We start from the raw sequence: 490,517 nt of genomic DNA, 5'->3' as shown, positions 1-490,517 counted from the left end.
TGGCTGTTGGCTTGTCATATATAGCCTTTATTGTTTTGAGGTATGTTCCTTCTATGCCTAAGTTGTTGAGGGTTTTATCATGAAGGGATGTTGAATTTTATCATATGCTTCCTCTGCATCAATTGAGATGATCATATGGTCTTTGCACTTCAGTCTGTTGATGTGATGTATCACTTTTATTGATTTGGTTATGCTGAACCAACCTTGCATCCCTGGGATAAAACCCACTTGACCATTGTGATTTTGTGAGAATATATATTTGGTCTTCATCCCCCTCTTCTGACACACAACTCCTAAAATCCTTAAAATCTCCAAAGTGGTAAGAGTCTTTTTATCTGCTGATGATGGCTGGCAGATCCTGGACAGCCTCAGGATGGGTACTGGTCACAGGAAAGACCAAGGCAGAACTTTCAGTTTCACGCCCCCCTCCAACCTCCAGGGAGGGGAGAGAGACTGAAGGTTAAATTGATCAGCACCGGCCAACAATTTTTAACCATCATACCTATGTAATGAAACCTCCATAAAAACCCAAGAAGCCTGAGTTTGGGGAGCTTCCAGATAGCTGAGCAAGTGGAGGTTCCTGGGGTATGCCTGGGGAGGGCATGGAAACTCCATTCCCCTTCCCCATACCTTGACCTATGCATCTCTTCATCGGCATCCTTTGTAACATACATTATTTATTTATTTATTTAAAAAGATGACCGGTAAGGGGATCTTAACCCTTGACTTGGTGTTGGCAGCACCACGCTCAGCCAGTGAGCGAACCGGCCATCCGTATATGGGATCCGAACCCGGGGCCTTGGTGTTATCAGCACCGCACTCTCCCAAGTGAGCCACGGGCCAGCCCTGTAACATCCATTATAATAAACTGGTACATGTAAGACACTGAATTCTGTGAGCTACTCAAGAAAACTAATCAAACTCAAAGAGGGGGTTGGGGGAACCCTGATTTATAGCTGGTTGGTCAGAAGTTGCAGAGGCCTGGACTTGTGACTGGTATCTAAAGTGGGGGCAGTCTTGAGGACTGAGCCCTCAACCTGTGAGATCTGACACTATCTCCAGGTAAATAGGGCCAGAATTGAATTGGAGGACACCTAGCTGGTGCCCACTGCAGAACTTCTTGCTTGCTTGTGGGGACAAGTTCCCATACATTTAGCCAGAGAAGTCGGCCTTCTGTGCTGATAATTGTGCTGTGAGAACAGAGGAAAGACAGTGTGTCTCTTTATTTCTCCTTTGTTCCTGAAGGATAGTTTTTCTCATTCAGTTTTGTTTTTCCCAAACCAATATGATCATGGTGAATGACCTTTTTAATATGTGGATGGATTTGGTTTGCTTGTATTTTTTGTTGAGGATTTTTGCATCAATGTTCATCAAGGATATTGGCCTATAGTTTTCTTTTTTTGTTGTGTCCTTGTCTGGTTTTAGTATTAATGCTGGCTTCATAGAATGAGTTTGGAAAAGTTCCCTCCTGTTTAATTTTTCAGAAGAGTCTGAGAAGAATTGATATTAATTCTTTTAAAAAATGTTTGGTAGAATTTGGCAGTGAAGCCATCTGGTCCTGGGTTTTTCTTCAGTGGAAGACTTTTAATTACAGATTCAATCTTGTTACTCGTAATTGGTCTGTTTAAGTTTTCTATTTCTTCTTGGTTCAATCTTGGTAGATTGTATGTATCCAAGAATTTATCAATTTCCTCTAGGTTTTCCAATTTGTTGTCATATTGTTGTTCATAATAATCTCTAATGATCCTTTGTGTTTCTGTAGTTTCCTGTATGATGTCTCTTTTCTCATTTCTGATTTTATTTATTTAAGTCTTTTCTTTTTTTCTCTTGGTTAGTCTAGCTAATGGCTTAATTTTATTTATCTTCTAAAAAAACAACATTTTGTTTTGTTGATCTCTTATGTATGTGTATTTTTGGTCTCAATTTCATTTATTTCTGCTCTGATCTTTATTATTTCCTTCTTTCTGCTAATTTTGGGTTTGGTTTGTTACTGCTCTTTTAGTTTCTTAAGATGCATAGTTAGGTTGTTTATTTGAAGTCTTTCTACGTTTTTGATGTAAGCACTTATTACTATAAACTTCCCTCTTAGTACTGCTTTGCCTGTATTCCATGGGTTTTGATTTGTTGTGTTTCTGTTTTCATTTGTTTCAAAGATTTAAAAAATTTTCTTCTTAATTTCTTCTTTAACCTATTGGTCATTCAGGAGCATGTTATTTAGTCTCCATGTATTTATACAGTTTTGAGAGTTTATCTTGCTGTTGATTTCTAGTTTAATTTTATTGTGGTCAGAGAAGATACTTGATATGATTTCAGTTTTTAAAAATTTGTTGAGACTTGTTTTGTAGCTTAATATATAGTCAATCCTGGAGAATTTCCATGTGCTGATGAGAAGAATGTGTATTCTGAAGCTGTTGGATGAAATGTCCTGTAAACATCTGTAAGGTTCATTGGGTCTATAGTGCAGTTGAAATCCAATGTTTCTTTGTTGATTTTTTGTCTAGATGATGTGTCCAATGATGAGAGTGGGGTGTGAAGTCCCAAACAATTATTGTATTGGGAATCTACCTCTGTCTTTAGACTGAATATTTGTTTTATATATCTGGGTTCTCCAATGTTGGGTGCATATATATTTGCAATTATTATATCCTCTTGCTGAATTGACCCCTGTAACATTATATAATGGCCTTCTTTGTCTCTTTTTACAGTGTTTGATGTAAAGTCTGTTTTATCTAAGCATAACTACTCCTGCTTCCTTTTGGTTTCCATTTGCATTGAGTATGTTTTTCCATCCCTTCACTTTCAGTCTATATGTGTCTTTACAGGTAATAATGAGTTTCTTGAAGACCACATATAGTTGTATCTTTTTTTTTTTAATCTGTTCAGTCAGTCTATATCTCATAATTGGGGAATTTAGTCCATTTACATTCATGTTTATTATTGATAGGTAAGGACTTACTCCTGCCATTTTCTTGATAGTTTTCTGGTTGTTTTGTAAATATTTTGTTCCTTTTTTCCTCTCATTGTTTATCACTGCAGTTTGGTATTTTTCTGTTGTGATAAGGTTTGATTTATTTTTCTTTCCCCTTTGTGTACCTACTTTACAAATTAATTTTACCCTTTTATGTTTTTGTTTTTGATGGTGGTTATCTTCCTTTTGCTTCCAGATATAGGACTCTCTTGAGCATTTCTTATAAGGTCAGGCTAGTGGTGATGAATTCCTTCAGTTTTTTGCTTGTCTGTGAAAAACTTTATTTCTCCTTCATTCCCGAAGGATAGTTTTTCTGGATATTATATTCTTGGTTGGCAATTTTTTTCTTTCAGCACCTTGGATATATCATGCCATTGTCTCCTGACCTTTAAGGTTTCTGCTGAGAAATATTTTCTTGGTCTTACGGAGATTCCCTTATATGTGACCTTATGCTTTTCTCTTGTTGAGTTTAGAATTCTCTCTTTGTCTATGACTAATGACATTTGGACTATAATATACCTTGGAGAGGACTTTTTGGGGTTGAATCTATTTGGAGACCTTTGTGTTTTTTGGATATGTATGTCCATATCTCTCCCAAGACTTGTTAAGTTTTCAGCTATTATTTTATTAAATAGGTTTTTGGTGTCTCTTTCCTTGGGAATGCCCATAATTTGAATATTTGTCCACTTAATGGGGTCTCATAGTTCCTGTAGGCTTTCTTCACTTTTTGAAAATTTTTATTTCTTTTTTCTCTCTGATTGGATTATTTCAAATGACCTATCTTCGAGTTCAGAGATTCTTCTGTTTGCTCTAGTCTGCTGTTGAAGCTCTCTATTTATTCTTTACTTTATTCATTGAATTCTTCAGCTGCAGAATCTGGTTCTTTTTTTATGGTATCTCTTTGTTAAATTTCTCATTCATATCATGAATTGTTTTTCTGACTTCATTGAATCATCTATCTATATGCTTTTGCATCTCATTGAGTTTTCTTAAGATTATTATTTTGAATTCCTTATCTAGCAGTTTATTGATTTCCTTTTCTTTCGGTCTGTCACTAGCATGTTATATTCCTTTGGTGGTGTTATATTTCCTTGCTTTTTTCATTTTTCTTGTGTCCTTGTATTGATGTCTGGTGAAACAATGACCTCTTCCAAACTTTACAGAATGGCTTTTATAGACAATCTTTCACCTGTAGTGCAGTTTTAGTGTGCTGGTTGAAAAGGGTGTGGTGATTCTGTCTCCATGTACATGCAGTACTTTAGCAGGTTCTTCAGTTGTGGTCAATGTTGCCACTAATTGTGGGTGCCTCAGTTTCCTAGGCTATAGAAGTTTGTGGCAGTGGGGTGGCAGCATAGGTTGTTAAGGTCTTCAGTGGCAAGGGCTTTTAGGGTCCTCCTATTCTCGTTTTTCCTACAATGGGGCCAATTTGTCAAGGAGATTCCTTTTGGTGTTGGGTCTGACCTGATCTACAAGGAGCTGAAGTGGTGCTGGATTCCAGGTGCAGGTGCTCAGAGCAGCTGTGGAGCTGGGATCCTTTGGTATGTCTCACAGACCTATTGTGGCACCTAGGACTTGGGGTGCAGGTTTAGTCTTTGTAGCAGGTTTGGCTATTGATTGCCCAGGTTGTATTGATTGGTCAGGTTGTAGCTGTGACTCTGACTCTGGGCGTGTGGAATACAGCCCTGGTCCAACTCTGGGGGATATGGGGTATTCTGGAGGTTTGGGCCTAGGGAACAGAGTATGGTTGCAATTTGGGAATCTGGTTATATTTTCTGACTGACCTGATTAATCTGCAGTAATCTCATACCATGTACTTCATAAGCCACCTGCCTACCTAAAGATTAGCTGCTCTCGAGTGGAGCATCTTCCCCTGTGCTGGTCAGTTGTATCCAGGGTGATAAGTCACATGCTATTGAACGTGGCTCCTAATGGTAAAGACTGGTCTTTCTCAGGAGAAGATTGGGCATATGGCAGGCAGGCAGGCAGAGAGTCATTGACTTCATCTCTCTATATCAGCTCTCCCATGCTCTACTGTTTAGTGTGCTTTAACCCTGTGGCCTGCATCTACTTCTGTGACTTAACAAATTATGGAGCAGAGGTGTATATGTCTGAGTTAGTGTGTACTATGCATGTACGTCTGCACATAGTTTTAGATTATACAAATAGTTGCCATATGGAGTTGCTTGAAATATTTCCAGCTGACATCAAACTGCCTACTTATAGTTTCTGAATGGGATTGTTTCTCTGAGACTGAAAGTGTTTTTAGTTCTCTTGCCAAGTCTGCAGTAACAGGAAGACATTCAGAACACAGGACACACGGACATGTTGGCAAATCCATGAGATGGTTCCCATGTCAAGTGAGCTATAGGACTGGTTCATGAGAATCAGACCATTCATAGTTCTGTGACTGTGACAGAGAATTTGGTGCTCACCAAATAACACATAAATATCTCATGCCCCTCCCTCCCCGCTACATTTTCCAGCCTCTCTTGCAGTTAATTTGGAGCATGTGACTAATTATGTCCAAGGGGCTGCGACAGGAAGTGATGCATATTCTCCACATTTTCTCTTCCTGGAAGGTAGGAGTTGAGTTAGCAGAAGCCATAAGATAGAAGCAGACTGGATCCCTGAGTCATCATTTGGAATTGTGCTGCCCTGGGGAGCCTCCTAATCTTTCGTGAGTGGGAAATAAACCTCTGTGGGTTTATTTTACCTCTTCGGTGTTTGTCTGTTACCATAGCATAGCCTAGAGTCACTCTGAATAGTACAGTCACGAACCAGCAGTGTGACCTTGGGCAAGTAACATAGTGTCTTCTGTCCTCATGTTCCTCTTCTGAAACATAAGAGAGTTGCTCTGGATAAACTCAAAGGACACCTTCATGATTCCTAATTGACTGTGTCCTGTTGGCTTTTCCTGAGAGAGGTTTCTGTCTGTTTCTTTCCATTTTTACTGCCACTGAGGTATATAGTTTCTCACTTGAGCCATTCCAAAAGCCTCCTAATTGGCACCATGTCTCCAGGATCATGCATTTCAGTCTTCCCACTTCCTCTGTATAGATTATGTCAACTTCTTCCTCAGAATCCTTCAGTGACTATCCAGTGTCTGCTGAACAAAGTCCATGTGATGTCAGATATAATCTGTGGTTGGGTATCTGTGCAGAGTTCTCTCTCCCCCACTCTACTGTGGGCTTCCTGAGACCCAGTACCATGTCTGACTCAGTTTATAGCTTCCCACACAGCTAATGCCTATTGAAGTAGAAAGACAAATATCTCAAGACTAGGAATGAAGCCCTAATAAAATGATAGAAACCACCAAATGAATTGCAATAATGAAGTTTGCCAGTAGCATGCCTCCTGGCAACATGTACAATATGTGTGCTAAAATGCAGAATATATGTGTTGAAGTCCGCATCTAAGGTTGACCGAAGACTATCTGAAAGGTATTGTGTAATAAGGGAGGTGAAAGCGTTAGAAAGATGTAAAATATAAAGCAAGACCCTTTCCCTGGGGGTGGGGGAGGGGATATGTGCAGGAAGCAGTCTGCTTCGAACAGCAAGGGAGTTTTTAAAGTGGCTTCCTGGGGATAGCAGAAAAAGGAAAGTGGTTATTTGGTCTGCCCCTAGTGCAGCCCTCCTTCACAAGAAGTGCTATGACTTAGACCCCACTGGCTTTACTCCTAGTGCCAAGGGAGGCTCTTCTGGGCCCAAAACACAGGCAGAGGAGAAAAAAGGTGGGATCAGAAAAGAGGAAGGAAAGACAGAAGGAAAGTCAGTGAAGAAGAAAACGAGAATAAAGGAAGTTCATTACTAGAGAATCTAACATTTATGTTCTACTTCCTAGTACAAACAGCATTTGCACAAGAATCCTGTAAGGTGGTTATTAATATTTTTGTTCTGCTGATGAAAAATAAAGAATAAAAGAGCTCAAGGGACTTGCCCAAGGTCACAATACAGCTTTCTAACTCAAGAACTTGTTCTTAGTCAGTTTTCTGTCACATATAACAGAATACCTGAAACTGGGTAATTTTTAAAGAAATGAAATTTATTTCTTACAGATCTGGAGGCTGGGACGTCCACAGTTGAAGATGCACATCTTCTGAGGGTCTTCTTACTGGTAGGGACTCTGCAGAGTCCTGAGGGGGCACAGGCCATCACATGGTGAGAGGGCAAGAGTGTGCTAGTGTGCTAGCTCAGGTCTCTCTTCCTCTTCTTATAAAGCCACCAGTTCTACTCCCGTGATAACCCATTAATCCATTAATCCATGAGTGGATTAATTCATTCATGAGGGCAGAGCCCTCACAATCCAATCAACTCCCAAAGGCCCCACCTCTCAACACTGCCACATTGGGGATTAATCTTCAACATGAGTTTTGGAAATGACATCCAAACATTCAAACCATAGCAACTTTGTACTGTGTTCTTGCACCAGTAGTTTTTCCACCAAGAGAATGTGCCTCAACTCCTGTACCATGGGTTCCCTCTCCCAGTATCAACCTATGTCAACATTGAACCCCCAAAATATGTATAATCAATTATGATTCAATAAAAAAAAAAACTGCAACAAGCAACAACACACTAGCAAGAATGGAGAATCTGATTTCCAGAGTTGCCACATTATAATATTAAAAATATCCAGTTTTCAACAAAAATTACAAGACATGAAAAGAAACAAGAAGGTATTGCTCATACACGGGAGAAAAAAGCAATCAATAGAAACTGTCCCTGAGGAAGCACAGATGCTGAACTTACTAGACAAAGACTTTAAATCAGCTATTTAAAATAAGTTCAGAGAACTAAAGTAAACCATGTCCAAAGAACTAATAGAAGCCATCTGAATGATGTCTCGCCAAATAGAAAATATCAATAAAGAGACAGAAATGATGAAAGGAACCAAGTAGAAAACCTGAAGTTGAGAAGTCCAATAACTGAAGTGCAAAATTTACCAGAGGAATTCAACAGCAAATTTGAGCAGGCAGAAAAAAATATCAATGAATTTGAGGATAAGTCAATTGAGATTATCAGTCTGAGGAACAGAAAGAAAAAAGAATGAAGATGTATGAAGAGAGCATAAGAGACCTCTGGACTCCCAGAAGGAGAGGAAAGAGAAAAAGGAGCAGAAAATATTTAAAGAAATAATGGCTGAAAACTTTACAAATTTAATTAAAAATATTAATCTACACATCCAAAAAATCAACAAAATCTAAGTAGGATAAGTTCAAAGAAATTCACACTAAGACACATTATAATCAAACTGTTCTAAGACAAAGACAAAGACAATCTTGAAAACAAAAAGACAGAAGTGACTTATCTGTACAGTGGATTCTCAGTAATATTAACAACTGATTTCTCATCATAAAGTATAGAGGCCAAAAGGCAGTGGGATAACATTCAAAATGCTGGTAGGAAAAAAAAAACCTGTCAACCAAGAATTGTATATTCAACAAAACTGTTCTTCAAAAATGAAGTAGGAAAAAAAGGAGAAATTAAGACATTTCTAGATAAAAGCTGAAAGAGTTTATTTATTTATTTATTATTTTTTAATTTTTTAAAAAGATGACCGGTAAGGGGATCTTAACCCTTGGCTTGGTGTTGTCAGCACCACGCTCAGCCAGTGAGTGAACCGGCCATCCCTATATAGGATCCGAACCCGTGGCCTTGGTGTTATCAGCACCACACTCTCCCGAGTGAGCCACGGGCCGGCCCTTGAAAGAGTTTATTACTAGTAGACCTGCCCTACAGGAAATACTAAAGGAGATCCTTCAGACTGAACTGACATTAGACAGTAATTTGAATCCACGTGAAGAAATAAAGAATACTATTAAAGGTAACTCTATAGATAAATATAAAAGGCAATATAAATGTATTTTTTGTAACCATTTATGTTTTCTTATTTAAAAGATAACCACATAATGCATGTATTAGTCCATTTCTGCTGCTTATAAAAAATATATATGGAACTGGGTATGGTATTAAGAAAACAAAATTTATTGCTTACAGTTTCTGAGGCTTGGAAGTCCTAAGTCCATCTGGTGGTGGTGACAGTGACCCAGGGGTCTCACATTGCAAGATGGTGGAAGGAGAGAGAGCAGAGAGAGAGCAAGAGAGAGACTCTTTGTGCTCTTCTTTTAAAGCCCTCGTAAAACCACACCCATGACCACCCTTTTTAATCCATTCACTATGGCATGGTCCTATAATCTAATCACCTCTTCAAGGCCTCACCTTTCAATTACCATAATAAGATTTCCCACCCTCTTAACAGTCACAGTGGGGGCCAACTTTCTAATGCATATAACTTGGAGAACACAATTCAAGCTTCAGTGAGTTTTGGGGGGACATAATTCAATCCACTACAATGCAATAATTATAAATCTGCATTGATGGGCACATAATGTAGTAAGATGTACTCTGTATAACAATAATAGCACAAAGAAGAGAATAGGGAACCAGAGCTATACAGGAGCAAAATTTTTATATAATATTGAAATTAAGTTGGCATTAATCTCAACTAGACTGTTATGAGGTTAGATTAATGTTAATTGTAAATCCCAGGACAATAACTAAGAAATTAACTAAGAAATATATTAAAATACACACATAATTCTCTCTCTGTCTCTTTCTTTCTCCCTCCCCCTACCCCTTACTCTTACCCTCACCCTCTCCCTCCCCATACACACAAACACGCACACACACAAACACACAGATAGATAAGGGAACTTAACTAGCACACTAGAAAATATCTATTCAACACATACAAAAGAAGGCAGTAATGGAAAAATAGAGGAACAAAAAAGACATGAGACATGTCAAATACAAAGAGTAAAATAGCAGATGTAAGTCCTCCCTATGAGTAGTTACATTAAATGTAAATGAAGTAAACATTCCAATGAAAGGACAGAAATTGCCATTTTTTAAAATGATTCCCCTATATGCTATCTATAAAAGTAACTTTAGATTCAAAGACACAAATAGATTGAAAGTAAAAGGATGGAAAACTATATTTCATGTGAACAATAATCCAAAGAGAGCTGGAGTGGTCATATTAACATCAGACAAAGTAGACTTTAAGACAAAAATTGTTATAAGAGACAAAGAAGGACATTATATAAAAATGAAAAGTTAAACCCATAAAGAAGATATAATAATTATAAATATATGTCCCTAACAACAGAACTCCAAAATACATGAAAGAAATATTGACCATATTGGAAAGAAAAATAGTTCCGTGATAATAATTAGACACTTCAATACCTCCTTTCATAAATGAATTAATAACGAGAGAGATTAGTAAGAAAATGGAAAACTTTCACATATATTTAACACTATAATCAAATAGACCTAACTGACATATAGAACACTCTACCCAAGAAAAGAAGAATACAGTCTTCTCAAGTGCACATAAAATATTCTCCAGGATAGACCATATGTTAGGCCATAAAACAAGTCTCAATAAATTTTAAAAGATTGAAATCATACAAAGTATCTTCTCCAACCACAATGGAATGAAACTAGAAAAGAATAGTTGAAAGAAATTTGAAAAATTCACAATTATATGGAAATAAAACCACACACACAATGAAATCACAAGGAAAATTAATAAATACTTTGAGATGAACAAAGAAGAAAATATAACAAAGCTTATGGGATGCAGCAAAAGCAGTTCTCAGAGGGCAGTTTATAGTTGGGAAGACATACATTAAAGAAGAAGAATGATCTCAAATTAATAATGTAAACTTCTACTTTAAGAAACTAGAAAAAGAAGAGCAAACTAAAACAAAAGCTGTGGAATATACTATAAAGCATATGTTCTTCACAGGGCCTGGTTTTCCAAAGCCTTGCAGTTTCAAAAAAGACCTTGCAGAGGACTGAAAATTTCCCTCAGGCTAAAAGTCTCTGTTGCAAGATAAGGATTGTGGCACAGCAGTTTGCTGGCTCAAAGACAGACTAGTTACTGATTGTTATGTAAAGATATTGAGAAATTGCTATAGGAAGGAATGTTTGCTAAGATCAAACTGTTGTTGATAGGACCACTTAATTGTCTACTGGAATGTCATCTGGCTTGTTTCACTGAAAGTTACCAGCCTATACTGTTAAACTATAACCCCACCTTTGTCTCTTCCTGTAACTTCCTGGTCTGGAAAATAAGGCAGGAAGAGAACCCCAATTCGGCCTTAATTTCCCAAATAGAAGGGTTGGCTCTCGCTTGAGCATTCCCAAGGGAAGTTAACCTCTTTGGGACCTCTCACTGCTCAGTAGAGATGGGCTTTGAGTAATCCTTTGCATCTCCATCACCCAGGGGATGTGGGGTGACAAATCCATGGGGGGCGAAGCAACGCAAAGCAACAGAAAGCAACAGAGGGAAGGAAATATTAAATATTAGAGGTGACTTAACTGGAATAGAGAATACAAAAACAATAGAGAAAATTAACAAAACCAAAATTTCATTCTTTGAAAAGATTAAGAAAACTGACAAACATTTATCTAGACTGACGAAGAAAAAAAAGAGAGAAGACTCAAATTACTAAATCAGAAATTAAAGCAGGGACAGTACTACTGACATAACAGAAATATAAAAAGGATTATAAGAGAATACTATCAACAATAGTATGCCAACAAATTAGATAACTTAGAAGAAATGTAAAAAGTCCAAGAAGCACAAAAACTACCTAAACTGACTCACGAGGAAAGAGAAGACCTAGATAGACCTATAATGAGAGGGAATCAGTAATTACAAAACTTCCAGCAAAGAAAATCAAACTTGATTCAGCAAACTGAATCAAGCAGCATATTGAGAGGATTATATATATATATATATATTATATGTAGTGACATGCAATTCAATGCTGGTTCAACATATGAAAATCAATCAACATAATATATCATATTAATAAAGGACAAAACCCACACATGATCACTTCAACACACATAGAAAAGCATTTGAGAATATCCAACACCGTTTCATGCTAAAAATACTCTATAGAACTAGAAATAGAAACTTTAATCTGATAAGAGCATCTACAAAAATCCCACGGCTAACATCATAGATAATAGTCAAAGACTGAAAATGTTCCCCCTAAGATCGGGAACAAGACAAAAATATCTGCTCTTGCCATTTTTTTTTTTCTTTTTCTTTCTTTCTTTTTTTTTTGGTGATCGGCCATTCAGGAATCCAAATCTTTGACCTCGGTGTTATGACACCACACTCTAACCAACTGAGCTAACCAGCCAGTCCTTTCTCTTGTCATTTTTGTCCAACATTGTACTAGAAGTTCTAGCCAGGGAATTAGGCAAGAAAAAGAAAGAAAAGGCCTGCAGATTAGAAAGGAAGAAGTAAAGCTATTCTTATTTGCAGATGATCTTCTATATATAAGATGACATGATCTTATATATAAAAAATTCTAAAGAGAGTACAAAAAAACTTAGAGCAATTAAATGAGTTCAGCCATGTTGCAGGATACAATATCAATATGCAAAAATCAGTGGTATTTCTATAAGCTAGTAATGAATAATGTGAAAATGAAATTTTAGATTCCACTTACAATAGCTTTAAAAAGAATACTTAGAAATAAATTTAACAAAAGAAATTCAAGACTTGTAAATTGAAAACTACAAACCATCATTGAAAGAAATTAAAGATCTAAATAAATGGGAAGATATCCTACATTCGTGGATTAGAAGATTTAATATTGTTAAATATTAAAATGGCAATTTAATGTTAAATGGCAATACTCCTCAAATTGATCTACAGATTTAATGCAATCCCTATCAAAATTCCAGCTGCCTTTTTTGCAGAAATGGACGAACTGATCCTGAAGTTTATATGGTATTGCAAGGGACCCCAAATAGCCAAAACAATCCTGAAAAGGAAAAAAAAAGTCAGAGGACTCACACTCCCTGATTTTAACTTAATACAAAGCCACAGTAATCAAAGTGTGGTACTAGCATAAGGATAAACATATAAATCAATGGAATAGAATTGAGAGTCCAGAAATAATCTCACACATCTAAGGTCACTTGATTTTTGACAAGGTGTCAAGACCATTTAATGGAGAAAGAATAGTCTCTTCAACAAATGATTTGGGGACAACTGGATAGCTATATGCAAAAGAATGAAGTTGGATCCTCTAATAGTTTGCTAGGGTTGCTGTAACAAATACCACAGACTGGGAGGTTTAAACAACATAAATATATATTTTCACAGTTTTGGAGGGTAGAAGTCAGAGATCAAAGTATTGTCAGGATTGTTTCTTCTGAGGCCCCTCCTCTTAGTTGTAGATGGCTGTCTTTGCCCTCTGTTTTCACATGGTCTTTTCTCTGTGTGTGTCTGTGTCCTAATTTCCTCTTCTTACAAGAAAGCCAGCCATTATAGGTCCACCTTAATGACCTCATCTAATGTCAATTGCCTCTTTATAAGCCCTATCTCCAAATACATTCACAGTCTGAGATACTGGACGTTAGAACTTGAACATATGAATTGGGGGACGGACGTGGGGAGAACTCACCATATTAAAAAAACCTCAAAGTGGATCAAAGACCTAAATGTTAGAACTAAAACTGTAAAATTCTTAGGAGGAAACATAGGAATAAATCTTTGTGACCTTGGATTAGGCATTGATTTCTTTTTTTTTTTTTTTTTTTTTGTCTTTTTCGTGACCGGCACTCAGCCAGTGAGTGCACCGGCCATCCCTATATAGGATCCGAACCCGCGGCTAAAATATGACACCAAAACAAAGCAACAAAAGAAAAAAATAGATAAACTGAACTTCACCAAAATTAAATTTTGTGCATCAAAGGACAATACCAAGAAAGTAAAAAGACAGCCTGCAGAATGAAAATAAATAGTTTAAGTCATATATGGTATGTATTAAGTAAGGGTCCTATATCCAGAATATATGAGGGTACTTCAAAAAGTTCGTGGAAAAATTGAGTCAAAAGATAATACAAATCTTTCCACGAACTTTTTGAAGACCCTTCATGTAAAGAATTCCTACAACTCAACAACAAAAAGATAACACGTTAAAAAATGGGTAAAGGACTTTCTTTTAATTCCCCTTTTTTCAACTTGAAAGATAGTTGATTCTACATATCTGTGGGGTACAGAGATGAATAGCAATACCTGTGTGCAATATGTGATGCCCAAATCAGGATGATTAGTATATTCAACCTTACACATTGTAATCATTTTTTGTGGCCCTTTAAAAAAATGGGTAAAGTGGGCCGGCCCCGTGGCTCACTTGGGAGAGTGGGGCGCTGGTAGCGCCAAGGCCGCAGTTTCGGATCCTATATAGGGATGGCCAGTGCGCTCACTAGCTGAGCGTGGTGCAGATGATACCAAGCCGAGGGTTGCGATCCCCTTACCGGTCAACAACAACAACAACAACAGAAAAAAAACAATGGGTAAAGGACTTGAGTAGACATTTCTCCAAAGAAGATAAACAAATGGACAATAGGCACATGAAAAGATACTCAGCATCAATTGTCATAAAAGAAATGCAAATCTAAATTGCAATGAACTACCACTTCACTCCTACTAAGATGTGTATGCTATATAAAAATAAACTGAAAAAAACACAAGTGTTGGCCAGGATGTGGAGAAATTAGAACCCTAATATATTGCTGTTAGAAATGAGAAATGCTGCATCCACTATGAAAAACAGCTTGACAGTTCCTCAAAAAGTAAAACAGCATTACATATGACTCAGCAATTCCACTTCTAGAAATATACCAAAGAGAACTGAAGATATACATCCATACAAACTTGTACATTGATGTTTATGGCAGCAATATGTGTAATATTCCAAAACAAAGTGGAGACAACACAAATGTCCATCAATGGATGAATGGATATTATTCAACTATTAAAAGGAATGAAGTACTAATACACACTATAACATGGATGAACCTGAAAACATACTAAAGGAAAGGAGCCAGACACAAAAGGCAACATAACAGATGATTTAATTTATATGAAATGTCCAGAGTAGGCAAACACATAAACACACAGGTAAGATTAGTGTTTGCCAGGGGCTGGGAGCAGGGGAAAATGTGGAGTGACTTCTAATGAATAAGGGGCTTCCTTTTGCAGTAACGAAAATATCTGGAATTAGTGGTGATGGTTGCAGAACATTGTGAATATTATAAAAATCACTGTATTGTACACTGAAATGATTAAAATGGTGAATTTTATGTTATGTGTATTTATTTGATCTCAGCAAAATCAAAGTCATGTTAATATTATGTACCTTCTGACATGATGCACTGAGAAGGGTACTTCCTCTGTGGTATTCTTCCCAATATGCATAACTTCAATTTAATCATGAGAAAATGTCATACAAACCGAAACTGGAGGATATCCTACAAAATATTTAACAAATACTCCTGAAAAGTATCAAGATTGTGAAAGACAAGGAAAGACCCAGAAACTGTCACAAACTGAAGGAGACTGAGGAGACATGATGATTAAATACAACATGGTATCCTGGATTGAATCCTGGAAGAGAAAAAGGACCTTAATGGAAAAACTAGTGAAATTTCAATGAAGTCTATAGTTAGTTGATGTTATTGTACTATAGCTAATTACTTAGTTTTGGTAAATGTATTTTCACATTAGGGGAAGTTGAATGAAAGGTACAGGTACTATCTTGGCAACTATTCTGTAAATCTAAATTATTTCAAAATAATTTAAAAAACAACAACAACAAAAAACATGCTGAAAGCCAGAAATTAAGTGTCACAGGAGACTAATTGGGTAGAGCTTTAAAGTTGCCTGTCACTGGGCCGGCCCGTGGCTCACTCGGGAGAGTGCGGTGCTGATAACACCAAGGCCCCGGGTTCGGATCCCATATACGGATGGCCGGTTTGCTCACTGGCTGAGCGTGGTGCTGACAACACCAAGTCAAGGGTTAAGATCCCCTTACCACCGGTCATCTTTAAAAAAATAAAAAAATAAATAAATAATAAAGTTGCCTGTCACTTCTGTAAGTGGAGGGAAGTCCACTCGGAACAGATTTGAGTCCAATGTTGAGACAACTGAGCCCCTCAACCTATTCTTCTTTATATCAATATAAAGGAAGGAGGCAACCACTGATGTAGGGCAGGGTTATAAAATGGAATCCTTTTTGCAGCCTGATAATGACACAAAAGGGTAAAGGGTAGAGAAATTTGGGCAAAATAAAAGCCATGGAGTCTCCTGTAGAGATAAGGATTAAGACTCTAATCACTTCACTTTTGGCAGTCCCTATTTTCAGAACTTCTCTGTTGGATTGAGATGGTCTTGAATAAGGTTCATTGGAAGGAAAGCAGGCCAAGAGAACTCACCGAGAGAGGGAGTTAAGCTTGGTGACATGTGGGGGGGGGGTGAGAAGGGGCAGGGATTTCTGATGCAACACGTGCTGAGGCTGGAAGCCTTCTGACCTGGCCATCACCACCCAACCCCAGGATCAATGGCCAAGCATATGAAGGTGACCTTGGGAGCCTGGCTTAGAGCATCACAGGGATTCAGAGCAGTAGGGTGCCTGCAGCAGGGGGAAGGATTGTACTGGGCTGTGCAGCCACGTAAGTGGCCCTGACAGGGGCAGCAGCTCCCCTAAACATGTTCTCTGATGAGTGGAAATGTGCCTTTGGTTCTCTGTCCTTGAAATGATGTTGGAAGTAGGGTCTGGAGGGGCCCGGTAGTCAGCCTCAACCCACCCCATCTTCTTACCAGGTTCTTGACTCCACCACAGGAAAGAATTCAAGAGCAGAGTCACAGTAGGAAATGAGAACAGGCTTAATATAGTGAATAAGAGATACAGATTTCACAGAGAGAGTGTGGCCTATCTCCAGAAACTGAGCAGGGCCCATGCCAAGTTTATACAAAAGTGAGCAATATGCACTTTTAAGTTAGTGCAGAGTGCAAGCTAAAAGTAAGTTTCATACAAAGTGAAGTATACACACCTCCACCAGCGAAGTGCAGGTTGGCCCCCAGAAAGTGAGCAGCAACAACCCTGCCTTCTGCTGGGATTCAGCTTTTACAGTTTTGCTATCTAATGAATATTCAATAAAGGGGTGGTTTCCAGTTATGTAACATAGTCTTGCACATGCTCAGTTGGTCCCCTTTTGGAGCATGTGCATTGATCAAATCCTGTCACATGCACCAGGCATATTCAAGAATATTCTGTGCTCTCTAGCACCTCTAGTGGAAGGTCATTCAGAGAATAAACTCCACCTTACTGAGCATGCCTGGCTCCCGGGGTTCTATAACTCTTCTCTACTGAGCATGCCCAGCCACTGGATTTGCATAAGCCAGCCCCTTGCTGTCTCATTTTCCCTTTATTGGTGCAGAAAATAGGTCTAACTGACAACAGTAGCTTTCTTCTAGGGGAAGGCCCACAGAAGGAGCCTGAAACCTTCAGGAGTGGCTTGAAACCCAGAGGTGTGTCCTGAAACCCAAGACCAGGGAAATTGAGCACCTCCTATCTAAGAAACAGTTGGAAACAAAACTGGCCTCTTTGGGTTCAGTAAACACCAGGCATGTTGGACAACTCAAGGGGAGGAGGGAAGGATATTGGACTTTCTGCTACTCTGGCCTGTGGGTGGTCAAGCTGGTTTTATTTTGACAAGTAGAGGAGATGTGACCTTATATGTGCTGGAGGCTGATGATTCAGGTGGTTTCAGGTTGTTCTGGTCACTAAATTAAAGCCAGGCTTCTGAGAAACCACTGTTTCACATCTTCTGTCATTTCCTTTCCAGTTTTTTTGGAGACCAGAACTAGGATGGAGAAAAACAGGAACCCTAAAGTGAATAGAAAGGGGCCTTATCCTTCAGAAGAACCATCTCTGTGGTCCCCTGTGTATCCTAGGTTTTTGGTAATTCTCGCCGTGCCCCCTTCCCACCCACCATGGATGTGAGATTTTCTCATCACTTGAGACAATTTACTTCCCAACCTTTCCTTCCTTGTTGCTGCTTCTCATACCCCAGAGGTGGACCAAATGAATGCTCAGTGTTCTGCAATGAATGCTTAGTGATTCATAGTTTCTATTGCTCAAATAAATTCATTTAAGAAATTAATTAGAATGAATCATTCCTGCTCTAGGAGCTTGTGATTAATGACTTGCTGCTTTTAAAGGGTTTCTGGACACGCAGTTAGTGTCAGGGCCTAATTCAAAGGCTTTTTTTTTTTTTTTTTCTTCCTGTTTCTTCATATGAGAACAATATATTTTTTTTTCTCTCTCTCTCTCTCAAAGATAGGTTCAAAATAAAGGGAGATTATAGCTACTCCTTCAGAAATTCACCCAGAATTAGGGCTCTGTGATAATTAGAGAACCTAATTTAATCACTGAACTTCCATCCAGCCTTATGAAAAGAACAAAGGTATATTTTTCCCCCCAATTTTTTTGGCTGTAATTCTGTGCATTGCTAGGCCTAGGGCTCACACCCCTCAAGCCCATTGTAAAGACTGAGTCACAAACCCTTCACACACAGGTCCATGAGCTAGGTAATAGGAAAAGATCCTGGGAGCCATGGGTAAAAAATTAATAGGCTTTATTCAGAGCTAGGAGCAGCTGCCCTAGTGGCTTCCCAGAGCATCTTGAGAAGTGCTGTGTATCAGAGCCGTTAGTCCTTGCAGGGAAAATATTGGAAAATGGTCAGGGCCCCTCAGATGTTCAGAATCTTGCCAAGCATTTGATGTAAATATGCACGTATTCCCAGGTGTTCCTTGGTTATTGTCTAATGTAATTGCATATGAGCGCCCAGGTGTCCTGGGTTACTGGACTTGAGTATAAAGGACGAATGGCTCTGATCCACAGTGGCCAACCCTTGCCCCGGGGATGCCCCCGGGGGGGCCACGGGGAGGCCGCTACTGCTGCTGGAGGCTGTTGCTGCAAGCTGTTGCTGCAAGTGCCCCTGGGGTGCCCCAAGAAGGCAGCCACCGCTGCTGCCACTGGATCTGCCGTACACTGCTGCCGTTGCTGAGGAAGGTGAGGACTAAGCTTATGTCAGCTGCCAATCGCTCCTGGGATCTTTCCCAATTATCTAACGTGGACCTGTGTGTGAGGGGTCTGGTGACCCAGCCTGGCATGTGAAGGGTCTGGTGACCCAGTCTGTACAATGGGTTTAGAAGGGTGTGAGCCCTAGCCCTGATGATACAAATGGAAACTTACTATAACTAAAATAATGAAACATTTTGGCGTAGCAATGGCCCTAACCTGACACCAGGAAATTACATCAAGGAACCATAATTTGGAGAAAACTACACACCAATCAAGTACTGGTTGTGAGTTCTATAGAGGTTAAAAAAGGGGTGGAGGAGATCCTGGCTGCCTGTGGTCCAGGGATACCTTTTGGAGGAGGCGGGATTTGAGTGGGTCTGAAGGAGACTTAGGGTTTGGATGAGCCACCTGTTAAGTGGAACATCATGAGCAAAAGCGGTAAGAGAAAGTTAAGACCACAGAGAAAAGACCGGCTCTTCTGGAGCCTTGGGCTGGGCCTGGTGAGTGTCTTCAAGTGGGAAGGAAAAACCCCCTCCCAGCGGGGAACTTTGGGTTTTCCTTGGGTTTGCAGCTTGTCCCCGGTTTTACCCAAGCTGTCCTGGGGAGCACCCGAGTGGCCCCAGATGCTGCAAGTTTCGGGTCTACCACCAGGGGGCAGTATGGCCCAGCAGCTTGGAACTTCCGCGGATCAGTTAAGAACTTGGTTTCTGAGTCCCTATTGTGTGCGGAAAGCTGAGCCAGCAGCTTAAAAACCAGCACCGAAAGTTTATCTATCCACCAATCTAACATTTGTGGAGCTCTTTGTATAAAGGTTGCAAAGTATTTTTCCCTCAATGATCTCATCTTTTTACCTAGACCCCGAAAATCTGTTTGCTCCCCGCTCAATAGCCAGTAAACTAAAGACAGGAGTGGGTGTAAGGAAAGGGGCCTTTAATCAGGAAGCTGGTGGCCTGGGGAAGTGGTGGGCTTATGTCTCCACAGACCATCTCCTTCTCTCACAGGTTTGCCAAAGGGTTTTACAGGGGGCTGTGGTGGAAAGCTGATTCATGGTGATGAAGCTGGGAGGTGCAGACGTGCTTGAGTGTTTCAGGAATCGTCAAGGAACTTCCCAGCTGGGAGCTGACCTGTGTCATACTTTGTTCTCCATAGGTTCAGTTCCTGTCACTCTCAAATAAGATCAGGTTAGTAAGCTAGTAAAGAATGGCCATCTGCGTTAATAATTTTTCTCTAATTATTTGGGTACAATGTGAGAGCAAGAGTCATTGTGTTCTGGCAATTAGCTACAGACTATGTGGTTTGGGTTACAGGAGAGAACAAGTATTTAACTTCAAAGGTTTAACAAAATGGAGTCACCTCTGTTCGGGCTGTTATAACACCACAACCCTGTGTGATCTCTATGTATTAGTATCTCTATGTATTAGTATCATCTCCCTCAGGAACCAATGTTGGGAATTTTAAATGAATTATTCAGATTAGTGTAGACTGTGGGGAAATCTGAACTTGAACACAGCATCATAATCTTCATCCTGTACCCTCCACTACAATAAGGAAATGGGAGCATAAAAAGATTTTGCATCATAATAAGAGTTATACTGTTAATTATTAAAAACCAATGGCAGACTTTCAGTTGGAGAAAATGAAAAAAGTTCTGGAGATGGATGTTTGTGATGGCACAACAATGTGAATGTACTTAATGCCACCGAACTGCACACTTAAAAATGGTTAAAACGGTAAATTTTATGTTATGTATATGTTACCACAATTTAAAAAAATGGCAACTGCTACATAATGTTTATCGATAACAGTAGTTAATGTTATATTAGTAGCTGCCTCTTTAAAGCACTTATGATCTTATTATATCTTTAATTCTCACAATCACCAGGCCACCAGTTGAGGTAGGTACAGTTATTATTCCCATTTAACAAATAATTTTATCACTTGGTCTGTCTTGACTCTTCTCTCTGCCTCCCACTGACCCCCAACCCTGGCATAGACTGTGATCTGTGCCTAACTGGTCCTTGGTTAACCAGCGCTGTGAACTGTGATAAAATGGAAAGACCATGGGCTCTGGAGTAGACTGACCTGGAGCTGATACAGGCTCTGCTGCCTTACCAGCTGAATGTTCTTGGGCAAGTTACTTAATCTCTCTGAGCCTCGATATTTTCATGTGTGAAATGTAGACAATAACAGTACTTACTTCATAGGGCTATTGTAATGAGCAAATAAAATAATGTATGAATGTAAAATGCTTAGCATAGCGTCTGGCACATAGTAAGCACTTAAAAATGTTGGCTGTTCTTATTACTTGCACACAGTAGGATGCTCAGAAAATAAGAAATAAGTGGGTGGATAAGTCCTGAGGGTACCTGAAACAGCTGCTGGCCCTCCTGCGGGTGGGGTGTTGGAAGAAAGACTTTCTCCTCACCCAGCAGAGAGTTTTCAGCTCCAGTCAGCTTAGTTCATGTAATGAAAGGACTAGTAAGGTTCTTTGAGTCCAACTGCATCATTTTACAGAAGAAGAGGTGGAGGGCCGGCCTGTGGCTCACTTGGGAGAGTGGTGGTGCTGATAACACCAAGGCTGCAAGTTCGGATCCCTATATAGGGATGACTGGTTAGCTCACTTGGGAGAGCGTGGTGCTGACAACATGTCAAGGGTTAAGATCTCCTTACCGATCATTTTTTTTTTTAAAAAAAAAGAAGAATAGGTGGAAGCCCAAGAAAGGGAGTAGTTTTATACAAGGTCAGCCAGGAAGTTATCCTGAGAAGCAGTCTATTGTGCTGAGAGCCCCTCCCCAGGAGTCAAGCTTGGGTGGTAATGTGAGCCTCACTTTAGCCAACTCCAGGGCCCCTCCCGGAAAAATGGCAGTTATCATCAAGTTCACTCCAGCCTCAGGTCAGTTCTGAGAGGTGCTCACCTCTGCTTTTTTTCCTGCAGGAGTAGCCAGGAGGATCATGAAACTGGGAGGTCAGCAGTTTATCCAAGCCTCCAGGGCAGGGGGTAAGGGGCGTGGGAATGGGAGAGGCCCTGGGCACTCTGCCACAGCTGCACCTTTGGTTAATATTTATTCTTTCTCCTTCTGCCTGGAAAGCCAGCAACAGTGTGTGAGAGGCTGGTTCCTGTGAGAGATGACTTAGCACAGAATGACTAACACAGAATGACAAGGCCGTGTCCCCTGTCTGGTTTCGCACAGGGTGTTGTGTGGGCCACTGTGGCTGTTACAAAGACTACACTATTTGTCAGCTCAGGGGGGATTTTGTCTCCTAGAAGTCTGGGGATGTCCTGGCAGCCCCTAGCTCATGAGTAGATAGTAGCATCAGGGTCCTTGTTGTGGTTTGATCTCTGAATAATGCACTTTCCCTTGAAGAGACCTGTCATGTCTTGCCTGTATGCAGCCACCTTCCTTCTCACCAGGCTCTCATTAATGCTACCTCCAGACTGGGCTTTCAAAAACAGATTTCAACAGGGTACTCCCAGAGAATGCCTCACTCCAGAGAGGGCTCACTCCCAGAGAGAGCCTATAAATTGAGCTAATTCCTGGGCTCCATACCTCCTGAATCACCTGCTGGTGGGACCTGGGCATCTGCATTTTAATAATACCATTTGGCTAATTCTTGTGCAAACTGCAGTTTAAGAACAACTGCTCTGCCAAACCAAATTGTTAGGTTTCCCAGCTGTGGCTGGGCAGTCACACCTCAATGCCCTTTCTCACTAATGTTGTTTCTCTTGCTAGAATGGCCTTCCTATACTTTGCAACCTAGTGCAATCTGTTCCTCCTTTAAGGTTCTTCTCACATGTCAGCTTTTCTGTGCTGCTTCCCCCAAATCTAGGTTCCTTAGTGTTCACACGATCCCATTGCGCTTCCTACCTATTTCTGCTATAGTATTTTCCTATTGTGTTAGAGTTGGTTATTTGGCTCCTTCACTCATTTGTGAATTCTGTAAAGACCACGGATGTTTCATTTTTTTAATTCCCAGGGCCTAGCAAAGTACCTGGCAGGAATTTAATGCATGTTTGCTGAATGAATGAATGAATAAAGACCAGGTCCCAGTCTAACTCAGAAAAGGAGATTAAACTCATCATGTAGCTGATGGCCATATTTATCATGCAGGCTCCTGCTTCACAGTTTGAGTCTGTAACTTGGTTTAGATGTTTGGTTTTCTCTTGAGGAAGCTATGCGTTTACATTTTGGCGAGAGATATTTAGGTTAGCTATGACTTAGGACTGAGAAATATTTCTTAAAATGCCAAAGTGTGTTTGTGTGGGAGGCCAAGGAACTGCTTTCTCTTGATCTCTTTGAAAGTAGAACCTACCAGACTTTTTCTCCACCCCAGACCTGTTCCTGAGGATCATCCATTTCTTGACGTTCTAACCCTAATGACATACATGCCAGCTCAGTCAGGTATACCCTGGACCTTGTCGTGACTGCTGCGGCTCAGGAATGCCAACATACTGGTCTCTGCCCAGCACTTCCTTGCTTACTTCCCCCACTCCCGGCTCACTCACTCTCTGACATTATGGCTCCCTGGATCTCTTTTCTAAAGCCCAGCCCGTGAGTGGCCTCCTTTCCTCTTCCCTCTTCCCTCTTCCTGAGGCCAGTCCCTCACCTAGGTGCTGGACTCCATTCTTCCCAATCCTGCAGCACTCTGCACCATCATCGTCACCTCCCTTCCCTTCATCTTCATTCTCTCTCTTCTGGCTCTTTCTCTACCATACATAAACACAGCCAAGTTTCTCTCACCTCAGAAAGGTACTTCTCTCTAGCTATGAGCCAATCTTGCAAGTTCCCTTCACAGCATAGCTCGTCAAAGGAGTAGGTCCTGTGTGCTACACCCTCATTCTCAACCCCATTTCTGTCACCACCATTCCAGTAGTTCCTCCCAAGGTCACAGCAACCTCCTAATTGCAAAATCCAGCGAGTAGTTTTCAGTTGCTATTTTGCTTGCTCTTTGTGTGGCATTTGACATTAGGACCCTTCTTCTTGAATCTCTGTTCTTGGTTTGCAAAGCACTCTATTATCTTTATGGGGTCCTCTTCCATTTCCCAAGTGACAGTAGTCCATACTTTTCCTTGTTTAGTCCTTTTTATCTTTTATTTGCTCTCTCTGCTATAGCTCGTATAATCTAATGCTTAGGACTTAGTATGCCAGACATTTGACATCTCTGAGCTTTAGTAAAATGGGGGTTGTTTTGAAAAATACAACTTATGCATATAAAGGGCCCAGCAAAGTGCCTGGTGTGATGTACAGGATCACTGAATGATAGTACTTTGTAGTAGTATTGTTAATAATAAAATAATGTTTTTATCTCTAGCCTATAGGTTTATATCTCTCTTAATAGTTTAAAAAACAATAATTATGGTGAATTTTAAACAGTTCCTAAAGTAGACAGAATTGTGTAATGAATCTCCATGTACCTATGACCCAGCCCAACAACCAGTAACCCATAGCCAATCTTGCCCCATTCATCTCTGTCCTCTGTAAAAGATTCAAACTTTAAAAAAAACCCAACAAACCACAATACTATTATTGTTCTTTAAAAAACTCAATCTTTTGAGATCCAGATTTGTATATCTGATTCCTATGAGGTATTGCAACCTTGATGTTTCCCAGGCACTTCAAACTCAACCTGTCCAAAGCTGAACTCACCACCTTCTCAGAAACCTGTTCCTCCTCCCTGCCTTGTGGTCCCTGTGGTGGTGACGAACACCACTGGTCACCAGTCCCTCAAGTCAGAACCTTGGCAATAGCCTTTGGCTCCTCATTCTTCTTCACACCCCATCTACCCAGTCACCTAAAAATCTCTAGTATCTCCCCCTGCCTCTATCTAGCATTCTCAGGTTTTTATCAGGTCTTAGCCTCTGGGCATTAGCTTTCTAACTGTTCTCTTCATTGAGTCTTTCACCCCTCTAATCTGTTAATGCTATTGCCAATTATTTTTTTCCAATAATCTTTTTTTTATTCTGGTAAAATATACATAACTACAATTTACCATTATAACCATTTGTGAGTGCACAGTACATTGGCATTAAGTACATTTACATTGTCGTGTGACTGTCACCACCTTCCATCTCCAGATCTTTTTTATCTTCCCCAGCTAAAATTCTATACCCGTTAAACAGTAACTCTCCATTCCTCCTCCTCCATGGCCTGGCAGTCACCATCTACTTTCTGTTTCTATGAATTTGACTGCTCTAGGTGCCTCATGTAAGCGGAATCATACAGTATTTGTCCTTTTGTGACTGGCTTATTTCATGTAGCATGTCCTCAAGGGTCAACAGTGTTGTAGCAGGTGTCAGAATATCCTTCCTTTTTAAGGCTGAATAGTATTGCAGTCTATGTATATATTGTGTATATGTATATATAGATACACATACATACGTATACAGTATATATTACATCTTGTTTATCCACTCATCTGTTGATGGGCACTTGAGTTACTTGTACATTTTGGCTATTATGAATAATGCTGCTATGAATATGAGTGTACATATATTTCTCCAAGACCCTGCTTTCAGTTCTTACCCAAAAGTGGAATTGCTGGATTACATAATTCTTTTTTTTTTTTGGGCAGCTGGCCGGTATGAGATTATATAATTCTATTTTTTTTTTTTTTTGACCGGTAAGGGGATTGCAACCCGTGGCTTAGTGTCATCTGCACCACGCTCAGCCAGTGAGCACACCGGCCATCCCTATATAGGATCTAAACCCGCGACCTCGGCACTATCGGCACCGCACTCTCCTGAGTGAGCCACGGGGCCGACCCTATAATTCTGTTTTTAATTCTTTGAGGAATCACTCACTATACACAGTGGCTTGCACCATTTTACATTCCCACCAGCAATGCACAAGGGTTCCAATTTTTCCACATCATCATCAACACTCATTATTTTCTGTTTTGATTTGTTTGTTTTTTACACAGCCATTGTGCTGGGGTGTGATGTGGTATTTAATTGTGGTTTTGATTTGCATTTCCCTAATGCCTACTGATGCTGAACATCTTTTCATGTGCTTATTGTGCATTTGTATATCTTCTTTGGAGAAATGTCTATTCAAGTCTTTTGCCCATGTTTTAATTGGGTTGCTTGTTTTTTTGTTGTAGGGGCTCACTCTTTATTCTGGATATGAACTCCTTGTCAAGTGTATTACTTAAAAATATTTTCTCCTATTCTGTGAGTTGCCTTTTCATTCTATTGATAGTGTGCTTTGATGCACAAAAGTTTTTAATTTTGCTGTAGTTCAATTTATCTATTTTCTTTCATTGCCTGTGCTTTTGGTGTCATATCCTCCAATAATCTTTTAAATACACACATGTATATAGCTGATCCTTTCAGTATCCAGTTTATACCTTCCGTGGTTCCCTCTTTCAGACTCCTTAGCCTTAATCATATGGTCTCCAGACTTCAATCTCACCCCTGGCTAACAGCTCCACTCAAATGTACCTACCAAGTCACTTGCTGTGCCCACTTCCTCTCCCTTCTTATTTTCAGTAAATAAACTTACAATCATGCTTTAAGATGTCTCTCAAGTACCTCTCTTCTGGGAAGGCTTCTTTGACTTTTCCCAGAGTGAGGTGCCTTCCTTGGTCTTCCATTGGAACCTTTGTTTAATTCTTCTATAACACTTTATACAGACTGTGTGTTTTTATTTCTGTTTTTTGGTGGCCGGCCAGTGCAAACCCTTGACTTTGGTGTTGTAACACTGCACATTCTAACTACTGAGCCCTCTGGCCAGCCCCAGACTGTGTTTTAATTGTTGGCTCATCTGCTTCCTATCCTCCCTCTAGACCCCTAATTTCTTACAGGGGCAGGGGAAAGGGGGTGCTATCTCTATCTTGTCATCTGCATACTGCTCAAACTTGGTTGAACAGCTGAGCTTGGATCTCTGCCACTATTCAGTTGCTTTGAACTGGAACAAACTAGTTAAACTCCCTAGGCCTCAGTTTTCTCATAGGATTATTTTGAAGATTAATTGAGATTATGTTTGTAAAGTGCTTAGTGTTTACTCTGGCCCAGAATAAATGCTCAACAACAATTAGCTGTTATTATCATTAGCTTGTTGAACTGAAGTCTCAAACTTTAATCAGCTGTGACACTTTGGACAAGATTCTTAAACTCCCAAGTTAAACTCTCAAGGCCTCAGTTTTTCCTTCTGTAAAATGAGGTATTTGACCTACATCATCAATAGCAGTGGTTCTCAAACTAGGCTGCACAATGTAATCACCTGAGGAGCTTTAAAAATGCTAATGTCTGGGTCCCTCCCCGAAAGATTTGGATTTAATTGGTATGAGGTACAGACTGGGCATGGATATTTTTTAAAATCTCCCCTGGTGATTCTAATGTTCAGCCAGAATAAAAAACCACTGATCTGAAGTTTCTTTCTAATCTCACACACTAGAAAGTTGAGCTTCCAGGATTCCCTGGAGGGGGGAATGGAATATCTCCAGGCATAGTTCTGAGATCACCCTTTGTTAGTTAGCAGGAAGCATTATTGCACAGACTCACTAAGCTGGAATTCCAAGAGTATTTGTGGATTCCTGAGTGTTTAAATTTAGCAGCTTACTTCATCCAGGGGACCAAGGCTCTGAGAAAGAGAGAAAAGTGTCTCTTCCATGCCTGGCTGCTGTAACCCAAGGCCTAGGAGTCTAAATGCCCTGGAATGTTGTTGTACTACGGGAGTTCCAGTCCAGCTAAGGAAAGGGTGGAGGGAAGTGTCCTTGGTATAGACTTAGTGGGGCCACTTGAGGCCCTGACTAGAAGGGGGCGTGGGCTGAGAGTTACAAATATTTTTTATCACTGTACAAATGCAGAGCAGGTATTACTGCCTCTATTTTGTTGATAAGAAAATCAAGTCTCTGAATGGTTAAGGGCCTTACCAAAAATTACAGTGGGTTTGCAAAGGTCAACATGAAAGCCCATATATCCTGACTCCCTGTCCTGGGCAGAAAAACTCTGCACATCCAGGTAGCTCAGAGTCCTTCTTGGCTTCTTGGACTTAGAGCCAAGGTTCTAAATGGCCCCATCAAATGCTACAGGGAACAACTAAAATACCTCCTTCCAATTCTCTATGGTTTATCTACCTCTGAGCACAGTAGCAATTTCTGGGATTATTAGCAAATACCTCAGTTTGCAAAGTTTGGGGCACTCAGTACCAACTTGGAGGCACTGTCATTCAGGGAGGTGTTTTTATAATGCCCAGTGTGTCCAGGAACATTCAGAAGAGCCTCATAGAGCAGTGTTGGTCAAATGCTGTGTCACAGACCAGGAGTTGGCCCTTGGCCAAGATGAAATGGAAAAAAATAGAAAAGAGAAGTGATTTTTCACTAAGTTAAATTTAATTTAAAACCCTGTCTTTTATTTGAGATTATGTCCATCCTATTTTTTTGGTGTTAAAATTTCCTTTCATGAAATAGTAATGATAGTAGATGGTAATTAATTTTGATGTCCTGAATGGCACAGTTAAAAATGGCCACACTATGTAAACTGCTCTTGAAATGTTACTGATCCAAGGAATCCCAAGTCTGGTCACACTCACCATTTTGGAAGGCCTGAAGTAAGGCCTATGATTCCAGAATCCTCAGGTTGTAGAAGGTCACAGGGAGAGCCTCGTCTTGAGAGCAGTCATAAAATATTGAATGGTAAAAGAATAAAAATGCCTGGAGTTGGGCTCTGCCACCCATAAGTTCATGTAGCAAGAAAAGAGCCATTGTCACTTTGATTTTATTGAACAAACGTTTACTATTATCTTTACCTCCGTTTTAAAGATGAGGAAACTAAGACAGGATGGTATTAAGAAACTTGCCCAAGGTCACAGCTAGTGAGCAGCAGAGCCAGGAGTTGAAGCCAGGGGGTTTGGCGCTGAAATCCACGCTCTTAATCCCTGTCCTGGACTGCCTGGTTAGAAGCAATTTAAGACTTTTGTGGCATGTAATGATCCATTTTCAGTCTCTGATTCCACAGACAGAAAGTGCCTGTGGACTAGGCTGCCTAATCTGTGTTGAACTGCTGTCAATGACCCCTCTTTGAGCCCTTTCCACAACACCACTGGGAAAATCATAGCGGGTGGATGGCCCTTTGACAGAGTTTCAAAAGACAACAGCAGCAAAAGCAATGAACTTTGAATAAGGTTAGCAAGTCCTTGTAGCTTGGAACCTGAGAGGTCCTCTAGAGCCTAGGCTGGTCCTTTTCAAAAACATTTTTTAAAGCAATCAAACCTTTTTAAAAAATATAGACCTATGTGCAGTTAATTGTATGCCTATACATACATGTAACCTATATATAACACATGCAGCATATATTTACACATACATATACACACATACACCTATGCGGAACCCCTCCATAAAACAGATTAAAGTGAAGGTGTTGTGTTGAAGCAGAAGTGGGGATCCAGTTAGCCTTACTCTCATCCCTCATGCAGTATTGACTCACCTATCTGGGACCCTAGAGCTTTGAGGAACGCAGTTTGAAAACCATTGCTCCAGGCCAGATTTACCTGAATCATGTCCTACAAAATATTAGTTTCATAAGATACTTTGCAGAAAAAAAAATTTTCATGGGCAAATACATTTGGAAAACCCTGGATGTGCTAACTTCATTTTGAGATTTACAATTACTTGTAGTATGATGAAGGTTCTGAGAAATCCTGGATGGTAGGGAAACCACTCTTAATCCACAGTTTTTTAAAAAGATAGGTGAATTGTGTGTTATACCCATATGATAAAATACTACAGAGCAATGAAAATAAATGATTGCTACATATAGAAACATCTTACAAATATAATATTAAGTGAAAGAAGCCAGACACAAGGCACGCATATTGTATGAGTCCATTTATATAAAGTTTGAAAACAGGCAAAACACACATCTCTGTAATTGGAAGTCAGAGTAGTGATTATTCACGGGGAGGTGAAGTAGTGCTTGGGAGGGAGCGTGAGGTGAGTTTTGAAGCGTCTGGTTGTATTATATATCTTGATTTGGGTGGCAGCTACATGGGTTTATTTACTTTGTGAAAATGAATTGTGCATTTTCTGTATATATGCATGTGTATATGTTATCCCTCCTTTAAAAAAGAAAGAAAAAAATAAGAAAGGAAAGCAAAACAGCAACATTGAAGGGGCCAGAAAAATGTACATGAGTTTGACTCATCAAGATTTAATCTAAGTCTCTCTTTTTCTATCTTGCAGGTTTTCTGAACCAGGTTATCTGGACTAGAGGCAAGGCTCCTGGAAGATTCATAGAATGAAATGAAGGGTTTGCCTTGGACCATCACTAGAGAAAGGGGAGGATGCACTGAGCAGAGAGGCCCTCATTTGTTTGACCCTCTAGTCTGTTTGTGGTCTTCTCTCCTAATCCCCTGCGTATTAGTTTCCTATTGCTGCTGTAACAAATTTGCACAAACGTAGTGGGTTAAAACAACACAGATTCATTATCTTTCATGGAGGTCAGAAGTCTGAAATGAGTTTCAATGGGCTGAAATCACTTCCATTGTCGTTTTGGGTTTTTCTTTTACAACTGGCTTGTAAGGGGATCTGAACCCTTGACCTTGGTGTTACCAGCACCACACTCTCCCAAGTGAATTAACTGGCCAACCCTCAATGGGCTAATATCAGTGTTGTCAGGGCTATGTTCCTTCTGGACACTCTGAGAATTAGTTTTCTTGCCCTTTCCAGCTTCTGGAGGCTGCCTACATTCCTTGGCTCGTGGTCCCCTCCCATCTTCACAGCTAGCAACAGCCAGTCAGACCTCTCACATTGCATCACTCTGCCATTGACTCTTCTTTCTCTTTCTTCCCCATTTAAGGATCCTTGTGATTGGATTCACCTAGAAAATTCAGGGTATTCGTATACTTAATTTGATCTGCTACCTTAATTCTCCTTTGCCATGTAGCTGTGACATAGTCAGAGGTTCTGGGTATTAGGCATTATTCTGTTTACCACACCTGCTAAGGAATTAGATGCAGATCCTAGTACTTAACCTATTCCCTCTTTTATTAGCATGGACTTTCTTTCAAATGGCTAGTATCTGACTGAAGAATTAGTTGGGGTGGGGGAGAAAGAAACAACAATCACAATAATTCCTTGAACTCTCAAAAGGAGACAGGGCAACTGAGGACACCAGAGGTGGGAGAGTTGGAGGGTTGTTAGGGAGAAATTGGTAAAGGGCCACAAAAAATGTTTACATTTTGTAATGATAAAAAAATTTTTGAAAAAAGAATTAGTTGAAAAGAACTCTTCAGTTTGGTGAAAGTAAAACTAATAAACTCAACTACATGCCCACTCAAATGAGAGGTTTATTTACATTTAACCCAAGAGGACACTTGTTAACAGGAATGCCATAGGTGTCAGGGAGGACCCCAGCTTGTGGTGGGCTTGGAAAACTTTCTGAGCCTCAGGGACTGCACCCTGTTCATGTCCCTGAAATACAGTCATTGAGGGCTAGCATCCAACAACTGAATTGGAGCCATAAAAGGGAATCAAGAGACCAGCTCTGAGGGTGAGGGAACGTAGGGATTTATAATCCCTGACCCTGCAATCATGAGTCAGTTTTTTTGGGTCAATTATACAGTTTTGGCAGTACTCAGAAGATTATTGTTCAAAATGGCCCTTTGGGCTAGTAAACAAGGCAGAGACCCACGAAATCAGCTGTTGCCTGGGCAGCAGGCAACAGGGGGTGAATCACATTGGCTGCTACTATGGCAACATTTATTGCTGTCACAAGCAGGCATGAGGTAGATAGCTAACATTGTCAGAGAACACATGGATCACCTGCATCAGAATTACTTGGGAGTTTAAATTTCGAATTCCCAGAACACATGGCCAGAGATTCATAATTGGCAGGAATGTGATAGGGTCTGGAATCTGCCTTTTAGAAAACTCCCCAGGCAACCCTTATGCGTAGTAAAGTTTGAGAACCTGGTAAAATTTGATTGAAGGAAACTGCATCCCTGTTACAAATCCCTAAATAAACCCCCTCTGTTGAGAAAACATAGGAAAATGATCAGGGCCCCTCAGATGTTCAGAATCTTGCTGATCATTTGATACATATAAATATGCACGTGTGCCCAGGTGTTCCTTGGTTATATTGTCTAATGTAATTGTGCATGTGTACCCAGGTGTCCTGGGTTATGGACTTAAGTATAAAGGATGAGTGGCTCTGATCCACATGGCTCTCTGCCCCTGGGATGCCCCCCGGGGGTGGGGGCACGGGTATGCCACTACTGTTGCTGGAGGCTGTTGCTGCCAGTGTTCCCAGAACCCTCCGAGAAGCCACCACCGCTGCTGCTGGAGGCTGCTGCTGCTGCTGACTGAGCTCATGTTGTCTGCCGACAGCTCCCAGGACCTTTCCCAATTACTTGGCATGGACCTGCGTGTGAGGGGTCTGGTGACCCAGTCTATACAACGGATTTGAAAGGTCTGAGCCCTAGCCCTGACGATACAAATAGAAACTTAGTATAACTAAGGAAACATTTTAGCTTTAGTTATGATTTGCCTTACTTGACTACTGGGACAACTGGCATATTTATGTAGCTTTACACCCTCTCACATCGTTGATCTGAGAACTGGAGCCACTTTCTTGCTTACAAAGGCCCAACCTTAGAAAAACAAAGTGGATGTGCTGTCCCAGGAATTTATCATGATAGACATTCAAGTTTTGCAACTGCTGAGTGTTTAAATAGACCTTTCAAGATTTCTGCAAGCATGGAACTTTTTTTTCTAAGGAACATCTACAAACATCTCACAGAGCTGTCATACCAAAATATACTTTGGGACTCCCAAAGTAAATTTCCCAATTGGAAAATGCTGCTCAAGATCATTGTGTAGACCTAGGGTGGGATCCAAGAAGAGGTCAGCATGAATCAGGACTGGAGAGGGTGGCTAAGATGCAGGACTAAGTTCCTGATACCACCGAGATAACTCTCTCTTTCTCTGGATATAAGAATACCATAAAGAATACAGGCTTCCTGGTGTTTCTTAGAATCACAGCTGTTATGAGCCACTATTGCTAATGGGAGTTTTATCCTTATCCCTCACATGGGTTAAGAACCAGTAGATTAGTGGATTGTGACATTCAAAGTGTTTTTATATTTCTCTAATACTACTTGGAACTCAAGGTCTAGGCAGATTCTGGTTTGCTAGTTGTAGTGAGTGAGTGTGTGTGTGGGGGGTCACTGACTAGTAAGGGGACCTGAACCCTTGACCTTGGTGTTATCAGCACCATGCTCTAACCAAGTGAGCTAACCAGCCAGTCCCTGTAGTGGATACTCTTGATTGCCTCCCTAGCATTCATTCCCTACACCTTCTCCCTGTCAAAAATCCCAGTTTTGCTCAGGTATCCTCTCCATTCCCAACGCCAGGGACAATATCTGATTGATTAGTGTTTGATCCTTCCTTGAATTACTTTTTGGTCCAAGAGATCTTCATGTGTCCTAATTCATCCCAATTAAGGGAAGGATTTAACGTCTGTGGTGGAGAAGTGTCTCTGTCTTTTGTTGACATGAGCAACGAAACTTGAAGCCATCCTATAAGCAAGAGGAGAGCATGTTTTAGGATGAAGCAAACCCCGAGGGCTGCAGGTCAGAATGACAGGAACTTGGTCCTTAATGGCAATGTTGATTACTGATCATTTACCACAGAGTCTACCATACCTCTCAACTTCCTTATTGTTTAAGGCTGTTTTAACTGGGTTTCCTGTTACTTGTAACCAAAAGTTTCCTAATTTCCATGGTCACGGGTTTGCTTGGCACTCTCTGGTTTATGCAATTTATATGTAAAATACACAAAAGTAAAAAACAGAAAAAATTGTGGCTTGTGGACTAAGAAAATCGATGGTCTGTGGGATAAAACTTGTTTATATAAAACAAACATAGGAGAAGACACAGTTTGCTTGTTGTGAGTGAGTTGTGTCTTCCTCCTGTGTTGTTATGTCTTTCAGTTCACACAAGTGTCCACATCCAGAAAACAAATTCATTAAATCTGCTTTTACTTGCGTATCTTGTCTCAAAAATAATTATATGTTTGTTTAGTTTCCTGTTACCATAGAAAATTGCTTACTGATGTGGAATGCCAACATGGGGAAATTAAATCAATTAGAAAGTGCTTTCACTGACTAATGGTAGAAAGCCTACACTTACCCATATTTATCAAACAATTGGCTTTCTGGCTAGGCACGGAAATGCTCTTTCTCATTCGGACATTAGTATGCCTTAGATGTTAGTTCTAGTATGGGTGCTGCAGAACCCAAATGTGTGAAATGCACAAGAGGGCTGAACTACTCTGGAGGAGGGCTGCTGGTTCTGGTTGCACAGTGAAGAGGGCTTCCATTTTAAGTCCAACAACTTATCACTTATTTAGATGGATATTCAGAGACTAAGGTTGGAATGGTTGGTGAGATACCAGATCTACCTGGAAACACATTGTCCTAGTGTCTTGCTCAGGTTTCTGCTCCAAGAAATGGCTGACAGCTTCACAGGGTAGAGACAGAAACGTAGAAATGAGAGCCTCGGTTTGCTTCCTTTTTTTGTTGTTTTAATAACTTATTAACATTTACAGAATCTTAAAAGGCATTGAAATAAAATGTCATAATCTCACCACACATTCATTTAATTATTTAAAAATATATGTGGGGTCCCCAGTGTGCCAGACCCTGGGCTAAGTGCTGTATCCCTCTCAGTGGACAAGACAGACACTGGCCCTGCCCTCCAGGAGCTTACAGCTGATATTAAAAAGATAGATATTAGAGGGCAGACATTAAAGACATATCACACAAATACTTATTTCATTTGAACCATGGTAAGTTAGGGAAGGAAAGGGAAGGTAAAGGGCAACATCAAAGAAAATAATGGGTGGGGGGGAATTAGAAGAAGGCCTGTCTGAGTAACATTTGAATTAAGGCCTTAAGGATGAATAGGCTTTAGAAAGGTGAAAAGGGCTTTTCAGGCAGACAAACAGTATATGCAGGGACAAGGAGACTGGGGTTTTCTAGGACCTGAAAAATGGCAATTTGGAAGGAGCCAGGTGATCATGGGGGGGGAAATGGTCTTATTTATGTATTTGATTCTTCTTTTTGAAAGATAAAAATAATTTTTTACTATAATAAAATACAACAAAAATTTTCCATTTTAACCTACAATCCAGTGGCATTAATTACATTCACAATGTTCTGCAACCTTCACCACTGTCTTTTTCTAAAATGTTTTCATCACCCCAAACAGAATACAGGCTTCTGTTGTTTCTGAGAATCACTGCTGTTATGAGCTACCATTAAGCAATAATTTCCCATTCCTCTCTTTCCTCAGCCCCTGGTAACCTCTAATCTACTTTCTGTCTCTATGAATTTGCCTTTTCTAGCTATTTCATATAAGTGGAGTCACACAACATCTGTCTTTTTGTGTCTGGCTTATTTCACTTAGCATAAGGTTTTCAATGTTCATCCAAGTTGTAACATGTATCAAAACATCATTCCTTTTTATGAAACAAGTTGTAGCACATATCAGAACTTCATTCCTTTTCATGGCTGAATGAATATTCCATTGTACACACGAGTATATATCATGTTATGTTTATCCATTCATGTGTTGATGGACACTTGGGTTGTTTCCATCTTTTGGCTGCTGTGAATAATGCTGGTATGAACACTTGTATGTAGGTATCTGTTTGAGTCCGTGTTTTCAGTTCTTTTAGGTATCTACCTAGGAGCAGAATTGCTGGGTCATATAGTAATTGTATGTTTAACTTTTTGAGGAACTGTCAATCTGTTTTCCACAGTGGCTTGCACCATTTTACATTCTTTCCAGCAATGCATGAGTTTGAATTTCTCCACATCCTTGCTGCCTTGGGTTGAATGTCCCCCCAAAACCTAACTCCCCCTGTAACTGTTGAGGGTGGGAAATCCTATTATGGTAATTGAAGAGTGGGTCCTTGAAGAGGTGATCAGAGTGTAGGACCATGCTGAAGTGAATAGATTAATAATGGTGGTCAGGGATGTGATTCTGAAGGCTTTAAAAGGAGAGCACGTGAGAATTTCTCTCTCTCTCTCTACTCCACTATTTTCTGCCACGTGAGACCTCTGCATTGCTATAAAGCCACCACCAAAGATGCTCTCACCAGATGTGTTACCTGGACTTTGGACTTTCCAGCCTCTGAAACTGTAAGCAATAAATTTGGTTTTCTTACAAATTACCCAGTTCCAGATATTTTGTTATAGGCAACAGAAACAGACTAATACACTTGTCAACACTTTTTAAAAAAATTATGATAGGCATGGGTGTAAAGTATTTGATTCTGACTCTTCTATCTCCTCAAGAATCCATCTCTCCTGAAACTCAGAAGCTCATGTCATTAATCTGGCATGGGACTTATAATGACCTGCCTTCATGTTTTAGCCAAGTGTCTGATTTCCTAAATTGATGTTCAGCAACTCTGGTACAAGATGTCTGACACCTGGTAGGTGTTCAATAAATAAATTATGATAAAGGCTTGTCTCTCTCACAGTTTAAACACCCAGTGGAAGTTTCCAACAGGCACCTAAGAGATCTTTGCTTGATTGAAATGGATTAATTTTCATGACTGTGTGAGGCAATTGGTTGGTTGGTTACATTTAAATTGCGATTCTGATCCCTACCACTCCTCTGCTTTACACCCTTCAGTTACAGTCCATTGGACTTAAGGCAGGGCTCCAGATCACTAACATGGTCTACAGTGCCTTGCCGCCCTCCAGGACCATTTTTTGCAACTTTCTCTTTTTCTCTCTAGGCTTCTAATCATTTCACAGATGAACAAGGCTCATCCCTAATTTAGGGCCTTTGTACCTACTGCTCCTTCTTTCATGAATTCTCCACTTCTTCAAACAAGTCACCTCTCACTTTTTTGCCTAAGTTCCACTCATCCTTCTGGTCTCAGCTGAGATGTCATTTCCTCAGAGGAATGTTTTCTGACCCTCTCCCTGCCCCAACTCTAGCCCCATTTTGTTCTCCCTTATAGCATCTTTTACTTCTCCTGCATAGCACTTAACAAAATTGTAGTAAAATAATGTTTTGTTTATTTAAAGTTTATCTTCCAAATAGTCAGCACCCTCCATGAGGGCAGAAACTCATGTCAGTATTGGTCAGTGTTAGGCACATAGTAAGCACTCGATGACTATTTTTGAAGAGAGCTTCTGCTAAGAAGCAGAAAAAGTGATAAGTGACCTGTGAATGCTGCTCACATTCTGGGTGACTCAGAGTTTATGGTATTCTGGTGAAAACAGGGTTGATGAGATGGATAGGACAACTATGTGGGTGCTTGTGCAGGAAGTTTGTTGAGAGGCCATCCAAGGCCACATTGAAGTGGCCTCTTTCTCCAAACAGTGCCCAGGCCCTACAGCTAATATCAAGTTAGAGACCCCAAGCAAACCCCTCATGGTTACTCAGCCTCCCCAGCCCTCTGTTGAAGGTTGTTTAATAAGTTGGCATGGCTTGTCTTATCCTTCAAAGTCACAAGGCTAAATGTCCTGTCCTTTTGCATTTAAGAGAATTATTTTTTGGTTAGAAAAGCAATACATGATTACCTTTTTATTTTGAAATAACTTTAGATTTACAGAAGAGTTGCAATGGTAGTATAGAAAGTTTCAGCATCCCCTTCCCCAGCCTCTCCTAATGTTTTTTGTTTGTTTGTTTGTTTGTTTTGTCTTTTTCGTGACCGGCACTCAGCCAGTGAGTGCACCAGCCATTCCTATATAGGATCCGAACCCACGGCAGGAGCGTCGCTGCACTCCCAGCGCCGCACTCTCCCAAGTGCGCCACGGGCTCGGCCCTCGTAATCTTAACAGCTTACATAACCCATAGTTCAATGATCAAAAATAAGAAATTAACATTGGTACCATACTATTAACTAAACTTTAGACTTTATTCCAACTGCGCCAGTTTTTCTACTAACATCCTTTTTCTGTTCCAAGATCATATCCGGGATACCACATTGCATTTAGTTGTCAGGTCTCCTTAGTCTCCTGTCTTTACAGAGAATAGGAGAACCTATGACAGTTTCTCAGTCTGTCTGTGGCTTTCATGACCTTGATAATTTTGAAGAGTACAGATTGAGTATTTCATAGAATATTCCTCAATTTGGGTGCTTTTTCATGATTAGACTGAAGTTTTGCATTTGGGGGAAGAATTTTGTTTCAACATCAATACTGTATATGTCATTCTGCATATGCTGTCTTCATTCAAATACATGACTTTGAGATATATCTGTGTTGATACATATGGATCAAGGTCACTTTTAAATTCTGTACAGAATTCCATTATGTGAATATTCTAGGCTTTATTTAGTCATTTCCCTGTTGGTGGGCATTTAGGCTGATTCCAAATTGTCTTTATTATAAGCAATATCCTAGTGATTATTCTTGCATGTATCTTCAAATGTACATAGAGTTATGGTAGACAACTAGAATTGGCATTGCTGAGACATAGACTTAATAGACGTTGTTCAATTGCCCTCAGAAGTGGCTGTGCCAGTTTACTTTCTTTCATATTGTGAAGCTTGAAAATTGTTTCCCAGTCTCAGTTTTATTTTCCATTTCTGATTACTAGTGAGGTTGGGCACCTTTTTCTGTGTTTATTGGCAGCTTGTATTTCCTTTTCTGTGAACTGGCTATTTTTATTCTTTGCCCAACTGTCTTTTTGTGTGTGTGTGTGTGGCTGGTTGGTACCAGGATCTGGGATCTGAACCTATGACCTCAGTGTTATAAGGCTGTGCTCTAACCAACTGAGCTAACCAATTTTTTTTTTGATTGATTTGTTGAGTCCTTTATAGTTCCAGATGCAAATCTTTTGTCTGTTTTATATATTGCAAATGTTTTCTCCCAGTCTGTTGTTTGTCTTTTAACTTTGTTTCCACCTTTTTCAAGTTATTCCATTGCTCTGATTTTCTAAATTATTTTTTTCTGATTTTTTTTGAAACAAAGTTCTTGATTATAAAAGTAATACAAACAAGGTAGGAAATTAATGGAAAAGTATAAAGAAGAAAAGAAGCCATACCAAGTCTTACAACTGAGAAAACCACTGTTTACATACTCAATTATATATTTCCTTATAGTCTTTTGTGTGTGCACACATTTTTTTTTTGCACAGTTGAGATCACACTGCATGTATGTGCATTTGTGTGTATTTGTTATTCACTCAATACCATAGTCTTTAAACACATGGCCTTTTTCCAGATACACTTGGTTTAAAGGTGGTGTTAAGCTAACTTCCAAGTCCCATAGCTTTTTCCCACATATCCTGAAAAATCTAGTAGGTGAGAGTTCCCAAGGCCTATCCTCAGCTGACCTGAACTGATGTTGGCTCAAAAACACAGGGGGTGGGGTAGAAATGCTGGAGCAGAGCACTTATTAAAGGCTTGGTGGTTTTAAGTGCTTGGTGGTTTTAGTTGAATGCAAGCTTAATGTGAGTCCATAGTGTGGGTGTCAAGAACTTTATTGCATGAGTGCAAGGCAATAAGTCCCACAGGGAGGAAGCTGTGGTCCTGCTTTTCTCTGATGATACCACAAACATTTGGTTCAGTCTTGGGTAACATATTCTAAAGGAGTCACAATCAAATGACCAGGTGCATGAGGAGAATGAGAAGGACATAGACCCTTGAAACCAGGGCAAAGGAGAAACAGTGGAAGGGATGGGAGGTACTGATCTCGGATAAGATGCGATAGGAGCCTTTAAGTATCTGAAAAGTTCAAGGTTCCAGAGATTAGATCTGTTTGTTCTCTGAGGCTCCAAGGGCTGGAATTTGGGCCCTGTGAGTGGAACTTCAGAAACACTTTCTAACTGGTCAGAGCTCCCTGGACCGGGGAATGCAGTGCTCTGGAAATAGTGGGCTTTCTGGCTTGGAGGAGTCTTTTTGCCTACGCGAGTTGTTGATGGCGGGGTGTGGATATAACAACATACACTTATTGAGTGCTTTCTATGTGCCAGGGCTGTGCTGAAAGCCTTACCCATATAATTTTACTTCATCTTGTCAACACCCTTTGATGGAGATACTACTGTCATCTATCCCTGTATTATAGATGAGGGAACTGGGTATAGTGAGATCAGGCACCTTTCCCAAGGTCAGTTTGTAACAGGTGGAACTGGGATTCGAACAGGATCGGACAGAGGTAGCCCGAGGCTCTGCTGAGGGGCTAGGCAGAATGCCAAAGGATGGAGACCTAAAGGAGATGGAAGAGTTGTCAACATGCGTCACCCTACAGCTCAGCAATAACCGGTGTTCTGTCGTTTGAAGATCCTCAGACCCGCTTGAGGGACAGAGGCACCGACAGTAACAGCCGCTCGCGTCCCGCAGCGCGGCCAGGGAGCGTCGCCGCCGACGACTTCTGCGGCGGAGTCCGGGGACGGAACAGCGCGCCGGTCCCTGGCCGGGCGCGAGCTGGGGGCGGTGCCCGGGCGGCGGGGGCGGACAAGGCGCGCGCAGAGGCGGCTGCGGCAGTTGCGCGCTGGGATTGCTGCCGTGCGGAGGGGCCGGTGAGTGCGGTGAGGCCCGCGGGCGGAGAAAGAGCGGGTGGGCGAGTGAGCTAGGAAGGCTGCGCGGACGAGCGCGCCACCTCGGGGCAGGAGCTGCTGCCTATCCCTGGCCCCCAGCCGCGGTGCCCCTGCGGCCCCTCCGGCCGAGCCCCTAAACCCCGCACCCGTGGACTCCGCTTCATCTCACGTCCCCACCCTCTTGTCGCCCCCGCGCCTCCAGTGCCTCACAGCATATTCCTCCGCGCCGCAGCGACGCCCCCGGCCCACGTCACGCTCGCGCCATTGTTTGCCGGCTGTCGGCTCGCTCCGGACCCCGCCTGGTCGCCGGAGCACAGGGCTTCTTCGCCTCCGAGCCCACCTCGCCGCGCTCCGTTCCACCCTTTCCTCCCGCCTGGGGCAGCCCCCGTCCCGCCTCAGGCAGACACCCCTTTGCTCAGTTCCGCTTCTCCTCTCCGGCCGACTCCGGGCTTCTCCCGCTGCCCCTCTTCATAGACAGGCCCCCTGCGCCCTCTCGCTCGACCCCCGAGGAACCTGCCGGCTCCTGGTAGGGTGCAAGCTTGGCTGGCCGCGTTTTAGCGGGACCACGAGAAACCGCCCGCTGGGTAGCACACACGCCGGTTTTGTCGTGCGCGGCACTTCCTGGAAAGGTCACGTCGAATTGCAAGCGGCCACAAAAAGAGGGCTTGTTCTCCCAGGCGGTGCCCAGTCAGGGGATCAGCCGTCTGGTGGCGGTCTATTTTCCTTTTCCCGGGGCCCGGAAGCCGGTGAGAGCGAGATGCAGACCCGAGGCCTGAACCCTTAGCTGTAAGAATAACGTTTGGGGTTTTGACTCTGGCAGGCCAGAGCTATCAAAGCAGTAGGCAGAGCCTGGTGTTTGACTTACTGTTTTCTCATGCTTTCAGTCTTAGATCCGTTATGTTTGAGGATTGTGCTCTAAAGTATAGTGCTCCGAAATGACCGGTCACCATTATGGGAGTCTGTGCGCACACCTGGCTGCAGACAGGTTCTTCATGATTGAACTGTGCTTGTTTCGTAATGTCCGTAGACTATTAATTTTGCCTCTTAAGGCAGCGGATGCAAACTCTGCTGACTGTAATGTGAAGGGGAGAATATTGAAACAGTGCCATTTACTATGAAAACTTAATGTTATTGAGCATAGGACAGACTAGGTCTTTTAAATATTTACTAGGGCACTTTTCAATAATGGTTTGAATTTATCCAGGTGAAGGCATTCAGGCCTGGAAAGGTTAAATTCAAGAAGCTGGTTAGTAATTAAAATCAAAACTCCATACGCTGGATTGATAGTAGCAAAAATAGACTTTATTTCTTAAGTGCATTTCCATTGCAATATAAACCTATATATTTCAGCAGTGTAGGTTGTTGCATTACTCTCGTTAACCTAAAAGTTAGGTTTTATAATTTAGTAACCAACTAATGTGTAAAATAAGGGGGCTGAAGCAGATGTTAGCTGCAAGGTTCCATTCAGTTCTAAAATTTGGTGCCATCGTATGAAAATTTACAGTAAGCTACAAGTTTCCAGAAGTTTGTTATTGTAGGAAGATTTATATAGATATTTACTTATAGTACCTGCCAGCGTTACTAGAAGACATCAGGTCTTCCTAAAGAAAGCCAAATTACAGTGGAATGTTAAGAGAAGAGGTGTTCACTAATGTGTCTGTAGGCTGTTTTTACTGTTTCAGGGGAAAGAAAGGAGTACTTAAAACATGATGTTTAAAAAAAGTATTGTTTAACTCTTTTACCAAAAAGCTTAATTCAGTAAAATAGAAAAAAAAAAAAAAAAGGGAAAAGCCCCCAACTTTATCATTTTATAAATATGCTCTTTTAAAATTCTTATGTAGACATGGCTTTCTATCTAGTTATAATTGCTGTGTACATATTATTTTGAATTTTGCCTTTACCCACATTTCGGGATGTCCATGTATGTAGAGTTCATCTACTTTTCATTTGTAGATGTTCTGTAACATGCCTTTATGTCCAGTAGGCAAAATTACTGAGAGCCTGGCATACAGGCTCACAATGAATGAATGTAATATTTTGAGCTTTTTAGACAGCATCTAGTAACACAAAATGTTAAATATCACAAAGCATATGTTAAGTGACACATGAGCAGTAAAGGCAGTCAGTACTTTCTTTCCCCAGTAAAGCCAGGAGACAGTATTGCATATGTGTAAGGGCCTGGATTTTGTAGTCTGGGTTTGAGACCTACTTGGCTTGCCACTTACCATCATGCAACCATCATGCAGCCTTGGAAAACTTAACATTAGAGAGCCTCACTCAGTTTCTCTAACCTTGAAAAAGGGAAAAATAGAACAAATTTCACAGGGTTGTGTGGATTAAATGGAGTAGTTCCATTGAATGGATACTGGCACACATTAAGTTCTCTATAAATGTTAGATATTATTTATTTTTTGAATTTTGCAGTGACTTGGAAAAGTGTTAGGTATTATTATTTTTTTTGGTTCAGAATGGAGAGATAATACCGTAAGTTGGTGGGATCAGGGAAACCAGAGAAAGTGACACTTGAGAGTAGGGAGAAATGCTAAAGTGGATATGTTGGTGGTATAATGAATAGGTTGCTCTCACTAAAGCAAAAGGTTTTATAGAGCAATAGTATGAGAAAAAGCTGGGAAGAGAAATTCTGATAAGCTGCTTATAAGATATGCAGATAGAGCAGAATGAATGAAGTAACATAACTCTTTTCTATAAGTAGTTGGTGTTTTTTGTTTGGTTTGGTTTTTTAAGTTTAGACTGAAAAAGTTATTTGCTTTAAGGAAGTTGATAAGCATTGATAAGCAAATTGTTATGGAGTGCTAAGGACTTTGACTGAGTACATCTTATATGACTTTTTACAGATTTAAATTTGATTGCATTTTATGACTGGTTGCCAAAGTTTGCTGTTTGTGGAAAACAACCTTAGCAGCAAAACAATAAAAATAGCAAAATTGCCAGCAGGGCAGCAAAACTACCTTTTTTTTAGGCTGAGTATGGAATCAGAAAGGCTAAACTGATTTGGAGAGTGATGAACTATTTCTTATCTTTTGTGTGTCTGTCTTGGTTGGAAAGCATTATTAAGAGTGTGTGAGGAAAGAGCCTGCTTGTCAGGGTCTGCTTGGAAAGAGAAGACTGAAATCTGGTAACTGAAATTTAATGGCTTAGAAAAAATTAGTAAGCTTGTTAGGTATTAGCATGTTTCCAATTCAAATATCCAGTGGAATATGTATTTTTAAAAGCTCCTTGGTTCAGTGTAATGGGGTTTCTTTAATGTTTTAATTTAAATTTATCTTAAAATATTATTAAATACTTCAAACGTAGAAAATAACCATCACTTAATATATGTACTGCCCACCCTTTTTATCAAATCTGAACAGTTAAGACTGTCATATTTACTTTAAGAAAATTTGTTTAAGGGCCGGCCCCGTGGCTCACTTGGGAGAGAGTGGTGCTGGTGGCGCCGAGGCCGCGGGTTCGGATCCTATATAGGGATGGCTGGTGTGCTCACTGGCTGAGCGTGGTGCAGACCACACTGTGTTAAGGGTTTTGATCCCCTTACCGGTCAAAAAAAAAGAAAAAAGAAAATTTGTTTAAGCCATTTTCTAATTGTGTGGTCTTTCTTCATAAACATTACAGATAAAATTGAAGCTGGTATGAATCCTTGCTGATTCTATTCCCCTCTCTTCCTGTCCCACTGTCATGGATGAAGTAATTATCATTACTATTATATTTTTATACTTTTACCAATTTGCATATATCATAAAAGTGCATACACTCTTGTTTAATATACATATGGTTCTGCAATTTTCATTTTTGTTTAGCATTGTTTTTGATGTATATCCATTTTGATGTATCTTTAGTTCATTCATTTTAGTTGCTCTATTATATTCCATTATAAACCACAGTTTGTTTATGGATATTTAGGTGTTTCTGACTTTTGCTATTATTAACGTTCTTGGCTGTATTGTCCTGTTTACATGTGTGAGAGAGAATTGTAAATCTAGGGAATTCTTAGGTTGTAGGGTATGAGCATCTTTAACCTTATTAGATAATGTCAAATTACTTCCCAAAATAATAAATACAAAATACCTATCAACAGTTTGAGGGGGCCTGCATTTTGCCATATCCTTACAAACTTGATATTGTCAGACATTTAAATTTTTGACAGTATGGTGGGTTATTTTGATTTGCTTTTCCCTGATTTTGTGAGGTTGAGCTTCTTTACATCCATTTCTTTCGCATTTAGTTTTCCTTTTCTGTAAATTGCCTATTTATATACTTTATTTTTCTGTTGGCTTGTTTGCATTTTCATCATTGGTTTGTAGCTCTTTTTATCTATACTTTATATTAATCCTCTCTCAGTTATGGTGTTGCAAATACCTCCTTAAGTGTGTGGTTTCTCATTACTTTTTGTTCAACAGTTGTACATTTTTATTCCAACTTTTTATTTGAAAAATTTCAATCCTACAGAAAAGTGCAATGATATTTCAATGAATACACATACCTTTCACCTGGATTCACCAGTTGTTCACATTTTGCCACATTACTTTATCTTTTATATGTACATTTTTTTCCTAGAGCCATTTAAAAGTAAATTGTAGGCATCATGACACTTCACCCTTCAAAAGTTCTGTTTGAATATCCTAAGAACAGGGATGTCCCACACAGCTACAGTACAATTATCTCACTTAACATGGCTGCAACATTACTAGTACTCAGTTTCTCAATTGTCCCGGTTATGACCTTTATAAGCTTTTCTCCACCTCCAGCCCATCCAGGATCTACTCAAGGATCATGAATTGCATTTAGTTGCCATGTCTCTTTAGTTATTTTTAATCTAAAACAGTTCCCCAGTGTTTTGTTTTCTTAATATTGATATATTTTAAGAGTCCAGGCCAGTAGTTTTGTAGAATGTTCCTCAATTTGGATTTGTCTGTTTCCTTGTGTTTAGATTCAGATTAAATGTTTTTGGCAGGAATAAGTTTTAAATTTTAATACGGTCAAATTCGTTATCTTTTATGGTTGTTTTTTTTTTTTTTTTTTGTCTTTTATGCAAGAAAGCCTTCCGTACCTTGATCTCTCTCATAAGGTTGTTCATCTCTATATTCTTCTAAAAGTTGTATGGTTTTGCTTTTCACATTTAGGTTTATATATAATATTTATTTTTTCTGCTTAGTCTATCTTTAATATGATGGTCAGTTAGAATTGTGTTACACACTTTTTCTACCATCATGTTTATCATAAAATTACACTCTAAATTCATAAGGACAGGACAGCTTTATGCTCTAGCTTTGGGGCCAGAGCATTGTAGAAAGTGAAAATTTTGAATTATTAGTTTTAGTCTAAATGTTTTACACTAGAGATTTCTATTATTCTACACTATTTCGTCTGATTTGCCTTTAAAGATGAGTTTTACTCTTACTTGACAATTCTTGAAAAACATTTGGCAAACTTTTTTTTAACCAGTCATGTTAGAATCTAGTTAGGTATTTTTTGTGTATCTCTGTCTAGTTTGTTTTAGAGCTGCTAAGTAAACCAGCTTGAATTGTGTGTAGGTTGAAATAACTGAAATGGTCTGTATCAAAATTGTAAGAATTTTAAATTATATTGATAAGAATTTAATCAGTATCATCCTGTAAATAAGACCAAGCTTTAACTTGGGAGAGTAAACATTGGAATCTTTCACAAATCAGAAATCAGAAAATGCTACTGCTACTTTTTTTAGCTTCAAATTATTGGTTTACTTTTTTTTTGATGGCTGGCCAATGTGGGGACCTGAACCCATGACCTTGGTGTTATTAAGGCTGTGCTCTAACCAGCTGAGCGAACCAGCCAGCTGACCTTGGTGTTAAACCACCAAGCTCTAACAACTGAACAACTGGCCAGCCCCTGTTGGTTTACTTTTGAAGTAGGTTTGATGAAATCGTTCTTGAAATAATTCTATCTGGATCTAAGTGCTTTCAGGACAAAAAAGAAACCTATAGATAGTAGATTAGGTTTAGGATACTTAAACTGACATGGAAAAAAAATGTGTGAAATTGTTACAGACTTTGGCACCTAATGGGCACTCCAAGTTTTGACTCTGAAAGTAGAAACCTATTACACATTCCTCAATACGTGAAGTACTATGTTGTGCAGAGACCTCAAATATTAAAACATTGTGGGCTCTAGCATTATAATTTCTTAAGCACTTTCTTTGTGTTAGCAGCTGTTCTTAGCACCTTACTAATTAGCAGCTTACTAATGCATTGGATCCTTGTTCCAACTCTGCCCATTTTGGAGTAGAAGAAACTGAAGTGATTATATAATTTGCTTAGTCATAGAGCTAGTTGGTGCTGGAGCCAGGTTTTGAACACAGGCAGTGTGGCTCCAGAATCTGCACTCTTAACCACAGTATAATTCTGTAACGTCAGTGAAATTATATATTTAGCTTCTCTATCCTGTTTCTTTCTTTGTAAAATAAGGATAATAATACCTCACTGATGGGGTTGTTGCGAGAAGTCAATTAATTAAAATATGTGTAGTGCTTGGAATCATACATGAAAAATAGTGAGCACACAATAAATGTTACTTTTAATGTTACTATTATTAAGGCATTGAACTCATGTATATATCTGAATTTTTAACAAATGAGTGGACTAAACCTTAAATGTGAGTTTACATACAAAGAGGTATACTATGGTGATTATTTCTGCATTTCTGGTTTTTTCTTTTTATTATTTTTTAAGAGGGAAGATAAGAACTAAAACAAAGTAATTGAATGGTGAGCAAGAGCTCATTGGTAAGACAATAAGTTCTTTCTGAAATAAAGCAGAATTTTTTACCTGCTTTGGAAAAAAAAGAAATATTCAGGAATCATTACTAAAATTGCGAAGTGTTATATATTGGCCAAATGTAAAAATTGTTCAGCTTTCTTTGAATCTTTAGGCTTTTGAAAGACTTTGGTTAATTTTAGCAATGTTTTGAAGAAACAGCCTAATCTTTTAAGACGTTATCTTTACATGCTTTCTTGTTCTTTTGTGTCAATACCATTTTATTGTTGAAGGTCTGGTATTATTCAAAACATTCAGTTAGGGGCAACCTTAATGTGCTGATGTAGGAAAAATATTTAGCACTTGTGTGATATGGAAGAGTAGTAGCAATAGAATGCTGAGAATATAACAAAATTTAGGTCTTTTTAGTATATTTTCAGAACTTTGGGAACAGATGAAATAAATTTGTATTTTCCAGTTAGTTTCAGACTACAGATAGGAGCATGTTGTTACTTGGAGAAGAAAAACAAGTTGTTAAGACAATAGGGTACTGCATTTCTCCCTTGACAAGGTCTGTTCTCATCTTAGTTATTTTTCATCAGAGAACAAGGAACCTTTTGTTCCAAGGCCTGATGATGAAACATTAGCAAAATATTATTACATTAATTAAGCCAAGAATCTTATGCATTTGTGAACCAAGAATAAGATTTCAAAAAGATTCATTTAGAGCATTAAAAGCAACTTGTGCAATAATCTTGTGTTTTCAGGCTTATACAGTAATTAGCTTCTGAAAAGCACAGGGCTCCAAGTGTGGAGGTTTAGTGGTTCATTTATTTCTATGTATCAAGTCTACGTACAAGTGCTGGGTATAGAAGAGCAAATAAAAGTCTCACCCTCATGAATCTTACATTTTAGAGAGAGTGACTGACAGAATGCAAACTCAAATATATTGTGTCTGGAAGTGTTATGTGCGAAAAAGAAGGATAAAGCAGGGTAAGAGGGTAGTGAGAGATGTGTGTGGGTAGGTAAGTGCAATTTTATTAGTTGGAATTTGTTAGCCATCTGTATAACTTTGGTGTGTAAACTAGGAGTATTGGCCTTTGACAGGAATGTGTAGTGCAACTTGGGATGAATAATTTAAAGATCTCTGAATGAAAATAATGAAATGAAAAATGAACACAAAACTGTTGTTCGTCATCAAATATTTAAAAGATAAGAGGTAATGAAACATTTAACACAATTTAAACACAGCACAGTTTTAAGGAGCCTTCCTTTTCTGGAAAAATTGATGTTCATTTTAAAATATTTTATATATATAGTTCCTCCCATGTATTACTTTTGTGATTAGAAGGAGCAAAGGTTACAAAAATACTTTAAAGACTATAGATTATTTCAGAGTGTGCTGTTCTTTGAGTTATAGGTGACACTATTAACTACAGATACAAGAAGGTTTTCAGTATTGGTAGATGAATTAAACTTGCATCTGACTTCCCTTGTTTTTAAGGGAATGTGTAAGTAAGTTGATTTGTGGACATGTTACGGAGAGGCCCTTAACCACAATATATTGATAAAACTGACTAACCAGTATACTTTCTTGGTTTTACTTGCTCATCTGTCAAGGATTAGGATTATCAAGGGCTATGTTTAAAATGTGCTTACTTTGTATAATATGAGGCATACAAATGGAGGATATAGTGTTAACTTTTCTTTTTCCACAAAGTTAACTACTTTCATATATGTAATTTGCAGTGAAAGTGGTTGTATTTATAAAGACCAAAATAAATTTCAGGCTGGTAAGAAAATCTAAAGAAATTATTCAAAATTATCCTTTCTTAAATAGAAAATTAACCATTTTCATTCTAAGAACACTGCTTTGAAACAGAATGAAAATGGTTAATTTTAAAACTTATAAATTCCAAGTTTTATATTTCAAATACAAAATAAAAAATTCCAGTGAAATAGTAAAACACTGAGTGTTTATACTGTTATCATTACCTGGTTTTCTATATTGACGCACTTATTCCATTGAAAAATGAATATCTGATTCAACTGCTGTGTATTAAACACTTTGCCTGATTGTTAAATGCTCCTCACTTCTTTCCAAGTGAATTACTGACTTGAAACAGACATTTAAAATGGCTTTGTAAAAGAGTCTTTGCCAAGGTATACCTGGCAGCATGACATAAATTCTGGCTGCTGCTTACATAATTTCACCAATTTGGGCATGAAGAATATTATTGTAGTACATCTTGGAGTTTTATTAACATTATGTTATGAGTAAGTATGAGAGGGACAAAATTTTCTCTGTCGTTTAGAAATAGTGGTTTTACCATGTGTGACCATCAACATTTTATTGGTACACTTTTTTGGGGAAAAGAATATTCACTGCAGATTGCTAACTGGATTTGCCCTGCTGTTTCAGTTACTCTTTGCTTCCTGTTTTGAGCAGTTGCCTGCAGCGGTTGGAGCAGCTGGTTTCCTTTCTTTGGGGGAGGGTGATGGTAGTGGTGAAGGGAACTTTTATGTTTTGCCTATGAAACATTTTTAAAGTGTGAAAGTACAATATTTTAAACGCTTGAGTGTTCATTTCATTTGTTACTCTTCAGGTGCAGCAACTTTGCTGGGTGGATATTTTATACTGAAACAATTATTCTATTCTGTAGATATTATTCTATTCTGTATGACAGGAATGAAATTTCCAGCTTTTTAATTCAGTATTGCTCTACCCTACTGAAAAAACTATTGTTAAGCCTGATGCTGTGAATGGGTGACAAATGAAATGTTTACCTACCTATTGGAACTTTTTTTTTTTTTGGCCAGATGATAAAGAATCATCATCTTTAATGTTATTGTTACTACGAAATATAGTTAAACATTAGATAAACTGACTTGATGAAGTTCTGTGGAGAGTTCAAAAGTCTGTCCTAGTAATACTAAGTAAGGGTAGATAAGATTGTGGGAGAACTGTTGTATTAGTCCATTTCTGTTGCTTGTAACATAAATACCTGAAATTGGGTAATTTGTAAGGAAACAAAATTTATTGCTTAAAGTTTCAGAGGCTGGGAAGTCCAAAGTCCAGGGTATGAATCTGGTGAGGGTGTCTTTGGTGGTGGCTTCAACAACACAGAACATCACATTGCAAGATGGCAGAAGCAGAGAGAGACTGATCTCTTCAGTCAATCTCCTTTTAAAACCACCAGAACTGCTCCCATTATTTCCTAGAATGGATCAATCCATTGATGAGGGTACAGTCCTCACAATCCAATCACTTCTTCAAGGCCCCTCCTTTCAATTACCATAATAGGATTTCCCCCGCTCTTAACAGTCACAGTGGGGATCAAGCTTCTAATACATAAAACTTGGGGGACAAAATTCAGTCCGTAGCAACTGTCATGTGATGAATTCTTGAAGATGATTTTATAAAATCTCATTCCTTTACCTCCATGTAATTGTATAGACTTCATGGCAGATTGTATCCCTTATTACTGATGTCATGGTTACTTAAGCATTTACATTTGCAATTGTAGTTGAATAAAGTTTTGTGACCTTTGCTGAGTCTCTGTAACTTGACTTTTTAAAATAAAATGCATTTTGTTTAGTCTGTGAGTGAACCCAAGAAAATGCTTTGAATTATTCGTGCGAATAATTTGAAGAAAATAATAAAGAATAGAAATATGTGGGGGAAGACTTTCCTTAGTTTAATTACTACCTCTAATTTGTAAGGAAAGAGAAAGGTGTATCTGACTTAAACGTTTTATTGAGGTATAATTGACAGGCAGTAAACTGCACATATTTAAAGTGTATAATAAGTTTTGACATAAGTATACACTCATGAAACCATCACCATAATTAAGATAATGAATATCCGCCCCCCTGAAGTTTCCTTAGGCTCCTTTGTAATACCTCCTCCCCTCCCTGCCTCACCCATTCACCCTAGGCAACCACTGATCTACTTTCTGTCACTATAGATTAGTGTGCATTTTCTAGAATTTTATATAAATGGAATTGTATAGTATGCACTCTTTTTTGTCTTTCTTTAACTCAGTATAATTCTTTTGAGTTTTTTTCATGTTGTTTTGTGTACGAACAGTTAATTCGTTTTTATTGTGTAGTGGTAGTCCATTGTACAGATATACCACAATTTGTTTATCCATTCACCTTTGATAGATATTTGGGTTGTTTTCAGTTTCTGACCGTTAAAAAGCTGTTATGAACATTTGTGTACAAGTCTTTATATGGATATATGCTTTAATTTCTCTTGGATAATTACTTAGGAGTAGAAAGGCTGGGACATATGGTAGGTATATGTTTAACTTTTAAAGAAATGGCTGTTTTCCAAGGTGCTTGTGCCATTTTTTTATTCTCACCAGCAGTGCATCAGAATTTTACTTCTACATTCTCAACAACATTTGACATTGTCAGTCTTTTTAATTTTAAACCTTCCAGTACATATGTAGTGGTATCTCATTGTGGTTGTTATTTGCATTTCACTAATGGTAAATGATGTTGAGCATCATTTCATGTGCTTCTTACTTATATATTTTTTGATGATGTTTCTGTACAGATCTTTTGCCTGTATTTTAACTTGTTTGTTTGTCATCTTATTATTGCATAACGAGAGCTCTTTATATATTCTGGATACAAGTTCTTTTATAAGATGTATTCTTTTATAAGATTTACAAATATTTTCTCCCAGACTATAGCTTTTTTCTCCCTAGAAGAGAGGAAACATTTTAATGGAAACAGTATGTAAATACAATTTAGTTTAAGTTTTTTTTAGTTCTCAGCCGTGAAGAGGGACCTGTATAACAAGATAAGTATGTAAACGATTGCAGAAACAGTGTTTAAACCTCCGTAAAAATATTTTAAGTATTTTATATCACTCATATACATATAAACCAAAACATACAAAACATTAACAAGACTGTACATGCCAAACTTGTGGTAAGTTGGTTTATTGTTTGTTTTATATATCACTCTCTCACTTTACTCAGGTCTCTGAGCAAATATTACCTCCTCCATGAGGCCTTCCATGGTTTCCTATCTACAATGTGATTATTGTTATTCTTTACTTCCATACCTTATTTATTTGTCTTATACTATATACCTCTTAACACTACCTGATATGATATTATATATTTGGCTATTGTCTGACTCCTCTAAAATGTAACCTCAGTGAAGCTGGAAATTTGTCTCTTTTGTTGTAGCTTGTCTTTATTTTCTTAACAGTGTCTTTTGAAGAGCAAACATTTTTTGAATTTTTGACGAAATCTGAAGTATCAACTTTTTTCTTTTATTGATTGTGCTTTTGGTGTCAGATTAGACAATTTTGACTAACCCAAAGCTCACAAAGATTTTCTCCTATGTGTTCTAGAAGTTTTATAGCTTTAGATTTTACATTAGGTCTAGATCCATTTTTAATTAAATTTTGTGTATAGTGAGAGATGTGGATTAAGTTCATTTTTCTATATATGGAGAACTAGTTGTACCAGCACTATTGATTGAAAAGGTTATCTTTTCTCCACTGAATCACCTTTGCACTTTTGTCAATAGAATATATATGCTTATGCTTGTCTTTGGATTCTCTGTTCTCTTCCATTGATCTATGTGTCTTTACACCAATTCTACAGTGTCTTGATTATGTAGCTTTTTTTTTTTTTTTAATTCTGTAGCTTTATAATAAATTTTGAAGTCAGGTATGTTATGTTTTCCAAATTTATTCTTTTTGTACGTTGTTTTAGTTCTGCGTCTTTTGCATTCTTGTATGAATTTTAGAATAATTTCATTAATTTCTACAAAAATGCCTGTTGGAATTTTGATTAGGATTGCAATGAATTTAGGATAATTGGCATCTTAACAATGTTAAGTCTTAGCAATCCATGAGCATAGCATATTTCTCCATTGCTGCCTTTAATTTTATTCAGTAAGACTTTGTAATTTTCATTGAACAGCTTGTGTACGACTTTTGTCAGATTTATCCCTAAATATTCATATTTCTGATGCTATTGCAAGTGGCATTTAAAATTTTTAAATTTTTGGTTGTTTCTTGCACCAGTAGTGTATATTGGAAGTATAATTTTTGTGTATTGATCTTGTGTCTGATAGCCTTGCTAAACTCAATTAGTTCTAATAGAGTTTTGTAGGTTCTGTCTGATTTTCTACATAGATGCTAAGGTCGTACAAATAAAGTTTTACTTTTTCTTTCCAATCTGGATGCCTTTTATTTCTTTCTCTTGCTGATAGTACTGATTAGAAGAATAGAACCTCCAATACAGTGTTGAATAGAAGCAGTGAGAGCATATATCTCTGTCTTGATCCTGATCTTAGGGGGAAAATATTCAGTCTTTCACCTTTAGTGTCATGTCTGCTTTAGCATTTTGGTGGATGCTCTTTATCAGGCTAACTTTCATTCCTAGTTTGGTGAGAGCATTTATTGGGTTTTGTCCCATGGGGATTGAACCCTGGACGTTGGTGTTATCAGCACCACGCTCTAACCAACTGAGCTAACAGGCCAACCCTGGGATTTTGTCTTATACTTGTTCTTTGTCTATTGAGATGATCATATAGTTTTTCTTTTTTTTTTTTTTGTCGTTTTTTCGTGACCGGCACTCAGCCAGTGAGTGCACCGGTCATTCCTATATAGGATCCGAACCCGCGGCGAGAGTGTCGGCGCGCTCCCAGCGCAGCACTCTACCGAGTGCGCCACGGGCTCGGCCCATATAGTTTTTCTTTGATGTCTTCTCTGATCTTTATTATTTCCTTTCTCTGCTTATTTTGGGTGTCATTTGCTCTTCTCTTTGTTTTTTAAGGTCATTGATTTGAAGCCTTTCTGTTTTGCTCATATAGGTCTTTAGTACTGTAATGTCTTTCTAAATACTGCTTTATCTGCATCCTACAGATTTTGTATGTAAGATTGTTTTCTATGAATAGAGATTACTTTATTTCTTTTCCAATTTGGATGCCTTTTATTTTTTTTTCTTGTATAATTGCTTTGGCTAGAACTTCCAGGACAATGTTAATAGCAGTAGTGAAAGTGGACATCTTTATCCTTTTCCTGACCTTAGGGGGAAAGCTTTTAAGTTGTTCACCATTGAGTTATAATGTTAGCTGTGAATTTTTCATAAGTGGCCTTTTATCTTATTGAGGAAGTTCTCTTCTGTTTTTCTGAATTTTTTTTTTTTAACATCATGAAAGGGCGTTGGAATTAGTCAGATGCCTTTTCTGCATCAGTTGTGATGATTATGTGACATTTTTCCTTTATTCTGTTAATGAGATGTATTACAGCGATTGCTTTTTATATGTTGAACCACCCTTGCATTCCTGGGATAAACCCTAGTTGGTCACGATGTATAATCATCTTAGTGTGCTGCTGGATTTGGTTTACTGGTACTTGGTTGAGGATTTTCGCATGTATATTCAGAAGGGATATTAGTCTCTAATTTTATTGTCTCTTTCTTTGGCTTTGGTATCAGGGTAATAATGCTGGCCCCATAGAATGAGTTAGGAAGTGTTCCTCCTCTTCTGTTTTATGGAAGAGTTTGAGAAGTATTGGTGTTAATTCTTATTTGTTTAGAAGAATTCACCATTGAAGCCATCTGGTCTTGAACTTTTCTTTGTTTGGAGGTTTTTGATTACTGATTCAATGTTTGCTTCTTACAGGTCTTTTGAGATTTTGTGTTTCTTCTTGACTCATTTTAGGTAATTTGTTTCTAGGTATTTGTACATTTCATCTAGATTATCTAATTTATTGGCATACAGTTCATACTATTGTCTTATAATTCTTTTAAATTTTGTATGGTCTGTAATAATGTCCCTGCTTTCATCTGATTCTAGTTATTTGCATCTTATCTTTTTTTCCTAGTTAGTCTAGCTAAAGATTTGTCTCTTTTTCTGGTTAGTCTAGCTAAAGATTTGTAAGTCTAGCTAAAGATGTATCAAAGAACCAACTTTTAGTTTAATCGATTCTCTATTTTCTATTTTTTATTGTTTCCTTCTTTCTGCTGGCTTTGGGTTCAGTTTTCTCATCTTTTTCTAGTTCTTCAAGGTATAAAGTTAGGTTATTGATTTAAGGTGTTTCTTCTTTTTAAATGTATTTAGAGCTATAAATTTCTCTCTGAGCACTGCCTTTGCTGCATCCCATAAGTTTGGGTGTGTTTTGTTTTTGTTTTCACTTGTCTTTATTTTCTAGTTTCCCTTGTGATTTCTTCTTTGACCCATTGGTTGTTTAAGAGTATATTGTTTAATTTCCACATTCATAAATTTTATAGTTTTCCTTCTCTTATTGATTCCTAGCTTCATCCCATTGTAGTCAGAGAAGATACTTTGTATGTTTTTTGTTGTTGTTATTTACATTTATTGAGAATTATTTTGTAGTAGAACATATGGTTTGTTGTAGGTAATGCGCACTTGAGAAGAATGTGTATTCTTTTGTTGGATGGAGCATTGTATGATAAGTCTGTTAGATCTAGTTGGTTTATAGTGCTGTTTAGATCTTTGGATCTAAAGTGAGTCTCTGAGACTGGTGGGGTTAGCTCAGTTGGTTAGAGTGTGGTGCAGATAACATCAAGGTCCAGGGTTTGATCCCCATAACATCCAGCTGCAAAGATAAATAAATAAATAAAATAAAAACAAAGTGAGTTTCTTGTAGATGGTATATAGTTGGATCATATTTTAAAAACTCCATTCTGTCAACCTCTGCCTTTTGATGGAAGGGTTTAATCAGTTTACATTTAATGTAATTAGTGATAAAGAACGGCTTGCTTTTTCCATTTTGTATGACTTACACCTTTTGTCCCTTATTTCCTCCATTACTGTCTTTTGTGTTTTTTTAAGTGAACTGTTTTGATTTCCTTCTCATCTATAAATTTTGATGTGTTGTGTGTTGAATTTGATCCAATAATTTCTAATTTCTCCCTCGATTTCTTCTTTGAGACATGGTTATATATAAGTGTTTATTTAATTTTCAGGTATTTGGGAATTTTCTAGATATCTTCATTATTTATTACTAATTTAATTTAACCTTGGACAGGAATGTACTTTGTAAGACTAGATTCCTTCGGATTTATTCAGACTTTTTTGTGGCCCAGAATATGATCTCTTTGGTAAATGTTTCATGTACACTTGAAAACAATGTATATTTTGTAGTTCTCTAAATATCAATTGTCAAGCTGGCTGACAGTGTTAGTCAAGTCTTCTCTATCCTTAACTGACAATCTATCTACTTGTTCCATCAGTTATTGAGATTGTCAAGATCTCCAGCTGTAATTGTGGACTTTTTTTTCCCCTTGCAGTTCTGTCAGTTTTTGCTTCATGTATTTTGAAACTCTGTTATTAGGTACATAAACATTTAGGATTATTATGCCCTCTTGATAAAAGTTGACCTGTTTAATATTACAAAATTGGCATCTTTATCTCTGGTAATGTTCTTTGACCTGAAATATACTTTTTTACTATTAATATAACCACTCTGGCTTCTTTTTGATTAGCATTGGCATGTTGTATCTTTTTCTATCCTTTTACTTTTAATCTGTTTTGTCTCTGTAGTTAAAGTGGGTTTCTTGTAGGCACATATGGTTGGGTCTTGCTTTTTAAAAATCCAGTCTCTGATAATCTCAAGCCTTTTTATTATAGTGTTTAGATATTTTAAATTTAATGTTGTTATTTATATAGTTGAGTAAAATTCTACCACCTTGCTATTTTTTTCTTGTTTGTCCCATCTGCTCTTTCTTTCCTTTTTCTTTCTTTCTTTCTTTCTTTTTTTTTTTTTGTCTTTTTATCTCTTCTTTTGGGTTTTTTTTTTTTTTTTTTTTTGTGACCGCGCTCAGCCAGTGAGCGAATCGGCCATCCCTATATAGGATCCAAACCCGCGGCGGGAGCGCTGCTGCACTCCCAGCGCTGCACTCTCCCGAGTAAGCCACGGGGTCGGCCCTTCTTTTGGGTTTTTTAACTTCCATTTTGTTTCCTTTATTGTCTTATTAGCTATAACTTGTTTGTATTATTTTAATATTTGCTTTTAGGGTGTATGGTATTCCTCTTTAACCTGCCATAGTCTGCCTTCAAGTAATATTGTACTGCTTTATGTATACTATAAGAATCTGACAAGAGTATACTTCCGTTTTTTCCCCTACTCACCTTTGAGCTGTTTTTAACATGCATTATGTTCTAAAACTCATAATACACTTATTGGTTTTGCTTTAAACAGTTATATTTGAGAGAGATTTAATAGTAAAAAAAAAAAAAAAAAGAGTCTTTTATATTTATCCATTCCTTTGTGTAGATTGATTTCCACTTGGTATCATTTTCCTCTACTGCCATTAAAATTTCTTGTAGCCTGCTGGTGATGAATTCTTTCAGCTTTGTATGTCTGAAAAAGTATTTCATCTTTGTTTCTGAGAGATTTTTTGCTGGATAAAGAATTCTAGGTTGACACACTCTTTTCTTTGAGTACTTTAAAGGTGTTTCTCCATTTTCCTCTGGCTTGTGTTGTTTCCGATGAAAACCCTGCTTTTTTCCTCTCTTTGTAGTATATCTTCCTTGCTGGCTGCTTTAAAAATTTTCTCTTTATCATTGTTTTTAAGGAATTTGATTTTGATGTGCCTTTGTGTAGTTTTCTTCATGTTTCTTGTACTTTGGATTTGCTGACTTCTTTGATTTGTGGTTTTATAATTTTCATTGAATTTAGAAAATTTTCACTCACTATTTAAAAATTTTTTTTTCTGTCTTCCCCTTTTCCTTTATGGACTCCAATAACATGTATGTCACACAACTCACTGATGTTCTGTTAGTTTTTTGGGTTTTTTAAAAATCTTTTCCTATTTTACTTTGGCTAGTGTCTATTGTTATGTCTTCAAGTTCACTAATCTTTTCTTTATGTCTAATCTGCTATTCTATCCAGTGTGTTTTTCATCTCAGATGTTGTAGTTGTCATTTCTAGACATCTGATTTGGGTCTCATTTTTATCTTTCAAGCTTACATTTAACATTTTCAGTCTTCTATTTTTTGAACATAAGAAATATGTTCAATTATGAATTATGTAATGAATGATAGTAGTATTTGGATTATGTTTTGTATATTGAATTATGTTCAATTATAATAACTTCTAATGTCTTTGAGTACTAATTCTATCATTTGTGTCCTTTATTGGTTTGTTTCAGTTGATTTCTTTTCTTATTGTGGGTCCTGTTTTTCTGCTTTTTTGAATACTGCTATTTTTTTCTCATCAAACTTCATTTTAATGGGTCTCAAAACTCTGTGACAGATTTTTATTCATTTCCATTAAAAAGTACTGATTTAAAAAACTAATAACTTAAAACTGCCACATACAGAAACAAAATGGTCCACAAAATATTCTTATTTCTTTCTGAAGGTTTTATGATGCATTGTTATCATTAACCATTCCTTTACTATTAAACTTAAATGGCCAATTGAGATAAACAGTTCTGAGACCTATCTTCCACCACTGATTAAGACTGGGGTGGCAGGTATTAGAGATAATATTCATTTAGCCTTCTGAACTTTTTGGGCAGACTTGGTGACCTTGCCAGCTCCAGCAGCCTTCTTGTCCACTGCTTTGATGACACCCACAGCAACTGCCTCATATTATGAATAGTAAAATGACTCGGAGGAGGATAGTCAGAGAAGCTCTCAACATACACGGTCTTGCCAGAATACTGCTAATTTTTGGTTGGATGCTAGACATTTTAAATTTTGTCTTGTAGTGTGCTGGATATTTTTGTATTTGTATAAATATTCTTGAGCTTTGTTTTTTTTGACATGGTTAAGTTACTTGGAAATAATTTGATCCTTTCAGGTCTTGCTTTTAACCTTTGTTAGGCCGGACCAAAGCAGTATTTAGATAATTTGCCCTACTGTGAAGACAAAACCTTTCCAAGTACTCTACCTAATGCTGCATAGATGATGAGCTTTTCTATTCTGGCTGATTGGGGCGGAAACCATTACCTACCTGTGTGAGCTTCAGGTATTGTTCCCTCTAATTCTTTTGGCTGGTTCTTTTTAAGGCCTCAGGTGGTTTCCTCACCTACATGTGCTAGTCAATACACAGATGAAGATTTGAGTGTTCACCCTCTGCAGATCTTAATTTCTAAAAAACAGATGTAGGAGGTAGGCTTTTGTGAATACTGTTTGATTTTAAAATTGGAATGTACCTAAGGCCTTAACAGTAAACAAATTTTATTTCCCATGCTTTACCATGTGGATATTAATTGCGGTAGATAGAACTCCAGGTGAAGTCTTTTTTATTATAACAGCTCTTCTGATTTTTCTTAATTTATCACAGTTTACCAATTTCATCTTTGGTTTTTGTTTAAACTTACGTATATATGATCTGGGTTGGAAAAAAAATTGACATTCAATTGTAATTCTCTACTTTCAAAATCTCTCCATTTTTTGAATCCACAAAATGGTCCAGATTTGCCCCATGAGTTTTTTTTTTTTTTTAATGGAAAAAACCCCACAAGAAGACAAAAAGCCAATCCTTATAGTAGGTCTAGATTTAGTTGTTATAGTCTAGTAAATAACTTCTCCCCAAGTTACTTTTATACTTTAATAAGATTTTAACTAAAGTTTATTGCAAGTACCAGTATTTTTGTTCTATAAACAGTGTTGGAAAACTTTATTACTTCACAAACATTATAAATCTAAGTACAGATTATATATCCTTTTTCTGAAATGCTTGTGATCAGAAGTGTTTTGGATTTTAGATTTTTTTTTTTATTTTGAGTATTTGCATTTACATAATAAGATATCTTGGGTATGGGACCCAAGTCTAAACATGAAATTCATTTATGTTTCATAAAAACCTTATACACATAGACTGAACCAATTTTATACAATGTTTTAAATAATTTTGTTCGTGATACAAAAGAATTGAAAACTGATTTTCCTTCAAGTACACTGTACATGCATGTTCAGTAGCAGCATTATTCACAATAGCTAAAAGGTGGAAATAGCCCAAATGTCCATCATGTACATACAATGGAATATTAATTATTCAGCCATTAAAAGGAATGAAGTATATGATACATGGTACAATGTGGATGAACCTCGAGAACATTATGTTAAGTGAAAGAAGCCTTATATGCACAAAGGCACATATTTTATGATTCCGTTTATGTGATATATCCAGAATAGTTAAATTTATAGAGACAGAACCCAGATTGGTCGTTGCCAGGGACTGGGGGTATGCAGTAGCAGGGAGAAACTGCTTAATGGATAGGAGTTTTACTTTGGAGTGATGAAAATATTTTGAAACTATAAGTTGGTAGTCACACAATGTTATGAATGTACTAAATGCTGCTGACTTGTTCACTTTAAAGTGTTTAATTTGTTTATGTGAATTTCACCTCAGTAAATTATTTAAAAATAGCTACAAAGGTGGTTTTTTTAAAAATTGACTTAATTTCATAAGTGCTGTTATTAGCATTTTCAAAATGGGAAATAAGTTCCAAAATGGGAAATTTGTGATGTTTTCACAAATATTGGTATTTAATAAAATATTTATAAACTTTTTAACTCTAAAGGGATATTTTTCATCCTTATTTAAAACTATTTACAGATGAAAACTTCAAAAAGACAAGTGAAACCTAAGAATAGCCTACTGTCAAAGTACTTGAAACAGACACCCAGCTGCCCACCTCTTTTTAGATGTTTATCCTAATGAGAAGAAATGTTTTAGTTTATTTCTTCTAGTCCATAATCTTTAATACCAGCTGAAAAATAATTTATTACAGAAAAATATAAAAGCATGAAATAAGAAATCAAGCATTTTTTACTTATATCTGTGGCACCATTGACTGAGCTTGGTATGTTGATCAGAATTAAAAAGCTGATTAGTTGACACATTTTGAAAACATGTATTAACTTAAAATTATGTATTTTCATGAACCTGTGATTTCAGTCCTTTTTCTAGAATCTAGGTTAATATTAGTAATTATTGGCAGTCATGCTTAATTATTTAGAAGTATATGTGATCTTTCCAGATAAGAAATTGCCATATGAGATTATTTTCCTAAATTTACATAGTATAGAAGTATCAGTATATTTACCATATTCAGTATGTTTTAATAGGTAATTAGGCAGTTTGCAAGCTAGAGTTTTTCTAATATTTAAAAAAATCAGTTATTAGTATGTAGATGCCAATATTAAGCTACTAAATTGCTGATTTTCTTTTCAGCATACAATTAAAATAAAATGACAACTTCCTGGAGTGATCGGTTACAGAATGCAGCCGATATGCCTGCTAACATGGATAAGCAAGCCCTGAAAAAGTATCGTCGAGAAGCCTATCATCGGTAAGTATTTTGTCTGTTTAATCCTTGATATATCTCTATGAAGCGAGTGCTTATTATCTTCATTTTTCAGGTGATGAAATTAATTATAGAGAAGTTAAGTAGTTTACCCCAGATGATATAGCAGTTCGTGGTTCACATCCAACTTAGAGTACAAACTTTTACTTACTAGTACACCATACTGCTTCTTGGATCTACTAATAAAAGTCCTTAAGAAAGGAAATTCTCTAGCTGCTAAAAAAAAAAAAAAAAAAATGGCACCTGGTTAATAATGAAATTCTTAATTGACAGTTACCACAAACTGATTGTAATTTTTAAACAGATTTTTAAAAGTTGTATCTCTTGGCTCCTGTGTGTTAAATATAATGGGGGTAACTCTGGGAACTAGCAAAGTTTTCTTCTTTAGATTTAGGACTTTAATATTTTCTTTAAATCGTTTTTCCTTTAAAAGTTTAAATTGTGTTTTCTTTTTGTTTACCTCTTTTTATAGATTCAGTTAAATGTCTGCTTTTTCCTAAATCTTAAGTAATTAAGATACTTGGAAGTAGGTAACACATTTAGGAATCATTTATTTTTAGGCAGAAATTAGAAGTTTACACTTTTAGTGAATTTATAGGATAGAAAGATCTGGGCCCTACTAGAACCATCTCTGCCCTCCACCCCAAGAAAGCCATGAATAAGTAGAGATGCTGGAATATTGACAGTGCTAAAGTTGTATGGGAACTCTAGGAAGTCTAAAACAACTCCTAATCACTTAGCTGTTTCTAGGCTAGAAGAAAGAGGAAATAAATATTACTTTTAAAATCTTATTTGATAAATGGTTAACTTGTTTATGCAGGAAAGTTTTTGTAAGTAGACAAAAAAATAATTCTGGTTTCACTCTTCTCTATGTAGGAAAGCTAGGCTAGAATTCTGCTGCATTTTATTGTTTCAGTAAATATTAATGTTTTGAAGAAAATAATTATTTGGTATTGATTATTTTGAAAGTTAATTATTTTATCATTAGTTACTTTTAAAAGTAGGCTGATGATATTTGCTTTATGTGCTGTGGTCACTATGTGGCATTTCTAGGTTTTAGGCTACTGTTATAATTTTTAAAACCTGAAAAAGTGAAAACATTTTGGTTTCTTGTCAAGATTCAAAATCACAGTGGGTACTAATGATACTCTTCTGTGTGTGAGAAATATTGTTAGATATGGCATGTTAAAGCATAAAAACAGCATTTACGCGTGTGTATATAAATGTAACATATGCATTTGGAAGAGATTATGCTATGTAGAGGCATTCTGTACTTTCCAGTTATTCACTTAATCTTTATGCTATAGAATGTACATTTGCTTAGGATATAACATTTTTAGCAGTGGAAACAAGGGCTAGAATTATGGAATGAGAAGTGAGATCACCTAGTAAACATCAAGTTTCTAGTAAACATCACCTATTAGACATTCTAATTGTATTTAATATGTCAGATCCTGAATGTACTTCTGACTCATTTGGTATGGCATTTCCTGGAAGATTTTAGATGGGCTCATCGCTTCGTATTCTTCCAATAGTAGGGTATAATCTGAAACAATAGAAAAAGTGTCTTCAAGGGTTTGAATTTTTAAATCACTGAAATAATTTTTTTAATATTAAAAAATTGGGGTTTTGGCCTCTTGCAAATATTTGCTTTTAAAAAATATATTTTTTTAATTCAAAATATTTTAACATTTACTTGTACATATTTGTAGGGTACAGTATGTTGTTTCAATACATGCATATACTGCACAGTAATTCACTTAGAGTAGATAGCATAGTTTTGTACCCATTAGTCCACCATTTTTCCTCCTCCCCCTCCTCATATATATTTATGGTGTACAACATGATGTTTTAAAATATGTATATATTGTGGAATGGCTAAATCAAGCAAATTAACATGTATAATCTCATATGCTTATCATTTTTTTGTGATGTGAACACTTAAAATCTAATCTCCTAGCAATTTTCAGGTATACAGTACATTATTATTAGATTTAGTCACTATGTTATACAATAGATCTCTTGAACTTATTCTTCCTGTCTAACAATATTTGCTTTTGTTAATTAAAAATTTTAAATAGATCTTTTAAAATAAATTTATTTTAGTTTTCTAATTAAGTCAATTTGTAGAATATACTTTTTTCCAGGGCATTTTATTAAAACATTTATTTGAGTTGGTAATTTAGCGTTGGTTAAATGAAGCAGACTATAATGATCATTATCATAAACTATACATTGTATGTGCTGCTTTAGAATTTCCTTTTAGGGGCTGGCCTGTGGCTCACTTGGGAGAGCGTGGTGCTGACAACACCAAGTCAAGGGTTAAGATCCCCTTACTGATCATCTTTAAAAAAAAAAAAAAAAAAATTCATTTTAGGAGAATCTAAATATTCTTAGTTAGGTAAATAAACACTTAATTTCGAGCTTTTTTCTTGCTTATTATTGGTCTTCTAAATTTCAATGTGGAAATGATGGACATATGTCATTATTAAGAAACTGGCCTTCAGAATGTATGACTGTATTTCCTCCTCCATTTCCTTATTATGGTTGTTCAATTTTCCGGGCTGCAAATAATCATCAGGCCAAACCCTTCATTAGAATATGTTTTGCTATATACTCAGAAGGTAGGCTGAACAGCTCAGATGTTACAGTTGACCTGAAGAAGGCAGGTTAGAAAATCATCTCTTAAATAGTTCTTGTTTAACACTTTTAGTGATTAATACAGATCAGAATTTGTATTTACCAAGTTCAAGAATGGAACCAGTAGATTTTTCATCTGCTGTCCACATTGACCATGCCCAGGATGCTGAGGAAGTCAGGTATTTGGTTTTACCCTTTTAAAGGTCTGATGATTACAGTACAGCAGCATTTCTGTGAGACAGTGAATTGGCTTTTTCTTTATGAATTCAGCAGTGACTTTTATGATGTTGCACTGAAATTAGATAAGTAATTAGGCTTTTGAATTTTTGGTTAAACAGTTCTTTGGCTTATTGTAAAAGACATTGCAATCATTTTCTCTTTAAAGTTTTAAAAAGACATTTGTGTATTTATCTGAAAAAAAATTTTTAATTGAAATTTGGGCCTCCAAAGCCATACCAGTCTTAAACTGGTTGAGTAATATTTCCTTCTCAAATCAAAGTAAATTTATTATATATGTTTAAGGAGTAAAAAGGAATTTGTGTACATATGTAAAATAATTTTGAAGTTTCTGTAGCTTGTCACACTAGTAGATTTAGAAGTATTTATGATTATTTTTTTTACCTTCAAACTGAAAGCAGATATTATATATGTATACAGAGACTGCCAGGTTGATAAATTTTAATTTCTTTCTCTCTTAACCACTTATAGCTATCACATGAATGTCATTCAGCTTTTTAATTGCCATCAATCAAGCTGAATAAGCTGTCATTTTAGTATGAATTCAAATATTCAAATGGATAAATTTTTAAAAAGTCAATAGCTATTTTATAAGTTGAAAATCACATGGTAAATATAGGTGCTCAAGAATGCTAAGGAGCCATGATCCTTAAATAATATACAGATGGGATATATCATGTCAGAATAAGAAAATTGATGTAGAATATCAGAACTTTTTTGTTAGTATGAGTACTTCAAAAAGTTCATGGAAAAATAGACTTGAAAGATAATACTAATTTTTCCGTGAACTGTTTGAAGTACCCTCATATATCATCCTAATGCTTTGATTAGTGTTTCACATTCCTGAGGACAGATGAGGATTCAGGGACTGGTAAGATTTTTTTTAGCTTATTTATTTCCCCCAAGACATTCTGCATATGGAATACTATTCAGCAGTAAAAAGAAGTGAACTATTGATATGCACAACAACTTCGATATACCCTCAAGAAAAGTATGCTGAGTTAATAAAACCAATCTGAAAAGGTTATACACTATATGATTCCATTTCTATAACGTTTTTGAAATGACAAAATTAATAGAGGTTGAGAACGTATTAGTGGTTGCCAAGGGTTAGGGATTAGGATGGGTGGAGGGAGGTGGGTGGTGTTATAAAATGGTAGCACAGGGAATTCTTGTGATGGAACTCTTTCATCTCTAGTGGTGGTTACGTCAATCTACATGTGCACGTGCACACACACGAGTGCATGTAAAACTGGTGAAGTCCAAATAAGGTTGGTGAATTGTATCCATGTCAGTTTCCTGGTGTGATATTGTGCTATATTTATGCAAGATGTTCCCACTGGGGGAAACTGGGTAAAAGGTACATGGGATCTCTCTTTATTATTTCTTGCTATGTATGTGAATCTGCAGTTATCTCAAAATTAAAAAGGTTAGTTAAAATTTTCTTGGGCTGGCCAGCTAGCTTGATTGGTTAGAGCGTGGTGTTATAACACCAAGGTCACAGGTTCTGATCCCCATACTGGCCAGATGGCAAAATGGAAAACCAATTCTCAGTGACATACCTTTTCTTACATTACATGTATTTCTTGACTGTCCTAGATGCTAGTTGCTCTTTTTAATGAGCAGTGATACTACTTTATGGGGTACAAATTCTCTAAACTTTATTGTTCAAAAGAAGGTATTGAATCCTAAAACATTTTCCCTTTGTTTCTCTGCCACAATTCCCCTCTGTGCTTCTTCCACAAACAATATATGTAAAAGTAAAATGAAAAAGAAAGGTGGTAGTGTTGGTGGCATGGAAGAGAAAGAATAAAAGAGAGCAGATCTTAGATTTAATGAAATCCTATAGTAAGAAATTCATGTTGAGGAAATATTATTTATATTTAGATGGCCTATTTCACTTTAATGGACTCTTTTGGTCCCTGCAGTTGTGAAGGACAGATTAGTGGGTTCTAGGAGTTGGTAGAGGAGGGAAGTTGACTACAAAAGAATAGCAGCCAAGAGTTTTTTTGGGGTGACAGAACTGTTTTGATTCAAATTGTGATTACATGGATCTATAAATGTGTTAAAATGTATACAAGTGTATACTCAAAAAGGTCAATATTACAGTGTTTTAATTTTGAAAAAATAAGAGTAATGATGCTATAAACATTCTTGAACATGTCTTTTTGTGGATATATGCACTCATTTCTCTTAGTTTCTACCTTGGAATGGAATTGCTTGGCCATAGAATAAGCATATATTTGGTTTTAGTAGATATTGCAGAGTAGCTTTCCCAAGCAGTTGCTCTGATTTACAGTTTTACTTAGAGTATATGAGAGCAGTGTCACCAGCACTTTTATATTAATCTTTTTAATTGTATGTTTAATTTAGAAGTTGTTCTGGTGCATGTATAGTTGTATCTCCTTTTGGTTTTAATTTGTATTGATGAATAATTTGATTGAACACCTCTTCATGTATTAACTAGCCGTTTGGAGATCTTCTTTTGTGACTTGCCTATTCAAGTTGTTTGCCAATTGTGTTCTTTCTTTCTTTTTCTTATTGATTTGTGGAAGTTCTTCATATGTGTGTATTTAAAAAAAAAAAACAAAAACAAACAGCCTTATTGAGGTATAATTCACATAATATAAAATAGAAGTATATGATTCAGTGGTTTTTAGTATATTGACAAAGTTAAGCAACCATCACTACATCTAATTCCAGAATATTTTCATCACCCCCGAAAGAAACCCACTGGTAGTCACTGCCCATTCCCTTCTATTCTCAGCCCCCAGAAACCATCATTTTACTTTCTGTATGGAATTGCCTATTCTGGACATTTCATATAAATGGAATCATACAATTTGTGGCCTTCTGTGTCTGGCTTCTTTCACTTAGTGTAATGTTTTCAAGGTTTATCTGTGTGGTAGCATGTCTCAGTCTTTTTTTATTTTTAAGATGTAATTTTTTATTGTTTTAAGCAACTAAATTTTGGGGCAATTTAGAGAGGTGGAGTACAGCCATACGATAAACTTAAAACACATGGCATTGGCTTTGAGATTGAACTATGGGGTGGAGGCATAAAGAGCAGTAGGGAGACTCTTAATGGAGGCTGAAAAAGCAATGAGGAAATTAGCAATGGAGGCTGGAGGAAAAGCACCCAGTCACTTTGCTCATTTTTATTGCCAAATAATATTCCATTGTATGGCTATACCACACTTTATTTCTGTAATGGACATTTGGTTGTTTCTAATTTTTGGCTATTATGAATAATACTGCCTTGAACATTTGTACACAAGTTTTTGCATGGGCATCTTTATATACCTTGTAGACATGAGTTATTTGTCAGGTGTATTTGTGATTATCTTCTTCCACATTCTTGTTGCTTTTCACTCTCAATAATCTTTTTAGGAACAGATGTTGTTAATTATAAAATTCACTCTTGTAAAGTCTACAACTCATGGTTTTTGGTATATTCACAAGATTGGGCAACATCTTTACTGTTTAATTCTGGAACATTTTCATCAACCCAGAAAGGAACCCATCACCCACTAGGAATAACTCTCTATGAGGGTACTTCAAAAAGTTCATGGAAAGATTTGTATTATTTTTCAATTCCATTTTTTACGTGAACTTTTTGAAGTACTCTTGTATATCCTCCCTCCAGCCCTTGGCAACCACTAATCAACTTTCTGTGGAATTGCCTATTCTGGACATTTCATATAAATGGAATTATACAATATGTGGCCTTTTGTGTTCTGACTTCTTTCACTTAGCGTAATGTTTTCAAGGTTAATCCATGTTGTATGGATATATCGTATTTTGTTTTTCTATTCATTTGTTGCTTAACGTTTGGGTTGTTTTCACTTTTTGACCATTATGGTTTTGTGCAGACAAATTTCTTTTGGGTATATATCTAGGAGTGGAATTTGCTGGGTTGTATGGTAACTGTATGTTTATCTTATTGAAGAATTGCCAAACTGTTTTCCAATGTGGATGCATCATTTTACATGCCCTCCAGCGATGTGTGGAGGGTTTCAATTTCTGTACATTCTCACCACACTTGTTTTTGTCTGTCTTTTGGATTATAGCCATCCAAGTGTGTGTGAAGTGATCCCATTGTGGCTTTGATTTGCGTTACCCTTATGACTGGATGATGTTGAGCATATTTTCATGTTCTTATTGGCCATTTATGTACCTTCTTTTAGGAAATGTGTCTATTTACATCTTTTGCCCATTTCTTAATTGGGTTGTTTGTCTTTTGATTGTTGAGTTGTAAAAATGTTTTATATATTCTGGATACTAGACTTTTATCAAATATAAGATTTTCACATTTTTTTCTTCCATTCTGTGAGTTGACTTTTCACTTTCTTGATAGTGTCCTTTGAACACAAATGTTTTTTAATGTTGATGAAATCCAGTTTAAGTTTTCTTTTGTTGCTTGTGCTTTTGGTGTCATACCTAAGAAACTGTTGCTTAATCCAAAGTTACAAGAATTTACACCCATATTTTCCTCTGAGAATTTTATAGTTTTAGGTCTTACATTTAGGGTTTTGATCCATTTTTAGTTACTTTTTGTGTATGATACAAGATAGGGGTCCAAATTCATTTTTTTGGCGTGTGAATATCCAGTTGTCCCAGCACCATTTATTGAAAAGAATATTCTTTTTGTATTGAATGGTCTTGGCACCCTTGTCCAGATCATTTGACCATACATGTATGGGTTTATTTCAGGACTGTCAATTGTATTCCTTTGATCTATTTGTCTGTACTTACTTCAATACCACATAGTCTTGATTACTGCAGTTTTGTAGTAAGTTTTGAAATTGTGATATGAGTCCTCCACCTTCATTCTTTTTCAGAATCGTTTTGGCTATTCTGAAGTATTCTATATTCATTTGAATTTTAGGATCAGCTTGTCAATTTCTATTAAAAAAAGCCATCTGGCATTTTGTTAGGGATTACATTGAATCAATATACATCAGTTTGAGGAGTATTGCCATCTTAACACTATTAAGTCTTCTGATCCATGAATATGGAATGTCTTCCCATTTATTTAGATCTTCTTTAATCTTTTTTAACAGTATTTTGTAGTGTTCAGTATACAGGTCTTGCACTTCTTTTGTTAAATCTATTCCCAGGTATTTTATTATTTCTGATGCTATAGTAAATGAAATTGTTTTCTTAATTTTGTTTTTGGATTGTTCACTGCTAGTTCATGGAAATACAACTGGTTTTTGCATATTAATCTTGTATCCTGCAACTTTGCTGAACTTGTTTGTTAGCTTTAATGGTGTTGTGCATGTGTATATTTTTTAGGGTTTTGTATATATTAGATCATGATATCTACACGTAGGGATAGTTCTTGTTTTACAATTTGGAGTCCTTTCATTTCTTTTTCTGGCCTAATTTCTTTGGCTAGAATTTCCAGTACAGTGTTGAATAGAACTGATGGGAATGGACATCTTTTTCTTACACTTGACCTTAGGAGAAAAGCTTTCAGTCTTTCATCACAAGTATGTTAGCTGTGGGTTTTTCATAGCTGCACTTTGTCAGGTTTAGGAAGTTCGTTTCTATTCCTAGTTTGTTGAAGGTTTTTATCAGGAAAGGGTTTTTGTCAAATGCTTTTTTTGTGTCTGTTGAAATGATCATGTGGTTTTTGTCCTTTTAACATGGTGTATTATGTTAATTGGTTTTTGTATGTTGAACCAGCCTTTCATTGCTGGGATGAATCCCACTTAGTTATTGTGTATAATCTTTTTGCTCGGATTTGGTTTATTAGTAGTTTGAGGAATTTTGCATCTATATTCATAACTGATATTGTTCTATATTTTTCTTTTCTTATGATATCTTGCCTGGTTTTGGTATCAAAGTGTAATACTGGCTTCATAGAATGATTTGAAAGTGTTTTCTCTTCTATTTTTTTGGAAGAGTTTGAGGATTGGTATTAATTTTTCTTTAAACACTTCTTTAAACATTCAACAGTGAAGCTATCAGTTCTCAGATATTCTTTGTTTGAAGTTTTTTGATTACTGACTCGATCTCTTTACTTATAGGTTTCTACAGATTTTTTTATTTCTTTTTGAGTCAGTGTTGGTAGTTTCTGTGTTTCTAAGTATTTGCTCATTTCATCTCAGTTACCTAATATGTTGGCATATAATTGTTTATATGTGGTAGTATTCCCTTATATCTATTTTTATTTCTGTAAGGTCAGTAGTAGTGTCTCTGCTTTCAATCTTGATTAGTACAGTAATTTGAGTCATCTCTCTCCCTCTCGTTTTTTTTTTTTTTTTTTTTGGTCAGTCTAGCTAAATATTTGAATTTTGTTGATGTTTTGAAAGAACCAACTTTTGGTTTTATTGATTTTTTTTCCCCCTCTCCAGTGTTTTTCTATTTTGTGTTTTGTTTATCTCTCTTCTAATCTATATTATTTTCTTCCATCTTGCCTTGAGCTTAATTTTTGCTTTTTTTTTTAAGTTTCTTAGGTGGAAGGTTAGAGTGTTGATTTGAGATTTTTTAAAAAAATATGCATTTACATCTATAAATTTCCTTCTAATCACTGCTTTTGCTGCATCCCACTGGTTTTAATATGCTGTGTTTTTGTTTTCATTCAGCTCTTAAGTATTTTCAAATTTCCCTTGTGATTTCTTTTTGACCCACTGTTTATTTAGGACTGTGTTGTTTAATTTCCACATATTTGTGAATGTCCCAATTCCCTTCTGTTATTGATTTGTACTCTCATTCCATTGTGATTGGAGAACATATTTTGTATGATTTCTTTTAAATTCATTGAGGTTTGGTTTACGGACTACCATATAATTTATCTTGGATAATTTTCTGTGTGCTCTTGACAAGAATGTATATTCTATTGATGTTGAGTGGAGTATTCTAGAGATGTCTTTACCTTTATTTTTGAAGGGTATTTTCACTGGATACATCTTCTTATCCATATTTTAGAAGTCATGAGTTCACACTATTACTTCCAATTCTAGTCCACATTGAGAACACTGGCTCCCAACATCATCAATATATTTACTCATTTGCTCAATCTAATAACACATCTGAAATAATTTCAAAATTGATCTGCCCATGTACTAACAAACAAACCTAAAAAAAAAGTTCAGCATTTGTTTGCTACTCTTTCACTCTCTTACTCTACCCTGCCTTTAAAGACTAAAGGTATACAGTAAAGTACTGTGTTTTTTAGTTACTTGGATTAGTTCTTTCTTGCCTATTTCTCTACAGTGTGGTAGGGTATTTGTATGAAGTGTCATTAAGTTCATTTGTTTGTTTGCTTTCAGTTAAGTGGTTTTTTTCTTTTCATTCTTACTGACTTATTTTTTATTTTTTATTATTTACCATGTACTGTTAATACCATTGACATTTAACAACATTATTATAATAATACATCTTATATTATAATCTATAATATTATTATATATAGCAGTAATATGCTTTCAAAAGTGAAAACTTTAGAGTGCAGCCTTATCACACCAAGGTCATGGGTTCAGATCCCCATACCACCCAGCCGCCAAAAAAATAAAGTCAGAACTATGCAAAAGGCATATCAGAAGTGTCATTTTCACCCATAGTTTTCCCAAAGTTGGTAGGTGATAAACTTTGGATTTTTAAAGATTTATCCTGCTTGGGATTCATTGGAATTCTTGATTCTGTGCTTGTCTTTAATCAGTTTTTTAAAATTCTGACATCTATTTTAGTTTTTATTTTTTCTTGCAGCTGGGCAGTACAAGAACCCTGGACCTTGGTGTTATCAGCACCATGCTCTAAGCAGTTCAGCTAACTGCCCAGCTCTCAGTCATTATCTTTTCATATATTGTCTCTGCCTTATTCTCCTTCTACTTTCCTTCTGAATTCTACAAAACATGTGTTAGACTTTGTCACTGTGTCCTCTCTTCTCTTATGCTTTGTTTTGTATTTTTCATCCTTTTTTTTCTCTCCATGTAACATTCTGGAAGCTTTTTCCTTACCTACCTATTATTTCACTAATTCTCTTTTCATTTGGGTCTCATCTCTTAAATCTAATCATTGCATTTTTAATTTTGGTCTTTATAATTTTTCTGTTTTAGACTTTCATTTTCAAATATTTTTTCAAATCTTCTATGTCACTTTTTATAGTTTCCAGTTATATATTAAACATTTAAATCCTAATGTACTTTGGTCTAAGAGCCAAAGACCTGAATCATATTCCTGATGCTATTTCCAAACACCTCCTTTTCAAAGCTTTTTGAAAGAGGACTTTATTTTATTACATTTATTAGGAAATTAAAGCATTTCTGAACATGACTACCATTGATCCAAGAAGTGGAGAGTAATACAGTCATCAAGCCTAACTTTTAATCTCATATTTAAACACATTCTCTCTCTCTCTCTCTCTCTCTCTCTCTCTCTCTCTCTCTCTCTCTCTCTCTCTCTCTGTCACACACACGCGCGCGCCCTATATGAATCTCCTAATCATTTTCATTTTTAGATTCTGGCCTTTTCTTTTCATTCCTGATAATATCCTCCTAGTCCAGGCTCTTGTCATCACTGTCCTGGATTACTGCAGTAGCCCCCATTAGGTCTCCCTGCCTTGTCCTCTTCAAATTCATTTTTTATTTTGTATTTTTTAAGTTTATTTAAAAAAATTTTTTTTATTTTAACATTTAGTTCTGTATATTTGTGGGGTACATTGTGTTGTTTCATACAGTTTCACTTAGGGTAGATGGCATAGTTTTGTACCCATCAGTTCACCACTTCTACTCCCCCCTCCACCAAATTCATTTTTAAAATTATCATCCTGCTTAAAGCCTTTAGTGGTATTACATCAAGCATGCCACAGATAAATTCTAAATCCCCAAAGACTTTCTAAGACTCATCCTTTCTTTTCCATTTTCATGTTTCTCAGACTCCGTATTCCATCAGGTCTGAACTGCATCTTGTTTTTTTCCCCCCTCTCCTACGCATCATGGTGTTTATGCCACTCTGCTTTTTGTTCATGGTTCCTCTTCTGTTGTAACGTTCTCCACCCCTTCTTTTCCTCTTATCCTGATTAATATCTGCTAATAATTTTAGAATGGTGGTTAAGAGCCTGGGCCTAGAATTAATGTTTTGGATTATTCCATTTCATTTCTTTGGAACCACAGTATTTATCATAAACTTTTGTTTTATCACCTATGAAAGTGGAATAATTTCTACCTCATAGAGTTATTGCAAGGATTAAATGAGATAATAAATATATAGAGAGCTTTAGCACAGTGTCAGTTTTTTAAAAAAACCAAACACCTCATCCTGTCTTTCAGTTAGACTCAGCCAGGAGTACAAAGATGCACTTCTCTATTGTGCATATCTCTAGTTCTACAATTACACACTGCTTTATAACTGTTTTTGGACACAGGCCTCTTCTAGTAGACTTTGAGCTTCTTACAATCAAAGTTTGCAAGTTCGCCATGTCTATCTTTTATTATTGGTAGCTGGCATATAGACTTTTTATTAATATTTATAATTAATAAAATTAATGTTTTAATAATTTTATATTGATTATTAATTATTTTATATTAATAATATAAATATTTGTTGAATGTATACATGGAGTTTGAAAGAGCTAATTATCTTCAGACAATTCCTTATCTTTTGCACAGGAAGCTTCTATAAGTTCAAGGGAGAATTTTTGTTTTCCTTTCTCTTTGCCAGTAGTAAAGTCTTAAAATAGTAATTAAATTTATTTCTGCCACACTGAGCTGTGATGCCACAAGCTGAAAATCCAGGGAATCCATGGGAAGCTGGCACCCTCAAGGATTAGATCATTTTTCCATATTCAGTTTGCATTCTTTTATTTATGGAATTTGGTTTGAGGATAGTCGATGGAAGGTCCTTTATATTCATGTAAAATTTCAGATTTGGATTTTTAAAAAAGCATTTCCCAAGAGATGTATTGGCAAAGTAATGCCTGACAATTCAGTGGCTTTTCCTGTTTCCCCACCCCCAAGTTACAATAGTTCTTTGAGTGTTTACATATGACAGACAACAACCCTACCAGATGTTATCTTTCCTCTCTAAATTAAAAATCTCAGATTTGGATTAAGTAATTTATTCAAGATTCAAAGCCAGAAAGTGGAGGAGCTGGGATTTAAACTTAGTTGTTCCAGTGCCCGTTCTCTTCCCATTACACCATACTACTTTTCTTAATAAACTGAAAATAATTTTATCTTGAACTTATAGTATTTGATAGTGCTTTAAATTACTTGGTGACTATTTAGACATTTAGTATCTAATAGAAACCTTTATGGTAAGATATTTAGATAATTAAAGAGATAAAGTGTTTTTTTTTAATTCAAGTATTATTTCTTTAAGATATGTATATTTTATTTTTACTTTGAATCACCACTAGGAGGACTAATTTGCCATCTCAGTGTTCTTAGACTTTAGGAGACATTTCTTCCCGTGTTGCATAATCCCTATGCTTTATATTTGTCAGGAGGCAGTAATGTTGTAGACGTTTTTCTTTCAAACCTTAACTTGCTTTGAGATTTGGAATTAACCTTTAGAATGTTCTGGATTTGTCCCTCATATGCCAAAGATCTGTAAATATCTTTTCACATGAGCTGGAATTTTCAGGCAATTGAGTGAAATATTTGTGAACACAGATGTTTTCCTTAAAAACAATTAATGAAATTAGAAAAAAAGAACTGTGTGGAAATACTTTAAGTTCCTCCTGAAATATGATCAGCACATAAATATTTCTTTTTCTTGTAGTTCACATTGTTCATTTTCTAAGGGAAGAAATAACTAAACTCATAATTAGAACATAAAATTATTTATTCTGTCCCCCCCAGTGAACTAAAAATGATTTGACTAGGGATTCTGTGAAACTCACATCGTTTGTGTGCTGTTGGAGGGAGGGCCTCATTAGGGGGTAAATTTGCTTTTTCCGTGTCTGCCAGTAAGGATTCCTGTCTCTTACAGAAACTTACCATTTGGATGTCTCCTTCCTTTACCAGCCAGTCTTAAACAGTTCAGGCCATTAGTTATTTTTCCTGGTCTCCAATTTTTCCTCTTTTCTTAGTTTTTAAGTATTTAAAGCTGAGAATATTGGTAACTGAGATATTGCCTAGTTAGGGTTCGGCATTGTGCCCGAATTTGTTGGGCCTCTCAGGGCCTGAGTTCTCTGTGCTTTAACAAATGAGCTACAGTTCTCAAGAGATCAGTGAAGCTTGTTTGTTGACCCTGTATTCTCATCCAGAGGAAGTAGATCTTTGAGAATGTCTAAGGAAGGGTAAGTTTATTATTCTTTCTTTCTTTTCTCAGCGAAGAGGTGTCATCTGAGTGAATTGAGAGATTAATAAGCAGTGCTGCCAGTCTGCGAGTGGAGGTAGAGGCAGAGATTGAAATTCAGCTCAAAGCTTATAGTGTTTCATGTGCGATCTGCTGTTGCTGTTTTGAAAGAGCATTGACGATGGGTAATCTTAATAGGAATTTAGTAAGATATAGTACAGTACCCTGTTTTTTACTTTGTGGTAAACTCATTTTGTTTTTCGGTACAATATGTTTATGAAGATTGGAAGCAAACAGTGGTGTTTTACCAAAGAATTGAGTGAAGTTTAAAAATTCAAAGGCTTTTTTAAACAAATAGTGCCTTTGTAAAATGGTGTGAAAGATGAAGTGAAAAGCAGCCTATGATCTTGTTTCTTTTTGGGCAGTGTAGGCAAAAAATAATTTAGGGTAGAATTCCCTATTCTTCTTTGTTTTACAATATAAAATAGTTTTGTGTTAGGTTTTTATTGTTTTTCTATTATTTTCTTTTATGCTTCAGAAACTGAATTATTATGAATTCTCTTTTTGTGACTACTATAATAGGTGACAAATTAATGACTGCATTTTGTTGATTGTTTGATTTCTAGCCTTCAAGCATAAGTATATCTGGTTAATTTTGGAGAGACATTCCCTATGATTAAATAGAACATAGATCTCTCAAAAAATTCTTTAAAAATACAGTAGAATTTTAATTTTGATGTTCTGGAAGCTATTTTTTTTTTTTCCTGCTTCCTTTGTTCTATAGCAAAATTTGAAGTGATTCTAGAACCTTGCATTTTCACTTATTTTAATCTAATCAAGTATTGATTATGAGCAAAATAAAATTGTCTCACTTTATTGCTATTCTTAAACCTCATTATTGAATAAAGAGACTAACCAGAGGTGTAATTCTGTATTATTTTCAGACCTCTCATGACATCACGAGAATTTTTCTTTCTTTTTTTTTTTTTTTTAAGATGACCAGTAAGGGGATCTTAATCCTTGAGTTGGTGTTGTCAGCACCATGCTCACCCATAGAGCCAACCGGCCATCCCTATATGGGATCCAAACCCGTGGCCTTGGTGTTATTAGCACCGCACTCTCCCGAGTGAGCCACAGGCTGGTCCGTCATGAGAATTTTGAGGTTTCTTCTGAATGTGAAAATTTAGAAAGGATTGCCTCTTTAGGTTTGTAAGTTTTCTTTTCTTCTGGCACTGGCTACAAATTGGCAGTTGTTAAGCAATTTTCATGATAGGGATTATCACAGATGCTGGAGTATTTGTCAGTCTTGCACACATGGTTGTTTATAAAGTTAATTTGTAGATTTAAGTTGAACTATATTTCTAGATGCAGTTAAAATTCCTGGGAAATCAGTACTGATTTTTCCCCTGTGGTAAGGAATATGTTAGAATTGGTTAGAAAGAGGAAGTTAGAGGGACCTGTATAAGTCAAGGGACACCATAAAGGCTGAGACAGTCTTTTAGGTTTATCTCTAGGGGTCCCTGGGGCAATTCCTGTATTGTCTGCATAGATAATGAGTAAGTGATTTGAAGTACATGGATTATATAAGAGAAATCAATTAGCTTTTATTCTCTGTGCTATCTTTAGAAATAAGTGGATAAATTTTGCGCTTTGGGATGAAAAGAATTCTTATAGTCACCGTTTTTGTATGTGTGATATTTTGACATTTAGTACAGGCTGTTATTTTATATCTATGAAATATTTCTCCAATAGTAATAGGAGAGTATTGTTATTAGATTTAAATCATCAAAAATTATACTTGAGCCTTAATGTAAACCAATTGTAATTGAGACAGTGTGGTATTAGTGTAAGAACAGACATATAGATCATGGAACTGAATAAGGAGTTTGTAGACCCACACATGTATCGGCAATTGATTTTCAACAATGAGGCCAAGGTAATTCAATGGTGAAAGGTTAGTGTTTTTAACCAGTGTGGTAGAACAACTGAATATTCATATAGAAAAATATGAACCCTGATCTTTACCTCAACCCTACATAAAAATGACACAAGGTGGAGCATAAATCAAACATAATCTTTGTGCCCTTGAATTAGATAAATATTTCTTAGATAAAATACATAAAAACATTACGGATAAAATTGATGAATTGGACTTTATCAAAATTAAAAAAAAGAAAATCCTCTGCTTTTTGAAAGACATCATTAAGCAAACCAAAAGGCAAGCCACACTAGGAGAAAATATTCTCAATACATTTTTATCTGATAAAGGACTAGTATCCAACATACATGAAGAACTCTTGTAACACAATAATAAACCAACCCCATTTACAATAAAAGATATGGCAAATAAGCACTTGAAAAGATGCTCTGCATCATTAGTCATTAGGGAAATACAAATTAAAACCACAATGAGACACACATGCTTAAGTGGCTAAAATGAAAAACACTGACAATATGGAGTAACTGTAACTCTCATGCATTGCTGATGAATGCAGAATAGGAAAGAGTTTTGACAGTATCTTTTTAAGTTACACATACATTTACCATATGACCTAGTAATTCCACTTTTAGATATTTACCCGAGAGAAATAAAATGTCCACACAGATTTGTATATGACTGTTCATAGCATTATTTATAATAGTCAAAAACAAAACATACACACCAGAAAGAAAAAAGACAAAAAATATAACTCTTAGCAATGGATCACCAAGAAAAAAAAAAAGAAGAAAAACTGGAAACAACCCAAATGTTCATTAACTGAATAGATAAACAAATTGTGCTATATCCATACAATGGAATACTCAGGAATAAGAGAACTAATAATGATACTTTAACAACATGGATGGATCTCAGAAGTATTATGCTAAATAAAAGAAGCCAGACACACAACTACATAATTGATTCCATTTATGTGAAAACTATAGTGATAGAAAGCACAGACAGCTTGGGGCCAGGGTTTAGGTAGGGTAGGTGCAAAAGGACATGAAGGAATTTTGGGGGTTGAAGGAAGTATTCTGCATCTTGATTGTGGTAGTTGTTACATGAGTGTATACAATTGTCAAAACTCACCAAATTTTACACTTAAAATGGGTAAAGTTTATTTTAAGTAAATTATACTTCAGTAAAGTTGGTGGGGGAATGAGACTTGAGAAACACCTTAACTTGCTGATTTAAAATTTTGTAAATAAAAAAAGTTGTTGGTTATTCATATTCAAGGGAATATCTTTGGGAAAATACAGGTGCTCCTAGGATGTGTAATGCAGGAAAAAATGTACTCTCCTTCTAGTGTCATGATTGAACTTGTTCTCTAGAGTCGTTAGAATGCTTTCTATTTTTAGAGCTGTTGTCTTGTAGGTAAGAGGCCAAAATGAATTTTGTTATTTGTTTTTATTTTAAGTTCTAGATTTTGAACTTTCATTAATGGCACTTGAAATTTTGCTACATTTAAAAAATTAGCTTCTATATACCAGTCTTCCAAAAATTGGAGAGAAAAAGTAAAAAACAATTTAGAGGAAAATGGGAAAAAAGGGATTGGAAAAACCTGTATTTAATTATACTGAGGTTTTTACAATAGTGGATTTATTTACAGAAGTACATACTGATATTGTCTTTGGTTTCTCCCTTAATTTGTGTTTTTTCTATTTGTTAGTCCTTTCTTTTATTCCCCACCATCCTGCTCCCATTACCACAGTTCTTCATTTGAGAATGCAGGTGAAGGGAGTTTTAATGTCTCCTCTTTAAACATTTTTGATGAATCTCTTTAACATATGCTTTGAAATCTTTGGTGGAAAGATAGTATATACATTGTCATCAGCACTTTTAGTATTTTATCACTTTTAAGATAAACATTATTTTTGCATCTAAATATCTCTGAAGTTGAGTTGTATGTAGCAATATACCACCCAGAATTCAAGTTGAGTTCTTCCAGAAAAGATTTGCTTTTCTTTCAGTTATCTGGGGCCAGTGTCAACCATCCTGCTGTGTAAATTCAGACCACAATCTACAAGACTTGTTTAAATTCTCAGATGGAGGTTCTTCCCTCCCCCCAGACTCAGTGTCAAGGCTGAGATCTACAAATTTCTTTGTGATCTTCTTCTGCATTGCAGATATATTTCTCCTTTATCCTCATATTATGGGTATAGCCCTTTGATATCCTAGCTTTATGTGGGATTTCCTACCATGCTGACTTTTTCTTGGACATTATTTTCCACCTTCTTACCAGGATAAGTTTTACAATTGATGCTATATTAAATCATCATCTTACATTTTGTTCTATGTATGTCTTCATACTGACTTTTCTCTAGAAAATTTTTTAGTTATTTTTTTAGTTTATTATTTTAAAAATTTTATCGTTATACAACATAAACATTTTTTGTGGCCCTTTAGCAATTTCTTCCTATCCTTCTCTCCTCCTTCCCCTTTCCCACCCCTGGTGGCCTCAGTTCCATTCTCTCCTTTGGAAAGTTCAAGGAGTTACTGTAATTGTTTTATCTTTTTTATTTATTTTATTTTTTCAGCTCCCACTTATGAGTGAGGACATGTGGTATTTCTCATTCTGTACCTGGCTTATTTCACTTAACATAATTTTCTCTAAGTTCATCCATGTTGCTGCAAATGGCAGCATTTCATTCCTTTTTATGGTAGAGTAGTATTCCGTTGTGTATATATACCACATTTCCCTTATCCAGTTGTACATCAACAGTCATTTAGGCTGGTTCCAACTCTTAAGTATTGTAAACAGAACCGCAGTAAACATGGGAGTGCACGTATCCCTTTGACATAATGATTTCCATTACTTTGGGTATATACCTAGCAGCAGGATTGCCTGAATCGTATGGCTGTTCTTTCTGTAGTTGTTTGAGGAACTCCATACTGTTCTCCATAATGGCTGCACTAATTTACAGTCCCACCAACATTGTAGGGAGGGTTCCCCTTTATCCACATCCTCACCAGCATTTGTCATTCTCTTTTTGAACATGGCCAGTACAATTGGCATGAGATGATAGCTCAGTGTTTTGATTTGCATTTCCCTGATGCTTAGTGATATTGAGCATTTTTTCATGTGTCTGTTGGCCATTTGTATATCTTCCTTTGAGAAATGCCCATTCAGCTCCTTTGCCCATTTTTTAATCAGATTACTTGTTTTTTTTACTGTTGTTTGAGTTCCTTGTATATTCTGGATATTAATCCCTTGTCGAATGCATAATTTGTGAATATTTCCTCCCATTTCTTAGGTTATCTTTTTGCTCTGTTAACTGTTTCTTTTGCTGTGCATAAGCTTTTTACTTTGATATAATCCCATTTGTTTATTTTTTCTTTTGTTGCCTGTGCTTTTGGGGTCTTGTTCTTAAAGTCGTTGCCCAGTCCTGCTTCCTGAAGTGATTCCCCCTATCTTATCTTTTAGTAGTTTTATAGTTTTGGGTCTTATATATAAGTCTTTAATCCATTTTAAATTGATTTTGGTATATGGCGAGAGGTATGGGTTAGTTTCATTCTTCTCTATATGGATATCCAGTTTTCCCAGCACCACATATTGAAGAGTCAGTCCTTTCTCCAATATATACTCCTGTTGCCCTTGTCAAATATTAGTTGACTGTAAGTATGCAGGTGCATGTTGATTTTGTATCCTGCAGCTTTACTGAAATCGTTTATCAGCTCTAAGAGTTTTTTGGTAGAATCTTTAGGTTTTCCTATGTAGGATCATGTCATCTGCAAGCAGGGACAGTTTGACTTTGTCTTTTCCAATGCGTATGCGCTTTATTTCTTTGTCTTGACTGATTGTTCTGGCTAGTACTTCCAATACTATGTTAAATAGGATTGGTGAGAGTGGGCATTCTTGTCTTGTTCCTCCTGTACTTAAGGAAAAAGCTTTCAGCTTTTCCCCATTCAGGATGATATTGGCTATGGGTTTGTCGTATATGTCTTTTATTGTGTTGAGATACTTTCCTTCTGTACCTAATTTGCTGAGACTCTATCATGAAGGGATGTTGAATTTTGTCAAATGCTTTTTCTGTGTCTGTTGAGATAATCATATGATTTTTGTGTTTGTGTTCTTCAGAGATATAGGCCTATAGTGTTTTTATGTTGTTGTTTTTGTCGGGTTTTGGTATCACGATGATGCTGGCCTCATAGAATGAGTTTGGGAGAATGGTCTGTGTTTCACTTTTTTGGAGTAGTTTGAAGAGAATTGGTATTATTTCCTCTTTAAAGATTCGGTGGAATTCAGCAGTAAAGCCATCCGGTCCTGGGCTTTTCTTTTTTGGGAGACTGCTGATTACTGCTTCAATCTCATTGCTTGTTATTGGTCTATTCACATTTTCTATTTCTTCTTGGTTTGGTCTTGGTAGTTTGTATGTGTCCAAAAATTTATCCATTTCCTGCAGGTTTTCAAATTTGTTGGCATATAATTGTTTATAATGGTCTCTAATGATTCTTTGTATTTATGTGGTATCGGTTGTAATGTTTCCTTTTTCATTTCTAATTTTTTATTTGGGTATTCTCTCTTCTTTTTTTAGTTAGCCTAGCTAATGACTTGTCTGTTTTGTTTATCTTCTCAAAAAACCCAGCTTTTTGTTTCATTGATCTTTTGTATTGTTTTTGGGTCTCTGTATCATTTAGTTCTGCTCTGACCTTAATTCTTTCTTTCCGTCTATTAATTTTGGGATTGGATTGTTCTTGTTTTTGTAGTTCTTTGAGGTGTAGCAGTAGGTCGTTTGTTTGAAATCTTTCTATTATTTTGATGTTTATTTTAATAATCTTACATTTTAGTACTGCTTTTGCAGTATCCCACAGGTTTTGGTATGATGTGTCTTTATTTTCATTGGTTTCAAGAAATTTTTTGATTTCCTGTTTAATTTCTTCTTGGACCCATAGGTTGTTCAAGAGCATGTTGTTTAATTTCCATATATTTGTATAGTTTCCATAGTTTTGCTTGTTATTGATTTCTAGTTTTAATCTCTTGTAGCCTGAAAAGATACTTGAAATGATTTCATTTTTTAGAAGTTTGGTGAGACTTGATTTGTGACCTAATATGTGGTCTGTCCTGGAGAATGTTCCCTGTGCTGATGAGAAAAATGTATAATCTGTATTTGTTGGGTGAAATGTTCTGTAGATACGTGCCAGGTCCAGTTGGTCTAAAGTGTAGTTTAAATCCTGTGTTTCTCTGTTGATTTGTTGCCTGGATGTTCTCTCCAGTGCTGAGAGAGGGGTGTTTAGGCCCTCAACTATTAGCATATTGAGGTCTATCTCTTTCTTCAGGCCTAATAGTGTTTGCTTTATATATCTGGGTGCTCCAGTGTTTGGTGCATATATATTTCTGCTTCTTATGTATTCTTGCTGGATAGATCCCTTTAAAATTATATGGTGGCTATCTTTGTCTCTTTTTATGGTTTTTGGATTAAAGTTATTTTATCTGATATAAGAATAGCTACTCCTGCTTGTTTTTGGTTTCCATTGGTGTGGTATATCTTTTTCCATCTCTTCACTATTAGTCTGTGTGTGTCTTTACAGATGTGAGTTTTTTGAAGACAGCACATAGTTGGGTCTAGCTTTTTAATCTAGTCAGTCAGTGTGTGTCTTTTGAGTATAGAATTTAATCCATTTACATTTAGGACGGTTATTGAAAGGTATTGTCTTACTCCTGACATTTTATCAATTTTCATTTGGATGTTTTAAATATCTTTTGTTCCTTTCTTTCCCCTTTTATTGTTTGTCTTTGATTTTTGTTAGTTTTTTGAGGTGATAAGATTTAGTTTTTTTTCTTTCTCATTTGATTTTTGTTCTGTTAGTGGGTTTTGTTCTTTCTTGTGTATTCATGGTAGTGATTATCGTTATTCAGATTGCGGATGCAGGACTCCCATAAGGATTTCTTGCAGAGCTAGTCATGTGGTGGTGAACTCCTGCAGTTTTTGTTTGTTGGGGAAATACGCTATTTCTCCCTCATTTCTGAAGAATAGCCTTGCTCTGTATAGTATTCTTGGCTGACAGTTTTTTTCTTTTGGTATTTTGAATATGTCACCCCATTCTCTTTTGGCCTGTAGAGTTTTTGTTGAGAAGTCTGCTGTTAGTCTGGTAGGGGTTCCCTTATAGGTGACTTAATGCTTTTCCCTTGCTTCTTTAAGATTCTCTCTTTGTCTTTGAGCTTTGCCAGTTTGACTATAATATGTCTTGGAGAGGATCTTTTTGGATTGAATCTTGTGCTCTTTTACCTACCCGTAATCCTGCCAACTGGGCCAATTGTTGAGCTAGGGCTGGGTCTGAAGCTCACACACCCCTCAAGCCCATTGTCCATGCTAGGTCACAAACCCTTCACACACCAGACGGGGTCCCCAGGCCCCTCACACACCAGGCTGGGTCACCAGACCCCTCACACGTAGGTCGATGAGCTAGGTAACCAGCAGAAAGGTCCTTGGAAACCATAGGTTTGAGAGCATGTGTGGGCAGTGGCCGCCCGAGGCAGATGCCAGCCAAGCTGCGGTGCCATGCAGGCATACTAACTCCACCCCCCACACAACTTATTTACAAAGAATGTGCTGCACCACCCCCAACCATGCCTAAGGTGAGGGGGCCTGATTGAATTATTCTATTTTCCCAACAATCCACCCCTTCAGGGTTCCTCACCGTGCGTTTAAAATCTTCCACAATGTTCTTTTAGCAAGGATAAATGACCCTTACATTTACGTAACCTATTGTCCATTCAATATGCCTTAAGGCTTGTAGTTCTGTTCTTTTTTTTTTTTTTTCCCTTCATGTGAATCCTGCAGTCATACTGATGGACAGTTCAATGCATATTCAGTAGATGATCACACCAATGTATATATGTACGCAGTCGACTCTGGTGCAGTGCTTGCAGCCAGAACACTATGGGCAAAAAGACAGAAGAGTTATTGGTACCAAAAGGGGAAGTTCTCGCCCCTCTGGTAAAATACATCCAAGTTTGCCATACTGAGAAAGGATGGTTGCAGGAATAGGTATCTTACCTGGCTTATGATACCATACTTTATCTGCTAACATTGTTGGATCTGTAGGTTCTACATGTAACAGTATAGGGGAACTCATAATTGGCCATAATGATAATACAAATGTGCCCTTTGGAATAGAGCGCTTATCTGTTCCAGGCCATGTTACCTTTACTAGAGGATGCCAGGTTCTTGTCACCCAAGGTGAAACTTGCAAGTCTTCCTCTAATCCTTTTCCCCAAGGCCCTATTAGACCTACCCATTGTATACGGGGGGCTTTTATTCTCCAAGGCCATTTCCATTCTTGCCATATCCTGGCTTTAAAAAGCTTATGTTTAGTTGTGGTTTGCAGCTGTATAGGTGCCGCAGCCCTATGCAACAGAACTTCCACTGGAGAGAGTCTGCCCTTGCAGGGGGTCTCATTTAGAACCCTGACTGTCAGCCATAACCTCCGTGTCTACCCCTTCAGGGATGGGGGTTGGGTAGATAGCCTTAGTCCCTTTTTTAAAAGACTGTTGTACCATTCAATCATTCCTGCTGCCTGGGGATGATATGGCACATGTAACTTGCACTGAATGGACAACTGGGAGGCCCACCTCTGAACCCCATGTCCAGTAAAGTGGGTTCCATTATCAATCTCTGTAACTACAGGCCGACCATGCGTAGCCGTAAGGCTGTTTTCAATGCCTTCACAGTGTTTACCTGGTCTGGGGCCTTACAAGGTCATACAAACAGAAGACCAGTAGCTGTATCGACAGCTATGAAGATGTATCTGAAATTCTATGACCTTGGCAGTGGTCTGACAAAGTCCACTTGCCATCGAGTCAGGGGCACCCGTCCTCGAGTTATTTGCCCATCTGTATAGGGGTACCCACCGCAGGTGTGGACTCTCTTGAGCACATACTAGACAAGCATGACAGGCATTCACTATATCTTCCCATTTTATAGGCAACACCCATCTTTGAGCCACTATTCACATGGTTTTGCTGCCAGCATGCTGCATTTGTCAGTGTAACCACTGGGCTACATCTGTAGCTGGGGGTTCTTTCTAGCCATCTTACCTTAGCCAAGGCATCGGCTTCATTGTTTCCTGGACTGGCTAAGGGGAAGTGTCCTGTGACATGAAAAAGACTTACTTCTTTCTCATGTCCCAATTCCCATAACTCTTGCCACATGGCTTGTCCCCACAGGGGTCGTTAGCCTACCATCACATTGCTATTTCCAAGTAGAGATCCAAAGAGTTAAACCTTTGTACACAGCCCAGCTGTCAATATAGATGGTTAATGGCCCAGGCTCATTTTTTATCACCATCCATACTGCTCTCAATTCAGCCCATTGACTGCTTTGCCCTGTACCATTTTCATACCACATGGTATCTGTTAAGGGCTGGACAACAGTAGCTGTCCATGATGCTGAAGGTCCCATGCTAGAGCCAAGCTTGCTCTGTGATAGGTCCCTCTCCCTCATGGAAAGGTGTAGCCTCCACCTCCATGAGTAATGGTTATGTCAAAGTTTCCTCCATGACCTCTACTGGGCCTAGCACAGCTTGCAATTCTTTGGACAGAGGACTTGTTGACACAGCATTCCTTTGTTCTATATATGCTCCCCATTTAGACAAAGTGCGAGTCTGAGCTACACCCGTTTTAGGGTTGGTTGCCCATGTGCGCAGCCAGCCTTTATGGCGTATGTTGTCCTTAATAGGACTTTGGTAGTTCCTGTGATAGCTTCAGTGGCTATCAAGGCAGAATACACAGCTGCTAACTGCTTTTCTATTAGGGTATAATGCACTTCAGCACCCTTCCAAGAGCTGAGACCGGAATCCTACAGGTGTACAGAATCAGTCTTGTCTCTGCCACAAACCCCATCCTAAACCCTCCTGGGTTATATGTATGTCTAACTCAAAAGATTTAGTGGGGTCAGCCACTTGTAAAATTTGTACTTGCTATATTGCCCTTTTTGTAGCCTGATAAGCTTGTTCTACTTCCTCAGTCCAATCTCAGAGGGCTCCTTTCTTTGTTAATGCATACAATGGGCATGCCATTTGGGCCATATGGGGTACAAAAGCTCTCCTATACCCCCAAAGTCCCAAATATGTCTGTAGTTGAGCTACTGTTATGAGTCGAGGGTATGCCTGTATCTTATCTATGATAGCTTCTGGGATGACCCTCATCCAGACCATTCTTAGGAATTTGACTGACAGCCCAGGTCCTTGCACTTTGGTTCCGTTCTTGGCCCACCCACATTGTTCCAAATGACTTAGCAGTGTTGGAGCTGCCTGGGTTAAATCTGCAAGAGAATCAGAGGTTAGTAACACGTCATCAATGTAGTGAAACACTGTAACTGTGCTGGGCCTAGTCCACTTGGCTAGGTCCCCAGCCACCAAACAATGACAGATGGTTGGGCTATGCAGATAACCTTGGGGCAATACTTGAAAGGTCCACTCTTCCTTCCCACATGAAGGCAAACTGATCTTGGCTATCAGCCAAGATTGGAATAGAGAAAAAAGCATTTGCAAGGTCCAGTACATAATGGTAAGTTCCCAGCTGAGTTGTCAGCTGATCCATCAAGTCATGAACTGAAGGCACAGCTGTGTGCGAAGGAAGCATTATTTTGTTCAGTTCTCGATAATAATCTACAGTCATTCTCCAGGTACCATCAGGCTTTTTCACTGGCCATACTGGAGCATTAAATGGGCTATGAGTTGGATGAATAATGCCAACTTTCTCTAATTCCAATATAGTGGCACTTATCTCTGCATGTCCTCCTGGTAGGCAATACTGTTTTACATTAACTACACATCTTGGCTTGGGTAACACCTGTGGGTTATGTTTAGCATATCTTCGTAACACAGGCTTTACTGTCCATATTTGCAGCCGAAACTCTGCAACTGTTGTTTGTAGGTGCAAACTATAAAGTACATCCATACCCAGGATGTATTCAGCTATGGGAGATATATATACAGTATAGACACAAGGAGGTAATCTTCCTATGCCCAATGGTAGTGACACAGCTTTGACCTCATCTATACAAACTGCGGCCCCTCAAAACTTATCTAGATTGCCATAAATCAGGCTACATTCTGCGCCTGTTTCCACCAATGCCAATACATGCTGCACATTTGTCCTCGACCAATATATTGCCAGTTCAACATGAGGCCTCCGGTCCTTGCCTGCCCCCAAAAGACTAGCACCTTGGCCTGCTCCCTAATCAAAATGGAACAGTTCATCTGCCTCCTTGGGAGCAACCAAAAAATCTTTTAAATCCACTGAGCGTACCTTACTTCCTGTTTCCGGACGTTTGGTGAAATGCTGTTCATGGCGCAATTGCTGCCAGAAAGCAAACAGGATTGCATTTGACTGCTGGTCAATTTTCTTTTTATCAACCCCTGCTGCAAGCAAGTCAGGCCACATCTGCTTACAGCTAGTCTTGTTTGGTCCCTTTGGGACAAAATCCCAAGCCTTTCTTGGGGGTTTGGTCTTAGCCACCTTTCAGACCCCTTTAGCTTGTCTGCTCTCCTCTCCTTCACCCAAGCTGGCTATCATGGTTGTTACCTCGTGTATAGGATGACCAATGTATGGGGCCAGTATGGCCATCAGTGACCCAAAGGACGTTGACGGGGCATTTTGCAGCACTATGTTTCTCATGCTGCCTGTAAAGTTTTCATCATCCGGGCCACGAGTGTTCAGATTAAACATGGCCTGCTGCATCCTCAGCTCTTGAATGATTTGGACCAGCTCAGCATATGTTTGCCATTTACTAACAATCTTGGGCAGTTCTCCAGCATTTGACCACATGGTTCGGGCAGCTGCATTCACCCAGTCCATCAGTGAGTGATTTCATCGCCCGTGTGCATATCTGCGGCTGTTCTGTAGCCGCTGCCTCAGGGACAGGTGTATGGTGATGGAGGCCAATTTTTCCATCTCCTCACCAGAGCATACCACACTTTCCACCCTTGGGTCCGGTAATTGTAAGAGCCAAGCAGCCAGGGGCTCCCCCTGTTTCGGCCTGAGCTGTCTTCCCAAGTCAACCAGTTCAACCTGGGTATACGGGACATAGGTGGTGAACTGGGTCACCTATGGATCACTCAGTGGTTGGTGGTCCCATAGGCTGCTTGTGTTTCAATTTCTTGTGCACAACAGGTCATGCCTGGAGACGCACAGTCTCCCCAACTTAACACTGGGTTGGTCTTCTTCCCTGGTATGAGAAGCAGGAGTGAGTGGCCAGTCGCTATACGTTGTCCTCCAGGACATTTATCCGTGCTTCCAACAACTCTGTTTTCTGCCGCAAATCTTAATCAGTTTGGAGCATAGTGATCAGCAGCCGGGCTGTGGTCAGCAGAAAAGTGGCCACTGGGCACCACACGCTCAAGGACAGCCACATTTCCCCCCCTTCCCAAGGGGTTTTGTGTTGTAGTACCAGGTTTGTGCTGCTTTGCAGTACAGTGTGTAGCAACCAGATCCCGGTCAACAGGAAGGTGGCCATAAGGCACAACAAGTTCAAAAGTAGCCACATTTCCTCCTTCTTCCAAGGGCTTTCAGCTCCTGTACCTGCTCAGAATCCTGCTGACTATGCCAATTGTTGTGTTCTTTTACCTGCCCATAATCCTGCCGACTTGGCCAGTTGTTGAGCTAGGGCTGAATCTGAAGCTCACAGACCCCTCAAGCCCATTGTCCATGCTGGGACACAAACCCTTCACATGCCGGGCTGGGTCCCCAGACCCCTAACACGCCAGGCTGGGTCACGAGACCCCTCACACACAGGTCTATGAGCTAGGTAACCAGTATAAAGGTCCTTGGAAGCCATAGGTTTGAGAGCATGGCCGCGTGGGCAGCAGCCACCTGAGGCAGACGCCAGCCAAGCTGCGGTGCCACGCAGGTGCACTAACTCCACCCACACACAACTTATTTACAAAGAAACGTGCCTAAGACGAGGGGGCCTGATTAAATTATTCTATTTTCTCAACAAATCTGATTGGGGATCTTTGAGCCTTCTGGATCTGAAGGTCTCTGTGTCTCTGTATACCTGGGTAGTTTTCCATTATTATTTTGTTGAATTGGTTTTTAATACCTTTTTCTTCTTCCTCCCCTTCTGGAATACCTATGATTCAAATGTTTGTGCATTTAAGTTTGTCTGCTAGCTCTCTCAGATTTTTTTTGTTTTTAAAATTGTTTTTTCCTTTTTTTTTTTTTTTTGGTCTGCCTAGGTTATTTTTAAAAGACTATCTTGAAGATCAGAAATTCTTTCTTCTGCTTGCTCTAACCTGCTGTGTAAGCTCGGTTGTGCTTTTTATTATTCATTTATTTATTTACCCAAAACCAGTTATTTAGATTTATTTTTTATTAGCATTTTCATTGTTACAAATCATATACTTATTCTTTATGCCCCTTATCCAGTATCTCCCCTTCCCCCTCCCCCCTCTAATAACCGTAGATTTGTTCTCTCCATCTGACAGATTAACTGTTCCTCTGTTGGTTTGTTGCCTAAGCAGCTTGTTCAGTACTGAGACAGGTGTGATCAAGTCCTCTCCTATTATAAATCAGATGCTGCTTCTATTACTCTGGAGTGTGCTTTCTGGAGAGAGAGGACATCTTTTTTTTTTTGGTCTCCACAGTACCTCTCCTTGTGTCAACACAGTTGAGAGTCTGGTGTGCCATCCACAAGGTGGCTTTGACTGCTGCTATAGAGACAAGCCGCTTTTGCTGCAGCCATGGCAATTGCAGTGACTGTGGTGGGCTATCCGTGTGGAAATGGTGTTTTTGGTGTGCTCTTTACCTGGTTGTGGCTGGGTTCAGCTTCCTCCAGTTCCAGGCCTCATTCTAACAGGTTGTTGTGGAGAAATTGGGGGGAAGGGGAAAGGGAGAAGGAGGGGGGAAATAGGGGTGGGAAGAGGAGGAAAGAAGGGGGCTGTGAGTGAGGCCTGTGGCTCCCTTCTCATTCTGGCAGGGGAGACCAGGAACTTCCAGCATCGGCTTGGTCATTGCTGGGTTGATTGCAGATGTCAGGAGGGTGTGGCTGAAGCCCTTGGTCCACCACTACCCTGCCTCAGGAGCCCAGGTTGTTTCCTTTGGCAGTTCAGTGGTCATTGCTGGGCTATTTGTGGATGTTGGGGGAGTGTGGCTGAGGCCCTTAGCCCCCCACTGCCCATGCTTGGAAGCCTGGGGTACTTCCTGTGGCAGCTCAGTGGTTGTCATGGGGCTGGTTGTGGATGTCAGGGCAGTGTGGCTGAGACCCTTGGTCCCCCATCCCCCATGCTTGGGAGCCCGGGGCGCTTTTCTGGTTGTGGATGTTGGTGGGGCATGGCTGAGGCCCTCAGCCCACCATCGCCCCAGCTTGGTAGCCTGGGGCACTTCCTGCAGCAGCTTGGTGGTTGTCACTGGGCTGGTTGTGGATGTTGGGGTTGGGAGCGGTGTGGCTGAGGCCCTTGGCCCTACCCCCCCCTGACTTGGGTGCCCGGGGGGCTTCCAATCCTTCTAGGTTTTTTAGGTGTTCTTTGGTGATGTTAGGCCTTTACTAGTTAATATCAAACTTTGTCTCTGATCTGTAGGTATTTTGTTTTTCTTTCAGCTGTGTGTTGAATTATTTGCTGTTCTCACCCCTTAAATTCTGTACTGGAACTAATTTGTTATCCTTTGCTTAGTTCTAAAATGGAGGAACTTCTTGTGGGGACCAGCACTTGAGCCCTGTGGTTGAGCTAAATTGCTTTATTGCTGCTGATTCCCTGGGGAAGGGCTTTTTGTGTAGCTCAGGTTTTAATTGCTGGACTTGTATGTACTTCCAGGTCTTGTGAGGTCTGGTACACCTTGGGTTGTGTGCAAACTGTGGTCTGGGCCTGAGTCTTTTCAGAAACTGCACCCCCTGCTGTTCTGTATTCCTGACCAGTCTCCACTGAGTGGTCCTGCAATGATAGGGGGGCAGATTAGCTGTCCATGTTGTGCCCCAATGTTCCCCCAGTGGGTGCATCTCCCCTACTACCTGCATTCCAAATAGTTCCCATGGGACAGGCCATGCACCAGTCCCTTGCAATGACTCACTGACCTCTAAGTGGCTCCTTTTTTCTATTGTCCGTAGCTCCTCATTCCTGTGTGGGTCCTTGGGCTCAGTGTTAGTGATCCTCTCACTGGCCTGGGGACCACCAAGGCACTCTTCTCCCCTGCCACCTTCAAGCAACTTCATACGTAGGGTACAGCTGCAGCTTGTGCCAGCTCTTGTTCCGTGTGCTCAGCAGCTCCAGCCTTGAAGCAGCCGGGGCTCAAAATGGTTGGAGCAGTCCTTTCTTTCTCTCATCGTGGCTTCTCCTGCCTTCATGAACTCCATTCTCCTCCTCTTCCCCTGAGCTCTAGAGGCCCCAGCTTGGCTGTCGTTGCTTTTTAATAGTTGTAAGTTGGTTGATTTGTGGGAGAGAGTGAAGCTGGGTACCATCTATTCTGCTGTCTTGACTGGAAGCCTCGGTTGTGATTTTTATTTCATGGAATGAATCCTTCAGTTCTATGAGTTCTTACATTCTTTTAGAAGGCATTAATCTCTTTGCAGATTTCCTCCTTTGTATCCTGGGTTTTTTCTCGTTTCATTATGTTGTCTAACTGAGTCTTCTTGTATCTCATTGAGTTTCCTTAAGATTGTTGCTCAGAATTTTTCTTGGATTTTTGTATTTCTAGTATCTCTATGTCAATGTCTGGTCATCTGGTAGAGCAGTTGGATCTTCTGTTATTCTAGAGTGGGCTTTGAGGAGAGAGACTTCCTCTTATCTTTCCAATCTCTGCTGGTGACTCTCCTTGTGTCAATGCAGTAGAATTTTTAAGAATCCATTTAATGAAGTTCTTTTTAAATCACTAAGCGTACTTTTTACTGAAGGATGGAGACATAATGGCAGACTGAGGTCTTCTCATTATGAATAACAGTTTTATTGAGATACAATTTACATACCATTCTATTCCCTTTTTTTGTGTGTACAATTTAGTGGTTTTAGTATATTCACAGAGTTGTGCAGCCAATACCATTATCTAATTTTAGAATATTTTCATTACCCCCACAAGAAACTCTTTACCCAGTAGTAGAAACTCCCCCACGAAATAAAGGACGTTGAATATTCAAACCTCTCTCTTAGATCACAGCATTATAGAATTTTAGTTGTTGATGAAATCTCTTTCATTAAGTAGAAAAGTAATCTGAAACCTAGAAACATTACTGTCATATGGTTCTGTGGCACAACAAGAATAGTTTCTTGAGGAAATCATGTGAGATGCAAGCTCTTAAATAAGATATGGAGATAACTGAGGTGAACATTTCAAGTATAGGAAACAACATAAACAAAGCACCATGGCATGTTTAGGAAATAGCAAGCTATTTGCTTTGATTATTAGAGCAAAAAGTTCGTGATGTGGGACAATGTAAGATTGAACCGATTTTGGCAAAATGGTAAAAAGTGAACTCCTTAAAGATTCAAGAATTTGTAATTTATTGGTTGGACAGGTAATGAGCAATGACTAAAATGTTATTAAGTAAGAAAGTGACATGATTGGAGCTGGGCTTTAGGACAGTACTTCTTAAATTATATGTAATGAAGAACCAGGTTTTTTTAAAAAAGTTCTAATCTGGTTCAAGATACATTTATAAAATATAATAAAAATGAATTGCTAGAAAAAATGATGCAACATAAAATGTAAGCCTGTGTTTTTTATTACTGCATTCAACCAACAAAATTCCTCTGTCAAATTGCTGTACAACTTCCTAAATTCTTGCAATTTGTTTATGTCATGGGTTAGTAACAAACGTTCATAGGCCAGCATTAGTCTGGACCATGCTTTGAGTATCATTACTTCAAGGCAATTAATTTGGCCTTAAGACAAGGGCAGAGCAATTGGGAGATGATTGCTGGAGAATTAATGAGGACCTGGACATGTTGTTAGCAGTGTGAATTGAATGGATCTGCATTCCAGAGACGTGGAAATTTAAATGGAAGCTCTTGAGATGATTGGATGTGAATTTCAGAAGAGGAAAGAATCAAATAATTAGATTTTAAGCTTGAGTGGGAAAATGAGAGCACCAATAGCAGACATAGGAACTAGTTTGAGGAGAAAGGTACTAAATTAGGTTTTCAATGAAAATCCATGTTATAACATTTTTCTTTCTTTCTTTTTTTTTTTTAAAGATGACCGGTAAGGGGATCTTAACCCTTGACTTGGTGTAGTCAGCACCACGCTCAGCCAGTGAGCGAACCGGCCATCCGTATATGGGATCCGAACCCGGGGCCTTGGTGTTATCAGCACCGCACTCTCCCGAGTGAGCCACGGGCCGGCCCATAACATTTTTCTATCAAGTAAAAACACACATATATACAGACATCTTTTGGTTCATAATTTCAATTTGCTCTCTCAAAAAACACTTGTACCTTTTTCTTGATTGTGGCAAACTTTGAATATATAATTATGCAAACCTATAATGGAAACAGTTGCTCAAGAAGACTTTATATTTGAATCCTTGGTCTCCTTTATTTTTGCAGTAACTGTTGTTGGGCGCTTGGCCAGGAAATTGTGACTCCTAGGCAAGGGGAGGAGTTACGGATAAAGTTCACCATTGCCAAAGAAATTCTATTCCAAATGGATTTGTGTGGAGCAACAGTGATATCCAGTGACAAGTTAATAAGTTAGACACAGAGGTGTTTTCTCCAACACTATCTCAGAAGATACACAATATTGAGGGGCCTGGTTGAGACTCAACAGTCTTTTTGAAGCTAGGCTAAAGCCACAAAAAATTATACTAGGGACTTTAAGAAGAATTTTGTTATGTGACTTCAAGAACTAGTTGACTCAGTGTCACACCTTGCAAAACGGAAACCAGTGACAGATGAGGTAATGCTGCTTTGAATTATGAGTTAAATCTAAAAACCATTAAGAGTTTGCTACTTACAGAATTTCAAATTTAGTAAATTGCATGTTCATGTTGCTTCAGTATGAGAATATTAGATCCCTGTTCTTAATAATATTATATTAATGGTTTATTTCTTATGGTTAATATCTGTCATTACTTGGATAGAGTTTCTTCAAATTATCATGCTTTACTGCTGCGGGATATGATAATAAAAGCTATTCTGTTTGTTTTTGTATTGAACTCTGTGGCTGGTTTTATAGTGTTCCTGTCTGTCTCCTAGACTGTTTCTCTTTTTAATGCTCAACTATGCAACTTGCAAATAAGTTTGTGTGTAGGAATTTATGTGTTTTAAGGTTGGATGCTTAGTTTACTCATGCTTTCTACGGTGGCAACATTGTGCTTTTTTTAAAGCAAGCTTTGGAAAGTTAATTTCACAAATATGTTCAAGCTCTTGAACATGGGGTGGAGTATGTTCCACTGGTTAATAATTTAGAAATGTGACACCATAGAGTGGTACTGGCAAAGGTGCAGTCAAGGTCCTGGGACCAATAGAAATTTTTGGATTCCCCAAGCAAATAAATATTTTTGTTTTGAAATGTGTGGTGGAGCAGTGAGCCAGTCTTTGAATTGATATAGCACCTTTTAGTTGGTTTAGTATCTATAAGCTCAGTCAAGAATAGTTCCTAGTTTGAGACTAAGAGATTAGTTTCTCTTGAAGACTGTATCCTAGAGACATGCTATTTCAGGCTTAAGGCTGCCTGTGTGCTGAAGTCAATGCATACTTTCAGCATTTGGTGTTTATCTCAGTAAACCTTAGCACATATAGCCAAATAACTATATTTGGCTTATTGCAGTTCTCTATAGTGCAGCTGTTTTGTTTTGTCATATAATGCTTTGCTTATGCACTTTAAGTATTCATACAACAAATTAGATTTAATTCCATATTGCTCCTCCACCCCATGTTTTGTAGCCTAAATTAGGGAAAGAAAAGGATAGATGAGAACATATGAATAAACCTATTATGTGAGGTTTTTCTTTTGGTTTCATAAACATCGTAAGAGAAACGAAGGGTGGGTGGACGGAGTGATTGTTTCTTTTTTAAGTTTAGGAATTGCTTCTGTGGATTAGAGTACTTATTTTGAATGAAAATGAAAAGATAAAGGATATTTGGTGGAAAATCTTCACTGGAAAACATCTTATTTCCTAATTTTAGGCACTTATAAAGTCTTTCCTAGATCTGGCTACTCCGTAAAGTACAGCTTCTATGATATGTGTCAAAATGGTGCCTGCTTTGTAGTAGACATTCAGTAAATGTGTTGAATGAATAGATAGCATGACTGTTTAAGTCAAAGAGGAAAGAGAAGTGCAATTTGATGGATATTTAGCACTGATTATTTTGGCAAAAACAGATTTTCGTATTCCTGAAATATGTCATTCCCAGAATTTACAGGGTTAATAAAGGTATAATATGATCTTTGTATCTTTTATGTGTGTGTGTGTGTGTGTGTGTGTGTGTGTGTGTGTGTATATATATATATATATATATATATATATGATATGACAGATTTGCATGACCATACAGGCTTAATCTCTTTTCTGGCCAAGAAGGAAATTGGTAAACTATTTTGCTGGGACTGTTGATAGTTTCTTTCTAACTTTAGCATTGACTGAGTGACATTTAAAATGTCTTTTTTTTATGTGATTTTAGCTGTGCCTGAAACCAGCTGGTGTCTTTCTTCTGTCTGAATCAAAGCTTTTTCTTTTATTATGTAGTTTTACACATCTCTCTTCTGGATTATATGACAAGAAAGAAAAATCTCCCCCAGTCCATTTCTGCCTGTATTCCCATAGAATATTGGCATGTCAGCTGTTAGGACTCTGATTGAGTATTTGATCCAGTTGGCCTCCTAGCTTGAATGGAGATTCTGTTTGAAAAGCCTTCAGTAGTAACATTTAGTTTCTAGAGTTAGAATCATTATTTTGTATCTTTTACCCGTTATGCTTTCTAAAGAATTTATATAACTGGGAAAAGTTGATAATAAAGTAGAAGCTTTTATCAGTAAAGGCAGGGTGAAGTTTGATAAAGTGGTGGAAGGGTCATGGTGATATTTTGGGACTGGGATTGTTTTTTAAAAAAAAGGAGGTTTGGGTGAGTATCATTTATCCTCTAGATCCTTGTATCTTTCAGCTACCCACTCACTACTCTTTTCTCCCCCTCTCATCTGCTTTTAACCCAAGATAAAATAAATATTGATTTTTTTTCCAGAAGACCATATTTTCTTAGGGAAAGTATGTATAAATATGAGTATTTTAAGACATCTCTCTCTGGAACTAACAATTCCTCTATAGCTCTATAGCTAATCTAGTGTGCATAGTAGTTATGCCTAGCTGGTAGGTAATGATTTTCACATTTTTCAGAGAAATAGAGAAGGTAACAGTTCATAAGTCAAGGGCCTATTGATTTTAAGTCCTCGGTTAAGCTATTTTTAAGCAAATATTTGAAAGTTTGTCTTCATTTAAAATTGGTGCATACATTCTGAGATGAAAGGAAAAGTGTTCTATTAAAATTTAAAACACTAAAATATATGAGTTGATGAAGAGTTTTTTTTAAAAAGTTATTACCTAGATCAGTGGTTTTTAAACTCTGAGTATTCCATCAGTTAAAAAGTGTAACATTCATCCCTGCATGTAGTTATTTATAAATTATTTATACTACTGTCCTTGTTTATATATCTAGTATAAAACATATATAAATTAGACATTTTAAAATGATAAAGTAAATATCAGTAGAAGAGCTAATATTTTTATTGTGTTCCAGTAGGGTCTTCTGCATCCCTTGGTACAGTTAACTTCTCTTTGAAGATCATTGACCTAGATCGTTGATGAGGGAACCCAACCCATGCACCTTTATTTTTAAAAGTTATGTAGGTAATTGTGATTTTGATGTACACCAAGGCTTGAGATCCACAGATCTATATCATTCTCATTTCACAGTTACTTATGAAGTGAAGGCAAAGAAAGTTTTGGTAATAAGATGATAAGCCATCCTCTTATTTAATTTAATAATTAAATTATTTAATTTTGGTGACCAAGCTGGAGATCAGACAGAAAGGGTATCCATATTTTTAAAGATGACAAAAACTTACCGCAAAAGACCATATGGTGATGATCTACCATACTATTATATGTTCAGTTTTTGTGTGTCTTCATAGTGTTCTCTCTGAAATTCGAATCTGATTATTTCATTTCCTCAAAATCTGAGAATTTGTTCTTGCCTGCAGGATAAAGTCTAAACTCCCAAATGTGGCATACAAAGTCTTCATGGTTTTGACCCCTGCTAACCCTTTTAGATTTATAGTTTTTATTGCCCCTTCCCCCATCCCTGCTTCCCTGGAAAATGTCCTTCTGCAAAAACAAACAGAAAAGCAAAACCAAAGAAAACTCCTCAGCTCCAGACGCATTGAATGATTTGTAATTTACCATAAACTTTTTCCTTGCTTGGTTATTCTGCCTGCATTGCCTTTCTTGCTTTGTTTTACTAGAAAACTTCTACTAATTGCTTAAGGTTCAGCTCGAACATCTCTTTCTGACCTCTGAATAACTGTTGCTCTCTCCTGTGTGTTATTTTGTAGCACTTACTGAATTGCTGATTATTTGCTTATAAGTCTCTCTCCTGGTAGGCTGAGTTCCTCAAGGATAAAGATAATAAATTAAAATATAAATTTCTTGAGGGTAGGTACTCTTTTTTTAGTGCCATATCGCATATCTGGCACTATTTGTTGAATGAATCTATATTTATGTCTTGGGTAGGCTTTTTTTTTTTTTTTTTGTCTTTTTCGTGACACTCAGCCAGTGAGTGCACCGGCCATTCCTATGTAGGATCCGAACCCGCTGAGGGAGCGTCGCTGCGCTCCCAGCGCCGCACTCTCCCGAGTGTGCCACTGGCTCGGCCCTTGGGTATGCTTTAAATGAGTCTTTGTTTATTAAATAAATTATAAATGAATGAGTGAATGAATTATAAAATCTCAAAAATAGGCTTATTTTATGGGGTCAGACTTTGAAAAGGAGAGCCTTTCTGCTGAAATCTTGAGCACAGGGCATTTTTTTTTTTTATTGGTTACAAATATTCATGAGATACAAAGCTGATTGTAACCCCTCGTGCCCAAGATGTGAAGGCCAGATTCATACTGGCAGCATGCCCATTACCACAGATTTTTTGTATGCCTTGTCCCCTACCCAATTATCCCCAACCTCCCTCCCCCTCCCCCTTTCACCCCCACTCCCTTTGTCTTGCAAGGTATGTTCTCTCCCTCTGCAAGTCGGATGCACCACTGTGGTCTTTTCTTCCTTCTTTGTCTCTTAGCTCCCACTTGTGAGTGAGTACATTCGGTATTTATCCCTTTGTGCTTTGCTTATTTCACTCAACATAACTTTGTCCAGGCTCATCCATGTTGTTGCAAATGGGAGAATTTCATTCTTTTTTAGGCAGAGTAGTATTCCATAGGAGCACACGGCATTGCTAATGCCAGAACACAATAAGCAAGTCTATATGATTCATGTAATATCTGATTTCACTTATGGTATAAGAAAGACTTGAATAATTTTTATTCTGGCTCTTAATATTGGTATTTAAATGAGAAGATCTAGAAGAAAAGAGGGGAAAAGTTCCTTGACATTTGTCTTGATTTTCTGGATAGGATACCAAAAGCACAGGCAATAAAAGCAAAAATAAACAAGTGGAACCACCTCAAAAAAAAAGCATCTTCACAGCAAAGGAAACAGTCAACAAAATGAAAAGACAGCCTATAGATTGGGAGAAAATATTTACGAACCATATATCTGATAAGGATATATAAAGAACTCAATTCAATAGCAAAAAATCTAATAACCCCAAAAGAAGACATACGAATGGTCAACAGGTATATGAAAATGTACTCAACTTCACGGAAATAAAAACCAAAGCCACAATGAGATATCACCTTGCACCTGTTAGACTGACTTTTTTTTTTTTTTTTTTTGCGTCTGGCCAGTATTGGCCTCAGAACCGCGCTCTAACCAAGTGAGCCAGCCAGCCCTCCATTAAACTGACATTAATCAAAAAGACAAGGATAGTAAGTGTTGGCAAGGGTGTGGAGAAAAGGAAATCTGGTACACTGTTGGTAGGACTGTAGATTGGTGCAGCCACTGTGGAAAATGATATAGAGGTTCCTAAAGAAATTGAAAATAGAACTCTGTATGATCCAGCAATCTCTCTTCTGGGTATATATCCAAAGGAAGTGAAATCACCTCATAAAGATACCTGAACTCCCATGTTCATTGAAGCATTATTCACAATAGCCAAGATAAGGAAATAACCAAAGTGGATATACACACACGATGGAGTATTATTCAGTCTTAAAAAAAAGAAGATCCTGCCATTTGCAACAGTGTGGATGAACCTAGAGGACATTATGCTAAATGAAATGTCAGACACAGAAAGAAAAATACTGCATGATCTCACATATATGTGAAATCTTTTAAAAAAAAATCAAATGTATAGAAACAATGTAAAACAATGAGGTGGGGGAAGAGATGATTTAGATCAAAGGATACAAAGTTGCAGTTATGTAGGATTAAGAAGTCTAAGATCTAATGTACAACATGAAGACTATAGTTAATAATATTGTATTATAAACTGGTAATTTTCCAAGAAGGTAGATTTTAGGTTCTCCTACTGAAAGAAAGAAAGATAGAGGGAGGGGGAGAGAGATGAGGGAGAGAGGAAGGAAAGGGGAGGGGGAGAGGAGGGAAAAAGGAAAAAGATGATGGGTGTGTTAATTTGCTTGACTGTAGTAATCACTTCAGTATGTAGTAACTTATATATATCAAGTTAAGTATATCAAAACATATTGTACACCTTACGTATATACAATAAAAGAGAAAAACAGTTGGAAAAATAACTAAATGCGATCTAGAAAAATAGCCAAGTGATTTCATTAAACTTCAGATTTTCTTTTACATTGTTAATTGATATATCGTTTTTTACTCTTCTCTGTAGGGTGTTTGTGAACCGAAGTTTAGCCATGGAAAAAATAAAATGCTTTGGTTTTGATATGGATTACACCCTTGCTGGTGAGTAGGAATTTCTGATTGCTTAAGAATTGCTGCCTCAGGTATAACACAGTGGGTCCACAATAGGCAATTCAATAAACACTTGTTGATTTAATCATGTATTTGGCTGCCAAAAGCTCTTAATACTGCTTCCATTAAGATTTGTGAATACTGAAATTATCAAATATCCTTTAGATTTGGTTCCTGGGTTTACCTATCATAAGATAGGTAGAACAAGTGCTAAATTATTTTATTTTAGAGACCCGAGTAAGATACAATATGGCATAATTATACATTAATGTTTATGTTTGGGAATTTTTGGCTTTTACTCTATTAAGCTGTTCTTTAGGCTTGAAATTTAGAATCTCACTCTGACACAAGGTAAACTTTTATCAGTTAAAAATTCTAATATTATTAACACAAATGGAAAATGTGCTCATTTTCCATTGAAATGATTGCATGCATAGTATGTAAAAGGCTTTTTAAAAACTAAAGCTGTTAGCTTTGTTCATTATCACATAGCCTGTAAATACCTGTGTTGTTTTTCCCTTCTTGTCTCTGAGATATATTTGAAATAATCAATGTATTTGTCAATAGTTACAGCATCTTTTCTGAACTTAAGTAAAATACTTGCTGTCTGGTGAAAATGTCATTTAATTGAAGAAGTAGTAGGGATGAGAGATCAAGTTGAGCATGTGCGCAGATGTGCATGTGTGTGCATGTGTGTGCACGCACACTTGTGCAACTGTGATACTCAGAAAAAAGTCTTTCAGAAATTGTCCCTAAAAAATTTTAAGTACACAAAAACCTTAAAATATATAAATTCTCTTAGCTTCAGGAACCATTTATGTAACAGTATTAGAAAACCGACTTCCATCTCAAATTAGACAAATCTCAATTTGATGTTCAATTTAGGCTACAAATACAAATGAGTAATATAAATGTACAAAAATGAACCTATGGTAGCTACTTGGTATATAGATGTGACCATGATGTTTTACCAAACTTGACTACAATTTATTAAAAATTTGTACAGACAGCCCTTGATTTGAATTTTTCTTTTCCTTCCATGCTCTTTATCATTTATTTGTTTTTCTGTTGCCTAAAAGTTGTTTTTGCAGCATTTTAACTTTTTTATATTTTCATAATTTGGCATAGACACTTTTAGGAGCACTTGTCAGAAGGCAGGTAAAAGCACTATACTTTCTCAGTGTAGTTCTTGCTGTTCAAACAGGGAGAAAAATCCTGCATTCTCTTTTCTTTCAAGAATTCTAGCTCCCCAGGAAAAGCAATGGCAAGATAGGATCATTTGGCAGCTAAAGAGAGATATTATCTAAAACAGAAATAGAAGTTTATGGGGTCAAGAAATGACAAACTTTTGTCCCTTGGCTATTAATACAAACTCATATCAAAATAGTTTAGTTCAGTAAGTATTTATGGAAAATCTATAACATACCTGGCATACTTTGTTACTGAGCATTGAGATAATTATATATTCTTACAGAATAATGAAAAAAGTGAACTCTCTCGTTAATTGAAAAAGTCACTGAATTTTAATCTCTAAACTTTAATGATACCTTATGATTTCTTCTTTTTAATTGCTTTGTTTATGTAATGCCACTTCATATTTTAATGCTTTCTCCTAGTCTAGACCTTAATACACTTTGTGTATATATAAAAGTAACTATTAATATTTATTAAGTGCTTACTATATGCCAGGCGCTGTTCTAAGTGCTTTACATAGATTATTTCATTTAATGCATGGATTATCTTATTCACAACTGTTATCTCATTTAATACTTACAGAAGCCCTATGAGGCAGAAATTACTGTTATTATCTCCATGTTACAGATGACACTGAGACGTTAAGCACTTTGTTGAAGGACATTTAGCAATGGTATAGCTGAATTTAGATTCAAACTTAAACATACATGTAGATATAGGTATATAATGTTGACATTATCATTTTGAGTAATGACAATTTATAATGAGATATAATTTCAAAGTAATAAGTTTCTCCCCCACCCTGAAACAAACAAACCCCAAGACTTAAGCACTCAAAAGGGCAAAGCCCTTTGAGAGATAGCCTTGAGAGGTTATATTCATTATTCCAACAATTCTGGGTTGGTGAAAAACATTGTTATGGTATTGCCTTCACAAAACACATAAGAAAACATGTTTATTTACTTTATACTCAACCTGTTTTCCAGAATAGTAGTCATTAAATTTAGCTTGAATAACATTTGGTTGTTTAAAAAACAAAGCACACCCTCGAAATACCGACTTCATCAGAAAAGTGTACCATGAAATTCAGAGACAAGACTAAAAGAAGTTTTTTTTTTTTTTTCTTAAACTTCAAGTATTTAGGGTAGAGATCCCTGGAATAAGTGGAATAGCCTCACAGGATAATTTCTTAGAAAATTCCTTATTCTTTCTGAATCCTTTTCTGAGACATTGTCTTCTCTGTGCAGTACTGAAACCTCAGTGTGTCATTCCCTTAGAGCAATTTATGTCAATTGCAGCTTTTGTTTACTTGCTTGTCTCCTCATTGGCCTTTGAGTTTCTCAATTGCAAGGGCTTGCTTTTTTACATTTATATCCTATGCTAAAGCCTGGCATATAGTAGGTACACAGGAAATATTTATTGAATGAACAATTTGGGTGCATAAGTGTTAATTTTTTTTTTCCAGTGGCTGGCCAGTATGGGAGTCTGAATCCTTGACCTTGGTGTTATAACACTGCAAGTTTTATTATATTAGTTTAAGAATCAGTTATGGTACTTTAGTTTACCTAGTGTGAAATATAAGCTTATTACTCAAGTAAAAGACTTCTATTAAGTATGAGCTTATTTTTAAAAATTTAATAAACTTTATTGAGGAATAAGTTGTATACAGTAAAACACATGCATTTTAAGTATACAGATTTGGTTTGACAAAGTGTATAGGTCTGTGTAACTACCACCACAGTCAAGATATAGAATATTTCCATTACTCCAAAATGTTCCCTCAGTGCATCTTTGAAGTCAGTTCTCTCTCTCACCCCACCCTTTGTCCTAGGGCTTTTTGTCAGTCACTATAGATTAATTTTACCTTTTCCAGAATTTCATATAAATGGAATCATACAGTATGCACTCTTGTGCCTAGCTTTTTTTTGTTCAACATAATGTTTTTGTGATTCATTCATGTTGTTGTGTCTATCAGTAAGTAGTTCATTCTTTTTCTTACCCGTAACACTTTAAAAATTTTTTAAATTTGATATAATTTTAGACCTGCAGAAGAGCTGCAAAAATAATAGTGAGAGTTTTCCTTTTCTCTGTTCTAATGTATCATCTTGCTTGACCATAGTACAATTATTAAAAACTAAGAAATCAATGCTAGTGCAACACTATTAATTGAACTACAGATTTTACTCAGTTTTTATCAGCTTTTCCACTAATCTCCTTTTTTCCATTCCAGGAACCAGTCCAGAATCTCACATTCCATTTATTTGTTACATCTCCTTAGTCTCTTCCAATCTGTGGTAGTTCCTAAGTCTTTTCTTGTCTTCATTGCTTTGGTACTTTTAAAGAGTACTGGTTAGGTATTTTGTAGAATGTTCTACAATCTGTCTGATGTTTTCTTATGAATAGATTGAAGTAGTATGCATATTTGGGAGGAATGTCACACAGGTAATGTAACCTTCTCAGAGCATGATACTTGGGGGTACATAATATCGATAGGTCTTATTACTAGTGTTGTTAACCAATCAACATTATAAAAATATCCTATTTCTCTTTAAACTTTCAGTCATTCTCCCCCTCCCTCTAGTAGTATCCTGTTGTATGGGTATACGACAATTTGTTTATCCATTTGCCTGCTGATGGACATTTGTGCTGTTTCTAGTTTGGGGCTGTTATGAATAAAACTACCGTGAACATCAATGTACAAGTCTTTTTGTAGGTGTATATTTTCATTTCTCCTAGGTAAATGCCTAGGAGTGGAATTGCTAGGTTGTATGTTTACTTTACAAGAAATAGACAAATGCTTTATCAAAGGGCTGGTATCAGTTTAAATTCTATCTAGCAATCCATGAGAATTCTGGTTGCTCCACTCCTCACCAGCGCTTGGTATTGTCAGTTATTTTACTTCTAACCATTCTAGTGAATGTGTAGTGTTATCTCATTGTGATTTTACTTTGTATTTCCCTAATAACTAGTAATGTTGAAAATCTTCATATATTTTTTGGCTATTTGCATTTCTTTTGTGAAGTGCTTGTTCAGGTGCCCATTTTTAAATTGGGTAGTTTGTCCCTTTATTATTAAGTTGTAGGATTTCTTTATATACAGTTGCTCCTTGTCTTACAATGGGGTTACGTCCTAATAAACTCATTGTAAGTTGAAAATATCATAAGTCGAAAATGCATTTAATACACCTAACCTATAGAACTTAGCTTGGCCTACCTTAAATAATGTGCTCAGAACAGCTACATTAGCCTACAGTTGGGCAAAATCATCAAACAAAAAGCCTATTTTATAATAAAGTGTTGACTATCTCATGTAATTTATTGGCTACTGTACATTACATCGAAAATGTGACAATTTTGCACCATCATAAAGTCAAAAAATCACTAAGTTGAACTATCAAGTTGGGGACTGTCTATATTCTGCGTACTGATCCTTTGTCCATTGATCTAAGCAGATATCACATAGTTTTGATTATTGTGGGTTTATAGTTAATCTTGAAATCAGGTAAAGTCCTCCAACTTTATTCTTTTTGGAATTGTTTTGGTGTGCTAGGTCTTTCACATTTCTATATAAATTTTAGAATCAGTTTATTAGTTTTTCAGAAAAGCCTGGGATTTCAATTGGGATTGTTTTGATTTTTAGATCAATTTGTAGAGAATTGACATCTTAACATATTGAGTCTTTCAGTCTATGAACATGATATATCTTTCCAATTACCTAGTTTCCTTTAGTATCTCTTAGCAGTGCTTTGTGATTTTAGGTGTAAAGTTCTTATACTTATTTCGTTAAAATTTTGTTAAATTTTTTATGAACTATTTTACATCTTTTATGGTATTTTAAAATTTCATTATTTTTTTTGTTGTTGTTGCTAGCATTTAGAAATACAGCTCATTTTTATATATTGACCTTGTATCCTGTGACTTGGTAGATTCACTTATTAGTTCTAGTAGCTCTTTTATAAGTTCCTTAGAATTTTCTACATATATGATCATATCTGCAAATTATTTACTTTTCCCTTTTCAGTCTGTACATTCTATATCTTATTAAACTTTTTTTTGCATGTGCGTGCCTTACTGCACTAACTAAAATCTTGTCTGACTAAAATAATGTTAAATATAGGGGTTGAGAATGGACTGTGTTAAAAAAAATCACTAAGTTGAACTATCATAAGTTCACTATTAATTGTGATATTAGTTGTAGGCTTTTTTGTAGATGCTTTTTATTAGGTTGAGGAAGTTCTTGTATTCTTAGTTTTCCACGAGTTTGATTCTTAATGTGAATGGTGGGTTTAATTTCATCAAATGTTTTTTCTGCCTCTATTGAGATTGTCATATGATTTTTCTTGTTTAGTCTGTTAAAATGGTAACTTTCATTGATTGATATCTGAATGTTAAACCAAGCTTGCATGCCTGGGATAATTCCTACTTGGTCATGACACTGTTCTTTTTATATATTGATGGATTTGATTTGCTGATATTTTGTTGAGGATTTTTACATTATGTTCATGAGAAATATTAATTTGTAGTTTTCTTGTAATGTCTTCAGTTTTGGTTTTAGGGTAATGCTGGCCTCATATAATGAGTTGGAAACCTTTTTCCCCAACTATTTTCTGAAAGTTTGGGTAGGGGTGGGAATTTTTTTTGTTTGATATAATTAACCAGAGAAAAGTAAGTAATCAAAAAGAGAGAGAGAGAGAAAAACAAAGAATCAGAGAAGCCATCTGGGTCAGGAGTTTTCTTTGTGGAAATGTTTTTAATTATACATTTAACTTTTAAACATTGTTATAGGGCTAGTCAGAATTTCTCCTGCTTCTCATAGCAGTTTTGATAGTTTGTGTTCATTTCATCTAAGTTTTTAAATTTATTGGTATAAAGTTGTTCATAATATTCTTTTATTGTTCTTTTGATATCTGTAGGATTTGTAGTGATGTACCCTTTTTCATTTTGGATATTGGTGATTTTTTTTTTTTCTTAGTCTAGCTACAGGCTTATCAGTTTTATTGATTTGCACCCCTCCCCCACCCACAAAAGAACCAGTTTTTGGTTTCAGTAATTTTCTCATGTATACTTTATATATAAAAGGTACTTCAAAAAGTTCATGGAAAAATACAACTGAAAGATAATACGAATCTTTCCATAAACTTTTTGAAGTACCCTCATATATAGCCAAACTGTTATATAATAGATTCGTTGATAATTTCTTTTACTAACTGGGAGTTGATTAAATATGAGTGTTATCTATTGAGTAATCTGGTAACTATCATCAGAGAGGAATGAAGGAGGTACCAAAAGAAGGAGAGAGAGTTATATATAGTGCAGAAGTGAATAACAGGACAAGTTGAAGTAAGAGATGGATATCTTTAGGCAAGTTTGGCTAATACGGAGCTAGGGAAAAACTTAGAGAAGGTTTGCTGGGGAAATAAAATAGCATATATATTCATTTGAGTTAGTTTTAATATGATTCAATTAAGGAAAGTTAAATTAAGTGCTTAATAAATAATAGCTCTTATAATAAATAGCTAACTTCTTTGTATACTACCTTTCCTACCATAGAGAACACATTCAATAAGCATTTGATTTTTTTTATTGGAGGGGAAGGGAGTAATCCAACAAACTGCTAATTATATCTGAAATGAAAAAGATTAGATGTTCTATTTTAGTCTGTTTGGGCTGCTAAACAAAATACCATAAACTGGGTAGCTTATAAACAACAAAAATTTATTTCTCACAGTTCTGGAGGCTGGGAAGTTCAAGATCAAGGCAGATTCAGTGTCTGGTGAGAGCCTGCTTTCTGGTTTGTATGGCACCTTCTAGCTGTGTCCTCACATGGTAGAAGGGGTAAAGGGCCTCCCTTGGGCCGATTTTATAAGGGCACTAATTCCATTCATGGGGGCTCTGCCCTTGTGACCTAATCATCTCCCAACGGCCCCACCTCCTAACACCCACCATTGGTGATTAGTTTTCAACATATGAATTTTGGGGTACACAACATTTAGACCATGGTGTGTGCTGTTAAAACTGCTGTCCAGCATAATCCGTGAATTAGCTATTCTGGCAAACAATATTTTGAGTGATTCAGAGTTAACCATTTATAGCATAGGTTTAATTTCAGAGTTAGAATGTAATGAAATTGATAGAATATAGTGAACCTAGAATTGATGCTTCTGACATGTCTGGATAGGACATCATATCTCAAAGGGCAGTCATGTCTTGAAACGGTATGTTCATTGAGAGGTGGTTATTGGCTCATGACCTATCTTATCACACTGTAAATTTGCCTAAATTTGTTCTGAGGAAACAGCTTCATAGGGTTTTTCAAAGTTTTTTTCCCTCTTGTTTTCAAATGTGGGAAATATATATAACTTTTTCATGGAAAGCATGGGGGATAGAATATAGTTTGGGAGAATTAAACTATTTTTATAAGGAAACAACTATTTTGGGTTTTCTAGAAAGTGACAACAGAAGACCTTTGTGGGGAGGGGTATCGTGGTTTTATTTTGATTTTTTAACTTTTTTTAGGGTTCACTTTAATAGATAAGAAAATTTACTTTGAATAATCTTGATATTTTGAGAATCCTATTCTTTATGTCAAATGTTGAAGTTGATAGGATTAGTGATGAATAATCATTTAAAACTTTCATTTGTCACTAATAAACCAGGAAGAGGATAATTGAAGAAAGAATACATATATGAACTCTAGGAATGTTTTTATATATATATATGTATATATATTATACATATATATAAAAAATTATTTAATTTTCAGAAAAGATCCCTTTATTATCAGCTCTCTCAATTGAAGGCAGCTAGGTATTTTTATGTTTTTATTAGTTTGTTTGCAAGATTTCTATCTGACTGATATTTTTATATAAAACAAAAATAAAAAATGCAAAGAACTTGTTTATTGACATAAACTAATTTCTCCTGATTATCTTGTACTTGAATCAGAACTAATCCTGAATCTACTACCTATAGAATGCCAGTATTAGTATTTAGCTCATTATCTCTGTTATACTGTAGATTAACATTTTATTTCTCTAATGGGATTATACACATAAATTATGCTTTAACTAGTTTGTCTGCTAAGTACAGATGAGTTTATATATGAAAGTCAGTGCTAAGAATCTAGCTAATACTGTGCTGTTTTGTGTTGCTTCCCCCTGCCATGGATTTGTCACCCCACTTCCCTTGGGTGACAGAGATACAAAGGATTATTCAAAGCCCATCTCTTCTGAGCAGTGAGAAGCCCTGAAGTAGTTAACTTCCCTGGGAACGCTCCCTCCAGGGAGAGGCATCCCTTCCTCCGGAAATTAACCGCGAATTGGGGTTCTCTTCCTACATTTATTTTCCAGACCAGGAAGTTATAGGAAGAGACATAGGTGGGGTTATAGTTTAACAATATAGGCTGGTAACTTTAGTGAAACAAGCCAGATGACATTCCAGTAAAGCTATCAACAAAAGCTTGATCTTAGCAAACATTCCTTCTTACAGCAGTTTCTCAGTATCTTTACATAACAATCAGTAACTAGTCTGTCCTTGAGCCAGCAAGCTTGCTGTGGCACAAATCTTTATCTTACACCAGAGACTTATAGTCTGAGGAAATTTTCCAGTCCTCCGCAGGGTCAATATTTGAAACTGCAAGGCTTTGGAAAACCAGGCCCTGTGAAGTACATATGCTTTATAGTATATTCCACAATACTGAATCAGATATTTTAGCTTTTCCACTGGCCAAGAGTGGACTGTGTTTTATGTAAAAAGTGCCTATAAGGTTTATTTACAATTCATCTCTTACCAAAAGTATGTTAGCAACATTCTTTGCACTTGAGTTATATCAGGGATCTAGTCCTTTGCATTTTGGCTTCCTCTACAGATATGTCTTTCTTTTCCCTTTTTTGAGACTTATTTTTCCCTTAAACTAGACCTAAGTGCTCCAGGTTCGTATTTTATTAAGTTGCACTAGTGTAGTTCCTGTCTGGACCCCAGACTTTGCATCTTTGGGCTTGGAGACAGCAAGAAAGGTTTTTTTTTTTGTTTTCAGTTTTTTTCAATTAAACAGTAATATTTATTACTATTCATTTTGTTAATAATTCCATCTTACTGATTTTAATTACATTCTAATATTTTCTATTACATCTATTCAAAAATTGTTAAAAAACAAATATTGTTTTAAAATACTTTTTATAAATGTACAAAGTTACTTGATATTAAAAAGAGAGTATTACATAGAGTATAATTTTTTTAATTGGTTATGAATATTCATGAGATACAAAGCTGGTTGTCACTCCTCACACCCAAGATGTGAAGGCCAGATTCATACTGGCAGCATGCCCATTACCACAAATTGCGTTTCTACCCTGTGTCCCCCACCCAATTATCCCCAACCTCTCTCCACCACCCTTTCCCCCGCCACTCCACTTTGTATCACAAGGTATGTTCTCTCCCTCAGCAAGTCCCACACACCACTGTGGCCTTTCTTTTCTTCCTTTCTCTCTTAGCTCCCACATATGAGTAAGTACATTTGGTATTTAACCCTCTGTGCTTTGCTTATTTCACTCAACATAAGTTTCTCCAGGCTCAATCCATGTTGTTGCAAATGGGAGAATTTCATTCTTTTTTATGGCAGAGCAGTATTCCATGGTGTATATATACCACAGTTTCCTTATTCAGTCATCCATCAATGGACATTTAGGTTGGTTCCATGTCTTGGCTGCAATGAACATGGGAGTGCAAGAATCCCTTCAACACGATCATTTCCATTCCTCTGGGTATATACCCAGAAGTGAGATTGCTGCATCATATGGAAACTCTATCTGTAGTTGTTTGAGAAACCTCCATACAGTTTTCCATATTGGTTGTACTAATTTACAGTCCCACCAACAGTGCAGGAGAGTTCCCTTCTCTCCACACCCTCGCCAGCATTTGTTATTCACTGTCTTTTTGATTATAGCCATTCTAACTAGGGTGAGGTGGTATCTCAGTGTAGTTTTAATTTGCATTTCCCTGATGACTAGTGATGTTGAGCATTTTTTCATATACCTGTTGGCCATTTGTATGTCTTCCTTTGAAAAATGTCTATTCAGCTCTTTTGCCCATTTTTTAATCAGGTTATTTGTTTTTTCACTGTGTAATTGCTTGAGTTCCTTGAATATTATGGATATACTAAGGGAAATATAGGTGAAACACTTCAGGAACTAGGTCTGGGCACAGACTTTTTGAACATGAGCCCAAAAGCACAAGCAGCAAAAGAAAAAGTACACCAATAGGACTATATCAAACTAAAAAACTTCTGCACAGCAAAGGAAACAATCAACAGAGTGAAACAACAGCCTGCAGAGTGGGAGAAAATTTTTGCTAACTATGCATCCTACAAGAAAGTTGTCTTTAACCTAACTACTACCTCTCCATAGAATGAAGGGACCAATCTATAGTATTTGCAAATTTTGTTTTTTTGGTCTTATTTGCATAGAGGACTGCTAAGAAATGTTATATCACTGAATTTATTATTATTAACAATGGGTAGTATAGTGAAAATAGAAAACAAGGAATTGGCATTTTTCAGGGTGTTTAGTGTTTGTTCATTTTTCAGGTGGCAAATAGGCATAAACAGATTTAAGGTTTCCATTACTCTTGGTATTCTGTTTCTTAGTTTTATATTATACCCAGAAATCTATTTCTGAGGTTTCAAATGAGAAATTCTTTTCTGAGTAAATGAGTGACATAAAGTACTTAATATCACCTCCTCATGGTTAGAACTCACCATCTGATACTGCTAATCTGCAAAATGTGTTTTCTTTAAGAAGCAAATTGCTAGCCAGCATATATTCAGTGAGAGTAATCTTAGTCTAAGAAGTGATTTTTTTAAAAAGCCAAGATAATCCTCTTTCTATTTTGGATGAGTCTCATACACTCTGAGTTTAGGTCTAGTCTTATTTTTATCCTTACCCTAGAGGCTATGTGGTTGGAGGACAAAACCTCAGAGTGTGATAGACCTGGGTTTAGATCAGCTCTGCCTTGTACTAGCTCTTGGCCACCAGCATGTTACTTAACCTCCTCCCTGTGTCTCTGTTTTTTCATTTAACTAAAAAAAAAAAAAAAAAAAAAAAGTGGAGTGTGGTAGGGATAAACTTGTAGTATAAGATTTAAATGAAATGTTGTATAAAAAATGATTAGTGCAGTATGAGGATACTTCAGAAAGTTCATGGAAAATGGAAATAAAAGATAAATACAAATCTTTCCACGAACTCTTTGAGGTATCCATATATATATATACACAATCAAACACTATTCAGCTAAAAAATGAAATCCCATCATTTGTAGCAACATGGATGGAACTGAAAACGATCATGTTGAGTGGAGTAAGCCGGGCACAGAAAGACAAATACCACATGAACTCACTCATATGTGGAATCAAAAAAAAAAAAAAAAAGGTGTTTCTCACAGAAATAAAGAGTAGAATAATGGTTACCAGAGCTGTGAAGGGAAGAGGGGAGAGGACAGGGGGAAGAGGTGGATTAATTTATACAAAGTCACAGTCGGGAAGAATAAGTTCTGGTGTTCTATTATACTGTATATTTTTAAATAGCTAGAAAAGATGATATTGACCATAATCACCACAAAGCAAAGATAAATGTTTAGGTGATAGATATGCATGTATTGAAACAACACTGTGCCCCACAGATATGTATAATTAAAAATAAACAAAAACAAAACAGTGATTAGTGCAATAAAATTAATTCTCTTCCTCTGATGATACAAAAGTAAGAGGTATCAAACTATTTCAAAAAGTTCATGGGTAGATTCATATTATCTTTTAATTCTATTTTTCCACAAACTATTTGAAGTAACATATTAATATATTGAATTTGAGCTGTAAGGGAAAAACCTAAGGAGTAAGGAGAAAAGTATCAATTTTGACCTCATTTACACCCTTACAATTGTGGGAAAACCTGGAATGCTAGGCAGGTGGCAGTGGAATGTTTAAACACTCTTTTTTTGCTTTTGAATTTTTTTTTTAAGTATTGCAAATGATCATGAACTTAATAGAAAGGTAAAGTTTTTTACTGAGCAGATTTTAATGACAAGGTATTTTGGCATCAGAGCATGTTTCCATGGAAATAGTAGGGGTCTTCAAAAAGTTCATGGAAAGATTCGTATTATCTTTCAATTCTATTTTTCCACGAACTTTTTGAAGTTCCCTTGTAAAGCATTGCTTCTGTGAAGGGTTATTTCGTAGCAGTATTGTGCTGAAGGAAATAGATTTCAGGTTCTTATTTAAATTGAAAAATGTTCCTTTATGACAGAGTCATCATCGATGTGCTTCTAATAGGTGTAAGGGTAGTTATTTGCTTTTTTGAAACAGTAAGAACTCTTTTAGGTAGAAGGAAATAGTTGACTTTTACAGTTGCATGAAAGACTTAAATGTGGTAAGTTCCACAGATTTAACAAGAATTATACATGTAGAGTTGTTAAATTTCCAGAAGTCTTAACCCCAAGGGAAGGTAGAGCAATGTATTGTGGGGAGAGTGGATTGTTAATGTTTATTTAAACCTTTCACAAATACAGAGTGACTCTTGGTTTAGGATTATGAAAATGAATTATTTCTAAATTGGTTCATTTGAGAAATCATCTTGATTTTTCTTTTTTTCAGTGAGGAGGTTTGGTTTGTGTTTGTTTGGTAGTGGTAGTGTGGTGGTGGTTGTTTGGCCCTCTTGTGAATTTTAGGTTCAGAGGAGGTACGTTCCAATTTTTTTCCAGCTTCGACACCTTGAGTTTCTGAGCCATTTCAATAAATCCAGTAATAGACTCCTTATTTCTGTTACCTTTCCAGAACAAAATGGATACTGTGGCTAGTGTTCAGTCCCTCCTATTTCTCTGAGAAATTTTCAGGAGGACGAGACCGAACATTTATTAAGCAAGTACTAGGAAATGTACTTTATGTACAGTGTACCTTTTAATCCTCATAACAGCTCCTTGAAGTAGGGATACTAGCAATATTTTACAAATAAGCCCACCAAGTCAAAAGGTAAAATGACTTATATGTAGTGTAGGGGGAGAGAAATATCTTCCCCTCCCATCTTAGATTTGTGGCTAAGGCCCTTATAATAACAAAAGACAGATTAGCAAAAGAAAAGCATACAAATTTATTTAAGTTTTATGGGACATGGGAGCCTTCATAAGAAAATGAAGACTCGAAGAAATGGATATTTTTAATGCTAGGATTAATGAAGAAGTGGATAACTGTGAAGAAGTATGATTGGACAAAAAGGAGGGGAGTATGCTTTAATGGTAATAAACTTGCAGGAACTTAGCAAGGTCTGTTTGTTCAGATTCTTCTCTGTGTCCCTGTGTCCTCAGAGATAAGGATGTTCCTTTCCTCCAGGTATAAAGAGGGCATCCTTTGGGGGAGAAGGGAGAAAGGTGAGTGACCTTCCTGCTTCTGTTTTCTCAACTGGCAAGGTGCCATATTTTGGGGTAACGTGTCCTAAAACCCATCAATAGCTAGCAATTGATTATTAAAATTCGTAGCTGGAATTTAAACCCAGGTCAGTTTCCATTTCTCAAGCTGCTCTTAGCTTTCAGAGAAACAAATTATCCAATAACCTCTAGGTGAGATATCAATAAAAGACAAAAGCCCAGAAGAAAAATCATCCTTCATTTTTTTCCAAAAATGAAATTCCTGCCTAAGGCAAAAATGCATCTGCTGCATTTGAATTGTAATCTTCATCCTTAGCATATAGATAGTTTACAGTTTTTCTTTTGCTTAAGTTCTAGGAATAATATTAAGGGAATGAAACCTCAAGATTACTATATAAATATTCTATTTTAAGGGTTGTTAGAATTCTAAAATTAAATTTTGCAATTTTTTTCCAATTAAAAAATCTTGGAGTGGATTGAAAATACATTTTAGACCCCTCCCTTTTGAATTTTTCTGTCCTCTCCTCCTTTCTGGGCTTTATCATTAGTCACTGGGGATGAAGTCCAATTATCCCACACCTAAGCACATTACATTAATAAAGCTAAAGAAAGTGTGGGGAGGGATGACAGAATAAAGATATTAAAAGTACTAGGGAAGAAATTAAGAGAAACTAGCTCTGGGTGTTGGTAAATCAGAGGTTATCCTGCTACTAGCAGAAGAATCTCAGGACCTTTGATCACTATCCTCTCATACATAGTAGATGTACTCTGGTCGTGACTTATTGTTATTGGAATGGACTCAACTCACATGACATTTAAATAAACATTTTTTGCATGGTGTGTTTACTTGGAGTAGGGTCCCGGGCACTTACCATGTTTCTGTTAGCAATTTTATATTCTCTCCAAACTTACTGGCATTAAAGACATTTAAAGGGTGAGAAAAACAATCTAATGTAAGAAATATTATGCAGTATCAATGTACTGTCACTATAGACATCACAAGCAAGTCTGAGCACTTTTTTTCTTTTTCTTTTTGTGGTAAAATATACATAACATAAAATTTACCATTTTTAATTCTACAATTCAGTGGCATTAAGCACATTCACAGTGTTGTGCAATGTTCATCACTATCCATTTCCAGAACTTTTTCATCATCCCAAACAGAAACTTTATACTCATTAAGCAATAATTCCCCATTCCCTCCTCTCCTAGCCCCTAGTAACTACTAATGTACTTTCTATCTCTGTGAATTTGCCTGTTATAGATATTTCGTAAAAGTGGACTCATATTTGTTTTTGTGTCTGGCTTATTTTTCTTAGCATAATGTTTTTAAGGATCGTCCATATCGTATGTATCGGAATTTAATTCCTATTTAAGGCTGAATAATATTCTATTGTGGGGATAAACTACATTTTGTTTATTCATTCATCTGTTGGTGGTGGTTATTTAGATTGTTTTCATCTTTTGGCTTGTTGTGAATAAGGTTGCTATGAACACCGGTGTACAAAGTATTTGTTTGAGTTATTGCTTTCAGTTCTTCTGAGTATATGCCCAGGAATGGAATTGCTGGATTGATCATATAGTAAATCTATGTTTAGCTTTTAGAGGAACTGCTAAAATGTTTTCCACAGAGGCTATAACATCTTACACTCCCACCACCAATGCATGAGGATTCCAGTTTCTCCACATCCTTGGCAACACTTGTTATTTTCTGGGTTTTTTTGTTTGTTTGTTTTGATGGTAGTCATCCTAATGGGTGTGAAATGGTATCTTATTATGGTGTTTTGATTTACCTTTCCCTAATGGCTAGTGATGTTGAGCATCTTTTCATGTGCTTACTTGGTTATTTGTATTTCTTCTTTGGAGAAATGTCTATTTTTTGAATTGTGGTGTTTGTTTTTTTGCTGCTGTTATGGAATTGTAGGACCTCTTTAAATATTCTGGATATTAATCCCTTATCAAATATATGATTTGCAAATATTGTTTCTCATTCTGTGGGGTGTCTTTTCACTCTTGATAGTGTCTTTTGATGCACAGAAGTTTTTAATTTTCAAGTCCAATTTACCTATTTTTTCTTTTTCTTTTGTATATTTGCTTTTATAGCCAAGAAGTCATTGCCAAATCCAATATAGTAAAGATATTCTGCTATGTTTTCTTCTAAGAGTTTTATAGTTTTAGCTTTTACGTTAGGTCTTTGAACTATTTTGAGTTAATTTTTGTAAATGGTGTAAGGTTAGGGTCCAGTGTCCACTCTTTTGCATGTTGGATATACAACTACAGTTTTCCTAGTACCATTTGTTGAAAATACTATCCTTTCCTTGCTGAATAGTCTTGGCACCCTTGTCAAAAATCAATTCACTGTATTTGAGGGTACTTCAAAAAGTTCATGGAAAGGTTCATATTATCTTCTAGTATTTTCCCATGAACTTTTTGAGGTATCCTTGTATGTTAGGAGAGCACTTTTTAAAAAAATAAACCAATGAAAATATAAAGTTTTGTGTCTATAGTTCATCATTTCTTCTTAAAGAAAGATGAGACTCTTTGCAATAGTGAGGAATTGAATTAATATGGAACAGTATCTGAGTTGAACTTACTGTGGATAGTGTGTAAACTGGTTGTCTCTGTTTGAAATTCTTACTGTGACAGGAGGTCTCTGAAAGGAGGGTATTTGTTGAAAAATCTTTGGTACAAACCAAGGAAGATAACTTTCATCAAAAAGGCCAGAGAAATTCTCATTGTTCCAAGCCATGAGACAATACTCAAGGCATCCTCCTCACAACTTGGAAAATAAAACTTGCACATTACCTTACCCCACAGGCCTCCAACAGATTATCTATGTGCAAGAAATTTGTAAGGGAGTGAGCACCTCCAAGTCAGCGGAAGTTATCAACCTGTATATGAAGGTGCTTCAAAAAGTTCATGGGAAAAATAGAATAAAAAAATAATATGAATCTTTCCATGAATATTTTGAAGTACCTCTGTATATCTTCTGATTTATTCTTTTTGTTTGTTTGTTTAATCGCCTGATTTATTCTTGAGGGGTATATCAGATTGTGAACGTATCAAAAGTATACAATTAAAGATTAAAGGAACATAAAAATAGGTATAGTTTGACTATAAAACTCATTAATTATCCCTCTTGGTGATCTTTTTTTCTTAAAAGAGCTTTTGAACTATTTCCTAGCCCTCCCCCCATCCCCCCTAAACAGAATAGAATAAGATAAGCTGAGTGAGCAGAGAAACCAAGGTAACAGATAAAAAGAAGAAAAAAAACCTCTCTCCAAAAAGATGATCCCTTCCCAAAGAGAAATAAACTAGGTAATTGTTGATTAATAAAATTATAAATAGAAACAAATTAGAAAACACCCTCATAAACCCAAACACAAATAAGTAGAAACAAATTAGAAAACACCCTCATAAACCCAAACACAATAAAAGTCTAATCAGAATATATTATGATGACCCAATCCCTAAAGGAGAGTTGTGAAGATGAAAAGTGGTAATTTTATACTGGATTCATTGAGTTGTATTAATTATTAAATTAAGATAAACAACTTCATAGGGTCTTTGGTGAATGGGTTTGCATAGCTGGAAGGTTCATTACTTATAGTTTTGGCTAGAAAGCAATAAACTACACAGGTACTTCAAAAAGTTCATGGAAAAATAGAATTAAAAGATAAAACGAATCCTTCCATGAACTTTTCGAAGTACTCTCATATTAATAGACTATAAAGACTACTTTTATGTAGGATTTATACTTTACCATTTTTTCCAAAAGGGATTTGAGGTGATTTGCAAAATTAAACATGTAGGGCTGGCCAGTTAGCTCAGTTGGTTAGAGTGTGGTGCTGATAACACCAAGGTCCAGGGATTTGATCCTTGTACTGGCCAGCCACCAAAAAAAAAAGAGAAAGACAATGGGTCAAAAGACTGATGTTTTAATAAAAGAAAGCCCATAAGAAAATATACTTCCAGGGTCGACCCCGTGGCTCACTCGGGAGAGTGCGGTGCTGGGAGCACAGCAGCGCTCCTGCCGTGGGTTCGGATCCTATATAGGGATGGCCCGTGCACTCACTGGCTGAGCGCAGTGCAGACGACACCAAGCCAAGGGTTGCGATCCCCTTACCGGTCACAAAAAAAAAAAAAAAAAAAAAAAAGAAAATATACTTCCAAATAGATATCATCCTTTATATAATCCTCTTACTAAGGAAAACTTCTTCCAACATCACTGTCATTTCTTTGAAATTTTAGGAATTCTTATGGAATTATTTTCAGAGACAGCTTATAAACCCGAAAGAAAACCTACCTGATTGTTTTAAGTAGTCATACCTTTTAACCCAACTTGATTTCCCCATTTATTCACTAGCTACTCTGAATGACTCCCCCCCCACAATTAAATTCATCCTCTGTTGATAATTTTGAAATAAGAATTTCAAATTTGTTTTGAGTAGTGATTGCAACATTGGAATAAGTATATAAGAGGACTCCAAGAACTCCACAGAAAGATTCATATTATCTTCTACTTCTATTTTTTCATGAACTTTCGGGAGTGGTTGTTTTGAATGGGTGAAGGCTCATTTGGATGAGTAAGTTCTGTCATTAGGAATGACAAATAATAATAGGCATTATTTTGTAAGTCACATCTCACAATAGTTTGTTTTTATTTCAGAATTGGGTTTTTGTTTCTGTTGTTTAGAGATAGTTGTCTTTTAGAGAGAGACAACTTGTTTTGGAATAAATCCAGTGATTCTAGGTAAAAATACTTGTCTTTATTAGTTGTTTTTTTTTCATTTAAAAAAATTGAAACATATTGATTATACATATTTATGGAGTACAGAGTTGTATTTCAGTACATGTATACAATGTGTGATTATCACATCAGGGTAATTAGCACATTCATCATAACTAAACTTAATAATTTCTTTATGATGAGTCCATTCGATCTCCTCTCTTCTAGCCATTTGATAACATGCAGTAAATTATTGTTAATTATAGGTCCCTAGCTTAACTACACAACAATAGAACTTATTTTTCCTATCTAGCTGTTTTGTGTCCATTAACCAACCTCTCACTATTGCCCTTGCCCCTTCCCCGCCTCTAGTATCCATATTTCCTCTCCTTCTGAAAGTTCAACTTGCTTGTTTGCTTGTTTATTAATTGATTTCTTTTTTTTTAGCTCCCACTTATGAGAACATACAATATTTCTCTTTCTGTGCTGGTTTATTTCATTTAGCATAATTTCCCCCAGGCTCACACATGCTGCTGTGAATGGCAGAATTTCATTCCTTTCTATGGCTGAGTAGTATTCCATGTGTCTGTATACCACATTTTTTTTATCCAGTTGTCCATTGATGGGCATATAGGTTGGTTCCATATCTTGGCTATTGTAACTAGAACTGCGGTAAACATGGGAGTACAGGTATCCCTTTGACATGATTTCCATTTCTTTGGCTATATGCCTGGTAGTGAGACTGCTGGATCATATGTAGTTCTATATGTAGTTGTTTGAGAAACCTCCATACTCTTTTCCATAATGGCTGTACTAATTTAATGTACTAATTTAAAATCCTACCGACAGTGTATAAGAGTTCCGCTTTCTCCACATCCTCACCAGTATTTATTATTTTCTGACTTTTTGATAATAGCCATTCTAACTGGAATGAGATGATATCTCAGTGTAGTTTTGATTTGCATTTCTCTGATGATTAGTGATGTTGAGCATTTTTTCATATACTGGTTGGCCATTTGTTTGTCTTCTTTTGAGACCATTCAGCTCTTTTGCTCATTTTTTATTTGGAATATTTGTTTTTTTACTACTGAGTTCCTTGTATCTTGTGGATATTAATCCCTTGTCAGATGCATAGTTTGCAGATATTTTCTCCCATTCTGTAGGTTATCTTTTCGCTCTGTTGATTTCTTTGCTGTATAGAAGCTTTTTATTTTTTTCTTTTGTTGCCTTTGCTTTCGAGTTCTTATTCATAAAGTCTTTGCCCAGTCCTGCATCCTAAAGTATTTCCCATGTGTTTTCTTCTAGGAGTTTTATAGTTTCACATCTTATATTTAAGTCTTTATTTTGAGTTGATTTTCCTATATGGTGAGGGATAGGGGTCTAGTTTCATTCTTGTACATATAGACATCCCAAAGCTATTTTTGGTTTCATTCCTAATTTAAAATTTTTCTTGCATGTTTGTGCTGTTTTTTTTTTTTTTTTCAGGCCTAGCACATCAACTGTGTGTTACTCTGATTTCCTAAGAACATTAATATGTGATAATACTAAACCAGTACTGTCATACCAAAAGATTAGTGTTGTTGGGAGAACTGGTTTTCTCATGAAGACTATAATATTGACAGTGGTATGGTTAAAATATTTCTGAGCAATCCTTAATTTGGAAGGCTCTTATTGTATCTTAGTGCTGATGAAATACTATTCCAGTATTACAGGAGCCTCTAAATAGGGAGGATATTTTAGCAGTAAAGAATCACCTGAACTATTTAATAAAATAATTCTGTATATGCTATACATGACACTTCATGTACACTTGTGCTATTTAAAATATTTTGCAAAAGGTCAATTTTTAAATTTTCTGATTCAATAAAATTTGGATGAGAAAAAATTAGGGAGAATAGATGAAATACGAATTTCAAATAGTGATTATTAATTGTTAAAGCTTGGGTGATGGATTTAAAGCAGCTTATTTAATACTCTACTTTTGTGGGTATAATTAAAAATATCCTTGATAAAATTAAATTAAAAAATCAGGTAGAGGACACTGACAAAATGCCAGTAATTTTTTTAAAAGGAAGTATTTAAATTCTAAGATCTTTTAGTCTTTTCATTTCTATTTGAGATTTTATAGTCTTTATTATTTTAGCTTTTCTTTTTCCTAAGCCTCAGGATTTCTTCACTACCTCCCTCTGGAAATAAAGTATTATTTCTACAACGAAGCAATGCTTTTGAGGTGGTCCCTCCATGTTAGGAAAGAATTTAAAAAGAAATAATACCCCAGTGTATTATCTTACTTGTGGATGAAAGTCCATTGTATTAATTGAGGTTAATACCTTAAAGACTTATTCTATGTTTATATTACGTATAAAATATTATTACATATAAAATGTATTACATATTTTAAGGGTATACATATATATTCGTGTGTGTGTGTGTGTGTGTGTGTGTACTTCAGAAAGTTCATGGAAAATAGAATTGAAAGATAATACAAATCTTTCCATGAACTTTTTGAAATACCCTCATATATTACTTTTAGGCAGTCTTGTTATATATGTGAGTCCACAGTTAATTTCCAAGCTTTGATTCCCTTTATGTCAACTCTGTATTCCAGTAAAGTTTTCACTAATGTTAAATTAATCTCTCTGAATTGCAATAATATGTGGTTTGTTTCTAGATCATTAGGAAATTAAAAAGATTCCTTAATAAAACTCAGTTTTATCTTCTGTATTACATGGCGATAGAAATATTCAATTAGTACTAATGTTTATGATTTTTACTTTCCATTGTCAATCATAAAAGTGTTCATATTTGTGAATAAATGTCATGTAATAGTATCAGTTGTATCATAATCGATAAAGTTATTAAGATGAATCTTTTTTTCTGTGTCACAGGCTGTTTTAAACATGGCTAAACTTGCTTTCAAAATAGTTCTGACATAATAACTACCTTTGATTCATTATCTCTTTTCTGCCAATACATTCTCTGGATGTTTGTTTTATCATGAGAATAATGGCCACTGTATTAGTCAGTTTAGTGTTACTGTAACAAAAACACCTGGGACTGGGTAATTTATAAAGGAAAGAGGTTTATTTGGCTTATGATTCTGGGACAGCTGCATCTGGCACAGGCCTCAGGCTGCTTCTACTCATGGTGGAAAGAGGCAGGTACAAGCAGAGCACATGGCCAGAGGAAGCAAGAGAGAGAGAGGAGATACCAGGTTCTTCTTAAACAACCAGTTTTCACGGGAATTAATAGAGCGAGAACTCACTCATTAATCCCCCCTCCCCCAGGGAGAGCATTAATCCATTCATGAAGGATCTGCCCCCATGACTCAATCAGTTTCCAACACTGCCACATTGGGGATCAAATTTTCACATGAGTTTTAGAGGGGACGACACATCCAAACTCTGTCAGCCACTGACTAAAGGACTAATGATAATGGAATCAGGCTGTGTAGCAAAGATTTAGGTTAAACCTTATGAATAAAACCTGCTGGGTGAGGGAACACTAACAGTTGGTTACTTAAGCAGATCATGAAGATGTTGTGATTCCTTGTTTGGTTTTGACAGTAAAGTGAAGGAATCAGATTCAGATGATTACAATTGGAATAGCATTACAGGGACCAAATCAAGTGACTACATAAAGGTTCTTTTATTTCCTGTTTTGTTTTGTTTTTTTAAATCCATCAATTTGTCTTTAGGATGAATACAATAACAACATTAACGAGGATACATTGTGATTATTAATGAATGAATTTATTTCCATCTGGATTTCCAATTTATTAAGTACCTAAATTCTGTTTACTTCAAGATTCTTTGAAGAAGATAGTGAAAACATTTCCATTAAATGGGATGACTTACGTGGAATCTGACCTAAAGTCAGATTGGCTGATGGATACAACTCAGACCCATAGACCATAGTTTGACTCAGAGAGTGTTTGTTTGTTTAATTGGGTCAGTATTTTAAAATCGGGAGATTACAGGTAAAAATGTAGGTTGGCTGTTATCACACAGTTGGCAACGTAGGGCTCTCATGTCCACGGGAACGCCATCTGCAGTTGAGTAGCTACTTCCTCCTCTAGGCAAGACCTGCTCCCTCATCCCTCTTCACACGGTAATTCACTTGCCTGACTCTGACACAGGTGTTTGGAACGTATTAGCTGAATCTTAATCTTAGAAAGTTTGTCAGGTAAACTATTTTATAGTATCTTGAGATACTGGTTATAAAAATGAGTTATCTGGATAAGCCTGAACAAATCATTCATAGTTTTTAAGAAGACTTCCTGGGCTGAGTTAGTTGGCTACTTTTCTGACCCTGTATACCTTTTTAGTCACATTATGTTGTTGATCTTCTAAAACTTATGATAAATACCTAATTGTATATCCCATAGTGCACTATGAGCTATGAGCTCCTTTAGGGCAAAGACTTTGAGTTCTTTTTTTGTTCTCAGCATCTAGTACCTGGTACACAGTAGGTATCTAATCTGTTTTTATTTTCAGAAAAAAAAAATTAGGTATTTCTAATTTTTTAATTACAAGCAGCTCCTTCGGCTAAAGAGGATTTTAAAAAGTTATTTTCACACATTGTACACAATTATTGAAAATCAACACTGTACCTACCCCAGATGTATGTATAATAAATTTTTTTTTTAAAGTTATTTCAGTAATTTTCAGTTTTTCTGTCTAAGATTGAAAACAGTACTGAAGATACAAAGTTCCTAGTACGTGTACAGGTTCTCAGATTGAGAAAATTTTGTTAGGTAATTTTTTTTCACTTTATTTTAAAATAAATATTCTTTTGATATTCTTAGTATGTTTTAAACAAATAAATCTCTTTGTTACCGTTTAATTTTGCCTTTGCAATGAACTGAAATTGGCAGTCTTTCAAACTCCACTTATTTACTTGTTTATATAATTAACCATTTGGGAGTTTGTTTTATGTTCCTAAAACATCTAGCTTTTTTATTTTAAGAAAATTAAGGGCCGAGCCCGTGGCGCACTCGGTAGAGTGCTGCGCTGGGAGCGCGGCGACGCTCCCGCCGCGGGTTCGGATCCTATATAAGAATGACCAGTGCACTCACTGGCTGAGTGCCGGTCACGAAAAAACGACAAACAAAATAAAAAAAATAAAATTAAAAAAAAAAAGAAAAAGAAAAAAAGAAAATTAAGATTGAGATAGTTTTAAGATACTTTTAATATCTTTCTTAGGTCATTTGTGATCTCTTGGGTTAGAGATAAAATGTTTGGCCTTCGTCCATGTTATTGTGTTAGGGTTTTCAAATAGTTTTGAGAAATGGAAAAAGCACTCTGGTATCTGTTCATGTGAAAAATGGAAAGATTTTATTTAAAATTTTCTCAATGAAAAATGTGCATTATTACCTTTTCTAGATATAGTCCCAGAGACCTGAAATAGTGTAGCCTAATAACTAAATAGGGAATGTTGTTGTTGATCACATTTATAGCATAAAAGCAAATAACTATTCTTGAGGGGTTGGGTTGCATTTTTGTTCTTAGTTAAAAACCACTGTTGGTGGTGGTTTTTCCCAGTTGTAATGTGTTTAGGACTTTTAGACATTCTACATTTGATCATTTCTGCTCTTCTATCAAGTACCATCTACTTTTCACAAAAAATCCAGGAGTTGGAGGAGTCCAACCACGTTTTCAAAAACCTAAACGTCTCTGGGGAAAATGACTCCCTATAAAGTTAAACATAATGCATATCTTAAGAAGGTCAGTATGTTTAAAAGATGTATGCTTCAACTCAATATTTTACTAGACTACGTAGTTTCTTTTAACTTTATGAAGTAGAGTATTGTAACTGCTTACTGAGGGCAGATATCCTCTGAGAAAATCAAAAGAAAAAATTTCCTTCCATTCCAAATTTCGACATCTAGTTAGATTTTTAGCTGCATGCAGTTGGTTCTAGTATATATCAAGATGACAAATTTAGGTGTTGGAAGAATGGAGAAGTGGATAGGTAGACATAGACTTAGCTTAAATGGGTACTTGAAAGTATTGTGTAACTGCTTTGGTTTGTTTTTATATTATTTATTCAGGCTGTTTCACTAGCCATAGTTTAATTTTAAATACCATTTACCAGCCTCATTCAATTTCTATCATATTAACCTGAAATGTACTAGAGAAAATAAACCAAGACAAATTATTTTTGTCTGTCTTTTGACTTAACATTTCAGGATTAGACTTGGCTTCTATTCCAGATTCAGGGTTCCAGAAGTGTAAATAATACACAATATTTAGGCTTGTCTTCAATACCCTTGTTTTGTTATAGCCAATTAGGCTGATTTTAGTGATGGTCAGAGGCTTCTAAATAGGAGGGCAGCAGTAACTCCTGTGTACCAATTTCCAAATGGTGTCTCTGTGTTCCAGCCCATCACAACAGTTTTAAAACCAGCTTTTGTTTTTGTTTTTGTTTTGTTTTGTTTTGTTGCTTTGTTTGTTTTTTAACAGGAGAGCCAGTGTAACTCCTTCAAGACTGGAGTGATACACACTGCATCTGCATCTGCCTCATGTGAGTTCTCATTTTGGCAGCAGCACTCTGCTAGGCTGGAACCTCTGTGGAGGTTTGCCCTTTATTTTTCTAAAAGCTATAAACTACTACACAGTGTGTCTTGGTGGCAAAGGTAAAAAGTGCATGAGAATTCCAAACTTCCCCACAGAAAGTTTTTGGCTCGTTCCAAAGGGACCTTCTCCTCTAACATAGGTTCTATCTTGTATTAGTAGCATCTACTCAAATCAGAGCCTACAACTTTCATCCCCACAACATGCAGTTTATTTTTTGAAGAACTGTTTTTTTCCTTGCAGATTATGGAGTAAATAATATCTTGAAATATTCTCTGTAGATTCAACTTTCAAAGCTTTGGTTGTTCTCTTTATAGTCTAGTTATGTAATCTGAGAACACTGTGTGCTGTCCTAGTGGCTGAAGCAGTCCTCTTTTTTGGACTCTGGCCCTTAAAATAACTTCTTTCTTTGTCTTTGGATATTGGATAAGTTGGGGGTAGGCCTGAGGACCTTCTTGGAGGAAAAAAATAAGCAGTTAATGTGTGAGGTTGTGTTTACTCTGAAGCTCTTGGCTGGGTTTTTGAACCAGAGAAAGTCAGCTATAAAAGTTGAGCTTGAAGCTGTGCATTATTTACTTGCCACAGTTTTGTGAGAGAAATTGAAATTAGAGTCTTCGCAGCTGTGGAGAGGCATAGAGCTCTATAGTCCAAGGTGATTATATATGGTTCCCTACAAATCTGAGGTTGGCTTTGAAGGGCTTGGATGATTTATAAAGGAATTTTGCTTTTTTTGTTATTTTATTTTTATTTTTTAAGGAATGGTGGTACTTAATAAGCTTCAGGAATTTTTACCACCGGGTCGGAACAAATATGTTTCTTCCTGAGGGACACTTAGAATAAAACACCTAAGTTCATGCTCTGTGCAGGTGCAGTGCTGCTGCTTCAGACATGGTTGTAGTGTATAGTTCTCTAGTAGATGATTTAATGACCTGGGATTTAGTGTTGCTGAAATGATTATCCGGGAAGCTTATGAGAAAATGTCAATAGCTTGTAGATCTTACTGATTAATATAGAACTTGATGAAATAGTGTTGTCAAAGTGGAACATGGACTCTCCTTTGCTAAATCCATTCCCACCTGTGACTAGAGCAATTTATTTTGGACTCGTTGAAAGAAATTGGTGGAAGAAGTAGTGTGTTTCCATACCCGAGCTTAAGTTTTGATGGCCTGTGTAATCTGCAAATTCATTTTTAGCAGTGGGGGGTAGTATACCTCACCACAAAGAGCTTTGGATGAGACTCAGAGAGACGTAAATTCTGGCTTTATCTAATTTTTATAACTTTAGGTTACAGCAAATGGGGAAGATATATCATATTTTTAGGAAATACCCTGTACTCACTGAGAGAGGAAGTTTAAAGTATTTATTTGTATAGGTGGAATTTCTAGAACGTCACCTCAGTTGAACACTTGGGAAGTTCTGCCCTGTGAATAAATACAATGGCAAATGTATAGTGTTTTATTTTCTGCTATTCTAGTATTTGTGCTGGCAAAGTGGGGATTTGAGATTTTTCCCACTGTAATTTTTTTTTTACTAAAATATCTGAATAAATTAATTTGAGCTTCAATCCAAATTGTCTCATAGACATAGATTTGAATTACCAATTATTTTATTGCTTTATTAATTATCTAATTCTTTAGGGAAAAATGCTGATTTAGGGGTGAGCCTGGGTGGGGCAATTAAGGTTTATTTTTTGTCTCCCATTCTTAAGGCATAGCCAACAAATTATCCTTCTGAAAAATTAATTGAAAACATTTTATATGGGCCAAATCCTATAAGAATGAATGTCAGTAGACCCAAATTACTTAGCTGTACTGGAATTTTATTTCATTGAATATTGTTTGAAATAAGTAGGGCTTTGGTTAGGATTGAGAAATAATTTTTGTTTTATGGAAATTTTGTTAAAATGAGATTTACTTGCATTTGGGATGGGAACTTGGGACAGGGAGAGGGGGAAAAGTGGGAATTGTTATTTTATATTCTCAACATAACTCAAGTTTACATCAGTAGGCACCATGCTGTACTGGTTTTATGATGGTACACCAGCTCTTACTCCGTGTGTGTGAATATGTAACACTTCCTTTACCTCAGTGTGCATCATACAGATTTAGGAATTCCACAATTAAGGCTGTAACAAGTTTTTTTTTTTTTTCTTTTGGGTGGGGGCGTAAGGCAAGAGTTGAGGGGAGGAAAGATATATAGCCAGTTCTGAAAATGTTAGCCAGGATTAGTATTAGCATTAAATTACTATTACCCCCAAGACAACAAAAGAAACAGACGGCTTCTTTTGGCATTGTTCTAATGAAATGAGACTCAGACATCTCCTAAAGGACCTTAAAAGTTTTAGGCTTCTGTTTTTTAAATCTCACAAATGTTTATTAAAGGATTTTGAAAGTCCAGCTTTCTTTTTTAAAATTTCAATTTAATTAAAAAAATAAATACATAATTAATATGTTAAAAATTTTAAAGGTACAGAAAGTACATGAAAGTCTTCCTTCCTCTTAGTCACTCAGTTCCCTTCTTTGGAGGCAACCAGTATTACTGGTTCGTTTTATGTATTTCCAGAAATATTCTAAACGATTGATTTTGGAAAGGGAAATTGACTTGTATTCATTAAAATATTAGTACTAATTTGGATAGGTAGATTAATTGCAATGAAAAATCAGTTTGAGCTGTAAGCTGAAGGTGTTAATACAAGGAAGATCTATAATAATATAATAAAATAGTTGTGTTATTATGAAACTACAAGAATAGGATGGATATTTTTGCCTCATTTGGCACTTAGCAAGCTGGCAGGTGTTTTTTGTTTTGTTTAATACGGATTACACACTCCTAGAGACGGAAGAAAAGTATGCTTACCTAAATATTTCATTTGGAAGACACCTATTTAAAGAAGTAACATTTTCTTTATGCTCATCTGCAGTGATAACTCTAAAAAATTTCAGACATATACAGAGGTAGAGAGAAACCCCCATAATCTGAAATCCATGTTATTTGACCTGTAGCAAACTCAGTATGCTCCTTTGGCGGATGAGAGATATATTTTTCTTATACACATTTGCCTGTACCCATCCTGCCATAATCACGTTTTAAAAATGAGTCATAATTTTTTCATGTCTAATTCCAAGTTCACATTCAGGTTTCCCTAATTGTCTCAGACATGCCTTTTTATGGTTGGTTTGCAGAAATAACTTTAAAATGCAATTTTGATGGCTAATAACATCGATAGGGCTCATAAGAAAACAAGTTAATCTGACAAGTAGAACAAATATGTTGATTAGAGAAGGAATATAAAGGAACTACCAAGCCAAATGGTAATTCTAAAAATAGACTTTTTTTATAAAAACTCATTTTGAAGGATTCCTGTGTCAGTTATTCACATCAGTGCAGCCTTCAGCATGTATAGACCTCTCTTACCTACCTAGTTTTCTGTTTACTCATATTCTCATGGTTAATATCACAGCTGTGCATATTAGTTTTTTTTGCCTTTAGACTATGGGAATGAAAGAATAGATAAAGGAAAAAAAATATTTGGAATAGTTTTCATAAGAATGAAGGAACTATTCTAAAGTGTTTGACAATTCATCTTGTTGCTGCTGCTTCTGTTGTAATATGACCTATTTCCACAGACTAATAATAGAGTTCTTTAATTACTTGGAGTAGTATAGAACATTGTGTTTGAGGGTAAATAAAAAAAATGGTAGATTTAGGAGGAGGGAGGAATGGGGAAAGAGTAGAAACTCATTCATTTTTAATGAGTTTTGTTTTAATTTGCTGTTCTTTATCCTGACTAACGAGAACCTTCTCTTTATGCAGTATACAAGTCCCCGGAGTATGAGTCCCTTGGCTTTGAGCTTACTGTGGAGAGATTAGTTTCTATTGGCTACCCTCAGGAGCTGCTCAGCTTTGCTTATGATTCTACATTCCCTACCAGGTAATTTTTCAAGATATTTTTGGATTAAGACCACTTCCTCTACCCCCAAAATTAGGAATTTCAAATTTATCCCTGACTCCACCCCCCCACCCCCCACCAAAAAAATCAAATAATTCTTTGTTGTTTTTGGTTGGTATTGATTCTAAAAATGCCATGAACTTTTCATATACACCAGATCTTTTGTGTTCTTGAATTGAGTTCAGTTTATTACTATTGAAGAAGTTCCACTTGTGGGTAAGAAAAGGGATTATTAAAATTGATGTGCAGTAGTCATAGATAGTTCTACCTTTGGCCATTGGAAAGCAGTTACGTGTTTTGTTAATACACTTAACTTGGTAGTCAGAGGCATCTTGGAAGTTTGCATTTCTGGATTTGATAGGGAAGATTTAAGATTAAGAAAGATGATGTTTATTTGAGATGCTATCATATGTATCCCACATACAACATCTAATAGAGGAAAATAGGACATCTCAGTTGTCCAAGGACAAGACTCTGCTTTCGAGTGGCACCTGCTGTATTAAGAGGAATTAAAGTTAACACCTTTTTTGATTAAGCTCATACTCCTTACAGTAAACAATTGTGATGATTTATCTATCTGGACGGAGTAAATATTTTTTAGTTGCTCTGGGATTAGTTTTTAAGATTTTACTCACTCACTTTTAGCCTCTAAGATTATATTTGAGTTGCTGCAAAGCTTGAATTAGATAATCTTAGTTCATGGTGATTGAGTAGTACTACATAAAATTATTACCTGTATTCCTTTGCATTATCAATAATATGTTCATTTTCACATAGGGGACTTGTCTTTGACACACTATATGGAAATCTTTTGAAAGTCGATGCCTATGGAAACCTCTTGGTCTGTGCACACGGATTTAACTTCATAAGGGGGTGAGTGCAAAGAATATTTTGCCTCTTCCTAATGTTTTTATAGTTAAACAATATAAAGATGACATTGTCTCCCCAGATGTAATATACTTCCCTATTCCTTCTATCATTAAAGAGCAATTCCTTTACATAAGGATAATTAACAGTTATTTATTAGGCAGTTAGAACCAAACTGACTTATAAATACAGTTAGCAATTATATTTTGTTTAAATTAAGCACCTTCTAATTATACAGTGTCCAACAAAGCTAATCTTGAAACTTGCCCCCCCAAAACTGTAGTAGTTTTGAACTTATTTGAAATTCTAAGATTTTTTATTTTCTCCTTTTTAATACAGTTCTCAGGTAGCTGCACAGAAGAGGTATGTACATAACAGTGTTTGGATAAATTTTAAACTACAGAAATTTAAGTGATTAAAAGATTTTTAATAGTTAATACATTGTTTTTTATATTCTAATGAATAGCTTCAGACGTTTGATTGTGTGATTAAAATTTTTAAAAATAGGGTTAAAAATGGATACAGGAAAATAATATTTGAAACAAATCAGGATAAGCTTTATTTTCATAATCAGAATATTTCCACTATTGTCACTAACTTGGACTTTGCACCCTGGTAAACAGCAGATAAAATTTAGCATCTGCTATTTTTGTGTGTACGTGAAACATCCTAATATAATATTTATTCCTTAAATCTTAATATCACAATTTGACAACTTCTCTAATTGTGGCTTTACAGTTACACATTTTCTTTACTGTTGTACTACATTATTTACTATTGACACTATTGAGGTTAGAACAGCAACTTTTTTTTTTTAACTTCTCAATATACATTATAGTCGATTTTCATGACCCTTTACCTGTTCCTCTTCCTCACTCCCTCTCTCCCCTCTCCCCCTACATCATTATCTGTTCACTTGTCTTAAAAAGTAGAACAGCAACTTTTTTTTTTTTTGACCGGTAAGGGGATCGCAACCCTCGGCACTGTGTTGTCTGCACCACACTCAGCCAGTGAGCGCACCGGCCATGCCTATATAGGATCAGAACCTGGAGCCTCGGGGGGCGCTACCAGCACAGCACTCTCCCAAGTGAGCCATGGGGCCAGCCCAGAACAGCAACTTTTAAAAACCAAAATAGATTGTGTCATTTTCTCATGTAACTTTTCCATATATTATTCATTATTGATGGCAAAGTAGTAAAAACACCACAGTCGACCTTGAAAGTGTTAAAAGGTGTCTTTTTGACAAATAACTTTTGTGATAAGATGTACAAACTAACTGACATTGTACCAGAGCTGCTTTTCAATCTGAGGTGACAGCAGTGCACCACTTAGAACTGAAGAATCTGATACAAGTCTCTTCAATTGGTGTTACTGACATTACATGGGCTTAAAGATGTCAAGGTATACATAGTGAGAACAGTGTGACGTAAACACTCACCTTGACACATCTAGGCCAGTATAACATCCGCCTTTCTTTTATTGTTCCTTTCATGAGCAGTTTGTTCAAGATTTATGAATATTAGGAAGCAGGATTTAAAACATGAAGTGATTGCAGGTAGGACTAGTAACCTAAGTTGTTTTACATACATATATTGTCACTATAATTCAGAATCCCAATGAAGATGAACCAGGGTTCTATTGATGTCTGAAAAGGGATTTTTGTGCTATGGTGGATGGGTAGGCCAAGAAGAAAAGGAAGAGAAAAAGTTCAATAAATTAGTACTTCAATCAAATTTACTATATCAAGATCCACAGACCTCCTCTCTTCCCCCAAATAAGCCAGTAAAGTTTCCAAATAGTTCCTTTAGAAATACATTTAATAGTGTTTCAAAAATAAGTAATTTATGAGTAAATGCAGAATCATTCAAACAGTACCTCTCACTCTGTAGTCTTTAGAGTCAAAATGAAAAGTCAGTGGAAAGAGACACTGAAGATGGAGGAAAAGGGAGAGGTAGTTACTGAAGTATAGCAGTGGACAAGGCTGGAAGGGAACTTAGGACTCCATCAGGCATCACCTTACCTGCCTTGCTAATGAGTTGGGACCTCTTTTTTTGAACAGATTTTTATTCCATGGGTCACAGTGAGTTAGCACTAAATTGTACTATAATGTATTTTTCCCAACTCCAAGTGTAGGATTGCTGCTTTTAGATACATTACTTCCCCCTGAATTGATTTTTATTTAAAATATATATTAGCATGATTTGACACTTAAACAAAATTTAATTGCTAACTATATAAATAAATTTGGGTTCTAACTGCCTAATAAATATTAACTCTTTTTTTAAAGGAATTGCTCTTTAATGATGGAGGGAATTGGAAAGTATATTATTTCTTTTTTTAAAAAGATGACTGGTAAGGGGATCTTAACCCTTGACTTGGTGTTGTCAGCACCACGCTTAGCCAGTGAGCTAACCGGCCATCCCTATATGGTATCCGAACCCATGGCCTTGGTGTTATCAGCACCACACTCTCCCGAGTGAGCCACGGCTGGTCCAGAAAGTATATTATTTCTAAGGAGACAATGTCATCTTACTAAACCTGACTGAGTACATTGTTACTATTCCCTTACACCTTATTTTTCATGACAGAAAATCTTGGAAGCTAGAAGATGAAGGGACTGGCTAGTTAGCTCAGTTGGTTAGAGCATGGTGCTGATAACACCAAGGTCCAGGGTTTGATCCCTGTACCAGCCAGTTGCCAAAAAAAAAAAGTATATCATAGAAAATGAGATATTCTGCAAAGTTATTCTTTATTGGGAACTCTTATTTCAGAAAAGTGGCTAAGGGGAGCTAATGTGATTTTATATGTCTAACTGGAGTTTATGCCATTTGTAGTTAACACACTAACCCTAACAACGCTAACCCAAGCAGGAATTTACTCAAGTCACTCTGAGTATGAACTTTAAATTCAGTTTCCATTTAGATTTATTAATCTTCATATAGATACTGTGAGAATCGTACATTTTTATATTTCAGTCTTTCTTCCTTTTAGTTTCTTTGAAACATTTTATTAATACTATCCCCTTCTTGAAGTGTTTCATTTCACTCTCCAAGCTTCTTATGCATCTCTAACAAATTGTTTCACTGGCTTTTTTTCTTTTAAACCCTGAATATTCTCCATGGTTCTATTCTCAGTCTCTTCTTTGTATGCTAACTGGCCTCATCTACTCTCACAGTTTTCATGATTTTATCTGTTACCTTATTCATAGATGATCCCAGTTATCCCTCAAGCCTGAATCTTCAAGTTCTTGACCTTCGTTTGTAATTGCCTGTTACAAATCTGTTTACTTCAAGTGTAGTGTAGCCAAAATAGCACTCCTCTTTCATTCATTTCTTGTCCAGGTTCCACCTCTCAGAGATACCTTAGCACGAGGATCATCGTTTTTGACTCTTAATGTCCCTCATCTGCCACATCCAGTCAGTTGCCTGGTCATTGTACCTTGGCAGTCTCTCTTGAATACATTCTTTCTTTTCATTTCTTTTGTCACCACTGTAGGACAGGCCCTCCTGTTTTCATCCAGACTATTGCAGTAACCACCTAACTGATTTCCCAATACAGTCATTCCTTGGTACCTGTGAGGTTGATACCTGGACCTCCCTCAGATACCAAAGTGCATGGATGCTCAAGTCTCCAATATGAAATGGCATAGTATCTGCATGTAATCAATGCATATCCTCCCTTATACTTTAAATCATCTCTAGACTACTTACAATACCTAAACAATGTAAACACTATGTAAATATATTATACTGTGTTGTTTAGGGAATAATGACAAGAAAACAAAGTTTGTACATGTTCAATATAGACACTTTTGTCTTTTCAAATATTTTTGATCCATGATTGGTTGAATCTGTGGGTATGGAACCCACATATTCAGAGGGCTGGCTAGACTTTGTCTCTGTATCAGTTAGCTTTTGCTGCATAATAAATTACTTTAAAACTTAGTGGCTTAAAACAATGACCATTTTGTTTAGCTCAAAATTGTGAGTGTCAGCTGGGCAATTCTGGGGTAGCTCAGCTGATCTCTCTGGGCTCTTTCATGTGTCTGTGATCAGCTGGCAGATCAGCTGGCAGCTGATCTAGAGTGGCCTCACTCACATGTCTGGCAGTGGGCAAGGCTGTTGTCTAAGAACCCTCATTTTTACATGTAGTCTTTTATCCTCCAGCAGACTGTCTCACTCTCATTCACATAGGAGTCTCAGGGTTCCAAGTGCAGCAGGAGAGGGCAAACACCAATACACAAGTGTTTTCCAAGTCTCTGCTTGGATCCCATTTGCTGCTGTTCAAGCTTATATTTAAGGATGGAGAAATAGACTAAGCCTCTAATGGGAGGAGCCATAAAGTTGCATCACAAAGGGGCAAGAAGAATATGCGGATATTTTTGTAGTATATCATATTTTCTTTCTCCAGTTTATCCTAAAACTTATTAATTTAATCTTTTTACAACTCAGCTCTGATGAGTGTATCCCTCTGCTTAAAAAGTGTCAGTAGCACCCTCTGAATGAAATATAGGAACAATAGTGTGATCTGCTTCAACTCATCTTTCTAGCTTTATTTTTCTCTGTTCCCCCATCTCTACTCAAACTGAACTAGTTTCTGAACTGGTGCACCTCGCCTTTAGGACCAAATCAAATGCCACCACTTAATGAATCCCTCCTAGATTTTCTTCTCATTCCTCTCTACCCCTTAAGTTGAAATGGTTTCCCCTTCCTCAGGTTTCTTGTAGCCCTTTGCACCTTCCTTGTAGTTGTGATTTTTTACCTTGTAATTGTATTTGTATGACTCACCTCCTCTACCAGACTGAGAGCTCTTTAAGAACTGGAACCTGAGGCTGTTCATCTTCATAGCTACCCATACTTAATATTTGGAACCCCGTCTTGCACATAGTCACCAAAATATTTGAATGAATTTTTGAATAATGCGTATTTCCCACAATTATCATCATGCTAATTCTTTGAATGTCAGCTAATTTTTAAAATTTTCTTTCAGACCAGAAACTAGAGAGCAGTATCCAAATAAATTTATCCAACGAGATGACACTGAAAGATTTTACATTCTGAACACACTATTCAACCTACCAGGTAGACTCGTTCTATACTGATGTTTTCCCTTCTTTCCATGACCATTTGTCTGCTCAAGGGAGATAATGAAATAAGTTTGAATTATTTCACTTATAGCTTATGAATATCTGTTCTTCATTTTTCAGAGACCTACCTGTTGGCCTGCCTAGTAGATTTTTTTACTAATTGTCCCAGATATTCCAGGTGTGTATATACTATAATTTTCTTCTTCCAATTGATTTTTTAAATTAATGCACAGGGTTTTAGAGAACTGGCCATTGTAGGTCTTTTCTGCTTTTCTAAAGTGAATTTAGTGCTAGTGAGAGATGCAACATTGCCAGCCTGAGAGATGGGACAGCACCAGCAGCTCCATGCAGGCTCTCACCTCCCACACGGCCCCTCTCCTTGCCAGTGTGCTGCAGCCATGTTTGGAAGGGACCACTTCTGATTGGCTTCTCCTGGGAATGAAGACGGCCAGCAGAGGTGCTAATTGTGACAACTGAGTGGGAGGTTTGTGTGATGATTATCTGTCCAAGCAGAATTACACTAAAACCCCCCAACTCATTTCACAGAAGCTACCCAGGAGCCATTCAGGGATGGTAATTTAGTTTCATTCCCAGGCCCAGCAAGATTTGATTGAGGAATAAATACTGTTTATCTTCCCTAAAGTAAAATTTTGCTTAAGTCTTGAACAAGTTATCCTCTCCTTTTAGGGAGAATTGTGTAGCCAGTACTGAAAGTTTAGTCGTGTATGCCAGTGTTTGCTAACTTATCCTCTTTAGGCCTTATCTACTTCAAGACACTATTATTGGTGGAAAACTGAGTCAGTAAGCTAAATAGACAATGGACAATACCTTTGTACTTAGGGACAATGTAAGAAAAATCAAGGTGGAAAGAATCTAAATGACCAATTTTAAGTTTTAAATATTTCTTCAGTGAGAATCTGTTTCTAAAAAGTGATGAATAAAAAACCCTGATATTTCTGGAACTTTGGCCTCTTAATTTCCATTCAGTATACAAGTATTCTTCTATCACTTTGTATTTGTTTACAATTATTGTATTCCATTGAACACTATAGTCATTGCTGGTGGTCAAAAATGGATTTTCACTAGGGAGTATTTTCCTAATTAGCCACAACTTTTACCCATCTGTTATGGAATCTTTGGGCCCCCTGGGCAATTTTTTATATTCATTTTATTTATCCCCTTTTGGATTCTCTGTCATGTTCTTTTCATCTTTCTGTAGCTGTGAAACAGGATTTAAAGATGGGGACCTCTTCATGTCCTACCGGAGTATGTTCCAGGATGTAAGAGATGCTGTTGACTGGGTTCATTACAAGGTACCTAGAAGCTTTTTCTTCACCTGCTCACTCTCTGGCATGTGTTTTATGGTCTGATAATAACTTTTCAGGTGCAAATGGAGCAGAATTTTTCCTCTGTTTGGAAAAAAAAAAAAAGGATTTGCACCCTAGTGACAGCTCTCTAGAATACATTTGTTGTTCTCTGGCTGTCCTACTCTGAGGTAATGTTGATCTTTCCTCAGTGGTGGTGCTCAGTTTCTATATTTTATTTCAGTTTCCATTTCACAAACTTACACAGAAGAGATTTTAGTGTACTAAATTTTACTTAACATATCCTTTGTGGATAACAATGGTCCATTTGTTTGGCCAAATACCTTCCATTTGACTAACAACTAGTTAATATTAAATTTACATTTACTATAAACTACTAAATAAAATATGAAATGCCTTTTAATTTCTGATTTAAAATAGAAACGGTTTTATATTTTGAAGACAAATTTTGGAGGCAGAGTTGCATCAAATCATACCTGCCACTTGTTCCTGGTCTTCTCTAGTTTATGTACTTTTCCATTTTGGTAAATACTTAAATGGCTGGCCAGTTAGCTTAGTTAGCTAGAGCATGGTGTTATAGCACCAATATCAAGGACTCAAATCACTGTACTAGCCAGCCGCCACCCCCACCCCCCAAAACAAAGAAATGTATTCAGGTTGATAGTAAACACAATTTTCCTTATAAACTAAATGGTTACAAGTTGATTTTGTTCTTTTCTTAGATCCTTTTTTTTCCTTCTCCTAGGGCTCCCTTAAGGAAAAGACAGTTGAAAATCTTGAAAAGTATGTAGTCAAAGACGTAAGTAATAAAGGGGAAAAAAGATCTGCACAATAGCTTATTTTACCTATTAGGGAAATGAATATTTATAATGAAATAGACAAGGTAAGATACTTCTTTGTCTTGGCATAGTATATGCCAAATGTAATTACCAAGTCTTCAGCCAGAGCAAAGGTCTGAGTAGTTTTTTCTGTTTGTTGATAGGAAGGAAGACCCCATATTTCATTTGTTCTTAGAGCTAATTATAATAGCAGCTAGAGGGTTACTGTGTGCACATTACTGTGCTGAGTGATTACATGCATTATCTTCCTTATAACCCTGAATTAGGTATTATTGTTACCTCGTATGTTTTATAGAATGAAAAAACTGAGGAATAGAGGGGTTAAATAACTTTCCCAGGGTCACAGAGTTACTAAGTAGTAAAGTCAAGACTCATAGTCAGATCTAACCCAAATCATAACAACTGCACTAGGTCATCTAAAAAACGTGTGTATATGTAACTATTATTTAAAACACCTTTAACCTATCAACAGGGAATAATGAGAAAAGCTTTAAAATACCTTAAATCAGTGGAAATCCTGATAAAATTTTTAAAAATTTGTAGTTTAGTCATTAGTATTGTACCCATATTAATTTCTTAGTTTTGATCATTGTACTGTGGTTATATAAGATGTTAAGGGAAGCTGGGTGAAGAATATATAAGAACTCTCTGTACTATTTTCACAACTTTACTGTAAGTCTAAAATTGTTTCAAAATAAAAAGTAAACATATACAGAGCCCCAAGATGAGAAACTTTTTTTCCCACACAGAGTAAAAATAGCAGAATATAGTTTTTTCTCAAAGTATTGTGGTCAACATTTCTTGTTTTCAGTCTTTGTGCTTCTTATTTCCACCCGCACCTCCTTATTATTTCAAGAACACTGAATAGGAAGGGTCCAGGAGAATTTGAGTGAAGGAATTTGTTTACTGTGAGAGAGGGAAAAAGTGTTTTTCTTTCCAGGCGCATCAGGAGTTAAAATTTCCTCATTTATCTGCAGGTGGATGTGGGCATTTCTAGATTGCATCTGTCTGTACGTGTCATTTCATTCTGCAAGGTTTTTTATAAAACCACGGTAAACACAATGAAGCCATATCTGATACTCTTCATAGAATGTATTTGGTGTTGATGTTTAAAATCATCTTCTCCTGGTCTCTAATACACCTAGCTCACATTACTTCGAGAAATCACAAGATAATTTAAGTTCTTTCCCAGGCAGACATCATGAAGAAGGTAGAGATGTGTTGTTAAGGACCATATAAACATATGTGTATCATTCTACATATAAATCTATATATTATATACACTGTATACTACCTGTGTTAATACTTTATTCATGCATAGTTGTGGGCCCTTAAATTCAAGATTCTGAAACCAACCAATTTACCCTGAAAAGGCATTTTCCCTATTCCTATTTCAGTGAGCAAAAATCCAGTATATATTTACCCCAAAGTGTAAAGTATAAAAATATTTGTTTTCATGTTTACTTATTATCATATAACTTTCAGGGAAAACTGCCTCTGCTTCTGAGCCGAATGAAGGAAGTAGGGAAGGTATTTCTTGCCACCAACAGTGACTATAAATATACAGATGTAAGTGCTTAATATTCATATTTATTTATTTATACAGAAGAATTATTTTGGACTAAAGAACTATGAAGATAATGAGGAGTATAGATGTTTATTAAGTGAGGGTAGTTTCTTGCTATCTCATTTTGAAAGCAGATGAAAGAAGCAAAAATATATAGCATAAGGGCTGTACTACAGTGGTTCTCAAATTTTTCAAAATATTTTAACTATTTTACCTGATTACAATTGGCTCCTTGAAGGTTTTAATATTGGAGTTATGTAAAACATTTGTGCTAATTAAAGTGGCTTCTATATCTCTTTGGAGGTTCATTTATATAAACTTGAAGTCACACCCTTTATTTATCTGTATACCTGACTTCCCTGCTTTTGAAAGTCCTGCAGCAGTAGGTGGTGCAAAGATGTTTTGAATCTCAGCCATCACTACCTCTTAACTTTAAAACTATCTTTCCCATAATTAAAGCATGTAGAAAAACTGATATAACTCCCTAACTTCATCTTAACTTTTGCTGAGACAGTTACAAGTTTATACTGCCAGCAGGAAGTTCCACACCCCCCCCCCCTTATGTAAAAACTTAAACATAAGGTAATTTGGAGTAAGGAGTCTTTACAAAGTCAGTGGTTTGTTGGCCTGGTTAGTCTAGGGACAGTGGTAAAAAGGCCAAGGTATTGTAATGTGTTATTTCCACGTGAGTCATTTAGTTTTCGCTATACCCTTACCTTACATGACCTTTACCTCCAAATGCATGTTCCAGTCCACTAGGAGAACTGGATAGCGATATATGGATGAACTTGTACAAAAACATTCCTAGAAGAAGTATATATCCTCCCTGAGAATATCAGAAGTTTTTGTTGTTGTTGTTGTTATTGGGGTTTTTTTGTTTTTTTGTTTTTTTTGGTATGATGAAGCATTAATTTCTGGCTTTCACTGCCATGATTTCATGAATTTAGGAGAAACAAGAATGTGGTGACTCCTATATTGAAAAAGCATGTTTTATGAAAAACTTGTGTTTTTTATTTTAGGTGTTATATATCTTTTGCAAAAATAGTATATGGACCTTATGTTGGATTTTTTTTTTTTCCTAGAAAATTATGACTTACCTGTTTGATTTCCCACATGGCCCTAAGGTAATATATGTAACTTAGTAGACCATTGTTTTAGTAATAATGAATGCATTTAATCATGCTGGAATATTGAGGGGAAGGAATTAGTCGGGACCCACCCAGAAAAGTCCTACTTTTTAATCCTATTGTCTAATCTTCATTAATATTAGAAGTAATCCAGGAGCTAATAGAATTAGCAATGTGAATACTTAGTAGACAGAGATAAAAGGGATATTCATGTGGTATTTAGTAAGATGGTATCAGAATAATTTTATGCACAAGAAGGTCTATGCAGAATTGTAAAGTTTGTGTGTCAATGAAAGGAATTTTCAGGTTGAGGAAGATATTTGATTAACAGAAACAGAAAATTTGTGTATATTCTTGACAACTTCTGGATTCTAATAGTTATTGCTGAATTTTGTGTCAAAAGAGCCGTTAACTTTAATATTTAGCAGAGAAGTCTTCGTTCCTGCGGTATGGCTGCACTTAGGTTTAAGGAATACCCATTGCAACTCAGTCACATACTTGTAGATTTTAATCCTAGACTTCTGAGAATAAACATCAGAAAATCCCTATTTTGAGATCAATTAAAATTATGGTGTGTAGTGCCCTTCAGCTTGGTCTTAAAAAGTTAATTCCGTGGTTCCGTTTCAGGATGGAAATAAACTTAAACAGGCATAAATTCTACATTAGTGTTGTGATTAGCTTGCAATATGAGCCGAAGGTCAATTTGTATACCTAGAGCCATCATTCTGAGAACATGAACAGTAAAATTTCCTAATAATAGTTCCATGTTAGTTTATGTAGTTTAGTTTTGATGCTGCTCTACCTCTCTTAATCTGTCCCTTAGATATTGATTTGCATTGCTCCCTAGCCCCTTTGAGCCCCTTTTAGCACATTTCAGAGTGTGAGTGCACTTTTATATATTAAAGTGCTGTGAAATAAGTTATGGTAATTCAATTATGAAATGATTCAAAAATGTAGAGATAATTAGAGTCATTTATTTGTTATTTATATCTTGCCTGCTTCCAGAAAGATGTGGCTTATAATTAAATACAATACATTTTTTAAAAAATAGTGGGATCTTCTGGCTATACGTAGTATTTCTGTATTCTTTGCATCTGAGTGAGATTAAATAGTAGTGCCTTAAGATGAGGAGTGATGTTTCAGCTTTTGCTGTTTCTCCTTCACCAGCCTGGGAGCTCCCATCGACCATGGCAGTCCTACTTTGACCTGATCTTGGTGGATGCACGAAAACCACTCTTTTTTGGAGAAGGCACAGTACTGCGCCAAGTGGATACTGTAAGTCAGGAAGATGATCTTTCTGCTAGCACATTGTCCTTCATGTTTCCCCTTTCTCCATTCATAGTCTCCCTAAGGAAACAGGTATTTTTAACTTATTAATCATATCTCCCTTTTGAAATTAAGAGCTTAGGTCTTAACTGAGGTAATCAAACAAACTTACTAACTCAAAAGAATAAGTGCCATTCATTTGGCTCCCTGGCCAAGTAGCATTGTGGGTGGAGATTGTGATAGGATGATAAAATATTACAAAGTCCTTATTCTCTTCACACAGAAAACTGGCAAGCTGAAAATTGGTACCTACACAGGCCCCCTACAGCATGGCATCGTCTACTCAGGAGGTGAGTCACGAACTTCCCTTTCCTTAGTGTAAGTCTTGGCTCAGACCTCACTGGGAAGGCTTTGTTCTCCTGGCATAGTGCCACAAGTACTCTTTAGTATTCCAAGGATGTCATCTGCTGAAGGTAATAGTCACCTACCAATGTAATAGGAGTCAGGGAGAATGGGTTTGAGAAGTTGTTAGTATGTCCTAATGAGTCTGATTTTCACTATAAGGATCAGTTTCCCCCCTCCTTCTTTTACCTATTTGAGGCTTTTTCTTCATGTTCGGGAATCATTTGGGGTGCTTCTCAAGGTATCCTGAAGGGGGTTTTCAAGGAGCCCCTGAGGGCACAGATACATATTATGTTGGAGTTAGAAACAGTTGAACAAAGCCAACTTACGTAGATCTGTAATGAAAATAGTGGTGATCCTTTTGAAGCTTATGATCACTAAAGCTGATGTAGTTTTGTTGCTCCTGGATTTGGTGATCAAGAGCTCTGGTCAGCACAGTGGAGCTGAAGCCTTTGTCTTAGAGGCAATAAAAAGAGTGAAAAAAAGAAAATAGTGAGTCTTTGTCTTTAAGAAAGGTGAGCCCTTTTTCTAGTCTGTGCCTCACATAATTGTAAGAATAAGATTAATGGTTTAGTTCTTGGAATGCTGGTTTTAACATTGAGACATTTTTGTTTTCTCATTGTTTTAGGTTCATCTGATACCATCTGTGATCTGTTGGGAGCCAAGGGCAAAGACATTTTATATATTGGAGATCACATTTTTGGGGACATTTTAAAATCAAAGAAAAGGCAAGGGTGGCGAACTTTCTTGGTGATTCCTGAACTTGCACAGGAGCTGCATGTCTGGACTGACAAGAGCTGTAAGGAACCATTTACTCATATTTTATAAATCTTTGACAGAGCTAGTTTGTATCTAAATGGCCGTCTTTGAATCAGTTTTCTGTGATAAGCCATTACTTTTGATGAAGGTGGTGAGAGGTGGTCAAAAGAGGTGGGTCCTGATATTTGGATACCTTTGTCCTGTAGAATATTCAGATATTTCACAGAACTTTAGAATGAGTAATATATGAGAGGTTGTCTTGTTCAGCCTTCTTCTTGAATCCTTCAAGGTTAAGCATAGAATGTTGGTGTCCTGAGTTGTATGACAGTAACAACTAAAATGTGAACTGGAGCTCCACTTGCCTCTGTAGTCCCCTATTTCTCCAACTATGCCTGGTAGTCCCAGTCTCTTTGCCAACAGCCCATATCTGTGATTCTGGGGCAGTGATGGCTCTGAATGTTAATCACCTCCTAGTATTTTTTTATTTACTCTTCTGAGAAGTAGAGAATGAAGCCAAATTATATTCACAAACTGAGCAACACTTTGTATATGCAGTTATCCACATTATATTGAATCGAGGTATGGGTATAGTTATATAAAGATGTTTGACACAGAAGTTTTCCAACCAGCTCTGGTGAGCATCACCCACAGTGTGGTGAAAATTACTGACTCTGGAAACTCAGGCTGCCTAGGGTAGGAACCCGGGCTCTATCACTTAAAGTCTGTATACTCATAGGCAAGTTACTAAGATACCCTGTGCCTTGGTTTCTTCAAATGTAAAAATTGGGATGATGATGATAATAGTACCTAATTTATAAAGCTGTTGAGACTTAACTGAGATAATCTGTGTGTAAAGAATATAGAATTGACAACTCTTCTCAACCAGGTCTCCTCACCTGAACTACAGAACACAAAATTATTTGAGTGATTCTTTTCTCAGTTCTGCTAAAGATGGTAGATGTTAGAAAATTTGTTATATACAGTGGATGCCTTAGGGCGTAATTCTCTTGGAGATCCCAGGTTGAGAAAGGCTGCAACGCATACGGAGCATGCAGTAGATACTGGCTGTTGCTTTTACTATTGTTTATACTATCAGTGGGACTTTCTGGCTAGCCTTTTATCCACATTTTCAACTTTCCACCTATGAAGTTTTAGAAATCTAGTTGATTTGGCCCTACTATTTCCTGGACCTGTGACTCTGGACAAATCACCTAATTCTCAATCTTTCACCTGAAAATGGGACGGTTAATACTTGCTTTGCTGACTGTACCTGAGGCAGAGTCTAAATTGGCACTTTGCAAGCTCAGAATGAGCAAGCATAGAGCTGGAAGAGAAAGTTGTAATCAGTGGTGTAGGAAGAAAGGCAGTTAAAGAGCAAATTATGGCATTCATCTGCTGCCAGACTCTAGCAGGGTATCAGGGTTTTCGTGAAGGAGAAGGAGGTCATTTTATACACTCGCCATAGCATGTTAGTCCTAGGCTATACATTTTGGTCATATCTGCAACCTTTTAGTTTAGTTTTAGTTTTAGTTTTAGTTTAGTTTTAATTAGCAGCAGTTAAAAACTGGGTGTTTTATTTGATCTATTTAAAACATTTTCCTTTTCCTTCCAAACCTTCACTAGCACTTTTTGAAGAACTTCAGAGCTTGGATATTTTCTTGGCTGAACTCTACAAGTAAGTTTCCTAATTCTAAAAATTTCTTTCCTAAAAACCATCTACCTCTTTGGGAATCACCTAGATGTAAGAATTGTTCTGTCTAGAGATTTTCACTGGGTTTTCTTTTCATCTCCAGGCACCTTGACAGCAGTAGCAATGAGCGCCCAGACATAAGTTCCATCCAGAGACGTATTAAGGTATCCAAGTGGGATTTGGGAGAAGCCTTGGAAAAATAATTGAGTTTAAGTCAGTCTCATAGTTCTGATTTCATACAGGGACTAAAAGCAGGTGCTCAATAAATATTTGTTGAATGAATGCTGTGATGTGAGACGTTCTGAGCTTCATTCTAACAAGCTTATTGACTTGAAGTTCCAGGCAAATCTCCTTATATGGTAATCTCAGGTTATAATAGGATCCTGGAGAGTAATGTTTTAGAAGGTCTAGAAAACTTAGTGGTTTCAAGTTATTGGTTTCTACTAAAAATTTCCTTACAAAAGAGAATCCTCAGGTTGGGGCTGTTCAGGGAAAAGGTGTCACCACGTACAACAAATTTAACTTGTTATAACAACAAACTGTAAGCATGTTGATTTTTTATAAATTTAAGTGTGCTTGGGAATTCCTTAAATTTTGTGCAATAAACTATTTTTTGGTAAAGATAATGTATTTGTTGAATGAGCTGAGAATCTGTCTTGTTCTTTGTTTTAGAAAGTAACTCATGACATGGACATGTGCTATGGGATGATGGGAAGCCTGTTTCGCAGCGGCTCTCGGCAGACACTTTTTGCCAGTCAAGTGATGCGTTATGCTGATCTCTATGCAGCATCTTTCATTAATTTGCTGTATTACCCGTTCAGCTACCTCTTCAGAGCTGCCCATGTCTTGGTGAGTTAAGGCCTTAAACTTCTATTAATAGTTAAGATGCACTCTGAGGCCAAGATCTGCAACCAGCTTTGTGGGATGACAAAGGAGACAGTTTGGACATTTCTTTCTGATTTGCAGAAGCCTATGAGTAGGGTATGTGGTTGCATAAGAAGGGATCTTTGAGAGTATGGTCAAGATTGAAGGTTACAGAGTATAACTTTACTCTCTAAAGTCTACTCTATTAAAAGTTGTGTTTGAATGATGAAGACTTTCTTCTTTTGTTAGTACTAATTGAATGAAATGTGGTTTTTATATTCATATGTTCTGATACTGATCTGTTTCAGGACTGTTTTGCTGTAAAATAGAATATAAGAATCTTTCCTCTCCATCTCTTATCCATTTCAGGCTGGAGCAAAAGATCCGGGCACCATTGTGGGGGCGGTGGGCAGGAGGAGCTGCGGCAGGGAGAGGTGAATAGGCAGCTTTGGGTAGTTCTATAAAGATCTATCTAAGTTGACTTGTCCTCTAGTCCATATAGACAAACTCTTAAAGAGGAGAGGGGTTAGAATTTGGGAAGCAGCCATTTTGCTCTGCCTGCTTTCTGAGCTTCTGGCTTTGTTCTAGATGCCTCATGAATCAACAGTGGAGCACATACACGTAGATATCAATGAGATGGAGTCCCCTCTTGCCACCCGGAACCGCACGTCAGTGGATTTCAAAGACACTGACTACAAGAGGCACCAGTTGACACGGTCGATTAGTGAGATTAAACCTCCCAACCTCTTCCCACTGGCTCCTCAGGAAATTACACACTGCCATGATGAAGATGATGATGAAGAGGAGGAAGAATGAGGAAAACCAAAACCCTGAGCACCCATTAAGTTCTGGCAGGACTCACAGGAACAAGGATGGTCCCTATTTGGGTTCTAGTGGGGAGGGGGGCAGGGTTCCATCAAAGGTATGTCTGGAAAGTTTCTGAAGACTTTAAAATATTCTAATCATAGAGAGATACTTGTTTTAGTTTCGTGTATCTGTACTCTTTGCAGATAGTTCAGAATTATAATGGAGTGGAAGAAAATAAGGGTAAAGTAAGGCTGAAGTGCATGCAGATGGTTCCATTGTGGCTTGTGACAGTTTCCTTCTCTTTTTTTCATCAGTATGTCATAGTGTATCTGGATACACTAAGAATGGTGAAGGGTCTCAGAGTAGAACGAGGGAAGAGGTGATCCAAAATGCTGTAATGTTACAAATTGTGCTATTATTCCAAAATCCAACTTTTTCAGTGCGTTACACAGTATTGTATATCAGTGGAGAAATATATTGTTTCCATTATCAACTGTAGTCTTCTGTTACAGTCAAGTTTCCTTTTATAAGCCTTTAAATATCCTCTTCTTGCTTTAGGGCTGGTCTGGAATGGACTTCAGGGATTCTATTTTGAGGCAAAGGTCCTCATTCTTTCTACATTTTTTTTGGTTGATAGCACAAATGTTTATTTGTTATCAAAAATATCTTTTTCTTATCTGTGATAAATCTATAGAAAGAATTTAGCTGAAAGATTGCAAAGGAGCAAGTCCCCAGAAAACAAGGAACCACCTTCTTATTTTACAGTAAAACTGAGTAAAATTCATTAGAGCAAGTTGTGGTTTATGCTGCCCAGTTTCAGATTTCTATGTCTTCTAGGGTTGATTGCTGTATTTTATTTTGAGCATTAGAGGATGGGAAGAGGGCTCTGTAAGCCAGAACTTTTACTAAAACAGAGGGCACAATTAGCGTGAGTAAATTCACTTCAGAATCCCAAGTGAAATCACTTCTTGTTTTGAAAAAGAAGGAATCACTACTGTATACATTAGGGTATTATAACCACCTCACCAGTACAGTGAGAGTTGTCCCAGCATTTTAAACCATGGCATAGACTCTTTAACCTTCATATACTTTCTTCAATTCTTATTGTCATTGGTCAACAGGGGAGGGTAGATTAGCTGCTCTAGAATTCAATAAAATGTAAAATTTCTAATACTGACTTTGACCCCTTCTGTAGCACAACTATAACAGCTGTTGGTCTCCAGGTGAGTTTAGATTTGGCTTAGTGACCTCAGTTTGACATTATCATCTCTTAAAGGAAATATACATTTTCAAAAAATGCTAAACATTCCCAGACCTCTTTTGGTTAAAAAGAAATATTCAAGAATTGATATAGTCTAATATGATATTTATAGTACTTCATGGGCCTCAAAACTTTTTCACAGAAAGTTTTTTGGTTCAGGACTGTGAGATGAGGCTTTTTAAAAATCATTTTATAAGGGCCGTCCTGTGGCTCACTTGGGAGAGCGTGGTGCTGACAACACCAAGTCAAGGGGTTAAGATCCCCTTACTGGTCCATCTTTAAAAAAAAAAAAAAAAAAAATCATTTTATAGATAGGGAACACAGTTCAGTAACTTAACCAAGAATGTACTGTTTCACTTCTTTGGATACAGATGGCTTTAGATTAAGTGATGCCAAGAAATTAGATTTCAAGACTGGTATCTGTTGGGAATGTAGCTTCTTTTAAAATAATCAGGTTAGATATGCTACTGCAAATAAGAATTTGATGCTGTCCTGTTTTAAAGTTTTAGGGAATGTGTTTGTGGTCACCCCAATGACTATTTTCATTCAAGATGGAGATGTTGCCCAGTTTGACATAGTCTTAAATTTTCTCAAACCCAAATAACTAACTTCTAAGTGGCTTTTTACAACTACAGACCTATCTTATAATAGTATATTTATATATTTTCCCATTTAGAGCAAGGATCAACACGATCACTTTAATTTACCACATTTTTTTGTATTGCATCCATATGAGAGCTTCCTTATTAGCCTTATGATTCTCTAGCAATCAGATGACTCTGGGTCTGAAGACAGAAGTGAAAAGCACACTATTGGAGTAATTAAGAATTCTACTACTAATTGCGGCTTTCTCTTGGACCACCAGTATATATTATTAAAGAGCTAGGATTCCATAAGAAGTCTCAGACCCAAAGCAAAATGGTGGCTCTCTATGTTGTTCTTGTTAAAGGAGCATGCTGGGAAGCCAGTGTTCCATGGGCAGCCCTCAGGGCAGCTGTAGTTCGGCTTCATAAGACATGAATTGCAAGTTTCCCTCTATTTCCAGTAGGTAAGGAAGCTTCATTTAAAGTGTGTGTGTGTGTGTGTGTGTGTGTGTGTGTATTTTTTTTTTTTTTTCCTAAGCCTGAGGAGTTTTAGACTGCGAGAAGACAGATTTGCTGTCTCTTTTGAGAATTTTTCCCTAGGCACTCTGAGAACACTACTTATTTACAGGCGTCATAGAACACCAGGCATCACCCTAGTGGGCACTAGACTGAACTCCCAACCTCAGAGCACAGACGGACTACCAGGGCTCTCAGCACACGCAGAGGCTGGTCATAGGCACAGCAGCCCCAGGCCCTGCTGGGTTTCCTGTATGAGAGGAATTGCCCAATATGTTCATTGCTGCAAAGATGGTCAGTTAAAGCTCTGATGGTATTTCTGAAAAGTTGCTTAAAGCCAATAAAGTTTAGTGTTCTGTTTTAGATCTAAGATTTTCTCCTACCGTAAGCACAGCTCTGCTGAGACCTAAAATAAAAGGCAAGCCCTTCAAGCTATCCTTTCTAGGATGCTTTTAGAAGTGTTTTTTAATAGAACTATGCTAACTGAGAACTACAAATCCTTAGGTCATGTTAGTATTGTTTTTAAGAGACCACTTATAAAAGCCACATGCATTTACATGTCAGATTTAAAAGTACTTTGTCCATGTTTAGATATTTCTAAATCAGATTTATTTATTTAAGAAATATTTTGTCAACAACTTTAAAGTCCTCCAATTTTTCCAAGGCTGCCTGGGCACTTTTAAATACTTTGCTTATTCACCACAAATAGCCTGAGACAACTTCTTATTTAAGTCTGTATTAGGGTAGGAGCCTTGTCCACATTCCATATTATGGAAACTATTTAATCTCTCCCTGATGATGGGAAAAATTGTAACTGTGATCCTGCTATTGCTGTTCAGTTAGCGGCCCAATTCCTCACTTAGTTGAGTAGTTTAGGGCTCAATACTTTCTCATGACGTTCTTTCTTGGTGAATAGCGCATGCAGCTCTTCTTAAAGTTTTTTCTCAGATAGAACAATTTCAAATGATACACAACTTTGGGAGGCCCTGATAATGAAATCTCTATCCTGGAGCAGCCTGAGCAATCTTGAAGATAAAAAAAGACTGTGCACTACTACTAAGGAGCAGGGATGACGTGCATATGCACAACAGCCAGAAAGCAGAACCGCCAGAAAGCAGAACCAGGTGGCTGCCAGAAACTCACAATGCTGCAATCGTACACCTCCACTCGCAGTACAGCAACATTTAACACTGTTCGCTCACTACTGAGTATTTAGAAATGGCAGAAAGCAAGTCACCTAAAAAGCATGTTCATTTACAGAATGAACAAAACAGCTTTTCTATTCTTTAATCTGGCAATCTAAACCATTTTTCCCTATCCTCAGACACAGTGTCTTCATCCCAAGGATACAATAAACTGACAGAGGTATCCAACAAAGGTATATAATTTCAAAAATAAAATATATATAGTAGTTTAGTTATTAAGTCCCTCCATAGAGCTTTAACACAAAAAAGTACTCCCAACTGAACACAAAACATTTCATTTCAAACTTGCTGACTGTTACTGCAAGTCTAAGCAATCTCTGTTTTCCAACTTAAAACAAAATAACATTTAGAGTCTGGTCCCTTTGTTTCTTCATACGAAATAAGATACCTTTACTCCATTTAATTACTAGATTAAGTGGATTGGATAGATTGCTTCATGAATTAAATTAGGTACAAATATGTCCCCAAATGCTGTGCTCTCCCTTTGAACTCTTCCCAAAGCCATGTCTGGCCTGATGAGGCTGTAGACGAGGCCTGAAGAGTGTGGGCTGAGATAGACCTTCCCACACAAACCGGAGCCTAAGGAGCTGAGTGTACTTTCTTCCCATGAAAGAGAGCCACTAGTCCTTCCAAGTCTCCTAAATTCCTGTGATACCTGGAAAGGGGATTTGCCAAGCAAACCTTCCTAACACTGAAAAAATGTGTATTAAATGTCCAGTCTTTTTTTCGGAGAGGGTTCTCACCAGAGGTAATCTTTGACTTGTGGGGATGGGTATTTTGAAGCAAGTAACTTCATCTTTGGACCCATTGCCCTCAAGTCAGTGGTGTAAAATCTTGGTAGGATAGCTGCCTCAATCTAAAAATTCCTGCCACACGTTGACTTACTGCTCGAACACCATCAGGAAAAGGGGGATCGGGGATGGCACACCACCAGAAAGTCAGAGAAGAGGGCCCTATAACCTTCCCTTTGTGCTGGGATTTCTTCAAAGTAAAAGCACAGATGTGAGGCCCTTGAAGGGAAAATGATGAAACAAGGATATAAAGAAAGCAAAAGAGTTTATTAGCCATCTAATATAATTCAAATTTTTGGCTTTAATAAGGAATCATCTCTATTAATTACCTTCAAGAAGTATAAAATGTTTTCAGAAATCAACCGAAGGCTATAAAAAGATGAGTTTGTACCTGTCCTCCAAGACCCTCTGATCAGTGTTTGTCCTCAGAAGCACTGAGTTGAGAAGAGGCTCTGGGGAGCACAATTTGTTATGCGCAACAGGAACCCTAGAGCATATCACATTAAAGCTTAGAAAACTGACACATGTGCTCTAGGAGGATGCAGACGGAAGGCTTAGGCACATCTCATCTTCACAGTAGGAAGAACTGTCTCCGTTTTCCTTAGAGGCATTTCCTGATGTGACCTCTGGACTTATCCTAAACTAAGTAAAGAGGGAAAAACCAACCAAAGCAGCAAGCTGGGAGTGAATATGCTGTAGTCTTTTCCTCTCTAGCCCCGCTGCTGCTTTCTGCCCACTGCTAAGGAAACATCCCAAGAAGAAAACACTTCACTGGGATATGGATACACCTCATTCTACTCTCGGGAAACTGGGTAATGACTGGGGTGGTGGGAGTGGTGGTTAGTGTCTCAAAGCCAATCTTGTCAGCAATTCTTCACTAAAATGTCTCCACCCACAGGACAAGTGTAAATAAGCGTTTAGGTAAGAGACTGCAACTTCATGGTTAAATAAACACAGTGGACACTATAAGGGACCAGTCAAGAGGCTCAATTCTCAGAGCATGATCTTCTTTGGAATGTAAAATAAAGACTAAGAGTGGAGGGGAAAAAGGATTCCAAAAAGATGTGGTCTAGGAATGGGTCACCAAGGGCCCCGAAGCTTGACTGCTGAACCTTCAAGGTCTGGTCACGTGTGAGGGAGGAGAAGAAGAAGGAATGGAAGACCTGCAGTGCTGATGGAAGAGGCTGTGGGTCACACACACTGCGTTACTGGGGAATGTAGGATGCCCACCGAATTCTGAAGAGCACCTGAACATGCCTCGCCACACTTGTGCTGGGTGTGTTTAACTTGAGGGTGCCCCATCCATGCCTGCTCCAACCCGCCAGGGTTCACATAGCAGAGGACCTACCAAGCCATTCTCAGCTTCAAGAGCCAACTGAGAGGTCTGAATTAGGCCATTGGTCTTGCTTAGGAAAAACCAGCCTAGCCATTTCCCTGGCTGAACTCTGTATTAGTAACTGAGCAGCCAATGTCCAGGGCAATTTGACTTGATAATCTGGGTGTCTTTATCTAGAGATGAACTGATGGGGGACAGACTACAATCCTTGGAGACAGCCCCCTTAGAATTGGCTGTACCAGGCTGTAACTTGGAGGCATAGAAATAGCACCCACTTCTCTTTTAACACTAAGACTTTGAAATGTCTGTCCACAGGAGATGCCATGCTGTGTTAACCAAGCTGAGCTCTAATCCCAGATTTCCCACCAGTAAAGTCAGGCAATTGGGCAGGGGACGAAGGCTGAACGAGATGGCATGGTTGGTGTTGCACAGATGAAAGGGGAACGAGGGAACACACATCTGTTGGAAGGGTGAACAGAAAATCATCATTTATCTAAATAGAATAAACAAAACCTTTTTAAACAATCACAAAATTTACAAATAAGTTGGTACAAAATAAATAGGAGAGATTGGAAATCTACATCATTTGAATTATAAAATGCATTCATTATGACAATCAGCTCATGAAACCTATACATGTCATTTGTGCTTATTTAGGTTTATGTACACAGCTCTGAATACTGTGTTCAGAAACTTCACTGCTCAAAATGCATGAAATGGATACTATGATACAGTGAGTAAAGGCTGAGAAGGATGAAAATGAGACACAAAGCAGGGTCTTATTTGAGAGCCAAGGCTACGTTGGCACTGGGCCTCAAAACCAAGAAAAGGTGTATTAAGAGCCTAGATGGGCAGGCAGCTTCCATGACCCAGAGAGACAGATTCTGCAATCCAAGGTAAGAAGTAGAAGCCATCATTGTGGGGCCAGGCAGCTGCCTTGGCTTGGGAGGATGGGAGTGAGGAAGGAGGCTGTGGTCCCACAGCCATACTATATAACTCTATAGTCCCCTATGAGACTGAGTCACTAAGAAATCACCTCTTAAGTATCTCATGGAGGTACTTGAGAAGCCCCGCCACAAGGTAGGAGACTTGCCTCCATCCTCATCCCAAACACTGCTCATCAGGAGTACAGGTGGCCCAGTAAAGGGCTGGGGATTCCAGGGCCAACATAAAAGCAGCAACCTGTTTAAAATCACCCACACACACCCACCCACCACTGCCCTCTCACCCAACTTAAGGGACAACAGAACCCGAGGCTCCACCTATGAGGGGCTTCGAAGCAGATTTCGCCTTAGTCACAGACGATGTACTAGAGACATATGTACATAATAAATAATATAAAATAAAGCATATACATTGGATTTAAAGGTCTCCAGAAACAAGAAGAGTCAATGGATCAATACGCTCCACTTTCACAGTAGAGTTCAGACGTGGGGAGTAATGAGTCAGAAGCTGGGGCTCAGCACTTCCCTCTGCTCTTAGCCTGGGGCACCAGCTGCTTATAATAAAGGGGCTGAGCCTCCAACAAAAAGGGGAGGCCCCCAAGCCTCACCAGGCGCATTTGATAGTTCTCTTCAGGGTGAACTGAAGAGGAATCTGGCCCCAAAAGAACCACTTCCTAAGTGAATCCACATAGGACAGATGGGGGAAAATGTCAGAAAGTGCCCTTCCAAGTGAGGCAAGACAGTGCTCCCAGTGATTCTTCCAATTTGTTCCTGGTCCCAATGGGTACTAAAACCTGCAAACAGTACGTGTTGGATCTGTGTACATATAAATCTTGGCATACAAACACTTAACACTTCACTCTCCTGCCACTAGAACCTTTGTTTCCATGTTACTTCAAGTACAACCTGGTATTTCCCATCAAAAGATATTTATAATAATTCTAGTTGAGATGATGCCAGTGGCTCTAGCATACAGAGAGAAAGCGAACTGGAGCTGAGCTAACCACAGAGGTCTAAGAAGCAAAGGAGGTCTCCAGCCCAAGCTGGTTGGAGGAAAGCTGTTCCCCTCTGTGCAGTTGCTGTGAACCGTCATCTCATCCTCCTGTGCTTAGGGCTGACCAGGGACTTTGGAATATAAATCTTCAGATAGGAAAGAAGGAAAACCAGCAACTAGGCACTGACTGCAGGAAGAAAGCTTGCAAGTGCTAGAGAAAGAAAGCCCACTTGTCACAGCCTTAAGGGACAGTAATACCAGCAAGGTTAGCCTTGGTACACCACTCACCCCTCAAATGGAGGTAAATAAACCTCAACTTAGAAGTCTCTGAACTCATCTCTCCTATCAGCCCACTTGAACATAAAAGTATGCAAAGATTATAGATTAGCAAATGGCCCTGAGGTATAAAAATCCACTGAGTAGGATAAATTTGTATGAGGAAAGTTTCTGAACCTCCAAATCACTTTCCTATTCAACTCTAAATCCTTACTAATTCTGGGTTAACCTGCAACTCACCCAGATACCCTTGCTGGACAGAAGCACCACTAGCCCAGGACCCAGAATGGAAGCTAACCTGGCCCAGGACAAGAGCCTCTTTCCTCAACAAGGAGCAGTGGCACCTCAGAAGCCTTCCACGCCCTCACCTGCCCGCTGGGCCTCGTGTTTCTCCTCCACTCTTGGCAAGAAAAGCTCATCTCTGGGATCAAAGCTGAGAGGGAAGTTGTTCCCACCACCCACCCCACAGGGTTTGGGTCATGCCCAGCAGCATGCAAAGCCAGCCCTCCCTGGTCTGCTCTTGCTTGGAGCCCCAGGGAACAAGGTAAGTACCTTCTTGTGCCAGCCCAGCTGAGTCATCTGCCTGAGGTCACCCTGTGGAACACTGGGGTAATCTCAGTCACCCAGGAGACCTCACCCTCCTTGGCCCAGGGTGAGGCAAGGATGGCCACAGAGATCCCTGGCTGGCCTTCAGAAGATGACAGAGCTGGTTGTGTGTTTTTACCAGCCAAGACACTAATCTGTTTTTACCAAGCTCCATCAGTCAGGGCCTACTTAGGTCTGCTCCTCAAGCTGAAGAGAGAATGTGAGGGCAGAAGTTCACGGTCCCCGCTCAGCTCAGATTCCTGTTGCTCCATTTCCATTTCTCTGTGTATCTACCATTATTTTCCTCGACTTGGAAAAGCTAGTCCTTTAGTTGTATGGTACCGGGAAGAGCACGGGTAAATATATTCACAGTTAATGTTCCGTATCAGTGTGAAGTTTTGCATTCAATGCCTGCATGACAGTTCCTTAAAACAACATGGGAAGTGGTAAGATGGCCTCCTCTCTCCCATGTGGGCAAGCCAACCATGGCAACGTGGGCACTGAACTCAGTGCAGGGCGTGCAGCGAGGACGGTGGGGAAGAAGAGTAAGTGCGGTGCCCTTTCAGATGCAGGTTATGTAAGAGCCGAGGCATAAGCTGCTTGATTAGCACCCCAGCATCCACACACAAATCTTGGGACTCTGCTTTCCCAGGAGTTTAAATATATGCTTTTGGACTCGCCTGACGAATACAGAAGACAGCAACGAGGGAAGGAACATCTAAGTAGGAAAAAAGCCCCCTCATTTACAAAGAGAAGGCAGTGTCCTGGGATCGCTTGGATTCTAGGAATCCAGTTCCAGCGGAGCCTTCTGGATGCCAGAGGTGCTGCACAGAAGCGGGTAAAGCCCTGTCCCATCCCACAGAGGCCACTGTAGACAGGGATGAGGCCCTGGGCCCAATAGCGAACCCAACAGTGTGCAGAACCCAGGGCCTGCGTCTGCTCCACCCACGCTACTCTCTTCTGTGCTTGAAAAGACAGCACCCCGAGGAGAGGACAGTCCAGCCAGAGGTGCTGAGGAGCAGCCACCGCACATCCACATTTCACCCATTTGATGGTCTTTCTCTGACCCCTCCTGGCTTTGTAGATAGGAATGGCACAGGCCTCCAAGCCAAAATGATGTTCCTGCTGCCCCAGAGAAGCCATGGGCCAGCACTTCCCCTCCAACCGTCTGAGAGGTCAGTTTCTAGAGGGAAAGTGGGGCCTGGAAAAGGAATCTAGTTGCCCAGACAGAAGGTGGTTTGAAGGGTCTTGAGCTCTCCCCAAAGCAGATATAGCTACAGCCAGATGTTAGCCTCCATTCCTTCAGAGACCAAACAGGAATTATTTTGGATTCCTTGTTGTTGTAAAATACTGTGAAAAACTGAAGGTAAAGAGTAATTAACAGAAAATAAATACAAACTTGGCAAGCTAAAATTTCATCCTTTGGGAGCCCCACTGCAGAGCCACCCCCACCAACTCCTTTGTAGAATGGTAGGAAGCCACCACGCTGAGCTAGAGACAGGAGTAAGAAGTTCTCTGTTTTGCCCTGAAGTCGAGGAGGCAGCAGCCGGCATCCTCTCTCCTCCCCGAACTGTCACAGTTCTTTAGGATTTATAAAGAACAGTGGGGCTCTGAAAACGATTTCAGAGGCTGCTTCCAGTAGCCAGGCATCCCTGAGACGGACTGCGTGTGGGGAAGCAGCAGTGGGCCAGGACAGGCTGATGGCGGCCCAGAGCTCCTGAAGGCTGAGAACCTGGGCTTGACAGGCCTGGCTCTCAGGGAAGGCAAGCACTGCCTGGGCCCAAGGGTGGTGGGCTTGTTGGGGGAGAAACCCTTTTCCCAGCAAAGCCCATGTTTCACTTTGTTATGGAAAACTCATTTTTACACACTCAGCACGCTGGGGCTGTGCTCAGCTAGGTGCATCTGAAGACACTGACTTTTTAACTTGCATGGGTCTGTTTAAAAAAAGGGACACTTACAGTGTGGAGTCCCACTAAAGTCAAGTTACACGGTGGGGGCTCCATCCCACAGGGGCGGGTTGGACACCAGCACCAGGCCCCTCAGCCCTCTCAGGGGCACTCACCACGACCCTCTACCAAGTGAGGCCAGTACTTCACTCACTGAGGGACATGGCACCTTTGAGGAAGACACCCAGAGGAAATACTGAGCAAAGCATGTATGGCACTGGAGCCACCAGATGCTCACCAGGAGGCCAATCCAGCGTGTAACTGAATATTCCCCACATGGAGCCTGACCTGGGTGAACGTGCTTCCTACCTGGAGGAGGGAAAGGGTAACTGCTGCTGAGCCCCGTGCCTCCTTCGTGCGGTCAACCCGAGCACAGAAATACTCTTTGCTAGTGGCTGGGTGCAGCGGGTACTGATAACCCTACGTGAACACTGTGGTCAGTATGAATTCACTTCATTGTCTGAAGATTGCCAACAAAATGCACACATCCCTTGGGTTAACAAAACACAGACAAGCTAGTTAAGAATTCAGTCTCTCAAGAAATACCTCCTGACATTAATTTCTCTACACATGATGAATCTGGTATTAAAATAAGACGGAGACACACATGAAATGGCCATAACACACATTTGGTTTCTGAATCCCTGTTTGGGGCCAAACTGTCCCTGGCTGTACAGGCAGCCTCTCTGGTATGGGCCACATCTGAGGCGCGAGGCACAGAGGCCCGTGGGCAGGAGACACAGCCACCACTGGGCCCCACGGGCCCTAGGATGCAGGGGAAGAGGGACAGTTAGCTCTCTGGAAGGAGGGGCAGGGGCTGGCAATCCCCAAATTTCCCTCCTTTAAAAACACAGGTCTAGAAATGCCTTCTCGGCACACAGTAGAGAGCACAGCTGGAGGGTCCGACTCCTTTTCTGATAATTACATCCGTCCCAGTAGGAGGGGAGGACCTGGAGCTCCACGTCACATGGTAACTGAAAAGCCCTGTGGAAGATTTCCATTTGGCATCTCTGTGTAGCAGCATCTTGGGTTAACAAGAGCAAGGGCCAGGGAGGTGGGTGACGGCGCTCCATAAGCTTGGGTGCTGGTGGGGGGAGGAGGGCTGGCTGAGCCGGAGACCCCAGGCTGGAAGAATGTCGGGACGAAGTCAACTTGCCTCTTGCCAATGATAAATCACGAGTTTAAAATTCATTAACATTCATTTTGGTGATAAAAATTCCTTAGGGTGGGAGCAAAATCACATTTCCAAGCAAATGTTAAACCTTCCTGAGGGAAAGGGGCACAGTTAAACATTAAATTCTCAAAACAACACTGAGCTCAGGCAACTGCAGGTCCCTCTGCAGGCCACACCCCACAGTGACGACAAACTTGGCAGGTTCTGCAGCAACATCATTTTCTTCATTCATCCATCAAGTTCAACAGTGATACTCACTGGGGCACGGAGGAAGGGTGCCCTCTCTGGGAGGGCCGAGGAAGGCCACGTGAGGGGCAGGTCCATCCTATGAGGGTCATATCATGGGATCACAGCAGAGTTCAGACAGAACAACTTAAAACTCTGCAAAAGACACTTTTTAAAAACATGATCTCTTGAAAAAATAAATCGCAACAATTTTCAACTTCATGCAATCGAGGGAGGAAGAAAGTGAATAATGATAAAAGGTACAGCTGAAAAAACAAACGTGATTCCATCTGGGCAGAAGAAGTTCGTCTTCAAAATCTTGAATGTCACGCCCCAGCTGTTGCTCTCACGCCATCTCTTCCATTCTTCTCACCATCCTCCTCTGCAGCCTCCAGGCAGGGGACAAAGTCTTTGGTCTCAGAACGTCACAGGACGCAGCACGGCACACGAGCTCACTACGGGAGTGGGGGCCACGGGCGCCCTAGATGGCGCCTTCGCTGTGCAGGCTGTGGTTGGCCTTACTGTGCGTCACACAGTTCTGTTCAGTGAGCAGGTTGGCCGTCTCGTCTGGCAACCCATCATGCAGCTCCGTAAGAGTCAATTCAATTTTAGTGTTTTCACTGTCTGAAGACTGAGGGGTTTTGTCCATCCGGGATGCCATCAAGGCATTTTGGTATTGCTGTCTTGAGATCTGAGGCCAGAAGATGGCACAGAAAACAAACCAAGATAATACTTATGTTTAGGTTCTCTTGTCTCTACATCATATTACACATTAAATCCCCCAAAAGGCCAAGGAGTAGTTTTTCTAGGAGAAAATCATCTTTGAGCACAAACTGAGCCACTTTTTAAAGTTCAAGTTGCTTCTGGTGAACAAGTCAGTTCTTACTGATGTAACCCATTTCCAAATTTTGTTTTAAAATTTCACAGAGACTAGAAAATGGAGATTGGCTTCCACCAGCTAAAACTGGCTTGTTCTCCAAAAGACATCTTTATTTCAGACTAAGAAACGAGCCCCATCTCAAGGGCGGAGCTGTCCTCAGCACCTCTTCTGAGCCACCCAAGCTCAGCCCTTCCAGGGCAGATGAGCGAGTCACGAGAGCTCTGAGCATATGAAAGCTCTCTTGGAAAGGTTTACCCTTTTCTCCCAATGTCCAGCTTCCACTCCCTGAAACAGCCACGTGATCTGGCAGCTCATTTGACAGAGCCAAGGAGATCAATGATTTTCCCAGCCAGTCTTGAGCACAGCAGAAGGAGGCAGGGTTTGTGGCCAAGAACTGAAGGCAAGGGACCCTACCCCCCACAGCCAAATGACAAAAGAAGTGCTCAGCAGAGCGGGTGGGGGAGCCGAACGACTTGCTGTGGACGTTGACATCTGACTGCGGGTCTGGCCAAGCCACGCTGTCTTCTCTTACCTTAACAAACTGAAGGTCAGAAAGTGCTCGCACTGAGTAGTCAGGGATGTAGACTTGAAGGAACGAAGAACTGAGCTGGTTGTTGCTGCTCCCCAGCGTGGGTGTTACCGCGTCAATCCGGTCACTTCGACTGAGAGAGTCTGAGTGATTCAAGCCACACGGGCGAGGAGGTGACTTATTTTCACCTGGAAAAGGAGGGAAAAAACAGCCTTTTAAGGAAGTAGATATGGCCAATAAAGTCAGCTCTTTATTTTCCAAAAGAAAAATAATAAATACTACACAAGCCCAATCAGCTTATACCAGACGCCTCAGCCACACAGCTGGCGGTGCACACAGCTGCCACACCTGGCAAACGCACTGGCTTCCCTTCAGTGACAGGCTACATTTATTTCTGCTGCTCAGCCCTGGTTATGTGGCAGATACAATCCCTCCACGCCTCTAATAGCAGGACCCTGTGGCTGTGTACCTCTGTGAGGATCATTACTGAGTGCTATGAAATGCACAGACTAGGATGGGACAAACCCCAAGATACTGAAGCTGCTTGAAACCAAACATGGGCTACGAGAAGGCAGCACTTCATTATCTGGCCAGAAGCAAAACCAAAGGACTCTTGAGAATATTCATAAAGCAGTATGTGTTTTAAAGGGAACAAAATATTTCTGTCTTCTCATACCATACTCCCCAACCAAATCAAGTATCTTTGTGTCTTACCCCCAATAAAATCCCCATCAGGCAGCCCAAGGATGCCTTAGGAATTCAAGAACACTAGAAGACACCAAACCCTTAAAGTTTGATTAAATTGTCTGAAATGCTGAGGGATTCTTCAATGAGCTTTTGATAGCAGTCTTTCATTTAAACAAAGTAAATGGAAATTCAGGTGAGTCTTAAGTATCATTGCTTTCAAAGGCAAATTCATTATAGCTCTAGTATAGATTTCATTAAAAATAAAACCCACACTATTCGTCAAGTCTTCTTCCACTCTGTCTTTTCTAACCAACTCTCTTGCACACGTTAACTGGTGCCCACACTGGACAAGTTCTGGATTGCCTAATGTCACACGATTGGAGGGGACCAATTCTACCATCTGATGGTTGGCTCCTCTTTGCAATGTGTCCCTGACAGATGCTCCCAGACAGGAGCTGCCCCTTGGCTGGTTCTGCCCTTCAACTATCAGAAAGACTGTCATCGTGTCTATTCAAGATCTGCCTCCCTCACTCCAGCTGACAGTCTCACTTCCACCCTGTGGAGCTCTACTGAGTGCCTTTCATTCTTCTGCTATTTGAAGCAGCCCTGAAGAATTCAAAGTTATGTTCTCCTTAAGTTGCTTCTTCTCCAGGCTAAATACTTCAGCTGTTTTTCATCTTGTGTGTTTCACCAGCCCCTCACCCCAACCTGATCACAGTCTTGGTAAATGTCCCTCTTAGAACAGGGCACCCAGAACAAAACATAAGTACTCCAGGAATCTCAGATGATGAGTTCACTTTCTCTTAAATTTTTCATATCACAACACTCCCTACAACTGTCATGTCATGAGCTAATTTTCCATGGATTGTCAAAATTAAATTCAGAGCAAGAGTTCTTCCTGTCGCTTCCACTTATCTTCTAGGAAGGCAAATAAATGACTTATCAGACGTTTTATATTTAACAGAATGGAACTTTGAACAGGTGACCCAACTTTGCTAAGCTTCAGATTCCTTACCTGTAAAATACAGATGATACTAACAGAACCCACCTCATAAGGTCTGACGAGGGTTATAAATGAGGAAATGTATAACGTGCTAGCACAGCGTCTGACTCCCAGTAAGTACACCACAAGTGAGCCTAGTTATAATGTCTCATATTCTTCCCTGTTGGCTTCCTCCCAGGCCACACCACCCTGCACCTACCCTCGTGACCGTGCCTTTCCACAGTGACAACTTCTCCCGGGATGACAGGGCTGTCAGATCTCTGAAACAAGGAATCCCACTGTATCCCTGGGCTTTTATCACAAATTTTATCACCATTTCTACAGATACCTTTGAAGGTGTTATACGTCTATGTGTTAAAATGGAAAGGTTATAAAAACAACCCATTAAAGGGAACTTGGCTTATTGATCAGACTCTGTACACTGGCAGGTAGACATCTGCAGCCTGATACAGTACTTCTGAGCCTCCTGTCATTTTCTCTGAGGAAGATTTCAGGCTGATTTCTCTGGCCTTCCAAAGTATCTAGACTCACAGACAGCTTCCCTCAACCCACTGCCCTGTTTTTGTGAGATGGTCCCTCTCTTATGGCAGGTGCCCACTGCTGGGTGTCACAGCCACAGTCTGGAGAAGCAGACCATTTCCAGGACCCCTTCTACAGCTCAACAGGTACCAGTCATGAATGATCAGCCGGGGAAACAACCCGTAGCTTCAGTTAACAGCTCAGAACCTCAAATTCAATCATAATAATACTTAAAATAAGAAGAAGAATACAGGTCCACATCCTTTACCTAAGGCTCTTGGGGGACCAGAGATGTTTTGAATTTTAGGAAGGTAATGAGGTCTGTGTGCCCCATATTACATATCCCACCCAGAAACTGTAGGGCGTCCCCTGTAGCCAAACACACTAACCTGCAGTGAGATGTAGCAGAGTCCACACCAAATGGAATAAAGACTGCAGGGGCTGACCCCCAGTTCAGGTCACATTTTATTGCCAGATTTATGTGCCAAAATTTTATGACAATAATTAAGAAAAAAACTTCAATTGTGATTCCTCTTTTGCCTTTTCAGAATTTTCTTTCTGCTTTTTGGCTTGGTTTATTTTATCCATCTTACCTAGGAATCCTTTCTTTCTGGCAGTAAGCTAGAAGATACAATAAAGAAACCTTCCCAGGCTCATCCTTGGAACCATAAGGCAGCTTTTTGGAAGAGAACGGAAATCACTGGTTTAGTTCAACCCCACTTATTAGGTATCGTATTATTGTAATGCTAGCATCCCTGAAGGCCTAAACTCACAAAATGGACTTACACTGTATCTGACCGAGTGGGCAGAGCTAAGAAATCTCGGAGTTCTACAGAAAAATGCAAATGACATTTCCATGGGTTTCATCCAAAAGTCACTCTACTTCAGTATCTGTGATATTTTAAATAGGTAGCAGATGCAAACAAAGAAACTGGGAAGAAAAAATACACACACACACACACACATACACACACGCATACGTGTGTGTGTGTGTATATTCCGCTGGCCAGTTTGATTCAAATAACTCTATCAATAATATCCTCAAACTTTTTAATTTTATCTTATTTATTTTTTTGCACCTGGCTGGTAAGGGGATCCGAACCCTTAACCCTGGTATTACCAGAACCATGTTCTGACCAAGTGAACTAACTGGCCTGCCCCCAAACTTCTTAAAAGCAAAGATTTGAGGGAAGATTACTTTCTTTCTAAAACAAGCATTGCCTCCTTCCCCAAATATCAGAGTTTTAGAATTTTGCTGAAACTGGATTATGAAATGCAAATTTCAGTCAGATTTAAAAACATAAGCTGTATGGAACAAAATAAATACAGAAGAGTTGTGTTACCAAATAGGAAAGCCCAGCAACTTTAATTAAAGAAAGATTAAACCTTTTCCTTTCTTTTAAATGGCTGGACATATTAGCCAGTCATGGTCAAACTCTCCTGCAGGGAAATAATCAGCAGCTGGCTAGAACGTGCACAGTGCTAATTTCAAAACAGAGAGTGGGAGAAGCAGAGGCCCCCTGCCCAACAGAGCAGAAATACACGAACCCAGTTCATGTGGATGCTGGAAAAAGGACCAAAGAAACAGGCCTCTGTCGATGGGGTATTTTTCTTGATTATCAAGAAAAGTTCATAGCCCTTCAGGCTTTTGGCTGAACGTTTTCTGTAGAAGCATCCTCAGGTTTTGAGGCCCTCAGGAAACTCCACACACAAGAACCAAAAGCAGCCCCTTCACACTGACGTTCCCTGTCAGAACCACTCTCCCTGTCCACGTGTCATCACTGAATACCTTTCCAGTCCTCCACACTCTGCACCTGCAGTGGCTCATGCTTTCCTGGATAGCTGCCTCTTAAGTCACAGAAGCTTAGAGTTTTAGCACTCAAAAGAAAACTGAAAACAGCCTGGTCCAAATAAAGGGAGCAGCCCCTGATAGCCAGACTTTCATGGGGGCCAGCAGAGGCAATCAGGAAAATTAGGAGAAGGAAACATGCAGAATTACCTGGAGAACCTGCTGCTAACAACTCTGTTCTGCTGACAACAAAGGTACGAGACAGGGACAAAGGAACTGAAAAATGGAGAAAAACAGGGTGAGACCATATCACAAGGCAAGAAAAGAGATCTCTGTAATCAAGGGACAAGAGTGGATATCTGTTCTACCAATATGAGCATTCAATTCCAGAAATGCAAAGCCTAGATGATATTATACAAACAAAAAAAAGAACACACACTGCTTTCCAGGAAGAGGAAAGCAGGGAGGCTGAAATCAGGAGAAATCCTATTCATGTGCTTTCCGACTAGCCTAGAAATCTCTTAAGCCATTAATACCCAATTGGGGTTTATAGCTCAAAACGTGCTATTCTTAAGGACTTAAGTCACAAATAGCCACACAAAAGGGGAGCTCAATTAATCAACTACCCTAAGAGCACACCCCAAGCTGCTCTTATTGCCCACACCCAATACTCACCCCACAGCTTACAGCCTCCCTACCTGTGGCAAGCAGTTATTCAGTTCTTTACATTCCTAATTAGTCTTACTGTAATTTTGACCCAATGTATTTTTTTCTTTTTGACCTGATGCTTTGAATTACTTTGGAATGCTTTCAAATTTCAAAGTAGAGAAAAGTAAACAAAGAACACAGATTTCTTGAGACTGGCAGACCAGAGTCATGCCCACCACTGCTTGGACAGGGAGCCGTCGGTCCTGCCAATTCAAGAGTCCCATGAACATGCACAGCTGGGCGGGTCTTGAGAACCAATTGTAGGTTTTTTTCTAGACAGCTAACATTAATTAATAGAAACTTTACCTTGAGATACCTATACTAATTATACCTCTCAATGAATATACAAAATCCAAAGTTGTAGTTGTAAAGGCAAGTAAAATACTAGGCTTAGGAATATAGAAGATGCTATTAATGAAATTCTTCTTTTTTAGCAGTTCCAAACTAGGTGAGCAAGCAGTCCCCCAGGCTTCCTAGAGAAGGGCTGCCCTTCAGGTCCTTTTCTGAATGAGATTTGTTCTTACATTACAGTTCAATATGAACTGGGCGAAATTCAAATTTCAAGCACCAGTAATCAATAAAAATATACAATTTACTCTTCTAACTTTCTTTTCAAAGTCACCTTATAAATATGGTTCTGCTAACCTGGGGCTAATTTCAGGTCAGTTGCCAATGACAGTCATAAGTACCAACACCTTTCTGCTATGCCAACATTTCCTCTTATGCTTTAAAGGCTATACAGCACATGTAAGTACCACAGCATTTTATTCTTCCAATAATCATATGAGGTAATATTATTACATGCTTTTAATAATGAGGAAACCAAGGGCCTCTCTCAGTGTCACACCCCATTATGTGAAGGAACCGAGGCTGTAACCCAGGTCCTCATGCCTTTCTCACTGAATAGTGGAAAGGGAATATCACCTTCAAGTTTACAACAGAAACCTTCTAATTGAATAGGGCCATGTTCACACTGGGTATTGGTCAGCAGCTGACAAAAGGGTCACTGTCCCTACAGGACTCAAAACCTGCACCAGAATAGTGAGAAGATGCATCTGCAGCAGAGAAGGTTTAGAAATATGAGAGAATTCTTGGCATTTCACTGGCTTTCTCTCTGTAACGTTCTTGGGTCCTTCAGACTACTGGATGGCACAGCAGATGAAGACCAATGTCACAAAAAACAGATTTGTCTGGAGGTATCCCCTCTCCTCTTAAGACTGGTTTTTGCAAGTGAGAGTGTTCTTTTAAGGTTTGAGGTTTGTAAAAGCTTCCTTGGACAGCATGTCGTTTGGTATTTTGGCCACAAGATGGCACTCCAGTACCTCTGTTCACCTGCCTGACCTGTTTGAGCCTAGCAAATAAATGCACTTGGTAAAGCAAGCAATGCAAACAGGGACCATTTAATTACTACCCTCAAGAAGTGAGCCCAAGGGCTAGCCGTGGCTCACTTGGGAGAGCGTGGTGCTGACAGCACCAAGTCAAGGGTTAAGATCCCCTTACCGGTCATCTTTAAAAAAAAAAGGAAGTGAGCACACCCACCAGGTATCTGTGTTCATTCTCCTTCATCTTGGAACTTGTGCTCAAAGAACTTAGTCCCCCACGGCATGTGCACCCTTAGCTGGCTGACTCAACCGGCCAGCTCTCTAGGTAAGAAGAGCTGGCTACAGGCAATAAACATACAGTAACAACCTCATTCATCCTCAGAAAAATGCAAATTAAAACCTGCCAAATAGTTAATATTTAAAAGACTCAACAATGCAAGATGTTGCAGATAGAGAAACTGGAACCCTCACACAGTGCAGGCAGGAGAGTAAACTGGTACAACCACTTTGGAAAACTCTTGGGCTGAAGATGCACATACCCTGTGACCCAGCAATTCCAGTCCTAGGTATATACCCAATACAAATGAACACGTGTTCACCAAAAGACGTACAAGAATGTTGATAGCCACACAATTCATAGTAGCTCTAAACGGGAAACTACTCAACGTCCATCAGCAATAAAAAGGATAAATGCCTTGTATATTCACACTACACAGCAACCAGAAGAAATAAAGTTTAATCACACCCAATACAGGTGAATGTGACGAGCATGACACAATGAAAGAAGCCAGACTCGATATAATACATGTTGTGTAATTCTACTTATACAAACTTTTTATTTATATATAAAAAAAAAAGGCAAAACTAGTCTATGCTGAGTAGTCAAAATAGTGGTTACTTTTGGGGAATAGTGACTCAAAGGGGTTCTGTGGGGTTGGTGATGTTCTGTCTCTTGATCTTGGTGCTGTTTCACATGGGTGTGTTCATGAGTTTATGAAAATTCATGGAGGTGTATATGATTTGTACAGTTTTTCCTGTGTATATGATATAATTTAATAAAAAGTTCAAAAAGGTAATTAATAAGGTCAGCTGGCAAGTACAGACAGAAAGATGACAGTAAAGGACATAGTTACCCTTGGTAGCTGTGCATTCAACCAACCATGGACTGAACCAAATGTGGAACCCACAGATATGGAAGGGGACTATACTACACCATTTTATATAACGGACTAGGGTATCTGAGAATTTTGGTATCTGTGGGGGTTCCTGAAACCAATCCCCCCGGATACTGAGGGATGACTGTACTTCCTAAAACCTGGCCCCGCCCTGACAGGCTGAGACCGAAACTCACCTGGAGAGGCTGTAAGGGCCATCACACCATAGTATGAAAAAGCACTTGCTTCAAACTTCATGCCTTCTTTCCCAGCTTCTACTTCCACTTTCCCCTAGAAAGAAAAGGGGAGTATTTTCAGTCCAGCTGCATGAATCCAGATGCACACTCTATGCAAAATCTGGTCATTCCTCAGACTTCTGTCTAAATTCCTTTCCCAACAAATAATCCCAAGGAGGTAAAACTTGAGGTCATCTTTCCCACTTAGATAGAGGAGTCGATTAATTAGTCTTAAATATGAAAACTGGATTTAGCTGGATATGTAGAAGTGACTAAAAGTGTGGTGTTTAATTTCTGTGAATCCACTTAACATTTTCCCCCAACATCTTCAGTTCTTGGGTTCGTCAGGAGCCCTCTAGTAATAAAAAGATGCTCCAACTCTGGCTCCATCAGGGAGACAAACACTGAGAAGATGCTCAGTGACGGTTGTCCAAGCTGGCCTGCAAGAGCCAGACTTGGGGCAGAATCAGGGCCAAGGCTCAACATGGTTTGAGGCCATGGAACAGAGAGGAGCGAGCTGGCTCCCAGAGGCAGGACCCACCCTCATCTCCCAAGCACAGTGTCCTGACCAACTGAGAAGACCCCTTGCAGCCAATGCCTTGTTGTCCAGACTCTCTGGAGGCACTTTCTGCACCAGGGTACCTTCTCACTGTACTGGAAAAGCACCATGACAATGTCTCCTTCCATCAGAACAAAATCCCCCTCCCCCCAAGGTTTTCCTGTTTCTTCCCTTTCTCTAACTTCTCTTCTTTCCCCTTTATCAGTTCTGCTGGGACATGCTGTGCCTCATTCATCCCCGTCACCCTAGGGTCCACTATAACACCTTCATGGGTAGGTGCTCGATATGCATTTTCTGGGCTACTGAAATAGTCTCCTGAGTTTCACTTCTAGATTTCCAAGCCAAGGGTCAGAGAGGCTCTTGTTCATATTGCCTATTGAACAGGAACTGTGCTAACACTTCAGTGCTTTATTAATTCACTTAATGGTCACCACTCTATGAAATAGGCACAATTATCCCCCTCTTACAAATCAGAACAGGGTTCAGAAAGAGTTAGTAACCAAATAACAAACTCTTAACCAATATGCTATACTATTCCCCCTACTGATGCAAAGTCTTATTTTGATCACTTGCTATTTAGTTATTCTATATTAAATTCCCAATTATGAAAGACCCTTCTCTAATCACTTATTCAGAAGACCATCTATTGCCTCTCTTTTAGGTTTTCCTTTACTCAGTGAAAATATTGGTTTTACCTATCCCCAACCAATTCTCTTGCTATAAGAAAGGCATTTAAAACTCCACCGGTAATATAAAACCAACCCACAAACAAGCAGGCACTGACCCCGACCCCCACTCCCATGCAGGCAGGGCCCTACAGGAGATGCCAGAGCTGTGGGAAGACAGTCCTGGCCCTCCGGGAGCTTCCCGTCCAGCAGGTAGAGGAAAGCACGTGAGAACCAATGACGCAGGGCAGTAAACCAAAGATCCACGTGAGGAAAGAGACAATAAGAATATAAGGAATTTTTGTTTTTTGGGTTTTTTTAAAGTTTACTTCCTGTTCTTGTATAAAGACAAATTTTATACAGGAAGAAAAAGCTAAGGGTGAGCAGGATTTGGTTGAAGAAGAGAAAGGGAGGGTGTGAAGGAAGGTGTGGGCAGGTGGCAGCAGCGGCCAGGCTCGCCGGGTGGCACGGGGAGCGAGCTGAGTCTGGAGGGCAGCTTGGTGACCAGCCTCGGCGGTGGCCCTCCCCAGATGGCGGGCTGGGGGTCAGCCTCCTGAGCAGAAGATGGTGAAGTCCTGACTTCCGCTAGGGGGTGGCCGTGGAACTGGGAAGAGGTTGCTATGAGAGAAGCTATGGATAAGGAGTCAACATAATTTGGTGAAACCATTGGGGAGAGAGAAACATCACCAGGTGAGAGGGAGCCAGTAATCACAGAAGTCTGCTCTGAGCGACGTGAAGAGCGGGGACAAGCGGGGACAAGCTGGGGGGGGGGGGGACAAGCTGGGAAGGGCTGCAGCAGCGGGGCCGGGAGGAGAGAACAAATTCCACATCAGAACAACGCCTTTTGAAGAGGCTGGAAAAGGCAGAGATGGAGGAAAGAAGGCTGGGGGAGAGGTCAGAGCTGGAGATCTGAGAGTGGAGAAGAGAAAGTACACGGAAAGGGAGAGGGACCAAGCTGTCACCTGTGACTGGGAGTGGATGAACCAGAAATTGAAATGGGACCAAAGGAACAGACAGGAGAAGCCAGACAGCTGGATCACCACCGAAACCAGGAGAGGCAAGAGTCCTTGAAAAAGGGATGGCCAGTGGCATCAGATGCCACTAGGAGGTCAGGAGAGGACCATGAGTGATGAGGGCACCTTCAGAAGCACTTGCTGCCCCCGGAGAGGACGAAGGCAGACGCAGGGAGCAGGGGGCAGGCAGCAGGAGGCCACGGTGGCGGGGCCACACACTGGGGGGCTGCTCGGGACTCGGGCCCAGATGGACATCAGCATGGAGGAGGAGAGGTGGCAACTGAGAAGCAACAGCCAGAGAGAACAGGGTGCCAAGCAAAGGGACCGAAGTCAGAGGAGGGCCGCTCAGGAGACAAGGAGAGGAAGAGGGAAGACAAGGTGGCAGGGACCCAATGTTCGGGAATGGCGAGTGATAAAAACAAAGCACCTGATGGTGAATCTCCTCTCAGTCACTTAGCCTTCTCTTCTTGGACTTGTGTCAGACAGTTAACATGTATGTATATGCTACCTGAAAATGCCCTGTAATTTGGACTCTCAAGAGTGGCTGCCGGACCACCTCTGCCCTGAACTTTCATGCAGAAAACAGGAGAAAAACTCAAATGCAACAGAGCCTTACACTGACTTCCAACTCTACGGATCTCCAGCTGACCAGGATCATTTGTTTTACAAGTTACAGGGCCTTTGAATTCTGTGTCCCTGCAGAGGGGCGTCAGTTCACAATTCTTTTGTGATAAACTCTCAGAACCAGCAGGGCAGTAGCCACTACCAAAACAAGACTGAAAAATAGTACTCTATCTCTTGGAAAAGAGCTTGTTCCTGGGGCAGTACTCACTACTCTGATGCATGGAACCTCTGCCTAGCAAATTCTAAGGCAGAGATTCCAAATACTGATGTCTGGCTCCCACTCTCAGCCATTCTCTTTAGTAGGGGGTGCAACCTGGGCATTAGGATTTTAAGAAGCTCTCTAGCAAGCAGCAAGGTTTGGGAATCATTGCTTTAAGGCTCTGTTTGTGAATGACTGCCTCGGCTCTATAACTCTGCGTACCCTGGCCTCTCATGAGACTCCTTCACAGGCATAGTGGCAGTAAGTCTGCTAATTAAACAAGGACTGCTGCAGAAAGATTCAAAGCTCTAGACTAAAGCCATTCCCGCTGATGTCTCCCCTGTACTTAAAACAGGACCCCAGGCAGGGGAGGATCAGCTATCTTTCTTCTGGGTTCTACCTGGTCTAGATCCATCAGGCTACAAGGTAAATATACTAGGTCAGTGGTTCCTAGACATTTGGATTCCAAGAACTAGTAAAAAGCATCTCTGCCCCAAAACTGGGGACAGACATAGGGTTGCCAAATTTTTATTTCATAAAATAAAGATATTTTTTAAAACAGCTATCTACTGTTACCATTTCATAAAAGACCAAACATTTTAACCCCCCAAATTTAGAAAATATATAATTTCAGAATAAAAGGTCTTCAAACTGGATACATATAGCTTTACTTAACAACAAAAAAACTCCAACTATCTTTTTCTCATTTTGTCTCAAACTGGCAAAAACTTTGTCAAAGTATCAGTAGTGAGGAACCACCACACACTAGATTAATTTTACTTTATTTATAAAATTGTAATAGATTAAAGGATCCCTGCATTTCTTTCATTCTAATAATCTATGATCCTACAATGCTAAGTTTTAATAACTGCCCAACCCTACAGCCCTCGCTATGGAAGTTAAGTTTTTCTGTCAAGCAAGTTTTAGAAACATCCAGTAAACACATCTTTTATCCATTTATGTGTGTCTGTGATTCCAAAAAGTGATCATTTTCAAATAAACCTCCCAGTATACACAGTACAGCCATCCCCATGAGGAAATGGCTTACTTGCTCAAAATCACTCAACGTCTTCTCAGATAACTTTTTCCATGTAAGGAAGGAGCTACATATCAATTTTACTTCTGGGACATTCATAAACTTACTCTGCTCTAGCATATTCCTCCCCAAATCATGACAGGACATGATAGACTCCAAGCATTCCCAAAGGGAACCAGGGCTTCACATTTGTAAGCTGACATATCAGGAAGGAGGCTTCACTGCACCAAGCAAAGCTGGCTTCCTGTGTCAAGTTTCTGTCACAGAACCCTACCTTTCTTTGGACAAAAAGGTATTATAAAGCCTCTCCTCCAAATTTCTAAGTGTTCACAAAGACTAAATTTGTCTCATGCCCTAGCTGGCCTCAAAGTGGAATCCTCCGCTAGCCTAGTCAGTGCCACACAGCAGCATCACTGAATGCCACAGACTCCTGGAGACTGAAGATCCCTCAGCTACTGTACGCTGAGCAGCTACTTGGCCTCCTGCTCACTCTTGAGTTCTTTTTTTGTTTTGTTTTGCTTTTGTTTTTTTTAAATAACTACACAAAGTACTCAGTGGGGCTTGACACCCCAAAGGAAGTAATTAAATGCCAGGGGCACAAACATCAGGCTGTGTTCACGAGCAGTCCCTGCAAGAGGGGAGAACCACTCAAAGACGTCCATGCACGGCCTATGTGACTCTGGAATGCAAACGCTCTCTAACAATGTTTTGCAATTTGGAGTCTGCCAATGTAGTCCTGGGACTCTGCAGGTTTGCTTTGTAAATGTTTAACTTTTAAAAATTTCAATGGTCAAAAATTAATTTATACACATTTTGGACCATCTAGTTGACCATCTCTAGCCAAGTGCCACCACCAGATGTCAGGGCCAGCACTTGCCTTAGCGTTCTCAAGTAGTTCTACTTGAATCACCATGGCTAAGCCTTGCTACTCGATCACCTGGGAGCTTGCTAGAGAAGCAGCATCTCAGACTCCACCCCAGACCTTCTGAGTCAGAATCTGCATTTGAACAAGTTCCCCCAGTGATTCCTATGCACATTAAAGCGTGAGAGACATTGTGTTAAAGAGAAAGGAATAGAGTGGGACTTAACATGGAAATAATTCAGTCAGATCCAGTGGAGGCCAAATAATAGCACAACACATCGTAGGCACACTCAAAGTAGCTTAAGTTCAGCAAAGGGTTGGAGGGTTCCCTCATCCTGAGCACACAGAGGCCACGGTGTGCTGACTGCAAAGGGGCCTGTAGTACAGCATCCCTGCCACAAGTCTGGGACAGCCAAATGACATCATTTACACTTCCAGAAGTTAATATCAATTTGCAAATTTATTTGGGATTACAGTTTTATATGAGTTTTAAGCAGAAGGAGCTTATAGTTTTATATTTGTACCTATCTAAAGTAGTATAATTTTAAAATTATAGGGTCAATGTTGGAATCCAAGTAATTTTTTTCTTTAAAATGGGTGGGTTATCTGTATGTGACTCAACCTTGATGATCCATTATTACACTGGAACACATAGACCTGAAACTAAAAAATCTGTGAGAAGGTTCAGTATTGAGAGCTTAAATTCTTCTTCCAATAGCAGGTGAAATCATATTAATATTGTCAAGGGCTGTAGAAATTCTAAGATGCCACCTGCCACCTCCACAAAGGAATGATTCTCCTCTGTAGGGAAGAACCCCTTTTGAATCCATGTCAGAAGCTCTAAAAAAGTGTGCATGGGGTATTTGGGAATAAACAAAAAAGAACGAATGAACGAACATGAATCTCAGGCATAAAATCAACAAGAAAAGCTAACTCCAGAAAAAAAAAAAATGTATTCCTCTCTGTGGATCATATAATTGGTAAAGAAAACAGCGATTCCTTTTGTTTTCCTTATATTTTAATATATTTCCTTGTATATTTCCTAATTACTCCTTATATTTACTAAAATCATAATCTGGTTATGTTCCATAGAAGAGCAATCATTACTTTTTTATTTGCTTATTTAGGCATTTTACTCCCTCAAAGGGCCAACAAATTCTTTACTGTAAAATACCAACTGTACAAATTATACAGTGGCCTATTACTCTTTGAGTATTTTTTATTAGGAAAACGGTTGATAACAGTTATAATTACTGTGCACACACTATTTTTTACTTGACATATTTTTGTATATGCTTTCTACTTTTCATTACTACTTAATGATCTGTCATATCATATCTCAATTTGATTAGCTATTGGACATATGAACTATTACTACTATTTTATAATTAATAGATCTGCTATGAATATATTTGTAAGATAGCTTTGTAAAACAATGATTTCTTTAGATGTGAGGCTGCCGGTTTAAGGCTATGATCAGTTCACAGCACTTTTTCTTTTCTATCCACTATTGACAGTTTTTCAGATTTTTGTTTGTTTTCTAAAATCAAGAATAGATGGTTAGCTTTTTTTTTTTTTTTAAAGATGACCGGTAAGGGGGTCTTAACCCTTGACTTGGTGTTGTCAGCACCACGCTCTCCTAAGTGAGCTATGGGCCGGCCCCCGAGAACAGATGTTTAACTTTGTCAATTGCCTTTCTATTGATATAAGCATAAGGATTTTTTTTTTAACTACTTTCCTAATTAATGTGGCATATTTGGGGGGTTTTGTTCTTATATTAAACTAGCCCTGCCTACAATAAACCTAATTCGGTCACAGTCACAATGAATCTCTTTGGAGATGTTTTTGCTCTCTTTTTATTCAGAAATTGTACATCAATGTTGACAAGTGAGACTGTCTCACAATATTATCCAGAGGTTAGGATTAAGCCCATATTAGCCTTAAAGAATGCATTTGGCTATCATTCCATCTTGTTCTATTTCTATAATACAGAAATTATGAGTTCTTTAAAGTTTGAATTATTTTTCTAGCAAATCCTTTAATACTAGCTGCCTGGAGTGGAGACAGAACTTTTCATTTTGTTTTTTCTCTTTTATCATATTAATTATGTCAACAGAATACTGACTTTGTTAATCTTTTAAAAGAACCAAATCTATTTCTTAATGATTATTTATTCACCTAAATAGGTAGTACATGCACATGGTAAGAAATTCAGACTATGTGAGGGAGAAGTCGGTCTTCCTTCCACTCTGTTCCTAGGCCTCCAAAAGTCTCCTTCCTCAGAAGGAATCACTGTTACCAGTTTCTTGGGTAACCTTCCAGAGACATTTCATAATATATGCATGTCTGTGCAAAAGAAAAACAGTTTTTTCCTTTTCCACAAATGAGAGCATATTATATACTCTGTGCCATGCCTTTATATAACCTATGTAAGATAATTTATCACAATTTTAATATGGCTTAGTACTTTTCAATTTTGTACTTTTATTTCTAATTTTATTTCATTATGATCTATGCAGGTGGTTTTATAAAACTGCTATCTTTTATATTTATTAGAATGTACACTGACATTGTGACATAGATCAGTTTTTATGAAAGAGTCAAATAAGCTTTAAAAAAGTGTTTCTCTGGCTCTTATGTTTAATTTTCGTCAAATCTGTTAATTTTATTTTAGTAGTTATTCAATTTAAAACTATTACACTTTTCTTGGTATACTTGCTCTTTTATGATGGTAGAAAAACATTTCCACCACAATCATATTCCTATCCATTTCTACTTTAATATATGTATTTTGTTAAGTTATTTAAGCCATGTAAAGCCAATGAAGGTTTTTTTCATGATTTATTGTGCTTTTATCATTGCCCTCAGTAATCCCTCAATACGTTTTAGCTTAAAAATCTACTTTTTCAGATAAAACTTGAAGTGTTAGCATTTTATGCACTTATAGTGGGAGAAACGTACACGGTAACTTACAAATATTCTTTTAATTAAGTTTACTTAAATCATTTGCTGTGAATAAATTAGACTTTCTTTCATCTAGCTTAATCTAAAAAATGATGTGTTTCTATTTGTAATTATATTCCCAGCATCAACTACCAGAGTATGCAGAAGAGGGCATCTCACTAGTACTGAGGCCAGGAAGGGAAAACAGATATTGTTACTTTCTTCTGATTTAATGCTCTTGAAATACAGCGGCACATGCTCAATAACCTGGCATGAATTTCCAATGTCAAATTAGTGACATTTTAGGGAGTGATATACTTTGTAAATGACCATAGCTATGCTAGACTGGCTGAGGGTGTTATGGCACCGCCTTTTGTCATTCTCTAGTTACCTCAGGCAATTGGCTAGTCTGCAAGAACGTGATTTCCACCAGACTCTACGGTTTACCTTCCACAAATCCTGTTCTCATCAAGCACACACACAATTTATAAAATCCCCATGACATCACTAGTTCAACAGTTCAAAAAACTTGTCACATTTATAGAAATATTTAACATGAATGAGCAGTAAAATACAGGTACATACATATAAATGCCTTATCAAAAGTATCTTTATTCAAAATATTTACTTGCAAATGGACAGGGATTATGAAGTCCCTTTTCAAAAGTTTATTTTCAGATTGACGGCTTTCTCATCTAGCAATAGAGCATTACTGAATCACAACTTCGTACATGCTAATTATATAAAAATGGACAATCGAAAGCCATATACTTTCTAATATTACCACTGAAATTCATAATGTAAATCCTCAAAATTCTCTTAAATAACAGCCTTTAATATAATTCAGAGTTCTACAAGTTTAAGGAATATTCACGTGTAGCTTTTATAAGAAACATGAATGTTTTTTTCCCTCATTGCAGGAAGTACATTACATTCCCTATAGTGCCCTCAGAGTTTTGAGCTTGTGTATCTCCAGAGAAAAAGAAAAACAATTGAATAGGCTAAGGTTAGTAGAAGAATCAGGGTACTGAATTAATAAACCTGCAATCAGAAGTTTCTGAGAAAGCTAAGAAAATGACATGTAACCAGTTAATCCATGGCATTTTTCTACTCACTCCTGCTTCCAGACACCACGATACTGGCTGAACGTGGGGTCACACATGAACACAACACTTTCCAGAGTTTCTGACATCGAACATCTGATAAGAGTTATTTTCAAGTAAAAAGAACCTTCTTAATTCATTTAGATAATTGGGGCCCTGCTGGACTCATGTAAGTTTTAGGGCCTAACAAGCACTAGTTATACTCTTATAACGATACCTCCAATTCATACCTAGGAAGTAACCAAGAAATATGAGAAAGCTTAAGGGGCCAATATTTGTGTTTTGAAACAGATTTCCCATAAAAGCAATTCTTCAATAAAGAAGTTTAAGAAATCAATAAAGCTAGCATTTTATGTACTATCCGTCTTGGGCTCCACACCAAAGAGAGTGCTCTGTTAAGTGAAACTGTGTTATAACAAGGCCTCCTGTCAACTCAAGCACCAAAGCCCCTCAGAGAGGGTTCAGGATGGATTGACCTTCCCATCTTATAGAGTGGGTTATGTCACAGTGAGAAGAATTAGTCACCACTGCCATGAGAGGCTGCAATTATTATACCAGTTCCTCTGTAGAGCAGAATCTGGTTAGTAACCGGGAATAAAAACAACAATAAATGGATTATTTTGATGGTGTTAATGGAAGAGATACTAAGATCTCTTTAGGAAGTTGTGTAAGACCAAGTCCTAATGAGGGAGGGAAAAAAGAAAAGACGATAAAAAGAGGAACCCATGACACTTAAATTCAAACACCCATGAGATTTGGACATGTACAGATACTTTCCCAAACTCTTCAAAAAGTAAAAACGATGGAATGCACCATTCTTCATTTGACTCAGCACCTCAGTAATACTAAGTGCCTTTCAATACTGGAGATTTATTTTTTATTATTTATTTATTTATTTATTTTTTTTTTTTAAAAAGATGACCAGTAAGGGGATCTTAACCCTTGACTTGGTGTTGTTAGCACCATGCTCAGCCAGTGAGCTAACCGGCCATCCCTATATGGGATCCGAACCCGTGGCCTTGGCGTTATCAGCACCACACTCTCCCGAGTGAGCCACGGGCTGGCCCCCAGTACTGGAGATTTAGTTAACTGATGACATTGCTTTATAGTAGAAATATCTTACAGATATGAAAACAGGGAGATGAAGTTCTCCCACATTTAAGGCTACTATTTACACACAAGTTAAGTATGTAAACCTTGACACCCATTCTCCTACTCCAAGCCTCCTCAGAACTGCACAGATGGGTACTCATGAGCGCAAACAACTATTGAATAATTCTTCTGACCTGCAAAATGAGAACGAAGTAGTCTACGGGTTTGTTGCGCTGGTAGAGGTAGTATTCTGGGGCTTTCTTGTTCTTCTCATCATACTTCAGTTCCTGGATGACATTGGGGTGCTTTAGCAGCCTTAGAAGGATCTTCTCTGACATCTGGGATGGGCTAAATGCTTCTACTTCTATAGATATAAACACAACTTGATATTACACTTCAAATGGATGGAAAAAAAGTATACTAGTAATTAAGGTGTTTAGAAAATAAGAATACTTGGAATCAAAGTGATACAACGTGGATGAACGAGACTTCCGTTTGATGATCCACTGGGGACAGATTACCTGGGAGAAATTAGAAAATGCTGAATTCTCATATTTGTTCCTTTTAAGTCTTTTCTTTTCAACCTGTCATTAACTTCAGTTCTCATAAAAATACCCTAGTTTTCTGATCGACAGAAATGAAAATCAACCAGAAGCAGGCTCCTTCAATGCCAGGACACCCTTCAACAAGCCACAACAGTCTGACTGTCCAAGAACAGCCAAAGGAAGAAGCCAAGGTCAGGAAACATCGAGGTGTGGGTTAGTACCAGGTGCACAGACACAGGTGCTCCACATCGCATTCTGCCACTCAACTATCCTGAGAAATTCTGGGGACAAAGGAGGATGAGATTTGGAATAAAAGCAAGGCACGTGCACACATCAACATGCACTCCAACTTGCTAATTTTTAAAAAAGTAATGTTGATCAGTATTCACACAGATAGCAATTCTATTTAAAATAACAAAACCCAAAATTACTGACTTAAAGATGCTATCCTGAAACTGGATGATGTCTCAGAGGCAGAATAGGATAACATTTAATTTGTGGCTCTTAAATGATGAGGAACAATGACATCAGAATAAGAAAAAGAATAATAAGCAGGTTAAAGATATTGTTTGTCTTTTTCATTTTTTAAATTAAACGTTACACACAAAAAGCTATTAAGTTCTATATTAGCTTCTGTGGCTTTATAATAATAAAATAAGATAGTACATTGCAGAAATTTTGGAAAATACAGAAAAAAGAAAAAGATGAAAATAAAAATTACCAATAAACCAATGACTCAGATAACCATTCTGAGCAATTTCGTGAGCATTTCTTTCCAGTACCTTGCCTCGGCATGTGTACCTGTGTATATGTGTGCATGTGTGTACACACAAAAGCACAACTATAATCTTTATGTACACACAGTTTTATATCTTTTTTCCCATTTTACATTCAATTATGAATATTTTCCCATGTCATAAATATTATATTGTATTTCCCATATATCTGAAAATATGATCTTAAAGAGAACACAACATTCCATCATGTGGTTGCTGTTAGCCTTCTTTTCAAAATATTTTAAGTATATTGCATGTGATTGAAAGGTACTGGGCTGCCCATCTTGGACACAGAAGTCGTCTACAAGTCTCGGGGTACTTTCCGATTTTCTCACACTTTCCCTGGCCAGAGCTCACCCTTCACCAAGAGAGCCATTTGGGGATGTGAGAAGGGTTAGTTAGTCTGTTAAGTCCATTCAACCTTGACCTCTCTGGAGCAGTCAGTGCTGGCTGCGTTGATAGTTTTAATAATGTGAACACTTGCCTCCTGGAACGGGCCCAAGTTAACAATCTCATTTGAAGAGGCCATCAAGAAATCCATGTCCAAGTTCCTAGAATGTCTGATATTGTTAAAACCATAAAAGATAAAGATTTAATTTGAAAATCTATTTTTCTTCTTTGCAAATCAAGCACCTGTGTGACCATAGATGTCCAACTGTTCTTCCAAGGCAAGCCGAAGAGAAATTACTCAATTGTCCAATCAAACGAGGTGGAGTCTGGTTCCCACTGTCAGCCTATTCAACCAGCTGGCTCTCGCATGGGCTTAGCTGGAAGTAGGTGACCTGGCTACCGTACACATGCAGTGTGCCGCTAACATTCATCCTTACCTTTCAGACCAATTTTAAGTTACTGGTCCACCCCTGGTAAATGTCTCAGAGGGTTCATGCCGACACTGAACACAGGAGAGGAGAGAATTTAAAAAGAAACAAAATAAAACAAAACAAAAAAACAAAAAAACAAAAAACAAAACACAAAAGTGGCATTACTTATTACCCCATTTCCCAGTGTCCACCCCCAGCCCACCCCAGTCAGTGGTGGGTGAGAAACACGCTCCAGGGTTGGTAGAGATTTCAAACAGTAATAAGCTGCACTTGCCTGTTGCTAGGAAACGGTGCATGGCCAGGAGAAGCTGTGGTGATATTTTAACTTTCATCTCGCTGTCTGTCTGCTTAAAGGCAGAAAAATCTTGCTTTCTTTCACGGTGGGCCACTTTCTTTTTCGTTCTGTTATCAGCTGAGGGAGGAGTGAAAAAAGAAAAAGATAAGGAAATGCATTCCTTTAGGTCAGAGCTCTTTTTGAATGAAAAAGACAAAATACACTGGAAAAGCTATACTACTTCTCCAGCTGTGGGTGCTCTTCGTACAAACACCACATGGAAAGAGAAAGGAAGAGAGAATCCTCATCCACTCAGCACAGCAGCACAGTCACTAGTAACAGCAGGTAACCCAATTAGTAAACGTACTTCATGAAGGTCTTAAGAGCCCTTCTGAGTGCATTACTGGGCAGACTTGGACAAAACCCCTCGCAGAACCTACATAACCACATAGCAACAGAGTGTGTAACACATACAGTCTCCTGCAACTCAACGTCGCCACACTCCAGGGAAGAGCCACCACTGTGCTGCACACACGAGGGAAGCGTGTCCCTGCCTTTAAGAGACCCTTAGCCTCAGCTAAAAGAAAATAAACACAAAAAGAAAACCCCTTAAGAAACAAACAAGAACACTTTCATAGAATGATGTGAGTATTTTAATAATATCAATTTGCTTCATTTCTATCCCAGACCATGAGATCCTCAAGATTAAGCAAATATCAAGGAGGTGATCCAGAATAGGGGTCAGCAAACTTTCTCTGTGAAGGGCCAAAGAGTAGATATTTTAGGCTTTGAGGGCTGTCTAGTCTCTGTTGAAACCACTCCGCACTGCTGTTTAGCAAAAGCGGCCACGCATAAATGAATAAGCATGGCTGTGTTCCAATAACACTTTATTTACGTACACTGAAATCCAAATTCCATATAATTTTTGCACGTCACAAAGTAATTATTCTCCTTGTGATGTTTTTCAACAATTTTAAAATGTGAAAAACCATTCTTAGCTTGCAGGCCACAAAAAACAGGTGGCAGGCACTTGTGGCTGTGGTTTGCTAACCCTGACCTAGAAGGTGTCTCATGCAAAACCCTTTCCCAAGTATTTTTGTGGACAAAGTAATGATCAAGAAAAAACTTGCTTAAAGACAAGACCCCAATTGCTTGCTCCTTCAACAAGAATCATGAGTCATGGCGATATCATTACCTGCCTCGGGTAAAACAGATTGATCACTTTTCCTGAGAAGGCAATCACAACTCATACTTTTCTTCTGTCTCAAATTCTTTTCAGAATCAGGCAGTGTAAATCAATACAACATTTAAAAATAATTTTCTAATGGCAAACACTGTCATCATCCCCAATCTCCCACCCAGATCAAGAATACACCTGAAATCACAAGTTCAGCATTTTGTACCAATAAGTCATGTTAGGCAACACTTCTGTGTGAAATCAGTACAATCAAGGTTTAAAAGAAGTTAAACTAATATTTACATAAAACTGAAGTGAAAACATAAGATCTGATAAATGTTAAATTGTCTTTAATGACGAGTACTTCCCCTAGGGAAACACACATATACAGAGACACACTTGGTATTAAACATTCACCTACAAGGAAGGATGAAAGAATGTCAACTCACAAAAAACAGTATTCTCTATGATGGGACCTCTGATTACCCTCAACAAAAGGATAAGACAGACAAGGGAAAGGGTACTTTGTACTGATGTGAGAAAAAACAGAATACATTTTCAGAAGACAGCCATTAAATATAAAATTTATTCTTTTAAGGGTACATGGAAGACTTTCTCACTTTTAAAACAAGTGACATTCCCTTCTAGCAAGACTTAAAACCATTCTGCTTTGAGCAAGGCAGGCTTTTCCCCAGTACTCCAGCTCATTGGAATGGTCCATTTCCCCCTCTAAGCCGTACTTTAAAGCCAAGAATGATAAACAGAGCTCAGATGCTCTTTCTCTATCCTACCCCTGAGAGCCCCAAACATCTCAGGCCCTGGGCCATCTTTGGGGTTATGAAACTCTTGAAAGAGGAAGAAGGTTTAAACTACACAATCCAGTGATCCAGTTGTGCACTTAATGAGACAGGATTCAGGTTCAATACTCACCCAGCATCAAGTCTACACCCGAGCAAATCAGGTATGGATGCTCACCTCCCCCTGCTCTGATCCAAGCCACCTCCCGCCCAAAAGAAGGCAGAGAAGCAGAAGACAGGAAAAACACATTTTTACTGTGTACCCTACCCTGTCCTGCTTCCTATATCCCCACCCTATCACCACTATCCCCACTTCTACTCCCGATCCAGGGGTTCTAGAACAAAGAAATTGAAACAGTTGTCATCCATCAATTTAACAAACAAATTCCATTCACTTTTTAAGTATCTGAATTATGAACTTAAGTAAAAAAAGAAACTTATCTGACAAGAATTTACCTATTGTGTAAAATGAGAATTTAGTAAAAAATGATTCTTCTTACACATGTAAAATAAATTTAAAAGCCAAAAGCAGAGTTTTCTGTTCAAGGAAAGTAATGCCTAGATCAATGGCTACCTTGCCACTTGCCATTTCAGGATCTGCCTCTTCTTTTCCCCTCTGATGAAAGGACTGGAATACAGTGATAATTTGTATACAGCCTACACACATGGTGCATAATTATAAACAGAGGCAGACTACAACTGGAGAAGTGTCAGATAACTCACAACTACCACCACAAAAAAAAAAAAAAGGAAAGGTTTTGGGAAATTACAATCAGACAATGCAACTCACTGTATAAATCTGTTTCATCTAGAATCTCAGATTTGATGATTTCTTCAATCACATCTTCTAAGGTGACAATTCCCAGAACTTCATAAAAGGGATCCCCTTCTCCCTCATTGTTTACCCGCTGCACAATAGCCAGGTGAGATTTACCTTTAAAGAAAAGAAAACAAAGTTTAAATGGTAATTTTCTGAACTTCCTGAATGACATCTTATAGCATATGATTATGGTAAAAATAGCAGCAACCACAGATACCAAATTATCAAAGTCTGCATTTTATTTATTTATTTATTTTTATTAAAAAAGATGACCGGTAAGGGGATCTCAACCCTTGGCTTGGTGTTGTCAGCACCACGCTCAGCCAGTGAGCAAACCGGCCATCCCTATATAGGATCCGAACCCGTGGCCTTGGTGCTATCAGCACCGCACTCTACCGAGTGAGCCATGGGCCGGCCTTCAAAGTCTGCATTTTAGTATTTAAAAATGGTATGTAGAAATATAACAAACAAGTGGAAAAGCTTCATGAGCCATTAAAGGCAAGAGAGTGAAGCCAGAAGACTGTCATCCTCTGTACATTGTACCTTCCACAGTTCTTTCCTTCCTAATGGATTTGGTCTCCAATAATGTCACCTCTTCCTGTGTAAGCTTTCAGCAACTGTCACGTTAAGAGAACAGTTCTCAAAGTGTGGTTCATGGTCCCCTAGGGATCCCCAAGATCCTTTTAGGAGGTTGGTGAGGTCAGACTTTTTTCACAAGAACATTAAGATGTCACTAGCCTTTCCTGCTGTGTTGACACTGGAACTGATGGTGCCATAGCACAGGTCACGGCAGAGGAAGCAAACCGTACTGCTGGTCACTAGCCTGCACCACCCCATGCTCACAGGAAGAGAGGAAAGTCAGTTTCTTTTGAATGTCCTTGATGAAGCAGTAAAATTAATTTCATTAAATCTTGACCCTGAGTACATGTCTTTTAATATCCTATGTGACAAAATGGGAAGTGCCATAAAATGCTCCTGCTGCACTCCGGCACGGCAGGTGTCCCAGGAAAGGCACATGTATGGTTGAGCTGCAGGTAGGATTGGCCGCTTTTCTCACTGCAATTCATTTCTACTTGAAAGAGTGACTACCAGACAAACTTTGGGTATTTGGACTTGGATATCTGTCAGACGTGTTCTTGAAAATGAGCAAAATGAGCCTGTCACCTCAAGAAAAACAACACAGTGTTTGCTGCCAGTGATAAAATGGGGAAACAACCCCCCCGCCCATGAGCTTAAGAACTTCTCACTAGTTAAAGACTCTTCTGATGAGAAAGGTGGTGACATTAGCAAATGTGACTTTGATAATATTGAACAATGCAATGTGTCAATATTTTGAAGATCTGCATAACTCAGTGAACCAAATTTTGCCAAATGACTACGGCAATAATGTTACAAAATCGTGCATAGGTAAACCATCCATTCAGAGTACAAGATAAAACAGTGGACTTTTAAAAAATTAAACTTATTCTTATTTTGGAATAATTTTAGATTTACAGAAAAGTTACAAAGATAGTACAGAGTTCCTATAAACCCATCACCCAGTTTCCCACACTGTTAACATCTTAAATTACTACAATATATTCGTCAAAACTAAGAAATTGACATTGATACATTAGTATTAAATAAACTCCAGATTTTATTTGGAGTTCACTGGTTTTTCCATAAATGTCCTCTTTCCAGAGTACCACACTGCATTTAGTCATCATGTATTCCCAGTCTCCTCTGGTCTGTGACAGTTTCTCACTCTTTCCTTGTTTGTCATGATGTTGACAAGTCTTAAGGAGTACTGGTCAGGTCTCCTTTGGAATGTCCTCTGATGTGGGTTTGTCTGATGCTTTTCTCATGATTAGACTGGGGTTATGGGTTTTCTAGTCACTAGTCACATCACATCAGGGGTTACATGACATCACTGACAAAGTTCACAATCTTCACTTGGTTAAAGCTGTGTTTCCCAGGTTTCTCCACTGTAAAGTTACTCATCTTTCCCTTTCTCTAATTCTATTCTTTGGAAGCAAGTCACTAAGTCTAGCCCACCCCCAAAAGAGGGGCAGGAGGTAGGAATTAAGGTCTACTTCCTGGAATGGGGGGATATCTACACATATTATTTGGAGGGAGAAGTGTTTACACATATTATTCAGAATTCTTCTGTAAAGAAGACTTTAGACCAAAGGATTTTAATGTAACAGAGTAACAAAAGTTCACCAGTATGGTTTCAGATTCTACACTGGAACTACCCTTTAAGAAACTACTATTTGTGGAGTTTTGGTGAAGGATCAGAAGAGAATATCCACTGTCCAATAAGGCTACTAAAATACCCTTCCCTTTTATAAATACGCATCTGTGTCATGTCAGATTTTCTTCATATACTCCAACTAAAACAATATTGATGTAGAAGAAGGTAAGAGAATCCAGCTGCCTTCCACTGAGCTACATAATAGAAAGAGATGTAAAAAAGTAAAACAGTGACACTCTTCTGTTCTTGTCTTGGAAAATATAGTTGTTTTTAATAAAAATGTTGTTTATGTTACTTATTATTGTTCTCTAAAAATCAATTAATAAGTAAATAAATATGTTTTACTCAGTTTTAATTCAAATACAGTAAACATCAAGATATAACCCATCTAAATAAAAGTTCAAGGGTCCTCAATATTTTTGTTTGTTTGTTTGATTTTTTTTAGGAGAGTCAAGTGAAGCAGTGGTAGTGGAGAAGGAAAAGAAATCTGTAACTGGTTGTGATGAATTAGTTGTAAACACCACTGCACTCTCGATTCACCAGGTTCTCAATTTTTAAGAGTTAAAGGGATTCTAAGAATTGCTGCGTAGGGGGTGGGCGATGGCAAGGGAAGAACAGGAACTTCTACGTGGAACAGCCATGGATTTGAACTCCAGTGTCACCACTCACTAGCCTGGACCATGAGCAAACTATGTAACTTTTCTGGCTTCAGTCTCCTCATCTCTAAAACCAGGTTCATAATAATTGCTGCTGCACAGGATTGTTGTGAAGATCACAGATAATGTTGGTACCTAGCAAAGACAGTGCCTAAGATCTACTAAGAGATCAATAAGTAGTAAATCTTATTATTTTATTAATATTTTCCCTCAACTCTAAGGCACCACCAACTTACTACTAGCTTGGTTGGGGGGAAGGGGGAAATGTACATTAAATGCATACAGTGATTAAAAGATGCATTTCTATTTCAGAAAGATTTTTTTAAATGTTAAACATATCTCAAACACCAATAATGTTTTTCCCAATCCAAGGCATACAAAGCATCTAAAACATAAATTAACATATCCATAAATTAAGCCAAAGTAGACATGATCTGGAAACGTCACAATCTGTTAACATTCACATTATTTTTTGAACAACAGTGTGTTCTGGCGGGGGGGAGGAAGAGTGGGAGGTGCAGAGGCTTTAAATAAGATTTAGTTAACACTTTAAATTGGGTGAATTAACTCAGACACAACCAGCCAGACAAACCAAGAATATTCTCTGAAGGCCATGTCTGATCAAGTTCCCAGCACTCACTTAGAAACTGGCTTTGGTTCTGTAGGTTTGTCAGCCCTTTCTTAAGTCAGCAGTCTAACCAGTTTCTGCTCTGTCTCAGACCCCTTTATAGGCAACAGTGTCCACCAGCCTAAAAGTTCAGATTGTTAGACAATTAGGCATCCTAACAATTTTCATCCCCTGCCCGCTCACGCTCAAAGAATGAAAATATTTTGAGCAAAAGAGACTAGGAAGGAAACTTATCAGCAATAGATATAAACACTGAGTCAGGTCAAGTCAATTCTCGTCTAGTCTATTCGGTTGGGTAGGTTTCTCACATCTGCTTTCCCAAGGACCCAACATAAGCAGTTAAAAATTCTTGGTCAATGCTGTCTGTCGAAAGTTAAATTCTTTTGCTATTCCCAGCTTGTGATCATTTAAAAGGAATTTTCCAAAGCAAGGTCTAATATTAGACTCAAAATGAAGTTTCCATTCCACTGAGGCGCTATTCTCACCAAAGTAACTACCGCATAATCAGATTGTCTTGGAGCAACTCGTTTAAATGCAGATGGACATACTTGAAATACCAGCTCAATAGCACCAACAGATCTGACTGCAGGGCCTTACTCTAGGAAAAATTATTCATGTGAATTAGGCTTCTTAGATCGAAAATTATTAAGTTTTCTTCCAAGCTCCCTTGTAGCCATTTATACCCCCACCTGCAAGATTGAAGCTTCTGCATCTGCCCCAGAGCCATATTCTTTCAGCTTTGGAATTCCTGGGGAGAAGTCCTGTTTTCTGAACCTTCCTCCAATGCACAGTAGGAAAAAAATGACACCTCTCTTCTCAACTTAGCCTTCTGGAGAAGAGCAATTCTATGCAGCTTCCCCCTTATCCAGTGCAAGGACTTTAGTGTTCAGGTCTCCTCAAGGGATTAATCATAAGGAAAATGTAAACAACTTTTCAATACAGAAATTTAAAAACTGAGCTCAAACAGGGCCTTTCTGAACCTGAGCATTGTAGGAATCAAGTCAGGATTGAAATCAGAAAAGGAACTTTGGAAAATATAATGAAAGGCTGAACTAAAAAAGATTACAGACTGATGGATTCTTAACTGCCAAAGAGAAGAATGAAAATATAGCAATCAGCAAAATATGTATTTATAGGTATTAAATAAACTAAAACTTTTAAACATAAATTGATTAAATAAACTTCATTAATTGTATATAGAACAAATAAAGCATAAATTCCTGTCATCATCAGGGCTAGCCTTTCTGGCTAGCTGTAAGAGGTCTTGCAGTATTCCACTAACTCTGAACTGTCCTGACATTTAAACCCCTAGCCTCTCTCCTCCTTGTCTGGTCCTAGAAATGGAGGTAAAAGGAATCACTAAGCCAGGCCGAAGAGAATCTAAGCAGTCCTGTTTTCAGAGTACAGGGCTCTATGAATACATCTCCACTCAAATTCAGAACCATAAGCAAGCTATTATGAAATAATAGCCTTGATTGTTCACCTTTCTGGGATGGGTATATGCTCAAGGAAGGGCACTTGCACAGATGAAATTACAAGAACCTGGTCTTCCTGTGAAATGGACTAAGTGAAATCACCTACACAAGGGGGAACTGGCATCGAACGCTGCCTGCCTCCACTGCTCCACAAATCAAAGTTTATTCAGACAGAACCAACTTAGGATGGTTCAACTTAATTTTTTTTTTTACTTTATGATGGTGCAAAAGCACATTCAGTAGAACAATAAGTAACATGAGATATTCAACACTTTATTATAAAATAGGCTTTGTGTTAGATGATTTTGCCTAACCACACACTAATATAAGTGTTCCAGGAACAGTTAAGGTAGGCAGGCTACGCTATAACGTTTGGTAGGTTAGGTGTGTTAAATGCATTTTTGACTAATGATATTTTTAACTTACTATGGGTTTATTGGGGCATGCCCCATCATAAGTCAATGAGTATTCTCCATTTGCATATCCTCTCTGGATTGGTGAACCAGCCCAGAATGGTATTGGGTTACCACATTTGCATCTTTTAACCTTACCACACTTCCAGAATTTTGAATGCCAGAGGCCATTTGTATTTTGTTAGGAATAATCAACAAGATAGTGATTAGGCGGACAAGGGTACCTGTACTGCCTGAAGAAAATACAGACTCGTTTACTGTCATACAACATTGGTGTCAATGAAGTGAAATGGACAGACTAACTGAAACAGCTGAGGGAGAAAGCCAACAGGGTATGACGTAGAATGGAACTACGAACAACATGATGCAGCTGTGCTAATAAAAAAAAGTAACATACAGTAGTTAAAAAGACCTAATAATGAGAGCACAAGGCAAACAGCCTGTGAAGTCCTAAAATGCCCCTCAAACAGCAGGAAGAAAACAAACAGAAGATCCAATAATGAGAAACTCAAGCCAAACATTGCACATTCCCCATGACTGCTACGCTGCACAACTCCAGGAGGGCACCATCAGCACAGAATACAATACTTCATGTTCCCCTGAAGTCATGCGATGCTGTGATCCCCTTACTAACCAATAACAGGGTAAATGAAGCATTTGATATGCCTTTGTTTTTAAAGGATTTCTAATTTACTAGCAAAAATTATAATAATAATTCAATAACTGGAATCGATAAAGTTCCCAAGAGGGAGTTCTATGGAACTAGTGACAAAAAGAAATAAAAGCTCTCCAAGTCAGAATTTAGATCCCATGTAACTAACAGACGAAATGAGATAGAGAATATATTTTTAATGGCCATACTTATGATCTCCCAAAGAAACCAGTTTGCATATTAGTAGTCAAGGAAGTCAATATACTTTCAATATAATTAGAATTAGATTTAGTCTGATTCACAAAAAGTGAGATAAACTGATCAGGTAAGATAATGCATATGAACATAATTTATAAGCCATAAAATACTATGCTATGTAAGTAACAATGAACTATAGTCACACAAATTCATTTATTCATTCAATAAATATTTACGGAATGCCTGCTACATGCCAGGCTCATACTACAGGGAACAAAAGAAAGCACTGGCTCTCAAGGAGCATTCTTGCAGGGCAGACAGACCCTATGGGAAACAGACAATAAAAATGCATGTCAGATTGTGTTCAATGTACTATGGAGGACAAAAAAGTAGGGGGGGGTGCTTACATTTACTATAGGATGGTCAAGGAAAGGCCTGCTAACAAGGTGATAATTGAGCAAAGCTGAAAGACATGATGGAGCCAAACGAAGCAGATAGGGGGCTGGTTGTTTCAGATGGAGGAAACAACAGAGAAGCCCTGAAGAGGGAAAGGCTTGATTTGCTGGAGGAAAAGCAAAGTAGCCAGTGTAGCTACCACAGAGTGAGCAAGACGTAAAAGGGTAAAGATGAGCTGCATGGGGCAGAGAGGGGGTGTGCGGATCATGTCACCATCATAAAGTCTTTTGCTTTTACTCTGAGATGGCACGTCACTGAAAGGTTCTGAGCAGAAGAGTGACATGATCTGTATCATGTTTTCAAAGGCTCATCCGGCTGCTGTGTTGAGAAAGCGCTGGCATCTGATGGGAGGAGGATGGCAGTGAGGAAGGGCCGAAGCAGGGAAACCCAGTTAGGAAATTATTTCATTAATAAAAGGGAGAGATGATGATGGCTTGGAAGGTGGCAATAGTGGAGGTGACAGCAATTACTTGAATTCTAGCCATATATTTTAGATGGAACCAACAGGATTTGCTGATGGATTGGATGTGGGGTCAGAAGAGAAAGAGAAGAGTCAAGGCCGACTCTAAGGTATCTTGGCCTGAGCAATGGGAAGGATAAAGTAGCCATCTGGACAGGTTAAGTTTGAGATTTCTAATAGACTTCCCAGTGGAAATGTCAAGTAGGCAGTTAGGTACATGTGTTCAGAACTCAAGAGAAAGAAAGAGAGACATGTGGGCTACAGATAAAAGTTGGGAGTCATCAGAGGATAGATGGCAGTAAAGCCAGAAACCCAATGAGATCAAGTAGGGAACGGACAGAGAAAAGGGCTGGCACTGAGCCGGGGGCATGCCAAAGTTTCATAGGTTAGGAAGCTGAGATATAACCAAAAAGGAGACTGAGGGGAGTGGCCACTGAGGTAAGGAGAGATTAAAGAGAATGGTGTTTTGGAAGCCAAATTTAAAAAAAAGAAAAACGGTTTCAAGAAGCATAGAGTAAGTTCAAAGTATCAAATGCAGCCAAAAGGTTGTTACAGATGATTTGGGTGACTAATGATGCTCACAGGTGAAGGATCTGAGGATTAGAGTTTAAGTGACATGCCCAAAGACTCTGGAGTCTCTACCCAGTGTGATTTCCACTTCAGCCCCTTCTGCTTCTAAAAGGGAGACACAAACTGGCCTGCTTCAGCCAGGCAGCCTTAGCCAGAGAGAAAAAGGCCTGTGTCATTAAGGCAGAGTTTGGCTTGTACTCTCCAGAATAACACCTCCCTCTGAGTCCCCACATTTGTACATGACAACATTATATTTCCAATCGCCCATGCCTAAAACCCTGAAATCATTATTGTCTTTTCTCTCCCTCACTTTTTCCTTCTTTTTAAGGAAGAGTGAATGAATAGATGAATACAAACACACAGGAAGAGCATAAAATCACAGCTCAATGAAACCTTACATATATGCACTGTGGAACCAGCACCCAGTTAGGGCTCGTGGGAGTCAGGGCAGTAACAATGGATGAGGGGGTGTGTGAGGCAGGAAGGAGGGGATGGGAGAGAGGAGCGGGGGTGAGGAAACACAGTGGTAAGAGGCCGGCTAAGTAAGTAAAGCCAACTGCAGGCTCCCAGAAGGACACAGCCCGACACTCAGCCTCTTCTGCAGGACCTCCTCTCCCTAACCCCTGCTCTTTGTTGATAGAGATCACGTGGTGGTCCAGCAACATATCATCTCATGATAATTGAGGGGCAATACAACTTCAGGATAAGGGAAGCAATTCTCCTTTTATATTTAGAACACCGTGTGGAGGTCTGGGTCTTGTATTTTACAAGAGGCAAGCTGAGGAGAGATGCTGTGAGATATACAACTACCTCACATGAGGAACAACTCACACGAGGAAGCCAGAAGGAGCAGGCAGGCTCGGTCACATGGGTGACTGAGCCCGGGCAGGGTCCTGAAGGAAGTCTCGGAGTGCGCTTGGGCCCCGGCCTCTGGGGTGCATCAGGGCAAGGGAGAATTGGCCTTTTCTTCATCAAGCCAAAGATGCCTGTGTCTAGGGAACACGTTCAGCCCGAAGACGCCGCCTCAGAGTCTGCTTCTCTCTCCAGCCAGTATTCTTCGGAGCTAGGCCTTGACTGTGGAACCTGCACTAAGAACCTGGCGGGGCAAAGCCTCAAGTCTGAAAATGGCCAGCAGCGAGCAGAGACAGAGACAGGGACAGCGGAGGTGTGGCCCGGGGGGAGGCTCAGCACCTGTGCAGACGAGACCGGCAGGCGGACCAAGAGAATGATCTGCTGCCGCTGAAATGGACATCCTGCTAGACATGCTTTCGGGAACCACTGCCGAATCCCACTTAAAGGAGAAGGAATTGGCTGAACAGAAGAGTATCAGCCAGAAGAGAAAACGAACACCCCAAAGACACTCGTGAGGAGAGGAGGGAGAAACCCACTGATCAGGGGAAGAAGATGTGACTGAGCAGTTCCTTCCCCTGCCCCACCCCAAACTAGTGGATTAGGTCCTGCGAGAGAGTATAATATAATGGGGTCAACAAGAACTGTCACCCTGGGGTTGGCAGTAGGGAGGTGACGTGTAATGGAGGAAACCAAGCTTCCAGGCCAGGGCAGTAACAAGGAAGGGGCTCCAGATGCACTGCCTAGGGATGCTGGTCTAGGGAGGTCTAGGGGGATGGTAAACCTGTGCGTGCTGTCCACGCACATAAGCATACAAATGCACTTGGCCCCAAATCATCCTATTGGTCAGACACTGTTGGGAGAAGCAACTGCAATTCATCATCTCATCCCCTTACGTTGGTGTTTGGAGCATGGCACCAGTTCTGAAGAGCCCTGTATTAGGGAGTCTCAGATAAGTGGCTCTCTTGGTTCTCTCTCTCCCTGCCTTTAAAGAATGCTCCTTCCCCAAATCCACAACCGCCTCTGGCTTCTGCTTCCCAGAAGCAAGCAGCAGCCTTCCACAGTAACACTATATTTTTGTGCTGCTTTCCTGTTTATGCTACTTCTTTTTTACTAAATGCTGTTAAATAAAGAAAAAATAATAATAATAAGGAAACCAGAGATGTTTAGCTAGAAGAGAAACCTGGGCAGTGATGAGACATGACAGTAGCCTTCAAGTATCTGGAATGAAAAGCAGTCACTTGGTTCTGTGTCTCCTTACCCAACAACGAGTTACCTGCACACGTGTACCTCAATTTACCAAGAGGTTATCTCCAAAACGCCAGATTCATCTTTGCACTACACATCCCCAACCCTCAGCTCCTGCCAGGTCTAGCTCAATACCTGACACTCCAGTCTCTCCTCTATTCCTTTGTTCACAAAGGAAAACCAACTAAACCACAACATAATCACAGCATTCCATTACTCAAAGTGCTCACTTCCCATCGACTACCGAATGAAGGCGAGAACTTCCTAGAATAGGGCTCACTCCCCATCACCTGTCCTTCCCTCCTTTGATCCCATCCTCTTGTGCTCTCATGGTACACCCAGTCAGATGGCTTGACCTTCCCCAACGAGGACCTCTATGGCTTCCCTCATCCGCTCCCCTGCTTGCAACACTCTCCTCACTATCCCAAGCCTGTTTTCGCCTTTTAAATGTTGTCCTTAATTTATAACTCCACTCGAAATGTCACCTATAATAGGAAGACTTTCCTATTCCCCAAAGGTAGACATTATCTTTACATTTCTCAACTCCCATAGCATTATCCAATTTCTCTTAAGGTATTTGTCACTTTCTGCCTCATATTAAGGTTTGTGATCTTCTCTCTGCTAGACTGAAAGCTCCTTGTCTCTCACCTGTTACCTGTAGCACCTGTAACACTTAGCTTGATGCCCACCCTCTACGCAGAACAGGTAGGGAGGAGACTATCTTCAGGGGAAGGGGTCACAACCACGGTACCCCAGCTGCTATCTCACTGCCCTGCCACAGACACACTTGGGCTCTGGGAGTGCCTGGGACTCTCCACCCACGTTACTTTTAATAGTAGGTAGGTCTTTTCCCTATCCATTTCTCCCTCAATTCAACATTGCAAAATCAAAAGGAAAATAAACCCAGAATTACAATCCACATAACATAAACACATAGAGCCACTTTCTCACAGGTTTCAGTAATGAATACATGGATGAGTGCCCTAAACCTGTCGTCTACTGACTACTATGGTGACTGATCGGGTATTATAACATGAGCTACAATGGTTTAACTTGCTTAAGGAGAAGCAATACAATTTCATTTAGGGAGCTATCACCTCACTATTTCCGTACTGTTTAAAGTTAAAATGAAAATAAAACAACAAACTTTGTGTGTGTGTGTTTTTTTAAGTACTTATTTTACCTTACCATCCCCACCAAAGCTAAGTGCATTTTTTCCAATTGAATTTTCCCACCATAAAATACACCAGAAAAATGTGACACAGATCTTAAAATAGTCCTATATAAACAATACACAAGTATATATATAGAAGCACTTGCTGTATATAGAAACCACTGGTTTTAAATGATGATAACTGTAGCTATTCTGGGAGACAAAAGCCCCTTTTACCAAAAGCTTTACTACTTCCAAAAATTCCAAAGGCCAACCAGTAAGTGGCCGGCCCTAATCTCCCAGCAGGACCGCGCCTCCACTCTAGCCATCAACAGCCTCACTTCGGGTTAGGCCTGAACAAACATGTCCACCATGAGGTTTTCTGGGGAGGAATATAGAATCATGGTTTCCTAAAAAACTTTTGTGTGTGTGTGTGAGGATAGAGATTTATTTCCTATAGATAATATTTCCTAAAAGGACCATATCCTGGACAGAACCCTGAATTTATCTACTATTGTAGTAGATTATAATAGCTTTCAAGGAAAAAGCTTGGTGCTGCTCTTTGGCCACTCAAACAACCCTGAAAGTCGGGAGGTAGCTACTCACCAAGGAGATCAGCCTCTGAAGAACTTTTGTAAAAATTATTTTAAAGGAGAAACAAACCAGACAAGCCTTCTCCAATAGGGGCTGAACAGTCTTTTGAGCACAGTGCCTGGAGGAGCCAGGAGTCAGAGCATCCAGGCCAGTTTACAAGGGCCCAGCCCTGCAGGCTGCTGCCAGGAAGTAACTTCTCTTATTGCCCCAGGCCTTGTACTATTTGCTAGATAAACCTGCTTCTTACATTTAAACTAAGTTTGGTCCTACCTGCCCATTCTTAACTGTAGTTTCTTATTCTATATCCCTAACATAGAAAGGCCTAAAAAAGAGGAAAAAAAAAAAAAAGTTAAAAATATCTTTTAAGACAATGTTTAAAAAAATTTTGTGTGTAGATTTTTTAAATGTTATTTTAAAATTATTGACTGGTTGAATTTTACTTCTCCATAAAAATCTCCATGCAGTAAGATCAGAAATATTATATACTAAGAAAAACTAATCCATGTGGTTCTCAGATTTTACAGTTGTATCAATGGAGATTTGGGGAAGGTAAGACTGTCTTCAATGACATTAGCATTTACATGTTAGGAAAGTTCCTGAAATATATCAGAACTGCAGATACCTGATACACTGTAGGTATGCAAATATTTACTGAACAAGTGAATCTACAAATCACAGATTTATCTAAATCCATTGAACATATTTCTATTTTCAATTATACAACTTTCTGGGCTAAAATGATATATTTTTCTAAAACTACCTTCTGCATATTTCTAGAGGTTTCCTCTGAACTTTGATTTTAGGTTTTTGTCTGGCATTATTTTTGAGGTTATAATCATATTTTCTTTTAGTCATCATTACAGAGTGAAGTACTCCATCTTTTTATAGTATGCCCAATATTTCATCTAAGAATTTGACCTCGATTTTTACAAAACATTTTTATGTTAAACACTACACTCAACTGTCACCTACAATTTTCCCATCAGGCATACTTTCTTCCACTCAAATACACACTGAATATACGAGATGCTCACATACTTTATTTCCAGCACAGTGCTAAGTATATTTGGGTGTCTACCTCCTTAAGAAAACATGATTATTTTAAAAAGATGAATAAGTAAACAATTGTTCATACTATGAAAGGATTCTTTGATTTACAAAATGGATCGTTTTTAATTAAGTTTTTATTTTTTACTTTTAGCCACAAAACAAGTCTTAATACATTTAAAAAGACTAAAATCATAGAAAATATGTTCTCTGACCACAACAACAGAAGGAAATTTAGAAGATTTACAAATGTGTGGAAACTAAAAAACACTCTCCTAAATAAACAACAGGGACAAAGAAATACCACAGGGAAGTTAGAGAGTACTTTGAGGTAAAGATCAAAGTGCAACATATCAAAATTTATAGGATGCAGGGTTTATGTAGTGTTTAGAGGAAAATTTATCCTTGTGAAGAGCGATATAAAAAATAAGAAAATTCTCAAATCAATAGTGTAAAGTTCTACCTTAAGAAAACAGAAAAAGAAGAGCAAACAAAACCAAAAGCAAATATAAGTAGGAAATAACAAAAATTACCACAGAAATACATGGCATTAAAAAATAGAGAAAAATCAACAAAACCAAAAGTTGATTCTTTAAAAAGATCAACAGAATTTGCAAACCTTTACCTAGACTGACCAAGAAAAAAAGAGAAGACCAAAATTACTAAAATCAGAAATAAAGCAGGGGCATTATTACTGTCCGGTTCAAATCAGTGGTGGTAAGTAATAACAGGAGCCAGGCAATGGGTTCGAGGCAAGCTTTAATGGAAGTGCTCTCAGGCAAGGTTCCAGGTCTCACAAGGGAGTGAGGCCGGGAAGTCGCACCCAGGGTGGATACAAGGGGGTATTTATAGGGGAGGGCTGTTGGTGAGGTTGTTGGTGAGGTTTTTGCCCATATATGGTAAGGAATTGAGCAGCGTTCTGTTTCCGGTTCACACCTTCGGGGAGGGAGGGGAGAGAGGGAAGTGGGGAGGAGTTTAACAAGATGGAGGGGAGGGGTGGAATTAACAAGATGGAGGCTCTGTGGCTACTTTGTGGCCGCTTTCCAGTCCTCCTGATCCCACCGGCCCAACAATTACACTGTCATTATGGTTTTTTGTGGTGGTAAGATTTAATTTCATTCTCTCTCTCATTTGGATTTTTGTTCTACCAGTGAGTTTTGTTCTTTCTTGTGTATTCATTGTAATGATTATCATTTTGCAGATTCCAGATGCAGGACTCCCTTGAAGATTTCTTGTAGGGTTGGTCATGTGGTGGTGAACTACTGCAGTTTTTGTCTGTCTGGAAAATACACTATTTTCCCCTCATTTCTGAAGGACAGCCTTGCTGGATATAGTATTCTTGGCTGGCAATTTTTTTCTTTTAGTATTTTAAATACATTGTCCCATTTTCTTCTGGCTTGCAGAGTTTCTGTTGATAAGTCTGCTGTTAGTCTGACAGGGGCTCCCTTACAGGTGACCTGACACTTCTCACTTCTTTAAGATTCTCTCTTTGTTTCTGAGCTTTGCCAGTTTGACTATAATGCATCTTGGAGAGGATCTTTCTGAGTTGAATCTGTTTGGGGATCTTTGAGCCTCCTAGATCTGAAGGTCTGTATGTCTCCCTGTACCTGGCAAGTTTTCTGTTATTATTTCATCGAATAGGTTTTCCATGCTTTTTTCCTTTCTCCTCCCCTTCTGGAACACCCATGATTTGAATGTTTGTATGCTTAAGGTTGTCTGCTAGATCTTAGATTTTCTTCATTTTTTAAAATTGTTTTTTCATGTTTTTGGTCCACCTGGGTTATGTTGGAAAGACTATCTTGAAGATCAGAAATTCCTCTGCTTGTTCTAGCCTGCTGCTTAAGCCATTGGTTGTTTTTTTATTTTGTTATGTGAATCTCTCAGTTCCATGAGTTCTGCTACATTCTTTTTTAAGGTATTAATCTCTTTGTCGGTTTTCTCCTGCACATCCTGGATTTTTTCTTGTTGCACTATGTTGTCTGAGTCTTCTATCAGTGAGTTTCCTTATGATTGTAGCTTGGAATTCCTTTTCAGTCATTTCAAGGGTTTCCTGCTCTATAGGGTCTGGTATTTGAGAATTACTGTATTCTTTTGGTGGTGTTTTCTTGGGTTTTTCTATTTCTAGTATCTCTCCATTGATGGCTGGTCATCTGGTAGAGCAGTTGCTTCTTTCATTACTCTGGAGTGGGCTTTGAGGAGAGAGATGTCTTCTATTTCTGGTCTCTGCTGGTGACTCTCCTTGTGACAATGCAGTCGGGTGTCTGGTGGGCTGCCTGCATGGTAGGTATGGCTACTGTTGTGGCATCGAGCTGCTTTTGTGGCAGCCATGGCTGTGGTGGACCAACCACGTGGAAGTAGTATTTTCAGTGTGTTCCTTGCCTGCTTCCAAGCAGGTGATGCTGCCCTTGGCTCCTTCCTTAAGACCTTGGGTGTACTCTCTTGCCTGCTTCTGGATGAAGGGGGCTGCCCTCAGCTCCTGCCCCAGGACCCTGGATGTGCTCTTTTGCCTTTAATTATTTTTATTTTGAGATAATTGTATATAAATATGCAGTTGTAGGAAATAACAAGAAGATCTCATGTATACCTGTCCAAGATCCAACGTAAAAGTACCTAGTTTCTCTGAATGGTAGCATCTTGCAAAACTATAGAACAATCAGGACCAGGATATTTACAGTGAGACTGTCGTAGTACAGAGCATTTCCATCACTACAAGAATCCCTCCTATTGCCTTTTTACAGGTCATCCACTTCTCTTCCACCCCACCTCCCAAACATATTTTAATAGCTTCTCTGGTGAAATAACTGCTTAGTTTTCTATTGGCAGTTGCTCTTAAGAGTGGCTCTCTTTTAAGTTTAAACAAACATTAAAAAGTTCACAAAATGGCAATCAATAGGAAAATATTTTTCAGTCAACAAAGACTTGTTTTACATGCAACTTTTAGAAAGCCCAGGAATGGGGTCCAATCCTGACAAGACTAGCCAACCATGCATCCCTGGTTGATGCACACAGCAGGTAGTTATATAACTGAATGCTCAGATGGGATTGCTTTTTGGAGAGCAGCAGAGACCCCAGCCTTGATTTAATAAATATCTGCAGAGGCACCTTGGTGGCAGTACCATTTTCCAGGTGGCTTCTCTCAATGTGATGAATTTAATAGTCTCTGATAATTCATTTAAACATTAACCTAGGTACTGCTGTGAAAGGATTTTGCAGATGTAATAGCCAAACCACTAGGGAATTTAAAGTAAGGGAGATTATTCTGAGTGGACCTGGCTTAGTCAGTTGGAAAGCCTTAAAAGCAGAGTGAAAGCTTTCTGAAGGAAAGAAGTTCCACCTGTAGAAAACAGCTTCAGACCATACCCATGGGGTTCCAGCCTGCTTGTGATCTTCCCTTCCTAACAGCCTGCCCCATCAACTTTGGACTTGCTTTTAGAGCCCCCATAATACAAAAGCCAGTTTCTTATAATAAATCCCTTGATGAATGTGTGTGTGTGTCTACCTCCTACTAGTTCTGTTTCTTTGGTTGAATGCTGACTGATAGACCCAGCATCCATACCACAAAGGGATTTAGAAAGCAAATACCAAAAGAAAACTAGGATTAGACTAAGTTCTCATTTCCCAAAGCCAAGACAATGGATGAATAATTGTTTGTGAAGACTAAGGTGTGTGTGCTGTGCCAGAGAGGACTGCTCAATGAACTTCCTGGTGAAACAGCAGACAGAAAATAAAGCAACTTTTTGGGGAAAAAAATTAACCTGGACTGAACTGTGGTTGCATTTAAAAGACAAGAAGCCAAATCATTTACTTGTATCCATCCAAGTGGACTATCCTATTAAAGACAGACCTCTGGTCCTCTCTCCAAAGTTAGGACTCCAGGCCACAAACAATGGGTGGGCTCACATTCCCATACCACCACCAGCTCATTCTTTTTCCTGTTCTTCAGTCTTGCTGCCAGATACTTTAGCCAGAAACCCAAAGTAAGGCAATTAATAGAAAATTCCAGTCATTATGTGACTTGCTTAATGGCCCATCCAAATGATTTGTGAGAAAATCTCATGAACCAACAGAACAGAGACTAAAGAGTTTTTTCCATTATTTCTCTCTCCCAGAGTATTTAAAGACTTGGATTTTCCCATCTTTGGGGGAAATATTTTCTTATAAATAGTGAGGCATGCCGGGCATCTCCACTTCATCTTTTTTGGTGGTCGGTAACACTCACTATACACTCACTGGAATGTTTTCCCAGTAAATGATCAGCAACGGAAAACATGGCTAAGACAAAAGATGGCTTTCAGGCTGAGATGATGGGAACCTTCTCATCTTTCCCAAGAGACAGGTGGTAGTTCTTCTATAGAACTGAGGGGTTTATTTTAGAACCAATGAGTCTATTTCTGTCTTTCCTTTAGGCTTGTAGCCTTTATAAGGATGACAAGTAAGGACTGACTATACTAGTTAGATAATAGTCCAACATAACCAATAATAGTAGGAAGATTTGTAAAACAGAAATATACTTCTGCTGTTAAGCCAAAGTATTAGTGCTTCAATTTTATAATTTGTTCTTCTGTTCCTTCCTTGTGTATTAGCTTTTGGACCAATAATCCAAACTTTGGAACTTTGTTTTTCAGTCTAAATTCTTGATTTCAACTAAACAAATGTCTTGGATGACTCCAACACAAGTAGACAAAATTAGTAACTATACAGTTATATGCAAAAGCCTGGTCCTCCTGTGATATTCACCATGAACAAAAATTACCTAAGCAAAGACAATGTGCTAAAAAATACTGCAGACCAAACCACACCATACATTTGCTGTAGTAGTGGGCAAGGAGAGGGCTGGGGTCATCAATTCTTTTTAAACCTACTTAATGGGGAAACTAAGGGTTGGTTTTGTTACAAGAAGAAAGACCTTATCCTCTTTTCTCATTCAAATCTCCTCTTTTCAGGAAGTTCTTCCTGTGACCTCAATTTGGAATGATGAGGTGGAGCTGCTATTATATATTATTATACAATTAATATAAGTGAATAAGAATTGTATATATTATATAGTTAATAATCATGTGATATAAGAGAAAAGAGCTATCAAAATTAGCAGAAATTGGGCCGGCCCCATGGCTCACTCGGGACAGTACGGCGCTGGTAGTGCTGAGGCCGAGGCCGAGGCCAAGGCCGTGGGTTAAGATCCTATATAGGGATGGCCAGTGCACTCACTGGCTGAGCGTGGTGTAGACCACACCGTGCCGAGGGTTGCGATCCCCTTACCGGTCAAAAAAAAAAAAAAAAATTAGCAGAAATCACTGGACTTGGAAGGAAAATTAAAAGTCATCTAGTTCAAATTCTTATCCAATGTATTAAACTCTTCTGCAAATTTTGTGCAAATAATAAACTTGAAAAAAAAAAATGAAGGGCCAAAAATATTTCAAGGTTTTCCTCATTGTCCTGAAATGAAAAGACATCCTAGCATCTTATTCTTCTGTTTCCTGTCCCCAGAAACTTCAAGCGCTTCATTGCCATTACAGAGGAGAAAAAAGATGTAATCAGATGACTTTTAAAAACCAAACATTTTCTACTATAAATTCCTTCATAATTCCTTCCTACCTTTCCCATTATCTATCCTTCCTCCAATATCTCTTAAAAATGTGTAGGAGATAGAAAGAAGAAGTTTTCCTATTTCTATGAGAAAAAAAAATTCACCACTAAACATCCATCAGTAAAAGCCCAGTAAATTCTAGTACATCCATACGTTGGATCACTATGCAGCTATTATAAAGAGAGCAGATCCACATAAATTGTTATGAAAAGTTACCCAAAATACATTAAGGAAAAAACCTGTAGAAAATTATGATAGTATGATCGTATTTGTATTAATTTTGTATAGAAAATTTTAGAAATAGTTAACAGTGGCATTTTGACTGAAATTTGTAGTACTATTACAAGTTTGTGTCCTACAGAGTAATTCTTAAAATGTCTATTTTGTGTGATTCTCATCAAAAAGGAAAAAAATGTACTTTTTAAAACTGCACACACTGCATTGTTTATTCTGACCAGGAATCAACAAGAATAGAATCTTTTGTCAGTAATAGATACCTATGAAGGGTCACTTCACTTCAAACTCCCCTAGCACCACTTCTAGCACCCTCCATGCGGCAGTGACCAATGTCACAGGCTTGGCCTGGCTTTACGCTCGTGTGGTCAGAGCAAACACATGGTACAGCTCAGAGTTCCTCTCACTTTCTGCATTGGGATTTCTCTTGAAACCTACTCTGCAGTTACACATGTGCAACCCAGAGAGGAGGAAGATGAATACTTCCCCCTTTTGCATGCAAGCAGACAGTTCTGAGAGCATTTCATAAGACTTCTGGAAAGGTCATACAGGATTGAACGCCTGTTGTCTGTAACCAAAGCTGCAGCCAATGCACTATCACATCCTTGATTTTTATTTCCTTCCTTCCCATTTCACTTCCCTTGTCCTGAACTCCTGCTCCCTGGAACTGCGTTCCATATCAACTTCCCTGCACATAAGCCTTTCTATTAGGCTGGCATTCAGACTAAGATATTATCAGATGATTGGAAACTTTTTCTACAAACCAGTTTTTGACTTCTCACATTTCATGCCCTTCTACTTGGATGATTCCAGTGCCAGATGTGTTAGGACACTTTCATACTGCAATACAATGTTGGTCCTGCACTTCTATGTCACACCACCAGATGAGTTGGCACAATGCGCAGGAGTATATCTGGATGTCATTCCTACACTGATATGGCCAGCAATAACTATAATACCATTGAAGTGACTGAAAACGACATAGATATGTCTCACTAAACCCCAAATTAAGTGTATCCCCAGCTTAACTTTCCCATATCTGGATCCCCAAAATGCCTGGGACCATGCCGATACCACCGCATACAAGAAGAGTGAGAGAGTATAACTCAAAGTGGAAAAAGTAATTCTGACGAATTGTAGTTAAAATATCTGGATTTTTCAAATTTTACAAAAATATATGACCATGTAGACACATTTGCTAGGGCTCTTCCCAGGGCCTTGGAAGAGGCCCACTCATGTGAGAAACACTTGGGCTTAAGCTTGATTAGCTTTACGGTAAATAAACTTTTCACTATTTACTAATTAAATAACTGCAACAAAGGTAGACATAACAAATAGACTGAAAACTCTAAAATCTATATGCTTCCACCATCCCCAGTCCAATCTTCTAAACTTCGGAATAAAAGTATTTCATCTGCCCACTTGGTCTTCTCCACCTGTTCCACAAGCATCTCAAGTTTATATCCAAAACTAAATCTATCATCTTCTTCAAAACTTATTCCTCCACCTCTAATCCTCTTACTGACTAACAGCACCAGTATACATCAAATGTGAAACGGTGGGAGTCAACTTAGATTCCTCCTTTCCCTCTAGTTTCACCCTGCCATGACATATTGGTACCAAACAGTTTTAAGTTCTTAATTTACGACTACTTCCTCTATATCAATTATTTCCTGTTCTCCATCCCCATTACAGCTCACCTTAATTCTGGGTCCTCATTGTTTCTTTTCTGAACTGCAACAACTTTCTAACTTATCTAACTTTAACATAATCTTCTGAAAGCCACTTCACTGATACCACAGTAGTCTTTCTAAACAGCAAATCTGACCATATTACTCCCCGGCTTCAAATTCTTCAGTCCCATAACATTTAGAATAGTTTAAATGTTTCAGCATGGCCTGCGATGCCTGTTATGACAGGATCCTTCTCCGGCCACATCTCCTACGCCCTCATCCCATGCCCGAGCATACTTTCTGCAATTCCCCCAACTAGATATGCTATATCCCTCTTCCCTCTGCCACGAACACTGTCCTCCTCTTGGCTCCTTTACTCTTATTCTTCCTCAAAAATGCAATTCAAGTAGCATCTCATCTTGGAAGTCTCCCTAACCTCACCTATGCCAACTGGGTTTGGTGCCTGTCTCTGTTCCCACAGAACCTTCACTAGCTCCATTAGAGCACTTATTATCCTGTATTACAATTTTCTCTCTCCTGAGATTTCTCTCAATTCAGATTTTTGAAGGCAAGGGTTCTCCTTCACATCTAAAGCCTCAGAAACCAGCACAGTGGCTGGTGTCATGCTATCAATAAGTATTGAATAAATAGTTCAAATTAATAAAAAAATGGGAGGGAGGATGAAGATTAGTTTAAAAAATGGTATTATCTTTGCAAGACCTTGTCATGAGAGGAGACTGTTTTTCTTCCTGGGACACAATGCACTAAACGGGGCCAATCAGCACCGCCAGCTGATTGTAATTTTAGCAACCGTTTCCCAGAAGAACAACCAATTGTTGTTACCTAATCTAAGACCTTGCACATAAAAGATACTTATTTCCTATTTAATTTAATTGTACTAATTTTATTATTTTAACTCCTATTGGCACCAAATCCTAGAAAAGCTACAATAGGGTTTGTCCCCAGATAAAGCCAGCTTGAAAAACAAGTAGAAATCAAACCCTGCGATCCTTCCTGTTGAGCTTGAGAATATCTTCAAAGAATTTTCATTGTCTTCTTAAACACACAACATGAATTCAGCCTGGAAACCAAGACTCTGATATTCAAGTATGGTGGATTGTTGAGGAAAAAAAAAAAAAAAGATACACATTTAGTTTACTAAACAAATAGATGAACAAATGACTGATGGAAAGAATGGTCAAAAGAACTCAATGTTCATTTGCTTATGTCAAGATCCTTAAAATTAGACCATCTTTTTGAGGGATCTTCTCCTCAGTAAAAACAACAACCTGTATTAAGCTTTCTGGGCGTAAGCACTACCACTTCCTGATAGAACATCACCTCGGTTCCTGACATACCATTCAGAAGATCTAGGATGCCCTTGGTCACTGACCTCTCACCAAAAAAGACACAGTTTTTAGAGCTCAAATATGTCTGATAAGACCATAGAGAATAATGTCAGTGGTTCAGAGCTTAAATTCTAGAATTAGATAGGTCTGGGTTTGGATCCTTTGGCTCTCTTGCATACCACCTGTGTGACCAAGAGCAAGTCATTTACCCTCTGGTGGCCTCTCACTTCAGGATCTTGGGATCATTGAAATTATTCAGCTACAAGTGGCTTCTTTAAAAATATAGATTATAGGCATCTATCGATGACCACAGTTTATAACACCTGAGCATTCAATCCTATGTAGGCTTGTTTTGTTTTAAAGTTCTTCAGTACAGCAGCTCTACAAATTGTTCACTCTGCTTCCCAAAACAAAACTTTTGCGTCTGGGTGGATCAAACGGGTTATGGAGATTGTCCTCCCTCCCCTCTCACCTCTAGAAGTAGTTGCTCCCGCTTACTGGATGAGGCAGTGGGGAGGGCGGCCCATGAAGGAAGCGTGTACAGCCACTGCCTTTGTCAGTTTCCTCTGTGAAGAAACAGAAGGCTTCAGTTCCTGGGATTGGTTAAGCTCTGGAATAGAGAACTAAGGAACTACTTTGTATTTTCCTAGGAATCTCCTCTCTCTTTGTGCAGAGCCATTGCAGCAAAACTGTCAGGTTTTTTGTTTTGTTTTGTTTGCATCTTTGTCAGGATACTGGAATGATAATAAACACAGGTAGTTTGCAGTACACAATAAATGGAAGGAAGTTGGCACAGAGCAAGACTCAAAGACAAAGGAACTGAGAAGAGAAAAAAAAAAAAACAATGAAAGAATAAATTCTATACAATGACCATAGTAACCTTCACATTTGCAAAGATATTGCAAAGATTTCTACGTTTAGGATGAGAATTCATTTGAAGTCAATATGGTCTCCACTGCTGCTGGTCATGAATTCATTCAACAAATATTTTTTATTGAGCACTCACTATATGCTAAGCACTGTACTAAGCACTAAGGATTAAAACACAAACACATACAAATGAGATTTGTCCTTACAGTCAAGGAACTGGAAGTCTAGTGAGGAAGACAGGCAAGTAAAATTACAATGTGGTAGACTATCTTAACCGACCTCCATTAACGACTTGTTCATTAACTGACACACTTTATTCTCCCTGTAAAACATACCATCTGAAGCCCGTTGCACACTGAATGCTTTTGGCTAGTAGATGACTATTTAGAACCCTGCACACTCTACTCCCCTAGATTAAGTAGAATGTTTACTAAGAATTGGTTATTTTTGTTCCCAAACCTTTCTATGACATCTGTACTTGAGGCCACTGAACACAGAGTTGGGAAGAGATGAGTACAATCAGTTTTTTGAACCAGTTCCAACATACCACTGGATCCAGATCATAATAGAGCTGTAACAGGAGAGAAGGAGAAGATGGTTTTCAGAAAACAAGAAAGAAGCAAGGTCATCAGCTGATAATACAGTATGGAGGAGAAAGAGGTTTAAACACAGGAAAAAAAGTATGATAGCATCTTTCTCAAAGGGTTGTTATGAAGATTAAATAAATTATATACAAAATGTTTAGTACAATGCTTGGTACACAATAATGACTAACTTACTAAGCTTACTTCTTAATATGATCCATAACCTAAAAGGTCATCTCATCTCTTTAAGAGGTCATTTGGTGGTTGTCTCTAGGGAGGGGAACTGAATGGCTGGCTAGGCAACTTGGGGACAGGGGCAGGAGGGAGAAACTTTACAGGTTCGAGCCTTCTAAATGAAATTAAATCTATAAAACTTTAGGAGATGAGTCTCCTGAAAAAGCTCTGTTCTTCCTTTACCTTAAGCCATAATCTGACATGCATGCAGTAATGCATTCTTCCCTATTACCTCTAATATGAGACTTAAAAATCAACAACTGCATATCAATGAGAAAAGTTCCAAATCAGCATGCCCAAATGCCATGGCAGAAGATGCAGTTTCACAGGTCTATCCATACATGGAGAAGTGAGAATCTTGGCTGCTTTGGTATCCATGACAAAATTCACATTCAGTCTTCGATCACTCAGAATATCATATACCACTTAAAAACACATTCATTCAACAAATCTTTACTGAGCACCTTCTACATATTTGGACCTAGGAATACAGAGATGAATGTAACACTCTCTGACCTTAAGGAGTTCTAATTTGGCCTTCAAAAGTCTCTTTTCTAGGAATTTATCTAATCATGGGCAACTATTTTTAGGCTGAAATTACTACTAACATACTCTCTCTCTCTCTCTCTCACTGTAGAAGCAGTTCTTACTTAAAGGAACCAATATTTTCACACAAATTTGCTAGGAAAAACATTTTGTTAAATGAATCTGTTTTGAAACCATAAGTTAGAGTTATATTCTTCTGGGGGGAAAGTCCATAGGAAAAGGATATCATTGATAACACTGATTCTTATATGATAAGTACAACTCTCTGTAGGACTCCATGCCTCCAACAGCAGCAGTGAAGCGAAGCAGCAGCAGTCAAGAGGGGATTGCTGGAGTAAGACTATCCCCCTGCAGGTCTTATCCTTAAGCAAAGTCGAGTGGAAGCCCAGAACTCTTTGTGTTTCTGGCAAGACCATTCTCCTCCCTGCCCTACAATAGCCACAGCCTCTCCACCACTATCTGCCTTGGAACCATCAGGACTAATTTCATTTACTCACCACAAGAAGCCTAGGACTCCAAGGCCATCTCTATTTTTTTTGCCAGCCTTGATGGTTTTCTCTGCTGAAGACTCAGAAGAACCCTCTGCAGATTTCTGGAGCTCCCTCTTCTCCAGTATTCTGTGAATTCTAGTCTCTTTGACATCTCTGAATTCTCAGCTCTGTCTCTTCTGCTCAAGGTGACCACGGGGCTCTGTTCAGGCTGTCCCTCCTCAGGCTACCACCTCCAGGCAGTAAGCTGGGCGATGTCTCAGGGATTGCCTTCTCTCCTGCATCGCCTGTTGTCCAATGTCTGAGACCCATTGCTTCAATATACTTTGTACAGTTTTCTAGTTATTTAAGGAAAAAGGGTAAATCTGGGCTATTATTCTATCATGGGCTGAAGCAAAAGACTCTCTTCTAATGTTCTTATTTTCCATCCTAACTTAGTCACTTTCTTTTATGGTCACTCCCTTGACCTTGTCATTCACAATTACTGCAACCTCTCCATTATCTCAACTCCAAACACACGGTCTCCAACCACCACCTCCTATCTATCCAGATCATTCCTACTAGTACCTCGATTCCAACAATCCTTTGCCTCACTTTCAATCCATTGTTCCTACCACCCTCGTGTCCTTTTTCCCCTCCCCATCAAGGTTTTTAATTTATTCCACTGTCAATCATTTAATCAGATCCTCAACTCCCTTGTTCCCCTCACCTCATCTTATTTGCTTGGCTAAACTACAACCCAGGTTAAATCCAACTCTCTACCAAAGAAAGAGTACATATTTTATATTTTTATCATTCTTACTGTTTTATATTCCACTAGAAACAAAGCAACATGAGGGCAGGGATGCTCATTTGCTTTCCTTACTGTTGTATTCCTAAAGCTTAAAACAGTCCCCAACACGTGGAAGATATTCATCAAATATTTGTTGAATGGACTAATTAATAAAACCCAATGCTCAAAATAAGAATTCAAATGAAAATACTAATAGTGAAATGTTTCATCATATATAGAACATCAAACTGATTGCTTCTTGCTGTAGAAGAGGTCATCATTAAAAAAGAGACAGGGAATGTGTATATACTTTCATTCTTATCTATTTGTTGTTAACCTATCCCTTGCTGATTAAAAAAAAAATTTTTTTAAAGTTATACATGCTTCTGATGAGATGGCAGACTATAGCTGGGCTCCCAATACAATCTTAGAGCTTCCAGGGACAAGTTAATGAAGCTATCAAACTAACATAAAAGGTGTGGAAAAAATCTCAGGCAACAGAAGACAGCCAGGTCCCATGCTAGCCCATAGCAGGTGCCATGAAGATGCCAGGGTAGGGGAAAGGTTTCATTAGGTGCTTCTTTCTCTTTCTCTATATTGTTCATGCTTTTTTTTTTTTTTTTGTCACTGCTGCTCATAGCACATGCCCAGTTGACTCTAACAGCAGTATTAGAGTGGTATTGCTCAAGAGGCTGGGCTGGGGAGCAGTTAAGTGTAGTTATAAGCAACCAAGAATGACTGTTTAAAAAAGACATAAGTAATATATGTTGATTGTAGAGAAAAGCTGGGGGAGTTATTTGGAAAACCATTAAAGTAATGAAGAAATAGAAAATCATCCATAATCCCATCTTTCAGACATTTTTCTGTGAAAGTGTGTGCATATTAAATATATTTTCATTAAAGAACGCTTTTACACTTAAGTATTGAAAATTTTTCCATATCAATATAGAACCTTATAATGATTTTCAGTGGCTGAATAGTTCAACCTATGACTATCTAACAATTATGGCTACATAACAAAGCACTTAATTCCTCTGGTTTAGACATTTCAGTTGTTTCCAATTTTTGACTCTTTCATATAATGTTTGATACTTGCTCCTGGTAGAACTATCCCTTGCCTAACTGCCACCTCCACCTCCACAGGACTTAGAGTAGCCCACGGAGTGATATGGGGAAGAACGCCCCTGTATCATTGGGCTCTCTCTACTGGATAATTTCCATCACCACACTGAAAGGCTGAATTATCTCCCATCTTTAAAAACATTGTTCCTGCCAGCGCTCCATTTCTCCACTTCTCTTTATAGCAAAAGCCTTGAAATAACTGTCTCTATTGCCTCAACTTTCATTTCAGACAGTTATTTCAAGGCTTTTGCTATAAATATGCTCCAAATTAGTGCTGTCCAATGAGACCATTCTTGTGAAAGCTCTCCAATGATCTCTCATTTTCCTAAATCCAATGATCAATTCTTAGTCCCTGTCTTATTCAATGTTTGATTACTCCTTTCTTGAAACAATTTTCACTTTGCTTCCACCACACTTCCCTGGTATTTCTCCTTAATGGCCATTCCATCTCAACCCTCTTTGCTGGTTCCTTTTCTTCCCCCAATCTCTAAAAACCAGAGTCTCTTGACCTCTATTCTCAGATCTCTTCTCTATCTACACGTACTCATTTAGTCTCAAAGTTTTAAAAGTCATCTATATGCTGATGACCCATCCCTGTTTATGTCTCAATCCAGATCACTCCTCTGAATTCCAGATTTCTATATCCAGTTGACTACTGAACATCTTCACCAGGCTGTCTACCAAGCATATCAAACTTTATTTCATTCTCTAAGTCTGTTCCTCCTCTAGGGGAGGGAAGGATGTATCAGCACTCACCCAGTTGCTCACGCCAAAGACTTAGACCTCATCAGCCTTAACTTCTCTCTTTTTCTATTCAGAATTTGATCTTTTCTTACCACCCTCAACTTTAGTCCAAGACACCAAGTCATCTTGGTCTAAGTCATCTTTACCCTGAATATGAAAACTGCCTACTAACTGATCTCTCTGTCTTATTCTTGCCTCTACAATAAATTCTTTGCAGAATAGCCAAAGTAATCTTCTTTAAGAGGTAACTAAGATTCCGTCACTCCCTTGCACAAAACCTTCCCCGAACTCCCTCCCCATCACACCTAGAGTTAAAAACAACCCCCTTATACCACATGTAAGGCCTCACTGGTCCCTACCAATCTTTATGACTTCATCTCCCACAACTCTTGGCCTGGCTTACTTTTCTCTAGACACTTCTAACTGTTCCTTAAATATGCCAAACATAGTCCTACCTAAGGGTCTTTGTTCTTTCTGCCCTCACTTCTGGATCACTCTTGCTCAGGTTTTCTTACTCCCCCACTTCATTCAGGTTCCTGCTCAAATGTCACCTCCTTATCAGGCCTTCACTGACCATCCTATCTGAAATAGGTTCCCCTGTCCCAGTCAATATGCCCTCTTTCTGTGCTATATATACCACTTATCAGTAAAACAGTCCCCGACTTGAGTTTTTGATTTTATGATGGTAAAAAAGTGATACACATCCAGTAGAAACCGTACTCCTAGTGCCCATACAACCATTCTGTTTTTCACTTCCAGTACAGCATTCAACAAATAGGATATTCACTTTATTATAAAATAGGCTTTGCGTTAGATGATTTTGCCCAACAGTAGACTAATGTAAGTGTTCTGAGCACATTTGATGTAGGCTAGGCTAAGCCACGATGTTTGCCAGGTTAGGTGCATTAAATGCATTTTCAACTCAGGATGGGTTTATCAGGATGTAATCCCATTGCACATTGAGGAGCATCTGTATCTATTATATTTCATATTTATTTATTTGCCTAGTTTGCTCCCCACCTAGATGAAGAATCCACAAAGGGACGTTGTCTTATTCACTGCTATATCCTCCATACCTAGAACCTAGTAGGTACCTCATAAGTATTTTTCAGGTGAATACTGACTGAATATCCTTAATCATACATCTTCATGCATTTGTCTATTAAATGCTAATAATCCATCTTTCCCTACCCCACCAAAAATCAAGAGTATCATTAGATAAGAATAATGTAAAAAATTTAAGTTACTACAAAATATTTCAGACATAAATAGTATAAAACATCCATGCACATATCACCTAGCTTAAGGAATAAAAGATTATAAATATAGTTGAGCCCCATGAACATTCATTCCACTGGGGTAACTTAATGTCAGGTTTGAAGAAAACTTAAAAAAGAAAAAAGTGTTTGACTCACTTGATTTTTGGGGGAAGGGCTTTTTTTTTAACTTGCTTTTTCAAAACCAGTAAAAACAGAAAATAAAACTATTTGACAAAGTACGATAAATACAAAAAAAAAGCCCCATGTTACAGTGAGGCTGGGCTTTTGGGATGGCGGGAACAAAAGAAAAGAAGAAGCAAGCAACAGGGGAGTGAGCAGGAAGGAGAGCCCCGGTGGAGCACTCGCGCGGTGGCATCATGAGGCGGAGGCCACAGGCAAGAGTGAGGTACTATCAGGAATTGGTGTTGATCAGTCCGTCTTCCCTACTGAACACGTGATTACAGAAGGAGGCACAGAGTAATCACAAAGCAAGTCCGGCTGCGGGATCAGGATCTGATGGGTACACAACCAACTACATCACAGAAAGTTTAGATGACACTATAATTTCAACATACAGTTTGGCATGGCAGCATATATCAAAGTTGATAAGTAAATGCTACAAATGTCAGGGTAAACAAGCTTGTGGCTCAAAAACAAGTGGAATATAGAAAACCTTTTCAATTAGAATAATATCTAAATAAATTATTAAACCTAAACTGGGAACACCATGACCCATTGAAAAGAGATCTTTTAGAGCTTTGTCATTAAAGAGCAGCATCAGCGACCCAAAAGAACAATCTGACAGGTAATCAAATCTCTAATATATCCAGAGTACCTAATACTATTCTGCCACAAAAGCAACTGGCTCTATGGAGAACAGCCGATTCTAGCCTTAAGGGGAGGGGGAAAATCAAGATGGGGCTGGAATATCTTGTTTCTGCCAGAAGGTCTACAAAGGAGCCAGTTTAAAAGGTCAAATGGCAATTTGACCATTAATTCTGTGAAAATTCATTTGTCTTAATGGTTCTCAAAAGGGGAAAAATCTTATGAGCTATAGGGGAACTGTGGTGAAAAGGACAAGTAGAGGTTAAAAATCCAGCCAGGCTTGGCTGGCTGAACCTTGAGACTTGACCTGGAGCCTTTTTGTCATTCATCTACCGATAGGGGCACCTTTCACTAATTCACACAAAGGTACTGTTTGTGCTAGACATGGTCCTGGGTATAGGATTCTGGTGTACATGAGATTCCTATAAAAGTTACAAAAAGTGTTATATATCAATCAACCCAAATCACTACATATGAGTATTAGACAAATTTCTATCCATGTCAATCAAACAGTGAAGATGCAGTCTGAGTAGGATCTGTAGAATCCTGACACCTCTAAAGTAGGTGAGAGATTGATCAAAAATTGGGTAAACACAAGATACAAAAAGAGGCACAGGCTTGGACAATTCCGTAACTATAAAGGGGCTTGACCAGTAAAACAAGCCGTGGCAGTTACTGACCCAATCCTAAATCTCCAATCCAAAACTCTGCAGCAGGTTTCAAATGGTAAGTCTGTCCACTTTAGTTGGGCAAATAAATTTGTAACCCTGAATGAAGAAATGGTAGTGATATCTGTGTGTAACTCATGTTTATACAGGTGTAGTAATTATTTTTATAGTTATTATGTTCCTTAGTCTACGCTTTATCTTTAAATGTTTAAGATTAAGAGACTATTTGACTTAAAGTTATGCATTTGATTTATTTATTAAGAGAAGTTTGAAATGCTTGAGGATATCAGATATATACTAAACTTTTAAGTATGGTTTGAAATGTTTAAGAAACTCTAATCAAATTTGTAAATGGTATTTAATAAGGGAATTTCACCTGTCAAATTTAAAAGTATTTGGGCAGAGAACAAGCAAATATGCATTTTTAATATAACACACAAATGACTAAATTTTTCAGTTGTATTTAAGGTTTTTTAATTTTTTAATTTTTAATTTTTTTAATTTTTTTATTTTTTTGTCTTTTTTGTGACCGGTACTCAGCCAGTGAGTGCACCGGCCTTCCGAACCCGCGGTGGGAGCTTCGCTGCGTTCCCAGCGCCGCACTCTCCCGAGTGTGCCACAGGCTCGGCCCACGTATTTAAGGTTTTTTTAAAAGTAGGCTTTTAAAATCATAACTTTAATAAGCCAAACTCTGATCAAAGTATAAATAACTCAGTGGCTGCCTGGCATAGTGGAATTGGAGAGCCTAAATTCAAATTCCCACCCTGCTATCCGACCTTTGGCAAGTTACTTGAATTTTTGTGCTTCAGGGTCTTTACCTGGAAAATGAAATAATAGTGCCTTCATCAAAGCCCTGTGAGGATTAAGTGAGTTAATATATATAAAGCACTAAGAACTGTTATAGGGCAACTTGTGAGTGCTCTATAAATATTAGCTATGATTATGCATTACCATCATCATTAGTATCATTACTGATTGATCTCACCTGTCAAGACAATGAATGCCTTGAGGGCAAAGACTGTCTTATTTGTTTCTATGTGCCTAACACTTAGCACATTGCCTGGTAACGAACAGGCACCCGTCCAATAAATATAGCCTGAATTTAACTAACTAGTCTAAAATTCTAGCTGTTAGGTTGTGGTTTCAAACTGTAATACATAAAAGGAACCAGCATGATAAATGGCAAGAGCAAAGATAAACAGGCCAATGAAACAAGACCCCAAGACTTTATAGAGTCAAAAATATTGTTTCCTACAATAGTTTTTACTTAGTGAGTTGCTCAAGGTCCAAATTGTATTAAGAGAATTTCTATTGGGATTGGATAGTACTAGTTGATCCAGATCTTGACCCTAGATCTAGAATTACACAGATCTAACATTGAATTTGACATTTCTCACAACAAATTTAATCTAACATAGTTTACTCTAGAATGAATTACCTTAACTTTTTTCCAGTCACCAAAACTCATTTCTGAATTAAAGTACAATACAGCCTTAACTCATTCAGTACAGGGCACCCTTTTAATTTTCCATTGCTCTTGCAATTTTCCAGCAGTATAGTCTCCTTTGGGTTAATTATCAGTACTCCAGATGGAAACTTTTCTTGGTAGGTTGTTCCATTCACAGCCATTTAGAAAGCACTGCTTGCGTCAGATCTGTTTTCTGCTTGGATAAAGGGGGCTGTTACTTCAAGCCCCAATTTTTCTTGGTGTCCTGCAGTCATACCTCACCAAGTGCACCCAGTGCATGCCTTCTACTAATGACCTTTCAAAGCGAAATGCTTTATCTAGGCCACCAGCTTGGCAGATTTACCTTTCCTTCAAGTACAGATTAAGTCCATGCAGGCTACAATTCCTTCGACAGACCTCAAATGACTACAACAATAATAATAATAATAATAATAATAATAATAACTCACAATTATTGAGGGTGCTCTGTATCACAGAGACTGTTTGTATATCTAATTATTCCAAGAACCCCATGAAGAAGAGGTTATTATTAATCCCATTTTATAAATCATAAAATTGAGACTTAAAAAGGTAACTAACATTCCCTGGTTTCAATCCTTCCTTCACAGGACTCTAGTACATCAGTCAAAACAGTTTTTTAGAAGAGAGCCCTATGAACTATTACGTTCATTTTATAAATTAAGAAATTGAAGATCAAAGATTATACAGCAAAATAGTATATAGAACTAGCATTCAAGTCTATCTAATTCCAAAATTCATACTGTTGCTTATTTTGCTATGCTCTCTATGCAATTTAATGAGGCCTTTCACAGAAATCTCTTCCATTCTCAGCTAAGGAATCAAAAATCCTCCTGAAAAGGCTATTAATTTCATATTATACTTCTCTTTTTTATGTTTGAAGATGGGGTAAGGAAAAAAGAAAACAAAGGCTACGGTAAACTTTTTCTCCAAAGGGTCTTAAACTCTTCTCTACTGCATTGTACATCAAACTGGCTAGTCACAGTGAAATATGGTTAAGTGCTGAACTCTTTCTGGGACATTTTCCACAGGGCTTTCAGATTTTCACTAAACTGCTGAGCTTGCAGGTAAATAAATTCAACCATTTTTTTTGCCATTCAACTCAAGATTTTTTAAAAGCAGATGTTTCACTTCATCTCTCTTTTCTCTTGAAACCTAATTCCAACAGGTTATTGTATAACATGTATCATACAGTGCTCTCAGCTTGGTTTTGACTGATGAACTTGTACAGTTATCTTTAGAGACTCTCATTCTACAATTAAACAAAATTGATTGTATGTGTCTGTGGGGTACAGCACTGAATATATCTGTGTGATATGTGATGCTCAAATCGGGATAATTAGTATATTCAACATTACACAATGCAATCATTTTTTGTGGCCCTTTACCAAATTGTCGCTGACTATTCCCCCACCCCCACCTTTCATCTCTGGTGGCCTCAGTTCTGCCCTCTTTTTGAAAGTTCAGCAAGTTATTGTGATTGTTGTTTCTTTCTCTTTTTATTGGTTTTTTAAGCTCCCACTTATAAGTGAGGACATACAGTATTTCTCTTTCTGTTCCTAGCTTATTTCACTTAACATAGTTTTCTCTAAGTTCATCCATGTTGCTGAAAATGGCAGAATTTCATTCTTTTTAATGTCAGAATAGTATTCTGTTGTGTATATATACACCACATTTTCCTTATCCAGTCATCTGCCAATGGACATTTAGGTTGGTTCCAACTCTTGGCTATTGTAAATAGAACTGCAATAAACATGGAAGTGCAGTATCTCTTCAACATGATGATTTCCATTATGTTGGATATACACCCAGCAATGGGACGCTGGATCATATGGCAGTCCCGTCTATAGTTGTTTCAGAAACCTCCATACCGTTTTCCATAATGGCTGCACTAATTTACAGTCCCACCAATAGTTTAGGAGGGTTCCCCTTTCTCCACATCCTTGCCAGCATTTGTTATTCTTTTTAATAATGGCCTGTCTACTTGGGGTGAGATGATATCTCAATGTGGTTTTGATTTGCATTTCCGTGATGCTGAGTGATGTTGAGCATTTTTCATCTGTCTGTTGTCCATTTGTATATTTTCCTTAGAGAAATGCGTATTTAGCTCCTTGGCCCATTTTTTAATCAGGTTACTTGTTTTTTATTGTTAAGTTGTTTGAGTTCTTTGTATATTCTGGATATTAATTCTTTGTCAGATACATAGTTTGCAAATATCTTCTCCCATTCCGTAGGCTGTCTTTTCACTCTTGTTTCTTTTGTTGTGCAAAAGCTTTTTTAGTTTGATAAAATCCCATTTGTTTATTTTTCCTTTTGTTGCCTATGCTTTTGGGGTCTTACTTATGAAGTCTTTCCCCAGTCCTACTTCCTTCAGTGTTTCCCCATGTTTTCTTTCTGGAGTTTTATAGTTTCAGGTCTTTGTCTTTAATCCATTTTGAGTTGATTTTGGTAGGTGGTGAGAGGTATGGGTCTAATTTCATTCTTCTACATACAGATGTCCAGACTTACCAGCACTATTTATTGAAGAGGCAGTCCTTTCCCCAGTGTATGTTCTTGTTGCCTTTGTCAAAGATCAGTTGGCTATAAGTATGTGGGTTGATTTCTGGGTCCTCTGTCCTGTTCCATTGGTCTGAGTGTCTGTTTATATGCCAGTACCAGGCTATTTTGGTTATTATAGCTTTGTAGTACAATTTGAAGCCAGGTAGTGTTATGCCTTGGCTTTATTTTTCATTTTTTTGCTCAAGATTGCTTTGTCTATTTGAGGTCTTTTGTTGTTCCATGTGAACATTAGGATTTTTTCTATTACTGTAAAGAATGTCATTGGTAGTTTGATGGGGATTGCATTGAATCTGTAGATTGCTTTGGGTACCACAAATACATAACATTTCACAATGTTAATTCTTCCAATCCAAGAGCATGGAACATCTTTCCATCTTTTTGTATCTTCTAATTTCTTTCAGTAGTGATTTGTAGTTCTTATTGTAAAAATCCTTCACCTCTTTGGTTAAATCTATTCCTAGGTATTTTATTTTTTTGGTAACTATTGGAAGTGGGCTTGCTTTCTTGATTTTTCTGCTAGTTTGTTATTGGAGTATAAAAACACTACTGATTTTTGCATGTTGGTTTTGTATCCTGCAACTTTACTGAAATCTTTTATCAGCTCTAAGAGTTTTTTGGTAGTGTCTTTAGGTTTTTCTGTATATAGGATCATGTCATCTGCAAACAGAGACTGTTTGACTTCATCTTTTCTAATAGGGATGCCCTTTATTTCTTTCTCTTGACCAGCTGCTCTGGCCAGTGCTTCTAATACTACATTAAATAGGAATGCTGAGAGTGGGCATTCTTGTCTTGTTCCTGGTCAGGATATTGGTAGTGGGTTTGTCATATAAGGCTTTTATTGTGTTGAGATACTTTCCTTCTATACCTAATTTGCTGAGAGTATTCATCATGAGGAATATTGAATTCTGTCAAATGTTTTTTCTACATCTATTAAGATATTATAGGTTTTTTTATCCTTGATTTTGTTGATCAGGTATATCTCATTTATTGACTTTTGTATGTTGAACCATCCTTGCATCCCTGAGATAAATCCCACGTGATCATGGTGTATAACTTTTTTGATCTGTTGTTGTATGCTATTTGCTAATATTTTGTTGAAGATTTTTGCATCTGTGTTCAGAAATATTGGCCTGTAATTTTCTTTTGTTGTTGTTCTGTCTTTGTCTGGTTTTGGTATCAGGGTGATGCTGACTTCATAAACTAAGTTGGGAGAATGGCCTCTGTTTCAATTTTTTGAAATAGTTTGAAGAGAATTGGTATGAATTTCTCTTTAAAGGACTGGTAGAATTCAGCAGTAAAGCCATCTGGTTCTGGGCTTTTGTTTGTTTGGAGACTGCTGATTACAGCTTCAATCTTACTTGTTATTGGTCTATTCAGGTTTTCTATTTCTTCTTGGTTCAGTCTTGGTAGTTTGTGTGTGTCCAGAAATTTATCTGTTTCTTCCAGGTTTTCAAACTTGTTGGCATATAGTTGTTTATAATGGTCTCTAATGACTCTTTGTATTTCTGTGGTATTGCTTGTAATGTCTCCTTTTTTATTTCTGATTTTTGTGATTTGGGTCTTCCCTTATTTTTAGTTAGCATAGCTGATGGGGTTTTTTTTGAGAAGACAGACAAAACTTTTTGCTTCATTGATCTTTTGTATCACTTTTTTGTTCTCTATTTCATTTAGCTCTGCTCTGAATTGTTTCCTTCCCCCTACTATTTTTCATATTGGATTATTCTTGCTTTTCTAGTCTGAGGTGTGGCATTAGGTTGTTTATTTGAAATCTTTCTGTTCTTTTTTTTTTTTTGTCCTTTTCATGACCGGCACTCAGCCAGTGAGTGCACCGGCCAGTTCTATATAGGATCCGAACCCGCGGCGGGAGCGTCGCAGCGCTCCCAGCACCGCACTCTACCAAGTGCGCCACGGGCTCGGCCCCTTTCTGTTCTTTTGATGTAAGCATTTATTGCAATAAACTTCCCTCTTAGTACTGCTTTTGCATATCCTGCAGGTTTTGGTATAATGTGTCTTTATTTTCATTAGTTTTAAGAAACTTTTTGATTTCCTGTTTAATTTCTTCTTGGACCCATAGGTCGTTCAAGAGTGTGTTGTTTAATTTCCATGTATTTGTATAGTTTCCAGAATTTCATTTGTTACTGATTTCTAGTTTTAATCTGTTGTGGTCTGAAGAGATACTTGAAATGATTTCATGTTTTAGAAATTTGTTGAGACTTGATTTGTAACCTAACATGTGGTCTATCCTGGAGAATGTTCCATATACTAATCAGAAGAATGTATAAACAGCAGTTGTTGGATGAAATATTCTGTAGATACGTGCCAGGTCCAATTGGTCAAGTGTAGTTTAAATCCTGTATTTCTCTGCTGATTTGTTGCCTGGATGATCTGTCCAGTGAAGTGCTGAGAGAAGGGTGTTTAGATCCCCTCTCTTAGCACTGGACAGATCATCCAGGCAACAAATCAACGGAGAAACATATTGAGAATCGTATGGAAATCTTTCTCTTTCTTTAGAAGTAATAGTGTTTGCTTTATATATCTGGATGCTCCAGTGTTGGGTGCATATATATTTATGCCTCTTATATCTTCTTGCTGGATAGATCCCTTTATAATTATATAGTGGCCATCTTTGCCTCTTTTTATGGTTTTTGGTTTAAAGTTATTTTATCTGATATAAGAATAGCTGCTATTGCTCGCTTTTGGTTTCCATTGGTGTGTGGTATATCTTTTCCCATCCCTTCACTATTAGTCTGAGTGTGTCTTTACAGGTGAGGGGAGTCTTGAAGACAGCACATAGTTGGGTCTAGCTTTTTAATCCAATCAGTCTGTGTCTTTCGTGTGTGGAATTTAATGTTTACATTTAGGGTTGTTATTGAAAGGTATTGTTTTACTCTGTGGATTTTTGTTTGCATGTTTTAAATATCTTTTGTTCCTTTCCTCCCCTTTTATTTTTTGTCTTTGATGTTTGTTATTTTTTTGAGGTGATAAAATTCAGTTACTTTCTCTTCTTGTTTGCATTTTTGTTCTACCAGTGGGTTTTGTTCTTTCTTGTGTATTTGTGGTAGTGATTATCGTTTTTCAGATTCCTGATGCAGGATTCTCTTGAGGATTTGTTGTAGGGCTGGTCATGTGATGATGAACTCCTGCAGTTTTTATTTGTCTGGGAAATACAGTATTTCTCCCTCATTTCTGAAGAACAGCCTTGCTCTGTATAGTATTTTTGGCTGGCAGTTGTTTTCTTTTAGTATTTTGAATATATCTTCCCATTCTCTTTTGGCCTGTAGAGTTTCTGTTGAGAAGTGTTAGTCTGACAGGGACTCCTTACTGGTGACTTGATGCTTTTCTCCTGCTGTTTTTAACATTCTCTCTGTCTTTAAGATTTGCCAGTTTAAATATAATGTGTCTCATAGAGGACCTTTTTGGATTGAATCCATTTGGGGATCTTTGAGCCTTCTGGATCTGAAGGTCTGTGTGACTCTTAATACCTGGAAGTTTTCCACTATTTCACTGAAAAGGTATTCAATGTCTTTTCCTTTCTCCTCCCCTTCTGGAGCACCCATGACTTGGATGTTTGTGCACTTAAGGTTGTCTCCTAGCTTGCTTAGATTTTCTTCATTTTTTAAATTTTTTTTTTTTTGTCTGCCTGAGTTATTTCAAAAAGACCGTATTTAAGATCAGAAATTCTTTCTTCTGCTTGCTCTAAGCAGCTGCTTAAGTTCTCAGTTGTGTTTTTTGTTTTGTTGAATGAAATCTTTCAGTTCCAGGAGTTCCACATTCTTTTTTAAGGTATTAATCTCTTTGTAAATCTCTTTCTTCATATCCCGGATACTTCTTATTTTTGTGTGTTGTCTTAGTCTTCTTATATCTCATTGAGTTGCCTTAAGATTGTTGCTCAGAATTCCTTTTCAGTCATTTCAAAGGTTTCCTGCTCTTGGGGTCTGGTACTTGAGAATTATTGTATTCTATTGGTGGTGTTATATTTTCTTGTTTTTTTCATATTTCCAGTATCTCTACATTGATGTCTAGTCATCTGGTAGAGCAGTTGCTTCCTCTATTTCTCTGGAGTGGGTCTTGAGGAGAGAGGCTTTCTCCTGTAGATGTATTTTATACTGACTGTTGAGTACAGTATTTTAGTATTGGTTCAGTACAGATGCAGTAGTGTAGTTTCTGTGTGGGTACTTTGGTGTATTAAGTGTTAGAGTTACACATGAGTACCTCCATGGCCTAAGCACTAGGGCACTTAGTGATTCCGTGCTGTGGTTAGTGACACTGTGTTGTTGGTTTGTCAAGGACATGGGCAAGCTCTCAACTTCTTGAGAGAAGTGCTTGGGTGCCTTGTTGCTCTTTGACTGGGGTGGGTGACCCTGAGTAGGCTTGTTGGCATCCCTTATAGCATCCTGTGACCCTTATGGGTGCACCAGGGTATACTAGAGCTTCTCAGTTTGACTGAGCGACACTGGGCAGTATTTTTCTTTCTCTTTCCTACAGGGAGAGGCTTCTCCTGGGTCCTTGCTATCCCCAGATAGGGGATGGGTTGGTGCTGACTGGGAATTGTCTTCCTTATTCTATTTGGGTATCCTGGGTTTCTGCACTCACAGGGAGTTCAACATGTGTCTCTCCCCAGATCAAGGCAGCTGAGTGGGCTGCACACGTACCTCCTACCCCCAGGTGTGCTACTGTGTGTGGCAGCATAATTCCCCCTGTTGGGCCACTGGGTCACAGGTCTGCACTTGCTCACCTCTTTCCCTGGGTTCCACTGGTGACTCTCCTTGTGTCAGTGCAGTCAAGTGGTTGGCGGGCCACCAGCAGAGTGGGGGTGGCTGCTGTGGCAGTGGTGGCTGCTGCTGTAGTGGCGAGCCACCCCTGCAGCAGCAGTGGCTTTGGCGGAGCACCCACATGGCAGCAGTGTCTGCGGCAGGGGCAGGGGCTGCCCTCGGCTCCTGAGGTCCTGGTGCATACTCCAGCCATCTGTTGTGTAGGAGCTGCCTGCAGCTGCTGAGGTCCCTGCGTGTGCGCCTGCCATCTGTTGGGCAGGGGCTGCCTGCAGCTTTCATTCTACAATTCTTACTGGTAGGAAATATTTCCAAAATTCAACGGGGTATTCAATACTCATTTTAACTCACTTTAAATAAATTCAGCTATACCAGATTATTTCTTAATAATGGTGTCTCTTGCTGAGTTGTTTTTGTTTTGGGGTGTTTTGGTTTTTTAGTGAGTTTAAAATTTGAAACAGGAAATTTAAGGAGTATACATGTATTTGGAAATTATCAAACCTCATCAAGTTCAACTATTTAATACCTCCAACAACTAGAAAATTATATTATTAAATAATCCTAATCTGAAACCTACAGTTACACATGTAATTTAATCTTACACAAAAAGGTATCTTCAAGTTTACAGCTTAAAAGCATTATAAAATTGAGCTCAATAATGTCCTAATCATATAAATTAACATCTCCCTAATTCAGGAAATGACTGGGATAAAATGTACTAAGCAAATAGTTTATTTAGACATTATACATTAGTAGAATAAATAAATCTACTACCAATATGTTGGAGAACATGTAAAATAAAGAAAAGGTTATCATTTTAGTGTTTGATACATACTGTACCAAACTGCTTTCCAGAAACAGTGCAAGAAAAAGTCTATGTATACCCTTGAAAATGAATTTTGTCAATCTTTACTTTTTATTTAATGAAGTGTGTAAAATAAGATGTCTTGTTTTACTGGCACTCATTTGATTACTAGGGAGACAATATATAAGGGTACTTCAAGAAGTTTATGGAAAGATTTGTATGATCTTTCAACTCTATGTTTCGATGATCTTTGTGAAGTACCCTCATAGTTTCATGTTTATTGAGTACTGGTATTTCTTCCTTTGTTCATATCCTCTACTTTTAACTAATGTGGTTATATCTAAATGTTTTTAATTTAAAAGTTCTTTGTAAATTAAAGATTTTCTGCTGCTATTAATTTGCAAATATTTATCCCAATCTGTGGTTACCTTTAAAATAGTTTATGGGTTGCAGGCAAATCTGCCAATCTTTTTCTTCATGAGTTATGAATTTTTGTAATCTCAGAAATTCCTTCTACAATCAAGAGTGTACAAATAGTGTTTTCTCCTACAGCTGATCCATCTGGATTTTGTTCTGTTAGAAGAAGTGGTCACCTGCTTCTTTTGAATATCCTATACATCCCTAAATTCTAAAATTGTAAGACTTGTTGATCAAAAAGTGTGTGCCACATTCATATTTTTCATAATATTATAAAATTTAGTTGTCATATTCCACCCTCATTAGTTATCATTTGTTTTTCCCAAACAGGAATATTAATATTTTAGTCCAAGTCATCCTCTTTATTATTTTATTCTTTTCCAACTCAATCATGTTTTCCTCATATTATTGCATCCAAACCCCAACATTTTGGCTGTAACAATATATAATACATGACTAGGATGGCGCCTCTTTTAGGCTTCATATTCCTTCTTAATAATATCCAATACTTTATCTAATGAACTATAATGAACCATTGCTTTCAGGACATGGTTTACAATAAATCTTAGCTCTTATTCCTCTGGAAAAAGTATATACTTTATCCTTCACCACCATGAATCTTATTTGTCAAGAGTGTGATCATTCATACAGGTACTTAAGAATTCTTAAATATTATCAATGATAACTAGGAAATTATAACATAAAATCTCACACATTGCTGGTGAGAGTGGTAACTACCGCAGGTTGAGCATCCCTAATCCAAAAATCCAAAATCTGAAATGCTCCAAATTCCAAAACTTTGAGCACCAACATTATGCCTCAAGTGGAAAATTCCACACCTAACCACATGCGACAGGTCACAGTCAAAAGATGGGCACTCAACACCCAGTTTGTTGCTGCTGCTGTTTAACAGGTATTCTGGTGATGCTACTGTGCTGCTTGGTGACCCTGAACACGTATTTTTACGGTATTAATGGTATGTTAGACTTTTTACCTGTCAAGTACTTATGCGTAAATAAGTATAAGAAAATGATTGCTTATCAGTAGCGTATAAATTGAGTCAGGAATGATGATGATGCCAAACAACAGAGTGACTGAGATAGTGACACCTTTGGTTTGAGGATTCAATGTATACAAACTTTGTTTCATGCACAAAATTATTTAAAATGTTCTATAAAATTACCTTCAGTCTATGTGTATATGAAACAAATTTCATGTTTAGACTTGGGCCCCATACCACAGATACTTCATTATGTATATGCAAATATTACAGAAATCAAAAAATCTGAAATCTGAAACACTTCAGGGCCCAAGCATTTCAGATAAGGGATATTCATCCTGTATAAATTCATTGAAGGGCAATTTAGCCAAATCTACCAAAATTGCAAACGCATATACCCCTTCATTCAGCAATTCTACCTCTAGGAATTTATCCTACAGGTAAACTTACACAAGTATAAAATGATGTACAGACAAAGAAATTTGTTGTTGCATTTTTAATAGCATAAGAAGTTTGAAAATAACTTAAATATCCATCAACAGCAGAGTGGTTAAATCAATTATGATACATTCATACAATAAATACTATGCAGCCATAAAAAAGAATGAGGATGCTCCTTTATAAAGAGTACTTCAAAAAGTTCATGGAAAAGTAAAATTGAAGGATTATACAAATCTCCATTTTGAAGTACTTGGTATATGGATGAAAGAAACCTTGTTAAGGCCAAACTGCCTTGCAGAAAGATTTTAACAGTATAATATGTGGGTGACTTTTTCCAATTATATTTATATTTACTTTTGTGGGGTACAGTGTGTTGTTCTAATACATGCATATAATGTACAATGATTCACTTAGGGTAGATAGTATAGTCTTGTACCCATTAGTCTACCACTTCTCCTTCCTCCACCCACCGCCCCAATTCTCCTCTCTTCCCGGTCTCTGGTAACCATTATTGTACTCTCTACTTCTATGAAAACTTTTTTTTTTTAATTTGTGAATGACTTTTAAAAACTAGTTTTAAATATTGATTAGAAAAAAAATTCACCCTGAACATTCCTACTTTATCTCATGCTTTTTTCCAATATTGAATTTTATTGAAAAGTTTGGTTCTCATTAAGTGTAACATACCAAAATGTATTATTTATTTATACATATATGTGCATTTGGATAATTCCTTTCTCCTATTATATTCTGAAAACAAAACCTACAGAAATTAAAAGGATTGGGTATATTTACATATTCATAAACTGCAGCTTTTAACAGTTTATATTGAAAGCCAAACTCTACTTTCATAACATAAAACACAATTATATTTCTGTTCTAAGGTATAACATGATTATGAATGCCTAAAGTCAATCTCTCTAGAATACCTCTAAATCAATCACATACTTCTCCAAATTTCATAACTGATCAAATAATTTTTTAGAAACCCACATACCCATTGAGACCATGTACCTTTTTTGAGTTTAGTATAAACAGATTTTCCTGAATTTTTTTCTTTAATTATCTCTAAGATATAATTATTGAGCAATATTTTTGTGGTTCAATCCCAATTTTTTAGTTGATTCAAATGTCATAAACCAACATGAAATTTCTCTTACGAAGAATTATTTTCATAAGTTGGTCATATTTTCAAGAATTTTCAAAATGTTACGATAGTTGAATATATCAGGTTGTCTAAGCTGACAAGCATTTAGCTAATATTATAAACTGTATTATCATTACAAATGGGAATTTGAGAAATCTGTTTTCTCAAATGCTTGGGAATGTGAATTGCAGAGTCCACATTTATGAAAGTACAATGTGAACATTTGAAAGACTCTCTAAGAATTTCTTATTTGTTTTAATTTCTTATTTCTGACTAAATAGTTCTAATTTAAAGCCAGTCTGTATACAGTGATGACAGCAAGGCTGGTCTCAATAGCTACAACACAGGCAGTTACACAAGGCCCCGTGCTCAGAAGGGGCCCACATTTGGTGTCATGCTCTTCTGTTGCTTTCTTGAAATTTTTAATAATATTTGAGCAAGGTATTCCACATTTTCGTTTTGCCCTGGGCCCTACAAATTATATAGTTAATTCTAGGTGACAGTGAGATCCCCTCCCCAATAATTTAAAGCTAAGATAAATAAGGTTTCTCTCTAGAGTTAAACATGGAAACCGGTAAAAATCCCCTAGCAGTTCTCTAGCATAGGAAATTGTAAACATGTGAGACCTCCCCTCTGTTTCTCTCTGCTCTGCCATTCTCACCATGTGACACCTTACATTGCTGTAGAGTCACCTTACCAGATGTGTTCCCTGGACTGCAGACTTCCCAGCCACTGAAACTGAATTTGTAAAACTGATATATGTTGAGCGGAATAGCGTGGCTCCACACAGTTCCTTCACTCCACCGCCTTGGACCCAGGCAAGGGGGGGAGCTCCAGAGCCCGCCCCCGCAACCTGAACCGGCATCATGGAGGTGAACCCGCTGGTACCAGCCAGCAGACTCACACGGCTCCCTCACCCTGCCGCCTTGGACCGAGGCAGGGGGGAGCTCCAGACCCCGCACCCTGAACTGGCATCATGCAGGGGAGCCTGCCGGAAGTGGCCGGCAGCAGCACCAGCCAGCACAACCGCGCAGATCCATGTGGCCCCCTCACCCCACCGCCTTGGGCCCAAGCGGGGGGGCGGGGGGCTCCGGATCCCACCCCCACGCCCTGAACCAGCACTATGCAGATGAGCCCACCGGTGGTGGCCAGCAGCAACACCAGCCAGCGGAACCGTGCGGCTGGACACGGCCCCTCATCCCGCCTCAGACCTAGTGGGGAGCACCAGCCTATAGAACCGACCCATCGAGTGTGGTCCAGCAGAACTCCACGGCGCTACGGGTTCATTCTACGACCACGGAGTCTTGAACGGGAACCAAGGTGGTTTAACATAACCACCACCACACCTACTGTCAAACAAAGACCATTCACCCCCCACAGTAGCAACCAGGGACACTCCACAGCCAACCTCAGTGTAACAGAAGCAAACCCCCTACCAAATGACCAAGCGTCAGCAAAAACATACTATAAGTACAAACAATCGAGAAGAAATGACACCACTGAAAGGATATAGTAATGCCCGGAAGTCAGACTCCATGGAACAGGGAGGGACTCCTGGAAATGTCTGAAAAAGAATTTCGAGCAATTATCTTAAGAAAACTTGAAGAAATAAAGGAAGACTCAATTAGAGAACACAATCAAACAAGAAAAAGCATCCAGAATATGAAGGAGGAAATCTACAAAGAGATTAATACCATAAAAAGTTCTAGCAGAACTTCTAGAAATGAAAGACTCACTCAGTGAAATAAAACACACAACTGAGAGCTTGAGCAGCAGGGTAGAGCAAGCAGGGAAGAATTTCAGAGCTTGAAGATGGTCTTTTTGAAATAACTCAGGCAGACAAAAAAAAAGGAAAAAAGAATTAAAAATAATGAGGAAAACCTACGAGAGATAGCAGACAACCTCAAGTGTTCTAACATCCGAATTGTGGGTATTCTTGAAGGGCAGGAGAAAGGAAAAGTTATCAAAAACCTACTCAAGGAAATAGTAATAGAAAACTTCCCAGGTGTAGGGTGAGATACAGACCTTCAGATCCAGGAAGCTCAAAGGTCCCCAAACAGATTCAACCCAAAAAGATCCTCCCAAAGACATATTATAGTTAAATTAGCAAAGCTCAAAGACAAAGAGTGAATTCTACAAGCAGCAAGAGAAAAGTGTCAGGTCACTTATAGGGGAACCCCCATCAAACTAACAGCAGACTTCTCAACCGAAACCCTACAGGTCAGAAGAAAGTGGAACAATACATTAAAAATACTAAAAGAAAAAAACTGCCAGCCAAGAATTCTTTACCCAGCAAGGCTCTCCTTCAGGAATGAGGAAAAAATAGTTTATTTCACAGACAAACAAAGTTGTGGGAGTTCACCACCACACGATCAGGCTGCAAGAAATTCTCAAGGGAGTCATTCATCTTGAATCTGAATAATGGTGACCACCATCACGAATACATAAGAAAGAACAAAACCCACAGTTAAAACAAAAGTGCCAGCAAGGAAGAGAAAGAAGCTAAATCATTCCCCCTTAAATTCCCAACTCACAGTGAAGAAGAGAAATAAAGGGGGAAATAATGATCAAAAGATAATATATGCCACTTAAACAAGTAGCAATTAAATGACAGAAATTAAACAATGCTTCTCAATAACTACTCTAAACGTGAATGGACTAAACTCCCCATTCAAAAGACACAGACTAACTTACTGGATTAAAAACTTAGACCCAAGTATATGATGTCTTCAAGAGACCCAATTCACCTGTAAAGACACTCATAGACTAAAAGTGAAGGGAAGGAAAAAGATATACCATGCAAATGGAAACCAAAAACGAGCAGGAGTAGCTATTCTTATATTGGACAAAACAGACTTTAAACCAAAAAACATTTAAAAAGACAAAGAAGCCCATTATATAATGATAAAGGGAACTATCCAGCTAGAAGACATAACAATCATAAACATGTATGCACCCAAAACCAGAACACCCAGATATATCAAGCAAACACTCTTAGTCCTAAAGAAGGAGACAGGACCTAATACATTAATAGTGGGTGATCTGAACACCCCTCTTTCAGATGAGACAGGACTTCCAGGCAACAAGTCAACAAAGAGACAAAGGATTTAATCTACACCCTAGACCAACTGGACTTGGCAGATATATACAGAACATTTCACCCAAAAGCTAAAGAATACACTTTCTTCTCATCAGCTCACAGCACATTCTCCAGGATAGACCACATATTAGGTCACAAATCTAGTCTTGGCAAATTTTAAAAAACTGAAATCATTCCAACAATCTTTTCAGACCACAATAGACTAAAACTGGAGATAAACAATAAGCAAAACACTGGAAGCTATACAAATACATGGAAAATAAATAATAGGCTCCTGAATGACTTATGGGTCCAAGAAGAAATTAAACAGGAAGTCAAAAAATTTCTAGAAACTAATGAAAATAAATATACATCAGACCAAAACTTGTGGGATACTGCAAAAGCAGTACTAAGAGGCAAATTTATTGCAGTAAATGCTTATATCAAAAAAATGGAAAGACTTCAAATAAACAACTGAACACTATGCCTCGAAGAACTTAAAAAACAACAACAATCCAAACCTAAAGGCAGTAGATGGGAAGAAATGATTAAGATCAGAGCAGAACTAAATGAAATAGAGACCCAAAAACAATAGAAAAGAACAACAAAACTAAAAGTTGTTTTTTTGAGAAGATAAACAAAATAGACACACCATTAGCTAGATTAAAAAATAAAAAAAAAGAAGATCCAAATAACAAAAATCAGAAATGAAAAGGGAGACACTACAATTGATATCACAGAAATATAAAGAATTATTAGAGACTATTATAAACAACTGTATGACAACAAATTTGAAAATCTGGAAGATATGGATAAGTTTCTAGACACATATAAATTACCAAGACTGAACCGAGAAGAGATAGAAAACCTGAACAGACCAATAACAAAAAAGGAGACTGAGGCAGTAATTAGCAATCTTCCAACAAAAAAAAAGTCCAGGTCCAGATGGCTTTATAGCTGAATTCTATCAAACTTTTAAAGAGGAGTTAATACCAATTCTCATGAAACTATTCCAAACAATTGAAACAGACGTTACTCTCCCAAACTCATTCTATGAGGCCAACATAACTCTGATACCAAAACCAGATAAAGACATAACAAAAAAAGAAAATTACAGGCCAATATCCTTGATGAACCTAGATGCTAAAATCCTCAACAAAATATTAGCAATTAGAATACAGCAACATATTTAAAAAATTATATACTATGATCAAGTGGGATTCATCCCAGGGATGCAAGGATGGTTCAACATATAATCAAAAAGCTCAAGGACAAAGACCGTATGATTATCTCAATAGACGCTGAAAAAGCGTTTGACAAAATTCAACATTCCTTCATGATAAAGACTCTCAACAACTTAGGTATAGAAGGAAAATATCTTAACACAATAAAAGCCATTTATGACAAGCCCTCCACCAGTATTACTCTGAATGGGGTTAAATTGAAGGCCTTCCCCTTAAGGACAGGAACAAGACAAGGATGTCCACTCCCACCACTTCTATTCAACATAGTAATGGAGGTACTAGCTAGAGCAATCAGGCAAGAGAAAGAAATAAAGAGAATCCAGATTGGAAAAGATGAAGTCAAACTTTCCCTATTTGCAGATGACATGATACTATATATAGAAAAACCTAAAGACTCCTAGAGCTGGTTAATAACTTCAGTAATGTTGCAGGATACAAAATTAATGCCCCCAAATCAGTAGCATTTGTATACTCAAATAATGAATTAACAGAAAGAGAAATAAAGTAAGCCCATTTACAATTGTCACCAAAAAAAATACAATACCTAGGTATCGATTAAACCAAGGAGGTGAAAGACCTCTACAACGAGAATTACAAACCACTTCTGAAAGAAATTAAAGAAGATACAAAAAGATGGAAAGATATTCCATGCTCTTGGATTGGAAGAAATAACATTGTGAAAATGTCTATACTACCCAAAGCGATCAACAGAGTCAATGCAATCCCCAACAAAATACCAATGACATTCTTCACAGAAATGGAAAAAACAATCTTACCCTTCATATGGAAAAACAAAAGACCCAAATAGCCAAAGCAATCCTGAGCAAAAAAAAAAACAAAGCCAGAGGCATAACTCTGCCTGACTTCAAATTATACTACAAAGCAGTTGTAACCAAAACAGCATAGTACTGGTATAAAAATAGACATTCAGACCAGTGGAGTAGAATAGACAACCTAGAAATCACTCCTCAGGCTTATAGCCATCTGATATCAGACAAAGGCAGCAAAAATCTACATTGGGGAAAATATTGCCTCTTCAAGAAGTGGTGCTGGGAAAACTGGATATCTATATGCAGAAGAATGAAACTAGATATGCATCACTCACACACACAAATTGGAGTTGAGGGGAGAGGCGGAAGGAGAGGGAGGTTGGGGGATAATTGGGAGGGGACAAAGGGCACAACTCAAAATGGATTAAAGACCTAGGTATAAGACCCAAAACTATAAAATTACTAAGGGGGACTGATATCGAGAATATACATAGAACTCAAGCAATTATACAGTAAAAAAATAAATGACCCAATTAAAAAATGGGCAAAGGAGCTGAATAGACATTTTTCAAAGGAAGACATACAAATGGCCAACAGATACATGACAAAATGCTCAACATCACTAGTCATCAGGGAAATGCAAATTAAAACCACATTGAGATACCACCTCACTCCAGTTAGACTGGCTATGATCAAAAAGACGGTGAATAACGAATGCTGGCGAGGGTGTGGAGAGAAGGGAGCACTACTGCACTGTTGGTGGGACTGTAAATTAGTACAACCACTTTGGAAAACAATTTGGAGGTTTCTCAAACAATTACAGATAGATCGTCCATATGATCCAGCAATCCCTCTTCTGGGTATATTTCCAGAGGAATGGAAATCATCATGTCGAAGAGATACCTGAACTCCCATGTTTATTGCAGCTCTGTTTACAATAGTCAAGACATGGAACGAACCTAAATGTCCATCAATAGATGATTGGATAAGGAAACTGTGGTATATATACACTACGGAATACTACTCTGCCATAAAAAAGAATGAAATACTCCTATTTGCAACAACATGGATGAACCTCGAGAAACTTATGTTGAGTGAAACAAGCAAAGCACAGAGGGATAATTACCACATGTGCTCACTCATATATGGGAGCTAAGAGAGAAAGGAAGGAAGGAAAGAAAGATCACAATAGTCCCATGATCCAACAGAGGGAGGGAACATTCCTAGGGCGACAAATTGGAGTGGAGGGGAGAGGGGGGGAGGGAAGTTGGGGGATAATTGGGAGGGGACAAAGGGCACAAAAGTAATTTCTGGTAATGGGTACACCCCCAGTATGAATCTGGCCCTCACATCATGGGCAGGAGAGGGGACAATCAGCTTTGTATCTCATGAATATTTGTAATAAATAATAAATTAAATAAATTGTAAATATGTGACTAGCAAGATCCAGAACACATAAAACTCTACATAGAGAGACTTACAAGCAATCTCAGAAACAAGAATGTGATCATTTTACTGAAGAGAAATTCAGTCATTAAATCCAGCTTTATGAATATAGTTGGAAGGTTAATCTTCTTAAAGAGGAATGAAAGGGCTGGCCAGTTAGCTCACTTGGTTAGATCATGGTACTGATAACACCAAGGTCAAGGGTTCAGATCCCAGTATCAGCTGGCTGCCAATAAAAAAAAAAAAAAAGAGGAATGAGAAAAAAAAATAAAGAGAGTAAGTTAGGCCTATCCGTCCATGAGCAAGAAAGCCCCAGCATCTCTTATATACCCCATCATTAAGAAGGATCTATTGGGTTATCAGAGCTTAAGGGCTCAATAATTAAAGTCATATACATACCTACTTAATTTTTTTAAAAAGCTGGAAAGGCCATAAGGCAAGTTTCAATAAATTGCAAAGGATTAAAATTAAGTATTTTCTCTGACCACGTAACTACAAAATCCCCCAGAGTTCTGAATTAACCTTAAATATAAGAAGAAATAATAATGGAAACTAGAAAATATTTTAAGATAATATTAAGAATAAGACACATAAAAACTTGTAGAATACAGTTGTGCTTTAAAGGGAACTGAATAGCCCCCCAAAAGGATGAAAAATCAATAATTCAATAATTCAAGTATCCATCTCGAGAAATTAGAAAAAGAACAGAAAATTAAACCCTAAGAAACTAAAAGAAAGGAAATAACAGATAAGAAAGAATAATAAAATAGAAAACAATGTGCAATAGAAACATCAATAAAACCAAAGTTGGTTCTCTGATAAGCATCTGGCAAGACAAAAAAAAGAGAAAACAAATTACCAATGTTAGGAATGAAAACGGGTCATCACTACAGGTCTTATACACATTAGAAAGATACTTAAGAGCATGTTCTGAACAATTCAAGTATACATTTCAAAATATTTCCAAAAATACACCTGAAAATTCAAAAAGAGGTAAATTCCTCGAAAAACACCAAAACTGACTAAAAAAGAAATATAGTAGTTCTATATCTATGAAACGTATTAAATCCATAACTAAAAACTTTCCCTCAAAGACAACTGTAAGCCCAGATTGCTTCACTAGTGAACTCTTTTAAACTCTTTCAAACATTTTAAAGAAACAGCAACTATCTTATATAAACTCTTCCAGAGATAGAATACTTCCCCATACATTTTATGAGGCCAGCATAAAATCTGACAAAGATATAACAAGGAATATTATATACCAATCTCCCTCATTAATATAGATGTAATAATTATTAACAAAATATTAGCCAACCAATCCAGAGATATATAAAAGGAATAACATCCAACCAAATTGAATTTATTTCAGGAGTACAAAGCTGGTTTTACACTAAAAGAAATAAATGTAATTCAAAACAAAAATGAAAAGTCACATATAATCACCTCAATAAAAGGAGAGCTAGCATTTGGTGAACATTCAATACCTGGCTATGATTTAAAAAAACAAGAACACTTCATAGCAAATTTAGGAATAGAATCTTTTTTTAATCTGATGAAGGTGAATCTACATAAAATCTAATACAAACACATTTAATGGTGAAATATTGAATATTTTCCCCCTGAAATGGAAAATAAGACAAGGTTGCTATCACTTTTACTCAACATTATACTAGAGGTCCTAAGCAGTATATTTAGTCCAGAAAAAGAAATAATAGAGTATGAGGTTTGGAAATGAAAGAAGTAAAACTGTCCCTATTTACATATGACATAATTAATTCTCTTACATATTTTTATGGAGGAAGACTGTGAGATTTTCCTTAGTGGTAACCTACCAAGGGTTTCAGAGAAACTTCTGTATGTGACAGGGGAACCATTCAAAAATAAGTAAATTCTTACTATAACTGAATAAAAACATTTTAATTCTAAAAGCTAATTTATGGCACCTATATGCAAGATAAACTAAACCAAAATTTATGAATTACAATAATATTGTCTAATTCTTAAAAGATTTCTAAAGATAATATGACTCCAGCTAGCTCAGGTAGAGAAAACAAAATTTCAGTACCTCAAGTTGAGCTCTGTAGAGTTTGAAAATTTTTTAAACCAGGTGTATATGTTACTTTTATATTGCTAAGCTATAGGTATCTTTTCATGTCAGTATTTTTAGATCTATCTTATCCCCTTTTTTAAAGCAGCTTTGAGATATAATTCACATACCATACATTGCACTAATTTAAAGTGTACAATTCAACAGTTTTTAGTATATTCACAGAGTTGTACAACCATTACCTCTAGTTCCAGAACTTTTTCATTATCCCAAAAAGACATATAGTACCAATTAGCAATCCCTTTAATTACCCCCCAGATCCCTAACTCCTACCCCTAGGTGAGCACTAATCTACTTTGTCTCTATAGATTTGCCTATTCTAGGCATTTCACAGAAATGAAACCATACAATATACTTGCTTCCCTCACTTAGCACAATGTTTTCAATATTCATACATGTTGTGGCATGTATCGGTACTTCATTCCTTTATACTGCAGAATAATAGCCCATACAATGGATATACTACATTTATTTATCCATTCAGTCAATAGACATTTGGGTTGTTTCCATTTTTTAGTCTATTATGAATAATGCTGTTATAATCATCTGTATACAAGTTTTTGTGTGGACATATGCTTTCATTTCTCTTAAACATATACCTAGAAGTGGAACTGCTGGGCCATCTGTTTAACATATGCTTAACTCTATGTTTAACATTTTGAGTCACTGCCAAACTATTTTGTGGAGCAGCCAGACCACTTCATATTACCTCCAGCAATGTACTTGTATACGGATTCCAATTCATCATATCCTTGCCAACATTTATCTTTTTTATTACAGCCATCCTAGTGAGTGTGAAGTGGTATCTCATAGTAGCTTTGATTTGTATTTACCAATGGCTATTGATTTTGGGCATCTTTGCATGTGCTTGCTGGCCACTTGTATATCTTCTCTGGAGAAATGCCTATTCAGACTCTTTGCCCATTTTTTAATTGGGTTATTTGTCTTTCTACTGTTGAGTTGTAAGAGTTCTTTATGTATTCTGGATACAAGCCCCTTATCAGATACATGATTTGCAAAAATCTCACATTCTGTGGGCTGGCTTTTCACTTTCTTGATGGTATTTTTTGAAGGACAAAATTTTTTTTTTTTTTTTTTTTTTTTTAAAGATGACCGGTAAGGGGATCTTAACCCTTGACTTGGTGTTGTCAGCACCACACTCAGCCAGTGAGCGAACCGGCCATCCGTATATGGGATCCGAACCCGGGGCCTTGGTGTTATCAACACCGCACTCTACCGAGTGAGCCACGGGCCGGCCCTGAAGGACAAAATTTTTAATTTTAATTTCAATGATGTCCAGTTTATCTATTTTTTCTTTGGTTGCTTATGCTTTTGGTGTTGTGTCTAAGAAGGCTTTACCTAACCCCAGGTCATGAAGATGTAGTCCTATGTTTTTTCTAAGAGTTTTATAGTTAGTTCTTACATTTAGGTCTTTGATACATTTTGTTAATTTTTGTGTATGATGTAAGGAAGATCTTTTGCATGTGGATTTCCAACTGTCCCAGCACAACATGTTGAAAAGACTATTCCTTCCCCCATTGAATTGCCTTAGCATCCTTGTCAAAATCAATTGACCATAAATGTATGAGTTTATTTATAGTCTCCCAATTCTATTCCACTGATCTATGTCTATGCTTCTGCCACTACCACACAGTCTTCATTACTATAGCTTTGTAATAATTTTTCCCAAATTTTTTACTGTGGTAAAATACATATAAAATTTACCATTTTAGCTATTTAAGCATACAGATTGGTGTTATTAAGTACATTCATACTGTTGTACAACCATCACCACCAGCCATCTCCATAACTCTTCATCTTGCAAAACTGAAATGCTATACTCATTAAACAATAACTTCCCTCCTTCTCCCAGCCCCTGACACCACCATTCTACCTTCTGTCTCTATGATTTTAACTAAGTACCTGATCAGTGGAATCATACAGTATTTGTCTTTTTGTGTCTGGCTTATTCCACTTAGTATAATACCTCCAAGGTACCCATATTGTAGTATATGTCAGAATGTCCTCCCTTTTTAAGGTTGAATAATATTCCATTGTATGTATATCACATTTTGCTTATCCATTCATCTGTCGATAGACACTTGGGCTTCTTCCATGTTTTAGTTATTGTGAGTAATATTACTATGAATGTGAGTGTATAATTATCTGTTTGTGACCCTGATCAATTATTTTGGTTATATACCCAGAAATGAAATTGCTGAATCATATGGTAATTCTATTTTTAATTTCTTGAGGAATCGCCATACTGTTTCCTACAGAGGCTCTACCATTTTACCTTCCCACCAACAGTGCATAAGGGTTGCAATTTCCCCACATCCTCACCAACATTTGTTATTTTCTGTTTGTCTTTTTGTTTTGATAGTAGCAATCCAAATGAGTGTGGGGGGTATCTTACTGCAGTTTTGATTTGCATTTTTCTAATGATTAGTGATGTTAAGCATCTTTTTGTGTGCTTATTGGCCAACAGTAAATTTTGAAAAATTTTTAAGATTGTTTTGGCTATTCTGGGTCCCTTCCATTTCCACATAATTTTGGGATCAGTCTGCCAATTTCTAAGGGGGAAAAGGCAGCTGGGATTTTGATAGGAACTGCAGTGAATGTGTAGATCAACCTAGGGATTACTGCCATCTTTTAAAAAGGGGAAATATATATATATATAGTCTTCCAATTCATGGATACATGAGTCCATGGAATTCATGGATCCATGTGTCCATGGAATGTCTCTCCATTTATTTAGATCTTTTTTAATTTCTTTCAATACCTTTTTATACTTTACAGAATACAAGTTTTGCATTTCTTTTGTTAAATTTATTCCTAAGTATTTTATTATAAATGAAACTGTTTTCTTAATTTCATTGTCAGATTATTCACTGCAAATGTATAGAAATACAAATGATTTCTGTATATTGCTCTTGTATCCTGCAAACCTCTAAACTAATTTATTAATTCCAACAGTTTTGTAGTAGATTCCTTAGCATTTGCTATATACAAAATCATGTCATCTGCAAATAGAGATAGTTTTACTTCTTCCTTTTCCAGTCTGGGTGCTTACCTTATCCCTTTTGAAGGGCCATGTGTTATTCATTCCACTATAATCACATTGATAATTTTAAACACCATCCTATCTAGTGACAAGTCATTGTTTCTCATGTCCCTTAGGTTTGTTTACTTTGAGTTAGCATATATACATGAGGAATCTGTAACAAAATAGTAGTCAGAAAATAATACATTATAGCATAATACTTAACAAGGAGTTGCATTTGATAGTTAAAGAAAAGAGAGTGGAAAGTACTTATCTTTAAAAGTATTGAGTAGCCTGTCAATTATGCATATTGACGTGGTTAGCCAGGTCATTCTAATTTCCTTTGCCATCTACTAAATAAAGCGTAGAGGGGCTTCCTTGCTGTAGATGCAGGTAAAACTGCTTTGCAAATATAAGAAGTATGCCTTCACTGAGCACCCACCCCATTGCTTGAAGTCATATTTGCATTATGAGTACAAAAACCACAAGTGTAGCTTCATTGTAACTAAGAGACTAATCCTGCTTTTACAAACCCAGATAAAAGTGCCCATGAAAATTTTACAAGAGCTAATTCAGTGGGAAAAATTTAATATAGCATCAAATAGATTTTTACAAACTTTATAACTTAGAGATATCCAGAAAATGGGGGTGAGGCGGGGGGAGGAGGGACTTGAATGCTGACATAAAGCTATAAATATGGCATGTATCCAGTTTAGTGCAAGTCATGTTAAACATATGACTTTTTATTCCCAGGAAGGTATTTGTTCTAAACTTCATGTAGTATTGAGGTAATTTATTCTTTCACTCTTTCAATGTTTTATTCTTTTAGTTGCTACACATTATGATACACTCAAACTCATTTTTAAAGGGGGAAGAAATGAACTACAAAAATCATGTTAAAAATTTAATAAGACTGCCAAGAAAATAAAAATAAATGTATCATTCTTGCTTAATATTGTTGCTTTATCTCTGGATGAAATAAATTACATTGCTTTAACTTTGTTCTTAACTGAAGAAATACTTCATATAGGACCATACAATTGTAACTATACTATTTGGTTCTTTTTCTAAACTGCCTTTTCATGTAAATTATATCTTACAAATATTTTATAAATTAAACATAGTTCTACATTTAAATTAAATGACATTTACATTTTAAACAAATGCTACATAAATTTGTTTTGTTCAAAGGCTATCAGTTTCTTTATTCAATTGGTCAAATATCTAAATTGATCTGCACACCACCAGCACCTTGGGCCTGCCTGGGAACTGGAGGCTTGGATCTGGGGACTGGACCCCACTCCCACTTCCAAGCAAACTGCACCAGTGCCTAAGGACCAGCCTGGGGACCTGAAGCATGGAGAAAGGGACTGGACCCCCCTCCTACAACCAGGCACAACACGCCAGCACCTTGGGGCCTACCCAGGGAGCCGAGGCAAGGAGAGGGGGACCGGACCTCTCTCCCACAACCAGGCACACTGAGCCAGCACCTTGGGGCTCACCCAGGGATCTGGGGTATGGAGTTGGGGACCAGACCACCCTCCCACAACCAGGCACAACATGCCAGCACCTTGGAGCCCACCCAGGGACCCAGAGCATAGAGAAGGGGACTGGACCTCTCTCCCACAACCAGGCACACTGAGCCAACATCTTGGGACTCACCCAGGGACCCAAGGCAAGGAGAAGGGGACTGGACCTCTCTCCCACAACCAGGGACACCGTGCCAGCACCTCGGGGCCTGCCCAGCCCAGAGGCATGCAGAAGGGGACTGGACCCTCCTCCCACACCAGGCACAAAATGCCAGCACCTTGGAGACCACCTAGGTACCCGAGGCATGGAAAAGGGGACCGGACCCTCCTCCCACAACCAGGCACACTGCGCCAGTACCTCGGGGCCCGCCCAGGGACCCAGGACATGGAGAAGGGGACTGGATCCCTCTCCCACAACCAGGCACATGGCGCCAGTACCTTTGGGCCTGCCCAGGGACCAGAGGCATGGAGAAGGGAACCAAACACACCCCACAACAGGCATACCGCCAGTGCCAAGGAGCATACCAAAAGCAGCACCTCCACGTGGGTGGCCCACCACAGCCACCACAATAACCATGGCTGCTGCAAAAGCGGCTAGACGCCACAGCCACCACGTAGATGGTCCGCCAACCACTGGAGTGCATTCACACAATAAGAGTCACCAGCAGAGACAAAGAAAAGAAGAGGATATCTCTTTCCACAAAACCCATTTCAGAGTGACAGAAGAAGCATCTGCTCTAAGATAATATTAGGGGACCTGATCACATCTCTCAGCACTGGACAGATCATCTAGGCAACAAGTTAACAGAGTAACCATTATTCTTTCAGAAGGAGAGAAGAAATCTAGGGCAATTAGAGGGGGGAGGGGGAGGAAATGGGGGAAGGGGAGAGGTTGGACAAGGGGCATGAAGAATTACGATTTGTAACAATATATATGCTAGTAATATTGATTTAATCAACATAACTCAATGTTCAGCCCCAAAAATATGTATAATCGATTTTGATTCAATAAATAAAATTAATAAAAATAAAAATAAATTGATCTGAACTAATTTGTTTGATTGATATAACTTAATGAGACTCTACCACATGACCCTTTACTTTAGATTATTTGAAGCAGGTTTAGGAAGTTATGTCTGATTAGCTGACAGCCCTAACTCATTATTAACCAGAGCAAAACATATATGCGAAAGATTACTGTATACTGCTTTTAGATTGAAAGGCTGGCTTCTAGGCATAAAGGATGAGCCTAGGAACACTGGACTAAATGGAGAAAAGACTATTTGGGTTTTAACCCCAGCTCTGATATTAAAGGGTTGTAAGATCCAAATTAAGTTATTTATTCAAGCCATTTCAATGAGTGCCTATACTGAGACCTTAGACACTAGAGGGGAAAGGTCACTTTTTCTTTCACATCTAAGTTTCACTTAGAAAATAAGGGAGTTAGGGCTGGCCCCGTGGCTCACTCAGGAGAGTGCGGTGCTGGTGGTGCCAAGGCTGCGGGTTCGGATCCTGTATAGGGATGACCGGTGCGCTCACCGGCTGAGCGTGGTGCAGACAACACCAAGCCGAGGGTTGTGATCCCCTTACCGGTCAAAAAAAAAAAAAAAAAAAGAAAAGAAAAGAAGGGAGTTAAATCAAGGTCTCTTGCAGCTCTGACACTGTTATTCTTTCTTTTAATTCCCTTATATTTACAACAATAAATATTGGGCTGTGAACAAACAGGTGCAATTTAAGAGCCCAATAATGAAGGGGAAAGTAACTGAAATAAAGATGGTTAAGTACAGAAACTCATCAAAATACAAAAAAATAATTAAAATCCAAAGCTGGGTCTGTATCATCCCTTTTAACTCTGGACTTCTATGAAGGACAGCTGAGATATAAAAGAAAGAAAATTCGTTTAGTGCCTTTTATATTATCGGACTACATTTTTCACTTTGATTACTCTATATTAAAGCCTCTGGTAAGGTGGAAAGGGAAAGCTCTGAGCAGCGCATCCTCGAAAATTAGCAGATCAGGGAAAGGGTGTCAGCCCTGGGATTCTGCCCAGAGAGGCTTTTTCAGTTAAAGTAGGGTCTCCTGCCTGTTGGCTCAAGGTCACGGGTAGCTACTTTACAATCTAATTCTCTCACTGGCCCAAAACAAGACCCTGACTCTCCAAACAGGTTCGATGGGGCTCACGGTCTCAAGTCCCTACTCCCACCCCAGTGGCAAGGTCCCCAGGTAGGTCCAAATCCACCCCAGGAACACGCTGTTGGGTTCCTCAGTCCCCACATACATGCGGCGGCCTCCCCAGGAGACACCGCCAGCTTTCCAGAGCACAGCCTGCCGCCCCCCCACCTGGGGACCCGGGATTCTGAGGGCAAAGGGACCGTCCTCCAGCACAGACTCTCGCATCGGCCACCAGCGCGAGGCTGGGGGATGCGTGGCGGGTCAGGGGGCTGAGAATACTCCACATACACCAATAAGAAAACCAAATAAACAGACTCATACTTCTGTTTTCCCATTACATTTAAATTATTTACCAGAATTTGAAACAAATTTTTACATATACTTAGTATCTATCTAGGTTATAAGCAAGTAGTATTCTTAAAAATATTTTGAAAATCAGAAAAAAAATTTCCCACAGCAATACAATTGTGATAGGATTTTTCATAAAAAGCTATTTATTAGAGTTGCTAACATGACATTATTTTAAATACAGTATTGATTTAACAAAATGTGGATTCAATAAATTTTTGTAAGCTATCCTAGTAAGCTAAGCATTTCCTGTGATAACACAAAACATTATTTTTAGCGTTTACTATGGGGAAAAAGGAAAGGAAGTTGACACTTTAAAAACACCACTTTTCTTCTTTACCTCTTTAGCTACGGCTATGACCATATGGCAAGAAATTAACAAAACTGAAGAATTCCCCTTAAGCACATTGTAGGTAATATTCATGGCAAGATATTCATGAGCCATGTGCCTTATAAATTTTAGAGTGCCCATACTGTACTTTTTCAAATGGTATTTCAAATTCAAACATAAAAGAATCTTTATCTTCTATCTGGGGATATAGAAAATACTAGTGAATTAGTTGTATATGGTCACTATAAACTATATTCAGTATCATGAACATATTTCATTCTCCTTAAAGAAGATAATTATCTAATAGTACACATTTCCAAATGCCCAGTGCAAGTTATCTGAGTTTGGTTTTTTCCACTCAGGTAACAAAAAAGACTTTTCATCTTTATTGTTGAAGAAATATTAGGCTTCAAAGAAGGGCAAACACACATATAACATAACCTGAAATCTAGTCATTCCTTTCTTCCAGACCTCTCTTGGCATTAAGGAACTTAAATGTGCCTTGGAAATAACAGGCTATAATAAACAGGCTACTGAGGGAACACAGCACAATGTTCCCTAAATGAAGGAGCAGGTGGTTCTTAATGGGGATTGGTGGCACACCCTGTTCCTTTTTAACCTCTTAACCTGTGACCTGATACTGCAGCCCTCCCAGTCATTTCTCCCACAACACTTCTTACTACTCACCCTCACTTTTACTTTATCTCTCTTCCCTATACCTAGCCTTCAAATCTGTTTACTGCTTGTCCTATATGGATCATTTGATCATACTGTTTGTTTATACTTTATTACCTTTTTCATGAATAGGTTCTAGAACTAGAAAATACTCCTCAGGAACATGGACTCACCTGGAGGTATCATCAAAATTTAATATGGTGGATTGGCGTGCATCAAACATTCTATTTTCCTTATGGGATGCCTGCTTTGGACTGCAAGGCTAGAGAGCCAAAATACTACATTTCCCAGACCCTCTTCCAGCTTGGGTTCCTGATGTGATTAGGTTCCACCAATTCCACATAGCACGGATTTGGAAAGAAACTGAAGACCAGCTTCTGCTGCTTCTGCTACTGTGGGCATGGTCAAGGCATGTGATAACATTATGAAGCATCATTAGCAGAATTTACAGTGTCTAGTAACTAGCTTCATGAGTATCACGAGGCAGGGCATGGATCTCATTGTGGATCAAACAGATGAGCATGATTCTGGAGCCGACAACATTAGCAGAGGCTTCTTGATCATAATGGCTTCCTGGCCATGGCAATGGTTGTGTGGTTCTGGGTTGGTCTTTAAAATCCCAACAGGGCAGCTCTTTTGTTGGCCCAGTTTTGTGGTGTGGCTTTGAGAACTGTTTCAAAAGACAAAACCCTGCTAGAATGTAAGCTCCACAGGACAGGGACCTTTGTCTATTTTGTTCACTAATGTGTCTCCCAAGAACCCAAAGCAATGCTCAGCACACAGTAAGTGTTCAATAAATAACTGCTGATTGAATGAGTAAACCTAGAACCTACTTCTTTAACCCTTCCAGCAATATTATATGCATTTAATGTTTTATGGTAAACCCCTCCTACTTAAACTAGCTAGAATAAATTGTGTGTCTGCAACTTCACAACTCATTTTAAAAATGGTGAATAGGAGCTAAGATTTCTACATAAAGCCAGAACCTTCAAAGGGATACCCCTTTAGGAAAAGAGTGAACTACAAAGAATCTGCCCACCAAACAAAATGAGATGCTGAAGACATTTATCTGCCTCTGCTGAGGATCTGGGTAGAAGGAAGGAAAAAATTCTATCCTGAAATTTTTTAACAATAGATCTGCACCTCACGCAGGTTTGAAGCTTAAATTTTTCATTATCTGAGTGGCCCTAGAACTTCTAAGTCAAGAAATTAACAACAAAGACACATCCTCAACCAAAGCCATACAGGATTCCCCTAGATAAAGCTCTTCTGGGTGGTGGGATGGGGAAACTACTTAACCAAAATCACAAACAACAGAAGGAAACAATTAACTATAATCAAAAGGCAACAGACAAAACCAAGAAAAATCAGAACTCCAAAATTATCAGGTAATAGAATTCTTTTGGAAAAAGTTATAGAGCAGCTGATGCAGTCCAAAACTTTTGACCAATTAAAGGGTGAACTCAGATAAACTAGTCCCTGTTGGGGTATAATCAGTAAAAACTTACCTCTCCCAGGTAACAATAAAAGTTTTAACCCTCTTCCTAGACAAATTCAGCTTCAGGAAGTCAACAGAAATGCTGAATAAGTTAAGGAACATATTTCCAGCCAAACCAGATCAATAATCCACTCTAGCCACTGGAAATATAATACACATCATCCTCATAGCAAACTTTATACCACGTAAGTTCTTCAGTGCACAAAAGTAAACATAATGATCAGAAATCCAAGTACTATGGTAGGCTCGAAGGAGAGTATGCATCATCTATTCATTTAATTACTGTTTCCTGAGTATTAAGTTCTATAAGACAGTTACAAAAACAAGACAAGGACTGAGAACCTACAACCTAGTGAGAAAAATACAGATATATATGATATACTCTTGGTCAAAAAGGCCTTTTTCAGAAAAATCTCATTGTACTAAGTAGATAATAAACTGATCTACCCATTAGTAGGGCAATCCCCTGTTTGTCACTATCAAAAAACCCTCCTAGAGCACGTACACTCTAGTGAGGCTATAATTATGGCCCTCATTTTCTAGAGGAGGAAACTGAAACAGAGATTAACCTCATTTGCCCAAGAAAGATCCCACAGCTGTAAAGTGGTAAAGCTGAGGTTCAAATACAGGGCTGACTCCAAAGCCCTTGCTTTTAACTACTGTGGTACCAACGTGGCAGGCTCGAGAATCAGTGACAGGCATGAACTCCCATTCACAAGTAAGGAGACAGTACACAGCTCAACCTCCCAGCCCCCTTCACGCGTACTCCCTTCTCCACTCACTAGCCTTCCAAAGAGAAGGGAACTGGAGTTTGCTCCTAGTAAAAGGCTACTCCACTAAAGTGGGTACCTGGGGGCAAAGTATTTGGCAAATACAGTATGTTTACTTTGGGAGCAAGCAGAAGAATGCTAAAGTATGTGATTCCTGCCCTCAGGAAACTTAGTCTAGTTCATACTCAAAGATAATTTGTTCAAATTGTCCACAAATATGTAGTTTTCTCAGGGATGTTACATATATTCATGTACATAACAATGTGTGTTTATAGTAGACGTGTCATCAGTTTAGACGGCCCGTACCGAGTGCTCTGGATCAGAGTTCAGGCTTGTTCTATCCCCACCCCTTTCACTGGCCTTGTGCCCTGTCTACTTGACAGGTTAGTGGACATGGAACATAAGGGGCTGTTGTTAGTGTTGTTATTAAGGATACTGTTCGTACAATCACTAATCACCTTTGAAGAACCAGAAGCCCCAACAGTTGAACAAATGAGTGAAGAGGGCATTAAAAAACCCTTTATCTTTAAGTGTATCTTTTAGTGTACCATTTTTTTTAGTGTAGTTAGTCATGACTCACTTTAATTAAAAACCCACATAAAGAAAGTATTTTTCTTCCCTAGAGTACAAAGCAAGCCTAAATAAAAATAAAACTTTATTTATTGAAGTCGCCTCCCCTCACCAAAAAAAAAGGAAAAAACAAAAAACAAAAAACAACAGCTCCCTACAGGAAGCCTGTTATGAAGGAGTAAAGCAGAGACTATATAACACACTCAGGGCACTAATACCCAAATTCTCTTTATGTATCACCATCCCATGAAGTCCCACCTCTCAAGGAAATAGCCATGAACTTCTGCCCCCCCAATTCCACCCCAACTAATCCGCCTCATCCACCCTCTCTCCATCTCTCCCAGCCTTTTTCCCCCTAGAGTAAAATGCTCAGCTTACTACTTTATCCACTCTCCTCTTCTGGTTTATTCACCACAGACTAGAACTGATACCAATTCCCTGGGTAGAAGGAGGAAGAAAAGGAAGATATCACTACATAGTAATAATTTTATATTTTTTACTTTTCACTGTCACATATACAGATCTTTGTAAACTTGTAAAGCAATACATAACTACAGGAAGGTAAATAAACACCATGAATTAACTCAAGAATCCTAATAATGACCTTCCATTAAGACTCTTCTTATTGCTAATATAAAACATTATTTTGCACCAAATAACCAGAAACTCTTTCAAGCTTAGTTTTCATCACATTACTCACATTTAAGCATTTATAGGAAGAGCTCCTTATTTATTGGATGAATAAATCCTGCAGATTACCATTTTCAAGAATTTCCAATTTACTCATTCACACACACACACACACACACACACACACACACACACACACACACACACACACACACACACACACACACACACACACACCCATACCCATCTTCTAGTGGCTTCTTCAGCTCAGCCTTTCCCCTTCGGTCACTCTTGCTTTACTCAGTCCCATCTTGATGGAGTTTGGTTGTGTTATCCCCTCCAAAACTCATGTGGAAATTTGATCTCCAATGTGGCAGTGTTGGAAACTGAGTCATGGGGGCAGATCCCTCATGAATGGATTAATGCTCTCCCTGGGGGAGGGGAGATTAATGAATGAGTTCTCGCTCTATTAGTTCCTGCGAGAGCTCATTGCTTAAAAAGACCCTGGCACCTTCTCTCTCACTCTTGCTTCCTCTCACCATGTGATCTGCTTGTACCCGCCAGCTGCCTGCCACTTTCTGCCATGAGTAGAAGAAGCCTGAGGCCCGTGCCAGATGCAGCTGTCCCAGAATCGTAAGCCAAATAAATCTCTCTTCTTTATAAATTACCCAGTCTCAGGTATTTCTGTTATAGCAACATAAAACGGACTAAAACACATCTGTAGATGCTGATGCTGAAGTATTCTCATATCATCCCATGAAGAACTCTCCCTTCTCTATATTCTAGCACCTCTATGCCCTGAGAGGTTTGGACCCCTTCCTCAAGGAAAGGTCTCTTTCTTACATATCTTTGAATCTCCAGCACCTGGCAAAGACAGGTACTCAATGTTTACATAGTGAATAAATGTTGCCTACCTACCTCTGAGATGCTGATTCATGTTTCTCTTTTTCAAGCCTTGGCTCCAGATTCATATCGTCTCTGAAGCCTTCTCTGATGAACCTATTCTGTATCACTCTGCTACTACTATTGCCATCTCAGCATTCCTTCCTTCAACAGATATTTACTGAGCTCCTATCACAAGCAAGGTACTGCTCTTGGCCCTGGAAATGAAGCAGTGTACTAAGCAGATTAAGACTTCCTGCCCCCATGTAGCTTACATTCCAATAGGGGATAAGTTTCATATTTAATTTGAGCTTCATTATAACTCCTTTTTTTGATTCTATATTGACTCAAGTGACTGTGTCTGGACTACTGTGGCAGATTATCTGCAAAGATAGCTACCAACAATTCATCCCTGCAGACATATGACTGCTCCTCCCATCAAATATCAGAGTCTATTTCCACCTCACTTGAACCTGAACTAGCTAGCCCTGCAATTTGTTTTTAATCAAAACAATCAGAAGTGCCTGCTGTGCCAGTTCTATATTAGGCCGTAAGACAGTTCCCACTCTCTTAGAAACCAGACACCATGTAAAAGCCCAGGCTATGCTGCTAGACAGAAGACACATGGCAAGAAAGGCCCTGAGGATGAGGGACCGTGTGGAAGAGAGAACACATGGAAAACCATGGCACTCCAACTGAAAGACAGCACACAGGCCTCAAATATGTGAGTAAGGCCACCGGGGTCCTTCCAGCCCTGGCCAGCCACTAGCTGAATGCTGCCACATGAGTGAGCCCAGCAAACACCATCTGGAGCACAGAGATGTCATCTCTGATAAATTCCTGACCTACAGAATCATGGCCAGTAAAATGGCTCTTGTTTTAAGTGACTAAATTTTGGTATAGTTTGTTAGGAAGCAATAGGTAACTGAGACAAGAAACCTTCTAAACTAGACTATGCTCTTAACCAAAGTCAGGGATGGTATCCTCTACATTTTTATACCCTTTATTATGTCTATTATGGTTAGGCAAAAGTAAATATCCAATCAATACTGAATGAACATTTATAAAACTAGATGGGAAATAACTGAGCATAGAAGACAGTGTTTTACTTTTTTAGAGCAGAGGTCTCAAACAATTTTTGACTATGGATTCTATGAAATATTGAGCTCACCTCCCCTAATTTATTTGTATTTATAAATATTATACAAATATTACTAAACTAATATATACATCATGAAATACATACAAAAATAAGTTTAAGAACATATATGCATATTCAGTCATGTATATACATGTAAGTCCTACTGCATCTAAGTGGTTGACTGTGCATGCAATTTATCTTGGGAACTACTGCTTAAGAATATACAATTTTCTTGTGGTGCAGATAATACCAAGGTCAAGTGTTCGGATCCCTGTACTGGTCAGCCACCAAAACAAACAAGAAAAAAATTTTTTTAAATAAAAGATCGATTGCAAAAGAAGAGAATATACCATTTTCTGTGTCATTCTCAAATTCCTTCTTCCTCCTTCAATGTCTCCTCCCTTCACCTTTGTACCCTACACTATTCTGGTTTTCTTCCTCTGAGTGTTCTCTTTCAGCAGTTTACTTCCTATTCCCATTTTTTAAATATGAGCTTCCATATTTGGCTTTTTGCTCTTCTGGTTATACCCTCTCCCTTGGTAATGTCATCTTGCTCACTGAGTAATCATCACCAGAAATCTTCTGTGCTTATTCTCTTACTCTGTTTGCCTACAACTACTGGACATTTGTACTTGAACAAAAAATCTCTCTATGGTATATCACCTAGCCCACCCTACCCATACTTCAACAACCACACAGAATCCCTATAATTGCTTATTCAGCTTCTGCTTAATTACCACCCCTAGTAATATAATTCTACAACTCTGGGAGCAATACAGACTACTTCAAACATCTCTACTTATTGGAAGTTCTACTTTATAGTAAGCTGAAATTGACTTCCCTGTAACTTGCACATTTGTCCTAGTTTTGGTTTCTGAGGCTATACAAAACGCCCTGTCACCACCTCTGCTCAAATCTAAGCCACATGCACTATCTTTATAATCTTGAGATTCAGTGGCAAGGCATGATGACTTTCTCCAAGTAAAACAGGGCAGGTTGAACAAATGGCAGGTTCATGCCTTATAAACCAAAATAGGCACTGAACAGTACAGGTGTATCAGAGCAAGCATAGAACAATGCCCAGGGCTAAGGCACAGTTTAGGTAAATAGATGGCAGATACAAAAAACTGTGGGTCTCCAAGCTGATGGGTAATCCTTCAAAGTCTGAGCATGCCAGCCATCATCACTTGGGAGATCTCTCTTCAGTTGGCAGGCCCTGCTCACTCTCTGGTTAGAAAACTAGAAAGGCCCTCCATGCTCCCAATCATGCTTTTACTACCGTCCCTTGATAAGCTGTTAACTGCACTGTAGCTTAAAGAGATCTATTCCATCAATCTGATCTGGTAATTTAAACAAAAACACTCTGCTGTAGAATAAAGCAGAAAGTGCTTATCTAGCCTCTAGGAATTTGCGGGTACTCATCAAGTTTTTGGTCATAAAGTTGGAGGAACTGATAGCTAAAAGGAACATGACTAAGAGTAGCCAGTAGGAACCCAAAAAGCAAGTGTGATGCTGATAACACCAACGTCAAGGGTTCAGATCCCCATACTGGCCAGCCACCAAAAAAAAAAAAAAAAAAAACCCAAGAAAAATCTGTAGTAGTGCAGGATGACATGTCAGCCAAGAATATAACCAGATACTCAGAGAATACCAAAAATAATACAAATGAGAGTGTGGTCTTTGGGCCAGTTTAAGGCCATCCTCTTGGAAGCAAGGGACCACAAAGACCTCCTATATCTAGCGCTGATGATGAGAAACTTGGTAGTTAAAGAAGCTTTGAGAGTTTTCAACGATGTTTGAAGAAGTTTGGCTGTATCAAAGTATGAAGATACAGAGGAGGATTCCTAATTAAGTTAAACATGAGGGTGAGAATGAGAAAAACATGTTTCAGATGGAAAGAAAAAAAATCACCTATGCAAAATGTTTTGAAAAAACAGACAAAACAATCTAAAGCAATTTTGAATTCTCAAAGTCTGCCAGAGCTTCCTACACAAAGTAGGAATTTTGTCCAAATGCTATAGAAAGAAAAAATATTTTTCCTTCCTTATTTCCCTTTCATGATAGAAAATATTAACAAAATTCAGGTTTTTTTGTCCTTAACAGAGACTAGAATTCAAAAAAAGGATAATGACAAGATTATCACACAGTTACATTTAAATTATAATCTGGGCCTGGACTGTCAAAGAAATATCTAGTTCTAGAGAGAGTACTTCCTAAGCCTTCTAACATTTTGCGGGGGGTGGATTTTAGAACTTTTTTTTTTTTACATTCTACGATGTTGTTGCAGAGCCGTTGGGAGAGAGGGGGAGAGCGGAAAAGGCAAGGAAAATTGATGGAAGAAGGAGGAAGGAGGAGGGGTGGGACTGAGGCCTGTGGCACCCCCCACATTCCCACAGGGGAGACCAGAAGGCTTCCAGTGGTGACTTGGTCACTGCTGGGCTGGATGCAGATGTCAGGGGGATATGGCAAAAGCCCTCACCTCCCCAGCTCGGGAGAGCCTGGGGCACTTCCTGCAGTGGCTCAGTGGTCATAGCTGGACTGGCTGCTCACATTTGGGGGACATGACTGAGGCCCAAGGCCCCCCACCACCCTAGCTCAGGAGAGCTCAGGGTGCTTCCAGCAGCGGCTCAGTGGTCATAGCTGGGATGGCTGCAGGTGTGGTAGGGGTGTGACTGAGGCCCAAGGCTCCCCACCACCCCAGCTCAGGAGAGCCCAGAGCACTTCCTGCAGCAGTTCGGTGGTCGTTTCTGGGCTGGTTGCTCATGTTGGGGGCTGTGAACAAGGCCCGAAGCCCCCCACCACCCCAGTACTTCCTGTGGCAGCTCAGTGGTCATAGCTGGGGTGGTTGTGCATGTTGGAGGTGTGTGGCTGAGGCCCTTGGCTCCCACCCTCGGGATTGGTTATGGGTGTCAAGGGGCATGGCTGAGGTCCCCGGCCCTCCCCACTTTCTGTTTTGGTAGCCCAGGGGACTTCTGGTCCTTCTAGGTGTTATAGGTGTTCTTTGACATTAACTAGTAAAGGTTTTATTTTATCAAACTTTGTCTCTGGTTGCAGGTACTTTTTTCTTTCAGTTCTGTGTTGGATTATTTGCTGTTCCCACCACTCAAACTCTGTGCTAGAACTAATTTGCTGTCCTTTGCTTACTTCTAAAATGGGGGAACTTCCTGTGAGGACCAGTACTTGAGCTCTGTGGTTGAGCTAAAGTGCTGCTCTGCTGCTGATTCCCTAGGGAAGGCTTTTTGTGCAGCTCAAGTTTTAATGGTTGACTTTATAGGTACTTCCAGTTCTAGTGAAATCCAGTGCACCTGGGTTGTGTAGAAACACTGGTCTGGGCCTGACTCTTCTCATCAAACTGCACCCCATGCAATTCTGTATTCCTGACCAGTCTCCACTGAGTGGTCCTGCGCTGATTGGGGGACTGATCAGCTGTCCTTGCTGTGCCCCAGTGTTCCCCCAGTGGGGCTACCTCCCCCACTACCCGTGCTCCAAACACTTCTCGTGGGACAGACCATGCTCTGGTCCCTTGTGATGACTCATCAGCCTCTGAGGATCTCCTTTTTTTATTTTTATTTTTTCAGGTGTTGTGGCTCCTCAGTCCTATGTGGGCCCACGGGAACCCTATTAGTGGTATTGCTGGCCTGAGGGTCACCAAGGCACTCTTCTCCCCTGCCACCTCCAAGCAACTTCACCTGAAAGGCACAGCTGCAGCTTTTTGCCGGCTTCTGCTCCCTCCATGTGCTCAGCAGCTCCAGCCTGGAAACGGCCGGGATTTGAAATGGTCAGAGCAGTTTTTTCTTTCTTTTATCGTGGCTTCTCCCACCTTTACGTACTCTGTAGGTTTCTCCTCCTCTTCCCCTGAATTCTAGGGGCCCCAGCTTGGCTGTCATTGCTTTTTTATAGTTGTAAATTGGTTGATTTGTGGGAGAGAGTGATGCTGGGGACCGTCTGTTCTGCCATCTTCACCAGAAGTGCACATATTTCTTTAAAAGTCCTAATAACAAAAAATTTTTTCCTACAAGAATCTTGTATACATATTTAGAGCCACTGCTATATATTAAAAATTAAAATTCCCCTACTTAATGGCTATTGGAACTACAAAAATAGAAAATGTTTATATTAATATTAGAGTATATCTGATTCTATTAATATATAACTTTTCAAAGTCATCTTACTCTTCAGCCTTCTTAAATTGACCAATTTAGCCTTGGCTATTCCACTAATTGTATGACCACAGACCTCTCTAGGCTCCAGTCTTATTCACATGATCTTTATTCATAACTACACTCATTCATTTAATCACTCATTCAAATATTTAATGAGCAACTACTACCAACCAACAGCAGCCTTGTAAAATTTACAATCTAAGTGCTATAAAAAAATGAAAAGGCTAGACTAAGTTGACATAGTCCCATTAAGATCTAAAATTCCATAACTATGTAACATAGCATGTATGTTTACTATTTAATTGGAACACCAAAAAAAGCAGGAAACAAAAAAAACTCGTCATTAAAAAGAAATATAAGTATGTAGACTACATCTGAGCAAAGTGAGTTCCAACTCTGAAAGCAAATTTCTAGCTCCATCACAAGTTCCTCCCCTATTGATTAAAATCAGTATCTGAGATGAACAAACAATGGGCCACAAAAATATGGATCTCTTTTCAATGTATGAGAAGGTTGGAATGATTAAATAGAATACCACAAACAGAATGAAGTTACTTAAACCTCAAGTAAAGCTCATGTTTGAGAAATAGTTTTTAATATTTAGTTCTTTAGTTCATTTGTAGGCTGTCTATAACTTAGGTTAGTTAATGTTAATTTTCCATACATTCCAAGGTTTATACTGTAATGTAAGTTTACTAAATGCAATATCAACCACAAAGTTGAACTGCAACTCAATCACTGATGAGCTCAAACACTTGTTCTCCAAACACTCCTCTGAAATAAAGTACTGTCATTTAACTCAGAACTCAACAATGAATATGCATGTATAGCAGTATGAGTACTCTTGTTTCCAGGTGCTTACAAGTTCCAGAGTCAAAGTTAATGTACTGATATAAACAATTATACCTGAAAGCCCTAAAGCCACAAAGAACTACTAATTAAAGCTTTACAGTCTTAATTTCACAGGGGAATGCAGCTAGGCACAGCAAATAGCCCAGAGGGAAGCCAGCTTCTCTCTCCTGCAAATTGGTAATGGTCTATGTGTTTGCTCTCCTCTCTGCCAAATCCTTGAAGAAGGAACACACTTCACATACAAAAAGCCAATAAAAAGAATGCTAAAAATACCTCATAGTCCTGAGATCTAATCATTTCACTCCTTTATCTGACAAACATTTATTGTGTACTTACTACTGTAGGCTCTAGGCAAACCCTAGGATAGACAGGCTCCCTGTCTTCAATGGAGCTTAAGGTCTAGTGGGATAGACCAATATGAAACAAATAACCAGTGTGATAAATATTACAAAAGAACAACAAAGTGCTAATAGAGGGAGTTAGAGGAGAATCTAACCTATATAAGAAAAGAATACCTCCATGAGAAAGTATTGTCTAAACAGACATCTGAAGAATGCTAAATGTTTTTTTTTCCTGCACATTTGCAGATAATTTGTCACAAGTAAGTTCACTATAGTTTCAAAGGAGGATGTTTTGATTATGCAGCTGATATATTTAAAATATAAGAAAAGCATTTATGCATTTTGTTTGCCCTCCACCATCACCACGAGGAAAGCTCACCCTGTCTAGACTGCCGGTTCCCTAAGAAAGATGAGCTAGGTCACTGGAGACATCTCCCAGCCAAGGCTATCCTACATCAACCAACAGCTGGCCAACCCCCAACCAAGATCAGCAGAGCCTCCCAGTGACCACTCCAGACATTTGGCCAATAAATTTATTACTATGTGCAACTGAGGTTTCTTAGTTATCTGTTATGCAGCATTATTATGGCAATAGATAACTGATATGCAAGATTTTTTTTAAAAGTTTACCATTCCTGCATCTTTTCTCTGGAAACTATTGGAGGACATGTTCTCCCAAGATAAATGAATAAACCAAGAAAGACTCTGATATGGGGATCCAGAAGGATTTAACACAGGAGAAAGGATAAAGAGTATTCTTAAGTTAATTTGTAAAGGTAAGATTCTGGGCAACAGCAGTATAGAGACCAGCACAGGTCAAAGTTCTAGGAGAAATGCTTCCAAACTAACCTAAAGAACTGATACAAAACCTGATGAGTTTATTTTAGAATTCTCGTAAATTGTATGGAGATAAGCTAGTGATGGGAAGAAAAGTAAGCAAACAAAAAAAGACGACTTATGGAAAATTCCAGGGGGGTGCAGGGGAGGTTGTATAAGAAAAGACATGTGATCATAATACACTACTTGGCTCATGGTGAACAATCTTTACATAGTCATAGTAGTGTAAGTGCTCAACACATTAGTTTGATAATAACAGATTAGGGAAAACTTCCCTGAGAAAGTGACATCTAAACAGACATCTGGAGTATGTCTTTAAATTTTTGATAATTACACTGGAAGGACAGGGGAAGAGAAGTATGTTCATGGGGAAAGAGGGGCAGTATAGGAAAGGAAGGTCCTTATCTTCCAGTGTAAGAAGTCAATAAACAAGATCTAAAACTGAAATAAAAGAAATAGCAATTTAACTACAAAGTTTAGAAATATCATCAAACTAGGTGCTGAAAAAGTTTTTAAGTTTAGAAATATCTAGTTTAATAGCATAAGAAACAGCTGAAAGGATCGAAAGTAGTTAACTTTGGGAAGTAGGAACTGGGATGAGACAGGGAGTTGCTACTTTTAATTATGGCTTGTGTATTTTTAAGCTATGTATTGATTTGATGAAATTAAGTCATTCTTATCAATTTTTTTTACCTCATTTGCCTCATTTCCATTCTCCCCAAATTTCTATTTTCATCCCTTATGTCTATTACAACTACTAATTTTATATATGAGGGTACTTCAAAAAGTTCAGGAAAAGATTCGTATTATCTTTCAATTCTATTTTCCACAAACTTTTTGATTACCTTCATACTCATTTATTCATTCAACTCTTTACTGGACAACTATTAGTGCCCACTGTTCTAGATTATATGAATACAGCAATTAAAAACAAAATTCCTGGTGCGGTACAGGAGACAAATATATTTCACTTATATAACATATACATAGTATTTATTTTAGATATTGAACATATAAGATGCCCAGTAGTATGTACACTGTACTTAGGGAAAAATAATGCAAGATACAAGGCCAGAGATGGATTGGATGGGCTATTTTACATAAATTGGTGACATGTGAGCAGACATTTGAATTTAATAAGGGAGGTCATGCAGATATGTGGCAAAAGAACAAACGAGGCAGAGGGAGCAACTAGTGCAAAGGCCCTAAGTTGTAAGTGTGCTTCTCATGTTCAAAGAAAAGTAGGGAGACCAGGTTATATAAGGCCTTACCTGCCACTGTAAGAATTTCAGCTATGATTCTGAGTGAGTTAACAAACCACTGGCAGATGTTCAAACCAGCAGTAATAAGAGTTAACATGTTTTTTAAAAAGATCACCTGCTGGGATACAACCACTTTGGGAAACTTTGGTAATATGTGCTAAGGCTGATCCTATGAAAACCCCATGAACCAGAAACCTTACTTCTAGGTATACATTCAACAAAAATGCATACATATATTTGCCAAGAGACATGTAGTAGAACGTTCAGAGCAACATGATTCATAACAGCCTAAAAATGGGAACAATCTGAATGCCCATCAATAGTAGAAAGGATAAATAAACTGTGATATATTAACACAATGGAATAGTATACAGCAATGAAAAGAAACTATTTACAATTTCATGTAACATCATGGATGAATCCCACACACACAAGTTTGCATAAAAGAAGCCAGACTCAAAAAATTACATATGGTATGACTCCACTTAAAGCACGAAACAGACAAAACTAGCCCGTGTTCTTAGAAGTCAAGACAGTGGTTGTCCTTTGGGGGACAGTGACTGGAAGGGAGCATGAGGAGTTTCTGGTAATGTTCTATTTCTTGCTCTGGGTGCTGGTTACACAGGTGTGATCAGTTTGCAACAATTCACTGCAAACTCATGTCCACTTTTCTGCACACTTATAAATGTCAGTAAACTGTTGTGTTTTTTTGTTTTGTTTTGTTTTGTTTTTTTGAAAGATTGCTCTGACTGCTGTGTGGAAAATAATCATAAGAAGGCTAGGATGAAATAACAGGGAAACCAGTTAGGAAGCTAATGTAATAACCTAGTATAAAATGATGGTGGCTCAGGTGGTAGAGGTACCAATGGTATGGACTGGCCATATTCTGGAATATTTTGAAGCTAGAGTTAGTGCGATTTTCTTTTTCCTTTTTTTGGTAGCTGGCCAGAGGGACGGAATCCTGGACTTTGGTATTATCAGCACCATGCTCTAATCAACTGAGCTAGCTGGCTGCTAATTTTCTGACAGATTATAAATAAGGGGAAGAGAAACAAAGGAATAAAGGATAACACTAAGATTTTTACCCAGACAACTGGAAAAATAGAAGTGCCATTAACTGAAAGAGGGGAGACTGCAGCAAGTATAGATTTGGAGAGGGTAGGAGGGGGAAAAAATCAATAGTCCAGTTTTGAACATCTTATATTTGAGATTTCTCCAGGTAGAGCTGTTAAACATACAGTTGGATATATGAATCTGGAGTTCAAAAAAGTCTGGGCTGGAAAATAAATCTGGAAATTGTCAGCAAAACCTCATAGTTTTAAAACCAAGGAACTGACAACCTCAGGCAGCTGATCAGGGTTAACCTCAACAGTGATAAGTCATGTGGACAGCATATTCCTTTGATATGAGGTGATGAGGACAGCACTTTACTTCACGGTCTTCCTGCCAAAACCCCTTAACTCCTAACAAATTATTAGACAAATCCTTCTACAAAACACCTGACCACCACTCCTTAAAAGTGTCAAGGTCATCAAAAACAAGGAAAGTCCTGGAAACTGTCAAAGCCAAGAAAACCTTAATGAGACATGTCTACTACATGTAATACAGTATACTGAATGGGATCCTGAAACAGAAAAAAGGACGGTAAGTAATAATAACAAAAGCTGAATAAAATATGGACCTCAGTTAATAATAATGTATAAGCATCTGTTCATCAGTTGTGACGAGGGCACCATGCTAATGTAAGATGTTAATAACAGAGGAAACAGGAGGTGGTGGTGATAGTATCTTCGCAATTTTTTTGTAAATCTAAAACTATTCTAAAATTAGAAGTTTACTAAAAAACAAAACAACAAGGGCCTAGATGAGATCACCGCAGGAGAGTAGGCAAAAAAGAAGTCCCAGGAGGAACTCAAAGAAGGCCAAGAAGGAGCGGTCTGGGTGATCTATGGGCATTGTTCCTCCTGTTCACCGGCCTCCTCACTTCCCCTCCTCCTTGCCTTTATCCTGCCTTCTGTCTCAGAATGGCCTTGCTGCCACTCTGCATGACAGTGGAAGTGGTCTACATCTGGGCTGTCAAACACGTAGTCACTAGGCACATGTGGCTACCATGCACTTGCAGTGTGTCCAGTACAACTGAGGAATTGACTTCTAAATCTTATGTAATTTTCATAAATTAAAATTCAAATTCAAACAGCCATATGTGGCTACTGGTTACTATATGGACAGCATAGCTCGAGAGTTCAGGGTCTCTGACTTGATCTTTTCTTTTCCTGACCCTTCACAAGCCATGACACTTCTGATTCTCCACACTGGATTATCTTAACTCTAGAACATCTTTTTAAAATGCTGAAAACCAGACTTCACTTAGCCTTGGGTCCCATCTTTCTCCACATACACAGTATGACTAGAAAAGGACGGAGACCTTCCAGACCAAATGATCTCCCTCAGTAATCTCCCTGGAACTCCGGCCTCACAGGTCACTAATCAAAAAGGATTTCTTTGCATTTGAGGAGAGTGTTTCTCAAATATTTTTTTTTTATAAAAAAGGAAAAAAAAAAAAAAGACTCCCAGTGTTAACAATAAACATAAAACCCACTATTTTAAAACTTATAAATTAAACAGAAAACTATAAAATAAGTAGTATTCAAATTAACAGTAACACTGGGATCAGTAATGTCATTCTGCTAAAAACAAAACTTATTCACAACATGAATATGGTACCATTTCATACAGAGCAAACTCCTACACTCTCATACACATGTTCCTCCATTCATACTATTGTAAAATCTTTATTTGTATAGTGTATCTTCAATTCATTAGGCATGAAGACAGCATTCTATTAAGTCCTTTTCTCATTAGCACACAACAGTTACAGTAGTATATATAACCTGGTACCAACCCAAAAATCAAGTGACAAGGCTCAGTGATAATGCAATCACCTGGATGATCCAGATTATACTTATATTAATTTTGAAAGAATATTATTGAAATAAGCACAGTTTTTTAAAAAACCTTCACGAAGAAACTCAAGGATCCTGAGAGTAAGTCCCCAAATCATCAGGAAACTACAGTTTGAGAAACAAACTATTCCCAGTTGAAATACAAACACCCACGAGAGAGTAACAAGTAAGAGTTTGTCATGATTTAGCTAATAGATGCTTTCCACTCAGTCAGAGGGGAACAGTTCTTCAGGAAATTACTTTCACAGAGGTTAACAACCTCTTTAAAAGCCTTTTTATTATGGAGAGAATAATATAATAAGCCTCCCTGTACCCAATACTCCACTTGACCAATTACCAGCATGCACAGGTAAAGTTTTATAGCCAAGACAAGTTGTATGATTAAGTTACCAACATCTCAGAGAAATGCCAAGACAAGGAAGCAGCGCCATGAAAGAGGTAACGGGGTTCCTGTTTATTCGTTCAACAAACATTTATTAAACCCTTAGCATACATCCAGCCCTGACAGTCCAAAGACACAAAAATGGTCCCTGTCTTCTTGAAGCTTACAGGAGAGGGTTTGAAACAAACAACTAATTACAAAGCAGTGGAACAGATGTTATAACAGGCATAGTGTTATACAGCATGAAGGTGGGCACCTAATCCAGGCTGGAGAGTTCAGGGAAGGCTGAAACACAAAGGATGAGTAGCAGTCTGCCTAGGGCTTCAATTGTGCATTGCTCTACTAAATTCTCCTCTTGCTGATCATAAGATTCTATTTTGCTTTCTATTTGTAAATCCACTATCCCTCCAAAGATTTTGCAAAATTGAAAGATTTTGCAAAATTTAGCACAAGCATGTATGTTTTAGTCTATTGGGGGCTCAGATTGCTTCAAGACCTCTCATCTTCTGAACCCTTCAGTCTGCTCAGTGACTTTATCCACACCACTACAATTCTCACTGGTCACTCTCTTCCGAATTTCTCTCCTCTCAAGAATGTGGAGATTGCTCAACTGAAAGGACCTGTGAGGTTCTTTCAAGAAAAGAGTAGAATTTCACTTAAGACTGAAAGTGGCCCATAGCGCCACTAGAGAGGTTAACCACAAGGAGATTCTCTTCTTCCCTACGGTGAAAACATATTTCAAACTGCTGACTCTGTTACAATTATGATCCTTAAAGCTGTGGCCAAATTCCAGAGGGGCCAATTATAATTCACCTAAATTTTCTCATAGTTTTAACTGGCTATGCTTCTGTTACTCCATAACCCTAAATTACTGCCTAGCATTTATTACAAGATTACCAAAGAATTTTACAACTGGAAGGAGTCCTTAGAAATCAATCACTTAATGCAGTGGTTTGCAGACCACGTTCCAGAGAAGTGCTTCACAGGTCCTGCCAATACAGACACTCAAATTTTAACATGCTAAAAATTTTAATTCAGTTTTATGAAGACCTTGGCATAAAGCTTCTCCTGCCTACTCTGTGCACATATATTTGCAGGTTCTTATAATTATGTTATTGATTAGAAAAGGGTTAGGGTTAGGGTTCTGCAGAGGGCTTTTTTTTTTTTTTTTTTTGGTGGCTGGCTGGTTTTTAATTCCAGTCCACAGAGGCCACTCAGGTAAACCTGCTCAAATAGGTTCACTATCCAGTTCACTGTCACCATTCTACTCAATTCAGTGCCCTGGAAGTCTAAAGTGCATCTGCTGGCTCATGCCCTCTAAAGTGATTATTGTCAGTTCCAAAATAATAAACTTGATAATGTCATGTCATGATAGCATATTAAAATTTGAGTGCTTATTTAAATTTTGAACATTTCTTCCTTTTTCCAGTTATAATGAGGAAAAGCAAGCTGTTAGTGATTCAACTTAAATCCCCTAAAACATAGCAGCCAATTCATTGTTCAACCAATGACTGCACACCTCCAGCGACAGACAATTTACCATCTTCACTCATCATTAGACCACTCTCACTGTAAATTATTCCTTAAATTAAATTATTCCTTAAATTAAGCCACGTCTTTCTTCCTGAGGCTTCCATCCATTAGCCTTAGTTCTATTCCCTAGAACCACAAGGTACAAAACAAATCCTCTTAATTGCAGCCTCTCCCCTGCCCAAAGTTCTCTTGTCTCCAAAGCAAGTATTTCTTCAATCATTTTTCCATATGTTGCTTCCAGTCCCTTCATCTCTGAACAATGTCAGAATCTGTATCCCAGAACTGACCCAGACTCTACAGTTGAGTCCATCTTAGTATGGAATAGAATAGGATTATCATCTCCCCCAATTCTAGACATTCTTTTTTTTTTTTAATAATGCATCTGAGACTAGACTTTTTTTTTTTAACTTCTCAGTATACACTGTAGTTGATTTTCACGTCCCTTTACCTGCTCCTCTTTCCCCCCTCCCTCTGTCCCCTCCCCCGCCCACTACATCATGTCTGTTCACTTGTCTTAACAAGTTCAAGGAATTGTTGAGATTGTTGTGTCTTCTTCTCCCCCAACCCTTTATTTGTGTATTTATTAATTTATTTTTAGCTCCCACAAATAAGTGAGAAGATGTGATATTTCTCTTTCTGTGCCTGATTTGTTTCTCTAAGTCCATCCATTGAGATTTGACTTTTTGTTGCCACATCTCACTACTGACTCACATTCAGCTATCGGCAGATGCCCCTAAGTGCTAGTCCTAAAGGTCTGTAGCCACATACCCCTCAACATCATCCTGTGCTTACTTATGCAATTAGTTTTATGGCTAAAATAGGACTTTACATTTATCTAGTCAAACTTCATCTTATCTCAGTTTGAGTATCCCTTATCTGAAATGCTTGGGACCAGAAATGTTTCAGATTTTTCTGGATTTTGGAATATTTGCAGAATACGTACTGGTTGAACATCCCTATTCTGAAAATCCAAAATCCAAAATGCTCCAATGAACATTTCCTTTCAGCGTCATGTTAGCACTCAAAAAGTTTGGAATTTTGGAGCATCTCAGTTTTGGGATTTTCAGATTAGGGATACTCAACCTATATGAGAGTACTTCAAAAAGTTTGTGGAAAGGGCCGGCCCATGGTTCACTCGGGAGAAGAGTGTGGTGCTGATAACACCAAGGCCACGGGTTCAGATCCCTATGTAGGGACGGCCGGTTACCTCACTTGGAGAGCGTGGTGCTGACAACACCAAGTCAAGGATTAAGATCCCCTTAACGGTCATCTTTAAAAAAAAAAGAAAAAAAAAGTTTGTGGAAAGAGTTGTATTATCTTTAAATTCTATTTTTCCACGAACTCTTTGAAGTACTCTTGTATAACCAGTCCATCACCTTAGTTCAACAAAAATATGATTGAATTCCAATTTGGACACATACGTGCCTTCTATATCTTAGATCTATTGGGTTTTTTTGTACTTTTCCCTCTCCCTCTACACTCAGAGCAAAAGCCTGATCAGGTTACCTACCTGCAGGGCTACACATACTAACCCACACATCCCTTCCATCTCAAGTCAAAAAGAATAATTTCAAACTCATCTTCATATGGAACTCAGCTTTTCTCTTCCAAAGCCATACTTGGCAATAGGAAAAGTACAGGAATCCACATTACCTAGTTCCCAAGGACTTCAATGTCTTTCTTAAAACTCCAGAGCTCCTAAAAAAAAAAAAAAAAAAAAACTTCCCTGATCTTTTTCAATAGTTATCTTTCACCCCCAGTAATATCAGCAGCAACTGTGTGAAGTACATGGATGAAAGAAGGTGAGCTGTAAAGGATGCGTAGGACTCAAACAGGTACAGAGTTGAGGAGAGGGTGGGAAGCAATTCCAGGTAAGGATTCAACAAGCAATTAAACAAGAGGATGAAAAAATGGCATACATTAAGGATACTGTCTGCTTATTGACTAAAACATGGAATATGTGAAGAAGAGCGAAAGAAGGCTGGAGAGAGAAACTAGTATTTCAGCCAAAGGGTCTGAAATGAAATGCTAAAAAGTCTGAACTTTCTGTTATCATAGTTTGGGAAGGAAATTAACCTAGCAGTGTATAAAACTAATTATAAGGGAAGAAACACTAGAGGAGAAGAAATCACTCAGGAACATGAAGGCCAACATAGAAAAAAGTGGTACTCATGGACTTCTGATTCAAAAGGGAAAAATAAAAAATTATCCGTATTTCATTGAATCTAAGATGACTTTAAGATGAACCATTACTCTGTATACTACTACAAAAAATTAATAACGCTGGCAAATTATGACATGCTATCATCCCAATTTAATAAAAGTTAAAATGTGAAAAAATGTGCAAATACAATAAAAAGCCAATTGTTTGTGGTTTATTTTAACACCGTGGCTCAATATAGAGAAAACTTGATTGTACAGTAATAATGTACAAAGGGGAAAAGGTACAGCAGTTTCTCTCCTTACCAGCTCTCCAGACCTGTCATAGGAACTCACTGAATGCAAGTGAACAACCAGCACCACTCCCTTCATCCCCTCAAAGAAAAAAGCAAAAACAAAATCACAATTCTAAAAAAAAAAGCGATAGTATCTGCTTTACATACTGTGATTTTTAACCAGGGTTTCACATCAGAATCATCAGGGAGCTGCTTCTTCTCCTTTCAGAACAAAACAGAAAAACAAAGATTTGGACCCCACACCTGATTTACCAAGTGAGAATATCTTACTTGGAAACCATAGCATACGTACTAAAAAAACTCCTCAAAGTTATTCTGCTGAACCCATGATTAGGAATCAATGAGCTAAAAGATAGTTACACTTAAAATATTAAAGCACAGAAACCCTTCCTAAGCACAACTTGAAACCCAAGAGCTATAAATTTTTGACAGATTCAACAACATAAAAATAAAATTTCTCTAAGGAAAAATGACACCATAAATAAGAAAAATGATAAACTGTGAGAAAATACTTGCAGAGTAAGAGTTAATGTCTATAACACATAAAGTCCCCCTATCAGAAGACACAATCCAAAAGAAACATAAGCAAAACAATAGACAACTGATAAAAATACGAATGGCTAATAAACATGAGAAAAATGTTCAGTCTCACTAAAGGAGTGCAGCTACGACAATGAGCTATTTTTCACTCATCAAATAGGCAAAACTGTTAAACATGAACATAACCAGTGTTATAGTAAGGCTAACTGAAGTATATGAGTATTATTTATATAAGCAAGAATCTAAAATTTCATCAACAGTTAAGTAAATTATGATACAGTCACACAAAGAAATGCTAAGCAGCTACTAAAATGATTAATGTATGCACATCCACCATATACTGAGCCAGGTTTTAAAAAACCTTAATTTTAGAACAATATGTACACTATAATTTCATTTTTTAAAAAACAACCACAAAACCCAACTGGGTATGTTTATATCTGCACAGGAAAAGGTCTAAAAGGAAATAGACTAATTCCTAACAGTGGTGACCAGTAAGAGTATGGTGACAGGGTGGGTGATAAAAAGACTTAATTCTTACTTTATATACTTCTGTATTGTTTTAATTTTTATAATGAGCACATGTATTTTTTAAACTCTCATTAAGTTAATTAAAAGTATTTCTGTTGCCTGGCATCACTTTCTAAACAGTACAAATAAGTTATCAAGATACCTCTTCATCTACAAAAGTTCCATTTCTTTTTCCTTTGTTTTCTGAGCACCTTTCCTAAAAGGTCCCAGAGATTAACTAACTCTTCACCCTTCTAACTAGAGCCACCAGCCAGGAAATAGCACATTGGCAAACTGGAGTCTTTCAACATGTCAGTTTCTTCCCTTCCAGGGTGACAGTCTGCAAACAGACGTGGTTATCTCAGTAAGATCAAACTGGAGAACCAACGCAAGAACTGAACAAGGACAGATCAGCAGTAAATCTTTTCTGAGACGAGGCAACATCTGGAATAGGTGAGAGAGCAGGGGTCAGCAAACCTTTTCTATAAAGGACCATACAGTAAATGTTGCAGGCCATACAGTATCTATCACCACTGTTCAACTCTTGCCATTGTGGCACAAAAGCAGCCATAGATAATATATAAACAAATTAAGCGTGGCTGTGTTCCCAAAATTTATTTATGACACTGAAATTTGAATTTCATATAGTTTCTATGTCACAAAATGTTATTTTTATTTATTTTCAACCATTTAAAAAAGAAAAAAAATATTCTTTGCTCCTCGGGCACACAAAAAGCAGGTGGCAGTCCACAGGCAGTAGTTTCCATCAGAACGTAATTTTATAAATCTCAAAAAGAAAGTAGAAGCAAGCAGAGTCTCTAATAAAACACTGTCTGGATTCTTCACATGCAAAAACTCTTTCAAGAGCTTTAAAAATATATAGTTAGTGAACCACGATACCAACCGTCACTATTATAGAGGAGCTTTCTCTAAAATAGCTGACAGAACTTACAATATTAAAAGAGATTTCTAGTCATTAGAGAAATACGAAGTGAAACCACAATGAGATGTCACTACACTCCTGCAAGAACGGTTATGATGCAGAACACTGGCAATACCAAGTGTTGACAAAGATGTGGAAAAACCGGAACCTTCAAACAGTGCTGGTTTATAAAATGGTATAACCACTCTGGAGAATAGTTTGGCAGTTTCTTAAAAAGTGAAATATGTACTTTACTACATGACCTAGCAATTTCACTCCTCGGAATCTCCCCAAGAGAAATAAAAATATATGTCCACACAAAGACATTTATGCAGATGTCCATAGGAGCATTATTCATAGTAGCCCCAAATCTGGATGCAATACAAATATCCAACAACTAGCAAACAGAATGTGCTTTATCCATACAAAAAAGTACAATTAATCAGTAAAAAGGAACTACTGATACATGCTACAACATGGGTGAGCCTCAAAAACATTGTGCTAAGTGAAAGGAGACAGACATAAAAAAACTATATGATTCCATTTATATGAAATTTCTAGAAAAGGAAAATCTATAGAGACAGGAAGCATATCAGTGGTTGGTTGTATGGGGCTAGAGGGGAAAGCAGGAACGGACTGCAAATCAGAAGGAGGGAGCTTCTGGGGACAGAGTAAGTGTACTAAAATTGAATTAGGGTGGTGGTTGAACAACTCTATAAATTTAAAAATAGTTGATTATACTCATATACTTAAATTGGTAGATTTTATGGTATGTAAATCATACCTCCATAAAACTGTTTTAAAAGGAGGAAGTAGACCCAAGATAGCCCTGTGGACCTACCAGACTGCTCACAGCTCTCTGCAATCTTCCAGGCATTTCCAGGATTCTGCACCTTTGTTCTGGTTACTCCTAAAAGGCCTCCTTAACTGAGCACCTCCCCTTAGAAACCTTTCTTCACCTGTATCCTGCCCTACTTCCCTTCCCATCTCACTCCCAAGGTAACAGCATCTTCTTTTGAACCTTTCCAGTGCTTTGTGCTCAGCACACTTAGTCTCCTTTATTTCTAACCCCCTAATTCTATGATAAATTCCTTAAGGAAAAAACTGTGCATTACTCATCTATCTATTCCTTATTATACAGCAGGCACTCAATGAATATTTGTAATATTAAGTTACAAAATCTATACTGTCTAAACAAGATCCTCTTCTATGTTAGCATGAATAGTAGCAAAAATCTAAACTCTTAAAATTCATACTACCCCACCTCCTACCTCCTCCTCCTCCAAACCACTACCTAAATCTCTTCCAATTTCAGAAAACATTTCTAGTTTATTAATTCCAGATTTTTCCAATTTAATCAGACAAGTACAGAAATCACAAACCACATTTCAGTGCTGAGCACAAGCAAACTTTTGACAACCGAATATAAAATCTGCAAGTTGAAAAGACAGTGGAATTTAACAAGACAAGAAAATGTGGCTTTATATACCTCAACCAAAGCCAAATTTCAATCAGCATAAAATTCCCAAACTAGAAAGAACTTCATCTCTAAAAGGCATTCTGGTAAAATCCTGATTAAGATGGAGATCCTCAGCTGTGATAAAGGCCAACTTTTATCTTAAGAAGTGTTACTACTGGTCATTCTTGCCTGAAACACAGAATACATACAGCGGGGACCTTGAAGTTTAGACACGTTCTGGCAACTCTATAACTTCTCAAATGTTGGACTTTAGCTTTTCTACTTCTTAAAAAAGTGACTTCTGAAAATTACTTGCACTTATTTTCAAATACGGTGGGGCAAAGCAATTCATTTTTGAAATTATAATTTGCATCACATGGAATTTAACACTCTGAAAAATGATTCACAGAACTAAAATAGAGTACATACAGGTCAAACGCAAATAAGAAAGAAGCTAACTCAAGACTTTAGAAAAGCAAGCTTTAAAATAGTGAAGCAGATGCTAGAGGGAATTAAAAGCCATCTACTGATAATCTTCAATGAAGAAATCGCTGAGATTTTAATAAGTTCGATCTTCAAGTATTAACTATTAAAACAGTCTGAACTAATTATACCCCTAGAAGGAGGCACACAACTACAGCAAGGGAAAAACTGATTTGCCACTTGTCTTGTGACTCAGACTGGCAAATAATTAGATGTCAAACTGTGATTTTATTAAATATACATAAACCACCCCAATTTGAAAGTAATAAGTTTGCCCTCAGAGGGAAAAAAAAGAATATTGAGAGCATTTTTAACTTTTCGTTGTTAATGGCTGATCCTCCAAATGAGTCCAGACAGGGTAGGAAGGAAACACCATTTATAGAGAGCTATGTGTCAGGTGCTTTATATATGGCTTAGTCTGTCTGTACTGCTATAACAGAATACCACAGACTGGGTAAATTATAAAGAACAGAAATTAATTTCTCACAGTTCTGGAGGCCGGGAAGTCTGAGATCAAGGCACTGGCAGGTTCAGTGTCTGGTGAGGGGCACAGTCTGCACTTCCAAGACGTCACCTTGTTGTTGCATCCTCTAGAGGGAAGGAGCATCAGGTCCTCACTTGGCAGAAGAGCAAGCAAGCCAAAGCTCTGTGAAGCTTCTTTTATAAGGGCCTAATCACCTCTTAATACTATCGCATTGGCCATTAAGTTTCAAGACCTGAATTTTGGAAGTACACATTCAAACCATAGCAACATTCTCATTTAATCCTAACGAGAATCCTATGAGGTGTCTTTCAAGGAAAGACTGAGAATCAGAAAGGTAAAATTTAACCAATGCCCAAAGCTAGCAAGTAGCAGAGTCAAAGTGTAGGAAAAATATAGAAAAATGGTCAAGGTCCCTCAGATGTTAAGAATCTTGCCTAGCATTTGATGTAAATATGCACGTGTGCCCAGGTATTCCTTGGTTGTCTAATGTAAATGTGTATGTGCACCCAGGTGTCCTAAAGGACAAATGGCTCTAATCCACGGTGCCCCCCGCACCCAGGATGCCCCTGGGGGGGCCACAGGGAGGCTGCCATCACCGCCCGATCTGCTGTAAGCCACTGCTGCTGCCAAGGAAACTGAGGACTGAGCTTATATCATCTGCCAATGGCTCCCAGGATCTTTCCCAGTTACCTAGCATGGACCTGCGTGTGATGGGTCTGGTGACCTAGCCTGGTGTGTGAGGGGGGTCTGGTAACCCAGCTAGGCATGTGAAGGGTCTATAACCCCAACCAGACAATTAGCATAGCTATGGCCCCACTCATTCATGACAAAGACCCTCTTTAAGTTAGGTATAGAGAGAAAGTATCTCAACATAATTAAAGCCATATATGACAAACCCACTGCTAATATCATCCTGAATGGGGAAAAGCTGAAAGCTTTTCCTTTAAGAACAGGAACTAGACAAGGATGCCCACTCTCACCACTCCTATTCAACATAGTGTTGGAAGTACTAGCCAGAGCAATCAGAGAAGAGAAGGAAATAAAGGGCATCCAGATTGGAAAAGATGAAGTCAAACTGTCCCTGTTTGCAGATGACATGATCCTATATATCGAACAGCCTAAAACCTCTACAAAAAAACTCTTGGAATTGATAAATGATTTCAGTACAGTAGCAGGATACAAAAGAAACACACAAAAATCAGTAGCATTTCTTTTCTCCAATAGTGAACATGAAGAACAAGAAATCAAGAAAGCCTGCCCATTTACAATAGCCACCAAAAAAATAAAATACTTAGGAATTGAGTTAACCAAGGATGTGAAAAATCTCTATAATGAGAACTACAAACCACTGCTGAGAGAAATTAGAGAGGATACAAGAAGATGGAAAGATATCCCATGCTCTTGGATTGGAAGAATCAACATAGTGAAAATGTCCATACTACCCAAAGTGATATACAAATTCAATGCAATCCCCATCAAAATTCCAAAGACATTTTTCTCAGAAATGGAAAGAACTATCCAGACATTTATATGGAATAATAAAAGAACACGCATAGCCAAAGCAATGCTGAGCAAAGAAAATAAAGCTGGAGGCATAACACTACCTGACTTTAAGCTATACTACAAAGCTATAATAACCAAAACAGTATGGTACTGGCATAAAAACAGACACACTGATCAATGGAATAGAAAAGAGAATCCAGAAACCAACCCACACACTTACTGCCATCTGATCTTTGACAAAGGCACCAAGCCTATTCACTGGGGAAAGGACTGCCTCTTCAGCAAATGGTACTGGGATAACTGGATATCCATATGCAGGAGAATGAAACTAGACCCATACCTCTCACCATATACTAAAATCAACTCAAAATGGATTAAGGATTTAAATATACACCCTGAAACAATAAAACTTCTTAAAGAAAACATAGGAGAAACACTTCAGGAAATAGGACTGGACACAGACTTCATGAATATGACCACAAAAGCACGGGCAATGAAAGGAAAAATAAACAAATGGGATTATATCAAACTAAAAAGCTTCTGCACAGCAAAAGAAACAATTAACAGAGTTAAAAGACAACCAACAGAGTGGGAGAAAATATTTGCAAAATATACATCTGACAAAGGATTAATATCCAGAATATATAAGGAACTCAAACAACTTTACAAGAAAAAAACAAGCAACCCAATTAATAAATGGGCAAAAGAGCTAAATAGGCATTTCTCTAAGGAAGATATACAAATGACCAACAGACATATGAAAAAATGCTCAACATCACTCAGCATTCAGGAAATGCAAATCAAAACCACATTGAGATACCATCTAACCCCAGTTAGGATGGCTAAAATCCAAAAGACTCTGAATGATAAATGCTGGCGAGGTTGCGGAGAAAAAGGAACTCTCATACATTGTTGGTGGGACTGCAAAATGGTTCAGCCTCTATGGAAAATGGTATGGAGGTTCCTCAAACAATTGCAGATAGATCTACCATATGACCCAGCTATCCCACTGCTGGCAATATACCCAGAGGAATGGAAATCATCAAGTCAAAGGTATACCTGTTCCCCAATGTTCATTGCAGCACTCTTTACAATAGCCAAAAGTTGGAACCAGCCCAAATGTCCATCATCAGATGAGTGGATATGGGAAAAGTGGTACATCTACACAATGGAATACTACTCAGCTATAAACACGAATGAAATACTGCCATTTGCAACAACATGGATAGACCTTGAGAGAATTATATTAAGTGAAACGAGTCAGGCACAGAAAGAGAAATACCACATGTTCTCACTTATTGGTGGGAGCTAAAAATTAATATATAAATTCACACACACACACACACACACACACACAAAAAAAAAAAAAAAAAAAACCGGGGGGGGAGAAGATATAACAACTACAATTACTTGAAGATGATACAACAAGCAAACAGAAAGGACACTGTTGGGGGGGAGGGAGGAGGGGGGGGAGGGAGGAGGGAGGGAGGTTTTTGGTAAGGGGCAACAAAAATCAACCACAATGTATATCTACAAAATAAAATTTAAAAGAAAATAAAAAATAAATAAATAAAATAAAATAAAATAAAAATAAAAACATCAGTTGAAAGTATTCACAAAAAAAAAAAAAAGCATAGCTATGGCCCTAATCCGACTAGGTCCTAACCCCTAGCCCTGACAATACAAATGGAAAACTTTTAAAATAATGAAACATTTTGGCTTTAGTTATGAATTGCCTAGCCATACAATTGGCGTAGTCACTTAGCAATACACAAAGTCTATGTTTTTTCTACTGTTTGCACCATCTCCTAGGCTGAGTAGCTTGTGCAGTTAACTAGCTCTGTCAGCTGATTAATTACAGGACACCTAACACCAACACAACTCTCCATTTCTCCACTAAGAATACCCAAGTAGCCCAATTAATTGAATATTTCTACAATAAATTTTAATATTACTTTATGCATAAAGTTACATTCCATTACAGTTGGTAGACTGCAAACTCCTTGAGGGTAGGCTCAATAAATATTTGTAGAACATTTTTTAAAAACCATGAAGCCACTCTGAAGTCCATTACTTGCCTAAAGGATTAGTATACAAATGTTTGCCTCTTTCCTTCATTTCTCCTAAAGTAAAAGCCATGTAAACAAGGGCCCATTTGTTTAATTTCTAAAAGAACTCAAAAGGTATGATTCCATGACTAGAAATAATTGCTTTTCTGACTTTCCACACATTTTGTGCCTGTCCTTTTGAGCATTTATCACCTTATGTGTTAAAATTATTTCTGTGTATACTTTAAAGCATATATACCAGACTTTCAGCAACTTAAATATGTCCCACAGCTTTTAGCACAGCAGATGCTGAATAAATGTTTAAATGAAAAAAATTATCTATCTTTTTTCCCTACACTTCTGCCATACAGATGCCCCAACTCAATGTGGTTAATAAAAAATAAAAAATAAAAAACTACAATAATAATGAGATTCTCTGGGAATAATCAACCTTGAATCAAAGTTGATTTCTGTCATCAGGTTCTAATTAAGAACGGCAGATAAAGCAGATGGAGAACAGCTTTAATCTTCATGCTAAGTTGATACTACTCTGGTGAAAACACAGAAAAATTGTTTGGACAAGCCAACTGAACAAACATGATATTGGATGTCTAAAGGAAAGTCATTCTGAAAGAGTCTCTTTCCACTAGATGGCTATCTGAACTTTAACTGAGAGAGTTAGTCAAAGGGAAAGGGATCACTTAATTTTACTGTTGATTCCAGCGAGGCCAAGGAGACGGGGTGGTGGTAACAGAAAAAAAACAAGGACACGAAAGATTTTCTTTTCTTCATTTTCAAAGGTTTTCCCCGTTTGGAACTACTTGCTTACTCCTCTTCCCATTTTACTTATTCATATCATTTACTAAGCAATGAAGAAGTATTTTCAAAGAATTGATGAAATTGTGCCAAAGTTCTCATCTAAGAAGTTCAGAGTTCACTTAAATATGATTTGAGATACAAGCTCTAAGACTTCATTGTGCCCACCTAAATATAAAAATTTACCGATATGAAATCTCTTTTTTTATGAACAACTCCTAGATAAAGCTAAATATTATTAAATGCTACCAAATAATTTTTCCATTAAATATAATATGTTGTGACGTATACAGTAAAACTCTGAACATCTGAAGTGAACCACTTAAGACCATTTGTTCAAAATCATCATTTTACACTAGTGTTTATTTACTTCTTTCTGATTATAGAATAAAAATGCATTGAAGAAATTTTGGAAAAATTTGAAAACATTTTATTTTGTTTCTTTCTAGTCTATTTAAAATTCTTCTATGCAATATATTATTACAAAATTGGTATTACATATATTTTTCATATAAACGCACACATGAGGGATCTTCAAATAGTTCATAGAAATATTCATATTATCTTTTAATTCTATTTTTCCATGAACTTTTTGAAGTACCTTCATACAATGTACATTATATTGTAGATTTTCACAAGTTATTAAGTATGCTTTGAAAGCATCATTCTAATAGCTATATAATATTTCATCATTTGGATATATCAAAATTGGTTTAACTATTCTCCTTTTATTGAACATTTGAATTGTTTCTAATATTTGTCTGGTATGAATAATACTTTGATGAATGTCTCTGTGCCTGAGTTAGACCACGACCTCAGGAAAGATAACTAAAGGTATAATCACAAGAATTCCAAATAAAAGTGTTTACCAAAAAGGGTGTGTCAATTCCCACCAGCATGAGAGTGCCCATCTCCTCACACTCTGGTCAACACTGAATTTTACCATTAAAAATCTTTTTTTGCTAATTAGGCAAAAACTGGTATTCTTGCCATTTTGATGTGCACTTCTCCTATTACCAAGGTGGAATTTTTCATCACTTTTAAAAATTTAAGTGACTCATTTCAAGTCAGAAGTCTATTTTTCATTAGCATGATTAGAAAGCCTTTTAATAAACTTTGTAAAATTTTCAACTGGCTCTAAAAGACCTTACTCTACACCATGACAGAATCCATTTGGCTATTCTTTGAAGTAATATCTTCAAAACAGGAGTTTCATATAATTTAACCTAAATTAAAAATTTTATAATTAAAATGCTAGGCTAGTCACACTGTATTCAATCTAGTAGCCAAAAACAATGTAAAATTCCCCCATTTTGCAGGAAGAAAAACATTTCATTGATTTTTTTACTTTACAAAAATGTAAATAATTTCTTTTTATAAGACGTGCTTGAAGTAAGTTACACAAGAAATAGCCTTAGCATTACCAAAAAATAGAGCATAAGCAAATCCCCTTTCTTCTCATATTCCCAGCTTCTTATTGATGAGAGCTATTTCTTGTCTCATCATGAATGTTTAAGTATCAGTTACAACAGCAGAATCAAATGACTCAATGATATGTTACCAGAGCACGGTGTTTTCTGTTTTAGTTATATTATTTGATGGAGAAAGGACAATACAGAGGTAAGAATGGTCTGATTCATCTGATGGGATGTTTTGGTGTAAAAACTGACTTCAAAATGACATCACCAACAGAGCTATTACCAAACCTATTAGCACACCCTATGTTTCCAGCCATCAGGGGCTTCTATACAAGTACTGAAGCAGAACTACTTTTTAGTTACAGTTGCACTGATATATTTAAGAGACCTATATAACATGTCCCACAGTGCTTCTACCAGAGGGCATGGAATACTATGTGGCCCCAACACTGAGATTCATCATGAAAACAAGCACCAATGTTCTCCAGAGCCACTCTAATGAATTCCAACAGGCTTACTTGAAAGGGCACTCATCTAACATTAAAAATATTATGAAAATCAGTTTCTAAAAACTTTAGACAGGGCCAGCCCCGTGGCGCACTCGGGAGACTGCGGCACTTGGGAGCGCAGTAGTGCTCCCACCGCAGGTCTGGATCCTATATAAGGTTGGCCGGTGCGCTCACTGGCTGAGCACGGTGCGGACGACGCCAAGCCAAGGGTTGCGCTCCCCTTACCAGTCACAAAAAAAAAAAAAAAAACTTTAGACAAATAACCATGAAACACAGAGCAAAATAAAGGTAGATTCAGTTTGACAAGTTCTCATTAAAAGCATGTAGGCACATTCAAAGCCCACAGAATGACTTGGGCTTTAAAAAACATAGTTTCCCATTGCCCCCAGGTTAAACTAGCATTATAAAAGGGGAAAAAAATGTATAAGCACACCTCACTTAAAGAAAGAGATGTAGGATAGAAAGGGGAATTGGGGAGATGTTGGTCACAGAATTTCGGTTAGGAAGAATAAGTTCTTGATCTATTGCACAGTATGGTTACTATAGTTAATAACAATGTATTGCAAAATTGAAAATTGCTAAGAGAGTAAATTTTAAGTATTCTTGCCACAAATAAATGATAAATATGTGAGGTAATGCATATGTTAACTAGCTTGATTTAGCCATTCCACAATGAACACATATTAAAAAGAGAGTGAGAGACTTGCATTCTTTCATAGTTTCTATAAAAGAAATTACTCATAAGTGACTTTTCTTTTGCAACTCCTGCTTTATAATCATTCTTGAAAAGAAAAGTATCCCATTAAAATTACAGCAAATTGGCCCACCACCCAAGTGGGAGCCCAGGTGAGTGCTGTTCCCACACACCACCACTGCCGCCAACCCACGCCCAACCCCAGAGAGACCTGCTCACAACCCAAGTGGGAGATGAAGTGAGCACTGACCTGTGTGCCACTGCCACCACAGGCCCACACCTGAGCCCCAGAGAGGCCCACCCACCACCCAAACAGGAGCCAAGGCAGCCCACTGCACACACAACTGCTTTAATACAAGAAGAGTTACCAGAAGAGCCTACAAATAGAAGTCTTTCTTTTCATAGCACACTCCAGAGTGATAGAAGAAACAAGTGCCCTGCCAGATAACCAAACATCAATGAAAAAATACTAGAATTACAAATAAACAAGAAGATTTGACACCACCAAAGGAATATGGTAATTCTCAAGTACCAGACCCCATAGAGCAGGAAAACCTTGAAATGTCTGAAAAGGAATTCAAAACACTGATCTTAAGAAAACTCAAAGAGATAAGAGAAGACTCAATTAGAGAACACAATGGAACAATAAAAAATATCCAGGATATGAAGGAAGAAATTTACAAAGAGATTAATATCTTGAAAAAGAATGTTGCAGAACTCCTAGCACTGAAGGATTCACTCAGTGTTAAAAAACAGAACAGAAAACTTCAGCAGCAGGCTAGAGCGAGTATAAGAAAGAATTTCAGATCTCGAAGATGGTCTTTTTAAAATAACCCAGGCAGACAAAAAAAAGGAAAAAGGAATTTTTAAAAATGAAGAAAATCTAAGAGAGCTAGCAGACAACATCGAGCACACAAACATCCAAATCATGGGTATTCCAGAAGGAGAGGAGAAAGGAAAAGTCATTGAAAACCTACTCAAGGAAATAATAACAGAAAACTTCCCATGTATAGGGAGAAATGCAGACCTTCAGACCAGGAAACCCAAAGATCCCCAATCATATTCAATCCAAAAATATCCTCTCCAAGACACATTATAGTCAAACTGGCAAAGCTCAAAGACAAAGAGAGAATTCTTTTTTTTTTTTTTTTTTTTTTTTAGGTTTTATATATTTATTCAGAAGGTTATTCAACAACAGAATAAAGCCCTTTCAGCATTATGAAATCCAATGGTTTGAATTATTTTTTTCCTCAGCAATTCTGTTTATTACAACTTTTTTAATACTGAAGAGATTCTTTTATCTGAAGTTTTTCATGCATTCAAGTATTTTGCATGATGTCTGATGTGATCAGCAATAAACGTTGAAATGAAGTAGTAGCTATGATCATAACCCTCTTGTAATCTAAAAACGACGGGGATTTTCTTTTCTGTACAAGCAGCTATGAAGTTATCAGGGAGTAACTGTCCATCTGAAAGAAACTGGACATCTTTTCCTTGATCAATCAGAATATCTAGTTGAGAACCTGGATAGGACTTCACAAGATGGGTGGCATCATAAGCCTTCCATTTACTTTGATCTGTTCCCAAATATCCACTAAAGGCTTTTTTGCCCCAAGGACAAAGCACTGGGTTACAAATTGGAGCAAATGCTGACACAGATTTGTATTTTCCAGGATTTTTCAAAGCACAAATCAGAGCTCCATGGCCTCCCATGGAGTGGCCAAAAATAGACATCCTTTGAGGGTCCACTGGAAAATTAGCATATATGAGTTGGGGAAGCTCCTCTGTTACATAAGAGTACATTCTGTAGTTAGTTTTCCAAGGCTCTTCAGTGGCATCCACATAAAAACCAGCACCGGTGCCAAAGTCCCAGCTCTCATCTTCTCCTTTAATATTGCAGCCACGAGGGCTGGTATCTGGAGCAATGACGACAAGGCCATGTTCTGAGGCAGCTTGATGATAACCAGATTTTGATATGAAATTTTGTTCTGTGCAAGTTAAACCAGATAGCCAATATACGGCAGGACACTTTCCAGTTTCCGCCTTTGGTGGTAAGTAGACAGCAGATTTCATTTTGCAGTTCAGTTCCACACTGTCATGTTCAAAAACTTTCTGCAATCCCCCAAAGCACTTGTTGCTGGAAACCTGTTTCAGTGCCATTCTTTTCCTGTCTAATTGCTATCTGGTTTTTTGTCTGCACAAAGAGCAGATGATCCTCCAGTAGTGTCTGCAGCGCAGACTAGATGCCGACAAAGAGAGAATTCTAAAAGCAGCAAGAGAAAAGCATCAAGTCAACTGCAAGGGAGAATCCATCAGACTAACAGCAGACTTTTCAACTGAAATATTATGGGCCAGAACAAAATGGGATGATATATTCAAAATACTAAAAAAAAAAAAAAAAAACCTGCCAGCCAAGAATTCTATACCCAACAAGGTTATCCTTCAGAAATGAGGGAGAAATAGTGTATTTCCCAGACAAAAAAAAATTATGAGAATTCACTACCACATGACCAGCTCTACAAGAAACTCCCAAAGGAGTCCTGCAGCTGGACTCTGAAAAACAATAACCACTATCATGGATTCACAAAGAGTTAAACCCACCATTAAAACCAAAACACAAATGAAAAAAAGAAAGAAACTAAATCATGTCACCTTAAAAACCCAACTAACACTGAAGATGAAAAATAAAAGGGGAAGAAAGGAACAAATGATATTTAAAACATCTAAACAAAAAGCAATATAATGACAGGAGTAAAGCAATACCTGTCAATAACAACACTACATGTAAATGGATTAAACTTCCCATTAAAAAGATACAGACTAACTGACTGGATTAAAAAGCTAGACCCAACTATGTGCTGTCTTTAAAAGACCCACTTCACCTATAAAGGCACAAACAGACTAAAAGTGAAGGGATGGAAAAAGATATACCATGCAAATGGAAACCAAAACTGAGTAGGAGTAGCTACTCTTATATCAGACAAAAGGCTTTAAACCAAAATCCATAAAAAGAGACAAAGAAGGCCATTATATAATGATAAAGGGGTCTATCCAGTTAGAAGACATAACTATCATAAATATATATGCACCCAACACTGGAGCACCCAGATATGGAAAGCAAACCTTCTTAGACCTAAAAAAAGAGATAGACCCTAATATTGTAACAGTGGGTGGCCTGAACACCCCTTTCTCAGCATTGGACAGATCTTCTATGCAACAAATTAACAAAGAATCACAGGATTTAAACTACATCTTATACCAACTAGACCTGGCAGACACCTACAGAATATTTCATCCAACAACTACAGAATACACATTCTTTTCATCAGCAAATGGAACATTCTCCAGGATAGACCACGTTAGGTCACAAATCAAGTCTCAGCAAATTTTTAAAAATTCAAATCATTCCAAGTATCTTTTCAGACAACAATGGATTAAAACTGGAAATCAATAACAAGTAAAACTCTGGAAACTATACAGGTGCATCAAAACTAAACAACAGACTCCTGTATGATCTATGGGTCTAAGAAGAAATTAAACAGGAAATCAAAAAATTTCTTAAAACTAATGACAATAAAGATACATCATACCAAAATCTATGGGCTACTGTGAAAGCAGTACTGAGAGGGAAGTTTATTGCAATAAACACATACATCAAAAGAATAGAAAGACTTCAAATAAATGGCCTAACACTACACCACAAAGAACTAGAAAAACAACAATCCAATCCTAAAAGTAATAGATGGAAAGAAATAATTAAGATCAGAGCAAAGCTAAATGAAATAGAGACCCAGAAAATGATACAAAAGATCAATGAAACAAAAGGTTGGTTTTTTGAGAAGATAAATAAAATAGACAAACCATTAGCTAGGTTAACAAAAAAAGAAGAGAGAAGACCCAAATAACAAAAGTCAGAAATAAAAAGGGAGACATTACAACCAATACCACAGAAATATGAAGAATCATTAGAGATTACTATAAACAACTGTACACCGATGAATATGAAAACCTGGAGGAAATGGATAAATTTCTGGATGCATACAAACTACCAAAACTGAACCAAGAAGAAACAGAAAACCTGAACAGACCAATAACAAGCAATGAGATTAAAGCAGTAATCAGCAATCTTCCAACAAAGAAAAGCCCAGGATTGGACAGCTTTACAGCTGAATTGTACCAAAACTTTAAGGGAGAATTAATACCACTTCTCTTCAAACTATTCCAAAAAATTTAAACAGAAGCCATTCTCCCAAACTCATTCTATGAGGCCAGAATCACTCTGGCACCAAAACAAGATAAAGACACAACAAAAAAAGAGAATTACAGGCCAATATCCTTGATGAACATAGATGCAAAAATCTTCAACAAAATATTAGCAATCAGAATACAGCAACACATCAAAAAATTATACACCATGATCAAGTGGAATTCATCCCAGGAATACAAGGATGGTTCATCGTGCACAAGTCAATAAATGTGATACACCACTTCAGCAAAATCAAGGACAAAAACCCTATGATTATGTCAACAGATACACAAAAAGCATGTAACGAAATTCAACATAGCTTCATGATAAAGACTCTCAGCAAATTAGGTACAGAAGGAAATTATCTCAACACAATAAAAGCCTTTTACAACAAATCAGTTGCCAATCATTCTGAATGGGGAAAAGCCGAAAGCTTTTCCCTTAAGAATGGGAACAAGACAAAGATGCCCACTCTCACCACTCCTGTTTAACATAGTATTTAAAGTACTAGCCAGAGCAATCAGGCAAGAGAAAGAAATAAAGGGCATCCAAGTTAGAAAGGACAAAGTTAAACTGTCCCTGTTTGCAGATGACAGGATCTTATATATAGAAAAACCTAAAGACTACCAAAAAATTCTTAGAGCTGATTAATAATTTCAGTAATGGTGCAGGATACAAAATCAACACCACAAAATCAGTAGTGTTTTATACTCCAGTAGTGAACTAGCAGAAAAAGAAATCAAGAATGGTCACCAAAAAAAACAAAATACCTAGGAATCAATTCAACCAAGAAGGTGAAAGATCTCTAAAGTGAGAACTACAAAACACTAGTGAAAGATATTAAAGAGTACACAAAAAGGCGGAAAGACATACAATGCTTTTGGATGGGAAGGATTAACATCATGAAAATGTCCATTCTACCCAAAGCAATCTACAAATTCAATGCAATCCCCATCAAAATACCAATGACTTTCTTCACAGAAATAGAAAAAGCAATCCTAAAATTCATACAGAATAACAAAAGACCCCAAATAGCTAAAGCGATACAGAGCAAAAAAATAAAATAAAATAAAGCCAGAGGCATAACACAACCTGACTTCAAAGTATACTATAAAGCTATTGTAATCCAAAACAGCATGGAACAGGCATAAAAACTAACACTTGGATCAATGGGACAGAACAGAAAACCCATGAATCAACACACATACTTACAGCCAACTGATCTTTGACAGAGACAACAAGAACATACACCAGGAAAAAGACTGCTTCTTCGATAAATTGTGCTGCAAAAATTGGACATGGACATACATATGCAGAAGAATGAAACTGGACCTATACCTCTCACCATATACCAAAATCAACTCAAAATGGATTAAAGACTTAAATATAAGACCCAAAACCATAAAATTACTAAAGGAAAACATTAGGGAAAACTCCAGGAAGTAGGACTGGGCAAAGACTTTATAAGTAAGACCCCAAAAGCACAAGCAACACAAGAAAAAATAAACAGATGGGATTATATCAAACTAAAAAGCTATGCACAGCAAAGGAAACAATCAACAGAGCAGAAAGACAACCTACAGAAAGGGAGAAAATATTTGCAAATAATACATCCAACACGGATTAATATCCAGAATATATAAAGAATTCAAACAACTATACAGTAAAAAAAAAAAAACTAATAATCCAATTTAAAAATGGGCAAAGGAGATGAATAGACATTTTTCAAAGGAAGACATATAAATGGCCAACAGGTACATGAAAAAATGCTCAGCATCACTAATCATCAGAGAAATGCAAATTAAAACCACATTGAGATACCATCTCACCCCAGTTAGACTGGCCATTATTAAAAAGATCAAGAATAACAAATGCTGGCAAGGACGCAGGGAAAGGGGAACCCTTCTACACTGTTCATGGGACTGTAAATTAGCAAAGCCATTATGGGAGACAATATGGAGGTTCCCCAAACAACTACAGATAGAATTACCACATGATCCAGCAATCCCACTGTTGGGTATATATCCAAAGGAATGGAAATCATCATGTTGAAAGGATACCTGCACTCCCATGTTTATCGCACCTCTATTTACAATAGCCAAAATATGAAACCAACTTAAATGTTCATTGACGAATGTCTGGATAAGGAAAATGTGGTATATATACAGAATGGAATACTACTCAGCCATAAAAAAGGATGAAATTCTGCCATTTGCAACAACATGGATGAGTCTGCAGAAAATCACGTTAAGAGAAATAAGCCAGACAAGGAAAGAGAAATACCACATGTTCTAACTCATAACTGGATACAAAGAAAAAAGGAAGGGGAAGGGGAAGGGAGGAAGGGAGGGAGGGAGGGAGGGAGGGAGGGAAGGAAGGAACGAAGGAAGGAAGGAACGAAGGAAGGAAGGAAGGAAGGAAGGAAGGAAGGAAGGAAGGAAGGAAGGAAGGAAGGAAGGAAGATAGGAAGGAAGGAAGGGAAAAAAAGACCACAACAATATGTTGAACTTTCAGAAGGAGAGAACAAACCTAAGAACTCTAGAGATGTGGGATAGGGAGGGGACCTGGGGAGTGATAAGTCGGGTAAAGGGCATAAAGAAAAATCACAACTTGTAATAATGAATATGCTAAAAAAAAAATTGCTAAGGCTCCTGAGACTTTGAGACAGTTTTAGTCTGACTGTATCCACAAGTGCTGGTCCTGAAAATAAAGCTCCCAATCCTTGAATCAAAAAAATAAAATAAAATTACAGCAGGTTTCCCCAAGTCACTTTGAAAGGAAAATAATAACTTTCTGGCAAATATTAATACCATACTAAATAACTACATGGTATTAACTTACAAGTGCACAGATTAAGAATATGGCAAGACTCTGTTTCTCATACTATTTCCACAAAGTAATGTTTAAAAGGTAATTTTGCTAAGTTCTTTATCAACCTGAAACTTTAACCCTTACAAACTTATAAACTTAATTTTTACCTTAGAAATATTCTTTCCCTAACAAATCAATCAACTGTCTACTTCCTCACATTTTTGCCTAACAACACCTATCCTCTCTTCTTGTTCAGAAAATATCACCACATAATCACTGAAATAACTAATAGTATCCTGTGACTAACTCTCAGCCTGAAGTCCTTCCTCTGGACTCCCATGGCATTCTGCATATATCTCTAAGACAAGAGTTATTACATTGTAATCAGATAGTTGAGTCTTTTCACCCCTACTAGACAGTGAGTTATATAACTGTCATGTTTTAGGTATCTTCTATAACTAAAACAGTACCAGGAACATAGTACATGCTTAATAAATGAATATTATAAAGCAAATTGGTAAACTGTGACTTTATTGAGAGGGCTACTCTCAACCAAATAGCTGGGATGAAGTGCGTTCTCTCATCAGAAAGAGGTAGTGATTAAAATGGTATCTAGCGAACCTGACAAAGCAATGCCCATTGTCAGATATGAGTCAGTTGCCTAAATTTAGCTTTAATGCACAAGAGCTGGACATTTTAATTGCTGCTGTGTCAATTGAAGGATACCGAAATTCTCTATACTGAAGGATCTGCTCCTAAAAAGGTAGAGTGCCAAAAAAAAAAAAAAAAGACAGCAGTGGGTTTAAGATCAGCTGCCTAACTTCAAGTCCTAGGTAAACTTCTCCTTACTCAGCACATGATCTTTGACTATTTGGATCTCAGTTTCAGAGATCACATCCATACTTTGCCTCTCTCTCAGTATCAGCGAAAAGGGCTTTGGTAAAGTCTTGCCCTTTTCAGCATTTTCAGAATCTCAGAATCAGCCCACCTCTTTCCATTCCAACCACCAACGCCTTAATCCCAGCTGTCATCATCTCTCGCCACACTTCTGCAAAGGCCTCCAAATACCTTTCCACATCTTTTCTCACACCTCTCCAATAGATTTTCCACAGAGAACAATAATATTTCAAAATGCAATTCTGATCATGTCATTCTCACATACCCCAAACACTTCAAAGGTACATTGTTGCTCTTAGGAGAAATGTTACAACATTTATTATGGCCCACAGCGGCTTGCCTGCTAAAGTCCCTGTTTATATCCACACCGTACCCCCCAACACACACACACACACACACACACACACAATTCTGTGTTCTAACCACACTAATTTCCACACCCAAATTTCCCCTAGCTGATTCCTACTTATCTTTCAGATCTCAAGTCATCTCAAAGCCACTTCCATCCCTCATCTCCCACATGTCAATATTCTCAGGGTACTGAGTATTTTTCCTACAGAGTACATCCCATGCAGGCAATTTGTGTAATTATCTGCTTCATGTCTATCTTCTCCACCAAACTGTAAGCTCCAAGAAAATAGTGACAATCTTGCTCACAAGTAAGAAATACAATGTTTCATAAAAGAAATGATCTTTTGAAACTTGATAAGAGAAATTTACAAGAGGCCGATGCTTTTGCCTGTCTATTTTGAGTGTTTTCTCCTTCATTTCTTTTTCACTACAAAGTGAAGTATTTCAAAATAATTTTAAAATCAGTCAATATTTAAAATTATCAGAACGAAAAACACTAGAAGACTAATACATTTTTCTAAAACATAGAAACAAAGCCATTCCAAATCAAAAGCTTTTAGCCTGCCTGAATTTATTCACAGGTTTAGAACACTGTGAAACATAGCTATTAAATATAAAACTGAACCCTTTATAGGTTTATTTTAAAACCCAGGGAATGATAAAAGGATTATAACACTTACGAAGCAGTAAGAAAACGATTAAAATGTATGCCAGATAAGAGATTACAAAATATATGACTGGAGAATTTATAGCACTGAGGTTAGGAACTATAAACTAGTTCAGAGTAAGCCAGTATATATAGGGGAAAAAAAAAATCAGTTCTTTAATTGTTCTCCCTACCTATCTCACCAACATTTACTGTGAGCAAAACGTTCTGGCATTTGGTGAAGAGTTATTCAAATACATGCAGTACCATTTTTTAAAGAAAAAAAATGGATCCTAGTATATCAAATATGGCATGTATTTAGTTCTTTCTCAAAACACAATATCATTTTCTCCAAATTGGTACATTATATAAAATGTTGTGGGGTTTTTCTCCTTATTTGAAAAGTAAATAGCTAGAAAAGAAGTGCCATGTCAAAGTCCCCAGACTTTTCTCAATGATGCTTAAAGTCCTATTCTAGCTGTAAATTGAAGTAAAGTAACTTCTTCAGGCTACAGAACACACTAAAATTTCAGAACTGAAGCAGTAATGCCTCAAGGGTGTTCAGTTATAAATGTACTTCACCTAAGGATTAACCTATCTAACCTAGAAGGGAAGAATATGGGCTCAGAGGAGTTGAACAAGCCAGAGAGAATGGCCCTTTAGAAAAATGATACTTTGGTTAGAACAATAGCTACTGCAAGTGCTTTAAAAAAAAGTCCTCCACAGTAGATATTGCCACTGCAAGAGACTTTTCTGTCACTACAAATATTCAACTAGTATTGCTAAATGCTTTTAGGTATCCCTAAAAGCAAAACGGAAAAAACTCAGGACAACAATCAATACATGCAAAAAATAATCAATGTGTAAGTTATATATAGAGCAACAAATCCTAAGAGCCAGTCAAATCAACTGCTCACAATTCTCCCAAACACAAATTTTCTAACTCTATGCCTTACCTAGTATTGTGCCCTCCAACTGACCCTTATTTTTGACCTGCTTCGGGACCACCCTAACACCTCCATCCTCTCATTACTAAAGCCCTTCATACTATTCCCTATAGCACCAATGAACTCATTTTATCTTTTTTATAATTACAGTCAGGACTTTTCCCCTACGTTCCTTGGAGATTTGCACAACATGTAAAATAGCTTTCTATTTTCTACATTGCCTTGCACATTACAGATAAGATATTTATGGAAGCTGTCAGAATGGGAGAGACTTGGAGGTCTAAGTCTCAACCCTGTCTTTATGGTAAATCAATCAATGACCACAGAGTGTTCATTCATCAATGACCACAGAATGTTGCTTTATCAGTGAAATGGCTTCACAGATAAAGCAACATTTATTGAGCACCTCTAAGAAGCAAGCCCACAGGTGAACAAAACAAGATTCCTGACCTCAATAACTTCACAATCCAGCAGAGGAGAATACAATTGTAAACAACAATTATCCAAAGCTGAAAAAAAAAAAAAAAAAAGATCCACACTGTGATATACAAGGTACAAACAGGGTCCTGTAAAAACACAGAAGAGGGCACTTAACTTAGCTTGAAAGAAGGTTAAAGGCCTCCTCGCTAGAACTCAATTCAGCTCATGTAATACTTGGAAAACAAGAAAAGGGAAGGAAGAATGTAACAAGCCAAAGGAACAACACAAGAAGGCAGAGAGGTGAGGGAGCTCCAAGCTCCACTTTAGCATGGCTGGAGCTTGAAGGCCATGGGAGGAATGGGAGACAAAGGGCAAGGGAGGAGGCTGACTTGCTTCTTTTGCATAAATAAATAGAGGAACACACACAAAGAAAAAATAATATATGCTTTCCTTCTATCTGTAAAGAAGTTTTATTCTATTTGAGGTAACACCATATTTGTTTCCATGATTGATTAGGGGTCAGTGAGAGGCACCTGGAAAGAGCGCTGTATTAAGAACCAGGAAACCCAGGTTCTATCCTAACTTTGTCACTAACTACACAGTTGCTCTCGGGCAAAACACTTACCACTCATCTGGAAAATAAGATACTTGAACTAGATTCTCCACTTTTTTTCCTTGTTCAAACATTTATTTTCACAATGGAATGTGAAAGAAGGAACAGATTACCACAGACAAGGCTGGACAGGGAAGACTGCAGAGTGATACTTTTTAAAAGAATGAGATGCCAAAACCATTAGGTGAAAATCTGCCAGGGGTACAGGATATACATATAATCTCGGAATATCATCCCACAGATCACTCATCAATTATTAAGGGAGGAAAGTACTTTATAATATGGTATGCTTGCCAAATACATATATATAACCCTCATACTAATTATGAGGAAACCATCAAGATAAATCCAGACTGCAGAACATTCTACAAATCAACTAGCCTGGACTCTTCAAAAATGTTAATGTCATGAAAGGATAAAAGGCAATGGAGCTATTCTAGCTAAAAGGACATCAAAGATACATGACAATTAAATGAATACAGACTGAATATTATATGTTTGTATTATATATATAGCACATTTAATATATAATATGTTAAATTCCTTGAGTGTGATAATGGTATTGTGCTTATTTAGGAGAACTTCTTTACACTTAAGATATACATACTGAAGTATTTAAGAGTAAAGGATCACGATGTCTGCAAACTACTTTCAAATGACCAATGGTCCATGATTTTTAAAAAATGTGTACATACATATTACACACACACATACACATATGAAAAAAGAGACAAATATGGCAAAATATTAACAACTGGTGAATATAAGTGAAAAGCATACAGAAATTCATTGTACTATTAAACTTTTTCTGTGCTGGAATTTTTTCCAAATAAAAAGTTGCAGGAGAGAAGGATGAATGAGAATTAGACAGGCAAAGAAAAACAAGCAAATCTCCCAGGCAGGTACTAAGAGAGTTAAAGTAGTAGCAATTGAAAAACTGAAAAGAATTAAGAAATATGAGGTTTTAATTGTAGGACATAAGTATACATGGTATAAGAGGTCAGAGATCAGCAGAGATTTCAGGAAAAAGTGGAATCTAACTAGGTATTAAAGACTAAGCAGAGTTTTAGGTGGGCAGAACTTAGTGCTTTAGGATGGGGACATGAGCAGAGGTGTGTGTGTTATACATACAGTGTGTGTATGGGTAAACACTTACACATGTGTAACACATAGGCTATAAAGACCTCTGCAAGCTCTGGAGAACTCTGGATTCTATACAGTAGGTAATGGGAACTCTTGAAGATTTTTTGTATTTTCCCCTAAATAATAAAAGTAGTATCTGCTTAATTTATAAAGTACAGAAGAATATTAGACAAATATAAAAATAAAAAATGTTACTATTAACATTTCAATATATTTTCTACGTTTTTAATGCAGTTTTTAAAACACAGTTGAGACCATGTTACTATTTTCACTTAAAATAATCATTTCCCCATATTATTAAAAACTATGTAAATGTAATTCTAAATGGTTGCATCATATATACACACCCAGTTTTGCTTAACCATTCTTCAATGCTGGACTTTTCGACTATATACAATTTTTTGCTATTCTAAAAAATATTTAGCTCCTCAAAAAATTAAGAATAGAATTACCATATGATCCAGCAATTCCACTTCTGAGTATATACCCAAAAGAACTGAAAGCAAAGACTCAAACAAACATTTGTACATCCATTTCATAGTAGTATTATTCACAGTAGTCAAAAAAAACCCCAAAAAACAAAAACCCAAGTTTCCAATGACAGATGAATGGATAAACAAAATGTGGTATATGCATACAACAGAATATTATTCAGCCTTATAAAGAAAAGACATTCTGACACATGCCACAACATGGATGGACCTTGAGGACATTATGCAAAGTGAAATAAGTCAGTCACAAAAAGACAAATACTGTATTATTCCATTTACATGAGGTACCCAGGGAAAGTAGAATGGTGGTTGCCATGATCTGAGGAGACGGGAGAATGGAGAGTTATTGTTTAGTGGCTACAGAGTTTCAGTTTTGCAAGATGAAAAGAGTTCTGGAATGGTTGCACAACAATGTAAATGTACTTAAAACTACTGAACTGTACACTTAAAATGGTAAACTGTACATTATGTATATTTTACTACAATTAAAAAAAATAAATTAAAAAAATTTTTAAAATCTAGATAAGCATCCCTGTGTTTTAAGTTTTACATGTAAAAGTAAAGTAAAAACAAAAAGTTTTAAAATTTTTGAAAATTAAAAAATAAATAAAAATTAAAGTTAAAAAAAATGTTTTACATATATTTCTGATTAGTTCCTGAGATCAGATTTCTGGAAGAAGAGCTACTAGGTGAAAGGATATACAAATACAAAAAGTGTCAGATTCTCAAACATATGGCCAATATACTTTCTAGGAAGATTATACCAATTAACGCATTTGCCTGGGACAGGAGTGGGGGATTACAAAGGGGCAAGGAAAAAGGTTTGTGGATGATAAATAGGTTTTTTAGCTTGATTGCAGTAATTATTTTACATATGTGTGCATATATACACGTAAATAAGAGGGGATGGTTTTACATATGTATATAAATTTAAATATACATATGAATAGATAGGTAACATTTACCAAGCTGTGTATTTTAAATATGGACAAATAATTGTATACCAACTGTATCACAATAAAGCTCATTATCAAATAAATATTTGATATCCATTAAAAAAAATATTAACACTACCATCAGTGTTATAAAAGAGTGCTTGCCTCTCACCACACCCTCAGTAATATCCACTATAATCATTCAACATCTACTGAGCACCCACGTGCCAGGCCCTGTTGTGGGCCCTGGGAATACAGCAGTGAACAAGGCAGACTAAAGTCCCTGCCTTCATGAAGCTTACATTCTGGTGGGAGAGGCAGACCAAAAAAGAAAAGAAAAAAAAAGCATAAGATAGACTATAGCAGAGCACTAAGAAGCAAAAGAATAAAGAAGGGAAGGGAGATAAGTGTCCTGGGAAAGGGGTGGGACTGGAATTTTACACAAGAATGCCATAGACAGCCTCTCTGAATTGGTGATACAAGGGGTCTTTAAAAAGTTCATGGAAAGATTCATATTACCTTTTAGTCAGGTTTCACGAACTTTTTGAAGTACCCTCATATCTGAGTAAAGATCTGAAGGAAGGAAGGGAGCAAGCCACAAAGCTGAGAGAAGAGCAGCTACAAAGGCCCCAGGCAAGAACATGCCTAGAGAACCTGCAGTGGTCAAGAAACAGCCAGAAGGCCAGTGTGGCTGAGACAAAGTGAGTCAGGGAAAGCAGGAGCAGATGCAGTCAGAGAAGGGGTCTATATCTCAGGGGGCCTTGACAATCGTACACCATCATTTTTTCTATCCTGACTATTTTGACAGGTAAAAAGACAGTATTGTATCATTTTAATTATTGGAGGTTTTTGACAAACTGGTAAGATGAAAGTTATGTTTAAGGATAAACAACCTGGCAAAGGTATGCTTGGTGAAACACAGAATGAAGGAAGCTATCTGGGAAGTTTTGCAATAATCAAGATAGATAGCTTGATTCATTCATTTATTTAAAATGCATTTATGGAGCACCTAGTAGGTACATATAAGAGGGGTTCAGGGCTGAGATAGTAGCAGTGGGAATGGAGAGAAAACGAAAAGTATAAGAGGTATTTTCGAAATAGATCAATTAAATTGGTAACAAGATACAAGTGGGCAGAGAATAAATTCGTATGTATTACAGGTTACTCGAGAGCAGGAAACATATCTAATTCATCTTTGCATCCATCCCCACAGTTCTTTATTATGATGCTCAATAAATGCTTATGGATTTAAGATGAATCAAAGAAAGTTTTCTCAAGATGGAAAAAGACCATGGGAGGAAGAGATAAGGGCAAAATCTTCGGGAATGCTCAATTAGAAATGGAAGGGAAAAATAAGGAACCTAAAAAGAAAAAGGAAGGAGGCAGAGAAATAGGAAGAGAATCAAGACTATGCTACAGCATGCTGCAAGAGTCAAGCTAAAGAAAAGAGTGGTCCTCACCTATGCCCAAAAGCAGCAAAGGATTCCAGAACACTAGAAAGGATGACAACCAAGACAAGCATGTAGCAATAAAGGAAGTCATTGACAGTGACAGTTTAAAGTTTATAGAGGATTAAAAATAAAGCCAGGGCAAGGACAAGAAAGTAACTACTTATTCTTGAAAAAAATTTGCAGTAAAAAGAGAAAGGAAAAACAGACAGGTAATGATCCCCTTAAGACACAGAACTCTGCCAGAAATGCCAACATTAGCCTTTGAATGTGCAGCTAAATAAGCCTGAAGGAAATATTTACAACATTCAACCTAGCTGGGATCCTCAAACAGCCAGGTGGGTTGAATGAAAACAGGAAAGATCCTATCTATACCATATATGAAAAAGGCAGCAAATCATCACATTTGCTACTAATAATTGGTTTGGTAAGTGACTTTAAGAGGTCACAGAGAAAGTAATACCTATAGTAATAACTGCTGATTTGCTGGCTATTTAGCTAAGGAAAGATGAACCAGCTTAGATCAATTAAGGTTTTTTTCCTGCTTGTTTTCGTCTCTGTGATTCCTACTGGAGTCTCTCCTCAAATATCCAGAAATGCCTGGCTGTTCATTCATATTTCAGAGTGAGGCACCAAAACACTGGCTGGAAGTTCTGTGTAAAACTGATGAGCTTCACTGTAGAGAAATCTAGTCAAAACTTTTTTAAATATCAAGGAACTCAGTAAATAATAAATTGATTATACACATGGGGCTATTTAAGAGCAATGTTGTTTGTAATTAAAGCAAACATCAATTTCTCTTCCTAAAATGCTGTTTTCTTAGGAAGTCAGCTAAAGGGGTAGAGGCAAAATCCACTGTCATTATTTTATGTCATTTTAGCTCAGACTTAGAAAAGACACCTAAATGATGGCTAACTTATCCTACATATAGAGTTAAATATAAAGTTTCTATATGCATTCAGAAAAAGAAAGAAAAAGCACATCTTTTTATCTGTCTGAGAATATGTATAATCTTATAGGAGTACAATCAAACAGAACAAATACCTTATCCTTATCAAAGTTAAAAGATCTTTTTATTCTAGCAAAATGTATAAGAAAGTCTTAAATTACTAACTGAGCTTCAAGCATGGGTGGTTCCAGAAAACTCCTTTTATTCTTTTGTCTCCTTTTAATTATCATGACTGGATTTACAGTGATGATTACTATAGACAGAAGGAAGTACCAGTTTCCAGAATCTCAGTGTCCTCAAATGAGAAGTATTTGGGGATTATAGCTTTATGCTAAAAGTACAAATCTAGCTGGAGCTCTACTACTTCACCAACCTTTTATCTAATCAGGGCTATCATGTAAGTATCCAAAAAAATTGCATTCAGGGCTGGCCAGTTAGCTCAGGTGGTTAGAGCATGGTGTTATAACACCAAAGTCAAGGGTTCAGATCCTCAAACTGGCCAATCATAAAAAAAAAAAAGTTGCATTCTAGGCAGACTACACACAAATCTAAACAAACTGGATTTTGTTACTTAATAGCATGTTTTGAAAACAAATGCAACCCAAAAACCTAAATTCCTTTATTTCACACACACAAAATTGACTTTGTTAAGCTTCTGTACACACACACACACACACACACACACACACACACACACACACACACATCATTAAGAATTCCAATGTGGGGGGAAATGGCAAAAATGACAGCACGACTGCATTAGGGACAAAATATTTCATATTTCCCCCTCAAAAAAAAGGGTGAGTTTCACCTAAATACACTGAATTTCAATTAAATACCTAAATTAGTGGTTCAAGTTACTAAATTTACACATTAATAACATTTTAACGGGTTTAGTTTCCTCCAAACATTACAAAATGCATGCCCCAAAACCCACCATCAAGAAATAGTCATTATTAGTAAACATTTTGGTAAATGTTCCTCTAACATTGCAAGTAAATGTATGTATACATGAACAAATAAAAATGTAAAAGAACAAATCTAAACAGAAAACGGTCCACACAATATGATTATAATAGTATTTTACCTAATTGACTTGCTTCTAGCAGAATCTCATCCCCCACCCCAACCCAATCCTCCCTACCCCCACTGCGCACACACACGCACACACGCGCGCGCGCACGCACACACACACACACACACACACACACACACACGCACACACACACAAGTAGAGAGTTTCATTTTGTCTCTTCTGGTTACCTGAAACCCCAAACCCTCAAGGATCATACTGATGTATGAAATGCAGAGTGACTAAAAGTCAGGATTTTTTTCTCTGCTCAGTAATCATCTCTATAGAGACAAAATTATTCCTGCCAAACCTTAAATAAGAAGGTACACTAATGACTAAAGGAAAAAAGTCTTGAAAGAGATGAGAGTATGTTGCCTCGTTCTAGCTGTTTTTAGTTCAAATTTTACCTCTTAAAACCTGCTCAAATATTTCTATCTCTTACATGATTCTCAGGACTGCCTAAGCCCACATGCCATTCTTCAGAAGCTCCAAGTTGAGTCAGCACATTGTTTTTATGATGGCAGATGGGCAAGTGGAAAAACTGAGGCTTTGCACACTCCCATAAAGATTAGATGATGCCCTCAGTCTGTCTTTGCTAGCATGGGAAAACATTCTCCCTCTCAGATTACCAGCCCGCCACCTCCACAGCAAACACACAAAAACAAGATGAGCAGAGTTTTATTTTGTCTCTTCTGGTTACCTGGAACCCCCAAACCTAAAGGATCATACTGATCACGCAGCACGAAACGCTGAGTAACTCTAAGTCAGAGTTTTTTCTAGTCTCTGTAAAGAAAACTAAAGAAACCCTTGATAAAATGATCTGGAGAAGAAAGGCACTACAAAACCATTTAGATATTAGCCAAACACAGTCTTTTCTAGCCCAAATCACTACACTGATATAAAACCACTCTAAATATTAGATGGAAACAGGTTAACTTTTAAACTTCCAAGCTCCAGCCAACCATATTTTTTGTCTTGACTGACACATTTCATACAGCCCATTTCTGTTTTTCCTATACCTCATCTGGGGTAGAAAATTTACTCTTTACTATCAAATTTCCTAAAGAATGACAGTGTTAATAGCCAAATGGAGATGCTTCATTCTCTATATATGAAAGTGGCAAGTAAAAATGCCTAAGTTTTTTAAAGAAAAACAAAATCTACAATTAAATGAAACAAATAAACATAAGACAACCCCAACAAACTCACCTGTTTTTAAAAAGCATTTTTCTATTTTAAGAAGCATTTGTTACCTAATAAACAAGTTCAGTAAGGTTGCAGGATACAAGATCAATATATGAAAATCACTTGTATTGCTAATATACTAGCAATGAACAATCTGAAATTGATAAAACAATACCATTCGTAATAGCATCAAAAATAAATAATACTTAGGAATAAATTTAACAAAAAGATTGCAAGTACACTGAAAACTACAAAACATGGTTGAAGGAAATTAAACACCTCAATAAATGGGAAGACATCCCCTATACATGAATGGAAGACTTAATATTAACTATGCAATACTCCCCAATGCAATCCCTACCAAAATTCCAACTGCCTTTTTTGCAGAAATGGACAAGTTGATCCATGAAAAATTCATATAGAAGTGCCAGGGATCCTGACAACCAAAATAATCTTTAAAAAGATCAAAGTTGAAGGATTCATACTTTCCAATTCCAAAAATTTGTGTTTATTACAAAACCACAAGAATCAAAACAGTGTGGTACTGGCATAAGATTATAAGACAGAGGAATAGAATTTAAGGTCCAGATAGGAAAAATAAGTTCTAATGGTTTATCGCAGTATACATCATAGCATAGTGGTGTACAGTCATCTATAATTAACAGTAATTTATCATACATTCTCAAATGGCTAGAAGAGAGGAGATTAAATGTTCTCATCACAAAGAAATGATAAAGGTTTATGATGATGAATATGCTATAATTACCCTGATTTGATCATCCCACATTTTATACATGTACTGAAATATAACTGTACCCCATAAATATGTACAATCAATATGTTTCAATTAAAAAAAATTCCTTTAAAAAAAAAAGTTAAGGTCCAGAAATAAACCCTCACATTTATGGCCCATTAATCTTTGACAAGGGTATCAAGACAACTAAATGGAGAAATAATAATCTTTTCAATAAATGGTGCTGTTACAACTGGATATCCACATGCAAAAGAATGAATTTGGACCCCTAGCTCACATTACATACAAAAGTTAACTCAAAATGGATAAAAGACTTAAATGTAAGAGCTAAAACTACAAAATTCTTAGAAGAAAACACAGACATAAATCTTTGCAACTGTGGATTAAGCAATGGCTTCTTAGACATGACACCGAAAGCATAAGCAACAAAAGAAAAAAAAAAAAACAGACAAATTCAACTTCATCAAAACTAAAAATTTTTCTGCTTCAAAAGTCACTACCAAGAAAGTGAAAAGACAACTCAAAGAATGAAAGAAAATATTTGCAAATCATATATCTGATAAATGACTAGTACCCAGAATATAAAAAGAACTCTTACAATTCAGCAATAAAAATAAAAATAACCCAATTTAAAAATGGGCAAAGGGGCCGGCCCATGGCTCACTTGGGAGAGTGCGGTGCTGATAACACCAAGGCCGTGGGTTTGGATCCCTATATAGGGATGGCTGGTTCGCTCACTTGGGAGGCATGGTGCTGACAACACCAAGTCAAGGTTAAGATCCCCTTACCGGTCATCTTTTTAAAAAACAAACAAACAAACAAACAAAAAAATGGGCAAAGGAACTGCACAGACATTTCTCCAGAGAAGATATAGAAATTGCCAATAAGCACATGAAGAGATGCTCAACATCATTAGTCATTAGGGAAATGCAAATCAAATTCACCATGAGATACCACTCCACACTCACTGGGATGGCTATAATTTTTTTTTAAAGGGGGGGCAATAACAAGTGTTGGTGAGGATGTGGAGAAATTGGAAGCCTCACACACTGCTGGTGGGAATGTAAAATGGTGCAACCACTTCAAGAAACAATTTGCCAGCTTCTCAAAAAGTTAACAATGGAGTTACCATATGACCCAGCAATTCTACCTTTATGTATATACCCAAGAGAAATGAAAACTTATGTCCACACAAAAACTCGTACACCAATCTTCATAGCAGCAATCTCCATAACAGCCAAAAAGTGGAAACAGTCTAAATGTCCATCAACTGATAAATGGATCAACAAAATGTGGTATATCCATAAAATGGAATATTTGGCCATAAAAATAAGTGAAATATTGACACATGCTACAATATGGATAAACCTTGAAAACACTATGCTAAGTGAAAGAAGCCAGTCATAAAAGACCACATTTCATTTACATGAAATGTCTAGAATAGGCTAATTCATAGAGAGAAAGTAGATTAGTAGTTGCCAGGGATTATTGGGAGCAGGGAATGGGGAATGATTGCTAATAGGTACAGGGTTTCTTTGGGGGGTAAAGAAAATGTTCTGGAAGTAAACAGTAGTAATGGTTGCACAACTTATGAATATACTAAAAACCAATGAATCATATACTTTTTTTTTTTTTTTTTTTTTTTTTGTCTTTTTCGTGACCGGCACTCAGCCAGTGAGTGCATCGGCCATTCCTATATAGGATCCGAACCCGCGGCGGGAGCGTTGCCGCGCTGCTAGCGCAGCACGCTACCGAGTGCGCCACGGGCTCGGCCCTGAATCATATACTTTAAAAGAGTGAATTTTATGGTATGTGAATTATATCTCAATTTTTAAAATTTTGAAAAGAACCATTTGTTTCAGCAGTAAAATGTTCCTAAGGAAAAATGGAATAACATGAGTTCCTTAATATGAGCAAAGGTTAGTTTTCCCAAGATCAGGACTCATAATGTTCTTAGCAGATTTGAATGTTCTCTAAGTATATCATTGTACAAAGTTAACAAGGATATTTTTGCAAAGACTGGCTATGATTACTCCACACTAACACATCAAATATTTTCATTTTTTCCACGTTCCCTTCCAGTCTGTACACATGTATATTCTTACATGTCTACAATCCGTGCAAAAAATCATCAGTGTAAATTTTCCCATATTGTTACATGACTTTCAAATGATCATTAAATGGTTGCAATTAGTTGGCATCTATTTTCTTAACTCTTTCCCCTCCATGCCTTGCCTTGAAGTGTTAGATATTTAAGTTTTTTCCTATTTTCCACTGTTTATACATAATGTTGCAATATACATGCAATATGAAAAATCAACATAGCTCTTTTCTTCTGTTGAATCACTGAATTATTATTTCCAAGAAAAAAATTACTAAAACAAAGGGTAGGACATTTTTACAACTCCTCGTTGCCTTCCAAAAGTATTACAAATTTACACTGCTATAAGCCATACAAACTTGCTATATTAGACATTACTACATTTTATACTTGATGTAATCAATGTTAAAAGATTTTTATCAAACTAATTTGAGATCTTCTTTTAGTCTCAAAACTTTGGTAATTCAAGGGCTTCCAAAATCCATGAGCACTTGCTCCATTTCTTTTAAATTCTGTCGACTTTTTGGGCCGGCCGGTGGCTCACTTGGGAGAGCATGGTGCTGACAATACCAAGTCAAGGGTTAAGATCCCCTGACCAGTCGTCTTTTAAAAAAATAAAAAATAAAAAATAAAAAAATTAAATAAATTCTGTCGACTTTTTCAGTCTCTATGGTTAAAGAGAATAAAGAATTATATTAAACTCAGTATTCTTACTCTAAGGAAAGTAAAATATTTAATAAGTTATTCTGTTTTCTTTAAAAATATATAGGCATGTAACCAATTTGTGAAGTAACAGCAACTGCTAGAAAAATAACAGAACTTGGGATTCAATCACAATACAAGGAAAAGAAATAAACATACAATAATTAGCCACTTTTAAGATTTCAACATCCATAACAACTAGAAGCATACATGGCCCACAGTATCTCTCTTAACTATCAACCTTGAGGCTAGAGAAAACCCAGGATCAACTGCTATGATTTGAATGTGTCCCCCACAAAATTCATGTTGAAACTTAATCCCCATTGTAGTGGTATAAAGAGGTGGCGCATTTGGGGAAGTGACTAAGTCATGAGGGCTCCATCCTCATGAATGGATTAGTGCCTTACAAAAGGTCTGGAGGGAATTAGCATAGGCCCTTTTTTGCCCTTCCACTCTTCTGCCATATGAGGGCATAGCAAGAAGGCTCTCACCAGACTCTGGAACCCTGCACCTTAATCTTGCACTTCCCAGCATCCAGAACTGTAAGAAATAAATTTCTATTATTTATAAGTTACTCAATCTGTGCTATTCTATTACAGCAGCATGAACAGACTATGACAATAATCAAGAGCCTATAGAAAGAATCATTATAATAAAAATGATGGTAAACTAAGCACTAAGTGCCAGGTACTATCAGAAGCATTTTTACATTCATTAGCACATTAATTCTTAGAAAATAACATATAAGTTAGAAAATATACCCATTTTACTATGAAAAAAACTGTGGCTTACAGAGGATAAGTTATTTGTCCAAAGTAGATCCAGGAAGAGCACATTGTTTTTAACTTTTGCATTAGCAAGTGGTAACCTCCACACGGCATGTGAATTCAAAAAAAGAAACATTCCCACCTAGGTCTGACAGTAAGAGGGGTTAAGTATGAAGATATGAAGATCTCACCACCATTCCAGCAGTATTTATCAATGGCAGCACTGACATAAAACAGGGGGAGGGTTTAGCACCTCCATCACCCATCAACACTTAAGCTAGTCCAACAAACAGGATCTACAAAGGGTGCTCCTCCATCCAAAACCTGCCACACCTACTAACCCTCTTTATAGGCATTCTAGAATTGCCAATATATATGATGTTGAAAGAAAGAACGCCTTTTGTCTATCCTTTTCAGTACTGGTTGGATTGGTGGCTTCTTATTTTTGTGTTCTGAGAAAAAGAAGATGAAAAGACAATACTAAAATAAATTGTATTCAATCTTAGTGATCCATTTCTATGTACTTAAACTTAATAAACATTCTCTATATGCCAAGCAAATCTTACTGGAATTGAAGTTTACTACCAATAATATATAGTCACATGCCGCATGATGACGTTTTAGTCAAGGACGGACCGCATATACATCAGTGATCCTATAGATTATAATACCATATTTTTACTGTACCTCTTTTATGTTTAGATATGTTTAGATACACAAATACTTATCATTGTGTTAGAGTTGCCTACAGTATTCAGTACAATAACATGCTGTGCAGATTTGCAGCCTAGGAACAACAGGCTACACCATATAGCCTAAGTGTGTAGTAGGCTGTAGCATACCATACCATCTAGTTTTGTGTATGTGCACTCTATGTATGATGTATGCACGATGATGAAATCGCCTAAGAACACATTTCCCAGCATATACCCCATTTAAGCAATGCATGACTATGTGTGCATATATATATATGGGGGTAGGGAAAGGGCCCCTTTGAAAGAAATATACCACTTAATATGTAACTAAAGTAAACATCTAGTTAAGAGTCCAGTTTTGTTTTTAAACATGTAAATAGTTCAAGAACAAATAAAACTATAAAATACACTGTCTCAGTCTGTTTTGTGCATTTTCCTGGATAACGATATTTTCAATTGTGTTTAGATTTGCTAATAATTAAAACTAACTGGCCCCTCACAATAGTTTGGAATATTTCAGAATTTAAATAATTCTGAGGCCCTTTGGGAGGAAGGGGAGGTGGTATGTACTCCCCACAAAAACCAACAGAAAAAGCAGAACTAGGTCCTTTCCTGTTTATTCCAGATCATGCTAAGTCAGTGCTGGTATTCAACTATGGTCTTTCCTGACCTAAAGGTCTATGCTCAGGCTTCAGTGATCCAATTAATACAGTAACCTCCAAAAATCAGACATCATTCTCTGTAAGAATTTAGCTTACATTATTTTTTAAATGGGGGGCGGGGGGAGACACATAGACTCATGAATTGGACACATGCTCCAAATGCTTTGATGAACATTTCAATGGAAATTTTGCAGACCTGTACTGTGAACAGAAATAAAAAGAGCCAAGGCGGTTTCACACCCATAGCCCCAAATCTAATCTTCATTACTCTCATAGAAGAAACAACCAATGAGAAAATAAATCAAGAGATATCCATAACAAGCTAAATCAAAAGAAATACCTTATATTTAACTAACTTAGGTTTCAAGTAATCTAAATATCAATACCCACTTCCTAAAATACCCTCCTAGTCTGATCATATCAGAGTTAAAAAAAATTCAAATAAACTAAGCTAAAATAAAATAAAATGAGCTCACACACACATTTTCTATATAATAAAATGCCTGTCAAAGATTGCCTGAATCCAGGATATCTAAAATATTAACATCAAAATCCCAAGACAAATTAAAAACCAATGGTAAACCTGATTGCTTTTTTAATGATGCAGCTACCTTTAACTCTGAATAACTTGGGACTAGAAGGCTGGCCTGATGTAGTGCAAAGAACTACAGTCTACATACAAGTCAGGGACGTGGGTTCTAGTTCAGTTGATGCTACTAGCTAGATGGGAACCCTAAGCAAGTCACTTACTTTCTCTCCTCTCTTTCTCAGGGTTTACTTTCCTTATTCAGGAGACTGACTAGAACAGTGTTTCCCAAACTCACCTAACCATAAGAATTACTTCAGGGAAACTTAACAACATGGATTACAACACCCCTTCCCCACAGATTCTGCCTCACGAGGTCTCTGAGTGAAGCCTAGGACCAAATTCTTAACAGGTGACCTAAGTAAACCTTATCATCTGGTAAGTTTGGCAAACACATGATGTACAAGCTGCCGGCCTTCCTGCTCTGATTCTATACTATCCAAATATTTCATAATGATGTTCTAAAAACACACAGAATTGTAAAAGTTTAATGAATGTTACTGCACTAAAATAAATGTACAAGATCATAAAAACAAATGTTTCCACCCCCTGTGACACCATTCATACCTTTAAACACCAATAAAAAATATTCTTCTAGATTCTAGTTAAGTGGAACACTTTATTGGGTGAAAAGAAAAAAGCTTTTAATATTAAACTCTCAGTATATTAATATGGACAGACTTGAGTTATAGAGAACTGTATACCCACTGTTTTAAGTGAAAATTGTACACTGTATTCTTCCCTTGAAGAACAAGATTATCTACTGATCCCACCTGTTCCTAGCTAAGAAAAAGCTAGAAAAAAGCCTAAGTCCCTAGCAGCTATATGCATGCTCATATGGAATGCAATTGTTACAAAGCTGAAAGAAAACAATGAAACAATAATTGGTTACTACTTCTTCAAATCCACTTCAGAGTAGACAACTGGGGGGTTAAAAGCCCACAATCTTTTGTTAGGAAGGTTTTGTCAGGCAACTGAAAAGCCTCTAGGTGCTTTTCCTTCCCCTACACAATTTTGTTTTAGACAGTCTTTATAAAATTCTCATAATCCTCTTGTGGGATTTACTGAGTTTATTCTCTTATTCAGATTTATTAAGTAACTATAAAACTAATAGAAGAAAAATAGAAAGACTGCATGGATCATAGAGGGGCAAAGTTGTAAAGGATGCTCATTAGCAATCAATTATATAGGTAGCTACAAAAAATGTACATAAAATCAAGATTAAAACACAAAACTGAGTTTGACAAATTACTGTGTGACCCTGCAACAGAAACAGATAAGAAACCAAGCGTGAAACATTATTATATAATTTAGCTATTAGAGAAAAACAGTTGTTGAATTCCCATTAAAGCAGCAAACTAGTGGCCAAAAAAACTGATTGGTTTTAATGGCAAAAATGGGGACACCAATTCTTATGCACAACATCATAGAAGCATTGGGTTTAAAGCCATATGTATGTTTAAAATCATTTCTGTGTCTATTGCCCAATAGGCTCTGATGTAATGTTTTGACAAAAGACCAAATCTCACACTCAGTAAAAGAGAAATGTAAAGTCAGGAGCAAGGGGACCAGTATAATAAAATGGTTAAGAGAACAAGTTCTGCTGTCACACAGACTTGACTTAAAACCCAAACCAACACATTACTGTGCACCCTTGAACAAATCATTTAACCTAAGCTTCAATCTCTTCATTTGTAAAAAGGAGATAAAGCTTTATTCAGCTATTATGAGATTTAAACAAAGTGATTCATGTAAAGCACTCAGACCTGTACCTGGCACAGAGTAAACAGGTAAGTAATAATAATAAACATCACCAACATCATGATCAAACTGCAAAATTAACATCATTACTATCTTCCAACTTCAAGTAAAGCTAAGAGTTTCCTGGTAGCCAGGCAAAAAAGTACTAATCATGAGAAAGAACACATTCATGAGACTTAAAGGTAGCTTTTCTTTCCACATTACAGAACCTTCTATTTCTCCACTCTTATTAAAGAATAACTCAGACTAATTCTACAGCTATATACAGGAAAGGCTCCAATACATTCTTAATTAGGGAGGGTAATTTTCAATGAGATCTGGATTAATGATCTAACCAACTTAGAGGAATTACAGTTGATACTGTTGGGGATATTTGTTCTGTTCTTGTTTTTTGGTAATGGAGAAGTCAGAAGAGAGGGAAAGAGAAAAAAAAGCCTTCAAAACAACCCACATGCTATTATTCAATACAGAAAAACAACAGAAGGTTGACTGTTAACATTATGTCATAACTGAATTATAAAATGAAGAAGAAAAAAGGTGAAATGTTTTAACACTTACATAGAAAAGAATATAACTGATAGTAAGGTTAAAGTGACCAAACCCATCAAAAAAAGATCCAAGAAAGGGAAGGATGAAAATTCAATTATCCTCTAGTTTAAGTAGCAAACACTCATTCCATCTTTTTAAGATCATAGCTTAAATTTCTCACTTGCAACCAACTGTGTTTGCCTGCTGTTCCTAAAATGTCACTAGCTTGAATGCACCTTTAACTTGTACTAACTACTTAACCAAATACATCATTTTGGTTAAGGACAAAAATAAAATCTTGTGGTTATTTTCCTAGAATTCATGAGAAAATATCACTTAATGAATACATTTCGAGAAAAAATACTTTGAGGTGATTTGGGGGGAAGAAAAATTCCTTTGTTCCTCCTGAAAATGTCATAAAGAAAACTGTTCAAGGACAACCAAAAAAATTTTTCAAAATAATGCAAATTTTGAGTAGGATCAGAATTAATGAGCTGATCTACATTATCAGAGAAAAAAGATAGAGAAGTAAAGAAAAGACTCCAGCAGAGTACAAACTAGTGTTATCAATCCATCAGTAGATGTGCAAAAATTCTGAATAAAAAAATTATACAATAAATTATCTGTATTAATATTGGGAAACCTAGCAGTAGAAAGAATTTCAGAGGCTTTTTCAAGCATTTCAGGATATTTTTCTGCATTATAGATATTACTGCAAAAGGAAAGAAGAGACTAGTTAGATGTTCTAATTAACAACACAGCAATGAAAGAATGACACCCCCAAAAAAGCTCCATCACCTAGAGATACTGGACATTTTCTTTTCAGTATTTAAGAATCCCAGAAGAATCTCCTTCTGCTTTTAAATGCAAATTACCAATCTCTGAAGCACATTCTGCTCTACTCCTTTATATGAAAATCACTGCAATGTGATTCTGTTCTAGAGAGGGCACCATTCAGCCAGGAAAATGGAATTAGGACAACCACAGACTCTATGAGTACGTTCAGATCATCACACCCAGTGAACTGTCACCAGGTACACACGGCCTTTTTCAAGGGAGACCACGATCAGTGATCTAAATTCTATTTGAGGAAGGAAAACTTAGTTTTGAGGACTGTCAGGTCGTAAAAGGTTACATATACATTTCAGTACGGGAACATGCACTAGCATCATAGCTATTAAAAAACTCAGCATCCCTTGATTTTCAAATAATACTAGCTATTTACTAGAAGCTTTCAGAATTTCAGTAATAATTGTACAAGCTGCTATTTACTTCTTTCATTACCTGGTAAAACAAACAAAAATTACCATAGTGCAAGAAATAATGTTCTGGGTAAGCTCATCAGACTCTCACTTCTTCCTCTTCCCTGTTAAACACCCTAGAACAGTGAGAGTTGACTTGGAGACATACTTCAATTTAATATTATCAGGTGAACATGGTTAAAAAGAACACTTTTAAACTGGAAAGAGTCAAGAAATAAATGAACTATAATTAATAGAGGGATTCATCCCAGTGTTAAAGGTTCAAGCTTTCTGCTTAAGCCGCTGTGTGATTTCTGTGACTTGGTTTGGGAAATTTTACAAGTATCTGTTGTCAAGTAAGTGTAAACAAATAGTGAAGAAAGCCAGACAAGATACAGCCTTATAAAGGGTTAACTTACTAACTCTAGTCTTTCTAAAATTATATACTAATAACTAATTTTAGGTTTTTTAAAAGCCTGTTTTCTAGCTAAGCCAAGTCACATCCAAAATGAGTGAATTTTTTGGTGGTACTTGGCTTACCCCAACTCCTATCCTCAAAGGCAGACTTCAATCTTCCCCACAGACTGCCAGACAACCAGGAATAGAAGCTATAGAAAACGCACTTCCAATCTTTAAAACGCCAGTGTGGGTGTTTAAGGAGAAAGAAAAGGATTCACTGAGTTTAGAAAATCTATTTAAATGTTTTCAAATGCCCGCGATTTGAAATGTACATGTCAACCAAATAGCGTGGCATTAGCCAGTCCCTATTTTAGTCTACCCACTCAGAACCCACACAATGAATTCAGCAGATCCCTTAGGACCAGAGTTCCCGGGGGGGGGAGGGGGGGGGATTAATATGCACAGAAATTACGAAGCTTGATTTTGATAATGGGAAAAAGTAAGTGATGGTAGTCTTGCGCTTATAACGAACCTAGAAGCGCTTACTAGTTCAATCCGTCCCCAAATCCATGCCACCCCTTCAACTTTGCAATTAAGAGAGAAAAGGAGAAATTCCGGTCAACTCGCCTTGGGGGGTTGATCTGAGGGTAGAGGACTCAAGTAGGGAGGAGGATGGAGAGAGAAAGAGCAAGCCAACGAAAGACACCAAAATTTCCCACCTTTCTTAAATTCTTCCAGCATAGCGTCCAACTTCGTGTCATTGAAAACAAAGTGCAAGGGGTGGTTATAAAATCTGGTGATGGTTTTCAGGGGAGTGCAGTCGTCTGGATCCACGAAGGCCAAGTCTTTGACAAAGAGCAGGTCCACGATGTTGGAGCGCTCCCCCTCAAATACTGGAATGCGAGTGTAGCCGCTCTCCATGATCTCGGACATAGTGTTAAAGTCCAGGATGGCCTCGCCGGTGATCATGAAGCAGTCCCGGAGGGGAGTCATCACGTCCTCCACCGTCTTGGTGCGGAGTTCCAGCGCCCCTTGAATGATGTTCAATTCTTCCTTAACGAGGTCGTTGTAGGGGTCGGTGACCCGGAGCATCTCCAGCAGTTTTTCCCGGTTGTAGACGGTGCCTATCTCCTGGCCCAGGACGCAGTCCAGCAGCTTGCTGACCGGGTAAGAGGCGGGGAAGGTCATCATCATGAAAAACTTGGTGAGGAAGATGGTGTTGGCCCCTACAGCCAGGCCATGCCGGGAGCAGATGGCCTGGGGCACGATCTCCCCGAAGATGACGATGCCGATGGTGGAGACCACCACGGCCACGAGGCCGGAGCCGGCGATGTCGTCGAGCAGAATGGTGAGCGTGGTGTTGACCAGCACGTTGCCCAGCAGCAGCGAGCACAGCAGGTAGTTGCCCTGCCTGCGCACGGGCTCGATGCGCTTGGCGTAATTCTTCTCCTTCTCGGTGCCGCAGTTCTGCACGATGCGCAGCTCCATCGGGTCCAGGGCCATAAGCCCCAGGTTGAGGCCGCTGAACATGCCCGACAGGCACAGCAGCAGCGAAATGAAGATCACCTGCAGCCAGAAGGGCAGCAGGAACTTCTTCTCCTCGCCCACAATCATCTTGGTGTCCTCGCCGTCGTGGTAAATCCAGGTGGTTTCGGCCCACGGGGGCGGCGGGAGCCCGGACACCCCGGAGCCGCCCTTGCCCCCGACGGTGCCCCCCGCGGACCCCGGGCCGCCGGCGCCCAGGGCCGGCGTGGAGAGCGAGGTGCACAGGTAGTAGGACTTGCTCTTCTCCATCTTGCGCAGCGGTTTGATCTCGATCTCGATGATGCCCGATGTACGGCGGTTGAGAATGATGTGGGGCAAGATGATGATGTCTGAGGTGCGGATGCCGCAGCGCTGGGGGCCGCTGTCCGGCTCCGGCGGCGCGGGCCCCCCTAGCCCGCGCTCGCCCGGGCTGTGGCGCCGCCGCTCGTGCTCAGTGAAGGCGATGCGGGACCACGTCTCGTTGTTGATGTTCTGCCCGTACACCCGCAGCTTGACCCGGGTCCTCTCGCTCACCCGCAGCGCCCCCCCTTCCATGAACGACACGTCGTTCGTGTCCTCCAGCCGCAGCCCGATGATCACAGTCTCCTCGTTCTCGCCCGCCGTTGCGCAGCCGCCCGCGCCGCAGCAGCAGCACAGCAGCAGCAGCGGCAGCAGCCGCCCCGCCGCCGCCCGCAGGACTCCCCGGCCGCGGGCGCTGAGGCTGCGGCGCGCCGCCATCTTCCAAGTGGGCAGTACGGCGGCTGCCTGCCCGCCCGCCATCTTTACTTCGGGTTCACAAGCGCCACAGCCAATCATAGGGTGGCTGCTCCAGCTGGGGCTTCATCATTCCCACCCGGCGGCGCGAGCTTAGGCACCGGCCCCTGAGCGAGACTGCAACGGAGCGTCTGTGCCCAGTGCTCTGCAGTCCGTCTCCCTGACTGACACTGACTCGCCCAGGCCAGCTGAGGAACCCCAAGGCTCACGGGAGGGGGGAAGGGAGAGGGAGGAGAGCGCCCGCCGATCCCGGGAGAGGCAGGCCGGCCAGCCAATCACAACCGGGTGCCCGCCCTCCCAGCCAGGGGGCTGGAATGGGGGCGTGGCTATGCGCGGCGCTGAGGACCAATGGCAAGGTAAGTGGGTGAGGAGTTGAGAGCCAGCGTCCTCCTCAGCACGCCAAGTTTCCAACTGAAAGGCGCGTGACTCTTGTGTATGTGCGAGGGAAGGAGGCGTGGCCAGCTGGGACCCGAAAGCCAGTCAGAAATGAGAGCTGTTGGGAAGGGGGCGGGGCCTCCCGTCCGGCTACCAATGGAAAGGAGCCGTCCGCGGGTCTGGCGCTTCCCAAGGGGGCTCTGTAGTAGATCCCGGTGCCTGGCTTGGCCAGGTTGGGCTAATTCCCTGTGGCGTGAGGCGGCCCGATCTCGCTGCACAGCCTTGCTGGTTGCCAGGCTCAATGCCCGTGCAGGAAGGGCTGCCCGAGAAACAGACTAGGGACGGCTTAGGATGCACACAGCGTAAAAAGAAGCCGGGGTACCGGCCATTGCCTCCCACACCACTACTCGTGCGCGCCCTTCCGCCGGGGCAAACGGTGGCGGGGTGGCCCCGGCACCGCAGCGGATCCGCGCTCTCAGTGCATCTTGCTTCTCCGTAGGGGACGCGCGCCCTCTGCGGCTTGCGGTCAGGTGGCGCCACCTGCCGGCTGCACAGGCGTCCTACAACGCTTTCCCGATCTGCCGCAAACCCCAAAAGGTGTCCTGGAGTTAAGAGTGGGAAGTTTACAGGGACAGTTTCCCAAACTTCCTAGTCAAAAGAATTTTCACATAGTTTTGGCAAAAGTATATATTCCTTGGACTTCATCCCATACCTGCAGAATGGGAAGGGCCCAGAATCTGCATTTCTAATAGGTACCCAGGCAAGTTTGGAAATAGGAGGAGGCAGACATCCTAAGCAGACCCAGAAAGGCTCATTCTTAATCACACAGACCAAACCCTGATAGTTTCATAGGTTGCTCGGGAGCAAAAAATTCTGGAGACTTAGCTCCCCAGGGCTTCCAAGCCCACTGTAGCTGGAAAAGACGCGGTAGCAAAGTAACCAAATTGGTCTTTTTTCGAACAATTATTCAAAAAATAATTGCTTCCCTACCTTTTTTTTTTTTATATATTCTACAAGTACATTTTCTTCCCTTTTTGTAAACACATCAAACATTTCTCACTTATTTCTGGTATGAATAATTTCAGGGATGACTGTAGTGGCCTCCTAAGTGATCTCTCCCCTTCTACACCTGCCCCTTGCTCCTCTCAGCCCAGCAGCCAGTGATCTCGTTAAATCAGATCCTATTACTACCTCGTTTGAAACCCTCTGCTGGTTTCTTATCATCACGGTAAAAGCCAAAGTACCTACAATAGGCCACAAGACTCTAAAGGGTCTGCTCTCTCCCCTTACTTCTCTAACCTCATCACCTGCTGCTCCAGCCAGGCTCCTCTAGCTGTTTCTCAGTCACTCCAGGGATAGTCCCCTGGGAGCCTCTGCACTGGCTGATTCCTGTGCTTGGGACTCTCTTCCCCCAGATGTCACCATAGCCCCATTGTTCATCTCCTCCAAGGCTTTGCTCAAAAGCCACCTTATTTTAAACTTGCAAAAACCACTCCCTATGCTCCATCTCTGCTTTATTTTTCTTCAAAGCAAAGATTACTCCCTAATATACTATATAAATTATGAATTTGGTTTATTATCTTTCTCCTTCCACTAGAACTTAAGCTCCCTGAGGGCAAAAATTTTATCTCTTTGTTCACTGCTGTATCACCAGGGCCTAGAACAATGGTAGGTATTCAATGTTTGTAGAATGTTAGAGAAATGAAAGAAATTTTATTCTCATTACTTCAAATGTGCCAACTCTAGTTTCCAGCTCTTCAGTTTCTAGTGCTGCTTCCTCTACCCCTAATTCTCATACTGCTATATCTGAAAAGTAAGTTCAGATAAAGAAAACGATCAACAGGCTTGGCATGCATTTGTAAGAATGGCATTATGAAAATTTAGAAGAAAAATAAAGTTGGGATTTTTAGGGATATCTGACAAAGGTTAAGGCTAGACATGGTCCTTCTAACTCAACTGATTGAAAATGAAGCAGTTTTAACTTCATAAAAAGTGTGAATACAAGTGTGTTTTAGGGAACTAAGAGGGAAAACAATCAAAGGCTCTCAAATGCTGAATGTACACATTTGGAATAGGAGTGTGGGGAAGGGGTTTGGGGAAGAGCTTGCCAAACCTACAGACATTGCCTGTGCATTTCAGAGAAAGCTAGAACAGTCAGGGAAGTGTGGCATTCAGCAGTTTAGAAATTCAGGACTTCTTAGCAAAAATGTCAGAAAGGACCAGTCCAGACAATTTACATGTAAAATAAACCAAGTTCAAATTCACATGGGATTGCTGAGTGATGTTTACACTGGGTGGTGGGTGGGTTATATTCTTCATGTTCGCCTAAGACACACAGAGCAACCTAGATACCTAAAACAAGTTATTTTTGCTTAGCAAGAGGAATCTTCCTTAAAATTCGGAGGCTTTTGGGCCGGCCCCGTGGCTCACTCGGGAGAGTGTGGCGCTGGTAGCACCAAGGCCGTGGGTTCGGATCCTATATAGGGATGGCCAGTGCACTCGCTGGCTGAGCGTGGTGTGGATGACACCAAGCCGAGCGTTGCCATCCCCTTACCTGTCAGGGAAAAAAAAAAAATTCGGAGGCTTTTTAGCTCAAGGAGTTATCCTCTCTAGTGAGGATTTGCTGGTGAAGGCTTACGGTGATTTCTGAGGGCTTCTCAACCTGTCCATCTGTATGAATAGAGAGCAGGTCAACACCTGCTTCTAGGGATCTCTTCTGAAACCTGGAAGAAAAAAAATACAACAAAATCCTGAATTCTGATCATATTTCACCTCCGTAAATGGCTACAAAAGGCCAGAGATTGCTAAATGGTTGCTGCCAATGTCTAATCCTAGTTAGGTTCTAACTTTAATCTTAAGCAAGTCATTTAGATAAAGCCAGAAACTCCTAGCAAATACTTTCCCTAACTAACTCTTGCCAGAATCTTTCACTGGACACTAAGGGGGAAGAGTGACTGTTCAATTTTCTCATCTGCAAAAGATAAACTCACATGTCTGTAGGTTTAGGATTTGGGGAAAGCACTGCATCCAGACCTTAAAGTCTTTTAAAATTTGATGAATTTGATTTTCTTAAAGATTGCAAGTAAAACACCAAATGGCTCTCTACACATTTTCTTTCTCAACATAAAGCTCTGATTTTTTATAAAAGCTTTTGTTTTTTCAAAAAAATTGCCTAGTTGTAGAGAAGATTCAAGTTATTGCTTCAACAGTGACATTTTCATTGCACCAAAACATAAGGCCTTCTGAGGAAAAACAGGAAATAGAAAAATTCTGGGGTTACCCAAACTTTCCCTGGAATAAAATCTGTTTTCCCTGAGAGGGATTTCTCAGAAGTACCACTATCTACTTAAGCACATAGAACTCTTTTAGCTAAAATGAGAATCTATCACAACAGTTGGCCAAAAACACCCCAAAGTAAAATAAAATCTGCAATGCCATTTACCATCTTGAGAGGACTCATCAGGCCTTTCATTTAGGGCTTTCCCATTTCCCTCCTTTTCTGGACATTTTCTGGACTTTGTTACCAGGGTCAGAAGAAAAAGAAAAACGTGGCTTTTTGATGGAGTTGTAAGAAAAGCTTCCTCCTTTGAGAAGGGTCCAAGCTCCTTCGGTGCTGCCCTTTCCAGAATTTTAAATATTGAACCATGTGAATATTGTCTATTCAAAAATCTACATTTAAAAACTACATTTGAGAAGCAAGGAAGAGATGGGAAATAAGGAAGACTCTGATAGGAGGATGGTAACTCTGAATGGGACCACATAAGGAACGCTGAATGTCCAATTCTGAGCCCTGCCAGAAGATTCAGACCTGCAAGGCTCTGACAACAGAACTTTATGATTATGACTCTAGTCATAAAACACCAGTTTCCCTATACCAGCTGAGTGCATTCTCATGGTCTTTTGTCCTTATCTTCCAAAGCTAGAGCTAAAATTCTAGTCCACTAAGTCACACCCTTCCGTGCATAGACAAAACAATATGTCAGATCCCAGGAAAAAAAATTCCACTCTTATTTTTAGTTGCTCTGTGCTGTGGCCTGATTGAATTGTATACCTAAAGTCCATCTATTAGAAACTTATTTCCCACTGTACCTGTTGAAGGTGGAAAATCCTATTATGGTAATTGAAAAATGGGGCCTTGGGGCGGTGATTAGATTATAGGACCATGCCATAATGAATGGATGAATAATGGTGGTCAGGGATGTGCTTCTTAGGGCATTAAAAGAAGAGCATGTGAAAGGTTAGTCTCTCTGTTCTCTCTGCTCCACCATTTTATTGCCATGTGAGACCTCTGCATTGCTGTAAAGCCACCACCAAGATCCTCACCAGATGTTTTCCCTGCACTGTGGATTTCCCAGCCTCCGAAACTATAAGCAATAAATTTAATTTTCTTTATAAACCACCTAGTTCCATGTATTTTGTTATTAGCAATAGGAATGGGCTGATATACTCTAAAATACCTATTTATTTTAAATATCACTGAAGGGAAGATTTAACTTATTTCTCTCTATTTGTTAATACATCTCCTTAATTCTCTGCTTCCTCTTTAAATTTTAAATAAGTTTGTTTTATTTCTCACCCAATTTATTTTTTCCCTCTTTTATTTATATATTTATCAACTAATATATGATGTGTGTCTAGTAAATTCCAAGCATGACTAGGCATAGTGGAGCTACAATATTAAATCAGAGGTTACTCCCAAAGCTTACTAGTAAAGAGGTCAGCAAATGTGTACATAAATAACTACCTAATACAGGACAGAACATCAAATGTCTTTGAAAGAAGTACAAATAAAGTGGAGGAATTGAGGAAAGTTTCATGGTCTTTGAGTTAGTCATTGAAGAATAGAGGTTTTAGATATGTTAATCTCATGAGACTAAGAGAAAAGTAAAAAAGATTTTTTAAAAAATTAAAAATAGACTTGCAATGTAAGAGCTGTTCTAAGAAGGATATCTTAGTCTGCTCAGGCTGCCATAACGAAATACCATAGACTGTTGGGCTTAAACAACAGAAATTTATTTTCTCACTCTCTGGAGGCTAGAGGTCCCCAATCAAGGTCCAGCAGGGTAGGTTTCTGGTGAGGGCTCTCTTCCTGGCTTGCACATAGCTCCATTGTCCTCACATGGCCTTTCCTCTGAGAAAGGAAAGAAATGGAGAGAAAGCCAGCTTTCTGGTGTCTCTTCTTATAAGGACATTAATTCGATTGGATCAGGGCCCTACCCTGATGACCTCATTTAACCTTAATTACTTCCTTAGAGGTTCCATCTCCAAATAAGGTCACTGAGGGGGGCGGGTATAGGGCTTCAACATATGAATGGGGGGAGGGGGGCACAAACATTTGGTCCATAACAAAGGGATTGAGAAATAAGAAAGAAAAAAAAGCATTCCAATGGCAGAAGAAGTATGAAATGATGCTGGAAAGGGAGCAGCATTTTTGGAACATCATATGGTTGAATTCGGATCTATAACCTATGAAGAGGAACAGCAGCAACAATGTTGGAAAGTTGCTTGGGGTCAGTTTGTAGGGGTTGAATGCCAACTTTAGGAGTTTAGATTTCACTCTGTAGGTACTTGTGTTATAAAAAGTTTTAAGTAGCAGAATGATATTATAGGAAGATTAACCTCACAGGTACCAGTCCAGTGATGCTGAGGCCCTGCTGATTTAGGAATTTGGAGAACTCCTGCCACACAAAGTAGAAAAAAAAAACTTCACAGTTTATAAAGCACTTTCTCATGTATTATCTTGGACTGACCTTCACAATTAGGAGTAAGGGATAGACCACTGCTCCAGGCACACACAGGACAAGGAAACAAAGATAAGCATACCATGTCACAGGAGCCCTCAGAAAACCAAGATGGGACACCACAACCTCTGTTCAGGAAGTCCACACCTGGATCACAGCTACTGCCACTGGGGTCTCAGTAGCAATCATGCATCTTAGAGCAACCATCCAGTTTCCCAGGTTGGCCTGGACTCCTGATCACAGGTCAGATTTCCCGATACATTTTTTTTAACTTAAAAAAACTGTGACATTGGGCCAGCCCGTGGCTCACTCGGGAGAGTGTGGTGTTGATAACACCAAGGCCACGGGTTCGGATCCTATATAGGGGTGGCCGGTTAGCTCACTGGCTGAGCATGGTGCTGACAACACCAAGCCAAGGGTTGAGATCCCCTTACCAGTCATCTTTAAAAAATAAAAATAAAAATAAAAAATAATAAAATAATAAAAAAACTGTGACATATAATAAATACATAAAAGTGCATAAAATATAAATGTGCAGCTGACCGTGTAATTTATCATCCAAAATAGAACCCATTTGAAAGTAAAAAAAGGGTACCTATTAATAATTAACCCAGTTTAAGGCTTAAACTGACCCAGGCAAAGACTAGGTTCACTTTATAGTAATTTATCATGGTAAAGGTAACTATCCCCTAGTTAATAAAACCCCTATATATCTATCCCTTCCAGATCACATCCATCCGCCTCTATCCTAGATGTAACCTCTATCCTTACTTTTATGGTAATCATTTCCCTTTTTAATTGTTATATTTTTTAATTTTGGAATTCCCTAAAGGAGAGCAAGGACAAACCATATAATACAGTGATATAGGAGTCAAAGGACCTAGTTCTGGTCTTGTTTCTAACACTTATTAGACTGTAACCCCATCATACAAATCATTTAAATATACTCAACCTCACTTTTCTGTTAAATTAGAAAAATCAGTGTTGTAAACAAGGACTAAGGGAGTTATTTTCAGTAAAGAAACAATTTGGGATATTTGGCATGGTTTATATCCACACAAGGCAATCAATCTTCCTTATTACCATGAGAAATAACCATCTTTAAAGAGTTGCATGGTTTCATGGGCTCCTGCTACATTATTTAAAAGCAAAAATAAAAATACCTCCTTCACAGCATTTCCTTAGTTAGATCCAGTTGAAACGAATAATAAGGTTAATTTTAAAAAGAAAATAAGGACAGTTAATAAAAGATTAACCATTAAGCCTAGAAGCCACACAAGTCATTCTGCACTTGCTGTGCAAACCTTTCCTCCCTGGCAACTTGACATTTTGGGGTTTTGCTTTCCAGAGGATGCTCCTTTAATATTCACAAAGAAAGTTACATGATGAAAGCTTGTTAACTCTGGGAACAGAGAATAAACTGTCCAGGCCACTTCACCTGGCACAATTAGGCTCTGAGCTATATGTCAAATTACCATAAGCAGCTTCAGCACTCTTTGGTTCCCTCCTGTGAGCATCCCTGCAAAGCTCCATGTGCTCTTCTTGACTCCTGCTTGTAATGAATTAAATATATGTCAGGGTCATAGATAAGGCCTTTGACCTGTGTATTGTCTGTTTCTGTTGCTTATAACGAAGTACACGGAACTGGGTGATTTATAAGAAAACCAAATTTATTGCTGACATTTTCTGAGGCTGGTAAGTCAAAAGTCCATGGAATACATCTGGTGAGAGCCTTGGTGGTGGCAAACTGTTGAGTATGACAGCAGAGTATCACACTGCAGAAATGGTGGAGCAGAGAGGGAAACTAACTTCCTCATTCACTCTCTTTTTAAAGCCCTCAGAACCATACCTATGGGCCTCCATTTTTAATCCATTCACTACTGCATGGTCCTACAATCTAATCACCTCTTCAAGGCCCCACCTTTCAATTACTATAATAGGATTTCCCACCCTTAACTGTTACAGTGGGGATTAAGTTTTGGGGGGACATTTAACCCAAGGCAACCTGCCATCATTTGAAGTACAATGGAAAAAAACCTCACTTTCATGATATTGTGCTAATTCTACTCCTAAACAGGGTCACAAACTCAAAAGTTTACAGGGATCAGTGAAGTTGACTGGGTAGGGATGAATGGCAAACTCTAAAAGGACACGCCCTGTCCAAAGGGAAAGCCATTACTCAGTTCTGGCCATTGCAGCTATGCAGAAATGCAGGGCTGGTGTTGCTAGAATTTCCAATTTTTCAAGAGAATCCAGAAATACATATTTTATATAAAATCTTCCGATTTAGGGCTGGCCCGTGGCTCACTTGGGAGTGTGGTGATGATAACACCAAGGCCATGGGTTCGGATCCCTATTTAGAGATGGCCAGTTTGCACACTTGGGAGAGCACGGTGCTGACAATACCAAGTCAAGGGTTAAGATACCCTTACCGGTCATCTTTTTAAAATAAATAAAATAAAATCTTCTGATTTATAAATGTGGGCAACTAACAAAAAATTTAAAAACACTATGACTAGTGCTTTTTAATAAAAATACTTTCTAAATTAGATAAATAATAAAATAAATAAAAACACTGACTTCCACAGAATCTAGACCCATAAATCTATTTCAAACCTGGAAGGGTTTATTTATTTATTGTGAGTTCAACACTCATTTTACAGATGAGGAGAGTGATTCCCAAAGCAGACAAATCATGCTCCTTTGGGCAAATAACTAGTTCAGCAGCAGAGCCAGATCTAGAAAGAATACCTGAGTTCTGTCTCCTGCATCACTTTTCATTCCACCAATGAGAGGGTTAATGGCTTTAGGCCTCGTTAAAAAGTTAGCCATCCAAGTCTGGCTTACAGTGCACCCAGAACATCACTGATTTACCATTCTACTTTTTTACTCTCTCTGGCTCCTGGACAATGTATATGAATGAGGCAGTAGAATAGCATTAGGACAGAACGCTTTTGTTCCAATTGATTTTCCCCTCACCTGGAGCACACCACTGCAGCATGGCCCTGCTATGTAAAAGGAGGGACTAGCCTGTTCCCATTGGGGAAGGGGATTGGTAGAGTTGTCAGTCCAAGACAAGCAAGACTCACTCAGCAGGAGATTAAGTACAAAACTTACATTCACGACACTCCCATTACCTCAGTGGGAGTTGTGCTTACAGGAATTGCAGGATCAGCAGTTGAAGAGACTAGAATGAAGCAGTAAAGTTCAAGTCATAGGTTATTATTAGGATTGTGTAATTCCAGCTTCATGTTTGCAAAAGAGTTCATCTTTAATCTATGAGCTCTCCCTCTACTGACTTAGGACGAGGTCTACAAACAAACCTTTGTTTGCACCCAAATTGTGGTGCATGGTTGAAGAAACTTGGCAAATAAGAGAAGTGAAGACAGGTGCTAGCAAAGGTTAGAAAACATACTCAGCTGTTCTTGTCCTGTTGGCCCACAGGATTCATAATATTCCTTTAGAAATTAGTGCCTAGGATAGTGTCTGGTACACAGCAGGTACTTAATTACTATTTAGTGAATAAATGAAAGAACGGATGAATAGGTTCACATTCCTTGCCAGAATCATTAAGTAGAATTTCCAACCTACTATGGTAGAATTAGTGATTACCTTGGCTGCTTCACTGGAGCCATCCAAGGCAGGCCAGAAATCAATAGGAGGAACAGGCTCTGCTGTTGTGCTGGCATAAAACCATGTCCTTCTCAGCTAGGCATGGTTGGAGGTGGAGATGGGGGGCCTGTTTAGGCCACTGCTGAGCCTCCCCCAGTAGGTAAGCTGAAAAGCCTCTGCAGCCTTCCATAATTTAAAAAATAAATCCTCCCCGTGATAAGGCAGTACTGAAAATGCTGTGTTTGATACAGTAATCAATTAAGAAAAAATCTCCTTAAACTCTTTTGAAAAAAGGCTTGTAGCTAGAGAAGATTTAGGCCCGTTTCTGTGGCTCTTCTGTTAGTAAGTATAATTTAAAATGTATAAAATGATTGCAAAAGGTTAACCATTCTACAGTCTAGGTGATAGGTACATGAATAGTTGCTACAATTCTTTATTTTCTGTGTATTTGAAAAATGTCATAATAAACTGTTGGGGGGAATGTTACCTGCTATCAAAAGAGCTACAAGCAGCTTCCTTAACTGATGCTCTGGCAGCAAAAGAAGCACTGGTCTTCAGCTGGTCCTGACATCATGTGCTTGTAGCAACCATATAGATCTAAGTTAAATAATCTAAACCATGTGCTAGACACTTTGTTTCAAAGAACTCGATACAAATGAAGATGCAAAAGCACAGAGATGTTAAAATAATTTTATCAAGGCCAAAATGATAGTAAGTGGCAGAGCTGAGAGGAAAAAAACAATAAAGTTTGGCATCAGGGTTTTTGTTCTTAATCTTCACTTCATACTGCCTCTCATAAAGGAGAAAAATGCTCTCTTCTAAGGCTTTGTACATTCGTCATTGTCTATTTTACCTATTCAGAATATTTAAATACCCGTTTATGGCATTTTCCTGGGGAAAACACATCTACTTTAATTTTATATTATCTAATACATACTTTTCTCTATACTCCAAATAAAATGCAATTTTTTAAATGTATACTTTTGTTGGAAAGTAATGTATAAAGACGTTATTCTTAGGAAAAGAATGTGAATTTCCCTATTCCAGCCCAATCTCCTCTCTCAACATCTTTTTGGGGAACTGAGAGTTCAGAGTGACGTGAAAGGCTAATACCTCCTCCCCCTAAACTTAGAAAAGCCTAATAAACCAAACAATCAGAATATCTTTTCTTTTAATCATTTCCCCTCTGGCAGGACCATCTTGTGCTCATGGCTAGGGAAATATGCTTAACCCCAGCTGTACCATTCTAACTACTACTGTAATGTACCATCGAAACATTAAAGCAGGTTACGACTGGGAAGATATGGAACTCTAGACCCAAGAAACCACTGTTTAAAGTCAAGGTCACAGAGGTGAATAGGGCTTAAAAGATACCACCTAGACCTTTCCTCTGCCTATAATAGTAAAACAGGATGTATAGCTGAACCTACTTGGAAATCTGAGAATTTCTCCATTTGAAACAGCTTTCCTAAAAGAGGACTCTATCCTATAGAATCCACTCCAATGTTTTACAGGTCTAAAAATTCCCAAACCCCTAATCGAAAATCTCTTGGGCCATGCCAGCTGTCCCGTTGTTCTTTTCTGCACTGAGCTCAGAGGAAATGTTTAGGATTTTCTTATCAAAACCCTTCACTGGGTGAAGGCTGTTATTAAAAGACTGAACTATGAGCTCCTGATGACAAGGACCATGATTTATACCTTTCCGTGTATCTCCACAAGGTCTTTAAGTACAACTGGACTTCAATTTATTTAATCATCCTTGAACCTTTCCTTAATGGTCTTATTTTTTTTCTTTAACTACAGAAACTAGAACTAAATCTAACACTTTCTTACAAGTATAACCAAAGTGCCTTAGAAAGGAAAAGAAAATCTACCTTTTTTACATTTCCTAGCTCTCCTTTTTAAAACTTACCAAACTCTTTTCCTGATCTAGTTAGGATTTCCTATAGATAAGCATTATGTCATCTGTCATTTGGGTGAACTGAGGTTGAAGAAATTTATTATTCATTTGTTTTTTTAATTCAATTGCAAAAAGAAAAAAGGGGGGGAAAGGTGTTTGATTTAAAAGACAGTTACCCCAAGAACTCTCCTACCAAATTTGATTTGGCAGTCTTTTTGCATGATTAGCATAATTTCAGAAGGAGCTATGTTGAATGGGAAAAGATAAAGCAGAGTGCAAAAAGTGATATTTAGAAAAAAAGATGTTTTTCCTGAGACCCCCTGCCAACTGTTACTTCCGAAGCCTTGGCCAAGCATTAAGATGGCTTCTCAGTTCCACTTCTGACCACTAAGTGGCACCAGAGCTTTGAATTAGTTAAGAAATAGAACACCTGTTTTCTTTCTTTCTTTCTTTTTTTTTTTTTTTGTCTTTTTGTGACCAGTAAGGGGATCGCAACCCTTGGCTTGGTGTCGTCCGCACCGCGCTCAGCCAGTGAGCGCACCGGCCATCCCTATATAGGATCCGAACCCGCGGCGGTAGCGCCACTGCTGCACTCCCAAGCGCTGCACTCTCCCGAGTGCGCCACGGGGCTGGCCCTAGAACACCTGTTTTAACTTGTCTTTAGGTAGGTGTTTCGCTGTAAACCTTTAATTAATACCTCCTAAAAATAATTCATTTATTTTTATATATTTTTTAATATTTATTGAATCAAAAAATAATTCATTTTTTTTATCAATGATCTAGAATTTGGTGCCTTTTTGCCATTTAGTTTTTCTTATGGTCTGTGCTATGGAGAAGAGCAGATTAAAAAATGTATGCAAATCATTCTTTAGCCTCTGTCCACTACTGTGATCTAGTCAGCTGTAGATTTAGCAGCTTTCCTTGGTGCCACAGCACCTGCCAGCAACATCAGGGGCACATCTGGACTTCATATTTTCAGACTCTTCTGCAAGCTGAAATGGATCTGTGATTATATCCTGTCAAAAAGCAAACCAAAATGAAAGGACAAGTTAAAGGTGTTTTGATGTGCCCAAATACCAATATTCTTGTTTCATTTAGGTTGATTTACATAGAAGGGAGATAAATTTTATAATTCCATGGGTTCCTGGGAGTAGCATCAGTCATTCTGCTACAAAGGCATTCTATTCCTGAAACTTCTAATCAACTTATTACTAACATCAAAGTAAAGTTCATTTAAAGCTTCTTAAAGATGGTACTTATTGGGCCAGAAGAGTTGAATTTGCTCAGTTGATTTTGTTTTGTGGGATTCCTATTTGCATGTGCCCTTTAACCCCGTGGAACTAAGATACTGAAATACTAAAACTTCTTCCCTTTCCTTACTCTAATCCCCAGAAACGTGTGCAAGACAAGAAAGTAAATCCCAGATACAGGGCCATCATTAGCAATTGCTAATGTTCAGATGTTGAGATTGCCAGCAATAGCCAGTCAGATCTCAGAACACAGTAAGTGAAGTTTTCAAAAGACAAGACTGCAGTCTGTTTTTCCTCCTTTCACTTCCAAATGAGATACCTCCAACAGTAGCACTAGAGGGGCCAGACAAAAATCAAGCACAAAGATAGGAAATCAACAGGAACTTAAAGAATAATAACTAATTCATTAAATACAAATTTATACTCATAGTATTTAATGCTGGTCACTGCAAATAGAACAGTTTACAGGACAGGAGCAGAGTCTACCCTCATGAAAATGACAGACTTGTGGACCATTCCAATTACTGAAGTAACCTACTGGTGGCCTGACCTTTCGGGACCTCAGTTTCCACCTTTCTATAAGGAAGAGGTCTGCCTGGATCTGGGCTCTGTCGAATGCAGACTAGCATCTTGCAGGAGATCTGCAGGCCTGGAAGAAAGGCAGCTGGGCTGGTTGTTGCTGCCAGGCCTTCACATCTACTGTATTCCCTCCTCTCAGTGTTCTGGAACTCCTTCTTGGAAAAGTTAGCCTCTCCTCTTTTTCACCCAGAAAAATGACTTTCCAGACCCTTCTTCTTCCCACTCAATGTCCTGTCTACCAGTGGGAGATAGTAATATCAATATCATTTTCAAATGCATCCTCCTAGCACTAAAAGATCTCAAGACCAGGGCCGGCCCATGGCTCACTCGGGAGAGTGCGGTGCTGATAACACCAAGGCCATGGATTCGGATCCCTACATAGGGATGGCCTGTTAGCTCACTTGGGTGAGCATGGTGCTGACAACACCAAGTCAAGGGTTAAGATCCCCTTACTGGTCATCTTTAAAAAACAAAACAAAACAAAACAAAAAAACCTCAAGACCTGAGGGAAATAAAAGGTGGGGTGTCTGGATAAACAGTCCTTTCCAGCACCAACATCCTGTGATTCTGTGAAAAATATAAATATGGAGAGGCTGTGCAGCACACTGGTTAAGAGTGTCAGCTCCAGAATCAGACATGGGTTCAAATTCATCACTTTCTGGCTGTGTAACCTTGGATTAGTAAATTAATCTTTCTGAGCCTCAGTTTCTTCATCTGTAAAATGAGGATAAAAAGGGTTTTTGTGAGGACTAAATGACATGGTCCCTTGAACATACTAACTGTTCAATAAAAGTTAGTTCCTCTATATTATTGTTATTGTTGTTAATGCCATTACCACAATTACTATTAATGAAAGCAAGACAGTCCATAGCACAAATTCTATTTGCATCATTTCAGATGCTGCAGTGTTTTAATAACAATTATTTTAGTAGCAAAATACACTTTGCCTGTCAGGATTAGAAAGAAGAAAAGAAAAAGCAGCAGAAGGGCTCTCAAAAACAATCTTCACCTTTCATTACTCTGTTGAGGCAAATACTGACGGAAAACATAAGTACATGCAGTTCCTAATGGCCACCTGCCTGTAGTGTCCTTACTTCATGGTTTACCTAAAAGTCTTCTGGTGGCTGGCTGGTTAGTTCGGTTGGTTAGAATGCAGTGTTTTAACACCAAGGTCAAGTGTTTGGATCCCCCTACCAGCCAGCTGCCAAGGAAAAAAAAAAAAAAAAAAACTTCCATAAAAAAGATAAGAATGTCCTCTCCCAAGAGCACAAGGCTAGACTCCTAGGTCACACAGCTGTTTTAAATTTTAATCTTCCTTCAGTGTCATTTATTCCCATTTCAAAAACTTGGAACTGGATCTAACTTGGCACATCTGCAGGCTGAAGGAAATTAGGTAGAATAGTAAGGAAACTGTATGTTGGGATGAACAAGTGCAAATACGTAAAATTTTACAATTCATATCTGAGGTCAAGAACCCTCCTGTGCATGTGCTGCACGCACACTAGGAGGGAGAACCAGGAGAGAGACACCAGGAGAAAATAGTCTTCTGCAGAAGCCACTCCTTTAGCCACATTTTTTTACAGCCAGAGGACACTGGAAATGTTATGGCTGGAGGAAAGACTTTTTTTCTCTGACATCGTTTATAACCAGTATTTAGGAAATCAGACTACAGCAGAATGAGAATAATAAAAACATTTAATATAAACATTGATTCTGACAAGCAAGGTTTTGTTATCAGTGAACTCCCAAGATTTTCAAACTACCAATTTCACATTTGTGAAATGTTTAATGAACTGAATAGTCAAAAGTCAAATCTCTCTAGTTTCCCCAAAAAAGTCAAATCTTTCTAGCTTTTTGGAAAAACAGAAGAGTGACAATAGCAGAGTGCACAAGAATTTAATAAACCAAAGAAAAGAAATCATTCTTCAGATCTACAAGTAGCTTCAATACTTAGCTTGGGCTAGATTCATGCTGGTAATACTCACTCCAGGATTTTAGCTCCACGATTCTTATCTTTCGGGTTCAGCTAACCTTCCCCAACTACAAATTTACCACTTTTGAGTGATCTCTAAATAAGCTTTACTCTTAAAGACTGCTTATAAGGTAACAGAAGAAGGAGAAAAAGGCACAAGAGTTACTTGTATATCAATGTACACTCAATGTATCCAAAATTACTACAAAAAACAAGCAATAGAAAGCAAAAATTCATGGAGAAAAATTACAGAATTCCTGAGACCAGGAGAAAGGGTGTGTGGGAGAATCCTAAAAGAATCCTGCAAAGAATCCTGGTCACAATTCAAATACTTAAAGCACAGTCCCAAGAGACCAAGAATCTTAATAAGTACAAATCCGTAATTATAACTGCTTCTCTTTCTTGGGTATGTATTATGTGCCAGGCATTGGGTTAAGCATTTCACACATATCATTTCATTTGATCCTCACAACCTGAGGAAAGAAAGTGATTATTACCTCCCCATTACACACAAGGAAACTAATAGGGAGGTTAGATAACTTACCCAAGATCACACTTAAGTGGCAAAGCCAGGATCTGAACTTAGTCTGTCTGACTCCAAGGCCTGTGTACTTAAACCCCACACGATGCCACCATCCTGCCACAGCAACATCGTATTTTATTTCCTTGGGATTCCAACATTTAATACCTTGAGGTGCATCACTGTTATGACCTTGGAGAATGTCGGGAGAAGTTCTATCAGCCAAGAGTCTTGAAATACATCACTAAGCCTGTTCTAAACATTATAATATTATAAATTAGTGAATTAATTAAAAATAATTATAATAGCATGAACAGGGGAAATATAAAAATATATGAGAGAGAAAGGAAAAGAATGCTAGTATCATAACTACCCATCTGCCTTGTTCACAGGGTAGTTGTGAGAGATTACATAAGACAAATTGTGATAAAATGCTTTAGAAAATACTATTCCAATATTTCAGTTACTAACATAATTCTAAATATGAATCTAAAATAGTTTAGAAAATAATCATTTTAGAAGACAGTGGAATATTGGCCCAAATACACTTTTAAGAAATTAGGATATGATGAAAGTTACCATTTCAAAACAGTGGAGAAATGATTATTTAATAAATGAAATAGGGGCCGGCCCTGTGGCTCACTTGGGAGAGTGCGGTGCTGGGAGCACAGCGGCGCTCCCACTGCGGGTTCGGATCCTATATAGGGATGGCCGGTGTGCTCACTGGCTGAGCACGGTGCGGGCAACACCAAGCCAAGGGTTGTGATCCCCTTACCGGTCACAAAAAATAAATAAATAAATAAATAAATAAATAAATAAATGAATGAAATAGGAAAATTTGAACTAGTTAATATTTGGAAAAAAAAGTCACACTCATACCTCAATATTTATTCTAAAATAAATTCCAGGTGGATTAAAAATTTAAGTGTGAAAAACAAAGACATAAAAGTACTAGAAGAGGAATGTTATACAGCCTTAAAAAGAAAGGAAATTCTGACACATGCTACAGCATGGATGAACCTTAAGGACATTGAGCTAAGTGAAATAAGTCAGTCATAAACAGATAAACACTGTATGATTCCACTTGTGTGAGGTGCTTAAAGCAGTCAAATTCATAGAGTCAGAAAGTAGAATGGTGGCCTCCAGGGGCTGCGGGGGAGGGGAGGATGGGGAGTTATTTTTTTAATGAATACAGTGTGTCAGTTTTACAAGATGAAAAGATTTATGGAGATGGACAATGGTGATGGTTGTACAACATTATAAATGTATTTAATACCATTGAACTATGCACTTAAAAATGGTTAAGATGGTAAATTTTATGTTATGTGTATTTTACCACAATAAAAAAATAATTAAGAAATTTAAAAACTACTGAAAGCACCTTGGCAATGGATTCTTAGATATGACACCAAAAGCACAAGCAATCAAAGAAAAAATAGATAAATAGGACTTCATCAAATTAAAACCTTTTGTGCATCAAAGGACACTATCAGAGTGAAAAGACAGCCCAGAGAATGGGAAAAATTTTTATAAATCATATATCTGATAAGGGTCTAGTGTCAAGAATATACGAAAAACTCCTACAACACAACAACAAAAAGAAAACCAACCCAATTTAAAAATGGACCAAGGGGCCGGCCTGTGGCTCACTCGGGAGAGTGCGGTGCTGATAAAAATGGACCAAGGACTTGTATAGACATTTCTTCAAGGAGGATATACAAATGGCCAATAAACACATGGAAAAATGTTCAGCGTCACTAATCATTACAGAAATGCAAATCAAAACTACAGAGAGATACCACCTGACACCCACTAGGATGGCTACTATCAAAAAAACAGAAAATAAGTGTTGGAAAGGATAAAGGGAGATCAGAACATTTACACATTGCCGACAGGAATGTAAAATGGTATAGCTTCTATGGAAAACAGATTGGTGGTTCTTCAAAAAAGTTAAACGTAGAAGTACCATAAGACCCAACAATTCTACTCCAAGGTATAGACCCAAAAGAACTGAAAATAGGTACCTGAACAAGTATACATAAATGCATATTCACAGCAGCACTATTCACAATAGACAAAAAGTAGAACAATGTCCATCAACTGGTAAATGGAGCCACTGAACCATACATTTTAAAATGGCTAAAATGGCGAATTTTATGTTATGTGAATTTTATCTCAATTTTTAAAAGTACAAAGAAGAAAATATAGGTCAATTAATAACATTCACATAGGGTAGGTCTTTCTAATCATAACATCAAAGGCAGAAACCATAAAGGAAATACCTATATAAAAAATGAAAACATCTATTGGGGGGAAAAAGGAATTCAAAAGATAAATGACATGCTGAGAAAAAATACTTGTAACATGAAAGAATCTCTTATAGAGCAATTTTTAAAAAGGCTAATACACACTGTAATAGAAAATGGTTAAAGGCATTAGATAGGAAGTCCACATGGGTGAAATATAAATGGTCGATAAATATACCAAAAAGTTCAAAATATACAAAGTAAAACAACAAATTATTTTCTGCCTATCAGACAAGCAAAGATTTTTTTAATACTACCCGATATTAGTAGAGTGCAAGGAAAAGGTATCAGGTAGGCATGTAGACTGGTACAATCTTTCTGAAGAGCAATATGAATATCTGTATTAAAAGACTTAAAAAGACTTTAAAATATGTATGTATAATTTGCATAACTTTTTAAAAAGTAGCTCTTAACCTTTTTGTATCTGGACCCCTTTGAGAACCTGATGAAAATAATACATCCTCCCCTGAGAAAATATACATACACACAAATGATTTTTTTTTTTCTTTTTGGCTGATTAGTACAGGGATCAAACCCTGGAACTTGGTGTTATCAGCACCACACTCTAACCAACTGCTAACTGGCCAGTCCCACACATAAAATTTTTTTTTTTTTTTTCTTTTAAAAAGATGACCGGTAAGGGGATCTCAACCCTTGGCTTGGTGTTGTCAGCACCACGCTCAGCCAGTGAGCAAACCGGCCATCCCTATATAGGATCCGAACCCGTGGCCTTGGTGTTATCAGCACCGCACTCTACCGAGTGAGCCACAGGCCGGCCCCCACACATAAAATTTTAAAGGGTTGGTGGATTCCCTGAAGTCCATTCATGGATGTATCAAGTTAGGAATATCTGACTTACTGTCAGGATTGAAAAGTGAAGTTATGAAATTAATTCAAATCATTTTATAGATACCCATTTTAGAGATAAAAATATGCTAGAAATAAATTGGCCAACTGCAAAGAATAATGATTTGTTTATTGCTTTAGTAGTAGGCTGTGGCAAGCATGATGATTTTTTAAAAAATGGTTCTCTGTTGGAGGTAAGGAAAGCCAAACAAACCTTTGATTCTAAAGTAGAACAGCCTCCAGATGTTGGCAACTTCTCTCCAGCTGGTCTGATCAGAAAGTCTTGGGCAAATCGTGAATTCTTTAGGATAGCTGCTGTTTCTTCATCCACTTCAACAGCTTCACCTTTCTAAAGGGTAGCATAAAAAACACATATTAAGAGATGCCCCTTTAGTCTCAATAAAAGAAAAATGCCGTTTTACTAATGAGTGGCATTTCAAGATAAAAGACCATACCTTCCAACATGGTATTCTCTCATGTTCAGATCCTGCAGCTAGTTTCATGTTTATTTCCAGATGGAAGGGACCAGTGTTATAATCAGCTTTTCTTTGGTGATAGCACTAAAAAGGGATACTCATTGCTCCAGTGGCTAGTCTCTCCTTAGAGACAGATGTAGAAAACTGTTCTCTGAGCTTTACCTTATTCATCACAAAAATGATGGCTTTGGACAAAAGATAAGTTGGCGAGGATGTGGAGAAAAGGGGGACCCTTGTACACTGCTGGTGGGAATGTAAATTAGTATAGCCATTATGGAAAAAAGAATGGAGGTTCCTGAAAAAATTAAAAATAGAACTACCATGGGCCAGCCCGTGGCTCACTCGGGAGAGTGTGGTGCTGGTAACACCAAGGCCCCGGGTTCGGATCCCATATAGGGATGGCCGGTCCGCTCACTGGCTGACTGTGGTGCTGACAACACCAAGTCAAGGGTTAAGATCCCCTTACCGGTCATCTTTAAAAAAAAAAAAAAAATAGAACTACCATAAGATCCAACAATCCCACTGCTGAGTATATATCCAAGAGATATGAAATCAGTATGTCGAGGTATCTGCAGTCCTGTGTTCACTGCAGCATTATTCACAATAATCAAGATATGGAATCAGATGAAAGGATAAAGAAAATATAGTATATATAAACAATGGAATACTGTTCAGCCTTAAAAAAGAAGGAAATCCTGTCATATGCAACAACATGGATGAACACGAATGATATCATGTTAAGTGAAATAAGCCATGCACAGAAAGACAAATACCTCATGATCTCACTCATTTGTGGAATCTAAAAAATTTGAACTCATAGCAGCAGAGAGTAGAAGGGTAGTTACCATGGACTGGGGGTCGGGGTTGGGGGATTGGGGAGATGCTGGTCAAAGCACACAAAATCTCAGTTAGGTGTCATAAGTTCAAGAGATCTACTGTACAACATGGTGACTATAGTTAACAATGTACTTATTGTACACTAGAAAATTGCTAAAAGAGTAAATTTTAAGTGTTCTCACCACAAATAAATAGTAAGTAGGTGAGATAATGCATATGTTGATTAGCTTGATTTAGCCATTCCACAATGTATGCATATGACAAAACATCATATTGTATACCATAAGTACATACAAGTTTTATTTGTCAACTCAAAAAATAAATAATGGGGGAAAAATTAGGGCTTTGGACTAGAGGTTTTTAAAGTGCACTTCTATGAGTCACAGGATGTAAAGGGCCCATGTCTTGGAGTGAACACAGGAGATTCTGGGCTACCCAACCCTGCTTCTATTAGAAAAGCTCATATATTGGGGTTATGGAAAGCAATGCCTGACATACAGAAAGTACTGATGTTTTAAATTAAATTTTGCTTTAAAAAATTATTCTATTTAAAAACTTTTCTTTTGGAAACCACTAAACCAGATGGATGGTTCTAAGGTCTTTAACTCTGATTCTGTGAATCTACTGTGGAAGGCAGTACATCAAGGAACAGCACACCGGTGAAAAAGCACCAAAGAGAGTATTTAAGAAATCTGATATGCTACTTGGACCAAAAAATTCAGAAGGAAACACTAATTCTTTCCACCTTTGGAACAAATAATGACTGTATTTTCTGTTTACTAAAATCTCAGTATGTACCATTTTTTGCTATATTATTGCTAATCCTTACAGAAATTCTATATTATTGCTAATCCTTATAGAAATTCTTACTAATCCTTGTAGAAATTCTGCAAAGTAGGTATTATTATCCCTACTTTTACAGTGCAGCAAACTGCAACTCAAAGAATTTTGGTGACTCATTCAAGTTTTTACCAAGTGATAAATAACAGAGACAGAATTTAAACCCAGGTATCTGATTCCAAAGCCTGTACATTTCCATTTGCAGAAAACAAATCCTACTATACAAAGAGCAGTAGAAACACCAATTACTGTCATCATTAAACACTAAAATTCCTTAATTCCATGACACAATTAAACAGTTGAAGAATCATTATGCAGCACTCCTGGTCTTTTCATCCCACTTCTCTATAGCGCCATTAATCCAATGTCTGAACGAGACTTCTCATAAAAAAAAGTTCTTAGGTGTGATAATGGTATTGTGGTTGTGTAGGAGAATATTTTAGAATATTTTATTCTTAGGAGATGCATGCTGAAATATTTATTTGTTTATCTATATATTTATTTATTTATTTGTAAGTTTTGTAAAGTTTATTGGGAACCAAATGTGAAGATCAACCTGGGAGACACCGTGGACAAAATCATAAAAGTGCTCCTGCATGCTGAAATATTTAAGGGTGAAACCTCATGATGTCTGCAACTTATTTTCAGTGGTTCAGCAAATAAAGAAATAAGTACACAAACACACACAAATTTAAACACACACACAAACAAACCACCAGAAAAGTGAGAAGCAATTCAAGGTCAAGAAAAAAATACCTGGAGCAAGGGCAACAGTAGAAAGAATGCCAGAAGTCCTGGAAATTTTTATTTACCTTAAATGTGAAATTTGTATCAAATATTAGTTCTTTTTCATGTCCTGTGATTCCCCCATTGTAAATAACTTGGCATCTTTTGGCTGGTCCTGTCTTACGGTGTTTGAAGAGACGAAAAGTTGCAGAAACAAAATGACAGTCACCTAAAAACAGAATTTATTCATAGTTTATCTCCAGCACTCCAACAGCTATTGGTTTGCTCAGGAGATGAGGAGCAAACATATTATAAACATGATTTTCTTCTTTGCATGTTTATCTTTCTGGGCATTTCACTGTATTTACTGAATGACTTCAAAGTGCTTTAGCAAATATTTTTGGCAGGTTACTATTATACAGGAGACAAGGTGGGTCTTCCCAGATGATACAAAGTCTCCCTCAATGAGATTCACTCAGAAGACACTTCCTAATCACAGAATTTGAACCATTCAGGTTGCAGTTATAATAGTCCCTGCTGTTGTTTCTTACCAATAATTCTTTCTAGTTCCTTGTTTTGAATTGTAATGAGATTGGCAGTGACCAAACGTGGAAGACAGAACCCAATTTTTTGGGCAAGGATGGCAAGATCCTTCCAGTACAAAGCACCACCCAGACATTCACCTAAAAAAAAAAATCACAGACCAACCAATACTTAATACAGTATTAAGAGTTACTCTTCTGTATAATGATTGGGACATGGTATTCGTTAAACCATAGTTCCTAGAAATAAAAGCTAACCTGAACATCCCCCCAAGGTCTAGAAAGTAGTGGTTAAAATGGGGTATGCAGGGCTAGCCAGTTAGTTCACTAGATTATAGCGTGGTGCTGATAACACCAAGGTCAAGGGTTCAGATCCCCATAATGGCCAGCTTTTGTCAAAAACAAAAACAAAAACAAAAAAACCTGGGTATGCTAGCTTATGTTCTCTGGGAACCATTCTTTAGGATACTCATTAATGTAATTGTTCTATCTAGCTGTGATCATAATATTCATCCATGTATTAGGTCACATTCTGAAAAGTACTGTTATATGAATAAAACAGAAAAGAGAAATTATAAAATTGCCTTTAACTCCAGATTAATCTCATAATGATCAGCTACTAGAACAATAACTACACTAATGTTCATAAGGCATTTTAGAGTTTTTCCCAGGTATAAAGATGTTCATAGAAGTTTTATTTATTACATTAATAAATTGGAATCAACCTAAATGATCACCAACAGAGAAATGGTTAAAGTATGGTACAGCTGTACAACACAGCTGGATAATACAAACATTTTTTAATGGTTTTAAAAATCTTTAGACTTAGGAAATATGCTAAATAAACAAAATTAAAATACTAAATTCTATATACAGTTGCTCCCAATTTTATTACGCACACACAGAAAAAAAAACTAGAAGAATATATACTAAAATGTTAAAAAGGTTACCAGTGGGTTAAATGATTTAAAGTAATTTTTGTGTGTGTGTGTATTTTCCAACTGTTTAACAATATCCATTTATATTATAAAATAAGAAAAAAGTTAACAATTTATTTTAAAAGTAAGAACTTTTTGTTTCATAGTCAGACTGACCACAAGCATGCATGTATCTTCTCACCCTCCAGAGACCCCATTAAAATGACAATAAAGGAATAAACACAATAATAATAAGAACATAAGGGGATTAAAGGGCATCAGCTCTAGAACAGTTGCTCATTTCCACACTACAATTTTCAAAGTATTTTTCACATTAATGATCCCATTTAATCTTCATAACAGCCCTATAAAGAAGATTGTATTATTATTTACATTTTACAGTTTGGAAAAGAATGACTGGAACAAATCAATTAAATTGTCCAAGGTCACATCACTTTTGAGTGGCAGAGGAAGAATCCTGGCATAATCCCATGTGATCCCACATCACTTAGCCTCATACTGGCTATTAGCAGAATGGAGCTCTGCACATGAACAAGCATCTGCCTTAAAACAAAACAACGCAAAAACACCTACCCCATAAAATTTTGTTTGTCCTGATTTCTTCTGGCAATTCAAGGCTAGCATAGACGTCACTGAAATATAGCTCCCCACCATGCTGAAACAGAGCCATATTAGTCCAAACAAGGTTAAAGATTACACTGGTCCCAGATAACAAAGAAAGGGATGAGGGCACAAGATCAATTTAAAAAACCATCAAAAGGTTTTGAGCTCACCCTTTGTGAGCAAATAACAGCTACCTCCCTAGTTGCAATCAATAAACAAGCACCAAGATTTTTTTTCAGTGCCCTATCTAGCAAGTAATAAAATCTCTTTCCAAGAGTATCTCTCTCCTAAATAAAGATACTTAAGTTACCTAAGTGTTTAGCCAATCTGAACCAAATGCAGCCCCGTGGTGGTGTATCTCTTAACAAATTATATACCGTATCCCTTTAAAATTATATAACTTGTTGTAGTGTTGCTATTTACTTTTAGAACACCACATTATATATTTAAGATATTGACCTTAAAATCTAAGGCAAATGAGTGATCAAGAATTTAAGATTTTATTTAGCTAATTTCAAAAGCCTGTAGGTCTAGATTCTGCAATAATGTCTACCCTTTATAAGTACATCTTGGTAAAGACAGTGACCTGGTCTTTAAAATGGCATACTAACAAAGACATTATTAAAGCATTTCTACATAGATATTTTTATTTGAGCTCTACAACAACCCTGTTAAGCAAAACCTTCAGAATCTTGTATCGTGTATCATGAAGATACACATCTCATGAAACACATGAAGGCTGTGGAGCTCCTGCAATTTTCCTTTTAGAAAGTAGTGAATGTAAAAGTTCCACCTTTAACTTCCCAATGATCTGAAATCATGAGAGAGAATAAGTAGCCCTGAGAAACACTGTGCATGCTAAAAGAAAGTATATTCATAGCAACCTTTAGTAGTCAGTCCAAAGGTTCCTGCAGCTCTGCAGATGCTATTCTAGGATCATGTACAGCAGCAAACAAGAAGAGAGGCAGCCAGTAAAGCAAATATCTTAACATGTTCAACGACAATTGCCACCCTCGGATTTACTGCTTTTTGCAATCTGAGAAAGAAAAGAATCCCTATCTAGGGTATTCCTGCCACTCCTTTTTTAATTTGGTGGACAAATTAAGAGTCTGAGCTCTCTGTTCAAGGGGGAAAGAACAGGACTGATCCCATCAGCTCTCAGTGATGTTTAAAGATCATTTATCTCACTCTTCCCCTCACCTTCAGCACTCGATATACTTCCTGCAGCACTTGTTGTTTATCAGGCACTAGGTTAATAACACAATTCGATCTGAAAAAGAACAGATGGAATGTCAAACACATCTGCACAGTACTCAAGAGATCTTCAAATCCTTTTAGTCCCTAATGGTGGCTCCCACCATTTTGCCAAAGCTACACCATTCTTTCTGCCTCCCTCTTCTTTTCCCCTTACTCAACTTTTTCCCAAGATAAGGGACACAGGCAGAGTGTTTAAAATCCCAATAAACTGTTAACAAACAGAAAAAAATATATGATTCTTATTTGTTTCTGCCCTGATGTTCACCATGCAACTAGATGAAACCTGGTACCAGATGCCTGCTGCACAAGGTGTTTCTCATGCCACACAGTAAATAGGCTAAGTTCTTTAAAGGCAGCTTTCTTAAGGCTGTCACTTGGGTGTGATTTGACAACAATTCAGAGGAAAAAGAGAAACACAGAATCCTATAATTTGCCATGAAAATAATACTAAAGGTAACAGGTCATTGTTATTGTAGAAGCAGACTTAGTGCTCTTGATGGTCTTTTGTGCTCACCAGTTTATGGTTCAGTTTAAAGTAAGTCCTCTCTTTGGCTAGTGTGTTTTGCTGCCAGTGGGCTACAAGCAGCTCAGATCAGCTCCCTCCCTTTATTAAGACTGCTAAGTCTAGTTTAACACCCTAAATTAGTCAGTTCAGCAAAAAGTGATGACATTTGTGTGAGAAATGGGCTAAACATGTAACAGTAAGAATAGAGACCTACACAACAATATCATAACTCTCATTCTTGAGTCCTGCCTCTCCCAACTTCTCAATGTAGCCATGAATAAAATTCACATTGGATGCCTGGAAGCCATATTTTTCCATATGATAGTCAAGATACTTTTTAGCCACTTCCACCTAAAGGAAGAAAAATATAGATTTGATAATCAACATTTTTAAAAAATACACTACATTTTTCCTAAAATTTTCTTATTCCTAATGGAATATATTTCCCCTGAGCTATTCTGGGTAAGTATACAAGATCCTATGGACATGTGGGACATTCTGCAGCTTGAGACATAAACTCCTTGCTACATGGGGTTTGCTTGAACAAATTCCTCATTCAATAACAAAATCTTTCAGGATAGATGGTAGAAGAGTCACAAAGGAAACAACTTTATCTCTAAAAGAATGCTTTCAAGAATTTTTTGCTCTGTGTTCTCCAAATCATCTTACCTGGTCTTCAGTCATATCTATTCCAGTGACATGTCCATTCTCACCAACCAGCTGACTAAGTGCATAGCAATCTCTGCCACTTCCACAACCCAGATCCAAAATCCAGCAGTTTTCTAGACACTCAGGGATGACCAGACCACAGCCATAATACCTGGGAAGGAAAAAATATATATTCTTTTCTCTAGACACTAGAAGAGGTGGAACCACTAAAACTTATAAATCCTTACTTTCTTCCTTCCTCTCTCCCTCTTTTCCTTCCTTTTTCTACCATTCATTCATATTTCTACTTAGGTGTTTAGTCTCCTCCACTGAACTGGAAGCTCCATGCAAGGCGACTGTATCTGCTGTACCACAGTATTGTTGGTCACTGTACCAGGTGTTAAGACTTAAATAAGCCATCTAAAATATTCGTTGACTAAATATATTTTGGCATTAGCTGACCATCTAATTCAAGTACAGGACTATGCTAGTTAGTGAGGAAGCAATGTAAGAATATTTCTGTCCCTTAGGGGTATTTACTCTAATTGCGGAGGTAAAACAGGAGCACAGAAAACATTTTATGATTTTTTTGAAAATTTATTTTGGCAGCTGGCTGGTCTGAGGAACCGAACCCTTGACCTTGATGTTACAAGTCTGTGCTCTAACCAACTGAGCTAACCAGCCAGCTCTATCTTATGATTTATTACCTGATTTATTGACAAACCAAGTGGCACAGGGAAAAAGTGCTGTAGCAGTTTGGGGAACAGGGTGCTCAAGGATTAGAGAAGGCTTCATGCAGTAGGTAGAACATCAGTGAGGTGTTGGATGGGCAGAGTTTGGAAGGTAGAAAAGAGATGGAAGGCATTCCAAATTGATAACTGCTGGATGGGCAGGCAATGCTGATGGCAGTGAGGAAGGGAAAGGTCAGAGGTGAAAGAAAGTGAGCCGAGCTGCCGGGTACCATTCAAGCCTTATTAAAGGAAAAGAATCTGCAGGGCTGTGCCCAAAGTGACGGGCTGCCCCCAAAATGGGGGACAGCACTAGGTGTCGGGGTGGTAGAGCTTATATAGGGTGCCAAGGGCTGGCTGATACCATCAAGGAGGGGCATTATGCTAATGAGGAAACTATGCAACCAGGGTGGAGAACTGCGCCCTTGCAGAAGCAAAAGGGTTTCTGTTTAAGTCAGGAGGCTGCTCCTAAAGGGATTTGGGAAGGGGTTTGGTGCTGGAGTGGAAGACAAGGCCGGCGGCTATTTTGTGCTTACTGTGTGCACAATGGCACCGGTCACATCCAAGATCCATCAAGAGGGAGCCAAGGCTGGTTAGGAAGGGCCGAACTGTGGACAGTCTTGAATGTCAAGTGCAAGAGTGTGAATGTACCCTGTGAGTGAAGGGTAGGAATGGAAGGGTATCAGTGGAGCTTCTTCAGCAGAGTAATAACACAATCGATGCTGAGTTTTAGGAATTTTACAATAGACAAGGCAAGCTGCATGGATTGGTGGGAATGAGTTAATCCCTTAGTGACCGGCATCGCTATCTGTTGGAAAAGATGCAGCCTGGGGTCTTCGTGGGGACAGCACAGGGCACTCTACCTCAAGGCTACTTCTTCGTGTACATTCCGCAGGGCCTCCTGGATGTGCTTGGGGACTGGCCTGGCTGCGGTGACACAGGCATTGGTCTGGAGGTCCGCTGATTTCTTCAGCACCTGTCCGTAGTAGATCTGACCCAATGGCCAAAAGTGGGGTGGAGGGATGGGGAGGAGGAAAAGCAGAAGCTGCGACTTCAGGGCCAAGGCCCCGTCCCCACCCCACCCCCACCTGTCCAGGCTTGGCCAACCTTTGCTCCCTGAAAAGCTCTAGGCCCAGAACCTGCCCCGCCCCGACCCAGGGGTCCCGGGCAGCGGGGGAAAGGGAGCGGGGCGCGGGCAGAGTAATAACGTGACCTTATCTACGTAACGTCTTCTACAGGCTCAGGGTTCCCACCCAGCCCAGGCTCCACCTCGGCCGTCCTAGACGCTCCCGTTCTCACCTGCACATCCTTCCAGATCTCCACGTCGAGCGGGGCGGCCACTGCCGGGAGGGGAGAAGGAGGCTGAAATGGCGCGGGTGCGGAGGCACCGGCGCGGGGGCGCGGGGACCCGGGCGCGACGGGAGGGAGGGGGGCTGTGGGGCGGGCGGGGGGCGGGGCGGGCAGGACGCGGGTCCCGCTGCCGGGGGCGGGGTGGCGAGGGGCGCGCCCTTACTGGCCTCGGACTCCAGCACTTGGGTCTTCTGCGGCCTGCTCCGGAGCTCGAGAGCGCCCGAGGCCTCGACCCGGGGCAGGGGTGCCTGATCCTTCGGACTCCGCCCGGCCCCACCCAGCCCAAGGCCGCTTCCAGCTGGAAGCTGCCGCGCAGCGATCACCTGATCTCACATCGCCGCGCTGGCCCTGCTGCGCCCATTGTCATCTTGGTGGCCTTTAGTCTTTCCAACCAGGAGGCTCAAGTTACTACTAATTAGCATCTTCCTTTATAGCTCCACTGTAATTTTCATTTATAAATTCTGACTTAAACGAACACCCACATATATAATGACTTTTTTCCCTTTGGGGGAATAAAACCACCTTTTCTCAACCTATTTTTTAAAGTCAGGTTTATTGATGTATAAATTACATTCAGTAAAATTCAACTTTCTTTAGTGTACAGTTATGTAAATTTTGACAAATGTATACATCACTACAATCAACACTGAAACAGTTCTCTCAAAGATTTTTCGTTCCCCTTTGTAGTAAATTCCCTCCTCCCACCCCCAGCTCCTAAGACATTTGTATATCTTATTTCCTTTTGTGGTTATAACAAGCATTTCTTTCTATTCAGGACAGTAAGGAGATAGGGACATGCAAGTGAAAGGATCTATCAACGGAAGAAGTGGACTCAACTAAATTATACTCATTTTTCTTTTTTCTTTCTTTCTTTTTTTTTTAAGATGACCGGTAAGGGATCTTAATCCTTGACTTGGTGTTGTCAGCACCACGCTCTCACAAGTGAGCTAACCGGCCATCCCTATATGGGATCCGAACCCGTGGCCTTGGTGTTATCAGCACAACACTCTCGCGAATGAGCCAGGGGCCGGCCCAAATTATACTCAGTAAGGGGATCGCAACCCTTGGTTCGGTGTCGTCCGCACCACACTCAGCCAGTGAGCGCACCAGCCATCCCTATATAGGATCCGAACCCTCAGCCTCCGCGCTAACAGCACCGCAATCACCCGAGTGAGCCACGGCCGGCCCTATACAATCTCATCTGCCAATTACAAAAATTTTGTTGAAATCCAGTTGGTGAATTTTCAGCTACCCTGATGGCAATTAGTTGTCGTTAAAAAATAATACGAAAGTGTTGTATTTGTATATTTTTAAGAAATCAAACCCATGGAAACAATCTTTTGTTGAAATACTTTTACAGGTTGGAATGTTTCCAACTATTAAGTGTACAAAAATGAGTGTTTTTATAGATATCACTTAGTTTTTTGGCAATCATATAATGGCAAAAATCGTCCAAATTAGTTTTCAAAATATTCTCTCCATCAAATGAGTTCCTTTAGAAAAGCAGTTACATTCTCACGTGTTATAAAACTATCTTTCTCTTGAAGCAACCGATTAGTGGGAGATTAAGGAAAGGTCTCTGTCATTTTCACTTGTGCTTGCTTTATCATATTATCTGCAATCTGTGGTTTATTCACAAGAATCATTTGATAATCCTTAAATCTACTTAACCACACACAGATAAACTGCAATAAAGCAAACCACTATCAACTTATATTGAGTTATTCCCAATTTTCCCTCATGGTATCTGGTGTCCTGGAGTGATATTGGACCTAATTGTAAGCATCATTCATTCTGATTGGTCAGTGCCTCAGCCACAGGTTTTGGGGAGTTTTTTGTTTTACTATTACCCCTGCTAAATATATGCTATATAGCTGTATACTAGGTAGACCAAATCAGGGCTCTCATATCAAGCCATACTTTCAATATTAGCAAAAGCTAATTTTTTAAAGATAAAAAATAAACATACATAGGAATTTTCATATTTTCTTCCCTTACCTCCAAGGAGGGCCTTGTGCGTACTGCTACACATTCCACCTCGGAAGGTACTGGTGTGACAATTCCAGGAGGTCCAGAAAGGCAGATTCTGGTTCAGTACACAGAACCATTTTTCACAAAGTGAAGCTTTCCAAAATGACCAGTATCGCTAACTAAAGGACTCCCCAAACATTGGAAGCATTCAAGCAGAGGATAGTTGATCAACAGGAGGATTACTTGAAAGAGATGAGTAGCCGGGGTAATTGGATTGGATTCCATTACTTCCAAGATCCTTTCCTTTCTAAGAGCTTTTTAGTGTTACGTTAAAGATTAGAAATGACAGGTGGCACCCTTGTTTCTATTTATAAGGGAAGTAACAAGTAACAGAGAGCTAGACCAGTAGACAAAAGACCTACCATCAAGTTTAGTGACCTTGGATAAGTCATTTCATCTCTCTCTTAATAACTTTTTATTAAAGGTCATGAGTTTGGATCCCCCTACCAGCCAGCCATCAAAAATATATATAGAGAGAGAATTTAATAAATTTAAGGCCCCATACAGCTCTAATATTCTGGGGTTCTATGATTCTTCTTCACTAAATATTGTATTGGTTCTTGGGTTTTAAAACGTACTCTTTTAGAAAGAAATTATTTTGGGGTTTTAGTTTTATTTGAAATATAAGTTGAATTTTAAATGCCTTTTTGATATACATTACAGTGACATAAGATTTTATTTCTTTTTTTGGTTTTTTGGGGGCAGTTCGCCAGTACAGGGATCGAACCCTGAACCTTGGCGTTATCAGCACCACTCTCTAACAGCTGAGCTAACCAGCCAGCCTATTATTTATTTATTTTATTTATTTATTTATATATATTTTTAAAGATGACCGGCAAGGGGATCTTACCTTGACTTGGTGTTGTCAGCACCACGCTTTCCCAAGTGAGCCATGGGCCAGCCCTTATTTTTTATTAATGAAATGTGTTTTATAGCTTTTATATCAACATTGTAATTCTGCATTCACCTGAATAATTGTTCAAAATATTTCTCTTCAATTTTTCTAATCCTATTATTAGGATTTTTGCATCTATATTCATAAATAAGAGTCTCCTAAATTTTCTTACATCATCTTGCTTTTCATTTTTTAATATGAGAATCATGTTTACTTCATCAAACTGGTGTCTTACTATCATTTTCTATATTTTGGAAGTATACGGAAATACTTTGACAGTCTGGAAAAGTCTCAAGAAAACTATCACAAGCAAATGCCATTTTAATGGTTATTCTTTGACAATTTATGGATTATTTCTCATAACCAGTCTGGGCATATTCTCTTTTAAATGTCAGTTCTATAATATATCTTTATAAGGAGAATGACATTTTGATATTAATCAAATTTTTTTAGCATCAAGCTAACTCTTCTCAAATCTAATTGATTTTGTTTATGTATCTCCTATTCAAATATAAATTTGCTAATTTGTACTTTTATGGTTGAGCTGACATTTAGCAATTTATTCTGTGAGAACTACTTATTGAGGGGGATATGCGGAGAGGCTGGTCAACAGGCACAATGTTACAGTTATGTAGGAGGAGTAGGTTCTAGTACTCCATTGCACAGTAGGGTGACTCTCATGAACAACAAGGCATTGTATATTTCAAATAGCTGGAAGAGAGGATTTTGAATGTTCCCACAACAAAGAAATAACAAGTGTTTAAGGTGATGGATATGCTAATTATCACGATATGATCATTATACACTGTATACACAGGAAATATTACGTTGTACACCAAAAATATGTACAATTACTTGTGTCAATAAAAAATAAAAAAATTAAAAACTTAAGAACAAGAACTACTTAATGATTCTATATTTTTTTCTAATTTTTGTCATTCATGCTTAGTTTTATTATTTCCACTTTGATTTCTTTTGTTTTCTTTCTAAATTCTAACCATATACCCCTTTAAAACAAAAAACAAAAAACAAAAACACTTATTTCCATCCTTATCCCTGATACAGAGACTTAAATATTTAAGCATGATTTTTTTCTTATAGTATTACTTTGGTATCATCACATACATTTACTTATATGGAATTTAAATTTTCATTATTTTAAAAATATTATTCTCTAGCATATTTTCTACACCTACATGTTACTTAATAAAGTTGTTTCTATGTTTTTGATCACCATTTAATTCTATGTATGTTGTTTATTTCTGTAAAAAAAACAGCCAAATTAGGTATACATTTCTGTCCTCACATTCTGGCTACTTTTATGTATTTTGACATTATGTTCTTTAAAGTGACTAAATTCAGTACTACTAGGTTTTCATTATTTAATGTAAACTTTATTACTATTAAAGTTTTGATTGTGAAGTTTATTTTATCAGATACAATGTAAGCAATCACTGCTTCCTTAAATACATATTTGTTACAGCATTTAGAAAGCTTAGATCATACCTTTAGTTTTTTTTCATTTTAAGTATTTCTTTGCTTTTCATACTGGTTGGACTTAGTTTTATTTTCTAAATTGGTGGCCCTTCTTTTCAAAGGTAAATTGAGTCTGTTTACATTTAATAACATTACAGTTATTAATAAATGTTTATAGAAGGAATGCATAAGTGAATGCTTTTTCAGATCCTTCACACCTAGTTTTTTCTTTAACCTTAAGTTAGTGTGCACATGTATAATGAGAGATAATGTAACCTGGTATGCTTAGTTAACTTGATGATATACAATATGAATTAAGTTGAACTGACTCTTACTTGCTTTTTTTATTTCAGCGAAAACACTATTTCCTTATTTATGTCAGCTTTCTCTCAATCACTTAGTAAATGAAGAACTGAAATAGAACAGGATAGAGTCCCATTTTAAATTCAAACAAAGTAAAGATATTGAGGTTTGACAGCAGACTAATCATAATGTCATTTAACAAGGTGAATCCAGTGAACACAGGTAAATGTCTACAAACATTAAGGTGTTTTTTTTTTTTTTTTTTTCTTTTGGGTTTTTTTTTTTTCTAAAACATTAAGGTTTTGACCATGACACAACGCTGTGCCACAACCACTCATTCATTCAACTGCCTTCACATTTGACAATAACATGATACAAGTGAATTTGCTGGAGATTAGCAAAATTACAAAATGAACCCAAGGTCACTTAATCTAAGAGTAACAGTAACAAAGAAACCCTAAGAATGCAGGTCAAGGCAAGAGACTACAGCTGGCCAGAAATGATACCATTTGCCTAATTTTCCTTAGGAACTTGCTACACATAAAATAAGTATCTCCTCTGAGTTACTAGAAAAGAAAACAAGTACTACCTATCACCATTCTGTGACCATGAAATTAAAATATTTCCTAAATGAATGATTAAAAGAAAAAAGTCTTAAAAAAATATTAATCTTTCTCATGTGTTCACAATAACTCTATTTCTGAATTTAAAACATTACTCAGTATTTGTGTAAGTATCAATTTAGACAATATGGCTTTTGATATATTAAAAGTTTTATGGGGAAAACTAAGGCGTCTTTTAATTTTGCTTTAATATCAAATTAACAGAGTAAATTAAAAATTCAGTAAGAGCATGGGTTAATGTGATTCACAAAGTGCTTCCAAAATCCAACCACCTAGCTTCTTTTCAAGAGAAACTGTACATCAACACAAATATTTCCTAATTTAAATTTTAGAAAAGAAAATGGAAAATCAAACCCACAGCAAGATGGTTGTATAAGATATTTCCTCCTCTTATATGCCATTCTATTTCAACAGATGATTCAACTGGTCCTGTAGATCTGATGATTGTTCAACACTAGATATTAGAATAGAGAAAGGATTTATCTAGAATGAGCAATAAAGACATCTCTTTGTACAAACTACTTGTTTTTTGTGGCTGGTTGGTATGGGGATCCAAACCATTGACTTTGCCAACTGAAGATACCTGCCAGCCCTGTACAAATTATTTGTACTTTAATGCATAAATACTGTTGCAGGTAAATCAAAATTTATATTGGTCCACTTGGGACCTAGAAGTGTTTAAACTATGAAGAACAGTTCACAAAGCCTAGTAGTGTAAACAATATTAAAATGGACAAATTTAATCCACTTAAGAAAACAAGGCTGTTTAATGACTTTAGCATATTTTCTCTACTTAATGAGTATTACCAGGGCCGGCCCGTGGCTCACTCGGGAGAGTGCGGTGCTGATAACACCAAGGCCCCGGGTTCGGATCCCATATATGGATGGCCGGTTCGCTCACTGGCTGAGCGTGGTGCTGACAACACCAAGTCAAGGGTTAAGATCCCCTTACCAGTCATCTTTTAAAAAAAAAAAAAAATGAGTATTACCAATGTAAAAGGTTTTCTATTCCTTAAGATTGGCCTCTACATCCTGTAACTTTTAGGAAGTCTTTACTAGCAGGGAACTGAGTTACTTGCATGCCTCTGAAATATACCATATTCTTTAAATTCTGAACAAGCTATCTCAGAGCATATATCAATTTAAAGGCATATGTCAACCACAGTTTTGCAATGATTCTGGGCCCAGCAGTATTATTCCTCCCAGCCTGCTTCAGTTGGTTCCCCACTCCCCTATCTTTGGGGTTACTTACTTCTTCTGAATAGCTTCTTGCCTAAATCAGAAAAAGAAAGAGAAAAATAAAATAAGAAAACCCAGTAAACTAATAGGAATTATTTATGGCCAGATATATAGAGACTAAACAAATTTCTAGCTTATGTCACATTCTATGTTTCTTTCCACCCTATCCTAAGATTGCACTGTTGAATAGGGATTCCTATCTGACTGCAGAGTTGTTGAAAAGATGGATTCTAAAGCTGAAGAGGTAATAAGACGTTTCTGGAATGAGGGATGTCGTACAACAAACCACATGCGTGGCTCAAATTTAGTCTGGGTATATGGAGTCAAATGGTCACATACTTAGAATGTACACACCGAAAGACTAAATATGACAAACGTTACCTATTTAAATATCAAGAGTTAAATTCCTAACCATATATTTCCAATAGGTACATAAGTATATCAACTACATAAAATATAAAACAAAACAAAATAAGATGAAAAGCCAAATAAATTATAATTTTACCCAAAATTATAGTGGAGCCAAAATTATAATGAAGATGGGGTCTCTAATTCAAAATCTTCTGAATGATTTATATGTACCTGGTGCTGCACTACAATGTGGAAATGTAGGATACAGGTTACGTTTATGCTTGATTCCCTAGCAGAGGGACAGACTCCCCAGGAGAGACCTTGGGCACGACAGTCAACAAATACTGATTGTTTCCCAGATGCCAAGCACAGTGCTAGCTTGATCCTGACATGGGACGTGCACTTATGGAGTTTACAGTCTCTCCATCTGAGGAGCCCTCACATGAACACAGGGAGGTTCATGAAAGGTGACCCCCATTCCTACTCTCATCCACTACCCCAACTTCTTCTGTAGTTTTAGACACTTTTTCCATCGAGGAAGTCATCCTTGACCAACCCCACCTTTATTCTCATCCCTGCTTCCACAGAAAATGTGCTGAAGCACAAAAGCAATGAAAGCAGGCTAAGGATGATGGTTTTCCAGCAAGTAGTTGCTGGAGAGGGTATTATACTCACTGGTATTGAAGATGTGTGGTTATTATTGCCATTTTCCTTAAACTCTGCATTTAAAAAAGAGAGAGAGAGAAACAACATTCCACTTTCCTGTAGCCGTGCAAACTATCGATATAAAACCCGAATCATAAAAGAAATTGTTTCTTACATCTTCTGAGTGCAAGATGGCATCTTCCTGTAGTACCATGTTTCGAGCTGCCTGACCTAGCAGCTGGAAGACAAAAATAAAATGGGAATAATGAAATTTCCAAACTTCCTGTAATCTTCTTTCTGCAGCTGTTACACTAAAAACCTTCCTCCTCCCCCACTCCTCCACCCTATACAACCACATACACTCAAAATGTAATGGAGAATAATTTTCCATTTATTCATGTTGAAATTTGTTTCACTGGCACTCTAGCAGTTCTGGCACGGGCTTGACATCTGTTCCAAAGACCACCGCCTGAGAAATCAAGTGCTTCATAACTGCTGAGCTCTCTGCACAGTTTATTAATCAAGTGTGGAGAGAAGTCTACAAAAAGCTTTGGTTCCAAAAGTCCAGTGAGAGAAACTAACTTCTGATTCCTTAAGGCAGACTTGAGATTTGGGGTGGCGTGAGAGGAGTGAGAGAGCAGGAGTTAGTGTAGGCTGGAAAGGACAGAAGGAATGGAACTGTTTAGGAACAGAATGTGAGAGACAGAGGGGAAAAAAAGACATGAGAAGCAGCTTGAGGCTTAAAGTGGGAGACCATCACATGAAAAATGGCCAGATGGGACTGGGAAGAGAAAAGGGAAATGTGCAGCAGATTTTAATGAGTTCACTGGACCCTGAGACCAAGAGAGAAAAGCTGAGCCCAGATTCAGCAGGGTGGCCTATGGTCAAGGCAGATCTGACTGAGTTAGCACTGAGAGGCAAATGGAAATCAACAGATTTCGGGCGCAACAATGCACCCTGCTTCTGACATACGTAAGTTCAGCCACATAAAAGGAGCTACTGTTGGGCTGGCCCATGGCTCACTTGGGAGGGTGCGGTGCTGATAACACCAAGGCCACAGGTTCGGATCCCTATATAGGGATGGCCAGTTGGCTCACTTGGGAGAGCGTGGTGCTGACAACACCAAGTCAAGGGGTAAGATCCCCTTACCGGTCATCTTTTTTTTTTTTTTTAAATAAAAAGGAGCTACTGTTATGTGTATCCTACCACCCCTTCCCTGTTCCCTTGGGTCAGAGAGATTCTGGTAAAAAGGGGGGCTGAGGACTTCAAATTAACCAGAAACATCAGCATTGCTACAGTTCCCAGATTCCTTCCCCCACAGCAACTTTTATTTATTTTTCTTTTTAATTTAAGTTTTACAATTAGTAAGCCTTTATGTGCTTCTAAAGTCAAAATAATAAAATAAGACCTTCCATCACTATCTCTTTCCCTTCCTATTCTCTCTCCCCAACACACAACTATTTTTATTCATTTTGGGTTTATTTTTCCATCGTTTATTATAAGACAATAGACAAATGTATTTACTCTCCTCCCTCTCAACTTCTTTCCTAAAATGAAACATACTATAGCCACACCTTGCTATTTTCACTTCAAAACATATCCTGAGCTCAATTTGCAGCAATATATACTGAGTCTCCTCATTACTTTTTACAACTGCAAAATACCACACTATATACATGTACCATAAGATTATTCAACCGGTCCTCTGCTGGTGGACTGTGGCGTTCTTTATAGTCTTTCGTCATTGTAAGCAGTGCTACAAAAAATTCTCATATACATCTTTGCATCTTTTTGCCAGTGTGTCTTTGGGATAGACTCAAAGAATCATGATTGTGATTGCTAGGGTTTTAATTTTGCTACATATTGCCAAATTCCCTTTCATTAGAGTTGTATCCTTTTGCATTCTCACCAACAATATATGAGAGTGCCTGTTCCCCACTGTGGCCATTTTTAAGGGGCAAACTTCAAACTCCTATAGATGGGGAATGGGGACTGATGAACTGATGGCACAAAGAAAGGGTTTTAACAGAATCTACTTCACTCACTCACTTATTCATTGAGCAAATATTTATCAAGTGCTTACATTTATGCCAGTACTCTGGATAAGAGTAATAATGAGGCTTGCAATCTGGAGGGGTTACAAAGCAGACACAGGCACTAAAACACCTCGTGGGAAGTGCTGATGGGGAAGCACTGGATGCTCAGGGAGCATGTGGGGAGCAGGGGTGTCTAACCCATTACAGGTGTAGGTGTTCAGGGAGAGCTTCCTAAAAGAAGTGACAACTAAGCTGAGACCTAAACATTAGGGTTTAGAATTCATCTTACACATAATTTTATAGAAAAGTGTTATGACCAGATTTACTGTTTTTAGAAGGGTGGTAAGCAGAATGAACTTGACAGGGGAACGAAGGCAGAGAGACTGGTTAGGAGGACATTGTAGTACTCCAGGGAACCAATAAGGGTGGTCCGAAACACAGAAGTGGCAGTGAAAAGAAAAAAAAAAAGAATCTGAGAAACATTTGGAAGACAGACTTGATGGGACCTGTGGTTGCCTGGAATGCAGGGAATGCTGTAATGTAGGCCAGGGCCTTTTCCTTGATAAAGTACTCATTGGCATTCTGCATCATTTTCTTACGTAAACCAACCAGACATAACGTATCATCTAAAATTGCCAGTTTTGCTTTTTTTTTTTTTCAATGGAACAACATCTTGAATATACTGGTAAACATTCTGAGCAATGAATCTGTTTAGATTTCTATGAATTTCCCCCCGCAGGCTTTTACATTGTCTTGCTCACAATTAACTCAATAGCAGTTTGTCTTAGCTACACATCTTCAACAAGTTTTTCCAATTTTCAACTTAGTTTTCATACCAATGGCAATCTTCTCTTTTTTGGTATTCATATTTCATCGGTTTCCATATTATTTCGTTAAATTATATAGTTGCAATTGCAAGCATAAGTGCCATACACAGGTTTAGAAAATAGCACAATGGACCCTCAGTAAGCACACAACTCAAATGGAGGATCAGAAGTGCAAGTGTACAAAGGAGTAGCCTATCAGTCACAGCATTCACAGTGCTGCGGGCATGCATTGGTATGTTTTCCCTCACTTTGTGCTCCAGCCATACTGGTCTCCTTGCATTCCTCAAACACATTCCCATCACAAGGCATTCGTATTTGCATTTCTTCTACTTCGACTTCTCTGCCTCCAGATATCCATATGGCTTGCTCTCTCACTTCAATTCTCTGCTCAAATGTCACCTCCGCAGAAAGCCTTCTCAGACCACCCTGTTGAAGGTAAACCCTTTCATTGTTTTCTACTCCCCAATTTATTTTCCTTGCTAGCACTTACCACCACCTGATTTTTGTGTGTGTTTCATTTGTTTATTGTCTGTCTCTTCACTAAAATGTAAGCTTCCTAAGTACAGGGATTTAGTTTTGTTTATCCCTTGCACTTAGAACAGTTCCTTGCACATAGCAGACATCAATAAATACTTGTTAAATGAAGACTGTGGAATGAGTGTTTTACACATGGAAACTGTCAGTTAATCAAATAAAATAGCTATGTGGAGACTGCTGAAGAAGCAATGTTCTGTGGGCTAAGAGGGATTGAAAACCATTGTCTAGTAAAGGAAATGGCAAAAGTACATAAGTAACTAGAGAAAAAAGAAATATGGTATGCAATAGGTGCCATGTAAGAGTCCAGTAAAAAGCCAAAGTTCAGAGAATTGAGAGATGGTGTGTCAACCATATCCCAGAAACTGGATTGATTTTAATTTAACTCAATCCACACCATTTATTGAGCACCCAATCTAAATCTACTACAGAAGAAGCCTATGTAAAAAGTACATAAAGGAAGAAGCAAGCCACATTAGGGCAGTCAATGGTGACACAGTGGCTTTTTGACCACTTAGTCCAGTTAATACCACACGAGAAGTAATATCCAAGAGCGTGAGTCTAGAACCAGTAGAACCTAGGTTTGAATCCTAGCTCTACACCTTCCTAGCTAGATATGATCTAGTCCAAGTTAAATTCCTGTCTGTATCTGCCACGTAAGAAAAGTACCTCCTTTATTAGTAATCGTAAAGACTTAATAAATTAAACTACATAAAAGACAGCAGTGTCTAGCACATAGTAAATGTTTAATAAAGTTTATTTCAATAAGTATGTTCAATACATACTGGTGGTTAACTATGAAAACCATTTATTTTTTAAAATGTATATATTTATACTGTTTCTCCACAAAAAAGTTTCAAAACAATTTTTGCCAAACTGTGTGTGTGTACACATATGCACAGACATATACATATAAACACACATTTTTTTTTTTTTTTTTTTTGGAAAACAGAAATACAATATAAAAATCATGAAAAGGAGAAGGAAGGAAGTATGTCTACCACTAAAACGGACATAGGAACTTCTGTGCAACAAAGGCAAAAGTGAAACACAATGAATTGTATAATTCTTATTTGGTAAAAAGCAACGTAACAATTCTTGAAAAAGCAATCAACCTTCCTCTGACATTGAATCCTAAAAAGATGGTCCATTTTATTTTTGTGTGTTGTTTTTCCATTTCAAAGAAAGCAAAGCTGGTGATCTTAGATATGTTATGTGCATTGTCGGTTTATCTAACGAAATGATAAGACATATGTTTTCAGGGCCGAGCCCGTGGCGCACTTGGTAGAGTGCTGCGCTGGCAGCGCGGCGATGCTCCCGCAGCAGGTTCGGATCCTATATAGGACTGACCGGTGTACTCACTGGCTGAGTGCCGGTCACGAAAAAACGACAAAAAAAAAAAAAAAAAAAAAAAAAGACATATGTTTTCATTTCTCTTGGGTAAAATACCTAGGAGTGGAATGGCTGGGTCACTGAACTCATTTCATTTGTACATTCACCTGTCAGTGGGCATTTGGGTTATTTCCAGTTTGGTGCTATCATGAATAAAGGTGCTATGAACATATACAAGTCCTGGGTGAATATCTCAGAATTTAATGGATCGGTCTTTTTTTAGGAGACAGACAGGGTGTACACATAAAGGTTGAGCATCCTAATCCAAAAACCCAAAATCCGAAACTTTCTGAGTGCTAACATGAAGCCACAAGGGAAAACTACCACACCTGACTTCATGTGATAGGTCATGTATTTCATGCAAAAAATTAATTTAAAATATTGTATAAAATTACATGCAGGCTATGTGTATAAGGTATACATAAAACATAATTTTGGTGTTTAGACTTGGGTCCCATCCGCAAGATATCTCATTATGTAGCAGATATATGTATATATGTCGTATATGCAAATATTCCAAAATCCAAAATCCGAAACCCTTCTGGTCCCAAGCATTTCGGATAAGGAATACTCAAGCGGTATAAAGTTTTCTCGTGAGAAAAGCCATCAAATAATTACATTCATGGAACCAACCAGAGGATGGAGAGGGACAAAACAGAACAAAGGGGAAAGCTAATCTAAGAAACAGAAAACCAAGGATGTGGCCAGAAAGACAAATCAGAAAAGAATAAAGCCATAGACAGGTGATACACAGAAGTGTGGAAGGAATCTAGGATGCTGACAGCAATACGATGCGGAATGTGGGGGCTCAAGGGGACCAATCTTCACTAGAGACAACCTCAAGAAACAAATGGGTTGGTCAGGATCACCAGTTCATCCGCTGTCCTGTGGCTCTCTGGGTTTCAAAGCGGATTCCCACCATACCGTTCTTCCCCCTCTGCGCCGCTAACCCTAACTAGAGACTATACACCCCAGAATGCAACGCGCGCCCTCCGCGAACGAGACCTGTTCTCCGCGGCCAGTTCACAGCCTACAATTCCCAGGATGCAACGGGACCCCCTTCCCACAGCTATGGAAGACTGAGAGTCCCCTGAGTGTTGGGCGGGAGAGTCCACTCCCAGCTCACCTCGGAGCTCCGAGAGCCCTTCAGCACCTGCTTGGTGAGCGCGATCACGTCAGTGCCACAGGTGTTCACCTTCTCCGTGAGAAGCCCCTTCACGGACTGACCGAATCGCGCTTGCGAATCTGGCGTCCCAGTCGCCATCACCTTAACTAACTAACACCTCCGCACGGCGATGGCGAGTCGCCGGGGCCAAAAGAGGCAAAGCGGAAGGAAAAGAGGAAGTGTCTCCTTTCCTACAGTCGGAAAAGGAGGGGACGCATGCGCCTAGCGGAGCTTCCCCTCTGCTAAAATTGAAATTCATTTAAAATACTTCACTGATATCCAGACGAAGACAGAGCCAGGGCAAACATCTCTGGAAGGGATAGAGGACAATTTGAGCAAATCTACTACGGTTTACAATCAGAAGGCCTGGGTTACATTCCCAATTCTACCATCTAGCAGCTGTGTGACTGTGAATTACTCAACCTCTGCGTTTTACACTCTTCATCCGTAAACTAGAATAAGAACGAATTAAGATCATTTTAACAGACACTTCATGAGCTAAATACCAGACCCTGTGCTAGAATAGGGATAGAGAAAGAAATGAGATACAGTCCCTGTCTCCACGGAGCCCTCAGACCGATGAGGCAGACAGGCGTGTGAACAAATGAACTAGGAAGAACAACGTAATAAAAAAAATTGGCAAAGGAGACAAAACAGGCCAATTTTGGAAAGAAGGGAGGGAGGGAAAGAAAGAGAAAGAAATTCAAATGGCCAATAAACGTGAGAAATGCTCGACATCACTAGTAATTTTTAACAATAAACAACATTTTTATTCTATTAAACCCAAACTGATAATCATCTTGGAAATGAAGTAATATGTAAAAAGTTCCAAGGAGTTTCATTCCTTTTTTAGCTAATGCACAAGAACTTTATTGAGGTATAATTTATGTATAATAATTACATTCTTTTAAAGTGTACAATTCAATGACTGGACAGATGTATATATCTGTCAGCCACCATCATTATTAAGATACAGAACATTTTCCTCACCCTCAGAAGTTTCCAAGTGCCCCTTTGCACTTCATCTCTCCCTCTACTTTTCACCCCAGGCAAAAACTGCTCTGCTTTGGGGGAACTATAGATTAATTTGCATTTCTAGAATGTTAAATGAATGAAATCATACAGGAAGTATTATTTTTCTGTCTGACTCCTTTCTCTCAGAATAGTGATTTTGGGAGTCATCTACATTGTTGTGTGTATAACTATTCTGTTCCTTTTTATTGCTGAGAAATATTCCACTACAGGGATATATCTCACTTTGTCTACTCACCTTTTGATGGGCATTTGGATTATTTCCATTTTGGGGACATTATGAATAAAGCTTCTGTGAACATTTATACACAAGTCTTTATGTGGGTTGTTTTCATTTCCTTGGGGTAAATATCTAGGAGTGGAATAGCTGTATCATATGGTATTTACTTTTCAAGAAACTGCCAAACCATTTTCCAAAGTTGTTTACCATTTTCCACTCCCAATAGCAGTGTCTGACACTCCAGTTGCTCCACATCCACAAACTTAGAAAAATATTGTTCTGTAGCCATGAAAACAAATAGCCACCTGTGGCAGATAGGCTGGCCTTCATGATTCCCACCTGCTGGTGTTCATGCACTTGTGTTATCCTCTTCTCTTAAGTGTGGGCAGGATCTGTGACTTGCTTCTAATCAAAAATATATGCAGAGGTGATGGGAGATACATGATTACATAAGATTGTAAGACCCACCTTGCTGGAGTCTCCCTTGCTGGCTATGAGGAAGCAAGAGGCCATGTTGGAGAACTCCATATGGCAAGGAACTGCAAGCACCATCTAGTCACAGAGGGCTGAACCTCCAGCTGACAGCCAGCAAAGAAAATAAAGCTCTCAGTCCAACAACGAAAAGAAATTGAATGTTGCTAACAACCAGGCAAGAGGGAAGGAGATCCTTCCCCAGCGGAGCCTCCAGATGAGAACCCAACTCTAACCCACACCTTGACTGCAGCCTAGTGAGATCCTAAGCAGATGGATCAGTGAAGCTGTACTTAGATTCCTTACCCACAGAAACTGTAAAATAATAAATGTGTGTTGTTTAAAGCCACTAAGTCTGTGGTAATGTGGCAATAGAAAACTAATATACCACCAGAACTGGTTTGCAATCAGTTTAATCAATCTGTGACAACTCACCTCAGTGAACCCCCTTTTGTAAACCAAGTGATCAAGATCTGACCCTCACTTCTGAAAGTTAGGGACAAATTTATCCCAATAATCACCCTTCAGAGTGCTAATCAATCAATAGCCTCACCAAGTAAACCCAGAGATGATATCAACCCATCAATCCCTACACTCCATGCTTCCCCTAATTCTTGTGATAATAAGCAGTCTACTCTGCTTAGAGAGACTGCCTGCTCTGCCTCTCATAGTAAACAATAAATTCAGTTTTGTCTTTTTATTTCATATGTCGAATTGCAGTCTCAACACCCTTTGACAGTTATGGAGGTCCTACCGAGATCATTTTGATGACCCTCAACTGGTAACGTTCCAGGGGCCCTCAGATCAACAGCTGCTACCATTAAACTCCTTTTGCCAAACTCTGTCTTTCAGGTCAGCTGCCACATGAGTCAGCCTCAACAACAATTTGAATTCTAACTAGTTTCATTGAACTCTTATTGGTGGATTTATTTTGTTATCCAATGATATGTAACCAAATAGGTCTTTGAATAAGGTCATTAGATTCACGTTTTTATATAAGGTAATTAGACCTAAATCTTTGTAGTAAGTAATTAAATCTTTTGGTTTGGAGATATTATTATAAAATCTAGGTCTGTGTCCAGGTCATTGTTTATTATATTCTTGTTTAGGTTCTTCAGAAATAAACCGGATTATCGTAACAAGAGACCTCAACTGTAGATATGTCAAGAGGCTTGATGTATTCCTTTGAGTCTGTCATAGATTTTTTTATGGAACTTCCTCAGGGCAACGGACCAGGCGGAGTCTCTTCAGAAATTCCTCATCTTGTGAAAGGAAGTCTCCCAACTCCAAGGGAGGTTTTCAAAAATATGAAAGTTGGCTCCAGGCCATTGTGTTGGTTGCTGGGAGAAGAACTGGCCAAAGTATCTTCCATTACTTAGTATCTATTAGCTGAATACTGCTGCTGCAAAAAAAAATTCTTTTCAAAATTGGCAAAATCACAAACAACAAAATTTGACAACACAGAACTTCCAGTACTATGTTGAATAGGAATGGCAAGAGGGGACATTCTTGTCTTTTCCCAATCTTAGGTGGAAAACATCTAGTTTCTCACCATTTAATATGATGTTAGCTGTATATGTTTTGTAGCTGTTCTTTATCAAGTTGAGGAAATTCCTTTCTATTTCTACTTTGCTGAGAGTTTTTATTATGAATGGGTACTGGATTTCGTCAAGTGCTTTTTTTACATCTATTGATATGATCATATGATTTTTATTCTTTAGACTGTTGATGTAATGGATTATATTAACTGGTTTTAAATGTTGAACCAGCCTTGCATACCTGGGATAAACCTCACTTGGTCATGATGTGTAATTATTTTTATACTCTGCTAGATTAAATTTGCTAATATTTTGTTGAGAATTTTTGCATTTATGTTCATAAGAGATATTGGTCTATAATTTTCTTTTCTGGTAATGTCTTTGCTTGGTTTTGGTTTTAAGCTAATGCTAGCCTATAGGATGAGTCAGGAGGTGTTTCCTCTACTTCTATTTTTTGGAAGAAATTGCAGGGAATTGGTATCATTTTTTTCCTTAAATGTTTGGTAGAGTTCACTAGTGAAAGCAGCCAGGCTTGGTGCTTTCTGTTTTGGAAAGTTATTAATTATTGATTCAATTTCATTAATAGATATAGACCTATTCAGATAATCTATTTCTCTTCATGTAAGTTTTGGTAGAATTGGCCCATTTCATCATAGGTTATCAAGTTTCTGGGCATACAGTATTGCTCATAGTATTCTTTGATTATCCTTTTAATGTCCATGGGACCAATAGTGATGACTCCTATTTCATTTCTTTTTTTTTTTTTCTTACATTACTTCTTTTTTATTTTAGTTTTTTTTTCCTTTTTTTTCTTTATTTTTATACAGTTTTAGTCTTACAGGGAAATTGAGTAAAAAGTATAGTTAGTTCCCCTAACCTCCCCCTCCCCCACACATACAGTTTCTCTTATTATTGACATGTTACATTAATGTGGTACATTTGTTACAATTTAAATCAATATTGATATATTATTATTAATTTAATTTTACATTAGGGTTCCCTCTTTGTATTGTACAAATGCATGATGTATGTATTCACCAATACATAATGGGTTTTGCCAGATGCATAATGTTCACCAATACTTTATCATACAGAATAGTTTTGCTGCCCTAAAAATCTGTGCTCTACCTATTCATCCCTCCCTCCCTCCCTCCCTCATCCCCTGGAACCTTGGCAACCACGGATTTACTTTTCATTACCTCAAACATTTCTCATTTCTTTGTGTTTGAAACATTCAAAATTCTCTCTTCTAGCTAATTGAAACTGTACGATAAATTGTGGTTAATTATAGTCACCCTACAGTGCTTTAGAAAACTAGACTATTTGTCCTCCCGTCTAACTGTACTTTTGTGTCTTTTAGCCAACCTCTCACTATCCCCTTCTCCCCTGCCCTTTCCAGCATCTGGTAACTGCCATCCTACTCTCTACTTCTTTTTTTTTTTTTTTTTTTTTAAAGATGACCGGTAAGGGGATCTTAACCCTTGACTTGGTGTTGTCAGCACCACACTCAGCCAGTGAGCGAACAGGCCATCCGTATATGGGATCCGAACCCGGGGCCTTGGTGTTATCAGCACCGCACTCTACCGAGTGAGCCACGGGCCGGCCCAACTACTCTCTACTTCTTATGTGATCTTTGTTAGCTTCCACATGAGTGATAACATGCGGTATTTCTCTTTCTGTTCCTGGCTTACTTCATTTAACATAATGTCCTCCACGCTCATCCATGTTGCTGCCAATAATAGGATTTCATTCTTTTTTTGTGGCTGAATAGTATTCCATTGTGTATATATGCCACATTTTCTTTATCCATTTATCTATTGATGGACACTTGGGTTGATTCCACATCTTGACTATTGTGAATAGAGCTGCCATAAACATGGGAGTGCAACTATATCTTGGATATATTGACTTCCTTTCCTTTGGATACATATACCAAGTAGTGGGATTGCTGGATCATTTGATAGTTACAATTGTAGTTTTTTGAGGAACCTCCAGTCTATTTTCCATAATAGTTATATTAATTTACATTCCCACCAACAGCGTATAAGAATTCCCTTTTCTCTGCCTCCCTACCAGCATTTGTTATTTTTGGAGTATGCTAACATTTATAAAGCAAATGTATTTCACAGGGCCTAGTTTCCAAAACCTTGTAGTTTCAGGTTTAACCTAACTTTTTAAAATTACATATAGAAACGTTAACCTTGCAAAAGACAGGAAGCTTTCCCCAGGCTAAAGTCTCTGATATAGATAAAGAATTTTAACACGGCAAAATTGTTGGCTCAATGACAGACGTCTTTGGAGCAGGTTAACCTACTGATTGATATGTTAATAAAGTTGCTTTATTGTTATGTAAAAATACTGAAGAAACTGCTGTAGGAAACCACAGTATTTGCTAAGAACAAGCTTTTGTTGGTGGATCAACTTAACCTTTTGCAAATTGCATTATGGAATGTCACTTTGTTATTTCACTGATGTTACCAGCCTCTATTGTTAAACTATACTTAGCCATAACTCCACCTATGTTCCTTTTCTGTAACTTTCTGGCCTGGAGAATAAATACTGAGACAGAACCCCAGTTCAGGGTTAATTTTCCAAATGAGGAATGCCTGGAAATTAACCCCTTTGGAGTGTCTCACTGCTCAGAAGAAATGGGCTTAGAGTAATCCTTTTTGCATCTCCATCACCCCGTGTGAGGCAAAGCAACAGTTATTTTCAGTCCTTTTTTTTTTTTTTTTGTCTTTTTGTGACCAGTAAGGGGACCGCAACCCTTGGCATGGTGTCTCCCGCACCACACTCAGCCAGTGAGCTCACCAGCCATTCCTATATAGGATCCAAACCCACGGTGGGAGCGCCACTGCGCTCCTAAGTGCTGCGCTCTCCCTAGTGTGCCACGGGGCCGGCCCTTCAGTCCTTCTGATAACAGCCATTTTAACTGAGGTGAGATGATATCTCATAGTGGTTTTGAGGCATTTGCCTGATAATTAATGATATTAACCTTTTTTTCATATAATTGTTGGCCATTTGTATGTCTTCTTTTCAGAAATATCCTTTGCCCACTTTTTAATCAGATTTTTTTTTTGCTGTTGTTTGAGTTCCTTGCATATTCTACATATTAATCCCTTGTCAGATGTATAGTTTACAAATATTTTCTCCATTCTGTAGGTTGTCTTTTCACTCTGTTGATTGTATTCTTTGCTGTGTAGAAGATTTTTAGTTTGATATAATTCCATTTGTCTATTTTTGATTTTGTTTCCTATGCTTTTGAGGTCCTCTCCATAAAGTCTTTGTCCAGCCTGATGTCCTAAAGAATTTCCCTATGTTTTCTTCCAGTAGTTTTATGGTTTGGGGTTCTTTAAGTTGTTAATCCATTTTGAGTTGATTTTTGTATGTGGTGAGAGATAGGGGTCTAGTTTCATTTTTCTGCATACAATTCTCCAGTTTTCCCAGCACTATTAAAGAGACTGTTCTTTCCCCAATGAATATTCTTGGCACCTTTAGCAAAAATCAGTTGGCTGTAAATACAGGGCTTTATTTTTGGATTCTCTATTCTATTCCATTGGTCTTTGTGTATGTTTTTCTGCCAGTATTGTGCTTACTGTAGTATTTTGGTTACTATGGCTTTGTAGTATATTTTGAAGTCAGGTAGCGTGATGCTTCCAGCTTTGTTCTTTTTGCTCAGTGTTGCTTTGGCTATTCAGGGTCTTTTGTGGTTCCATATGAATTTTCAGATTCTTTTTTCTATTTCTGTGAAGAATGTCATTGATATTTTGATAGGGATTGCATTGAATCTGTAGATTGCTTTTTGGTAGTATGGTCATTTTCAAAATATTAGTTCTTCCAATCTATGAACATGGAATGTCTTTCCATTTCTTTGTGTTCTCTTTAATTTCTTTCCCCAGTATTTTATAGTTTTCCTTGTAGATATCTTTCATTGTCTTGGTCAAACTAATTCAAAGCATTTTTGGGTTTATCGGTTGCGCTTTTTTTTTTTTTTTTTTGTAGCTATTGTAAATGGGATTGTTTTCTTGATTTCTTTTTCGTCTTGCTTATTATTGATGTATTATAGAAACACTACTGATTTTTGTATGTTGATTTTGTATCCTGCAACTTTACTGAATTCATTATCAGTCTAAGAGTTTTTTGGTGGAGGTTTTAGGGTTTTCTACATATAAGATTATGTCATCTGCAAGCTGGGACAATTTGGCTTCCTCTTTTCCAATTTGGACGCCTTTTATTTCTTTCACTTGCCTGATTGCTCTGGCTAGAACTTACAGCACTATGTTGAGAGAGAGTGGAGAGAGTAGGAATCCTTGTCTTGTTCTAGTTCTTAGAGGAAGAGCTTTCAGCTTCCCCATATAGTATATTAGCTATTGGTTTTTCATATATGGCCTTTATTGTATTGAGGTCATTCTTTCTATGCCTAATTTGTTAAGGGTTTTATCATGAAGGGATGTTGAGTTTTATTAAATATTTTTTCCATATCAATTGAGATGATTGTATGGTTTTTATTCTTCATTCTGCTGATGTGATGTATCATGTATATTGATTTGCATATGTTGAGCCAATTTTGCATCTCCGAAATAAATCCCACTTGTTCACAGTGAATGATCTTTTTAATTTAATTTTTTTTTTTTTTTTTTTTTGGTGGCTGGCTGGTACAGGGATTGTACCCTGGACCTTGGTGTTTTCAGCACCACACTCTAACCAAGTGAGCTAACCAGTCAGCCCTGAAACAATCTTTTAACTATGCTGCTGGAATTGGTTTGCTAGCATTTTGTTGAGGATTTACACCAATGTTCATCAGGGATATTGGCCTATAGTCTTTTTTGTTGTTGTTGTGTCCTTGTCTGGTTTTTGTATCAGGGTAATGCTGGCTTCATAAAATGAGTTTGGAAGAGTTCCCTTCACTTCAATCTTTTGGAAGAGTTTGAGAAGAATTGATATTAATTCTTCTTTAAGTGTTTGGTAGAGTTCAGCAGTGAAACCATCCTAGGCTCTTCTTTAATGGGAGACTTCTTATTACTGATTCAATCTTGCTACTCATAATTGGTCATTCAGATTTCCTATTTCATGTCTGATATTAGCAATCTGTGTTTTCTCTCTTAGAAAAAAAAAGCCAAGTTAGCCTGGCTAGATATTTATCAATTTATTGAACTTTTAAAGAGACAGCTTTTGATTTTATTGATTTTTCTATATTGTTTTCTTGTTTTAAAATTTCATTTAGGAAGAATAGAGCTTGGATAAGATGCATAAAAGATAAGTATGATTTGTAAAAATGAATATGCTAATTAAAAAAATAAATAAATAAAATTTCATTCATTTCTGCTCTAATTATTATTTACTCTCCTATATTTGTTTTAGGTTTATATTGCTGTTTTTTCCTCTAGTTTCCTAAGGTAGAAACTTAGATTATTGGTTTTGGATATTTCATCTTTCTAATATATGCATTCAATGCTATAAATTTCTCTCAGCACTTCTTTCACTACATCTCACAAAATCTGATAAGTTGTGCTTTCATTTTTATTTAGTTCAAATATTTTTTTAAAATTCTCTTTAGATTTCTTCTTTGACTCATATGTAGTTTAGAACTCTGTTGTTTAATCTCCAAATATTTTGACATTTTCCTGCTATCTTTCTGTTATTGGCTTCCAATTTAATTCCATGTGATCATCTGAGAGCATACTTTGTATGGTTTCTGTTCTTTTTAATTTGTTGAGGTATGTTGTATGGCCCAGAATGCAATCTATGTTGGTGATTGTTCCATGTGAGCTTGAGAAGAATGTGTATTCTGCTGTTGCCAAATAAAGTATTCTATAAATTTCAATTAGATCTAGTTGATTTGTAACTAATAAACACTATTTATCAGGATCAAAGTATCTGCAGCACTGCCTAATTTTGGCTGGAAGTGGGCTGAGAGACAACATGTATGAAATTTGCTTGGATAAATAAAATCACTATATATGATTTCACAAATATTTATATTTTCTGAGAAGATTTATGCTTTTATCTAAGATGAAATAACAAGAATTGGATTTACCCTCACACCTAAAACAACTAAAACAACTAAAAAAAAAAAAAGCAGACATAATATATGAAATAACAGTTTTCAAGACATCGGACATCAGGCAATGAAGAGGAGTGATCTCTGAGAGATGGGAAGTTAATGAAAGTCTAATGATTTCCCCAGCTTACTGCCTATAGTAAAGCACATGGAAGGGAAATATAGGCAGAGCCTGGTGGTCTCCCTGAGTTGAGGAGACAAAGTTGAGAATCTGGGGAAGTCAAAGAGACTGGAGTTCTCAGGGCAGAGGAGAGAACTTTACAAAGAGAAAACTCTAGACATCTGTAGAGGGATGTCCTTGAATCTTTAGCAGAGTGCCAATCAGGGCATGCCTATGAGGAAACTGCCTAAGGCCAATGAAAGAAACATCTGAAAGGATTAGAAGAAATAATACTTGGAACTCCCATAGAGCTGGGAAAGGTTCCTGTTCCCATCAGCCAGAGTAGAAAACAATAACTCAAGGGAATTGTATTGAATAGAGTATTCAGAAGGGTTTTGCCTTAGTAACAAGGCAATTAGCTCTAGACTAAACACTGCTCCAGTCTCACCTACTAATTTAAAAGACCCAAAGGATCAAACCAACAAAGGTAATAAAATGCAATCAGATATATGTGGGGATATTTGGCTTTTATTTTGAAATAGTAGCTTTATTTTTTACAAGTTAATTAAAATGTAAAAAAGTTTTGAACAAACAGAATTTTCAGGATTCCAGATGATAGATGTATCACAAATATCCAAGGATGGAAAGTGAAATGTACAAATAGACTGCATCTATTTCTCATGAGAGTACAGGGTCAAGTTCTCAAAAAGGAGAATTTAAGTATCTTAAGTCAGTCTCAGTGTTGACTCCCCTTGAGCCTAATTCTCCTCGTCCAATAAAGGTCACAAGGAAAAAATGCAGAAACTGGGTAAAGTGAACTGAGTGTCGGGAGGCAATGATTGATGTCTCTAGTATAGGAGCCATCCATTTAATAACCTGTGTGTGGGCCAAAAGCAATACCTATTTGCTAAATATTGAATATTGCTGATAGCTAAAACCTTGAGAAGGGTGAGATCAGCCAGGGAGAATGTAGATGGAGAAGAGCCGAGGACAAACTACTAAGGAAACTTGACATACATGAGATGGCAGTGGGAAGAAGAAGAGGAACAAAAGAATTACAAAGAATCCAGAGTTGTGTGATATCTCATATTAGAGTGTATAAAAAAGGAAATAATCAATAATGCTAGTGGAGAATTTCATAAGGAAAAGTCTGAAAAACACCCAGTGGATTTTGCAATATGAAGGTCCTTGCTAACTGTTTTAGTCCATTTTGTGTTGCTATAACAGAATACCTGAAACTGGGTAATTTATAAAGAACAGAGGTTTATTTGGCTTACGATTCTGAGACAGCTGCATCTGGCACAGGCCTCAGGCTGCTTCTACTCATGGTGGAAAGCCACAGGCAGCAAGCGCGTACAAGAAGATCACATGGTGAAAGGAAGCAAGAGAGAGAGAGAGGGTGCCAGGGTCTTTTTAAGCAACAAGCTCTCGTGGGAACTAATAGAGCTAGAACTCACTCATTAATCCCCCCTCCCCCAGGGAGAGCATTAATCCATTCATGAGGGATCCGCCCCCATGACTCAATCAGTTTCCAGCACTGCCACATTGGGGATCAAATTTCCACATGAGTTTTGGAGGGGACAACACATCCAAACTCAATCACTAACCTTATTAACAGTAGTTCCAGTAGCACGGTGGGATCAAAGGTCAAACTTTAATGAGTGTACAATGAATGGAGAATAAGATAAAGACACAAGTCTCCATTGTATTATTCTACCAAGAGTCCGATGGAAAAGGAAAGGAGAGAAATGAAAGGAAAGTTAGAGGGGAATGCGGTATCAATGGTGGATTTTTTATTTTATTTGGGATAAATGAATTGAACATATTTACCAGCTGAGGGGAAGAAGGCAATGGAGAGGATAAGATGAAGATGCAGGAGAAAAGTGACAAATGAAATAAGAATTTTTAGGAGGTGTGAGAGAACAGGGTCAAGGATATAGGTGGAGGAGTTGATTTTTGAAAACATATTGTTTAATACAATCGGTTAAAACATATTCTTTGTTCTTTCTCTCTTTTTTAATTTTACCTCAATTTTGAATCATTCACAGTTCAAATTTCTTAGAAGGTATAAAAGAGTATACATGTACAGGTCTTCCTCTCACCACCCTGCTTCCCAATTCCTCTTACCTTAGACAACCATATTAATGAGTTTCTGTGTATCCTTCCAGATATATTTTATGCATCTACAAGCAAAAAACTATATATATTCTTCTCCCGTTTTTTATACAAATGAAGGCATCCTCTACACATCATTCTTCCTTTTGCTCTTTTTACCTAACAATGTATCTTGAAATCTTTTTTTTTTTCAGAAAAAAATCTTTATTTATCTTTTATTTTTATTTACTTGTATTTATTTATTTTTTATTTTATCAATGTACAATGTAATTGATTTTCATGTCCCTTTACCGATTCCTCCCTCCCCCTCCCTATTTTTTATTTTTTAAATTTATTTTTTATTAGCATATTTACTGTTACAAATTATACTTATTCTTTATGCCCCTTATCCAATCTCTCCCCACCCTCTTCTCCCTACCCAATCCCCCATCCCCTTCCCCCTTGAAATCTTTTCACATAGTACATGTATTAGTCCATTTTGTGTTGCTGTAACAGAAATACCTGAGACTGGGTAATTAATAAAGGAAAGAGGTTTATTTGGCTTATGATTCCGGGACAGCTGCATCTGGCACCAGCCTCAGGCTGCTTCTACTCATGGCAGAAAGTGGCAGGGAGCCGGCAGGTACAGGCAGATGACATGGTGAGAGGAACCAAGAGAGAGAGAGAGAGAGAGGGAGGTGCCAGGGTCTTTTAAACAACCAGCTCTTGCGGAAACTAATAGAGCAAGAACTCACTCATTAATCCCCCCTCCCCCAGGGAGAACATTAATCCATTCTTGATGGATCCGTCCCCATGACTCAATCAGTTTCCAACACTACCACATTGGGGATCAAATTTCCACATGAGTTTTGGAGCAGACAACACATACAAACTCCATCAGTATATAAAGTGTTTCCTCCTACTTTTTCTGGTAGCTTTGTATACCAGTCTGCTATCAATGGGAGATGTATTACTGACAATTATAAACAATACTGAAATGATTCATTTTGTACTTCAAACTGTATGACATCTGCATGATAAATTCCTAGAATTGGAATTGTTTGTTCAAAAGGTATGTACATGGAAATTTTCAGTATGTATTATGAAAAGCAGAATAGCACAGCAGTTAAGAGCTGTATTCTTCCATTTTCAGTCGCTTATAACAGAATACCTGAAACTGGGTAATTTATAAAAAAACAAAATTTATTTCTTACAGTTTTGGAGGCTGGGAAGTCCAAGGTTGAAGGGACACATCTGATGAGGGCCTTCTTGGTGGGAATTCTCTACAGAGTCCTGTGTGACACAGAATATCACATGACGAGGGCTGGGCAAGAGCTGTGCTTCTTTCTCTCCTAATAAAGCCACTGCTACACACACATGATAACCCATTAATCCATTTATCCATGAATGAGCTAATTCATTCTGAGGACATAATCTTCATGATCCAAAACCTCTTTTTTTTTTTTCTTTTTATTTATTTATTTTTGCAGCTGGCCAGTATGGGGATCCAAATTCGTGACCTTAGGGTTATAAGGCTGTGCTCTAACCACAATCACCTCTTAAAGATCCCATCTTTCAAATACCATAGTCAGATTTCCCACTCTCTTAACTTAACATTGTTACATTGGGGATCAAGCTCCAGCGGGAGCTTGGGGGGACATTCAGACCATAGCAAGAGCTAAGAACTCTAGACTGCTTAAATCCCAGCTTCATCATTAACTAGTTGTGTTGCCTTGGTTAAGTTCTTGTGTCTCAGTTTCCTGATCTGTGAAATGGGGATAATGATTATAATAGCACCTATCTTAGAGAGTTTCTATAAAGATTAAATAAGATAGTACATATAATACATAGCAAATAATCAATAAAGTTAGTATTATTTTGCCAAATTGTTGGAGGTATTGGTTAGGAATAGGAATAGGAATTCTTGACCTTTAATGTTGAGGAAAAGGAAGTAACAAGGTGGAAATTAAGGGAAATTGAACTTAATGATCTCAATTTCCTTAAGTAAAAGGTGACAATCTCTGGCAGGCGAGAATTCTACCACTGAACCACCAATGCATGTTAAAAGGTGACAATCTCTGGATTTAAGGAGATGAAGGAACTGTGAGGTTGGAATGTTGATTGGATCACCTCCATGGACCCTGAAGTTAAGCAGGATGATGGCAGAATGGAGAGGAAGAATGTGAGCCTGGTGCCCAAATCTTAAAATTAATCTTAAATGAAAATAAGCAACAGGAGGTCAGTAAACAGTGGCAATAAGAAAGATTTGAAAAACCATAAAGGAGAAAGAATTCCTACTCAAAGCTGGAGGAGGGGTGGTTAGGGAGGCTGTGGAAGATGAAGAGAAAGTCAGTTCCATTGCCTGACCTGGATGTTAGGACTCTTCATTCAAGATGACAGCAGGGGAACGGCTGTCCTCAGAGAAGGGTCCAGGTCAGGTAAGGCAGGAAGTAGAGTAAATACTCTATAGCTAGTTAAGGAATATAGGAAGTATGTTCTAGAGAGAATACCTATCAATTCTCGGCCTTTTGGCTAAGATTAAGTGAAAAGAGAGAATAGCCAGAGAGTCAGGGAAAAGGTTTTGGAGAAAGGGAGAGAAGCAACTGGAGAATGAATGGGGTAGAAGAATCATAAGTCAAGATGGGAGTATGAGGGTGAGGATACAGGGAACCTTGAGCCAATGCTGAAGTCACTGTTTTGAGAAGCTGATGAAAGCTATGGATCCTCTCTCCAGAAAAAAATATATTTATACACATATGCAAAATTTTGCATGCAATCTCAAGAAGGACACAAACTCCACAGACACCCAGTTTTGCTTTTTTGGTGGCTGGCCAGTACAAGGATCAAATCCCGGACCTTGGTGTTATCAGTACCATGCTCTAATCAACTGAGTAACTGGCCAGCCTGACATCCAGTTTTTAAAAGTAAACATTTTATTGAAATATAACATACATACAAATAATTGGTATGAAGCTCAAGTTTTCACAAAGCGAACATACTTGCATACATAGGCTTTGACCCACTTTTAGGATTCTACCCTAAGAAAAAGTTAATACTTAAATGCACAAAGGTTTCACTGTAAGGCTATTTAGTGTTGTTTATAACAACAACAAAGATGAAAACAGAAGCAACCTAAATATCCAATAATAATACAATCCAGGATCAGTTAAGTAAGCTGTGTTATACACACAATGGAATAATAAGCAGCCATTAAAAATAATAAGAAAGTCTTTAATAACAGAAAAATATCCCTGTCAAAAAATGCAATATAAGGGCTGGCTGGTTATTTCAATTGGTTAGAGTGCAGTGCTGACAACACCAAGGTCTGGGGTTTGATACCTGTACTGGCCAGCCACCCTCCATCCCCACCTCCAAAATGCAATATGGCTTCATTTAAGTTAAAAACTATATTTTAATATTCATTTGTTTTTACCTAGTGCATTTACCAAATTTTCTGCAATTACTATTACGTATTGCATAACTGCTGTAATATCGTGATTAGGGTATAAAGCAACACCTTTTTTTTTTCTGGCAGCGGGCTGGTATGTGAATCCAAACCCATGACCTTGGTAGTATAAGGCTGCTCTCTAACTACCTGAGCTAACCAGCCAGCCCACATTTATTTTATTTTTTTAAAATTTCCATTTCTTGGGATACCTGCACTCCCATGTTTATCGCAGCTCTATTTACAATAGACAACAGTTGGAATGAACCTAAATGTCCATCGATATATGACTAGATAAGGAAAATGTGGAATACATACACAATGGAATACTACCCTGCCATAAAAAAGAATGAAATTTTGCCTGTGGCAACATGGATGAACTAAGAGTAAGTTATGTTAAGTGAAATAAGCCAGGCACAGAAAGAGAAATACTGCATGTTTTCACTCATAAGTCGGGGGGGGGGGGCAGGAAGGAAGGAAGGAAGGAAGGGGTGTTCCAGAAGGAGAAAGCAGTAAAAACAGCTAGCAGGAAGTGGTTCCACTTTCATCAAGCCATGTCATTGGTGTAATCCTACACATAGCATAGTGTAGTCCCTCAGCCTTTGCTTGCTGATAAGTTCCTGACAGTATTAATCAAGTGCATGATGTGTTTCTGAAACAAAGCCTGTTCCACAAGCCTGTGTGGTCACACACTGAAGGAGAAGGGGAGGGGAGGAGTTTTCTGGTCAGAATATGAAGGTTCCTGGCTTCCATGTGACCTGTAAGTATGCCTTGTTTTCTATTGATTATGTCTCTAGTTGACAAATGTGGCTTCATCACAAATTTTTAAAAAATGTTTCCACTTTGGAGTTCCATTTAGGAGATTTCTAGAAAGTTGAGGATGTTTTTCCTGAATGGGGAAAAGCTGAAAGCTTTTCCCTTAAAAACAGTAACTAGATAAGGATGCCCACTCTCACCATTCCTATTCACCATAGTGTTGGAAGTACTAGCCAGAGCAATCAGAGAAGAGAAGGAAATAAAGGGCATCTAGATTGGAAAGGAGGAAGTCAAGCTGTCCCTTTTTGCAGATGATATGATCCTATATATTGAGCAGCCTAAAGCTTCTATAAGAAAAACTCCTAGAGTTGATAAATGATTTCAGCAAAGTTGCAGGGTAAAAAGTCAACACACAAAAATCAGTAGCATGTCTATACCCCACCAGTGAACATGCAGAAAAAGAAATCAAGAAAGCTAGCCCATTTACGATAGCCACCAAAAAAATAAAATACTTAGGAATAAAGTTAACCAAGGATGTGAAAAATCTCTATGAAGAGAACTACAAACCACTGTTGAGAGAAATTAAAGAGAACACAAGAAGATGGAAAGATGTTCCATGCTCTTGGATTGGAAGAATTAACATTGTGAATATGTCCATATTACACAAAGTGATCTACAAATTCAATGCAATTCCCATCAAAATTCCAATGACATTTTTCTCTGAGATGGAAAAAGCTATCCAAACATTTATATGGAGCAAAAAAAGACCATGCATAGCCAAAGCAATCCTGAGCAAAAAAAATAAAGCTGGTGTCATAACACTACCTGACTTTAAACTATATTACAAAGCTATAATAACCAAAACAGCATGGTACTGGCATAGAAACAGACACATGGATCAATGGAACAGAATAGAGAGCCCAGAAATTAACCCATATGCCTACAGCCATCTGATCTTTGACAAAGGTAGCAAGTCTACATACTGGGGAAGAGACTGCCTTTTCAACAAATGGTGCTGGGAAAACTGGATAATCATATGTAGGAGAATGAAACTAGACCCATATCTTTCACCATATACCAAAATCAACTCAAAATGGATTAAAGAATTAAATATACACCCTGAAACAATAAAACTCCTTAAAGAAAACATAGGGGAAACACTCCAGGAAATAGGAGTGGGCACAGAATTCATAAAAAGGACCCAAAAAGCACAGGCAACTAAAGGTAAAATAAACAAATGGGATTATATCAAACTAAAAAGCTTCTGCACAGCAAAAGAAACAATCAACAGAGTAAAAAAACAACCAACAGAGTGGGAGAAAATATTTGCTAAATATACATCTGACAAAAGATTAATATCCAGAATATACAAGGAATTCAAACAACTTTACAACAAAAAAACAAATAACCCAATTAAAAAATGGGCAAAGGAGCTGAACAGACATTTCTCAAAGGAAGATATACGAATGGCCAACAGACACATGAAAAAATGCTCAATATCACTCAGCATCTGGGAAATGCAAATCAAAACCACACTGAGATACCATCTCACTCCAGTCAGGATGGCTAATATCCAAAAGACTGTGAATGATAAATGCTCGAGAGGTTGCAGAGAAAAAGGAACTCTCATCTATTGTTGGGGGGAGCTGAAAAATGGTGCAGCCTATATGTAAAATGATATGGAGGTTCCTCAAACAATTACAGATAGATCTACCCTATGACCCAGCTATTCCACTGCTGGGAATATACCTAGAAGAATGGAAATCATCATGCCGAAGGGATACCCGTACTCCAATGTTTATTGCAGCTCTATATACAATAGCCAAGAGATGGAACCAGCCGAAATGTCCATCATCCGATGAGTGGGTAAGGAAAATGTGGTTTATCTACACAATGGAATACTACTCTGCTATAAAAAAGAATGAAATACTACCATTCACAACAACATGGATGGACTTAGAGAAAATTATATTAAGTGAAACAAGTCAGGCACAGAAAGAGGCACATGTTCTCACTTATTTGTGGGAGCTAAAATTAAGAAATAAACACACAAACAAATAAAGGGTGGGGGGAAGAAGAAAGAATAACCACAAAAATTCCTTGAACTATTTAAGCAAAGTGCACAGATATGATGTGGGGGCAGGGAGGAGAGGAACAGGTAAAGGGGCATGAAAATCAAGTACAATGTATTTGAGAAGTAAAATAAAATAAAATTTAATTTAAAAAAAAAAAAGAAAGTTGAGGATGTTTTAAGCTTCCCTTCCTATGTTAAGTTCCAGTTTGATACAGATTAGGTTGAGGAAAGCAGACAGTCTTGCAGTCATGAATTTAAAGTCAGCATTTGAATTATAGCACACATTATTGTGTGTTGAGAGGCAATATTGGGATAGAGTCTGATTTTCGAAAATATGCATCAAATGCATAAATTACAAATCAGAGCTGAGTGGTGAGGTGCTTTAACAGGAGCAATATTGATGCTATTTCCTCTAGGAAGAGACAGGAATTCTATCTGTACATATGAAGGACAAGGTTGATCAACTTAACCTTGTTTTTGTAATTTTAAAGCTGGTTTGGGGAGCTGGGAAGCTTTACATGGGAGTATACTGTGTATATGTTAGCTCAGTGTCTTTTTCTTTTTTTTTTTTAAAGATGACCGGTAAGGGGATCTTAAGCCTTGACTTTGTGTTGTCAGCACCATGTTCTCCCAAGTGAGCTAACTGGCCATCCCTATATAGGGATCCAAACCCATGGCCCTGGTGTTAGCACCACACTCTCCCAAGTGAGCCACGGGCCGGCCCTCTCAGTGTCTTTTAATAGTGTCTGTTTTTACTCTTGTTACTTCTCGCTTATGGAAGCATGTTTGGGTTTTTTGTAGTGTCTGATGTTGGCATTTGGGAAAAGCCAGCCTTTGAGGGCACTGCCCTGTGGAATGGCCTACCTCTCTAGGTGCCTGAGGTGTCCGCTGATGGGTGGCCTCTCACCCCTCCTAGAGAAACCTGACATTTACAATAGATTGTATTTGTTGGGCAAAAAGGCAGATTTATTCATAGAGCAGAAAGAACCTGTTGGCTCACAGTCTTCCACTAGTTAGGTGGTTTCTTTTGGGGAAATATTATATTTTGTAATATCTAGAAAGCCAGAAAATGGGCTCTGATTTCATATCCAGCATTTTGATAAAATGCCACAAAATAAGGGCTATAGAGAGATTTTTATAAGTTTGATTTTTTGTTCTCGATATCTTTTAAATGAAGCCAGTGATTCCCAGTTCTCAACACATGGCCCAATCAAGACAGAACAACACTAAGAAAACCTTCTAAGTATTATGGCACTCTCTGAATCCTTCTGAAGGCATTTCCTCTACAGACATAAAAATGCAAATGTGCAATTTTTTTTACAAAGCTTTTAAAATGAAATGAAGTTGGTGTTGAGAGCATCCGTTGCCTTATTCTGAGATTTCATGAGGCTGACTTTGCACACTTGGACTTCAGTTTTGCTGACATGTAAAGAATTGTGGACTTTAAACACAGAAGAGGGGGCCGAGCCCGTGGCGCACTTGGTAGAGTGCTGCGCTGGGAGCGCGGCGACGCTCCCGCCGCGGGTTCGGATCCTATATAGGACTGACCAGTGCACTCACTGGCTGAGTGCCGGTCACGAAAAAACGACAAAAAAAAAAAAAAAAAACCCATTAAATTAAAAAAAAAAAAAAAAAAAAAAAAAAAAAAAAAACACAGAAGAGGTATCCATACAAGTCACTTGGGACCGTCTCAAAGAACGGGTTCTTTGGGCAACAGATAAAGAAGAAACAAGTTCTGCACTATCACATGAGTGTGTCTTCGTGCCATTCACTGGAGGTGTGAGTTTGGGACGTGTGTGTGACTAACAATCACTGTTTAAAAATGTGAGAGAGCGTCGGAAGCACGTGGTGTTTGTGATGTCCTCCACCATGGCCAGCCCAACTCCTGTCTGTTTTTTTACCCAGAGGTTTACATAAATGATGTGACAAAATGATGTATGAGCATTAAGACGATAGAATTCTTTATTTCTGGCTGGAAAGATGTACTAGATTAGATTTATCTGTTTAAAAAAAGAATAACACAAAAGTTATCATCAAAACCCCCTTTCCCATCTTGCACTGTTTATTTTGAATCCAGCGTGGGGGAAGAGATGTTTTTCTTAACTGTCTACCTTGCTTGAATACTTTTTTTGTGGTTCAAGTGCTGTTTTGTGTGTTGGGATCAAACAGCTGTCAATAAACTTTACAAGCAAGCATCTTTAAAAAAAGAAAAAAGAAAAGAAAGAAAGAATAATGACAATAATTCACTGAACTTTCAAAAGGAGAAAACAGAACTGAGGCCGCCAGAGGTGAGAAAACGGGGGGAGGGGGAGAAGCGGTTAGCAAGAAATTGGTAAAGGGCCCCAAAATATGATTACGTTGTGTAATGTTGAATATACTATTTATCCTGATTTGAGCATCATATATTGCACACAGGTGTTGATATTCAACACTTTATCCACAGATATGTTATGTTTCAATAAAATAAAAATAAATAAGTAAATAAATTCCATTTCTTGCTTGTGATTGGAATGAAGTATCAAAGAATCACCTTGGCATTCACTTTAGGAGTAGAAAATAGCCCCACGGAGGCCCCTGCCTGGATTTCAGGACTCAGGCCTCCCCACCTCTCAGACCAGCTATTAAACTTGATCCAGTCTACCCCATGCACCAATATCAGATTCACCCTACTAAAAACCAGTGTCACCTTGTTACTCTCTGCTGCAGAACTTTCCGTAACTAGCTTTCCGTAAATAGCCTCCCTAGCTCCAGAACCTGATTCAATGTACCCATCAGATCTTCTGTCTCAGGAGTCCCCCACAACACACCTCCTTTGTGTCTTCAGTCCGGGCCATCACCACCCCACTCCCATCATGCTCCTTTCAGTCTTTACATATGTGACTCTGCTGCTCTCCCTTGTAGCAATGCCCTTCTTCCCCGACCCCTCCACACCTCTACCTAATAGTTCTATCTCTCCTTCAAGGTCTAGCTCAAATCCCCTTTCTTCTCTAACTATCCCAGCCCATACCTCTGGCTTCAAATGGCCTTAAAAGTCTGAACTTCCAGAGTGATTTGAACATTCAGAGTGAGAGGCAACCAGGCAGTCTGGCTTACAAGGCCTGGCTGGCTCATCTTCATCATGAGGTCTCCTACCTGCTGCCTTCCTGTCTAATTCCAGCAGTCTTCATACCAGTCCACACTCCTGAAAGTACAGACAGACCATCCCCAGAGAGGAGCAGAAATTCCATCTCCCACATTTGTGAGTCTCAACCAATGAGTCCTGGTTGCCTGTCTGAGGACTCACTTCTTCTATGATGATTGACACCAAGAATGTCCATTCCCTTGGGGCTGTGACTTCATCTGGTAACATAAAATTATTGATAAATACTGATGGAACCACTCAAGATTTCCAGCAGAAGATAAATATTGTGTCTGTCAGGGAGACCTACTAATAACATAGAAAAACTAGGGAGACAATTTTGGTATAACAAGGTTAAGAATAAATATTAAATGAATACTTACTTGGTGCCAGGCAGCACTTTTACATGCATTATCTCACTGAATCACAACAATCCTAAGAACTAGATCACATTATTATTCACATTTTACAGAGGAGGAAACTGAGACCTGAAAAGGTTAAGTAAACATAAGTTTACCGTATGACCCAACAATTCCACCCCTAGGCATATATATAAAAGAACTGAAAATAGGGACTCAAACAGATACTTGTACACCAATGTTCATAGCAGCATTATTTATAATAGCCAAAAAGGTGGAAACAACCCAAATGTCCATTAACTGATGAATGGACTAACAAAATGTGGTATATATACATATATATATATGTGTGTGTGTATATATATATACAATGAAATATTATTCAGCTTCATAAAATAATGAAGTTTGGAACTAGATAGTGGTGACGGTTGTACAACATTGCTAATGTACCTAATGTTACTAAATTAGTAACCTAATTTAGTACCTAATGTACTAAAATGTACACTTAAAAATGGTTAAAATGAATTTTATGTTATATATTTTAATATAATAAAAATAATGAAAAATAAAAAGGTTAAGTAACTTACTCAATGTCATATAGCTAGAAAGTGGCCAAGTAGAATTTGAACCCAGACCTATCTGATTTGGGCCTGTGATCTCAACCCCTGCGCTTCACTCCCTCTGGAAAGAGCAGCAAACCAGGAATTAGGACATCTGGGTTCTTTCTGTCACTATCTTGTGTGACCTTATACAAGCCTGACCTTTGAAGGCCTCACTTTGCTCAGCTGTTAAATAAGACTGGATAAAATATCTTGGACAGTCCCTGCTAGTTGTAACCCTCCTGACTCTGTCATCTGTCCAGCGATTTTGATATTACAACATGGAAAGTATGAAGCCTTGACTCCTAACCCAGATACCATTTGCTTCTGGCGCATTTTGGGGTCATGCACGGATGGGGAGCTCCGGGGAGGGAGATCAACTGTCCTCCCCTTCCTTAGCTCCTCCCCAAGGGGTTTGCCCTGGAGTTGAGCCAGCCCTTGAGGAAGCCTCCACTCCCCTTCACGCCCCATTCTGGGAGAGGGCTCAGGCCTGGCTCTGCTCCAGGATAAACTTTGACAAGGCAACAGATAACACAAAGTCAAGGTGAAGATCAGGGCAGCCCTTAAAAAACCCTCCTTGTACCCTAGAATTCTGAAGCTCTCTCACTCCACAGCTGTCCACCCTGCCTGCCGGCACCCGACCACCATGTGGGCACTCTTGGCTCTCTCGCTGCTCATCCTAGCCTATTTATTTTGGTCCAAGGAAAAGCACCGTGGTGCCAAGTACCCCAAGAGCCTCCCGTTCCTGCCCCTGGTGGGTAGCCTGCCATTCATCCCCAGATATGGCCATATGCACATCAACTTCTTCAAGCTGCAGAAAAAATATGGCCCCATCTATTCTGTTCGTATGGGTACCAAGACTACAGTGATTGTCGGCCACCACCAGCTGGCCAGGGATGTGCTTATTAAGAAGGGCAAGGAATTCTCCGGGCGGCCCTACGTGGTAAGCTGTGCCCATCCTCTCTCTTCCCACACCACCCTCTGGGGTTGTTCGGTTCTACAGCCAGGACCATGCTTGAAATGACCCTTTCAGCTTCAACAACCTGTAGTTCTTCCGGAAACAGACTAGTTGGCTGATGGGAGGGAAGTGGCCCCTCAGGCTCCACCCAGCCTCTAAGAAGGCAGGAAGAATTAAAGGAAGGCCTCCTTTACCCGGCTGCCCAGGAGGTTGGGGGTGGAGGGGTGGTGACAGTGGGCTGAGGGGTCAGGGAGCCCTAACTCCACTCATCTCACCCTTAAACTAGATGATAATCTCTCTGGGCCTAGAATGAGAAGGTACATACAAAGCACTTAGCCCAGCACCCAGCACAGTCAGCACTTCATAAATAGACAGTATTAATGTTACTCTTCTTGGAAAATGGAGTAGTGATTACTGCCCTCCATGGGAAGGTGCTGGAGAGAAGTAGCCTGGCTCTGGGAGGGCTGGGATTGCTGTTTCCCTAAAGCTGACCCCAGCTGCTCCAGCTCATGGGGGGGGGGGGCTGAACTACAGTAGCATTTCAGAGATGCTGATGGTCCTACTGAGCTTGCTGTTGTGTTCCTAGGGGAGGAGGGGTGCTAACTATCCAGAAACACTGCCAATGCACCCCCATCCAATCACCCTGCTGCTAAGTACTTCCCTGAACACGCCCAGCAGGGCCCCCCGACTCTTAACTTTGATCAGGCCAAGGGTTGACTTGTTTTCCCTCGGACCAGACAGCCAGGTCTGCTGGTCAACTACCTGGCTCCCACCTCTGTTGGGCTCCTCTCCAGAGCAGAAAGGATGGACAAGTCTAGTCAGAAGGGGATTGGAGGTCAAGGGATGGAAGAGGGAGGCTTTGAACTCATATTTTTTCAGGGGGTTGCCTCTGGGAGGAGGCAGCTCGGCCCAAGTCGAGACTGGGTGGTCAAAATATCTGCACTCTTCAGATGTGGGCTTGTGGTTGGGTATGCAGCCTTCTTGAAATGGAAGGGTAAACAAAAATGAGATGAGCTGGGCCTTTAGCACCCCCCAGAAGACCCAGGGTAAGGTAGGGTCTGGGCAGTCTTCAATCTCTACAAGCCCACTTGCTCCCTGCTCCCAGGACAGGCACAATTCAGAGCCCTTATCTCATCCATAGCTGCCTTCCCCTGGTCAGAAACAGATGAGAAAAGAGAGGCCCAGAGGTCTCCTTATCAATGAACCGAACCCCAGGACTCCTGCATTCTAAGTCAGGGCTCTTTATTTTTCCTCACTATACTGTCTTTCTGATGGAATCGGGAGTAGGGGCCTTCGGGCCTGTCCTACTACGACCTTAGCTGTGGTGGAGTGGAGCAGGGATGTCCCTATATGGGGGTCAGCATGCCAGGTACCTGCCTTCTCCCCCGAGAAGGGAAATGAGCACAGGAGGCCCAGGGAAAGGGAGGGGTGGATGGTGTGTGATTCCTACAGCCTTGCCTACTCTCCAAAGACGACTCTAGCCATCCTGTCAAACAACCAGAAGGGAATCGCCTTTGCTGACTCTGGTGACCACTGGCAGCTGCATCGGAAGCTGGCGCTGGCCACATTTGCCCTTTTCAAGGATGGCGACCAGAAGCTACAGAAGATCAGTGAGTGAGGGTCTGGCCCCTGGGTCTGGGGCTGGATCCTACAGGGGCTGCTGGAGGGAGAAGTGGGTTGGAGTGGGGAAAGGGATTATGGATGGCCCAGTTCATCCTTTTCTTGGATACTGCTGCCATCTAGTGGTAATCAGCTATCTGTCCCCTGCCCTGGCAAAGAGGGAACTGGTAGAGAAGGGCTGAGGATGCTGATTCGTTCCCCACCCTACTGCCTCTGTCTCCTCTCAGTATGTCAGGAAATCAGTTTAATGTGTGATTTGCTGGCCACCCACCATGGACAGTCCATAGATTTGTCCTTGCCTCTCTTCATGACGATAACCAACGTAATCTGCTTGATCTGCTTCAACACCTCCTACAAGAATGGGGATCCTGTGTTGAAGACCATACAGGATTACAATGAAGGCATCCTGGATATTGTGGGCCTGCAAAATGTGGTAGACATATTCCCCTGGTTGCAGGTGAGGATGAGACTAGGCCCTACCTTCAGATCCCACCTTCAGGTCTCAGCAAACCCTGACAGTGTCTCTAATTCCTCCTTCCTTTTACTGCACAGATCCAGACCCATCTTTTTCCCTGATTACCTCAGCCACAGTGACCTCTACCTCCTCTGCCTCTTAAAACCTTTGCCTCTTTAAATAAATAGGTACAGCTTTTTAATCATGCATCTTAATTCATGATAATGGCTCTCATTTACTTTCCAAATGACCATGTGCCAGTATTAAGCATTCTACATGCATTCATCACTGAATTTCCCTTTGGAGGTAGGATTCATTATCCCCATTGTGCAGATGAGAGAACAGGCTTAGCAGGGTTAAGGAACTTGCCCAAAGCTTTAGACTCAAGTCTGTTTTACTCCTCAGGGCTGCACACACAGCAGAGTCATTGCTTGATGTTTGATTAAGTGGGGAAAAGGGAGCAGAGACCACTCCTTCCTCCCTTGTTTGGAATTGTCCTAGTTTCATTGATGATCCCATTCTGTGTCCCCATCTTGTCTTCCAATTTGGTTAAAGGTCAGGGTTGGAGTAGGAACTCTCCAGAGACAGAAAGCTAGGATCTGCCTCCAGAAAGGATGCTGGTAGCTGAAGAAGCAAAATGGAAAAGGGGTGGATTTGACATTTCTTTCTACTCCCCAGATTTTCCCCAACAAAGCCCTAGAGAAGTTGAAGAATTATGTTGAAATGCGAAATAAACTGCTGAATGATATATTTGAAAAATACAAGGTAGGTGATGGAGCAGATGTGAGTCTGAGTTAGGTTGAAAGTGTCATGAGAGCAGGGATGGGGTCCATTTTGGACACTGTAGGATCTCCAGAACCTAGCAGAGAGCTGGCACATAGTAGGTGCACAATAAAAACTAACTAAATTAATGAATGGGGGTGGGAAAATGAGGAACTGAAAAGGATCCTATAAGGGATCTATCCACCCCCCACATTTAAAGAGGGCCCAGTGCTGCCTCTTACTCTACAAGCTCATAGGTCCTGCCCAGCCCCGCTCCATTTCTGAATGGAAGGAGCTTTGTTATCTCCGGTCTGGGGTGGAAGTACATACGGCAGGAGCATTGCAGATGGGGCTCCCTCCTTAACACTGTTTCCCAACTTCACCCAACCCAGGAGAAATTCAGCAGCGATTCTATCACCAGCATGCTGGACATACTGATCCAAGCCAAGATGAACTCAGACAACAACAATAGTGACCAAGACCAGGATTCAGAGATATTTTCAGATAAACACATTCTTAGCACCATAGGGGACATCTTTGGGGCTGGTGTGGAGACCACTACCTCTGTGGTGAAGTGGATTGTGGCCTTCCTGCTGCATAATCCCCAGGTGGGCTTCTCTCTACTTCTGTCTTCCCATCTACCATAGACCCCAGCCAGCCCAACCTCTGGGCCCCAGAGAAAGGGAAAGGTAATACCCTCAGGCTTCTATACAGGAAGACTGGGCCTGCCCCAGCCCTTACCCAAGCACTGGTTGGCTCTGACCCCAGGGTGGGGCTGCCCCATCTTCTGGAAGCAGGGCCTGGGCTGCAGAGCCACCACTGGGAAGGTCTTAATAGGCCTTCTGGATGTGACAACTGGATTCTTCTAAGCTCATGCTTCTCCTGGGCTTAAGCACACTGGTCACATCCACCCTGCTCTGGGCCTCAGTTGCAGAAGAAGATCCAGAAGGAGATTGACCAGAATGTAGGTTTCAGCCGTACACCAACTATCAGCGACCGGAACCACCTTGTCCTGCTGGAGGCCACCATCCGAGAGGTGCTTCGCATTAGGCCTGTGGCCCCTATGCTCATCCCCCACAAGGCTAATGTTGACTCCAGGTATGCCTTCCCTCCTAACAACATCCCGCACTAGGAAGTATCCAACACTGCTTGCCAGCCCACCTGCCTGGCTCCCCCTCCGTACCCCCCACCCACAGCTGCTGGTCAACATATAGCTAGTCAACCATTGACTGCTATCAATCATCCTACCCCTGACCCTACCGATCAATGCATCCACCACCCACTGACACCCACTGACTAATCCACAGATCTACCTAACTTGGAGGCATGTGGTCTGAGATGAAGACTGGGCACTCTACATTCTGACCCAGTCCAATAGCTGTAGCATATGCACACATATATGCACCTGCTCAAAATGCACAGTCACACACCCTTGATAGACACGAATGTCCGTGGACACAAGTGTTAATACATAAGTACTTGCCAGGAGGAAAGGGCTGGAGAAGGGCTGGATTCAGATCCAATCTGGCAGAAGCTGAGGAACAGATGAATGAGTGGGAACAAGGGAGTAAAGGGCCCTTTCCTCCCAGGGTGGAGGGATATGGAGGCTTAGGGCTGAGCAGGAAAGGGAAGACAATATTCCAGACCCCCTTTTCCTCTCTCTCTCTGGGGCAGCATTGGTGAGTTTGCCATTGACAAGGGCACACATGTTATCATCAATTTGTGGGCGCTGCATCATAACGAGAAGGAGTGGCACCAGCCGGACCAGTTCCTGCCTGGTGAGTCCCTGTCCTGTCCTGCTTTCTGGGCCACACAGCCAGCCTGAACTCTGTGCTCCACTGCCCCAGCATCTTTTCCCCTCTGCCAAGCTTGCTACTAGAAAACTCTTGGCTCCAACTACATGGACCCCACTCTACTTCCAACCAACAGCAAATTTACTCCTCTGAGAAGTCCTCTAGGCATCTGTTTCCCATTAAGTCTGCCCACTCTGCCCGTGGATGCTGGCATTTTCATCTGTTAATACTGCCTCCTTTCCATCCTTCCTGAATATTTCATTTCCTCTGTGTCATTAAGGGCCCTGAGAGCAGGGCTGTATCTCTCCTTAGGCTGGGGTTCCCCCAAGTAAGACTGTCTACCTCTTCAGACTGGGGTTCCCCGGGCAGGGCCGTGTCTCCCCCTCAGCCAGGGCAGAAGCCTGTCTCTACTTACCCCTGCCCTTGCCCCTGGCTGATGCCCCCCCTTGCCCACAGAGCGCTTCTTGGACCCAACGGGGAGCCAGCTCATCTCACCAACGTTAAGCTACTTGCCGTTTGGAGCGGGACCCCGTTCCTGCATAGGTGAGTTCTTGGCCCGCCAGGAGCTCTTCCTCATCACGGCCTGGTTGCTGCAGAGGTTCGACCTGGACATGCCAGACAACGGGCAGCGGCCTGGCCTGGAGGGCAACCCCAAAGTGGTCTTTCTGATTGATCCTTTCAAAGTGAAGATCAAGGTGCGCCAGGCCTGGAGGGAAGCCCATGCTGAGGGTAGCACCTAGAGGCCATACCCAACACCCCAGCTCCACCCTGTGTGGCCTCACAGCACAGAATTGGAGGTGCTATTCCCTCCCTCCCCACCATCTCTCCCTCCTCCCAGCCAACTCTGCCTTCTTTTCCAGACAGCAGCAACAGCAGTGATGAGCATCAACTGAACTCTTTTTCTCATTCATTACTCATTTGCTTACTCATTCTTTCAACAGACATTTTACTGAGCACCTACTATGTGCCATTCACTGCCCCAGGACATTCAAACTTCCTGATCTCATGAAACTTACATTCTAGTGAGGGCTGGCAAATAAACAAGAATTTCAGAGACTCATAAGTGCTTTGAAGTCAATTATACCGAGTGATGTGATAAAAGGATGGCAGAGTTGGGGGGTGGCACTTAAAACAAGGCTTGGGAAGGTGTGACGATCTCAGGGAAAGTGCTCCGTGTTGAGGGAGCAGCAGGTGAAAATCTCACTGTGGGAGAGGTCAGCATGGCAAGAGCCAAGCGAATGAAGGGGGAAGTGGCCCCTGATGGGGTCACAGTGGGAGATGGGAGCCTTTGTAAGTAGCAGAAAGGAATTTAGGTGTTTATTCCAAATATGATAGGAAGTCACCGGAGGGTTTTAAACACATGTAAGTGGAATTATGTGATTTGTATTTTTAAAAGATCCCCCTAGTTGCTGCGTGAAGAATGGTCTGTAGAGACATGAGAATGGAGCAGGGAGAACAGATAGGAAGGAGGTTGGTGTGCAGGTTCAGTAAAACAGGACAATAGTGGTTTAGACCACGGCAACAGAAGTGGAAACGCTGAAAAGTGGTAGCGTTGAGTTCATATTTTCAAAGTAGAGCAACAACAGATCTGTTTGTTTTGATCCAAACAGCCTTTGCCGCATATACCTCACGGATCTGGTTTTGGGGGTGTTGTGTGTAACCCATAAACTCGATATGCCACTGCTGTCCCTCTGTCTTGGTCCACAAAGACCAGCAAGTCTGCTTTTCCTCATCCTTCTCTGGGGCAAACACTGCCAAGAAGGGGTTTCTACAGCTGCTTCCTGCTGCAGTCCCTGGGTCAAGCCCCTTTTACCCACTCAAAAACCCCAGGAAGTCTATAAATGCTTCCTTTCTAGAAAATGGATCCCAGACTCCTTTAAACCAGCATCTGTAAACCTTGGCCATTGGCCAGTCTGCAAATGAAGAATGTCTTGGGAGAAACTGACCCTTGCCCTTTAGCCTAGAGAGAGGCCCCATCCTTGGTTCCCTGGCGCCAGCCAGATCAGGATCAGATCATCAACAACTCAGTCCTTCCCCTCTGAGTGGACAGAAGGCTCTGGAAGAGCCAGCAGGGCAAGGCTGAGACCCCGCCTGGGTAAGTTTTCACAGAGAAGAAATCAAGGGAGCCCCTGCAAGGAGAGAGGGACCAAGTCTTCAATTATAGCAGCACCTTCCTCCTTCAAAAGAGCTTTGTTAGTCTAGTGGTAGTGGACCATTCCCCACTATCCCCCCAACTCAGTCTTGGCCTTCACCAGCCAGTGACCCTGGGACCTTGCTAACGAGCCCATAGGAGAGTTGTGGGCAGCTGCGGCTGACCCCAGCCCCCATTACAAGCAGCCTGGGAGAGATGCTGACACCAGAGTAAGCTGAAGGGAAAGGTTAAACTAAAGGTTCCCCCCGTCCCTCTCCCAGTTTCCCACCAGCTGGCTGCTGGGCTAGCACCAAGCTACCCTCAGCATAAAGCAGAGGGGAGCAGGATTGGGCTGGAGGAGAGTCAAGTATTTCAAATTTGCTCAGAATTTGAAAGGCATTTTGTAGACTAGTGATGAACAGATAATCAGTAGAAGGCCTGTGTTCTCTGTACAAGCAGTGAGTGAGTTTAACTGGGATGGTAAACATCTAGTCTTCAACTATTGAATCAGAACACCGAATGGCAGGGAAATGAGAGAGTAACCTTTCATTCTGAAGATGGGGAAACTGAGAGCCATCGTAGGGGGCATGGGAGGGAGACAGTGTGACTTGCCCCAAGTCACACAGCTATTTAGCAACAGGGATGGGACCAGAACCCAGGACTGCAGTGATGCACAATGAGGAGCCAGCCAGGTTTTCCCACCTGTCTCCTGAGGTCATGCAGAAGGCTCTCAGGATGTTTGGCCTGAGAGCGAACCTTTCAGAAAAGCTGAGTGTCCTTTCAGAAATGATCTCATGAATTCCGACTCCTGCCCAAACTATGCTCTTCCCCTGCCTAGAAGGCCTTTTCCCCGCTGATCGAAATCCACACTCCTTGAGGCTCAGAGACATTTTGCATGACCCCCATTCCACCATGACTGTCCCCCTTTAGCACTCAGCTTCTGCTCCTTGGTACTGAACACCATGCGCATCTGAGCATCTGCCTGCGCTTGAAATGGGTATGCTGTCCCCCAGGGACACTGCCAACCTCTTATCTCTGGAGTTCAAGAATGGGCCTTCTCATGTTCTTTATCCTGCGTATCAGTACCTGACATGTAGGTCAGACACACAAGAGGACTGAATCAAATGCTCTAAGTCTAATAAACTCTATCTCCTTATGCAGACAGAAGCCCAGATCTTTGGCAAAGCTGGAAGGTCTTTGCCAAGACCCCACGGTAACCTTCAGAGCCTCAGACTGTCCTTAACTAGTGGTGTGATGGTAAATACATGTTTACCAACCAACTCTATTAAGGGGTGAGAGTGGGGGGATAGCCCTGATTTGTTGTTTGCCAATTACTGTGGCATAAATACTCCCAACATGACCGATTTCAAGCTGCCAATATGATGTCACTGAACAGAGTTGAGAAGAGATGCACAGTGGCATCATATGTCCTTTATCAAATTATATAGTAAATGCCATTATATAACATTTCCACCATACTGATACATAGATGTTAAAAATCTCGAAGGCACAGACAGCAGTAACGTGTAGTGAAAATTACTGGGAAATTATCCACTTTGAGTATTTATTACCTTTGTTTCTAATATAACTTATTTAACCATAGGCTTATATAATTTTTTAACTGGCTGCTTAATAAACAGCTCATAAAATTCCTAAAAATGTAATAATCAGCTCTAGTGAGCTGCAACCCTCCCAGGAGAAATGGACGGCTCCTATCCTTCAGAAAAGCAACTCCCAGAATCTCCCTTCTGAGGAGGATGGGAAGTCCCTCCCTCATAACCTTGGTGTGGAGTGTGGGTGGGTGACTGAGGGAATGTTCCAGTTGGCCTCTGGTGGTTATAAAACGTGAAGCAAATGAGACCTCTCTGCAATCACGCTCAGATATTAACACCCATCTTGGAAGGGTAGGCTTCCAGTCACAGAAGCCATAGAGTGGGGTGGGATGAGTACTAGATGAGGAGAAAATGGGACACCCAGGTGCTGGTCCCCGGGCTCCCCAGTTTCCTAGCCCTGGATCTTAGGCCATCTTAGGCCATTTGCTAACTTCCTAATGCTTAGTTTCCTCATGTGTTATGTGGGGTAACTCACCATCTGTGCTGCCCATTACCTGAGGCTCTGTCAAGAAGGCAGGCAGAAAGGGCTGTGAGCAGGACAGTCCCACACAGACGGAAGTTACAGATGATACAAGGCCAGGCTGTGAAGACAAATTCTCCCAGTGCTATCATCTACAGACCAAGTGACCATGGGCAACTTACCTGGCCTTTTTAAACCTCAGTTTTCTCATCTGTGATGGGGCTGAGGGGCTGAAGTATGTGTAGAAATAGTGCCGACCTCAGAGTTTTGCTGGGAGGATCAAATATGAACTTACATAGCATGTTTAGTGCCTCGATAAATAATGGCTTTATCATAATTGTCTATATCCAGATCCACAAAATAAGTCCTTCTCTGAGGGAATCCTCCAGCTCGGTCAGGAGGGGGAGCAGGTGTGCACAGACGCGTCCATCCACAGGACAGGACCTTGGGGAAGTCATCCTTGCAGCTCCAGCGACCCTGCAGGGCCCACCCGCAGCCCCTGGCCTGCCATCTGCAAGCTCCATCCCCCCAGAGCCAGGGCAGGCTGACAGCTGGGAAGTGGGTGGAGAGCCCAAAGACAAACTCTTTTCATGGGTCCAACACAGAGGGTGTTTTGTAACATTTTCCAGTTGGATTGGGTTTCCTGAGACTTCTTGGTGAGAAAACACGAAATGAAAGGAATATTAAACTATGATGAGGAATAGTCTTACACAGGGTGAGGAGAAATTTCAGATCAAACAAAAATCCTCTTCTCTCCCTTACAAACACAGAAAGCTCTATTTTTATCTCCTTTGAGGAAGAGCAAAACACTCTTTCAACGAAGAGACACAAAGAAGATCCAAACAGCTTTAATTCCGAGAATTTTACAATGTTAGCAAAGGGCTATGCCCTCCCTGTGGAAGTTAACATTGGTCTGAACTTGAAGCAGGCACCATCTACCCCAGCTGTGAGGCTACTGAGGGGCTCTTGGAAGTGAAGCCTGGCCAGGTGTGGGGGCCTCAAGGGGGCGTATGATGCTGGCAAGAGGGGAGAGGGCACAAAGTAGCTCCCAAGGAAACAGTGTCTGCTTCGTCCTTCACCATGTTACTCCCTGTACACCTTTCTTTGGTTCCCTCACCTTTGAAAAGCATTCACAGTTCTTCACACAGTTTGTGAGCACCAACACTGTAACCCGTCACTGTCTGGCCTACTAGTTAACTGCATGGGCTCTGGCTTCAAGTCCTGACTCTGCTGCTCTCTAGCTGTGTGATCTGAGCACAAGTTAGTTAAATCCTCTGAATGCCTCGAGCCCATTAATAAAGCAGTAATAATTATAGTCCTATACCTTGGAGAGCTATTTTGAGGCCAAAATAAGAAAATGTAGCTAAGATGCTTAGACAGGACCCAGCATTGTGTAAACAGTCAATAAATAAAACAATAACGACAAATTAAACCAAAATCTTTTTATTACCTGCTTACCTCTCCAGCTTTATCTCTTGCTACTTCCCAGAATGCAATTACCTAGAAAGATTAAATTGCTCAGTTTCCCACATGACACACAGTCTCCCGTTTTAGGCCTCCCATGTGCTTTTATGCTTTTCAGCACCTGGCACATAATAGGCACTCAGTAATCTGCACAACAAATGTTTGCCTATAATTCCCTTGCACCTTTCTTTACCTGAAAGCTCAGTTTAGACTTACATCCTCCAGGAAGCCTGCCCTGAACCCTCAGTTGGGCTAAATTCTGTTCCATAGCATCCTGTGCACACACACTTTATGGCACTCACCACGTGGTTCTTAAACTGCTTGTGTGCCTTTCTTCCTCTCTTCTGTAGAGGAGCCAAGTTTGAGACATCTTTGCAATCCCAATGCCTAGCACATGGCAGGTGCTCAATAGAGGCTCAGCTCTTAAGTAAGGCCAGTCACATACCCTCAGGCTGGAACTCAGACAGCTCCCAAGACCCACAGCCCTTCCCAGCAGGTTCAGCAAGCAGCAGCTGGCCAACAGTCAGCCAAACCCACTTTCTCCTCCTTCTCCTGCGTCAAACCCTGGCTTTTGCCCCCTGGCTTGAAACAGAGGAAACTGGAGGATGGGGAGTTTCTTGAAATTCTTGTTCATCAAAACTACTCTCTTTTGTGCTTAAGGGCATGGATCCTGTCTCTACCTGAACTTGGTCACTTGGAGCAATAGAGACAACCAACCCCCACCCATCATTAGAGAAATGAGGAACTCAGTGATCCAGGAGCCTGGGGTACAATGAGGGGGCCCTACAGACCTGGGCATCAAGGGTACATGCACAGCCTCTGGCAAAGAGCCCACAGGAGTTGTTCCATTTTGTTTTTGTGCTACTCAGACATTAGTTTAAGGAAGGCAGGAGTGATGTACCTCCCCTAGTTCTTTCCTGTGGTTTTAGAACAGAACTGTCCGTAGATGCTAGTACAGCTCCACTGGGGTTGCCAAAAGGAGCCCCACAGTCTGGAAGGAACAAGGCAGCAACCATCCCACTAGAGTCACTGAGGGGCCAGGACAGTGTCCTCTGGCCCAGGGTCAAAGACAGGGGTGGGGACATGGCTGGCTAACACCAGACTCTAAGGAACAAGAGCTGACTGCTAGGTGAGGCCAGGACCTAGAGGTCAACATTCACTGCCAGCACCCCCAGGGCCCCAGTCCATTAGTGAGTACTCCACTTGGGGAGTCAGGAATCCCTGCCAGGAGGGTGACTAGAAGGTGCAGCACCTTGTTTTGCTCACCTGCAGGTGGCCCAAAGAAGTCTTGCTCTGGGTAGCGGTGCCCTCCTTTCTGGGCAGAGGCAGCAGCCCGTGCCTTCCCATGGTCTTTGAGTAGGGACTTACATCTGACTCAAAGGTCTGAGGATGGTCTTAAACAGAGGGTTAAATGAACTAAGGAACTCTCATTGTCTTAGGAAAAAATCGTTGGCCCACAGTGACAGATGTTGGCACAATGGTGGCTCCCCAACTACCTAAAAATCAGTTCTGTGACTTTCTGCCTGGCATTCAAAGACATCAAACTATCCCCCACTACTCCCTGAGTCTCTGAATCTGTGCTGCTCACTTTATCTCAACCTACCTTCTATTGTTAACTACCTCACATGGGTATATTTTGTCTTCCTAACTATAAGGGCAGGGCCTTGTCTTATACATTTCTTTCACATTGTCCTTAACACTCAGCACAGTGTTGGGCACAAGGTGGGCAACTCCATAAATATCTTGTGTATTAAATTCGAAGGCCAAGCAGCCCCCCCACCATTTCTATCATATCAACAAAAGAGACCTCTTGGAATGCTTGCTTCCTTTGAAATGTTTTAGCTATGGGGTATCGGACAAAACTTAGTTTCTGTTTTTTTAGGTCTGATTTTAACCTGCTTGTGAGACTTTACAAAGTACTACAAACATGAGAAACATACCCTTGACAGAGAGAGGGTTTGGGGGAAAATTCCTCAGGACAAAGTGTGGACTCAGCAGCATTATCCAGCCTGTCCTGGCCCTGTGGTTTCTGTTTGGCCCAGGACCCTGTCATCAAATGCTATGCCACACCTCTCAGACTGCGTGGAGAAGGTAAAAGTGCTTGTGGTTTGATCTTGAGGTGTGATTCCCCAAAGTCAAAGAGGAAAAAGGAACAAAGTGCTGCAAGAAAAAAGAGCAGAATTTTGGGGACTGATTTTTATTTGGGCTTCTCACAGTGGTTAGAGCCACTCTGTCTTCAGAACAATCACAGCACAGGAAATGTGTCACCAAGACTGCCCAGAAAAGTCTGACCAGCTGAATCTTATTGCTTAAAATACACATATGCACAATAACTGACAAATGGTGATGTGCCTCACACAGGAATGTGTTAGCATTTGCAAATCTTCTGACTGTAGCACCATGCCCTCTATCAAGCCCTTCCTTCTCATTCACCTGGAAAACCAGACTCAGTCAAATCTCCCTGGCCCCCTACCTATTTCTCCAATTATTTCTATCCCTCTCCGAGAGAAGAGAAACGGGTAGCCTCCTGCGGCAGGGGCCAGAAGGTGACTCCGGAATCAAGGCCAGCTCAGCAGGTTGCACTGTCTTCTTCTCATGCCTTTAGGGTAGGACGCTGCAGTGAATCCAACAGTTAATGCTCAGACTAGTTCCCCACTCTAACTGGGGAAAGAAACTTGAGAGAGCAGGAATTTATTCATTTGATCAGTTAACTGAAGGAGGATTCATTTTGGTAGAACTTCGAGACATTTCAGAGTGGTTTGGGATTATAAAAAAAAAAAGGCGGAAGGAAAGACATCCAAGGGCTGCTGCACCCCAGCCACTCTGGCCACATGCCAGCTTGCTCACACCTGTTGTAACTCAGTAAAGGGAGGTGAGCCCTGTGGCCTTGTGGTGTCCACCAAAGCCTCCTGGCAATTCTGGGCACAGCCCACGTCTGGGCCATAGCTAGTCCAAGCTTGTCACTGAAGAGCCAATCAAGCTTCTATCTGAAATTACACCATGGTCTTCTGTCCCAAGTGGTTGTGGACAGCCCCCTGGAAGCTGATACCGAGGTCCAGGAGCAGCTGAGGGAGGCAGACAGGTTCAGAGCATGTTTCCATTTACAGGGAACACAACACAGGCCTCTGAGTATCCACGAAGCAATGTGCAAATCGCAGTGAGGAGCAGAGTAAAATCTCTACTTCGAGCACAGTATCTCTGGCAAGCACAGGGAGCTGCCGTCGATGCTGCTGCTGAATACACCCGAGTACACAGTCAGACATTTGTTCAGTAAACAGTAAATGCGTAAAATAAATTACCTTGAGAGGGCCATATTTTGCTGCAGACATGTGGTTAACGCGAGCAGAATGGCTGCCATTCAAAGTATCTTCACAGGAAAACAGGGCTTGGGGTTCACACACAGTGGACAGACACACACAGGACATCCAAAAAGTCATTATGTATGAACTTCACTTTGTTCGACATGGATTTTGGTTTTGTGGAATCCAAACGCAGACACTCGTTCACCTCACAGCCTTGGATTTGTCTGGTTTTGGATATACGTGTGTGTATATATATATATGTTTTGTTTTGTTTTTTCCTTTCTTACCAAAACGTCAATGCCTAGTCTGAATATCTTCATTCAAGAGTGGGGAAAGAACCAAACTCTTATATGAACATGGCTGGATGAGGAATGTTAGTTTCAGCTGTTTGCTTCCTCCATTCAGATTATTCCTATCAAAGCTCAACTGGTTATCTGAAGCCAAACAACGGTAATAAGAATCCTGCCGGCCTTCTGGACGGCTGCCTTTACCCTCCTACCTGGATCCAAAGGGGCCACTTAGACTCCTTACATACACCACAGAAAAATTAGTCACCCCACTCAAAAAGGGTGGGAGTAGGGACAGGGCTTGAAAACCACAGATAACCAAGGTATTTCTTCCAAGTGGTCAGTTTAAAACAACAACAACAACAAAAATTTATTCAGATTCCAAGAGAAAATACTGTGTGAGAGCCAGGTTACGGGGCTGCCCTTTCTCAGGACCCACGGCTTTCTCAGTCTGTTTGTTCATATGGACAGTGAGACATGAGGGCCCACAGAGTGTGCGCTTGAGTGGAAGGAGGACATCGGTCACCTGTGGGCACAGACCAAAGGGCAGAGATGCAGAAAGCTGCACCTCTATCCACCACCATGGCTTGGGGCCTCTGGCTCACAGAAATTCCCAAGATAGCCCCCACGCAAGCCTTCACACAAATTACCTCCTTCTGGCTCAACTCCAGTCAGGCTCTTTCAAGGCCAATTTGGGAAAGAGCCATAAATTTCCCTTTTCCAGAAGAGAATTCTTGTCTACCCACTGGTAAGGTTCTTGTTTTCAGCTGGCTTTTGTTGTTTGTTTTTAAAAGAAAAACCAAAGAGAAGGAAGTATAATTTTCCACAGCTGAACCAGTCTGCAGCCAGCCAGAGCCTGCTGGACAGGAGCCCTCAAGGATGCACAGTGGTGCACCGAGCTTGTCACATGGAATTGAAGAGATCCACAAGCCCCCTACCAACCTACCATAAGGTCATCCACTGTCATCCTCCCACAGGGTTAGCCCAATTCCAGCTCTAAGGACGCTGGCAGCCACAGGTGACAATCTCTGGGCCTCCGTGGGCTTCCTTCACCCAGGGCCAAGATGCCTGCCTCTCCTGGACTGAGACACAGCAAAGTTTCCTTAAACAAAAACCAGAGCATAAATTCACTCCATCACCAAGAATCATCTCAGGGCAAGTCCAGCCCCCTTCCCTGGGGCATTTAAAACACACATCTCTCTGAACCAAACAGGTAGATGAGATATGATTTGAAAAGGGGAAAAAAGGGATTGTGAGTGGGGTACAAGGAATGAGTCACAGAACCAACTTCTCAGCCCACCACAACACTGTGGTTTTGTCAGGGGAGAGGCATCTATACCTCAAACTGTACCTAGTGATGCACGAAAATGCAGGGGAGGAGGAAAAAAGAAAAAAAAAAAAAAAAAAAGAAAGTGGCTGTACCACTCTCTTTGAAAGTCACTTAATGCTTTTCTCGTGGTTCTCCCCTACCCTGGTTGCTTTGCTGAGTTCTCGGGTGCAGGCAGGGCCTTTTCTAGCTGGGGGAGCTGCTGCTCTGAGAGTTTGGAGAGTCCTGCTCGTTGATGGTGTTCAGCAGCAGGCATGCGGGTGGCCGTATTAGGTGGGGGTGCCCAGGCTCTTGAGCCTCCTCCTCGGAGGGCTGGCAGAGGCCTTCCTCCTCATCACCAGGAGGCTGCACATGGCAGCTGTCACAGAAGTCCAGGGGTCCATCCAGAACATCGTCAATGAGCGTGTTGAACTCTTTGAGGTCATCGTCATGGTGGCCCCGGTTGCACACACACACCTCGATTCCCGAGTCACCTGTGAAGCGGCGATGTCTCCCAGGTGTCTTGTCTTTGCTGTCAGGGGGTGTGCTGCCGTGCTCAGAGCTGTAATCTTTCAGCAGCTCCTCCTTACATTCAGAATCCTTGTCCAGGAAGGCCCCTTGGTCCAGCTCCCCCGGGCTGGCCACAGAGCCACTAGGCTCCATTCCAGGGGCTTTGGTGGCTGCTCGGTTGGCTGGCACATCGGAGGGCTCAGGGTCAGTGATGCTCGGGGGTCTCGTGCTGCTTCTGCTGGGCCCAGACAAGGGGCTGCTCTGTGCCCCCTGGGAGCCCCTGGTGAGATCAGCGCCCAGGGGACTGCCACTTGCAGGGCCACACTGTGGAGGCAACTGCTGCTGCTGTAGCTGGAAGGCACTGTATGGTGGGGGAGGAGTTGGAGGTCGGTTCACCACTTCCTCATAAGGAGGTAGTAAATAGTTTGGCAAAAACCCTAAAATGGGGAGGTAGGGAGGAGAAATTACTGCACTGGAATTGTTCTAGGAAGGATTACAAAGCTCACACTAAACATACGCACTATCTCTTCCACCCCAGCATACCTACCAAGTGACAGCTATAGCTCTTAGTTATGGGCAGGGGAGAGGGCTGTGAGCAATGTTGCAGAGAAAGGGGGACAGTTTGGGAGTGACCTAATCTAGCTTCTTGACATCTGAGAGCCCCTAAATCTGCTTCATAGGTAAGGACTTCCCATCAGGAGTCAAGGCAGAGGGTTAAGCAAATGTGGTGGATAGCCAAGAAATAATTTGTCTGGAATGGACCTATTTCCACATGCACACAAGTCTCATGTTTCTCGCTCATACTGTGTCCTCCATCTAAGTCCCATAGGCCTCAGAGATTATAACTATGACTTCCTGACCATTTTTTTCCTTCTTCCACCCTTCCAGATGTATCATGAAGAGGGTCTTTTTCTGGGAGGTTAGCAATCTATGTTGTTTCTCTCACTCATGAGAGTGGCCTAGAAAGACAAACTGAGCTTCACTTTGACTTTGATCAAGAGTGGCTGGTTACCAGCAAAGGGTGAGGATCCTCTGTCATGCAAGGCTTATTAACAACATGCCAGGTGAGTTACCTTTTGAATGTGTGGAGTGCCCTGAGGAACAATAATTACTAGCATTTACTGAGCACTTACTATATGCCAGGCACTGTGCTAAGCACTTAACCCTTCTAAATGTAGAATTCAAAGAATTGTGACCATTTTATTTCATAGAAGACACTGCAGAATGGTTTTAGACAGGCTGCACAGTTGGGTCTCCACTGACCATTTGAGAGGTCATGTGGAAGGAAACCCAGGGAAGGCCAGGGAGTGCTCTTCAGTGAGTCACCAAGTTTTTTGGTTCTCAGGAAGTCCCAATGCTACCCCCACACCTGCCTCTTTCAAGGCAGCCTGCTCAGGCCTATAACATGGCATTAAGCAAACTGGGAAGAATTCAGGCCATTGAACTCCAAATCTTGATTCACTACCTTCCTTAAAAAAAAAAAAATCTGCTAAAGGAGCAGAGACCTGGCCAGAACCCAGCCACTGTGAGCTCTGGAATGGCCCAGTGGCTTCAGGGAACTGCATCCATAGCACCTGCTCCTCTGTGTTGAAGGAGCGCCCCCTTATCCCTGTATTCTCGAGACCTGCGCTGTGCAGGACAAGGGCAGGCAAACCACCATGTCCATGGGGGTCCTCGTTGGCAGTATACAGTCTGGGCCCTGGGTCTGTGCACCTGAGCTCCTGAGGGTGGCTTTTGGTGTACGTACTGAAATAAAATGGCAGCGCTGAGTAATTGTGGGCTTCCCGGTAGGCGATCAGGTTGATTTCATGTTGCCGCTGCTGGGCCTGCAAGCGATGCTTGGCTCGGCGGTGGTGGCAGACGCAGCAGCAGCTCAGGATGATGATGATGGTCCACACCAGCCAGAACCCTAGGGGTAGAGGAGGCAAGACAGAAAGGCGTGCACACACAGTGAGTACCAGCCAGAGGAGGCAGCTCCCAGAACAAGGAGGTCCCTGGACAGTGCCCATGTGGTTGAAATTGGAGCTGTCAGGCCTCACCCAGTTAATTCACATTTAAGACCTGTGTTCAATTTTCATAAATGTTTGTACCAGAGTGAAAGACACATGGATGTAAGACTGATGACAGCAAAGGAGGTCATTTACTCCAGAGTCCCTCCAGGGATCTTGAGTTCCTGGGTCTCTGGAGGCACCCTGGGGAAAGCCATCTCTCCAGCAACACTGATCGGTCCTCCTGTAGTTTAGGTTTTATGGGCATTAAATATGCTCACCTTTCAGGACAGTGTCCTCTTCCTCTCTTAAGAGATCTCTGAGAAAGTGCTTCAGACTTTCTTGGTGCCCCTCTCCCCACCTCCCTCCACAACTCAGGAGATTAGCAATTGCCAGGGGCCTCAGAGGTGCCTCCTGATAAAGGAATTCTTAGGGTTCTCTTAATATAACAGGGGCTTTTCTCTACCACGTATGTCTCTGTAGTACAAGAATCAGGGGCTTTTCTCTACCATGTATGCCTCTGTAATACAAGAATCGCTGAAGTTACAGGTGGAAAAATTCTAAGTGCCTCAGGTCCACCTCTTCCCTAGAGAGTGAAAATGACTTCCTTTGCTCTGATATAATCTAGTACAATTCCATCTTCCACTGCCACAAACAATCTGCTCCCACCTCCCTTTGGCCTGCACTTGCATGAGACTCAGGGCCACTAGCAGCCGCCTTCTTTCTCTCTGCTTCAGGGTAAGGTGGAGGGACAGAGGATGTGGCTCACAGCTTTCAATTCCCACTATGCCATCTCTTGGGTCATACTCAGAGAATCTCAGCAAACCCCAATATAAGATCCGCTCCCCAAATTTCAAATGTATGCAGAAAAGGCTTTTAAATATTTTTAAATTAACAAGCAATTTTAATTAAAAAAAAATATATATATATATATACACACACACTCACACACATACACATGTATAGGGAGGAAAGTGAAAGGAAAAACACAAAAATAATGACATCTTTAAGTAGCAGGACTGTGAGAAATTTAAATTTTCTTCTCTCCACTATTTTTTTTCTTTCAAATTATAAAACTAGAAACAAATTAAGATTTTAAAATATCTGTGACTAGTAATGCTTTGGCAGCACATATACTAAAATTGGAACATACAGAGAAGATTAGCATGGCCCCTGCACAAGGATGACATGCAAATTCATAAAGTGTTCCATAATTTTTTTGGAAATAGAGGTAGTGGTTACACAGTATTGTGAATGTAATTAATTCTATACAGTTGTATAATTAAAAGTGCTTAAAATGGAGATTCTTATGTTATGTTTTACCACAAAAAAAAAGGTAAAATAAAGTATCTGTGACTGATTTTATTTTTGTTGGTTTTTATCTTTAAAAAATTAATAAATTAATTTCTGCCTAGGTTATGTTCCTCTGGGAATGTAACCATATAATGAAATAATTGAATCATTTAAAAAATTATTCACATTATGAATATTACCTTTGACATAGTTCTGATATTAAATGAAAAAAACAGATTATAAAGCAGTATAAAATATGATCCCAAAGTTTTCTTTAAAAATGTATATAGGGACAGAAAAAGAAGAAGGCTGATCAGGAAGCTAATCATGATGTTATTCTGGATGACAGGACAGTAGATTTTCTGGTACCAGCTCCTTCATTTTTGCTTATCTGCATTTCCTAATTTTTCTAAGATAAACATGTATTTCCTTGTAGAAAAAATGTTTTTTCTCAATAAAAAGTTTATCTGGGGAATAATTTTAAGATGAGTTGTTGTTAAATGAGAATAGATTATATTATTGCTCATTTCTTCTCTATTCCTGAATAACTTTAATTTTTTCCATTATAAATACTACATGTATTTTTTTAATCATCTGTTTTGTAATTATAAATTTGTGCTTAAATTTTTTTTAAGTATTTCCAGATGTATCTCTTTCCAAGCTGAGTTAAATCAAGTTAACATTGTTAAAAAAAAGAAAACACGCCTCCCCCTCCCCCAAACAGACTTGTAAACGAATATATCCCTGATTTTTTTCCACATTTGTATACACATAATATTCCAAAAGATCTCACTGACATTCAGGGTGTGGTGTCTGCAACAGCTCTTTCTCTGTCTCCCTGGGGTATTCCTGCTGAGTCTCCCCACAAAGCTGCCCTCTACCAAGTGAGACGGATGTGATACAGCCTCCCAGCCCAGGCTTGCCGGCCGCTCTATGCCAGGACACCTAATTGCTTTCAGCAGATGTCAGTGTTCAACCAAACCTTCATGCTGAGGCCTGGTAACAAGAGAACAGGCAGAGGACAACCAACGGAGGATTTTTTCCCTTTTACCCATCAGCAGACAGAAAAACCCTCATTCCTAACCAGAGAGCATAAGTTGAAGTTAGAAGTCTTCCTGTTGGTCCTTCCCAGATTCACTACTGCAACTCGCTTAACTTAGCTTATGTTTCTTTCCCTATGAGTGTCAGCTATCATAAGACTAAAAACACTGTTAGAAGAACCCTTGGAGGAGGGAAAAGAGGCTAGAAAGGAACTATGGGAATGACCTGGCTACCGGATGTGTTTACATCACATCTCCTAGTGTGGGGCTGGGCTAGAGGGAGGAGCATGAAGGAGCATGATGCATTCTGCCTAAGAGCCTTGCTCCACACCTATTTTGGAGGCAAGTCTAGATGATTCTGGGATGACGACTATTTTGTATTACCTATACTTCTCTTACTTCTTCAGCATAATCTCACAATCCTTTATACTTCCATGTTTTTATACTTTTAAAAGTACATTGTCTCATCTGTTCATCAGATAATCAGCATCTAACTCTACTATTTCTTATACCCCACTAAGTCATTTTTTCAGTAGCTTTATCTAAATGTAAATCAATTTCTAATTTTATGCTGCAATATATAGGATCTAAGGCAGTATTTCTCAGTTTTTATACTGTTATTTTTAAAAATCCATTCTTTTAATAAGAAAAATCTCAGGCACTGGTTTTCATGTTCATGAAATAATTCTGGTTCTCCTTCCCTCTTCTGTGCATGTAGGTAGTCTTGAATTTCTGGCCCCTCACAACTGGGTGAGGCTCTGGGACTAATTCTAACTGATGAATTGGGACTGGAAGTGATGTACATCACTTAGATGCCAGAACATTTCTTGCTGTTGTAAGAGACCCTCCATTGGTCTTCCCTCTGCCATGACAATTGGCAATGTTCCAAATGTTGACTTCAGGTTCAGTCTGGATCCCAGAGGATGATGAAGTGGGAACAAAGCTCCCATCCAACCTTTAATGGACAGTATGAGTGAGAAATAAACATGTTGTTTTAGGCCCTTAGGATTTGGACTTGTTTGTTTCTGCAGCATATCCTAGCCTATCCCTACTACTGTGGCATGTTTATAGGCTTTTCTGAGGGAGAGGATTAAAAGTGCTCATCGGATTCTTAAAGGAATGCTTGATCCAGAAAAAGGCTATGATCCACTGAACTACAAGTATAATAGAAAAAGAAGACTTTTTTCTTTTTTTTAAGTAAAATTAGGAGGGGCAAAAGGAGACTGAAGGAAGAGACAACTGGAACACATACCTTTGGCACAGTTACCTTCATCACGTCTAACATAGCACGAGAAAACTCATATGCTTATTGGAATTCTACCAGCCTACTTCTTTTTATTTGATATTATGGGTAGAAAAACTATCCCTACCATGTATCAGCTCTGTGATGTTATATTAGTCTCAAACCGGGTTCTGATTTCTTCATTTTTAATAGAACCACAAATGAATCGAAATTTTGTGTGAATCAAAACTGGGGGATGGGCCGGCCCCGTGGCTCACTCGAGAGAGTGTGGTGCTGATAACACCAAGGCCACGGGTTCGGATCCCATATAGGGATGGCCAGTTCGCTCACTGGGTGAGCGTGGTGCTGACAACACCAAGTCAAGGGTTAAGATCCCCTTACCGGTCATCTTTTTAAAAAAAAAAAAAAAAACTGGGGGAAAACTAACTCAGTAAAAAAATGGGTCTAGTGGAAAGATGGGGTTTTAGAAGATACCCCTAATGAGCTGGTCCCATTTGATGAGAAGTAAGGCAGAAGACATTCTGATCTGGCCCTCACAAATCTGATTCTCTTAGGAGGCAATATAGTCAAAGTCATGTCCTATCAACTTTAAAAGGGGAAATATTTAGAGTAGTCCCTATGAAATTGGGCAAAATTTTAATCTTTTAGCTAGATTTCAAAAACAAGGAAGAGAGTTTAGAATAAAACCTAATGAAAGTTGCATACGAGAAATACAGAAATATGACCCTCCCACCCTGCTCCCCCAAACACATATCTACTCAGAGGCTATATTCCTCAATGATAACTTTGAAAGTTGTGACCTCACTGTGGGGAGCATTTGTCATGCTAGGCAAAATGGAAAACATGTTTTTAAAAACAATCACAGTCCAATGTAGGAACTGAGTCATGTGCCCCAGAGTTCACTACAAACTTGGGAAAACACCACTCCTTAACTGGCAGGAAATTCCCCAACAGGAAGCCAAAGCATACTGTAACTTAGCTCTTCTATCTCACAGGATAGAAGTGGGTGACTTCCTGGCCCTTAACAGCTCTCAGCAGGAGCTCCTGACACTGCCACTGTGGAAAAGGTCTAAAATTGGGAAATGAAGACTTCGAAGACTTGCAACTTCATCTGAAAGACTGGCCCACTTTCCTATAAGCATGACTGCTGATATGAAAGAAAAGAAGCAGATGGCCTGTGTTCAAATCCCACCTCACAAAACCAATTTCTAGCTTTGTGACCTTGGTCACTTTGTTTTTACTTCCCTTATCTGTAAGTGGTCTCTAACTTACTTGGTCATTGTGAAGACTAAATGAGATAATATATGTAGAATACCCAGAACCATACCTGATATATGGTAAGTTCTCTAGCTCATTATTGTTATTGTTGTTGTAACAAGCATAACCACAGATGGAAAGGATTACCTTTCAATTTCCCTTTTAACTTTCAAAAAGTATTCCATAAAGAAACATGGCTTAGGAACAAGTCTAAAGTCTGCTTTTAGGTTCTGTTCCTGGCAAAAATTATGGGAAAATCAGTCAACTCCTATTTATTGAGCCCCTGCCATGAACAAGGTACTGTGTGACCTGATACCAGCCCACCTGCTATTTATCAATCTGCCTTTGTCCAGAGGCCCAGACCACTCCACTAGGGAGCTGGGGTCCAATCGGGGCTTGGAAAGAGGCCCCAGTTCCCCACTGACCAACCTGCTAAGGTCAGCAAAAAACATGGGCCTTCCTTAAGAGCAGCTCAACAATGGGAATCTTAAGACAAACTACAAAGAAAAAATTAGCATGTGAAAAACAAGCTGGGCAGCACTGATGGCATTTGCTAATAGTCATGTCACTCTCAGGGAAATTCCACTGTCCGGAAACACTCCTCTCTCCCCACTAATGCCCAAACCAGGGAAAACTGATGCCTGAGTGAAATTCCCCCAAATTATCTCAGGGGCAGAAATTCCCAACTTTGGCCTCCCCCTGGAAAATGTAGCTTGGTGAGGGGAAAGAGTCCAGGGATGAGAATCAGGAGATCTGGCTTCAGGCTTTTTGGCTTTGAGCATGTTCCTGGACTACCCTGTCCTAGACTGCCCTGTCTTGGTTTTCTCCTTTGTTCTATCTTTTCCACATGGATACTCTTCATGGAAAAGATTGAAATTTTAAAAGGCAGAAATTAGAAGGTAGAAATTAAACATGCACATAGAAGATTCTTAATCAGACATTTGAGCCCATCAGTGACCTGGGCCCATCCCCTTTCCAGCTGGTGCTTGGAGTCCTGGAAGGAGAGTGGCTTTGGAGAGAGGCTGACTTTACTACTTCTTAGCTGCAACTGACTGAGCAATTCCTTAATGTCCTCAGCCTCATGAAATGGGGATGACATGTGTACCTAGTAGGGTTGTTCCTGAGGTGAAATGAGATGATGCGGATGAAGACCCTACTTAGTGCCTGGCACTTGGGAGCATTCCATCCACATTAGTGTTCTCATCTCCCATTTGTTCCTAGGCAAGCCCTGCAGCCCCAGGGTAACAGTCAACAGCGAGATGCATACTCTATTCTTTCCCAAAGGGCCTTGGGAAGTCCTCTGCCTGGGAAGTCCTTCCCTTCTCCACGTGTATAAATCTTATCCACGCTTTAAGGCCCACTTCAAATGCCACCTCTTCCATGAAGCCTGCCCTGAATCCTGTCCAGCCAAAGCAAAGTCTCCTTTTGAACATTCAGAACAGTTCTGGCACATACATTCCACCTCTACTTCGCATTACTAGTTGGACATCTTGTCATATCTCCTCTCTCTGATAGATTACCTTCTTGATGACAGAAATTATGTCTCCCCTACAGTTTCTAGCATAGATGAGCCCATAGCATCAACTTGGAACTTATTAGAATTACAAATTCTCAGATCCACCTCAAAAACTCAGTGAGTTTAGGGGCCAGCCCGTGGCTCACGTGGGAGAGTGTGGTGCTGACAACACCAAGTTAAGGGTTAAGATCCCCTTACCGGTCATCTTTAAAAAAAAAAAAAAAACTCAGTGAGTTTATTTAATAAGCCCTCCAAGAAATTCTGATGCCTGTGAATGTTTAGGACCACTGGAATAGGGTTTGCTGAATGAATAAATGATGGGATAATAAATTAAAGTACAGGTGCCATAAAAATGCATGGCGATAACAGTAATGTTGACCAGGTCCTTATAGCCTCAACCACTGCACTGGTAAGACAGAATCTTCAGATCCTACGTCATGAAGGCCCAATAACTGGTTTAAGTTACAATAGACTGAACAGACATGGGGGAAAGGATGCTAGCCAAAACAGGTCTGTGCATGCTTGTGTGTCTGTGTAAAGTGTGTGTATACGTTTGACAATCCTCAGCATGCAGAAAAATTCAGCTTAGAAGAGGTAAAAGGGTGGATGGAAATGGCATTTTTTTTTTTCCTGAGGCCTTTCTTGTAGGCAACTATAATTAAGGAGGTACCTTGTTGGACAAAAACTCTGCCAAGGATTTCCTGGCTGAGGTTTTTTTCTTCCAAAGGAAGGGGGTAGGGTGAGAAACCAACCCAAAGCCCAATTACTTTCACATTTCAGGCAAAGTTGAGCAGCAATTAGAGGGAACAGGGCTTAAAGCAACAAAAAGTGCAGTTTTGATGAGAACTTCAGGGGTTCATTCCAACATTCAGCCTCTCTCCTATACACATCAGGCAGAGGCCATGATCCTAATTAGGAGGAAAACCAGAGGAATTCCTGTGAGAGACAGAATATGCATTGGACATTTCCTGACCAAGAAGCCACTTCTGGGCACAGATGAGAGGAACGTTTTGCTTTTATAGTCCTCATCCTCCAGAACCTAGAAGGCATGTGCCAGTTTGTATGATGGAGAGTCTTTTCTTCTTGTCTAGACCCTGGTCTCTGTCTGGTCTCCTCCTTTCCCCAGCTGATCATAACTGGAGAGAGAACTAGCCATTTGTGCGGCTCTTCTGACTTTCTCTAAACCCTTGGAGTGAAGCGCCTGCTTCCCAGACTACCTCCTGCCAACTGGGCCTCCCCATCCCTAACACTCCATCCCTGGCTTTGGTGGCCCAATTCTGTAGGCTCCAGAGTCCACTCTGTCAATGGCCCAGGCAGCTCTGTCAAATTGAGAGGGGGCCATTGGCAACTCTGTTCCTTTCCACAGCTGATGCTGCCTGGGCAGGGCCCCAGAAAAACAAACTGCAGCTCTGAGGCTTTTTGGCAGCCTAGCTTTGACTTTTGTTTTAACAAGGGGTGGGAAAGAGAATTTGAACCCTGTGGTTATCCGCACTTCAAAACATTTAAACACAGTCCATCCACCTGCTCAGCACTTTGTGTTCTTTAGTAAGTTTCTCAGCCCCACCCCTTCTAAAGTAGCAACAAGGATTCTGTGCCCTTCTTTGCTACTGCTTATATATTTATTTGAAGGTGTGGTGGGGACATCTTGAGCCCTGCCCCTCCTGCATTGGACTGCCCCTGGAATTCCTCAGAAAGGCAGGCAAAACAGTCCTGAGTCCTCAAAAAGGAAAGGAGAGGGTGAGGGAGAGGTCCTTTTTGGAGCAACCACTCCTGCTGGCTACAAAATACAACTGCACTTTGGAGGGAGAGACTTCTCGACCAAGAGTCTAATTTTCTTTCCAGATCATTAGTCTTTCTAACTGCTGTCTTAACTCTTCTCTGATGTGGGGGAACGGGGAGATAAGAAAGGGAAAAAGGGCAGGGGAGATGGTGGGAGTAGGGGCATGGTTTGAAAAACAAGCACAAAGTTTGTTTCTAAATGGAGGCAGCGAGGAGGGCTTAGAATTATCTGGAGAAACAGTCTACAGTTTCTGCTCTCAAGAGACATTTGTAAGAACCACAGCAATGTCTTCCCTTGGGGCCTCTCTACCCGAAGGACTCCCCCATCCTTCTATGCTTCACTATCTCACCTGAGTTTCAAGAAGATCAGAATACAAAGTGCGTTAGTCGAAGCAACCCTGGGTCACCCCCTGAAGACCATAACAATGTCACCACTGCTGTACAACTGTGGAAGATGCAAGCAGTTCTGGCCTCAGCCCAACCAGTGGCATGACAAGGATTGTCCCCACATGGCATTTAGCTGACAGTAATGGGTTAGAGAGACACTTCCAGATGCTTCAGTTTGAGAACCGGGGAAGAAACAAAAGGAGCTGAACCTCAAGATTCCCTCTCTCCAGGTAGGCTCTGCAGGCAGGGACCTAGGGGAAGACTATTCTTTTGAGAGGGACCCTCAGAAACAGAGGCAGCTCTGTGAGGCTCTATGGGGAATTCTGGAAGCCCCTGGGGTTCTTATAAGAAAACGGCATTATGGCCATCTAGAGCTCAGACTAGCACTGACAGCCAAGAAAGCTTTCTTTGCAAAGACAGCAAGCCTGGGCTTCTGGGCTGGCCCAAGGAAGGGCCTGAGCTGCTGTCAGCTGCTCCGCACATATGGAGAGGGAATCAAGGAGAAGCCCATGCAGGGGCTTCTGCAGCAGATCTGGCAACCAAGGCCTCTTAAAGGGTTCAGGCCATATTCTCTGGTCTTCAGTCCACAGTGTCCAAAGAGCACAAGAACACTCCTCTACACAGGAATCACTCTGGAACTCACAAACAGAGTACTCACCAACACTGTCCCCAAGAGAATCAGAAAAGGGGTGATCAGCCCCTGGTTTCCCAACAAGCAGAGGCTGTAACCGAGACTCTGGGAGATCAAGAAACCCCTGGGTAAGGACTTACACCAGAGTTCATAGTAGTAGTTGCAGCACTGAGACTGTCCACAGCAGTGTCCTGTGTCACAGATATAGCTTTGATTGTTGGTGCCCACACAGGCTTCCTTATCCTAAAAAATCAAAAAGCATTTTAGCATATTAAATTATAACTTTTAAACACTCTTCTTCTCATCCCCCTCCTCCTGGTCTTCTGCCCGCCTGCCCCCAAAACAGTTTCTACCAGTGCTTATTCCATTAACAAAAAAAATTTTTAAAGAACCACACAAAAATGACAGCAGAGTTTTTAATAAACTAAAAAATATAGTTTATTAAAAGGGTGAGGGGATTCAGCACAAAAAACCAACTAGGAAAGAGCAAAGTTTCCTCAGACAGGACAGGAAAGTGTTGCCTCACTTTCTTTATGTCCAAGCAGAAACACTTCGGTTCCATTGTTAAACACAGCTGGTAGGAAGGTGACAGTTCTCCTGTGATTAGCAGTATGTTTTAAACGAAACTGGCTTTTCTCTGAAACTTCCCGGAATAATTAATGTGGCATGTATTCTAGGATTAGCATCTAGTCGGTCATTCCATTCTCTCTTAAATACAACACTCACCAAGGTTAATTTACAGTATGATTCAAAAGAAGGCTAAAAAAAAATCTGCTACTAAAAATCCTCACTTTCAGAAAAAGGGTGACTTGGTCAGGCAGCATAGTCCAATTTCAGTTGACTAGATCATTTTTGCTTATCAAATGATCTCTTAAGAATCCTGACTGGATCCAGCATTCATACTGTCCCTTGTCAGGGACAGCTACGTAAAGGGCACTGCTGAGTAACCATCTAGCAGTTCGCCAAATTCTATTCACAGCACTGGTAGACGGGGATAGAGGTAAACTTTTATATATATATATATATACACACACACACACACACACATATATATGTCTCTTTTTTTTTTTTTTTTTTTTTTTGTCGTTTTTTCGTGACCGGCACTCAGCCAGTGAGTGCACTGGTCAGTCCTATATAGGATCCGAACCCGCGGCGGGAGCGTTGCCCGCTCCCAGCGCAGCACTCTACCAAGTGCACCACGGGCTCGGCCCTATATGTCTCTTTTAAGATATGAATCACCCCACCAGCCACCCTTAATCAGAATGTACTTTGGGCCACTATGCATATGATGAAAACTGTAAGTCATCTGCTATATCTGGTTTTCGACATTTCTTTATTCTAAAGAAGTAACACATTCATATACTGGATGCCGTCTTTGTGCCAAGCACTGTGTTAGGTATGAGGGATACAAAGATGAATGAAACATTGTCCCATCCTCAAGAGGCTCAGAGTTAAGAAGGAAAAAAACCCTGCCCAGCAAAGAAACTAAAACCACAGTATTGTATTTGCTGTACTCAGGCTGATGCTGCCCACAGTGTACATCCGGGTGGACGACTGCCAGTGGAAACTTAAGTCACATGGTCAGTTCCTCCTCTTTGAGCTTTGCTTTATACTATGGTGTCTACTTGGCCAAGTGTATAAAACAAAGCACTCTAGCGATTGTCTACAGGGCTAGAGGCCGGGCAGCAACACTACAGGCACCTGAAGCCACAGGAAGAGGACAAGAGAAAGGTCAGGGCTGAAAACCAGATCCCTGGCTTAGGGCAAGTCTCCACCATACATCCTTAGGGGTTTCTTGGTCTTCAAAAATCTTATGCCTGGTATAAAGGAATTTAGGAAGAAGAAAACATGGGAAAAGGCACCTGTAAACTCTGACAATGAGGTTTTCACAACACTGCAAATAGTTCTTCCTAGCTTCGCCTTTCCATGGCACCATAAGTAAAAGGAGACACCTAACAGATGCTGGCCAGCCGGATGGCTCCTCTGAGGCCTAGTGCACATGGAGAAAACAGATCTATGCTTGTTTTGCAAGAACACATACTCTGATTTCAGAGCAAAATACTCCTTTCACAAAGACATAAAAAAGTTTCTCCCAAGTTTACTAGGCCCTGAAAATGCCATTCTTTTGGCACTGGCTTGCAAGAGCAAGTTCGAAGTGTCCACATAGTTTCTAAAAGAGGCCGTGCTGCTTACACCCCAGCACATGAAAGAATCCTACGACCTCGGGAAAATTCACCAGATAAGGCACAGGCTCTGAGCACGGGGAGGCCAGCTGGTCCTAAGTGAGGCATGGAATGGAATGCATTTGAAATCTAAACAAGTGGCATCCTCATGACCTACTGGTGTCAGCTTTTCCCTAAGCTCTCCTGTGCCCCAAGGCAGGAGGCCTGGTATAAACATGACTCCACTCTGCATCGCCGCTCTGCCTCCACTTTCCCAGGGAGAGCAGAACAGTAGTAGCGTCACTTAATCCCGGGTTCGTCAAACACTTTTTAACCCCCTTAACTTACAATGGGGTTACATCCCAATAAAGTCATAAGTTGAAAATATAGTAAGTGGAAAATGCACTTACTACACCTAACCTACCGAACATCACGGCTTAGCCTAGCCTAGCTTAAACGTGCTCAGAACACTTACATGAGCCTACAGTTGGACTAAGTCATCTAACACAAAGCCTATTTTTTAATAAAACACTGAATATCTTATCTAATTTTTTTAATATGTACTGAGAATGAAAAACAGAGTGGTTGGATAGGTACCTGAGGTACAATTTCCACTGAATGTACATTGCTTTAGCACCACTGTAAAGTCAAAAACTTGTAAATGGAACCATTACAAGTCAGGAACCATCTGTATATCTAGTCCCCTCCCCCAAATAGAGTCCCTGAGCTGCCTGGAATGGTCTTGGTTATGGGAACAGTCACTTTCTGCTGCAGGAGGAAGGAAAGAAGATGGGTAGTCAAGGAAGACAAGAAGTGGGTTTATGTATCTTTAGCCAGGCAGAAGTGAAGGAGGATTGAGGGAGAGTGAGCAGGGAGTGGCAAGGTGAGCTCCTCCAGAGACCTGCTGGGACAACAGGGAAAGCCAGGAGCCTTAGGTTTGGCCCCAACTCTGCCACTACTGAGACAGGGGTTTGAGGCAAGTTACTCATTGGCTCTAGGGCCAGTTAAGATGATCTCTAAAGTTTCCTTCAACCCTAAGGCTCTATCATTCTACTCCCCCCCCATAACCTCTGACACACCTGCCTCAAGCCAATGCAAGAGCTCATAAAATCTGTCTCCTCTCACTCAAACCAATAGCAAATAGTGGTGTGGAAAAGCTGCTTGATGCTCTTCCACCCTTCTTTGTATGAGGAGCCTCATCATGGATCACTCAAGATTCTCAAAGACCTGCAGGTGGCTCAAGATCCATATAGCTTAAGTGGTTAAGAGTTAGCCAGATCTGGGTTCAAAGCCCACCTCTTAAACTAGGCTTATTAACTGTGTTACCTTGAGTGAGTTACTTAACTTCTCTCAGCTGCTATTATCAGCATTATTCTGTGAATCATTACTGCTGGGCATGAAAGACCATCCAAACAGCACTTTGCCTTCACTTAGAACTATTTCAGAACAGTGAAGTTCACTGTGGCAATGTGGGCTGCTCCAGACACATGAAGAAGAATAGAAAAAGGAACTGGAGAGAATGCAATGGAAAGGTCAAATATGAAAAATTCTCAGTACCCTTTATGATTATCCTATGCTTTTCTTCTAAGAATCTTCAAGTGCATTACACATATTATGTTGCTCAGGCCAAGCCCTGAATAGTAGGCAGTAAATATCCCCCCCACTCCCTTTCTCCAGAGGCTGAACCAGAGAATGAACTGTGATCTCCCTATGGGCAGGAGCTGTGTCTCCTTATTTCCTCCACCAACCCCAGTAGGAGCACAGCACATTGCCTAATGAAACAATGGCTATGCAACCTCCATGAAGGCAAGGAGGGCTGAGGTGACAAACAGCTAATGTACACCAAGTACCTGCTATGTGCCACGCACTCTTCTAAATGCTTTCTATGTATTTTTCATCAAAACTTAAGAGCAACTCTATGAAGTGGGTAGTAATAGGAAATTGAGACCAAGAAGGGCTAAGTCACTTGCCAAAGGTCACAAAGCTAGGAAGTAGGCCTATCAAGTTTGTTTGACTCCAGACCCTGAGGTTTTTACCCAAGGAGGCTGTAGCTTAATGGTTTAAGTTATACCCCTTCAGCTGCTTTTTATACTTCAGGTGCTTAAACAAAAATCCTAACCCAAACAAAAGAAACAATTTGCCTTTGATGGAAAAGATAAGAACTCTGCCCTTGTACAGGTCTAGAATTTGGGAACAGTGTCCCTCATCTTCCACTCAGCATTGAGAAGGGGCAACATGCTTGGGGCTCCTCCCTTCTTTGCTGGAAAGGTTGTATTTTCACATACTGATTTTCTGAAGAGCAGAATGGTGTATCTTCTGTGTGGAACATGGGGTGTTCATTTCTTCTTTCAACACTTATTGAGTGCTTACCCTGCACCAGCACTGAGCTGAGGGAACATGACGGGCAGATGAGCAAAAGCAGTCATGACTGCTGTCCTCACAGAGCTTGAGGTGTAATGAAAGATGATAAAATAATCAAATGGATAAAACTGCAACTACAACAAGAGTTAGGGAGGAAAAGGGATTAGGTGAGAGCTCGTAACAGGTAAGACCCAGGAACTAGTCAAGTAGGTTCAGAAGGGCTTCTGGAAGGAAAGTTAGCTTGAGCTAAGATTGACAGGATGGGCTGAGCCCGTGGCGCACTCGGTAGCGTGCTGCGCTAGCAGCGCGGCGACGCTCCCGCCACCGCAGGTTCAGATCCTATATAAGGATGAGCGGTGCACTCCCTGGCTGAGCACCGGTCACGGAAAAAAAAAAAAAAAAAAAAAATTTAAGATTGACAGGATGATCAGAAAGTTAGTAACTAGGGAAGAGGGATGGGAAAATGGTACAAGCAAAGCTCTTTGGTTAGAAGGAGTTGGTTGATGACGTAGGTAGGGAAGTTAGATAAGCAGGGACCAAACTGTGCAGGGGATGACAAAGTCAGATTTGCACTTTAAAGAAACTTTCTGGGCCAGCCCGTGGCTCACTCGGGAGAGTGTGGTGCTAATAACACCAAGGCCACGAGTTCAGATCCGTATATAGGGATGGCCAGTTAGCTCACTTGGTAGAGCATGGTGCTGACAACACCAAGTCAAGGGTTAAGATCCCTTTACCAGTCATCTTTTAAAAAATATATAAATACATAAAGAAAGAAACTTTCTTCCTGGCAACGTTTTCATTTGCACAAAATTCCATGGCTAAAAAAATGCTAGAAACTTAGCATCAAAAAGGAACTTTGTGTCAACAATGAATGCTCTTATGTGAAGGCCTTTTACCTCAGGCATGACCATGGTAATGACAACTAGGATCCTCACTTCTTATAGATATGTACCTTCGGCCCTGGTACCACAGTGACTGGCTCCAAGAGACAGGGCACGTATGGTCACCAAACAAAGAGCATAGGCACAAAGGAAAAACAAGGAAGACCAACACTTAACTAACTGGAAAGAACATTTTTACAATGGAAAAGGATGAACAGTATGCCTTTTGCACATATGCAAAAAATTATCTCATCTCTTTGGTGGCAGCATAATCTGTGGGACTAACAACATTTTCCTTAACAGTTTCCATGTCTTATAGTTGCTATTCTTAGCTGAACCACTATAAAGGTCAATTCAATCAGCGTAAGAACTTTCTAAGTGCCAGCATAAAAAGAGACACTAGCTAGTAATGGTTCCCCAGGCATGGTTTTAATTTGCCAATTTATGGGCTGGAAAACTCTGCTAGCAACTAGCTAATGGCAACAGCACCTTCATGTCCTTAAGAAAACACTAGAACATTAAAGTTTAAGAGCAAAAAATAGCAAAATTGAAGGCTTTCACAGGACGCTAAAGCACAGGACACCAACTATCTTGGATGCTGGATATGAATGGATTTGGAGCACCACCTCTGGCTTTCCTTGTAGCGAGAAGAACCAATTCCTAACGGAAATGTTCAGTTCCCCAAATCCCTTAACAAATATGTATTGCCCCCTCCCCTCATGCCAGGCACTGTGTGGGATGCTACAGCTATAAAAATGAGCAAGAGATTGGAGGAGGGAGGGTGGTGGAAGGGGAGAGCTTCTGCTTCTGGCAATAGAGCTGTAGGTAACTTAAAAAACTCTTCTACTACAAAACCCCTAGAAATACTGGCTATATAACAATGTCCTTTTAATTACATAGCTGAGCTTGCAAGAAAGATCTTCAGAGACCAAAATGATTGGGGGTAGGGGGTAGCGCAGAACAAGGACTAGAAACCACAGTAGTAAATGGGGTCAGGCCTTTCCAGTTGCCCTGGAATGTGTAGTTTATTGATCCTGGGCCCACCTGAAACTGGTAGCTGGAATTGAGACCCAATATAAAGCTGAGATCCTTGAAGGGAAAGAACAGATTGGAAAAACATTAGCTCACATTAGGCACACAGTGATAAGAAAGCTCTGAAATGAGAGGGGGAAAAAAGTATCCCCTCTAATAATCTATGATCACAGGTCTTCCCTCAAGTGAATTTGAGATTTGGACTGTAGTATCTACATGGTCTGAGAATCCCCAAGCTAAAAATCTAACATGAAAAGTCATCCCAGGTTGGCAACAGCCCTGTGACACCTGGTGGAAAAAATATAAAACTCTTAAGAGATTTACCCTCAGCCAGAGCATGAAGGTTTCCCACAAATAAAGCTCTGTTGAAGATGAGCTCACAATCCAAAATACAAAAATAAAAAATGCAAAAATGTATGCAAAAATAATCCATCACAAATAAGACTTGGGAAATTCAACAAATGCAGGATAAGACCTCCTGGAAAAAACTTAAGATAACAGAATGACTAGATAAACTATAAGATATAAGAATGTTTCAAATAATTAAAGCCAAAAAGAGAGAATTAAAATCATGAGAAAAGAACAATACTAAAAAAAAGAAGGGACCAGGTTGATTTTGGAAAATAGTAAAAATAAAAATTGTAGAAAAATAATTATTGGAATTATAAACTCAACTGGTAGTTTACACAGAGATTAGATCAAATCTAATCTTAATATTTAATCCAATTTAATTCTAAAGAGAGAATTAGTGAACTGGAGAACAAATCTGAGAAAATTACCCAGCAAACCACTCCTACTGATTAAGAGAAAACATGGAAACGGAAAATGAGAAAGAAGAAGCTTGAGAAAGAAAGAAAAGAATGCAGGAGAAACAAAATATAAGGAGATAACTGAAAAATTTTCCAGACAATAATAAACTCACACCTACACACAGTGTATGAAACTGCAGAACAACAAAAAGATCTCAAATACATTTTAGTGGGGATGACAGACAATTAACAAGTGAAATTAGAATTTAAATAGTAATAAGCTCCATAAGAATAATAAAACAGGATAACAGGACAAAGGGCTCTAGATGGGGTGGTCAGGAAAGTCCTCTCTGAGAAGGTGACAGCTGAGTTGAGCTCCTTCTCAGGCTAATGAGAAGGAGCCAGCAGATCTACGGGAACAGTGTTGCCAGGCAGAGGGAATGTTAAGTACATGCAAAGAAATCAAGGCTGATATGAGCTGGGTGTGCTCAAGGAACAGAAAGAAGGTTACTGTGGCTGAGTACAGTGAGCCTCAGGGAGAGCAGTGTGGAAGCAGAGCTGAGAATTCTGCAGAGGCCAGACCTCACAGGCTTTGTATAATAGTTAAAACAATACCCAAAGTACTACAGCTTGTAAATTCGTTGTTGGCTTGAGCTAACTTCTCTTCTCCCTTAGATTATAATGAAGATTTGAATAAATACAAAAATATTTTTGCAACTCTCTTATTTATTTTTCAACTTGGGCTTTTTTTCTGCCCCACCCAGGTTGTGGCTGTAAGCAGAGTAAGCAACAAAATCAACTTTCCTTCCATTCTTGAACCAGGAATGGCTTTCTAGAAAGTAGACCAAACTCTAGCACTACACATCTACTGGGACAAAGTTCTTCCTGACTTTGGTAATGTTCTGTAACCAAAGGACAACAAAGTCTTCATAAACAAGACAGATTTGAAATGGCAAAATGAGAAAAGACAGCAGCAACTTTACCTATTTTTATTCTATCCTAGATAGAATCTTCAAATTCTGAACACGCAGCACATTCAGGTCCAGGTCCTTAGAAAAGGATTTGTAAATTGGTCATAAAAAAATATTCCTTAAAGCTTCATGGATTTACCTATATTCCTATAATTAGAAAGTTAAGACTATGTTCTTCCTAATACTATTGGTTTTTAAGGCTGTTCAAAGAGCTCAGGGAAACAAACAGAATTGTTCAAGGGCACACATTTTGAACTGGGTGGAAGGAGGTTACAGAAAAGTTGGGGATGAAGGAAAGTAAGGTCAAGAAGAGGAAGGATTTAGCAGAGTCCTGGCCTATTGTTTCCTATGTGTTAGTCTAATCTCCCTTTCTTTGATGGTAGGGATTGTTATTTACTACTTTTGTATTTTTCACAATAGATACCATACCTGACAATTACTCCTTAAGCTTTACTAGCTAAAGTAGCTTAATTTCATCCTTTCTGAAAAAGTGCAAGTCATTGCTAAGAGGTTAACCACGACTCTGCCTTGTATGCACTGGGATATTAGAAATGGATTTTTATGCTGTTTGGTTAAGTTCAGTAATTTTCCCAAAGAACAAATAGCCTGGGCTAGGTTAGCAGGTTCCCCTAACCAAGCCAGTAAATCTTATAAGATTCAGCATCATCCCTCATATCTGATAGGGTTGTTTGCCTCTTAACAGCTATGGACTCCAGCTCCCTAGGCTCAGGAATACCCCATGCCCCATCCTCTAGCTGTAGAAGACCCTACAGTGTAAAGCCAAAGACTGGAACTAGTGACACACTTGAGAAAAACCTAGAACTAAAAGAGGCGGCTGCTGCCTCAAGATGTACCTGCAGTATGTACTGCAAACAGGGAGTCCCAAGGGCCCCTGCTATAGCAGGGACAACAAACAAGGGTCTATTTACTCCAACCTGTGAGGGCCTCCTGGAACAATCTGCTCTGGGGCCTCCCAAAGACTGAGACTCTTCAAGAATCTGAGGAAGGGCAACACAGTGAATTAGAACAAATCAGGGCGTCTCACAAATAAGTGAATTTGCCTCAAAATAATAATGAATACCATTAGACAACAAACAACAAAATAAAGCTGTGTTTCCCTAACTTTAGTTCATGGACCCCAAATCACCTGGGGTATTTTTTAAGCATGTAGATTGAGAACTGCTGGGGACAGTGACTGAAAATTTCCCTTTTAAAATATGCTTCCCTGGTTATGCTCACGTATTCAAGTTGAAGAACCACTGCCCTAGATCTATAATGAACATATAGTAAACAGTTTCTGCCCTCTAAAGACGAAACAGAGTAATATTCTTTTTCTAGAACCCCAAACATGTCCCAACCTAATTACCCCCAAGAGAACCTACTTAGAAAACCAAGGCACATTAAATTATTTATACTCTCTGCCTCATTCCGTAAAGAAATACACACAATAGATCATAAACATCAACTTTAAAAAGAAGTGACATGTTAGTTAGGTACACTCCCATCCACACCAGTACTGCTACTGCCAAAGCTGCATTGCAAGTGGATCCTCATTAAACAGCCCTCAAACAGAGTGGCCAGCAAAGAAATTAAAATCCATTTCCTGTGTTGCTATTAGGAACCTGAATAACAAATTCAGAAAAAGCCACTTGACCCTGGTAGGAAAATCCCAGAACAAAAATCGGAAGTTGCAACATTTCCCACAGTTTTATTAAGGTCTCTTTGTCAATGTCCTAGTGCAGGCAGGTCTGCAGGGTCTGGCTGGCTGCAGTGGCACAGGACACTAGGTTAATGCACCACTTATCTGCCCCCACCCCGCCACACACACACACACTTAGAAGGAAAGGCAGTCTTGCCTCAGCTATCCCCAACAATCACTCATCACTGGCATCTTCTGCCACAGAAGTCTACTGAGAAGTATGGCTTCTTCAGCAAGGGCTGTTACAGAGAGCTGAGGGCCGAAATAGTAGGTAGCATACTACAGAGCAGGTGAGTATCAGTGGCACTCAAGCAGAGCAGGAGGGCAATTCAGCCGACTGTCATCTGTCCATACTTGGTCCCATAAGGCAGGTCCTTTCCTTCTCACAGTTGCATCCCTGCCTCTTCTCTTGGAAGTGGAGATTGAACACTAGCAACCCTCAGGCCACAGAGGCCCCACTAATGGGTTCTGCACCCACGTGATACCTTTGTTCTTCATCTTTTGAAAAAATGGAATTAGCTATCAACATTTAATTTATTTTTATTTTATTTTTTAAAAAGATGACCAGTAACGGGATCTTAACCCTTGACTTGGTGTTGTCAGCACCACGCTCTCCCAAGTGAGCTAACTGGCCATAACTATATAGGGATCTGAACCCACGGCCTTGGTGTTATCAGCACCACACTCTTGCAAGTGAGCCACGGGCCGGCCCTTATCTGTCAACATTTTAAAGTGAGAATAATTCATACAAAGAACCCAGATTTCCTGTTTCTCTTGAAAAATCAAGGCCCCCATTCCCATAGGGACATAATGGGATGAAGAAAAGATGTACGTGGATCCCAGCTTCTCCACAGTCTCCACACCTCCACCCCACTCCCACCATGTCCCTGCTGTCCAACAGTCCCAATTGTTTAACTCAATCATGTCACTGCCTGGCCCAGCACAGACCTGGTTATCTCCTCCTGCTCTGAAGTTTAGTAGTAGATTGTTCATCCCCTCTTTGAGGTTAAGGCTGGCTAAAGAGGTCTGAATATAAACAGCAGATATCTGAATTCTCTATAATGAGGCTCAAGCAGCACCTTAAACAACATATCAAACAGGTATCTGGACAAAGAGGAGGGGCCCCTCCCCACTGCAGGAGTGAAATACCTCCTGATAATCAGGAAAACCTCCTGCCCCAACAGCACAGGGCAGAGAATCAGTTCTGCCTAGTGACTATGTGTATCAAGCACTAGGCTAGGTGTTTTTATCTACATTATTCATTCCCCTTTTTATAGGAAACGAGGAAACTGAATCACACAGCTAGGAAAAGTTTTCTGGACCTAAAGCCCACAATTTACTGGAAAGAATTTAATGCTTAGGGGTCATCCTAAACTTCCATGCTAGATGCTGACAGCCACAAAAATGACAGATAAGATATGGACTTTGCCTTGGAGGCACTTTGTAATAACTAAACCGTTAGGTTGTTTTAAAAAAATTATGTTTCAATTCTTGTTGCTAAAAAGTTTCCTAAAATATTGATTTTGTTCCTTTATAAGTATAATCTAATCAAAAGAATTTGTTCTTTAATGATTTGTGATGTGGCAAAGCCTCAGGGTCATTTGGAACAAGATGATATGTACACACACAAATACTTACGTATATAATTAACATATGTAATACACATTTACATAGAGCTCTCAAGCTTTTTAAACCTCTTTAACAGCCTGTCTCTCATCTGAGCTTGCAAGAGGTCTAAAATGGTGCTACTACTCCTATTTTATAGATGAGGAAATTGACACCAAGACTAATGTTGCAGATGACAAAATCAGGACTGTCAAAACCCTGGCCTTCTTTTTTTTTTAAAAAAAAGATGACCGGTAAGGGGATCTTAACCCTTGACTTGGTGTTGTCAGCACCACACTCTACCAATTGAACTAACCAGCCATCCCTATGTAGGGATCCAAATCCATGGTCTTGGTGTTATCAGCACCACTTTCTCCCAAGTGAGCCACGGGCCGGCCCTAAAACCCTGACCTTCTGATTTTTGGTTCTGTATTCTTCCTGTGACTGGGTTCTAGTTCATCAAAGTCTTTACTGTACCTTGAAAATGGCTCTTGGTAAAAAAAAACCACTTCTTTGCCTAGTAAGAAAGAGGTATGCTTTTCAAAGGGATCTGAAATATTGAAGGTACAAGTTAATTCATTGCTAATGTGCTTTAAAAGAGATTCGCCAATTTCATTTGACAGTGAAAGCACATGCCACGTCTCATTCCTCATGTTAAGCATAATTATAAATTTAACCCCATTTTTGTCTCGGCAGTTCCATCCCACTGCAGCAGGATTTTGATGGAAGCAAAGGGGACCATAATGGATTTCCCTTGTGTAGCTATCTGTCTAAAGACCACTATGAGAGATTTATAGTCAGTAAAAAGTTCAAAACTGTTCAAGGAAATTGTTTAATTCTACCTCAGACAAAGGGTCACATTAAAAATGGTCTCACTGCAAACAGACACAAGATAAAAGAAGTCTTGGGACTACGTCTCCAAAAGACTGTGAAAAACTTTAAAGAAACACAAGAACTTGCTGAAATCTAAAGCCTTGCACTTAAAGATTAAAAGAGCTTTCAGATGTTTTAGAAAAGGGGGCATTTAGTATGTTATCAGCAATAGATTACAATAAACCAGACCCACAGCAATAAGTATCTGGCTTGAAATGTGGCCTGCTATTAAAATAACTGTAGCCTCACTGTTCTTTAAATCTTATAAAGTTATTTGGGTACTACTGAGATCCTGCCCTTCTGGGAGGACATGAAATTTCAGTTCAAGAAGGGTTTGGTCGTATCTAATAGCCCACACAAAAAATGACTCTATACCTGTCCTTAATAAGACATAGTACCTGCTGATTAAGGGAGCAACCAATGTCAAGATTCTAAGTCTCTGGGCAGATTATTATAACATATTGCTTAGAATGCAGCAGGAAAAGGAATACCTATTTCATCCTTATTAAAACACCTCAGTCTTCCTTCCCTCAGTCTTGTGACTCCCACTTCTTAAGCAGAGTAGACTGCTATGCATCTACCCCGGGGTTTCTACCCCAGGGTTTCTCCACGTTGGCACTACTGACATTTGGAGTCAGATAATTCTTTGTTGTAGGGGACTTTCCTATACATTGTAGGATGTCTAGCAGCATTCTTGACCTCTACTTACTAGATGCCAGTAGCAACCTCTCACTCCCCTTGTGACAACCAACAATGTCAGACATTGACAAATGTCCCCCCGGGAGGGGGGGCAAAATTGCCCCTAGTTTAGAACCACCATTCTAGCCAAATTGTACCACACAATTTTGTGCAGAATTGTGTTCCATCCAGTCTTGCTCCCTGAGTGCCTCATGGGCTCCCCACCTCTGTACATTCCCCCAGGGCTGGGCTGATGTCAATCTTACAAATGTACCTACCTAACAAAAAAGCTTTCAGAAAGTATTGAACATGGTGACTGCCAAGTCAAGTAACCACAGGAGCTAGTCATCCCCAACACTCCCCGTGCCTTTCAGCTATACACAGTACAAGTATAAGCAGCAGCATGAAGTGATCCTCCAAGAGTTAAGCCAAGGCTGTGGGGATGTGATCTTCACATGACCAGTGAGAGACAGACCTATGACTCTGGCTATGACAGGTTTACAGTAACCCAGCACAATCCGAGCCTTATCCATAAATCTGGAAACTCACACAGAGACGGAGGAATGACTGCACATTCTAATCTTTGCTGGAAACCTGCCACAGTCTATCCCAGTCCTTCCCATCCCACTCCAGAGCCACACCCAGAGGGGTGGGAGGTCAGAGGTATTTACACCACTGCCTGCCTGGGGGGTAACCAGGGATTTCCAAACCCTTGATAAAAACCACAGAAGAAGTAGGGCAGTATTTGAAATCAAGATTAAGACCATCCATCACAATCCAGGGAGAGCTCCTGAAATCATGTGTGTTAAACAAAAGAATCAAACAATAATAAAGACTCTGGCCTTGATGCAACGCCCAAGGGAGCTAGTATCTTATGTGCAATAAGCAAACCCTAAGTCAGTTTCAGGAAAAGAAATCAGGGTGTCACGTTCCAGCAAAGCAAGTCTCCCTCTCTCCTCAAATGCATATAGCTTTCTGTCATTGCCCCATCCTCTTTTAGTTGAAAGAACAAGATAGGTCAAGTAAGTCACCTCCCAGGATTGAATCACCTCTTGTGAAGTCCAGAATTGAAGTTTGATTGAGCCCTGCCCGGAGAAGCAGTGGCTATAGAGGAGCACAGAAATGGCTAAGGCAGGTGGACATTCAGGGCTGTTTCAACTCACTGTTACTACAAATTAGCAACAAATAGAGTCAGGAAGTGCTAGAGAGGGAGAGTTGAGAAACCAGTATCTGCATGCTAGGGAATAAGAGCAAAAGAAGGAATTACATAGCAGTTTTTAAAGTAGCCCCAAATTATTCTGTTTTCCTGGACTTAAATTTACCTCTTCAAGGGAAGGGGGTGGGAGGAGGTGGATCAAATGCATGGCATATTACTGGAGGAAGGGACTGTTTTCTTTGGCTCCATCCTGGATAGAAGTTTCAAAATCAGCAGACCCAGTCCTATTTTCCACTAAGTTACTATCCAGTCCACTGCTTTCTCTTTGCTTTGATAAGAGATGTGATGAAAAACAAGCCACATTCCTCTAAAAAAGCAGCCTTCTTTCAACAGAGATGGTTGGGGGTTCAAACATTAACCTGAAAGGGCTTTGGCAAGAACCACCTTTCTCACCTTTAGCTGACAGCAGGGAACTGAGGTGTTTTCTGTGGAGCTGTTACTAACAAGATTTTTACAAATCAGTTCAGATAAGGATTCTGGCTACAACCTTTGGTAGGACAAGCAAGCGTCACCTGGGTGTTAGCTGTATTGTGTAGATAACTAGTTCCCTTGCAAGCAGGATCCTGCTTAATTTGTCCTGAACCTGCTAAAGAGAGGTTAAGCCCAGGAGGGTAGCAGCTGCTGGGGGTCAACGCTGAATCAGTCCTCTGCAGAGCACAGAGAAGATAGGAAGAGGGAGGTCTGAAGCAGACTTTGGGTGCGGGTACCAAACCAGAGTAACATGCAGGAGCCGGACGACACCTAGGAGACCTGTACTCCAGTTCCGCCACTGCCACTCCAGTCCTACCACTGGCACGTATTAGCTGTGATCTGGAACAGATAGCTTCTTGAGTTTTGGTTTCCTTATAGTAAAAATAAGACCTCTTCTCACAGGTTGCTGTTGTAGTGAAATAATAATAAACACCCCAAGTAAATGCTGGCTAATATTCAGCAGTTTCGGGGTTAAACTGCAAGTTGGCAAATTCCCTCTTCCCCTCCCCAGTCATGGCTCCCACCCTGAAGCTTTAGGTTGGCTGTAGTCATAGCCTTTTCAGTACTCTCTGTGTGAAACTCTTAAGACTACTTTCTATGCCCAGGGAGTAAGTACCCTTCAACATTCTAGTTGCCTTCTCACATGCAGCATCAGGCCAGGTACCAGCTTACTCTTTCAAGAATACAAACAAGCCCTTGGGCCAGGAGTTGCCCCTTGTGCCTCTGTGCCTCTTTCCATGACAAATTCTAACATTGGCAAGGGACCCTGAGAAGGTCCCACACCTTCCCCAATTTTGTTGGAGACTACTCATTTACATTATCAGGGATCATCCCACTTCATCAGTATGGGTAATTTACGGGACAACAGGCCCCTCCCACAGAGACAGGCAACATTCCAAGGAACAAGATGTAAATTACTGTCTTGAGGGAGCTAGCCTGCATTCCATTGAGTAGAATTTACCAACTGGTCCTTCCACACACCTAACACCTACAGCACAACTGATACTACCAGACTGTGGAAAGAGCCACCTGCAGAAGGGTCATTTCTGCACACCTCTGAACTCCTGCAGCATTCTGTTCCTCTCTAATGTCATTCACAACTACCTGCTGAATGTTCCAATTACCTGTGCACTTATTCTACTTCCCCTACCTAACTGTAAACCTCTTGAGAGCAGGGATAGAGTTTACACCTCTTTGTTTTTACAACATGCTTTACATAGAAAAGGTTCACAATACTTTTCAGATATAGAATGCTGATCACAAGAATCCTCCAGCATTACCAAATCAATGCCTTCTGAATCAGGAGGAAATAAAATTCACTCAAATCAGCTGACTAAGAACATTCTGTTACAATCTTGTTCTCTGAAAAATCAGTAATCCATCTGTTAGGAATATGTGATGGATTCTCTCTTAACCAGAAAACCTATTTTCTGATCATATTACATAATAAAGGGATGGCATGCCTAATTCTGTGCTGTATCTAAAATTTGGTATTTGGTGCCATACCCAAAAAGTTTAGCAGGTGACTATCTTCTGGATTTTAGCTCCTCTAAGCACAAAAAGACTGTTATTTAGTCAACACTATAGTTCACAGTGAGCTGTCTTAACTGTCCCTTGCATGAAAGAACTAATACATCCTATGGCTTAGCTGCCCTTTACAGACACTGAAATCATGCCATGCTCATTATTAAACTAAAAGGCTCTTATGTTTTTCTCCTTTGCTATATCCATAAAGGACACCAGTACCTGGTGAGTCAAGGTCTTTGCCTTGCCTCAGGCAAATTCAATACAAAGACTCATAGATGAATGACAGTTTCCCTTCTTATCCCCAGGAGAAAACAAAAACAACACTCCCAGCCTGATCTGTTTGGAATGCTCCTTCCCCAACTCACATGTCTGGTAAACTCCTACTCATCCTTCAAGACTCAGATCAGATATCACTTTCTCAGGAAAGCCTGCCATGTTTACCCCTCCTCCAGACTGATTTAGATACTTCCCCACCCTCTGCTATCCTAGTCCTTGGGCATTCAATCCTCTGCTATAGTCTCACACACTGTCTTATAATTATTCCCATGCTATTAAACCCTGGAGGCCAGAGTCTCAAAATGTAGCCAAAAATAACCTGGGTCAGAAACACCTGGGAAACTTAATAGAAACACATATTCCTCAGCCCTGACCTCAGACTATAGACTCTACATTTTAATAAGCCCCACTTCCAGGTGACTTTTATGATTTTGAGAACTACTATTAGATTATAAGCTCCTTGGAAGTAAGGACTGTATATCTTTGTACCCTTTGTGCTGGGCCACATTCATTAAGTGGTCAAAATCACCATGCAGTGGCCTTATTCAGTAAATGCTGTATGCATGAGCTTCTTCCACAGAGTGAAATGCAAACAGGCATACAAAGAGGCAAGCAGTGTCTTATTCCCTACCTGGACAGGCTAGAAATAAATATGCCCCAACTAGAACAATGCATGAACCTACTCCACTCTCAGAGACATTGGGCAATGCAGTCTAGGTAGTGAGAAAAATTCAGGATTTGGAAAAGAACCAGGTTTAAAAAAAAAAAAAACATAAACAAGAACTTCAATTACCATTTCTCTAGCTAACTGAGCAACTCTGGACAAGTGGCTTAACTTCTGTAAGCCTCAACATACACTTCTGTAAAAAGAGTAACACTACCACCTAAGACACAGGGTTGTTCTACGGATTAAGGGGGAAAAAAGCAAATGAAAGTACATACTTGTTATGTATGATAAAGACTAACAATATATATTTTTTCGTGTCATTTTTTAAAAAACAGAATTCTCACCAAGCAATCTTTAGAAGGCTGGCTTTTTCACTGCTCCAAGGACACAGTTACACTGTCAGAAGCAGAAATGCTAGAAATATACAAAATTACGTAACCAAAAATATTCCAAATTTGTACAGGCAAGGATTGAATCACAGAAGCCTAGGGTGGAAAGAGCCTTCAAAAGGTCCTCTAGTTCAGTGTTCTACCAGGAAACTGTTCAGAAATAAGAGCTAAAGATTCACCTATTGTTAATCCTCTAAGATTTTTCCCATGACAACCATCCCAACCCTTCACTTTCCAAGCAGGTTTTGATTACGCTACCCACTACTTCGTTCCCTCACTTCACTGAGTGGAGGTTATTAGACATAGGCTCCTGCCTTCTTGCCACCTCAGTACATAAAATTAATAGTATTTGGGTACAGTAAGAGATGGCCTCCCAACTCTAAGTCAATGCACAACGGTAGTCCTTGAATTCCAGATGCAAGAGCTCACCCTCAGGGCTGTGGGCTCCTGCCCACCACGCCCTCAACCCCTGTAAAGACATCGGTCCTCTAGCTTCTAGTTTCCTGTACCCCTGCAGTCTTGCAACCTTTAGGAAGGAGTACATAAAAATAATAGTTAAGTGTTTACTAAATGCTTACTCGCTGCCAGCCGAGGTGCTAATGTTACACGTACATTATTTTGTGAAATCCTCTTCAAGTAGGTATTCTGCATTTCAAAGATGTGGTTCAGAACAGTTGGAGCCTGCCCAAGACCCTGAGGGAGCCAGGATATGAACACAGATATTTCTGGCTCCCCAACCCTGCTCTTTCCACTTTATCGGGCGGTTTCCGCCTTCCCCCCACCTGCTGACATGGCATTTCCAAACCTGCTTAAAATCCTCTAGGGGCTCAGTCTGCCCATAGGGTAAAAGGACAGCCTTTCTTGGAGGGTCAAGGGGGGTGCTCAAAATGGGGCCACCACTCTGCCTATCAGCTGCATCAAAAGAACAGTCTGAAGATTAACAAGAGCAATAATGGTATGCTTGGGAATTCTCAGAGAAGTTTACTTTTAAAAGAACTTTAGGCAACGCAAGGGGGAGATTTGCTCACCTAGCACTTTTCTCAGAGAGAAAGAAAACCAGCAGTCCCTAGCAGCTCCACTCTAAGGCTTCTGGTCTGAGCTCATCTGGGCTTTTTCTCATCCAGGAACAGGCAGCAGAGTGTGTGTATGTCCGTGCCCACCCCCTCTTCCAGCCCTGCAGCGGCTGGTTACAGTTACACATTCCAATACAGACATGCCTCTCAGACCAAAGAGGGGGTGGGGGTGTCCAACTCTCAGAAGCCCTGGAACAAATAGTTGGCAACAGCTGTGTTCTCAGCAGACAGCAGTTGGTCACTTGCTACTGTTTTCTCATTCCACACCAGGTTACCAGCTCTCACTTAGTGCACCAAAGGGTGGCTTGCAAAGCAATCAAGTCTCTGCCACAGGGGTCTGTTTGCCTTGAAAAATCAGTCAGTAAGGCCCAAATGGGGTCAATTCCACACCCCATCCCCCTGAGGTGTCTGGGACATCCCTCAGCCATGCAGCCCAGACCACATGCTTGAAAGGAAGAAAACCTTTGGGAGCCCTTCCCTTTAAAACAACAGAACCTCCATCCCCACCCCAAAACCCCTTTAGAACCAGAGGACTATGAAGAAATCTCTGGTAACTAGCCAAATAAAAATGGAAAAGGAATAAAAGGGGTTTTGAGCAAGAATCCACTCTGCCTCTCCCCCTCCCAGCCTCTTCAACTGTTTCCTCCACAAAGCTTTGGAAACAGTTTTATGACATCTAATGGACTATGAGAACTGGACAGAGAGACCTCAGGGATGTAGAGGGTTAAGTGTAAGGTGGTTCTGAAAGTAAGGGGCCACTGGCAAACAAAAAGGAAGACTGGAAACTTCTGTGTGGGAGCTTGCCTGTTATAATTGAGAGACATTTTCTAAAATATTCCCTCCACCCGAAGCAGTAGTACAATAAACAATCTCCCACCCTTCTTCCCTTCCCACACCCGATCCACGTAGAACCAATTCAATTACCTGTCTAAGACCCAAAAGGAAAGGCATCCTGCAAGAGCATCGTCCACAATAACGTATGGAACAAAGGGCTCTTAAAAGTTAAGGTCTCAGAACAAGCATTGCCCTGGTAGGCCTGTGTGCTCCGCGGTCCCAGTTAACCAGCCTTCCTTAGCAGAGAAGAGAAAGTAAACAGAGTTCTGGGACCGAGCAGGCACACTCTCTCCAGCTCCTCTACTCCCCCCCGCCTGGCTCTGACTCACCCCCACCTTCTCGTGACATATCTCAGACGCAGCAAAGCCGGAGCTGTCTGCCAAGGGGGAAATGACATCAGTTCAGGCACAGCAGAAAAGACTTCAGACAGCTGCGCTGAAATACTGAGGAGGATGTGCTACAAACCCACGATGCCCAGCCCTGGACCCACCTAGAGCCAGAGCCTGCCAAGGGAGGATGGTGGGGGCTGCCGTACACTGTCATTCGCTCCCCTCTGCTCTGAACAGGCTCGGGGGTACATAAATCAAGCCTCTAAAGCTGAAAAGAACTACATGTCTCTGAATAAGGGCTGGGGCTCTGTAACTCCCAAGGTATTGTTTCTCCTCCTTGGGAAAGAAATCAAGCCCAGTGATTGTCAGTTTCACAGAAACTTTCCACCCCCACCCCTGCCAGAGTCCCTGCTCAATAGATAACAGCTCCTGAAGCCTGGCTATCCCAGCTTTCTCCAGAGAATGAGGAAATTTGCAGAGAGGGCTTGGAGAAGCACCTTTTCCCCAGCACCTTGGATGCTGACCTCTTGAGCTCTCGCGTCTACAGGATTGTTTATATTTCACAAACAAACTGTGCATGTACAGGTGCCAACATCTTTCCTCACTAGCCTTACAAAAGGTACAACAAGTCCCACCGCAGCCTCCAAGTTGCCAGAAAAGCAGATCATCTATATTTAAACCAACTCTTGCTTCCAAAAAGTTCACCACCTTAGGTTTGCTGTGCTTTCTTCACTAAGTTCAATTTATGGAGAAAAGGGTTCTCTAACAGCAAGTTTTGCACAAGAAGGAAAGGTCCTGAGGTTGGCGTCCTGATCTGACTTTCCTAGCCAGTAGTGTAAGCCAACTCTCCTCTGGCCACCCTCCCTTAAACAGCAGGTCACATCAGCTCTCCCCAGGCCTGAATCCTCTACCAAAGACAACACTAGCAAAGGACAAAAGGTCCATGTTTGGATTTGGATTTGCGGAAATGACTCTTGAGAATGATCTTCAGAGGACCTTTACAAATCCAAAGTTACTTTCTTATAACTTCCTCATTGCAAATTAACGATATTTTCTATGACTCAAAGCAGGTACATTTCATCTTTCTTTTTATTTTCTGCAACAATTTTCTTTCAGTGATATTTATCGAGGCCTCCATGGCAAGGGCACTGTGCAGGGCATGACCCATGTAAATCAGAAATGATTCTTGCAAATTAGTATCTATAACCCCCACCTAGGACAATAAATTAGCAGTACATAACACTTACAGCACAGTGAGGTGCCAAAAGTACTTTTCGATCATTAGAATACAGCCAGACACACAATGTGCTTGCTGCGGGTTCCACTGGCGGTCAAGGTCACATTGACTTTCCTGGCAAGGAAATGAATGTGCCAAGCCGGCTGAGCCATTTCCTGGAGGCTCAAAGAAAGAATGGAGAGCAGCCTCATTGCTGTGGAGAAGAGAAAGCAGATGAGTAGCTGCTGCAGGGGTCCGGGGACTGCGGAGCCATTCTTTAGCAAATATGTATTCTCAAGACAGTCAGACAGACAGTCGGTACCATGCCTTACTACTACCCTCACAAACAGGCCAAACTGCTGGATGTCAAGGCACAGCCACCCAGGGAAGAGTGATGAGGCTGCTTTCAATTCCCTCCTTTCATTTCCTTCAGCTCCCTGGCAACCACCGAGAACCACAAAACATGTGCAGCATTATTAACTCTGGCCATCAAACTGGAGGAAAGAGTATCCTCAGCCCCTCATGGGCAACTCTGGTCTACATCAACCTAACAAGACAGACTGGCACCTGCAGTTCTCTGGAAAGAGTACCATAGTGTAAGTGTACCCACTCATTTATTCTACACCCACTGAATGCCTACATTCAATGCCAGGCATTGTTCTAAGGCGCTGAGGATACCACCATGACCAAAATTCTACCAAAATTTTACTCTGATAGGCTATAGAAGCGTTCCACATTTCTAAATAATATTCATCAGTGATTACCTTGGAAGAAGTGGAATTACAACAAAACTACTAGAAGTTAAAAAAAAATGTAAACAAGTCAATCTAAGTGATCAAAATTGTATCATAGACTTCCCGATTTCCTTCTAATGAATCACCTTTTATGGATGCTACTCAAGACTATGTTTCTAATCAGCATTTGTCTCTTTTTATCAATTCTTACAAGATTATAATTCCTGTGTGCAAGGCAACATTAAATCCAAAGCATTACACCTAGCATAATATCACATGTTCTAAAAAGGTGATTGCTGACAACAGCTTCTTTCTCACTAATCTCCCTCTCCTTCCCCACAGCACCTTACTGCCTAACCTTCATTGAGCACTGAGATCTGAGGGGCTGAGGAGAAAAAGAGGTTGAATTGGCAAATTCAGGCACTCCCAGGAAGGTGAGTTCACTTTCTGCCATGCCCTACAAATATTACCACAGTCTAGTGATGAAGTAGTCAGCTTTGGGATTTAAGAAGTAAGATGATCGTTAGCAATTACTGCTAGCCTGAAAAAATGGATTATTTTACGTACGTGATCCAGGCTTATACATGATGGGCCAAAGGTAGGGTAAATCCTTCTTCAAATAATTTTAATCATCTGCCTGCCAATGCAGAATTGAATTCAATGCTGAATTTGCCAACTTAAAAAAAAAAGAACACAGAAAACAAAGCAGGATTGTGTTGTCAAAATGTTGTAGGTTAACAATTGTTTACGGCCCCAAGCAGTGTCTGAGACATCCTTTCACAGAACCAGCCCCTCCTCCCCAGTTCAGAGAACCCCCAAAGATAGCACTGCTGAAAATATTACCCTTTGGATTCTGATTAACTTATTATTTAAAAAGACATACTGCAACCATATATATGTTCATGGCTAGTGGAATTCATTCTTTTACTATAGTAAACTTGTTTAAGAATCTTTTGGCAACATTTCTCTAGGTAGTCTATACATCTATAGTCTTCAAAGTCTGGGATGGGGCCGGCCCGTGGCTCACTTGGGATAACACCAAGGCCACAGGTTTGGATCCCTACATAGGGACGGCCAGTTAACTCACTTGGGAGAGCGTGGTGCTGACAACACAAAGCCAAGGGTTAAGATCCCCTTACCAGTCATCTCTTTTAAAAATAAATAAATAAATAGATTCTGGGATGGGAGCAAGGATAGACAGTCATTTGTTCAGCCTAGACCATGAGCCAGACTCTGCTAGTAACTCCACCTAACCAACATCTCATTTAATGCCACACAACCCTACGATGTAGGTATTGTTCAGTTGCAGAAACCAAGGCACATGGAGTTTATGTAATATGCCCAAGGTCACACAGCTAGCAGTGGGAGAGCATGGATTTGAATGAAGTCTCTGGATCCAAAGGCTCTTTCCTATATGATAATACAGTAGTTAGAAGACCATAAGTTACCAATAGGAATAAAACAAATAGCAAAAACCAGAACTGAGGGTCAGACATATAGGTCCCTGTCAGTGCTCCAGAACCCTGTTGATAAGACTGCCATCTACACTGGATCTGACAGTGGTGTTCTGAAAGGTGAAGTCAGGGCCCTTGGGTCCCACAACTCTCACTCTGACCCACTTTGGAGAGCAGAGTTCTATGAGGCAAATGACTGGGAAAGCCCTAAAGTCCTCATCTGTTTGCAACACACAACAGATCCTTACACAAGGCTCTTGGGTAGCTTGGTGCACTGCTGCCACGTCCACGTCAGGCTGAGGCTGAAGGACACTAGGACTGAGGGCTGGGGGTGCCCTATTTCACAACCAAGGAATCTGAAGAAAGAAGGTTTTGTCAGAATAGGACAGCAACTGCCAGGCTTCTAGAGTAGCAGATAATCTCCAGACCTAACGCCATGTTATGTCCAGGAGCTTTGAGTAGAGGCTGTGAGGCAGACACAGAACATCTAAGATGAGACCTTTCTTATCTTTCCTAGGTTTGGACACAGACCCATGTAAACAACTTAGAGTTCTGACTCAAAAAAGAGAAGTGAATACTAACTCAAACCCCAAACCAACATGAGTGCCACACTAAAAGCTAACCTGAAACACCTTTATGTCATGAGTGTGAGGCTGGGCATCAATAAAAGGATCCTGAAGTAATTATTTGGGGGAACGCCATGGGATGAATTCCAAACTCAGAATAAAGATTTGAAGAACTCTGCCAACTAGAAATGCTAAGGATTACTTGGCTGCCAAAACCCAAGAATACTAGCTTATCTGTGTCCTGGGCTGGACAAAGATAGGCATGTAGCAGACTTGCCGAGGCAAGAACACACACACCTCTCCGGGCTTCTGAGCAGGACAAGGAGTTCTGCAAGTCACAGGGCTTACTTCTTCTACAAGGTATCCATACAAGCTCGTGACTGCTTTCCTACTATTGAGTCTTTCAGGGAAGATGGCTGGGCAAACAGTCCTTAACTGCAGTATGTAATCACTCGCTAAACATCAAATGATATATTTCAAAATGGGAAGATTCTAACAGATGTTGATATCTCATGTTTTAGATATGAAAAACTTGAGCTTCGGTGAAGTTATATAACTCATTCAAGCAGTGAGCTGGGCCTGTGTAGCTCCAAAGTGGCTTGAAACACGTGGAGATAGTATTTTGATATTTATTATAACTATCACTTACCCCTCATATGTGACCTGATATTCACAGTCACCATATAGCCAGCCACCTAGCATGTACTGTGGGAATGACAAAGATGTACTACTGGACCAATCGATCTCGTCCTGGAGGATTTAGTTAGTTAGTTATCCAGTCTAACTGGATAAAAGAAAAGCACCCACAGAAACAAACATGGGCACTCTATAATAAATGTGGGGGGAGGAATAGAGATAGTAACACAAGAAGAGCTCAGAGAAGGGGTGCTGTTGAGGGATAGAATGGCCAAAGAAAGTTTGATCAAGAGATGGGTACTAAAACAATATGCATGGTTTCAGTGGGGAAGATGAACACACTGGGCAGGGCCAAGCATGGGTAAATGCAAGACAGCAAGACAACAAAGACACATGGGGCATATGAGAAAGGCAGAGAAGATGAGGCAAAGATCAGTTGGAGGTAGAATGCAGAGGTCCTACACCTGTTCGTATTTACTGACTACCTTTGATCAGCACATCTTTTCTTTCTGGTCATCATGGTAGCACCACGAATATCACGTATAGGAATTTCTATTTTACTAAGTATCCTGGGCCCTCATTTTGTTTGTTTAATTATATTTACTACTAAAATATGGCAAAATAGGGCTGGCCGGTTAGCTCAGTTGGTTACAGACTGAGGTTGTAACACCAAGGTCAAGGGTTCGGATCCCTGTACTGGCCAGCGGCAAATAAATACATACATACATACATAAATAAAATATGGTAAATCTTGGAGTTGATTTTCTTCTGTTGCAGGGGTTGGGGAAGGTGGAGGGAAGATACCCATGTCAATGGTATATATAGCCTTGGGCTTTTAAATAGAGAGAAATGTCAAGGGTTCGGATCCCCTTACTGGCCAGCCACCAAAATATACATATATATATATATACACACACACACACACACAAAAATAAATAGAGAGAAATAAAAGTAGCAAAGCTGAAACTGGTTTATAACAGCTTCCTAAGGTTTCTGCATCATGCTTCTCCGCCCCCAACAAGAAAACCCTTTTGCTGCTGACAATCAATCACTCCACTCGTATTTATTACCTTCGTGGACAAGCATTCACTGCCATCTCCAGAGAGTCCAGGGGTCTCTGAAACCCACCACTGACAGTGGGCTATCACCGATGGTGAATGGGCTCTCACTGGATCTGCAACTTTAGCTTCATCAAGTACAAAGCAGCCTTGTTTGTTTTCATACCAAAATGCTAGGTTTGTTTTTCCTACCCTGGAGACAGTTCAACCTCAACCAAACTGGCAAGTAGCCAAGAATTACATGAAAATCAGCAAGCTACAGCTCAGGGATGTACCCAGGCACATTTCATACCTCCTCATGAATTGTTCTCGAAACCAAAGACTGGAGTAAGAACCAAAGGAGGGACATAGGACACACCAACTACATGATACACACCCAAATGAAACCTGGATAGAGAACTTCATCAGGAAAATTAGGCTTCCACCTAAGATTTCCACCAAATATGATTTCATCTTTCGGCTTTAACTTTGGGCAAGGTAAAGAGACAAGTGGTCCACTTTAAGAAGGAATGAGGGTGCGATGTGGCTGACCCAAGGACAGTACTAACAGCAAGGTCATTTTATTATGGGCATCTCAACTCTGAGTCCCTGCAAGCAGCTCTGGGTGCTCTGGGTACAAGGTCATCAGAGCTATCATTCTCATTGTCCAGAATGAGAATGTTTTCATCTTCGTTGTGCTTTTATAGGAAAATCCACTTGCTTCTTGTACGTGGCTCAAAAACTGAGCAAAGACATTTCACACTTTATATTTATTCTCAGGCCCATCTCCTCTTCTAAAGTGTGAGCAACTTAGGGGCAAGATGAGTAACTTCCACCTCTGTGTCCCTCACAGCACCTAGCAATGCCTTGTATGATACAGGCCCTTGAGAAAAGATTGTCACATTTAATGAAGAGATGAAGAAAATGACTAAAGAGATGATTGTAAAAATGAAGCTAATATAGCTGAACCCCTAAACATTAGTGCTGGTGACATTTTCCTGGCCACAGAAACCTGACAAACAGCTAAGAAATCAGGAGGGCATTTGGATATTACCAAGCTCATCAAGTTTAATGCAGAGACTCGGAAACCTTCTGTGTGTCTCATTATCTGTACATCTCTCATTTCTCAGCTGAGGAATTTAAAACAAACCATCTCAAAAGCAAAATTCCCTTCCTCAAGGTAGAGCTGGGACATGATCAAACTCCCTAGTAATAGTTTTTCAGTTACGGGAATGGGATGAGGCTACTCCTGGTTTTGTCTCCTTTTCACCAGATAACTCCATTAGCAACACCTGGAAGTTGCCTTTTTTACATAAAGGATTGTGAAACTTAATAAGGTCTAGCTGGAAGCACAGCTCATGGCACCATGCCTTCCCTCATTTCCTGGATCTTACGTAAATCAATCCTCCCCTCCTTAGGCTATTTGGTAACCAAATCTACTCCAGGCCTAAGACTTAATGGTCAAAAACACCAGAAGAAAACATAAGACAATTTATCCCTCCCGTAAGTTGCAGGGGGTGGGGAAACTTCTGGAACACACGTGGCCATAGCCCAAGTAATATGATGACTAAAAGAAGTGACACTGGAGAGGGCATCACACCAGATGCAAAAGATGCTGAGCCTTTGTCATTTAATGCCCAATCAGAGCCACACCTAAACCCTGTACTTCCAGGCCACAGTGAGTGAGGCCACAGAGATGACAGCAGTAAGTAAACCTACTTCAAAAACACCTTAATCCAGGGTCCAAATCATGAGAAAAGCACTAGAGCAAAGCAGAAGTAGTCGGAGACAGGCTATTATGCCTAAAGCTTAGGGGAAAAAAGTAAAAGTGCCCTTGAGAAAGCGTCCCCCATCACAGCAAGAGGGAAAGTGAGCACAAGCTAGTGTCCCTCCCTGAAAAAAATTAGCAGATGCCAATAACATTGCACCTATATCCATCGTTCTTCCTTGACAGACTCTTGAGAAGCAAAGCTTTTCCAAGGTCTTTTACTACGCTCAAAACCGCAGAAAGGTGGAGCTAACCACTGAGAAACACAATAAGTCATCATTCTTATCCTTACAGAGAACTCAAGGTTTTCATTTTAGGAAAGATCAGTGCACTTCAAGAAAATACAAAGAAACAATTCAATGAAATCAGAACTCAAGATTTATAAGCTACTTTCACATCCATTTAGCTGTTCCTTACATCAGGATATTACTCCCCCCACTTACCAGACAAGTTATGTTGAAGGTCTAAAAATGTAAAGTGACTTAGGACTTAGACATAGGGTTTCTGACTGAAAGGACAGAGGTCTTCCAAGTTGAGTGATGCCCAGGGGAAGATTTTCCTTTAAAAGAGATTCTATGACGGATTTGGCATTTCAGATCTGGCCACGCTACCACCTAGTCTCGTGACCCTGGGCCAATTACTTAACCTCTCTGAGCCTTCGTTATTTCTATCACCATTGCCCAGAGATCACTCCGAGGCCAGCCATTTCTGTGATAAGAGGCCCATGTAGTCAAAGAAGTCTACAGTCACTTTTGGAGGGTCACAATGCATATAGTTACAGTTAAGTCTCTGAAGATTTCCACAGTTTAGAAGCCTGTTGACCCCAAAACTCCTACATTCTGAGTAGTGCAGACTCCTTTCTTACTGAACATCTGTTCATAGAACCATTCTCTCTATGGTGTCTTTCAGCCTCCAAATTCTATGTTCCATTTCTCCCTCAGCAGCATTGCTCATCCGCTGTGAAACCCCTAATACTGTACCTTAAGGGCAGGCATAGTCAGCTGGGCACAGGATGGGGACACACAGCCTGTGCCCCTGGAGGGCTAAAAGAGGAAGAAATATGCTGACGGGGTCTCTTCATTTTCCCATGTTTCTCTGAACATTTGTGCAATCTTAGGTAAGAGTAGGATTTTTCCAAAATTTCTCTACACTAGAAATTGAGGGCAAAAGTCATAAGTTAATCTTTCACTTTATACAGTAGGCAAAGGTTGGGAATGGATATGTGTGTCAAAGTAAAAATGAGAAAGCTGGTGTTGAAAGAGCATGTTTGATATTCAAAGGATGGAGGAGTGTTACTGGGGAATAACCTTTCTAAAAAAGTAGTAGAACACTTAGTGAGGGGTAATTAGTGATGAAAACTGAAGAACTATCCTAATTAGCTGAATTCTCTCATAGTATTTTTACCTCTGGATCTTATTTAAATTCTCCCATGAAAGACCCTATCCTATAACATTAAGAAATTACTGTCAATTTTTTAGGGTATGATATGGTATAATAGTTTTGTTGAAGAACAGAATCCTTAACTTTTAGAGACTCAAATTTAACTATTTATGGTTGAAATAATCTGGAGTCTGTAATTTGCTTCAAAATAATTTCACTGAGGATGAATAGAAGATTGGTCATGGCTTGATAAAGTTGCTGAATTGGGTGATGTATACATTCTCTTTCTCCTTATTTTTGTATATGTTTAAAACTTTCCATAAAAAAACAATCAAAAGGATTCTATTCTAAATAATGTTCATTCTTTACCCAAAATAATCTAAGCATTTCAAAGCCCTGAAAAGTATTAAGGAACACCAAAAACACAAGCAACAACAGAAAATAACAGATAAATTGGACTTCATCAAAATCAAAAATAGTTGTGCTTCAAAGGACATCATCAAGAAGATGCAAAAAAAAAAAAAAAAAGCATAGAATGAGAGAAAATATTTGCAACTTATCTAATAAGGGACTCATACAGATTTCTTAACTGTGGGACTTTTCAGAGGCTTAACTGTAACCATATACATTGGGACTCTCCAAAAGAGACAGTAGACTTCTTGGACCACATGGGCCTCATATCACAGAAATGGCCAGCCTTGGAGCAGTCTCTGGGTAGTGCTAATGATAGAAATAACGAAGGCTTAGAGAGGTTAACTGACCCAGGGTCAAGAGACTAGGTAGTACCATGGCCAGATCTGGAAGCCAGAGCCCTGACAGAGTCTAGTTTAAAGGAAAATCTCCCCTTGGGCATCACTTACTAGAGTTCCACGGGAAGACCTTTGTCCCTTCAGTAAAATAAGGGTCTTTAAAATGGACAAAGGATTGAATGGACATTTCTGTAAAGAAAATATACAAAAGGCCAATAAGAACATGAAAAAATGCTCAACATCACTAGACATTAAGGAAATGCAAATCAAAACCACAATGGGAAACTATTTCACACCCACTAGCATGGGTATAACAAAAAAGACAGACAATAATAAGTCTTAAAAACGATGTAGAGAAATTGGAACCCTCATATATTTCTAATAGGGGTGTAAAGTGGTGCAGATGCTTCAGAAAACAGTCTGACAGTCCCCCAAAAAGTGAAACATAAAGTTACCATACGACCATAAGACCCAGCAATTTCACCCCTAGATATACACCCATGAGAATTGAAAACATATGTCCACTAAAAATTTGTACACCGGTGTTCACAGTGGCATTATTCATAATAGCCCCATAGTGCAAATAGCTCAAATGTCTATTAATTGATGAATGGATAAATAAAATGTGGCCATATAATGAAATATTAATCAGCCATATAAAGGAACAAAGTACTGAAACACACTACAACATGGGTAAACCTTGAAAACATTATACTAAGTGAAAGAAGCCAGTCACAAAAGGCCACATGGTATACGATTTAATTTATATGAAATGTTCAGAACAGATGAATCCATAGAAACAAAAAGGAGTGGTTGCCAGGAACTGGGGGGGAAGAGGAGAGAGGGAATGAGGGTTTCTTTTAGGAGTGATAAAAATATTCTGAAATTAAGATACTGGTGATAGTGGCCCAACCTTGTGAATATACTAAAAATCACTGAATTGTATGCTTGAGAGGGTGAATTTTATGGTCCGTGAGTTATATCTTAGTAAAATTGTTATTTGGGAAAAAGAAAATAAAAAGGCTCAGAAACCATTCTCACCTCAGAACAGGAAGTGCCAAAGGAAGGTGAGAGCAGGCATCAAGAAGCCCCAGGAGCCCCCTCACCTCAAGGCAGTAACACGTGTGCCGAGAGCAGACAGTGCTGTGCGTGGTTTGGTGCCGCAGTGGGAACGGATGGCGAGCCATACCCCCAACCTGACATGGGGCGCACTCTCACTGGTGGTGACCCCACCTCTCTCCTTATTCAAGAGAACACAGTGATGTACAAATAAGAGTAACAGTGTATATTCTAACTTACTGCTCTAAGAATATAAATAATTTCATACTTCATTATTTAAAAACAATTGCTGGGAAAACACCTCTCATCTGATTGCCAAGGCTGATGACATGAAGTGATTCACATACCTTTTGGACTAGAAGTAAACCAAAATGGTTCCTTAAATTCCTCTGCTGGAATCAGATCTTACGTCAGTCAGGGAATAGGAAAGCCCTAAGGCTTCCCCAAAACTCAAAAAAATAAAAAATAAAAAATGCTGACGGCTAACACTTACTAAATGTTTACTATGTGGCAGGCACTGTTCTGTTTTATAATAACTACATCAACCTTCATAATAATCCTTTAAGCTAGGTGCTATTACCCCCATTTTGTGGATGAGGCAACAGTTATATGCCCAAGGTTATATGGACAATGAGGGGAGAGCTAGGCTTCAGAAGCAAGTAGTCAGGCTCCTGAGTCTGCACCCTTAGCAATGCTACTTCCAAGTGTCCCTAACTCTGGGACAACCACCATGGAAATGGGCTTGGTCAGGCACACAGTTAGACTTGTGTGCCATACAGCAATTGTCTAACAGCTCCAGGTCACCTGCCTAACATCTCCCAGAGGACCACAAACCACCTTCTTTAGCACCTGGGCAGGCATTTCGACCCCTCTCCACCTATAGGCTCACTGCTCTTGGGTGAAACCTGCATCACAGTAAAGGGAGCTATGGATTGTACACAGGGAGGAGACTAGAAGCTAAGCAAACTAGAGACCAACAGGTTTTTGAGGAAGTAAGCTGAAATGTTCCCAGGTGTCTGTGTTGAGTCAGAAGGTACATCTTAAAGGATAAGCGAGAGTGTAGGTGAAGGAATGTTGCTTACTTCTGTGTGGAGAAGTGAGCCCTTGCATACCCTGTTGATAAAAATGAAAACTGATACAATCACTTTGGAGAGCAACTTGGCACCATCTACCACAACTTTTAAATGTACATATCCTACAGCCCTACAACTCCCAATTCCACTTCTAGGAATCTAGCACAACTACAGAAAGAAATAGGAACAACAATGCTCAATGTAGCACTGTGTGAAATGCAAAAACTTGGACACACACATGTTTACTTATGGAGAAGTGGTTAAATAAATCATGGTATAGAGCAATAGCATACAAGTATTTTTTTAAAAATCAGAGATATATATAATATGGAAATTAGTCCACAATATTTTGATAAGGTAAAACAAAATGTTAAGGTTAAAAAATGCATTTATACTATGTATAAATTATCCCATTTTTGTTTTAACAACAAACGAAAGAAAATAAAGAACCCTACCCACACCAACGATTTTGTTTGTTTATTATACATGTGATTTATGAGTTATATTAATACAGCTATGAATATGCAGCATAAGCAGAAAAACCACCAAAAATATACACCAAACCAGAAACTTTCACTTTTTACTCTAAACATTTTTGGATTTCTGTTTTATTTACCATTATTATGAGCATGTGTTGTTTTTGTATAATTAAAAAGCTGATTTTAAAAGGTATCTTAAAGCTCAAAGAAAAATAGCAATCATCTCTAAGGAAGGAAAATAAAAAGAGAGCCATTTGGACCTTGTGCCAAATCATTTCTGTCCCCCTCCCCCGCCACACACACATCCCTAAATGCAGCAAGGAAATTTGCAAACTTAAAGATAAATTACCAAAAGAAAAAGAAAGGAGTAAGCAGGATGAACTTCTCACCCTATTTGCCTCTGTATTCAAGTCTCAAAGAGCTACAGTATTCCAACATCCAAATATTAACTTCCTCTCCCAATGAACCACTAAGAAAAATATTTAGATCTGATCAATAAACTAAGCCATGGTTTTTCTGTTGTTGTTTCTGTGTTTGGTACAACTGTCAGGTGGAATTTTAAATGAGGAAGATAAATTAGAAAATGGCAAACCAAGGGCTAGCCAGTGGCTCACTTGGGAGAGTGCGGTGCTAACACCAAGGCCACGGGTTCGGATCCCTATATAAGGATGGCCGGTTCGCTCACTGGCTGAGTGTGGTGCTGACAACACCAAGCCAAGGGTTGAGATCCCCTTACCGGTCATCTTTAAAAAAAAAAAAGAAAGAAAATGGCAAACCGAAGAGCAACATATAGAATTTTGAAAAACGTGAATATTTTCTCCATGAAGGCATGCCTCTGATCTGAAAGAATGTGTAACAAAACAATGTTACAACATAAGATTCGACTTGCTAGATATTTAAAAATCAAAACAGACATGTTTTTGTTTGTAACTCTTCGCTCTAACATCCACCCTTCCAAGCCACAAATATTCTTGTTACATTTATTTTTACCTCTTCCAAAACATGTTTAAGTTGAATTCTTTAAAACACCTGAGGTCTTGCATCAAAACTTCGCCTTGGCACTTATGAGGACAGGAGCAGGAGATACACAGCTCATCTGTTTTTTTCCCCACAGAAGAAAGTATGGAAAGAAGAAAACCAAAAGCAAATAAATTAGAGCTATGGGAATGTAACTGAGTAAGCGAGAGTGTCCCAAAACCCAGTCCATGCAAGACTGGCCATCTACAAGTCTGAGAGGATAACCTATTTTAATTCCCACATTAGGAAAGCCCAGAATTGTATCAACAAGCCACAGAATTCAATAGGATGGGATATGTTCTGCCTTTCTTGACCTCACAGGTTGCAACGTTCTGGATTTGTGTCTGTTTGTGGTTTCCACACCGCATGCGTTTTTTTAGGCCAGGGTTTGCTCCACCTAATGGAACAGCAAAGGATGATCCAAAAGAGAGGTGCCCACATGCCAGACCTCAGCCTGTCTGTTGTATGCCACCAAGTAGACAGGTCACCAAGATCCAACATCATTGCTCCCTTTCACCCATGGCTGTTCTTACTGGCTGTGCAGTTACAATGGGATCAGTGACCCCAATGGTATCCACGAGTGGGATTGTAGGGGCAGGAACAAACCCAAGTCATTATACTACCTGGCTCCTGATTATCCCTCAAGTGTTAGTCCTAACAACTTCAGTTGGCAGGAAAGGAAGAGGACCTTTCAGGTATACAGATGGCCAGGCATTTGGAATTTTGAATCCAAGGCCATCCAAGATACCTACAGTATCCATAAAGACTTGCCTGCTTGTGCCAAATACCCACAGATGAGCTGCATCCTGGGGTCCTACGAGAGAGGGCTCTTCTCTAGACATAGCCACCCTGAGGGCCAGGACAGTTAGCTTCCCTTGCGGCAGACCCTGAAAACACCTAATGGTTTCTGCAGGCTAAGTGTGCGTGAGAACAATCCAACATTCCAGAGGCTGAAAATGAGAGTAGAGCCAAGACTTGGAATGGGGAAAGGAAAAAGTTCTAAGAACATGACTCAGTTCAGACTGGTTATGGGACCATGCAGGACACTGAGAAAAGCAAGTAACTGGCCATCAGGCTTTCACTGGGATGAAAACACATCATGTTCTAAAAATGAAACCACAAGGGCAGATCAAAGCAAGAGGAAAGAAAGTTCAAGACTGGGTGAATAAGGGAGGCTCACCTGCTTATTGAACTAAAGACTAAAAAAAATGTGTTTTTGTTTTTGTTTTAATAATGTTTGCTGCTGGCTGACAAAACAGAGTTGACTGGTAATGTACAGCCAACAAACCTGAGAATAACCGAGATTTAGAATGTTAAAGCTTTAAACTGTCCCACCTAAAACTTATCAGAGGTTATTTCATATACTTCAAAATGCTATGTTCTCGCTTCATAGGAAGGCTGACCTCAAACTCTGCAATGATGAGCAGGAGCTGGCAAGGAGACAGCAGGCATCACTAAGACAGGCCTTCTCCACCTCAGCACTACTGACATTTTGGGCCACACAATTCTTTGTTGTGGGGGCTGTCCTGAGCATTGTGGGATGTTTAGCAGCATCCCTGGCCTTCACCCTCTAGATGCTAGTTGCACTCCCAAGTTGTGACTACCAAAAATGTTTCCAGACACTGACAAATGTCCTCTGGAGAGGGCAAAATGGACACTAATTGAGAACCACTATTCTGTATAAGTACCGCGCGCTAACCGATTGCGCCACTGGAGCTCCGAGAACCACTATTCTAAACACATAGGTTCACCACGGAAAGTTACCTACACAGCTAAAAGATCACAGGAACAAACCTAAACTCAGAGATGAAACAGAATCAAGGAAGTCATTTTCAAACACTCCAGATCTCATTTTCTGAACTTATTTTGGGAGGTGACACTAACTTACCAATACACGCACTCTCAGGACAACCAATAACAATAATAGTGATAATTATTACACTTAAGAATCATAAAGTATATTCTAAGATCTTTACATATATTACATATGTCATATGTAATGAATATATAAACATACATATGTCTTTTCACCTCACAATAACCCTATAAGGTACATACTAGCATTATTCCCATTTTACAGATAAGGAAACTGAGGCACAATGAGGTTAAGTAACTTGCTCAAGGATAGTTAAGTGTCAGGTTTGAAACTCAGGTTACCTGACCCTAGACCCCATGACCTTACCACTATGTTAGACTGTACCAAACCCCCATGTTGGAAAGCTGTTAGATCGGCATTGTCCGATACATAGTCATTAGCTTCATGTAGCTATTCAATTTAAATTAATTAAATTAAATAACATACCACTGAGAGTTCCTAAAAGGTCACGCATAAAGTTACCACATGACCCAGCAATTCCAGTTAGGTAAATACCCAAGAGAATTGAAGAGACACATCCACGCAAAAACTTGCATACCAATGTTCACAGCAACATTGTTTATAATATCCAAAAAGTGGAAATAGCCCAAATGTTCATCAATTGATGAATGGATAAATAAAATGTGGTGTTATCCATACAATGAAATGAATATTAATCAGCCATAAAAAAGAATTAAGTACTGATACATGCCAAAACATAGGTGAATCTTGCAAACATTATGTGAAAGAAGCCAATCACAAAGGACCATTTAGTGTATGATTTTTCTATGAAATGTCCAGAACAGGCAAATCCATAGAAACAGGAAGTAGATTAGTATTTGTTAAAGGCTGGCAGAAGAGGGGGTGCAATGAGTATTGACTGCTAGTATCTATGGGGTTTTTTTGGGGGGGGTGATGAAAATGTTCTAAAGTTAGATAGTGGTAACAGTCACACAATTCTGTGACTATACAAAAAAAACAATTTATGCACACTTTAAAAGAGTGCATAAATTACACAAATTTTTGACACATAAATTACATCTCAATAAAGTTGACATAAAAAAATTAAACATGGTTAAAAATTCAGTTCCTCAGTATCCTAGCCACATTTCAAGTACTCAATAGCCACATGTGGCTAAGTGGCTACTGAACTGGACAGCACAGAGACCGTTTCCAGCATCACTGAAAGTTCTACTGGACAGTACAGCCTTAGATGAATGGACAAAATTCTCCTTACCAAATCTGACCACAGCCTCCCTCTCAAAAGTCTCATCTACTTGCACACTCCTCTACACACCCACACACGAAGCTTCTGCCACAGACTATGCGCTGCCTCCAGACACGTCTTCCATTTCACTCTTCCACAATGGAATACACTTTTCCCCTTCCTGGTCCATAGATATCCTACTCATCCTTATCGACCTTTACAGTCTAGTCCAAATGCTTCTTCCCCGATGAAGCTTTCCCTAGATCCTCCGTTTCCTCTTGCCATTGCAAATCGATTGTGCCTATTGTCCTTTGCTTGCACTTCCATTACAGCATGGATCTCTCTGGATTACAATTCATTGTGTGTTTTATGTGTCCTTCCAACAAGATTACTAGTTTCTTGAGGACAGGGATTCTGTTACTCATTTGACAGTTCCCAGAGCCTAGCAATAATAGCCTGTTGCTGAGAATTGACATTTCAGTAAATGTCTATTCTTTGAATTCTACTGAATTCCACTGAAAGGATTTATAGAAACTCAAGGTGCTCATTTTAGACAAATGCTCACATTGGTATATCAACAGACTAAGAAAATGAGGTAAAGGGGTTTAGAATCTGGAAGCCTTACATCCCACTATTCTACAAGGATTGATAGTGATTGCACTGAAATGCCATTTGTAATAAAGGGGAATGGAGTAGGGCTTCCAGACTGAAAACCAGGGCAATGGAGGTGAGTAAAGTGGTGGGGGAGGAAGGTTTAGTACACTACTGAGGGGCACAGTGGGGGAAAAAAAACATCAGGAACAGCGGCCCATCCAACTCAAAGTTTTAAGCTTGGCAGAGAAAACATAAGGACTGCATCTCTAGAGATTTGTGCCCAGACCATCAGCTGGGTCACCTTATGGAAAAAGACATTTCTACCAAAACTTTATTTTAAATGATATATTCAAATATTCTGGTTTAATATAAACAACACAGAAAGAAAAAATTCTACATATCTCAATCATAATTTAACTAGAAGAAACAAATGCCAAGGCCTTACTGTTTGGAGACTACTGCTTTTTTATTCTTTATAGATTCAAGGAATCACATCTGAGTTGCAGTGACCTATAGGAGAGTTAGGTCTAAAGTCCTAATCACAGAAGTGAATTAGGCTGATGAACTTTCCTGGGCCTGCATGGCAAGAAATAACTGTTCCAGTGCAGAGCTGGTTACAGGGAAAGCAAGCCGCCTAATATCATATATTACTGATAGAAAATGTGTATTAAAAAAAAAAAAAAAAAGGTTGTATTTAATAGATCCATTTCAGGGGAGAAAAATGTAATGAGGTACCCATACCATTTTCAAAACAGATTCATACAGCAAGACCTCCTCAATTCAGTTAACCAGAAGTTACTGTTAAAGTAAGCACAGTGAATACCTGAAATACATCCTATGACAAAATGGTCTCTGTATTTTTTTTTCCTTACTGATTAATACAAGCAAAAAGATCAAGAAAACAAAAAAAAACCTAAGTTGACTAAATTGTGGTGGATTTGGAGTTAATAATTATATGGTAACTTCCATTCCAAAGATTAAAATTCTAAACACAAATCTTACTATAGATATCTAGTATTTGTGGACAGAAAGAGACAAGGGCATGAGGTGGAGGATGGGAGTGTATGGGGATGTTGGGGGTGAGGGTATGTGGTGGGGTTAGGAAGAAAGCTATTGCTCATTACAAAAACGTTCCCTTCTCTGTCGGAACTGTAACCACTGTTGGTCAGTGCTAGCATCCATCCAAACAGAACAAAGTACAAAAGCCACCCTGTCCCCAAAATAAGTATTAGAGGTGCCAGAGATATAAGAAAGCAGCCCGTGATTGACAAACTGCAATTAGGACATGACATTGAAGATACCTTTCCACATCTTGCCACCTCCCAGACTCTGTGACCTGGTAGGAACCTCCATTTTCCATCCTTCCCCTTGCTGAAGAAGTCGGTCCAGTTCCTACCATTGGCAAGCTCACCTCCAAAGGCTCTGACATTCCTAAATCAATGCTCTAGCAACATTACTTATCAGTTATCAGGAAAAGCCTTTTAGAGGTATTTACAGAAGTAGACAAATACAAAGGAAAAACAAGTTTATTCTACATTTTATTCTATCAGTACTATACTTCTTAACTTTACCAGTCCTGAGGGTTATAACTTTTCTAATAGAAAATTTATTTCTGCCAGTTTATGATTTTAACTGGGAAAACAAAGAACAGCAACAAAGGCTAAAACTGAAGAGTCCCAACCCTAGAAAAGAGAATACATTGAGCCAGAAAATGGGCTCTATTCCTTTCACATGTTATTGTAATATATATAAATATATTCTGAGGAAAAATTAAATTCTTCAACAGATAAACGGATAAACAAATTGTGGCACATACATACATGAAATGTTATTCAGCAATAAAAAGGAAGTACTGGTACATGCTCTACATGAATGAACCTTGAAAACATGCTAAGTGGGGCCGGCCCGTGGCTCACTCGGGAGAGTGTGGTGCTGATAACACCAAGGCCATGGGTTCGGATCCCATATAGGGATGGCCAGTTGCTCACTGGGTGAGCGTGGTGCTGACAACACCAAGTCAAGGGTTAAGATACCCTTACCGGTCATCTCTAAAAAAAAAAAAAAAAAGAAAACATGCTAAGTGAAGAAGCCACACACAAAAAGACCACATATTGTAGGATTCCCTTTATATGAAATATCCAGAATAATAGGTAAATCCATAGAGGCCAAAAGCGGATTGGTAGTTGCCAGGGGCTAGGGGAAGGAGGGGACAGGTAGTAACGGCTTAATGGGGACAGGATTTTCTTTTCGGGTGGTGAAAATGTTTTGAAACTAGACAAAGGTGTTGGTTGCACCACCCTGTGAATGTACTAAACATCACTGAATTTTTAACTTTAAAATGGTTGACTTTTTAATGTGAATTTCAACTCATTTAAAAAAGTAATTAATTTTTAAAAATAAAGGATATTAGTGGGCAAAACAAGACACATATGTGAAAGGCAGCCCTTAAACTCCTCAGGAAACGATAAGTATTTTTGCTGACACTCTGCTCCTGCTCTCAATCACTATACAAGTTCAGTGTCAAGTTGTATAGACTTTGCAATTGCGCTGCCTATCTATGTGTGCATGTCTTTCTGAAAAGACAGGGAACAGAAAGTGAGGAAAATGGTAAAGCCTTGCCAAACGCAAGGAAGGAGGGGTGATTCCCCCTACTGCACCCCACCCAACTTGGCACTAGGAGTAATGCTCCCATTAGGGTTTCGAAATGCCAGCTGGAGCTGGAATCAGCACAAGCAAGCTTCTCTGCCTGGCTAACGAAAGAGCAAGCCACCCAGCAAGAAAAGCTGGGGTGCTCCATTTGCTGCCCATATTGGCATCAGAACTATCCTTTGCTCAAAAGCCCTGAGCTGGCTCAGATCAGCATGAGTGACTTGCTCTTCCAGGCCAGCCAGCCTAACAGAAATAATTTGTTATAAGCTCAAGTATGTCCCCCTCCTGAGGGGTCCCACTCTACTTCATCCTATCTGCATTCCAAGAGTCCTGCCTCCAACAACCTGCCACCAAGGGTGCCATGCCTTACACTATTAAATATGAGGCCAAGACGCCCTCAGAACTTTCCCTTGTCCAGCCTGAAATAAATATCCTCTCAGGCCTTCCTCCCTGTCAGTCCAGCTCAAAAGCCTGTGTACCCCTACACACACAGTCCTACACACAGCATCGCTGCCTCGGACACCTGCTCCACGGGAGGACACGAATAAGCCCCACATGCCTCAGCTCGGCACCCCACTATCCAGTCACAGTCATTCCAGCCCACCTAACCTACCTGTCGTCTCAAAGGCCCCTTACTCGCTTGGCACGATGCCTCTGCCACCTCCCTGACGCCAAAACCGTCACAGGTGTCCCTCAGCTAAACACCGATGTCCCCTTAGATCCTGCCCAAGCCAGGCATGGGCTCCCCTCTCGGGACCCCGCAACTCTTGGCAACAACACTCCTTCAGACCCCTCCAGCCAGGCCTCGACGACCCCCAGGCCCCCAGCGTGGGCCGGACGCCCCCACCCCCTTACCTGTGGGGGCTCAGCCCTGGCTGACAGGGGGCTGGGCAGCGCCTGGAGGAGCAGGAGCGCCATGCCACCCAGGAGCCTTCTCCTCTCCATCCCCCTCCTGCTCCTGCTCCTCCGCTACGGCGCCGCCACCTCCCTCCTCTCCTCCCTCTCCTCCTCTACCCTCTTCTTCCTTCTTCCCTTCTTTTCCTGTTAGACTCTCCCCTCCCACTTCCGGCTGTGCTCCACCTCGCCCTAAGCAAAACACCCTCCCAGACAGGGGGGAGGGTCTTCAGTTCCGGCTCTTCATTGGCTCCTGCCTTTCATCCATTGATCAAAATAGCTGTCGATCAAACCCAAGTCCCGCCCCCCCGCGAGGACGGAAAACCGGAGCAATCCAGCCAATGAAAAGTAGGAGGAAGCTGGGCCATTTTGACTGCCGCGAGGCGGTGTGAGACACATCCCACCCCGCAGAGAGTGGCGGAAGTGGCCCCGGTAGGTGGCGGGACCAGAAGGTGTCGTGAAAAGTCTAGTTCGGATGCAGCTATCTTGAGTGTGGCGGAAGTATTAGGTTTCCACAGTTTAGCAAAAAGAAAAGAGAAGGGATGATGGTGATTCTGGAGGGTGTTCGAAAATAAGTTTTTCCTAGAAAGTAACCAGAAGTTCCTAAAGAGGAAAACAACTGCAATCTAAAAAGCTTTTGATGATTACCAGCGTCCCTCTACTAGTCTCAAACTGCCCAAGCAGCAGCTTAAGTCCATTTGAATTCCCTGAGATAGACCTTTATCTGAGGCATAGTGCTTTGTCACCTCAAGTATCGGGGACAAAATTCTACTGACTCTACCTCAGAAATAGCTCTGAAATCCACCCCCATTGCTTCTATCCATGTTCTTATCTTCTAGCTAAATACAAACGGCCTCCCTACTACCCTGCACGTTGTTGATTCTTCTCTCTCAAATCCCTTCCACACACCACAGCAACAGTGCTGTACCACAATAAACCAGACATTATTATGTCTTGGCCTCCCCTTTTAAAATACTTCAACCACCTACAGGATATATAACCCAAACTTCGCAAATTATGGTCCTCTCTATGACCTAGTTCCTACCTACTTCTGTCTCACGTCCCACTACATTTTCCCACACATTCCGAACACATTCACGCCGAACACTTGAGAGGCCCAATAGCTTCATTTACACATTACACCTACAGTTCCCTGCTTACAAACTCCTAGCCCCCACCCTTGTTTCTTCTTCTGGATTCACCTATCACCAGTGTAATTGTATCTAATCTATAATACCTGCCTGACTGATTTGCAGCTTTTTATACGGCACACCAGGTCTTCTCCTCTCCCTCCTTTTAATCTCTAAAACATCCCATATAGGGCTCAATCATGAGCTCAATCAATGTTGGTAAAATGAATTAACAAATGAAGACCATGGCAGAGAACCCAGCAGGCTGTAGCAGCCAATTTCCTCTAAAAACCTACTGAAGCATTTTACAGCTTGACCCAGTGTGGCCTGTAGCTGAGCCAGGAGAGTTGTTCTTTGTATAAATGTAGGCAAAACGACAAACAGGTAAGGTTTAAGAAACCAGTTTTTTTTTTTTTTTTTTTTTAAAAGATGACCGGTAAGGGGATCTCAACCTTTGGCTTGGTGTTGTCAGCACCACGCTCACCCAGTTAGCCAACCGGCCATCTGTATATAGGATCCAAACCTGTGGCCTTGGTGTTATCAGCACCACACTCTCCCAAGTGAGCCACGGGCGGGCCCTGAAGAAACCAGTTCTGCCCCAGTTTAAGAATATCCATAGTTCCGCCTCTGTCTTGATCCTGCTTTCCTACCTGCAAAAGGTGACAAATATCTTTGCCAGTCTCCGGTTTCAAGTCAAGCTCCTTAGAGGAGAAGCAAAGATTGAGTTCTAAGCAAGGTCCAAATTATTTTCACAGGACAGGGTCTCTTAATCCTGGATTCAAGGAGTTCTAAGTCCTCTTTGTAAAGGCCAGGTATCATCATCATTAGGAAACCCCAATTCAATTTGACAAACAGGTGATTTTGCCCCAACTCACTTTCTCCTTTCACCTGAGAGCTCAAACTGAGATGCTGGACAGAAACACTAAACCCTACACAGTCCGGATTTGCACCTCCCACATCAATTTTATGGTATACAAGTTATATTTTAATTTTTTTTAATGGGGGAAAATCAAATTGCAGTCAATTTGGCCTCAGGGAGGAGACCCTCTGTCTTTACAGTAGTATTCCTCAAAGTGTGGTCTCCAGACCAACAGAATCAGCCTTACCAGGAAATTACTAGAAATGCACATTTTTTCATGCTCCCCTCAGACCTACAGAATTAGAAATCCTATGATCTGAGGATGAGCCATACTACCTATGTTTTAACAAGCCCCATGGGTAATTCTAATGCACTTCTTAAGAACCACTGATCAAGGGCAAGGGAAACTTTCTGTGTGAAGGGTCAAATACTAAATATTTTAGGTTCTGCATGCCACACATATAGGATGTCTGTTACATATTCCTGGTTTTTCATTTTCCAGCTCTTTAAAAATGCAAAATCATTCTTAATTCTCAGGTGCAAAAAAAAAAAGGCAGCAGGTGGATTTGGCCCCTTGAGCCATGGTTTGCCAAATACTGCTCTAGGGCAACACAGCTCCCATTCTGGGAGACCCTGGAGCTTCCAGCAGAGACAGGTGAATTCTTCCCCTTTAATAAACAATGAACAACAGTTTCCTCTTTTAGTTGTGATACCCTCTGACATGCCAACACCAAAGTAAGACCAGATCCTACTTTCCTTTCAGGCTCTTTCAAGAAATTTATTCAATTCACAGTGATATCCTTTGAACAGAGTCAGAAAATCCTACCAGACAAAACTCATACACACGTTGACCCCAGGTAAGCCACAACAGTTCCCTGAGAAGCTTGAGAAATCACCTAGGGCAGCCAAGCTGGGGAAAGAAAGTGGCTTTGCTTTGTTGTGTCCTTTACGGTTCTTTGGTCTTGGTTGGCTTCTCTTAGAGATGTCCAAATAGTTTCCCTTTCCTATTCAGTACACACCAGTCTTTTTTGGTATTTAACCTCATGGACTGAGGAAGGGAGGCAGCCAGGAAGCTATACCCATTAAAATGTGTGATTACCACCAGAGGTGGGAAAGAGGGAGGGAAGGGGAGGGAGAAATTGGTAAATGGCCACAAAAAATGTTTATATTGTGTAATGACTAAAAAAAAAAAGTATAGTCTTAAAAAAACGTGGTCAGTGCTTACATATATCCTTTTTACTCACAGTTAGTGGATTTATCTTTTAAAACAGACATGTGAGGCAGTGGGGGGAAGAGAACTTCCACAATTACAGAGGAGATCCCAAGAACAGATTCAGACATGATTTTAGGGCACAGTAAAGTCTATGTCAACAGATGGAGCTTAAAGCATCATGAAACTCTGCTGCCTCACATAGTATCCTTTTTAGCACTAATAACTCTTGGGTGCCTGAGAAACTCAAGTTTAGCTACACTCCCAAAAAAGCTTGCCAACCAGGGGGCAATGGAGAGGAAAATGGGGAAGAAGGGAGATGAGTCTCCAGAGCGGCGCAGACGTCTTCCCCCTTCTCCTCCTGAGTTAGGCTAGAACTGCATGCGTAAATGGTTCCACTACTTGAGAGAGGAGGAAGAAGGGAAGAGGAAAGAGGAGTAGGAGCTTCTCTTCGTCCCAGGGGCTCTTCTCCAATCCTGGCTAGAACGAGAATCCTAAAATTTTCCTAAGTTTTCCAAATGATTTGTTTGCATGTCTCCCCCAGGCGCCAGCAACTTCTGCCTGAGAGGGCCTCAGCTTCTGATCTCCAAAGGACAGCGGTGAAGGAAGAAGCAGACAGACTTTGGTCTTTGCTCTCCTTTTTCACTTTCATCCCCTAGACTCCAAAAAACCAGATTCCGGGTGGAAGCATGAGGCATCCTCCCACCCCCACCCTCAATCCATCCTGGCCTTTGAGAGTTGTTGGCAGAGGAATGAGGGCACAGGAGCGCACAGCAGCTAAGGAGGACCTGGTAAACATGGGTATATACTGGTCCTTGCTGGAGTGGGAGATTTAAAGACCCTTATTGAAGTAGACATAAGGCACAAGTTCTCCATACTTGGCCTTGATGGTGTCTTGGAGCTCTGGTTCCACATAGGACACGGGCAATTCACTAAAAAGAGAACAGGAGTGGGTTATGAGCATGCCTTCTGGACCAAGCAGCAAATTACCCTCAGATAAAGTTCAACTCAATTGCCACCTCCAAGAATCCCCTCCTGATTTTTCCAGCCAGAATTATTATTGGCCTCTGTATAGCACAATGTGTTGCTTTTACCTCTAATCAGGCCTGACTTCATTCTCCCTGAGCTAAGGTTCTTGCTTTAAACTTCTGTCTTCTCCACAAGATTACAAGTACAGTGCCTGGGACACAGGAGATGCCTAGCAGATGACCACTGAACTAGTACTGAACTAGAGTACTGAGGAAGGGGAAACTGGCATCTTCTTGGTATGCATTCAAGCTACCCTTCCCCCAGTCTGACACTTCCCTTCCCTTCTCCATCATCCCTTCTCCACCCCCAAACCCCCTCCAGGGACACACAAGGGATGTGCACAGGTCCAAGTTGTCGACCCTCTGGCAAACATGAGTCAGTATAAGTACCTGTTTCCTTATTCAACTTTAACAAGCAGGTCCAGTCAGGGGAGACCTTTCTAATAACCCAGCCAGCAGGGAAAGAAAGCCTCTCGTTGTTCCCCCACCCCCTCTCCCAACAGCCCTTACTCCACTCAGAAGAAGCAACCTCATTCGTTCTCCTACTTCTCCTGCCCCTTGGAGTTCTGTTTTGGTCCACCATTCACTGAGGCTAAGAGGCCCAGAGTTTATGCTGATGGGCTTGTCCTTGGACAAATGATGTCCTTCCTGCCACCACCATCTCTCCTGGATGGCAGGCAGGTCAGATGGAGTGGTGACAGGGTATTCAATGAAACAAAGTGAGGAATGAATAGCTGATACCATTCCTGTGGGAAGAGCCCACATGCCACTGGCACCATGAAGATGAGGCTGTAAGAGAGGAGAAACCAAAGCATTAGGGGACATCTCCCCACAGGCCCACCTACACACCCTCCCTGAGCTCCCCTAGGGAAGGGAGAGATGCCCATGCACCTGACCTGCCTTCCCAGAGGGCCCTGTAGTCCTCTCTCTCCAACTATGGAGAGGGAGAGGACTATGAGTGCCAGGAAACTCATTCTGGCAGGGGGATAAAATCAGTCCCCTCCACAACCCCACCCCATCCCTGCTGTTCAAGCAGATGAAGACAGGGAGTGCAAGCAGCAGACCTAAAGACCACTAGCACCCACTGATGTGCAGGGAAAGGAGTGAGTGATATGAATTCTGAGGCCCTGCTCCTTTATTCAGTGAAAACCTAGGCTGTTCGAGCACAGGAAAGGGCAGAGTTCCTCAAACTTCACTTTGCACACAAATAACATGAGGAGCTTATAAAACAGCAGATGCTGATTCAGTGGATCTGAGGAAGGGCTTGAGAGTCTTCATTTTTAACGGGTTCTCAGATGATGTTGATGATGCTAGCCAGAATCATGTTTGGGGATGCAAGGTCTTTTTCATTAGACCTGGGTCTGAATCCCAGCTTTGCCACTTACTAGCTGTGCAATCTTGGGCAAGTTAGCTCTGGGCCAGCAGAGGGAGGACAACAGTGCCTACTTTGCAGGGCTACTGTGAAGATTAAATAAGACAGTGTATGTACAGCACCCAGACCACAGCAACTACTCAATCAGTGATAATATAATTAGCAGAAGTGAGTATAGCAAAATGTTAGACTGTTGAGGATCAAATCTCAGCACCAGCAATTACCAGCTATATAAACTTGGGCAAGTTTCTTAATCTCTCTAAGCTTCAGTTTCTTCATTTGCAAAAGGAGATAATAATAGTATATATATATATATATATATACACCTTTGGGGCTGAGAGAATCAAGTGAAGTTGTAGATGTGAAGCATTAGTTCAGTGGGGCCACAGAAAACATTCAATCAATGTTAGTTGTTCTGTTGTTGCTGTCATTAGTCCTGTGGCCTTGTACAGTATGATTAATGGTAGGACGTGTCCAGTCAATGGCAGGAACCTAAGAATGCTGACCTGACTTGTGGCATTTTCCTCCTGTGCGAGGCTGGAACATTGACAGCCCCAGCCAAAGCTATGTCTCATCATTCTTGTCTCTTCTTGAAAACTGCTCCAGACTCGAGGTCAGAGGGGAGACCCCAGGACAGGAGAGCACCCAAGCATTCCGCTTTCCATTCCGATGTGTATACAGAGCCTCGCCAGCCTACTGCCCCCAAAAATGACGGGGCAAGAGCTCTCCAGATGAACCACAGGTCTTCTGAGCTTGGCCACTTTTAAAGGCAGGTAAAGGAGTACAAGTTCTCCAACATGGGCTATACAAGAAGACAGACCTGGGGCTCCCCAGCCACCACAGGACCCAAACCACCAGAACACGATACTCACAAGCACCCAGACAGCATGACCTGCAATGGGGCATGCAGGACCTTGATTTTCTGCACAAAATAAATAAAAGAGAGACCCATATGGAACTTCTACACCTTCAGGGGAACCCCATGCCTGCCCTGCCATGGATCAGCCAGGTAGAAGATCCCACAGGCAGAGATATTCTGCCCTGAAGGGGAGGAGAAGGGGGACTCTCCTTGCTCTCTGAAGACAAGGTCAGGAAACTGGCTATGAAATCTAAACAGGAGGCCAGCAGGGACTAGTATGGCCCCTCCTTGACTGAGGTGATGGGGTGGTGGTAAGAGGGAAGGATGGGAGGGTTAGGAGTCCCCAGGCACAGGTGGAGCTGGGGGGACTCTGGGAAGGGAAGATGCAAAGGAAAAGCCCAATACCTTCATGAAATGCAGTTTCTCCAGCCTTTCCATGATGACTGGCAACAAGACTGGAAGAGACCAGGGTAGAAGCTGAGGGGAGGGCTGGAAGACTTGGCCCAAGACCCATTTCTGAAGTCATATCAGGGACTGAGTGATTCTCCCTCCTTGCCCAGAAATTCCAGAAAGTACTTGTCATTTGGGAGAAGAGCAGAAGACCGTGTAGAAGTAGCCTCCCCCAACTTCTCCCATGTCCCAGCAGAACGGAGCTTCCCAAATTTCTCAACCTGCATACCTGTAATACCAGGAAGACATGTGCCACTAGCCCCAAAGCGTCCTTCTCAAAAGTACAGAGTATCTTTGAAGACTCACGTAAACAAATTTTATATCCTACTCTGCAATATGCCCCTGCTGGAAGCAAATCAAGGCAGGAAATTTATTTTCTCTACCAGTCTCCCTGGTATCCCACACTGTATTCACTGGTGCTTAATGAATGAAAAGAACTTTCTCCCCCAAATCTCTGATTAATTGATGTTCTAGGAATTAGTGTGGCTCTCCTGGCTTTCAGCATTCAAACAAACAATTCTGAGAAGCACAGCTGGAGAAGCTGGGGTCCCACCTCCCACCCGAAAGCTGAGTGTGGCTGAGGCCTCTACCATGTGTTCCAGAGATCCCCAGGATGGGGGGCTTCCCCCTCTTACTCATGCCAGGAGCTGCCATGGTGATCCGAGAAATAACCACTTGGGTGATGCCTATGGCTGCAGCTCTCTGAGGGCAGAAAGGAGTGAGTTGTTAGGAATGATTTATCCAGTGTACCTGGGCTGCACCAGAGGGCTGGGTCAGGGCCATGGCCAAGTCTGAGCCTGTAAAGGGGAATGGATGGACCTGCCAAGGTCTCAGTGACCTCTCTCTCCCACTCTCCCCCACCCAGCCAGACTTTTATGGCTTCAGGACCAGAAATGATGGAGAAAGGACATAAGAAGTCTGTTTTAAACCGAGACATGTAGGGAAAAATTGACAGGGAAAGAGGATGGAGTCAGGGAGAAGGCTTCCTAGTCCTATAATGGTGCCCAGGCCTGCTCTGATCACTGAGGGGAACACAGGGTCTCAAAGGGAATTCCCTCCTCCCACCCCAAAAGGAGGCCTCTGCTCACCCGGGAATGACCGATATCATTGTGATTCTTGTCCTTGACGCAGATGCCCTGGATGAGTTCCCTAAACATAGACAGGAGTTGCTGGACTTGGGAAAGGGGTGCTGGAAGCCTGCCAGCCATGTGACACACCAGAGGACCAAGACCAGGGCACTCAAGCTCTGGGGAGCTACTTCCTGCAACCTGGCACTTTGGCCTTCTTTCTGCACTCCAGGGAATGGTATCTCAGAAGTGATCTAGGGTAGTAGCTAAGAGAGCTGGCCCTGGGCCCATACTGCCTAGGTTGAATCCTGAAACTGCAGAGTACGTGTGTGACCTTGAGCATATTCCTTAACCCTTCTAAAGCCTTAGTTTTCTTCATCTGCAAAATGGGGATAATCCTGGCACCTACTTCCTAGGACGTGGTAAGGATTAAACAAGATAATATCTGCAAAGTGCTTAGTCCAGCACCTGACACAGAATGACAACTCCACAAACAGTAGCTACTCTGGCTATTACTGTCAGGCCAGTTCTTAACAGCACACAACCTGAGACCAGGTAGGTGGCTGGGACTCATTCATCTGTCAGTAAAGAGCCACAGGCTGGGGGAAGGAAAGAAGAGAAGAGCAGTGTGGGTGCATGACTATTCTGGCAGTGCTCTTTCTACAAGAGCTATTGTGATAAATTTCCATTAGCTAGCAGTCCGAAGGAAGTGTGGTTTGTGGATACTGACACTGATGGCAATGGAAGCAATAATAGCTAACACTAATGTAGCATCTGTTATATTCCAGGTGCTGATGTGAGTCTTTGTGTATATTACATCATTAAAATCTCATAACAGGGCTGGCCATTTGGCTTAGTTGGTTAGAGCACAGGCTTTAACACCAAGATCAAGGGTTTGGATCCCCCTACTGGCCAGCCACCAAAAAAACCAAAAAAAAAAAAAAAAAAAAACCAAAAAAACCTTACAACAGAGGAATATCTATGCCTTCTCTGGTCAAGAAACAAAAATTGTAAGACATTGTGAGTTTCTCCTTTACCTTTTCTGCTGAAAAGCTTAGAGCTGGGTGCCTGGAAAACATCTACCTACTCCTCTGGCTGCTTTCGAAGTTTCTTGGTTCTGTTCTGTCTTTAGATAACTTGCTCTGCTGTGGTTCATTCTGTAAGCCATCCCCAGGGCTTTGGAAGTAGGCAGAGTTCACAGCTTTAACCCAGTTTCAGATGAAAGGATAGGATCTAGTATAAAACCCCACAGGCCCACCCTATCTCCCCTATCCCACACCATCCAGAATAGGCCTCCCACAGTACCTGACACACTGACTAAACCTAAGTCACCTGCCACTCCTGGGTCCATCACCATAGGAACAGCCAATCCTCAGGGACTCTTCAGAGGCTCAGCCCAGCAGCCCTCCCCACACCCACCTCAGTCCCAAGAAGCCACCCACTGCCTTGGTTTCTTGCCCTTTCCCTGCTAACCTTGTGGTTTATACGGAGAAAAAGGGCTCACTGTACTCACTGCTGTCGCATCATTGGGATATTGACACAGTTAGCTGCAGCCACGGCGGCAAAGGGCACCCAGCGGCCCACCAAGGGTGGAGCTCTCTGTCGGGAAAAGGGAACAATGGGACTGTTCAGGCTCACTGGAAGAGGGGAGTGGAGGGGCTGAAGGACGACAAACAAGAAAGAAAATTAGACCTCACTACTGCCAGACACCCAGTTGGGGAAGGCCCAAGAAGGACCAACATGGGGATGGCTCTGCTCTATTTCTCACTACTTGGCTTGGCTCTTACCGTACCCAAACTCACCCAGACTGGGGAAATGTCCCCTGAGGAAAGATGTTTTCCCTAGGACTCTGCTGCCCCCAAGAGGCCACCATGCTCACAGCAGCCCCACACATACCTTCGTCAACGTGTTCATGCCTACAGCAGTGGCCACCGCAGTGGTTGTGGCTGTGAAGTAGGAAAGGGCCATCTGCCTAGTGGAGGAGAAAGATGCTTGGGAGTGGGGAGCCCTGCTGGCTGAGGGTGAGAAAGTCTGGTAACGAGGCTTCATGTCTGAAAACCACATGTAATTTGCTGTCCCAGCCTCATCTTGTGACCCTCTCCCCTTCATTCAATGCTCCAGCCCCCTTGGCCTTTTTTCAGTACTTTAAACATGACAAACTCTTTCCTGCCTCAGAAGCTCTGCACGCTGCTGCCCCCTATCCAAGGAATTCTTCCCTGGGCTCTTGCATGGTCAAATCCTTATCCTCTGTGAACTTCATTTCATGCAAGGTGAAATGTCATCTCTGCAGAAAGGTCTTCCTGACCAGCCTATCTACAGAGGCACCCTGCTGCTCTCCTCTGTCTTGTCACCCTGTTATGTCCTTAATGGCAGGAATCACAATCTGAGATCATTGTGCTTGTTTTCTTAAGAGACCTTACACTCCACCAGAACATTGGCCACATGTCTTACTCAACAATGTATCCTCAGCACCTTGAACCTGCCTGCCACATAATACACACTCAAGAAATATTTGTAGAAGAATGAATGAACAAATTTTGTATCGTTCTAGGAAGAAGAGACTCTTCTTCTTCCTGAGGAAATACTGCCAAACCCTGGAAAAGGGTGACTTGATCACCTGCCCAGGGTAGGACCCACCCAGGGAGGACTGACAGCCTGGAAACCCTTTAGAAGGGCTGTTCCCGGGGAGGCAAGAGGACAGCTTGGGGGTCAGGTCTCCTACCTGACTGATGTGGGGGAAGCTGCATTCCTGTTGGTGTAGTTGACTAAAGCATTGAAGGACTGGTTCACCCACTGCCAGAAGATCACCGCCGGCATCGTCCTACCCATAAGGGAGGCCGGGAAAAGCAGAGAGGAGTAAGTAAGGGAGGACTTGGGGTGCACCAGTCACACCACATTACCTGCAGTTCCCTAAACCATTCCCATGCTGTTTTATGCACCTGGGCTTTTGTACAGGCTGGTCCCTCTACCTGGAATATCCCTCTCCCCACCCCCCACTTCCATACATGGCAAAATCCTGCTCTGTTGAGAGATCACTTCCTCCTTGCAACCTTCTCAACCTTTCCCCTGCCCCTCCTGAGACAGAGTTAGCCATTCCATGCTCCCTGCTCCCACAACCCCATATTCTTCCCCCAACCTACCACTTACCAAGTTGTACTGTAACTGTTTACTTCTTGGTCTCCTCAGCAAAACTGGGAGCTCCTTGAGGGGAGGGACTAAAGTCTTTATATTCCCAACACCTGGCCCAAGGTCTAGCTCAATAACTGAACACACGGGGTAGACAAGGCAGGGGGAGGGACAGGAAGGGAGGGGGAAGAGTCACACATCCAGCAGCCACTGAAAAAGTTTATTCTCTCCCCAACCAAGCCAAGAGAAAGGGTCTTTTTCTATTTTTCTTATTTGGATGTTACATTATAAAAATAAATTTATTGTGGAACAAGTACTTTTTAAGGAGGGAATTAGGATAGCTTATTTGTTGAGAGTACAAGACAGGATGGCTTCAGTTGAAATCCAGGCACCCTTATTTTCTGACTGTGTAAACTTGGGCAAGTTACTTAGCCTCTCTAGAACTCCAGTTCTTCATCTATAAAATGGAAACAATAATAGTACCTACGTGTAGGGTTGTTGAGAAGATTAAATAAGACAAATACACGCAAAGAACTTAGCACAGTGCCTGGTATCTGGTAAGTGATCAATAAAGAGGACTATTATTATTACCATAATATGGCTCCCTGCCTAGCAGACCCAGGCAGCTACACCTCCCACTGCCTTGCTTCCAGGTCTCACCTGTAAAACTGGAGCATGAAGCCTGTGATGATCATGCCACCAGGGACCTGGAAGGACATCCGACCAATGACGTTCATCTTCTCCCCAGTGTCAGGGTGGAAGGCAGAGTCATATAGCTTCTTGGCATACAGCAGCTGCTCCACTTGGGTGCCTGGTGGCACAACCCCCATCCTGCCACCCAAGGACAACACACAGTTACCACCCAGTCTGATCAATGCCTCCCAGTCTCCCCGCTCTCATTTCTCTCTCCTTCCTGAGATCTCTGCCTACTCCTTCACCTTCAGTTTCTACCTCTTCCCTAGAGGATCCATTAATGTCACCCTACTGCCTCCAGCCCCTTCCCTGAACCACGCACCTGCTCTTCTCCACCGTCACCTTGGCCCAGTCTAGCTGCCTCTCTGGTACAAAGACAGTGCGGGGGTCTGTGATGTTGAAGAAGTGTTTCACCCGTCCCAGGAAAGTGTATTGGTCCCAACGGGGGGCATCGATGTTAAAGCCAGACAGGTCAGCCTCCATCCTGCTTACACACAAAACTGTGGACAAAGGAAAAATGAGGATTGTTCCCCAAATCAAGGCCTGCCCCAGATGCCCGGAGCACCTCCTACTGTTGTGGACTGCCTGCTTTCACCAGCTACTAGACATCAGCTGAGTCAGCTTGGGAGGACCAGCATGTTCACCAGACAGAGCAACTGGGCACCAACATGTGTTTCCTGGGTGCCTGCTGGTGGCCGGCCCTGTGCTTGATCACACTGTGGGAGAGACTAGTAAAAGAGACAAGAGCTGTCCTTGGAGAGCTCCGAGTCTGACTGGGGAACAAGAGCCCACCCATGGAATAGTATATAATACCCCCTGGTGCTTCTGGCAGGGAGATGGGGGAAGGCGCCACTTTGAAATACACCCAGAGCCCTCTGTTCTTCCCAACAAGACCTGCCCTCAAGGGAAACTATTTTACCGGAGCCTAACCAACTTGGGGAAAGGGAACTCCAGCCCCCAACAGCCTTCCTGTATCACTGAAAGTGGGGTAGGGGAGACTGAGAAGCCCTTGTAAAAGTCCAGGGCACAGGCTCACTACAAGACTGAGGCCTAATCATAGGATATGGAATGCTTCTCCTCCCCCAGCTCACCTCTGCATCAGTAGGGCTTCTGCAGAACAACAAGGTATTACAACAGAAAAAACTGCAAGTCTCAGGCCTTATTTAAGAAGAAGTCTCTACAAACCCAAAGACAACAGGGGAGACAAAAAAAAGGACAGGAGATGAACTTTTAGCCACTGACACCCATAGCTACAGCAAGCAGTAAACACAGCCTATTTCCTAGACAGATAAACATAAAACCTCACATTAAACACCATTTACCTCAGTTCCTTTTATCAGGTATATCATGTTTAGCTTTCCACAAAAAATTGCAAGGCATACTAAAAGGTAAGAACAAGTTTGAAGAAACAGACCAAGCATTAGAACCAGATTCAGCTACAACAGAGATTTGGGAAGTATCAGGCCAGGAATTTAAATTAACTATGATTAATATACTAAGGACTCTAAAAAGTAGACAACATACAAGAACAAACAACATAAGCAGAGACAGAAACTCTTAAGAAAGAATCAAAAGGAAATGTTACAAATCAAAAACAGTGTAACAGAAAAACAACAACAACATTGTAACAGAAATGAAAAATGCCTGATCAGTAGACTGGACAAAGGCCAAGGAAAGAATCGGTGAGCTTGAATATGTGTCAATAGAAACTTCCCAAACTGAAAAGAGAAAAAAGAAGGAAAAACAAACAAACAAACAAACAAAAAACCCAAAGAAAAATCAAAATATCCAAGATTTGTGGGACAATTACAAAAGGTATAAATACACATAATGAGAGCACAGAAAAAGAAAGAAATGAACAGAAAAAATATCTTAAGTAATGATGAGTGAGAATTCTCCAAAATTACTGAGAGACACCAAAACGCAGATACACAAGGCTCGGAGAACACTAAGCAGAATAACTACCAAAAAATTAACATGAAGGCATATCGTATTCAAACTGAAGAATGTCAAAGACAAACAAATCATGAAAGAAGCCAGAAGGGGAACATAAATGTTACCTATAGAGAAGCAAGGGTAAGAACTACATTGAATTTCTCTTCAGAACCCATGCAAACAAGAGAGTGGAGTGAAATATTTAGTGTTACAAGAAAAAAACCCACCAACCTAGAATTCTGTATCCAATGAAATTATTCTTCAAAAGTGAAGAAGAAATAAAGATTGTCTTGCACAAACAAAATTGCAGGAATATGCCACCAGTAGACCTGACTTGCAAGATGTTAAAAGAAGTTCTTCAGAAAGAAAATTATATAGGTCAAGTGTTAGAGAAGGAATAAAAGAAGGTAAGATAAAATATTTTTCTCATTCTAAATTGTTAACAGTTAACAAACAGATAATAGTTCGCTCAAAATAGTAATAGCAACAATGTGTTTGATGATTATAGCTTATGGATAAGTGAAATGAATGACAGCGGTGATATAAAGGATGCAGGGAGGAACTGGGAATACTCTGTTATAAGGTTCTTGCACTACCGTGAAGTGGTATACTGTTATTTGAAAGCGGATTTGGATTCGTTGTAAATGTATATTGCAAACTAAAATTTCCAAAAGAAGCATGATTTATATGCTAAGAGAGGAGAGAAATGGAGTCATATTTTAAAAAGCTGAGGCCTTTGAATTTTTGTCTGAAAATTTCAGGAAGTCATTAAAAGACTTTAAGAAGAATACAAAATCAGATGTACAGTTTAGAAAGAAAACTCAGGGCAATCATATGAGAATAAACAGGGTGTGGTAGGACCTCAGAGAATGCAGGGAGACCAGCTGGAAGGGAACTGTAATAATCCAGGCAAGAAGGGGGTTTCAAATGAACTGAGATGGACCTGAAAAGGACCAAAATGGAAGAACCATTTAAAGAAGTAGAATCTTAGGAATTTGCTAAGCCATTGGGTATTGTATCAGTCAAGGTTCAACCAGAGATACAGAATTAGTAAACATATAAATATATATATGTAGATGTACACACACACAGAGATATATACACACATATGTCCTCTACACATATAAGTATATATAATATTGATCAATACTTAAAAATTGATTTATTACAAGGAATTAGCTAATTGTCTTAGTAATTGTGGGGGTTGGCTGAGCAAGCCTGAAGTTGGCAGGCCAGGCAGCCAGGAACAGCAGATCTTGGGGACAGGAGAGCAACAAGGGCCCATCATGGCTCAAAGTCTCGGGCTTCCATCTGATTAAGTCAAGCCACCCAGAATAATCACCGTTTTGATTAACTTAAGGCCAACCAATGACAGACTTTAATTACACCTGAAAAATCTTTTCACAGCAGCACCTAGATTAGTGTTTGACTGAAGAACTGGAAGAAGGTGTACATACACTCCCTCATAGCCCACTATAACTGGAAATATAGAAAGGGAATCCTGCGAGTCTTGTTTAGCCTAATCAAGCAGACACATCACAAATATCTAGAGTGATACCTAGGGTTTCTGACTTAAGCAATGAAGTGCTGAGACAGAGAATAGAGAAAAATAAGCTTTAAGGGAGAAAACTGAGTTTTATTTTCCACACGTTGAGTTTCAAGTGCCCTGAAACATTCTTTTTTTTTTTTTTTTTTGTCTTTTTCGTGACCGGCACTCAGCCAGTGAGTGCACTAGCCATTCCTATATAGGATCCGAACCCGCGGCGGGAGCGTCGCCGCGCTGCTAGCGCAGCACGCTACCGAATGCGCCACGGGCTCGGCCCCCCTGAAACATTCTTAAATGCAGTAGGGGCTAGCCAATTAGCTCAGATGGTTAGAGCACAGCCTTATAACACCTAGGTCAAAGGTTCCGATCCTGGAACTGGCCAGCCACCAAAAAAAAAAAAAAAAGCAACAGGCTGCCTTCTGTCTCAGGTCCTTTCCAAATGTTGTTCCCTATCAAGAATGTTATTCCCTCCCCCTTTCACTAAATAACACCTACTCATCACCTACATATTTTTTTTTTTTAGAAATAATTTTCAGATTTACTTCTATATCTTCTACTACTAGGTCATTTGTCTTTTTTTGTAAAATACCACCTTAACTAACTTAAATATTCACCTTCTGGGCCGGCCTGTGGCTCACTGGGTGAACGTGGTGATGACAACACCAAGTCAAGGGTTAAGATCCCCTTACCAGTCATCTTTAAAAAAAAAAAAAAAATTCACCCTCTAAGTCAGGGGGTGTTCACTTTGTTCACCATGGTCACCCCAGTGCCTAGCACATGTATCCAAATGTTTGCTGAATAAGAGGTCCGGTTCCTCAGCAGGTGGATATTCAGGCTTGGAAGAAAGCACAGAAGTGTGGGCTAGAAGTAAAAAATGTCATCAGCAGTATCGAGGTGGTTTAAGATAAAGTTTTCCAGTGAAAATACACCAAAAGGGAAGAATAGACAGCTGAGGACGAACTCTGAAAAATCACTACATTTAAGAGGCAAGCCAAGACCTGAAAGAGGAGAAAGAACAACCAGAGAGATGGGAGATGGGAGGAACCAACGAGTGGGGGAAGGAAGATCAGCAGTCAATTTTTAGATTTTGGGGTGGAAGAGACTTCAGGAGATTGACTTACAGGGGCTAAGTCATTTCCTAAGAGAAAGGAACCAGGAGAGGAGGAGAGGCCCAAGATGCCTGGCCCTGATGCTACTGTGAAGTGGCAATCTCGAGAAGTCAGAGGCAGGCAGTGAGTGTGCACTGCCAAAATTCTGACTTCCACCTCCTCCGCTCCACTTGGCCTCCTGCAGGCTGGATTAAAGACCAAAAGCATTTCTCTAAGTCCCAACTGAATTGGGAGTGGGAGGAGGGGAAAGAATTCACTTTCCCAGACTTACATGAAGCTAAAGAGAGTGCCTTGGCTTACAGAGACCCAGGCTCACACTGGAGACAGCCTGACTGAGCAGAATGCTGTGCCTCCCCCTCAAAACACACACACACACACACACACACACACACACACACGGCCCTGACTACTGACATCTCTCTCCACCCTCAACTCAACATTGCAAAGTCCTCTGCCTCTCAACACACACACACACACACACACCCCTGACTACTGACATCTCTCTCCACCCTCAACTCAACATTGCAAAGTCCTCTGCCTCTCAACACACACACACACACACACACACACACACACACACACACACACACGGCCCTGACTACTGACATCTCTCTCCACCCTCAACTCAACATTGCAAAGTCCTCTGCCTCTCATAAGGGAAGCACGTCTACCATGAAGAAGTAATTATTTGCTAAGTTATTCAAACACCTTTTCTTTCTTTTTTTTTTTGTCGTTTTTTCGTGACCGGCACTCAGCCAGTGAGTGCACTGGTCATTCCTATATAGGATCCGAACCCGCGGCGGGAGCGTCGCCGCGCTCCCAGCGCAGCACTCTACCGAGTGCGCCACGGGCTCAGCCCCACCTTTGCTTTCTTAATTGAGGTTAGGATAGAAATTGCACAGTCCCTGTCTTACATAAAATATAAGGCCAAAAAAAAATCTAAATTATCTGTCTGGAACATTTCCCCCCATACCCACTGTCCCCCAATGGGCATATTTCCCTGATTCCTTCAGGGCAAACTCAAGTCCTTCTGTTATATATTCTCACAGCATCCTTCTTTGCAGCACACTGGGCTCTTGTAATTGTCACCTTCTTGTCATTTACAGTTACAGTTGGCCCCAACCACAGATGAAAAATATTCAGAAAAAAAAAATGAAAAGTAACAATACAATAATAAAAAATAATACAAATACAAAAGAATGTATTAGGTATTATCAGTAACCTAGAGATGATTTATAGGGGAGGATGTGCAGAGGTTATATGCAAATACTATGCCATTTTACATAAGGGACTTGAGCATCTGTGGATTTGGATATTCACAGGGTCCTGGAACCAATCCCCCATGGATACTGAGGGACAATTATATTTGTGTAAAGTCTGTCTCTTCTGACAGACTGTAAAGTTCATGAGCATCAGGACCATGTCTGTTATGTTCGCTGCTGCATGGTTCATATGCCCTCTAAAAATATTTACTGCCTGCCTGAAATGCATTCTGACTTAATCGTGGGTTCTCTTGGCATCACAGATGTCACCTCTTTTAAGTTAAATTCAGCCCTTGCCTCAGTTACAGAAGAGTAGGCTTTCTTTCATAGTTACAGACTGTAACCCTGACTATATTGAATCCTATCTGGTCTCTACATTTTCTCCCATAATCACTCTCCCTCCTCCCATACAAGCCTCATCTAGTCCACCTTAGAAAGGTCACTACCAAGTCCAGGGTGGCCCTACTTTTGAAGAATTATGATTCCACTACTAGGAAGAAGGTGGGAGGTGGAAATCAAACAGGGGATTAACTGATACCAGCCTTCTAGGATTAGAGAATGTCACGGCTCAAAGACATTAGGGATCCAAGATCTCAGTTTAGAAGAGGAAACTGAAGCCTAGAAAAAAGTTCACACTGATTGAGCCAGCATGGTAACCATTTGTGGCACATATAGCCCTGAACTAAGTGCTTGTGGCTGATATGAAGATGAACAACAAATAGATCCAGTCCCCAAAAATCCAACAATAGCTAGGACCCTACTTCCCCAAGGTCACAAGGCTTAGAGCCACCTAGACAGGCCCTTTACCCACTACAGCCTATTTGGAAAGGAGGAAAGAAGGAAAGGAAAGGAAAGAAAGGAAGAAAAGGAAGGAAAGGAAAGAAGGGCAAGCAAGAAAAAGAAAAGAAAAGAAAAATTAAATAGACTAATACCTCCCCTGAAGTGTTCATTCTTCCCAGAGAGAGCCAATTTTCTCTGGCAAATGATACGAGAACTTCAGAGAACAGGCTTCCAAACCCTTTCTGAGGTATCCTCTTACAAGGCGAGAAAAGTGGCCAAAATTCCCTGTTTGTAGCCCCAAGTAGGGAGAAAAACAAAACATCATCACTGGTACTCACAACAGAGGAAGGTCAAGGCAGCCAAAACCTCTAAAAGGTCAGACACTGAAATAGGCAAGAATTTGAGGCCAGGTTGCCTAGAACAAGTTGGAGAATTAGAGTAATAACTAAACAAGCCAGGTGTATGCTTATGGATGCTCACCTGACTCCAAGCCAAACATGATGTAAGACACAGACAACTCAGAAAAACCTGCCTTGCCTTTTTCACAAAAAAACCAACAGTCTAGAAATGGGTAGATTATCAGGGTGCATGCTCTAAACTAAACATCTTGCACCTCCTTAGTCAAGTTTCTGAACTAAGTTTTCTCTCTAAGGATCTGAAGTAGGTATACAAGTAGCAGATGTTTTAAAAATACTTTAGTTGAATGCATAAATAGCTAAGGACCATTCAGGGAAAATGTACCCTCATTCCAACGAAAGCTTGTTGGTAGGAAGAGGTGCAAAGCCCAAAAACTTAGATGAAACTTAAGAACAGCTAACCCCTATATAGCACTTCCTTTATAGCAGGCAATGCTCTATGTACTCGACATATAATAATTCACATAACCCTCACAAGAACCCAGTGAGGTAGGTAATAGGCACACACACATTAGCAAACTTCCAAGTGTATCTGCGTCCAGACTTTATCAGCTTTTTAAACGTTCTCGGTTTACATCATAGATATAAACCACTCTGTTCCTCCTAACTGGACAATAGTGTTTACAAGCAACACAGTATACAGTGTAAACAGTGTGTAAAAGTTGGTTCAAGATCAGACTCCATCACTTAAGATAACCAATTCCTAGGGTTGTGAGAATGAAATTTCCAGGAGGGCAGATTTTTGTCCACTGCTGTGTCTCCGGCGACTAGAAAAGGGCCTGGCACATATGTACTAACTCTTCTTAGGTCCTGTGCATGGGAAAAGGGTGGGAGCTAGCACTTTCAAACGCACCCCCCTCTATCTTCCTTGGCTGTTAGTGCAGATCCATTTCTGTCTCCTGGTCTGTAGACGGTGTAGGTGCACTGTCCCGTCCAACTTAGCTTAGCATAACCCGGCCGATCCCAAAATGCCGTTCACCTCTGCTGTCAGCTCCTCCTCACAGCTCAGGGCCAATCCCCAGACCACTTCTTGCCCTCCGACAGGCGGTCTCCTCTCGCCGGGTTCCCCGTATGCCGGACTCTGACACAGAGTGTACAGATGGGTGCGCCTGCCCCCCACCTGGGCCTGGCAATCGAAGGCAAAGGGGGTCCATGGCGAGGGGCCCATGGCATCCCCAGGGCACTCTTCGCGCCACGTGGCTTCTGCAGGTGGAAGTTCGGCCCGCCCCGCAGCCCTGCCTGGGCAGAGTCAGGACAGAAACCCGAGCGCTCTCCAGGGGTGAGCGGGTTGGAGGTACATGTAGCGGACTGCCTCCTCCCAAGGCCCCTTACCTGGTCCCAGGAGGCACGCACTGAGACAATCGCCACCAGATGTAGCCCGCGTTGGAAGCCCGGCCAGGGTGTACAGCGGCCCAGCTCCCGAGAACCGCCCCCTCGCTCCCCACGCCCCTCTTCCCAACCAATCACAGGCCGGGAGGCTCCTGCCAGCCCAGTGAGCGAATTTTCACCATCCACAGGTCTGGGCAAGGCAGCCCCCGCCTCCAGCCGCTCCAGCCCCCGCCTGCGCAGGGGGCGGGCACTTGGGCGCGCTTGCGCACTTGGGTAAAGCGGACTGAGCCCCGCCCTGTACCGCTGCTTTGCGCCTCCGCTGTGCGTGCGAGGGACGTCGGGGGCGGTGCCGCAGCAGTTGCCCCTGGTAACGGGGAGGCAGGAGGAGGAGGAGGGACTCGGCGGGAGGATGGTGAGTGTGGGGGCCCGGGCCCCTCCGGAGCCGGCCGGTCACCCCCCTCCCGTCCCCCGGCCCAGGGCGGGGCACTCCGCCGAAAGCCAAGGAGGGAATGGGACGGCACTAAGGCTGCTGTCTGGGTCCTGGATTGGTTTCGGGGGGCGGCAGGGAGCCCCGAGAGTGGACCCTGGAGGGAAAGCCAGGCCCTGGGGAGGAAGGCGGGGCTTGCGACCCGTCCGGGGCATGGGGAAGGGGCTGGCAGAGGGCGTGGTTGGCCTCGTACAGAGCTCGGGCTCCATCACTACTCTGGGGACTGGGATGAGGGCGGATCTGAGGAGCTGTGCAGAGCAGCCTCCGCACGCAGACTAACATCTTCCCAGGGAATCGGCCTTCCCGCGCCGCAGGAAACTGGGGTCCGCCTGGGGCCGGGCCAGAAACGGGGAGAAGGGCCGGCGCTACTGTCTTTGAGGTCGCCCTGGCGGTACCAAGGAAGATGGTAGCCTAGCTCTCTTATTCCTTACGATGTGCGGGCCCCTGGGGGTGGGGATTAAATCCCAGGACACAAAGAGGTGTCGCTCGGAAGGGATGCCCTGTGGATTTGACGCCGTCTCGGTGTCTGCGTGGCGAGTGCGCTTCTCCAGTCCCTAGTTATTCATTTGCTGAGAGTTCTGCAAGATCTGGTTGTTGGTGATGAGCGATTTTTCGTTCAGTACTTAATCATTGATGATGGAGGCAAATTAGCTGCCCGGTCCCTACTATTGCCTTCGAAACCTGTTGCTACCCCCCAATCGCACGTGTCTACAGCAGGATCAAAGGTCTTAATCCCAGTTTGGGGTCTTCAAACTAAAAAGAATGAGAGATTAAAACTGGAGAGTGGGCATCAATTTCGGGGAAGCATTTCTTTGTCAACCCTAATTGTAAATTATGTGTGACCGATAAGACCATTAACACTCTGTTCCTTGCTGATTTCTGTGCAGTTAGTTGGAGGGAGTTAAAATGGAATTAATTTTTAGAGCTAGTCAAAGAAAAATTGTTTTTGAGGCATTTAGATTAGATCGGTTGGTTTACCAACTGCAAAAAGCCAGTAATCAAATTTATGGTTACTTCCCCACCCCACCCCCTAGTTCCTTTTTGAGTTTTAAAAATGTTGAGCCACTTCTATTGATTTAAGAAGAAAAAGCTAGCTGTCCAGCAGGAAAAATACATGTACCTTTGGTCAGATTATCCAGTGAGTAAATTTTGATAGGAAAAACACTTTAATTGATTTTATATTGTCAGATTGTGAAAAAAGTAGAATTATCTCATCTAAAATTGCTAATCACATTTCACACTTGCTACATTTGCAGTTCTTTTTAACCTCAGGCTAAACAGATTTTTACAAATGTTTTCTATTAATCGTTCATACATGAGCTGTCCATTTAAAGGCTAAGTTGTTCTCATCAAATGAATACAAACATAACTATTTACACAGAAAATAACTAGAGTTGAAATGAAAAAGGCATGCCAAACCAACAGAGAATGAGATTTGTCATTATAGATGAGAAATGCATGAGAGTTGGCTAACTTTTCCCAGTTTGTTTATCAATTAAGTGGACTGTGTAATTTCATGATTGTTTAATTTATAATTACAGGCCACAATAAATTAGCCACTGCTCATGTTTCCAGGTGCAAATCGGCATTGTATACAACAAATTGACAGCGTTGTATATACACTGTTGTATTCAATGATCAAAACAGAATTGGTGTTGTTTTTTTTTTCCTAAAATGAACAATAAGAAATTAGGACAAATTATTCTGGATTCTTTATCTGGTTTCCCAGATTCTTTTTTTTTTCTGTCTCCAAAAGTGTGAGCTGTTTTTAGAATGAGAAGTGGAACACTGGATCTAAACTTTCAGTGGTGTGATTAAGTGTGTTTACTGCTGGTATCCCATGAGCCCCCTTGGTTAACCATACAACTGGAGAGTGAGCCCTGAGTTTTTGTTTTTTGTTTTATTTAACTTCAGCTGTGACTAATACATTAATTTTTGTTAAAATTTGGGTTACTGCAACAAAAGCCCATTATGGGTTTCTCTGAACATTTAGTTAGGGTCATCTATTTTACCCCTGTCTTATGATAGCAAGTCCTTGATGAAATCCTAAGATGACAGTAATTTTAGCCCATAACTAATCACTGTTACTTAATATATGACTCCTTCATTCGGTTATTATTTATGGAGTACTTTCTACTTATGGAGCTTGTGGTAGTTATCAAGCATGTTCAACAATGAAGATTGTTCCCAACAGTAATTATGTTTTCTGGTCAGAAATGGTCAGTGAAAAATTTAAAAGAAATAAACACAACTACTGTTTTGAATGGTTACTCACCTCCTTTAATCCTCATACCATTTTTCTTGAGATAAAAATATTATTGTTCCCATTTTCTAGATGAAACTGTGGCCAGAGTTACACATAATGTTCTGTTCATCAGGACTCTGCTGAAATGGGAACCCGCTCTTCCTGAGGAGATACCCATGTTTTTTCTCCAGGAAACATTATTTAGTAGAGAGGTGATGAGAAAGAAGACACTTTAGATGAGTTTCTCCTTTTCAAAGCTATAGAAGTTCAGTTTTAAGAGGTAAAAATAAATTGAAGTCATTTCCATTTAAACTAAGTATGGGGAGTGTATGTACTTGACAGTTGCCTCAGTAATTTTAATATTTAAATTTTAGCTGCTCCTCACAGCCATGTAAATTTCCTCTTTCCCCCCACCATCTCGTTTCTTTGAATGAGCTAGCTAGTACCATTTTAATTCACTACATGTGCCTCTGCCAGTAGTAGAGTATAAGCTGATTTTGAGGCAGATCAAATATCTGTAGTCAATAACACATGTATTCATGATTTGGCTGTAGAAAAGTTTGTTTAAATGTTTTGTGGCTGAGTCAGACCACTTCTGTCCACTAGGGTGCAGATAACTTGTATACACACATGCTGGTAACACAGTATACAATGAACTGAAGTTCTTGTTTCTTAAATTGCCTTTCCTTAATGTCATAGAAGTGTACATTCTACATACAGATCGTGTCTGTTTTTCTCACTGTTGTTCTTGGTGCATGCAGGTTACAGGCATTTAATGATAATTGAATGAATGGATGTTTTTGCCAAAAATACACTTTAAAAATTAATTTCATTGTATGAATACTGCAAGACTCAGCCCCATAATAAATTTAACTTCTAATGGCTGTCTCTCTTCATTTGACATTTAAAATAAAGTACAGGCATATATGGTTAGAAGCATAGAATAGGCTTATTCTGCTCTCTTTCATCCAACGTCTTAAATCAGCTTACTTTGTACCTTTCAGGCAGAACCCTAGTATCTATAAATATCCTCTTCCCTATTTAGTAAACCCTGATAATCCTATGATCCACTGTCCTCAGTAGTTAGCTTAATATGATGCTGTATTGTATTTGCACTTGTCTTCCCTAGGCCATGCTTGAGATGCCATTTATCATTTTGCTGGAAGAAAATATTAGCTGAACTTTCCACCTCTCTGTAATTTCTCTCAAAGGTTAAGCATACGAAGTTATTGTTTCCTAATAAGGAAAGTTACTCATTAGAAATGTAGGAGTACCATATTCTGTATCATTAGGTTAACGAAGTTTATCTATGGTTAAAATGATTTCTTTCTCATCTTTTTTTGCTTCTCTTCTTTTAAGGTAAATAGAAATTATGTTTTCTCTTAATTATTCAATTTCAAATATAATGAGTGTGTAAAAAGTCTGTCTGTAGAAAATAATATTATTATTTAGTGATTTTAAGAAGAGACACATTGAGATAACCCAAAACATTAATTTTAAACTTTGAAAATATTTTATAGAAAACAGATCTTTCTTCACAATTTCTACACTAGTAGATAATACATGAACTTTACCTGTATGTTATTTAATGTGCTAATTGGATAAATTCCAGTTGTTTTAGAATTTATTGTAAGAGACAATGAGACCCTTTCTTTTTACAGACAAACAGGAAATCAGGATGGGTAGTACAGTGTGTTTTCCCTGTTCTTAACCTTTTTTTATCACCAGTTCCCTGAGGATCTCAGCATTGTAATTTTAACTGTTCTGAAAGGTGTTATTATAAATGAGTGATTGCAAAAGAGCTAATAGAAACCAGGGAGACTGCTTATAAATATAGTTTTAAGAAGAAATGGTATCAAAGTATTCAAGGCCAGACGAGATAAAAACAAAAGCAAAAAAATGTCCTGCCTTAAAAAAAAAGTCCTGCCCATCTTTTGTTTGTTCGTTTCAAATCTATTCAGTCTTTCTCCCCCAGATCTTTTGGCATAGAATTTGTCTTTCTGTCTTAGACTAAAAGTTCCATTTATTGCTGGAAAAAAATTGAGGTATGGAGAGGTTAATGTGGTCCTTAGCAAGTCAGTGCAAATACAGTACTTAAAGTGGTAAAGAGTCTCTAAGGCAGAAAGGAATTCTTAATAATTATGCATATTTGCATATCATTGTCCAAAGAGCCAGTTGTTGAGAATTATTTCACAGAAGTATTATTTGATCTTAGTGAACATACTGATTTGAATTATTGCCTACTGCAATGCGGATAACAAATACAACCATTTTATATAATTCTAAGACTCGGTTTGAAGGAATTTCTACTCAGGCTGGGAGATTAGATTACATGCCCTTTAAACTCTGGGATTCTTTGATTCTCATTGTAGCCTTTCCTTATTAGTACAAGATTGTCAAGTGTAGGACAGAACAAATAACTATCAAATAAAAATTTTCTTATGTTCTTAGCTAAAAAGGAACATGGTTTGTTTCCACCTATAAAAAATAATAATAAATAAAAACAAGAAACAAATATTAGATTACTAGTCAAAAATACCCTGGTTAAATTATGATGTTTTTTGCTTCATGAGTGCCTTTTATAGTTCCCTAACTTCTTTGTTGTATCAGATTTTTCATCTAAGAAACAGATAATTTGTACCTATCCTGTAAGGGTCTTGTGAAAGTTAGATGGTGGTAGAGTATTTTTTTATTTTTTTGGACCGGTAAGGGGATCGCAACCCTTGACTTGGTGTTGTCAGCACCACGCTCACCCAGTGAGCTAACTGGCCATCCCTACATAGGATCCGAACCCGTGGCCTTGGTGTTATCAGCACCACATTCTCCCAAGGGAGCCACAGGCCAGCCCATGGTAGAGTATTTTGATCGAAGAAGTCTTAAACATGAATTGAAATAGACAAAGTCTTAAACAGAGAGTTCAGCTACAATTTTATACAGCCTGTTTGTAACTTTTATAGCACTTTAAAATCTTGCATTAACTTGATAGGATAATTCTATTTAATTTGGCAGCAGTTATCTCGTGTCTGTCTAACAAATGCCAGGCATTGTGGGAGACCAAAGCTATAGTCCTTACCCACAAGAAACTTCACTCTAGTAAAGGAGAAAAATTTTAAAAATCAATTACTTAGTCTGATGTGATAAGTGTTCCACAGTAAGCATGTGTAAAAGGCTTTAGGAGTACAGGTGGAGTAGTAGTTCATACTCCCAGGAGATTTGGGGTGACTGCTAAGCTGGATTAATAGGAGGAGCAGTAGTAAGCCAGGCTACTTATTAAGTTGCTGAATTTACTATAGTACTTCTGCCAAAACTTGGAAGGAGGAAGCAAATGGAATAAATGGCATTAGAGTGGAAAATAATAATGTAAGCTCTCTATAACCAAGAACTTTTTCAAGGAGAAAAAGTCATTCTGATGTCCAGTAATATAAGTCAGTACCCCCAAAGTAATCTCTCTCCTTCATGGTTGTTTAAGGGCTTACTCTCAATTTTGCGCAAATTGAAAAGTGCACCGGACCAGGAGGTGAGAATCCTTCTCCTGGGCTTGGATAATGCTGGCAAGACTACTCTTCTAAAACAGCTTGCATCTGAAGACATCAGCCACATCACACCTACACAGGTGAGCACTTCCTTGGCGCTAGATGCTCCGTGACACAATGAAGATGGTAATAACAGTGTGAAAGACAAAAGGGTTAGGGTCAGGGTGGAACCTAACCCTAGTGGAAAAACAGTTTTGTTTACCTCCAAGGTTTACTTCTGAGAAAAGTCTATACAATCTAAAAATGATCAGATTTCAAAAATATAACAGGAGATTCCATTCATATGAGGTATTTAGAGTAGTCAAATTCATAGAGACAGGGCCGAGCCCGTGGCGCACTTGGTAGAGTGCTGCGCTGGGAGCGCGGCGACGCTCCTGCTGCGGGTTCGGATCCTATATAAGACTGACCGGCGCACTCACTGGCTGAGTGCCGGTCACGGAAAAACGACAAAAAAAAAAAAAAAAAAAATTCATAGAGACAAAGTAGAATGGTTACTGGAGCTGGAGAGACGGGAATAGGGAGTTATTGTTTAGTGGGTATAGAGAGTTAATTTTGCAAGATGAAAAAAGTTCTGTGGATGGATGCACACAATGTGAATGTACTTAATGCCACTGGACTGTACATGGTACATTTTATGTTATATATGTATATTCTACCACCATTTAAAATATATATTCATATTTACATATATATGTATACACATATCTATATATGTGTGTGTGTGTATATATATCAAGAAAATCAGTTCTCTCATATCTAAGAGATTACCTATATTATTTTTTAAAATAGCCTTATCCTTTCTGATTATAAAATCAATACCTGTAGAAAATACAGAGAAAGTATAAAAGAAAAAACTAAAGAGTACTTTGAGAAAAAGTACTTAATATTTTAGTGTGTATTTTTCAAACTTAATAAATATAAATGTGTTTCAGTTTTTAAAATAAAAAATAATTACCTGTTTTTTTTAATCTGGCCTCATCAATCTTCCTCTTTCCTAAGGCCAAGCAAGCAAAACACAAAGGATAATGCAGTGGTGGTGATGACAGTGTGGAAGTTTAAAGATACATCCTGATTGGGAGAATTCTAGTAGGCTTCTTTAGACTTCATTCCCTGTAGGAAATCCTGAGAAAACTTGACCTTTGACCATGCCAACAGGGACAGCCTATTGGTCTTAGTCACTTTAAAGTACTTGGGCATTAGAGTTTTTAGCAAAACCAGAATTCTTTAGCATTTTCTGTCACTCTACTGTGATGAGGCCTTGGTGTCAAGTTTGAATGGCTATGCTGCTGCGTGTACTTCACAACCTATGAGTGTTACTGATTTGCAACTCTTTGCAGAAAAATCATTTCAACCACTATCAAATGAGCAATTTTACACCTTGTGAACAAATTTAATGTATAGCCCAAGGAGGAGCAAATTACAGTAGTCTAGCCTAGAAAGGCTGAAAACACATATTAGTATGTCAGGATTTCTGCCAGAAAAAGAAGGGCTAGGGTTTTTTTTAGTATTAGTGATAGACTGTATCTCTCAAGAATACTAAAATGAAGACTTCAACACTACAAACATAGAAATGAACCCAAAGTTATGAACCAAAGTTTCAATTCTAACAGTCAGGCTTTGTTTGATGTGTTATAGGTGACACTGTTATTATATTATGTCAAGGTTTCATATTTATTCTTTAAAAATAAACTTTTATTGTGTTTTTGTTTCATATTAGAAAAAGTAGTAGATGCTCGTTGTAGTAGATTTAGAAAGTATAAATAAATAAAATTGAGAAACTAGAAATCACCTATAATGTCCAGTCAGATATAACCACTGCTCACATTTAGGAATGTATCCATTCAGTTTTTTTGTCTGTGTGTATGTGTGTGTGTGTATAGATAGATAGATAGATAGATAGATAGATAGATAGATAGATAGATAGATAGATAGATAGATTAGATAGATAGATAGATAGGGTATGTTTAAAATATAAAATAAAAAATGGCTTGTAGAGAATATAATGTTTTGTATCTTTTTGACTTAATGAATCTTGAACATCTTTCTATGTTGTTATAAATGTAAATAATTATGTAATACACATCTCTAAATATTTGTACCCATTCATTATTATTATTTCCTTAGAATAATTTCCTGCTAGATTCTTTAGGTCTAATGACTTACAGAAGGTTAAGGCAGTGGATACATCTGGTCAAACTCTAGGATTTACTGTTATTTATTTCTTGCTTCATTCCAGAAAGGATTCAATATTACTGGGTTTGATATTTAATATCGTTGTTGAGCGTAGAATTTTTAAATACACGAAAGTAGTTTTGTCATTGAGTCACAATAAAGCTGCCTTTTACAATAAGCTTAAGCCATTTCCCTTTAGAGTTTTAAAACTCTGGGCCGAGCCTGTGGCGCACTCGGTAGAGTGCGGCGCTGGGAGCGCCGCGACGCTCCCGCCGCGGGTTCGGATCCTATATAGGAATGACCGGTGCACTCACTGGCTGAGTGCCTGTCACGAAAAACCAACAACAACAACAACAAAAAAAAAAAAAAAAAAAAAAAAAAAAAAAAAACTCTAATTTATTCAGTCATTGGCGTTTTAGAAGAGTGGTAGTCAGCATCAATCCCAGTTATCCTCTAGTGACTATTTATCCTCAGTGGAGATGGGGTGGCTGTCTTCTTGTACTGTTGCACTGCGCCTTGTTCTTCTGTGCTAGGCAATAATGTTGACAAGCTGCCAGATGAAGCAAATGTTTATGGGGGCATCCCCAGACCTACTGAGCTCCAGTTATTATGGATGAACTGTCTCTTCCATGGTAGCAAGCTATTGACTGGATTTTTCACATTCTGCTTTCTGTAGGTAATTCTTGCAAGAAGATTTTTTTATTACTGCTCATGAAATGCATTCTCTACAAACCCAAAAGTTCTGGTTAATTTGTTTCTCGCCATACTAACTCCCACCGAGCAATTCTGTATGTTCCTGTTTGCTCACATTCCTCAAAGCTCCACCTTGAGTAACTGTCCAAAAAATGAATACTTTCTTTTCAAGTTCATCAGAGATAACTGTTATAGCACAGTTTCAAATGATCACTTATTTGCTTGTTTGTTTATGTCTGTAATTAAGGGCTCCACTTCAGAGCTTGAACATGCCGTTCTAGAAGGCCCTGCCTCCCTGCCGGCTAACACTCAGTTACAACCCCTGTCTCCCCCCATAGTGTTCTCAGTTCATCTCCCTCCTTTTCCTGATTAATCCATATGAGGAAATTTATTTTGAGCTGCTCTTGAAGAATCTAGTCCTCCAGATTTGTATCTCTTGCCTCTTTTGAAACTTAGAATTTGTTTAGCTTCCACTTTTTGTTAGTCACATGTAATGTCCTGTTAAATTTTACCATCCTGAGAACTCATCAGGGCATGTGTTCTATGTTGATTAGTTGTTCATCAGAGCTATTCTCATACTGAGTTATCGTCAGCAATTATATCTAACTATATCTATATCTATCTATATATACAGAGAGAGAGAGAGATTTTTTTATCATTGTTATACAAAATGTCATGTTAGTCCTGACATTATTAACACTGACTCCACAACATGAATGAAATAAGAATGTATGGGCCGAGCCCGTGGCGCACTTGGTAGAGTGCTGCGCTGGGAGCGCGGCGACTCTCCCGCCGCGGGTTCGGATCCTATATAGGACTGACCAATGCACTCACTGGCTGAGTGCCGGTCACGAAAAAACGACAAAAAAAAAAAAAAAAAAAAAAGAAATAAGAATGTATTTTCATATGCAATTCTTGCAAGAAGATTTTTTTTATTATTGCTCATGAAATGCATTCTCTACAACATGAATAAAATAAGAATATTTCTTTCTTCCCTATACACAGTAGACCATTTTCAGTATTAACAGTATCACATCTGGGAGAGTACCTCAGAATTAATAAAACACATAGCTGTTAAATATAACTTTGTCAGAATTATGACCTCAAAGCTTAATAAAACTTAACATTTTTGCCTCTCTTTCAGGGTTTTAACATAAAAAGCGTACAATCACAAGGTTTTAAACTGAATGTATGGGACATTGGTGGACAGAGGAAAATCAGACCATACTGGAGAAATTATTTTGAAAATACCGATATTCTTGTAAGTACTCCTTGTGATGCACTAATTCATAGTCTTTTCTGCTGTGTGTTAGGTACATTAACACTGTAATGTTCTTTCTTGTCAGTAATTCTATTGCCATAACATTAGTCACGGTGAATTTAGCAGAGCTAGTAGAAGGCTTCAGATTGTAAAGAAGAAACATCTTTGTATAACTTTTTTTTTTTTTTTTTAAAGATGACCGGTACGGGCCGAGCCCGTGGCGCACTTGGTAGAGTGCTGCGCTGGGAGCGCAGCGACGCTCCCGCCGCGGGTTCGGATCCTATATAGGACTGACCGGTGCACTCACTGGCTGGGTGCCGGTCACGAAAAAACGACCAAAAAAAAAAAAAAAAAAAAAGATGACCGGTACGGGGATCTTAACCCTTGGCTTGGTGTTGTCAGCACCACACTCTCCCAAGTGAGCCATGGGCCCACCCTCTTTGTATAACTTCTATAAGATGTTTTACTGTTGTTCAGTAACAGTGTGCCCATACCCACCTTGGCCAAATAAAGTATTTGTTAATTACCCATAGTCATTTGAGTAGCAGAAGGGAAGTCAGAAGGTCATGCGACTGACTCTCTCATCCCAAGGAAATAAACAAATCAAGTGTATCCCAAGAGAGCAACCAAAATGATGAAAGTCCTGCAAATCATGATGTATAAGAAATGGCTGAAAGACCTGATGATGTTTTCTCTAGAAAAGAGAATACCTGGAATTGTCTTCAGTTGCTTCAGGAACTATCTGAATAGTTCTAAAGAGCTAGGAGCAATCCGGGGAGTATTAGGATGGTAGAATTTAATTCAGAATAAGGAAGTTTTCTATAATTATAACTGTCCAGATGTAGAAGAAGCTGCCTTCTGCATTGTAGATGCCCTGGCTCAGGTGTTGTTTATTCAGGCCAAGGCCTCCCAGTTCACTGTCACCTTCTCTAAGACTACTGTTCCAGAATTCTTGCATGTGTCACTATCCACATACGTGATTTCTCCTTACCCCAGCCTCTCAATCCCTTTACCTCCCTCCTCCAATGATCTTTTCATCCACCCTACTTCAGCCATGTACTCTCATAATCATACCCTAAAACTAGCGGGTCTAAAGAACTTGGATGGGAAAAAATTACATGTCATTTTCACTAACCTCAAACTTTAAGTTTGCCTTTCCTTTAATTATGACCATAGGCAATAAACTGTAATAATATCAGCCATATCTATGTCTTTGTTGCCCTTAGAAATCATCTTGCATCCCAAAAAGCTTCATGCTGTGCTGTTGTTCCTATGTGTCTCTCTTCTGTATCATTTCTATCAACATGCACACATCTTGTAGTTTCTCTGGTTTAAAAAGGCAAAATGAAAACAAAAAAACTCTTCTCTTGACTGTACAATTCCCCTCTAGATACTGCCCCATTCCTCAATGTCCCTTTACAGCAAAACTCCTTGAAAGAGTTTGTTCTGCTCTCTGTCTTTACTTCCTCTCCTCCCAGTCACTCTTGAGCCTTCCATTCAGGATCACCAGTAATCCTACATTGCTAAGTCCAGAGTTCAGTTTTCATTACTCGTCTTACTTGACCTATCAGCACATTTAACATAGTTGGTCATGCTGTCCTTGAAACATTGTCTTTCCTTGGCTTCCAGGATACCATTCTGTCTTGGTTTTCCTCCAAATTCATTGGTAACTCCTCCTCAATCGCCATTGCTATTTTTTGTCTTATCTCCCAACCTCCAAATGTTGGGGTGCCCCAGAATTCAGTCCTTGTGTTTTTCTACTCTGCATCACTACTTAGGTGACCTCATTCAATTTCAAGGATTTAATTACCACCTACATACTGGTGAGTCCCAAACTATTATCTCAAGCCTGGAACTCTCTCCCATGAACTTCAGTTTCATATATAACCAGCCACTCATTTGATATCTCCACTTCAGTGGCTAGTAAACCTCTCAACCTCAATTCGTCCAAAACCAAATTCCTATCTTCATCTATTCCTGCCCAACCCTGCTCCTCCCGCAGTCTTCTCAGAAAAGGGCAGTTCCATTTATCCCAAAACACTGGAGTCATCCTTGACACCTACCTTTTCCTCTCACTCCCTGTATCTGATCCATCAGCACATCTTGTCAGTTTTACCTTCAAAATATTTCTAGAACCTGACCACTTTTTTCTACCTCCACTGCTACCATGCATTGATTACTGCAGTGTCACCCTAACTGTTCTCCTTACTATTGCTCTTGCCTCCCTGAAGTCTCTTCTGCAACCTATAGATACAGTGATCCGGTTAAAACTCAAGCTTCCCTCCTCCAAGTAAAGGTCAGTGTTCTTACAGTGGCCTACAAGGCCCCCTACATTCTGGCTTCTCGTTACCTCTGACTTCAACTTCCCCCTCCCAATTTGGTTCCAGCCATGCCTCCTCCTTGCTGTTCCTGGAACACTGGCACGCTCCCATCTCAGGGCTTTTGTCATTGCTCTTTCCGCTACTAGAATTCTTTGTCCTTAGAACTCTTCATGGCTTACTCCCTCACCTCCTTCAAGTCTTTGCTTATGTGTCACCTTACCACTGAGACCTTCCCTGATGACTGTATTTAAAATTGCAACCCGTGTCCACCCTTCTGGCACTATGATTTTTCTCTGCTTTTTTTCCTTTATTTCCTCCATCAGACCCATCAGTACCTATTATCATCAGACATATTTTTATTTGTCTATTACCTGTGTCATCCACTGGAATGTAAGCTTCATGAGGACAGAAACTTTTGCATTTTCTTTAACTGTTGTGTCCCCAGTGCCTAGAAAAGTGCCTGAATGAATGAAATGGATCATTGTTTTGGATGGACTCTGAAGTTAGAAAGAATTTGGAGTTATGTAACTTCTAAATTCCCTTCCAACTCTGAGGTTCTATTATTCTGTACTATTGTGGTCAACTCCAAGGGCTTATAATTCTTTCTATAAAATGGGGAGAACATCTACATCATGGGCGGTTTATGAGAAGTTGTGAATTAATTCTCTCACCATGATCCTTATATGGAGAATAATACCAAAATATAAAATTATAGTATCATCAACAAACACATGTAAGGTACTGAGATGGACATCACACAGACTCATCATATTTCTGGCCCTCTGTGAAGTTAAGTTCCAGTCTATTCCTGGTGCCAGTTTAAAGATTTAAATGGATGAGAAGAAAAAGATGAGACACATCCATCTATTCAACCAGTTATTCCCTCAAAGTGTATTATATACCTTCTAGGAGAAGAGAAGAGAAATGTTAGGGAGAAAGAAAAATTTACCATTCAAGATAGAAAGAAACTTCTTCTATAATCTCAAATAATGTGTTTATTCTTCAAATATAATTTTTAATTTTAGAAATTTTCAAAAACAGTGCAATGAAATTCCAGACTCCAACCCATCACCCAGCTTCCTTAATTTCAGTTTTGGCAATCTTGTTTCATCTCCCCATCACCTTCTTCTTCTTTTAAGTATTTTAAAGCAAATCCCAGCCATCGTAGTGTTTTACCCACAGACACTTGAATGTAAATTTGAAAGGTGAGTCTCTAAGTCATTATATGAAACTACATGTTATAAAACTTGACCTTTAAAAAGTCTTTAAGGGCCGAGCCCGTGGCGCACTTGGTAGAGTGCTGCGCTGGGAGCGCGGCGACGCTCCCGCCGCTGGTTCGGATCCCAAATAGGACTGACCGGTGCACTCACTGGCTGAGTGCCAGTCACGAAAAAACGACAAAAAAAAAAAAAAAAAAAAAAAGTCTTTAAAATCAACAAGGAAACTCCTAGAACTAATAAATGATTATAGCAAGGTTGCAGGATATGAGGTTAATATACAAAAGTCATTTGCTTTTCTTTATACCAGCAATGAATTGAGTCGGAATTTGAATTAAAAGCAAAATACCATTTAGCTGCCTCCAAAAATGAAACAGGCATAAATTTAACAAAGTAAATACGTAGGATTTATACGAGGAAAACTAAAAAAGTGATTAAAGAAATCAAAAGGGATCTAAATAAATGAAGATATATTTTATGTTCATGGATAGAAAGACCTAATATTACTAAGATGTCAGTGATACTCAACTTCATCTATAGATTCAATGCAATCCCAGTGAAAATCCCATCAAGTCATTTTGGGAATATTGGCAAACTGATTCTAAAGTTTATATGGAAAGGAGAAAGATCCAGATAGCCAACATGGTATTGAGAAAGAAGAACAAGTTGGAAGGACTGATGCTACTCAACATCAAGATTTAGTATAAAGCTAGAGTAATCAAGATAGCATATATCAGTGAAGGAATAGACAAATTGATCAAATCTTTTCAGTAAATGGTGCTGGAACAGTGAGACATCCACATGCAAAAAAAAAAAAAAAAATCTGGACATAGTCCTTACCCCTTTCACAAAAATCAACTCAAAATGGATCTTAGACCTAAATGTAAAACCCAAAACTATAAAAATTCTGGAAGGTAACATAGGAAAACATCTAGGTGACCTTGGATTTGGCAATGAGGTTTTAGATACACCAAAAGCGTAATTGGTGAAATAAAAAAATAAGTTAGACTTTTTAGAATTTAAAACTTCTCAGCAAAAAGCACTATTAAGAGAATGAAGAAAGAAGCCACAGACTGGGAGAAAATATTTGCAAAACACATATGTAATAAAGGATTTGTATCCAAAATATACAAAGAACTCAAAATTCAACAATAAGGAAACAAACAACCTGATTAAAAAACGGGCAAAAGATCTAAACACACCTCACCGAAGAAGATATACAGATGGCAGATAAGCATATGAAAAGGTGCTCAACATCATATGTCATTAGGGAGTTTCAGATTAAAACAACGAGATGCTACTATGTACCTACTAGAATGGCTAAAATCCAAAAAACTGACAATAACAAATACAAGGATGTGGAGCAACAGGAATTCCTACTCATTGCTGGTGGAAATGCAGAGTGGTACAACCACTTTGGAAGACAGTTGACAGTTTATTGTATGGTTTACAAAACTAAACCATACAATCCAGCCATACTCTGAAGTATTTGCCCAATTAGTTAAAAACTTACGTTCTACACAAATTCCTGAACGTGAATGTTTATAGCAGCTTGATTCCTAATTGCCAAAAACTGGAAGCAACCAAGCTGTCCTTCAGTTGGTGAATGGGTAAACAAACTGGTACATCCATGTCATGGAATATTTATTTAGTATAAAAAGAAATGAGCTATCAAGGCTCAAAAAGACGTGAAGGAAACTTAAATGCTAAAGTCAGTCTGAGAAGGATACATACTCTATATTTCCAACTGTATGACATGTTTTAAAAAACAAAACTGTAGAAATTAGTAAAAATCTCTATAAGTAAAAGATTAATGGTTGCCAGAGATCCAGGGGAAGGAAGGGGAGATGTTAATAGATGAACATATAGGGGATTTTCAGGGTGAGTAAACTATTCTGTTTGAAACAATAACAGTAGATACATGTTATTACGCATTTGTGAAACCCATAGAACTTTAAAACACCAAGAACAAACCTAGTGTATCAATATTGTTTCATTAATTGTAACAAATGTACCATACTAATGTAAGATATTACTAGGAGAAATTCAGGGTGGGGGTGGAGGTGGGGTAGCTATATGGAATTCTTTGTGCCATATACTCAATTATTCTGTAAATCTAAAATTGTACTAAAAGGATTTTGTATTAATTTTTTAAAAGCTATATAGGTTCCCTTTTCCTTCTTGAATTGAGAGTTGGGGGAAAAGCAGGTGGCTGAAAGAAATAAAATTCCTATCTGTTTATCTACTGGACTAAGGTACTTTGAAAGAGATACCCAAAGAAGAACAGTATATAAGGCCATTAACAATTGTGAAGCTCCTTAAGGAGGTCTCAGAAACTTTCTGGTCTACAAGTCAGGGTAGTTTTAAATCATAAGCTCTTAACACCTGAGAGTAGACTGCAAGGCAGTTGTAATATGACCTTGGATTCCACATTCTCATTAGCTGAGAGTGCCCAGGAATTAATGTACAATCTAGCAAACATCAGTTCAGAGAAACCCCAGAGAAGCTTTCTCCAGCTGCATTACACACTACTACAAGATGATATTCTGGATTGAAAGTCAGCCTTTCATTATTTTCCAGTGCCATTTGAGATTAAACAAGTTTTGGGAAGCAGCTGAGTCCCCAGGGTTAAATTCTAAGGCCTTGTGACTCTTAGCCCTGTTGCCGGTTTTGTGGCAGCTTGGAGTGGCAGTGGTTAATGGGTTATATTTGTTTGTCTGCGTTTAATAGTCTTCCACTGTTGGTTGAAAAAGACCTATTACACTAGACTCCATGCTGCCTTGAAGAGCAGGAGTGAGGCTTGACACATTTAGTTGCTTGGTTAACTCTTTTCAATTATCTCTAAAGTGTCATAGTAAAATCTTGCTTTAGAGCAGGGGTCAACAAATTGATCCAGCCTGCCTCCATTTTTGTATAGCCTGTAAGCTAAAAATGGTTTTTATATTTTTAAGTGGTTGATAAAAATCAAAAGAAGAATATTTCATGACGTGACAATTATATGAAATTCAAATTTTAGTGTCCATAAATAAAGTTCTTTTAAAACACAGCCACGTACATTTGTTTACAGATTTTCTGTAGTTGCTTTCTCATTACTACAGCAGAGTTTAATAGTTGCAAAAGAGATGTATTGGTCACAAAGCCTAAACTATTCACTGCTGATACCTTACAGAAAACCTTTGCCTAGCCTTGCTTTAGAACATGAAATGGTTCTCCAGTGGTTTGAGTCAGGGCAGCTCCTAAAAGTGCCAGAGTTATTCTCAGGGAAGATGACAATGAAAACATCTGAGTTCAGCTTTACTAATTTGGGGGAAATAACCAAGAAACAGAACTTGAAGGGGCCGAACCCGTGGCGCACTTGGTAGAGTGCGGCGCTGGGAGCGCTGCGACGCTCCCGCCGCGGGTTCGGATCCTATATAGGAATGGCCGGAGTACCGGTCACGAAAAAGACAAAAAAAAAAAAAAAAAAAGAACTTGAAGTATGATAGAGAGGAGGGGATAGGGTATCTTCAATTTCTCTTTAGGCCAGGAAATAATAACAGCCTTTTGATAGATAAAAATATATAATAATGTTTTTTCAAGGTATATTCATGTTACTGCTAAACTCCATTTACCTTTTTATAATTATCAGTTTTGTGTTTAAACTTAACACAATTTAAACAAAGTTAACTTTGTCATCATTTCCGTACATCGAGTGAGATAGACCTCAATCAATCACTCTAAAATAACTGTCTCTTGTATTGTTTCCTTAATATTGCTCATATTTACACGTCAGTACTACTAGAGGTTAGAGCACAAATAATTAGAAACCACAAGTTATCTCGACACCTGATTTATCAGTTTCATCCCCCTCTTAAAACTTTCGCTTTGGCAATCAATAAAAAGCCACACTTTTTAGTGCCGTCTCTTCCTGTTGCTGTCCACCCTCTGGTGGAAAAATACTTAGGACCAATCAAATGGCCAAAAGGTGGCAGCAGGAGGGCAGAGGAGCAGAAGAGAGAGGAGAAACAAAGAGCCCCACTCAGAGCTGGACAAGCAGCCTCTGGGCCATCCCGAGTTGGCTGAACTTCCATCAAAAAAACATTTTTTTCTCTAGGTATTTCTCTCACAACCAAATAGGAGTTTCAAAGCAATTGCCAAAAAAGATGTGAATTGGCTTTTGCCTAAAACGTCATTCCAGTGCCATGGATTATATACCTTACTTTGGAATAGATTTTATGACTCGATTTTTGAAGGTCTATACTGTTTTAAGATCAGTCAGAAGCAACAATACATGTTTAACTTTCTCTGATACTTTCTGGCTAAAGACCAGAAGTTTTGTTTTGGTTTGGTTTTTTTTTTTTTTTTTTTTTTCTTTTTCGTGACCGGCACTCAGCCAGTGAGTGTACCGGCCATTCCTATATAGGATCCGAACCGCAGCCGCTGGGAGCGTTGCCGCGCTCCCAGCGCAGCACCCTCCCGAGTGCGCCACAGGCTCGGCCCTTTGGTTTGGTTTTGATGGGGGAACCAAACCCTTGACTTTGGTGTTACAAGTCCGCACTCTGAACAACTGAGCTAACCGGCCAGCCCAAACCAGAAGTTTTGACTAGTTTGCTTTTGGATTTAAAAATGTTTAAAAAATTTTTTTTTGCATGCTAGATTAACTAATAGCTATGCTATTTTTTTTTTTTTTTTTTTGTAAAGGGCTAGCCTATCTTTAGCTATTGTCTGCAAGGAAACAGATCCTTGCAGGGAGTAACTGGGAAGGGCTGGGGAGGGGACAACCAGGAGAAGAGGATACCCCTGGAGAAAACCACATTTGTGGGATCATCAGAGACTAGTTTGTGCCTATGACTTTTTCACTTGGTTCTTTTCTAAAGAAATAAATGGGACAATTATTTTATAGACTTACTCCCGGAATGATTATGTGGTAATTTTCTAATTTTATAAGTTACTTGAGAAAAATGCTAAACGATAGGAAGAATTTGTGTATGGTATAGGAAAATCCCCCTTTTGAATCTTGTAATGGAAGTGTTTCCTGTGAAATTTCATGTCAAAGCAATAAAGAGCAAGAGCGAATAATTATGAATAAAAATCAAAGCTTTCTTCTCATTGACCTTCAGCCTCTGGATTGTCTGATGTTTGGTCATCTTTCCTGTCTGCTATTAAAACTATCTTCCCATTCCTCATTTTCCTCTCCCAGCTGTCTTTCATCATGTCAAACCTGATATTTTTGGGGGGGGTGGTCGGCTGGACAGTACAGGGATCCAAACCCATGACCTTGGGGTTATAAGGCCGTGCTCTAACCAACTGAGCTAAAGGTCCAGCTTCAAACATTGATTTCTTAACTGTCTTTAATCGTATTTACAGCCTTGTCTAAGCCACCTCCTTTCTGCCCTCACCTTCGTTCATACCCTTTGCTCCCAGCACATCTTTTTCCTGTTCTGTGATTCCTTTCTTGCCCCGTGAACTGCACACAGCCTCCAGGCAGCCCTCTGAGCCCAGAACACTTTGAGCAGTCACCTGTCCCTTCTTCCCTCCCTCACATCTTCTTTGACTGTTGCTTGACTGAAGATCATCGTGGTCCTCTGTAGACTCCCAAATACTTCCGACTAGGTCTTTTACATGAAGGTTCACTCTCTCATCACATTCCCTCTTTCTACATCTATGTTTATATTCCACCTGCTACTTTTAAAATGTGAGCCCCACTGGTAGAAAACTAAGCTGCCACCATGTTCTGCATAGTGACTTTTCAGACAGCATCAAATTTTGGGTATCTGTGGTGTGCAGAACCCATTAATGCACATATTAACATTGAGTCAGAGTAATATTAATAACAACAATAATACTGAGACCACAGAAATAAATACCCAAACCAAACACATTCATCCTTCCTCTTCCTGTGATTCTCCAAGTAGGAACACAGGTTATTCTCAAGTTCCTGGTATAATATTTAGCACCAGTGACACTCAATGAGAGAGCATTAATCAAAGGTAATTTTTTTTTTCTTCCCGAAAAGAGAACAGGTTTTCAGTGTAGTAAAGAATTTGACTTGTGTACAGAAATGCCTGTGTGTGGGCCAGACTGTGGCTTACTTGGGAGAATGTGGTGCTGATAACACCAAGGCCACGGGTTCGGATCCCTATATAGGGATGGCCGGTTACTTGGGAGAGCGTGGTGCTGACAACACCAAATCAAAGGTTAAGATCCCTTTACCAGTCATCTTTAAAAAAAAAAAAAAGAGATGCCTGTGTGCATTACAGTATATCAATTTATGTAATTTAAGGCACATACTAGTGAGAGTTAAAGATTGCATTTTGGTTTTGTTTTAAATTGAATATGATCTTTTAAAAGAGAGTGTTAAGTCCAGGGTTCAATCCCTAGACTGGCCAGCCACCAAAAAATTAAAAAGAAAGTGTTTCCCTTACACCATTAGTTTAATAACAATTTTAAATTCTTTAAAGAGAGTTTGAAAATTTATAATTTTTAGATTAGCAACTGAGAAAATATTTAATAGATCATTTAATTTTTTAAAAGACTACAAAATTTTATCTCAAATTTTTTTTAAATTTTCATATGAAGGAGGATTAGATGTGAACTTTCCATAGGAAATTAAAATAGTTAATTTTTTGAGTGCTGTAATTATAGGTGACTATTCTTTCTTTTGTGTCTTATTTAATTTTCCTTATAGGTTTTTTTTATGCAATAACTTAAATTTGGGGGTGGGGGAGAAAGCTTGGGGTTTGTAATTTATGATGAATCTCAAGACTTCTCTTGCTCTGGCAAAGCCTATGCCCTTACTGGTTCCAGTTCTCAGTCTTGACCTCTAAGCAGCCTAGGAAGGTAGGAATAGGAGATCAGTGCCTCCTGTCTCAGCCCCTGATCTGAAAATGTACTTTCAGAATGATGATATTTGAGGAATATAGGATTGTAAATGCCCAAAACATGATTCTGTGCATTCTGACAATTTAGGAAGCCGCATAGCATAGTAGTTAAGAACAGCTATGGACTTTGCTGTCAGATGTGCTTAAGTATGAATCCTAATTTTGTCAAGTGCAAGATATAACTTCAACAATTTACTTAACTTCTTTGGGTTTATGTTTACTTACATATAAAATTGGAAAATACTGAAATCTATGTCATAGAGTTGAAATGAGGATTAATAGAGTAGGTCTAGTGAGAATGGTTAGTGACATATCAAGTGCCCATTAAATGTAGCTATTTTTACCCCACTTGGCTGGCTTTCCTGACTTCCCAGACTTTGGAGCTTTGCTGAAGGTATTGTCTGGGCATTCCCATTTAGTTAATTAATTAATTAGTTTATTTTGCTTCCATAGATGAGGTGAGAATTGTTTGTCAATTTCCGTATTTTGTGCTAATCTGAAATCTGCTGACTGGGAATGAGCTGAGGACTTGTTCTTTTCCTAGAAGTTGCCCTGTCTTTTCCATCTCCACGTATTGAAGTAATCTTCTTTTCCTTTACAGATATATGTAATTGACAGTGCAGACAGAAAAAGATTTGAAGAGACGGGTCAGGTAAATAACTCTGTGATATATTTCCCAAATAACTGGTTATTTATTAATCTACTTGTAAATGTGTGAGAGTGAGGGAAATATTTTTTGTTTAATCTTTACAGTTCAAACAAGACAATCATTCTGGCAAGCAGGCAAAAATATCAGTTATCTAAAAAGAAATTAGTTCAGAGTCCTTTAAACAATTTTTTGATTAAAACCTTTTAGCTTTTGGGCCGGCCCGTGGCTCACTCGGGAGAGTGTGGTGCTGATAACACCAAGGCCACGGGTTCGGATCCCATATAGGGATGGCCGGTTTGCTCACTGGCTGAGCGTGGTGCTGACAACACCAAGTCAAGGGTTAAGATCCCCTTACCGGTCATCTTTTAAAAAAAAAAAAAAAAAAAAACCTTTTAGCTTTAATCAAATTGAATATACAAGATATAAGCAAATGGAATTTAGTACCATGCCCAAAAGCTCTTCTAGCTTCTTCCCAGGCCATGTAGATATGAACCCAGAGGAACATTTCACTTATCATTTCTGTTTACATTTTTTAGTACCTACTTAATTGATTCAGGGGTAACTTTGACAAATTCCAAAGGATGGGAAGAAACATACAAGCCAAAACAAAGCTGCTCTTGTTTTCAAGCCAGGAGATAAGGTGTACTTTGAACCTGTATGGCTTCAGATGCAGGGTACATGTCAACATGATGACATGATGTGATCTGTATACACATTTTCACATGGAGGAGTGGTGGCCATAGATCATCTCACCCAGAGTGGGTTCACTGAGAGAGGAAGCAGGGGTGGAAAGGACCTCTTTGGAGAAGCATGCTTAGATCTCATTGTGGGGTCCTTGGCTGTGTCGTAAACTGCCTCAGGTGGCCTTCCAAAAGGAGTAGTCCCCATGTTTATGGTCCTTTTTCTTGGCTGTTAGGTCAAGAACTCTCCAGACTCCTGGAGACAGCCCACCTCCCTTCCATACTTGGATCATCACTCATGTGAACTGATGCTAATAATGAGCTTGGAGGTGGAGGGGATCATACACAGTCATCTGCCTCTTGGACCACCTGGTTCTTCTTGAGAGCCCAAGTGTTTTAAGTAGTTAAAATGTGGGCTTAATGGGGAAGTGGGGGGACCTGTCATTTAGGTAATCATATACCCTCTTCTATACTTTCTGCAGACAGAATCAACATACAGACCCCAGCTTATAACCTAAAAATCAAGGACCTTGCCAGATGGACTAATAAAGTTATTTTAGGATGTGGGTTTGATGAAATGTGATGCTTATGCATGCATGTTTTAGAGATAGAGATTGATGAAACAGCATTATAATCTCAAAAGCAATTTTCATTTTCAGTTTAAACTTATTCACACACACACACACACACACACACACACACATACACACACACACACACGCATTAAAAGTTATTTGCAGATAATAACCTTGGGTAAGTTTTAAATCTGTAACCACTACTTGTATTCTCCCTTGAACAGTGTTTCTCAAAGTATGATCTATGAATCACCTATAGCAGAATCATCTGGGGAGTTTGTTAAAAATGCAGATTCCTGAGCCCTGGCTCGTACTTTCCAAAGTTAGCATGTCTGGGTTGGGCCCAGGAATCTGCCAGGGGATTCTTCTACAGACGCAAGTCTGAGAATCACTGCTTTTGAAAGCTGCTAGCTGATCAGCTTAACTGTTTTGGTTTTTCTATTTAGAAGTGCATGGTTAAATATCATAGATTTCATCTTTCCCTCCTCCCTTTCCAAAATGATCCAGGAACTAGCTGAATTACTGGAGGAAGAAAAGCTAAGTGGTGTGCCGGTGCTCATCTTTGCAAATAAGCAGGATTTGCTCACAGCAGCCCCTGGCTCTGAAATCGCTGAAGGACTTAACCTGCACACCATCCGTGACCGAGTCTGGCAGATCCAGTCTTGCTCTGCTCTCACAGGAGAGGGCGTTCAGGTGAGATTACAGGAAGGCTTGGGTACCTGGCAACCTGACAGCCACCCAAGGTGGCTGATCTAGATAGAAAAATATATGATACAAATAGCCTTTGGTTGGCAGATTAGCCATTCCAAGTAAAGGGCATGGAGGAGTTTGTTTCTTTTCTCTGTAGCAACCAATCAGATGTCATGAAGTGTTTCAAGAAAGCTACAGATAAACCACCCAACACATGCAACCAGTTTTCCCCATTGGGTAGGTGGTCAGAATGGAAGACTTGGAGGATTGTTTCTAACTCTAGTATTCTTTGATGATTGGTTGGGGTTTGGTATTGTGTGTAATATTAGGGCTGCTACATACCTGTACTACTAAGGTGATGGCCATCAATAATCATACACACACTAGTTATCCTTGAAGTGTTTTTATTTCTTCTGTTGGTTATCTCCACTGCCCTCAGGGTTGGTGTCTGTTTCCTGCTACTTCAGATTGGTTTCCCACTGGTATGTTTCTGCTGACAGAAAGCCCTGTTCTTTGTACTGAGGAACTGTATACAGGAAGAGCAGGCTCCCCATCACTTAATATTAATTTAGGGCAGAAAATCGTTGTATCCCAGACACCCAAGAGGCTGTATGCTCAAAGAATGATAAAACAGTTGCAGCTCTGATGCTTCCAACCAAGCAACCTCAAATCAGTTGACACTCTGGAGTCAGCCCTCTAGGACTCTTTCTTATTTGGAAGCCCCCAGCATACTGTGCATGCCTCATTTGAAACATCTGGTCTACCTGCCAGGGATGTGACACAGTGCTGTGAGAACTGGATGGTATTGTTCGAGGATATGAGGGGGATTAACCACATCTAAAGAAATTATATCTTTCCTCATTACCATATGACATATGTCTGTAGTGTCATGACCAGATTGCTTTTCTCACAACTTGGCATGTTGGGATGTGAACCTGACATTTGATTCTTGACCATCATCCTGCAGCTTCCTTTTATTTCCCTTGCGGTATTCTTCTTTCCTCTCTCCTAAGACATTTGACACTGGTTTGTCTTAAAACAGCCTGTCTGCTTTTATCCCAGCAAATAATCACTTCCTAGAAATATCTCAGTTCTGTAAGGTTTGCTTATGGTTTTTTCCTTCTTGATACACAAACAGCTGGAGTCTGCTTCTGTGCTTGGCCTCTAGATCCGAGGACAGAGCAGGCAGCACAAGACAAGTGCCCCCTCCTCAGCCCGCTCAATACCTGCACCCTCAGAAGCTCTTCGTGCACATGTGTGTGTATTGTGGGGACTCTAGAGTAGCCAGAGACTACCTCGGCTACATCCCCCAAATGGATTCTAGACTGGGTCTCAGTGAGGTTTAGGTTTGGGGGAGTTTTTTTGTGTTTTTTTTTTAGTCTTATTTCCTTCCTTCTTTCTATCCATCCTAAGTTCTGATTATGAAAGTAATATATTCTCACTGTTAATTATATAAAAGTATATAAAGTGAAAAGTTCTTTCCTCTCCCCCAATCCTACTCTACAAAGAAACTAACTACTATTAATAGTTTTATTCTTCTAGAGTTTCCCTTATAAAATTGCTATCACATATGTGATTATGTATCTATCAGGTTTCATATTAACTGCAGTTTTAGATTAATTTACAAGCTGGTCAAACAAGTAAACTACAACCCAGGATGTTTCTGAATAGTAAACTCTGATCGTTTTATTTAGCTTTCTCCAATTGTAACCTACTTTTTATTTTTTTATTTTTTATTTATTTATTTATTTATTTTTTGTTCTTTTCGTGACCGGCACTCAGCCAGTGAGTGCACCGGCCATTCCTAGATAGGATCCGAACCCGCAGCGGGAGCGTCGCTGCGCTCCCAGCGCCGCACTCTCCAGAGTGCGCCACGGGCTCGGCCCGTAACCTACTTTTTAAAAAATCAAGTTTTGCCTGTCATGTTTCTGTCTGATTGTGCATGGATGATATTCACAAAGCCTAAGGTTATTTTGATAAAGATGAGGCCCAGGAGGAAATAATAGCTTTCTTGTGTTTCTACAAACCGCTTCAGCAAGAGGACTCTGCCTCTCCAAATGGTTTAGAACACAAATTTAGAAAGTCGAGAGCATCTTGGGATTAGGGATATAAAGGTAGGACTAAAGAAAAGAAATACATTTTGTGTGCATACCCATAAGAAAGTGTGATTACAGTTCTGTAATCTTTCTTTACTTGGTCAGAGTGTTGAAAGGAAGAAACAGGAAAGCCAGAATTAGGCTCTTGTTTCTTCAGACAGCCTTAAGGATGTAAAAAAGGAAGACTAGAGTTATCTAGAATCAGTATTTAGAGTAGTGGCATTGAAGTCAAGGGCACTACTTCAGAGGAACCTGGAGGTAAACGGAGCTCCTGTCATTTTCTTCTCAACTCCCACCCTACCTCTGTCAGGTGGAGGTGAAAGGACAGAGCTCTATGTTCCCAGCCGTGTAATCACCATAGACATGCTGTGTCCTTTTGCAGGATCTTTAGGCCAAAAAGAGGTAGCAAGCTCCTAGGCAGTTAGAGAGTTGGGGTGGGAGGAGGCGGGGACAGGCTATAAAGTAAACCAGTTTGAATAAAATGAGATTATTATATATGGCTTGATTTTGATGAGAAAGTTCTTCTCAGACCAGGGACCTTCAGCAACCAAGTTCACAGGAAATGATATCAGGAAAGATCCAACAAAGTACTGTAAGCAAAAAAAATAATGATTTTCTGTGGAGGAGAAATAGTTTGAAGGTCACTTAATTAGTTTAGTAGATAGTACCATGGTGTATAGAATTGGGTAGTTAAGACTGGGATTTCAAGGTTAATGAGATTAGATTATGGTTAATAGAATGATATAAATTTAGAGAATTTAACCATTATTCGAAATGGGTTATTTAATAAAAATGTTAATTAAGAACGGAATCTGCTGTCTACTGTCCTTTAACGGTAACCTTTGGGGACTAGAGAAAGGTCATGGAGTTTTTTTATGGAAACACTTTTAATTGGGAGGTACCGATTGACCATGTCCCTCCTTCAGGTAATGCCTGGGACCTAAACTTGTCCACTCAGCCAGCTTCTTGATTTTCACCTTAAAAAGAGTTACTTAAGTGGAATTCCTTTCCAGCATTGCTTAGTTGAAGTGCAGACCTTTAATGATTCTTATTAATTAAAAAATTAAAATATTCCTAAAAATGAAAGTCTTCATTAGAAAAATGTCCATAAGAGATCCAGTTGTTTGAGGTTCACTTTCAGACATGGGTACTGTATAGTACTTACCAAAATTCCTTAATTTTCCTATTTCACCCTCCCTATCCCACCCTACCTCCCCAGAAGAAGGTTAGTAATAGGCAAAACTACCAAAATGATCAGATACTAAATAGGTCGGTCAGGTAACAGCTCTAATGCCCCTGAAAGAAAATACCAAAAGACCTAGAATTTCTGTTATAGTTTTAGATGTTTAAAGACAGCATCTCTGTTTACCTTGTGTGTGTTTGTGCATATGTGATTAATCAAAATGTATTTGAGAGACCTGTCATACACTGATAAATAACAGGTACCCTTAAGTGAGCGAGTCGGGGGAACAGCCACATAACGGCTAGATGGTGAGCCACACCCCTCTGTGGACTAAGCAGGACAGGTATGTCACTTCTCCTTAGCTGAGTGGCTTAAACAAGTGATTGAGGTTATGGAAGTTAGTAATTCCTGGGATGGATTTCAGGGTCTCGTTCTACCTGGTGTTCTGAAGGCAAATATGTGCAACCTTTACAAGGATGGGCAATACCACGTGGTGTCCAACAGCCCCTGCTGTGGGTGGGAAGTTACTTTTGAGGGCTTCAAGAGAGTTTGAAACTGGTCTTTCTTTGCCTGATTGATGGTGACTAGGCAGACATCCCCTCATGTAATTGAAGCAGGTTTTCATGGGAAACTGTGGGAATAAAGAATAAGTAAAGGGCACAAGAAGCTGGAGGAGAACATCAATCTTGGAAACCCTGTCCTGCTAAGAGACCTATATTCTGGAGAAGTGATCAGAAGAGGCCCAGTTATGTCAAGTAGATGAAGGCAGAAAGAGGAGAGACTGAAAAATGTCTGGGAGAGGTAACCTGTAACTCCCTCAGCCAGACTTCCTTATAAACATGGAGGAAGTCGCCCTCTATGCCCTTGAGGTTTGGCCTGGGTTGCTAGGGCCTCTCCTAGGATATAACATTTAGCACTGGGACTCTCGCTGTTTTCTTTTCCCTTGGGTGTCTAGAAAACAGTGAACAAAGGATCTGGCTTAGAGAAAGACATAGGGAAATCTACCACCTTCCACCTACAGACCTGAATTTGAACCCCAAACCACTGCTCTCCTTGCTGTTGTAGTTTCACATGGTTGAAGATATTTTCTCTATAAAACACTGTGTGTGTGTGTGCATGCACGCGTGCATGCGTGCACATGTAAATGTGTGTGTAATTTAAATTATACTGGCTTTGGATTTCCTTTCAAAGCAGAAATCAGCAATTTTAACCTGGCCTATAGCCACAGTCATCACAGAGACCTGCCTACACCAGTGGCTTTGAGCTAGCAGAGTATATCCTGGGTATACCCAGAGTGTATTCCAGGCCACCACCTCATGCCTACCTTTTCTTTTTGCATCTATCCCACATCCCTTCTCTTCCTTCTCCAAACAGGAGAGGTGATTCTGGTCATGGTAGTCTTTCAGCTGTCTCGCTTCCATAGAAGGGGTCATCAGCAGTCTGAACACGGAAGTGTGAGCTGAAACTCAGAGTCAGCCTTGCAGATGAACACTCAACATTTACTAGCCCAGTTTCTTGGGTTTGCTCCTTTTTCCTTGGTCTGTGGGACTTTTCTCTAAAATGCCAACAAAATTTCAGTATTTTAAAAAATGACATTTACCACTTCTTTCTAGGCCTGGCATCAATTATTATTGACTCCAGGTATACATTGAACTATTTTTCTGTGAGTCAGACCTCAGGTTTCTTGTAAAATTTTCAAAACTTTCTGTAGACTAAAAGCAGGCTTGGGACCTGCAATTTTGCTGCCTCACTGGTGCAATGCTCTTTGTCACCAGAAAAAAATATTAATAGCAAGCAATATTTTATGTATGCTGCATCCAGCTGCTCCTTGACCCTGGGGGCCTGATGGCCCAGGGGATAGGCTACATTGCTCAGCAAAGGTCTGAGCTCCTCAGCGTCTAAAGCAATTACTGATATGACCGCATAGTCGGCATGGCTTTAAAAACCAGGCCCACCCAACCATGGCTGCCACTGCTTCCTTCCAACCATCAAGCAGTGATGGATGCATTGTGCAGAGATCAAATTAAAAAGAACAGTGCAGCCAGAGACCACTCTTCCCATAGAAAGAAGCAGCATTCCTTAAATCCTGGGATGTAGAGATCTGTGATTAGTAGGTTTCCACCCATATGATTAGGGGCAGCTTTATATTTCTCCCAGTGGTCATAGTAGGGAGTAATATTGTGACATAGCAAAATTTATTTCCTTTCCATGGGGCCAAACAAAGCTCAGTATTTGAGGTTTGATTTCTCTTTTTAGTCTCTATTATTGAATTGAAGCTAATTGATTCAAATTCAGTTCCAGCTAGATTGGTCAGTTTAAGGTGTGGTGGAGGAAGAAAGGGAGGACTAATCATACCATAAGATTGACATCCCCATAATGAAGATCAAATGTGCAGAAAATTGGTCAAACCAGTTTTTAACAATAAAGGTTCAACCATTAAACAAATCTATGAGTTCATTTCCTTTTAGAGGTAGAGCAGTAACCTACTTCAAGTAAACAATCACCTTTTCTCAGTTGTCTGTTTTAAAAAAAACACACAGCCTTGCCAAATGAAAGCAAGAGTGGCAGGGAATGCTTACTTAAAGATAAGCAGAAGCTTCCTCCTCTTGCAGTTACATTGTCTCTAAGTGTAGTTGCCACTGGAGGTGGTGGTCTTGGGGGACAGAAGATGCTGGGATCGTGCAGCCAGGTAAATAGCCAGGATTCCACATGCATGGATACCTGGCAGCCCAGGAATCTTGAGATTTGCGTTGCCAAAAACAGCCTCAGGAACTTTCAGAGCTGTAGTAAAGCCATGCAGGGTGCTCGGCTGGGGGCTGCTCCAGTCTCATGCCCCTATATTCAGCTGAAGTCATGAGGAAGAACAAACCGGAACTGCTCCCTTTCCCAGCTTCCAGATGATTCCCAACTGCTCTCTAAGCTCGAGGCAGCGCTCTTACCTCCAGCAGTTGCCCATGCAGAAGTGGTAAAGGTTGCCCGCCTCCGCCACACACTCCCTTGCGCCTTCATTTCCTGTCTGTAGTTTGGTAATAATAATAGTACCTACTTCACATGGTTGTTACAAGGATTAATTTAAAAGATATGAATTTAGTGTCGACTGTAGGCCAGACACCATACTATGTCCTGTGAAGATAGCCTCAGGCAAGTCTTATGTGGACCTTCTCCTCAGGGATCTTGGACGACACTATTATCTTTCCTTTCCAGCGGGCAGCTGGACAAAGCTGGCCCCTGATTTGATTTACGAGGTATTGCCACAGGTGATTATTGCCCCCCCCCCCCCACTTCCCACCTCCAGCCCAGGTTCTCCTCTGGGAAACAAGAAAGGTGCAACTCCCCATCCCCCAAACACTGAATTTGGGTCAGAGGGGCCTCCGCAAGCCAAGGACAGCAGCGGGCCTCACCCACTATTGACACCCCCTTGCTTCCCATGCTTTTCCTTCCCCATTGAAGGTCAGCTGGAGGGGACTGGCCTCTGAGTGCCCTCTGTTGACAGGACTGTGGGCCAAAGGCCTTTGCCACCACTGACCATCACAGACATCTGGAGCAGGACACTGCCCCTCAGCAGGACACTGCCATTCTAACCCTCCTCTGCCTCCAAGACAGATGCCCAGGCTAAAGCTGCCCCTCACTGTCCACCCTCTGCTTTGGGTTCCCACAGCTGAGTAAATATTTTTCCTTTCTCTGCCTGCATTCATGTTCAGTTACATATAATAAAGAAACACCCCCTTCTTAATCAGCCATAAAACAAAAGACGAAACAGGATTCACGTAGTGTGAGAATACTGTTCTTGATTTCTCTGAGAAAATGGCTTGATAAAATATTGCGAGGCTCGGTAGAGGAGAGGATACTGAGGTGTGCGCCTTGGTGAGTGTGTACGGGCTCCCGAGCTGGCAAGTGCTGTGTAAGTGCTGAGCTGCTCAGCTGCAAATGGAGAAGATGGCTATCTCATGCATCCCTCTTTTATTTGTAAAATCTTTTTGTCTCCTGACAGGTGATCGTTTTTTTTTCCTGGAAACCAATTAGCTACTAAAATTAAACATGCTTCTCTTTAAATTAATCCTTTTCATAAAATGGTCTTGAAATTGGCCTCGGCTTTTTGGAGTAAGTAGCTGACCCAGTTGTAATTGGAGATGCCTTTGGAGTTCCCCTTTCTCCTACCTCGGCCCTTCTCCACCCTTCCTCCGCTGCTGCCCGCTGCTCTCCACCTTCGGGCTTTCGGCCATGGCCAGCCTCATCTTGGCAAAGGCCATAAGATCTGCTCTGGGACAGCCGTCAGATTATCTGGTTCTCCTGCCCAAGTGCATTGATGGCAACTGGCAGAGTTTTAATCGCTGTAAATTCAGGTGACGGTCAGATTAGCCAGGAGAGAGGATGCCTGCTGGTTGTTTTGCAGTGATGTATTGTTTATGGGATTAATGTTCCGAATGGCCAAGGGTGTCAGCTGATATTTATTACTGTAAGCTGTCTCAGCTGTTCAGGTTCAGCATCTAGATCCATGGTCACAGGAAATGCGGGCTCGGCGAGTCATGGATGCCTAATAGGCGCAAATGTGACTGGGACCTCTGTATGTGTGCGCTACAGATGCGGGGAAAGGGATTCATTGCAGGGCCTCTTGGATTTTCTTCTGGGTGTCTGGGGGAACTCCACACACCCCTGCAGGTTGGGAACACTCAGGAAGGGGAAAACAACCCAGTATGGCTCCAAAGGGGGTTGAAAAGGAGGTCATGTCTGACAGGCCTGGCAGCCATGAGGAATTGTGCCACCTGCCAGGTGGCTGTGGGCATGGTGTGGTTTTTACCTCCGTCCCTCTCCAGCCTTCTAAGAGAGGACACTCTCAAGGTCACTGTGCCTTTAAGGGAACCTTCTCCCCGGTCCCTCTGGTTGGTAGTGCTTAAAGCTAAAAGAAGCAGGCCAGGCCCTTTTAAACTTATCTGTAGTGCTGCTCGATGAGAAATAAATGCACATTGCCCCAGTGTGTGTCTAGTAACACATACTGCAGTGTGTTTATTTTTCCAAAAAGAAATTTAATTTAACCCAAGTGTACACTGTCACACTGTAAACACACTGGGGCTCCAGAAGGGTGGCTTATTGAATTTAATGCCCTAGCAAAGGTCAGCTTTTAGAAAAAGCCAAAAATGGCTGGAATCTTTCCTGATAGCTCCCCGATCAGGCCTTGGATCCAGGCAGATGTGTTTATTTTTTCAGAGGGAGTTCCTGAGGACCCATCTCAAGTTCAGACGCTGGGCACCCTCCCTCCCATCTCCCTCCTGTGCTCTCAGGGACCTCCCTTTTCCTCCCAGGAGGTCACTGTCCCTGGTCACCCAGGTGGGCCCCTGGAGCTGGTGACCTAGGAGGGAGGACCCAGACATCCATTCCCCTCCCCTTCCCTCCCCTCTCCTCCCGGGCTGGAGTGTGTGGTACCTTTCTTAGAACTAACACTGCCTTTCTCTGCCCATTTCCCTCAAAGGATGGCATGAACTGGGTCTGCAAAAATGTCAATGCAAAGAAGAAATAAAATCTAGACGAATGGAGATGCAGGAGCTGCGGGAGCCGAATTCAGTCCTGAAAAACACTAATTTGCTGCTTTCTGACCAAATGTTTTTCCATCTGTGTACAGCTACAGCTGTTTGAAGGGAGGGAACAACACAGTTTAAAAAGAATCCCCATTCCAGCAGTAGATTTAACTGATCTCTGAGGTTCAGTATCATTTTTCAAATAAAGGAATTATATTATTTCCTCTGCATAATTGAAATAGTATTAAATGTCTCAAAGCACATGATTAGAAAATGAGATCTTTTAAATGAGCAAGAGATTGCATTGCAGTTTAGACAATTCCAGTGGGCTTTTTTTTAAAAAAAAAAAAAGAAGAAAAAGAGGAAGAAGCAGCTTATGCTGAGTTCATTTATTTACTGACCTGTCCCTGAAATTCCCTCTGTGGTTTTACAACCACAGGCAGTGTGTGCTGGTGCTGGTCAGTGATTTTTACCATCACCACTGAGCCAGGGCGTCAGTCTGTCCATCAGGAAGCTATGGGGATTTGGTGCGGGGGACGCAGGGAGAAGACTAGAAGATGATTAAATCATCTTGTCATGCACATGGGAGACTGCAAATGTAATCCTCACCCTTTGGACAGGAAAAAAAAAATCCTTTCTTGCAAACAAGTCACTACAGACACATACCCCATACCTGCCTCCCCACCCCCACCAGCCACACAGGGAAGCAAATTCTTATGACTTTTGACTGTAATGACATCTGGAATGTAAGGAGAGGTGGGAGGTTTAATTCCAGAAAAATTACAAGGTCCTTAAAAAGCCCTCACATCGAGGGCTCAGGCTAGCGTAAACAGGCTTTCTCCAGTTCAGTGGAGCAGTGAGCAGCCGACTCTGAGATTAGATGGCTTCTCCACGGCCGTCCTATAGAAGAGATTTCTAAAGCTCAAAGAATTCTGTGTTTAAATGATCACAATAGGCCACCGCTATCAGATTTTAAAAATAAATGCAGCTTTACCATGAACTCGCTCCACTGAGAAAAGCCAGGCAGATTGATTTTTTAGAAGAGATCAGTTTTTACAGAGCTGGTAACTTGGCAGTGTGGGATGCTCATGGGTGGAGGAGGTTTGCTGCTGGGAAGAATGTTTGGTGTGTGTGATTGTGGAGGTCGTGCCCAGGGGAGCCAAAGTCACTCCAGCTGCTGGTCTCCCCTGCCTCTCTCCAGCAAAATATGTCCTCTGTTGATTGATTGGAGAGGCATGGTGGAAGACTTTTCCTGCCCCATGCTGCAAAAAGAGCTTGTTTCCCTGAGCCTTCAGAAACCCCCAGCTTCAAACAGGAGAAAGCAAGCCAGAGCATCACCGAGCTCCTGAATTAAACTCTGTTCTGGTGCCTGAGCTCGGGGGTTTTCAGAGAATGAATGAGAGACTGTCCAGTGCCTGGTGGGTCCTGGGAGGCCAGCTGCCTTCTCATCCTCCTGGGAGGTGGCCCTTCCCAAACCCACCAAGGCATGTGAGCAGACCAGCCCCTGGCCCTCAGAACCCAGCTTTTTCTGGACAAGAGTTATGCAGGAGAGACTGAAGCATGCCAGTTTCAAAGGCGATCTGGGGTGAAAGTCATTAACAAAGCCACCTGGAAAAGGTGCCCTGGGGTGGCTGTGGACAGACCTGCAAGGACTTGCAGAACAAAAGAAGGTGAGGTTTGTTAAACCACTGAGCCACTTGCTCCCTGCAGCCTCCTCAGCTGCCTTCTCTGGCTCACCCAGGCTCCTCTCTTGCTTTGAACAGTGGCAAAACAGAATTCTAAGGAGTCAGAGATCCCCCTTCTACCTGGCTGCGAATGGGGCTGTAGCACTTGAAAATTGTTTTTCCTTCCAAATAGTGCACCAGGGATGTTAACTGAGGGGCAAAATGCCTGCTTTGAGGTCTGCAGTTTTGGAACGCTGCAATATGGAACTTTGATTCTGGCAGTGGATGGTCTGTAAAATATTTTTGTTCTTTTGCCACCAACTTAGGGAACTGTTTTAAAGAGTCCTCCCAAGGCCTCTGCTAGCAGGCAGAAGCCACTTGCCCTCCTCTGATAACAGCTTCTGCACATGTTCAGATTTGCTTTTCAGCTAGAGACACAGAGACATTGTGGATGTCACCCACTTTCATCTTCCCTTTGAGCCCTGTTGAACCCTCCTGGGCTCAGCTCAGTGGCAGATGAGAGAAGCCTGAAAAATGCAGAGTTTGAAAGCTCCCATTTGTAAAAACAAAATGCTTTTAAAGTCCCCTTTGCTCTCCCCAGTCCCACCCCCACCCCCCCGCCCCCTGTGGCCATAACCAGAAGACAGAATCTGAAGCTAGAAAGAGGATACTCCTAGTCCCCTCCTCCTAGCCCCCGTGAGTCTTAGTAAGACTTTTGCTCCGTGCACGATTGCATCTGAATGGGTGGGTGAGAGGTTGGGGCAGAGGGCAGGCCAGGCCTGGGAGGGCCCACGATGTGTGCTCAAACCAGCTGTGGGAACAACTCGAGCCTTCCCTCCTCCCGGCCTACCCCGTGCGGCTGCTTTTGGCTGGATTCCCTGCGCCCAGTGCAATACACCCTTTCCCCTTCACTCTCCCTTGGTTACTATGGAAACAAGGGTGTCATTGATGTGTGCTGAGCTGGGGAACATGTCGGTGCACAGCTGAAAGTCAGCGATTATGCCGGCGGTTAGAAATGTGCCAGGGTTAAAGAAGTCCGCAGCTCCCATGACTGCTTGGGGGACACAGCTCTGCGCCCTTCCTCCCGCCCTCCTTCTCTGCTTCTCTCTCCTGGCCTTTGACAAATTTCTTTATTCCCCTCTGGACTAAAGTGGGAGTTATTTTTGTGCCACTCTGTGCCCCACCCTCACTGTTGGCCGCTCCTTATCCGGCCTGGCCTGGAGGGTGACACCATGTCACCCTCGCCAGGACTCGTCCCTCGATTCCCGTCAGAGTTTGCTTTGATTTCTCTTTCCTTTCCTTCTCAGGGGCCAGTTCTTACTTCCATTTATTTTTAGCTC

At 39.5% G+C, this 490,517-nt stretch overlaps 9 protein-coding genes, 1 non-coding gene and 1 pseudogene across 22 annotated transcripts; 5 read left to right on the top strand and 6 right to left on the bottom strand.

Moving 5' to 3' along the window:
* Positions 1-40,390: 40,390 nt before the first annotated feature.
* NT5C2 (5'-nucleotidase, cytosolic II) lies at positions 40,391-146,534 on the top strand. 7 transcript variants are annotated; one of them, XM_063101788.1, is made up of 19 exons: positions 40,391-40,420; positions 61,376-61,493; positions 100,498-100,571; positions 129,302-129,419; positions 130,215-130,310; positions 130,644-130,667; positions 135,294-135,385; positions 135,511-135,568; positions 136,610-136,703; positions 137,461-137,514; positions 139,040-139,123; positions 140,204-140,245; positions 141,416-141,523; positions 141,798-141,864; positions 142,545-142,715; positions 144,299-144,350; positions 144,469-144,529; positions 145,038-145,214; positions 145,818-146,534. In XM_063101788.1, the coding sequence occupies exons 2-19, from the start codon at positions 61,393-61,395 to the stop codon at positions 146,043-146,045; spliced, it is 1,701 nt and encodes a 566-aa protein (XP_062957858.1). In that variant the 5' UTR covers positions 40,391-40,420; positions 61,376-61,392; the 3' UTR covers positions 146,046-146,534. The 7 variants fall into 7 exon arrangements, with proteins under 7 accessions (XP_062957858.1, XP_062957859.1, XP_062957860.1 ...); XM_063101789.1 differs by lacking the exon at positions 130,644-130,667; XM_063101790.1 differs by lacking the exons at positions 40,391-40,420; positions 61,376-61,493 and adding an exon at positions 75,550-75,636.
* An 11,566-nt stretch (positions 146,535-158,100) lies between these two features.
* CNNM2 (cyclin and CBS domain divalent metal cation transport mediator 2) lies at positions 158,101-303,320 on the bottom strand. 3 transcript variants are annotated; one of them, XM_063102680.1, is made up of 8 exons: positions 301,700-303,320; positions 181,977-182,120; positions 179,213-179,350; positions 176,991-177,160; positions 166,658-166,755; positions 162,370-162,373; positions 159,286-159,459; positions 158,101-158,564 (listed from the first exon to the last, which is right to left on the bottom strand). In XM_063102680.1, the coding sequence occupies exons 1-8, from the start codon at positions 303,318-303,320 to the stop codon at positions 158,355-158,357; spliced, it is 2,559 nt and encodes an 852-aa protein (XP_062958750.1). In that variant the 3' UTR covers positions 158,101-158,354. The 3 variants fall into 3 exon arrangements, with proteins under 3 accessions (XP_062958750.1, XP_062958748.1, XP_062958749.1); XM_063102678.1 differs by lacking the exon at positions 162,370-162,373 and adding an exon at positions 163,491-163,556 and having other exon boundaries at positions 159,286-159,470; positions 166,662-166,755; XM_063102679.1 differs by lacking the exon at positions 162,370-162,373 and having other exon boundaries at positions 159,286-159,470; positions 166,662-166,755.
* Positions 188,737-191,114, top strand: LOC134382427 (protein chibby homolog 1-like; annotated as a pseudogene).
* LOC134382614 (S-formylglutathione hydrolase-like) lies at positions 273,798-274,871 on the bottom strand. The gene has a single exon (XM_063103324.1). The coding sequence runs from the start codon at positions 274,788-274,790 to the stop codon at positions 273,942-273,944; it is 849 nt and encodes a 282-aa protein (XP_062959394.1). The 5' UTR covers positions 274,791-274,871; the 3' UTR covers positions 273,798-273,941.
* A 12,367-nt stretch (positions 303,321-315,687) lies between the features above and the next one.
* On the bottom strand, positions 315,688-332,091 carry AS3MT (arsenite methyltransferase). Its single transcript, XM_063102983.1, has 11 exons — positions 331,993-332,091; positions 331,779-331,819; positions 331,343-331,470; positions 329,773-329,923; positions 329,318-329,454; positions 328,542-328,611; positions 327,312-327,393; positions 325,810-325,941; positions 325,345-325,487; positions 322,594-322,728; positions 315,688-315,922 (listed from the first exon to the last, which is right to left on the bottom strand). Coding segments are annotated over exons 1-11 (1,128 nt in total). The 5' UTR covers positions 331,994-332,091; the 3' UTR covers positions 315,688-315,814.
* Positions 332,092-337,293: 5,202 nt separating this feature from the next.
* Positions 337,294-345,452, bottom strand: BORCS7 (BLOC-1 related complex subunit 7). Its single transcript, XM_063103491.1, has 5 exons — positions 345,308-345,452; positions 339,568-339,630; positions 339,423-339,466; positions 338,410-338,430; positions 337,294-337,611 (listed from the first exon to the last, which is right to left on the bottom strand). Exons 1-5 carry the CDS (start codon positions 345,443-345,445, stop codon positions 337,560-337,562), a joined length of 318 nt encoding a protein of 105 aa, XP_062959561.1. The 5' UTR covers positions 345,446-345,452; the 3' UTR covers positions 337,294-337,559.
* A 22,407-nt stretch (positions 345,453-367,859) lies between these two features.
* Positions 367,860-373,540, top strand: LOC134382687 (steroid 17-alpha-hydroxylase/17,20 lyase). The gene is made up of 8 exons (XM_063103425.1): positions 367,860-368,156; positions 369,643-369,781; positions 370,019-370,248; positions 370,924-371,010; positions 371,400-371,615; positions 371,936-372,105; positions 372,682-372,785; positions 373,257-373,540. The coding sequence occupies exons 1-8, from the start codon at positions 367,860-367,862 to the stop codon at positions 373,538-373,540; spliced, it is 1,527 nt and encodes a 508-aa protein (XP_062959495.1).
* A 7,109-nt stretch (positions 373,541-380,649) lies between these two features.
* Positions 380,650-435,270, bottom strand: WBP1L (WW domain binding protein 1 like). 2 transcript variants are annotated; one of them, XM_063102215.1, is made up of 4 exons: positions 435,129-435,270; positions 395,148-395,250; positions 385,621-385,782; positions 380,650-384,310 (listed from the first exon to the last, which is right to left on the bottom strand). In XM_063102215.1, exons 1-4 carry the CDS (start codon positions 435,216-435,218, stop codon positions 383,571-383,573), a joined length of 1,095 nt encoding a protein of 364 aa, XP_062958285.1. In that variant the 5' UTR covers positions 435,219-435,270; the 3' UTR covers positions 380,650-383,570. The 2 variants fall into 2 exon arrangements, with proteins under 2 accessions (XP_062958285.1, XP_062958286.1); XM_063102216.1 differs by lacking the exon at positions 435,129-435,270 and adding an exon at positions 414,562-414,762.
* On the top strand, positions 386,978-387,079 carry LOC134382920 (U6 spliceosomal RNA). The gene has a single exon (XR_010024161.1). It is a non-coding gene; the product is annotated as a U6 spliceosomal RNA (small nuclear RNA).
* Positions 435,271-437,962: 2,692 nt separating the features above from the next.
* SFXN2 (sideroflexin 2) lies at positions 437,963-455,425 on the bottom strand. 4 transcript variants are annotated; one of them, XR_010024055.1, is made up of 14 exons: positions 455,342-455,425; positions 447,284-447,461; positions 446,929-447,099; positions 445,865-445,963; positions 445,039-445,114; positions 444,656-444,741; positions 443,164-443,224; positions 442,711-442,777; positions 442,202-442,304; positions 442,031-442,080; positions 441,639-441,688; positions 441,273-441,526; positions 439,905-440,183; positions 437,963-439,298 (listed from the first exon to the last, which is right to left on the bottom strand). XR_010024055.1 is itself a non-coding variant. In XM_063102555.1 (12 exons), exons 2-12 carry the CDS (start codon positions 447,442-447,444, stop codon positions 439,199-439,201), a joined length of 969 nt encoding a protein of 322 aa, XP_062958625.1. In that variant the 5' UTR covers positions 447,445-447,461; positions 455,342-455,425; the 3' UTR covers positions 437,963-439,198. The 4 variants fall into 4 exon arrangements, 2 of the variants coding, with proteins under 2 accessions (XP_062958625.1, XP_062958624.1); XR_010024056.1 differs by having other exon boundaries at positions 440,136-440,183; XM_063102555.1 differs by lacking the exons at positions 441,273-441,526; positions 442,202-442,304 and having other exon boundaries at positions 440,136-440,183.
* A 263-nt stretch (positions 455,426-455,688) lies between these two features.
* Positions 455,689-487,715, top strand: ARL3 (ADP ribosylation factor like GTPase 3). The gene is made up of 6 exons (XM_063102777.1): positions 455,689-455,750; positions 461,540-461,683; positions 465,613-465,729; positions 476,729-476,779; positions 478,539-478,724; positions 487,468-487,715. Exons 1-6 carry the CDS (start codon positions 455,748-455,750, stop codon positions 487,513-487,515), a joined length of 549 nt encoding a protein of 182 aa, XP_062958847.1. The 5' UTR covers positions 455,689-455,747; the 3' UTR covers positions 487,516-487,715.
* Positions 487,716-490,517: the final 2,802 nt, after the last annotated feature.

Source organism: Cynocephalus volans, chromosome 7 (assembly GCF_027409185.1).
Source record: "Cynocephalus volans isolate mCynVol1 chromosome 7, mCynVol1.pri, whole genome shotgun sequence".
In the NCBI taxonomy this organism is placed as follows: domain Eukaryota; kingdom Metazoa; phylum Chordata; class Mammalia; order Dermoptera; family Cynocephalidae; genus Cynocephalus; species Cynocephalus volans.
The sequence above is the reverse complement of the archived record's forward strand: the minus strand, read 5'-3'. Positions and strand labels throughout refer to the sequence as shown.

Coding starts and splice junctions, on each gene's coding strand:
- NT5C2 (XM_063101788.1), top strand. CDS start 61,393: ATGACAACTTCCTGGAGTGATCGGTTACAGAATGCAGCCGATATGCCT. Junction 130,668..135,293: donor CAGGTAGCTGCACAGAAGAG/GTATGTACATAA, acceptor ATTTTCTTTCAG/ACCAGAAACTAGAGAGCAGT. Junction 135,386..135,510: donor CACACTATTCAACCTACCAG/GTAGACTCGTTC, acceptor TTCATTTTTCAG/AGACCTACCTGTTGGCCTGC.
- LOC134382614 (XM_063103324.1), bottom strand. CDS start 274,790: ATGGCACTGAAACAGGTTTCCAGCAACAAGTGCTTTGGGGGATTGCAG.
- CNNM2 (XM_063102678.1), bottom strand. CDS start 303,320: ATGATTGGCTGTGGCGCTTGTGAACCCGAAGTAAAGATGGCGGGCGGG. Junction 182,121..301,699: donor GCTGGAAGAATTTAAGAAAG/GTGGGAAATTTT, acceptor TTTTCTTTAAAG/GTAAATCTCACCTGGCTATT. Junction 159,471..163,490: donor GTTAGCAGCAGGTTCTCCAG/GTAATTCTGCAT, acceptor CTCCTTTTCCAG/GTGAAAATAAGTCACCTCCT.
- AS3MT (XM_063102983.1), bottom strand. Junction 329,455..329,772: donor TAGATATGACTGAAGACCAG/GTAAGATGATTT, acceptor TTCTTCCTTTAG/GTGGAAGTGGCTAAAAAGTA. Junction 322,729..325,344: donor ATACAAATTTCACATTTAAG/GTAAATAAAAAT, acceptor GCTACCCTTTAG/AAAGGTGAAGCTGTTGAAGT.
- BORCS7 (XM_063103491.1), bottom strand. CDS start 345,445: ATGGCGACTGGGACGCCAGATTCGCAAGCGCGATTCGGTCAGTCCGTG. Junction 339,631..345,307: donor AGGGCTCTCGGAGCTCCGAG/GTGAGCTGGGAG, acceptor TTTGTCTTCCAG/CTGCTAGGTCAGGCAGCTCG. Junction 339,467..339,567: donor CCATCTTGCACTCAGAAGAT/GTAAGAAACAAT, acceptor TTTTAAATGCAG/AGTTTAAGGAAAATGGCAAT.
- LOC134382687 (XM_063103425.1), top strand. CDS start 367,860: ATGTGGGCACTCTTGGCTCTCTCGCTGCTCATCCTAGCCTATTTATTT. Junction 371,616..371,935: donor TCCTGCTGCATAATCCCCAG/GTGGGCTTCTCT, acceptor TCTGGGCCTCAG/TTGCAGAAGAAGATCCAGAA. Junction 372,106..372,681: donor AAGGCTAATGTTGACTCCAG/GTATGCCTTCCC, acceptor TCTCTGGGGCAG/CATTGGTGAGTTTGCCATTG.
- WBP1L (XM_063102215.1), bottom strand. CDS start 435,218: ATGGAGAGGAGAAGGCTCCTGGGTGGCATGGCGCTCCTGCTCCTCCAG. Junction 395,251..435,128: donor CCAGGGCTGAGCCCCCACAG/GTAAGGGGGTGG, acceptor TTGATTTTTTAG/GATAAGGAAGCCTGTGTGGG. Junction 384,311..385,620: donor AGCGCTGCCATTTTATTTCA/GTACGTACACCA, acceptor TCCCCATTTTAG/GGTTTTTGCCAAACTATTTA.
- SFXN2 (XM_063102555.1), bottom strand. CDS start 447,444: ATGGAGGCTGACCTGTCTGGCTTTAACATCGATGCCCCCCGTTGGGAC. Junction 442,778..443,163: donor ATGATATCGGTCATTCCCGG/GTGAGCAGAGGC, acceptor TTCTGCCCTCAG/AGAGCTGCAGCCATAGGCAT. Junction 441,689..442,030: donor AGAAACTGCATTTCATGAAG/GTATTGGGCTTT, acceptor TATTTTGTGCAG/AAAATCAAGGTCCTGCATGC.
- ARL3 (XM_063102777.1), top strand. Junction 461,684..465,612: donor GCCACATCACACCTACACAG/GTGAGCACTTCC, acceptor CCTCTCTTTCAG/GGTTTTAACATAAAAAGCGT. Junction 465,730..476,728: donor TTGAAAATACCGATATTCTT/GTAAGTACTCCT, acceptor TTTCCTTTACAG/ATATATGTAATTGACAGTGC.